We start from the raw sequence: 519,281 nt of genomic DNA on the forward strand, positions 1-519,281 counted from the left end.
ATTTATAAAAGTAACTTTTAATTATTTAAATATTTTTTAATAAGTAAGTATCTAGTTAAAGTTAATATCTTTTTTAATTAAGTTAACTAATAGTCTAATAATTTTTAAAAAATTATAAATAAATTAATAATAAAAGTTCCTAAAATTAATAAAGACTTAAATATTAATTAAATAAGTTAGTATTTCTTACTTAATAATTATTTTTACTTTATTAAAATTTATTTAAAAACTATCTTTATCTATAATTAATTTTAAAAACTTTATCTTATATATAAAAAATTTATATTTACTAAATTTAATATAAAATCTTACTACTTATAGATATTCTAATATTTATTAAATATAATAAGTATATTTAATATAAATTTAGCTATAAATTAGAATATTATCTAGATATATAATATAAAAAATATCTAAATAATTATATAGGACTTTATTAATAAATCTCTAAAATAATACTAGGACTCTAGTAAATCTAAATAATATTATTAAGAATTTAAATAAGCTTAATTAAATTTAAAAAATAATAAGATATTCTTATTCTTTCTTAATCTATAGATTATTAAAAGTAGAAATAATATTAATTTTTAAAAAATATTTTATTTCTTTTAGATTATTTAGTATCTCTTTTATTAATAATAATAAATAATAATCTTTTATAATAATTATATTTAGGATTTAATAATTTATATAAAATTATAAGTCTTCTTTAGGTTTTTTTATAAATAAAATAGGGGATATAATAAGAAAAAAACTAGAATAAATAAAATTTTTTCTTAAGTTTTCTTTAATTTATTCCTTTAAAATTTTTAATTTATCTTAAGATATACTATATAGGCTTCTAAAAAATAGAATTTTTTTAGATAGTAATTTAATCTTATAATTATTAGATTAATAAGATAGTAGGTACTTAGCCTCCTTTAGTAAGAATATATTATAAAATTTAGTAAACTTAGAAGATAATTACTCTTATAACTTAGATTTAATAATAGTAATAAGATTTAGAGTAGCTTTAATATTAGTAATAGTAGTAATAAATATTTAATATTTATAGTAAGTATATATAATATAGGTAGTAACTAAGACTCTAGTAATATTTTAGTTCTTTAGAGATTTAAAGTAGGGATTAAGATATTAGAAAGAAGCTTTTAATAATATATTATATAATATTAAAATCTTTATAAACTTTAAAAATATATTATAGTATTTCTTATAATAAGGGCTTTTAAATAAAATAATATAATTAATAAATCTAATCTAGGGATTATAGATCTTTAACTAAAATAAGTTAAGAATAATAGAAAATATATATAAGTTAGATTATAAGAAAAATAATATTTTTTTTAATATAATTATAAATTCTTTAGATTAAATAAATAAAATAAATAATATAATTAAACTTTACTAGAATATTATTAAATTCTTTTAATAAAATAAGATTTTTTAATAATAATATTTTTAGTTAATTATTTATAGCCTAATTATAATCTATAAAATATTTACTTTTAGTTCTAGAGTTAATTATTATAAAGATTAGTAAAATTTTATTAGAAATTTCTAGGTTAATAAGTAAGATTATTAGTTTAAATTAGTAATTTTTTTCCTTTATTATTATTCTAGCTATTATAGCCTTTAATAGGTAGAGAGAGTACTAGAGGTATCTTTAATTATAACTTAAGTTAAAGATACTCTATTTTCTGATTTAGAGAATATAAGGTATTTAATAAGTAGGATTCTAGTTAATAAGGGGTATAGATCTAGTTTAGTAGTAGATATAGAAGTATGGCTAGTTAGTCTTTAATTAGGGTATAAGTAGCTACCTACTAGGTAATTAATATTATTATAGCAGTAATATAGGTATTAGATTTAATAATTAAGGTAATAAGTAATAGACAGGTCTATTAGGTCTTTAATAGGAGTAATAATAATAACAGGATTAATAGGGACTATAGAAATTTAGATAGTAAAAATTAGCTTTAAAATAAATTAAGAAGACTAGAAATTCTTTATAAATAGGGGTAGGATAGTACTTATATAATAATAATAGTAATTTTCTAGATTTTATAGATAATTAATAAAATTATAATATTATAATAAAGTCTTAAAATATATTAATATCTTTTAAAATTCTTAATTAATAGCTTATTCTAAAATTATAAATAAGATATTTTTATTTATATTTCTTTTTAATATAAAATATTAAAATTTAGTAAAAAAAATATTAAATTTATAATAAATTTATTAAAAATAGAATAAATTAATATAAATATTAATTTCTAAATTTAAATTTTTAAAAATTTTCTCTAGAATTTCTAAAATCTTAATATAATTACTTAATTTATAAATTTTATTTTAAATATATAATAAGATTTAAATATATAAGATTTCTTTAAAGTAATTAATTATATAAACTATTTTATTATTTAAGATTAAAAAATAGTTAAGATTTATAATTATTTTCTAATAGATTTAAAAAATAAAGTATCTTAAATTACTTTATTAGTTATTAAACTTATTAAGATTAAGAAGTTATTTAAAGATTTAAGTAATAAGAATAAGTATAATAAAAGTAGTAATAATAATAAAAGAAATAGTAATATTAGTATTTCTTTTAAAAAGAAATAGTAATTAAAAAGATATATTATTTTAAGTAAGTATTTTAAATAACTCTTATTAAATTTCTTTAATTTATATTTTCTAGTACTTAATTATACTATCTTTTTATTAAATATAGTTAAGAAAATTAGTAATAGTAAAGTATAAAATAAATAATTTATAAAATTTTTTTATAATAGTAGTAAAGAATTAGTATATTTTAGTAATATACTATCTTAATTTATTAGAGATATTATATAGGAGGGTTTTTATATCTTTAAGTAATATAGGTAGTAAGATAGGCATGATAATAGTAATTAATTTCTAGTAAAGAGAAGCTATATAATATTAGGGAGTAAAGTTAGATTTAGATATTTATTAATTAAGAGTTAACTAGATAGAATAATAGAATAGTAGATATTAAGTAATAGATAGAATATAGCTTAAAGAGCTATAACAGGATTAAGGATAATATAGCTTAAATACAGGGATAAGGGCAGACAGTCAAGGCAGAATCTAACTAGATAGGTACTATGGCTTCACGCCATGACAGTTTAAACCTATAACTATATAATTTAAGATACCATCCTTATCCTAGATAGGTTTAAACTATATCTAGTAATAGGTTATCTATTAATCTTTAGTCTCTCTATTATCCCCAAATCCTTCATAAATACCTTAAAGCTTTAGTAGGGCAGTATCTTGGTCAACCTGTCTATAATTATCTTAGTAGTAGGATAATATAATATTTTTATCCTTCTATTCTAGGCTTCTTACCTAATCCAGTGATTATAGATATCTATATAGTATAGTCTTGTATTTAAATAGTTAATTTCCTTATTTATTAGTTAGATAGTTTATATATTATTATATTAAATATTAATAGTTAGATTCTCTAACTTTACCTAGATTTTATCTAGTAAATACTTAGTAAAGATTCCTTCTTTTACTATATATAATAATACTAATAATTCTACTTTAATTATTAAGATTATTATAGTTACCTACTTACTAGCTTTCTACCCTATTATATCTCTAAATAACTTTATAATATATTCCTACAAGCTTCTCTAGTCCTAATTATCTATAAATAAGATATTATTATATAATAGATAGTTATCTAAGTCTTTAAGTTATAAAGTAAGTTTATTTATTTTTTTTAAATATTATAGGTATTAATCTACTTTAATATAGTATTTTTTGCTAAGATTTATAAGATACTAGAATAACTAGAATACTATAAATATAATATCTAGTTAGGTTATAATTATTATATATATTATAAATCCCACCTTCTATTAATATTATTAGATATATAAGTAAGATACTCTATCTTAATCTCTCTAAGGCACTATTTTTACTAATATAGGAGTAATATCTAGACCTTCCTTTTTATCTACTAGGTTAGTAATCTTATTAATATATGCTAACTAACCTAGCTAGATAAGCCTATTCTCTCTATCCTGGGTAATCTCTATTTTTAGGAACTATTATAGGTTATTTCCTCTTATTATCTTAAACTAGTCCTGAAGCTCTTATATAGTAGCCTGTTGTCAGGGGACAGAGTCGGATTCAGATATTCATTGACTAGGAGCTAATCTAGACAGAACAGCAGAATAGTAGGTGTCAGGTAATAGATAGGACATAGCTTGAAGAGCTATAATAGGATTAAGAGTAATATGGCTTAAATATAGGAATAAGGGTAGATAGTTAAGGCAGAATCTAACTAGATAGGTACTATAGCTTTATATTATGATAGTACCTCCCTCCTTAGGGTTAAGCTCTGTTAAGACTAGAAAGGAATTAGCTGGGGTTTTTTAGAATAATAGAGATAGTAATTATTTATTAGTTAGTAAGTATTCTCTAAATACTTAGCAAGCTCTTTAATTAGCTTATTATATCTAATCTACTTAATAATATATTATAGCTTAGGTTTGCTATAACTGTAAGCATCTCACTGGCGAGGCGCTTGAGTATGGGTAGTGTTGGTAAAGGAAGCAAAGCTATATAGAGTATAAGGATAGTAGGAAGGTATTAGAAGTAATAAAATAAAGTGCTTGCCTCTTAGTATTTTAGGGATTATTATATTACTATTTATATTACCTAGTTAAGTTATTAGTATAGTATAAGTAATTTAAATATTATTATTCTTTTAATTATCCTTAGTTACTAGGTATATAGTTTAGTATATAGTTTAGTATATAATTATATATTATATAATTATTATAATAATTACCTCTTCTCCTCTTAATAGCATGTCCATGTGCTATATATATTATACCTGATCTAGCTTAGTACTTTACTAAGAAGGAGCTAGTTCTAGTTAGTATAATATAATCTACTTTTTTATTTAATACTAGAAATAATAATAGTATATATAATATTATCTTTATTAATTATATTTTATTAAATAGGATATAAATAATATTATATTTTACTTTAAATAAAATAATAAATAAAAGTAGATAATTTATTAAATATATTAGTAATAGATAAAGATATTATTATAATATAAATATTATAGGGAAATACTTCTTTATATATATTTCTTCTAGCTTAATCTATATTTTAAAAAGTCCCTCTTAATAAGTTAATATATTATACTAGATAGATTATTATTACTTAAATATTATAGTAATAACTAATTATATTATAAATCTTATAACTCTTTTAAAGTATTCTTTATCTAGTATTATACTAGCTATATCTTTATAAAAGAGAGTTTATTTAGTTATTATTATTTCTTCCTTTATAAGTACCTTTATTCTAGTAATATAAGTCTATTATATTAATTATTTATAAGCTTTTATAATAAACCCCCCTATACTTATATTAATTATAATACTTGCAACTTTTATTACTATTAATATATTTTTTATAATTTTTATTATTATTATTTTATTATTTAGCAGGATTATATCCCCCTTATTCTCTATAGCTACTCCTAATATTATAGTAACTCCTACTACCTCTCTCTCTACTTCTTCTATTATAGTAACTCTAGCTACTCCTGCTACTATTATCACGCCAGCTCCTATTATTATGCTAGCTTCTACTATTACTATAGCCCTAGCTACTCTAACTATTCTAGTTACTTTTACTAGCCTGGCTACTATTATATAGATATTATATTACCTATATTATATTAAATCTTAGTAATATATAAATAATAATTTTATAAAAGCCTATTTCTATATATACCTAAATTTAAGATAATAATATATTTAATATACTTACTTATATAAAAAGTACTTCCTTATTATATTACTTATATAGATTAATCTTAGGGAAATTTAGGTAATATCTAGTAAGATAATAAATATAATAACTTATACCTAATAAGTTTATATTACTAAGATTTTTATTTATTATTTTAAGACTAAGAACTAGATAAAGAGGTTATTTTAGTCTATTAACTATAATATATTTTACCTACTTAATATATAGCATGTTAGGAGTAATATAATAAAATTAGAGAATAATAATAAGAAGATTTAAAATAATTATAATAATTAAAAATTTATTAATATTATAATATAAATACTTTATTATTTTTATTTTTACTTAATAAAATTAAGTTATTTTCTTAAGATTTCTTAATACCTATAATATACTTTTATTAAATCTTAAAATCTAGTAAGAAAAAGAGAAAGAATAATATTATTAATATATTTTTATAATTTTTTTAATTTTTTAATTTTTATTAACTTATTATTTTTATATTTTATTATTTTATAATATTTTATTAGTATCTTACCTATATCTTATTTATATAGTAAAATTTATTTAGAATATTTTATATATTTTTTAAATTTTTTATTAATTATTAAGTATTCTTATATATTAGCTATTCTTTTTATTTAATTAAGTATTAGTTTTTACTATATAACTTTTATTATATAATAATTTATTCTACCTCCTATTCTTCCTTATTATTAATAATAACTAGCTAGAATAGTTGTCATGGTGTGAAGCTGTAGTACCTATCTAGTTAGATTCTGCCTTGACTGTCTACCCTTATTCCTGTATTTAAGCTATATTATCCTTAATCCTATTATAGCTCTTTAAGCTATATCCTATTTATTACCTAATACTTACTATTCTACTATTCTATCTAGTTAGCTTTTAATTAATAAATATCTAAATCTAACTTTACTCCTTAATATTATATAGCTCCTCTTTACTAGGAGTTAATTACTACTATCATGCCTGTCTTGCTACTTATACTACCTAAAAATATAAAAACCCTCCTATATAATACCCCTAATAAATTAAGATAATATATTACTAAAATATATTAATTCTTTATTACTACTATAAAAGAATTCTATAAATTATTTACTCTATACTTTATTATTATTAATTTTTTTAATTATATTTAATAAAAAGATAGTATAATTAAGTACTAGAAGATATAAATTAAAGAAATTTAATAAAAGTTATTTAAAATACTTACTTAAAATAATATATTTTCTTAATTATTATTTTCTTCTAAAAAAAATACTAATATTACTACCCTCCTTATTATTACTACTACTTTTACTATATTTATTTTTATTACTTAAATTTTTAAATAACTTCCTAATCTTAATAAATTTAATAACTAATAAAGTAATTTAAGATACTTTATTTCTTAAATTTACTAAAAAATAATTATAAACCTTAATTATTTCCTAATCCTAAATAATAGAATAGCTTATATAACTAGTTACTTTAAAAGAATTTTATATATCTAAATCTTATTATATATCTAAGATAGAATCTATAAATTAAATAATTATATTAAGATTTTAGAAATCTTAGAGAAAGCTTTTAGAAATCTAAATCTAGAAATTAATATTTATACTAACTTATTCTATCTTTAATAAATTTACTATAAGTTTAGTATCTTTTTTACTAAATTTTAATACCTTATATTAAAAGGGAATATAAATAAAGATATCTTGCCTATAATTCTAGAATAAGCTATTAGTTAAGAATTTTAAGAGATATTAATATATTCTAAGGCCTTATTATAATATTATAATTTTATTAATTACTTATAAAATCTAGAAAATTACTACTATTATTATATAAATACTATCCTATCTCTATTTATAAAGAATTTCTAGCCTCCCTAATCTATCTTAAAGCTAACTCTTACTACCTAAATTCCTGTAATTCTTATTAATCCTATTATTATTACTACTCCTACTAAAGACCTAATAGATCTATTTATTACCTATTACCTTAATTATTAAACTTAATACCTATATTACTACTATAGCAGTACTAATTATCTAGTAGGCAGCTACTTATACCCTAACTAAAGACTAACCAGCCATATCTCTATATCTACTACTAAACTAGACCTATACCCCTTATTAATTAGAACCCTACCTGCTAAATATCCTATATTCCTTAAATTAGAAAATAGAGTATTCCTAATCTAAGCTATAATTAGAGATACCCCTAGTACTCTCTCTATCTATTAAAGGCTGCGATAGCTAGAATAATAGTAGAAGAGAAAAATTACTAATCTAAATTAATAATCTTACCTATTAACCTAAAGACTCCTAATAAGACTCTACTAATTTTTACTATAATTAATTCTAGAGCTAAGGGTAAATATTTTATAGATTATAATTAAATTATAGATAACTAATTAGAGATACTATTATTAAAGAATCCTATTTTATTAAGAAAATTTAATAATACTCTAGTAAAGTCTAATAATATTATTTATTTTATTTATTTAACTTAAAAAATTTATAATTATACTAAAAAAAATACTACTTTTTTTATAATCTAATTTATATACTTTCTTATTATTTTTAATTTATTTTAGTTAAAGACCTATAATCCCTAGATTAAATTTACTAATTATACTATTTTATTTAAAAGCTCCTATTATAAGAAATACTATAATATACCTCTAAAGCTTATAAAAATTTTAATATTATATAATATACTACTAAAAGCTTCTTCCTAATATTTTAATTCCTACTCTAAATTTCTAAAGAATTAAAATATTATTAGAATCTTAATTACTACCTATATTATATATACCTACTATAAATACTAGATATTTACTACTATTATTACTAATATTAAAATTACTCTAAACTTTATTATTATTATTAAATCTAAGTTATAAGAGTAACTACTCTCTAAATTTATTAAGTTCTATAATATATTCTTACTAAAAGAGACTAAGTACCTGCCACCCTACTAATCTAATAATTATAAAATTAAACTACTACCTAGAAAAACCCTATTTTTTAGGAGCCTATATAACATATCTTAAGATAAACTAAAAATTCTAAAGAAATAGATTAAAAAGAATCTAAAAAAAGATTTTATTTACTCTAATTTTTTTCCTATTATATTCCCTATCCTATTTATAAAGAAACCTAAAGAAAGCCTATAATTTTATATAGATTATTAAGCCCTAAATATAATTATTATAAAAGATTATTATCTACTATTATTAATAAAAGAGATACTAAATAATCTAAAAAGGATAAGATATTTCTTAAAAATTAATATTATTTCTACTTTTAATAATCTATAGATTAAGAAAGAATAAGAATACCTTATTATCTTCTAAACTTAATTAAGCTTATTTAAATTCTTAATAATACTATTTAGGCTTACTAAAGCCCTAGTATTATTCTAGAGATTTATTAATAAAGCCCTATATAATTATCTAGATATCTTCTATATTATATATCTAGATAATATTCTAATTTATAGCTAAATTTATACTAAATATATTTATTATATTTAATAAATATTAGAATACTTATAAGTAATAGAACTTTATACTAAATTTAGTAAATATAAATTCTTTATACACAAGATAAAGTTCCTAAAACTAATTATAGATAGAGATAGCTTCTAAATAGACCCTAATAAAATAAAAATAATTACTAAATAAAAAATATTAACCTATCTAACTAATATTTAAGTCTTTATTAGCTTTAGGAACTTTTACTACTAATTTATTTATAATTTTTTAAAAATTATTAGATTATTAATTAATCTAATTAAGAAGGATATTAACTTTAACTAGATACTTATTTATTAAGAAATATTTAAATAATTAAAAGCTACTTTTATAAATATTTTAATATTAAAACCTTTTAACTAGTTAAAAAATATAATTCTAGAAACTAATATCTCTAATTATATATTTATTAAAGTACTATCTTAATATAATAATAAAAATATATTATATCTTATTATATTTTTTTCTAAAAAATATTCTATAATAAAATATAATTATAAGATTTATAATAAAAAATTATTAATTATTATTTACTACTTTAAAAAATAGTACTTTAAATTAGAAGGGACTTTATTATTTATAAAGGTTATTATAAATTACTAGAATCTAGAGTATTTTATATTAATTAAGCTACTAAATTATTAATAAGCTTGCTAGTCTAAATTTCTATTAAAATTTAATTTCTAAATATATTACTACCCTAGGAAGTTAAGTACTAAACCTAATATATTAACTAGGAGGTTAGAGAACCTGCCTAAAAAAAGGAATAAATAACTTCTTTATTAGAGCTAGATTATTCTAAAATTTAAAAACCTACTACCTAAAATTACTACTAATCTAAGACTAAATATTAATAACTAATATTAAGTATACTTTACTAAATAACTTACTACTAATAAACTAATCTTCCTGCTACTAATACTATAACTACTATTTAATAGAACTTATCTATAAGATAAGAAGCTCTAGTCTATTCTAAATATTTTAAAGAATAGTCTACTAAGATACCCTAATATTATACTAACTAACTATAAATATATTAGTTTATACCTAAGATACTAAGACTGATTTTACATGTCTAATTATAATAAGATAAAAGCTAAAATATTAAGATTTTATTATAAAAATCCTACTACTAGATATCCTAGAAAAATTAAGATATATAAACTAATATTATATAAATATTTCTAGCCTGAGATTTATAAGTATATTAATTAATAAATTTAGAATTATTATCTCTACTACTAAATTACCCCTTCTTAAAAAATAAAGTAAGAAATATTAAGGCTTCTATTAATTTCTAAATATACCTAGCAAGATATAAGCATGGATTTTATTATATACTTATTATTAAATAATAACTATAATATTATCCTAGTTATAATTAATTATTTAATAAAAATAAAGTACTTTCTCTTCTATACTAAAATAATTAATACTAAAGGAGTAGCTAATCTATTTCTTAAATATATCTAGAAACTTTATAATATTCCTAAAATAATTATATTAGATTATAAAGTCTAATTTATTACTACTTTCTAGAAATACCTAATATCCTACTTAAAGATTTATAACTTATTATTTATTACTTATTATTCTAAGATTAATAATTAAATTAAATATATTAATACTATTTTAAGATAATACTTATAAGTATATATATTATACTTATAAAATAATTAGTTTAAATAGCTATTAATAACTAAGTTTATTACTAACTTTATTTACTCTAAATCTATAAGAGTATTACTATTTATAGCTAATTATAGATTTTATCTAATATTAAAGTTTAAATTAAGCTATTCTATTATTTACTCTATTAAAAAAAATATTAAAAAATTTACTAATATTATATATAAGATTTATAAATTTATTTATATTAAGATTTTATTTACTCAAGCCTATTATAAAATATAAGTTAATTACTAAAGATAACCTATATATTACTATATTATAGAGTAAGAAGTCTAGCTAGATATCTATAATATCTAAATATTTTACCTATAAAAGAAATTAGACTAGAAGAATTTCAAGCTATATTATATTAAGAAAATTATTAATTTATATATTTATAAACTTAAATTACCTAAAAATATAAAAATCTATTCTATATTTAATATATTTTTACTCTACCCTACTATTAATAACTCTCTATCTAGTTAATACCCTAATCTATTACTACTTATTAAAGTAGAAGAATTAGAAGAATAAGAAGTTAAAAAAGTCCTTAATTTCTAATAAATTTATTAAGGCTATAGCAAACCTAAGCTATAATATATTATTAAATAAATTAGATATAATAAGTTAATTAAAGAGCCTATTAAGTATCTAGAGAATGCCTACTAACTAGTAAATAATTATTATCTTTATTATCCTAAGAAACCCTAACTAATTCCTTCCTAGTCTTAATAGAGCTTGACTCTAAAGAAGGGGGTATTATTATAGTATAAAATTATAATATTTATCTAGTTAGATTTTATCTTAACTATCTATTCTTATTCCTATATTTAAGTTATATTATCCTTAATCCTATTATAGCTCTTTGAGCTATGTCCTGTCTATTACCTAATACTTACTATTCTGCTGTTCTGTCTAGTTAGCTCCTAGTCAATGAATATCTGAATCCGACTCTGCCCCCTGACAATAGTACTAGTAAGTTACTATCTTTTATATTTTATTTTTTAAGAAATAATATATAGAAGACTAGGTAGATTTTTTTATATAATTTAAGTAATTATAGATAGTATATTTATTAACTTATTATTTTAATTATTTTAAATAGCTTTTTATATTTAATATCTAGTTTCTTACTAGACCTCTATATATAGATATTCTTTATAAATAATAGTATCTATTAATTTATATAATATTTAGTTAAGTAATACCTCCTATTATAGTTTCTTACTTATTATTTAGTAGTATAATATAGGCTCTCTTCTAGCTAATAATATTTTACTTATAATTAATTAAGTTATTCTCTTACTACTATAACTATACTAGAGTCCCTAATATTAGCAAGCTTAAATAATACTAGCTAGTAATTATACTATACTTTATAAGGAAATATTCCTAATAATATATTTTTTATATTATTATATATAAATTTTATTATACCTAGTTAGTTTACTTAATTAATTTATTAATAATTAATATAGGTTCTTAAATAAGTCTTTAATATCTAGTTTTAATATTTTATTTAGCTATTTATTTATAAATAGAATATAATACTTAATTATTCTTTAATTTAAAGCCCTTAATATAGCTAGGTCTAATATTTACTAATAAAGAGTAAGCTATAATTATTTACTAGACTCCTTAATATTCTTATTTTAAGTATAATCTTTTCTATAAATATATTAGCTAGCTCTTTAATATTAATATTTCTTATTATTAAGAGATATTTAGCTCTCTTAATATATTAATTTATAATTATTAAGATAGTATTATATATATACCCCTTTTATATTAATAGTAATAAGCCTATAATAAAGTCTAGAATTAGATTCTATTAAAGATATTCTAGTACTAGGAGCTTTATAAGCTAGCCTAATAAAAATTATCTAGATATTTTTATTTTCTAGTAAATTAAATAACTCTTTATATACTTCTTAATATTATATTATAAAATATTCTAGTAAAATTTTTATTTAATAAAATTTAATATTTTCTCTTAATTAAAATAACTTATATATAAGTTATTATAATATATTCTTAATAATTCTTAATATATTACTTAATTAAAAAAAATATAGATAATCTTATTATATTATACTAGTTTATTACTATTAATATATTATTTATTCTTATAAATTTATCTTTATTTAGTATTATTCTTAAATTATTTTATTACTTTTTATTTAAATAATTTCCCTACTATTTAAATATATCTTTAATATACTAGATATTCTTTACTAATATTATTTTAAATTTAACTTATATAAATATTCTTATATTATATTTCTTAAAATAAGTCTTATAGAGTAGTTAATAATATCCTATAGACTTACTTATTACTAGCTATTCTTTATACTAGTATTCTTTAGATTAAAAGTTCTAGACCTTTTAACTATATAATTAGGATTTTTTAGAAAGCTACTATCCTATTCTTACTTTAATTATTCTATAAACCTCCTAACTTTATCTAAAGTATAGGTAAGAGTTCCTTAATTATATCTTATTAAGTAGATTTATAATTCTTTTACTTTAAAGATATATTAACTAGATTAAGATTACTAGGCTAATATTTAATCTAGAAATTATATATTACTAGAAGCTTAATTTATCTAGTCTAATATTAATTTAAAATTTTAATAATATAAAAATATTTTAGATTTATATAATTTATTTATATATATATTATATATAGGTTACCTTTAAAATAATAATATTATATTTTAAAATATTTTACTATAATTAATAATTCTTAATTATAAATTTTATACTTTCTTTCTATTTTAATTAATTTTTTTAAATAGAAGATTATAGATTATTAAGTAATATATTATATTTTTATAAACTAGATACTATTATATTATATTAAGATTCCTATAATTATAAAATCTAATATATTAGTTACTAGAAGTATTTCTTATTCTAGATTAAAATATTATAATATTAAAGGTCTAGAGAATACCTACTTTAATATCTTAAAGGTACTTTAATTATTCTTTATTATTTTAAAGGGGCTACTCTTTCTCCCCTTTATTATCTTCTTTAGTATATTACTTAATAGGGCAGTAATTTTAGAATATTAGTAAATAAATCTTTAAAAATATCCTATAAATTCTAGAAATATCTAAATATTATAGAATAAATATAATTCTAGCTAGTTATTTATAGTATATATTTACTTAAAATTTATTTAAATTCTTTTAATTTTTATAATAAAATTAAGAAAATATACTTCTTTTTAATAAAAGTTATACTTTAAAAATTTTATATAAAGATTATATTTCTAAAAATATAATAATATTTTATTAATATAGTATTTATATTCTTTCTTTATTTATAAGTAAATTAGAATATTATCTAAATATATTATATAAAATTTATCTAGAATTCTCTTTATTACTTTATTAATATATACTTAAAAGATAGTTAGGATATTATATAATTTAAAAAATATAATTAAATATTTATAATATTTATATTTTATATAAAATATTATTTTCTACTTATTATTTTAATAAATATAAATCTAATAGTAAATATTTTATAAATCTAATTTAATAAATTATTTAATTCTAACTAGTTAATTTATTAATTTATTAATTTATAGAAGGAAATATTAATTTTTAATAATAATTATATTTAGGCCCTTATAATCTATATAAAATTATAGTAATTTATTAATCTTTTATATAAAAAGTACTAGTATATTTATTATACTTATTAAAGGCTAGATCTATTCTTTTTTTAATATTTAATTAATATACTTTCTTAAGATTACTAACTTTATTCTTAATATATTATATAGCTAGCTTATTAATAATACTATACTAGTAATTAATAATATATTATAACTAGCTTTTTTAGAGAGAAGTATCTTTATCTTTTTTTTTAAGAATATTAATTTTTATTTCTTATAATATTTAGAGAGAGCCCCTATTATATTATTATTATTATATAATTAGCTTAAGATTAGTATAATAAGTTCTTATCTTATTATACTCTTAAATTACTTAAGTAATTTAATTTTAATCTTTAATTTTTTTTCTTAATAATACTAGGTATTTACTACTAAAGAGATATTAAGATTAACTAGACTTAACTAGCTATATCTTAGAATTAATTAATATTTTTTTTCTTCTAAATTTATTATATAATATTCTATATTAAATTCTCTAGTTTTATTAAGATTATTTATAATTTAGCTTTTTACTTAAAATCTTATATAATATAATATTATTAAACTATTAATAAAATATATAAGTTACTTTATCTTTATCTTATTAAGTTTTATTCTTTCTTTAATTAAGAAATAATAAGAAATAAAGTCCTTATTTACTTTAGTATCTATAAGTACCCTTATTATAATCTATTTCTTACTTATCTAAATAATTATAATAGCTAGAAAAAATCCTACTAGTGCCTCTTTATTTTATTAGAGTATTAAAAATTCTAGAATATTTAATTATTATTAGTCTTAATTCTCTAATTTTCCTACTTCTTTAATATCTTTTTTATACTAGAGGTATTTTTTTATAATATAATTAATTTAATTATATTAGTAATATTAATCTTTCTTTTATTAATTTTAGTAATTTTACTACTCTTTCTTTAATTTTTTTTACTAGAATTTATTTAGTTAAAAATTTATTACTTTATTATTATTTTTCTTTCTCTTTCTTAAATTATTCTTTAATATATAAGATCCTAAAAATTAGTTTAATTATACTTTATTTAACTTTTCCTATTTCTCTTATTTCTAAAGTTTCTTATACCTTGCCTCTAGTTTAGTAACTTTAACTAGACTTTATAATATTATTATATCCTATTAGATTTTCTTATATAATTTAGGCTAGACTATTTAAATAGCTAGCTAGTAGAGAAATTTTTTAAAATTAATTTTAATTATTAGAATAAACTCTTTTATCTAGGTTATTAAGATTTATATACTCTATTATAGTCCTTATCTTATATATAGGAGTTAGTAAGCTATTATTTATTTATAGTCTTTCTCTAGTTTTAAAAAATTCTATAGAAATTTAATAAATTTTATATAAGTAAGTTCTTTAGAATTTACTTTATACTTAAAGTACTATATTTATTTTATATTATTTTTTAAATAATCTATAATATAATAGACCTTAACTATATTACTCTTATAAAATTTTCCTTATAACCTAAAATAATCTTAAAGATCTTCTAGAAAGATATTAAGTTTCTTTAAGTTTTATATTTTAAAAAACTTAAATTTAGATACCTTTTCTCTATTTATTTATATAACTTATACTATATATTAAGCTATATACTATAACTTATTATCTTCTATTAACTTAATAAGTTAATACTAGAGAATTACTAGTATTATTAAACCTTCCTTAATAATAATTTCTAGAACTATAATTATAGATTCTATAGAATTTAGATTTATTACTTTTTAAAAAGAGAAATAAATAATCCTTCTTATATTTATTATATTATTTTACTTAATTAAAGAAGTACTTTAAATTATAAGTATCTTACTAATAAGATACTTAAGTATAAGTAGTATTAGTAAAGGAAGTAAAGCTATATAGAGTATAAGAATAATAAAAAGATATTAGAAGTAATAAAATAAAATACTTACTTCTTAGTACTTTAAGAGTTATTATATTACTATTTATATTACTTAGTTAAGTTACTAGTATAGTATAGGCAATTTAAATATTATTATTCTTTTAATTACCCTTGGTTACTAGGTATGTGGTTTGGCATGTGGTTCAGCATGTGGTTGCATGTCACGTGGTCGCCGTGACAATAACCTTAATAAACTTATTAAGAATTAAGGACTTCCTTAACTTCTTATTCTTCTAATCCTTCTATTTTAATAAGTAATAATAGATTAGGGTATTAACTAGGTAAAGAATTATTAATAGTAGGGTAGAGTAAAGATATATTAAATATAGAATAGATTCTTATATTTTTAGGTAGTTTAAGTTTATAAGCATGCAGGCTAATAATCTTCTTAATATAATATAGCCTAAAATTTTTCTAGTCTAACTTCTTTTATAGGTAGAGTATTTAAATATTATAAGTATCTAGCTAGACTTCTTACTCTATAATATAGTAATATATAGATTACCTTTAGTAATTAGCTTATATTTTATAATAGGCTTAAGTAGATAGAATCTTAATATAAATAAACTTATAAATCTTATATATAGTGTCACAGCGCAAAGCTGTAGTACCTATCTAGTTAGATTCTGCCTTGACTATCCACTCTTATCCCTATATTTAAGCTATATTATCCTTAATCTTGTTATAGCTCTTTAAGCTATATCCTATCTATTACTTAATACTTATTATTCTACTATTTTATCTAGTTAATTCTTAATTAATAAATATCTAAATCTAATTTTATTCTCTAATATTATATAGCTCCTCTTTACTAGAAGTTAATTACTATTATTATACCTGCTTTACTATTTATACTACCTAAAAGTATAGAAACTCTCCTATATAATATCCCTAATAAATTAAGATAATATATTATTAAAATATACTAATTCTTTACTATTACTATAAAAGAACTTTATAAATTATTTACTTTATATTCTATTATTATTAATCTTCTTAATTATATTTAATAAAAAGATAGTATAATTAAGTACTAGAAGATATAAGCTAAAAAAACTTAATAAAAGTTATTTAAAATACTTATTTAAAATAATATATTTTCTTAATTATTATTTCCTTTTAAAAAAGATACTAATATTACTATCTTCCTTATTATTATTACTACTCTTATTATACTTATTTTTACTATCTAAATTTCTAAATAACTTCCTAACCTTAATAAATTTAATAATTAATAAAGTAACTTAAGATACTTTATTTTTTAAATTTATTAAAAAATAATTATAAATCTTAATTATTTTTTAACCTTAAATAGTAAAATAGCTTATATAATTAATTATTTTAAAGAAATTTTATATACTTAAATCTTATTATATATTTAAGATAGAATTTATAAACTAAGTAATTATATTAAAATTTTAGAAATTTTAAAAAAAATTTTTAAAAATCTAAATTTAGAAATTAATATTTATATTAATTTATTTTATTTCTAATAAATTTATTATAAATTTAGTATTTTTTTTATTAAATTTTAATACCTTATATTAGAAAGAAATATAAATAAAGATATCTTATTTATAATTTTAGAATAGGCTATTAGCTAAGAATTTTAAGAAATATTAATATATTTTAAAATCTTATTATAATATTATAACTTTATTAATTACTTATAAAATCTAGAAAATTACTACTATTATTATATAAATACTACCTTACTCTTATCTATAAAGAATTCCTAGCCTCTCTAATTTATTTTAAAGCTAATTTCTACTACCTAAATTCTTATAGTCCCTATTAATCCTATTATTACTACTACTCCTACTAAAGATTTAATAGATCTATCTATTACTTATTACCTTAATTATTAAACCTAATACCTATATTACTACTATAATAGTACTAACTACCTAGTAGGTAGTTACTTATACCCTAATTAAAGACTAACTAACTATATCTTTATATCTACTATTAAACTAGACCTATATCTTCTATTAATTAGAATCCTACCTATTAAATACCTTATATTCCCTAAATTAGAAAATAAAGTATCTCTAATTTAAACTATAATTAGGGATACCCCTAGTACTCTCTCTACCTATTAAAGGTTATAATAGCTAGAATAATAATAAAGGAGGAAAGTTACTAATCTAAATTAATAATTTTACTTATTAATCTAGAAACCCCTAATAAGACTTTACTAATTTTTATAATAATTAATTCTAGAGCTAAGAATAAATATTTTATAAATTATAATTAAATTATAGATAATTAACTAGAGATATTATTATTAAGAAATCCTATCTTATTAAGAGAATTTAATAGTACTCTAGTAAAGTCTAGCTATATTATTTATTTTATTTATTTAACTTAAAAAATTTATAATTATATTAAAAAAAATATTATTTTTTTTATAACTTAATTTATATACTTTCTTATTATTTTTAGCTTACTTTAATTAAAGACTTATAATTCTTAAATTAAATTTACTAATTATACTATTTTATTTAAAAATTCTTATTATAAAAAGTATTATAATATATCTTTAAAATTTATAAAAATTTTAATATTATATAATATATTATTAAAAACTTCTTCCTAATATCTTAATCCCTGCCCTAAATCTCTAAAGAATTAAGATATTATTAGAATCTTAATTATTATTTATACTATATATACTTATTATAAATACTAGATATTTATTATTATTATTACTAATATTAAAGTTACTTTAAATTCTATTACTATTATTAAATCTAAATTATAAGAATAATTACTCTCTAAATTTACTAAGTTTTATAATATATTCTTACTAAAGAAGGCCAAGCACCTACTATCCTATTAATCTAATAATTATAAGATTAAATTACTATCTAGAAAAATCCTATCTTTTAGAAGCCTATATAGTATATCTTAAAATAAACTAAAAATTTTAAAAAAATAGATTAAAAAAAATCTAAAAAAAGATTTTATTTACCTTAATTTCTTCCTTATTATATCCTCTATTTTATTTATAAAAAAATCTAGAAGAGGCTTATAATTTTATATAAATTATTAAGCCTTAAATATAATTACTATAAAAGATTATTACCTATTACTATTAATAAAAAAGATATTAAATAATTTAAAAAAGATAAAATATTTCTTAAAAATTAATATTATCTTTACTTTTAATAATCTATAAATTAAGAAAGGATAAGAATATCTTACTATTTTTTAAACTTAATTAAGTTTATTTAAATTTTTAGTAATATTATTTAGGCTTACTAGAGTTCTAGTATTATTTTAGAGATTTATTAATAAAGTCTTATATAATTATTTAGATATTTTTTATATTATATATCTAAATAATATTCTAATTTATAGCTAAATCTATATTAAATATATTTATTATATTTAATAAGTATTAAAATACCTATAAGTAGTAAGACTTTATACTAAATTTAATAAATATAAATTCTTTATATATAAGATAAAGTTCTTAAAATTAATTATAAATAGAGATAGCTTCTAAATAGATCCTAATAAAGTAAAAATAATTACTAAGTAAGAAATACTAATCTATTTAATTAATATTTAAGCCTTTATTAGTTTTAAAAATTTTTACTACTAATTTATCTATAACTTTTTAAAAATTATTAGACTATTAGTTAACTTAATTAAGAAAAATATTAACTTTAATTAAATACCTGCTTATTAAGAAGTATTTAAATAACTAAAAGCTACTTTTATAAATACTCTAATATTAAAATTTTTTAACTAGTTAAAAAATATAATTATAAGATTTATAATAAAAAATTATTAGTTATTATTTATTATTTTAAAGAATAGTACTTTAAACTAGAAGGGACTCTATTACTTATAAAGATTATTATAGATTACTAGAATCTAGAGTATTTTATATTAATTAAGCTACTAAATTATTAATAAGCTTGCTAGTTTAAATTTTTATTAAGATTTAACTTCTAAATATATTATTATTCTAGGAAGTTAGATATTAAGCCTGATATACTAACTAGAAGATTAAAGAATTTATTTAAGAAGGGGGATAAATAACTTCTTTACTAGAACTAGATTATCCTAAAATCTAAAAACCTACTATCTAAGACTACTACTAATTTAAGACTAAATATTAATAACTAATATTAAATATACTTTACTAAATAACCTACTACTAATAAATTAATCTCCCTGCTACTAATATTATAATTACTATTTAATAAAGCTTATCTATAAGATAAGAAGCTCTAGTCTATTTTAAATATTTTAAAAGATAATTTATTAAGATATTTTAATATTATATTAGCTAATTATAGATATACTAGTCTATATCTAAAATATTAAAACTAATTTTATATACCTAACTATAATAAGATAAAAGCTAAAATACTAAGACTCTATTATAAAAATCCTGCTACTAGATATCTTAGAAGAACTAAAATATATAAATTAATATTATATAAATATTTCTAGCCTAGGATCTATAAATATATTAATTAATAGATCTAGAATTATTACTTTTATTACTAAATTATTCTTTTCTAAGAAATAAAGTAAAGAGTATTAAGGCCTTTACTAATTCTTAAATATACTTAGTAAGATATAAGTATAGACTTTATTATATACTTATTATTAAATAATAGCTATAATACTATCCTAGTTATAATTAATTATCTAATAAAGATAAAGTACTTCCTTTCCTATACTAGAATAATTAATACTAAAAAAGTAATTAATTTATACCTTAAGTATATTTAGAAATTCTATAATATCTCTAAAATAATTATATTAGATTATAGAGTCTAATTTATTATTATTTTTTAGAAATACTTAATATCTTACCTAAAGATTTATAATCTATTATTTATTATTTATTACTCTAAAATTAATAATTAAATTAAATATATTAATACTATTCTAGAATAATACTTGCAAGTATATATATTATACTTATAAGATAATTAATTTAAATAATTATTAATAACTAAATTTATTATTAATTTTATCTATTCTAAGTTTATAAGAGTATTACTATTTATAGCTAATTATAGATTTTATTTAATATTAGGATTTAAATTAAGCTACTTTATTATTTACTTTATTAAAAAAAATATTAAGAAATTTACTAATATTATATATAAGATTTATAAATTTATTTATATTAAGATTTTATCTACTCAAGCCTATTATAAAATATAAATTAATTACTAAAGATAACCTATATATTACTATATTATAGAGTAAGAAGTCTAGCTAGATACCTATAATATTTAAATACTCTATGTCAGGGGACAGAGTTGGATTCAGATATCCATTGACTAGGAGCTAACCAGATAGAACAGCAGAATAGTAGGTATCAGGTAATAGATAGGATATAGCTTGAAAAGCTATAATAGGATTAAGGATAATATAGCTTAAATATAGGAATAAGAATAGATAGTTAAGATAGAATTTAACTAGATAAATACTATAGCTTTATACTATAATAGTACCCCTCTTTTTAGAATTAAGCTTTATTAAGACTAGGAAGGAATTAGCCAGGATTTCTTAAAATAATAAAGATAGTAATTATTTACTAATTAGTAAGTATTCTTTAGATACTTAGCAGGCTCTTTAATTAATTTATTATATTTAATTTATTTAATAATATATTATAGCTTAGATTTACTATAATCTTAATAAATCTATTAAAAATTAAGAATTTTCTTAACTTTCTATTCTTTTAATTTTTCTACTTTAATAAATAGTAGCAGATTAGGATATTAATTAGATAGAGAGTTATTAATAGTAAGATAGAGTAAAAATATATTAAATATAAAATAAATTCTTATATTTTTAAGTAATTTAAATTTATAAATATATAAGCTAATAATTCTCTTAATATAGTATAGCCTGAAATTTTTCTAATTTAACTTCTTTTATAGGTAGAATATTTAAATATTATAGATATTTAGTTAGACTTTTTACCTTATAATATAGTAATATATAGATTACTTTTAGTAATTAGTTTATACTTTATAACAAGCTTAAGTAAATAAGATTTTAGTATAAATAAATTTATAAATCTTATATATAATATTAATAAATTTCTTAGTATCTTTCTTAATAAGGTAGATAATAAAGTAGCTTAGTTTAAATCTTAATATTAAATAGAATTTATAATTAGCTATAAATAGTAATACTCTTATAAACTTAGAATAAATAAAGTTAATAATAAACTTAATTATTAATAGCTATTTAGACTAATTATCTTATAAATATAATATATATACTTATAAGTATTATTCTAAAATAATATTAATATATTTAATTTAGCTATTAATTTTAAAATAATAAGTAATAAATAGTAAATTATAAATTTTTAAATAGGATATTAAATATTTTTAGAAAATAATAATAAACTAGACTCTATAATTTAATATAATTATTTTAGGAATACTATAAAGTTTCTAAATATACTTAAGATATAAATTAGCTACTCTTTTAGTATTAATTATTCTAGTATAGGGGAGGAAGTACTTTATCTTTATTAAATAATTAATTATAACTAGAATAATATTATAGTTATTACTTAATAATAAGTATATAATAAAGTCTATACTTATATCTTATTAAGCATGTTTAGGAATTAATAAAGGCCTTAATACTTCTTATTTTACTTCTTAGGAAGGAGTAATTTAGTAGTAGAGATAATAATTCTAGACTTATTAATTAATATATTTATAAATTCTAGGCTAGAAATATTTATATAATATTAGTTTATATATTTTAATTTTTCTAGAATATCTAGTAATAGAATTTTTATAATAAAGTCTTAGTATTTTAGCTTTTATCTTATTATAATTAGGTATATAAAGTTAGTCTTAATATCTTAGATATAGATTAATATATCTATAGTTAGCTAGTATAATATTAGAGTATCTTAGTAGACTATTCTTTAGAATATTTAAAATAGACTAGAGCTTCTTATCTTATAAATAAGCTTTATTAAATAGTAATTATAGTATTAATAATAAAGAGATTAATTTATTAGTAGTAGGTTATTTAGTAAAGTATATTTAATATTAATTATTAATATTTAATCTTAAATTAGTAGTAGTCTTAAATAGTAAGTTTTTAGATTTTAAAATAGTCTAGCTCTAGTAAAAAAGTTATTTATCCCTTTTTTTAAGCAGGTCCTTTAATCTCCTAGTTAGTATATTAGGTTTAGTACCTAACTTCCTGGAGTAGTAATATATTTAGAAGTTAAATCTTAATAAAAATTTAAACTAGCAGGCTTATTAATAATTTAGTAACTTAATTAATATAAAATACTTTAGATTCTAGTAATCTATAATAATCTTTATAAGTAATAAAGTCCCTTCTAATTTAGGATATTATTCTTTAAAGTAATAAATAATAGCTAGTAATTTTTTATTATAAATCTTATAATTATATTTTATTATAGAATATTTCTTAGAGAAAAATATAATAGAATATAATATATTTTTATTATTATATTATAATAATACTCTAGTAAATATATAATTAAAAGTATTAATTTCTAAAATTATATTTTTTAACTAGTTAAAAAATTTTAATATTAGGATATTTATAAAAGTAGCTTTTAATTATTTAAATACTTTTTAGCAAGTAAGTATCTAGTTAAAGTTAATATCTTTCTTAATTAAGTTAACTAATAATTTAATAATTTTTAAAAAATTATAAATAAATTAATAATAAAAGTTCCTAAAGCTAATAAAGGCTTAAATATTAATTAAATAAGTTAGTATTTTCTACTTAATAATTATTTTTACTTTATTAGAATCTATTTAGAAGCTATTTTTACTTATAATTAGTTTTAGAAACTTTATCTTATACATGAAAAATTTATATTTACTAAATTTAATATAAAGTCTTATTACTTATAAATATTCTAATACTTATTAAATATAATAAGTATATTTAGTATAAATTTAACTATAAATTAGAATATTATCTAAATATATAATATAAAAGATATCTAGATAATTATATAAGATTTTATTAATAAATCTCTAGAATAATACTAGGGCTTTAGTAAGCCTAAATAATATTATTAAAAATTTAAATAGGCCTAACTAAGTTTAGAAAGTAGTAAGGTATTCTTGTCCTTTCTTAATTTATAGATTATTAAAAATAAAGATAATATTAATTTTTAAGAAATATCTTATTTTTTTTAGATTATTTAGTATCTCTTTTATTAGTAATAGCAGGTAATAATCTTTTATAATAATTATATTTAGGGCTTAGTAATTTATATAAAATTATAGGCCTTCTCTAGGTTTTTTTATAAATAAGATAGGAAATATAATAAGAAAAAAATTAAAATAAATAAAATCTTTTTTTAGGTTCTCTTTAATCTATTCCTTTAGAATTTTTAGTTTATCTTAGGACATGCTATATAAATTTTTAAAAAATAGGATTTTTCTAAATAGTAGTTTAATCTTATAATTATTAGATTAGTAGGGTAGCAGGTACTTAACCTTCTTTAATAAAAATATATTATAAAACTTAGTAAACTTAAGAAGTAATTACTCTTATAGTTTAGATTTAATAATAATAATAAAATTTAAAGTAACTTTAATATTAGTAATAATAATAGTAAATATCTAGTATCTATAGCAGGCATATATAATACAGGTAGTAATCAAGACTCTAGTAATATCTTAGTTCTTTAGAAGTTTAGGGTAAAGATTAAGATATTAAGAAGAAGCTTTTAGTAATATATTATATAATATTAAAATTTTTATAAATTTTAGAAATATATTATAGTACTTTCTATAATAAGGGTTTTTAAATAGAATAATATAATTAATAAATCTAATTTAAGGATTATAAGTCTTTAACTAAAGTAAGTTAAGAATAATAAAAAAGTATATAAGTTAGATTATAAGAAAAATAGTATTTTTTTTAGTATAATTATAGATTTTTTAAATTAAATAAATAAAATAAATAATATTACTAGACTTTACTAGAGTATTATTAAATCTTTTTAATAAGATAAAATTCTTTAATAATAGTATCTTTAGTTAGTTATTTATAATCTAATTATAATTTATAAAATATTTATCCTTAGCTCTAGAATTAATTATAATAAAGGTTAGTAGAGTCTTATTAGGGGTTTTTAGGTTAATAGATAAGATTATTAATTTAAATTAGTAATTTTTTTTCTTTATTATTATTCTAGCTATTATAGCCTTTAATAGGTAGAGAGAGTATTAAGAGTATCCTTAATTATAGTTTAGGTTAGGAATATTCTATTTTCTAATTTAGAGAATATAAGGTATTTAGTAGGCAGGGTTCTAGTTAATAAGAGGTATAGGTCTAGTTTAGTAGTAGATATAGAGATATAGCTAGTTAGTTTTTAGTTAGAATATAGGTAGCTACCTACTAGGTAGTTAGTACTACTATAGTAGTAATATAAATATTAGGTTTAATAATTAAGGTAATAGATAGTAAATAGGTTTATTAAGTCTTTAGTAGGAGTAGTAATAATAATAGGATTAATAGGGACTATAAGAATTTAGGTAGTAGGAGTTAGCTTTAAGATAAGTTAGGAAGGCTAGAAATTCTTTATAGATAAGGGCGGGGTAGTACTTATATAATAGTAATAATAATTTTTTAGATTTTATAGATAATTAATAAAATTATAGTATTATAATAAAGTCTTAAAATATATTAATATCTCTTAAAATTCTTAGTTAATAGCCTATTCTAGAATTATAAATAAGATATCTTTATTTATATTTTTTTCTAATATAAGATATTAGAATTTAATAAAAAAAATATTAAATTTATAATAAATTTATTAAAAATAAAATAAGTTAGTATAAGTATTAGTTTCTAAATTTAGATTTTTAAAAACTTTTTCTAGGATTTCTAAAATCTTAATATAATTATTTAGTTTATAGATTTTATCTTAAATATATAATAAGATTTAGATATATAAGGTTCCTTTAAAGTAACTAGTTATATAAGCTATTTTATTATTTAGAATTAAAAAATAATTAAGATTTATAATTATTTTCTAGTAAATTTAAAAAGTAAAGTATCTTAAATTACTTTATTAGTTATTAAACTTATTAGAATTAAGAAGTTATTTAGAGGTTTAAATAGTAGAAATAAATATAGTAAGAATAATAGTAATAGTAAGAAAAATAGTAATATTAATATTTTTTTTAGAAAAAAATAGTAATTAAGAAAGTATATTATTTTAAGTAAGTACTTTAAATAGCTTTTATTAGATTTTTTTAGCTTATATCTTCTAGTACTTAATTATATTATTTTTCTATTAAATATAGTTAAGAAGATTAGTAATAGTAAAGTATAAAATAAATAATTTATAGAATTCTTCTATAATAGTAGTAAAAAACTAGTATATTTTAGTAATATATTATCTTAATTTATTAAGGGTATTATATAAGAGGATTTCTATACCTTTAGATAGTATAGATAATAAGGTAGGTATGATAATAGTAATTAACTCCTAGTAGAGAGGAGCTATATAATATTAGGAAATAAAGTTAGATTTAGATATCTATTAATTAGGAGTTAATTAAATAGAATAGTAGAATAATAAGTATTAGGTAATAGATAGGATATAGCTTAAAGAGCTATAACAGGATTAAGGATAATATAGCTTAAATATAGGAATAAGGGCGGATAGTCAAGGCAGAATCTAACTAGATAGGTACTACAGCTTTGCACTGTGACACTCTACCTATAAAAAAAGTTAGACTAGAAGAATTTTAGGCTATATTATATTAAGAAAATTATTAGCTTATATACTTATAAACTTAAATTACTTAAAAATATAAGAATTTATCTTATATTTAATATATTTTTACTTTACTTTATTATTAATAACCCTTTATCTAATTAATATCCTAATCTACTATTATTTATTAAAGTAGAAAAATTAAAAGAATAAAAAGTTAAGAAAGTTCTTAATTCTTAATAAATTTATTAAAATTATAATAAATTTAAGCTATAATATATTATTAAGTAGATTAAATATAATAAGCTAACTAAAGAGCTTACTAAATATTTAAAGAATACTTATTAACTAGTAAATAATTACTACCTTTATTATCCTAAGAAACCCTAGCTAATTCCTTCCTAGTCTTAATAGAGCTTAACTTTAAGGGGGGGGGTATTATTATGATGTAAAACTATAGTACCTATCTAGTTAGATTCTACCTTAACTATCTACTCTTATCCCTATATTTAAGCCATATTATTCTTAATCCTATTATAGCTCTTCAAGCTATGTCCTGTCTATTACCTAATACCTACTATTCTGCTGTTCTGTCTGGTTAGCTCCTAGTCAATGAATATCTGAATCCAACTCTGCCCCCTGACATATAGTATTAGTAAATTTCTTAGTATTTTTCCTAGTAGAATAAATAGTAGGGTAGCTTAATTTAAATCCTAATATTAGATAAAATCTATAATTAGCTATAAATAATAATACTCTTATAGACTTAGAGTAGATAGAGTTAGTAATAAATTTAATTATTAATAGTTATTTAGACTAATTATCTTATAAATATAATATATATACTTATAAATATTATTTTAAGATAATATTAATATATTTAATTTAGTTATTAATCTTAGAGTAATAAGTAATAGATAATAGATTATAGATCTTTAGGTAGGATATTAGGTATTTTTAAAAAATAGTAATAAACTAGACTTTATAATCTAATATAATTATTTTAGGGATATTATAGAATTTCTAGATATACTTAAGATATAGGTTAGTTATCTCTTTAATATTAATTATTTTAATATAAGGGAGGAAGTACTTTATTTTTATTAAATAATTAATTATAACTAGAATAATATTATAGCTATTATTTAGTAGTAAGTATATAATAAAATCCATACTTATATCTTACTAGGTATATTTAAGAATTAATAAAGACCTTAATACTCCTTACTTTACTTCTTAAAAAGGAGTAATTTAATAATAAAGATAATAATTCTAGACTTATTAGTTAATATACTTATAAATCCTAGATTAAAAATATTTATATAATATTAATTTATATATCTTAATTTTTCTAGAATATTTAATAATAGGATTTTTATAATAAAGTCTTAGTATTTTAGCTTTTATCTTATTATAATTAAGTATATAAAGTTAGTCTTAGTATCTTAGATATAGACTAATATATCTATAATTAGCTAGTATAATATTAGGGTATCTTGATAGTGTAAGCATCTCACTGGCGAGGCGCTTGAGTATGGGTAGTGTTGGTAAAGGAAGCAAAGCTACATAGAGTACAAGGATAGTAGGAAGGTATTAGAAGTAATAAAATAAAATACTTGCCTCTTAGTATTTTAGGGATTATTATATTACTATTTATATTACCTAATTAAGTTACTAGTATAGTATAAGTAACTTAAATATTACTATTTTCCTAATTACTCTTAATTACTAGATATATAATTTAGTATATAGTTTAGTATATAATTATATATTATATAATTATTATAATAATTATCTCCCCTTCCTTTAGTAATATATCTATATACTATATATACTATACCTAATCTAGCTTAATACTCTATTAAGAAGGAGCTAGTTCTAGTTAATATAATATAATCTACTTTTTTATTTAATACTAGAAATAATAATAATATATATAATATTATTTTTATTAATTATACTTTATTAAATAGAATATAAATAGTATTATATTTTACTTTAAATAAAATAATAAATAAAAGTAAGTAATTTACTAGATATATTAATAATAGATAAAAATATTATTATAATATAAATATTATAAAAGAATATTTTTCTATATATATTTTTTCTAGCCTAATCTATATTTTAAAAAATCCCTTCTAATAAGTTAATATATTATACTAGATAGATTATTATTACTTAAGTATTATAATAATAATTAATTATATTATAAATCTTATAGCTTCCTTAAAATATTCTTTATTTAATATTATACTAGCTATATCTTTATAAAAAAAAACTTATTTAATTATTATTATTTCTTTTTTTATAAGTATCTTTATTCTAGTAATATAAGTTTATTATATTAATTATTTATAGACTTCTATAGTAAATCCTCCTATATTTATACTAATTATAATACTTATAATCTCTATTACTATTAATATATCTCTTATAATTCTTACTATTACTATTTTATTATTTAGCAGGACTATATTCTTCTTATCCTTTATAATTATTTCTAATATTATAGTAACTTCTACTATCTCTTCCTTTACTTCTTCTACTATAGTAACTCTAGCTACTCCTACTACTATTATTATACTAGCTCCTATTATTATACTAGCTCCTACTATTACTATAGCCCTAGCTACTCTAATTATTCTAGTTACCTCTACTAGCCTAGCTACTATTATATAAATACTATATTACTTATATTATACTAAATCTTAATAATATATAAATAATAATCTTATAAAAGCCTATTTTTATATATACCTAAATCTAAAATAATAATATACTTAATATACTTATTTATATAAAAAGTACTTTTCTATTATACTATCTATATAAGTTAGTCTTAAGGAAATTTAAATAATATTTAATAAAATAATAAATATAATAGCCTGTACCTAATAAGCTTATATTATTAAGATTTTTATCTATTATTTTAAGACTAAGAACTAGATAGAGAGGTTACTTTAGTCTATTAATTATAATATATTTTACTTACTTAATATATAATATATTAAGGATAGTATAATAAAGTTAGAGAATAATAATAAAAAGATTTAAAATAATTATAATAATTAAAGATTTACTAATATTATAGTATAAATATTTTATTATTTTTATTTTTATTTAATAAAATTAAGTTATTTTCTTAAGATTTCTTAATACTTATAATATATCCTTATTAAATCTTAAAATCTAGTAAGAAAAAAAGAAAGAATAATATTATTAATATATTTTTATAATTTTTTTAATTTCTTAATTTTTATTAACTTATTATTTTTATATTTTATTATTTTATAATATTTTACTAGTACCTTATTTATATCTTATTTATATAATAGAACTTATTTAAAATATTTTATATATTTTTTAAATCTTTTATTAATTATTAAGTATTCTTATATATTAACTATTTTTTTTATTTAATTAGATATTAGTCTTTATTATATAGTTTTTATTATATAATAATCTATTCTACCTTCTATTCTTTCTTATTATTAATAATAACTAGCTAGAATAATACTAGTAAGTTACTATTTCTTATATTCTATTCTTTAAGGAGTAATATATAGAAGACTAGGTAGATTTTTTTATATAATCTAAGTAATTATAGGTAATATATTTATTAACCTATTATCTTAATTATTTTAAATAGCTCTTTATATTTAGTATCTAGCTTCTTACTAGGCCTCTATATATAGATATTTTTTATAAATAGTAATACTTATTAATTTATATAGTATTTAATTAGGTAATATCTTTTATTATAACTTCTTACTTACTATTTAGTAGTATAGTATAGGCTCTCTTCTAGTTAATAATATTTTACTTATAATTAATTAAGTTATTTTCCTATTACTATAATTATATTAGAGTCCCTAATATTAGTAAGCTTAAATAATACTAGCTAGTAATTATATTATACCTTATAAAAGAATATTTTTAATAATATATTTTTTATATTATTATATATAAATTTTATTATATCTAACTAATTTATCTAATTAATTTATTAATAATTAATATAGGTTCTTAAATAAATCTTTAATATCTAGTTTTAATATTTTATTTAGCTATCTATTTATAAGTAGAATATAATATTTAGTTATTCTTTAATTTAAAGCCCTTAATATAACTAGGTCTAATATTTACTAGTAAAGAATAAGCTATAATTACTTACTAGACTTCTTAATATTCCTATTTTAAGTATAATTTTTTCTATAAATATATTAGCTAGCTCTTTAATATTAATATTTCTTATTATTAAGAGATATTTAACTTTCTTAATATATTAATCTATAATTACTAAGATAGTTGTCATGGCGCGAAGCCATAGTACCTATCTAGTTAGATTCTGCCTTGACTATCCACCCTTATTCCTGTATTTAAGCTATATTACCCTTAATCCTGTTATAGCTCTTCAAGCTATATCTTATCTATTACCTAATACCTACTATTCTACTATTCTATTTAAATTAGCTCCTAATTAATAAATATCTAAATCTAACTCTATCCTCTAACATTATATAGCTCCTCTCTACTAGAAATTAATTACTACTATTATACTTATCTTACTACTTATACTATCTAAAAGTATAGAAATCTTTCTATATAATACTCCTAATAAATTAAGATAGTATATTATTAAGATATACTAGTTCTTTATTATTATTATAAAAGAATTCTATAAATTATTTATTTTATACTCTATTATTACTAATTTTCTTAATTATATTTAATAAAAAGATAGTATAATTAAGTACTAGAAGATATAAGCTAAAAAAACTTAATAAAAGCTATTTAAAATACTTACTTAAAATAATATACCTTCTTAATTACTATCTCTTTCTAAAAAAAATACTAATATTACTATCTCCCTTATTATTACTATTACTCTTATTATATTTATTTCTATTATTTAAATCTCTAAATAACTTCCTAATCCTAATAAATTTAATAATTAATAAAGTAATTTAAAATACTTTACTTTTTAAATTTATTAAAAAATAATTATAAATCTTGACTATTTTCTAACCTTAAATAATAAAATAATTTATATAATTAATTATCTTAAAAAAATCTTATATACTTAAATCTTATTATATATCTAAAATAAAATCTATAAATTAAATAATTATATTAAGATTTTAAAAATCTTAGAAAAAGCTTTTAAAAATTTAAATCTAGAAATTAATATTTATATTAATTTATTTTATCTTTAATAAACTTATTATAAATTTAATATTTTTTTTATTAAATTTTAATATTTTATATTAGAAGAGAATATAAATAAAAATATTTTACTTATAATTTTAGAATAGGCTATTAATTAAGAATTTTAAGAAATATTAATATATTTTAAGATCTTATTATAATATTATAATTTTATTAATTATTTATAAAATCTAAAAAATTACTATTATTATTATATAAGTATTACTCTATCTTTATTTATAAAGAATTCCTAGCCTCCCTAACCTATCTTAAAGCTAACTCCTGCTACCTAAATTCCTATAGTTCTTATTAATCCTATTATTACTATTACTCCTACTAAAGATCTAATAGACCTATCTACTACTTATTACCTTAATTATTAAATTTAATACCTATATTACTACTATAGTAGTGCTAACTACCTAGTAGGTAGCTACTTATATTCTAATTAAAGACTAACTAGCCATACTTTTATATTTACTACTAAACTAGACTTGTACCCCCTATTAACTAAAACCCTACCTGCTAAATATCCTACATCCCCTAAATTAGAAAATAGAATATCTCTAATCTAAATTATAATTAGGAACACCCCTAGTACTCTCTCTACTTATTAAAGGCTGTAATAGCTAGAATAATAGTAGAGAAGGAAAGTTACTAATCTAAATTAATAATCTTATTTATTAATCTAGAAATCTTTAATAAGACTTTACTAATCTTTACTATAATTAATTCTAGAATTAAAAATAAATATTTTATAAACTATAATTAGACTATAAATAATTAATTAAAAATACTATTATTAAGAAATCCTATTCTACTAAAGAGATTTAATAATACTCTAGTAAAGTCTAGTAATATTACTTATTTTATTTATTTAATTTAAAGAATTTATAACTATATTAAAAAGAATATTATTTTTTTTATAATTTAATTTATATATTTTTCTATTATTCTTAACTTATTTTAGTTAAAGACCTATAATCTCTAAATTAGATTTATTAATTATATTATTTTATTTAAAAATTCTTATTATAAAAAATATTATAATATACCTCTAAAGTTTATAAAAATTTTAATATTATATAATATATTATTAAAAACTTCTTTTTAATATCTTAACTCTTGCCTTAAATCTCTAAAGAACTAAAATATTACTAGAATCTTAATTACTGCCTGTGCTATATATACCTACTATAGATACTAGATATTTATTATTACTATTACTAATATTAAAGCTATTTTAAATCTTATTATTATTATTAAATCTAAGTTACAAGAGTAACTACTCCCTAAATTTACTAAATTCTATAATATATTCTTACTAAAGAAGGCTAAGTACTTATTATCCTATTAATCTAATAATTATAAGATTAAATTACTATCTAGAAAAATCTTATTTTTTAGAAGTCTATATAATATATCTTAAGATAAACTAAAAATTTTAAAGAAATAGATTAAAAAGAATTTAAGAAAAGATTTTATTTACTCTAATTTTTTTCTTATTATATTTCCTATCTTATTTATAAAAAAACCTAAAGAAGGCCTATAATTTTATATAAATTATTAAGCTCTAAATATAATTATTATAAAAGATTATTACTTACTACTATTAATAAAAAAAATACTAAATAACTTAAAAAAGATAAGATATTTCTTAAAAATTAATATTATTTCTACTTTTAATAATCTATAAATTAAGAAAGAATAAGAATATCTTATTATTTTTTAAACTTAATTAAGTTTATTTAAATTTTTAATAATATTATTTAAGCTTACTAGAGCCCTAGTATTATTCTAGAGATTTATTAATAAAGTCTTATATAATTATCTAGATATCTTTTATATTATATATCTAGATAATATTCTAATTTATAGCTAAATCTATATTAAATATATTTATTATATCTAATAAGTATTAAAATATCTATAAGTAGTAAGACTTTATATTAAATTTAATAAATATAAATTCTTTATATATAAGATAAAGTTCCTAGAACTAATTATAAATAAAAATAGCTTCTAAATAGATCTTAATAAAGTAAAAATAATTACTAAGTAAGAAATACTAATCTATCTAATTAATATTTAAGTCTTTATTAGCTTTAAAAACTTTTATTACTAATTTATTTATAATTTTTTAAAAATTATTAAATTATTAGTTAATCTAATTAAGAAGAATATTAACTTTAATTAGATACTTACTTATTAAGAAATATTTAAATAATTAAAAGTTATTTTTATAAATACTCTAATACTAAAATTTTTTAACTAGTTAAAAAATATAATTTTAGAAATTAATATCTTTAATTATATATTTACTAAAGTATTATTATAATATAATAATAAAAATATATTATATCTTATTATATTTTTCTTTAAGAAATATTTTATAATAGAATATAATTATAAGATTTATAATAAAGAATTATTAATTATTATTTATTATTTTAAAGAATAATATCTTAAATTAGAAGGGACTCTATTATTTATAAAGATTATTATAGATTACTAGAACTTAAAATATTTTATATTAATTAAGCTATTAAACTATTAATAAGCCTACTAGTCTAAATTTTTATTAAAATTTAACTTCTAAATATATTACTACCCCAGGAAGTTAGGTACTAAGCCTAATATATTAATTAGAAGATTAAAAAACTTACCTAAAAAGAGAAATAAATAATTTTTTTACTAGAATTAGATTATCCTAAAATCTAAAAACTTACTACTTAAGATTACTATTAATTTAAGACTAAATACTAATAATTAATACTAAGTATACTTTACTAAATAACTTATTATTAATAAATTAATCTCCCTATTACTAATACTATAACTATTATTTAATAAAGCTTATTTATAAGATAAAAAGCTCTAATCTATTCTAAATATTCTAAAGAATAATCTACTAAGATATCTTAATATTATATTAGCTAATTATAAATATATTAGTCTATATCTAAGATATTAAGACTAACTTTATATATCTAACTATAATAAGATAAAAGCTAAAATACTAAAACTCTATTATAAAAATCTTGCTACTAGATATTCTAGAAAAATTAAGATATATAAACTAATATTATATAAATATTTCTAGTCTAGGATTTATAAGTATATTAACTAATAAATTTAGAATTATTATCTTTACTATTAAATTATTTCTTTTTAAGAAATAAAATAAGGAGTATTAAGGCTTTTACTAATTTCTAAATATATCTAGTAAGATATAAGTATAGACTTTATTATATACTTACTATTAAATAATAGTTATAATATTATTCTAGTTATAATTAATTATTTAATAAAGATAAAGTACTTTCTCCCCTATACTAGAATAATTAATACTAAAAAGATAACTAATCTATACTTTAAGTATATTTAGAAATTTTATAATATCCTTAAAATAATTATATTAAATTATAAAATCTAGTTTATTATTACTTTCTAGAAATACTTAATATCTTATTTAAAGATTTATAACTTACTATCTATTATTTATTATTTTAAGATTAATAATTAAATTAAATATATTAATACTATCTTAAGATAATACTTATAAGTATATATATTATATCTATAAAATAATTAGTTTAAATAATTACTAATAATTAAGTTTATTACTAATTCTATTTACTCTAAGTCTATAAGAGTATTACTATTTATAGCTAATTATAGATTTTATCTAATATTAAGATTTAAATTAAGCTATTTTATTATTTACTTTATTAAAAAAAATATTAAGAAATTTATTAATATTATATATAAGATTTATAAGTTTATTTATATTAAAATTTTATTTATTTAAGCTTATTATAAAGTATAAGCTAATTATTAAAAGTAACCTATATATTACTATACTATAAGATAAGAAGTCTAGCTAGATATCTATAATATTTAAATACTTTACTTATAGAAGAAGTTAGACTAGAAGAATTTTAAGCTATATTATATTAAAAGAATTATTAACTTATATACTTATAAACTTAAATTATCTAAAAGTATAAGAATTTATTCTATATTTAATATATTTTTATTTTATCTTACTACTAATAATCCTCTATCTAATTAATATCCTAATCTGCTACTACTTATTAAAGTAAAAGAATTAAAAGAATAAGAAGTTAAGGAAGTCCTTAATTCCTAATAAATTTATTAAAGTTATAGTAAACCTAAATTATAATATATTATTAAGTAAATTAAATATAATAAACTAATTAAAAAGCCTACTAAATATCTAGAGAATACTTACTAATTAATAAATAATTACTACCTTTATTATTTTAAGAAACCCTAGCTAATTCCTCCCTAGTCTTAATAAAGCTTAATCCTAAGAAGAAAGGTACTATTATAGTATAAAGTTATAATACCTATCTAGTTAGATTTTATCTTAATTATCCACCCTTATTCCTATATTTAAATTATATTGCCCTTAATCCTATTATAGCTCTTTAAGCTATATCCTGTCTATTACCTGATACCTACTATTCTACTGTTCTGTCTGGATTAGCTCCTAGTCAATGAATATCTGAATCTAACTCTGTCCCCTGACAATAGTATTATATATATACCCCTTTTATATTAATAGTAGTAAACCTATAATAAAGTCTAGAGTTAGATTTTATTAAAAGTATTCTAGTATTAGAAACTTTATAAGCTAGCCTAATAAAAATTATTTAAATATTTTTATTTTTTAGTAAATTAAATAATTCTTTATATATTTCTTAATATTATATTATAAAATATTTTAGTAAAATTTTTATTTAATAAGATTTAATATCTTCTCTTAATTAAAGTAACTTATATATAGATTATTATAGTATATTCTTAGTAATTCTTAATATATTATTTAATTAAAAGAGATATAAATAGCCTTACTATATTATACTAGTCTATTATTATTAATATATTATTTATTTTTATAAATTTATCTTTATTTAATATTATTCTTAAGTTATTTTATTATTTTTTATTTAGATAGTTTCCCTATTATTTAAATATATTTCTAATATACTAGATATTTTTTACTAATATTACTTTAAATTTAACTTATATAAATATTCTTATATTATATTTTTTAAAGTAAGTTTTATAAAGTAATTAATAATATTTTATAAGCTTATTTATTACTAGCTATTCTTTATATTAGTATTCTTTAGATTAAAAGTTCTAGATCTTTTAACTATATAATTAGAATCTTTTAGAAAGTTATTATCCTATTTCTACCTTAATTATTCTATAAACTTCCTAACTTTACTTAAAGTATAGGCAAGAGTCCCTTAATTATATTTTATTAGATAGGTTTATAATTTTTTTACTTTAAAAGTATATTAACTAGATTAAGATTATTAGATTAATATTTAATCTAAAAATTATATATTACTAGAAACTTAATCTATCTAATCTAATATTAATTTAAAGTCTTAATAATATAAAAATATTTTAGATTTATATAATTTATTTATATATATATTATATATAGATTACTTTTAAAATAATAATATTATATTTTAAAGTATTTTATTATAATTAATAATTCTTAATTATAAATTTTATACCTTTTTTCTATTTTAATTAATTTTTTTAAATAAAAGATTATAGATTATTAAGTAATATATTATATTTTTATAAATTAGGTATTATTATATTATATTAAGATTTCTATAATTATAAAACTTAATATATTAGTTACTAGGAATATCTCTTATTCTAGATTAAAATATTATAGTACTAGAGATCTAGAAAATACCTACTTTAGTACCTTAAAGGTACTTTAACTATTCTTTATTATTTTAAAGGGACTACTCTTTCTTCCCTTTATTATCCTCTTTAATATATTACTTAATAGAATAATAATCTTAGAGTATTAATAAATAAATTTTTAAAAATATTTTATAAATCCTAGGAATACCTAAATATTATAAAATAAATATAATTCTAGTTAATTATTTATAATATATATTTATTTAAGATCTATTTAAATTTTTTTAATTTCTATAATAAAGTTAAGAAAATATACTTTCTTTTAATAAAAGTTATATTTTAAAAATTTTATATAAAAATTATACTTCTAAAAATATAATAATATTTTATTAATATAGTATTTATACTCTTTCTTTATTTATAAGTAAATTAGAATATTATTTAAATATATTATATAAAATTTATTTAGAATTCTTTTTATTATTTTATTAATATATACTTAAAAGATAGCTAGAATATTATATAATTTAAAAGATATAACTAGATATTTATAATATTTATATTTTATATAAAATACTATCTTTTACTTATTACTTTAATAAATATAAATCTAGTAATAAGTATTTTATAAATCTAGTTTAATAAATTATTTAATTTTAACTAATTAGTTTATTAATTTATTAATTTATAGAAGAAAATATTAATTTTTAATAATAATTATATTTAGGCTTTTATAATTTATATAAAATTATAGTAATTTATTAGCCTTTTATATAAAAAATACTAGTATATTTATTATACTTATTAAGAACTAGATCTATTCTTTTTTTAATATTTAATTAATATACTTTCTTAAGATTACTAACTCTATTCTTAATATATTATATAACTAGTCTATTAATAGTACTATACTAGTAATTAATAATATATTATAATTAGCTTTTTTAGAAGGAAGTATCTCTATCTTTTTTTTTAAAAATATTAATTTCTATTTCTTATAATATTTAGAAAGAGCCTTTATTATACTACTATTATTATATAATTAACTTAAGATTAGTATAATAAATCCTTATCTTATTATATTCTTAAATTACTTAAGTAATTTAATTTTAATTTTTAATTTTTTTCCTTAGTAGTACTAGGTATTTACTACTAAAGAAATATTAAGATTAATTAAACTTAATTAATTATATTCTAGAATTAGTTAATATTCTTTTTCTTCTAAATCTATTATATAATATTCTATATTAAATTCTCTAATTTTATTAAGACTATTTATAATTCAGCTCTTTACCTAGAATCTTATATAATATAATATTATTAAATTATTAGTAAAATATATAGATTACTCTATTTTTATTTTATTAAATTTTATTCCTTCTTTAATTAAAAAATAATAAAAAATAAAGTCTTTATTTACTCTAGTATCTATAAATATCCTTATTATAATCTATTTTTTACTTATCTAGATAACTATAATAGTTAGAAGAGGTTTTACTAGTACTTCTTTATTTTATTAGAGTACTAGAGATTCTAGAGTATTTAATTATTATTAATCTTAATTCTTTAATTCTCCTATTCTCTTAATACCTTTTTTATACTAGAGGTATTTTCTTATAATATAACTAATTTAATTATACTAGTAATATTAGCCTTTCTTTTATTAATTCTAGTAATTCTATTACTTTTTCTTTAACTCTTTTTACTAGAATTTATTTAATTAGAAATTTATTATTTTATTATTATTTTTTTTTCTCTTTTTTAAATTATCCTTTAATATATAAGACTCTAGAGATTAATTTAATTATACTTTATTTAACTTTTCCTATTTTTCTTATTTCTAAAGTTTCTTATATCTTGCCTCTAGTTTAATAACTTTAACTAGATTTTATAATATTATTATATTCTATTAGATTTTCTTATATAATTTAGGCTAGGCTATTTAAATAACTAGCTAGTAAAGAAATCCTTTAAAATTAGCTTTAATTATTAGGATAAACTCCTTTATTTAGATTATTAGGATTTATATATTCTATTATAATCCTTATCTTATATATAGAAGCTAGTAAGCTACTATCTACTTATAGTCTTTCTCTAGTTCTAGAAAATTTTATAGAAACTTAATAAACTTTATATAAGTAAGTTTTTTAGAATTTACTTTATATTTAAAATATTATATCTACTTTATATTATCTTTTAAATAATCTATAATATAGTAAATCTTAGTTATATTACTCTTATAAAGTTTCCTCTATAATCTAAAGTAATCTTAGAGATTTTCTAGAAAGATATTAAGTTTTTTTAGATTTTATACTTTAAAGAACTCAGGTTTAGGTACCTTCTTCTTACTTATCTATATAGCTTATACTATATATTAGGCTATGTACTATAGTTTATTATCTTTTATTAATTTAATAAATTAATACTAGAGAGTTACTAGTACTATTAAATCTTTCTTAATAATAATTTCTAGAACTATAGTTATAAATTTTATAAAGTTTAGATTTATTACTTCTTAAAAAAAGAAATAAATAGTCCTTTTTATACTTACTATATTACTTTATTTAGTTAAAGAAGTATTTTAAATTATAAGTATCTTACTAGTAAGATACTTAAGTATAGATAGTATTAATAAAAGAAGTAAAGTTATATAGAGTATAAGAATAGTAGGAAGGTATTAGAAATAATAAAATAAAATACTTGCCTCTTAATACTTTAAGAGTTATTATATTATTATTTATATTGCCTAGTTAAGTTACTAGTATAGTATAGGTAACTTAAATATTGCTATTCTTCTGATTACCCTTAGTTACTGGGTATGTGGTTCGGCATGTGGTTCGGCATGTGGTTGCATGTCACGTGGTCGCCGTGACAGATAGACTATCCTTTAGGATATTTAGAATAGACTAGAGCTTCTTATTTTATAAATAAACTTTATTAAATAGTAATTATAATATTAGTAGTAGGGAGATTAATTTATTAGTAATAGATTATTTAATAAAGTATACTTAATATTAGCTATTAATATTTAGTCTTAGATTAGTAATAGTCTTAGGTAGTAGGTTTTTAGATTTTAAGATAGTCTAGCTCTAGTAAAGAAATTATTTATCTCCCTCCTTAGGTAGGTTCTCTAACCTCCTAGTTAATATATTAGACTTAATACTTAACTTCCTGGAGTAGTAATATATTTAGAAATTAAATCTTAATAAAAATTTAAATTAGTAGGCTTATTAATAGTTTAGTAACTTAATTAATATAAAATATTCTAGATTCTAGTAATTTATAATAATCTTTATAAATAATAGAGTCTCTTCTAGTTTAAGATATTATTCTTTAAAATAATAAATAATAACTAATAATTCTTTATTATAAATCTTATAATTATATTCTATTATAGAATATTTTTTAAAAAAAAATATAATAAAATATAATATATCTTTATTATTATATTATAATAGTACTCTAGTAAATATATAATTAAAAATATTAATTTCTAGAATTATATTTTTTAATTAGTTAAAAAATTTTAATATTAGGATATTTATAAAAGTAGCTTTTAATTATTTAAATATTTCTTAATAAGTAAGTATCTAGTTAAAATTAATATCTTTCTTAATTAAGTTAACTAATAGTTTAATAATTTTTAAAAAATTATAAATAAATTAGTAATAAAAGTTCCTAAAGCTAATAAAAGTTTAAATATTAGTTAAATAAGTTAGTATTTCCTATTTAGTAATTATTTTTACTTTATTAGAATCTATTTAGAAGCTATTTTTACTTATAATTAGTTTTAGAAACTTTATCTTATATATAAAGAATTTATATTTACTAAATTTAGTATAAAGTTCTATTACTTATAGGTATTCTAATACTTATTAAATATAATAAGTATATTTAATATAAGTTTAGCTATAAATTAGAATATTATTTAAATAAATAATATAAAAAATATCTAAATAATTATATAAGACTTTATTAATAAATCTCTAGAATAATACTAGAGCTCTAGTAAGTCTAAATAATATTATTAAGAATTTAAATAGGCTTAATTAAATTTAAAAAGTAATAAAGTATTCTTATCCTTTCTTAATCTATAGATTATTAAAAGTAAAAATAATATTAATTTTTAAAAAATATCTTATTTCTTTTAAATTATTTAATATCTCTTTTATTAATAATAGTAAGTAATAATCTTTTATAATAATTATATTTAAGGCTTAGTAATTTATATAGAATTATAAGTCTTCTTTAAGTTTCTTTATAAATAGAATAGGGAATATAATAAGAAAAAAATTAAAATAAATAAAATCTTTTCTTAAATTCTCTTTAATCTATTTCTTTAGAATTTTTAGTTTATCTTAGGATATGCTATACAGGCTCTTAAAAGATAAGATTTTTCTAGATAATAATTTAATCTTATAATTATTAAATTAGTAGGATAGTAGGCACTTAGCCTCTTTTAATAAGAATATATTATAAAACTTAATAAACTTAAGAGGTAGTTACTCTTATAGCTTAGATTTAATAATAGTAATAAGATTTAGAGTAACTTTAATATTAGTAATAGTAGTAATAAATATCTAGTATCTATAGTAGGTATATATAGTATAAGTAGTAATTAAGATTATAATAATATCTTAATTCTTTAAAAATTTAAGATAAGAATTAAGATATTAGAAAGAAGCTTTTAATAATATATTATATAATATTAAAATCTTTATAAATTTTAAAAATATATTATAATACTTTCTATAATAAAGACTTTTAAATAAAATAGTATAATTAATAAATCTAATCTAAAGATTATAAGTCTTTAATTAAAATAAGTTAAGAATAATAAAAAAGTATATAAGTTAGATTATAAAAAAAATAATATTCTTTTTAATATAATTATAAATTTTTTAAATTAAATAAATAAAATAAATAATATTACTAGACTTTATTAAAATATTATTAAATTTTTTTAATAAAATAAGATTTCTTAATAATAGTATCTTTAATTAATTATCTATAATCTAATTATAATCTATAAAATATTTATCCTTAGCTCTAAAGTTAATTATAATAAAGATTAGTAGAGTCTTATTAAGAATTTCTAGGTTAATAGATAAGATTATTAATTTAAATTAGTAATTTTCCTTCTCTATTATTATTCTAGTTATTATAGCCTTTAATAAATAGAGGGAGTACTAGAGATATCTCTAATTATAATTTAGATTAGAGATACTTTATTTTCTAATTTAAGGAATATAGGGTATTTAGTAGGCAGGATTCTAATTAATAGGGAGTATAGGTCTAGTTTAGTAGTAGATATAGAGATATAGCTAGTTAGTCTTTAGTTAGGGTATAAGTAGCTACCTACTAGATAGTTAGTACTGCTATAGTAGTAATATAGGTATTAGATTTAATAATTAAGATAATAAATAGTAGATAGATCTATTAAATCTTTAGTAGAAGTAATAGTAATAGTAGGATTAATAGGAACTACAGGAATTTAGGTAGTAGAAATTAGTTTTAAAATAAGTTAAGAAGGCTAGGAATTCTTTATAAATAAGGGTAGGATAGTACTTATATAATAATAATAATAATTTTCTAGATTTTATAAGTAATTAGTAAAATTATAATATTATAATAAAATTTTAAAATATATTAATATTTTTTAAAATTTTTAGCTAATAATTTATTTTAAAATTATAAATAAAATATCTTTATTTATATTTCTTTCTAATATAAGATATTAGAATTTAGTAAAAAAAATACTAAACTTATAATAAATTTATTAGAAATAAAATAAATTAATATAAGTATTAATTTCTAAATTTAGATCTTTAAAAGCTTTCTTTAAAATTTCTAAAATTTTAATATAATTACTTAATTTATAGATTCTATCTTAAATATATAATAAGATTTAAGTATATAAGGTTCTTTTAAGGTAATTAATTATATAAGCTATTTTACTATTTAGGATTAAAAAATAATTAAGATTTATAATTATTTTCTAGTAAATTTAAGAAATAAAGTATCTTAAATTACTTTATTAATTATTAAATTTATTAAGGTTAGGAAATTATTTAAAGGTTTAAATAATAGAAATAAATATAATAAGAATAATAATAATAATAAGAGGAGTAGTAATATTAATATCTCTTTTAAAAGAAAATAATAATTAAGAAAATATATTATTTTAAGTAAGTATTTTAAATAACTCTTATTAAATTTTTTTAATTTATATTTTCTAATACTTAATTATATTATTTTTCTATTAAATATAGTTAAGAAGATTAGTAATAATAAAATATAAAATAAATAATTTATAAAATTTTTCTATAGTAGTAATAAAGAACTAGTATATCTTAGTAATATATTATCTTAATTTATTAAGAGTATTATATAGGAGAATTTCTATACCTTTAGATAATATAGATAGCAAGGCAGGTATAATAATAATAATTAACTTCTAGTAAAGAAGAGCTACATAATATTAAGGAATAAAATTAAATTTAGATATTTATTAACTAGAAGCTAATCTAGATAGAATAGTAGAATAGTAGGTATCAGGTAATAGATAGGATATAGCTTAAAGAGCTATAATAGGATTAAGGGTAACATGGCTTAAATACAGGAATAAGGGCGGATAGTCAAGGTAGAATCTAACTAGATAGGTACTATGGCTTTGCGCCGTGACACCTGTATTTATACTAATAATTTTTAGTAATAAGTAAATATAATATTATCTATATAAAAGAATATTAGGATCCTATCTCTAATAATATAATATAGTTTATATAAGATAGGTTTATATCCTAGTAACTTTAGAATCTTTTAGAGAGTTATCTACTATAAATAAGGAGATTATTTAAGTTTATATAGTATTTTTTTTAGCTTTAATACTTTATCTAATTTTTAATATTCTAGAAGTATTTCTATATATATTTCCTTATTATTATCTATATTAATAAATATATTTATAATATTATATTACTTTAATTCTAGATTAAATTAGGCTACTACTACTAGAAAGGTTTAGAGGGATCTTATTACTAGAGTTATAATATATAAGTTCTTTATTAAATTCTCTTATTAATCTTCTCTTACTACTAGATATATTTTATATTTAATTAGATTACTATCTTAATTACTTTTATATATATATACTTATTTATATTCTAGTACTTTTATATACTTAGGTCTATCTATCTTTATCTATATTTTTATTATTTTATAATTAGCTAGATAGTCCTACTCTATCTTTATAAATTCTTTAAATAGTAAGTAGTTTTTAACTTAATAGTATATCTTTAGAAGAATTAGTAGTTAATTTAAGTAAGTCCTAATTTAACTCTCTAGTTACTTATTCTATTTTTATATTTCTATCTTAGAGGCTAGTATTCTATCTTATTAGGTTAGTTATATTAACCTCCCTACTATAAATACTAATTTCCATATAATTTAATAGCTTCTATTTAACTTAATTTCTTCTTTAATTTTAGCTATCTTATATTAATAAGTACCTGCTAATATTACTGCTAATTATTCTAGACTACTACCTAGTAGTATTAGATAGGCTATTTACTTATTTATATTAGTATCTTTATTCTTATCTATAGCTTTAAGTACTAATCTTGATATTTAAACTAGATAATTAAGCAAGTTAAAATTATCTTCTAAAATATCTCTTATTATAGGATAATCTATATTTAATACTCCTTAGATTAAAATATAGATTTTAACTTTAATATCCTTAATTATTTATTTAAATTTATTAATTTTAATTATTAGGAAGTTATTCTTTATTACTTAAATAAATATATCTCTATCTCCTAAGAAGAATTTTTCCTTATTAAATATAATATTTCTTATATAAATAATCTTTCTTTCCTTCCTTAAGTTCTATATTTAATAGATATTAATAGATTTATATCCTACTATATATTTTATAAATATTCTTAAGTTAAATTACTTTTTATACTTTATTATTATAATTACTTATAATTTAATTATTATAAATATTTTATAATTATATATCTTTAAGTAAGCTCCTTAAGGTTTCTTATATTCTACTATTACTCTATCTTAGTAGGCAATATAAATATAAAATTAGTTAATTAGTATTTTTTATTTTACCTAATATTTAGATATTTAATTATATAAATATACTATTATATAGATATATTTAAATTATAAAAATATAAGTAGTTTTACTCCCTATCTTATTATATATACCTTCTCTTTTATTATACCCCCTAAATACTCTATACCTCTATTTTAGGCTAGTATATATAAAATAAAGTAATTAAATCTTATTCCTTTAAATTATATAAAGTCTTCTAACTATTTCTTTATCTTACTATTTAACTTAATTATTCAGGATTTAATATTATATTACCTCTCTAGGAGGGTAAATAAGTTAAGTAGGGTATTTTTAATTATCTCTATATATTAGTTTAAGAGGTAGTAATCCTATATAAAATCTAATTATCTATTTATAATTAATAGTAGGGCTTAATAATTATCTATTCCTATTTTAAAGTTATAAAAGTTAATTATTAATTATAAATCTAGTTCTTTTATAGTAATATAATCCTTTTAATTAATTTTTTACTTTATTTTTACTATACTATAAGTATTATATTTTACTATAGTAGATTCTCTAATCTTTACCCCCTTAATATTCTTAACTAGATAATCTAATACCTATAGTCCTGGATATCCAAGATATAAATACTACTATTTTATATTTCTAATACTAGTAATAATTTAGAATATTACCTAGCCTATTATATTATATAATTTATTATTATATTTTATTATAAATTAGCTATATTTTTTATTAAGATAGGCTGCTACTATACCTTTAGAGATATAAAGTAGATTAGAGTTAAAATTATTCTTAAAATAGATACTTATTTAGTTTAGTAATATAAGTAATATTAGATTATATATTATTTCTTTATAATAAGCTATATTCTTAAGAATTATATAATTATATTTTATATCTTTATTTTTTTAAGTTATAACTTATATACTAATATTTTTATATTCTATAATAAGTATTTTTAAGTCTTCTATTTATATATAATTATTTTATATTAATTTTATATATTACTTAAATTAATATAAATTATTAAATATATAAATTAATAATCTTAAGTTAAGAATAATAAAGTATTATAATAGGTATAGTATAGTTTTAAATTAAATATTAAATAAAGCTTTAACTTTACCTTTATTTCTACCTTTTATTTAACTTACTCCTTAGTTACTTCTTTTTTCTAGTTATTCTAGATCTTATTTATTTTATTCTTACTCCTTTGCTACCTTTTTAGCTAGAGCCTTATTTATCTTAAGTTATATATTAACTAGCTTTCTTATTATATTTCTTTCCTTAAAGTCCTTAGGTACCTTTTCTAGGAATAGATAAAAATATTATATTTATTCATACCTTTAAAAATATATATTATATAACTAATATAAGTTTTTAAAAGTACTTCTTTTAGAGTCTATTCTTTCTATATTATTATATCTATACTTATACTTTATTTCCTTATCTTATAGCAGGAATATTTCTTTATTATTAGTTATATTTATTATATCTTTAGTAGCAAATATTAATCTAAAAGCCCCTCTACTAGTCTTACTATACTACTACAGGAATATATTAATAGTATTATAGAAGTTATTTACTATAATATAAAATAATAGTATTCCTACTAGTATCTCCTTTTTATAGTCTAACTAATAGAATATAGTCTAGAATAGAGCTAGATAATATATTATATTTAGGAAGTCTTCTACCTAGTCTAGTAGTAATATTATAATTCTAAAATTTATTTTAATTACTTATTAAATAGTAAATTTCTAGTTATTTAACTAACTAACTAGGTTATTTTTCAGGGATTAGATTACCTTTATATAGGTATTATAGGCTATATTTTAAATTTATCTTTAACCCCCCCTTTGCTTACTAAGTACATCACGGGATACATCTTCAATTCAACATGGTTCTCCTGATGGGCTCCGGCAAAAAGTCTCCATAACTCGTTGAATTAGTCGAGCTAACGAAGGGGAGAGAAAACGCCACGATCCAAAGCAAGAAGTGAAGTTCCTGGGAGTCTAGAGTTGTGCTGTTGGTGGGCCTCCGACCGATCAACTGACTTGCTCTGCTGTCACTTCAACTTCTGCCCAGTGCGTGCTTTCTTTCTCCTCATAATTCCTATTTCCCCAGTATTTATAACCCCCCTTTTCTTCACGGCTTATTCTTAATCGTTGGATTCTCCCTTTGTCCTTGTTGTGCTTCTATCCTCTATCCACAATGCTTCAGGTTCCAGTGCGGGAACACACCAACGTGGCCTCCACCAAGGCTGTGATCCTGGTAGGCATTGCTAGAATAAATTTATGCGGTTTGCTCTCTTCATAACTAATTATCCGCTTGCTAGGTGGGCGGTCCTTCGAGAGGAACACGTTTTAGGCCTTTGTCTCTCGACGTTCCCAAGGTTGGTTTTACCCCTCCTCCGTCCAGCAAAACCCCCCATGCGATTGGCATCGGCTAACACAATGCGCCAATCTCTCCTGTAGCCTCTGTTCGAAGTCGCTGGTCACCCAATTATCAATCACTGCCTCAAGGCCCTTGCAAAGATTCCCGATATCCACGAAGTTATCCTGATTGGCTACTACGACGAGAGTGTCTTCCGTGACTTCATCAAGGACTCGTCCAAAGAATTCCCCCAGTTCCGAATCCAGTACTTGCGTGAATACACAGCACTGGGCACTGCTGGAGGTCTGTATCACTTCCGCGATGCTATTCTCAAGGGGAAACCGGAGCGCATCTTCGTCCTCAACGCTGATGTCTGCTGCTCCTTCCCGCTCGGAGAAATGCTGAGGCTTTTCGAGGAGAAGGACGCAGAGGCTGTTATTCTGGGAACTCGGGTTCACAACGATGCCGCGACGAACTTCGGATGCATTGTGTCTGACTCCCACACCAAGCGCGTCCTGCACTATGTCGAGAAGCCGGAATCGCACATCTCCAACCTCATCAACTGCGGTGTCTACCTCTTTGCTACCGAATGCATCTTCCCCTCGATCCGCAGCACCATCAAGCGACGCACCACCCGCCCCCGTCTACTCTCCTATCCTTCTTCCGACAACCTTGAATCCTCCTTCGTCGCTACCAATGAAGAATCAGAGCACAACGAGGTTCTGCGTCTGGAGCAGGACATCCTGTCCGATCTCGCTGACAGCAACCGCTTCTTCGTCCACGAGACCAAAGATTTCTGGCGCCAGATCAAGACTGCCGGATCTGCCGTTCCCGCCAATGCCCTATACCTGCAGAAGGCATTCCAAGCACAGTCAGACGAACTTGCGGCTCCCTCTGCCTCCATCGTCCCCCCAGTCTACATCCATCCTTCCGCTGTGGTGGACCCCACCGCAAAGCTGGGCCCCAACGTCTCTATTGGGCCTCGTGTGGTCGTAGGCGCCGGTGCACGTATCAAGGACTCCATTGTCCTCGAAGACGTCGAAATCAAGCACGATGCCTGTGTCATGCACTCGATCATCGGGTGGAGCAGCCGAGTCGGAGCCTGGGCTCGTGTCGAGGGCACACCGATCCCAATGGCCAGCCACTCGACCAGCATCGTGAAGAACGGCATCAAGGTACAAAGCATTACCATTCTAGGAAAGGAATGCGGTGTAGGCGACGAGGTGCGCGTACAAAACTGTGTCTGTCTTCCATACAAGGAACTGAAGCGTGTAAGTTATCTCCCTCTTTTATCCATGTTTCGAGAATATACTAAATTTTGCTCCAGGACGTTGCCAACGAGGTTATTATGTAGGATGTTTCTTAATTTTTTTTTTTTTGAGACGTACATCTACTTCAATCCTGATCCTATATCTAAATCTAATTCTACCGATCTTTATCTTATCTCTAATCTTTTTTTTTTTTTTCTACTTTCTTTTCCTTCATGCTTAAATCTATCACGCTAAGATACCAGGATATGATTTGTGCTCAGTCATGGGCCTAGATGCAAGGGTTTCTCTTGCCACAAAAAAGGGGTTTAATCAACATATATATATATATAATGAGATTCAACGAAATCAGTTCAACGATGTATCAGTATGATCACATTAAACCTCAGCTGTAGGTAAACTAGTATATATCCAACCCTTGGAAATGGTATCAGACCCCGATTCACGCACGTACATGAAAGCCACCCACAGCAGAACCTAACACATGCACAAGTCATAACACATAAAAAAAAAACAACCAGTGTACCGCATACCTATCGATCACAGCTCATCTATACCCGGCAGGATCATAACTCGTCTGCTCCCCAGAATGATCATAGCTCGGATTATTGTAAGCACTAAACCTCATCCGGGGACCGCGGCGCTGACTCCAAGCAGGCGCTGTATCCGAATACTCCTCCTGCGCCTCGCCAGCACGGGACTGCTCCTCCAGTAAAGAGGAATCCACATTCGCACTCGTATAGGACGGCGGAGGCGGGACATGCATCAGCGGCCTCGGATAGGGCGCGTCGACATCCTCCGATACCTGGCGCTGGTGGTGCACGAGCGGGATGCGGTCTTCCTGGAGGTGTTGCTGCTGCTGCTGCTGCTGCTGCTGCTGTTCTGGTCCCAGGCCCTCGCCAACCCCCCCGGACGACATGCGATCGTGGCGGCCTGGTTTGTACTCGGCTAGCCCGACGGCCATGGGATCGTACTCGCCTAGCCGGGTGTGGCGCTGATGGACGATGATATCGAGGGCCACGGCGGCGAGGTAGGTTAGTGTTCCGAGGATGGTGAAGGCGAAGAGCGCCTTGTAGACCCGGCAGACGGAGATGCCGGTTGAGGTGGCCCAGTAGGTTGTGGTGCAGGCTGTGAGGATGGTGTGGGACATGCTCCAGGCGAGGAGGACGAGGGAGGCGAGCCACAGGAGGAGAACGATCGAGTTCGTGGTGAGGGAGAGGCGCGGGGAAAGGCCATAGCAACAGTGGGTGATTGTGGTCAGGGTGTAGTTCAGAATGGCAAGGAAGGCAGTGATGATAAGCTAGAGGTGGAAATCAATGTTAGGAAGACGCGATCGGAGAGTGAGGGTGGGAACTTACTACGAGGAAGGCCCAGGGAAGTTTCTGGTTTGCGGAGTGGAGGTTATAGATGAAGACGGAGAGGATGATGGCGACGATGATGGCGGAGAGGAGGGCGAAGACGCGGATCGTGTGGAAAGCAAACGCCGGGTAATCTGACGGTTTGACTGATTTTGATCGCATGGTTACTGGCGATACTAGGTAATCCTGATGAAGTGACTTGTTGGCTGCTCAAGTCACTAGATTAATAGATTTGTGGTGGTGTTTTGGTGTTAACTAGACGTAAATAAATAACACTGCGTTGCTGCCTTTTGATGCGGTGGAAAACCCAAGCCTATTATTTATTCCATTGAGATCTCGGAGACAGACCCTTGAACCAGCAAGGCTGAGAAAAGCTAGAATAATAATAATAATAATAATGGCAGAGAGAGAGAGAGCAAAGCCCTGCTTGACTCCATCGTTGGAGACGGGCGATTCCAGCCTCCACCATAAATCAAACTCAGCCTCGCAGGACTACGCATGCTCAACTTAATTCGACAGATTATTCTTAGAAACAGCCACTATAATTAACTAACTATGAGTCTCGTACCTATGTCAAATAGTTATACTTTTAATAACTAAAGTCTTCATACTCTACCTTTTTACCCACGAGCCAATTCAGAACAGGACCTTTTAGAGATGCGCTCCCACAAAAATACCATCTCTCCGCTAGAGAGAGATCTACATCCTTCGCTTCCATCCTGCGACGGTAGATTTGCGCCCCCGACGAGATCGCTGCTTCCAGACTCCTCTGTTCTTTCGGCGACTCACCTCCCGTGGCGAAGATGGTTGTTGAACTCGGCAATTGAGGAAACCGCTTGAAGGTATCCAAGACTAGGTCAATGTCTTTTATCGATACAGACCACAGGAGTCGCAGCCGACTAATGTCAATAATGGGAAGCTGGGCTAAAACCGGAGTAATCCCGATCCCTCCCGCGATAAAGGGGAATAATATATCGTCACTACTTTGTTCCATCAGTCGAAAGTCGCCTCCAAACCCCTTGAGAGGAACCTCTAATCCGGCCCGGTCGTTGGCTCGGAACAGGTAGCGGGTTACATTGCCATGTTTCCGTGCCGTGATCTCAAATTCCCCATCGGGAATCTCGTACCCTGGGCAAGATGAAACCGTGAACGTCCGCACATAGTCATCATTGAGACTTGATGGATCACTATCGTTCATATGGCTATAGCCCATGTCCAACTCATCCTGGAAGGAGAACGTTGCATATTGTCCAGGAGTCCATGATCCGGCTAATTTTGGATCTGAGATGCGAAAGCGGAATCGACCAATGGAGGGCGTTATGATTTCCTTTCGGATCAGTGTCGCGGTGACAGGTGATTCAACATCACTCAATGTGGCGGGGCAGACTTTCTCTGTTGCCAGATACCGGACACCGGGGTTATACGGGGAAGGTTTCCCCGGAATGCCTCGAAATGTGAGAGCCTTTTCTACAAAACGAGATGCCGTGGTCGTCACTCTCACGGCTAGATTTGAGTGGGGAAGAACTGACGCTGCGTCTTTGCCGATCAATATCTCTGCTTTCCCGGTGACAAACAAGGCATTTCCTGTCTCGAAGTCGGGGAACACGTAGCCTGCCAAAGGATTTGTCTGGAGATTACCCAAAGTCTGATACAGTCGGTTTCCAGAATACTCAGGGTACACAAATACCGCACCGCTGGGCTCATTGGAGATGACTCGGACAAACCCTGGAGGTCCGCCGCGGATATTAGTATCCATGTCTTCGTTCCCGTGAGACGAGGAGATAAAGAGGCAATCAGCACGATGAAGCAACCTAATAGCCTCAGAGGGCAACTGTGCGTTCTCTGAGATCAGTTTTGGATCAGGTGGAGCCGGGAGAATATGTTTCGCATTCAAGTATTTGGGACAGTTACCTCCACAGTATGTTAGCGATGGCATCTCAAAAGTCCCAAGACGGGTATGATACTTACCGAGACTACCATCAACATGGACGGCAAGGTGCGCAATACCTGCTTGGATGTGTTCATCTTCACCCAGGATATCCAATGAACCAGCAGTTAATTTTCCATAAAGCTTGACTCTCTGGCGATTTTCCAGGTCAATAGCTAGGAAGGAGACTAACTTCCCGCTATTGTGCGCAGGATCAAGCAGTAGGCTCTCAACCACCGGATCGTAGGTTTCCCCTACTGGAGTTCTAACGTCGAAGCTGGACATAGAGGTCGGGGTAGCGAAGCCTTCTTCTCCTCCCCAAACAGAGGACCACGGTCTCCCTTCTTTATCAAGAGCACCGATAGCGAGCAGAGGAGACTGCTTCATCATGAGGCCTGCTCGAGAGGTGAGGAAGGGAACCGTAGGATTGTCCTGAGACGGGACTCGAAGCAGCTGATGCATCCTATCTTCTCCATCGTGCCAGGGCATCGAATTACTGAGAACAGATGTCATAGTATAAGACTAACGAATAGACTGGTAGTTAACTCAGGTGCCTTTGATCAAAATCGATCTGGTGAGATGCGTAAGCCTGAAGATACGGACGACTTTGACCATCGATGGGGTAGTATTGAGTGTTTAATATTCCAGATCCTGCAGGTGATGGTTACATGACATCCATGAATATATATATATATTGAGTTATATATCAGTCAACAAGGCTTGGATGAGAACAGATCATATAAACTTCGATATTAGCAAATTCTCAAGTGAAGAACCTCGTAGAAGAGAGAATGACAAATTCAAGAACAAAGTTGAACCTGAGGCCGAGCAGTCAGAGGTGATTACATAAAGAGTCTAGACTAGTTAACCTCCTGCTGCAACGATGGCACGACTTGGGGATTTGAGCGCCAATATGATTTTCTTTTTAGTAGGCTTGGTTAGAATATACTGGTTCGATTGATCAAATAGATTTGTTAGGCTTTCAATCGTGTTAATGGTAGCAGTGCTCAGGTTCAAATGCTGTCACCCCGGCTTGATCGAAAATATAGAACTAATAATCGACACAAACAGCCTCACGAATTAGGAAATTAAAGAAGTTCACGGGTAACTCTACCTAGATCTAGATACTTCAATCATATTAGCTACTACGAAGTATTCGTCGGTATAAATAAGGCGGCTTAACCCGATACACAGGGAAGAGTAGTCGTTTCAATTTACTACCCAAGCTCCAACCTATCCATACATACCGTCCCACTCATCTTCCTCATCCTCAACAGGCTTCTTCCTCCTCGCCGCAGCCTTCTCCCGTTCCTGCTTCGCAAGATCCGTCCGGTCAAGTGGACATGTGCCCCGCAAACGCAACCACGGCCGTACACACTCCAAATCAAACACATGGGTTGGATGACAGGGTAAGCGGACAACAAGCGGATATTCATCTTCTAGAAATGGGTTGCTGCATATCGGACACGTTTGCGACGGTTTTAAGGAGGAGCGAGGGACGCGGTCGAGGACTGCTTGTTCATCAGTATCATAAATAACCTTTAAAGCGATAGGACGGAGAAACAAAGGCTAGAGAAGATGTACCGTCGCAAAACTCCTCACTCACACCCTCAACTTCCTTAGGCGGTGTCTCAGCCTCGCTCAGTAGGGTCTGGATCATCTGCGCGAGGAGATCATCGCCGTGGACTTCGATTGGTGTGCCATCTGGGTTGAGTGTTGTGGGAAGTTCGTCACCGTTGCTGGTGCTGGTGCCACCTCCTTCGCGACGCATGATATTCAGTGCTTCAGCGAGGGAGTAGAAGGCAGCGCTTATGTCGCGAGGAACAGGGACGGCGTAGGGGCGCGAGCGAGACTCATCAGAGCTGATTTCGGAGAGGGTTGCGAAGAAGGTGGAGAGGTCTGGACGGCGGCGTCGGGAGAATTGTTGAGTGTTTGAGGGGTCGGACGTGTTGTGTTCGACTAACGAACTGGTTAGCAAGTGATGGGAAGTTAAGTGAGGCTTTCTTTTGAGCTTACCTTCATAGGTAGACATAGTGAGCCAGACGAGAATTGGAGAGGCGGGGTAGGAGGATGAGACCTTCCCTTTTGGTTGCCGGGGAACAGGTTATCGAGAACAAAATGATTCTATGGATTGGAGATTGTCCAGGAGAGAAACTGGAATATATATATGTCGGTGGAGTGAAGAACTTGCAAGTTGTTGGAGGTTGTAATGTGTAATGCGGAGGAGAGGCAGCAGCAGGACTGACGCGTTTTCGATTCCGCAATCTACATGCGCTTAGGAGGGACTAACAGGGCAGCACTAAATAGGCTCCAAAATGTCTTTGGAAATTGATTTTACGATTAGAACATTTGATATTCCCCTATTTAAATTCGATATTCAAAAGTAGTTCTACTAGGTTTGTGTGAACGTCTTATCTCGGGCAATGCAATAGAATTTGAATCAAGAAACTGCGCCGATTTTTTCCCCCACCAAGCATGTCATGAATATGCTGTCATCCATATCATACGTCTATGTACAACTCTACAATTCTGTTACTCTATCACTGCTATCAGGTGTCAGTTGATCCCGAGGTCGGATTGCCAGCTTGCCAGTCTTGTCAATCACGGCCTCGAGACCTCGCTTCTCCAGTAACCCGCTGTCGTCTCTGACCTCTCGTGCCTCCAGCTCCTCGATCAATTTCTGGTTCTCCCGGTTACCCTCCAAAAGGAACTTTAGACACATCACAGCATGCTCTTTAATATACGGGTTGTGCGCATCAAAGTTGGTGCAAGAAAGAATGGTCTCAACGCCACCGTATTTGCGGATTTGGTCTTGAACCTCGGGGCATTTCCAGACGAGGGAGGAGAGGACAAGGACCACGAGCTTCTTAAGATTCCTCCATTCGAATTCAGAGGGGTCCTCGGTGATAGGTGGAGACTCGGCTCTTGACACGGTACTGCCATCTGTGGGATCGGGGTCGCTGGGATCATACGGTCTCTCAACTGCAATGGGCCCAGGGCTAGAGCTCTGTTGCTGCTCTTTGGACGGACTGTTGCGTCCAAGGGACAGGGCACTTAGCTGACCTTTAGGAATGCTTGCTTCGAGCTCCTTGATCAATGTAACTAGGTCGTAAACAATCTCCCACTTGACTAAAAGGTTCTTCCAATCGTTGTTTTCTGTAAGCACGGCAAAGAACTCCAGGAATTGGTAGACTCCCTCATAAACACGCTCCATATCCCACAGGTTTAGAGGGAAGTCTTCAGGAAGGGCTCGTCCGGCTCGGATTTGGCCTTGAAGATAGATTAGGGCGCACGTTTCGGGGATGATGTTTCCGCGGAAGATGGTAAATATGTAACGGACGGTAAGGATGTCGACTCGTGAAAGTGGAGCTGGGTTTTTTGTGGCATTGGCTTGGTTGGAACCAGTCACTGAAGCAGGAGAGTACTTGGCTCTGAAGATGTGTGTGAGAATCTTCACAACAACAGCCTGCGCCGGAGAAATGATATCTTTTGGTTGACCGAAGTCCGAATAGGCATGAGACATCAAGCCGTTCTTGAGCACTGCGTCCATTATTTGCACCATCATCTTGAAATAAAGCTCATCGTCAGGAAGATCCCAGGCAGCGATGAAGATCAACAGCTCCCGGAGCAGGTTCCGGCCCGTCTCTTGGGTGAGAAGAATGTGGCACCTGAGGGCTTGCATATTTCTTGACCCGGTTCTTTCACCACCTTTCAGTCCAAAGCTATCGACTATCCCGGCTTGAATAATCATGGGAAGCGCTTCGATCTCAGCAGGACCCAACACGAGAGGAATATCGGTCAGCAGGCCGCGCTGTTGGTCGCCGGGGCGGCCACGGTAGTCATCGTCGTCTTCGTCTTCGTCTTCCTCGTCGTCATCCATGCTTCCATCAGCCACTGCTTCTAAACTCCGTGAATCATCATCTCCAACAGTGCATGCGTCTCCTGCATCATAGTCCTGATCGCCATCACCGCCGATTTGTGAGGTCTCCTGCAGGCGCGCCATTAGCTCATCCTTGGCTTCTTGAAGTGTCTCTGCTGCAGACTGCGCGGATCTGGGCATCGTTGTATCTTCCTCCATGATAGCTGCGTCGCCGGCAGCGAGTGCACCATATTCGTTGAGATCGGGAAGGTCTGACCAGCAGATGCGTGGAAATCCGGCGGTTGGACTGCGATCAATGGTGAGAATAGACTTCTTTCGTGGAGGTTCGTCATCCGGAAGAGCAGGTGGGAGGTCTTTAGCCCTGTCCTGCAGGTCTGACCATCCATCGACCTTGGCACCTAGGATAGCAGTAAGCGCCGCACGAATCTCCTTGACCTGATCCGGATCCTTCCCCATTTCCTGAATTGCTGTCAAATCACGTCCAAGGAGCTTCTCCATGTGATCTTTAATGTTGGCAAGGAGTAGCATGGCGGCCTCTTCCTTGATAGTTGCTGGCTCCCGGGGGAAATTGGATATAGTCTCTAAGAGGAGATCTTCGGCTGTTTGATCGTAAAGGGCCCGAATTGGAGGGTTCACTATCCTTTCGCCAGTTCTAACGATTGGTGCTAGGCCTTCTGACTGGCTGCTAGCCTGGTCAAGAGGCTCCTTCGGTTGGATAATGTTTGAATCTCCGGTCGAATGGTATCCAAAAAGGTCCAGCCAGAGAACCATTTTCCGTTGCTCGTTATGCATAATAAAGTTATGAAGGAACTGAAGACATGTAATCAATAGACGCTTGTAAAGGTTGACTACCTTTTGCCAACGCTCTTCGTTTCTCGCATTCGTTTCGCCGTCGAATCCCCGCGCTGTTACCCGCACACAGGTATCTACCAGAGCCAGAACCCTCTGATCAAATCCCTTCTCAGCGGCCATATTTTGCGCTTTCTTTGTGGTTGCCAGAAGATTCCGAGCAATGGTGCAGAGGTCATTCAGACGTTCAATATCCTTCACGAGCGAGAAGTAATTGTAGGCGATTAGATTTGACGAGGAATGGTCATAATTCGCTGCTGGTGAGCTTTTCCAAATGAACGACTGTGACTCGAGGACGGGGATAGCTTTGGTAAGGACATCTGTAAAGCCTTGCCAAATGTCGGGGGACAAGCCTAGGCTATGTCTGTTGCGAAATGGGGTGTTAGCCACTCTCAGGTAACACCAAGTCAAAACCAAGGCTATAGAGGCCAACAGTACCTAACGTCGCTTTCTTGATGCGTCTTGTACAAAATCTGTTTTCCAGCGGACAGCATGTGGTCCAAACGCTTGTCGTCAATCATCCCACGAGTTTCATAGTGGCTCAAGGTCCCCATGAGGATAACCTTCAACATGAGCTCCGCGGGAGTACATTTTGGCTTCAGTTCTGTGGGAGGCCGGTCCGCCATTCTGACTGTGCCTGCTACGATGAGGGAGCAAGCTTTGTCAATTTTTTAAACAAGACTGTTCTGAGAACCTCCGCCGGAAATAGTTGTAAATGAACAAAGTTGTTGGCGGAGAAGAAATCAAGATCCAAGGCTGTTGAAAAGGGAATTTTTTCCGTTCCGAACCACATCCCGCCAGTTACCATTTTAGGTAAGACCAAGTCTTTGCCCGGTTCAATTATACAGCCTGGAGCCTCGAATAACACAACTATTTCGAAGCGTACCTAAGATTCACTCATTCATGACTATTTACATTATCGATAAGTTAACCTTATCATGACGAATCGCCCGCCCAGCAGGAAATCCAAAAACATGACACAGGTTATTCCAAAATCCCAGGTCATAGATGTTATCAATTTCCTTCATACTTCTTACTTGGACCCATCTCTGATCAACAGCTGCGTCGGGAATAGTGGGCTGAAGGATTTCATTGGAGCCTACTGGGATTTGATGTCCCTCCATCGGCGGCTCCCCATCGGTAAGAATAAGAACCTGGTCACTTGTCACTGGCCAGGAAGTTGAAGACTTCGGAGATTCATCCAGGAGAGGCGAGTCGGACTTTTTGTCACCCTGAATTAACTTGAACGCCATCCCATCGGCCACATCTTCTTTCCAATCAGACCATTTAGCACTTTCGTTAGTCGTCATTCCCGCCCAGATAAGATAAGTATGGTATAGGAGAAAGGCAAAGGCTAAAGGAGCAGTCATGAACATTAACAACGTGATTCCTCCAACACGGGTATCAGATGCAACTACAACAGCAGTCATGTTAAGTATCATAGTCCAGCTCTGTTTCTTCATTCGGACAGGCGAGTTTCGAGGTATAAGCCCGTCCAAAGTCCGAGACAGGATAGAGTAACCAAGACATGCGCCATAGGTCAACATGACAGACAAGGAGAGCATCAAGGATAGAAAGTAATGATAGTTGTGTAGACCGACGCAGTTAGTGAGCCAGATGCAATGGTGGTCGTGTCTAGAAACGCATGCTTTGCAATAACTGCAGTGTTTGCTTCTTGCTGGCTTAATAAATTCGCACGTTCTGCAACGTTGCTCGGGGTGGAAGATGACTTTGTCATAAGGGTATCGCTCCATCTCCTGGGCATGATTTTCTGGGGTGATAAATGATTTGGTGACAACACTTCTGTATAATAAGATGTAAGGGAGGGCCACAGCAATTGGAATGCAAACCCGATGGACCATGGAGACTCGAGGCCAAGCACTCGGAATAAACAAAAGTTCTCCAACAACAAGTAGGAAAGTAAAGAATATCTATCCAACAATCAGCAAGCATACAAAGGAAGGGGTGAGTCTACAACTAACAAGAACTAAGGGATGATTCTCATGAACTATATAATTACCAGCTCGGCCCCAACAACGCGAAAATCGTCCGCCGAAAAGGCGGAAATCGAGGTATGATATTCCATTGGGAATATATATCCAAATAGTTCTGTGAAGAAGGCCAATAGGAGTTTTCCTAAACTTATTAGCTATACTTGTGGAAGACTTCATGACCTTGGAGAACCCTACCTAAAAAATGGCAGTTTCCCAAAAAGGGCAACAAACACGAAAGCAGAGAATCCTAAGATTGTAAGAGCGATGGTTCGTAGAATGCCCATTGTTGAGTCACTTATCCTAGGGCAGAAGGACAAGAGCTTGTAAATGACTATTCATTAACTTGAAGCTACAAGCCAGACATTTCTGTGATGCCAAAGTGCGACCTCAAAATCCAAGGTGGTTGTTGCACTGGTGAGATCACCTTCACTGCCGAGACGTGACCGTCCCCACTAATTCGTGGCACGTGATCAAGTCGAGTTGGAAAGGGTCTCAAGAAGTGTTCCTGGAAGGAAACTCAAGAATCCGATTCCAAAGCTACTGATTACCCGGGATGTCTTAAACAAGGAGATTTTCTTGGTCTGACTTCTTTATAACACAAATCCCCAAAGTGATTGATTGTGCGTCAAAACACACTGCTTGACGCGTGAACACGTGATATCAACTTGTAAACGGAACCATTCTGATAACCTGCTGAAATCGCAACTCAAAAGATAATTTCGCTTCAAAAACAGGCCATTTTAAATGGAATAACTCTGAGACGATGGAACACAAGGCAAATCTGGACGAGGAGGGTGGAGAATCCCGGAGAACTGGGCATGGTCTTTTCCAGGGGATGTCATTCTGGCTATCCCAGAATGTTCCCCAGAGAAGCAGATTCAAGGAAATCATTCAGGTATTTTTGCCACAGCCTTTATCTACTATCAGGGTCTAATTATTGTACAAGCAAAATGGCGGCATCGTAAAGCTCCTTGAGAAAGATGCAGAAATTCAATTGGTAGATCACGCCAGAAAAAATCTCCCAGCCAACACGTACAGGCACAACTCTTTGCACGCCCTTTAGAACCACATCTGTTACTGACGATTACCAGATTTTCTTATCGATTCGTGGAGACCTCAGTGCGGAATGGAAAACTCGAAAACCTTGAGGCCTATAGAGCTGGTCCTTCAGCAGCAAGGCCTGTAGGCGCGACTCACATCCCGAGCAGAGGTCATAGATTGCCATATACGATGCAGGAAGACCAGATCCTATGGGACTGGATGCAACCGTACGAAAATGACAAGAGTGCTCCCATTTCAGGCAACAAAATCTATCAGGATCTTGCGGAAAAGGTATTGTATGCGCTATACCAGCTCAATTTTGGCGTAGCTTGCTGATTTACGTTCCTAGTACCCTAGGCACACGTATCAATCATGGCGAGATCGGTATCTGAAGAAGCTTCGCGGACACTCACGTCCAGGTGGCCCTGCGGAACCCACAGAGGCCCTGCCCCCAAGTGACGAGCCTCGCAGCAGATCCCCTCTTACACCCACACCAAGAAGTAACGCAACGACTCTGGGGGCCGATCCAGAATTACATAGGCCTCGGGACAAAAAAAGAAAACGAAGTCCAGAACCATCCAAATCCAGCGAAATAGAATCGAGGAATGGGAATCGGCAACACACCACGACAGGTACACAAAACTCTCTGGAGGCATCAGTACCTCCAACGTCCATTACCCAGGCCGTAGATGGCTCAGCCCAATCACCCCCAAATGCGAAAAAAGCACAGAATATCGAAAATTCGGCCACAGAGAATTCGGCCCCAGAAAACTCCAAGTCTCAAGAAGCAATTGATGCTCTTTTTCTCGAGCTCCCTTTCTTCCCATCGATTTCAGAGCCAGAACATGACCAGGAAGTACCAGGCCAAGGCATTGACGCGTGGATTGATGACTATCTTCGCATGGGGAAAGGCGTGAACGAAGACCAAATCATTGAGGCTCTACGTTGCACTAGTATGGACCCAGAATTGGCAGATAAGGTTTTACTCTCTTTAATAGCAGGGGAAGGAATACCAAATGACATGCGTGGTGTATGGACGTCTGAAGATGACAAATGTGTGGAAGCACAAGATAGTCGAGATATCGAACGAGTTTTAAAGAAACACGGCTCAGACCTTTTCAATTCTCGGTGGGAATATCTTAACATGGCAAGAGAGGCAGGCCTTGAGAAAAACTATGGCTAGTTTTGAAGGAGATTCAGATCACGCACACCTGGATATGTATATCACGAGTATAAAACCAATAATAATTAATAAAGGAACAAGAAGCAGCCCTAGAAAATGTGATGATAACTAACATGCAGAAATAGAATATGAACAGGCAGCTGTTGAATAAAAGTTGCAGAGTTATAACTTATCATAACTTTTTTGTGCTCGCTTCCTTGCTTACCTTAAAGAGTATAAACTAGTACTCTTGATGCTAATTCAGCAAATCCCTTTGCAGCCTTGCCCAAGGTGCAACTTATCACGTAGACCAAAAGAAGCAGTCTGATACCAATAACTAGACAACACTAACCTAATATCTTGTCTGCGCAATTATCCTAAGCTCATGTGTAGCGATACTAAAAGCCACCCGTCCACCTGAGTTGAGAGCGAACTAACTAGTCAGAGCAGAAACTATGGATATCCGCTCAGAAACCCTCAGGAGAGTGTGAAAATCATGCATCCCTAAAAACTCTGTGGTAATGTTAACAATTAGTCATCTGGAGGTGCATAGAGTGAAGGAACTTACAGATGTTGTTCATAAAATTGGAGCATCTTGCGACATGTTAGCCAAAGCTCTAGGAGCCTCTATGAAATAGGAAGCTTACCTTGCGTGGACACCTCTCGTAGCATGTTTCGATAGAGACCTTCGACTTCTTGCCATTATTCCAGTGGAGAAATGCCACCAGTCCGTCACCTTCACGGACTATGGTATCGACATTCTTAACCTCATTCTCCCAGCTTTTAGATTTTGGGGCCCAATCCGGTGCTTGGTTTTCTTCAGCCGTCTCCGTCGCAGTATCAGCTCGCGATTTTCTTCGCCGCTTCGGTTCTGATTTCTCTGTCTTTTCTGGTGTTGGCTTGCGCTTTTTCGGCTGGGGTTTTGTTGGTCGCCCTCCCAGCCTGGAATAATAATCCTCAACGATATCCTTTGCGCCCTCCCTAAATAGAAGCCATCAACAGGGTTTCTAACAAATATCATTTGCAGAAGGTGGCATACAGTAAATTTTCCTCGGGCTCCAATGTCTCATCACTAGGATCATCGTAATCTTGCCATTTGACCCGCAACAATAGAGTGCCCTGTTACACGGTCAGCTTGACTTGGTCCTAATGCGCAAGATAGGTGGCGTATTGCGTACATTAGGCTGGAAATGATGGCTCAAAATCTTCTCGACAATGTAACTGCCAATTTCAGCACTGACCATCCAGCAGATTGTTTCGCTGAAACTCACACGCCTTCCTCGCCGCCCTGGCCGTCCTCATCGCGGTCCTTCACATCGTGCTTCGCCTCGTCCTTCACCTCGCCCTTCACCTCGTCCATTTGTTCATCGGTATCATAGGGAATCGATTCGCCGGTCGATTCGTCATCCGACAAGTCAGCCACGGGTGCTGTTCCCCTAGTTAGTCCAATGCGAAAGTGGTATGCGCGCAAAGAAGAAGTCGGTGCCTGACTCACGCGGCATTGCTTGTGACGAAGAGGCAAAGTTGAATAACCGGGAAAACAGCTTGACAGTTATTCCTAGATATAGCGCAGATATATCAAGATGATCTTGTAAATTACAAAGTCATTGCATCGAGGTCAATATTGGGGGAATAAGACGATCTCCAGGCTTGCCGAATCGCGCGAAAGCGCGTAGGGGGAAAGAAATGCGCTAGACCCAATACGGAAAGCAGCTCACTAGCCTGACTGGGACAATCTCCAGAATTTCTAAAAAGAGCCCCGTGAAGTGTGGAAGACGACCATCGCCGGTGACGAGATTTTTGGGACTCCCAACGTCGCTTTTGCACATCATACTCAGCGGGCTTTGATCGCAGTCTGCCTCCTACATTCTCCTGTTTCTTTTTAACGGTTTAAATTAGGCTCCCTGCCAGGTGGCAGACCTTCAAAATGGCCATGCGTGCGTTTCCAGTGCCCCTCATTTGACCCCCTGGACTAACATTCTCCGGTTTTGTTTTCTAGAGCTTGATTTGTCTCAAGGTTTGAATGGCGGATTCAAGGATAAGATACCAGGAGACGGTCGCTAATGGATTTTATAGCTTCTGTGATGAAGGATGAACAGGGCCGACCTTTCATCATTGTTCGGGAGTACGTTGCGGACTACTCCCCCCCCCCACCCCAACAGATGGCTAACATTCTTCCTCTATACAGCCAAGGGAAGAAGAAGAGACAGCATGGAACAGATGCCGTCAAATCCCATATCGTGGCCGCAAAGACCGTTGCCAATATCGTGAAGACTTCTCTGGTATGGATTTCTGTGGGATGGCGTTATATGTCGAGATCACTTCTGAAGAACAATTTAGGGTCCCCGCGGTCTTGATAAAATCCTGATCTCCCCCGATGGCGACATTACTGTCACCAATGATGGCGCTACCATCCTTTCGCAGGTTCGTCCGATACATAAAGCAAGAGTCTTTACTTGAAACACCCTCCTAACCTCGGAACAAAGATGGAAATCACAAACAATGTGGCCAAGCTCCTTGTCGAACTCTCCAAGTCTCAGGATGAAGAAATTGGTGATGGAACGACTGGTGTAGTCGTTCTGGCGGCCTCCATGCTGGAACAGGCATCTGGACTCATCGACAAGGGTATCCACCCCATTCGGATTGCAGACGGTTACGATGCAGCCTGCGAAATTGCTGTCGCCCAACTCGATAAAATCAGCGATGAAATCAAGTTTACAAAAGATGACACCGAGAACCTGTTGAAAGTTGCAAAAACAAGCTTGGGTAGCAAGATGTATGGGGTTCAATTGACTCCCACTGGGTGTTGAGATAATGCTAATAATGCCTTTATAGTGTCTCGAAATCCCACGACCAATTCTCGAAGATTGCCGTCGACGCAGTACTTTCCGTTGCCGATCTTGAACGCAGAGATGTCGATTTTGAACTAATCAAGGTTGACGGAAAAGTTGGAGGTGCCCTTGAAGACTCCCTTCTCGTCAAGGGTGTTATCGTGGATAAAGACTTCTCTCACCCTCAGATGCCGGATGAAGTGAGGGATGCTAAGTTGGCAATCCTAACTTGTCCATTTGAACCTCCTAAGCCAAAGACCAAGCATAAGCTCGATATCACATCAGTTGAGGAATTCAAGCGACTGCAAGACTATGAGAAGGAGAAATTTACGGAGATGATCCAGCACCTGAAGGACTCTGGAGCCAACCTGGTTATCTGTCAATGGGGTTTTGATGACGAAGCCAACCATCTGCTCCTACAGAACAAGCTGCCTGCCGTCCGCTGGGTCGGTGGGCCTGAAATTGAACTGATTGCCATTGCGACAAACGGCCGAATCGTCCCTCGCTTTGAGGACCTCAGCCCAGAGAAACTCGGAACAGCTGGTCGGGTGCGTGAAATGTCATTCGGTACGACAAGGGAGAAGATGCTCGTCATCGAAGAGTGCGCCAACAGCCGAGCCGTTACAATCTTCGTACGAGGCAGCAACAAGATGGTTAGTACAAATCAAAAATGATCTGGGGCATATGCACCAGGCGCTAATTTATGTCTCAGATCATTGATGAGGCCAAGCGGTCCCTGCACGATGCCATCTGCGTTGTTCGCAACCTGGTTCGTGACAACCGCGTTGTGTACGGTGGAGGTGCTGCCGAAATTGCCTGCTCTATTGCTGTCGAAGATGCTGCTGTCAAGGTTTGTTCTCAGCTGAGCGTCCCTCTTTGTAGACTATCGACTGACCGTTCATCTCCACAGAGCCCTGGCATCGAGCAATACGCTATGCGTGCCTTTGCCGATGCACTGGATGCAGTCCCCCTGGCTCTTGCTGAAAACTCAGGTTTAAGCCCTATCGAGACCCTTGCTGCCATCAAGTCGCGCCAAGTAAAGGAGAACAACTCACGGTTGGGCGTTGACTGCATGCTGACTGGCAACAATGGTACGAAACCCTACTTTACTCGGTTGCTTTAGGTAAATACTAAGATGGGCTTATAGATATGAGAGAACACTTTGTGATCGACCCTTTGATTGGAAAGCGACAGCAATTGCTGCTTGCCACTCAGCTGTGTCGTATGGTTCTTAAGGTGAGATGAGTAACCTGAAATGCTTCTAATAGCGGGGCTAACGAAGAGACAGATCAATAATGTCATCATTTCTGGCGATGATGATCAAGAGTTTTAGATTTCTTGTATACAGCTTTTATTCTTCTTCTCCCCGATAATTAAAAGTGAGAGTCTATGGTGCTATATGTGCTTTAGCATGTTAATCAATCTAGATCGTGCTATGGAAAGGGCAGCGGTACATAGAACAGAGTCGATGCAATGAAAGGAAATGACCAACTACAAGGAATTACACCATTGGCACCGGGCATAGCAAGACGACAACCCGTAGGATCTTGGACGGGAAGCCAACAACTACTACAAGAATGCAACCTGCGACAGCCACTCCTTATTTTGACACTACGCCCAGGGTACCACCCACAACATTAATTGACCTAGATATCGTCTCAACGCCACAGAGGGAGAGCGAGAGAGAAAGAGAAGAAGCCAAATGCAACGCTGTAATCTATCCCATTAAACAAATGTTAGGTAACAACCTCCCGTCCGTACTATCTAGTACCGAGTCATTGATATAGTAGGGGTATCCTCATGTATTCTGTCAGAGAAACGCGTGAGTCTAATTTCCTTTCTTGCAACATGGCGTTCTTGGGGTTTCAATTCTCATCCATGTCATCTCCACCTCTCCCGGTTGCTAGAGCGAGGGTTGTCTGAGAAGCCTTAGCCACGGCGCAAATTCCTCATTTTTTTTTTTTTCTCCTTTTGCGGTGTTTAGGACGGATTGGACTTTGTAACGTCATACGGCTACCTAGATGATAATTGCGGTGTCTGGGGATATAGTTCTACGAACTACTCCGTATACTCCGTATAGTCTCCTCGTATTGACAGAAGAAGAAGAAGTCATGTAATGGCAGGGCACAGGGGCTGGGATGGACGACTACTCTGTACGTCGTTGCCGAGGAAGCACGGCAGCTCGTCGCGTTTTCTAGAACCCGAGGCGGAGGACAAGCAAGCAACATTGATGAAACTAGCAGTTTTACGATGAACGACGGGGAACTTAGCATGGGGATTCCGCAACTAGTAGTTACTCCAAGTTCCAGACATTGATTCCGTTGTGCTGGAATCTAGATTTCTCTGTGTACCTTTGCTTTGATACCCCGGACTTCAGCGAAAAGGAATGGGGGAAACGCTTTGGGGCTGAGAGTGATGGCGGGCGTACCGGAAGAGACGGGCATGGCCTCGTACTTAATCAATTATCATAGGCCTGGTAATTAAATTTCCCGTTTCGTAGGATCTATGAGGCCTTTTTAAGGAGATGACCATAAATTCGTCGGAAGCTGTGTCTGGATTAGGGGGTAAATGGCCGGTCCGGTCCGATCACATGGAGGTCTGGCGCGTTTTCTTTTCTTTCTTAGGAGTCTCATTGAGTATGTATTGTATGACAGACGATCGATACTGGATCCGCCATCAAGGACTGCGATGCATGGAATCAAGGATACCGTGTACCGGTTCCGTGGGCTCGTGGCTCGTGGGGACTCAGAGAAGACTAGTAGGAGAAGATAGCCAGAGAATTAGCAGCTCATCTGGGGTTGGATCATGAATCTGAATCACGGTTGCTATACGAGAGAAACTTAGGAAGAGGTGAGGTTCTCCCGTCCCCTGTGTGCGAGTTCCAGGCTACCACTTCTGCCCAGTGCCAGCACAGTTGATGTTCAGATGACCGACTGATATGCATCTGGGGCGCTCAAGACACGGAAATAGCAACAAGACCTTCATGAACTAACTGGGGCAGTCTAGCTTTCATGCAACAGCAAACCCCCCCCCCCCCCCCTTCTAGGCCCAGTCGATCGCATCAATTTGCTTCTCTGGTACCATTCTGCTTTCCGAGCTCTGGTCTCCCGTATCCTCTCCAGTCCCAGGGGAGAGTTCCTGGTTCCCTGTCCTGCATCGACAAACCAACTGCGCCCTAACAATAAAGGATAACCACCATGTAACACCTGCCTGTCTCTTCCCACAACAGAGGAGGCTGCCGATACACTCTCCTAGATGATGATGCTACGTCTGCCCATCACATGGCCGTGGATCATTGACGTGGCTCAAATCTGTTCGTACGTATGAAATAACGGACATCCTCTCGATATCCCGCGGGACGGGCTTCGGGAAATTCTTGTGCTTCGCGTGACAGCCGCCCAAGGACCTCCAGATGAGAATCCTACCTGTTTGCAGGGGCGCGGTTGGAGGTTGGGCAATAATTCGTCTTCGAGGGAGTTGGTTTGTCGGATGCGCTTTCTTTTTTCGTTCGTTTATTTTTTTTATTTCTATGGCGCACTCCTCTTTCAGTATTGATGTCTGACGTCCTGCGGCTGACTCAAAAATCTATACCGCTACTTTCAATCTCGATGATCCGTCCATCACACGACTACGGTGAGCATCTCGTTCTGGGTCAGATAATGCGGGTTGTCCGATTTGTATTTCCATATCTTCGTGCTTCATGTAGTTGTCCTGTAGGAAATGCTTTTCCCGACGTAACGTTTGTATACATCCGGAGTACGGAGTCGACATAGAGACTTCCAGGGGTGCTTTCTTGTAACTATACGAAATAGTTACAACCAACCTCCATGACAAATACTTGTGCGCGAGAATCCTTGAGGGGGGGGGGGGGGGGGGGGAATAATCAATATGTTCACAAACCCTCATGTCAGTGTCCTGATAGGCCCCAGAAAACCGCCGAATGATGTTACTCAAGGCGATTCAACAACCCGTATTGGCCATAGAATCCATCGCCTCCTCGCATTCCATTCGTGTGCCTCCCGTTCCTTTTCCCGTTATTTCAATTCCATCTACCCAATAGCGACGCAGAGCGTCCAACCCATAACCGACCCCGGGCGACAAGCAAGCTCGGAAGAATAACCTCAAAACGCTGTCACACAAAGCAACCAATGCCGCTCTGTCCGGGGTCAAAAGAAAAATGGAAGTACAAATCGGTGCCCACTACCCAGTGGGGGGGGGATGATCACCTGCTGAGGCGTCTTAGAGGGGCTCTGTATAATTAAAAATGGGTAATCGATTCAGGAACATATCTAGTCAGATCAGAATGTTTTCCCTCTTGGCAAGGCGCCAAAGTCACTGGCTTGGATATTGATTCGATGTATATCTCCTACGTCGGCAGTCATGAGACTTGATGACTGAATCCATCGGATTCTCGATCGAGGCTTTGTTTCAGGTAAACGCGGGAAGTTCATATATTTGATTGATCTGGGTCTGTTCCCACAGCACTCCCTTAGAAATGAGTATTTTCAATGCTTACATGAACAAATGTTATAGTGACGTATTAATATACTTTTGCGCCGTTTAGTTAACCAGCGAATATGACACATGGTCGCCAGCACATGATACGATCGATGCCTTGGAAGGGCCTGGCCATTGAAGGACTTGGGAATGAAATAATACGCATGGCTCTTGGATAGGGAGACAAGAAAACACCTGAACCCTAGTATCTACTACCTAGTACTGGTTGTCTATAGAATACTACTTGGGAGTCTATACCTTATATGTATATACAAGTACAGTACAACCTGTATGTATGCTCCCATCAATACACAATCGGGAAACCTGAAAGTATTAAAGTACCTGAGTAGTTGGAAGCTTGAGTATGTACTTTGTACTTTGTACCCTCCGTACGTACCCACCAACACAAACAGGTCCCAGGTCCATCCACTGGCAGCACCACATACCTACATCTATTACTTCCCCGAATAATTCACCGTCGCCCTTTGCAACGCTCCCACGACGCGGTGGCCTTTCCCAGTGGAAGGGTTGTGCATGGCTTGAATGCTTCTTCCGATCTTGTTGTCCGACCTCACAGATCGGCCAGTCAGGGAAACAGAACTGAGCTCCTGCATACCCGGGTAATGAGGGTGAATCAAGGGGACTACTAATTGACTTGATTTCCTCACTAGAGTTCAATCTTTCGGACAATAGCTCAATAACAAGTCTTACGAAAGAGCATGCTGCTTTCGATATATTGCAAGCTTGTCACTCTCTAGTGGATGTGCGAGGCAAATATTAATACTCCTCTTGCATTACAGTATAGCTTTTGACCGATTCAACGTCCTTACCGTTTGCTGTCGCCAAAACCAGCAAGTCCCCAAGGATCGACCAGTAAGCGGAGACCGTTCGAACAAAACAGGCATGACAGAGAAAGAGGAAGAGAGAGCCGTCGGTACTTTTCGGGTTCCTCGCGTGTTGGATCGGGGATCAGGGACCCAGGAACAAGGAGAGGGAAGGGAGAAAGTATATCGATGTATCTTGTATGTATGTATCCTCTCTAGAAATCAACGCGAAACGAGGGGGATAATTCCAAGCTATCCAGCCAACACTCAGGCTCCCCAAGTGCTACATCAAAAAAAAAAAAAAAAAAGTGCCCGTCCTGTCAACCAGATCGCTCTTTGCAGAGGTTGCATTCCCTTCCCTTCCCCTTCCCCTTTTTTTTTTTTTTTTTTTTTTGCTTCCAGAGCCTTGAATGCGATCCGCGTAACCCTTGCATACTGATTTACCGGGACCGACCCCTCTCCAAGGGCCACTTCCGGGGAGGACAAACTGCAGTGAAGCTATCCTGCAAGATTGCATGCCCTGGTGATCACTAACTCAAGTAGTTCATTTCTCGAACAAAGGTTCGATTTCCAATCGATCTATTTGCTTTCTCAGCCGTAGCTGCCCTATTTCTGTATGGAGAAAATAGCTACCTAGCTAGGGACCTGCCTGCCTAGTGAAATTGGTTACATGGCAAAAATCCTTCCTGGAACCTCATCGGCGGACGTGGGCCGGGAAAATTTTAGGAATGTGACTGCTCGAGTGATTCCTTCACAAAGAAGTGGTACATTAATTACACGAAGGAAAATTGAACTACGAAGGAATAGTTTGTTATGGTCTCTCTTGAACTTCTGGGGGGGGGCTGGGATGAGTTCACCGTACTTTATACACCACCCCTGTGATCAACCCAGGGGATGATTGATACTTTGAGGATCCTCGATATTGGGTATCCGTTCACAATTCAGTAAGTAGTACCTAGGAGTATAGGGCTGGCTGGTCTGCGACGAAGAGCATTTTCAGACCTTGAATAAGATGCTTACCAGAAGTCCTGGAAGTTCATTAGGTTCATTAGTGTTTCTCGACGAAAAGCCAGCCACGCAACCCAATCTGGTCAATTGTAGTCGCGAGAATCCAGACAATTCCTGGATCGACACGCCCTTCGAGCAGCCAGAACTCTGTACCTGTCCCGCTCTGAAGGAACGACAAACAAGCACCGGCAGCCTGACTACAGACGTGGTGTTTCGCGCACAGCGTCGCTAGTCGGAATGTAAAGACTTCCTAGCATGGAATTATTCGACCTTGCAGACCTTTCTAAAAACTCGGGAAGGAGTGCTCCGTAAGACAAGACCCACGCATAGCTGGAATCACCTGCGATGACCTCCCAGCTACCTAGCATACGTAACTGTTGCATGTTTCTCTTACTTGGTGTTTAGGGTTGTTGTTGTTGTTGGTTCTGGCTTGAGCAGGCTACTTATTGGATATTTTGAAACATAGAAACAGGCGGGAGACAGAGTGTTCCCGGTGCAATGATAGGCAGACCGCGTAAGCTCCGCTCCAGTAAGGCTGCCATGACATTAGCATCCCGCTCGGCCGTTCCCTCATTTCTCCTCCCAATCGTTACAATGCCCAAAGCTCCCAAGAATCGCGAGGCGCACGACAACAATATTGAATACCGCGGCGTGGATCGACTGCACATCATGTGACGGGACGGGGGAGGAGCTGCTGTCCTTGTGACTTGGTCGCTTTCGCCACCAGCTTTTAGAGAATCGAGTCCAGAATATATTCGAATTCAAATTCAATACCTGAACTCTTCCCTCCTCTCTAGTTTCTGACTGCGACAAGTTACGAGTCACGACTCAACGAGGCTTTTTTTTCCCCCACGTTGTGATGGAGCCTCCTAGGTCAATCCTCGTTTGGGGCGCCACACTCGAAATGGATGGCCTATCTTCTTGCCTATTTCGTCTCGCTTGTCCTTGTACGCCCATTACAGACATTGTAGAGGGGGCCTTATTACGGCATCAAAACCTCGGATGTTAATGGGAGCCGACCTGGAAGCAGGTAGTCCATACTCGAGTGAAGGTTCGCATTGCTAGACGAGTTTTACACCGGATATCAGATTAGGAGATAACTGGCTGCCTGACTGGATCTCATGTCCTCGGAAGATTTTCGTCTTGATTTGGCGTTAAAAAGCAGCCGGAGGGGACGGAAAAAAAAAAAAAAAAAAGCCACCATCGGAGAGTACGGAGTACGGAGTATGTATGTACATTATCCCCAAAGCTGTCATAAGCTTAACTTGCAAAACACCTGCCGTAGAGTGATGGAAAATTCATACGCTGCCCCCTTCCTCCTGGGAGACCCTGCAGTGCGCCTGATACATGGGATTTTGTTTTCCAGAGGAATAATATGCAGCTACGTGGCTCTCTCCATCCCGGTGGAACAGCCGTATGCACGGAAGATGACCAGCTGAGCACTTCTGATACTGCCCAGCGGTGTCTCCGCCCCCTGTGGGTTCTAAATTCTGGGGACACTTCACGCATGGAATAAGCTTGCGTAGTTGGCCATGGCACCTCGACATGAATTACTATTACATGCCGATAATGCTGTATGGTGTGCATGGTGTTGCGCATACAAAGACGCGAGCAAGGCCAATAGAACTGGAGATTTTTTTTGTCATGGAGCTTTTATCTGTCTTCCCTTCTGGATGAGCTCAGCCTGCTTGCAATGGTAGTTTTTGTCTCTGAGAATGTAACCCTCATCCTGAGAGAAAGAAAGAAAGAAAGAAAGAAAGAAGAATATGCAAATAAGCGCGAACTCTGTTGGTGAAGCACGTAGAACAATACTGGGTTGAGCAAGCAGGATTTCCGATTTGTAAGGCTTAGTGTACCTCCCCATCCTACAGGTTAACTAACTAGTTACTCCGTACCTACCTAAAGACCAAAGCTTCCCTCCATCGCGTTTTCGCTGGGCAACATCTGATGACTTCCCATCCAATGCAAGGACAAAGAAAAGCCCCAAAGCCAGGAATAACCTAATATGTACTATACTCTAGAGTGTAGGTACGGAGTACCTAGGTAGGGTACTCTTCTCATCCTTCCGGGAAAAGAGCTGCAACGACTCCGGGGCCCCGACTATGTATACCGTACTCCTCACGATACATACATAATAGGGTCTCGACCTTCCTCCCAAGTAGAGCGAGGGGCGGAAATCCCCACTATAATCATGGATTGGCATCTGGGGTTACCCAACACAGCCAATGCCACGCAGTTGCATCGTGACATGGTTAGGTAGATGACAGCGGATCGGGAGCATCTTTTCCAGGTTGTCCCTCGTACTTCCCGGAACCACTGACCTGGAGAACCGGGGCAAAGAGGGGAGGGGAGGACGAACCGTGGCGTTGGAGTTAGGTATCATATTTGTTTCGGGGCGGCCCTTTACCCTACTTAGTACTCCACGGAGTACTCCTGCTGTTCTTTTTCTCGATGGGGATGGAAAATTGTTTCGTAAAAAAAAAAAAAAAAAAAAAAAACAAAAAAAAACAAAACCCGCCTCGTGATGGAAGAAAGGGGGGTTGACGAGCGGCTCAACTTGGGAAGGAATATCAGCGTTGCTGCCCAGGGATAGTTACCTCTCTAGTGATAGGTATAGTATACCTACCCTTTGGAAGGATATTTTTTTTCACTCAAGGTATCATCTCGAGTACGCGTATATCATCACTGGATATGGTGATCATGTACCTAATGATATGATTGATTACTGGTAGAGGGCGTTCGCCTTGTGACTTTCTCTTGCTTATGGGCGGAATGAGATGTTGGGTTGTGATACAATTACCTACTCTGATTTAGGGGCGGTTGGTTTTCTTTGCGCCTGTTGGATGAATGAGATGCTGTTGTTTGTTGTCGCGAGGTATTTTGGATTACGAGATCTTGTTTGATTGTTAGTAGTAGGTATAGACATACTGTATCACCGCTTGGTTGATATTCATGTATCTGAAACCTACCAAAATGTTCCACATGATATACTGGCTTTCTCATTTAGGAAATACTACCAGAAATGGAATCCGATTGGGCTGTACATCGAGCGTATACTTGGTGTATACCAGGAAAAGGCACATACCTGTGGACGAAACATTCCATCGACAAGGGGAGAGGAGTCTTTTTTTCTTTGATATGTGACTAAGGCGATCATCTCGATCGGAAATACCCATGTCTTTCCCCCGGTATGTGATAGTACTACTACTAGTAGTACCTTCATACCAGCGGTTAAAAGCAGCCGTGTAGGGAAGATCGCTGTTTCTGGCATTTCAGCCGGGATGGGTAAGTACTGAAATCGAACTGCGTTGACAGGTCGAATACTACAGAGCTGGATTTTAATAGGTACTTTGTAGATGTGCTGAATTCAGACGCCGGGGTAAAATTGAAAAGGAGAAAATCTCGATCGGGCTTAACCCATTTTGGAAAGGACGTTTCGTCTCCAGCTCCAAAGCAAGAGATGCGGTTAAAACAGATCGGATAGAATCATTATTAGTTCCACGGCGAAAGCAGCTTTAATCGGATTTAGTTCGATTTATTTTACAGTCAGCAGGACAGATACTTTGGAGTCATTTTCTGAGAAAGGACTGTATCTACCCATACTGGCAAAATCTGAAGAAACGGAGACTCCAAATGCCTCATCATTTATACGGAGTACTCATACCAATCAATAGCCACTTAGTTATTGATTGTTATGCTGACCTAGTGCTAGACCTACCTAGTTGGGTAGTAGTAAAGAAGGCGAGTGATATCAATATCAGCCTCTCCAGACCAATCATCCAGGATCCATTTTTGGGGAAGTCAAGTGACCTGCCCAGTCAGTGGCCACTGTTGGGTTGCCAGTTGCAGAACCACATTAAAACCCACCCAGCTGGCGATGCTGCCTTAGTCATGCTTGGATCTGGTCACAGGGCCGGACAGCTTTGTCTAGAACGTTTTCTTCTGGTTCCTGTTCCCCGGAGTAGTGATAGTGACATCTCAATTCCTCAAGAAAGAGTAAGAAGAAGGCAGGACGGAAGCAGGCAAAAGAGAAAGAGAGAAAATAAATTAATTGAATTTTTGATCATTCAAACCCCTCTCTATTGCTGTATAGACGAAAATTGAGTCTTCCCCAGAGTCAACCCCCACCGGATACTCTACATTCACCGAGAGAAGTTGCCCAGTACTTACCTCTCTCTGTCTCAGGCTCTCAGCCCGTGTACTTTTTTTTTTTTTTTTTCTTGTGGATCTCCGGAAACAGACCGGTAAAGTTACCAACGGTAATGACGCTGTATGAAATACCAACCGACCTACGGGGGTACTCCGGAAGTAACATGGTACCAAACCCAAAAAAAAATTAAAAAATAAATAAATAAAAATAAATAAATTGGGTAAATCATTTCTAAATTATAACGGACGACAGGGCCTAATATGGGGGAAAGAGGCGCGACCAGGTAGAATTCATTAATATTAATATTTTACTTTTTGATTATTTTCTCTCTTTATTTATTATTTTTCTTCACTTACCGCCCATCCCGTCGTTATTATTGCTGCTGGCCACCATCGAACCTCCCCCTCGGTACAGTACTGAGTTACCCATCATCGGCCATTTTATTTTATTTTATTTTTTCTTTTTTTTTCTTCCTTTTTTTTTTTTTTTTTTCTTTCCCCTTGTACCGTCACTTACATACGCCCCCATATCCCCACCAATCCATCAACTCACTACTAAGTATCTTTCTTCCTTTTTTTTTTTTTTTTTTCCCTCCTTCCGCTCCACTACGACTTCCTATTACTACTCATCTTCTCCCCATATTTTCCTCTCTTTTTTCTCTTGTCTCCTCTTCTCAAATTCCACCTCTCTCACCATTCCGATTCTCGACTATCCCCAATCTTTCCCCATCCCACTATCGACAATACCGAACTAGCCCCATATACTCCGGTATCGCGAACATCGCCTCTCATCAGCCAGTGTACCTTGACAACACTGGGCCTTGGTCAACCTTGCTTTCGCATAGCGTTACTTTGGCGTCTTCTGGACAATTCGTTGTTACGGCCGATCTAGTTTGCCGACGCTCGCTCTTGATTATCGTGTTTTTATCCACAATTGATCTCGGGACGCTGCTGCTTGTTACGGCAGCTGAGGTGCCATTTGCGGCTTAATTGAATTGCTGCGACACACTGGCAGGGTTAACACTACAAGGACTGGAGCTTCGGTTGAACCACAACCTGGACAAGGATCACAGAACATCTTCCTCATCCGACTTTCGCGCCGCACGACCACGCTCGGGGGAGACGGCGACCCCGAACCTACTTATTGACAAGGAAACCATTTGTGGACCAATTTCTAGAAATCGAAATTGTGGCTCTGCAAACATGCCTACTCGCTTTTCTACCCCCGTCCTCACGGTGGACGCTGCCAAAATACATAAAGTTGACACGGCCAACACACAGAGTCTCCATGGAATGTGGATGGGTGAGTCTTGATTCTGAATGGTGGCCCTGTGGTAGTGTTTAGCTAACGCTTACCCGTCAGTATTTTCAAAATGTGCCGATTATATGGAAGAAGGCCGCCGTCTAGAAAATTTGAGTTGGAGACTATGGACTCGCGAGACCTTCTGCGTGGAGCCTCAGAGTTCAAGCGATACTTCGGTTCTGCCGCTCCTCCGCTCAGAGGCTGGAGACCTACCGGAACTTTCTGCCAGTGTTGAATCGGCTGCCTCTGAGCAGGCGGAGCGCATAGAAAAACACATCAAACGCCCCAAAGGACCGGACCCCAAACCCGCCGTGGTTCGCGAGGAATCCGTTTTGAACCTGGGACGCGCCAAAGAGAAACATATTACATCTATGGGTCTAGAACGCATGGTGCTTAATATTAAAGAGAAGAAAAATCTGGAGCCTCTGTCGTCTTTGAGTACGACATATACGCAACCTGTCGTCGATATTACGCCGCGACCGTCTACACCCACCCCCACTCTCCCGTCGGTGGCTTCACTCAGACGTGAACCTTCGTATGGCCTAAGTGACGGGCAACACCAGTCGACCGAATCTTGCTCTACTACCGCCCCCGAGTGTAATGACAGTGATGTTGCTACTACCACTGCTTCAGACACTAGCGTTTCTTCCTCTGGAATCCTCTCGACTAGGCCTGAGTTGATCAAATCTCCCAGCATCATCCGCGGCTTCTCTCCCTCTCAGATCTCTTCTTCATATAGATCGCAGGCCAAACTTTCGAGCAACTCCGACACAAACAAAATGCAGGTCGCTAAGCCATCCGCTCTAAAGAAAAAAGGTGGTATGTTTACTCTTGGGGGATCCTCTGGTGATGATGACGAGAGTTCTTTCGAGGATCGAATGGCAATGCAAGCTCCTCACCGCAGTTCTCTCACGGACCAGCTTGGAAGGCCAGGAAGCAACCTCAATCCCAAGAAAATTGCTTCTTTCAAGGAACAGGTTGCGACGCTGAAGCCAATGAAGACGTCCAAGAGCAGTGACGAGGATGCGATCGAGACCGACGACGAGGTTTCCGAAAGTGCGATTGAAGACGATGAAGACTCCGATTGGGAAGACTCTATCACAGAAAGCGGTCGGTCGAGTGTTGAAGACCGCGAGATGTTCCAGCGAGTGGATTCGCGACCGAACTTGGTTTCGCGCCGTTCCCTTCTTACGATGATGATGCACCAACCTCTAAAGATGCAAAATGCCTGCCGCTCTAGTCCCGCTTTGCAACGCTCGCGTCTTACGTCGCCCAATGGTCCTTCAATCCCCGCGTCCCCTGCTGATGACGATGAGGAAAGCTTGACAATGAAGGGTCCTGGTGTTCCTCGCTCGAAGCCAATTATCATGAAGCCATCTCCTCAATCCGTTGCCCACTCTCCTCGCACTACCCGTCGCAACATGCTTGCTACAGAATTGACCGAATCCCTTCGTCGCCATCTTTTGTGGGAACGCCAGCAAAAGAGTGCCACTGCCAACGCCTTCAAGCGACGACACACTACGCATGACATGGCGAATCTCCAGGAGTACCCGGGACCGAAAGGCACTCAAGAACCAGCGCCCGCGACCACTACAACCCCGAGCAAGGACAAGGATGTGATGAAGACTGGCTCTTGGAATAATTACACGGATTTCGGACCATGGGAATATCACGCCAAAGGCTGGTAATTCTAATGTCAAACCCTTGTTCCTCCTCATGTCAAGCATAATCTCTTTGAGATGATGTTTTTCTTTTCTTTTTCTTCTTTTGACCATGATACCCAATTTCCACAAATCTCCTTTTACTTTAACAGCTTATCGACCTTGTGACACGTACGATCACGACTGCATTGCATTTTGGCGCACCTAAGGGATCATATGGATGTTATTTCTGACTTAGTCTCATTTTCGGGTCGTCGCTTTTCGATTCTTCTCTCCCAGATTTCCTTATCATCCAAAGCTCTGTTGCATGGGGTTGGCTGTCTGTTCTGCTTCTCTTTTACAGATAATCTTCTTGTACAAAGGATTCTATTTGTCACTTATACAGTGGTAATGCGGTTGATATGGTTATATGGGGTTTACCTTTCTTCTGTTCTGCTCCTATTATTGCTGGGTGGAAATCTAAAAGAGACCTCTGGATGTCATTGCAACTTTAGCGATTGTTTTACTCTCTTGTTTTTCTTTTCTTCCAAAGAAGCACTTGAATTTTCTTCATATCTTCCCCCATGTCTGATGTAAGATACCGCCTTGTGTGTTGTGATTCCAATCTTACTGGGTTCGAGAGAGCATGGTGGTTCGACTCACGCATATCATGTACGCTACTGAGAGTTTTGGAAACCCCCGCGCCTAGAAAAAAAGAAAAGAGAAAAGAAAATGGATTTGATAAATGAAAGAACTTTTCAAGAGTAATACAATTTACCCCTAGATTAACTATGTTATGAGTAGCAGTAGTAAGCTAGAGTACGGAGTAGAGCTTTGGACATTGCCCACCGACACACAAGACCAGGAGAGAGCAAGGTACCTAACAAAGAGGGAAGAAGATCTTCCAACTCCACTTGCATATTTGCTATTGAGATCTAGAATCATAGACTATGAGCACTGATCACTTCACATGCTTTACTTACTCACACCCATCGACGAAATCTACCGTTCTACCTAATTACGTAGCTACCTTGACAACCTGTACCTAAAGTAAAAGTAAGTAAGTAAGTAAGTAGTACCTAAAATCTAAACCCAAGTATGGGACAAGAGCCGTGGAAACGCGGTAGGATTGAATTTTTCTTCGAAAGGTACCTTGCTCAACCTTGAACGCACCCGGGAACCGTACATGGGGGGCTAGGCTATTATATATATATACTTAGGGTTTTGTGATATTATAATCTTTTAACTTAGATCTGGGGGGGGGGGGGGTGTTGGAGCCACGGTAGATGATGTGTAACTGGCGGGATTGTTCGGGTTGAAACTATTCATTCTGGGGAGGGGTGTTTGCTTGCTTGCTTGCTTGCTTGGTGATCTTGTAAGTATAGTAACTAACTATAGAGGTGACTTGCTTTCTTCCATGGTGGTTCTAGAATCAATCCTTGATGCTTAAGCTGTCTTCGGATTATATTTGACAAGATGGTAACCATCATATCATAGCCATTGTCATTGTCATTGTCATTGTCATTGTCTACAAAGAGTCTCAATGTCAGTTTCTTGCCCTATGTACCGGATCAACGGGTGATACCGAACAAAGAACATCCCCACGACCGACCGAGACCTCAAAACGCGGGGGGGGGGGGTCTCCAGTATCTTCACCAAGGGTTTAACTCCACCTGGGAAATTCTAGAATGCGCAAAGCATATGAAAAACAAAATCCGGGGAAGGGTTTTAAGTTATGGGATGTTAGAGTTAGAATTATCTGGGAGGAGAGATTACCCGATTCCTCCAGCGGATATAGATGGTTACCTCATACCCGCGAGACTTCAGGGAGCCAGGAGACTGCGATCGCGCGCGCGGAAGGGCTCCGTGACGTAACCATCTATATTCCGATCTTGCGGGATCGGTGGAAATCTCCTAACTTCGACCGTTGGAAGTTGGAACAACTGAACCTTGGGTTTGGGGTCCACGAGGTAATTCTCTCAACGAAGCTCATGATTCAAATCGATTAACTATGGTTTGGGGGGATATCACGAGCATCATCAGTGCTTAACTGAATGACTTTTTAGTACGACAATCATTCTCCTCATCTCCACCTACTTTACCTAAAGACTAAAGTACTACTACTAGTGCTCCTTCGTTTACTGGCGTGTAAGTACTACTAGTACCGGAGTATGTCACATGTCAAGTCAAGAGCCAAGTATTCCTCATCACTTCCTGATTCTCCCGAATCTCCAAGATGTATCCAAATTGGAAGACTAGAAAAAAAAAAACCATGCCCGGTTCTCCCCGAGACGTGGTTGGCTGTGGCTAGTGATTTCGCGCCGGATCCAGTGGGAGATGATGTTCATTAGACAGAATTCTGTCGCTCATCCACACGTTCTCCCGTACATACTGCAGGTCGAGCCAGTGAGCCAGTGAGCCACCCGGGAATTGGGATAGCATGCGGGTCCCCCCCCCCCTGGTGATGGGTCAATGACAATGCTTACCGCAACGGAGAACAACCCAAGAGTACTGGTTTGTTATACAGTGACCGTGTAAGCGGGTGACGGGAGACTGTTACTTGGAGGTACGGACGGAGTAAGTTAGTTGGTTACCGCCGAACCAATAACCAGGATTGAACAACTATGGGTAGATATCGATCTGTGATCTCGATAATAGTCTGCTATGATTTGTATAGAATATATATATATCCTTTTCGATAGAACTTTGATGTCTTTGCCATCTTCTTGGAGCAGGTCAGAGTGGCGAGCACCGAGTAATCCCTAGATCATAGCATTGAGTATTCATTTAACTATTGTTCTGTGTCTACTCTGTAATCAAGTACCAAGCCAAGCGTCTCTCCGCCAGTACCTGCATTGTAACCACCATCACGAGGATCGATTGATCAGTTCCCGATTTGTGCTGTTTCCTCGGCAAGCCGAACTCAGTTGCCTCACTCATTTCACACGCGATCTAGAACTACTACTCTTTCATACTAGGGGTTGTTGCTCGCAGCCCGCCTCTCTTTCGAGGGAGTCGTGTTTGTAACTTAAGGTTGTGTTTGGTAACTATACGGAAAGAAAAGAAAATTACCACCGAAGAATTCCCGGAATGACGCCGAGCAGTGGACGACCGTAATCTGCACACCCTATAACGAATTGGGTATTCAAGTCTCGGGGAAATCCCGGCCCATCTGCCATGTCAGTGCAGGAATAAATTGGTTCTGTATAGTTACAGTAATTGATGTATCTCTACCGCACCCCCACGTCCAATTCTCCATACTCCTCCGTCTTCTTTGGTTGACGAACATGCATCCCGTGACCTAGCCTTGCCAAGCCACGCCGACGCGGTAACACGTGGAAAGCTCGATTTAGTTTGACTTTGGACTTTGTACGTGCGACTGTCATATAACTAATCAAAATCATCACATAAACTCAAACCTGTATCATTGCTAAATATACTAGTATAGATGAAACCTAACTTAGAGTAAAAGTTAGGAGAAAAGGAAACTCAGGAATGTCTTCTTCTTCTTCTTCTTCTTCTTCTTCTTCTTCTTCTTGGTCGGAAAGGAAGGGGATGAATGGTTCAAGGTAGGTTCAACTCTTTTACCCAAAGCAGACGATCATTTTTATTGTTTTTTATTGTTTTTTTTTTTTCTTCGGTAATGAACAAATAAAAAGAAGAAGAATAAGAAAAAGAAAAAGAAAAAGAAAAAAGAAAAGATAATCCTTCTCGAAGGATTCCAAGTTCTAGCCTGAGGTTGAACGGGAGGTCTAGATTTGGAATGGCTATGGAAAGGTCTCTCCAGTTACCCGGTCGTACCATTATTACCATACCAGTATATTCCCGTACGTAAGCGGGGTCACGGTAATACGATTTACAGAGCAGCTACTACTGTCTTGGAAAGGACGGGGAGTGATAAATCACTTAGTACCTAGAAATAACTAGAAGGATACTCTGGACTGTTCTAAAGATTGTTTTTGTTCTTGACTTACATGAGACTGCAGACATCTTCTATATTGTATATCCCTCCAGAATAATATGGGGTTATACGGTTATACGGTTATACTAGTGACCACGTACTTGTAGTCCTAAGTCTTGTACGAGGTAATACGAGGAATACCTGTGACGGACTCCTTTCCTCCGATTAGGTTCGACTATGGATCGGTTCGGTAAGTGCCAACTGAAAGTCTTCAAGATTCCATTCGCAGGCAATTACCGTCCATGATTATTGAGACTCCAAGTCACCAGACGTGTGTGATATTCGAGTGGATGCTCTACCCATATAAATCGAATCCGTACCCTTTGGCTCTCCTGATTATTTTCGTCCAGTGGATCGCGGTTACATCATCCCGCTAAGTCCAGAGTCAAGAGAGGGGGGGGGGGCCAACGCGGGGAGCTCTACTCCGGTTGTCAGTCAGTAGCGGCGGCAGCGAGAATTCTTGTCGTCTGGAGAGGAGACGACTATGGCTTCATCCAGGTTCGGAGAAAGTTTGCGCCAGAATACGTGATCGCGATCCAGTCTCCTCCGACGTTTGGCCGCAGGCCAGGGCCCTGGCTACTACTACTACTACTACTACTACTACTACTACTACTACTACTAGTGGCGTAACCGTCAGGTTCGGTTTTGTATCGCGCGCAACAATTACATACAGAAGTACCTGGATGAAGCGTCGTCTATGTACCGGTATGCTCTCCATTTCCAAGTGGTGAAGTCACTGTGCAGCGAACTTCTCCTGGCTGGGGCTTAACCGTTTGCAGCATCTTCATCTCGAGATAGGTAGGCAAGAGAATAATAATACATGGATGGAACCAATATACCTTGCTCCGAATTTCTACTGCGTGAATGGCTCGGAGTCCCCGAGTCCAACTGCGCTGAAAACTTTTCCAGTCAACTGATGCCTCGATGATGACAGATCCGTCGTGATAATATCATCCGTGACCGGGGAGGAGGAGGACGAAGAAGAAGAAGAAGAAGAGGTCAGCTCCAGACCAGGGAAAAGAGAAGCATGCATTAAGGTTGGCGCCCTCTTTTCGAGCTGTGGTGGTCGAGACTCGAGACTGGATTCCGCCGAGGACGGTCTTATTTTGCGGTGAAGAAGGTATAATTTGGATTTTCGGACTGGTCGACTGTTTCCAAATGTCGCGCGGTCATCTTGGACATTGATCTGGATGGAGATTCTCGAGTGAATTTAGGTACATGGTCGTACTTTTTGTGCCTCCCTAGGCTGCAGCTGGCCTAGGCACAGACAAATAATCCTCCTACAGCCATATCCCAGGGTCTGGGATGTCGATCTCAGGGTCACCAGATCGCTGTGTTGGCAAATTTGGTGAATCATGATGCTTAGTGCTGATTGATCTTATTGCCTTTACGGAGTACTGCTGCCCATGCCTATACACCGACAGGTCATGTCTTTTATTTGATTTTCCCATTATTTGATTTTATAATATTTTTGAAAGATCCGCCTGACTATTATACATGTATGCATGTGTGTATATGTACCTACCTTCCCTACTAATGTAATCATGAAAAAGCCCCCTACTGCATTGGATAGTGATTGATATGCATTGACAAATGCAGGATGTGTAGAACCAACCCCACCTCCGGGCGCAAGCCAGAAAAAAGGAATCAGAAAAGAAAGATGTGAGATACACCTGGATAAGACACTTAGTTAACAACCGCAGTGCTTTGTTATCTTCCAAGCTCACCTGCCACAACAACGCATTCCTCTATTGTATGTATGTATGTATGTATGTATATACACCCACATAATCCAGTTTTGCTACGGGCCTTCTTCCAGCTCTTCTCCCAGGCGCCACTGGCGGTTTCTGTCTAATCCTCGATCTAGACCATCATTATTATTATGTACATGCACATACACTGTACCTCATTCACGTCACCAGTGTTATTTCCTACTGGCCGATATTTTCGGAGAGACCGAGCGAGTAGATAAGGCAGCGCATACCCTCCCTCCCCCCCCAGCACATTTATGTATTGATTATTCTTTCCTTCCCTAGATCTGACATTGCAGCCCGCATCCTCCTCCTAGTCACACGCCCTCGGTCCAGATTCTTAATTTAACATAGTCCCCGTAAAGGAGGGGAGCCAGGGGAGCACGGGGGCTCCGGTGCTGAGTTGGCAGTTGCTTACAAACTGACTTTGGGGTTTATTGGGCTAGGTGTGCTCGATATCGAATATCTAATTATGTCTTTTTTTTTTTTTCTCGTGCGTTGCGACTGAGAAGAGAATGGCTGTTATCTAACTGTGATGTCGTTGGTATTTGGGTATTCTAGTACGTGGCCGGTGGCTTCGATCGGCTCGTAATTTAGTAGGCAGTATATATATATATATTATAAGTAATACGATATTATTAAACTACTGGCTGATTGCGCTTGGGGCCCGATTTGATGATGAGGGGGAAATTGTGTTCTACTGGTACTTCCAATGTAGGCAGACAAGGTACCTAATCTATGGAAAGGAGAGAGAGGCTTGCTGCTGCTGCTGCCTGCTCCTCGCTTTCATCTCCCTAATTGATTCCTTGGGACTTGAAAAAGGTGGTTTGTGAGGAGAGAAAGATGAGTGGTCATTATTATTAGTATTACCTAGTTTTCATCACGATCGATTATTTAGTTTTAAAAGATACAAGCAACCCAGCACTTAAATTTTTTTTAAATTTTTTTTGGGGACTCCACGATTGAACGTTTGCAGGGGACTTAGGAGCTGCTCTCGGGAAATCGCCGCGCCCAAGAAATGGTGGTGGGCTTCAATGGCCCCGAAAACATAGTCGAGTAGTCCGTACCAGGAACTCCCTTCTTGCCATCCAGGTTCGACAGCTTCAGATTCCGGACAAGAGTCGCGACAATGACCCCCAGGTTGACATAGGCAAACTTCTCTCCGATGCATCGGTGACGGCCAGCGCCGAAAGGAAGATAGGGGCTGTTTGTGCCCTTGGTCACCGCGCCGTAGCCATAATCGACCAACTCGCCTTCGTCTTCCTTCTCGTCCAGCTGCTGGTTCTCCCAGCGGTGGGGGTCCCATTGACTGGCGTTGGGGAAGTATTCGTCGCTGAGTGCCGTCACGCCAGGGGAGGCAAGAAGCGTATAGTTGGCTGGGATGATGTAAGAGGTGCCTGGGACGGGGAGCGGGTTCTTGACCTTGCGCAGAATGGAGTGGATAGACAGATGAAGGCGGAGTGTCTCCTTGATGACATTCTGGTGGAGGGGGAGCAGGTCAAGATCCTTGTACTGCAGGGGCTGCAAAACACTACCGTCCATCTTGAGATTCGCCGTCTGTTCTTGGTAGAGTTCTTCGAGGACGGTCGGCTCCGAGGCCAACCGCAGCATGATCCAAGCGCTGATAGACGCAGACGAATGCTGGCCCGCCATCAGGAGGGTGATCATCATATGAGCAATTTCCTTGTCCGGCACGGGCTTCCCATCTTTGTAAGTGCAGTGCATCAGATTCCAGATCATATCCATGTTCTGCTTTTCTGGGTTCTTCCGGCGTTCGTTGATGATCTCCATGTAGATGGCCCTCATGCGCGCATGAGCGGCATCACGCTTGCGGTTGTGCGGCAGAGGTGCCCAGGGGAGCATGAAATTGATCGGGCTGAACCCCTTATCAAGGTCGTGATATAGGTCGGCAAATTCAGCAGTGAGTTTCTTGCGCACTTCGGGGCCTTGAAGCGCACTTGCAGCTGTGAAGATCGTGATCTCAGCCATGGCAGCCGAGATGTCCACTGCCCCGGAGTTTCCTTTAAAACGAGGGCTGGTTTTGAGAAAGTCAACCACTTCTTTCTCGATCAATTGGACGTGGGACTCTAGGGCACTCTGGGTGAGGCCGAATTTGATAAACTTCTTCTGCTCCATGAGTTTGGAGTTGGGGCAGTCGTATACGACATCGGAGCCAAAAACGGGAGTCGTCAGAGGACTGTACACCTCCTCTGCATTGACATCCTTCAGTTTCCCATTGAGGATGAAGTCGTTGCCTTGGATGCCCAGGTATACGGTTGTCTTTTTCCCGAGGAGCACGAAAGTGAAGATGTCACCGTACTATCATACGTTAGCCAGATGTCGTTTCTGGGGTGATTCTCAGGGGGACCATTAACTGACCTTTTGTCTACAGGAAAAGAAAAATGCATAGGGATCCATGCCATAGGTGATAGTGCTGCCCAAGATGGGAATCCAATGGAAGACGAGAGGAGGCTCATTCTTGTTGCGGAAGAGGATCTGGCGTGCGACATTCAGCAGAATCGCCACCACAATGGCTGCGCATGCATAGGAACTGATGAGGATAACTGACAGCATGATGGCTGTTGAGAGAGGGATGAGAAGAGGAGGGGAGGGCAAGGAGGAATTGAGGGGGAGAAGAGTAAATAATCAGGCCATGATCGTTGAAGCTGTCTCGAGCTCTGGCCATCACCCCTGGCCATCGCTAGGTATCCACTTTTATTTCATAGCCAACATCTATAGTGTAGTTCTTTCTGGTTCTCCTTGCTCTGGTCAGTTCCATCAAATCAGAGCCCTTGGCGTCGCCGGGAATTCGTCTCCCGGGTCAGACCATGAGGAGACAGTCACTCACCGGTTTTCGATTGCAAAACAATAGCTTCAGGAGAGGATGGACTAGTAGTGCCTGATGGATTATATATCTGGAGTGAGTTCAGGGAACCCGAGTAAATGATTGCTTTGCTAAGTTGCAGTTTAACCAGTCAATGGCAGACCACATTGTACGGGTTGAACGGGTTGAACGGGTTGAACAGGTTGAACAGGTTGAACAGGGAGGGTATGTGTGAGCCTGTTTATTCCTCATGGTATATTGAAATTTAGTCTGTTGATAGACTGATGTAGTTAACTAGTTAACTGTGGTTTTGGATATAAACTGGTGATAAAACTGATGTTGAGCAAAAGAACCGTGTTGATGCCTCAGAAACAGGGAGACCATTTTGTTCCTCATTTAGTTTAGCGCCTGACAAAGTGTGAATAGAGTCATAACGAGCCAGTTTAAAAGACGATCCATCCTGACTCATCCTGACTCACTTTGACGCCTAAACTATCGCATATATATTATTGAGAGGAAACAAGTAATTAGGAAGACTATCTCCATCTCCTTGTTTGGCTATACACGACAAGATGTCTGGAAATGGCACCCCACCTATCAACTCGGCTCAGAGACCCGTCTCCAAAACGGAGACCTCAAATCCAAGAGAGTTTCAAATCAATCAAATCAGACGGCGCTTTCGACCCACAGAAAGCCCTGACGACTCGGGAACTACTCTATCCTTTGGACTCGTTCCTTCAGATCCAGACTTTCCTTTTGAGCTACAACGATTACAATGCGTTTTATCCGTTCCCCTCTCATATCCTGCTCGCGGCAGGCCTTCCTTGAAAGTTGTAAACCCTGAAATGGGTGCCGATTTCCAAGATAACGTCGCAAGAGGATTTGACGATATTGTCGATAGCTCGCTACGGATGAATGGGCGTGGTACATTACTGAACTGGATGAATAGTCTAGATCGGCACCTGGAGCGTTTATTAACGACGGTGGAGAGAGCCCCAACGCTGAAGTTTGTTCCAAACGCTGCTCGAAGGGACGAGGTTGCGAGCCAGACCCTCGTCAAGAATTTGAACTCGTTATCAGTCTCTTATGGGAATACACGGCGCACAGATCCTGTTCTACCATCCCCTGCTGAGATACGTCCGGCGTATACACTGGAGGAAAAGTCTCAAGCGGAGAAGCGGAGAGCCCTGGAAACAAAGCAAATTGAAGCACGACTTGGCCGACTGCCGCTGTTTCAAAAGGCCAGAGATGGCCTTTCATTTATTGTGCCCATTCAACCAACCAAAGTCGACCGACTTCCGATATCAGTTCAGGCTGCTAAGACTGTGAAGCTTTCAGTGCCAGCATTATACCCTCTGGAGCAAAGTTCCATTCACCTACAAGGTGTGGAAGGCGTGGAGGCCCGCGCAGTTGAACTTGGATTTACCCAATGGCTGAAAGATCACCTTCAATTAAACCTGGTGTCACAGGTAAATTATCTGGCGAACAACATGCACAACTTTGCAAAGACGCCCGTTGAAGCGGTTCCTAGCGTACCGCAGGACCTTGAACCATCAGAGCCCCTTCCATTCGAAGAGTCGCAACCGTCCAATGAAGGGGATTCTCCGAGTTTGGCCGACAAACCTCACGTTCATGTCGTCCCTCGACCTCCAGAGTGGACTGTAGGCGAAGTTTCGAGCGGCAGTGATGAGACCGATATATCCTCGACTGAGGACGACTTTTCCGGTGAGGACGAGGATGACGGTGGAGCACCTGTGCCGAGTCTACCTGAACCCACCGCTGAATACGGCGTTGCCGTTTCCTTGCCGTTTTTGGAGCTCTATGGGATTGAGCTCCTTGAGCTTGTGGGCTTGTATATTACTATCAAATGTGATAGATGCAAGGAGCCTGTGGATGTGAGGAATATCCCCCAAACTAAAGACAGCAGTGGCGCGTTGTCTCCTAAGGTTGAAACTTGCAAGAAATGTTCAAATTCGATGAGTATTGGTATTTCTTCCCTATGCACAAAAGCTTGAACTTTTTATTTACGTCACATAGGATTCCGTCGACTTTTGATGCACCCCAACGCCAATCGTGCGGGTTACTTGGATTTGGATGGCTGTACGGTTGTAGACCTTTTACCTAGGTTAGTTGCACCTATCGATGGTCTTTAACTTCAAAATCCGCGACTTACTTACATCCTATGCTTAACCAGTGGCTTTATCCCAACTTGTGCGGAGTGTTCGACCTCATTCCCTGCGCCTGGCGTTGTTGCTGTGCGTGGAGAGAGCGCAATGGCTAACTGCCGCCAATGCCACCGTAAAATGGGTATGTATACTACTACCTCTCCAAATAAAAGCTCATGCTGACCCTGCCCCAGTATTCAAGATCCCCGAGGTGAAATTCCTCAAGGTAGGATCTGCAGCATGTAAGTTCCTCAAGTCGCTCCTCTCCTAGACGTGGGAATACTAAGGGTCTATCTGCAGTTACATCTCGGGAACGCGCACCAGTCCGAAGAAAGGTAAATTATTTCAAGCTGATCATGACTTTACCCTATGCTAATTGCATTACATAGCCCAAGGAGGTTCTAGGAATTGTAGCCGGCCAGGAACTACCCAAGCGTGGACGCTGCACGCACTACGGTAAAAGCTATCGTTGGTTTAGGTATTCTCTCTCCTTTTAATCTTACTGACGTACAAGTCTGACATCCCCCAAAGATTTAGTTGCTGCTCTAAAGTCTTTCCCTGTGACAAGTATGGCTCAATTCTATATTAACCCTCGAGGATTTATCTCTGACTTATTTAGATGCCATGACGCAGCTACAGACCATCCGAACGAGCACGCTAATCGGATGATTTGGTAAGCCATTTATATCGTTATGCCGGGATATAGTTCTTACCTGTACAGTGGTTTCTGCTCCCGAGAGCAAATATACAGACCAGAAAACTGCGGGATCTGCCGTGCGTATCTCACCGGCAAGGCCGGGAGTGGATTCTGGGAAGGAGGAAAGGGAACCCGGAATAAGGTCCTGATGAGTCGAAAGGGTACGTGTTTGTGTGTTTTTTTTTTTTTTTTAAAGATGTTCTAAAAGCGATTTCTAAACAAATTTAGACCCGCGCAAGTATAAGCGACGAGGAGGGACAACTCCTGGTGGCTCTAGCTCTTCGAAGACGAAGTAGCCCGCGGCCTCTGGCGCAGCAAGGAAGTGCTGATAAAGGAAGGAAATCCAGCCACGTCGCTATTTCTATAGTTTTACATAGTTAGAACCTAGGGAAATTAACGAAATCGGCCCCTTATAGTAAAACTATGGCTATCGTAATCATTTCGTAGCTAAAGAATTAACTCAACAACGAGAGCAAGTCCAATGGATTTTAAACTCATACAAGGCTGAGAAGAATTCCAAAATCAAAGTTAAGTACTATGTAAAGTACAAAGTACAGAGTACAAAAGAAGGGTCATTACCGTCGTCGTTGCTACAATGCCGAAGCCGAAGCCGAAACCGAAACCGAAACCGAAGCCCTAAACAAGATTGCCGCGCAATTCCTGCTCCCGCTCAATCGCTTCGAACAGCGACTTGAAGTTTCCAGCACCGAATCCGGAGAAATTATGACGCTGGATGATCTCGATAAAGACGGTGGGACGGTCCATGAGATGCTTCAAATCGTTAGTTTTGTTCCCCACCCTTTCTCCAGTCGTAAAATACAAGTTTCGAACATACCTTGGTAAATAATTGCAGAAGATAACCATGCTCGTCAAAGTCAATAAGGATGTCTAAACTACGGATAGTCTCAAAGTCTTCATGAAGAACCAGGCCAGCCTTCTTCAGTCGGATCTTAATCTCCTCGTAGTATGTATCCGGGACTTTGATGAACTCAACCCCGCGGGCCTTGAGGTTGGTGATGTCGCGGATGATATCGTCTGTGAGGAGCGCGATGTGCTGCACACCGGCGCCGTTGTAAAAGTCCACGTATTCTTCGATTTGGGATTGTTTCTTTCCCTTTGCAGGCTCGTTGATGGGCATCTTGACGACGTCGTTTGGCGATGCCATAACGATACTTTTCAGGGCCGAGAATTCACTGCATGGATATTATTAGTACCTAGGTTGGTGAGAAGACCCAGGTTCCCATCATCAACTTACGTGCAGATTTGCTTGTCATCGACGGACCAGAAGCGGTGGAAGCCAAGGGCTTTTTCGTAGCTTTAAGACACATTAGCATGGTAATTCGTCAGGGTGAAAAAAAAAAAAAAAAAAACAAAAAAAAAAAAACAAAAAGAGAAGGGACAGGAAAAGGGAAAGGACAAAGGCAAACGCACTATTCGCAAATCTTATCCATCTCGTCCCAGTCCTGATTGCCCACGCAGTGGTCAATGCGACTGAGACGCACATCAGGCAGGAAAGAAGAAACCGGGTCCACGGCTCCACTTTCTACACGGTACCCTGGCAAGAAGGTGCCTTGATATGCGCTCCTCTCAATCAAAGTGTGCGTCGTCTGTCCGTATGTCTGGATCGTCGCCGTTGTAACTTGCCCATCCTTGTCCTCTAAGATGCGAGGGCTCGAAACCACTTTTGCGCCATTGCTCACCGCAGCGCGGAACACGCCCTCTACGGAGTCAACTTCAAACGCAACGTCCTTGACGCCGTCGCCGTGTTGCTCGAGGTGCCTGTGGAGATCCTTGAGCTGTTCCTGCTCCTCGGCAGGGAAGCGGTCGATCTGGTCTAGGGAGCGCAGAGGCGAAGTCAAGACGAAAGTGATATCTCCGTTGCGGATGACGTGGGAGCAGATACTGCGGCATCCTGTTTCCAACCCACGATATGCAATGCGCTGGAATCCCATACGGGTAATGTAATATGAAGCAGCTTGTTTGGCGTTGCCGACATACCAATGCACATGGTCATAGCCGCGATAACTGGCAAGGTCTGAGGGTAGCTGACCGGCCGATGAGGGAGGAGGACTGGTTGAGATAGCTGAGGGAGCCATGATTTGCTAGATTTCTCTTTATACTTGCTTATCAGGTTAAGGATGATATCAGAAAGAGACAAAAGAGGGGAGAGATGATGATGCAAGATGGATTCGTCTGGGATGGAGAGGAATGGCAACCATTATAAATCCAGGCTGACGAGGGAGACAAGAAGATAATCAGATTCCTTGCGATGCAAATAGACCCGTATCATCATCCAGTCATTTAGTTCAAACCCCCTAAAGGCCAGTGCAGGATGGAGCCGGCTGGGGACGGATATTTTGCAGGCACGGACTTTGTGATGATGTCGGGTATTTGCAAACACCCGCCTGTGTCCGAGACTCCGCATGCAACATTCTCAAAAAAAGATCTATACCCACCTCGTCTAAGGATATTAACTTGCTAAGCTACTGACATCTCAGTACTATCTGTGTCTTGCACAACAGAAACACACCAGGAAAGAAAAAAGATGTCCTCCGCAACAGCCTTCCAACCTTCCGCCCCCTCCCTCACCTCTAACGACTCCGCCGTCCTTCAAGCCCTCTTTGACGCAGAGTCCTCCCCTTCAGCCGGAATCACCATCGATCCCAGACTCCCCGCTCTCCCATCGTACCTAAACATCTCCCCCAAGGAGCACGAATCCCTCCAAGCCCGCGAGAAAGAAATTATCACGCCCTTGCAATCCCCGCAAACACCCCCCGAAACCATCCGATCCGCAATCCGCGACCTCGATACCCTCATTGCCACACATCCAACCTATCCATCTGCATACGCAAACCGCGCCCAGGCTCTGCGCATGCTCATCGAACCCTCTAATCAGCAAAGCCCCGCCTTCCCTCTCCGGGGCTCCGAATCCACATCTCCAAAGTCGTCGTCGTCGTCGTCAGCAGCCTTCTTTGCAGCCGAAAATGCAGACCACCTCACCACCTTATTAGCGGATCTTGGTCAAGCTATTGAACTCTCCTCGCCTGGTTCGTTCGCAGGTTCTGTCTCAACGCTTCAGGCCCGGACTCTGGCAGACTCGCACACGCACCGCGGGTACATCCTTTTGAAGATGGCACGGCAGTTGAAGGGCGAGGGGGGAGGAGAAAGGGGTGGAGCGGACGGGTGTGTTATTCCCGAAAGGTTTCGGGAGTCGGGACCAGATCAGTTGGAGGAGATGGCAAGCCGGGATTTTTTCCTTGGTGGGCGATATGGGAATAAAATGGCGCAGCAGTTGGCGGTGCAGACGAACCCTTATGCGAAGATGTGTGGGGCGATCGTGAAGGAGGCGTTGAGGAAGGAGATTGAGGGGCAGTAAGTTACATTTACATTATCTACTATTATCATTCTTGTTTATGTATATATCTCATGTCATGTCATGTCATGTCTTGTTTGGTCTTACCTATCTATAAGCGAGGAGTATTAGGTTAAATCAAAATATAGGGCAAATTTCAAAGATGGCCATTTTGTCATTCGGAACTGAAATCGGTATATAGCTAAATGTGGTTGATAGTAGAAATGATACAATACTAATAATTGTTCTGATGGAAGTAATTAAGCCTTGTTGGGGTTCCTAAAATGTCGCTTCAATGGACGCCAGCTATGTTCGTTGTACTCCTCTTGCACCTTCTGGCATGTCTTGAGTCCCCATTCTGACACTCCAACCATCAGGGAACTAAATAATAGGTTAGAAATAAATTACATAAAAGGAGATTAGCACTCACCTCTCGAACATAAATGCCATGCTTCCTTCGCCAACCTTGGCTGGTTTTAGGGTAGCGTTGCTAGCTCCCTCAAAAGCATCCGAGTCAGGACCGTGGGCACTCATGATATTGTGCAGACTGGCACCGGCAGGCTGGAAGCCACCGCCAGTCTTTGCATCGTAGTTTCCGCAAATCAGCCCCATGAATTCGGACATGGTGTTACGGTGATACCAAGGAGGACGGAAGGTATTCTCCGCCACTAGCCAACGAGGTGGGAAAATGACAAAGTCAGCAATAGCAGTGCCCACGTGGTCAGAAGGACCAGTCAACACGGTGAAGATGGAGGGATCGGGGTGGTCGAACGAGATAGAACCGACGGTGTTGAAGCGGCCCAGGTCATATTTGTAAGGGTAGTAGTTGCCGTGCCAGGCGACAATGTCGAATGGGGTGTGGTCCTGGCGAGCGGAGAAAAGGTGGTTGTTGAATTTACTATACAAGCGGTAGTCTGTAGATTCCTCCTCGTCGTCGTCGTCAAAGGCTGCTACTGGAGCTTGGAAGTCTCTAGCATTAGCAAGACCGTTTGAGCCAATGGGCCCTAGTTCCGGAAGCTGGTAGTGACCCTGGTAGAGCTCGCAGATGTACCCTCTCACAGGACCTGCGGGAAGAGTGACACGGTATCTATAGAGGGGAATCGTATTAGTTCGGTTTTCTTTTTCTTTTTTTTTTTTTTTTTGGGAAGGGGGGGGGGGGCATACCTAACGCCACGGGGGATCACGCAAATCTCATTAGGGCGAACCAACAAACGGCCGAGCTCAGTCTGAATATCTAGAACACCGTGTTGTGGAACGATAAGGAAGTCTCCATCAGCAGAGTAGAAGGCTTCTCTGCCCATATCCTTTCCTGCAGCATAAAGCAAGATTCCTAGACCAGTTTTCATGGTAGGGTCTCCAGAACCAGCGACAAGATGCAATCCATGGACCCAGTCTACAGTCTCGTCGAGATCAAATGGATTCCAGCGAAGTTGATTGGGGATATGATGAAGCTTGCTAGCCTCGGTTGTCAAGCGTGTGTGATATGAATCTGCATCTTCAGCCACGAAATTCTCATGCGCAGCGGCTGGGAGGATTCGATAGACCCAGGTTTGCTTATTTTCATGTCGAGGGGCCGTGAACGCAGTCCCCGAAAGCTTCTCGGCATAAAGACCATATGCGACCTTCTGGGGGGAGTTTTGCCCTACTGGCAAAGCACCCTTGACGGCTTCCGTTCTGTGAGACGTCAGTTCCGCTCCCTCCGGTGATTAAATGAATTGACGATGTACTTACTCCTGATAAGAATCAAAGCCAGTCTGGTAGGTGTAAGAGTCAGGATATGAAAAGGTAGTGGCAGGCATATCGAGCGATTATTGTAATAGTGTATGGTCCGTCAGCACGCTTGTTACTTGTTATCGATCAGTCTCATAGACTAGACTATATACTCGGACCTGCGGAGCGAAGCACAATCCAGGAGCTTCAAGGTCAAAAGAATTGCCGGAATCTGCATCAATACCTAGGTTAGGAGATATGATGCAAGCAAGCAAGAGAGACGAAGCGCTGGAAAAAAGGCTCCCAACAGCCGGCAATAAGCGGGTGCGGGTTTGGTTCCGCTGTCTGCCCTCGATATCCAACAATGGAATCGTCTCTTGAGATGAGGGGAACAGGTTTTTTTTTTCCCCCGGCATCATCTTCTTCTCTCTGTAGAAACTTCCATTCTTCCATCTGTGAAGTTTTCCTCCCCGTTTCCCATCTTCTTCTCTCATCCAGCCTATACAATGGCTTCCTGGCTTCAGATCCCCAAGAACTCCCCCTTTTCGCTGGCAAATATTCCCTTCGGTATCATTTCATCGCCCAAGACCACTTCTCGTGTGGCTGCTGTTGCTATCGGAGATTATGCACTGAACCTGAGTGCCTTCGCTTCGTCTGGTGGTTTCTCACAGCTCCCCGCCATCGGGTCTCATCTGAGTGTTTTCAGCCAGCCCACTCTCAACGCATTTGCAGCTCTCGGTCGGCCAGTGCATCGCCAAGTTCGCGAATACATTCAGAAAGTTTTCTGTGCGGACACGCCTTTTCCTGAGATTCTCAAGGACAATGAAGTCCTCAAGCAGGAAGTCCTTGTGCCTCTCTCCGATGTGGCCAACCACGTCCCCATGCAGATTGGCGACTACACAGATTTCTACGCCGGTCTCAACCATGCGTTCAACGTGGGCGTGCTTTTCCGTGGGCCCGAAAATGCCCTGCAGCCCAACTACAAGCATCTGCCTGTTGCTTATCACAGCCGTGCCTCCTCTGTGGTGGCTTCTGGCACTCCCATCCACCGCCCTAACGGCCAGATTTTGGCCAACCCTGCCGCAAACCCTAAGGTTCCCACTTTCGCTCCCTGCAGGAGACTAGATATTGAACTGGAGCTTGCGGCGTTTGTCTCTATACCCAACGACCTGGGTAAGCCAGTCTCCATTGACCAGGCTGAAGACCATATCTTTGGTGTTGTTCTGATGAACGACTGGTCGGCCCGTGATATCCAGGCCTGGGAATACGTTCCCCTGGGACCGTTCAACGCCAAGAACTTTGCTACAACCATCACCCCCTGGGTTGTCCTTCTCGATGCTCTTGAGCCTTTCCGAGCTGAGGGCCTGGAACCCGGCAACCGCGAGTCTCTCCTGCCATATCTGCGCGAGAAGAGGGTTGCCAACGCCTACGATATTCCCCTGCAGGTCGAACTCACAAACGCAGGCGGTAAGCCCACGATCATCTCGAACAGCAATGCAAAGAACCTCCTCTACTCCTTCCCCCAGATGCTGGCTCACCATACCATCACGGGCTGCAACATGAACACCGGGGACCTCCTGGGAAGCGGCACCATCTCTGGCAAGGATTCTCAAACCGAGGGCAGTATGCTGGAGCAGACGAACGGGAAGAACCCGATCAAGCTTGCTGATGGATCCGAGCGCTTGTTCCTGGAGGACGGGGACACTGTCATTCTCCGTGGAATGGCAGGTACGGAAGGAAACTATGTGGGATTCGGAGACTGCGTGGGGACCATCCTGCCAGCTGTAAAGCTTGAATTTTAAACTTGGTTTCCTTTATATATATATATTTGGGATATAGTATTTATTCCATAATGAGTTAAAGTAGGTATGATCTCAATCTGAAATACGAAATAGACAAAACTCACTCTCCACCCTTGAATCCCTGTAAGAAAGAAAGAAAGAAAGAAAGAACTTTCTAAACCTGGAACTCCTCCGGAGTATCCTCCTGCGTCATCCAATGCCCCTTCCGCACAGCCTCCTCCATCTCCAACCTCTCCACGACCCTCTTGATCGTAGGGAACCGGCCCAGATCCACCCCCGCACGCTGCGCCCCCCAGACCGCGGGAACCAGGCACAAATCCGCCATGGTAATGCCATCGCCAACGCTAAAGACCCCCGCCGAACGCACCACGAGCGCCTCGTACGCGCGGAACCCGGCCTCGATCAAATCCTTCGACCACGCCGCGCGGTCCACGCCCAACGGCGCAACCCGCTTCAGGATCCGCAGGTTCGTGACCGGTTGCACGTCACACGCGATGATGTCGCAGAGGGTGCGCACCAGGGCGCGGGCTTCCGGGTTGGATGCTGGCGGGAGGAGCTTCGGGGCGGTTGCGGGGGCGAGATCGGTGGCTTCGTCGAGGTATTCCAGGGCCGCGCGGGACTGGGTGATTGTGATGATGTGTGGGTTGTTGTTGTTGTTGTTGTTGTTGTTGTTGTTGTTAGTGGGGACGGTTCGTTGGATTATCAGGGTGGGGACGGTGGCTGAGGGGTTGACGGATGTGTTTTGCGGGGAGCCTTGCTCGTCTTTGAGGAGGTTGATGGGGACGGAGGTGTACGGGATGGATTTCAGGGCGAGCGCAATGCGTAGACGGGCGGAGCAGGAGGAACGGAAATAGGTGTATAGGGTTACTTGGGGGTGGTCGGCCATTTTTTTTCTTTTTCTTTTTCGCCTTTTTGGTTATTTGATTTCTGGTATCGGGGTTGGTGCTAGATATAGATATCTTAAGCCTTGTGATGGTGGTGTTATAAATCGTGGGGTATAGCAACCTGGGGATGTGGAGTATATATTATGGAGCACGGATGTTGTTAATATGGTCATCTGCAGCACAAGACTCTAATATTTTGGGATATTATTGAATACACCTACTTAGGTTCTCTTACATTTATTCCTTTGCTTTCAACCAAAAAGAAAAAAAGAACAAAAAGTGCCTCATGGAATGCCATTCCGCCATGGTCAATATCCGGGGCTGAGCGCGCAAATTCCCGCACCTTTCCGAGGTTAAAACATGACGTCTTTGGATTCCGCCGCATTAATGGTTTTCTTAGAGTTAGTTATGTATTCTAGAGAGAAAAATATCTGATATTATTCTCTATTAGTTTCGGCAAACTCACTGTCACTCAGAAATTAATTAGTTCCGCAAACTGTCAAAGGACCTGTGTTTTGGGCTCTTGGGTGGTTTCTTGCTGGCTAATAGCGTAAGTGTGTGTGTGCTATAGCTTGTGGATTTGAACACCGAATGTATGCGTCACCAGCCTTGCTTTGAAGATTACCTGACCGAATGTCCAAGGAAGATAATTAAAAGGACACACTACACTTGCTGACTAAGTATCGAAGGTCAGTTAACTATAGTCGTCTGTTTGTTCGTCCTATAATTTAGAAAGGTGGAAGGTAGCCGGGTCGATACTTGTTTCCTTGAAAGTAAAGGGCTGGCCCTTTCGTAATCTATTAGTATTTGATTTTGCTCAGCTCCGTTGCATCGAGACCGAGATGCACTACACCGTGGGGGGTCACCAGGCAATTGACCTCCAGCCAGCTGAGAAAGTGACATAAATCGCCGTGTAAGATCATTCTGCTGTGAGCATTGCTGCTCTCATGTTTTAGCATCACACATAAACCCTTAAAATTAGATTCTCCTTTATCATATGCTGCTTTCGTCAGTCTACCGTCACAATTTCTTCTTCTGCTAGCTCCACAACTTCGTAGTCGTATAATTTGATACCCCACTCAAATTCACCGTCCATCCCCCAGTCAAATCCTGAAGGCGTGTGAATATACTGTTTGTCATTTAGGTGAAATTCGGTGTTGTCGAGCCGACGCAATAGGACACCCGCACGCTGCGCCTCGTTCTGTAAAGCCGAAGTGTCGAATCTGGAATTGGTGTCGTAGAACCTCGCTTCGATGCATAGCTCGCTTAGTCGTGGGAACTGATGATGATGCTGGAGTAACCGGCAGCAATCGTCAATCAGAAACTGCGCCTGTTCTGGGGTACTAAATCCCATGATGCGTAGCACTTCTAGCGACCGCGGAAGCCGTGTATGAAGTGGAAAATTAAGACTGTCATCATCAGATCCTGGGTCAGAAGCTTTTGAGAATTCATGGGGATCAAAGTCCTGTGGATCATGTATAATGTAACCCGCAGAAACATAAAGCTTTGTTAGTACCGAGAAATGTGAGAAATCTAGCGGACTGATTTCTGCTTCATCGTGGATGTAGATACCAGGCTCAAAGGACAGGCGAATATTTTCCAACTTGTTCCAAAGCGGAAGAAGTGCCTTGGCAATGGACAATGCCGAGAATTTGATGTGGATTCGGGGATCCCAGTCGCGATGGAAGATGAATGTTTTTACCGACCGGCATTGGCGCAAGATTGTTTGCAGACTGAACAAATCAACACTGCAGTGGCGAAGCTCGAGATGAATGATCGGTGACAGCACCATCCCGTCGCCCTCATAACCCTGAGGATCAGCCTCATCCTCAACTCCATCATCCCAGCCATCCCTTCTGATTGGGCCCCAATTGCTGCCAAAAAAATGGCTCAGCGAAGGCATCTGAAAGAAGGGAATAATTTCAGCGAAATTGCCACAGGGGCATTCAGAATTGACCTTCAGATGGCTCAAGTTTGCAAGGACATGGGGCGAGGGCGACGAATCTACTACCTTTTTATTAGTTGTAGGCAATATGTGCGAGATAAATACTGCATCTGATGACCAGTTGGACTCCAGGCGTTGAATAGAAGGCAGAAAAACAAAAAGAATAGCAATTAAAGAATCCAAGCTAGGAGTTAGCTCCTGCAGCTCTATACACCAACGGAGCTTGTGATCCTCTGGAAGTGGCAATCGTTGAACAACGGTGATGAGCTTCATGATGTCAAGTTTATCAGGGCGGTAGGCTATGCTGTTTCCCAGGGCTCGCAATAACTCTTTGCGATGAAGAGATTGGAGGTAATGCGAGATCCAGTAGAGCGCATTGAGCTCGAGTGATCGCACGCATTGGGCCAGGAAAGGGTTCGTGAACACGGACTTGATGAATCGTCGTACCTTGATCCTGATTTAGCTACAAGACTGGCCAGATCTCCAGAAAGACAACAGAGTGTGCGATAAAATACCTTGCGCGATTCATCTCCTTTATCCAATCCCAGCGTAACATGTGCATAGAGTATGGGCGTTGTAATACGATTCAGTTTCTTGCAGCAGGTAGCAAGAGGGGCCAAAGTCTGCGTATCCCGCTCAAGGCATTTGATAAAAAGCAGCAGAATATCTTCTGGTAGGCTGATAAACGGCATGCTCTCTTATGGTGCAGCAAAGATGCACACTCGACGGCGAAACCTGCGTCGCTCTCCGGTTATTTGGGATTGGCAGAGAGAACACCTGTGGCATTCTGGTACGAATGGAGGGAGATGGTTAAATGAAAAGGGGAATAACGACTGAGTGGCCACTGGAGAAGTTATCGACTGAATATACTTGTTAAAAATCAAAAAATCCAACAGTCTGTTAGAGTCGCTGCTGCGCCTGTGAGAAACCTGTTGGTATGGATAATGCTTCCCCTCATTGGTGGTCAACCCGGGAGGAGAGCATTAGGTATAGGTAGGTACCTAGTATAATCCAAACTTCGGATGAAGTAGCCACCAATCAACAGGCAAGGTGGCCGAGCGGTCTAAGGCGCGCGGTTAAGGTTTCCAAACTCGGATCCTCTTCTTGTTCTAACAAGTTTCCGCGTCATTAATTTGGCGTGGGTTCGAATCCCACCCTTGTCAATTTTTTTGTTCTGGCGAGGTCTGGACTCGCTTGAATCCTGTTTTAACCCGACTATTTTTTCTTTTTCTTTCTTTTCCTTTCTTTTCTTCTTTTTATTCTTTTTTTACGTGCGCCCGTGATTCTACAACATTTCTGAAAAAAAACCTGTATTCCAGCTTTGCAAAGGACCCCAAAGCTCAATGCGTACTACCTGGTACGGAGTAGTCTCGGATATTTGACAATCCCTCGGATACCTTCGGCTATTTTCAACTTTCCGTCGAATTGCCAACACCAACAAAAAATACAAACCGGAATCCAACCTGAAATCAGCTTTGTGATGGGGGTTGTAGTTACTCCATTCCCATACTAACAAAGGGGGTCATGTTATTGGTAGATTTGGCCAGCGCAAGCGATGGAAATTAGGAGGTCTTCGCGCGGTGGCAACGTGTCAGATCGGACTTACCAGCGGACCTACAAGGCGTGCATTCCCTGTCGCGCACGCAAGGCAAAATGCGATCTGGGTGAGCTCCCGGATGGGTCTCCAATAGGGCCCCCCTGTGCGAAGTGTCGAAGAGAGCATAGGCAATGTGTGTTTAGTGAGAATAGGGCTTGGGAACGGAAGAAAAAAAGACGTATGTTGTCCTCTCCAGCGGTATTTTTGGATATGTACTAAATTTGGTGCCTTAGAATCTCGGGAAGATTTCACCTCCCCGCCGAGAACACGCCTGAGGCTGTCGACTAATACCTCGAGACACAACGGTCAGGATGGCCAGCAATCACAAGTTCGCGATTCGCTGCCAGCAAATGACTATGGGGAGCGCGACGAAGGCAACGCAGGGTTGCACCAATTGCATTCTTCAGAAGGTCGTCAAACACGCCACCAGTCGACCTCTACATTGGATAATTCGATGATGCGCACCGTGGTATCTAGTGGAAACGATGCTCTTAATATCCTTTTCGAAGCGGCCGCTGCCCATAGCCAAGAGGCGGGATTGAATGGATCTGAGTCGCGGCCGAGGAGCACCCAAAACAATATCATCTGCGATGGAAGCAATGAGAGTTCTCTGGGCCAAATGCACTCCGTTGTTTCTCCCGAAGTTCTTGCAAAGGCATCGCGACCAGTGCAACTTTCTTATGCAGCGAAGGAGGTTCTCAGTATCTGGAATGCTTGTCGGTTCGTGAAGATGGGCTGGTTTACCTCGAGGGAAGCTGTTACTTTGATTGACCTGTAAGTGTGACACCTTTGATACCCTTGTCTACGAACATGATATCACTAATGATGTGTAATATGCTAGCTTTTTCAAGAACATGTCTCCGTTATCACCGATATTAACCAACTTTTATGCAGACCATCGGAACCATCGAGAACTTGTCACTTGTGATCCTGCTTTGTGTTGTACAATCTTGATGTTATCATCACGCTATCATGTCTTGCCTGGCCCCGGTGGCGAGTCAAGAAATTTCTTCATCCACAATCGACTTTGGCAACATTGCCAGCAGTTAGTAATGCGGCTTACGTTTGGACAGGAGAGAGCATTGAACTCAAAGCTTCGAAGTATTGGGACGATAGAAGCCCTTTTACTAATGTCTGAATGGCATCCTAGGTCTCTCCATTTCCCCCCAGAAAATGATGGATGGGATTCGGATCTAGTATCGAAGCCTCTTGAGCCTAGAGACGACGATAATTTATCCTCAAATCGGTGGCTAGAAGATATGATTGAGCCTGCTAGGAGGTCTGACCAAATGTCATGGATGTTGCTTGGGGCTGCTCTGTCCTTAGCCCATGAGTTGGGAATCTTTGAAGTTGACGACGAGAAGTGGAACTGCCTTACTGGATATGAAGGATTTACCTCTGGAGATCAGATAAAGCTACGCCGACAGCGGGTGCAGCGGTTGCTTTATGTCTATATCAATCAGCTGGCATGGCGAATAGGATGCGTTTCCCTCATGCCACAAAGCCTAAATCATACTATTCTAAACCGACAGACAGCCAGAAATTTGAAGCAATCCGGAGATGAATGGTTAGCATTTATGGATTCATGGATGGACCTCACGAAGCTTGCGAAATCTGTGACCGATATGTTCTTTCCTTCTGTTACGTTTGCGAGGCAGCAGCTGCACAGTGGCCGGTATATCGACCTGTTGGACCATTTTCGCCCCCTCCTAGTTAAATGGAAGGAAGAACACCTCCAATCTCAAGGTATGCACAGGGCGCATTTTCAGTCACCTCCTGGCTTAGGCCTCACACTAATGCGATCCTAGTGCTTGAGAAACCCTTTTACGACATCCTTTTCATTGAATACCACTTTGTCAGAGCGTATACACACTCCATTGGAATGCAAGCAGTTGTCGAGCGTGTTTTTTCAGATAGCGATCCAAACGTTGAAGAAGCGCGTGCTACCAATGTCGATCCAATTGATTATGAATATATCCAAGAAGTCATTGATGGATGCTGTCAAATCCTACAAAAGGTCACCGAATTAGGCGAGGCGGGAGCGTTGAAATTCTCCCCAGTCCGTATATTCCTTCGAATCACCAGTTCCTCGATTTTTCTGATGAAAGCTCTAAGTCTCGGATCGCGCCAGGCAAAGCTTCGCGAATCCCTTGAGATCCTGGAACGCAGTATACAGACACTGAAGTGTAACGCACTGGACGACATCCATCTGAGCACTCGCTACGCTGCCCTCTTGGAGATGCATGTGTCACGCCTTCGGCGCAATCTGCTGGCATCGTCGAAAAGCTTAAAAAATAATCATAGCTACGGATCCACTACAAGATCTTCAATGGTGCCGCTGCCGAACACCGATAACGACGAAGGCAATACCCCAACCATGGAAGTCCCTGCCCCGCAAACAGTGCCCGACCTGGGGTTTATCCCGTCTTTTAACGATATTGGTGCGGACGATTGGCTTTCACTCCCATTCGATCCATCGATGGCTCCCTTTGGAATTAGTAGCGGAGGGCAATTTCCAGCGTTCGAAGGGGGAGGGTTGAATTTCATCTGGAATCTCCCGGACTAAAATCCGGGGGAGACTTACTCTGTACTCCGTATATGTAGAACCCGTACCGGTAGGGCAGCATAGAATCCCTGTTTATCCCGAGGCACTGCTAGTTAATTGTGATGGCAACCTCGTATTGGCATGCAAAGTTTGTTTGGAGTCGATGGGAAATCCCGGGCGTCTATCAGCACGTGACCGGACCGGGTCACGTTCGGGGCGAAAAAAAAGCCTTTCAAAAGTGGATGATGTTCGCCATCCAGTTCTCCATCAAACCCCAGTCTCTCACGCCTCCACCAACATCGTTCCTGCTGTGCAATAATTACATCTTTCATTCGCAGTCTTATACCTTTGTCGACATATTCATTCCAATTGTCGACTTCGTTCCTCGTTCCTCGCCCGTGACTGCTCCGGATACGCCAGGGAAACCTCTATTACTTGAGCCACTTTCATTTGCTTCGTGTAGCTGAAGCAGGACGACAGCTACTCGTTCACTTTCGTTCATCCGACCGACCAACCGACCCTTCTCTCCTATATCACATTCGCATTTGTCATGGATCACTCCAGAGATCCCTGCCCCTGGGTTGCCCTGAGCGACTTTGGTGGTGCTTTCTGCATGGGTGTACGTTTTTAACCTTCAGCTGTAATCAACCCCTTGAACGCGAAACTGATAAATATTTGTTACTTAGGCAATTGGTGGTGCTGTATGGCACGGTGTAAAGGGATTCCGAAACAGCCCCTACGGAGAGCGTCGGATAGGAGCCATCACAGCCATCAAGGCCCGCGCGCCCGTTCTCGGTGGTAACTTCGGTGTATGGGGTGGTTTGTTCTCGACATTCGACTGCGCGATCAAGGGTATTCGAAAGAAGGAGGATCCTTACAATGCCAGTATGTTCCCCCATCCCGCCGCCCCCCTTTTCTGCTTGGGAATACTTGGTCTAACTTGGATTTTTCTTAGTTATTGCTGGATTCTTCACTGGTGGCTCTTTGGCTGTGCGTGGTGGTTTCAAGGCTGCTAGGAACTCCGCTATCATGTGCGCCGTTTTCCTTGCTGTTATCGAGGGTGTTGGTATTGGATTCCAAAGGATGATGGCGGACAACACAAAACTCGAGGTGAGCTATCCGATTTAATTCGTCATTCTGTCCATGATGCTTTTTTTTTTTCGTACTCGCAACTAACTGGACATGATGCCAGCTCCCTCCTGCTCCCCAAGAAAAGGCCGTCGCCTAAATTACCAAATCATCACCTACCCATCTAAAGACCTACGATTTTCCGACTGCCAGCTGTATGCCTATAAATTTGCTGCTCTATTATATTACATCTCTCTCTTCTCCGGTGTTAGGTCTCGGTCATATTATCAGGACGCATGGTATAGAGGTTCTTTTTCGATTCATGCTTCTATTCCCGTTCTTAACCATTTAAGAAACGGGGTTTACTGGCGATTTCTTTGGATTGCACAGCCGAGCATCCTTGTTTTATTTTGCTTTATTTTGCTTTTTTGTCCGGGAGGCGAAAAAAGTCTCTGATGAAGACAGATCCCTGGTGGGCGACCACGGAGCTGTCTTTTCTTATTTCTTGTACATTACTATTGCAAATACCAGGATTAATGCTACATTCAGGTTCCACCTGTGACAAATATGTCTTGATCTTCCGAATGGTGTGGGCGATTGTCGATAACACTGAATCTAGGAGCCGGAGAGTTTGTCGTTCCCCTCACTGCTCACAACGACAATTTCAACAAGCACTTATAAATTACTATCATATAGAAAAATCTAGATAAAATAGTAATGTCGAACCCGATCTTCAAGCCCGCCCTAATCCTTCATGGAGGTGCTGGAAACATCCACCGCTCCACCCTTCCACCGGACCTTTACGCCGCCTACCATGCCTCCCTCCCTCCTCTCCTACCTCCGCTCCACAAGGGGCCATCTTGCACATGGCGCGAGCGCCCTCGATGCCGCCGTACACGCCGGTTCACTCATGGAAGACGATGCACTATTCAACTGCGGCCGGGGCAGCGTGTTCACCTCCGCAGGGACGATCGAAATGGAAGCCTCGGTAATGGTTACATCCGCCAGCGATGTCGACTCTTTTCCAACAAGCGCGCGAGTATGAAGCGAGGCGCCGGTGTCCTCGGAATCAACAACGTGCGCGCCACCCCATCCAATTAGCGAAGGAGGTCGGTCCTTCTCCGCGCACCGGCCCCAAGATGCGAACGGGAACCCCATTGACGACGCCGCACCCGGCGGAAGCATGCATTCATTCGCAGCTTGCGGGTGCTCCCGTGGAAGCACTGGCACGGGAATGGATGGAGGCTGGAATTCAAACCGGATGAGTGGTTCTGGACGAAGAAAACGATGCGAGGAACATCTCAGAGGGCGTGGAGAAGGCCGGGTCGCCGCCGGCTCTCGGGTCAGATATGTATCACTCACCGCTATCCGTCCGGCGGCCCTATGATCTCAAACAGCCACTTATTAGCGAGAAGCCACGCTCCCATGGGAAGAGAACACGAGCCGTCGCGGTTTCGGGCACAGGAAACGGCGATTCCTTCCTTCCTTCGGACAGCTGCCGCTCGCACAGCGTGTGCGATGCCGCGGTTTTCGCCGCGGATGACAACCCTTGCTGATGCTGTTACTGCTGTCGCGGGGGCTGGGGGCGAACTGGAGCGGTCTGCAGGTAGGAGATGGGGAAGGACGGGTGAACGACAAGGTGGCATTATTGGAATCGAGGCCGATGGTGGGTCTGCGATGGATGATGCTTCTGGTTTGCGTCGGGGGACCGTCGTGTTTGACTTTAATTGCGGGGGGGGGGGGGGGATGTTTCGTGCCTAGATCGAGGAGAGCGTAGATGGCACGGATATAGAGAACGTGATGGTGTTTAAAGAGCCATATCGGTAGACGGTAGACTGGGGATATAGAATTCACATATAATATCAACTGTTGTTATTCTACTATATGATGCCATCGCCTGAATCTCTTGTCTCTTGTAAGTGTGTTCAAGTGGCCCGCCCGTCAGTCAACCCGCTAGGAGATGAGTTGAAGTATCTCCTCCCCCCATTCCTAGCTAATTCCCAGAACAGAAGCATCTTGTGTGAAAACACTGTGTTTAGGTAAAATTGTGTGTGTGCGTGCGTGCCGACTAAATCCCAAGAAGAGCCCCCTTGACATCTCCTGTCAGTTTTACCTTCCACAGCCGATGCTCGTTCAGAAGGAACATCTCCCCATCGACCCCGAAACAAAAGTTGGCTACACCACCCTCGATCAAGATTCTCCCGAGCAGTTCGCCGCCAGGAGACCAAACGTGAACTCCATCTCCACAGCCACTGTACACGTTCCCGGCCAGGTCGCACTTGATGCCGTCTGGGACTCCGGAATCAGCCATTGCGAATAAGCGACGGTTGGTCACGAATGGCTGCCCATGGTAGTACGCTACATCGAATGCGTAGCTACATTGTCGTCAGCAAGCACTCACTCACGCAGTCACCTACAGGGGAGAGAACTTCAATGACAAGGAGAAGAAGAAGAAGAAGAAGAAGAAGAAGAAGAACAGAGCCAGACATACATAGACGATACCCGCGAGTCATCGGTAGTCCCATCCCCATGAATCCAGTCTGTATCAGTTACGTACACGGTCTTCTCATCCGGCGAGAAGCAGATGCCATTCGGTCTCCCAAAGCCATCCGCCACGGCCCTGATATCCCCCGTGGCGGGGTTGAACCGGTAAACCTGGCTCGGGAGCCGTGGCCGCGGCCGATACCCCTGTTCAAACCCGTAGATGGGATCGGTAAACCAGATGCTCCCGTCGCTGTGGACCACGACGTCATTCACCGAGTTAAAGGGACGGCCGTGGAAGTCTTTCGTCAGGATGGAGGTGGCGTAAGGCGGCGTAGGAGACATGTAGTAGATACCGCCCGGAGTGTCCATGGACCCCTGTGCGCAGACGATGATGCCATCTTTGTAGTTGACCCCGCCGTTGGCCATGGGGATTGGGCTGGAGATTTCTTCGCATTTGACCTGTGGCGATGAGCTGGCGCCATGGCTGTCGCCGAGGTGGACTTTGGTGATTTGGATCTTGGGGGTTCCTGTTTCGTTTTGGAGCAGGTTGCTGGTTATGAAGAGGGTGTTTGAGGAAGGAATAAAGATGCCTGCTTCGTGGGCGAAGGGATACGCTGAGTTCTCGGCGAGAAGCTCCAGCGTGGGCGCTTCCCCGAGGATTGCGCGGAACTGGTCGTTGTGGATAACGAAGGGGCTCTTCTCCTGGGAAGGCGACATTCTTGTGAGTTTGTTTGTTTTTGGATGGAATTACTAGGGTTGTGAGGATTGTTTAGACCCTCTGATAACTGCGTGGCCTGTTTCAAGTCGTGTTGATGGCCGAGGGTACCCCCCCCCCCAAGGCCGCGGGGTATATCACTCACCGAGACATGCGCCTTGAAACCTGTCAGGGATCAAAAGAAAAGGTCTATCTATACTCCGTACAAGTAAATACCCGATAATTAACCCAGATGAATGCATGGTTGGGATTGTATCATTCTAAATATCCTACTTGGACGCTCCAATGGTGATATTTACATATATATAGAAATATATATAATTACCACCCTTCCAAAGGGGTTAGTTTTGCAAGTACCCCATCAAGAGGAGACATGGTTGCGGTCCGCTTGACTTCTAGCTTAGCATCTGGGTCTTTCAGTTCCATATGGAATCGGCCAACCGTAGTAGCAAGCAGACTAGCCAATTCCGCCTTTGCGAACCCCTGCCCGATACAGCTTCGGGGCCCGTGGAGGAAGGTCAAGAAGGCATAGTTGCTGCTTGTGCCACCGGTGTTAGCCCGACCAGGACCTAGCCACCGCTCTGGGTTGAACTTGTCTGCGTCATCGCCCCACAGATCTTTGTGGTGGTTGATGACCTCGGGGGAAATGACCAGCTGTGTGCCCTTGGGAATTAGTGTGCCGTCCAGGATGGTGTCGTGCGTGGAAATGCGGAACGTGAGAGGCACAGAGGGATGGAAGCGAAGCACTTCGTTGCAAACCGCGTGGAGATATGGGAGTGAGTCTAGTGTGGTGGCCGAGATAGACTCTGGGTTCTCCACTGAGATGGAAGGTAGATTGGCGCGGACTTCTTCGCGTAGACGGGTCTGTACGTCTGGGTGCTTGCAAAGCGCATAGACTGCCCACTGTAAAGCAGCGGCGGTAGTTTCATGGCCTGCGGCGAGGAATGTCATCATTTGGTCGACGAGTTCTTCATCAGTGAAGGTGCCACTGCTGAGTGCTACAGAGACGATGTCGGTTTCATTACTTAACGACGACCTGTTGGTTTTCATCTTCTCCTTCTTTTCGATGATGATTCGCTCGGCCACGCGCCTCACATAGTTGCAGCCTTCCTCGATATCTCGGTTGCGTTGCAGCGGCAGTTGCTGGATAATCTTCACATTTCCAAGGATAAACCCAATCACGAAAAGAATCTTAGTAAAAAGCGGTGGCTCCTGGAACACTCGATGGTACTGCCGGGCAAGCTCATTCTTGGGATCGGCCAAGGACCCAAAGTCTTGATCCATGCCGGCAATTCCGATGATATCCAAAGTAGCCCGACTTGCCCAGGGCCTAATTTCAATCACATTATCCTCGCTACTGCCACGGTCGCGTAGATCTTTCTCCATGCCCTTCACCATCTCGATGCTTTTGGACCAGAAAACCGGATACAGGTTCTTAATATGACGGTAAGAAAACGCGGGCAGAAGGTTTTTTCGTTGTTTCTAGCGGAAAGCATTAATAGACATTCCTTCAAACGATAAAGAACGCAAAAGGAGGCTCTCACCTTGTGCTCGAGACCTTCTACCAGCAGCACGCCATGCTTGCCTGTCACACGCTCCAGCTCCAATCGCATTAATTCTGTCTTTGGAAACTCGTACGCATTCTGGACGAGGAGTTCGCTCAACGCTTTGGGCGTCGTGACTAACAGTCGTTCCATATTCCCGAGTAGATAGTATCGGAGGAAGCCATTATTGGGGACCGACGTGGCCCACTCACCTAGTTGCTCAAAGGGCGTTTGCAGGAAGAATGTACCCGTATTACCTGTAATCCACGATCGAATCTGTATAGCGCCAAATATGAGCGGAAACAAGATCAATAGAACCCAAGGAAGGACTGAGGGGTCGGGCCAAACTCACGGGAGGGGAGGGAATGTGCTTGATCGGGCTCAAATAATCGGGGTACAAAATAGCACCGTAGAGAAATCTCAGAAGGTTCGTGATGGCAAGAAGAGCAAGCAAAGTTGAGAAGCTGGATTTGAAGAATGAATATGCAGCAATGCTGATATATATTGTGCCCCAAGGTATGCGCTTCATGATGAACGAGTACTGGGGTGGGAAACGGATGATGAGCTTTTGCGAGTTGAATGTTTAAAATCTTGAGGCTATACCGAAGAGGATCAATCTTTGCGAGTTGAACGTTTAAATTTTCGAGACCATATCGATGATTGAAACTGTGTGTGTTTCAAGTCCAAAACTCGTAGGTTTTAGAAGAATGCATCCTCACACGAATGCAGCCGTGAACCTGGGGACGAATAAGAGCACCAAGGGCAGTCTGTGAGTAGCCGAGAGGTCCATGAAAGACTCAATCAGGCAGAAGCCAAAGTGCCTTTAAATGAACACGGGTGGAATCTTCTCCCCGTCCAGCACCTGTTGATTGGCGGCTTCCATCCGACCCGTCGTCGTTCATTTGAGCATCGGAGCATGTTGGATTGGCTTAGAATGGACAGGAGAAGGATGGTTAATTCGTTGGAGCCTTGACTACCTAAAGGGTTGGCGTCGAAGAGGAGACAAAATCAGCTAAAAAAAACCACCAAGCTTATTTCTACACTACACTGGGAAAGAGAAGAAAATGTCTTTGCAACGGGGAATCATAGGCCCTCATTTTATACGTTAAAACACATTATATATCCAAACACTTGCCGTACAAATCCATAAACCACCAGAGTTTTTTTGTTTTCTCTCACAAGCCAGGCGCTTTCAAAAGGACATTCGTTACTCGAGCCAGCGATTCACATCTTACAACCTCTCGCCAGCAGCCTGCTTCATCTGACCGTACTTCTTCAGGCGGATAGCAGAAACGTTGATGAAGCCGGTGGTCTCGGCAGGAGAGAAGTCACCAATCTCATCCATGCTGGACTCGGACATATCATACAGCTTCTCAGTCTCGGAGGAACGACCGAGGATGATCATGTTACCCTTGTAGGCACGGCAGCGAACCTGACCGTTGACGCTCTTCTGGGAGGCAGCGATGGACTGCTCGAGGAACTCACGCTCGGGGGAGAAGTAGAGACCGTTGTACAGGAGCTGGAGGTAACACAGTGAGTAAGTTATCAGAGGCATACGTTGAGACCGGTACTGACCTTGGAGTAGTTGACAGTGACGAACTGATCACGAAGAGCACGAACTTCACGGTCGAGCACGAGACCCTCAAGGTCACTATTTGCAGTTTAGGTTAGAAATGCGTCGGGAAACATGGTTAACTTTTACTTACACGTGGGCAGCGCGCAAACAGGTCAGACCAGGGGTCTCGTAGCAGCCACGAGACTTGATACCGATGAAGCGGTTCTCGACCTAGAGCGAGGTTAGTTCAACTTTACTCCTCTATGTTTCGCGTCAAGGGAGCTCTCACAATATCGATACGGCCGACACCGTTGCGGCGGGCAATGGCGTTGGCAGTCAGGAAGAGGTCAACAGGGTCAGTGGCGGTCTTAGCCTTTCCACCCTCAGTGTACTCAAGCTTGACGGGAAGACCCTTCTCGAAGTAGAGAGTGAAGTCCTCAGGCTGGTCGGGAGCGGTGAGGGGGTCCTTGGTGAGCTTCCACATGTCGGCAGGAGGGGTGACATTGGGGTCCTCCAGGATACCAGCCTCATAAGAGCAGTGAGCCAAGTTCTCGTCCATACTCCAGGGCTTAGCCTTGGTGGAAGTGACGGGAATGCCCTTCTCCTCAGCGTAAGCAAGGAGATCGCCACGGCCAGCGAAGCGCTCGTAGAAGACGGGGTCACGCCAAGGGGCAATGACCTTGATATCGGGCTGAAGAGCATAGAAGGCGAGCTCGAAACGGACCTGGTCATTACCCTTGCCAGTGCAACCGTGGGAAACGGCGAAACAACCCTCGCGCTAATTGGGACGAAACCGTGAGCTAAATATGTTCCAATCTCCTGGCACCGGCGTGGTGGGGGGGGGGGGGGGACACTCACCTTGGCGACCTCAATCTGAGCGCGGGCAATCACTGGACGAGCCAGAGAGGTTCCTAATCACCAGTGTCAATTCATTATCCAGGCCGGAAGACAGCAATAAACCAAGTGCGACGTACCGAGAAGGTAAACGTTCTCGTAGATGGCGTTGCAAGCAATGGCGGGGAAGCAGAGTTCCTCGACGAACTCCCCTAGAAACGGTGTTATTGAGTTTCCTCCAAGTAATTCAGGGATGAAGCAAAGGATACGTACGGCGCAGGTCGACAACCTCAGCCTTGACAGCACCGAGCTTCAGGGCCTTCTCCTTGATCGCATCGAAATCCTCTAAATAGCGGGGTTGTTAGAGCGCCAGGAGCGGTGGGGGGGATCACGTTTTAGAGGGCGATGGCATTACCTTCCTGGCCAACATCGGCAGCTATGAAGAGATTAGCATTTGAAAGAAGGAGAAATAGGATGCAATTGATGACTTACTGAAAGCCACCACCTCATAGCCCTCATCGATGAGCCATTTCACTAGATCGGGTGAATTAGCTAGAGCACGTGTGGGATTGAGGGAATTGAAAGGCAGCTAACAGATGATGCTGGTGTCAAGACCACCGGAGAAAGCGACACAGATCTTTCCTTTCATTTTGGCAGAGTGTGTGAAGAAGGATAACGTGGGAGGGAGAGAGAGAGAGAGAGAGAATGGTAGAAGGGGAATGAACAACAAGAAATAGTTAGAGAGGAAGTTATAACTAGTGTTGAGTCACCCAAGGAAAAAAAAAGATGTGGGCGGGAGAGTGCGGATTTCGGGGCCACTAAAGGAGCTGAAAGCGGTTTGGCGGATGAGTCCAACGATAAAGCTGAAGAAGAAGAAGAGCAGTATTGAGATGAACCCTCTGACAGGTTCTAGTTCTATTTCTCTTGTTTAGATGAATAAATCCATCTACCTATACCTACGGAGTACTATGTATAATATAATATAGGGGTGAGTTGACTCTCTCTCTCATCAAAATCATCAATCAGTCCGATACCGGGGAACATCCAAATGCATCGAGATAAAGAGCGGTCTGAATCCATACTTGGTAGGTCGTACCTCTCTCAACTCTCAACTCACAATCGACTGAGATACTAATAAATTTAACCATGGCAACTAGAGAGATTTCCGACCTCGAGGTTAAAGCTACTTTACTCCTGCCCAGATCCCCCCCGCAGGGACAGCAGCCGATCCGCAATCTGACGCATCGCCAATTCCGAAACTGTTCCAACCCCTCACTGTGAGAGGGATCACATAAGCTGCTAGTCGGCACTGTGGGAATGATTGACAGTGGCCATCTAGCGAATTCATTGCTGGAGACGGATGGACTCGATATTGTTCTCGTTGGTCGCGGATTCCAGAAAACCCCGGGCTTGGTCTGGACCTTTGCCGATGAGCTAGGAGTAGAGATCTCCATGGCAAATCAGATACGATGGGGGTTTTCTCATCGCGGTGGTGGGCCATTCCTAAGAAAGAGGACCGGAAAGATTTAGATGTAATCGACTCTGAATCAATTTGGCTGCTCACATGAGGGCCCGTCTAGCAAACGGGAGCGTATTCTAAAAGGATTGCGAGTGACATCCATTTCGCTATTCTTGAAACGCGTGGGTTTGTATCTTCGGAAATTATCGCTGTCGGGCAGGCGAGCTGAGTTGTATACAAAACCATCAACTCATGTATTCAGGTCTATATCTAAGTCAAGGTAGAGTGTTTACAATATAAAATGGTTGCAATGTTAAGAACCACATTAAAGACGGTGGCGGACATCCGAGAACGATTTACCTCGTAGTTCTGCAGTCAGAAAAAAAATACACAGGGTCAGTGCTGCTGATTCCTCTACAACGCACTCACTCGGAACACACGACTTACCGTTCAACATCTTCAACGCTACTTTTTCCGCATCCCACCCCCACAGAAATTCTTGTGTCTCTCGATCTGACCATTTATCCGGGTTCGAACCTTCTTTTGTCGAAGCACGAAATTGCTCATCTCGCGCTTGCTGCTCGGGCCCGTCTGGAAGATGTAGCGTGGTACGGTTGGTAGTCCCTGACTGCTGCACGGTCTCTGCGCGTTGCTTGCGAGACTTCTCATAAGCTTGTAGCGCAAGAGGAATTTCCCTCTTTGATGTGATTTCAGACAGCAAAACACCCAAGGCTGCAGCATCTTCCACGGCTTGGGCGGCACCTTGGGCAACATATGGACTGTTATGACAAGCGTGAGTTGGGGAATTCTCAACAGGACCCAAATTGGTCCAAAAGAACTTACAGCATAGGGTGACAGGCGTCTCCAATTAGCGCTACGGACCCTCTTATCCACGTCTTCAAGGGGGCATGCGAACAAAGCTTCCATTCTAGAACCTCATCATCGGGAACGAGATTGATCAGCTTCGTGACGATCGGGTCCCATCCCTTATAATCGTCAATCATCCTTTTCTTCGAGCCTTTGGTGGTCCAAGACTCCTCGATTCCGTGTCGATCAGGGTGAAGAAGAACTACGTTGTACAATTCGTGGTTTCGAATGGGATACGCCATCAGATGGCGATCGGGCCCTAGCCAGCGGGTAGCCTCCGGTTCTGAAATCAGCTTCTTCAGCTCGGGGTCTTGCTCCATGATACTGCGGGGCAATATGATCCGGTAAGCCGCATCTCCCGTTGCTATCGGCTTGGACGCATCTTTGCCTAGTAGGTGATCGCGGATTCTCGATTTGATGCCATCGGCTGCAATCACGATGTCTCCCTGCACAACGGTGCCGTTGGTCAATGCCACTGAAGCTGAGCTGAAATCAACGTCCGTAACGTGCGAGTCTACATGCAATTCCACATTTTTCAGCGTCAGCGCCCGTTCGATTAGTGCATTGTGAAGATCTGCGCGATGAATGACCATCGGCTGTCCGTGTTTCTTGTTCACGGGCATAGTCCCGAGGAGACTGCCGTCCTGCCACCGTCGAATGTGGATATACTCTAGTGCAACGTCTTTAGAGTGTATTAACGGCGAGACGCCCCATCCTAGATATGTCAGACCAATCCTCCGCAATATAGACGAGTTTTAAAAAGCTTACGGTCAAAGAGCCTTAGCATGTTTGGAGAGCCTTGAATACCAGCGCCAACTTCCATAAGCTGCATGCTCAAGTCAATAATGATCTTTCTCTGGTCTTGAGTAACGGGCCAACCTGTACTTTTGGGGCTGACTCTAGTATCGTGACGGTATGCCCTCGCAAGCCTAGGGTGAGAGCGGCAGCCATTCCACCAATTCCTACATTGATCAGACTGACATTTCTGGTCGAAGAGCAAAACCGTGAAACGTACCCGCACTACGAAATCCACGTTAGTTCTCATGCCTAGCAGTCTGCAAGAGTGGCTGGCGCCATTGGCGCACTTACCCAACAACAATCACCTTCAAGGGCGTCTTTGCCTCGGTGATTACCATGATGAACGGCTCAGCTAGATGACAAGCTAATGGTCGAATCGCAAACCTCTAGATCAGGACCTGTAGCAATGAGGCTTATATGTGATGAACGCAGTTTACCGTCTGCCTGGGTAACAAGGTTCGAAGGTTCGATTTGATGTCAACGATTTAGGCCCAGTGGACTCAAGAACAGCTCTACCAACCTCCGGGCCATGGGAGGATGTTTGAATAATTATATTGGAGTTCATACTCTGGGAAAACGGCAAAACACTAACAATCCTCGGAGTTATCCTCCTTCCCTACAAAATCCTCGGAGTTATCCACCTCCCCTACACAATCAACTCGCGAAAGAAGGCAGACAATGAGTATATGGCGAAGGCCTTACCCCCCCCCCCCCCCCCCTAGCTGGTCTTATCGGACGAATCTGAAGAAGGTGAAAAAGCAACCTGCACGGAGGGGCTACTTCTTCCCACGCCAACCTCTCCTGAGACAAGGTGGTAGTTATCTCTAGCAAATAACCAATGCCACAGCCGCCACAAATCCAACGGAGCCTTCTTTGTTGCACCTGCTCTACATTCTTCCTGCGGGATAGATAGATCTGGGGAATCGAATGATATATATATATATATATATATATATATATCGATTCGCACTACACTCGACATGGGAATAGCCGATCATCGGGAAATTATCAAGAAAAAAAAAAAAAACACAAATAAACTCCTTGGGATACCAACAACAATAGCATAGACAGGGCCGATCAGAAATAGCATCCTCCCGTGTTAATCCCAGCTACACAATGCAATGTCTCCACATACCTCTACCCCCAATCACCAATCTACTTTCGGACTTTCCCTTCCCTGCGGAGTATCCCAGGGATGAACTCCGAATACCTACATATATCCACGCAAACTAGATAGATAGATAGGTAGGGATCTAGCCGTTAAGATCAACCGTGCATTACATTACATTACATTACACACAGACTCCAGAGCTTTACCGGAGTATGCATCCATCCTCGGTAGTTATCATATACTAGTACGTATGTATATACGGAGCACCGGAGCAGAGCCGGGTAACTATACGGAGTGACTGTATAACATTCTCTCTCATAACTTAATTGACACCTCCCGGGACTCGGGACTCGGGACTCGATGCACCCAGGTACCTGAGCTGCGGCTCGGAAGCTTTTCCAGAGCACACAAGTATCAGGGATTTACTCAGTACAGGGAAGGGGGATCGGCATAGCCTTGTTCATGGGTCGAGCATGCGTGCATGCAGGCATGCATGTATGTATGCATTCTTGTTTACTTCCACCAGTTAGGAACTCTAGGTCTACTACTAAGGGGGAGGGATTATATGTGCCACGGAGTACATGCACATATATATATATATATATTCATTGGCACAGTCAAGGTTCTCTCTTCTTACCCGTTGGATAACTCACTAACTAGTTAGTTAGGTACTCTGTGATCATAACCGTAGTGAAATCTACTACCATGCCGCTATCTAGTATAGTTAGTTATAGCTATAGCTAGTTATAGGGTGTCTTTCGCTCCTTCATAAATGATATAGTATCCCCACCATGAAATACATCCCACCTTTACTGGGATTTACATTTCCAGGGATGTAATCGGGAAGCTATGAATATGAATATAGATAGAATTCAAAACTTTTCCGAGTGTAAATGCGACTGCTATATATGCACCTATGTATATGCCATGTATATGTATGTGTATGTGTATGTATGTATGTATGTATGTATGTATGTATGTATGTGGTCATCAAATATGACTTGAAAGGAGTGGATAATTCCAACGCCAAAACTATGCAAAATGAATGCAAACGCCCCGTGAAATGTTTACATAGAGAGAGAGAGAGAGAGAAAAGGGAATGAATAAAAAAATTGGAGAGTGCGTTTATCAATCAAACAAAGCCCTTGGCCGGCAATCTGAACGGGTGCGAATCATAGCTCGTGAATGCGTGAAAACATATACAACGTGTCGTGTCAGGTCTGGTATACCTATATATATATACAATAGAAATCACATGCAGGGGTGGGTTGGCGGAATGTGGGATATTCAGGCCAAGAACATCAAGCGTAGTCGACTCGGCTTCTTTTTGTCTTTCGACTTCCTGTCTTTATCTGAATATTGAGAGCCAACTGAGGAGAATGCCTTCGATGGCGCTTTCGATGGCGCTTTCGAAGGTGGCTTACGTGAACTTCTCGAGAAGATCGATCCCGGTTTTGTTTCTGCTTTGGGGGGAGCGTGGCTGGCCCGAGAACCCCGGGAGCGACGTGGACGGTGTGCCGAGGCTCTGGACTCATCGTCGTCGAATTTGAAACGAGGATCTCGCGAGAGTCGTGCCGTAGTTATATCAATGCCGGACATCATCGCGGCCGTCGGGGTTATGAATTCTCCATCCACGGAGGTTCCGAGGCTCTCGGCCTCGACGTCTGCCACACCGCGTCGCCACATCTCGACCGAGCCCAGGCAGTCTGTGTTAAATTCGATCATATCGTCCATTTGCTCAGGCTCCTCGCCTCCTGGGGCTTTCGCGCCTTCATTGGTGGTATTGGTGATGGTATTGCTGGCTGAGGATTGGATTTGCTTGATGATCTTGTAGCCACCAAACATGACGATCGTAACGCCGAGACCGACTCCAGCAGCGATGAGGAATTGAGGACTGGCGAGTAAGCTAAAGACGGCGGGGGCTGCGGCTTTGAGTGTAGACAGCGCCGATGGAGCCAGCTTGGTGACCAGATTGCTGATCTCCGCGAGGGTAAGTGCAACAGCCGCCATTGCATCCGGGTTCTTCTGGAGATGGCCGATGGTAGCCGTCGCGCTGTGGTGCAAGCAGTTGGCTTCCTCCAACAGCCACTGGGTGCGGTCGACGAGGTTATTCAACTCGGGATCTTCGATATTCTGGAGTTGTTGTTCTTGTCCATGTGACGGCTGCCTGGTCAATTCGGAGGGGTGATAGTCACCGTACGCTAGGTGCATGTCGATATCGGCATCGGATTTGGACCGCGCGGCGGCGGGTCGGACATCGGGTTGCCGAACCATGAGATCCTGATCAGTATGACGTCTGATCATTTCCGATTGAGGTGCATAGGCAGATGCTGCACGGGGTGCCGCCGAATGCAGGTCCTGCTCATAGACAGACCCGCTACGGGAGTGGTGATGCGAATGGTGTCTGCGGGTGGAGTGATGTCGCGAATGGCTTCTCCGGGAGGAGGCCACTGACGGGGAATCATCAATTGTATAGTTCTGCAACGCTCTCAGTGTTTCCCTCTCTGCGATCTTCTCCGCAATTTTCGCATTCCGTTCGGATTGAACCTGTGCTTTGCGGTCACGGTACGCATTCTTGGCGTGGCTGAAAACACCGAATAAATGCTTGCTCTGTGGTCGCTATTAATTAAAATCCAGAGTCGCAATGCAATTGAAAGGCAGAATATGTCAGATACGCACCGTGCTGACGACTTGACCGGACTTGTCAATCACTGCAATCGTCTCACCGAAGGGCATGGTGATTTGATGATTTTCTTTGCGAAGAGATAAACGAGATTGGAGGGGGAGGGGTGTAAACGATCACAACTAGTCAAGGGACCTGGCCTGGAGATTCGAACCCGACCACACGATGCTCAGATGACGGGGAGCATTGGATAAGGGATCAATGATGGGGATGAAGCCGCTTGAATAGGCGCAAGACGAGCGGTGTAGTGAAAACAGACGGACAGGGGTTGTAAATATCGAGATGGGTCCAGGTGGAGAAATGACGCTGATCTCCCAGCACACTTGCCGCGTGTCGGTCTGGATCTCGAGATGGAGGAGGGAAATTGGATAGATATGATGTAAAAAGAGCCCAGGAACCCAGTGCAACAAAAGCTCCTTGAAATAGAGATGCCTGAAGGTAGAGCTGTGCCAGATGCCGCTGAGGCCGAAAATATATACAGCTCGGGACGGGGGGAATTTGACCACAAGTAGTACTCCGTATGCACGATGATAGCCACGCCACGATGCGTCTCAAACTTTGACGAAGAGGCAGCGAAAGAGAAATCGAGCCGAAGAAAATTTTTCAAAAAGGAGGGGGCTGGGAAGGGATCCAGGCGCCTAAAAATGGCACGAAGCAGCGAACAGGAGGTTGTTCCGGGTAGGACAAAGTAAGTGTATCGTACCTAGTAGGTAGGGACGTGGAAGACAACAAAACGGCGCTTGACTGGCTGTCAGGATGATAGTCGATTCCATCTCGTGTGTTGGCTTACTCCAGCACGATCGCATCCTGAGGGCGCACGATTGGTTCGGTGATGCTTGGGTAGCGATGGAGGTTGGATTTGGGTAGAATGCACCATAGGAGGTCCAGTTCATTCGTGGCCAAGTGACGAGGAGAAGATTTCAGACGAGAGCCTGATGATTACATTTCTTTCAGTTGGTTGAGTCTGGAGCACGGAGTTGTGTTGTAAGAATAGAAAAATGGCGGTGATGCTAAAGATTCTGATTGGCTGTATAGAACACCGCCACTGTGGCTAGGGAAGACAGTCACGGGAAACCAACTTTTTACTTCTCTACTCTACCCACCTAAGTACCTAGGTACTCTCTAGGTACTTCAAGAAATACAATTATGGGATTAGGGATCGGATTTCTAAAGTGGTATGACAAAGAAAACCTTCGGGGTTGATAAGTAAAAGGAATGCTGGCTGCAGAGCAACCCAAGCAGGTTACACGCATCTCACTTCTGTACACTATACTATGTATTTAGTTGGCAGATGCCCTGTCCTGTACCTGCAACAACATCCCACCTTCTCATTCCTCGATATAAAAGGGCCGTCAAGATCCGCATTTGAGAGGAATATACTTTAATCAGCTTGGTTTTCTTTTCCTTTCGATGGGATAAATAGAGCCGGTGCATCATCATGTCCCAATGCGCGGCAGACGCCTTGCTGGCCCGTTTACTATGGGAACCAAGGTGAGCCGGAAACCCATCTCCTATAATCTCTGTAATCAAACTCGAAAAGAGATCCGAAAAGAGATCCGAATAGGAGTTGACTGGACAGAGGAAATTGCTGTTGGAAGCATCCCGACCGAACGAGAGGTCAGTACGGAGTACATACATACAGTATACAGGCACCGCCACATCCCCTGCACATTCGCATTTCGCTGCCATTTTTCCTTCTCACCAAGGCAGATCACAACATGGTAGAGTTCTTGTATCGGTTTATGTACTGTAGAATTCTACTACGGGTCTTGATGTATTTTTTCTTACTCATTCGCAAAAAATCATCTCGTTGGCTGCCTGAGTCTGAATTTCTGTTGGGACAAACATCACGTGCCACCATACGGTCGTGGAGTCACTGGCCAACTTTCTTTCCGCTTGTCCTTTTCCTTTTTTGGTTTTGATAAGAATCAATATAATAAAAGACCAAGGACAAGAACATAGGCTGAGTCTTCAATGGAACACACAGTACTCGCCGATTCTGATAGTTCATCAGAAATTGATGATCAGACGAAAGCGTGGGAATCCGACCCGCCCTCACGGACACCACATCTCGCCCACAATGACACCAACAACCCGCCCGCCTATATCGAATGTGGCATTGGACATCGGGTCCAGGCTAGTAGGTCAGTGCTGGCCCTTGTAGTTGATGAGGATTGCGTTTTTGCTGGCTTGCAGGGCGGCCATATCGTAGTATGTGACGGAGCTGCTTCCCCCCGACGAACCAGAACAAGAGAATACTAACTCTTTTCGCAGGCGTGGTCTCTTGAAACTTATGATCTGGTTCTCTCGGTACATGCTCACCAAGAGAGTGTGCTTGATCTGTACCTATCCGACGATAGGGATCTTCTCTTCTCCAGCGGCGGCGATTCGGTCGTCAATGTAGGGAGCTGTCCGGTCTTGACCTGCTGTTCGGATTGCAACTGACTGGCCATAGGTTTGGTCCACGAGGACCTTTGAACGACTTTATTCTATCCATTCCCATCATGATGTGGGTGATTTGTTCGCTGTAGCATACTCGTCGAGACTGAAGACTATCTACAGCGGCGGACAAAACACGAGTATCCAAGTGAGTGCATGGCCTTGACGACCTGTCATGACAATATGCTCCTAGTTCTATTTCCTGACCGCATACCAGTGGTGCAATATCTCCCAAACTGGTGCCGCATATACCCAACAGACTGCGGCCCAATTGTCCAAACGCACCCATCGGTTCTTTGACTCCCGGGGACCTGATGGCTCTCGTGCTCCCCGGCCAAACGGAGAGGATGGCCATTCCATCACGCACGGAGGCCAGGTTCTTACCTTCAGACGTGATCATCACAGGCTGTTTGCCCACCACGGGTATATTTACACCATGACTCTTGTTCGAGGCCTGCTTGAGTCCTCGCCCAACGATGAAGTCTTACTGACCGGAGCTGGTGATGGCGTTGTCAAGCTCTGGCGGTTGGAGCAAGACAAAGCGGATATGGTGCCAACCCAGATGGCAAAGCTCCAGAACGCTGATCCGGTGCTCTCCGTTGCCGTCGACGGGTCATTCCTCTACTGTGGGCTAGCTGGAGGCGCGCTAAACATCTGGAATTTGGATTCCCATCAATTGGTGAAGCGTATCACGGCACATACAGGAGATCTGTGGGCGGTAGATATCATTCACGGCATGGCAGTTTGTGGAGATTCAAACGGAATCGTCAAGGTACGAATAAGCCTAGGACTCTCTCTCGACCTTGCTAACTTACCTGACTAGAAATTCAACTCGCGTTTTGAAGAAGTCGGCAGTTGGACCGCCCATCAAGGCACTATGCTAGCGTCCGCTGCTGGTAAATACAAGGACCGCTACATTTATGTATCTGGCGGAAATGACAACACCCTCGGAATCTGGGATTTGATGGATGTGCACACTGCTGCGAATGAGTTGCCTGCGATCAACAACGGTATGAAAATAACGATTTAACTCGTCTAACTGCAGGGGGGTTTAATAACACATCATAGATGAAATGGTCAGCTCTCTGGCCAAACTGGTTGCGTTTAAGACTATATCGGCTAGTCCTAAATTTTCCGGCGAATGCAACCAAGGCGCGGCATTTCTTCGTCGACACTGTATCTACCTAGGGGCCAAGACAAAGCTTCTAACTACCGGGGAAGACACAAATCCGATTGTGTTTGCTCGCTTTTGTGCAACATCTCCCGATAAAGTCGACAAGACCATCCTGTTCTACGGTCATTACGATATTGTCGGTGCAGACGGCAATCAACAGAAGTGGAAGACTGATCCTTATCAATTAGCTTCCATAGATGGGTTCTTGTACGGTCGTGGTGTCTCTGACAATAAAGGTCCAATCCTCGCCGCCCTATACGCTGCGGCAGACCTAGCACGCCAGAAAACTCTTCGTTGTAACGTGGTTTTCCTGATCGAGGGAGAGGAAGAATCGGGCTCGCAGGGGTTCCACGAAACCGTCCGCAAGCACAAGCCCCAGATTGGACCTGTTGACTGGATTCTCCTGGCCAATAGCTACTGGCTAGACGATTACAACCCTTGTCTTACCTACGGTCTACGCGGTGTTGTGCATGCGAATCTGATCGTCACCAGTGACCACCCAGACCTTCACAGTGGTATTGACGGAAGTGCTCTGCTCGACGAACCGCTCAAGGACCTGACGATGCTTCTGGGCAGCCTAGTAGGACCCAAGGGCAAAATCAACCTTCCAGGTTTCCACGACCCAGTCCTCCCGCTAACCGACGCCGAGAGAGAGCGATACAGTATGATCGCTGAAATCCTCCTGCAACGACACCCCCAAATTAAAGACTCTGAGGCCCTAATCAACTCCTTGATGCACCGATGGCGCGAACCATCGCTCACAATCCACTCGGTGGAAGTTCCCGGAAACAGCAAATCCACCACAACCACCATCTCCCGCAAAGCCAAAGCTAGTCTTTCGATCCGCGTCGTCCCCAACCAAGAAGCCGACGATGTTGCAGCCGCCTTGACCCTGTACGCGCAAGAGCAATTCGACCGTCTCGAATCCCAAAACGACCTCACCGTCGAAATCACAGGCACCTCGGATCCCTGGCTCGGCGATCCAGATAACGAGATGTTTGAGACCCTATCCGAGGCCATCACGGCCGCCTGGACTCCAGATCAGCAATGCCAGAAACACCAGTATCCTCCTTTAGAGCGTCCCCTCACCGACCGCACACGCACCGCCAGCCCGCGAGGTACAAAAGACGGCCGCACCGGCGAACTCCGCCGTCCAGCCTCCGAGGATAGTCTTGCCTCGCACATCGACCGCATCATCATGTCCACCACCACCTCGTCCGCCGGGAAAGCCGCAGCGCGCAAACGTTCCAATCCCAGCATGACGGTCCCCACCTCATCCACACTCACCGGTCAAACAATAAAGCGTCTCGCAGAGGACTCGACGAATTCCTCGCCGCCCCCCGTCCCTGCTTCTTCTTCGACTCCCCTTTCTCCGTCTCCGTCTCCGTCTCCGTCTCTTTCTACGTCCGGGCCGGAAAAAGGCCGAGTTCGACCAATTTTCATTCGCGAGGGTGGCTCTATTCCAACCATCCGGTTCCTAGAGAAGGAGTTCTCGGCGCCAGCGGCCAATCTGCCGTGCGGACAGGCTAGTGACAATGCGCATTTGTACAATGAACGGTTGCGGGTGGAAAATCTGTATAAAAGCCGGGAGATATTTAGCTATGTGTTTTCGCGATTGCCAGAGAGAGTTTGATTAGTGTAGCTACTCTAGTCGGGGTTTTTTTTTTTTTTTTTTTTTTTTAAAGATAACTTATTGATATTATGATGTTTCATAAAACCCAAGACAACGATATGAATTGTCGCTGCTAATAAAGATATGTATAAACCTAGAATGGGTTAAGTGTCTACATTAGTATACTCTATGGATCAGCAAGCGAAGCACTGTATCCTACCGTAGAGAGATCAGCATACGACAGATGGGCTCCAACCCGGATTACAACCTTCGGATTCAGGAAGCTCGAGATGCTGCTACCACATACATAACTTGGTTTCATGTAATCTAGACCACACGCTGTGAGACCCATGATCTTTTGGTTACGTAGTTCGCTTGTTGTGTGACTTGGTTACATCATGTATACCTAACCCCCTTAGTTCTATCCCTACCTAACTATATATAACCAGGTAGTGATGATAAACAGAACATTCGCTCTCCAGAGGACAATCCACAATCCACAAAATTCAACCCCCAAAACCTTTGCCTGAAAACTGAACAAGCAAAATGCCTCGACATGAGATGACGAAATCCGACGCCTCCCGGATCCAATCCTCACAGGTAGGTAAAGCCCCCCCCTCTGCTGTCCTGTCCCGTCCCGTGGACCAATCTAAACAAAACATCTGTATAGGCGAAAGGCGCAGGCGATATGTCGTCGCAGGGCTTCGCGGCCCGGGCGCAGGCTGCCGGCGACCACTGGGCGAGTAGTTCCCAGCATACGAGCAGCAGCGGCGGCGGCTCGAATGAAAGCACTGGGGTTTCGAAGGATTCGTCTACGTCGCATTATAGCGGGACTGGTTCGGGTGAGAATAAACAACGGACATAGAGGAGGTTGTCTTTGTTAAACCCGGCTGTTTTCCCATGGAGAGAAGCTGGGTATTAGGGAGTGATGGGAAGCAAAAGAGTTATTGAAAAGTCAGAATGTCGTTTTTCTTTTCATAGTATTTGACTGTTGTGGTTTCTTCACAGGTACTTTTTAATCTTCGTAGCTTTACACAACGGGATATATACCATACCGGTCTTATGATTGCTCGTGTATTCAGTGATGGTTAAGAATGTAAACAAACCCCCTTGCTTGTATCCTGGATTATCTGAGAATCATTTCTGTTATTATTATTATTATTACGATCCGGGAGGACTTTAGATGGCATGTCATCTTGAGAATGCATTCTCGAGTATCTATGCGGGAGACGCACTCCGCTTGTTATATTACATCAATTCTATCTAAATGGGATTATGATACAAGGGTACAACATCCAATATATACATATATCTTACCAGATCCGTTTCGCGGCCATCTCGTACCGTTGCACATGATCTAAACGCAACTCGTCTCCCTTCGGGCCCTTGTCCTTCTCCTTTTCCTTCAAGCGGCGCAATCCCTCCGCATCGTCAGCGTAGATCCATCGTCGGTGGTCTTCGTTGACCTCAACCACCCCCCAGCCGCCCGCACGGCGCCCGCCTTCAACCACATAATCACGCGCCCGAGCCGTTCCACTGCCTTCCGCAACTCCAGGCGTAGTAGTAGTAGTAGTAGTAGTAGTAGAGGAGGATGTCTGTGCTGCAGACACACCTTCACGGTGCTTCATGGTCTTGTAACGAGATCGGGCGCAGGCCAGAAGGACCATGCCCAGGAGAAGCTTAAGAATAAGCAAGACAACAAATCCCGTCAGCACTAGAACAATTGTGAAGATATAGACGGATTGCGCGGGGGACGGCATGGCGTTGGCTAGAACTTGTCGGACCAATGCTTCTGCATGGGCTGCGGTGGCCGGGAGGAGGTTCCCCAGCGTAATTGGCGCCAGGGATGGGATTGGGCCCGCTGCGGGAACATGCTGGCTGTGAATCGTCGCGAGAGATGTCGATTCTGCTGCGATGGACGAAGAAGGCGACAACGAAGGAGACTGAGGAAGAAGGGAAGCCAGCAACATCTGGTATGTCTGAACCGAAACACGGAAGAAGAGGCATGATAATGGGATCACCGGAAGTCCCAGGCGGCGAGTTAGATTCTGGTTACCGAAGGCGTTTGTATAGTAGTCCTTGGCGAGAATATCCAAAAATCTCCCGTAGATGGCGGGTCGTGTGTTGTTGAACTTGTTGATGTAACAATGTTTCAGCCAGTCAACGAACATCTCGGAGCCGAGGACGACAAGAAACGGGCCAAGGACCTGCGCAAGCGTCGGGAGGAACGAATGCACGTGGCTGAAGGATGCAATTATGGATGATGGTAATAATGTAAACGCCTGTGGGAGAATCGATGATGACGACTTCGGGGGCGTTGACAGCGGCGTACTGTTGGTGGTAGATGCTGCCCCGCTAACACTGGTACTGAGCAGACTGCTTCCAAGCTGGAAAGCACCGGTTTCAACAATATTGCGAGACGCGATGATGGTGAGCATGAGCCAAAGCTGAAACCGCTCCACCACGTCCGCACAGGTGAGTTGGAAGAGGTTCTCCTTTTCGAATTTCTTGAAGACCGAAGACTTGATCTCGACAAACTGGTTGGAGAGAAGCAATGTGATCAGAGCATTCGAGTACGAGTTAACGGCCACATTTAGTGTCATGACCTGGTAGAACAGGGCGGTTGAGTGGATAATAGTATAGGCGAGCGCCAGCAAAAAGAGTCCAAATGGCCGAAATACTTTGCTGCGCCCATCAGGCCGGCGTTCTAATGCTTCGCGCGAGAACAAACACTCAAGGACATCCTGGCCAAGAGCGGCAAATAAACGGTCGCTGACTTCCAATACATTATAGATCACATAGAGTTTGATGGCCGCCTGTCCGCGGATCCAGTGGTACATCCGGCTTGCATCAAAATACATTAGGACTGAGCAGGTAGTGATCATCAAAAGCCCTTTGAGAATATCGGCTTTGTCATCAGGTAGGAGGGTCGACGGGATAGACTTTTGTCTCCGATGGGAATGGCGATGGTGCAAATCTGTGCGGTATCTTCGACGCAGATCCACCGCCTTGGAAGACTTGATATCTCGTTCCATCGGCGTTATTGGGGGAGTCTCTGGTGTAGTAGAGGATGATATAGAGGGCGCTCTCTTCCGTCGACGCCAGACCCGTCCGACGCCTTTTCTAACGAAGTCTGCGAGGAATCGTGCCTCCAGGGCAAGATTCACAACCCATGACGAAAGAAGAATATACACGGCTTTGATAAAGCGAAGAGGCAGGATGGTAAAAGAATATAACCAGGCATCTAGACACGCTAGGATGCCAAACCACAGGACCTGCTCTAGGGCTGGGGGAAGCATTAAAAAGTTCACCAGTCGCTCGAGCTTGGCACGAGAGGATTCGTATGGAAAGTCACTCATAGCTGTGCGATGAATATATAGAGGGGAAGGCCTACCCGAAGCAAGCTCCAGCTGCAGGTGAGTGGGAATGGATAGGGGAGGTAGAGGAATATTCTGAGGTAATGGCGATGGCAACGCAGGCTCCGGGAGCAGCAAAGGTGGGTTATAAAGGTATTTTGTTTCAGCTTCGCGGCTAATAGATGGGCGATCCTGCTTAGTCCTAGATGCCCACGTTTGAGTTAGCCGCTCATTGGTGTTGCCTGAGACAGCCTGCTTCTTTGAGGACTGCGGAGTGGAAACAGCACGACTTAAATGAGGACGGCTTCGGGTGGACGGGGCTGGCTTTAAGCTGAACCCATTTAGTCCATCAAGAGCGGGTACGTCTTTATGAGGTCGCAATCTAGGAATCTCTTCAAGAGGGTGTTTCAAATCGACCTTGTTTAGTGTAGCGTCGTCGGACTCGGTTGAGGATAGGGTGGCAGATTGGCCATCTGACACGAGTCTTCGTGCTGAACCTTGGTCCGAGTCTGGCGGTGCGTTACGATAAGGAATAGACTGCGGTGACGAGGTGAGTTCCTGAATCTTGGCTGGAGAAAGCTTCTGGATACGGTCCTTCTCCAGGTTCCTTGTTGGTGATGGCTCCCGAGTGATTCGGTGTAGAGTAGCTGTAGCTTCAGAGCCCTCGAGCACATCCACTAAAGAAGTCCGATGTTTTACACGATGCTCCTGGCCAGATCTAGCTGGACATTCTTGGGAGTGTTCCAAGACCAAACCGAAGGCCTTATCAGACATTAGTGGGAAGTGGCCACCTTTCCAGTCCTCATAAGATCCCGGACGACTGTGATCTTCACTTCTAACCCCAGTTCGAGATGCAACGCCATTTCCATTATATCCATATCTCGCATCAGAGTTGTCGCTCGCGCCCTGCAGCGCAGGTGGGATCGTCCATGGTTGCGAAGTCGTACCACTTTCTGCTCTCCGCAAACCCCCTTTTGTGGGCTCGGCTGGCTCGGTGGTGGGGTTGCTGTTTGATCCGTTCATGCCGGGTATCGCTAACAAATTCTAAGCCAGGAGAGATCGGGGTGAACTGAGGATTTCGAGATCATGATCCCCAGATATGTTGAGGCGGTGATGAGAAGGAACACGTTTCCGGGTGCGATAATGATGCTAATGCAGAGACAAACGCAGCAGATTTCCAACGCGACAGTAGGAAGGCAGAGTTCACAGGAGACATGTAGTTATTATGCAAAGAAAGCAAGTCAGCCTTGCTAAAAAGTCCCCGAATTACGAGACCAAGGGACAAACTTGGGTGTGGAGAAAGGTTCCAGAGGTTGTGGAGTTGCAGATGTTTTGGGACTGCGGGTCAAAGGCGGTCAGCCACTACAGCTCGGGTACAAGTCTTGTGGGATAGCACAAAAGGGTCAATTTAAGGGATATCAGTATCCTAAGAAAGAAATCTATCTATCGATGGCTTAAAAGTCCCGCTTAGCTGACATCGACACCCAGAAACGCCCAGAATTTCAAATACTAAACAGGGGTATCTTGAAAGCGTTCCAGACACTGCCTCACTCATCAACCAGAGAAGATACAGCCAGCTCCTCCAAGTCATGTCGTTAACACATCAATTGCGGCGTCTTCCCAGAATACAGTAGATGTGCACCGGCATCTGCAAGGGAGACGAACTAGTGGTCTTGGCGATGGGGCGTTGGTTGAGGGGTGTATGATGGCGAAGAATATGCCGGACCTGGAGGCTCTCCATCATACTCGCTCGAGGCAACGTAGCCTGGCCCACCACGTGGTGCAGGGGTGTTTCTGGCAGCAGGATTAAACGCTGCATATCCGTCTTGTGGTCGTGGGATTGCGCGTGAGCTCACGGGTGAGAAAGTGCGGCTGGGTTGCTCCTCATTTGAGTAGACTGGTGAGCCTTGATCTGCAAATTGGCCTGCTGGTGTAAAAGAGCGTTGAGGGTATGCAGCAGGAGGTGGCTGACGAGTATTGATTGGGTTGAAAGGAGAGAAAGTGCGGTTGGGTTGCTCCTCATTTGAGTAGACTGGTGAGCCGTGATCTACAGGGTGACCTGCCGGGGTAAAAGAGCGTTGGGGGTATGCAGCAGGAGGTGGCTGACGAGTATTGATTGGGTTGAAAGGAGAGAAAGTGCGGTTAGGTTGCTCCTCATTTGAGTAGACTAGTGAGCCGTGATCTGCAGGTTGACCTGCTGGGGTAAAAGAGCGTTGAGGGTATGCAGCAGGAGGTGGCTGACGAGTATTGATTGGGTTGAAAGGAGAGAAAGTGCGGGTTGGTTCTTCTTCATTTGGATAGTAGGCAGGGGAACCCCGATCCATCGCTTGGCCTCCAGGTGTAAAAGAGCGTTGGGGGTATGCAGTAGGAGGTGGCCGACGAGTGTTGTAGCCGGTAGGAGAAAGGATTCGATTAGGGGCCGTATCAGGAGATATGGCAGTCCCTGGTGTCATACTTCTTGTGTATGGGTCCACAGCCGGGCTGTAAGGACCGAAAGGTGTTCCTGACCGTGGATCGTCGTAACCTTCAGGACTGTACGGGTCGGGTCTTTCCATGGGGTGCCGTGATCCAGCCGCGGAGCCCATGCGGCTGGGAGGTCCGCGAGCTACAGAAGGAGCGGGAGTGCAGGTTGATCGGGACATCGGCGTTTGTGAGCGGCTTGCGGGGAATGCCGCAATATTAGGAAGAGGAGGGACCGGTGGAGCGGGCGATGTTTGCCGATCTAGTGGGCTGTATGCGGAGGCCGCAGTTGTCCCAGACAATGATACCGATTCTGAATAAGCTGAGGATTGGGTTGCCGTTCGGGTAAGCATTAGCTTGTCAGAAACCGCTCCGAGATCCGGAAGTGTAGGTTCGCGCTCTTGAAGGGCGGCGGTTCCTGGATGTGAAGAGCTTGGTGGGAGCGTAGCTAAAGTTGTCTGAGTCGTGGAGCGCGAAATGGTCGATACAATAGGGGTTTTGTCACCGTCCCCGAATGTCGGCAGGGTGGGGTTGCGATCTACCGCGAGATTAGGATTCGTAGGAGTCCGGTCCTTCAAAGCGACTCCCTTTGCCAGGGCTTTATTGACCTTGCGTCGAACAATTCGCGTCAACCGAGAGTTGATCTTGCGGCGACAATACGCCTTTAATGTGCCATCTTCCGATGGAATATGGTGGAATAAAAATATAAGATAGAGAATGATCGCGAGCGCCAGCTTGATAATCGACAACACCCAAATGAAAAGAGTGAAGAGCATACCGGCCAAGACCAGGGCACGAAGGTTGTTCTCTTCTGCAAGAATCCGAACATTGTCGAAGAACTGCAGGATTGCGGCTTTGTTCTTCTCCTCAACCGCGTTTTCGCCTCCAGGAAGAAGGTCCATGCGCATCACTGAATATAGTGTAATTGCATTAACAACCTGTCGTGGTCCATCCGCAAGAAGAGTGTTCATCCAACCTAGTCCATGTTAGCCATGCCGGGCACTAAACGCAGGGAGGAGCAATTCTCACTTTCAAAGGAAAAATAAGCAAACAAGGCTACGTATTCAGCGCCCTTCTTACTCTTGGTAAGTTCAGCAAAGACAAGAAATCTCCTCCAGCCACGTCCATGGCTACCGACGCGAACGCTTTGAACACGAGCAGCAAGAGAATCCAAATAACTCTGTGCGATACTCCCAGACCGGATAGCACGGATCGCACGTAGCCATCTATAGCCCAAAAGAGCAAAGGAAAATAAAATACAGACAGCGAAAATCCATCGCGAAATTTCAAAAGGAATAGCGGGCTCGATCTGTCCTGCCCATCGCGAGAACGCCAGGAGAGTGACGGCGGTAAAAGTATCCACCCCGTATACAGCGATTGAAACGAAGAGGAGGACAACAAGAAAGAAATAGGAGAATGGCGAGAGACAGGACTCCGATTTAAAGTCATCGAGGTTCTAGGAAACAGGTGTATGTTAGCTTAACCGGGGGGGGGGGATCTAGTATACCGCGCAAGGATTCGGATCCTACCACATAATCCCACTGTTCCTCCAGGGCAACTGGACTTCCCTTTTCCCTCTCTCCACAGCAGGCCATCTTATCTTGTACAAGAGCTGTCCTTAAACAAAAGCTCAAGAGAACGAACGTCAACGAGAGGGGGTCCGAGGATTAAATTGACTTCGTCGGTCCAGCCGAACGAAGTCACGATCGCAACACGAGTGATAAAGGTAAAGAGCGAGAAGCCTCGGATGAGACTTGCTTGAATTGATTCCAAAAGGAACGACTAAAAATTAAAGAGCGACAGGCAACAATGAATAAATGAATGCCGAAGAAAAATGGTCGTGACCCTCAATGGCGCATAGTCATGGATTAAGCGCTTTTGATGTTTCAGGGGTCACCTGTGAAACTGGTCAAGAATCAAATGCGCGCCATACCCTAAGGTCCATTGAATTGGTCCTGCAGACTGACGCTGGGCCTGCAACAATGTGCAGGTCGATGAAATTGCGCGTTTCGCCAAGATAAGGAGACTGAAGTTGGCAGGTAGGGCAGAAGGTATTTCACTGAGAATATCAAGGTGGGGAGAGAGACACTCCGACTGCGATATCTGAAACAGGATGGGGACGCGGATCGCAATAAAGGACTCAACGAGGGAATGCAGGGCTGCAGTACGGAAACGATTGACAGAGTGATCTCGATAGTAAAGGAATGGCTGGCGATGGGAAGGGGGAGAATGCACAAAGAGAGGCAATGAAAGGATAATAAAAACCGAATAAACACCACGATGAATGGCACCAGATGAAGGGGTCAATCCCGTTGAGACAAACTGGCTCTTGTTGCTGGAAGAGGAGGAGTTGCTAAACCACTAGCCAGGGACTAGCGAGGAGGGACGGACCCTTATACCCTTTCTATTGGTGGGTGTGTGAAGTCTTCAGGGACCGAGCCGTGATAGAGGTAACAATGAGGGATATTTTATTGAGTGCCAGAAAATAGGGAAGATGAATGGTTGGGATGGCTGTATTCTGTTCTGTACTGTTGGATTGTTTCCTCTTGAGGATACTTTCTGTATAGGATTGTTTTGGTGTTGATGGATTATACCGGATTATTCAGCTGTGTGCATAAGATTGTGGATATCCTTTTTGGGCTTAGTGCATATCAACCCCAGAAATTAACAGTTTTATCCACGTTCTTCCATGCTTAAACGACAGCTACAGATTAAACAATGGAGTGCAATTCTTAGAATAACCTATTTGATCCGGCTTCTTAATGAGCTCGCAGCAAACTCGACCCCCTGAGAAGTAGTCCGCCCATAACAGCTAGTACGCATGCAGACGTCAAGAGCAAGGAGGTATAGCTCCCAGAGGACTCCTCGCGGACTCGCCCTAAATGAGTTACCTTCCGGGACTTTATGGCGTCCTTTGCGGTGCCGTCTACCTCATAATCAGTCCAGCTTACTTGAGACATTTGGCGCTGGTAGTCAACGACAGTGCCGGACCAATTACTGGTGATCTTGCCCTGCTCCGTCTTATACCAACTGCGGCAGCGAGAATCCGCAAAGCTCGTCCTGGTTAGCATCTCCTGGAGTTTATGGTTGTACTCCGCAGATGCGCTAGGCTTTGGCTTGATTACCAAAGTTTTCCCTTGCAGACGCGCGCGCAACACTTCGCCAACCAAGGCACTCAAGTATCGGGACTGCGCCTCAATCATGAGGATGATTGAATTGTGTCCTGAAATCATATTAGAGATGGAGAAAATAATTTTTCAGTCCCTTTCACTCACCAAGGCTTGTATTCGGTCCGTAAACCATACCAAAGTTGGGCAGATCTTCGACAGTGACACCCTTGAATGCGGAGGGACCCTCGCGCCAGATCTCAGAAAGAGGTCTACCCTGAGAGCCGTGAATTCGGATTGGATACAGAAACTCCACGGTCTTGAATCCTGTGGCCAAGATAATAAAATCATATTCTTGCAGAACACCCTCCTCCACCTCAATGCCGGTGTTGGTGATGCGGGAAATCCGGCGAGTTTCCAAGTCCACATTTTCCCGCGCAAGAGCAGGATAGTAATCATCAGCAATGATCACCCTCTTGTATCCCGGGGCGTAGTCTGGAGTGAGCTTCGCCCACAGTTGCGGTTTGTTTGATAGGTGGGCCTGCATGCCTTGGCTGCACCAGTGGCGGATCTGTTCTGCGAAACCGGACGCCGAGTCACTGACTGCGGCATAAAAGCTCTCGCGAAAGTCCATGTTCAGGGCGCGTTTTCGCATCCGTAACGGAGGGATGTATGTCAGCAGTGCCTGTTGGAAGGCAGATATGCGCGTGTCATGACGGGGTATCACCCAGTTTGGCGTGCGCTGGAATACCGTAAGATGCGACGCAACCTGGGCTACCTCGGGGACGACCTGGGCAGACGTCGCGCCTATTCAGAGCGCAGTCAGTATTTGATCCCTCACTAGAATGCAAACCAACCACTGTTTCCAATAATAGCAACCCGCTTCCCGCTGAAATCATAGGTGCAATCCCACCGCGCCGAATGCATGACCTTGCCGCGGAAGTCTTGCAACCCGGGGATATCAGGTGCTTGGGGGATATTTAACTGCCCGACAGCAGAGATCAGGAAGTCCGAGTCGAGCACGTAAGAGCTGGTGAATTGGCTATCCTTGTCTCTAGAGACCTTGACGCTGACGTGCCATTTCATCTCCTGGTCGTCCCATTTCGCTTCTTCGACTGCGGAGTTGAAGCGAATATACCTATACAGTCCGTACTTTTCGGCGATTCAGGTGAGGTAATTCTACATAACCCGGTTCTCGGTTGGTCGCCGTTATGGATCGATCCACCCACCAGTATTTCTTCCTGATTTGCATACTCCCGTGTCCACCTGGTGGATTGCTCAAACGAGTAGCTATACAAAACACTCGCCACTACCGTCCGAGTCGGAAGCAGACGCAATCATCAATAAATATCAAGGGGGGTAAGAGGGAACAACCTCCCAGTAGGAAGGCATCTTACCATCACAAGAACATCCAGGATACTTGTTATCGCGCCATGTTCCGCCCACCCCGCTGCTCTTCTCGAGGATTACAAAGTTGTGGCACTGATTGCGCTTGATCAGGTCAATTGCCATACACATCCCTTGGTGTCAATATATCCGTGTTAGCCACCCCCCTTTCAAACACCGGATAAACACAAAGCGCACCTGATATGCCAGCTCCGACAATGACAACCACAGCATCAGTATAGTCTTGATTACCTATACAGGCATCCACACGCAACTTTGTCGGCATATGGGCTGGGGGAAGGTACCCTTGAAATTCAGAGTACAAGCGGTACAAAGACAGGGGGGGGGGGGTTGCAGGGGATATAAGTGGAATGTATTATTTACAAAAGTACCCTGCAAGACCTGGCAATTCAACACACTGGCTCATCCCCTTCTGATCAGATATTTCCCTTGGTTATACCTAGTATCTATTCTCCAGTGCGACAAATGAAATCCAGAGAAGTATATTAAACCTGGTGTTGTCAGGCGCATAGAGATAACCACCTGTGGTCTAGAAAGCGGGGAGTTCGAGCTATTGATGCAGGAGAAATAACCCGTGTGTATTTATTGGAGATCTAGACTAATAAGGAGGCATATAAGCTGCATTATCTAGTTATTTCTTATTACAATGAGCTGGCTCAAGGGAGTTCAGTACTCCGTATAATAGCTTCTTTTCCAGGTACCATTGTAGCACAGGATCATGCTTTAACTTCTATTCCAAAGATTCTCTTTTTTCATATCTATTTTTTAGACTATAAGAGTCAATTTTAGCATATATCATGGTTGTTAAAATATAAATTTATGGAGCAAGGTATAGGTATTGATGTAGGAACACTCGGAGATGACCGGCCAACCCTACAGATATAAAGAGATATGCTAAACCACTATACATAGAGAAAAAGCAATAATATTTTCTAGATTGTACATTCAGGATACCTTCGGTGACCGTCGTATGCCAGCCCGTGATGAAGTCCGGGCATTTGATAGGGAAATACGAAGCCTTTGGTTCTCTGCTTCTAATTCGCGAGTTCTCCTATCCCAGCGGACCTGATCTTCAGTTCGCGCCCTCCGTTCCGATTCTAGAAATGCGCGCAGCTGCGGCACGTCTTGTGTTACACTTGGCTTGCCAAGTTCGTCCTTGGGTGTCTTTGCCTTGGCGAGCTGACGGTAGAGATCGTTAATCTCATTCTGCTTCTGAGAGACCGTCACTCGGCACTGCTCGAGCGCTGTCGAGATCGACCCAATGTTTCCGGTTTGTCGTTTGGGGATTTCCTGTCCGTTCGCCGCGGGGCCTTCCCACTTGGCTAGTCGGCGCTCGAGAACCTCAATTGTTTGGGCTGCGTCCACTGCTTGCTTATGGCTGCGCTGGGCGTCTCTCATGGCAAGGCCGACTTTGGTTTGTAGGTCGTGGACCTCCCCTGCAAGAGAAGAGGCCCACTTTCGGGCTTCGGCGCTCGCTGCGCGTTCCTCATGGAGGGTTGCATCGCAGGCGGCTTTGATATCCTGCATAGACTGTCTCAGAGAGGCCTCGGTCTGGTGGGTTTGAGCAAGGGACTCTTGAGCTTCCTTCACGATGTTCTCCGCTACAGATCGAGTCGAGATGAGCTCGCTTTCGAGGGCCATGATGCGGGCATCTTTCTGCCGAGTGGCCGATAGAGCATTTTCAAGTCGTTGGCATATCTCGGAGTATGAAGCTTGAAGACCGTCGAAGCGGCTGGTGATTTCTTGTGTTTGCTCAACCAGGGTGTTGTTACGGCAAACAAGGTCTTGAATCCTGCTGTCTTCCTCCCTGCTTCTATTGCGATGTTGGTTCTCTCGTTGTTCCTTTGCTATCACCAGCTGCCGCTGCACTACAATGATCTGCGCATGGCCATCTTCAAGTTCGCTACGTAGAGCCTGCTCCGCCTCGGTTTTCTTACTCAGTTGTTGTTCAAGTTGCTTGACCTTATCCGGGAGGGTCTGCATTTTCGCCAAGATCTCATCCTCTGCTTGTCTTAGTTTGCCTCGCGCAAGGGTTACTTGGCATTCCTTGTGTGCAAGCTGACGCCGAAGTTCTTGCTTCTCTGTAAACATGCGAGCTCGACTTTCTTCAGCTACAGTATATCTGGCGGATAATTTGTGATAAAGCTCCCACGCCTCTCCAGTTTGCTGCCTCGCCGCCTTTAACTCCTGTGTTCTGCTCTCGAGCAGTTTCTCGTAGTTGCCGACGGTGCTTTGTAGAATTTCCTCGTTCCGGTGAACTGTGGTCTCTGGCAGAGTTTGTGTTGAGGTGTCGACCTGGGTTGGCGTTGATGGGGAGAGCCTGTTGAAGGGGCAGAATATCGCGGTCTCCAGAATAGATTGGATGATAAATAAGACCAGAGGACCAACGGACAGACATAAGCTCGCTAGGGTAAGGATATGAAGGTGTTCTATATCCCCGTTAAACAGACGGGAAAACTTTATGTCGTCCTCGATAAATGCTAGTAAATCAAGACCGTTATCTTCACCTATGCAGTAGCAGAGGGCCTTTATCCACTCGCGAAGAGATAAATTACTGGCGGACATGTCGTAACCGAAGGTATCAAAGCAATAACCACTATTCTCCGTGCCTGATGACAGTAAGCTGTCTTGCAGGCCGGAGAGATATGATGATACAGGTAGGGCAATAGTGTAAGCCATTATGCAAAGAGATGCTGTGGCCGTAAGGCGGGAGATTGTGGTCGAAGGACAGTCGAAGGGGAAATACCAGTCTGTAGTTACCACTATTGGTCAGTTGATGAAGGTTTTAACCATAGACCGTAGTAGTGTCTATGTCTTTGCTCGTACCGTAGATAGTGTGACGTTTGGAATGTATCAACGTCGCCGTGGACCTCATACAATAGCCAAACCAGAGGAGCTGCTGCACTGTAGAAACTCCCCATAGATAAAATTCCCTCCAGTGTACTCCTATGATACTAGTACAGATAATGGCCGTAAACAACATGGATCCCCCAACTGTCAAGTCAGCGTACCCTATGATAGCCATGAGACCCGTTGCTGGTTCAGGATCGATAACCTCGCCATAGAGGAAGAGTTGCTCTGCAATGGTAGCCATTATCCTGTTGTTAATATGGGACTGGTAGGTGTTGTTATTGTAATAGAATTGATGGAAGAGGGATTGAGGAGAATTTGTTCTGAGAGAAGCCATGAGATGAGGAGAAGAAGAACAAGAAGGGAGGAAGAGAAAGGGGGATGTTGACTGAGTGAATTGACTGAGTGAATTGACTAAGTTATGTTGACTTTTAGGTGGTGAATGCATTTCCTAATTGGGACAGTATACAAGTGAACAACCAAGTTAATATACTACCTAGGTACCATTCTGAGAGTGTTATTAGTTACTGAATGGATATATATGATTGCAAGTTATTTGAAGTTGAAGTCTTCATGAGCTGGTCTAACTTTTTGCCTAGTACTGTATACATCCATATAAGGTAGATATCCAAGCCATAAAACCACCTACAGTCAATGTATCCTTACTTACCTTACTTAATATTGCTCTTAGTCATTTAATTCAAACACAATAGCAAATTTTTCTACACCAAGTCTGGATGAGTTGCCACCACGGCCATTCCGTATTGTTTTATACCCTCGAGATTACAACAAAAAGCGCTGAGAAGAGATCAATAGGTGAATGAGTTCGAGTTGATTGTAGATCAGTAGTGCTTGCAATACTCTGTAGATAGTTCTCCGTATATCTGAAATTTTGTTCCTTCAATATAAAGTATGAAAAACCTTTACACCACTATTTCCAGTTTCTATAGGCGAGAGAAATATAATACCTAGGTCGGCAATCACCGACACTAAACTTGTGGGCCAACTTCTGCATTAGTAGGTATATCTGATTTTTCAATAACGATTGATAATAAAATCCCAGCCCGAGTGGATTCTAAACAGGTTCTAGATTTTGGATTTTGCTGCAAGAATTACCGGGGGCCTGAGGCAACAGTGGAGGGGCAAATCTATTCTGCATTGGTCGTCCTGCCTCAGGCATACACACCCCGGCTGTAGCCTGAGCTGTAAGGTGCAAACAGGGATGGATGCCTCAATCCTGGAGATGAAGGGAAAACACCACGACGACAATTGGATTGCGTCCTTTAATTTATCCATTCAAGCATCGTTTATTCCTAAGAATCATACTCCTTCGACTTGAACCCATCCACCGTCCTGCAGTTCCGTCCTTTTCCACTCCCCCCCGGTCCTCCACCGACTTGCGCGTCATTCGCCAATCCGCCTCCGGTCTACTTCGTGCTCTCCGATCGAATTCGCTCGTCCACTCGTTTAGCCTCCATCCACCGACTGGTGCGAGAAACCTCCAGAATGGCTCTCTAAACCTGGTCTCGTTTCTTCTTTTCTGTTCGTTCCTTTTTTTTTTACCTCCTGGTCTCTTTCTCTTCTTTTCATTTTCTTTTCCTGTCTGCTTCTTGCTCTCCTTCTTTCGTCTCCTTTCCCTTTCACCTGCTGTAGGTGATGGCGATACCTGCCAACCGTTCTCTGGCCCTACGGCCGGTCGTCCTAGGCTTGGGAAAACTCCTGATGCTGTCTTTATCCCATGTTTCTTTTGTCTCTGCTGCTCCTACACCTCATTTTCTTACCGCTCGAAAACACTCCCACTTCGATCCCTTACCGGCGGATGATCCAAGTTTATGGCTGTATCTTGGAGTGGCTGCCGCCCTCGTCCTGAGTGGCGGCGCATTCGCTGGGTTAACAATTGCATTGATGGGCCAGGTACGTTCTCCCCCTCGTTGGCTGCGATTGCGAAATATCGAACTTCCCCTCACTGACCCATCTTGGCGACACCCTACAGGATGAGGTATACCTCCAGGTCATCCAGACATCAGGCGAGAGCCCCTCCGAACGCAGGAATGCAGCCAGCGTCCTGAGACTTCTGCAGCGTGGGAAACACTGGGTGTTGGTCACCCTGCTGCTCAGCAATGTCATCACAAATGAAACCCTTCCTATCATCCTGGATCGGTCGCTTGGCGGCGGTTGGCCTGCTGTTCTGGGCAGTACTGTTTTGATCGGTAATTCACCATCCCCTATTATCTGAGATGTTGTCTAATTTTTTTTTTTTTTTTTTTGAATGCATATAGTCATCTTCGGCGAAATTGTCCCCCAGTCAATTTGTGTTCGTCACGGTCTGCCAATCGGTGCGTGGATGGCCCCCGGTGTCCTCACCCTCATGTATATCTTGGCTCCTGTCGCATGGCCCGTTGCGAAGTTACTCGATAAGCTCCTTGGAGAGGACCACGGAACCATCTACAAGAAAGCGGGATTGAAGACACTGGTTACCCTTCATAAGACGTTAGGCGAAGCTGGCGAGCAACTCAATTCCGACGAAGTCACTATCATCAGCGCTGTCCTTGATCTAAAAGAAAAATCCGTCGGAAGTATTATGACTCCAATGGAAGACGTCTTCACAATGTCCGTGGATACCATCCTCGATGAGGAAACGATGGACCTCATTCTTTCCCAGGGCTATTCCCGCATCCCTATCCACGCCCCGGACAACTCACGGAACTTCATTGGTATGCTGTTGGTCAAGATGCTCATTACCTACGATCCCGAAGACTGCAAACCTGTCCGAGACTTTGCATTGGCTACCCTCCCCGAGACCCGCCCGGAGACTAGCTGTTTGGATATCGTCAACTTTTTCCAGGAAGGTAAATCGCATATGGTCTTGGTCTCAGAATACCCTGGCGAGGATCGCGGCGCCCTTGGGGTGGTCACTTTGGAAGATGTCATCGAGGAGTTGATCGGCGAGTACGTATACTGAGTTTCGATACTGAATACCAAGATTTGCGAACTAACCGGTTGCTCAATTAGGGAAATCATTGATGAGTCTGACGTCTTTGTCGACGTTCACAAGGCAATCCGACGTATGGCCCCTGCACCCTACTCCCGGGTTCCTAAGGGTCGAATTGTTGAAGATCCACCCTCGCTACCGACACACGCCACCTTGATGGACGTGAACAACGATGCCCTCGCCCCGAGCACTCACAATATGAGTCGCCGTCGAAGCTCTGTAGAAGCGCCTCTTCCGCGCTTTCAACTCCGCCGTTCCCAGGGGGACAAGGACTCGGATTCGGATGCTTTAGTGACTCACCTGGGAACTACCGACGAAATTCGCGAGCACCTCAAGCATCTGGGGCCTTCCAACTTGGCCAGCCGCCCACGTCAGACGCGATACCAAAACGTAAAGATCAAACGCGGCAGCACCTCTCCTTCGCGGTCGGGACTAATGGATGCTGATTCCGCAACCGACTCGCACACCCGACGCACCCTGTCGCTTACTCGGCCTGTTAGTCTTGACCGGGATGTCTTGCCACCGGGTGGAATTAACGCAAGCGATGGCGTCCATGCTTTGCGAGTGAGCAATAGCGCTTACGATTCGGTGGATACTGGCGTGCGAAATGGTCTTATCGTATCAATACCAGAAGCAGTCCGTGAGGAGAAAGACAGCGCGCCCCGTTCAGCTCACAGTCGCCGGACCGGATCTTCAGACTCCCGTTCCCAGGATGCCGACCTTCCAACTCCTTCAGGTTATCTCCATCGAGGCCCTGCACGCAGTGGCAGCATTACAGAACACATTGTGGATGTCAACGGTATCCGCAAAGTAGTGCTTCATACAAATAGCACCAGTTCCTCGGAAGCCGAAGGGCAAGGATCTCGAGCTAAGTTCCCTGTCCGTCAGGGAGGCGACGTCGTCGATCTCAACGACACAGATGGCAACCAGACCGACAAGTCGAAAAAGCGTCGCCGGCGCCGCAAACATAAACACGGGTCTGGGAACCTGAGCAGTCATAACGACGAGGAGGCGCCTCTACTACCATGATAACACCGTTTCGTTCTCTCGTTCCTAAGCTAATCTCTTTCCTCCCCCTCTGCCGGCCAGAGAGTCCTTGTTCCATCGTCATCTTTCATGTGTGAGTATAGTTCATTAGCATAGTGATTGCCTCCATAGACTCTCACGAATTGGCGGGTCTTTGGTTCGCCGTACATTTCATATCAAACCCTCAAATTTCTATCCCATCAATTTTCTTCTTCTTCTTCTTCTTCTTCTTCTTCTTCTTCTGCTTTGCCGCCTCTTTCACTCGAATGGTTCCTGTTGTGTACCTAATTTGTGAGGTAGACTGAGCACTGGCACTTCCGCCTAGTTCAATCGAGAACAAAATTAATCATCATTTTTTGAGTAGTTAACTAGTTATCTAACTCCAGGTACCTAATTACACAGCCTGGTATAGTATAGTATAACTTAGCAGGTATAGCCCTACAGCGTTTTTGAGTCGCGTGACCCTGTGGATTTCTTTACTCTCGCTCTGACGGCGTAAGGCAAGCCCAACCCCACTTAGTTAGTTAGTTAGTTAGTAGTCTACATAGGATCTGATTCTGGCGTCTGGACTCTGGACTGTGGAAAATCCCTCGTTCGTTAGCCGACAGCGGCGATACGTACCTGATCCGCTAATCAGTGCCACAGTGGACCCTATCCTATCCATCACACATAATCAGTGTAATACTCCGTGTATTCTCCGTGCTTGAGACGTACGTACGTCATGTGGACCCGAGTTCTTACATCTTGTATCCGTACGTACGGAGCACTATGGTATCAGGTATCTCGGGGATTTGGAATGAAGTCAGTCTGTGCTTGGGCTTACCTAGGCACTAGTACTAACTAGTACTAACTACTAGTAACTATTGAGGTGGTTGGGTGGTTAGGTATCTTTGTTGTCTCTTTCATTTCCTTGCCACTCTAGTGAGACTTTTGGAAAGGTCGTTAACGAGTTACTCATATAGGCAGTACGGAGTAGTAGGGATCCGGTTTTATCTATGTCGGAAAAAAGTCGCACCACATTCGTGAACTTTTATCGTGATATAAATATAAATAGGTACTATATGAGAATCATGGCATTTGTGGATGTACATTTGTATGTACAATACATGCAATGCAGCTTTCAGAAGAACCAACTTTGGATTCTATATGGACGGCAAGCAGGCTAAGAAATCGTAGTGAATCCTCGCCGATAAGGTCATGAGCATAATATAATGTGTAAACTAACCATGATTTGATTGTGAATGGCAAACGGGGAAAAAAAAAAAAGCCAGGAGAAAATGATTTGAGAAAACCTCGTAAAAACTCATCACCAAAGTCGCAATGTAGATAGGATCGTATGCATGCAAGGGAAAAAGAAGGGGAAGAAAATCACTGGAGGAGGGGATCCTGGAAGGATTGTTAGTCATGTTTAGAGAAAGACAGAAGACAAAAATTCTTACCCTGAAGTGCTTTTGGTTGTTGGCTGCCCGTTGGACACGAGCTGTGTATCTTTGTTCTTGTCGAATGGCACGAGTGCGCTCCTTGCGCTCGGTCTCGACGACCACCCGCTTTTGGTCGCCCGTAACGCCAATCATGCCCGTACCGCCGTTGGCACGGCTGACGACAGCACGGTTGAGGTTGCGACCGCGAGGTTTTTGTTCCTCCTCTATCTCGCCATTGGCGATTGCAAGTTGACGCTCGACGCGTTCCTGGACACTGGGGTAGTTGTGAAGGTTCTGGCGGAAGTACTTGGCCAAGGAGCGGTGGCCGGCGGTGCGACCAGAGGGCAAGTGAAGTTCATACTCGGTTCGGTAGACCACAGGGGCGTTCTTCATGTTGTCTGCTTCGTCTTCATCCAATGAGGAGGCAGATGTTTCCGTTTCCCAGCCGTCCTCATCTCCATCTGAACCCGAGACCTTGACACCTCCATCTTCGACCAGTTCACTGGACTCATCCTCATCTTCATCATCGGAATATGTGCTTCGGAAATCGTAGTACTGGCCAATCTCGATCTGCTCCTCCTCGGTTTCAAAGGCGATCATGCAGTGGCCCTTATCACGCATGTGGGTACGCGCGCCAGCAGGGTTGTTTCGAACGGCATGACAATAGAGGCATTCATTATTCTCGTTGATCTTCCGGTACAGATAGTGAATTAGGCCTTCTAGATCCGCAAGATATGACCTTTCAGGAATGAACATGCCGTGGCTCTTAAACATGTGCTCGGTGTTTTCTTCAATGCTGGACGCTTCGATGTTGCAAAACAGGCAGCGGGAAGACGAGTACTCGTCATCTCCAGTTGTTTCCTCTTCCTCCTCTTCCTCCTCTTCAATAGTAGCCTCCTTCAGGCTGTCAGTAACCTTAGAAACATCTGCCTCTCCAGAACGAGATGTGTTGATTGGTTCACCAAGTGAGAAGGTTGAGCTCATGACAGATGATGTGTCGTCAGCATGGTCCCTGTTCATTCGGACTTCGCGGGCCTTGTGTTTCGAGCTCTTCACATGGTTCTGGTACGAGTTCTCGCTGTAAAAAGTCTTCTGGCAAGCAAGGCAGGTTTTCTCGAAGGATGCCTTGGCGGCGGCGGCAGTGGATGAGGCTTTAGCGGCCAGGACCTTGTCATTGAAAGTTTCCTGGGGAACAGGGGGCAGAGAAGCCACACGGCGCTTCATATTATACAGACTAGAGAGTAAAGGAGGAATCAGCATTTTATTTCCGGGTACAAATCTGTGAACAGTTTTTTTTTTTTTTTTTTTTTTGTTTGGGGAGGAGGGACCGACTGCCAATCTGTGCGCATATGGTCGCGCTGGCCATCGCTGCGGCGAAACGCAACAAGACAGGTATTACAAGTATACGGTAGGTCATCCATGGTGTTGATAAGTGGTAGAAACTCCGAGCAAGCTGGTTGTATGGTTGGGCGACTGTGGGAGGGGGAGAAAAGATTCAGATTATGAGGCGGGGTGGAGGCGCAGAAAAATTGAACTCGCGCTGGCGTATCAGGCAAGTATCAAAAGAGAACAGTCAACAAGATATAAGAAAAAAGATGAAGTTCTCTCAGATTCTATTCGAAGACTCCGACCTCTGAAAAGACTCAGAATGAGTAATACAACGATCAATCATCACTTTTCGCTGATTGACAAGAGTTTCTTCTGGACCGCACAAATTCCTCGCCTTTCCCTTTTTGGCCGGTATGACGTTGGTGCACGTGCTTCTACGCCAGCCCGTGGGATTACATAACCCATAGGATGACTCATCAGAATCACGGGACTAGAGCGGTCTTGGCATTGACTTTCGGGGCCTGAGGTGTTATCATCAACGTGATTAGCGATCAGTGGAGGTGATCCGAAGCCAGTCGCCGTTACCACCGACAACTTTCCATCATTCGTCGCATCTCAGTCTTCGGATCCTATTACACATCAATCCAGGTCAAATCCCTTCACGCGTCGGATCCCCTCTTGATAGAAATCAAGTTATGTGCCGCACAACGAAATGACTCGGCTCCGCGGACCTTCCGTGGGTTCCTACGAGAGCTCTCGTGGTGGCATTGACAGATCTCAGTGTCATCGGTCCAAACTCCCGCTGAATTCCCCTGACATTATCTCCCAGAATACTGTCGATGTTTCGGATCCTGCGCAGGTCTTATTGTGGTATCGTGATGAACGTCGACGGCAGTTTAATCTCTTGGTTAGAAGGTGGGTCTATACATGTATGCCAATTTCGGCCAGGGGTGGTTCCTAATTCTGCTGCGCCTTTAGATATAAGAACCAACTTCTCTACGGATGCCAAGATCCCGGTTGCCAAACCCCAACCTGTGCCAGCTATCGGAAGAGGGTGACAGAAGGGCCGTATCGTCGTTACACTGAGCTAAGCGCCCGGACGCTGGCTTGTTACCTGGCGAGCTTAGACGATGCGGAAAGTGGCCTTTGCCGCAACGCCTCTCGAGTACCGTCCGAACTTGCTTCCAATGATCAACAACGCCGGTCGAAACGTCGCAGCCGTGCTCCTTCCACTCCAGACCCAGACCTGTCACGGAACCGTTTAGATCCCGCCGCAACAGCTCCGAGTTCTACTGGGGGCGAGCTGTCAAGCGAATCCTTGGTGAATGAGAACAAGGGTTCTCCTCAGTTTGGAGGCGATGCTGTTCAAAGCTCATTGGTAACCCAGGGGTCATTAGGGCAGGCAGCGCCTTTGTCTGAGCCGAAGAGCACTGTTAATCAGCGATTGAAGGACCCTAAGTCGTTTACTCAAAACCTGTTTGATACTCTCTCGCTGAGGATGATTGAATGGTTGCCTCTTCGCCGCTCTCCTACCGCATTTGACCACGAACAGGAGCGCGCGTTCCGTCGCCCTAGTTCTCGTGCGCCAAACCCAGAAACATGCCAGGCACACCTCGACTCGGATAAGGACCAGCCCCAGCAAAGTCGCCATCGCCCATACCGCCCTGACGGTGCAAACCCCCACACACCGTCATCGCGCCATACAGGGAGTCAAACAACTGCGGTAGAATTGAGGCTTCCCAATCAACAGATCAAGCGCCTATCTCTCACGGAAGCGGAGCTCCGGCGCCCTAGTCCGAGATCAAGTTTGGATGAGAAATCGCATCCAGAGCTTAAACCAGCAAGGAAACTTTCGGTCAGTGCCCATTCTAACGCTACTCCCGATGGGCTTGTCAATATACCCTCGCCACCCGCGTTGAAGCATCGTGCCCAGAAGCATCGCGGCAGAGCGGCCGGTGCCGATGGAGGCCGCTTACATGATAAGCCCAAGAAGGAGAGGCGAGTTTCTTGGGACGGTGCCAAATTCCTGAATGACGTTCAAACTTGCTACCATGATTCTACTCCTGGAGCAGGGGAACAACCACCGTCTGAGGTTCAATCATCTGATGACAACCGTGTAGAACTTCATGGCCAACACCATATGCGCGATACCACATCCATTCAATCACTCACACATCTCAGTACTGAAATAGTTGACGGGCTGAAACAGATGCTAGTTCTGTCAGATGATGAAGCACAAAGATGGACGGACGAACTGGCTCACATGGAATTCAGTGGCAGCTTTGAGGACACTGAGTGGCGATACGCCACATTCCGACAACGAGCAGTTTTTAGATTTATCACGCAAAGTGTTTTCTATGCTCTAGGAAACGCTCGACAACTCCTTTACTCGTTTCGGGACAGTGGTATTCCCCCAAACGAATCCAAGTCGAGTAGAGCTACTCCTAAACTCAACCTCGAACACCTATACCCCTCATTGCGCAAACTGTTCTCCATCTGCCCGAGGGATATCATTTTTCATAGCCTGTGGAATGCCTTGGAGACGTTGTTTGTACCTCCGAGGGAACTATCGTCGTCTGGAAGAGGCTCTAGGCGTTCATCCTGCCATTCCAACTCTGCCATGCCAATGTCGGGCCCTATAATTGTCCGCCGTGGATCGGATTCGCCCCATCACCAATACGTTTCAGATGCAAATGCAGCAGATGTTGCTACTGTGGCACTTTTTGCCTTGGCTTGCTCCCTTCCTGAAATAGATGCCTCTACCTGGCGTGGTATGATTCGCATGCGGTCCGCTGGGGCTGTGGCTACCAGCGCGGATATGGAGAAGTTTTCTGTGAAAGATGCCCAGATAGTTATTGAAGCTACTGATATCTTAGAACACGAGCTGGCTCTTCGGCTGGCTGACCGTCTCGTGCGTGCTCTCACTGCACGATTGGCCTTCCACGAGATCTCAAAAGCTCGCCGTGGATACGTTCAAGAGTCGTCGAAGCGTAAAAGCAGCATTTTGGACCTTATTGTTGACAGTCTTAGCCAGCAATATGAGCTCACAACTGGGAATTTAAATAATGAGGAGCAAGATTTGCGTTCACCAAGCGTTCCCGCAATCATCACTGAGTGGCTTCGTACCCTTCTAATGAAGGCCTGGGATGGAAACCCGGAAATGTCCAAAAGTAGTTCCGAGGGAGGTGTTGTGCAGATACTGTCCGCCCTTTATAAAGATCGAAGTCGGCTTGGCCTGACGGCGGAAGACTTCCACACCCCGTTCCTTTCGGAGAGACTGGAGCCATTGGAGATGCCGGTGCAATGGATGGCACGAGTTCCCAGCAATAAGACTCTGCATCTCTTATCTCACTCGTTCCTCTTTCCGCCTTCTGCTTTGGTTATATACTTTCGTGCGCTGAATTATTCTGCTATGTCTAAGTACTATGAAGCAGCTATGACCACTACGCGACATGTGACACAGACTGCCTTCGGGGCGATAGAGATTCAAGATGATGTTGGACTACTTGCTCGAATGAAAACTTCGATGAGTACTTATCTAGTGCTCATTGTCCGACGTGACAACATTCTCACTGACGCCCTAAATCAGCTCTGGCGTCGCGAAAGGCGAGAACTTATGCGTCCGTTGAAGGTGCAGATGGGTATGGATGAGGGGGAAGAAGGCCTTGATCATGGTGGTGTTCAACAGGAATTTTTTAGGGTGCTTATGGCTGAGGCTCTTGATCCGTCCTATGGAATGTTCACAATGGACAGCCGAACCCGTATCTCCTGGTTCCAACCTGGCTCACTAGAGCCACTTTACAAGTTTGAGCTTCTTGGCCTGTTGATGTCCCTGGCAGTCTATAATGGCCTCACTCTCCCCGTGAACTTTCCGACAGCCTTCTACCGCAAACTTCTCGGTCTCAAGGTGAAGCACTTGGATCACATCCGGGATGGCTGGCCGGAGCTTACCAAGGGCCTAGACGAGCTTCTGTCCTGGGATGAAGGCGACGTCGGTGATATCTTTATGAGAACATACGAGTTCAGTTTCGAGGTATTTGGCAAGGTTGAGACGGTTGATATGCAGAAAGTCAGTAAAGATGCTCCCTGGCCTCTCCCATATTCCCAGTCAGGGGGCACCCAATTTCGCTACTCGCCGCCCCCTTGGTCAGAGGTCTGCCGTTATACAGACCAGGCGAATCTTAGTCCCCCGTCATCCACGGTGGCCGCGACGACCGATTCACGAGGAGAGGCCCCCAAGTCGATTGCTAGCTCTGTGGTTTTGCAATCACCAACACCACCGTCCGATGAAGCTGCTTTGGTAACCAACGAGAATCGGGGGAAATTTGTCAACGACTACGTCTTCTGGTTGACGAACAAGTCGATCCAAGCACAGTTTGAGGCATTTGCGCAGGGGTTTTACACGTGCCTCGACCGGCCGGCGTTGTCTATATTCACCCCAGAAGCGTTGAAGACCGTAGTGGAGGGGATCCAGGAGATTGATATAGCGGAGCTAGAACACCATGCACGATATGAGGGTGGGTTTGGGCCAAGTCATCGGGTGATTCGAGACTTTTGGAGCGTCGCTCGCGAGTTTCCCGCAGAGAAACGGGCACAGCTTTTGGAATTTGTCACGGCTAGTGATCGGGTTCCGGTTAATGGGATTGCGAGCATCATGTTTGTGATTCAGAAGAACGGTGTTGGTGATACTGTAAGTGAAGCGCGATTTCTTTTCTTTTTTTTTTTTCTCGGGGGTAGTGAAGTTGTTACTGACAGGGTATTATTCCAGCGCCTTCCCACGAGCCTGACGTGTTTCGGGCGCCTACTTCTACCCGAATACTCGTCGAAGAGCGTGCTGGAGGAAAAGCTGAACAAAGCGCTCGAGAATGCGCGGGGATTTGGGGTTGCGTGAAAATGGGCGGACTTTTCGGGCTGCTGGAGAGGCATTAATTATTCTTATCAGGAACCGGACTATAAGTTCTTGAGTTTTTGTATATACATTCCCCGTCTCTCCCCTTTGATGTCAATAATTGGGAGGTATTATTTTGGCTTGGACAGCGACCTTCGTACAGCAAGTCTATATAAAAAAGCCTCTCGTCAACTTTGCCCTTGACCAGTACTATACACGAGCAAAAATGCTCCCGGGATATCTTCTTCCATCCGTTTGGCAATGGGATATACAATACATACTTGGTTAGTACACAGCCACCATCGGGGCCGGTGGACTCTGGTCGGGAAAGGCCCATTACATCTGGCTCAAGGTCACAGCCACGGAGGCGAGTGTCTTTCCTGGCCCTTCACGATTACGCTGCCCACAAGGCCGGATCATTCACTGGCACTGGATAATTCTGGCACCGAGACCTATCTGCCTCTGAATACTCTCGCCGAACTGCCACTCCCTGGCACATTTTACTCCTTTAATCATGGCTGGAGGGTTAAATCGGAAGGCTTTGTAGAATACTACCTCGAATGTGTGCTCAGTTATAGCCGTGGAGGAGGCTCGCAGGAGACTTGCACGGCCACGTTCCCTCTCTTGCTGCAGCATCCCTCGTTGGAGAATCCCATATCTCGCAGCTCTCAGCTCCCCCAACAACACCTGTTTCAGCATATGGTCCGAACCCAGCGACTGCTACCGGGAATGGAGCATGCCGAATTAACATTGAAGCAAAAGACGCAAAGGCTGTTTCAGTCGTCCAAGGTTCCAACATTCGGGTACAAGGTTCAAGTCCAGTCACCCCGTGTGATCCAGCTTGGAAACCCCTCGCCAATCCCATTGGTGATCAAATTCTCTCCGGACCCCAGCACGACAAGCGAGGACATTCACAATACCGTCCAGAAGGTCCAACTGAACTCTGTTCAGATGATCCTCAAGTGCAAGACTGTTGTCATGGCCCCCGGAAATCTCGTTCCCAGCCGGACTCATTACGATGACCATTCCTCTACCTACGACCTCGGCTTGGGCTCGATTTTCCAAGAGTTCGAGACGCCCTTGGTATTTGACTCGAGCAAGGAAAACCAGGAGAGTGATGTTGGTGAATTTCTCCATCTGGTTCTCCATCCTAGTGGACTGCAGGCAGGGGACCGCCGCCTCAGCACGGGTTTGTCTATTTGCCCGGATTTCGTCACCTGTAACATCAAACATGGCCACTCGTTCGAGTGGATGCTATCCTTTTCTATCGCGGATGAAACACAAGCGACGAAGCTATCTACATCCGTCAGAATACTGGGACCGGCTTTGGGCAATCCTAGCCCACCTGAATACTCTGAGAACCACCAACATAAACCGTGAAGAAAAGAAGGAATGACGAGAAGTGGAAAGCATCTAGTTACTGTTTTCCACGTTCTTTACTTGAAAGGCTGCGTCTCACTGGTTACGCTTGCAACAGGGGGATATGCTTTGCATGGAATAGAACGGTTCATATTTCGTATCTTTGATTCGCGTGCCTCAGCGGTCTCCGTGATGGACTGCGTGGGAAAACACGACCCGGCTATACGCTTCTGGTGGCAGGGTTCCGATATACATGAGTAAGTGGAGAGATAATTTGGGTATATTCGTATCCTTTCATAATGTTAAATCAAATACATAGTATAGTAAAATATGCCACATATACTCCAGACTCCGGACATCGTCCCTTTATCTCGCGATAAAAACTCGTTTCTTGTCAACCAACAAAGTCCCCAGTTTGGGCCACACGGTGAAGTTATCATTGTTAACTAATGACTCATAACTGACTCCTGACTTCATCTCTGAAATCTTTCCTTTCCAGGCTTTTCTTCTTCTTCTTCTTCTTCTTCTTCCTACATCCTGCCCCGCCTACCCCGCGTTTCCTTCTTCTTCTTCTTCTTCTTCTTCTTCTCATCCTCGACTCGACACTCTTCAGCTCAAATCATCTCATCTTTAATCTCAATCATAATGCCACCCATCATCCATTGTGTTCGCCACGCTCAGGTATGCCTCCAACCAAACGGAATCCAAATCCACCTTTTTCGTCACCAGGGGCAAAAAAAATTCTAAATTTCCAACCCCCCTCCAAAACATCAAAAGTGACTAATCTTCGATCTTGACACCCAACTAGGGATTCCACAACCTCTGCACTGCCAACCACACCATCCCCGACCCTCTCCTCACCGATCTTGGAAACGAACAATGCCGCAAACTCTACAATACCTTCCCCCGCCATGACCAGGTCGACCTCGTGGTCGCCTCCCCGCTCCGTCGGACCATGTACACAGCCCTGCAGAGCTTCGAGCCAGTTTTCAAGGCCAACCCAGACATGAAGTTGATTCTGCTGCCGGATATCCAGGAGACCAGTGATGTTCCTTGCGACACGGGCACGGACCCTGCCCTGCTACAGAAGGAGATTGACGAGAAGGGATTGCCTGTTGATGCGAGTTTGGTGCATGAGGGGTGGAACGTGAAGGCATGTCTTTTTTTTTTTTTTTTCTTTCTTATTATTATCGAAGCATGTTTACTAACAATGGGTTTTCCGTGGTTTAGGAGGGTCGCTACGCCCCAACCAACCATGCCATCAAGGAACGCGCACGCGATGCTCGACGCTGGCTGAAGGCTAGACCGGAGAAGGAGATTATTATGGTTTCCCACGGCGGCGTCCTACATTATTTTACCGAAGACTGGGAGGACAGCAGCCAATACCAGGGTTAGTTGTGCCTGTACTTGCTTTTCCCCTTGAGGACCAGTGTCGATGTTAATCTCTCTCTCTCTCTCTTTTCCTGAATTAGGAACCGGCTGGACGAACACCGAATACCGTACCTACACTTTCACCGAAAAGATCGATCTCGATGACCTGGAAGGATACACCCTTGAATCAGACAACGCCTCTTTGGTAGAGACCATTGAATCGCGCCAACGTCGTGGCAAAGACGGACCCATGATCGATCGCGAGCAACAAAAGACATTGTACAAAAAGGGAGTCCAGGGCTGGGACGACCAGGGCTTGCAGCTTAGCACGGCCGAGCGCGAGGCTGCCAAGGTCCCGCAGGGCGAGGAGGTGAACGGGGTGCGGGTATAGACGAACCAACGAACTACGAGAGGAGACGAAGAAGAACAAGAACCTGGGTTAAAACATAGTACTTTGTAAAGATGCTTGGACATAGATCACAATAGAACAGTCGACTTATCGCAACGGTATATAAAGACCTTGTCTCATTATGAGTCTGAAAGAATATTCCGCTCGGCCGAATCCTCAAACAAGACATGTTACCATGTAACAATGAATTCCTTTGTTTCTCCCCTCCTCTTCCTTGTGAAACAGAATTGCAGTGTATCTATCCCTGCACCTATTCCTGCAACCATTTATCATTCACACCAGCAAGAGCGAAAGACAGAGACAAAGAAAAAGGGCAAGGGCAAGGGCAAGGTCTCAAGAATGCATATTTTACAAATTCAAATGCATTAATCATCCACTGAAACACAGCACAAAGATGCAAGTCTCCCTTTGTTTGGACCTCGTCCGGGTATAAGAAGTCGATGTCGACCTCTACGAGTTCTTCTCATTCATCAGCAGCATCCAAGCACAAGGGGGAAAAAAACAGCAACAGTACAATACTTGCTTGTTCGATATCGACTATACAAGTACTAGGTACCTGTAGGTACTAGTAGTGCTAGTACTACCAAGGCACCTGCAGCAGGTGAGCTCTCCGCCAACCATGAATGCTAATTATTTCTCTTAGGATATGTATGCATTGCATACTTGATCGATTCTAATATATAATAATGCATACAAGGATGGATACTTCAGTAAGTGATCCAGCCCTGACCAAGCTAACGAAGACAGACACACCACAACACTATGATATGTGTCAAGATTCACTATATATATAAATATATATACACACCACTAGTTATCAGATCCGAACCCTCTCGACTACTCGAATGCGAAGATCATGGATATATTTCCACTATATCAAACCACAGTACACTATACAGCAGGTATGTCTTCTTCTCCCTGGCTCCCAAAGGCTGACGCATACAGAATAAAGAAGCCAGAAACCGGAAAAGAACCCTGAAGCGATAACACATCACCAGTCCCTGTCAAGGTAAGTCTTCTTTCTCGTTTAGCGGTAGGTTAACATGTACAGGCCGAACCGCGAACAAGGCGAGAAATTCCAGCATATGCATATGCTATGGTATGGTCCCGGTACGGTGGTCTCTTTCCCGGGGTTTATTCGGTGACTTTTATAGGACGAATATCGACTATCAACTAGGTATCAAATGCCAAACATCACGGTCTTCAAGGTGCGTTCTGTTCTATCTGGTGTTTGCTAACATTATTGAATGAGGGTATACATGATATAAATGAAGAGGACAGGGCAAATCCAGGTATGTTTCTCTCGTGTTTATATTGGCTGACTTGGGTAGATCGAAACGGCTACACTTTATATCATCCAGAATCTATTTTCCCCCATCATAGGTGAGTGAATACTCTTCATCTTCTGTCCGTGTACTTGCTAATTCTCTCATCTGATGGGTGGGATCATTGCTTTTCTTCACCTTGAGGTTTCGGAATGCTCGAAGAGTGCCATATCACTTGGAAAAGGTACGTGTCTCAACTTGGCCGTGTTTTGATTGATCGAATCTACAGTCTCTTCCCAAGTTCATTCAAAAGCTGGAAGAATTCCCGTGGCTGTCTGAATGCTTGTCTATAAATAGCGCGGACGAGCGACATACTGCCCAAGTACGTAGGCAGCGACATGCATGACAACAGATTTCATAACGGTCATGCATGCGGATCATATCTCGTTTCGCACGCTGAGACCATTTTCCACCGTACTCCGGCCTGTATTAGGCAACCGAATTTTGTTCTCTTGAGCTTGATGCCGGAGCTATCGATGCCACATGGAAGCCGCGTGCGATCTCGGACCATCCCGCTATAGACTGGCCACTCTTGATGGCATGCCGTGATCGTCTCCGGAACGCGGGAGCATGGTGTTATTCCCTGTGTTTGAATCTTTAAAGAGGCTTCTTTCTGGACGGTGCGGTATGCAGAAGGAAGACGCGGTGATCATCAGTCACCTCACAGGCAAAAGGGAAAGAGGGCAAACCTGGCCTCGAACTTTCGCTGCTATGGGGAGAGTACGGTTCTCTTCGATTAGCATGTCCACTGCACTAGGTCGAGGCTAGCTGCTAGACTTTCATTATAATCCTGAAGCGAGATGTTATTTTCTGCATTAAAGAAAACAATTCAAAGATGTTCAAGTATTAGAATATGCAATTGAACCATATAATTGAATGTGGGTGTGTCTGTGTTTTGAATCCTGTAGGGTTACGAAGCACCCAATAGTTAACTAGTTAGTTAGTGTGTACTGAGTACGTACATATTGACTCCGCCATGGATAGACGAGGTTGCAGATAAATGAGCAAGGGTCGTAAGTCCCTGACATTGGCCCCTGTACCTCATGGTCTAATGAATTGAGCTCTCATATTGGCCTGTTTGTCAAAGGATTTAATATCGCAATATACGAAGCTACTCCGTATGTTGACCCCAAGAGTCCCGCAGCTCAGCCTGGCCGCGAGGCTGATTCAAGCGGGGAATTGATTTGTTGGAGGCTTTGCCAAGGCACCAGAGTTTCAATGAAATGAGGACAAGCTCATGCATGCATTTGCAAGTTGACGGATTAATTGATTGATTTATTTGGTTGCCTGTGAAGCATCGGCTATTTTTAGTCTTAGCCAGAGGGGCGCAGTCACAGCCTGAGGCACCAATCTGCCCGGCAAACCTGCTGCGGATTTGGCTTCGTCATGCTGCAATGGCCCCAGTATAAACTGCCATTGCTTCCACCGTCTTTCGGTTGTTCCTATGGTTAATCCAATGGCATTTCAACTATCGTGGACCGGATTTGCCACCAGTGACCTTGCTACCTAAGTCGTCGTTACCAGTCGAGTTCTACGTTCCCTGCCGTTGATCGAAATGCTCGACGAGAATCTACCGAGTATGTCCCTCGTCCACCAGTCACGGAAGAGTTGCCCAGGAAAGAGCTAACAAGGCCAGCATTTTACCTCAAACCCGGCCAGGAGACTCATCTCTCGACCCTCTATCTCCTACAGCATGGCAACGAACCCCAGCCCGCATACTCCTTCCGATACCCGGACCCCTCTTCCCCAGACTCTAAGAACCGCTACGCTGCTGCCCTCTACGACCCCTTCGTTCCTGACGTCGTCTATGGCGAGGTCTTGATAGTCCCCGCGTGGACCCAACAGACACTGTCTGTAGAGGCAATTCGCCAAAACGGCGGAGTAGCACCGCCACCAGAACCTATAATCCCCTCCCGGTTCACGATCCAGCTCTACAACCCTGATCAGCAGATTGTAGTGCAATACAAGCCCAAGACATGGAATACCCCGGCCACTTGGACATTTGAGATGCCACAGCTCAGTTTCCGCGAGCCGACGGGGTCCACCCTCGACCGCGCTCCGATCGATCCCGCCGTCGCAGACCTAACACCCAAGCTCCGCTTCAGCTGGCGCAAAGATAGCAAGTTGTCGAAGGATCTCACCTGCTTGCTCTTGGGGAAAACCTCTGCCATCCCCGAAACCAAGACTAAGAGCAAGGAGCCGGATATCACCATCTCCATTTTCAAGGCTTTGCGCGAGCTTACCCTCTACGAACCGAACCTTTATCGCGTGGAAATGGAGGATTTCAAGGGGCTAGAGGTTGTCCTATTACTCGGTGCTATCACTATTCGTGACGTCTACTTTAGTTCCCCTAAGGATGCGTTCCGTGTGTCTAGGCCATCCTCCGCGGCCGCCTCCCCTACTTCCAATTCTCCCACGACCATAGCCCCAGTGCAGAACACGCTACCTGCGGCCCCAATCGTCATTGATACGACGAACATTCCACCAGGGCCTCAGCCACCACTAGTCGAGAGCCCCCAGCTTCCGAAGCAGAATGAACAAAAAAGAAAGGAGGACGAACGACGCACCAAGAAACTCCTTGAGGAGGAACAAAAGGCCCGCCGTAGACGCCAGATGGAGATCGACAAGGAAACCAAGAGATTACAGAAGATCTATGGAGACGAGGAGAAGAAGGCGCGCGCGCAGACACCGTCCTTACCTCCGCAGCAACCCGCACTATCCGCGCCGCCCCAACCTCCGCGACCTCGTCCTGCAGCTCCTGCCCAGCGATATTATAACCACCATCATCATATGCCTCCTGTATCTCACGGAGGAGTGCATCCTTATGGGCAACTGCCGGCCCAGGCCCAGGCGTCGACGACGACATTATTGGCGCCGCCTCGACAGCAGTCGACGGTAAACCTGACGCTACAACCAAAGCGTAGCAGTTTCTTTGGATTCCGACGATCATCGGATGAAGGAAAATTATCAAAAAAGCGTAGCTCCATGTTTTCATAGCATTTCCCCCCCTCTTTCTTTCTTTTTTCTTTCTGCATTGATTTGTTTCTTACCATTAGTGGGTGTTATGTTGAGATACCAAGTTACCAGGATACCCCGGAGTTGTTGTTTTTTTTTTTTTTTTTTTTTTTTTTGGTGCTGTGGAAAACAAAAGGTGCATACGGAGTACATGCAGGGCATTCATTCATCCTGAGCAAAGCAAGGCTCGGGGCTACTATAAAGAAAATACAGCTATACGGATTCAGAATACGAAAGCCAGAATTTTACCAAAACCCCAGCTTAGTATGCTCAAGTCGGTCAGGGTAATAATAGTCTTCCTTTGACTCCTTCAATCGTGATATTCACTGGGAGGATGTTCCCATCCAAGTCGAACTCCATGCGATCGATACAGACTATACGATGGTCACGAGCGGTATCGTTCAGGTAGCGTCGATGATAGACGATATAGTAGTTCTCGCCATCGGGGGTGAAAACACTATTGTGGCCTGTCCCGGTGCCGACGTCGTCGTTGCCCGACAGGATCTTGGTCGGAGTACTAGAGAAGGGACCAGTCGGAGAGGCCGCAGTGACATAACTCACGCCGTAGGAATTATCGCCCCATCTGAGCCAATTAATTTTTGTAACATGCGTATACTCTCGAGGCACCGGGGGGGGGGGGGGGGGGGGGGGGATGTAAACGAAGAGTTTTTGGGGAGGGAAGAAGAAGGTCCTTACTTACCCGCCAACACTATACATGAAATAATACACCCCGTTGCGCTTCAACATCCACGGCCCCTCAACGTAATCCTTCGGCGTGATCTCCAAGTACGCGCCTTTCAAGCTCACCATGTCATCATTCAACTCGACTACAACCGCATGGCTCCACCCGCCAAAATACAGCCACACGCGGCCGTCGTCGTCGTCTTGGAAGAGCTGCGCGTCGATCGGCTCCGCGCCGGAAATCGTCGTCTCCCCCACTAGTGGGGTTCCCAGGGCGTCAATAAAGGGGCCCTCCGGTCGGCCCGTGGCTGATTTTGCGACGCCAATGCCTGCGCCGTCGCCGGCAGAGAAATACATAAAGTAGTCATAGTCATAGTCATAGTCATAGTCATGCTCATGCTCATGCTCGTCTGCGGTAGGGGTAGGAGTAGACCCTGGTTCCTGGTGCTTCGGGACCGTGGGGCCCCTGTTCTGGGGACTAGTGGAGCGGCGCCGTTGCCGACGACGCGCCACGGATGGCGCCCAGGCGGCCCGGTCGGTGGACCATGGGATGGTGGAGAAGTTCAAGACGGACGGATGTTTGGTCCAGGTGAGCAGATCGGGGGAGGAGAAGGCGTCGAAGAAGGTTTGGTCTTCATAGGCGGCCGAATACGTCGGATATATCCAGTACTGGCGGTTGAAGATGCGTGCTTCCGGGTCTGCGTACCAGCCGGGGAAAACGGGGTTTCCTGCATAGCCGTCTTTGGGGGTGGTGGTTGTACCGCGAAGAGGGAGTTGGGAGGTGGCTGCGGCAGAGGGGAGGACAAAAAGAAGGTGGAAGATTGGATGCATGTTTGGTCGGTGGTGTAAGCTGCTTTATGCGAGCAGTAAGAATGGTGTTGGATCCGGGGATGTCGATACGAAGGGGGGGGGATGGTGGTGGAGTTGGGGATGCAGCAGGCTCACTTCTTACACAGTCTGAGACTACGAGCACATTGACGGTATGCAGGACTCCGTACCACAGGGGTAAATGGAGTAAGAATTCAGAACTTCTGGTGGAAATCTGAGCAAAGTCGTAGGAAAATATTTCAGCTTCAAGGTCACACTCTTTTACACGTGATTCCAGCTATGTATTCCAGCCGGGTTGGATCTGCTTCTCCTCTCAATCTCTCCCATCCACCCTAGCAGTTTATCTGGTTTTTATCATACTGTTCTATTTATTCGCATCTGAGTCAATTCACATACATGCCATGGTGAACCCAAAGCACAAGTTCCGTATCTTACGCCCACGATCACCCACCGGAGCAGAACGAAAAGCATTTGGACTGGAGGGCACCACAGGGGATGACTGAACAGTGGAATGACCCATGCCTTTGAGTATAAGCCAGTTTTCCGTGTCGGTATCCGAAATACTGGAATGCGTGGGGTTTAGATACCTTCCTGGCTTATTACAAGGTGCTGAGCCGGACTATGCCCTTTACTGGCATACCATGCCTGGATGCAGCATATTTAGCAAATAGAACACAGTCCATGACCCTCGCGAGGGCGTATCAGGACCTCCACGGGAAGACTCTACAAGCCTTGCACCTTGCATACTCGATCCAAGATTGCTGAACTCAAGTCACTGTCGGATAGATGATGGTCGGGTACTCTCGAGTCTCGACAAAGAACTGCACGGCCCACTTTAATGGGGGATCCATAGCAGAGCATTTATTGGGCGTTTAAAGCTAGGCCCTCAAGGATCAACTCCTACAGGCGGCCAGCTGTTTCAGACTGCCTACCAACAAATTGTCTGTATGTAATATAAATCCTTCTGTCCCGGGTTACCCATCATTTCTTACAGAAAGCCACCCTTTGTGTTCCAGGGAAGTCGCCAGGACTACCACTTTGGGCGGACGCCTTGAAGCCGATCCGGCCGCTACAGCAAGCTGCATATCTGCTAACGTATCTGCGGAGTATGGCAAAGAAGCAATCATCAGCATTGAAAAGATTCGCATATGGGAGCGTATTATGTATGCAGTACCAACTACGCCTCCAAAAGGCATAAATGTCGGCTCCTATTCCAGATTTACCGAAATGGCCAATCTCCCTCCTATTTTGGCGTCGCTGATAATTTTTCAGTATACACAAAACTATGTATAACTATACTCTGGCACATCTGCACGGAGCACCGGAACCACTACTCCACGTGGAGCTTCCTAGCTGGCTCGGAAGGAATCCGTCCAAAGGACATGACTTGGATTTTCCGGCCGCAACCCTAACCGCAGTAAGCAGCTAACAGGTTGTATGGCCAACGATGAGCCTTTTTTTTTTTTTTTTTTTTTCGCAATGTCGATCACTGACTTATGTATTTCATTCGAGGCCGTGGCGTACAGTTGGAGACACATTCATCCCTCAGCGTGGACGAAGATTCATGAATCAGCAGGGCAGAACGTCCGTACGTACGTAAGTATTCTCTAGTGAATTCTCTACAACTAACTGTTCTTTCGTACAGTTTCAATCAACCAAGCTAATCTAATCATGGTCTCCGTCTCCGTCTCCGTCTCCGCTACTCTAGTAGTAACTAACTAAAGCCCAATGCCGGCATTTTGCAGCTATTCAGAGACATCCCAACCTATCACGGGAAGGAAGAAGGATCTACCTACTTTTAACGATATGCGGCTGCTTTACTGCTGTTACTGCCCAAGACGAGCTTGATTGATTTGCTCTTAGCAGTCAGCGCACGCGATACAATGAAGTACACCAACTGCCTAGTCCGCGAGGTACAGTAGGTATAGGTAGGTAGGTAGGTAGGTAGGTAGGTAGATTTATATGTATGATGATAGGTATTGACAGTGTGTAGATGCGAGGGAGGTATACTATCCACACACTTCTACATTCTATTAATCAGGTAGCAAGTGATGCGATGATGTACAGCGTAATCAGTCCAACATAACTACCTAGTAGGTATCATATCATATTCGTGGACTCTTCTACCCCTCTAGTTTCGTCGATCACTATTGGAAGGTTCCGTTGTCTCCACTGCATGTATATGTATGTATATGCCTAACTATATGTACCCTGGTCAATATTTGAACGGATCGACATGTTTGTTGTACGGAGTACGTGGGTAGGACGGATAGTAGGTAGATGAAATGATTTCATATACAGCATAGGCATGAATGCACCGTACCTATGTACATAGCTTTATGACATGGGAGGCTTTATAAACGACAGCGGAGCCCTAACGCGACCTAGGTACACACCCATACACACACTCATCTAGGTTCCTCCTGAATTCCCGGTTTCTTTTATGTCCCCTGAGCTAGCTAGCTGGAGTTTCGGTTCAGGTTGAAATAATTAAGCATATGGGGCAGCTAGAGCGAGATAAGAGGCGGACGGGGTTCACTCTATTCACGATCCCCACTGCGGGAAGCAAATACGAACCCCCTAAATAGTCCCCGACGGGTTTGATATATATGAACTTATGCAGAGACCTCTGACCCCAAGGGGACTTGTCGCCGAATGCAAGGCTGGATCTTTCTCGCGAGCCAAAGCGTCCGAGCGATCACGACTAGTAGCCAATCAATATCATCAGGTTCGCCCTAGCTAAATCCCACAGTGATTAGCGTCCTACAGAGTACTTCCGATTGAAGCAGTAGTTAGTCTATGGGCGACTGACTTTTTTTGCAAAGCTGAACTCGACATCAGGCTGGCGTGGTGGGGGCTGTTTATTCGTCTTTTATACATATGGGTCTCCCGTGTCCCAGCCATCCATCATTATTTTCGACCATAATATCAGCCTCCACTTCCATTATACCACCCTGGGATATTCTTTTTATTTTCTTTCCCTCTGCGGTCGACTCACGTTGATGTGGTGTTTCTGACTTCTTGGCCACTATGGGTGATAGCGCCTCTGCCGTACTCGATCTCCATGATGTTGCTCCGCCGGTACCTACAGTCCTGGAGGATGAGAGCAAAGGTGAAGTAAGGCTCGGATCGGAGAAGACCCTAGCGGCATCAGTTGCCTCGGAGGCAGACCCTGCATTGCCCAAGATTTCCGGAGCAATTGTAAATGGCGCTTTCGGCGATGTGGAGGCTATCCTGAACGATTCCGAAGATGCTGTCAACCTTCGATATGATTTTTTATTTCAAGGGGACACTGAGTCGACCCCCGGGGTCACCCCCCTCATACAAGCCGCTGCATATCCGAACCCTCGGATTGTGGAGTTGCTTTTAGAACATCAAGCAGATCCCAACGACCAAACCCCGTCCGGTGGCTCAACCCCCCTTCTTATCGCCGCCGAATACGGCCATATTGAGAATTTCGATATCCTTGCGCGCGCTGGAGGTGATGTGCACTATGTGAGTAAAAGCCAACAGGCTGTACTTTATCGTGCTGCGTACGGAGGAAACGCTGCAATGTGCGCACATATCCTTACCTACGATAACATGGATGTGGACGCGCGAGAAGAAGACGGCGTTACAGCACTCTACACAGCCTCAGAAAATAATCATGTTGACATCGTGAGGCTCCTGCTGCAAGATCACCAGGCAGACCCTAATATATCGCATAACGATGGATTTACCTCTCTTCATTTTGCCGCGTACAACGGGAACCTCGAAAATACGAAGCTGCTCCTGGAGCACAAGGCCGATCCAAACAAAACACGGCAGACGGACGGCGTAACCCCGCTGTATTTGGCCTCACAGAATGGACATACTGAGGTTGTCCAGCTGCTGTTGGATAAGGGTGCGGATGTCAACATAAAATGTACAGATGACGGGAGACCGGCTATTTTCATTGCCTGCGAGAATGGCCATGTCCAGACTATGGAGCTGCTTTTGAAGTATACTCAGGATGTTAGTGCGACTGAAACCAATGGCGATGGTACGGCGCTTTATTATGCGGCACGCAATGGCCATCTGGAAGTGGTGAAAACTCTGGTGGAATATGGTGCGGACGTGAATATCCAATGCAATGATGGATTTATGCCACTTCATGCAACCTCGGAGAAAGGTCACATTGATCTTGTCAATTGGCTCTTGGAACTTGGAGAAGGCAAGTTGGTCAATCGAAACGCAACCGCCGACCATAACTGGTCTGCGCTCCAACTGGCTGCGTCTAACGGACGTGACGAAATTGTCGCACGGTTGATCTCGGACGAGCAGGTCGATGTCACAATCCGCGACGATGAGGGCAGTACCGCGTTGTCTGATGCAGCTAGCCAGAATCATTATAAAGTGATGCTTCACCTGTTGAGAACAAAGGCTTATTCTCCCGAGGATCCTCTGAAATCCAAGATCTGCCTTGCAACTTCCTATGAAATTCCCCGGGTTGAAGGCGCTCTTTCAACTTTTCTTGGGGATTTAGACGAGAACGAAGATAACTCGGCAGATATTGAACCTGTTGTATTCTGGGCAGTCGTCAACGGGAAGACGGAACTTCTCGAAAAGTGCTTGCAGTACGAGAAGTGGGACGTGAGGGAATGGTCCCAAGGGCAACGCGCACCACTGCATGTAGCAGCTCGGTTTGGGAATTCCGACATGATTAAATGGCTACTTCAACATGGTGCCGATATTTCCGCGCATTCAGGGCAAGACTTGACCCCGATGCATGTGGCAGCCGAAAATGGACATCGCGCTGCTGTCGAGGTATTCCTGGATACCTGCGCTAAAAGTTTAACCGCAAGTTTCCCAGGAGATAAAACCGCCCAACTGCAAAGAATACAACTCATCATAAACAAAAATGATGACGGAGAATCGCCCCTCTCCTTGGCCGTGAAAGGGAGACAGAGAATGGTGGAAGAGCTTCTATGGGAAGAATGTCGGAAATTCGCAAAGAATAGCCCTGGCTTCAAGATCCCTTATTCCGTGGAGGCAGGGGAAGTACTCGAGATGGCCGCTCAGTTTGAAAGACCTGGAAATGAGGGCACCTTGCTGTATTTGATGGAACAAGGAGCAAAACCCAACGCCGCAACGGAGAACTGGACAGTCCTACACTGGGCCGTCTACCGATCCCAGCCGGTGCTTGTCTGGTGGCTCTTATCAAACGGCGGCCATTCGAAGCCAAAGGAACTGTCGATGGCTGTTGAAATTCTGAAGCTGAAGCCCAATCAAACAATAAATAACCTGCTTCACAACCCTCCTCCAATACTGGCGCACGTCGCCAACACGAACGACGATGCTCTTGTTCAGGCCCCTTCAGCCGATAGTTATCACATACCAGAACTCCAGGGAACAATAGTTGATTTCTATCGCACCGGCAATGAAGTGGAAATGCACTTCAACCAGCAGTCTCTCAAGGAAATCATATATGGCAAGGGCCCACAAGAAATTATGGTAGAGGCCAGAAGACAAAATCACCACGACCTCGAGGCACTCAAAGGATTCATTAAAACCGGTAAGGGGGTCCAGGACGAAACAAAAGCGAAGGGACCTTCCAAGTCCGACAACAGAAACGTTACCGGCACTGCTACAGCGCCTAAGCTAGGACAAAAGGCTGCAGCGGAAACAAAGGGCCAAGCAGGGAAGGGCCAAACCGAGCCCACAGGCGAGATTCGCGATGATGTCACGCAGGAGAGGGCCTTTGTGGGTAGGCGTGAATTTAGATGGGTGCATGTCCCTGTAAACGACGTAAGTTGGTGCCGATTTTAAAATGACTGCTAGTAAGAAAAAGAGGCTGACAGCAGTGCTCGTACTAGACAAAACTAGCCGAGGTAAGTCTCCATGCAAAACATGATCCGTGACAAAGGGAGCAAGCAGCATTTCTAATTTCAATCATTTGCAGGATCTTGTTACCCGGATTCTCGCGGATGGGGTCAAAACAGAAAAGGAACATCGGGAGTTGATCGCGTTCCTTCGAGAGAGCTGGACACAGCTAACTGCTGGCGGCAAGAAGAACTACATGAAACCGGAGTATTCAGTATGTCTGTATTCGCGCATTAGCCTGGGATGACTGCTGATGGTGGTTTGTGAATCGTGAAGCGGGAAGTAGTTGAGAGTGACATCCAACCAGAGACCAACGTACCAGCCCCGGTGGACAATACTGGACCGGGAGAGAGGAGAGGACGTTCTGCGGCCCCCAGGGATTATCAGAAACGTGCAGAATCAAGAGTCAAAGATCCTGTGGTACCTAGTATTCGCGAAGAGGAGGACAGTGGCAAGCACGACCAAAAGCCCAACCCGCTACCAATTTTGGCCAAGAGAGAAAGAAAACGACAAGCCCTTTATGTATGTATGCTTATTACAGTACTTCCCTTTTCCTCGGTTCTCAATAGCTAACAAAACTTTAGATACCCTATCTGGCGTGGGGGGAGAAGCCGTTAAAGACATATCCCAAACCGAATGAGAGCACTCAGAGGTTGTCATCAGGGAGGAAGTCAAAGCCAGTCCGCCATGAGACAATGACTCTTGACCAGTATTACTATGTTGCATTGCACGACACCAAATCCCGCGATGATGATCAAGTGGTCTCTCGCAAACTCAACTCACCGAATACCATCCTGGTGGTTGGCCAGTTATGGTTATGGGTTATCGATGAAAGTGAGTGACGGAGGCTGTTTGATGCCACGTCGTGTTAACATGACTATAGAAACCATAATTACGGCTGCAACAGATCAGTCGACTGGGTTTGTGGACATTGTGTTTGAAAATATGGCCTTCCGCGAGAACAACGGTACCTTCCAACGTCCCAAGTCGGTTGAATCCATGATGGAGTTCATGCTTGGTATACAAACAGAGCTCTTCATCAAGGATTTAAATCACATTGATTCCAAGTCGGCTTTAGATGTGTTTCGCGAACATATTCGAGACATGGTCAGTTTCTTAACTGATAATTAGCCATTCTGGCGGTTCACATTCTCACGAACTCTTGTGTACAGGCAAATGGCGAAAGTGGGCTTTACACCGATTTTGTACAGTCGCTGAAGGATGAAAAAAGCAGTGCGAACGGCAATTCTCCAGCTACTCAATACCATAATATCCTCCAGGAGGCCGAGCTTCTCCGGGAAATCAAGGACATTCGAGACGAACTTAACATTCTCATTGCCTTGGCTGTTGACCAAGAAACGGTATGGAAACAGTTGTTCCAGTTGGAAGACTTGGATAACCGTCAATTCCACGCTTGCACGCCCAGTTTGATAAAGGAAGACCTTGAGGATATGGCTTCAGAGGCAAAGACCGTCCAGGAATCAGTAAGCTTATCACAAGATCTGGAAATCAACGTCGTGCTAACCTGCATCTTTAGCTGGATAGCCTTTTGGACCTGAAGCAGAAACAGGCGAGCATTAAAGAAGCTGAGACTGGGCGTAAACAGGCTGAGGATACTGGGAAGCAAGCTAACACAATCATGGTCTTTACTGTGGTGACCATTATTTTCGTAAGTTCGAAGACGAGCGAGTTCCCGTGGATGTCCATTTTATCTTGCTAACCGGACAAAAAAGCTTCCACTCTCATTCTTATCCTCACTATTTGCATTAAACGTTTCCGACTTTCCACACCAAGGAGACGCGGTACTATTCCAAGGATGGTGGATTTTCCCGATTATTTGTAAGTCCTGTTATACCATCAAGATGTTATTATCCTCCTGGTGGTCCTAATTCCTACTAGTTGGCTGTTCCGCGGCGGTATCTCTCCCCTTGGTTTGGGTGGCATTCGACGTGAATTCAATTATACAATGGCACACCAACTTGAGAACGCGAAAGCCATGGAGGAATTGGAAAGGCGGCCTACAACGCGCCATTCGCGGTCTGAAAGGGAGGGCTCAGGGAACTTATAGCCCCACGCACCAAGTGCATTCTAATACCTCTGGTGATGTGCTACCTAAATAGTGATATTGGATCTGTCATTGTAAATCAGACGCTGTTCTCCTCGATATTCGGAGATGGTGTTGGAGACCGTGTATAACCCTCTTTATATAATGTTAGTTAGCAAGGAGAATCCCCAGAATCTAAGATTACTAGCTGAGTGAAGCTTGGACTCCGTCTATACTAACAGACAAGTCAACAATATTCCCCTCTCGAGTTCCTCTTCAGGTGGATATATATATATATATGTATATATACTGCAGGAAGTTATACACGTACTCTCAACTCCAATGTCATGCTATACACAACGAGTATATACAAGATACAAGATACACTCACAGACCAGCAAGGACGCCTGGGCGGCACACGCAGACGGCATGCGGCACTTGATAGCCAGGCCTGTTCCACCATCTTGTATATACTAGGAGCTGCCATGATTTTGGAATAAGAAATGGATTTATAGGGTGCACATATATGTATGGAATCTAGGAATAGGATGGCTGTAGATATATCTAGGCTTTTTGGGACTGTGCGGGACTTGGGGTCTTGCTTTGCTTTGCTTTGCTTTGCATCTGTGTCTGTATCTATATATAGCTATATCTTTCGCCTTCTTTTCTCTTTGTTTTTCCAGGGTTCATTTCAGCTGTATAGAACTTAAGGTATTGTTTTTTTTTTTTTTAGCTCAACTCACGTTGCTCTGTTTGGTTTTGTTTCTGGTATATTTTATTCGCTTTAGCGGGCAATTGGTTCGATGGACCAGACCATCGCAACACAAGACATTTTAGAATTTTATCTACGGGGAATACAATTGTGGGGGAGGGTGACGAGTGGTTATATTTAATACTGCATAGACTGTTCTAGTAGACGTCTGAGCTCATCCTTCTCAGCCTCCAACTCACTGCTGAGGTTGGGAGCAAGCATCAACACACGTCTTTGTGGTAGGGTACCCTCTACGAGCGACTCGATATCAGAAGGCTTGAAGCCTAGGTTCTTCAACCCAAGAGGCTGGTCGCCCAAATCCGCAAGGAACTTGGCCAGTGCCTCACCGAGCACTTCACCGGCACTTTCGCGCTTGACATTCGAGATGTCAACACCAAAGGCCTCAGCCGCCGCAAGATGGCGGTCTGGATTCGAGGCAGCGGTAAATCGGAAGACGGCAGGAGCAGTCACGGCAACCGTAACCCCGTGGGGAATAATCGGGTAGTCGACATCATACCCGGCATGTTTGTAGCCTGGGTTCTGGCTGGAGATGGGGTAGCTCATGCCGTGGCAGAGGTGGACACCTGCGTTTCCGAATCCGACACCAGCTAGTGTAGCAGCGAGCAGCATCTGGGACTGGGCCTCAAAGTCATCCGGGTCCTTGACGGCGCGAGGAAGATACTTGACCGTGCTGCGGAGGGCCTGGAGGGAGAAGATGTCGGAGATAGGGTTTGCACCTTGGTAGGCGGGGCGGTTGATGGGGTTTGTGGGGCGCGGGGTGCGTTCGTTGTAAGGGATTGCCGTCCAGGATTCAAGAGAGTGGCACAGAACATCGAGACCCGAAGAGGCATGCACTGCAGAAGGCATCGTCCGTGTGTTGAGAGGGTCACAAATTCCTAGCGTGGGTTTAAGGTTACGATGGGCAATCCCCGTTTTAGCCCCCTTGGAGACGAGGTCGAAGATGGCGGTTCCAGTGGTTTCGGAGCCGGTACCGGCGGTCGTGGGAACTGCGACGAGAGGTTTGAGGGCTTTTGTTACTGGAAGACCTTTGCCAATGGGGGCGTTGACAAAGTCAAGGAAGTCGGCTTCGGGGAAGACAGTGTATAGATTCATGAGTTTTGCGGTGTCGATGACCGATCCACCACCTGGAGAGTCAGCTGACTGGGAGATGCCAACGGGGTTGCAAAAGTTGTCTTGTCTCACGTACCAACAGCCAGGAAGGCATCTGGATTGTAGGGTTTGGCAAATGCAATGGCTTCCTTGACCCTGTTTCGTATATTAGAATTGCAATTTTTATCCAGTAATCATGGACATACGAGCTATCCTTTGGTTCGACCCGAACTTGGTCATATACTGTGAACTCAATCCCCTCACGAGACAGACCTTCCACAGCTTGTTTCATCGCGTCCAATTTGGCAACGTTCTTATCTGTAACAATGCAGACGCGTTTAGCCTTCATGTTTGCGAAGTCCATGCCGACTTCCTTGGTGGCTCCTGGGCCGAACCGGATACTAGAGGCAGCCATTTCGAAGGCGTACTCCTTCTCCCGTGAGGGGTCTGTGGGAGTAGCCATATGTCGACGAACATGGTCAGCTAAAGTAGGAGTTCTGGCATGGTGATGATGATGATTTGGGTTCGAATGACAAGGACAAGAAGGAGGATGTGTGTATTGTACGGTGCGCAGCAGATTGCGTGCTCTACTGGCCGCCGAAGGGGGTACACGGATTGCAGGGACCATGATGGGGGAGGGGGGGGTGAAGAGAGAAGAAGAAGAAGAAGAAGGGAGTAAATCACAAAAGAAATTCCGGAAAGGATCAGGTCTTATACGATGGTAGATGTTGGAGATGGAGATGGAGTCGTGGAGTCGGTGACGGTCCTGGAGTAACTACCTAGGTAAGTCCTAGTAGGTACGCGATCTGATCCGCGGGTTCGAAATGCGGGGGTGTTGATTCGGAGAGATGGCCGAGGCTGGCAATAAGGGATTATCTGGGGATTTTCTAGAGATTGAATTGTGGATCGAAATAAGGTACGGAGTAGTTCATTAAGTTATATGTATACATTTACTCACTCACTCGTAGTACTCCGTATTCTCTAAATTGTACTAGATCCTGCTAGTTAATAACATGGGTTGTGCCAGGTACCTGAGGTACGTATGTCTCTCGATAGTTTGAGCACTGTACAGAGGGACGCGTATGGAATCTGACGGATTTATCTTCTTACATTTCAAGTCTATGATACTTTCTAGTTAAAACATCCTAGTTGCCTGCAAATGAATAACTAAATAGCTGCATATTCCAAACTCTGTTGTGAACCTCAGGCAACCGGGGTGGTGTGGTATTACATAGTGGGGTTGCCTCAGGTTCCTTTAATCCCGCGCCATCTCCCCAGCCTCATCCATTCATCCATTCATTCATTCACTTCAACAACTCTCTTCCTCTCCTCAACCATCATCAACCCCTCGTCTTACCCTTTTCATCAACTATCTATATCAACCTCCGTGGTCTCTCTCTGTATAGTTATATCGCCAATTTGTTATCATCCTCGAGACGACCCTCTTTCTTTATCTACTCTTCTCCCATCTTTATTATTACCCCTCTAGTTTAGCGCGCGATGGCTCGAACACATCCCAGCTCCTTCCAACAGTTGGAAAAGGTAGGTCATTAATTACCCTCCGTCTCGCGTGGTTTCGCTAACCTCAGCAGCTAGGTGAAGGCACCTATGCCACGGTAGACTCCCGTCCTTCTATTCCTCGAGATGATCCCCCCTAACTCACCTACCTACCCCTCCAGGTTTACAAAGGCCGCAACTGCCAAACTGGGGAGATGGTGGCGTTGAAGGAGATTCACCTCGATTCGGAAGAAGGAACTCCCTCCACGGCGATCCGAGAAATCTCCCTGATGAAGGAACTACACCACGATAACATCCTGTCCCTGTATGATGTGATCCACACCGAAAATAAGCTCATGTTGGTCTTCGAGTACATGGACCAAGATCTGAAGCGATATATGGATACCCACGGCAACCATGGGCAGCTGGAACCTGCCGTTATCAAGTCTTTTGCATTCCAGCTATTGCGTGGGGTGGCCTTCTGTCATGATAATCGTATTCTCCATCGCGATCTCAAACCACAAAATCTGCTAGTCAATTCCAAAGGACAGCTTAAGCTTGCTGATTTTGGTCTCGCACGTGCATTTGGAATCCCTGTCAATACCTTCTCTAACGAAGTTGTCACCCTGTGGTATCGCGCTCCAGACGTGCTTCTGGGCAGCCGCACCTACAACACCAGCATCGACATTTGGTCTATTGGATGTATCGTGGCCGAGATGTTTACCGGACGTGCTCTATTCCCCGGCACTACTAATGAGGACCAACTCCAAAGGATCTTCCGTGTGACGGGAACCCCTACTGAGCGCACCTGGCCGGGAGTCTCGCAGTTTCCTGAGTATAAAAACAACTTTCCAATCTATGTGCCGCAAGATATGCGACACGTTGTTCCCCGAATTGATCCGTTAGGTCTCGAGCTGGTCCAGAGCATGTTACGACTTCAGCCGGACTTGCGCATCAGTGCTGTGGATGCGTTGCGTCACCCATGGTTCGACGATCTTCCTGGTGCTAGGCCGGTCTCATAAAGTCAAATAATACAAGCCTTCACTTGGAAGTCACGCCCTGGTTGGGCATGTCAGCAAGTGCAAAGTTGTAAATTCCGATTGTATTGTACCCTACTAATTTCAACATACTACAGGTCATGAGAGCAAGGCTTTGGGTAAAAAGAATATCATTTCGTGGTGCCTTAGATTTCCTTTTGTTCATCACATTTACCCGTACATAGTGATTTCACGTCTCAGATTTTACTACCTCACTCCTCACTCCTCACTTCTCATTCTTGCATTCTGGCTACTCAAAAGTCAACACTCCCGTTCCCCGGCCCGTTCTGGTGTCTACCTCAACATCGCTTTAGCAGATCGTCAAGGTCAAATCATTTGACGCTTCCTGCATTCGCACTTGGCTTCCACGGGGCGGAACCCCTTCCTCCCACCGGATCTCTGGTTGCGACGGCATCAGGGTCACGGGTTCTCCCCTAAACGGATCCCCAAAGACATCCGACAAATCATACCAAACAATGTCATCGACCAGATTGTATGCGAAAATTGTTTGTGGTGCGCTGTTGTATAATCCGTCCATCACAGTGGTGATCTTGATGGCAATGCCACCAGTCTTTTGATCGCGCCGGAAGACCTCTGAGTAGTTTTGGCCAGACTGAATGACTATCTGGGGGCTGATCATCCGGCCCACAGACCACAAGTACAGAGGCTCTTTGCACTGGTTCCTGACTATTGCCTGGCCATACATAGTGTTGTTCGTGAGCTTGATATGGCGACCTGCTCCCGCAGCGGATGTTCCTAATGCTAGGACAAGCGAAAGAAAGGCAACAAAGTTAAAATGCATATTGTGCTGTTGTTTATGTTCAGATGATATGACTTGGACAGTAGGGTATTTTCTTTGGTGCTCTATGCCGAACTCCTTGGTCGGATCTCTCGAGGTTTTATATCCCTCTTCGCCACTCCCTATCCTCAGAAATCTACCGTGCCTTCGTGTTTCACTTAGGCCACAAGCCTCAATTGTTCAAGGGCGACTCACTGCCTGTCCCGAAGGAAAAAGGGACTACTGGTCTGATAATAAGTCACACATCCGTCTGTATAACCCTCGCCGGCCTCGTCGACCTTCCGTCTTGCAATTGATCTCATTGAAGTAATACAACGCCGTCCCCCCGTCCTTGTCCCGTCCTTGTCCCTTCCATGGCCTCACGATCTAGTCCCATATACCAAAGAGTGACTGAGGCAAGAGACCTCTAATTTTTGCCATACTTTCAAGATAAATCTAGGTAGGACAGGTGTACCTGCATGAACTAGTCCATCCAGGCTCGGGTCTCTGCATTACTGGCATATAGTAGCTAGTACGACACAAGCTTCTTCTATCAAGCTAGGGTATGAACTCCTGCATCGAAACATTCAGTGTCGGTGCATTTCCCGGGACCCTTTCCGTTCGTCATTAGGCTGAACATGACCGAAAGATCCTGGTGTTTTCTCCCCTTCCCAATTCCTACAGACTAGGCTTCATACCCTCGTGGAATTCGGACCTTGCATTCTCTAGCATTGTTCAATAATCCCTCTCTAATTACAGTGTACCGCCTTTAACATCTCCATCCATGCAAAGCAGTCTCATTCCTAAAGGAAGAAGAAGAAGAAACGAACCGATCAACCTACTTCTGTACAATACAAGCCAGGCTACAGTTTTATATTGCGTGAGACAATATCAATGAAGTTCGCCATCGTGCTACGTGATCATGTCACTTCCACCAACTAACTGAGGCATTTGATAACATTGCATTGAAGCACCGCGCCGGGGATCTATTATTGATCGAGATAAGATTTTTAGCGTATGCGTCTGTAACATGGATAGTTGCTCATTTCGTCGAACCGTGCTATAATCCATGCACTGTACCCGGCAGATTCCGATGTAATCTACCTGATAGTACTACTAGGACTGGGGAGGGATTCTGCATAGAGATCAATTTCCCGCAAGAGGGACCTGGGAAATATTCCGCTCGACTTTGATGAACATATACCTATCCCAATCAAAAGGTCGGGTTGGATTGGCTCAGCCTTGGTATACTTGTGTGAAAGTAGTTAATAATGGGGAGGATTCTAAACGGAAGCACGATCTAGTTCATTGTTTCCCCCCCCCCCCCCCCCCCAGAGCAAAACCAACGTATGTACATGAGACATGAATATAAAGGCATGAAATGAAATATGGCAAGGAATCGAATATACAGAATCACACAGACCATTCATGGCGTCAGATACCATGGTGTAACCGGGTGTGAAAAGAATGCGGCCAGCGACCGTTCTTGTCTGTCTTCTCTATACCTCTACAGTGGGAGAAGCTACCGGCGGTTCGGCGGGAGAAATGATCGCCACAACGGGGGAAGTACCAAGCGGAACATCGCCCTTTCGGGCAACCGCTTGCATGTATCCGGTTGGCAGCAGTCCGGTCAGTTCGGTCGTGGATTCGAAGCCGGTACGCTTAACCATGGCCTTGAATTTGTTGTGGGAGCCATCGGAATACAAGGAATAGTAGACGGCGAAGTTGTCATACTCGGTAGCCCCGTTCCAACTCATGTAGACCCGGACGGAATCCGGGCCCGCCCGTTCGACGACCAGTGCGGGAGGCCAGAAAGGGGTGGCCTTCCATTCACACTTGAAGCCACGGTACGAGGCAACCGCGTTGTCTTCGCCGAATTGGACCGTCAGAACTTCCTTGTTATTGGCGTCGAACTCCTTGACTCTTGCGATGGAGCCGTAGCCTAAGACGACATGAGAAGATTCGTCGCTCAGAAGCTGGTAGCTTCCTTGGCTGACACTGTGGATCACATCATCCTCGTCGTTCAGGACGCGCAGAGCATGCACGTTGCGGTTGACCAGGTCGACATTCAAACTGATTCCAGTCGTCGGGGCAACTGCCTCGCTAGGGTTATTCGCATTATTGAACAAACTCAAAACAAATCCCTCCGCCGTCTCGTTGTAGACGCGCATGTCGTGCTGCCACGAGAAAACGGAGCCGCTATCAATCTGGAAGTCGCCAGCGCCTATCTCGCCCTATAATAAAAAGGATTCAGATCGACTCGATAAGAGGAAGCAGAGAATACCCGTACGTTCAGCCGCCATCCTACAGTACCGTTGTTGTGGATGTAAAAGCCCGACCAGTAGTGACGGACAGAGATCATGTATCCGTCCTTCATGAGTTCAACCGAATTGATATGGTAGGCATCCCATGGTTTAGCTTGACTTCCCACATCTTCAGACCAAAACTGTTTCGAGCCCTGCAGGGGAATATCCTCGATATGATCCAACGCGCTCCACGAATAGACAATCTCGTTGGTCGCAATATCGATTTCGAAGAACATTCCATTGAGCATATAGTCATCGGGGCGGCCACCGATACTAGTGAGGTCGCGTTGAGTCACATTGTAGCCCGTCACTAGCAGGGTGTTTCGCTTCGTGATACGGCTCTCATGGAGATCGATGTACGAGTCTCTGGGAACGCCGTCGGGGGCGACGAAATGCTGTTGAAGCTTGACGGTATAAATTTCGCGGTAGGTGTTGTCAAGAATGTGAACCGTCCCGTATCCAAACCCCAAATCTGTCATCTCTCCAGCCCAAAATGTGATCACGTCCTCATGAAAGAGTTTCTGCACCTTGAAGTTTGCGGCGACCTCCCGGGGTCCCTGGTAAACCAAATTGGCATCTTCATCGTAGATAAGGGCCGCTGTTCCCAGTTCTTGGTTGCCTCGAGGACCGACAAAAATGTATCCCGGATCTGTCGGACCGCTCTTGGTGACTTGGACCTGAGGAGGGAGAAACGGCTCGGTTCGGAGGGTCATGAACGGCCAGTTGTCCGCAACTGCTTCCAGGGAAAGCAGCAAGACGCTGCACGTCGAGAGGAAACGGCGTGCCATGTTGAGATCGCGCGATCTATTCACTGGTCAAGTCGGACATGAATATATATGTATGTAGGTAGGTAGGTAGGTATGTATGTATGTATGTATGTATGAAGAAGGAAGATATGTACAACAAAAGCGAAAAGCGCGCGGCGGGAAAGGAGTGTGGGTATAAAAGTCCGGGGTATAGGGGAAAAGGCAGCAACAGACGAGGAAGCAAGAAGAGGAGATAGAAAGGAAGAAAGCAAGAAGAAAGGGAACTGATCAACAGTTCCTCTTCCTGTCTGTCAGAAGAAAAGGAGAAGGATCGAATTTCTTGGAGAATGAACGCTGAGGGTAAAGTCGAGAATCACAGGTACGTACGTTACTGGTGGGTCATCATAAGGCGAAACACGCAGGCCCCCACCGCCTTTGCATCTCTTCAGGAGGATCTACGGAGTACAGCAGATGTTATTGCTCTTGCTCTTGCTTCAATTTCAGGGAGATATTGATCGATTCGCTCGAAATCAGGGCGCACATGGACTACCTAGGTATGGTCGTGAGACAGAAGGCGACTCGAATCCCATGAAAAACAACTCAGGAACCCAGCATAAAGTTATGAAGATACATAACCCTCTCGATCATTCCCTTTCCAGATACATTGCCGAGATCGTTTCAGTTTCCTATTCGGGTCGTGAGCTTCATAATCGCCAAAAAGGGAAGACTTGAATAGTTCGGTGGATTTGGATTCTAGCACCTGCACACACATTACTGCTATAGTAGCATTCTAGCCTTATTCCTAGCCATGCAATCTCCAGCAATATATAAGAATAAGACCCTGTTCGAGTAATCCAAACCAATATCAAAACGTTAACCCTCTCGTATAATTTAGCTAATCTTCTAATAGGCTGGTATATAGTATAGTACGTGAAGGAGCCTATTTCTTGGTCATACGCGGGAGTAAGCACGGAATGTCAGACACACGCAAGTAGGTAGCATAGATCGGATCACGGTACGCCGGGCTTCGGATTTTCTCTAACGGAGAGGAGAGTAGACGCAGAAGCGGATTGGGAAGACCAAGATGTCCGTGGAATTGGATACTTGAATCTCGAAGGGGCGGCGAGAACGGATCTAGGGCTTGCGGCTGCGGAATGGCCCGTCGTTCTCCTTCTGGATCGGGGGAGGGGGTCCACGTTGAGATTCAATTTAGGCCCAGCGCAGTCGATGTGGTTGGGTATGCAGTATCAAGCTCATTCCAGCGAACGGTGGTGGCAGGCTTGCTGCCCATGTGTCGATCGCTTTCCGCTGGTCCTGGTGGAAATTGGCGGCCACATTAACAGATAACACGGCTGTGTAGCCGACCGGTGTCTGATGGACCTAGTTAAGGACCCGAAGCTCATACTTGGAGAAGACAAAATCGATGCGCTCATTATTCTTGACTGCCCGTGATATCTGTTACTGTGGCCGCCGATCTTAGAGGAGCTTCCAGTAGAGATCTGTAAATTTAGGATAGTCCATTCTTTTATGGTAGGTATATTCCGCCCCCAGATTTGTTTATCTGTAATCTGGCATTTTTATTATTTTTCTTTCGATCTCTTACCGCGTGCGCAACGCTCACACGGCGGGTTCCCTCCATCAAGGAGAGAACAGCGCTCACTACCAGCCAGGCAAAGGTTTCTTGCGCGGGGGCGGCGGGGGATCCAGTGGAAGTTACTGGCATGACGATACTATACGAAAAGATGTTAGCCAAAAAGCATCCAAGCTTCAGGCGGGAATAGCGGCGCAACGGCGCAAGATGCGCGCCCGCCAAGGCATATCAATCAACGCAGGAAACCCAGAAAATAATGAAAAATGACGGAGTGTGAGCCGCAATATAGGGATATTGCGGTATGAGGGGATATGAGGCGGAATATGAGGGTGCTATAGTATATTGTTATTACCTTCTTGCTTGCACCGGTCCTTAGTACATAGACGTCCCGTAGTAGATGTGCATAGAGATCCCCACAGGCCCTGTTCACTGGCTCGGCCTGGTTACCTTTCAGTGTCCAAACTGCCACATGAGGAACCCTAATCATGCCATCCTGGACGTCTGCAGAATCAAGTAATTGGACCCATTGCTGGGGCCAGCGCCCCTTGGACCAGGACCAGCTAAAAGCGATCGACACATGGGCAGCAAGCCTGCCACCACAGTTCGCTGGGGGGCCCTGCGGACATAGTCTACCAACAGGGCATGCGTGGACCGGACATTGGCATGCTGATAGCCCCCCAGAAGACGATCACCCTGGATCAATTCCGCCAGACATTCAAGATAGCCGCGGAACACAGAACTTTTACGTCTGCATGATTTGTTCCCAGCCTTCGAGAAGGTGTAAGTGCAGTTAACAGGATCAAGGACTGACTACTTCTTCGGCTCCCGGGGTTCAGTATGGAGTGAAAATGGTCTGTATGACTGTTCGCATTACTGTCGTCATTCTTCCGTGTTCTGTGTTCCGCTGCTATGTTGAATGCCTGGCGGAATTGATCCAGAGTGATCGTCGTCTGAGGATGCGCCATCACTGCTGAAGTGTTATGAGCAAAGTTCCAAAGGAGCAAGACAGGGGGGTTATACGCTGACTGGAAGTGGTGTGGTCGAGCTGTACTCGGCGAGAAGTGTGAGATCGAAGAAATAGTGCGTCATATCTCACGATCATCTTGAAGACCTTCCATGATTCATTCATGGCATATTATCTTCGATTCGATGGGCTTGCGCACAGCCTGCCTTGCTTTTACTCGGCTGGGGACTAAAAGAGTCAAGGTTTCGCAACAGCTTCGGAGATGCAAAAGATATCGAGGGAACGCGTCGAGGGGAATCAGAAGTGAAGTCAGGAGTGAAAGCCGGAGTGAATTCAGAAGTGAATTCAGAATCCAAGTGTTGGGTGAGGTGAAAGCTGCCGGAGTGATATGATGTGTGGGCAAAGCAGTGGTGGTTGATGAGAAGAATTTTTTCACAATCCCAACGTCCAGCTCTCCTACGTAACCACTTTGGAAGAGATCTTTCACCAACCCCATCTAGCTCCCTGGCGAGAAAGTAAACATCTTTCATGAATGGAGTCGGTTTACCATCCCCAGGTGGAATGGAACACCCAAAGCCAACTAATTGCCTGTCTTGCAGAATAACCCTAACCCTAAACCCTATTGGAGTTGATGGCCGTGGATTTTAATACACTCCCTGACAGACTCGAAGTCGTGGTCGTAAATCTCTGAACTGGACAAGATCCATGAACCGCTGCTTGGTCGCACTACCTTCACCATCCGTAATCACCGCAATGGATTGAATCTGTCTTTGGTTGCTTAAAATAGAGTGGTTGCCGCAAAAAGAGAGCCTCTGGAATCTAGATTCTCGTGAGTGGGAGGTCTGATTCATGAATTGCCTGCGGACAGTACATTTACACTCTAGATAGTTATTTCGTTAGAAAGAATGCTATTCAACGCTATTGAAATTATCTTCTACAGATCAGCCAGAGCCTCCTCCAGATTCATCACGCTGACAGTAACCGCATTGCTAGTACCGCCTAGAACGCCGCCACCATTAAGCAGCAGCATGCGCGGGTCTTCGCTCAAGATCCGCAGGGAACGGGTGTAGCTGTACGCTTCGGGGGTGGCCACTTCAGTCCACTTGCCCTCGCCGAGAGCCTGGTTCACGAACACGGTGCTCAGAGAGCCACAGCTGACGACGATGGTTCCGTTGGCGCCACCCCATGGGGTCCAGACAACGTAAGGCGAGGCGGTAGGGGCTGTGCCATCGGAGACGGTAAGCCGGTGGTGCTCTGCGTCGGTGAACCCCTCGGGGTCGGCGCTGATGCGGTAGTACACGGGGAAAGAGTAGGAGGATGTCCCGAAGAAAGAGCCGTATTCGTAGGTGTAGATGTATTTGCCGTTGGGGAGCTAGGGTAGGGTTAGATAGATAGATCTAGGCTTTCTAGAAAGAAAAATGGAGAAGAAAGAAGTACCTTGGCGACAACAGGCATACCGGGTCTATCTGTGTAGGTGGGGTATGCACTATTATCAGTTAGCATATACCCGTGCATAGGTTTGGGAGGGGGGGAAACGTACACATCGTCTATGACAGGTCCCCAGCTCAACAGATCACTACTGGTCTGGTGGACCAGTTTCTGACCGTGGGTCGTATTGGCTCTCTGGTCCGAGTAGTAGCAGATCAACTTGCCCTTGCTGCATTCATTCCCGAATCATTACAATGTGCTCAGCAACAGCGACATCTAGATATATACGTACTATGCCATCAAGAATGGCTCCCAAACAGGAGTCAACCCGTTATCGGGAACGGCCTCTCCGCCATGAGCAATATGGCTGACAAACTTCCATGTGCGGCCGCTATCATGCGAGGCATAGAGATCGATCTGAGTCGAGCTCAGGTCGGTTGGAATACTACTTCCTGCGAGCAACAGGGTTCCGGCTGGGAAACGGCCGATGCGCTCTGGGAGAGAATAGAGGAACGGCTGGTATCGCAGACCCAGGCCATTAGCGGTATCGTGGACCTCGGAGAGCGGAGACCAGGTCTCCCCAAAGTCGGTGGAACGGTAGATGGGGAAGTAGACGATTGGGGGTTCTGGGGAGTAGTTTTCCCAGGTGGCTAGGAGGTCACCGTTGGGTAATTGCTCATTGCGTGCGTAGAGGGTGCGCGGGATTGTGTAGTTGCTGGGAGGGTCGAAAACGACGACATTGGAGTAAGGCGTGGGTTTAGCAGCTGGTTTAGATCCCGGTCTTGCAGCTGCGGTTGTGATTGCCGCTACCAGCGGAAGAAGACGAAGCAAACGGTACATTGTGAGCCAGTTTTCTGTGCTGTGATTGCCATTGTCCATAATTGAGCGATCCACCGGGTTTTTATACTCGGGATTTCAGAAGAGCTTCGAGGATAGATTCATCCCGCCGGAGTATTAACAAAGCTGTACGGATGGGGTCTGGGGAAATGCGGAGGATCCTAAATCGAACCAAGTGTTAGCGCGGGGAAATTTCCATCAATCGCTGGCAAGTATTGCTGCAGAAAGCCACGAAATCATGCACGGCAATTGAGTTGTTTATTTCTGGAGAGGAACGCTTCCAGTTAGGGGTTTCGTGAGAAATATTTGGAGTTCGCTCGGAAAATTCCTCAAATAGGCCAAAGCGAAGATCGGAGCTTTCTCCAGATCGTGCAAGCCACCAAATCTGGTGTTTCAAAGCATCTTTCAAAGCTCCTGGTGAGCTCGTATCCATAGAGACATGGGTACTGGGCTGGAGGTGTAACGCGTTGTAGTATATGGACACGCTTTGCTATGAGCCGCCATACAACTTCTGGAAGAATAAGATCGAATACATGGACCTTTCCGGAGTAAAGCCTGACGGTCACGAATCTTAGCATGGGACGAGTAGGACTAATAAACCGCCTGGATCTGGCTTATCTTGACGGACTCCCCCTTGTTGTCCCAGATAGACAACCTTGGAATAATCCTCGACCATAGGATCGAGCTGCAGTTTGTCAATAATATAGGGCTGCCAGCAATCATGTGACCCGAGCCAGGGAGGTTCTGAATGTGATAAACATGTAATTGGCTTGCATTCTGTTGTCATATATATCCTTTGGGTGTATTTGATATGCTGCTTGGAAGGAACAGGATAAATATAGATACGTATAGATATCTATTTCATTCCGTCAGGTTGTTGTTATGCTTTGTCCGGAGTACTTGGAACGAACAATGTATCAAATCCAATATTAAGATATAAGAACTAGCTAAGTTGGTTTGTAAAGTATACAGATGGTTAACCCTGGATAAAAATCAACACATCTGCTCACCTTCGTCGCTACCGTTGTCACAGGGATCTGCAGGCCTAGAGACGAGGTTGGGTTCCGGTGACAGCAGCTGCCTGAACCCCACTGGAAGACATTTATGATTTCCTAGGCTCGAAGGCCTGCCCGTCGAGGAGATTCATGGGATCTTTCCCACTCAGCCTGATATGATCGCGTAACAGACATAAAGTAGTTACCTAGGTACCCTACCCTAGGGTATTTGTGTTGAGTTTCCTGATCCGATGTAGTAATGGATGATGGAATGGAGAAGAGAAGTCCGAATCCCCACTTTTCCCCTCCCCCAACCAATATATATACGGATACATATATTCTCTCTCCCCATTTCCTTCCTCCCCTAAACAATCCATCCATCCATCCATCCCATTCCCCATTCACGTCTACGTCCCAGAATCTATATATCGAGGTACAAAATGGAAGACACGCTCCTCCAACCAGCCAGCACAGATGTAAGCCCCCGGGGGTGTGACCCCGAAAGAAAAACAACCTCCTACTCTAACCCCCCAACCCCAACTAACCAAAACCAGCTCCTCGACCTAACCGCCCAAGAATCCTCGACAGCGGTCATCTTCCCCTCCTTCACTGCAACAACAGCCTGGAACCTCGGCCTCGCCCTCCGCAACCGCATCCTCGCCCTGCCGCCGTCGCAGCGCAAACCGGCCCTGATCTCCATCTCGCTGTCGGGCGCCACGGAGCCGCACGTGATCTTCCAGTGCGCCACGGAGCCCGGCACCGTCGCGGACAATGAGACGTGGGTGCGCCGGAAGCGGAATACCGTGTTGCGGTGGGGGGTGTCGAGCTGGTTGATGCGGCAGAAGATGTTGGCGGGGCGGCGCGGCGCCGATGTGGCCACCGTGGAGGCGGCGTTTGTGGAGAAGTTTGCGCTGGCCAGTTCGGCCGGCGGGAGGACGCCGGATGATTATGCGATTCATGGGGGGGCGTTTCCTGTGCGGGTGAGGGGCGTGGATGGCGTGGTGGGGGTGGTGGTTGTGAGTGGGTTGAAGCAGGAGGATGATCATCAGGTGGTGTTGGAGGTTGTGAGGGATTTTATTGAACAGCAGGGGGGGGTTTAAACCCCATGAAACTATTCTATATATCCATATATAGATATATATATAGCCTCCATATGGCGTCATTTTACGTGAAGTCAAGTCTCAAATCAGATGCATATTTAGGTATCATGCGAGAAGAGCCTATCTTAATTAGAACTAAGAATAGGTGGTGGTTTGGATCTTGATCAACGTCAAGATGAAAAAAAGTTCAAACGAAAAAAAAAAAAAAAAAAAAAACCCCAGCTTCAAAAAAACATTATCAAACTCCAAAAATCCCTCTAAGTTATTTTTTTTTTTTTACAATTCGTCGTGGCCGTAGCTGTCATCGTCCTCCTCGGTGGGGGCAGAGCCGTACAGCTTGCTGGTGATCGGGTAGGCAACGTTGGACAACTGCTCCTTCTGCTCCTCAAAGTCCTCGGTGGTGGCAGTGGCACCGTTGTCATCGAGCCAGTCAGCCACTTCCTTGACAGCGTCCAAAATGGTCTGCTTGTCATCCTCGTCGATCTGGCCACCAAGACCGTTCTCGTCATTGACCTGGTTCTTGAGGCTGAAGGCATAGTTCTCCAAGCCGTTGCGAGCCTCAATCTTCTCCTTGATGGCCTTGTCCTCGTCAGCGAACTGCTCGGCCTCAGCCACCATGCGCTCGATCTCTTCCTGGCTCAGGCGGCCCTTGTCATTGGTGATGGTGATGGACTCAGCCTTGCCGGTGCCCTTGTCGCTAGCACCAACCTTCAGGATACCGTTGGCGTCCAGATCGAAGGAGACCTCAATCTGAGGAACACCACGGGGAGCGGGGGGGATGCCAGTAAGCTCGAACTTGCCGAGAAGGTTGTTGTCCTTGGTGAGGGAACGTTCTCCTTCGTCTGTAGATTACACAATTAGCATGTGCGAAAACGGGATACCGGAATAACCCAAGGAATTGGATACTTACAAACTTGGATCAGGACAGTGGGCTGGTTATCAGCGGCAGTCGAAAAGATCTGGGACTTGCGGGAAGGAATGACAGTGTTGCGGGGAATGAGCTTGGTCATCACACCACCAGTGGTCTCAATACCGAGAGTGAGAGGGTTGACGTCCATGAGAACAACGCTCTCGGTTCCCTCCTCACCAGAGAGAACACCACCCTGAACAGCAGCACCGAAAGCAACAGCCTCATCGGGGTTGATACCCTTGCTGGCCTTCTTGCCGTTGAAGTACTCCTCCAGAATAGCCTGGACCTTGGGGATACGAGTGGAACCACCAACAAGCACAATGTCATCGACATCACCCTTGGACACCTTGGCATCCTTGAGAACCTGCTCAACAGGCTTCAGGGTCTTCTTGAAGAGGTCCATGTTCAATTCCTCGAACTTGGCGCGGGTCAGAGTCTCGGAGAAGTCCTCGCCATTATGGAAGGCTTCGATTTCAATGCGGGTGGACATCTGGGAAGACAGAGTACGCTTGGCCTTCTCGACCTCGCGCTTGAGCTTACCCATGGCCTTGAGGTCCTTGGTAACATCAACGTCGTTCTTCTTGTTGTACTGCTTGACGAAGTAGTCCATGACACGGTGGTCAAAGTCCTCACCACCAAGGTGGGTATCACCAGCGGTAGCCAAGACCTCGAAGACACCATCGTCGATCGACAGAAGGGAGACATCGAAGGTACCACCACCAAGATCATAGACGATCACCTGGCGCTCACCGCCGGTCTTGTCCAATCCGTAGGCGATAGCGGCGGCGGTAGGCTCGTTGACAACACGGAGAACGTTGAGGCCAGCGATGGTACCGGCATCCTTGGTAGCCTGACGCTGGGCGTCGTTGAAGTAAGCGGGGACAGTAACAACGGCGTGGGTGACCTTCTTGCCAAGGTAGCCCTCAGCGATCTCCTTCATCTTGCCGAGAACCATGGCGGAAACCTCCTCGGGAGTCATGGTCTTGGGGGCCTGGTTGACGTCGACGGTAACAACAGGCTTGCCATCCTTGTTGGCGACCTTGAAGGGGAAGTTCTTCATATCCTTCTGGACGTCCTTGTCACTGTACTTGCGACCAATCAATCGCCTAGAGCGGGTTAGAACACGTCTCCACACGCACACACGGGGAAAAGCGAACTCACTTGATATCAAAGATAGTCCTGCGGGGGTTGGCTGCGTATTGGTTCTTTGCGGCATCACCGACGAGGCGTTCCTCATCTGTGAAGGCGACGTAGGAAGGAGTAATACGGTTTCCCTGGTCGTTGACGAGAATCTCCACCTTTCCATTCTGCATCACACCAACACAGGAGTAGGTGGTTCCCAAATCAATACCAATAACTAAAAAAGGATATCCAGTCAGCAGCGCGCCCTTGCAAGACAGCTCAATTGACCCATACCTGTTCCGTAATTCTCCTGTACCGAGTCATCCTGAGCGTGTGCAGTTCCGAAAAACGCGAGAGGCGCAATGAAAACAAGAAGCAGGTAGAAGATAGTGGTCCAAGCAGCAAACGGCTTAGCCGCACCACGACCAGCTGTGCGCGACATTCTGAATATGAGGGGGGGTTCCAATACTGGGAACACGTAGCGAGGGAAATTGACTCCTCCTCCAACAGCCCAAGAAGGGAAAAAAAGACCAGGTAAAAAAAAAAGGAAAGCCGGCTCCGAAAGACGAAAGAGGCTTCCAAGATCCTAACCACGAGGATGCTAGAGGAAAGCAGAAAGAAGAGAAAGAGGATGGGAGGGCCAGAGGGCGATGGGGGAGAGAGAAACACGACGAGGAGAAGAAGAAGAGAGAAGGACTGAGATGCTCCGCGGGCAGCTTCTTGTATGGAATCCCAGCGGCAAAGAAAGCGCAGCGGCCATGCTGGCCTTTTCGCGGCCTGCACACCTCAGGTTTACTCCTCGCGCTCTCATTGGCTGCCGACGCCACCAGGGTCACGGCTGACTCAGCGCTGTGATTCACCGCCTTGGTTTTGCCGGTGGAACTCCGGGCGGTTTGGAGACACTATGCCGTATCAGGACTAGACGATCGCCTAAAACAATCTAGTGGCTGCAGGGGTCAGTGGCGGATTCCCCATTAGGTCTAGCGTTGATTAAGTAATCTTCACGTCCTCACGGGACCACCCGACTTTCTCAATTTTGGATACGTGGACAACAACCAGGTTGGTTGACAAGTTGACATGAATGGCTGATTCTTTTTCAGTTATTTACGGTGTAGTAATGATTAACTTGTTGAGAATCCGCTGGATCCCCACCCTTCAATGGTGGACACTCTCCACCAAACTAGGATGGGTCCCTGATAGGCAGATTCAAAGACACTAACTCGTCAGAACATATGGGCCAGATATACATACTTGAGTACTCCAGAGAATCCATATTTAGTCCCTGTGTACACTTGTCCTTATCATGATAAAGGAAACTACTGTCTGTCACGGCATCCATATCCAGGACATACGCCCTGAAGTGGCGAGATCGATCGATTGCCCCTGACCCAGCTTTGTAGATCACGTATCCGGACAAAGAACTCTCTTCAAACCCAACGGTCGAGTTTGAAAGGTAAAAAAAAAAGAGAAAAGAAGAAAAAATATGAATGGAATCCGATTACCCTAAAAATCAAAATATTGGGACCAGTTTCAAGAGAAGACATATATAGATATCGAAAAAAAAAAATCTATTTTCTTTATTCCAGTAATCCCGCAGCTATGGTTTCCCCCCCAGCGCGGAGAACAATCCTCGTCGGCGCCTCCAACGGCACTGCCTGCTCCATTTCAACAACAACCCGAGCAACTGCACCGGGTGGGATAATCTTGGGCTTCCTCTTCAGGACCGACCCCGATCCCTTATCCAGCGTTGCCACTAGTCGACTGATCCGCCCGGGAACATGAAGGCGTCCCCGATGAATGTCGACCATCCTAGGCAGTAGGTGGTCAAATGCAAGGACTTTGCATCTGAACGAGGTAATGTTGGGGATAGGGGAGGATGCGTGGCAAATAACATCGCCAGAGCGAAGATGGACAGGATCGATATTAGCCAGGTGCAAAACCACATTCTGCCCTGCGACAGCCCAGTCGCTGCATTCTCCATCTACCTCCAGACTTCGAATCGTGGCGGTCTCTCCACTCGGCATAGTGAGAATGTGGTCGCCTACTTGCAAGCTGCCGGCATCAAGGCGACCGGAAATCGAGAGAGGATTTTGCACGCTACCCCGGAAGACATCACCTATCGTCATGCGGAGCGGTTTATCCATCGCATGGGAATACGGCTCGGTGGCCTCAAGCTCTTCGACGAGCGTACCACCTTTGTACCATAACACATTCAGATCATCACTTCGTCTGGTGATGTTATCACCGCTAATACCTGAGCAAGGTACGAACGAAATATTCTTGGCTTGGAACCCGGCCGTCGTCAAAAATGCCGAAACTTGTTGTTCAATCTCTTCGAAACGATCCTTGTTCCACTCAACGGTATCCATCTTATTCACAGCAACAATAATGCGTTGCACACCCATACTCCGGACAAGCAGAGCGTGTTCTTTTGTCTGGCCCTTCAACCCGGATTCGTAGTTTCCTATACTAGAGTCGATAACAAGTACCGCAAAATCTGCCTGGCTGGCCCCCGCGATCATATTCGGAACAAAATCCTTATGGCCGGGAGAGTCCACTATTGTGAAAACCGTCTTTTCCGTCTCAAACTTGCTTGTCGCAATGTCGATCGTCACGCCTCGAGCCCTCTCCTCAGTGCCTTGATCCATAACCCAGGCAAGAGCAAAAGATCCTTTCCCAATCTTCTCCGCTTCTCGTCGATACTTATCCAGCGTTCGTTGGTCGACTGCCTTTAAATCAGCGAGTAATCGTCCCATGAGTGTACTTTTCCCGGCATCAACGTGACCTTTATTCTAATCAGCAATTTTTTTTTTTTTTTCACTTCTTCGAGTAAGAGAGAGATAGAGAGAGAGAAACAAACCAATAACCACAAAATTCATTGCATTCTTCCGTTTCGTTTTCTTATACTCAGAAAGAACATCCAGGTTCTTGCTCTTCACATTCACTTTTTCGGCAACACTCAAGGTATTCATTTCGCCTGCCAAATCAGACTGGCCCTTCTTATCACCTTGCGGCTTTGAGGCAGATTGTTTCGACTTGAAGCCTGCATTTCCATTAGGGGAGGGATTTTATAGCTTTCGCCGAATAGCCAAACCTTTAGCTGAGCTCTGTGCATTCAATACCACATCGTCGGGGCTAGGGCCTGCAAAGTCAAAAGGTTCAGCAAGGTCTTGTCCGTAGATCTTGATCAGATCAAGGGTATTCGTGTATAGGTGGCTGGGCTCGGTCGTCTTCAGACTCTTGTCCCCCCCGACAATAGTCATGGCGAACGTTGATGGCGGTGCACGGATATTGACGGTAGATTGTTCTTCCTCCTTCTCGGCAATAGGAGGAGCGTCCATGGCGGAATCCTTTAATCCAGTTCCCGCTGGAGGAGATTTCGGTTGTGGTTCAGGAGAGGGTTTCTTCTGGCACAAGGTTCCCGTTCGAGGCCCGTTCCCCAAAGATTGGAGCAACGGGGGGCGCTCGGCGAGCTTGGGTAGCTTTCCACTGCTGGCCAGTCGTTCACGAAGCGACAGCGGAACTCCCTTGGCTTGCTCTGCAGCCGGTTCATTCTTGTCCTCCGCAGACACCGTAGGTGTGGTGATAGCAGGACCCTTCTCACCCTCCTTCCTCTTGCGCGCGGCGGCCAAAGCAGCCAACTTCGACATCTTTCCTGGGTTTTCAGGAGCACCACCAAGAAGGCCAAGTCGAGGATATAATGGTTCAACAAGAATATCTGCCTTTCGATGCGCCGGTACATCCAGCCAGGGACAGTCACGAAAAAACTCCGCAGCCGAGAAATGAGCGTGTTGCGCGGTATTATAAGTTGTGGGAGGAGCAGGATATGAAGGCACTGAGAGAAAAGAGCTTGTTAGAACGGATTCAAGCTTTTGCGATGAAACGAAGTCAGTTTAATCGATCAGAAAACCCCAGAATAAAGAACCGCACATACTCACTTTCCATTTCATCTTGTCGCAGTGCCCACAACATGTTCCTCGACATTTAATCCGGCACAAAAACGAAGACCAAGTCCCGAGAGCCCAACCACATCAAAGACACAAAAGGACAGAATCCAGAATCGAAAACAAGACAAAACCAAAACAGGACCGCTTACCTTTCGCCTTTGTTGTCGTCGCCACAACCACCTGCTTCGTTTTCACTTCTTTTGTTTTCTTGCCTAAAACCCAGCATCGTCAGCATCAAATGGCCCCAAAAATCCCCAACAGGTAAAGAAAGACAGGCCGCTCAGAGTAAAGAACAAATTCCCAACCCACCTCTCAAATAATTTACCGACTTCTCTACATCATTGTAATAATGCCAGAGCGCCTCTTGGACTTCCTCGCGGGTCGCAGCCACAGAAGGCTCGCCGCTAAGTAGTTGGGCGAGCACTTCTCGAGTACACTCTTCGAGAAGCTCCTTCTCCCCAGGATCTTGGGAGTCATAGCCATCATCGTAGTCATCGTAGTCATCCTCGTCGTAGCTTACGGCCTTAATACGATGTCGTGACATGGCTCTCTGGCTCAGAAGGAGGGGGGCGGGGTACGTAGGCTGCCGCCGGAGAAGGCTCAAACGTAGCTGTTGAGGGGGGTTAAAGAGGAAGGGGAATATGAAGGTAATGAAGCAATAAAGGGGTAAAAAGAGCGATGGAGTTAGGCTACCCAAGGCCTTGAAAGAGCGTCAAGATCTAAATGCAGAGCTTGGGTTGAGGTTTTGGGTTCGGGGAGATTGAAGTCGGAACTCTTTCTTTCTCCACGTCATTTTCCATTCGACCGCTCTGTATGTTTTTGCCATACAAAAGACACTATACGGAGTACCCTTGAGTCACAATTTACACCAGCTGAGCCACAGCATACGACATTGAATGAAACGCAAATGCGGATAATTGGAATAGAATTAAGAGAAATTTAATGATATTTCCGTGTGTCTCTTTATCAACCAGACAGACCACTACCTAGGTACTACTACTCCCATCCCATGCAACCAAGCAGGTAAAAGCCAAAGCATATCAAAATGCCACTCTTCTTTATTGCGTAACTGAAAAAAAAAAAAAAAAAATTCATATCACGTACGCTTATCCGTGCAACTCATGATGATGTCGTCAGTCGAGACGTATCCCTTGGGTAGAATGGGGTGCCTATTTCAGAGGGCTACCGCCAAAGAAATCTCCCGTCCCAGGCCCTGCAAAGCTGCCATTGCTGGGGGTCAACGCAATAGATCGTCTAAATGCTTGTCGTGGTGTGGCTGGTGCACTTGTTCCTGCGGCTGCGGCTGCCACTGCCGCCGTGGCTCCTCCAGCCTCAGGCGTACTAGGGGTGTTGCGACCGCTATTGTTTTGCATTGTAACTGCTGTCCCGGGCCGAGAAAGCACCATAGCAGTGCCGTTGCGCGGTGGTGGTCTGAATCCCAACTTGGATCCCTCGCGGAAAATCTCTTCCAGGATTTGAGACACAATCCCGGCGTCCTCGTATTCTTGAAACTTCTTCCACAGACGGAGAGCCATGCGTGCATCTTCTATGGAATCGTGTCCCTGGTTATTATCTGCTGACTCTTCTTGGATGTACTCCTTGAACACAGCCCAAGCTAGATATCGAAGGCTAAGTCGTCTGTTCTTCCCGGGATGGAAAAACAGATATTGGGTGTCGACTGTCTGCTTTTTGGGGACCTGGATGTTAATCTTACGGAAATCCGAGGCCAAGCCGTGTCCCACGAAAACACAGCCCAAATTCAGAAGCAGCCACAGCTTTTTGTATGCAACTTTGAGAGGAACCACATTGTGTTGACTGGTTCTTGGATCCAGATCGCCGGGTTTAATTCCCGAGTATTGAGTCACGTAGTCAACAATAGCCTCTTTAATGGAGATATAATCATCGATAAATGGAACACCTTCTTGGATCCCCGAGCCTCGAAGGACTGACACCCTAGCGAGACCGCTTTTGCTGGGACGCACAATCTCTTGGGAGCCGTCGGCTTTAACATTGATTTCTGCTTTCTCGAGATCAACAAACTCCGTGTCGAGCGCAACCGGGGTGCCGGGGGTGGGTTTCTCTTGCTCAGAAAGCATCACCCGTGATTCCACAGGGCGACCACAACTACAGGAGAGTGTTGTTAGAATCTATCGAATACCTTTTTTTTTTTTTTTCATGCATGAGTAGGGAGTAACTTACTTCACAGACCAGTCGCGGAAAAGCAGGGTGGTATCAAGGAAATTTTTCCAAGTGTCATCAACAACGTGGCGAGCGTCTTTGACTTGGTATGCAAGTACACATGGTGATTTCCACGGTTGGTTGAAACGTAACGCCTCATCCTTGTCGACTTCTGTAACAAGGAAATCATTGAACAAATGCCATTTGCTCTTTGTTTCATGTTCTGGAGAAGAAACAGAGACATTAATGAAAGAAACTAGGTGTGCTTTTTGGTGTTCAGGTATATCAATTTCTGCAACCAAGCCCACCAACTCATAAATCATGAGCCCGGGCATATTTGCCTGAACACGCACCCTTAGATCATCTCCTTCAAAACACAGGACCTGGCCACCGTCGAGAGCAATGCCAATCTCCTCGGGCAGCCAGCCGGGGATCGTCCAAAGACGTCGACAGATTGGAGTCGCCAGGGCCGCATTCAGTATCAGAACAAGAGGCATGCGGTGAACAGTTTTTCGAATTGCCACTTGTTGGTACCGTCGACAGTAGTTACACCAACCTCTATTTTGCGTCTCCCGTTCGATACTTGCTCGTAGGATATTCGAAAAACGGAACGCAGGGTTTCTGCGAGCTTGTTTGATATCAACATTGGGATAGACCAGCTCGTTGGCGAGCGAATTTCCAGGTCGGACGATCTCATTCTGGCAGAACATGCATCGAATAGACTCCGACGCAATAGTCGCCAGCCTCTGGTCAAGATCCTCCGAGTTCGGCAGGATCTTACGGAAATCCTGGGCAATTTGACTTAGGAAGAACCTGGTCACAGACTGAATTGCCGACGACAGAGACTTATTGGTTAGATTCTCTTCAAATAACCCTAAATTTGAAGCTTCACGGAAGCTGCTATAGGTCTTGAGTAAATTGGTCGCCTGGCAATTTTGCCCGTTTGCTTTCTCCAGCATATCAAAGAGATAGCCCATCTCGCAAAGGAGACAATTCTCGGCTATACACGAACTCGCTGCATGGTGGAGGGAGATGTTTCGGACCAAGGGGATAAACTTGAGAAGTTGCAGAAGAGAGTTGGTGAAAGAGTTCGCGATATGGGTTTCCAACCCGGAAAATGTAGTCTGGTTATAGAATCTATTTTCAAGGAGTTAAGAGGGTTATCAATATCAAGAGCGGGCAAGACTCTTTCTTACCTAAAGTCGAAATCATCCACTCCGAATCTACTATACTTGATTTCAACATTGCTATATTTAAGGAGAGGGTCGTCTTCAGCCTCTCCGCTGATCTTGGCGCCAGCAAGGGCGTCGGCGGCGTCGGCGGCCGTGCCATCGGGGTTTGTCTTATTCTGCTCCCTTGCCTTCTCACTCAAAAACTTGGGCGCAATAAGAGCGGACTCTGAAGACGCCAGGGCGCGAGTATTCTCAACCTGATACCGTCGGCCCTTCTTTGGATTCGGTGCATAATGCCCCATCTCCGCCGGACGAAGATAGGGAAGCAGTGACTGGTCTATGGCGGCTGGCGGACTGCCGACTTCGAAAACAAGATGGCTGGGCCATGCAGAGAGCAAGCGCTCATGGTAATACGGCATACCGCTCATATTCAACGGGGTCTCAGGGGACCAGTCCAAAGAGGGAGGTCGTGGGGTAGCATCCGCCAACTCGACCTCTTTACTCATCTCGTTGAAGTGAATCTTCGCGGGCGATCCCCACAAATGAATGGAGCATTCTGCATCATTAATAGCTAGGGCTTCTCCCGAAGGAGATATGTCGATACCCAACATAAAGGAGACATTTGCTTGTCGAAGATTAATCGCGTTTGGATTCATTAGGTCGACGACCTGAACTTGGCCAGTTTGCGAGGCGACGAAGCTTGTCGTATGTAGTTTCGGATGCATACGAACATACGCAGCTCCAGCATGGAACGGGATAGGTGGTAGTGGTGACAAAGTTTTCAAATCATACACATTTGCCAATGGATCAACGATGGGAGATCCAAGCTGCCTCATGGAAAACCCACATGTAACCAAAAGATCATTCCGCGCATCCATATCATTGATTGCGGTCCCGTGTGCCTTCCAGGACTTGACAACACTAAAGTCAGACAAACTCAGTGCATTCACAGAGCCCGTATCTGTGGCGGCACAGAGATACCGGCTCTTCTTCATCATGACATAGTGGTGTTCTGTGGGTAACTTGTCGATGATCACCCCCTTATCAATATCAATAGTAAACATCACGCGCTGGCATCCTGCGACGATGATTCTGTTTGTTTGGGCCGTAAAGCTCATACATCGGAGATCCGTAATTTCCTCATGGTTAATATGCCATTGTGTCAAGCCGCGTCGCGTAATCATATGCACGCTATTCAAGGAAAGCGATATCACCCCCCTCTCATGGAACAATATTTGCCGGACCGGGCCCTCGGAGGCGGGATGCGCTCGAACAGAGGTGTACCGTTGCAGTTCAGGCCCGTAGAAGGAAGTAATTCGACCCTAGCAAGAAGCAAGACACCGACATCAATTAGCACGGAGTCCGATTTCTCCCCCATCCAACTCGGAACCCCCAAGAAATAATCCATACATACATATTCATTTCCTATCCACAACAGTTCCATCACATCATCAAAGGCTATTGTCGTCGCGATTGTTGGCATAGCATGCGAGCTCGGAGGAGGGAGCGCGATGCGCGACAATTCATCCCAATCAGCCTCCATGGCATTGGTATTATTTCGCCTGGGCCAAACCCCAGGCCAGAGCAGTGCCCCAGTACACCAATATTTTTCACTCGTGTGGGATTGTTCAGAGGAAAACTGGCTCTGCCCATATGGAAAGCTAAGCAAAAGCAGGCATCGTTTGGCAAAGGTGCGGCGCGGGGGGGGGGGGGGGGGGAGGAGGAACGTCTCAGTAGTAAGCTGCGCTCCGACCGTCAAAGCAAGAGGCGTGTAGGGGAAGGCAGGCACTTTCCACTCAGCTAAATCCCCCGACCACTGACTACTACCTGACTATCCTTCAGTCCACACTCGAGAAGCGCGGAAGAAAGGTCTCCCAGGTGCAAGTCTGTATCTCTCTCACTCGCAGCTGGTCAGGTGTCGGGGTCAAAGTGTACTATTCCTACTTAGGAAAGTAGACTCTATTAGGTAAAAAAGAGCGGAAATTGACGAATCTCGCTTTTATTGCCAGATTATACTGAACGCTTTCGCCTAATTATCCTATTCAACACTATCTAGGTAGTGTTCTTGTTGAGAGAAATATTGAATTGGTGATTTGTAGAAAGTAACCTTGAATGAAAAGAGTAACATCATAGATAACTAGTTGTTGGTCAGAGCAAGTCTGTATATCCTAACAAACCAGATGGGACTACCAGCTACAAGTTGCGTAAGCGCAATGGCTCTCTGTTATGCCACTCGATTCGAGTCTGTTGTATGGAGCTCACCTACAAAATACCGGGGAGGCTTCGACACCGTTGAAAGGAAGAAATCCTCTATCTTAATTCTCACTAAGAGCGGAATGCCGGGAGAGATAAGCATCCTCTGTTTCTCAGATTTCAGCTGAAAACATCGAATAAATGCACAAGGAATCACTATGGCGGAGTAGGAGGAGCAAAATAACGGGCTATAAGAATAGCAATAAATACAGAGGTAAGCCCCCCGAGACTGCCACCGCGACTCGTAACCAACGCGTCATAGGCTCGTCAAGTCAAACCTGGATCCTAGAACAAAGGCAATACAGATAAGGTTGAATCGTACCGACGCCAGCGTAAAGTAGATTTCCAGAAGATGTAAGGCATTACCGGTAGTATGAAGCTGGGTTGGCATTCGGCATACCAGCTTGTGACGGTTGGTAAGCTTGGTAGTTTGCTCCAGCGGGACTCAGTGAGGGATACGGAGTGGGATTCTGCGCGGCACCAGGGACTGGAGGAGGTTGATGCATGGGTGCCTGTGGGTGACTTGCGGGAGCGGAAGGATAAGGGGTAGGCGCTTGGTTCACAAGGTTTTCGCCACCAGGAGGGCCGGATGCATCGTCAGGAGGGTAAGACGAGTACTCTTGTTGCGGTGTTTGTTGCGGCTGTTGCGGTGGATACTGTGGTCGATGGTTAGATGGATGCTCGACAGGTGAGTCATACACCGATGTTCCTAGCTCTTGCGGGTTCTCGTATGTCGATTCGGGGCGATGATGAACTGGTTGGTAGGAGTCTCCCGCAGGAGGCTGCTGCTGCTGCTGCTGCTGTTGGTATGCCGCAGCAGGAGGCGTGTGGCCTGGTCCAGGCGATTGGGAAGTGGGGGGGTAGTAAGAGGTGTTAGGCTGAAGGGACTGATTCTCTGTTATATATGTTTAATACCGTGCTCAGAAAGTTGTTGGTCAATTAGTACAAACCTTGAGGACGGGGACTGAAGTATCTTTGGGGGTCATGCTGGGGTGGCGGTCCTTGAGGATAACTCATAGGCGCTCCCGATCCAGGATACCCATACTGAGGCTGCGGCTGAGGCTGGCCGGGACGGGAATACTGGGGCTGCGCAGGGTGAGACATTGAAGCTTCTAAAAGAGATTCATAGTCCCTCCGAGCTTTGATAAACTTTTCATTGAGTTGAGTGAATTCATCTACAAATCCGTGAGCCCACAAAGAAGGACACATTGGGAAGTCAACAATAACATACCCTTCTTTTGTGAATATTTGCCAATAAGTTCAATCAGCTTCGGGCGAATCGCCAAGGTTGAGTGGTACAAAGTGGTGATTTCTTCGTTATCTTGCACATTCAAGTCTGAGTTGCGAGTGCTCAGAAGTGTTAACAGCTTCTCGACATTTTTGATCTGGCCGAACACCTCGGACTCCATATGAGCTTCACGTTGAAGCTCCTCGGCCGTAGGATCAGGAAGCTTCTCGACATAGTTCAGAGGGAAGATTCCAGTTTGGCCTCTCAGGGAACCCTTCCACCAGTCCTTATAAACCGATTCAAGGACGGCAATGACATCTCCTTGGCGGAACTGTAATTCACCGGGCTCTGACGGTTGGAAATCGAAGAGTGCTCTGACCCGTGAGACAGTAGCAGCAGAGGTACCCGAGGGAACTGCCTGGGATTGCACTGGCTGTGCATGGTTTGTGGGAGCCCCGGCAGCATTGCTAGATTCAGCCTTAGGCTCGGGAGCAGTAGAAGGTTTCTCTCTGATAGAAAGTGCGAGGGCCATCTGCAATTCCTCCTCTTCTTTTTGACGGTCTACATCGGTGATTTCCCTTTTGCCAGGCTTCGATGGAGGTTGTAGGTTGGGGTCTGTTTCACAAATTGTAAGCCGCAAGACAACACCCAAACTTGGTCTCGTAAAACTTACTCTGGGTCTTTAACTTCATATAGGCTTGTTCCATGATCCCGAAATCCGGGTTACTAGCGAACATTTCCGTCCATTCCTGCATACGTTCCAGGATCTTGGATTTCACCTGCTGATGCGTGTTCTATGAATTCGACAATTGTTAACTTCTATCTGCCCATAGGAAGGCGAAGGTGGCATTTACCCGATCAGCCGCAAGGCGCAAAAGAGCATCTGTGAAGCTTCTGGACGCCAGTTCGCGATGTATCTTTGGGCCACAGTTTTGCGCCAACGCGTTGCCCAACTATACAGGATGTGTAAGCAGTTTGAAGAAGTCTCTAACTGGTGTGGGAACAAACCTCTAGAGTATAGAGCTGCACATTAGCGTTCCTATGTGCCAGTCTTTTGATCAAAGCAGCGACTGCATCTTTTGCACTAAGCCCATAACTCTGAATCAGCATGGGATCACTTAACGAAACCACCAGCCACGACGCGAAGGGCCAGGCAACGTACCCAGACTCTTCAGCAGCGACCTTATCGCATACATCCTATAAACGCAAAATCAGACACCAGATCGTTGACTCCTCGACGCAGTCGAATTCCGCAGTCGTGTAAACACCAATAGGGCCTCGTACAAGAATAAATTCCCAATTTTCGGAGGTCAAGTTCTCATCAGTCGCCTTGGCTATTGTATAGAAGAAAAAAAAAACAACTGTTAGTATCGTTGCACAAAGCCCCGTAAAACGTCCCATCGGACACTACCAGACAGGCGAACCATCAACAGGGGGTATTTACCGACTGCATCGTCGAAGGCGTTCTGTTGTGCGCGAAACATTGTTACTGTGTTGCTGTAAACCAAACCGTCTTGTTCCGGTATCGTTGAAGGCTGTCTGCCTAAAGTCAGGATTAAAGGACGGTAATCCTTCCTTCAAAATTGAAGAAGCTTCCTATCCGGCAAATTTTCGAAGCTGCGATCGATATACGGTCGCTAGGTAAGGTAGATTCTGGTAGCTGAAGGTCGCTTGACTGTCGCTGTCGAGCTCGGGTTACTTCTCAAAGGCCAACGGAACACACCCGGTGCGGGGAACGCACTGCAAACACCAAGAGGGTTGAAACTGGGTGTCTCGATCAGGATGGATTGTGGTGTGTATATGCCCAACAAAAGCGGTTACAAAGATAGGCAAACTTCCACCTGAAAAGAATGGATAAAAGAAGAGATTCAGGGTTATTTGAAGAATGGCTGCAACCTGATTGATCCCAAGCAGGTGACGACGATTTAGCAGTTGGTTTGAAAGGGTCCCTGACGCTGAATAAGCGCACGTTCCCAGCAAGCTCGTTATGACGATGTCATTTTCACAGCCTCACAGCCCGTCCTATTTTTATGTGAGCAACCCCCTTAAACGGGTCCTGAGGGGGCTGCTAGAGTGCTAGATTAATTCCCCTGGGTGGATGTCTCTTTAATGAGTCTACCTTTTTTTTTGGTCTTTTGAACTATCTATCTAGACTACATGGAGAGCAACTTGGATAAACAAATTTTGGTGGATACCTATTATTGTTCGCCCCCAACGCCAGTACAGAATATTATTAGCTGGGTAAAAAAAAAAAAAAAAAATCCATGCACTTTTATTTGAGTTGCCATAAGCAGTCGAAAAATGCCCCATGAATCATCAAGAGCCTCAGTGAAACCCAGTACAATGAGAAAAGACCAAGGTCAAGGCATAGAAACCATATAAATACGTAAAGAACACAGCCGAGCTCATAGTGAATCCTCATCCATCGTCGTCATCATCAACAACAACAACAAATCTGGCGATGCGGAGGGGAAAGAAGCGCGAATGAAAATACTCGCAACCAGGAAGGACAGCAGGCTCAGGAGGACGTACAGCAGCGCTCCATCATGTTTCAACACAAATGATGGTATAATGTCAACACTAAGGGTATGCAAAAAGCCGTCAAATATAGGAGGGGAATATACGAAATATCAAATCAAGAGGTAAAGGCCTGCAAATCCCATGGTGAGTAACAGAAATCAGAGGAATATTTAGAGAAAATCCGTCAAGTCATCGCCATCTATCACATTTACGTTGAAAACCGGGGAGCCGGGGAGCCCGTAATGAAAGGGACGTTCGAGAGAGAAAAGGAGAGAGAAAAGGGGCGTCATTATGCAATACCAGAGCTTCGTAATCTGGCATAAGATGAAACATTTGAGGGTAATGGGTATCTGAGAGAAGAGAGGAGAACATCAACATATAGAGATAGCAGGATAGGCGAGATCTAAGGTCCGCCTTTCTGCGCCTTTTCCTGCGCTCTGCTAATGCGGGCCGCCTTCACAAGGGGGGATAGGTGAGAAAGAGGCGCGCAGAGAGACATGAAGGGATGCTGAAAATGAATTAACCTTAGCCACAGCTCAGAAAAAAAAGTCAAGAGGACGACAAGGACATACCTTGAGCAGGTCATGGGCTGACGCTCGTTTTTCAGGGTCTACCTTGAGCGCAAGGTGAAGGAAGTCGCGGAAGACCGGCGATAAGTTATGTTCATCCTTGATTGTAGGTGTGCCATTGGTAGCAATCAAGTATAAGGCTCGGAGGGGGGACTCGGTGAGATAAGGAGGTTCTCCTTCAATCATCTCAATAGCCATAATCCCTAAGCTCCAGATATCGACCTTCCGGCCATATTCCTTCCTTGTTACGACTTCAGGGGCCATCCAATATGGAGTCCCAACCATGGTGTTTCGTTTGTTCTGGGAATCATTGATTTGAGCGCAGAAGCCAAAGTCGGCTATGCAATCGTCAGATCGGGAGGCGAAAAGTCAAGAGTAGGTATCGAAAATGACAACTCACTCAATTTTATATTGCCATCCAGCGAAAGAAGAATGTTATCGGACTTGATATCACGATGGATTACACCTTTCGAGTGCAAATGCTGCAAGCCACTCAAGGTCTAAAGATTCACATAAGCTGCTGCACAGGAAATTAGGTCCATCGCCGGGGGGGGGCTTACCTCTCTGCAGACAGCGGCGATTTGTCCTTCACTCATCATATTAAATGTGACGACATCCGTCAGACTGCCACCCTCCATATATTCCATTACCACCCACAAGTCCAACCCATGAAGGTAGCTGTCCAGGAAATTAACGATATTTTTGTGTCTGCTGTCCTTCATCACAAGGATTTCATTAATGATAAGATCCTTTTTCGGCTGCAAATCCAAATTCATTTGCTTAATGGCCACGCAATTATTGGTGTTAGCTTCATATGCGGTGAAAACACCCCCAGATGCACCCTGACCAATTTTGTTGAGGTTGTAGTAAAGCTTGGTTGGGTCGCCAGGTGTACAGATCGCGACCAATCGAGCTCTAACATCCATTGCATTGCTTTGGCGAGCTCGTTGGCGGGGACGTGCTGCTGGAGCAGCACGCGCAGTTTGGGCAGTAGCAGAGTCCTCAATCGGCGATGCATGCGATAGAGGAGGTGCCGGTTGCACGATCAGCTTCTGTTGTTCCGGTCGGGGAGACTGCTGTTGCTGGCGTTGACTGCGACTACGTTCAAGCTGTTTGTTCGCCAGGGCCTGCTGAGCTGCCACCATAGCCTGCTCCTGTTGTTGCTGGTATTGTGCTGGAGTTGCCACCGCACTAGCTGGTGGTACCCATGGTCCCTGAGTGCCGTTCGTCTTGGAATTTGACCGACTCCGGGAGGATTCCGATGGCAGGGGTTCCGTTTCTGGAATTGGGGGTGTGGTAAACTGGGGACTATGGGCATCCTGAACGGCGGGCCGCGTTGGAATGCTAGAGTAGGAATTCGCGGTCGGAGGTTGCGGTGCAGGACGGGTCGGTATCAAGTTGGCCGGAGTTGGGGGTTTAGGAGGTGCACGGTTGGGCACCATACTTCCTAGGGGCGGGGACATGGGCTGGGTTGCCGCGGGAGCTCCACGGGGGATAGGGGGTGGAGCACGTGGATTTTCAAAACTGCCTTCATGGTTTTGCGGGAATCGAGGGCTTGTAGGAGGAGACGTCCGCTGCGGGGGAATGCCATACGGTGATGGTCCACCCGTTTGGGAGATAGGGCTGGTCATGGTTTGATGCTGCGGATATGCATGATCGAATTTATGCCAGACCTCATCATCCCCACGGGCGTTCTTTTCATAAAATCTCATGATATCAACCATGGTTTGTGGGTGTTCCTCCTGTTCCTTCTTTGAAATACCACTTTCTTGTAATAATCGCTGCCATTCTTTCGGCAGGCCAGTAAACTGGCCCGTCTGGTTATCGTAGCCAACGTGGGTGACATGGACTGGGTTCTCGGGGGCAGAAATCTTGATACCGCGGGGAGAGCCTAGCATACTGTTCACAAAGCTAGAGAAACTACTCTTCTTGCTTCGTCCGGTCCCCAGCGGTTTGACCGTGGTGGTTTCGTCGGAGTACCGTTTCGCATTCGTCGGACGGTCATTGCTGGTGGTACTTGGAAACGTCTCCATACGGTTGTGCAGAGCGGTAAAACTCGCTGACTGTCTCAAACCTCGTGGATCAGGAGTGGTTTGGGAGCGTAGGGTCGGGGGTTTCTCGGGGGGACGTTCGTAAGGACTTCGGTCAGACTCAGCAGTATTCTCGTCCAATGCACTGAGCATAGCCCGGGAGTCGAATGGGGCGCCAATCAATTCATCTGAACTCTGGTCGTTGAGCGAATACCGTCCTGAGAAGGGTAGACGGGGTTTGGCGGGATTTTGGTTGCTGTGGAAGTAGCCAGATTCGTTGCCTGCAAGAACCGGAGATGGTCCACCACTATGCTGGTCAAGAGAGGATGAGGAAGAGCCGTATGCGTTAGATCGAGTGCGCAGGTGTTCTCTACTTCCAGCAGCTGAGGAACGCGGGTAGCTAGGCGCGGAGGGGTGTCGTTTCAGTGATGTGTTGGTCTGCTCACTTCTGAGGATTCGTGAACTAAAACTCGGAGGGTCCTTGTGGAGTTTGCTGGACGGGCGACGAAATTTCAAAGATGAAAAACTATCGTGATTCATGGCGCGCAGATTTTAAAGGGGGGGGAGGGAGGGACAGATTGGTCGATTGGTAACAAGATGAGTTGGACTAAACCGATTGATTGGAGGGTGAGAGGGGGGGAAGCCACCAGGTGAGGCGGTGCGTGCTCTCTCTCAGGCTCTCTCTCTCACACAATCCCTTCCGGGGAAGAAGAGGTAAGTGGAAATCGGAAGGTGATACTGTATGGTAAGATAGATAACACGACGGGTCGGTGGTAAGATGGGATGCAAGAAGATCCAGATGGACGACGCAAGGGAGGGAAGCGAAAGAAGCTGGCTGCCGCGGGCGACCGTACGGCAGGCGGTTAGCACGTGGAGAATGGCTGATGGATAAAAAACGATAAGAGGGAGGGTGGATGAGACGCGCGACAGGTAGATTTCCGGGTAACTTGGTAATAAATTGAAAAGTTGAAAGAGAGCAATCAACAAGGATGCAGGAAGCTGCAGATAACCGACAGCTCAGCACACTGGGTCTGCAAGACAGCAAAAAGCAATAAGATACAGGAGACAAGGAGGAGTGATGCAGCTGTCAGTAATATACAGGATGTGAGAGATGGGGGAGTAGAGAAGGAGGAAAGAAAAAAGAAAAAAAGAAAAAAACAAGAAGATGGAGAATTGGATGAATGATGGTTAACTAATTATTTAGTTAGCTAGACAGGTTGGTTGTGAGAAAGAGAGGTTGGACCAGCGATAGGAGAGAAGAGTCAATTGTTGTTGAAGCGACAAGCGAAACGGTCTGTTCTGTGAAATTACATACGAACGTTTTTACCGCGATGGATTATTATTAGACTTACTGGAGGAGGAGAAGGACGACAAAGAACATCCACTTGACAGAAAACACCTGGCTGGCAATTGGTATTGATGGTTTTACCAGAGTATTGAGGTTCCTTCCTACGCAAATTTATCCTCTTTCGTTCTATATCCATGCTCAACTCTTCGACTTTAACTACTAGTTACTACTACTACTACTACTAATAATTAAACCAGGTACTTTTGTCCAAACATACGTCACTGGTCTCAAACACTCAAGATACTGTCTGAAATGGGAAGTCGAATAAGACACAAAAATTCTAGACACGTCCTGGACCCAGTAAGCTAGCAGTAGTGCATATTCCCTTATTAGTACCATGATCCATCACCCCCTCTCTTCAACCCCCTTAAGACTTTTAGGCTTGAAAGTTGAAATTTGATACACGGAGATAATTTCCCTGGAGTAAGGCCAACGAAGCAAGAAGATATGGTATGGTGCCTCTTCCGGTACAGGTATACCGACCTAGGTAATGATATTTTCGAACCTACCTAAATAACCATCAAGTAAACCTCCCAGCGTTTTATACCAATGCCGGACTGGGAAAGTGGGGCGGATCTCATTTCCTGCCCACTTCCACCTCTCCTCCACAGAATATTCACACACACTGGCATTATTATTGCCTGTGCTATAGGCATTATTTTATTCTTATTGAGTACTAGTTATTTAACCCTGTCTTGTCTTGACCCCGATGGAATCCAATTTCTTTCCTTCAAGGCGCCCTGTCACATTATTGTTCGAGGTCTGTATGACATGACGTGTATTAACCGGCCATACTGATGAATTCCACATCCAACCCCGAAGCGAAAGAAGGATAAAAACAAAAGCAATCGATCCCTCCAAGCTGCAGTTAAATTACTCGATGTAATTCTGCAGGAACAATCACCTCCCAAAAACAACTTGTCACCAGTCAGCCAGATAGGTACAAATTTTTCCCCCTGCTCGCCACAACATGGCGTGCGCCTTGTCGTTCCAGCAGTCAATTTTCAAATTTCCCTGCTCTGCTGGATTGCAAACGTCCAGCTGTCAAATCATAATCGACTGTACTCCGTACCTAGGGAGTTGTTGGTCAAGTTGTCGAGATACACCGATCTATCCATGCAATACAGATCATTTACTACTTTACAGGTCCCTCGTTGGGCTTCTTGATCTTGTTGGGAGATGGACTTGACAGGGCCCCTTGATTAACCCGTCTATTAATCTATTTCTAACACAACCCTGAGCGTGTGGAGGTTCGAAAAAATATGTGAGGATTCAGATCGTCACGCAGCCAACTTGGAACGTACGTCTTGAGTTTCGCACGGACGGAAAGTTTATCGTCCTCGCACATGGCATGACGAGATTTTAACTTATTTAGAGGACCGATCCCCTATTTCGGCACCTTGATAACGCAATGCTACCTGTGGGCCAGGAGGTTAGGTGAGAACAGTAGGACTTGAAGACCGTTGTGACCTCCTATCCAGACGCAACACCACGATCGATTGATGTCCGGATCGTCCCACTGCCACCTTTAAAATCATCAGAAGAATGTGTGGCAAAGACAAGGCTTGGCGATACGACAGGCTTCAAACTGCCCAGCGAAGGCCCTCTGGAAGAACATAGATGAAAGTCCGCAGGGAGACTGTTAAGCCACACAAGAGTATTTTCGCTTTGAATTAGGGTGCATTGAATCAATTGATAGACTTGGATGCGGAGATTCGCCCCTGATGAGTTAAAATGTACAAAGGCTGTACTGTACGAATAAAATGAAATATTCCATTCGGTTCGAAAGACCGGCCGCGCGGAAGGCAACAACATTTTCCCGATAGTATAAGACTTCTTGTTAAGAATTCAACCACGTGTCTGGATGCAAAACCTGCCATTCCCAAGATTGAGAGGAAAGCAAAGGCGTAGTAGAATTGGAGGAACGGAGGGTTTATTATAGATCCCCCAAGTGGTCTGGTCTGCTATCTTGGAGTCTGGACTCGAGTCGAAACCAAGGTCCCCTCGATGGATGCTGGCTTCGGGGGAGGAGGATACCTGTGGCAATAACAACAACACCAGTGTTCACCGCAGATAAAACACTATTTCCCTAGAGAAAACAGAACGGTGTCTTCCAATTTTCCCAAGTCGAGGCTTACTTGATTGCCTACCTAGGTGAACCTCAGCGAAAGAGAGTAGCCAACTATCGGGCCTAGTAAAGTGTGTGTGGTAGGCTACCACCATAACACTGGCAAAGAAGGGGAATAATCCAGCCCAGCACTTTTCTCATTTGGAAATCAACTCACCAGAAAAAATAAGTAGATCTGAATGCTTGAATGAATCCAATAAATCTTCAAGAATTAAAGAAACAAACCCTTTCCTCAAGTTGAGGCTCACTCCCAGCGCGCGTCTCGTACCAGTACCTACTCCGGTAAGTCTCTCTCGGCTCCGCCGCCATCCAATGGAAAAGGGAACGACTTATTCCTCCCCCAGTCTTTCCACTCCGACCACTCACGCCCTCAATCTGTCCTCCTCTCCTCCTCTCCTCCTCCTGTTCTCTCAGTCCCCCATCATCATCAACCAGCCTTCCAGCTGTCAATTCTCTTCACTCGCTCTCTCTCTCTCTCTCTCTCTCTCTCTCTTCACCTCCCCTCCCCCTCCTACTCACCTCGACCTCTCTTTCTTCTCATCTTCTCTCTCCGCCTGCTTTTTGTGATGCAGTGTCTGTTTTGCTTTTAGCCTGTGCAATTAGCAATTTATCTTTTTCTTCTTCCTCCTGCTAATTTTCTCGGGGAAGATTCTGCATCCATTCTATCGGGTTCTGTCTTTTTTTTTCCGGGATTTGATTCCTTTTGACCCGTTCTATTCTATCTGGTCTCTGTTGTCAGGTCCTACATTTCACTCCGACGCTGACGTCTTCGGGTAAGTTTTGACCTCTTACTAGTGCGATAGTCGTGCTAATCTCGGAACTTTCTCGAGTGTCAGTGTGATTTGTGCCCTCTCCACAGGTTTTCATTTCGAATTTTAAAAATCCCCCCGATCGTCCAATCATGGCTTCCGAGGGCCCCAGCGCCATTGTGAATGGCGGAGCATCGAGCTCTAAGTCTAGGGCTGCCATGCTGGAGGAACAGCATGCACGCGATGAGGCGCACAAGGCAACAGTGGAGGAAGTTGTGGATGAAGACGATATTCAACACCCTCCCCCGTCCGCCACCGTCAGCGCTTCAGCCCCTGCTGCTGCCCCCGCGCCGGCTCCGACACCGGCGACCACTGATGCGCCATTGAACCCAAAGCCTGTTCCTAGAAAGGCGCCCACGCTTGATGTACAATCTGAGGAATTGTTTCCTGCTCTGGGAAGTGGTCCGAAGCCCAAGGCACCCGCTGCATCTGCTTGGGGTGCTAAGGGTTCCGCCGCTGCGGCTGTCGCCAATGGTGTTCCCAGCGGTGCGCCAGCTGGTACGTCTTCATTTCGCCCTTAATACTGTACCTTATTTTGGTTTACCCTGTTTCTCACCATCAACTAGGTCCCGGAGGTTTTGGGTCCGATGTCCCCAGGATTATGAGTCTCCCCGGAAAGCATATGGAACAGCTTCGCCTAGCGCCTTCTCAGATGCTTCAGAGAGGACAGCTGAAACAGCCCCTCCGGGATATTCTGCGCGATATATCCAAGCGATCAAAGGCCAATGTTGATATGCGTGGAGGACCCGGTGGCTCCATCATTTTTGAGGGCAAGGGCTCCGCGGAGGCGGTTCGACAAGCCCTCAAGCAGGTGGCCCAGCAAGTTGGTTCAAAGGTAAGTTTCCTGTTCATTTTTTTTTTTTTTTTTTTTGGCTGTGGGGTGTTTTAAAACTAATTTTGCCTTCAGCAATCTGTGCGTGTGCCAATTCCTGCCTCTGCCCGACCTCACATCATTGGCCGACAAGGAGCTGTCGTTCAAGATATCCAGCAACGCACAGGTGCTCGTGTGCAAGTTCCCCGTGCAGAGGATCCATCGACGGGAGAAGAAGAGGACGATGAGGATACTATCGACGTACTGATCGAAGGTGATGCTGTCGCAGCCGAAATGGCGCGCCGTGAAATCGAAGCTATTGTCAAGGAGCGGTCCTCGAACATGAACCTGCGCCTGAGGTCAATCCCACCCGAGTTCTTCCCCTTCATCGCCGGTCCTCATAATTCAAACTTAAGGAACATTGAGGAGCGCACCAAGGCCCAGATTCATGTGCCACGGTATGATACATGGCAAAGCCAGCCACCACCCCAGGAAGCCGATCCTGGCCACGTTCAGTTTGCCCCTGTGTCTGACAGACACATTAATATTTCCGGAGAACGCAATGCCACTCAGGAAGCTCGCGCTGAGATTGAGAGGCTTGCCGCCGGCTTGCAGCGCCAATTGACTCTTCGTCAACTTGCCATCAACCGTGGCCAGCACCAGTTCATCCTGGGCGATAACGCTGATGCGCTGCATGAGTTCCTTGCTGATACTGGATGTGCTATTGTGCTGCCCCCTCCATCCGATGACACCGAGTTTTTGACTGTCACAGGTCCGCTTGAGTGTATTGAGAGCGGTATCAACCGGGCCATGGACCTAGCCACCAGCATGCAAATGGCTAGCATTGACCTGTCGCGTCAACACCCCAACGCCCCTCAAGGGCCTCACGCCCATGCTCGGGCTCTTACCCGTTATCTTAGGCAGCGACAAATCATCAAGGAGTTAGAAAACATGTACGATGCGCGGATTGCCCTCTCCCCTACTACGGATGGACCAGTTACGTGGGAAGTTTACTCCAGAGATGGAAAGAACACTATCCGTGCGCGATCTGACATCATGAACCTGGTTCAGGCTCACCCTCCTGCCAGACTCCGCCATATTTCTGTTGACCCCTATTTCCACCCTTACCTGCAATCCCGCACCATTCCTCAACTGCGCAATGACTATGGTGTTCACCTGCTTGTCCCTGAAGACGTTGACAGTCCTGATGTGGTTCTCGTGTATGAAGGTCCTTCTGCCAGCTCGCCTCAGTTTGAGATCCCCCGTCAACGCCCTTCGGCAGCCGAGCTCGCCAGTTTTGAGAAGGCGCTTCTCGAAGCTCAGCAATGCCTTTTGGGCGCTTTGGGTGACCAAAATGACATTGTGACCAAGTCAGTCGTCATTCCAAGCAAGTACCAAGAAAAGGTGCGAAAGTTCATCGCTCGTGAGCAACAAACATTGGGTGAAGATCACATTCCGGTCCGTGCTCTTGTTGGAGGTGGCCCCAGCCGCAACGGTGGAGCGACTCCTCACACGGATGTTGCTCTTCGTGGTCCTTCCCGCCTGGTAGATGATCTAGCTGCGAAGTTGCAAGCGTTTGTCGTGGAACAGGAGAAGGATGACTTGGAACGGGGTTACACAACCCTATTCGACTTCCCCCAGAAGTTTGCGAACCTCCTCATTGGCAAGAGGGGTGAGAACATCAATAAGCTTCGCGACGAATTCGATGTCGATATCAAGGTCGAGAATGGCAAGGTCGAGGTTAAAGGACCTAAGGCCAAAGCTGATGCTGCGAAGACAAGAATCATCAATCTCGGGAAGAAGCTGGAGGACGAGACAACTCATATTCTCAAGATCCCTGCCCAGTATCACCGTGAATTGATCGGACAAAAGGGTAGCCAGGTCAACCGACTTCAGGACCGATACTCCGTTCGCGTTCAGTTCCCCAGAGCCTTGGCAATCAGCGATGACCAGTCCATTGCGGATACTTCCAGTGAGGCTGGTAGCGTACGCCCAACCCGACCCCAGCAAGGTGTCGATGAAGTTATCGTGAAAGGACCTAGCAAGGGTGCGGATGCCGCCCGTGATGAGCTTCTTAGCTTGCTGCAGTGGGTTGTTGATCATTCCCACTCGGCAACGGTCTCTGTTGCCCAGAGCCAAATACCATCGCTAATTGGCCAGCGTGGACGCGAGATGGACAAACTTCGCGCCGATACTGGTGCACAAATTGATGTTCCAGGAGTCAATGATGCACCGGATGCCTCTGGCCGTGTGCAGATCAAGATCAAGGGTACCAAGCAGCAGGTCGAGGAAGCAAAGAAGATTCTGCAGACGCGGTCGAGCGAATTCGACGCCACTGTAACGCGCAGCATTGAAGTTGAGAAGAAGTACCACAAGTCTTTGATTGGTGGTGGTGGTAAGTTTTTGAAAGCCCCCCCCCCCCACCTTCGCCATTCCAATTTTCCTATCGCTAACCAAGGTCATCATAGGCGCCAACATTCGTAAGATCGTCGCTGAGGCCGGTGGCCCTGCCGATTCGAGTGCTTCGCGACTTGTCAAATTCCCTCGTCCCGAGAGCAGCGAGACCACCATTAGACTCGAAGGCAATGGCGCTGTTGTGGAGAAGATCATTGCTGCGATTGAACAATTTGTGAAGGAGCGTGACGACCAGGTTGTTGTCAACGTTGAGATCCCTCCTGTGCAGCACCGTCTTCTTATTGGCCGCGGGGGCGATACCAGACGCGGTATTGAATCCCAGTTCAACATCACTCTGGACATTCCCAAGCAAGGTTCCGGTCGCTCCGATGTTAAGCTGAAGGGTCCTAGCACAGCTGTTGCTGAGGCGAAGGAACATATTCTGTCTATGCTGAAGGATCAACAGGGTGTGACTGTTGAAGTTCCCTGCAACCTGCACCATGTGATCTCTAGCAATGGCTCTTTCTTCCGTCGTCTTCGCAACGACTACCAGGTGACGGTGGATCATGCTGGTCAACAAGTCCCGGATAAGCCTGCTGCAGAAGACTCTCGTGGCGCTGTTAATGGACCCTCCTCGCTCCCCCTGGTTACTGACGAGCCTAGCGAGGGTGTCGAGGCTCATTCCTGGAAGGTTGTTGATCACAGCCCTGTGGATAGTGATCCTACTGAGCCTGCGACGATCCCGTGGGTTCTCGCTGGATCGGGAGACAACGTGACAAAGGCCAAGGCGGCTCTGGAGAAGGCTATCGCTTCCGCCTCGCAGCAGTCTGCCACTGGATACCTTATTCTGCCTGATCCCAAGACCTACCGATTCGTGGTTGGCCAAGGTGGTAGCCAGATCAATGCGATCCGCAAGCAAACTGGGTGCCGCATCAACGTCCCCAAGGACCAGGCCAAGGGTGAGGCGATCGAGATCAAGGGGGGCAAAGAACATCTGGAGCAGGCCCGGGATCTGATCCTGGAAGCCGTTCGCGCCGGATTGAACGGTAGCTCGAGATGATTTTCCTTGACTTTGCTTCCCCCCTTCTGTTTTTCTTCTTTTTCTTCTTTTTTTTATATTCTTCTTCTTCTTCTTCTTCTTCTTCTTCTTTCTGAAGAACTCAAAGGGAGTAGTGAAGGCATGGGAGATCTAAGTGCCGTGAATCTAAGGAAGTGGTTTCTTTCTTTCTATATTTTGTATTGTTGATCAAAAGAATGTGTTATATTTCCTTCCCCCCCCTTTTTTTTAACTTGGCATTGCCCTGCCCTGACTACTTCACTCTTATACATTGGAATTACATTTAGATAATCAACAAAATTTTTGTACCTCCAAGTTCGTCCCTATTTATTCGATAGATAAGCCTTGTATGTACGGAGTATGGAGATAGAAGTCCGGAGTGAAAATCCCGTCGGATTCCGGACCCGAGTGAACCAGTATAATACAATACAATACAATATAATATAATATAATATAACATAATATAACATACCGAAATAGAATCCAAGCACCCAAATAAATCAGAACCCAGAATCCGAATCAAAAAAGTAGTTTCCAAATCTCGGAAAAATCCCGGTGAGGAACGAACTGAGGTGCGGAGGAGAGCTAACTCCTAGTAAATGGGGGTATGGATGTAATACCGAGATATATTTCAGTCGGAGAAGGGAGGTAGGTATCAATTCTACCTGGGGATTAAATTAAGTGACTATAGTACTCTGGTGTGTGTACTAGTAGTATATATATATACATATATATTTGGTGTCACTTGAAAGTAGGAGTCAGTTTCACGGATTAGGGTTGCGGTGTTTTCTTCCTCGCTTTACCGGACAGAAATAAAAAAATAGTGAAAATGGAAAATAAGACGCGAGGTCTTTTTTGTCTTCTCTTCTCTTCTCTTCTTCTCTCTCATTAGATAAATGTATATATGTTATCTTGGGAATCTACACACACACACACTCTCTCTCTCTCTCTTTCTCTCTCTCTCTTTTTTTTTTTTTTTTTGGAGTTTTGTTTGTTATTATTGTAGTATAATATGGTATAGTATGGTATGGTACTTGTATCTCATCTTCGCATATCCCTCTCTTGTCTTCGCTTTCTCCATCGTAGCCGCGTCTACTAAGCCTCGGCAGCCGTAGAGGCTACGAGGTACTGATAAGCAGCGTAGGCGACAGCACCACCGATCAGAATAAAGGCGTACAGACCAACCCCAAGGCCGGCAGCGGCGCTGGGGCCGGAAGAGTTAGAGGAGGATTGCGTGTTGGCCGCGGGGGCAGGGTCGCCGGGCTAATACAAGAAAGAGCACATGCTGTTAATTTATACGTCCCAGTGGAGTCAAGAGGGGCAGGATAGATGCGAAAGGAACGTACCAGGCGCTTGAGGGTACCAACGAGCAGACCATCCAGGATCTCTCGTGCCTCGTCACTGTGTCCGACGTCCTCGAAGGCTTCGGTGCCATCCTGACCGGCTACATCGAGCAGAACCTCCTCACCACCACTGGATTCGTTCATTCAGTCGTTAGTGGTGCGGGCTCAAGCGTTTGGACAGGGCAGAGAAACGTACGGGTGCTCGTCAACGAAGGAGGAGCAGTCGTAGACCTTGTCATGGACGATCAGGTAGAGGTCCTTCTTGGTTTTGTGGGCAGCAACCTCCTTGAAGGTGAGTTCCTTGTCGGCAGCCATGGTGTGGAATAAACTGGAGACGGGAGAGGGGGAAGATAGATTAGCGACGGAGGCTAGGTAAGAGAAGAGTGCAAGGGAAATTTGAAATTCGCTAGCGGTAATTGGGAGTTGGTCCTGCAACAAGCAAAAAGCAGGAGGATAAGGAAAGGGGAGCGTTGAGACAGAGAGAGAGAGAGAGAGAGACTTACAGGAGGGATGAATGAGACACAAGAACTGCAAAGCAAAGAGAGAGTTGATGAAAATAAGAATGAACAAGCCCAAGATAGAAGAAGAAGAAGAAGAAGGGAAGAGAAGAGAAGAGAAGAAGAACGTGAAGAGAGAGAGAGAGAGAGAGAAGAAATTCGGGGGCCGACAATCAGTTGGGGGAATGTGATCCGACCGCTTCTCCGCCAAACTGGAGGTAACTAGTATCAAATGTCCAGGTAATGTCGCAAATTCGATCCGAAAGATATACTCGGGATAGAATAGAATCTGCATCTTGTTTTAGATCTCGAGAATCCTCTTGTTTTCATTTTTCCTGTTTTCTTATTGACGCTCCCCGACTGGACCAGGGTCAACTGTGGCCTGAGAGAACAGGCACCTCTCTGCGAATCGGAGACGGTGTAATTTTGTTTAGTCAGGGATAGTTTACTGTTAACATTCATAACTACTGAGGTAGATAGTGGGTGAGTTAACTACTGGTGATGTTAATAAAGAATCAATTATTTCTATTCAAAGGGTTTATTCTATTACAAGAGTTCAGAAAGTCAGAGAAACAGAGTGCCTGAGGAGCAGACTGCCTAATCGGGAATTTCCTCACCATATAGTATGAGAATATATTCTCACAGAATACATAATATAATAGTTCTATATATCCTCGCAAATAAACGCTACCATACACCCTGAACTCGGTTATGTAAAGAAAGAAAAATCATAATATCGCATCTCACATAGCACTCGTTCTTTCCAGAAGGACGACGTCTAATACGAACAACAACAGTCCCGTTTTTTGGGGGGTTTTTTGGGGGGGGGGGGGGTTTTTTGCTCTTACTTCGCAGGAACTCGCTCATAAAATACAATATACGCTTGCTCGTTCTGCAACCGATCCTTGAATGATAGATCACGCGGCTTAAAATCCGTTGCGCGCCCGTCGTCAAACTTCCGCCAGCATTGCCGTGATGCATCCCGCACGAGAGAGATATAGTGGCCGCTCCCCATCGACGACCCAAGGTGTCGTAAAACCCCGTATGCATCGTACGTGAAAGGAGGATCCGTCGCAGAGGTTGTATCCTGCAACCCTGTGTTCTGCGTCTCGCGGACGGCAACCTGGCCGCCCGGCGGCGAGAACACGAAATCGTCCATTCGGAGCCCGTGGAGAGGGAAGTCAATCGGCGTGTGGATTTTGCGCGCGCTCTGCGTTTTGGAGGCGGAGAATCGCTTGAAGTGGATCACTAAGATCTGGGGGGCTCGGGTGACGATGATCTGTTTGGTCGCCACCCGCTCACATTTGCAGAACGGGCATTTCCACACCTCGTCGCCGCTCAGCATCTCTTCCTTGCAGTAGCTTTGCAGGCACTGGTAGATGTCGCCCTTCCCCGAGGCGGGGATCTCCACGCTGATGCTGTAGAAAGCCTCGTACGTCGTCGACGTCCGTTTACAGGTTGTACACCGCAGTCGACTGGCATGCTGTCCCGCAAAGAGTGACGAGATAAAGGATTCTTCGCGGTGGCAGTACCGGTCCCATTCTATCTTGGAGACCTTGGACACAGGCATTCTCTCCCTTTGCATCTCCTCCTCAAAGGTCAGCGGCCGAAGCGGTGTTCTCTGCCAGTTGATATTGAGATCCTCGTGCAGACAATCGACAACAAAGTCAAAAAACTCCTTGGCATCCTGCTGCCGATCGATTGCCCACTCCTGGTTCAGCCGCCCGCAAAAATTCCGAAAGGAAGTAGGCATGATCACTTGCACATCATTCTTCCACATCGACCGGATCAGATTGGCGTACAACCCAGGCATCACACCCTGAGACCCTTTCCAATTCTTTTGCACATAATACCTAAATCGGTTGTCGATAAAGAATTTGCTCAGCATCACCGTGGCGCTTAAGCATTGGATCGTCGAATTCAGGTAGCATGTCACGCCAAAGTTAGCCAGCCCCGTTCGAGGAAGCTTGAGGCGATTGATTATCGAACTCGACGTGTACAGGGCCGTCTTCGTCGCCGAGGTCTGTCGGGCCAAGGTAGGTTGGATCTGTCGACCATCCGAAACGCCACTGTAGCTCCGACGTGGTACTGCAGGTGGAGGTCGTGACGGGGCAAGAGGCATGGGAGCGGCATAGTTTGGATATGGAGCGGATGGCTGAACCGCCGTTGCTACCATTGACTGTTGAATAGCATGCGGTTCGGGGAACCGTCGTAGGAAATCTTCGTACGAGCGCACAAACGGTGCCGCCGGGACTTCTGCTTCCCTCTGGTCCTCCTCAGACTCTTCCGCGAGGGCTTCCTCCTCTTCAATGTAGGCACTAGTGTCAATTTCTTCCGTCTTTGACTTCTCCATCCACTCCGTGAGTTCCTCGGGGTTCAATTGCTCAAGTTTCCGGAGCCGTCGTTTTCGGACCTCCAAGCTCGAGTTGGCACTGGCCATTGTGGGAACTCTTCCCAGCGGGCGACCCGGTTTGACAACAGGTCTCTTTGGTTGAATAGATGCGATTACAGCGGCAGTAGAAGAGGTAGCAAGAGACTGCTGTCCCAAAAGGTCAATCCACGCATCAAGACCACCCAACAGAAGTGCAGGGGGCCGTCCATCCTTCAAAGGTTTATAGGCGTTGAATTCGTAGAGTGTATCATAGAGAGCCCTGAGATGGGGTGCAGTAGTACCCACCGGTGGGCCGGCGAGGTAGCTATTCGAGCTGGTGCTTTGGTCATAATAGACGATCATATCAAACTCATTGCGCCTCTCGAACAGTGCCTGTTCATATTCAGGAGAGACCACCAGGCGCTCTTCAAGCTCTTCCGCAGAGACGTTTTCCTTCAGTGCAACGGGCTCTATACATATGATTGATTTCGCATATATATGACCACCGTCATAATCATCTCGAGGACGCACATCAATCAACAAAATATTATATCGACGCAGATACTCTAGCAGATCCTGTGCACCAATCGTCGAATTGTGGGGTAGATCAGCTGAGCTACTCGGCTCTTTCATGACATGAATGCCGTTGGGAGTCCGGGACCTATAAGGATTATCGTCCAAATCATTGCGGCTTGGACTTCCGCGGGGCGAGTTAGCAAGCTGGGAGTATCTCGGGTTTATAGGACGACAGATCTCAGTGGAGGTTCTCGGAGGGTTTGATGGAGGTTGCGAAGGCACCGTCCATATTGGGCTGTAGGCGGGGTCTGGAGCACGAGGAAGTGCTGTATTGATCGGAATCTTAGGAGGCAAAGTAGGTACATTATGAGGAGACCCCATACTGCGCGGTCCCAAGGGGCGTCTGGGAGGAGAATTCAGGATCGACCCATGTGATGGCTCGGGAGAGGTATACGACGAGGGAATAGGAGACTGGTTTTCATTATATCTCTGAGTGGTGTCATTTAAGCCCTCATGCGTTGAATTAAACCCGTTCGTTGGGGGAGATGTCGTCTTTAACCGAGCGAATCGCTGGGCAAGTGCGTCTGGAGGGGTCGAATACCTCTGCGGTTTCGCTTGTAGGTCGAACGCCTGGAAATCCGAAGGACTAGGCATTCGTGTAGAACTGTTTTCCGTCTCATTTTGACGACCACGCAGAGATGTGGATTGAAAAGTCCCTGCAGGAATCACATGAGGTGCCGGTCGCCGCGAGCTGGGCAAAGAAGCGCCGACAGGTTGCACGTTAGTCATGAGGTTATTCTCCAGAATTTGTTGCTTGATTGTGTCCATAGTCCCCTGCTTGGTTCGCACGGCCTAATAGGATTCAGTATTAGCCCAGGTCCCTGAAAATAAATTCGCATTCACAACACAAGGTCTTTCCATCATGGTGAACTTGCCATTATCAGTTCTGAAAATTGTCTGTGCCATCCAGGAATCTGGCTGGTAGCGGTCCGATAATCTGGGTGGTGCGGGATGAGGTTGATGGTAATCTCGGAGGCGCGAAGATACTGTACATAGGCGCTACCGAGTTGATCGGTTTCTGCAAAGCTTCTAAATCTCGAGATGGCGTCTTGTGCCGTCGTCAACAACTCAATGAGCTACATCGGCAATCAACGTTCGTTAGCGAAATCAACATGCGTCCGTGTTCCATGCCGGAAATACGTACCGGTGTAGATTCAGTTACCTCCAAGGCAGCCGCTTTATCCTGAAGATCCTTAATATTCGGAAACCGTAATGGGATACCGTTCTGATGCGGCCCAGGTCCCTCAATTTGCCTCCCACCAGAAACGATGCTACTGAGGGGACGACGGCTGATACTCTCCCCCGGCGCAAAAGTTGGCGGTGACGGCAGAGTCGCTGCATCTGGGGCCATTATAGGAAGAGTCAAGAGGAGGCTTCACAGATCATGACCTGGCCTAGCTTCTGATTCGAAGCTGGAGAAAAAGGGAACGGCAGAAGGTGAGGCCGCGGGATGATGTGCCAAAAGGACGAAGTAACGAGTGAATAAAATACGAGACCAAGGGATCAGACGAAAAGAGCGGGTGCAAGAACTGGAAAGAGACCAGATTGATCCTCCCTCCTCTTCTCACCTCCGATCCGCAGATTGGAGTTTAGTGGGGAGACGGTTAGGTATACTAAGTTATTCTTGAGTTGAATCGGATATGCCTGGCGGGATGTGTCTGGGGTAATCATGTATGCGGTAAAATACCGATACGCAACACCTGATCTTCCATGGGACAAAATCGGGACACCGCCTTTTTCTGCCGCGTATGTTTCTCTTTTAGGATGTACTGTCCTGTATTGCATACGCCGTGAAACACACCGCCTTTGCCTATGACGCCACATGTCCTGGATGCTGACTCAGCTGGCTAGGCACCCAGGCCAATTAAGGCCATCAAATGGAGGCGGCGACACAACATCCATTGTACGTACAAGCTACTTGTTGGAGGCAGATATCTCTCAACTCCCATGCTTTCCGCTTGAAGAAGCTCTTTTTTTTTTGGCCCTTTTGAACCCTCCTTTCATCGATTCTTTATATCAATACGTCCTCCTCCGGCCCTCCCCGACATCCCGAAAGTCCCTTGCCATCTCATACAAGCTCCTACGCCGCCTTCAACCTCTCCCTCCCCGCATCAAGTACGCCTTCCTCCATCCCCAGGCTTCCAGCGTCATTAGGTATCGGAATTCTCGTCATCACCAAACCAGCGCATTCGTTGCTCGTCATCGTCAGCATGGCGGGGTGGTTTTCTTCGACTTCGCCTCTCGACGAGCAGGTCGAGCGTGCAACCTCATCTTCTCTGTAAGGGTTGGACTTGGGACCAGCTCCCTGACCAGTATGTGGCTAATTAGCTTTTCAGAGAGGATATCGCTCTCAATTTAGAGATCTCCGACCTGATTCGATCCAAGGGTGTCCAACCAAAAGATGCCATGCGATCCTTGAAGCGACGATTAGAGAACAAGAATCCAAATATTCAAATTGCGACCCTCAAGGTTGGCTCCACCCCTCCCTGATCCACCACCCACCGATATCACACATTCTAACTGTATCTCTCTGCTTAGTTAACCGATACATGCGTCAAAAATGGCGGAACCCATTTCCTGGCAGAAATCGCGTCGAGAGAGTTCATGGACAACCTGGTCTCGCTTCTTAAGGCCGAAGGTGTCCCTTTGAACTCCAATGTGCAAGATAAAATGCTGGAACTGATTCAAGACTGGGCCATGGCGGCTCAAGGACGCTTCGACCTCGGCTACTTGGGAGAAACATACCGAAAGTTGCAGAATGAAGGTTTCCGTTTCCCACCCAAGACCGAAATCAGCGGGAGCATGCTGGAGAGCAGTGCGGTAAGCGGAGTCTACTACCTATATACTCTCAGGTACAATACTGACATTGAATCATCCGTATGCTAGCCTCCAGAGTGGATTGATTCCGACGTTTGTATGCGCTGCCGTACGGCGTTCAGTTTCATGAACCGCAAGCACCATTGCCGAAATTGCGGTAACGTCTTTGATGCGCAGTGTTCCAGCAAGAGCCTTCCTCTGCCCCACCTAGGAATATTACAGCCGGTCCGTGTTGACGATGGATGCTATGCCAAATTAACTTCGAAGCCATTCCTCCAGGGTGCCCTGGCAGACCGGTCGGCTTTCAAGAACAACTCGATCACCAAGTCAAATGCAATGGAACCCCGTGGTGCCAGGGCGGAGAGTGGCTTCGATGATGACCTGCGTCGAGCTTTGCAAATGAGCTTAGAGGAAGTCCAAAATAAAGGAGGTTACGTTCCACAATCCAAGCCGACCCAGGAGCCCCCGAAAGCGGCCAATCAACCCAGCACCGATGAGGAGGAGGATGCGGATTTGAAAGCTGCCATAGAGGCATCGTTACGTGATATGGAAGAGCACAAGCAGAAGCATGCGGCTGCCTTGAAGAACACTGCTGTCCCAGACTCTTCGCCTCGCGCAATGCACACCACGACCACCCTGCCCAAGAATCCATATGAGCTGAGCCCTGTCGAGGTAGAGAATATCCATCTTTTTGCCACTCTGGTTGACCGATTACAACATCAACCGCCGGGGACCATCCTCCGGGAACCCCAGATTCAGGAGCTGTATGAGAGCGTCGGAGCGCTTCGGCCGAAGTTGGCCCGCAGTTATGGTGAAACTATGAGCAAGCACGGTAATCCAGTCTCCTTAGCTGATGATGGAATGGCGAGACTGACCAAGAGCTTCTAGATACACTGCTTGACGTGCATGCCAAGCTGTCTACCGTTGTCCGATATTATGATCGCATGCTAGAGGAACGCCTATCCAATGCCTACTCCCAGCATTCTCTAGGTTATGGACAGCTCCCGGGAGCTTCTCAATATCCGAATATCTATCCATCCATGCCCCCGAATGTGGCCGATACGAAAACAGGAGCCGAGAACTTTTATTATGGAATTTCAGGTGCCGAACAACCCCAGCCTGCCAGCAGCACATCTTACGCCCAACCACCGTCAGAACCACGGGAGAATGCAGGCCTTCGCAGTGGCGCGATCAGCCCCAGCATGCAACACCAACAGCACCCCCCACAGCCTATGTCCCCCAGTATGTATTGGAATGGAAATCCTCAGCCAATCACCTCCCCTCAGCTTTCGAGCACCAACACGCTCCCTAACCATCTTTCAGCTTATCCTACGTCAGCGCCACCCCCCTCCCAGTTTTATGGTAATCCCACCTATCCGGAACAAGATGCCAACCCATTCCCGCCTCCTGAGACACCTTATCAAGGATCGCCCGTGGCCAGGCGAGATTCTCAATATCAGCCAACAGGAGTTCCCCCGAATGCTCCCGCTCCCGATCAACTACCTCCCATCGACCACGGTGCTCTTTCAGGGTATATGCAGCCGACAGATTCTCGTCCTCCCCCTCCCACTGGCCCACCCGTCCTCCAGCATCAACCACCGGAGCCGCCAACCCAAGTATATTACCATCACCAACAGCCCCCCTCATCGGGAGCGAATTTCCAGGGGTATCCGCAGGCGACTCCAGGTTACCAGGGTCCATATGGTGGTGATGTCTCCCCTCTCAGCGCGCCTGCCCCTCCCGTACAGTATCAGCCACCGGCGCCATCCAAACCCGCCGTAGAAGAGAGCTTGATTGAGTTGTAGTGTGGCCCGATCCTTCTTTTTATTTTATTTTTTTTTGGTATTTTGTTTGTGTTATGGTCCTTGTTTCCCTGTGACAATTATGATACCAGATGAATTGATTGTTTTCTGGCCTCGAGGTTCCCTTCCAATCATTTCATGATACTAGGCCATTTCTTTCTTTCTTTCTTTCTTTCTTTTTTTCTTGTCTGCAGTGTTCATTTTTAAGCTGTAGGAAGATTTTTGATTTCCAAGTGACTGGACAAGACCAGGTTCTAGTACGCGTAACAATACATCCATCCATACATACCATTCCTCCAGATTCACTTCTTAAACTAAACCAACCTCGGATTTTCCTCTTCTTCTTCTTTCTTTCCTTTCTTCCCCTCTTCAATCCTCTCTTTACTCTTTCTTCATCTCTCGCTCTCCCAACTGGCTGTTTAAAGCTCATTCCCTTCTCTAATATCCCCTCCTCCTCTTCTCCCGCTCCCGTCTTTCCTTTTCTTCTTCATTCCTCTTCTCTCTCCACTCTTATCGTCCCCGGTCTTTCGTCATATTCTCACCAATTGCCTCGTCCCTCCCCACGCTTGTCCAGTGAAAAAAAAAAAGGATATAATAATTCCTTTTCTCCTGCTTCTTTTCCGTCATCAATCGAATACTTACCCACAAACAACCCCGTCTCTGCTGTGATACTTACTCGTCATTATCGCTGGGTTTAAAATCGAACCCTCCGGATTGAGCCAAACCCCGGGTGTTCGGTGTGCCCTCCAATCGTTGCGGCCAGTTCTTCTGCCGGTAGCTGCTCCTCGCCCGATTTGGTTCTCGTCGTAACGCCGCCATGCCGACATCTTCCAACACCTCCTCCCCTGTCAAGCGCCCGGGCCTGGCCCGCCGTGCTGTCTCCTCCCACGCTGTCGTCACACGCTCCTCCTCTTCCCAGGGTGACTTGTCTCTCTCTAACTCCTCTCACACCCAAAGGACCCTCCATCGACCTCATCGACCGCACGTTGTCGGTGGCCATCGCTCCCACGGTCGCAACCCCTCATTTGGCAAGAACCTGAATAAATTACATCAGCGCAAGAAATCGGCCCCCGTAACGCCCGCAGCGAGTCCACCCCGTGGCAGTCATAATCACGTTCGCTGGGATGGAGCAGTGGATGGAACAAATAACACTACCGCATCTATGAGGAAGAACTACTCGAGCCCTGCTCTTCGGCGGAATACGTCCACCGGTGTTATAACGAAAAAAGCTCTGGTGACGGACCGCCCCCAAACTGGCGCGGGAAAGAAGAAGTCGGTGGGGTTTGAACTGGTAGATTCAGACAACGACGACGGTGACTGGGAGGACACAACTCAGTCGCCGGAGAGTACGAGACGGGGTTCCGTCGTCCAGTCCAAAGACAGCGAGGAGAATCAGGAAGTGCTAGTCGACCCGCTTACATTTGTGAAGCGGTCTTATCCTCAGTTTCCTCGAGCGACTAGCCTCCCAGAATCTACCAGTAGGAGCTTCCATGACGACGATTCGTCCGAAGAGGACCACGACCACGACAGCGATCACAATCCACAGCCTCAACAATCGTCTGACTCCGACGAGCATCGTGGGGATACAGAACGCACTTCTGACCACAGCGACATTGCTTCTCGTCTCCTCAGCCCGTCACACTCTGCCAAAGCCCCTCCAGCCATGTCTTCGATCTCCGCCACCGCTGCTCCCGCTCCAGTGGATACTATATCAAGAAATGCTTCTCTAACCAACCTTGCCTCCGGTCATGATAGCCTGCGACGACCTCTTTCCTCAGCTAATGTTGCACAAGCGCTCATTCCGGGAAGTCAAACACACGCAACTTCGTCCTCCATCGAGGGTGGCGTATCAAGATTTATTAAAACTGGCACTTCCAGAACCGACTCCGACCCAAATACGCCGTCGTCATTCCTACCCCACTACCATCCTCAAACACCTCCTTCCCCTAAGAGGGGTACAACCTCAAGAAAGTCCAAAGCGTCTCCCCCTTCCCGCCCGCCTGGAACGGAGCCTCATTCTCGTACCCAGCAGAAGCTTTGGTTGCAGCGAACAGCTGCGTTGAACACTTCTCCCCCTGATTCCCATGGAGTGCCGGCAAGTGCTTCTCCATCTGCAATGGATCCGACCTATATCAGTGGCACACCTAGGACGGGCTCGGGTCCGTTCGACGCCGCGAGAGCCCTTATGAATGGAGCTTCAAGAAATGGCGGGGTGATGCACCAGCATGAGACGAAACATATCCGCAAAGCATACGAGAAGACTGCGATGGAGCTCACAGTGGTGCGGAGGTTCCAGTCGCCCACAGGTGATAGCCTGAATCGCCTGAACGCCATTCTTAAGAACACTAAAGCTTCCAACCCCAACCCCGAGTCACGCGGCGCACTGATCCACTCCGCTATGTCAGCGCCGGCTTTATTTCTTCTCCAGGATGGAAAACGCCAGACGGGAGAAAGCGAAAACGTTAATACATCTGAATCTCGGCAACTCGTGAGCAGACGACAACCTGACATGCAGGGCTCGGTTTCCCAAACATATTTCCAAGACCCTGAAGACCTTGTGAATGATTCCGCTGATTCAACAGCTCAACATCAAGGATCTCAGCACCCATCCCAACGCCTCCTATCAACATCAGACGAAGCTGCACCCGGCAATTCTACAGTTGATGAAGAGCCCGAGGTTTCGCTCCTGCCAAACGAAGCAGAAATGATGATTCGTCGCATGTGGGAAAGTCGTGAGGTCGCAACATCAGGTTGAATGTACAACAGACACCCATAACCTTCTCTTCCTGAATCGTTGTGATTGAGATTCCTTCTTTCTCTTCTTTCTTCACATGATTTCCTCTTATTTCTGTTTTCAATCCCAAGCTTATGCTATGCCACTTTCTCCCCCCCCCCCCCCCCCTTCCTTCTTCAATTCATTGACCAACAAATGCGGGCGTTCGTGGGTGTTCAAGGTTGAATTTTGTTTAGCATACCCAGGTCGTTTTGGAGTCACTTTTTCAATCACATCATGGGAACGAAATACAGCCTACTATTTCCATATGTCCGTTCGTTCCCCTTTCCCTTTTTTCGTCATCAGTTACTTCTCTTTTCTCTTTTCTTTTCTTTTTAATTCACCCTGTGTTTTTCTTTTTTCTTTTTTTTCTTTTTTACATGTTAATTATCTTCCAAGCACAGATATCCTCTAGTTACATAATAATGTATTTTCTCTTCTAATATGACAAAGTAACTGGTCACACTTCATAATTTCAACTGTATGGATATATAAATAGGTAATAATCATCATGCTTTAATTTCTGACTTGAGCAAAATATTCATTCCAAAAACGCCGTCCGCGACATCAAGCCTCAAGCCGGAAAACCCCAAAATGGGACTCAGAACGCAAAAAAAAAAAAAAAAAAAAAAGGACACCATCAACCCGCCTTAGATAATTATATATGGAAAATGTGAAACAGAAACAAGAAATAAGAGAGAAAAAAAAAGAAGAGGGGGGAGGTTCCACTGAAATATCCCAGGACATGAAGAGAACAAGGCATCAGAGCCAAACCTAAACATGACCAATATATCAGTTGAAAGAAGACCCAATGGCCAACGTGTAGGAGAAGAGAGGAGAGGAACAAGGAGGGGGAGAAAGCCCAGGTAAAAGTAATGAAAAACTGTTCGTGCCCATTCTCTATTCGCCTTTCCAGTTGGTACTGTTTGTATTGCTAGCAGATCAGTCTATAAGAAAGCCACCCTGGAGAAACATGGTCAAACTAGAACAAGTCAAAATATCAGGGTGTATATGCTTGTAGGTGAAAAAAAAAAAGAAAAGAAAAGAAAAGAAAAGAAAGAAAGTTACCACAAAGAGGGGGTATAGATGTTGGCTTCCCTGTGGTCAGAGCGTAATCAACACAAATGAATTCAAGCCCCAGTATCAGTATAGGCAGGTGTGGGAGGAGTAGTGACCCAGTCAAGAGAGATATTTACACGATCTTTCATCCTCCAGGGATGCTGTTTCACACTCACTGTCTACACACATTCTGTAGTCTCAGTGAGGGGGGGGGGCCACGAAAGGCGTTCAAGGCCAGACGTGGAAGCCAGAAAGTCCGCCTCGTCTTCCACTGCCTCCTCGCCTCGAGCCAGCGTTTCCACTCGAGTCATTAGTGCCCTGTCGGCCTTCGTCAAGGCTTCGTCGAGACGCCCCAAAGTCACTCATAACAAATAACAAGGGTTCGTCCTCTTCGGGTTGCGTGCTTTGAAAATTGTTACGGCCAGCACTGGATCGTCGTCCGGCTCGGCGCTCGTCAGCTACGTAAGTACCGCTATTGCTTCCACTTGCGTTGGCATCACGGTCAGGATCCTGCTCAGCAAGATAAGAAGGAATGATGCCACCACCACGCGCGGCGCTGCTTGAACCAGAGCTTAGAGAATGAGGTTGAGGTCCACCAGAAAACCCCCGACCACGGGAATGGCTGAGTCGCCGTTGGAAGAGGGGGTGGTTTGAGGAAGGAGAAGAAGAAGATGCTGGCGCAGACGTCATCACACCTTGTTGAGTGCCTACTTCGCGTGTTGCCGGGCTTGGTAGAACCTTTGCATTATCTCTTCCGGTTGGCCTTGCTCCACGGCCGGAAGGAGCCAAGTTGGTCCCCGTACCTTCGTACTCGTGCTGTCGCTGTAACGCACTCAGACTCGTATGGGAAGGCTCCTCCGCTCCTAGGCTTACACTGCGCATATTAAAAATTTCCTCATCATCCGCTGCGGTAGCGCTTCGACGATTGGCCGCTGAGCTGGAGCGGCGAAAGGTTGCGGGGAAAAGAGACGGTGGAGATGTCGGTATGGGAATGGCGGTCACTGTAGAAGGATGGTGTTCGACAGGAGTTTCATCACTCACAGTTTCTTCCATGGGAGAGCTGGGGGCTTCACGAGGGAGGCCCCGAGGATTGGATTCGGGGTTATTATAATCCACTATACTGTGAGAACTCAAGCGAGATGGTATAGCAGGGGTGTGCGGCGTATGGGGAGATATTGGCTTTCCAGGAGATGAAGCCGTGGAGATAGATGTACCTGCAGCCATTGGCGGAACGCCCGAAAGCTGCTTGCTAGAGGAATTCGAGGACCGTTGCAAGAGCAACGACGAGGACATGGAATCAGAGAGCGCGGCGTTAGAGTCTCGCATGCGCTGAAAGCGAGATAGAGCAGCGGAAGTAGCTGTAGTTCTACGTGAGACGGCATCCAAGGCAGCCGCGTGATTTGAAGAAGGGTTTAGTAAGTCTTTCCTCAGATCGAGCATTTTTAGAAATTCCGAAATGTTCTCATCGTCCGCATGAATTGAATCCGCACTTGTCCCAGTAATCTCAGCAAGTAGGCCAGATCCAGGCTGGGCGGTTGAAGACGTTGCACTCGCTTTGCCACTGGAATTATCGTCTTCGATCCGGTTAATGCCTCCCGAGGATGGTCTTCCTCGGCGATGACTGAAAGCGCTGCTGTATCTCGAGATAGGAGCGGGTCGTGGAGAGGCGGAATTTGAGGACGGGATTGCATTATCAGGCGCTGATGACAAGGACTTACGGGCCGAAGCAGCCATGGAAGGAGGAGGCATATGTTTGGATTCAGAAAGGGAGGCTCGGACAGGCCCTACCGTACGAGGAGACGCTCCAAGGGGAGGATCCACCAGCGAAGGAGAAGCGGACAATGGGGGGGCTTTGAATGGTTGGAAGGAAATCGAGGGCCTTCTAGCGACGTATGGGCTTCCCTCGTTTGCAAGAATCGCCGCACGCCCTGCAGGACTGGCCTTGGCGACCGAGAGCGATTTTCGATAGGATGAAGCGGGAGAGGGGGATGAAGCGCCTGATTCTCTCGCAGCGCGAAGGGCTGAGATTGGACTTGCCCCGGTTGGAGCACCGACATGATGGAAGGTGGATAGACTTCCGTATGCTCGACTTAAATCAGGGTCTTCGACGGGCCTTTTTTCCACTGGAGCCGATCCAATTTCGGGATTCACAGCTTTGGCATCCAAGCCCCGGGATGGTAGCGAGGGGCGGAAGATCTCATCGTCCGCTCCCATGAACCGCGAGCTTAAAAGGGCTTCCGAGTCATCGACACGGAAATCGCAGCTCGTTCGGTAAGTCACCTGGACGGAAAACGGGCCCGCAGGCGATTCGGTGACACCAAAACTATACGTATCAACCACTTTGCTGTTGCCTTCATACAAGGGAATGGTCAAATGGTCTGGCTTGGACGGTTCTTGGGGGACCTGATCATTCAGGATGCGGTACTTGATTCTCAAAGCAGGGTTTGTGCGGAACCGGCCATTGCGTTTAATAAATTTCCAGGCCGGCAAGAATTTTGAATAGGTAAATAGAGATCGGAAAAGAACGATGCTCTTCTTGTATACTGTTGGTAGAATCGAGCCTAGATCCGCCGGCAATTTACCCGGCATATCCCCTAGTTCAACCCTCCATCGCTCCAGAATAACATCGTCGGCTCTAGATGAAGGAGGCTTCACGGGGGGGGCACTCTGAGAAGCGGTGAGAGATTCCAAAACATCCCATCGCTTTCCATTCTCATCCAACACAACAAGGGTTTGGCTGTTTGTGAGCCCTTGAGTATCTAGATATGTCTCGATGATCAACGGGGGTGGTCGGTTGTCGGTAGCATCGCATGTCCTCCAGGTCCGCAGGTGTTCTCGAAGGACATCTGTGTCCTCTACCTCGACATTGAACTGTGTATGCGATAAGGTATCAGCTTATGAACGAGTAAAATACCATATGGAGAAACGCCAAAAAAAAAATTAAGATAAGAGTAAAAAGTAAACGCACCCAGCGATTCACTCTCGGTGTGTCGGAACCTTTCGTAAACGAAGGGGGAAGCTCGGCACGAGACTGTAGAATAATGAGAGCGGCCTTGGTATGGTAGTTCTACATCAAGACAGAACGAGGTCAGCAAAAAATGCATTTGAGATCGAATTCGTGGCATACCGATATGATTTGACTGAGCTTGGCTATCGCATCTTTTCCAGGCTGTGAACGATGGGTGGCATCCGCGACATCGTTTTCTGTTTCAATCCCCAGGCCTCTATTCGGATGTGTTCTAAGGTCGAAAGCTGGGGAATTTGGTCGTGGGTCCGGGTCTTTGCGATCTTGGGAGCGAGGTCTCGTAGAAGAGATGGGCGCTGCCGGAGCAGGCGACCTAGGATGTTGGTGCATAGTAGTGGTGGAAGGTGGGAAATCGCCAGATGATCGCTGCAAAGGGTTCCAATCCCGAATCTCCGACTATTCGGACGCACTTTATTTTATTTTCTTATTTTTTTTTTTCGAATCAGGAAGGAAATGGAGAGATGACGGAGCGGGGGCGGACGGCCATGCTCACGAACTGGAGAGAAGCACGAGGAGGTTGATATGCAGCCAAATATAGCAACAAAAGAGCTCAACGGGGTGATAAAGAAAACGAACAACAAAGCCAGAAGGGGACAGTATCTGAGGCTCTAAGCAACAGGCAGCTGTGTCATTATTTGGAGTATTCAGGCAACAGGAAGTAATTTTTGAAGGGTGTGGTCTAGACAACCCTGGGGGCTTCTCCGCATTGACGGGCGGACGGCGGCTCCAGCTATTCTGGGGCAGGAGGGTGCACGGCGTCCTCACGTCGTGAGTAAATTGACAAATTTAGGGAATCATGGTCATAGTCCAGACCACAGGGAATTCACAAACAAGAGAGGAGAGAGAATAATAAAGAAGGAAATGGGAGGGTTTTTCTTTTGGTGGAGGGAGATGGGAGAAAGGGGGAGGGAGAGAGAGAGGGAGAGAGAGGAAGTCGAGTCCCGAGAGGAAGAGAGAGAGTACTAAGTAGGGGGTCTGTGACGCACGCTGGTGACTCGATGGTCAAGTGCGAGGAAGCGGGCGGTCAGGCTGACTGGTCCACGATGATGATGATGATGATGATGATGATGATGATAACGCACAATCCAGCTGGCAAGAAGGTATTTTAGAAGTCGAGATCAGTAAGGGATTCAAGAGATCCTCCAGTCATTCATTGACTTGTTTTCTTGGAGTTGATTCGAAGGCGGTCAATCTGCAGCAATACGGAGTACATCAGGATACATCCATGTAGGTACGGTATTGTCACATCTGGTAAAGTACGATAGATAAGACGAACTACAAACGATAATCCTAAGTATATCTACTCCCTAAGTATGTACCTAAGATATGATGAGAGGTTGTCAAACTATGACGGTAGAAAGTTGACCGAAATGGATTCAATTAGTCTAACTAGGAAATAGAGAGAAGGAGATGCTTGGAGGAAGCATGAAGATCTAGAAGGAAATAGTAGCCTTAAATATATAGAATAGTTACATATTACTATCTTCTTCTTTATGGTGATGCTGCTTTATAGTAGTACTGGTTGTATTTACTAAGTGCAGCACTCTAATACACCCCCCTTAGTAATATGTCTATTTTATGAAGCTATTTAAAGTTTATCTCTAACTTGCTAAAACTTAATCTCTTGATAAATTTATTAAATTTTATAGTTAGTAATACTTTAGTTAGCTTATTAGTAATATTATCCTCTCTACCTACTATTTATAGCTAAATTCTGCTATTTTTAATTGCCTCTTTAATAAAGAAGTAGTAAATATCTATCTAATAAAGTATAGATATATAATTTAGCTTTTTTATTAAAGTAATAATATTTATAAAATTAATATATAAAAATATAATATCTTTTATAAACTTTTCTAGTCTAATAACTATATATAGTTTTTATAGCTATATAGCTAGCTTTATTATTATATCCTATATAATAAATTTAGTAATAATTAAATTTAGAGTAACTAATAATTACTTTACTAATTTCTATATAATTAATACTCTAAATATAAAAAATATAAAGTTTTTTATTAACTTCTTATCTTTATAATCTATATAGGAGGTATTAATATATATATATAATAGATTATCTAAATAACCTAAGACTATTATATAGTCTAAGATCTTCTTTAAATATTAGAAAATTTATTTAATTATATTATAATTTAATTTAGTAGGATTATAATTTCTTTATAGTAGTTATATTATTATATATTAAATATCTAGTCAGGTCTAAATAGTAATCTAATTTAAAGATCTAGTTAACTCCTAATAATAGGTAATATTATCTTTACCTGCAGAGGCACACATGGTATCTAGAATAATGCTACTAGTATCTAGTATCTCTCTAGTTAATTTCTATTCTAGAGTTATTAGTATATAATATAGCTAAAGATTATAGAAATTCTATTTATAGAGTATCTTTTAGATATATGTATATTAGAATATTAATATTAGACTACTAAGTAGTCTATAAATATTATATCCTAAGAATTATATAGGTTTACCTAGTTACTTTAATTTAAAATATCTTTCTAGCTTATTTATAAATTATTAAATATTTACTTTATTAGGGCTAGTAATTATTATATTATTAATATAGATAATAAGTATTAGCTACTAATCTAGATTATAATAAAAGTATAAGTCTTTATTAATTACTTTTATACTAATTTTTACTAGAATATTATAAAATTCCTCATGCTAAAAAAATACTGACTATTATAATCTATATAGGGCTTGGAGTAGTAGATATACTATACTATCTTATTTATTAAAACTAGTTAGTTAGTATATATAGATTTTTCAGTTCTTAATTATTATATTAAGATAGGTAGTTACTATATTAAATTATACTTATTTTAAATTAAAATAAGTAATTATACTTAAAAATAGCTTTACTAAAGTATCTATTACTATTAGGGAGTAGACTTAATTAAAGTTTATATCTAGTTTTTAGAAGTTTCTATATATAACCTATCTTATATAGAATTATAATATATTATTATTTATATCTAACTTTAAGTTATATATCTATTTTTCTAGTAAGATTTTTATATCTTTTAGTAATAGTATAAATTTATAAGTTTAAATAGCTTTAAACTTACTAATTTAATTTTATATTACTTATATTTAGTAATCCTTTTATAATAACTTTATTATTTAGGTATAGGTTTATAGGATTCTGACTTTATAAGTCTTTATAGGCTTAATCTCTAGTATAAAATTACTAGGATCTGGTAATATTATAGTAATTATATTAGGTAATTCTTCTAGCTTTAGATAAGATTCTAGTAGATAAGGTATTTCTAGAAGTATTTTTAAAGGTAATATAAACTAAGATTAAGATTATTATTCTTATTTTACTTCCTCTTTCTATAGTTACTTTGCCTACTTATCTTTAAAATAAATACTTTAGTATTAATTCTTTATAAATCTTAAAGATTTTTATAAAGTAGTAATACTACTACTAGTATTATTACTAGCAGGATTCTATACCTTTACTAGGTTAATTATTTCTATATTCCTAATATTAAATTTAATCTACTTTCTAATCTTTAAATACTTTCTTTTTAATATATCTAGAGTTATTAAAGTATAGTTATCTTTAAAAGGTTCTAAAACTAGTAAGACCTTTCTATATTAGGTAAATAATTCTAGAAGCCTTTATATTAGTTATAATACTAGTATTCTTTTAAAAATAGATTAACTAGTATATAGATTATTTATAGTAAAATAGTTAATTATTTCTTTATATTTACCTTACCTAAATTATTTCTCTATACTAGGTCTTACTATCTCCTCTATATTCTTACTAATTGCTTGATTATTTTGCTTGGCAATAGTTTTAGAAATAGCCCTGGAGGCTGATGTCTGCTCTGGTATAATAAGCTTGGTAGTTTTAGAGATAGCCCTAGGGGTAGCCCTAGAGGCAGGTGGCTACTTGGGTATGATGAGTTTGATACCTGCCTCTGGGTCAGGTAGGGTTGGTTCAGGTAAGGCTGGATTAGGTATTAATATTTGAATTCTTCCTGTAATAACCTTATTATTGTTTACTAATAGTAAGGTTTGGGGAATAATATTATTTTAAGATATATTATTATAGGTTGTTCTTTCTCTTTTAGTATTAATAAATATAATTACTTTAGATAGACTATTATTATTTAGTTTTAGTTTATTAGGAAATTATAATTATATTCTATTTATTTTATTAATATTACCTTTATTAAATATTATATTCCTTAACTAAATTATCTTTCCTATATCTAGATACTATATCTTATAGATATAATCTCTATTATATCTAACTAGTTAACTAATTTTTACTCTAGGTAATATTTTCATACTTTTAACCTTATTCTTATATAAGATATTTATAAATATCTTATATTCTTATATATAAATATATTATAAATTAATATCTCTAATTAGAATATTTAATCCTTTATAAAAAAGTTATATAAGTAGCTTTCCTTTATTATTATTTTCTTTAACTAACTTATTCAAAATATGGACTACTATATCTATACTATATAATTATATAATTAGCTTTATTTTTACTTATATGTATATTATGCAGGCAGTCTAGATTATATAGCTACTAAACTATTTAATAGTACTGTTTTCCTCAGGGGTTTGTAGTAGTATTGGTTCATATTGTCACGGTGCGAAGCCATAGTACCTATCTAGTTAGATTCTGCCTTGACTATCCACCCTTATTCCTGTATTTAAGCCATATTATCCTTGATCCTGTTATAGCTCTTCAAGCTACATCCTATCTATTATCTAACACCTACTATTCTACTATTTTATCTAGTTAGTTTCTAGTTAATAAATATCTAAATCTAATTCTACCCCCTAATATTACATAGCTTCTCTTTACTAGGAGTTAATTACTATTATTATACCTATCTTACTACCTATATTACCTAAAAGTATAAAAACCCTCCTATATAATATTCCTAATAAATTAAAATAATATATTACTAAAATATACTAGTTCTCTACTACTATTATAGAAGAATTTTATAAATTATTTATTTTATATTCTATTATTACTAATCTTCTTAATTATATTTAATAGAAAAATAGTATAATTAAGTACTAGAAGATATAAGCTAAAGAAACCTAATAAAAATTATTTAAAATACTTATTTAAAATAATATATTTTCTTAATTATTATTTTCTTTTAAAAAAAATATTAATATTACTATCTTTCTTACTATTATTATTATTCTTACTATATTTATTTCTACTACTTAAATTTTTAAATAACTTCCTAATTTTAATAAGTTTAATAATTAATAAAGTAACTTAAGATACTTTACTTCTTAAATTTATTAAAAAATAATTATAAATCTTAATTATTTTCTAACCCTAAATAATAAAATAGCTTATATAATTAATTATTTTAAAGGAATTTTATATACTTAAATCTTATTATATATTTAAGATAAAATCTATAAATTAAGTAATTATATTAAGATTTTAGAAATTCTAAAGAAAGTTTTTAAAGACCTAAATCTAGAAGCTAATACTTATATTAATTTATTTTATTTCTAATAAATTTATTATAAGTTTAGTATCTTTTTTATTAAATTTTAATATCTTATATTAAAAAAAAATATAAATAAAGATATCTTACTTATAATTTTAGAATAGGTTATTAGTTAAGAATTTTAAGAAATATTAATATATTTTAAAACCTTATTATAATATTATAATTTTATTAATTATTTATAAAATTTAGAAAATTATTACTATTATTATATAAGTACTACCCTGCCCTTATTTATAAAGAATTTCTAGCCTTCCTAACTTATTTTAAAGTTAATTCTTACTATCCAAATTTTTATAGTCCCTATTAATCCTATTATTACTGCTACTCCTACTAAAGACCTAATAAATCTATCTATTACTTATTATCTTAATTATCAAATTTAATACCTATATTACTACTATAGTAGTACTAATTACCTAGTAGGTAGTTACTTATACTCTAACTAAAGACTAACTAGCCATATCTTTATATTTACTACTAAACTAGACTTATACTCCTTATTAACTAGAATCCTACCTGCTAAATACCTTATATTTCCTAAATTAGAAAATAGAATATCCCTAATCTAAGTTATAATTAGGAATACTCCTAGTACTTCCTCTATTTATTAAAGGCTATAATAGCTAGAATAATAGTAAAGAAAGAAAATTATTAATCTAAATTAATAATCTTACTTATTAATCTAGAGATTTTTAATAAGACTTTACTAATTTTTATTATAATTAATTTTAGAACTAAGAGTAAATATTTTATAGATTATAATTAAATTATAAATAATTAATTAAAGATACTATTATTAAAGAATTCTATTTTATTAAGGGGATTTAATAGTACTCTAATAAAGTCTAGTAATATTATTTATTTTATTTATTTAATTTAAAGAATTTATAATTATATTAAAAAAGATATTATTTTTTTTATAACCTAACTTATATATTTTCCTATTATTCTTAATTTACTTTAATTAAAGATTTATAATTCTTAAATTAGATTTATTAATTATATTATTCTATTTAAAAGCTTTTATTATAAAAAATACTATAATATATCTTTAAAATTTATAAAAATTTTAATATTATATAATATATTATTAAAAGCTTCTTTTTAATACCTTAATTCCTACCCTAAATCTCTAAAGAATTAAAATATTACTAGAGTCTTAATTACTACCTATACTATATATACCTACTATAGATACTAGATATTTATTATTATTATTACTAATATTAAAGCTACTCTAAATCTTATTACTATTATTAAATCTAAGTTATAAGAGTAATTATTTCTTAAGTTTACTAAATTCTATAATATATTCTTACTAAAGGAGGCTAAGTACCTGCTACCTTACTAATCTAATAATTATAAGATTAAATTATTATCTAGAAAAATCTTATTTTTTAGGAGCCTATATAATATATCCTAAAATAAATTAAAAATTCTAAAAAAATAAATTAAAAAGAATTTAAAAAAAGATTTTATTTATTCTAATTTCTCTCTTATTATATCTCCTATCTTATTTATAAAGAAACCTAAAAAAGGCCTATAATTTTATATAAATTACTAAGCCCTAAATATAATTATTATAAAAGATTATTACCTGCTATTACTAATAAAAGAGATATTAAATAATCTAAAAGGGATAAAATATTTCTTAAAAATTAATATTATTTCTACTTTTAATAATCTATAGATTAAGAAAGAACAAGAATACCTTACTATTTTTTAAACTTAATTAAGCCTATTTAAATCTTTAATAATATTATTCAGGCTTACTAGAGCCTTAATATTATTCTAAAGATTTATTAATAAAGCCCTATATAATTATTTAGATATCTTTTATATTATATATTTAAATAATATTCTAATTTATAGTTAAACCTATACTAAATATACTTATTATATTTAATAAGTATTAAAATATCTATAAGTAATAAGACTTTATACTAAATTTAGTAAATATAAATTTTTTATATATAAGATAAAGTTCTTAAAACTAATTATAGGTAAAGATAGCTTCTAAATAGATCCTAATAAAGTAAAAATAATTACTAAGTAAGAAATACTAACCTATCTAACTAATATTTAAGTCTTTATTAACTTTAGGAACTTTTATTACTAATTTATTTATAATTTTTTAAAAATTATTAGACTATTAGTTAATCTAATTAAAAAAAATATTAATTTTAACTAGATACTTACTTACTAAGAAATATTTAAATAATTAAAAGCTACTTTTATAAATATCCTAATATTAAAATCTTTTAACTAGTTAAAAAATATAATTCTAGAAATTAATATTTTTAATTATATATTTACTAGAATACTATTATAATATAATAATAAAAGTATATTATATCTTATTATATTTTTTTCTAAAAAATATTTTATAATAAAATATAATTATAAGATTTATAATAAAGAACTATTAATTATTATTTATTACTTTAAAAAATAATACCTTAAACTAGAAAAGACTCTATTACTTATAAAAGTTATTATAGATTACTAGAATCTAGAATATTTTATATTAATTAAACTATTAAATTATTAATAAGCCTGCTAGTCTAAATTTCTATTAAGATTTAACTTCTAAATATATTATTACTCTAGGAAGTTAGGTATTAAATTTAATATACTAACTAGAAGATTAGAGAACTTATCTAAAGAGGGGGATAAATAATTTCTTTACTAGAATTAAACTATCCTAAAATCTAAAAACCTGCTACCTAAGATTACTACTAATTTAAGACTAAATATTAATAGTTAATATTAAGTATATTTTATTAAATAACCTACTATTAATAAATTAATCTCCCTACTATTAATATTATAATTATTATTTAATAAAGCTTATCTATAAGATAAGAAGTTTTAGTCTATTCTAAATACTCTAAAGGATAATCTACTAAGATATCCTAATATTATACTAACTAACTATAAATATATTAGTCTATACTTAAGATACTAAGACTAACTTTATATATCTAATTATAATAAGATAAAAGCTAAAATACTAAGACTCTATTATAAAAATCCTGCTACTAGATATTCTAGAAGAACTAAGATATATAAATTAATATTATATAAATACTTCTAGCCTGGGATTTATAAGTATATTAATTAATAAATCTAGAATTATTATCTTTACTACTAAATTACCCCTTCCTAAAAAATAAAGTAAGAAGTATTAAGGCCTCTACTAATTCTTAAATATACCTAGCAAGATATAAGTATAGATTTTATTATATACTTACTATTAAGTAATAGCTATAATATTATCCTAATTATAATTAACTATTTAATAAAAATAAAGTACTTCCTTCCCTATATTAGGATAATTAATACTAAAGGGATAGCTAATCTATTTCTTAAGTATATCTAGAAGCTCTATAGTATTCTTAAAATAATTATATTAGATTATAAAGTTTAATTTATTACTATTTTCTAAAAATACCTAATATCCTACCTAAAAATTTATAACCTACTATTTACTACTTATTATTCTAAGATTAATAATTAAACTAAATATATTAATATTATTTTAAGATAATACTTGTAAGTATATATATTATACCTATAAAATAATTAGTTTAAATAATTACTAATAATTAAGTTTATTACTAACTTTATTTACTCTAAGTCTATAAGAGTATTACTATTTATAGCTAATTATAGATTTTATCTAATATTAGGGTTTAAACTAAGCTACTCTACTATCTACCTTATTAAGAAAGATACTAAGAAGTTTACTAATATTATATATAAGATTTATAAGTTTATTTATATTAAGATCTTATTTACTTAAGCCTATTATAAAGTATAAATTAATTATTAAAGATAACCTGCATATTACTATACTATAGGGCAAGAAGTCTAGCTAGATACTTATAATATCTAAATACTCCACCTATAAAAGAAGTTAGACTAGAAGAACTTTAAGCTATACTATATTAAGAAGATTATTAGTGTCACAGCGCGAAGCCATAGTACCTATCTAGTTAGATTCTGCCTTGACTATCCACCCTTATTCCTGTATTTAAGCCATATTATCCTTAATCCTATTATAGCTCTTCAAGCTATGTCCTGTCTATTATCTGATATTTATTATTCTATTATTCTATCTAGTTAACTTCTAGTTAATAAATATCTAAATCTAACTCTACTCCTTAATATTATATAGCTCCTCTTTACTAGAAGTTAATTACTACTATTATACCTACCTTACTACTTATATTACTTAAAGATATAAAAACCCTTCTATATAATATTCCTAATAAATTAAGATAGTATATTATTAAGATATACTAATTCTTTACTATTATTATAAAAAAATTCTATAAATTATTTATTTTATATTTTATTATTACTAATCTTTTTAACTATATTTAATAGAAAGATAGTATAATTAAGTACTAGAAAATATAAGTTAAAAAAACTTAATAAAAGCTATTTAAAGTACTTACTTAAAATAGTATATTTTCTTAATTATTATCTTTTTTTAAAAGAGATACTAATATTATTACCCTTTCTACTATTATTACTATTCTTACTATATTTATTCCTATTATCTAAATCTTTGAATAACTTCCTAACCCTAATAAATTTAATAATTAATAAAGTAATCTAAGATACTTTACTTCTTAAATCTACTAAAAAATAATTATAAATCTTAATTATTTTCTAACCCTAAATAATAAAATAGCTTATATAATTAATTATCTTAAAAAAATCTTATATACCTAAATCTTATTATATATTTAAGATAAAATTTATAAACTAAATAATTATATTAAAATTTTAGAAATCTTAAAGAAAACTTTTAGAAATCTAAATTTAAAAATTAATATTTATATTAATTTATTTTATATCTAATAAATTTATTATAAGTTTAATATTTTTTTTACTAAATTTTAATATCTTATATTAAAAGAGAATATAAATAAAGATATCTTATTTATAATTCTAGAATAAGCTATTAATTAAGAATTTTAAGAGATATTAATATACTTTAAGACTTTATTATAATATTATAATTTTATTAATTACCTATAAAATCTAAAAAATTACTATTACTATTATATAAATACTACTCTATCCCTATTTATAAAAAATTTCTAGCCTTCCTAACCTATCTTAAAGCTAACTTCTACTACCTAAATTCCTATAGTCCTTATTAATCCTATTATTACTACTACTCCTATTAAAAACCTAATAGACTTATTTATTACTTATTACCTTAATTATTAAATCTAATACCTGTATTACTACTATAGTAGTATTAATTATCTAGTAGGTAGCTATTTATATTCTAACTAAAGATTAACTAGCTATATCTTTATATCTACTACTAAACTAGACCTATACCCCTTATTAATTAGAACCCTGCCTGCTAAATACCTTATATCCCCTAAATTAGAAAATAGAGTATTCCTAACCTAAGCTATAATTAGGGATACCCCTGGTACTCTCTCTACCTATTAAAGGCTATAATAACTAGAATAATAGTAAAGAAGGAAAGTTACTAATCTAAATTAATAATCTTACTTATTAATCTAGAAACCTTTAATAAGACTCTATTAATCTTTACTATAATTAACTCTAGAGCTAAAAATAAATATTTTATAGATTATAATTAAATTATAGATAATTAATTAAAGATACTACTATTAAAGAATCTTATCTTATTAAGAAGATTTAATAATATTTTAGTAAAATCTAGTAATATTATTTATTTTATTTATTTAATCTAAAAAATCTATAATTATATTAAAAAAAATACTACTTTTCTTATAATCTAATTTATATACTTTTTTATTATTCTTAACTTATCTTAGTTAAAGATTTATAACCCCTAGATTAGATTTACTAATTATACTATTCTATTTAAAAGCTCTTATTATAAAAAATACTATAATATATTTTTAAAGCTTATAAAGATTTTAATATTATATAATATATTACTAAAAACTTCTTTTTAATACCTTAACTCCTACTCTAAATCTCTAAAGAACTAAAATATTACTAGAGTCTTAATTACTACCTATATCATATATGCCTGCTATGAATACTAGATATTTACTATTACTATTACTAATATTAAAGCTACTCTAAATCTTATTATTATTATTAAATCTAAGTTATAAGAGCAACTACTCCTTAAGTTTACTAAGTTCTATAATATATTCTTACTAAAAGAGGCTAAGTACCTATTACCCTACTAATCTAATAATTATAAGATTAAACTACTACCTAGAAAAACCCTATTTTTTAAGAGCTTATATAGCATATCCTAAGATAAACTAAAAGTTTTAAAGAAATAGATTAAAGAGAACTTAAGAAAAGATTTTATTTATTCTAGTTTTTTTCTTACTATATTCCCTATCCTATTTATAAAGAAACCTAAAGAAAGCTTATAATTCTATATAAACTACCAAGCCCTAAATATAATTATTATAAAAAATTATTACTTATTACTACTAATAAAAGAGATACTAAATAACTTAAAAGAAATAAGATATTTCTTAAAAATTAATATTATTTCTACTTTTAATAATCTATAAATTAAAAAAAGATAAGAATATCTTACTATCTTCTAAACTTAGTTAAGCCTATTTAAATTCTTAATAATACTATTTAGGCTTACTAGAGCCCTAGTATTATTCTAGAGATTTATTAATAAAATTTTATATAATTATCTAAATATCTTTTATATTATATATTTAAATAATATTCTAATTTATAGCTAAATCTATACTAAATATATTTATTATATTTAATAAATATTAGAATACCTATAAGTAATAAGATTTTATACTAAATTTAGTAAATATAAATTCTTTATATGCGAGATAAAGTTTCTAAAACTAATTATAGGTAAAGATAGCTTCTAAATAGATCCTAATAAAGTAAAAATAATTATTAAGTAGGAAATACTAACCTATTTAATTAATATTTAAATCTTTATTAGCTTTAGGAACTTTTACTACTAATTTATTTATAATTTTTTAAAAATTATTAGATTATTAATTAATCTAATTAAAAAAAATATTAACTTTAACTAGATATTTACTTATTAAGAAGTATTTAAATAATTAAAAGCTACTTTTATAAATACCCTAATATTAAAATCTTTTAACTAGTTAAAAAATATAATTCTAGAAATTAATATCTTTAATTATATATTTACTAGAATATTATTATAATATAATAATAAAAATATATTATATTTTATTATATTTTTTTTTAAGAAATATTCTATAATAGAATATAATTATAAGATTTATAATAAAGAATTATTAATTATTATTTATTATTTTAAAGAATAGTACTTTAAACTAGAAGGGACTTTATTACTTATAAAGATTATTATAGATTACTAGAATCTAGAATATTTTATATTAATTAAGCTATTAAATTATTAATAAGCCTGCTAGTCTAAATTTTTATTAAAATTTAACTTCTAAATATATTACTACTCTAGAAAGTTAGATACTAAGCCTAATATATTAATTAGGAAGTTAAAGAACCTACTTAAGAAGGGGAATAAATAATTTCTTTATTAGAGCTAGATTATTTTAAAATCTAAAAATTTACTACTTAAGACTATTATTAATCTAAGATTAAATACTAATAACTAATATTAAGTATACTTTACTAAATAACCTACTACTAATAAATTAATCTTCCTGCTACTAATATTATAACTACTATTTAATAGAGCTTATTTATAAGATAAGAAGCTCTAGTTTATTCTAAATATTCTAAAGAATAGTTTATTAAGATACCCTAATATTATACTAGCTAATTATAAATATATTAATCTATACCTAAGATATTAAGACTAACTTTATATATCTAATTATAATAAAATAAAAGCTAAAATATTAAGACTTTATTATAAAAATTTTATTATTAGATATTCTAGAAAAATTAAGATATATAAACTAATATTATATAAATATTTCTAGCCTAGGATTTATAAATATATTAATTAATAAATCTAGAATTATTATCTCTATTATTAAATTACCCCTTTCTAAGAAATAAAGTAAAAAATATTAAGATTTCTACTAATTCTTAAATATATCTAGTAAGATATAAGTATGGACTTTATTATATATTTATTATTAAGTAATAATTATAATATTATTCTAGTTATAATTAATTATTTAATAAAAATAAAGTACTTTCTCTCCTATACTAGAATAATTAATATTAAAAAAATAATTAATCTATATCTTAAGTATATCTAAAAACTCTATAATATCCCTAAAATAATTATATTAAATTATAGAGTCTAATTTATTACTATTTTTTAAAAATACTTAATATCCTATCTAAAGATTTATAACTTATTATCTATTACTTATTACTCTAAAATTAATAATTAAACTAAATATACTAATACTATCTTAGAATAATACTTATAAGTATATATATTATATTTATAAGATAATTAGTCTAAATAATTACTAATAATTAAATTTATTACTAACTTTATTTACTCTAAGTTTATAAGAATATTATTATTTATAGCTAACTATAGATTCTATCTAATATTAAGATTTAAATTAAGCTACCCTACTATTTATCTTACTAAGAAAGATACTAAGAAGTTTATTAATATTATATATAAAATTTATAAATTTATCTATATTAAGATTCTATTTACTTAAGCTTATTATAAAGTATAAGCTAATTATTAAAGGTAATCTATATATTACTATATTATAGGGTAAGAAGTCTAGCTAGATATCTATAATATCTAAATATTCTACCTATAGAAAAAATTAGACTAGAAGAATTTTAGACTATATTATATTAAAAGAATTATTAGCCTATATACTTATAAACTTAAATTACTTAAAAATATAAGAATTTATTCTATATTTAATATATTTTTACTCTACCCTACTATTAATAATTCTTTACTTAATTAATATCCTAATTTATTACTACTTATTAAAGTAGAAGGATTAGAAAAATAAGAAGTTAAGAAAGTCCTTAATTCTTAATAAGTTTATTAAGATTATAGCAAACCTAAGCTATAATATACTATTAAGTAAATTAGATATAATAAGCTAATTAAAGAGCCTACTAAGTATCTAGAGAATACCTACTAATTAATAAATAATTACTACCTCTATTATCCTAAGAAACCCTAGCTAATTCCTCCCTAGTCTTAATAAAGCTCAATCCTAAGAAGGGGAGTACTATTACAGTACAAAGCTATAGTACCTATCTAATTAAATTCTACTTTAACTATCTACTCTTATTCCTATATTTAAGCTATATTATTTTTAATCCTATTATAGCTCTTCAAGCTATGTTCTATCTATTACCTAATACCTACTATTCTGCTGTTCTGTCTGGTTAGCTCCTAGTCAATGAATATCTGAATCCAACTCTGCCCCCTGACAAAGAAGCTTTTAATAATATATTATATAATATTAAAATCTTTATAAACTTTAAAAGTATATTATAGTATTTCCTATAATAAAAGCTTTTAAATAAAATAGTATAATTAGTAAATTTAATCTAGAGATTATAAATTTTTAATTAAAATAAGTTAAAAATAATAAGAAAGTATATAAGTTAAATTATAAGAAAAGTAGTATTCTTTTTAGTATAGTTATAAATTCTTTAGGTTAAATAAATAAAATAAGTAATATTACTAGACTTTACTAGAATATTATTAAATCCTCTTAATAAAATAAGATTCTTTAATAGTAGTATCTCTAATTAATTATTTATAACCTAATTATAGTTTATAAAATATTTATCCTTAGCTCTAGAGTTAATTATAGTAAAGATTAATAGAGTCTTATTAAGGGTCTCTAGATTAATAAATAAGATTATTAATTTAGATTAGTAACTTTCTTTTTCTACTATTATTCTAGTTATTATAGTCTTTAATAGGTAGAGGGAGTACTAGGGGTATCCTTAATTATAACTTAAATTAAGGATACTTTATTTTCTAATTTAGGGAATATAGAGTATTTAGTAGGCAGGGTTCTAATTAATAGGGGGTATAGATCTAGTTTAGTAGTAGATATAGAGATATAGCTAGTTAGTCTTTAATTAGGGTGCAGGCAGCTACCTACTAGGTAGTTAGTATTACTATAGTAGTAATACAGGTATTAGGTTTAATAATTAAGGTAATAAGTAATAGATAGATTTATTAGGTCTTTAGTAGGAGTAATAATAATAACAGGATTAATAGGGATTATAGGAATTTAGGTAATAAGAATTAACTTTAAAATAAGTTAAAGAGACTAAGAATTCTTTATAAATAAGGGTAGAGTAATACTTATATAATAATAATAATAATTTTTTAAATTTTATAGATAATTAATAAAGTTATAATATTATAATAAGATTTTAAAATATATTAATATTTTTTAAAGTTCTTAACTAATAGCTTATTTTAAAATTATAAATAAGATATCTTTATTTATATTTCCTTCTAATATAAGGTATTAAAATTTAGTAAAAAAGATATTAAACTTATAATAAATTTATTAAAAGTAAAATAAATTAATATAAGTATTAATTTCTAAATTTAGATTTTTAAAAATTTTCTCTAGAATTTTTAAAATCTTAATATAATTACTTAATTTATAGATTTTATCTTAGATATATAATAAGATTTAAATATATAAGATTTCTTTAAGATAACTAATTATATAAGTTATTCTATTATTTAGGGTTAAGAAATAGTCAAGATTTATAATTATTTTTTAGTAGATTTAAGAAGTAAAGTATCTTAAATTACTTTATTAGTTATTAAATTTATTAGGATTAGGAAGTTATTTAAAGGTTTAAATAATAAAAATAAATATAATAAGAATAGTAATAATAATAAAAAAAGTAGTAATATTAATATTTCTTTTAAAAAAAAATAGTAATTAAAAAAGCATGCTATTCTAAGCAAGTACTTTAAATAACTTTTATTAGATTTTTTTAACTTATATTTTCTAGTACTTAATTATACTATTTTTCTATTAAATATAGTTAAGAAAATTAGTAATAATAAAGTATAAAATAAATAATTTATAAAATTCTTCTATAGTAATAATAGAGAACTAGTATATCTTAGTAATATATTATCTTAATTTATCAAGAATATTATATAGGAGGGTTTTTATATTTTTAAGTAATATAGGTAGCAAGGCAGGCATGATAGTAGTAATTAACTTCTAGTAAAGAGGAGCTATATAATATCAGGGGGTAGAATTAGATTTAGATATTTATTAACTAGAAGCTAACTAGATAGAATAGTAGAATAGTAAGTATTAGGTAATAGATAGGACATAGCTTGAAGAGCTATAATAGGATCAAGGATAATATAGCTTAAATATAGGAATAAGGGCAGATAGTCAAGGCAGAATCTAACTAGATAGGTACTACGGCTTCGCACCATGACATTATATCTAATCTACTTAATAATATATTATAACTTAAGTTTACTATAGTTTTAATAAATTTATTAAGAATTAAGAATTTCCTTAATTTCTTATTTTTCTAATCCTTCTACTTTAATAGGTAGTAGTAAATTAGGATATTAACTAGATAGAGAATTATTAGTAATAAGATAGAGTAAAAATATATTAAATATAGAATAGATTCTTATATTTTTAAGTAATTTAAATTTATAAATATATAAGCTAATAATTCTCTTAATATAATATAGCCTAAAATTCTTTTAGTCTAATTTTTTTTATAAGTAAAGTATTTAGATATTATAGGTATCTAGCTAGACTTCTTATCCTATAATATAATAATATATAGGTTATCTTTAGTAATTAACTTATACTTTATAATAGGCTTAAGTAAATAAGATCTTAATATAGATAAATTTATAAATCTTATATATAATATTAGTAAATTTCTTAGTATCTTTCTTAATAAAGTAGATAGTAAAATAGCTTAGTTTAAATCTTAATATTAGGTAGAATCTATAATTAGCTATAAATAGTAATACTCTTATAGACTTAGAATAAATAAAGTTAGTAATAAACTTAATTATTAATAATTATTTAAATTAATTATTTTATAAATATAATATATATATTTATAAGTATTATTCTAAAATAGTATTAATATATTTAATTTAGTTATTAATCTTAGAGTAATAAATAATAAATAATAAGTTATAAATCTTTAAATAAGATATTAGATATTTCTAGAAAGTAATAATAAATTAGACTTTATAATCTAATATAATTATTTTAGGGATACTATAAAACTTCTAGATATATTTAAGATATAGATTAATTATTTTTTTAGTATTAATTATTCTAGTATAAGGAAGGAAGTACTTTATCTTTATTAAATAATTAATTATAATTAGGATAGTATTATAATTATTACTTAATAATAAATATATAATAAAATCTATACTTATATCTTACTAGGTATATTTAAAAATTAATAAAAGCTTTAATACTTCTTACTTTATTTCTTAGAAAGAAATAATTTAATAATAAAAATAATAATTTTAGATTTATTAATTAATATACTTATAAATCTTAGACTAGAAATATTTATATAATATTAGTTTATATATCTTAGTTTTTCTAGAATATCTAGTAATAGGGTTTTTATAATAAAATTTTAGTATTTTAGCTTTTATCTTATTATAATTAAATATATAAAGTTAGTCTTAATATTTTAAATATAAACTAGTATATTTATAATTAACTAGTATAATATTAGGATATCTTAATAAACTATCTTTTAGAATATTTAAAATAGACTAGAGCTTCTTATCTTATAAATAAACTTTATTAAATAGTAATTATAGTATTAGTAGTAGGAAAATTAATTTATTAGTAGTAGGTTATTTAGTAAAATATACTTAATATTAACTATTAATATTTAATCTTAAATTAGTAGTAATCTTAGGTAGCAGGTTTTTAAATTTTAGAATAGTCTAGCTCTAGTAAAGGAATTATTTATTCCCCTTCTTAAGTAGGTTCTTTAATCTCTTAATTAATATATTAAGCTTAATACCTAACTTTCTAGAATAATAATATATTTAGAAATTAAATCTTAATAGAAATTTAAACTAGTAGGCTTATTAATAATTTAATAGCTTAATTAATATAAAATACTCTAGATTCTAGTAATCTATAATAATCTTTATAAGTAATAAAGTCCCTTTTAATTTAAGATATTATTCTTTAAAGTAATAAATAATAATTAATAATTTTTTATTATAAATCTTATAATTATATTTTATTATAAAATATTTCTTAGAAAAAAATATAATAAGATATAATATATCTTTATTATTATATTATAATAATACTTTAATAAATATATAATTAAAGATATTAATTTCTAGAATTATATTTTTTAATTAATTAAAAAATTTTAATATTAGAATATTTATAAAAATAACTTTTATTTATTTAAATATTTCTTAATAAATAAGTATCTAGTTAAAGTTAATATTTTTCTTAATTAAGTTAACTAATAGTCTAATAATTTTTAAAAAATTATAAATAAATTAGTAGTAAAAGTTTCTAAAGCTAATAAAGGCTTAAATATTAGTTAGATAGGTTAGTATTTCTTACTTAATAATTATTTTTATTTTATTAAAGTCTATTTAGAAGCTATTTCTATCTATAATTAATCTTAGGAACTTTATCTTATATATAAAGAATTTATATTTACTAAATTTAGTATAAAGTCCTATTACTTATAAGTATTTTAATATTTATTAGATATAATAAGTATATTTAATATAGATTTAGCTATAAATTAAAATATTATTTAAATATATAATATAAAAAATATCTAGATAATTATATAAGACTTTATTAATAAATCTTTAAAATAATATTAGGATTCTAGTAAGCTTAAATAATATTATTAAGAATTTAAATAAGTTTAATTAAGTTTAAAAAATAATAAGATATTCTTATCCTTTCTTAATCTATAGATTATTAAAAGTAAAAATAATATTAATTTTTAAGAAATATCTTATTTCTTTTAGATTATTTAATATCTCTTTTATTAGTAATAATAAATAATAATTTTTTATAATAATTATATTTAGGACTTAATAATCTATATAAAATTACAGGCCTTCTTTAAGTTTTTTTATAAATAGAATAAAAAATATAGTAAGAAAAAAACTAGAATAAATAAAATCTTTCTTTAGATTTTCTTTAATCTATTTTTTTAGAACTTTTAATTTATCTTAAGATATACTATATAAACTCTTAAAAAATAGGATTTTTTTAAGTAATAATTTAATCTTATAATTATTAGATTAATAGGATAGTAGATACTTAGCCTCCTTTAGTAAGAATATATTATAGAACTTAGTAAACTTAAGGGATAGTTATTCTTATAATTTAGATTTAATAATAATAATAGAATTTAAAGTAGCTTTAATATTAGTAATAATAATAGTAAATATCTAGTATCTATAGCAGGTATATATAATATAAGTAGTAATTAAGATTCTAGTAATATCTTAGTTCTTTAGAGATTTAGAATAGGAATTAAGATATTAAAAAAAAATTTTTAATAATATATTATATAATATTAAAATTTTTATAAATTTTAGAAATATATTATAATATTTCTTATAATAAGGGCTTTTAAATAAAATAATATAATTAATAAATTTAATCTAGAGATTATAAGTTTTTAACTAAAATAAATTAAAAATAATAAAAAAATATATAAATTAAGTTATAAAAAAAGTAATATTTTTTTTAATATAATTATAAATTTTTTAAATTAAATAAATAAAATAAATAATATAACTAGATTTTATTAAAGTATTATTAAATCCTCTTAATAAGATAAGATTCTTTAATAATAGTATCTTTAATTAATTATCTATAATTTAATTATAATCTATAAAATATTTATTTTTAATTCTAGAATTAATTATAGTAAAAATTAGTAGAGTTTTATTAGAAATTTCTAAGTTAATAGATAGAATTATTAGTTTAAATTAGTAATTTTCTTTCTCTATTATTATTCTAGCTATCACAGCCTTTAATAGATAGAAAGAGTATTAGAGGTATTCCTAATTATAATTTAGATTAGGAATACTTTATTTTCTAATTTAGGGGATATAGAGTATTTAGCAGGCAGGATTCTAGTTAATAAAGAGTATAAGTCTAGTTTAGTAATAAATATAGAGATATAGCTAGTTAGTCTTTAGTTAAGATATAAGTAGCTATCTACTAGATAGTTAGTACTGCTATAGTAATAATATAGGTATTAGGTTTAATAATTAAGGTAATAGATAATAGATAGATCTATTAGGTCTTTAGTAGGAGTAGTAGTAATAACAGGATTAATAGGGACTATAAGAATTTAGGTAGTAGGAGTTAGTTTTAAAATAGGTTAGGAAAGTTAGGAATTCTTTATAGATAAAGATAGAGTAATACTTATATAATAATAGTAATAATTTTCTAGATTTTATAAGTAATTAGTAAAATTATAATATTATAATAAAGTCTTAAAATATATTAATATTTCTTAAAATTCTTAATTAATAGCTTATTCTAGAATTATAGATAAGATATTTTTATTTATATTTTTTTTTAATATAAGGTATTAGAATTTAATAAAAAAAATATTAAATTTATAGTAAGTTTATTAGAGATAAAATAAATTAATATAAGTATTAATTTTTAAATTTAGATTTTTAAAAGCTTTCTCTAGAATTTTTAAAATCTTAATATAATTATTTAATTTATAAATTCTATCTTAAATATATAGTAAGATTTAAATATATAAGATTTTTTTAAAGTAACTAGTTATATAAGCTATTTTATTATTTAGAGTTAGGAAATAATTAAGATTTATAATTATTTTTTAGTAAATTTAAGAAATAAAGTATCTTAAGTTATTTTATTAATTATTAAATTTATTAGGGTTAGAAAGTTATTTAAAAATTTAAATAATAAAAATAAATATAGTAAAAATAATAATAATAGTAAGAAGAATAGTAATATTAATATCTTTTTTAAAAAGAAATAATAATTAAAAAAGTATATTATTTTAAGTAAATATTTTAAATAACTCTTATTAAATTTCTTTAACTTATATCTTCTAGTACTTAATTATACTATCTTTTTATTAAATATAATTAAGAAGGTTAGTAATAATAGAGTATAAGATAGATAATTTATAAAAATTTTTTATAGTAATAGTAGAGAATTAATATATTTTAATAATATATTATCTTAATTTATTAGAAGTATTATATAAGAGGGTTTTTATACTTTTAGGTAGTATAGGTAGTAAGGTAGGTATAATAGTAATAATTAATTTTTAATAGAGAGGAGCTATATAATATTAGAGGGTAGAATTAGATTTAGATATTTATTAACTAGGAGTTAACTAGATAAAATAATAGAATAGTAAGTATTAGGTAATAGATAGGATATAGCTTGAAGAGCTATAATAGGATTAAGGATAACATGGCTTAAATATAGGAATAAGGGTGGATAGTTAAGGCAGAATCTAACTAGATAGGTACTACGGCTTCGCACTGTGACAACTATCATCTAATTTAAATTAAATTATTACTTTTCCATGATCTTGGGGATATACTATCTTGCTATTAGAGATAATAAAACTATAATTCTTGAAGCTATTTAGATCTTTAATTAGGTTGTTAAAGAGATCCTGATTATTGTATATTATATAGCCTACTCTAGAGTCATATAGCTACCTATTCCTGAAGGTAGTTAATATTAAAGCTATTAGTATATTAACTCTAGATAGTATGAAATTATTAGTATCTAGAATAGTATTAGCTTATATAGCTAGAGTAATAGCTTGGTTTTAGATTAAATTATTCCTATTTTTTAACTTATATAGCTTAAAGTACTAAAGTATTAAAGTTAGTCTCTATTCTTCCTTTTACTTATTAATTACTAAATATAGATAATTCTTAGTATTATATTTTTCCTTCTTATAAAATAAATATAGTATTCTAGGTTTTTTAAATTACTTTAATTAATAATTAATATAGCTAATAACTATTATATTCTATAATAATATATATTTCTTGTCACGGCGCGAAGCTGTAGTACCTATCTAGTTAGATTCTGCCTTAACTATCCACCCTTATTCCTATATTTAAACCATATTATTCTTAATCCTGTTATAGCTCTTTAAGCTATATCCTATCTATTACCTAATACTTACTATTCTATTATTCTATCTAGTTAGCTTCTAGTTAATAAATATCTAAATCTAATTTTATCTTCTAATATTATGTAGCTCCTCTCTACTAGGAGTTAATTACTACTATTATACCTATTTTATTATTTATACTACCTAAAGATATAGAAACCCTCCTATATAATACCCCTAATAAATTAAAATAATATATTACTAAAATATACTAGTTCTCTACTACTACTATAAAAGAATTTTATAAATTATCTATTCTATACTTTATTATTACTAATCTTCTTAACTATATTTAATAAAAAGATAGTATAATTAAGTACTAAAAGATATAAACTAAAGAAACCTAATAGAAGTTATTTAAAATATTTATTTAAAATAATATACTTTTTTAATTATTATCTTTTTCTAAAAGAAATACTAATATTACTATTCTTCTTACTACTACTATTATTCTTACTATATCTATTTTTACTATCTAAATCTCTAAATAACTTCCTAACCTTAATAAGTTTAATAGCTAATAAAATAATTTAAGATACTTTACTTCTTAAATCTACTAGAAAATAATTATAAATCTTAATTATTTTCTAACCCTAAATAATAAAATAATTTATATAACTAGTTATCTTAAAAAAACCTTATATACCTAAATCTTATTATATATTTAAGATAAAATCTATAAATTAAATAATTATATTAAGATTTTAAAAATTTTAAAGAAAGCTTTTAAAAACCTAAATCTAGAAATTAATATTTATACTAATTTATTTTACCTTTAATAAATTTATTATAAATTTAATATTTTTTTTACTAAATTCTAATATTTTATATTAGAAAGGAATATAAATAAAAATATCTTACCTATAATTCTAGAATAGGCTATTAGCTAAGAATTTTAAGAAATATTAATATATTTTAAGACCTTATTATAATACTATAACTTTACTAATTACCTATAAAATCTAGAAAATTACTATTATTATTATATAAGTACTACCCTACCTCTATTTATAAAGAATTCCTAGCCTCCCTAATTTATCTTAAAGCTAACTCTTACTACCTAAATTCTTATAGTTCTTATTAATCCTATTATTACTACTACTCTTACTAAAGATCTAATAGATTTATTTATTATTTATTACCTTAATTATTAAACCTAATACTTATATTACTACTATAGTAGTACTAATTATCTAGTAAGTAGCTACTTATATCCTAATTAAAGACTAACTAGCCATATCTCTATATCTACTACTAAACTAGATCTATACCCCTTATTAACTAGAACCCTACCTATTAAACACCCTGTATTCCTTGAATTAGAAAATAAAATATTCCTAATCTAAGCTATAATTAGGGATACCTCTAGTACTCCCTCTACTTATTAAAGGCTGTAATAACTAGAATAATAGTAAAGGAGGAAAATTACTAATCTAAATTAATAATCCTGCCTATTAACCTAGAAATCTCTAATAAGACTCTACTAATCTTTATTATAATTAACTCTAGAGCTAAGAGTAAATATTTTATAGATTATAATTAGACTATAAATAACTAACTAGAAATATTACTATTAAGAAATCCTATTTTATTAAAAAGATTTAATAATACTCTAATAAAGTCTAGTAATATTACTTATTTTATTTATTTAATTTAAAAAATTTATAATTATATTAAAAAAAATATTATTTTTCTTATAATCTAACTTATATACTTTCCTATTATTCTTAACTTACTTTAATTAAAAACTTATAATCTCTAAATTAGATTTACTAATTATATTATTTTATTTAAAAATTTTTATTATAAGAAATACTATAATATACTTCTAAAGTTTATAAAGATTTTAATATTATATAATATATTACTAAAAGCTTCTCCTTAATACCTTAATTCCTGTCCTAAATCTTTAAAGAATTAAGATATTACTAGAATCTTAATTACTGCCTATACTATATATACCTGCTATAGATATTAGATATTTACTATTATTATTATTAATATTAAAGTTACTTTAAACCCTATTACTATTATTAAATCTAAGTTATAAGAGTAATTACTTTTTAAATTTACTAAGTTCTATAATATATTCTTACTAAAGGAGGCTAAGTACTTACTATCCTACTAACTTAATAATTATAAGATTAAACTACTATCTAGAAAAATCCTATCTTTTAAGAGCTTATATAGTATATCTTAAGATAAACTAAAAGTTTTAAAAAAATAGATTAAAAAGAATTTAAAGAAAGATTTTATTTACTCTAGTTTCTCTTTTATTATATCTCCTATCTTATTTATAAAGAAATCTAGAGAAGGCCTATAATTTTATATAGATTATTAAGCCCTAAATATAATTATTATAAAAGATTATTACTTATTACTACTAATAAAAAAGATATTAAATAACTTAAAAAAAATAAAATATTTCTTAAAAATTAATATTATTTTTACTTTTAATAATCTATAAATTAAGAAAGAATAAAAATACCTTACTATTTTCTAAACTTAGTTAGGCCTATTTAAATCCTTAATAATATTATTTAGGCTTACTAGAGCCCTAATATTATTTTAGAGATTTATTAATAAAGTCCTATATAATTATTTAGATATTTTTTATATTATATATTTAAATAATATTCTAATTTATAACTAAATTTATACTAAATATACTTATTATATTTAATAAGTATTAGAATACTTATAAGTAATAGGACTTTATACTAAATTTAATAAATATAAATTTTTTATGCATGAGATAAAGTTCCTAGAATTAATTATAGGTAAAAATAGCTTCTAAATAGATCCTAATAAAGTAAAAATAATTACTAAGTAAGAAATACTAATCTATCTAACTAATATTTAAGCCTTTATTAGCTTTAGGAACTTTTACTACTAATTTATCTATAATTTTTTAAAAATTATTAGATTATTAGTTAATTTAATTAAAAAAAATATTAACTTTAACTAAATATTTACTTACTAAGAAATATTTAAATAATTAAAAATTATTTTTATAAATATTCTAATACTAAAATCTTTTAACTAGTTAAAAAATATAATTCTAGAAATTAATATCTTTAATTATATATTTACTAGAATATTATTATAATATAATAATAAAGATATATTATATCTTATTATATTTTTTTTTAAGAAATATTCTATAATAAAATATAATTATAAGATTTATAATAAAGAATTATTAGTTATTATTTATTACTTTAAAAAATAATACCCTAAATTAAAAAGGACTTTATTACCTATAAAGATTATTATAGATTATTAGAATCTAGAGTATTTTATATTAATTAAGTTACTAAATTATTAATAAGTTTACTAGTCTAAATTTTTATTAAAATTTAACTTTTAAATATATTACTATCCCAGGAAATTAGATACTAAGCCTGATATATTAATTAGAAGGTTAGAGAACTTACTTAAGAAAGGGGATAAATAATTCCTTTACTAAAGCTAGACTATCTTAAAATCTGAAAACCTGCTGCCTAAGATTACTACTAATCTAAGACTAAATATTAATAGCTAATACTAAGTATACTTTACTAAATAACCTATTATTAATAAATTAATCTCCCTGTTATTAATATTATAATTACTATTTAATAAAGCTTATTTATAAGATAAGAAGCTCTAGTCTATTCTAAATATTCTAAAGAATAGTCTACTAAGATATTCTAATATTATACTAACTAACTATAAATATATTAATTTATACTTAAGATATTAAGACTAACTTTATATATTTAATTATAATAAGATAAAAGTTAAAATATTAAGACTTTATTATAAAAATTCTATTATTAAATATTTTAGAAAAACTAAAATATATAAATTAATATTATATAAATATTTCTAGTCTAGGATTTATAAATATATTAATTAATAAGTCTAGAATTATTATTTTTATTACTAAATTATTCCTTCTTAAGAAGTAAAGTAAGGAGTATTAAAGTCTTTACTAATTTTTAAACATGCCTAGCAAGATATAAGTATAGACTTTATTATATACTTACTATTAAATAATAATTATAATATTATTCTAGTTATAATTAATTATTTAATAAAGATAAAGTACTTCCTTTCCTATATTAAGATAATTAATATTAAAGGAGTAGCTAATCTATATCTTAAGTATATTTAGAAGCTTTATAATATCCCTAAAATAATTATATTAGATTATAAAGTCTAGTTTATTACTACTTTCTAGAAATATCTAATATCCTATCTAAAAATCTATAATCTATTATTTACTACTTATTACTTTAAGATTAATAACTAAATTAAATATATTAATACTATCTTAGAATAATACTTATAAGTATATATATTATACTTATAAAATAATTAATTTAAATAATTATTAATAATTAAATTTATTACTAACTTTATTTACTCTAAATTTATAAGAGTATTACTATTTATAGCTAATTATAGATTTTACCTAATATTAGAATTTAAATTAAGCTATCTTACTATTTATCCTACTAAAAAAGATACTAAGAAATTTACTAATATTATATATAAGATTTATAAGTTTATTTATACTAAAATCCTATCTACTTAAGCCTATTATAAAGTATAAGCTAATTACTAAAGGTAACCTATATATTACTATATTATAGAATAAGAAGTCTAGCTAGATACCTATAATATTTAAATACTCTACTTATAGAAGAAGTTAGATTAGAAGAATTTTAGACTATACTATATTAAGAAAATTATTAGCCTATATACTTATAAACTTAAATTATTTAAAAATATAAGAATCTATCTTATATTTAATATATTTTTACTCTATCCTACTACTAATAATCCTCTACCTAATTAATACCTTAATCTACTACTATCTATTAAAGTAGAAAAATTAAAAGAATAGAAAGTTAAGGAAGTTCTTAATTCTTAATAAATTTATTAAAGCTATAGTAAACCTAAACTATAATATACTATTAAGTAGATTAGATATAATAAGCTAATTAAAGAGCCTGCTAAGTATCTAGAGAATACTTACTAATTAATAAATAATTACTACCTTTATTATCTTAAGAAACCCTAGCTAATTCCTCCCTAGTCTTAATAGAGCTTAATCCTAAGGAGGGAAGTACTATTATAGTATAAAGCTATAATACCTATCTAGTTAGATTTTGCCTTAACTATCTATCTTTATTCCTATATTTAAGCTATATTATCCTTGATCCTGTTATAGCTCTTCAAGCTATGTCCTATCTATTACCTGACACCTACTGTTCTACTGTTCTGTCTGGTTAGCTCCTAGTCAATGAATATCTGAATCCGACTCTGTCCCCTGACATTTCTACTATTACTGCTACCTTTTTCTATTATTTATTATTAGTTAAGAATTTAGTATATTTATGGCTGGTATTATAGTATTAGATATAATATTAAATAATAGATTCTCCTAAACCTTATCCTTTACTATATTATATATAGTATAAAAATACTTTTATATAATTATTTTAATAGGATTATTACCTAGATTATTTAAGATTAAATTTATAAAACTTATATTATCCCTTTTAAGCTCTTAAAGTATTATAATAACTATTTAATAGAATATAATAATTATTTTTAACTTATTAGAAATATTTATCTTCTAGATAAAATTAAATATAAATTTATTAATAATTATATAATTTTTATACTTAATTTTAATAATTTTTTTCTAGATCTAGTATATATATCTTTAATTACTATTAATAATTATTTTTTATAACTTCTATATAAAATTATCTATAAAGATATATAGAGTAGTATTTATTAGTAATTTCTTTACTAGTTTCTTACTTATTAAATATAGTATCTAACTAGTTACTATCTATAAAAGAAGTTCCTATAATTTATATTTAGAATTATTAAGTTATAATCTAAGAATATTACTTTTAAAAAGCTTATCTATCTTATAAAGTCTTAGCTCTATTTATATAAATAAAGCTTAAATTTCAAATTTTAAATTATTTTCTAATACTATTATCAGGCTTAAGTTAAATATACTATTCTTTAGCTTTATTACTTAATTTTAGCTATTAGTAAATGGGGTAGTAGCCATTAAAGGTAGATATAGTAAGTTAGGGATATTAGGATATCTACTAGGGGTAGGTTTAGTTACTATTTTAGTTAAATTATGGAGATTTTCTACATACTATCGCCCAGGTGGAATAACATAACAGCAGTAGGTAATATTTCTACCAGGATCTCTATCTAATTAGGGAGCAGATCTCTAGTACAGGAGTATGATAAGAGTTTTAGAAATCTATAAAGCATAAAATAGAACCTTAAGGAGGGCTCATAACCTAATGAGAGGTTGTTAAACTATAATAGTAGAAAGTTGACTAAAATAGATTTAATTGGTCTAACTAGGAAATTGTAAGCGTCTCACTGGCGAGGCGCTTGGGTATGGGTAGTGTTGGTAAAGGAAGCAAAGCTACACAGAGTACAAGGATAGTAGGAAGGTATTAGAAGTAATAAAATAAAGTACTTGTCTCTTAATATTTTAGGGGTTATTATATTATTATTTATATTATCTAGTTAAGTTACTAGTATAATATAAGTAACTTAAATATTATTATTCTCCTAATTATCCTTAGTTACTGGGTATGTAGTTTAGTATATAGTTTAATATATGATTATATATTATATAGTTACTATAATAATTACCTCCCCTTCTCTTAGCAGTATATCTGCGCACCACGTACACTATACCTAATCTAGCTTGGTACTCTACTAAGGAGGAGCTAGCCCTAGTTAGTATAATATAACCTACTTTTTTATTTAATACTAGAGATAATAATAGTATATATAATATTATCTTTATTAATTATACTTTATTAAATAAGATATAAATAGTATTATATTTTACTTTAAATAAAATAATAAATAGGAGTAAGTAGTTTACTAGGTATACTAGTAGTAAGTAAAGATATTATTATAATATAAATATTATAGGGGAATATTTCTTTATATATATTTTTTCTAACCTAATCTATATTCTAAAAAGTCTTTCCTAATAGATTAATATATTATACTAGGTAGGTTATTATTACTTAAGTATTATAATAATAACTAATTATATTATAGACTTTATAGCTCCCTTAAAATATTCTCTATCTAGTACTATACTAGCTATATCTTTATAGAAAAGGGCTTATTTAGCTACTATTACTTCTTCCTCTATAAGTATCTTTATTCTAGCAGCGCAGGTTTATTATATTAATTATTTATAGGCTTCTATAACAAACCCCCCTATATCTATACTAATTATAATACTTATAACCCCTATTACTACTAGTATATCCCTTATAGTTTCTGCTATTACTACTTTATTATCTAGTAGGATTATATTCCCCTTATTCTTTATAACTACTTCTAGTATTATAGTAATTCTTACTATCTCCCTCTCTACTTTTTCTACTATAGTAACTCTAGCTACTCCAGCTACTATTATTACACCAGCTCCTACTATTATACTAGCTCCTATTATTATGCTGGCTCCTATTATTATACTAGCTCTAATTGCTCCTACTACTACTATAGCTCTAGCTACTCCAGCTATTCTAGTTACTCCTACTAGCTTGTCTGCCATTACATAGATACTATATTACTTATATTATATAAAATCTTGGTAGTATATAAATAATAGTCCTATAAAAGTTTATTTTTATATATATCTAAATCTAGGATAGTAGTATACTTATTATACCTACTTATATAAAAAGTATTTTCCTATAATCCTACCTGTACATGCTAGTCTTAGCAAGATCTAGATAATATCTAGCAAGGCAGTAGGTATAGTAGCTTGTGCTTACTAGATCTATACTACCTAGATTTTTATTTATTACCTCAAGATTAAGGACTAGTTAGAGAGATTATTTTAGTTTATTAACTATAACTTATTTCACCTGCTTAATATATAGTATGTTAAGGGTAGTATAATAAAGTTAGAGAATAGTAATAAAGAGATTTAGGATAGTTATAATAATTAGAGATTTACTAATATTATAGTATAAGTACTTACTATTTTTATTTTTATATAATAAAATTAAGTTATTTTCTTTAAAATTCTTTAATACTTATAATATGCCCCTATTAAATTTTAAAATCTAGTAAGAAAAAGAAAAAAAGTAATATTATTAATATATTTTTATAATTTTTTTAATTCCTTAACTCTTATTAACTTATTATTTTTATATTTTACTATTTTATAATATTTTACTAGTACCTTACCTATATCTTATTTATATAATAGAACTTATTTAAAATATCTTATATATTTTCTAAATCTTCTACTAATTATTAAGTATTCTTATATATTAGCCATCCTTTCTATTTAACTAGATATTAGTCTTTACTATATAGCTTTTATTATATAATAATTTATTTTACCTCCTATTCTTCCTTATTATTAATAATAACTAGCTAGAGTAATACTAGTAAGTTACTATCTCTTATATTCTATTCCTTAAGAAGTAATATATAAAAAACTAGGTAGATTTTTTTATATAATTTAGGTAATTATAGGTAGTATACTTATTAGTCTATTACCTTAACTATTTTAAATAGCCCTTTATATTTAGTATCTAACTTCTTACTAGGCCTTTATATATAGATATTCTTTATAAATAGTAGTACTTATTAGCCTATATAGTATTTAGTTAGGTAATACCTCCTATTATAGCTTCTTACTTACTATTTAGCAGTATAATATAAGCTCTCTTCTAGTTAATAGTATTTTACTTATAATTAGTTAAGTTATTCTTTTATTATTATAACTATACTAGAATCCCTAATATTAATAAGCTTGAATAATACTAGCTAGTAACTATACTATACCTTATAAGGAGATATTCCTAATAATATATTTTTTATATTATTATATATAAATTTTATTATACCTAGTTAGTTTATTTAATTAATTTATTAATAACTAATATAGGTTCTTAAATAAGTCTCTAATATCTAGTTCTAATATTCTATTTAGCTATCTATCTATAAATAAAATATAATACTTAATTATTCTTTAACTTATAGCCCTTAATATAGCTAGATCTAATATTTACTAGTAAAGAGCAAGCTATAATTATTTACTAGACTTCTTAATATTCCTATTTTAAGTATTATCTTTTCTATAAATATATTAGCTAGCTCCTTAATATTAATATTTTCTATTATTAGGAGGTATTTAGCTCCCTTAATATATTAATCTATAATTACTAGGATAGTATTATACACGCGCCCCTTTTATATTAATAGTAATAAGCCTATAATAAAGTCTAGAGTTAGGTCCTGTCAAGGGTATTCTAGTACTAGGAGCTTCGCGAGCTAGCCTAGTAGAAGCTATCTAGGTATCTTTATCTTCTAATAGATTAAATAGCTCTTTATATACTCCTTAATATTATATTATAGGATATTCTAATAGAACTTTTATTTAATAAAATCTAATATCTTTTCTTAACTAAAGTAGCCTATATATAGGTTATTATAATATATTTTTAGTAATTCTTAATATACTATTTAATTAGAAGAAATATAGATAATCTTATTATATTATACTAGCCTATTATTATTAATATACTATCTATTCTTATAAATTTACCTTTATTTAATATTATTCCTAAGTTATTTTATTACTTCTTATTTAAGTAGTTTCTCTACTATTTAAGTATGCCTCTAGCATGCTAGGCATTTCTTACTAGTATTACTTTAAATATAACTTATATAAGTATTCTTATATTATATTTCCTAAAATAAATCTTATAGAATAGTTAATAGTATCCTATAGGCTTATTTATTACTAGCTACTTTTTATACTAGTATTCTTTAGGTTAAAAGTTCTAGATTTCTTAACTATATAATTAGGGTCTCTTAGGAAGCTACTATCCTACTCTTATCTTAATTATTCTATAAACCTTCTAGCTTTATCTAAAGTATAGGTAAGAGTCCCTTAATTATATCTTATTAGGCAGGTTTATAATCCTTTTATCTTAAAGATATATTAGCTAGGTTAAGGCTACTAGGCTAATATTTAATCTAGAAATTATATACTACTAGAAGCTTGGCCTATCTAATCTAGTATTAATTTAGAGTTTTAATAATATAGAAATATTTTAAATTTATATAATTTATTTATATATATATTATATATAAGTTACTTTTAAAATAATAATATTATATCTTAAAATATTCTACTATAACTAGTAATTCTTAGTTATAAGTTTTATACCTTTTCTTTACCTTAATTAACTTCCTTAAGTAAAAGACTATAAATTACTAAGTAGTATACTATATCTTTATAAACTAGATATTATTATATTATATTAGAATTCCTGTAATTATAAAATCTAATATATTAGTTACTAGAAATATCTCTTATTCTAGGTTAAAATATTATAGTACTAGGAGTCTAGAAAATACCTACTTTAGTATCTTAAAGGTACTTTAACTATTCTCTATTATCTTAAAGGGACTATTCTTTCTCCCCTTTATTATCTCTTTTAATATATTACTTAATAGGGCAGTAATCTTAGAGTACTAGTAAATAAATCTTTAAAAATATCTTATAAATCCCAGGAATACTTAAATATTATAGAATAAGTATAGTTCTAGCTAGTTACTTATAATATATATCTATTTAAGATTTATTTAGATTTCTTTAATTTCTATAATAAAGTTAAGAAAATATACTTTCTTCTAGTAAAAGTTATACTTTAAAAATTTTATATAAAGATTATACTTCTAGAGATATAATAATATTTTATTAATATAGTATTTATATTCTTTCTCTATTTATAAATAAATTAAGATATTATCTAAATATATTATATAAAATTTATCTAGAATCTTCTTTATTACTTTATTAATATATACTTAAAAGATAGCTAGAGTATTATATAATCTAAAAGATATAACTAGATATTTATAATATTTATACCTTATATAAAATACTATTTTCTATTTATTACTCTAATAAATATAAATCTAATAATAAGTATCTTATAAATCTAGTTTAGTAAATTATTTAACTCTAACTAGTTAATCTATTAGTTTATTAATTTATAAGAGAGGATATTAATTCTTAATAGTAATTATATTTAGGCCCCTATAATCTATATAGAGCTATAGTAACCTATTAACCTTTTATATAAAAAATACTAGCGCACCTACTATACTTATTAAGAGCTAGATTTATTTTTTTTCTAATATTTAATTAATATACTCCCTTAAAATTACTAACTCTATTCTTAATATATTATATAGCTAGTCTATTAGTAGTACTATACTAGTAATTAATAGTATATTATAACTAGTTTTTTTAAAGAGAAATATCTCTATCTCTTTTTTTAAAAATATTAATTTTTATTTTTTATAATATTTAGGGAGAGCCCTTATTATATTACTATTATTATATAGTTAGCTTAAGACTAGTATAGTAAGTCCTTATCTTATTATACTCTTAAATTACTTAAGTAATTTAATTTTAATTTTTAATTTTTTTTTTTAGTAGTACTAGGTATTTACTGCTAAAAAAATATTAAGATTAATTAAACTTAACTAGTTATATTTTAAAATTAATTAATATTCTTTTTTTTCTAAATTTATTATATAATATTTTATATTAAATTTTCTAATTTTATTAAGACTATTTATAATTTAGCTCTTTACCTAAAATCTTATATAGTATAGTACTATTAAACTATTAATAAAATATATAGATTACTCTATCTTTATCTTATTAAAATTTATTCTTTCTTTAATTAAGAAATAGTAAAAAATAAAATCTTTATTTATTCTAGTATTTATAAGTACCCTTATTATAATCTATTTCTTACCTACTAAAATAACTATAATAGCTAGAAAGGGTCCTACTAGCACCTCTTTATTCTATTAGAGTACTAGAGATTCTAGAATATTTAATTATTATTAATCTTAGTCTTCTAATTCTCCTGCCCCCTTAATACCTTTTTTATACTAGGGGCATTTTCTTATAATATAACTAGTTTAATTATATTAGTAGTATTAATCTTCCTTTCTTTAATTCTAGTAGTTCTACTACTCCTTCTTTAACTCTTTTTACTAAAATTTATTTAATTAGAAATTTATTATTTTACTATTATCTTTCTTTCTCTTCCTTAAATTATCCTTTAATATATAAGATCCCAGGAATTAGTTTAATTATATTTTATTTAGCTTTTCCTACTTCTCTTATTTTTAAAGTTTCTTATACCTTACCTCTAGTTTAGTAACTTTAACTAGACTTTATAATATTATTATATCCTGCTAGATTTTCTTGCGTAATTTAGGCCAGGCTATTTAGATAACTAGCTAGTAGAGGAATTCTTTAAGATTAGCTTTAATTATTAGAATAAATTTCTCTATCTAGGTTATTAAAGTTTATATACTCTATTATAGTTCTTATCTTATATATAGGAGCTAGTAAGCTACTATCTACTTATAGTCTCTCTCTAGTTCTAGGAAATTCTATAAGAATTTAATAAATTTTAAATAAGTAAGTTCTTTAGAATTTACTCTATACTTAAAATATTATACCTATTTTATATTATCTTTTAGGTAACCTATAATATAGCAGATCTTAACTATATTACTCTTATAAAATTTCTTTTATAATCTAAAGTAATCTTAAAAATTTTTTAGGAAAATATTAAATTCTTTTAAATTTTATATCTTAAAGAATTTAGGTTTAGGCATCTTCTTCTTACCTATCTATATAGCTTGCGCTATATATTAAGCTATATACTATAGCTTATTATTTTCTATTAACTTAATAGATTAGTACTAGAGAATTACTAGTATTATTAAATCTTTCTTAATAATAATTTCTAGAATTATAGTTATAAATTTTATAAAGTTTAGATTTACTATTTCTTAGAAGGAGAAGTAAGTAATCCTTCTTATACTTGTTATATTACTTTACTTAGTAAAGAAGTACTTTAAATTATAAGTATCTTACTAGCAAGGTGCTTAAGTATAAGTAATATTAGTAAAGAAAGCAAAGCTATATAGAGTATAAGAATAGTAGAAAGGTATTAGAAGTAATAAAATAAAGTACTTATCTCTTAATACTTCAGGAGTTATTATATTATTATTTATATTACCTAGTCAAGTTACTAGCGCGGTGCAGGTGACTTAAATATTGCCATTCTCCTGATTACCCTTGGTTACTGGGTATGTGGTTTGGCATGTGGTTCGGCATGTGGTTGCATGTCACGTGGTCGCCGTGACAGAAATAGAGAGAAGGAGATGCTTGGAGGAAGCATAAAGATCTAGAAGGAAATAGTGGCCTTAAATATATAGAGTAGTCACGTGTCACTATCTTCTTCTTTATGGTGATGCTGCTTTATGGTGGTGCTGGTTGCATTCACTGAGTGCAGCACTCCAACAAGATATATCATCCTTACTGGCTGCCTTGTCTGCAACATTCTCTATGCATTGCTCCACTGGAAGTGCTGAGCAGGTTGGGATCCGCGACTAATGCCAACTATTAATATAGCCTCTGTTTGTAAGACAATAACTATGCTAACTAGTTGATAACTGAGCAACCTGTTGGCGCGTGCTTGGATCAACCACATTACAGCTCTCTCTACCTATAAAAGGATGTATATTTAATCAAGAGTAGCCAGATCTCCTAATCTCTAAATTATAGATATATATATAGACCCCGAGCATCTACCTCAAACTACAATTGCTGTAACTATATCTCATAAATGAGGGGCTGAATGTCTTCTCATCCTCTCATCAGGGCGCATGGAGGGGTGTTGCCTTGCCGATTGGTCATCCTGATCCACGGTTCCTTCCGTTCAGTTCACTTCTACCAACTAGTACTCTTGACGGGAGAAAAGGCATCGCGGAGCCCTCGCTCTCTCTCTCTCTCTCTCTCTCTCTCTCTAATCATCTTCATTCCGACTACCGCCTTCCCCCACCATCGTCATCAGTATCTCTTCGCAGTCGCATATTTCCCCTCCTACCTTTTCCTCCCTGCGCCGTTGGACCCGGAGATTACCAGTCTTTCGTACCTGTCATCACCACCACCGCACATTCGCATCCAGAACACCTTTTTTTTCTCTCTTCTTTCTATTGCGGGATCTTTCTGTCCACCAAACAACCGTCGCGTCTTCCGAACCCTACGTGCTTCAACTTCGCGTGTCTCTGATAAATCGATCTAGATAATCCGTTCCTTGACACCTTGGTCACTTCCCTCCTTCCTCCGGCAGAATACTCTTATCGCCCACAGAATATTTTGCCCAGTGCGCCGTCCATCCACTGACGTGAACTCGATGCTCTGGTCCCTGGGCTGAAAAGAGGTTCTGACATACAACAAGTCTGGGCACATGAGTAGCAATCTTTGGGATTTGTTTCTGCGTGATGATGTTGAGACCTTCCAGCGTTCCCTGGCTGGTGCCAGTTATACGTCTGGAGGAGGGGCCTCAAGCTTCAAATCAGGAAGTCCCGGGGCGCTGATATATTCTTCTTTGGGGGCCTCCCCGAAGGCGAAGAAATTGACCGGCACCTCCCCCGGCACACCGCTTCCGGAGCGAGGAAGTGGGGGTCGATTCAGCAAGACCCTCGCTCGGGATGAATTGAATGCTCGAGACCACCTGGGGAGAACTCTCCTTCACCATGTCGCATCATCGCAGAGTCCTACCGCTGCCGGGTTTGCCCTGGCCCTGCTCGAAGTGCCTTACCTGGATATATATGCGCAGGATTGGGAGAGCGGATGGACGGCTCTACACCGGGCCCTGTATGCGGGCAATGCCACGATTGCGCTGGCCTTGATGACCAAAGATGTCCGGGACGCAACGGATTTGAGCAAACCGGGAGCCTCGAACCATCCAAGCGGCAGTCTTATCAAAATTAAGGATCGGGAGGGCTATAGCCCTTTCGATGTGTACGCGGCTACTATTACCTCGCGCGATATCAAACGAATTGCCTCCCCGCCCACCTCCCGTGACCCTTTACTCCTAGATGTTGACATCAGTGATGTATCCTCTAGTGGATCCATTAACGGGGATGATCTAAGTATAGGGGAGGACGGGTTGATTAGCCGAGCTTCTTTGAAGCCTAGGTTCAACCTGTTCGGTGACGAGGTGTACACGTTTGGGAGCAACAAGAACCTGAATTTGGGCGTTGGCGATCAGGATGACCGCCAGTATCCCGAAAGGATAACGCTCAAACGTCCGGCACACCTTTTGCAGCGGTTCTTTCGCGAGTATCAAGAAGAACGATCGGAGGATTTTGTATCCGAACCAGCTCAAGAGTCATTCCTCAACCAGGACCTTCCCGCTCTCATCAAAAGCAAACCTATCAAAATCCAGGACATTGTAATGTCGAAGCTTCATACGGCTATTCTAACCACCGACCCCGAATCTAATCTTTTTATGTGTGGATTTGGCCCAGGTGGGCGTTTAGGTACGGGGGACGAGGCTACCAAGTTTAGCTTTGTTTGTATCGAGAACGGGGGACTTGCGAATAAGAAGGTTCTTTCCGTTGCTCTCGGTCAAGACCACACCCTTGCAATCACCGCGAATGGCGAAATCTTCAGTTGGGGAAGCAACAAATCCGGTCAACTAGGTTACAACCTCCCCCGTACCAATAGCCGGGACGACGTTCCGATGCAGAAATCCCCTCGACAAATCTTCAATCCGTTGAAAAAGGAGATCATCCTAGGAGCAGCAGCGTCGGCGATCCATTCTGTCGTCTTCAGCAACTCCGGTTTGTACACATTTGGCAAGAACGAGGGCCAACTCGGATTGGTGGATTCAGACGCCAGGTCCCTGGAAGTACAAACAACTCCTCGACGTGTGGGGGCTTCGCTCTTCAGTGCCGCAATCCATAGCGTGTCTGCAATCGACCAGGCAACGGCGATCCTGCTTCAAAACCACGAAGTTTGGGTTTTCTCCCATTACGGCTATTCGAGACTCTCGTTCCCCTTGGAAGTCAGCTCAAGATTTATTCGCGACAGTTTTATGGCCACCCGTTATGATCTGTCAACGAATCATATCGTCAAAATCACATCGGGCGGAAATACTATCTGCGCTCTGTCGAGTTCCGGAGAAGTTTTCACAGCGCAGGTTAATAAGCTAGAACACCAGCCAACATTGACGTCGACGACTAATCCCGCGAAGATCCGCAACTCACTCTCGTCTCCCGTTCGCGTCTGGTCTATCAAGAAGGCCCATATGGCGGTGAAAGACGTCGATGTTGGCCAGGATGGCTCCATCATTATTTGCACAGCCTCCGGCTCCGCTTGGAGAAAAGAGAAACGCGGGAAGACAAAAGATGGGCCGTCCAAAGACTACAAGTTTGCCCGCATTCCAGGCCTCTCTCGGGTTGTAGGCGTCTGCAGCAATGCCTTTGGGGCCTTTGCAGTTGCCCAGCGGGATTGCGATGTGACTAGAGAGCAAATAAACGTTGAAGAAACGACTCTTTGGAAAGATATCCTCCCTCTATCTCCCTTTAATTCGCTCAGGTCAACAATGGGATCGACGGACTCGGATCATGCTACTCTCGCTGGCACCTGGCACCCGGAACCAGCCATGGCTATCAAGCAAGCCATTCTAGGTCCCTCAAACGTCGAGTCCTATTTCCAACCAACACTGGCCGATCCACCTGCTGGAACAATCTGGGCTATGACAACTCTTTCTGACATCCGGATTCCCATCCATGAATTCGTCTTGACTGGGCGTAGCTCGGTTCTGCGAAAAATGTTTCACGATTTCCGGCGTAAACACTATCTATCCGCCCCTGAGTTGCTGACCATCGAGCACGACCAGAATGGACAGCGCCAGATAATTTTCCAGGGCCTGGACATATTCACTATCCTTAATATAGTGTTTTTCCTCTACACCGACAATGTCTTGGATGTTTGGCAACAGGCTCGACAATCACCAATGAATGCGTCCCGGTTTCGCCAGGTGCGCACCGAGGTGATGCGGATCTCCACATTGTTAAACCTCCAAGCGTTGGAGCGAGCTGCGCGACTGATGATTGAGCCCTCTAAAGATATGAAGTCTGATTTTATGCGGGCTATCACCGATCCAACCTTCTTTGAGAGTGGGGATGTTATTATTGACTTGAATGATGAACACATGATTGCGCACAGCCAAATCATCTGTCAACGATGCCCATTTTTCAATGCCTTGTTTTACGGTCGTTCCGGGGGTAGGTGGTTAGAATCCCGCCGCAAAAACCCGCAGGACAAGATCCACATCGACTTGAAGCACATTGACCGACAAGTCTTCGAGTTTGTTCTCCGATACATCTACGCAGACACCGACGACCAGCTCTTCGATGAAGTTCGGACAAAGGATCATGAAGATTTCATTGATCTTGTTCTTGACGTTGCGTTTGTAGCCAACGAATTGATGATTGATAGACTGGCCCAAATATGTCAGAAGGTGTTGGGGACATTTGGTGAGTTACAGTTTCCATTTAGGTCCTGCAACCATCGCTAATGTCTGTAGTGAATTCACGCAACGTGTGCTATCTTCTGAATTCTATTGCACCATGCTCAGTGACCGAATTCAAGGATGCCTCGTTGGAGTACATTTGCTTAAACCTGGAAGATCTCATTGCAAACAGGCGAGTCCCTTGGTTCCTAGGGTTCGATGTCTTCTAACCCACGCAATAGAGTTTTGGGAGATCTAGACGACTACTTACTTTGTGCGCTGGATTCTATCTGTCATGATAATCAACTCGCCACATTCCCTATATCGAGGGGCCGTAACACTGACGAGTATTTATTTGAGAAGTATCCAGAACTCGTCTCATTAATCGAAACTGACAAACGACGTCGTGTCGACTCAATGAGGCTGAGGTCCCGCCTCAACCACTCTGAAGATTACGATGGAAAGCTTCGAACCATGAATAACAACAACAACAACAACGAAAAGACCGTTGCATCGCCACTTGTCTCAAAGTCTAAGATGGGACCGGCCAAAGACAGCCCAGCGGCTCTCTATGGTAGTCCACCGTTGAAGTCCCAGCGGTCAACTGGCGATTTGATGTTCCAAATGGATGATGAGCATTTACTTTCACCTGGGGAATTCCTCAAAGGAAAAGCAGCTGTTCGTGGACCTAAAACAGCTGATGCGAACGATATATCAGGACTTGGCTCTAGCTTACAAGATGGAGGGTCATTTGGGAATCAAAGCTACTTGGATAGACAAATGGCCTCTCCGCATACTACTAGTCTTGCTGAGTCTCCTTCCGAACTCAGAACAGCAACGCTCCAGAGAAAGCAGAATGGGTCTCTGTCTCCGCAAAATGCTTCGCAGGCCCCATGGACCGCATCCGTGATTTCGAATTCCAGGAAGAACTTGATGGATATTATGAAGGAAACCTCTGAAAGCCGGGTTTCAAACCTCAGTTTGGGCATGTCCGCCCGACGAGAAAGCAGCAACACCTTCACTGCAAAGCTATCGCAAAAAGAGCGAAAGAAGATGCAACAGCAGCAAATGCAGGAGGAGCAGGCGACTGCTCAACAGAAGGCAAAGGAGGCCCCACAAAACCCGTGGAAAATTACGACACCAAGCAAGCCTGCCCCTCTACAACAGGCAAGCGGACAAGAGGCTCTATCCCCAACCCCGAGCAAGCCTGCACAGAGGGCTGGAATGACTCTTCGCCAAACAGTGGCCGGTACACCACCTCCACGACCCGAACCCCCTGCCACACCCATGCAAATCAAGGGTCGCAGTGTATCCGTAACAACCCAACCTCCGCCTCGGCCCTCCCTCTCGGGGCCCTCAACTGTGGCGCGTTCGACGTCTCCTAGCCCATCGTCTAATGCCGTGCCCACCATTCAATCTATCCGCCATATCCCACGCTCGGAACCCTACCAAACGAGTTTCCATGCAGACTCTCCCAATTCAATGTCATTAGCCACCATTCTTATGCAGCAGCAAACTGAGAAAGATGAGCTGCGCGAAGCAGCAACGGCGAAGCACAACCTCCAGGACATCCAGCTAGAGCAGGAATTCCAGGAATGGTGGGACAAAGAGAGTAGGCGAGTCCAGGGCCTGCCAGAACTTGGTCCGACACCCAACCAGGAGGAACGAGACGGCCGCGCAGGACGAGGAGCTCCTGGCAAGGGCTCAGGGCAACGGAAGCGACGCGGAAAGGGAGGCGTTTCAGCATCCGCCCAACAAACCCCGCGGAACGATTCCGGACCTGCGCCAAAGGACAACCCGACTACCTTTGGTCGAGAACAGCAGCAGCAGCAGCAACAACAACAACAACTCCAAGCTCCAAAGGGACATCACACAAATTCCGCTGCCGGCTCTTCTCGTCGTGGGGGTCGAGGAGGTCACCGTGGCCGGGAGAGAGGGCGCGAGAAGCCAATCAATACCTAATTAGTCTCGGTCCTCTCTTTGAACATACTTTCGATTCTTATACATATACTTTTTTTGGTTAACACTCTACTTTCCTCTGCGCCTTGTACTTTCATAAAGCTTTTCTTGAACTGTATTCAGTGCATCGCTGCTGTCTTTTATGCGATTGACAGATAATAGACGAGACAATAAGGGGGGTTAACACGCCCCTGTTGCAAAGATATGGCAGCAATTTACCGGTCTCTCTGCAAAAATCTTCCACAATGAATAGATTTTGCGAACATGTGGACGTGCGGAACATTGTCATTTATGATTTTTTGTATTTCTATGGATGATGTTGAGGTTTCATAGAAAATCAAATTCACTTTTTTGTGGTGCACCGGGGATCAGAGACCCTGCTAAGTATTTCATTATCTTGACACGAGCGGGCAAATTCACAAGCATACATATATATATTAGGATCTCATGTTTGATTCTTCCAAGTCTCTATTTGATGCCACATATACATCCATACACAATAAAGCAACCCATGCAAATTTTCTTCTTCGTTATCATTGACACCAAGCGTGAGAGAGAGAGAGAGAGGAAGAAAGGTGCCAGTTAGGAGCATTAGCGTAGCGTAGGTAGGTAGGTAGGTAGGTAGGTAGGTAGGTGGTAGGCACTTTGCAGTATTCCGTATAGTAGTTGGTACCTGTGCAATTCTATCGAGCTGTAGACGAAAACTCTCGACGTAAATAAAGCAAAAGGCGCAAAGTCGTTCTTTTTTTTTCTTTCGTATCTGGTTCCAGTGTCGGTAAGATAGCATAGTCTGTCTGTCTGTTTGTCTTTTGGCTCTCCCTGCATGGTCTAAAACCGGTCATCGTTTTATTTTACCTCCTCCTCCTCCTCCTCCTCCTCCTCCTCCTGGTGGACAGAGGGGAGAGAAAGCGACGCGAAGGATCGTGCTGCCATGCGCGACGTGCCATTTCCCGCGATAGATATGGTATGTGGCAAGTTTTCGTTTTTCTTATTTGGAGACGTGATGTGATTGATGGCGATACAAGAAAGAATGGAGAAAAAAAAAAAAAAGGGGGAACACCGTAAGAAGGTGGAGAGAGAGATAGTTATCGAGCATCACATTCTGCGGAAAGCATTTCCGGACGCGCTTCGTCGCTCCTTGAATTTGAAACTGGAATCCGAGTTCCTCTTAGGAGGAGCACCACCACCACCAGCATTATTCCGCCTTGACTTGCCATGTGGGGTGAATGTGACTTCTTGTTCGCCGACGACTGCGCCGTGACGAGAGGGTCGTTCCTTTGTGCGCATGTTCTGGGCACGGGACCCGAACGAGCGGTCCCGCGTGGAAGTAGCGCCTGTTGACGAGGAGATCTTCATGTGAGGCTGCTGCTGATGGTGCTGAGACCGGGTGGCTTTGTTGTACGAGGCCGATGAGATTTTGGAGGATCTGGCGGCGGGTTGTTTTTGGGACCTGGCGCGGCGTTCTTCCTCGTTGTCGGACGAGGAGTCCTCGTCTGAGGAGGATTGTGGGACGTCGTCGAGTTCCTCTTGCTCCACTGCGGTGAGACCCCGTTCTTTGCGCTCAGGACGAGAAGGCGCACTGCTGGGATTATGTAGCTGGTATTCTCGGGAGGTCTCGTCGATCGCAAAGTCTACGTCCTCGAAGAGCCTGGCGAAACGGCTATCGCCCAGGACGCCGCCGGTGCTGGGGGCTGCGGCTGCGGCTGCGGCTGCAGGGGCAGGGGCAGGGGCAGGTGCATCGACCATCTCCTCGTCGCCTCCTTGTTGCAGGACGCGCTTGGCTCTGCGACGCTCGTTCTTCTCCTCCATTTCCAGGAGCCTCTCGGCCAGTTTCTTGTTGACCTTGACGGCTGCCTTCTTCTTGCCCCGGATTCTACTCTCGCGTTCCTGGTCAATCTTCTCCTTGATTCGCTTGGCGCGCTCTTCTTCCCAGATGTATGGGTTCGTGATGAGTCTTGCTTCCTCGTACAGTCGTTGCGCGACGAAGTATCCGTGCATGTAAGGTCGTAGCAGATTGGTTCGGCCGATCAGGTGGTCGAGATTCAGGGTCTTCAGCTGGGGAGCAGTCAAGAATTTGTAGTTGTCGTAGACAGAGCCGGCCTGCGCAGGGTTAAATGCGTTCGGATCGTTGGGATCCTCTGCCATTTCTTCGACCAAGTTATCCAGGAATGAGCACCATCGAGGGGCAGGCCCAAGTTGGGGAATGAAGAAGGAGTGCTGCTGTCGGCCCTCGTTGGCAGTCAGGATCATCCCGCTGTCTTTGCACCAAGCAACTGAGTTGATGTCGACGGCGGGTTCGACAGAGGTCCAGGGGGCTCCATCACGGGGGTCCCAGATCTTGATGATCTTTTTATCGGCGGAGAGAATCTTGGGATCGAGGGTTTGTTCACGGGTAGCCGTTGATGGCTGCAGAAATTTGAGGGTATGGATAGGGAACCCATATCCTTGGTCTTTCTTCAGTAAGGGAACGGGCGACCGTAGATCGTAAAGATGGATCAGTCCGTTGGAGGAACCAGTGGCAAGAGTCAGCCCTGAACGATGAAACTCCAGTGCCGTGACCTCGTTTCTCAGGTCATCGGGGCCCGCTTGAGTGGGAGGCAGCAGCACTCCAGCCCTGCCCTTGGCGCGCGGGTCCCAGAGCTCAACGGTACCTAACGAGGTACCGAAAGCGAGAAGGTTGTGGCTGTCTTCTGCTGTCGCTCCTGTGTTGACTGCACCGGTATTTATGCCGCCTTGCAGCGTTCCGCCCCCGGTCGAAGTGAAATCGTCGCCTCCTACATCGATCTCGAAACTGCGCATGTAACGGCCCAACTCTAGGTTTAGACGGAACACCTCCCCCATTCCTTCGGAGTTGACGCCGACAGCGGGGATGAGAGCATCCGTTGATACTCTATCGTAGATCAAATCACGTCCATATCGCGGAAGCCTCGTCTTATAGTGGCAGCCGGAAGGCGTATGAAACTCGAGCGATCGGTCGGACTGCAGATGTAGGGATTTCGAGTAGTCGGAGGAGAGCAATAGAAATGTCGTATTAAGCGCATCTGTGTGACGGGCCCATGAAAGCGACAACTGAGGGAGGTAATGGGTGTGGATTTGAGGCTTGTAGGTTCCTGAAAAGCGAAATAGTCAAATCACCGTCCACGACAAAAATTTTTTTACCGTAATTGGATAGGACATAGAAAGGCCTTACCTGTGCTCATGACCCATTCGCCATCTTCACTCACTCGAATACACTGACTGGCCTCCTCGAACTCAAAGTCCTGCAGCAGTTCAACGCGGTTCGCATATTCGGGGTCATTTTTCAGACTGCGCTTTCGGCGTTTCGCAAGCCATTCAGGAAGCGGACGAGCGGTATTCGACCCGGAGATCGTATAGACGGGGACTTCCGACTGGTTTGAGAGCTTCATATCTGCACGGATCCCGAAGAAAGACAGAGAACGGCGCGCACTGCGAAGGATCCCAAACTCTGCACGAGAAGTTGTGCCTGGGGCTTCTTTTTTTTTTTTCCTTTTGATATCGATAGACGTGGCACGTGACCAGCCGCATGGTTCCTGGCCGCTGATTGGCTGCAACGGACACTAAGTGGGCCGGACCGCGTCGAACCTCCCGTGACTCCGGTTTCGACTGGAGCGAACGAACGTCTGGAACTCTCCGCAGTGCTCATCTCTGGAAATGTTGATATCGTCGGTCTTTACCTTGTACATTTCTTCCTTGAAGATGATAGGGGTTTTGTTTTGACCTGTTTTGAACTGATTCTGTGTCCATTTCGGCTGGCTGAAGCCGGTGTTATCAAGCCTTGCATCCCATTGCTGACCTCTTCCTCCACCTCCAAATGCGATGGGCTGCGGGTTGTGATATTGCGATCCATTCGAATTTCGTTGGAAATGAAGTTGACTTCGGTCTTTCCGGCGCTGTTAGCTATCACCAAGAGTCTCCTTCGGGGCAACTGGTAAATCATGGACTTTCCCGGAGGATCCATCACAAACATACGCGTCATTGTATGTCTCTCCAAACACTCCCAAACACACACCTTCTCTCTCCCCGTGTGCGGTTCTAATTCAAACATTCTAGGATGGATTCTCCAACATTTACTGGAGGATCTACACAGAGGAGCAAAATGCGACTAATACTCTAGCCGACGCACCCAATAATGGCCATACCATCTTGAAACATATCAGCCGCCTCAAGGAGCTTGAACTTCGACTGCGAAGTTTAGGCTGCTTAGTATTGAGTTATCCTAGGCGCCTGGGTCTGTTAATATTCTCTGCAACATCGGAATTTGAGCATCTTTTGCCTTTGCTTGCGAACGAAGGGAGAGATGAACCGAACAGGCTACTTATTGGATCCACGATTCTTAAAGGTGTGCACCAAACCAGATTTGAAACTAGGCCTTAGTCAAGGGCATACTGATAATCTTTGCCTAGTCTGGACATCTGGAAGCGTTACGGCGGGCGACCTGGTAAAGAGTCTCTGTCCAGAATCGCAGACGCCCGGTGTTAATTCTTCGACTGGTTCACAACGGCTGCAAAATGGCTCTATGCCACCTAGACGAGTCGACACTTCCGGCGGCTCAGCCGCTATCTACGCGTCTTTTATTTCAGCTGTTACGGCAGCGTTTAGTCTTCAACTGATCCGGCAAAATAATGCGATCCCACTCGGCCCGCGCACCCTTTATAATGCCGTTGAATGTGATCTCTACGAGGGCCTCGACATCGTCAACAATGACCCAACTTCCGTCTCAGTCCTGACCACTCTTCAGGCTCAACTGACATCCGTTGGAAAGCTAACCATAACGTTGCAAACTATAGCACAGACCGGCCTTACACGACTTAGTCAACCACGCGATCCTCTCGAACTCTCCGACGTCTCGCCAGGGACTGATCTGTGGCTCGCCCCGAATGGTTCAATTGCAAGACTCGTAACATTGAGCCCCGTCGCGGGAAATACTCCCAACTCTCTTGCCAACTCGGAAGGTATCGGCCATGACAGGGCAAGCACAAAGCGGTGGAAATCGAACGCCTTGGAATGGCTAAGCTATTTTGGACTCCCAGTCGATTGCGTTGAGGAAGAAAACTGGGTTGAGGTTGAGGTTTGGGAACCCTTCTACGCTAAACTGTCCGGCGAGGCGGCGCGGCCAAATGAAGAAAACCCTCGCATCCCCCTCAAGCGTCTTCTTTGGCCGGCAATATATTGCTTCAGAAGAACAAAATCATCGATCTCGGAGCCTTGCGATATGATGGAAGGGATTTCGCCCTTTGCTTGTGATCCTCTGGAGTTCGCAGAGAAATGGTGTTTTACTGAGATCCCCAAAGCTATCCTTGAGCCTAGTGTCAAACTGGTTCCCGACCACCAAGACCGACAGACTAATGATCAGGGAACACTATCGCCTGGCTTACCTGGTTTTCCGGATGGTATCGAGAGCCTATCCCGAGCCTCATTGTACCCTGAGCTACAGACTGCAAGTCTTGTATACCCGACGCCACCTGATGGTGCCGCTGGAACTGGTCCCAGCCACCCGGTTTCGTCTGATGTTTTTGTTGAAGACTTGGATCATGGCTCATCTTTTGCTCTGAAGCAAACTAAACCAAGGCTTGATAGCCAGCCCATCACGAGAAATCGTTCGGACCCAGATGTGACGATGGGTTTTGGCCCCTCCGCCGGGCTCGTGGTCGGGTCTGGTTTGTACGACACCAACGGTGATGACGACCTATTCGGGGATATGAATGAAAGGGATTTTGGGACCAAAGGAATCACCGATGAGGATTTTAGCTTTTTTGACGAACCCGGCTTTGAGAACATGGGCAATAACCCCCCAGACGACGATATCGACGGAATTTCTGATTTTGTCGACCCAATCAAGCCAGAGGATATAGCGCATCCCGAGCCCGATGCACCTCAATCTCATGAGCCCCCAGTGGAAGAAACGTATGTGCGTCAGCCGAGCCCTGACGAACAAAAACCCCTACTACCGTGTGAGCAGCCGGTTCCACATGACACTGCAGCCCTTCCATCACCCCATGATGAACAGGTTCAAACGATCAGCCCCCCTCTAAGCCCTGTAGAGGTTAAGAAATTTCTCTTCCCAGAGCCGGATGCTCACGACGAAACTTCCATCAAAACAGGCCAACCCCCTAGTTTTTACAGCCCGATCAAGTTCAAACAAAACCTATCCTCATGGGACCAAAAATATGGTGCAGAGGGGAAATTTTGGTTCATGAGTTCGGGCGCATCTAGAATAAAAGACTCTCCCAGTCTCTCCGGTGATATCCCTACGGTTGGTCTTCCCCGCGGTAGGGGAAGGCTCAACCATGCCGGTATTTACTTGAAAGCCCGCGATGCCCAAGGAAGTCCGTCAAGCGAAATGGTTCAGGAGTCCCCGTCGAGCCTCGGTTCTAGCAGCGAAACGGGCGACGACAGCGATGATAGTGGAGCCGAAAATATCATGTCACCTGCTGTCTTGTCAGCACGGAAACGAAAACGGGCTCGTTCGAATTCGGGAACTTCACTCGCACTGTCTTCAGAGAAACCCCCAACGACTATTGACCAGGATATGAGCACCCCAAGAACTGATGATTCGGTATTTCTGGGGAATTTTCTGTCGACCTTTGCGGATTGGTCAATGACTGGCTTCTTCTCGTCAACTGAAAACCAGGTCTTCCCGGTCCTAACCTCAAGGGAAACGCAGGTTCAAGTTGCCCAACTTTTTGTCGACCAAGTTACCCAGTCGTCCCTGGACCACAAACTTGACGGAAATTTCGGAGTCTCGTGCCTTCAAAATCAGCCTTTCTTTCTTCGTGGATTGCTTGAAGGTACTGAGTTTTTGGGGGGGGTTGAAAAGTTGGATTTGAATGGTTTTGTTACTTTGCAAGAGACTAACAGCCTATCGCCTCCCGCCTCCAATGGCCCTGTTGTTGCCCGCCAAACCCCTCAGCGGAGGGACGCTGGCAAAGGGCTAATAGTGAAATTATCACCACCACACCTCCGTGTTCGCCGGGGCAAGGATTTCTTGGAGACGCTGCCGCCCGCGGTATCTTTCTGGGAGACTTTCGGCTTGGAGCCTGCCCATGGACCGAAAAATATCTCAGCTTACTGTATACACCCCAACATAGCTGGCAAGGCAGCCGACGCATTCTTAGAGCGACTGGGCGTTATATACTCTAGCTGCAACCTTGGGAATCACGCGCGAGGGGACAAGTCAGATGCGTTTGAGCAAGGCCTCAGAGCATGGGATGTCACTTCATCCGGACAGTCCGGTTATCACTCGGTGATGCAGCACCTGAAGGCCATCTGTGAGGAACTTGGTATGTTGACTGACAAAACTTACTTAACCATACGCTAACCGCGTCAAGGAACTGCTCTTCTCAACGGCCCACCAAGTAAGGACAATATCGTCGTCTATATCATAAATCCGTTTCTGCATGCTGCATCCCTGGTGGACATATGCTTTGCATTCTGGAGTCTCTTTCGGAGGTATATCGCCGACGCAGATAAGCAGCAAACTAAACAATTCGATGAGCTTGTTCTACAGGTCATACCAATGAGTTTTGTTGCATCCCCAGAGTCTTTGGTGGTGCCCCCCCAGCCAGAATATCTAAGTCTGGCGCTGGAGGTCTACAGTCGATGCCCCCCAAAGCCTGTTCAATCGAGCCTGCTAAGCTGTGCACCGCCTGTACTTATAGCTGAACCACTCCCGGGCTCCATAGGGTTCAGACTTGTCTCGGAGAGGTCTTCTCCTTTGCAAGAAGGGAAGTGTCTTCACATTGCATGCTCTCGGAGCCAAGACCAGCGCTGGGTGAGCGTGGCTTGGTCGGACAATACTGGCGCTCTCCAACGCTCCATGTCCTACTGTGTGCGTTTTAGGAACTCTATCGCCCCTCGAACTATATTCACGGTCCGCAATGAAATATGGGCGGCAACGATAGATATTATGGAGAAAAACCAGGCAAGGTGGAGGGTCATTATCGTGAGCACCGAGAACGTGGACCAGGACGAACACGATAGTAAGGCATACCCACGTATAACTAATTTTTAACTGCCATTTTTTAACCAACTATTACAGCGTGGCTCAACTTTGCCGACCAATACAACAAGATAAAATCAGTTCCCATAGAGTTGACAGTTTTGAGTGTGAATACAACTCCCGACCTTTTCCTCAGTTCTCCTCTCCCACAAATACCGATGAGTATTTTCAACCAGCACCCTTCCGCAACACCTGTTACCACACCAAATCCCGGTATTTTTTCGCCGGATCAGCTGGGGAATGCTCCCACCCCTCCTGGTGCCGGAAACTTCCCTGCAAATGCTTCAACCCCGACAGACGCGCTTCTCGAAGCGGAGGGCGAATCGATGCTCACCGACATTTGTGACGAATCCTGGGGGATTGTTCTATCGCACCGCCTGAATAGTACCCTCCATTTGACCGAGTACCGCCCTGCGTTAGTCAGCGGGTATCTGCTTCGCAGGAAAGGCACTTCAGATAGCGATGGGGCCTTCGCGATGAACGTGAATCTTTTATACACGCAGCGGCCCTCATCTGCAAACGAGACTCTTCTCCGAGAAATTCTCGGAATGTATCGCGACCTGGCGACCCTTGCACGGGCACGGGGAACGCGAATCGTGCAATCTAGCACCTTGCCTTGGCACATTGCCACTGCGGTGCGAGCTCAAGAAATTCTGAGCTATGTTCTTTGATATTAGTTTTTATTCTATTTTTACTTTGGCTATTCGGCGTTCTAGAAGAAAGAAAGGCAGGTTCATTTAGTGGATGTATATACGTTGTTGGTTGAGGGTCTTCATCGGATAAGATATCCTATTTACATTTGGGACCCTGGGTTTTTACGCGTGACGAGATTATACCCACTTTTTAAATTGCATGTAGTAATTATATACCCTCCATTCATCTTCGCTAAATTCTTGCTCGTTAGTTTGCCGTCAACAAATCTGCATAAAGGCGAAGGCCGGGTTGAGTCATGTGACCAGAGATCTTATCATATCTAATCTGTCAGCCTTGATAAAGATGGGAGGGGAAAAGAAAAAATAAATCCGAGATCACACAAACAGATGAAAAGTCCTACAGGCACCCACCTCATCGAATACACGAACCTCGTTCTATAAGAAACCATCTTTCTCCAAAGTTGATATCCTTCCAAGCCGCTAAATTCCTCAATTAGAATCGGAAGCCATTTCCCCTCCCGCCTACCTACTACACCAACTAACTATACAACCCAACCAAGAACCCGATCTCTTCTTCTTCTTCTTCTTCTTCTTCTTCTTCTTCTTCTTCTTCTTCTTCTTCTTCTTCTTCTTATTGTTGTTGTTCATAAACACCTACAATGGCAGACCCCACAAGCGCAAGCATCTCCTCCTCCTCCTCCTATCTCGACCTAGGAATCACCCTCGCAATCAACAGCTGGCCCGCAATGAACCTCGCCGTACAATCCAACTGGGGCGGCCCAACCTCCTCAGACAAACGCGACTGGCTGTGCGGGGCGATCTCGGAAATGGTAAACGAGCGCCCGGAAACCGACGCAGAGGATCTCGAGGACGTGCTGATCCAAGTGATGAACGACGAGTTCGATGTGGTTGTGGATGATGAGAGCGCGGGCTCGGTTGCGGTGCAGATCATGGAGGTCCGCGAGTATGTGGCTCGTGGGGAATTCGGGCCGATCCAGGAGATGTGGGAGGCGTGGCAGAGGAAGAGCCAGAAGGGCGGTGATACCGCCGTGGCTGGGTTTCGGAGGGTGGAGGCTAGAGATGAGGATCAGGAGACGGATGATGATGACGATGAGGATGATGAGGAGGATGATGTTGATATGGACGAGGCACCTCCGTTGGTTAGGGCTCCGAGGGAGAGGGCCGAGCCTGAGGTGGATGAAGATGGGTTTACCAAGGTCGTTGGGAAGAAGAGGCGGTGATCTAAACAGCATATACGACCTTTTTTTTTTTGGTTTCATTTTGTGCTTTAGGAGGCTGTCGAGCCAAGTTACATCAGGACGGACTTGTAATGTGATTCCCCAAGGTAGACATGTCTTGCATGTATTGTTATCTCCTCTACAATTTCATGAGTTGCTCTTGTAAATCGGTTAGTAAGGTCTACTTGACAATTGAGCGAGACGACTTTTCATATCCTGCCAAAAAAAAAAAAAAGGAAATGGTGAATCTATACGAAAGGAATTGAGAAAAAAAATCATCATCATTATCAACCAATCACAAAGACCCGTCCGTTTTATCGCGGAATTCCGGAGACCATTTTGTCTCGATTCCCACGACACTATCGAAAAAAAAAAAAAATAGGAATGCCGTCACGGAGACGTTTGCCCAGGGGCGAAAGTTAAGATATCTACTCGGCTGTCTCCTCGTGGATGAGCTTGGTGATCATACCAATGGCAACGGTTTGTCCCTAATATTAAAAATGTAAATTAATACAATGGACAGGATGAATCGGATTTAAAGACGCAACTTACCTGGTCACGGAGGGTGAATCTTCCCATTTGGTTGTAGTCTTCGAAACGCTCAGCACAAACAGCACCAGCAGAGCTTGTAACCTCAAGGCGCGCAATGATAGTCTGTCCCTTGCTAGCGAATGGAGGGGGGCGCTTGCTCTTGCGTCCAGTGCCGGGTTCGAGCTTATGCAAGAGAGCTGCGAAAGTGACCTCTTGAACGGCAGAGTGCACGTGCATGACACAGTTGAACCCGGCGGTCAGAATGCTCTTTAGATCAAGGATCCTGATCTTGGCTTCGAAAGCAGACACGCAGTGGACCAGACGATTGGGCGAGCACATGACGAATCCGGGAAGGAGATCTTCTTCCTCAACGCCGCGAAGACGCATACGGACCTGGTCACCGCAAGTACCGGTGACAATCTCATCTTCCGTCTCACCATAAAGAGCCGTAATTTGGACTTCAGTGTGGTTAGGCATGATAATACAAGTGGCGTTCTTCTTGATCACGCCGGCCTCGATACGTCCTTCAACCATGGTGCCCATGTCACGGTATTTGGTGCTAATGGGCATCATAAAGGGTGCATTGAGCTTACGCTCAGGCATTTTCATGTTTGTCAGGTATTCCAGGAGAGAGGGACCGCTGTACCACTGGCAGAGCTCCTTTGGAACACGGTCCTTGATACCCAAGGTCTTCTGAGCAGAGATGGGCATGAAAGTCAGGTCGTTCTTCTTGTAGCCAAGGGCCTCCAAAAACTTGGAGATCTTAACTGTGCATTCCTCGAAACGAGCCTTGCTCCATTCGACAGTGGGGTCGTCCATCTTATTGACAGCGACAACAAGTTTCGTGACACCCGAGTTTCTCGCCAAAAGTGCGTGCTCACGTGTTTGGCCGCCCTTTTCGAAACCAGTTTCGTACTCACCCTTACGTGCAGAGATAACAAGAACGCCAACATCAGCCTGAGAAGCACCACCAATCATGTGATGAACATAGGACTTGTGGCCAGGTGCATCGAGGATAGAGAAATGTCTCTCAATAGGGCCTTCCGCGGAGGGAACGGAAACATTGAAGTGGGCACGGCCAACCTCAACGGTCTTTCCCTTCGATCGCTCTTCGTTGGTTAAATCAAGAGCCCAAGAAAGATACCAAGTCTCTCGACCAGCTTCTTTAGCCTCCCTCTTATACTTGTCCATTGTTCGCTCATCCACCATTCCGGTTGCGTAAAGAATGGATCCACCAAGAGTAGACTTTCCAGCGTCAACGTGTCCGATGAAAACAATGTTAACATGCTCTTTCTTCTCTCCATAGATTTCCTTCAAAGTATCTTCATCGACATCGGCCCGTTGCTCTAATGCAACCGCGTTCGCATCCCGAGTAGCCTTGGCTGGCTCGCCTCGAGCGGGGCTGGAGCGACCCGAAGCAGCAGGGGAAGACTTGCCACTAGCAGCCGTCTTCTGCTCCGACTTCTTCTCTGTCTTCTCAATAGCCTTCGCGGCGGTTACTTTAGCCGCAGCCTCGACAGCGGCGGGTCCCTTGGCATCCGCGAGATTGCTGGATTCGGAGGATGGTGTGGTCGACGAAGGGGTGGGAGTGCCGATTGAAAGAACTTTAGTCTTGGGAGCAGCGGGGGAGTTGCTTGCACCACCGATAGACAAAACCTTGGCCTTGGGGGCGGTAGTGTTGGCTGGGGAGGCGGGTTTGGGCGCGGGTTTAGTAGCAGCGGGAGCGGCCTGGCGGGGTTGCTGTGAGAATTGTTGTTGTTGTTGTTGTTGTTGTTGTTGCTGCTGCTGCTGGTAGCCACCATAGTTTTGGTTGTAACCCTGGTTGTAGCCACCAGGTTGCTGGGCGTATGCCCCATACTGACCGTAGCCCTGTTGTTGCTGGTCGTAGGTTGGGTATCCACCACCATAGGCCTGCTGCTGTTGCTGGCCATACTGGCCGTACTGTGGGTAGCCACCATAAGACTGGAATGCTTGTCCCGGTACAAAGGAAGCTGCTCCAGGCTGGAAGCTAGCGGCTCCAGGCTGGAAAGAAGGTGCCTGGGCTTGAGGGCGAGATTGTGCGTTCCTGTTCAGGTTAACGCCCTCAGTCTGTCTGGAGAGTTCATCCTCCCAGGAATCGGGGGTTTGGCCGGCCATGTTCGATACGTCTGGGAAAATTCACAGAAAGAACGACCGAACAGGACTGAAAAGAATCAAAGGATCGAAGCAATAGTCGCGAGACAAAAGAGAGGAAGAGAGAGCAAAGGAGGGGTGTTTCCGTTTAGTTTAGTCCCTTGGTCGAATTTGCACTGGATGATGACTCAGCCGCATCGGCCCCCGCTTTTCAATTTTAACAGGACCCATTGGCATTGTGGCGCAGCGAGACTTTTTTTTCGCTTTCGTTGCTGATTTGCTTAGTGGCAGCGCAAGTATAGCGATATCAAAAGATATTTTAAACTATTCTGCATTCAAGATGGGCTTGCGATTGCAAGGTACTAGGTGAGGTTACAGCCGGGTACTTCGTCCATTGTCCAAATCAGGAAATCTAGATGCACCCGCCACAGTGGCTTGTTATCGATAAGCCAGTCCCAATTTCAGGGGCGCCACATCAAACATGTAATCCATTATCCCACGTACTTTTACTACTACGTACTTCTTCAGAAATAAATATTCCCCGTCGTCGGTTCTTTTGCTCTCCTTGTGACTTATTCCCAGTATTACGGTCAAGCGAGAGTCCCCAGGACCTCCTTGATGCAAGATGGACGCCTTTCTTTCTCGGGTATGCCCTCGTTTCCCTCTGTCGGATATTATGCATCTCTGCGGGGACTGATTTCATTGGTAGCTCACACAGCAGGCGATGAACTATGCTATCCGGTAAGTGATAACTGCTCATTCTACTCCTTATGAACTTCGGGGAGAGGGTATATGGTTTCTCTTGCAGACGAAATGGGGACTGAGTATGAACTTCTCTAGTTCGGGTATTGCCATCACAGCTAGTTATGCGATCCGTCAATCGTCTCGACTACTTCAGGTTTGTTGATGGCTTTCTTACCATCGACTTCACACGAGGCTGACTATCGATTTATTCAGAATGTCGACAAGGGGGAAGAGCGGGACGAGTTGATTACCCTGCAGCAGCGTTTAGAAAGCAAGATACAGGTCGGTCTCCTTGTAAGCGATTACTTACGCGGAACTGATCTCTTATAGGTTATTTCACCTGCTATTGACATGATCGAACTGATGTAAGTGGCTGCTCGAGGAATCTAGAGAGACAGTGGGGTTAAATTACCGTCTCCAGTGCTGCTCGAGGAAACACATCTCTAGAGTCCGCGGTTTTCCTTACAAAATCACTTCGACTGGATATCCAATCACTCGGCCAGAAGCTAGCCACTGCGGCTGAGTCTGAAGAAGTAAACCGAAAAGGCGCAAACTCTGCTCGAAATCGCTCTAGAAATAAAGAACTGATCAGGCGTATTATTCAAGACGTTAAAAGTCTTCTGGTCCGAATTGAGGATGCAGTCCCTCTCATGAATCTTGCTATCACCACCTCAGGCGCCAAACTATCAACTAGTCTGCCAGCAGCAATATCGCCATCGCGGTTGCTGCAAGCCAGCACGTTCCTTACGACTGGAGATACGCAGTACTCCATGTCCCCTTCAAGCGCCGTTCAAGTCGGTCCGACCTTCACTTTGTCAATGTACATGCTCTTTGCAAGCCACCTTCGCCCCCATGATGAAGACGGCATTCGCGAAACTACGTGGAAAGAGGTCATCCACAAAGCACGCTTAAAGTTGCGACGAGTACCCATGGGTCTAGCATTTACTCGCCCAAATCAAACCCGATCTCTGCAGCTGCCTGCAGAAGCAAGAGTTGATGAGTTTGCGTACCAGATTCTTATCATAGAAGACCTAGACGATGGGAGAGTACATACGTTCGATGAAAACGAGCCACAGCCCCGATCCTATGAAGGAGTCGATGTTGCGGGAATGCGTGAAATTATACCTATCCATCAGATCTCGAAGATCTTCTATGCAGACACTGGCAAGATTCTTAACATCAGCGCCGAAGGAGAAACGAATAATCCGGTCCTTTTGTTGAAAAGAGACATAAACGCTATACCTCCACGGCGTATGGTGGAACGCGACACAGACGAGTTTACCCGTGACGAATCCGATCTAGACGACGGAGAAGTAGACGAGGTCCAGGCTCAGCTAGACGCCCAGTTGATCGGATCCGGGGGCAATGAATCCTCAACCCCCAGCTTCCATGAGAGCTCCATTCCCGATGAATGGCGGTTACCCAAGGACCTCGATCCAGAATGGATCGCCTTTGAGGTCTACAATGAAGCCGAAGCTTCCGACACAGAGTCTGACGGAGAAGCACCAGATGCAAATAGAATGGCACAGCTCTCGCTAGATCCGTCCGGCAATAACTCCGGCAGCCCAGCTCCATCAGGACAAGGACAGCACCGCCGCAGAGAACCCCGATCCACAACGACGGTATCAAACCCTCTCTTTGACAACATCCGTACCTCCCTTTCCCTCCTCGAGACCCTTCTCCGCTTAATGTCCCTCCAACAGTTCCAACAACAATCCCACCTATCAATCAGCGACGAACTACTCAACTTCTTCCTCGAGGAATCCTCGACAACCGGCGCCGGGGGCGACGAACAACACCGCCAGCAACTGCGATCTGACGCAAGACGCAGAGTTGGCTGGGATCCTTACGACGAGAGCCCCGTCAAACGCCGCGGAGAAGATTACCAGTACGGCGGTACGTCAGGGAACGCCTCGCTTGGCCTGGGCTATTCTCACGATGGAAGCGAATCTCAATCTCAATCTCAATCTCCTCAGACCCCCAGCGAGAGGACTACTCGAGGCTATCATATACGGTCACGCGAGAATACGCCCGAGACGCCCTCGCACTCGCGACACTCCAGCTCGAAGCCGCCCTTGGGTTCAAGACGTAGTAGTGGCATGCGGAGCACTTCAAACTACGCCCGATGAAAGATTTCAGGAAGAGGTCTCTTGGTTCGTGGTGATTCGTTCCAGGGACATACATACATATTTCACAATAATGATCACGACGATTTGAATAGCAAAACGGTCTTTTTTTAATACTAAATTTTCATTTCTAGATATAAGCTTACATTAATGTTATGATAAACAAACACATCATCATTACAAAGCCGTCCTAGATTCATGAAGTTATGTTACTACAGATAGTCATGTCGGAAAAAAGTTCAAGCGATGTATATATTCGATAGGAGCAGACATGAGAGATTTGCTACCTGATATCAAGAGGATTACCGTTAACCTTAACCGGAAGAGAGAGAGAGAGAGAGAGAGAGAAGAAAGAGGGACAAGAATAAAACAGTAGGCAATCCATAAACACCCCAGAAAAAAAGAACAAAAAAAAAAAAAAAAAAAGACGAGGAGAAAGACGTAGAGAAGAAAAAGCGACACCCAACTCCTTGTGCCTGAGGTTATCTAGGCAAAGCTCCGTGGCCAACCAGTGGCCAGAGCAGAGAACTAGAACCGGGTATTAAGCGTATGTGCCTGGGAGGGAACACGTCTGGCCGCTGGCCGCTTACCCCTCCCTTGTTCCACCAGACTGAAAATGGGGTTGTTCACTCCCAGTCATCGTCACTGTCATCGTCTTTGGGCTTCTCCTTGGGGCTAGCGGGAGTTCGACTTGTGGCGCCGCTAACGAGGTCATAGCTAGACTCACTGTCGGCCTGGGAGATCTGGTCGTTGGATCGACGGGGCTCGTTCGGTTTCAGGGTGTTGTTGCTGTCTGTGGAAGTTTGGCCAACGGGAGCCTTACCAGCCTTGGTCTTGTCGGAGACTTGTGGGGTAGATGGTGAGTCGGTGTCGTCGTCGGAATCGTCATCCCAGCCAACCTCTTCTTCTTCTTCGACATTGGCACCTACATAGTCTCCTATTAGTTTCTGGCTGGTAGAACTGTATTAGGGAAATGATCAAGGGGGAAAAAAAAAAAAAAGTACCTTTGAGGAGCTCCTTTCGCTTCTGCTCTTCTGTTTCAATCACAAGGCGAAGGAAGTAGTACCGACTCCAGAATTCTGCGTACTGGACCTGCTCGGGGACAAGCTTCTCCATCGAAGATCGCAACTCGGGATACTTTTCCAAATCCGCAGCGATAGCATCAGTTTTGTCATCGACCTTGAAGGACTCCTTGAATGCAGCCCACTGATCACTAGCGGGGTCTTTTGTGAAACTCTCCAAGTTGGTATGGATAACATGTAGTTGGGCTTCAAAGCGGGTGGCATGGATGACCCTCTTTCCGTCAGAATCTTTACTCTCAAACAGCACGTTGCTGGACTCCGTATCCGGAGGGACGATGCTGACCGCTTCCCTCAGCTTTTGCGTAATGTTCATTCCAAACCGCAGAATCGCTTCGTCGGCAGCTTCCTCGGCCTTCTCGATCTCCTTTAGCCGTCTTGCCGCCTCTGCCTTGATTCGGGTAAGAAAGCCCTCGCCTGCCTTCGTATCGGGATCACCTCCTTTCTGTTCTCCCCTGGGCTCCTCGGCATGGGTTTCGGTGGGAGTAAGTGATCCTTCCGTTCCACGTTCGGCGGATCCATAGTTAAATGCTGTGCTCAACGATAAGCCCCGCGTCCGCCCGACAATGCTATCTTTCAGGCCTGAGAACCCCTTCGCGGCCTCCTCGCTAGCAGCGGCATACTCCTGTCGAGCACCCTCGTAGTAGCTTTCTCCTTGTTTGCGAACATTATCCCAAAGGCCACCAATGCGAGCGCCCCAAGGGCTTGCGGAAAAGGCACGGAATGTCTCCTGCAGTTCGGAGTTCAGGTCGACGGGCGGTCGGTCGGTTTTGGATTCATCCTGCTGTGATTCGTCCTTTTTCGGGGACTCGTTTGTGGAGAAGATCTCCCCTTGAATGTGATCATATATATCCATGTTTCCTGAATAACTTCTTGTGTCGGGATAACGATGGTGGAGGAAAGATCACCAGGCCGACCGTGGCTTGCCGTTTGGACGCAGCTCTGTCGGGTCTACGATGGCCCGACCCGCCCCCGCCAAATACCGTCGCAGCCTAGTTTAGTAGGGATCGATCGTTCTTACATGCGTGAGTTAAGAGACTTTTTGGGTAAAAAAAAAGTATTGTACTTGTTTCATAATGTCTTATTGTGTCTAACTGTAGTGTAGTATATATATATATATATATATATATATATATGCTTATATCATGAATCCGGCAAGGTAAAAGGCTCTCCAACACTATCCTGGCTACTCATCCAGAATGCCGGGATAGGGATACTCTCCATAACGCTCGAGGTTAGGATTTGACTTCTAGACAAAATGCCCCTGGGACCGGAATCTGGTCCTGCGATTCCAGGTAAGGGGAGTTTGTCTACTGGCTGTGATGACTCAACTTGCACGACCGCAACTCGCCCATGAGGGCCACTATCTGCGTGCCTTGTAATGGGAGAGGATTCAAGGACGACATCTGGTGTTTTCTCGGCCTGATATTCGGATATAGATTGAGATCGAGATTGAGATTGGGTCTGGTTCTGGGTCTGCAGTCCACGTTCGTCGTGGCTTGGGTGGTGGCCGTTCATAGATGACACCTGACGAGGGCTGGCCATGGGTTGCATGGTGGTAGACGACTCCGGGAAGAGCTCGGCCATCTTCTGGGTATTGATGGTAGGTATCGGTTCAAGTGGAAATTGAGTAGCTGGCTGGAGCCTCTGGTAGCATATAGATATGTCTGACTCGAGGTGATTCTCGGAAGGCAGAGGACCAGATCCAGCATCCGGCTCAGACAAAGGAAGAGGAGGAAGTTCTTGCGAATCAAGGATCGAGGAGGAAGAATTATCCTCACCATCGGCAGGCTGGTTATTATGCTTAAGATTCTCATGCTCTTCGCGTGAACTTAGAGTATCTGGTAAATCGTCCTGAAATTCATCGTAATCCGTATCGGCGTCAGTCTCGTATATTACGGTTCGTTGCGTTGTAGCAGGGTGCTCTGAATGACTATCGTGGCTTCCATCAGCGCGTGTAGTTAGAGAGCCCGACAGTCCTGGCGATGAGGGTCTATTCAACACCTGCGGCACTGGTGCTGGACAATCGGAAATATCATGAGGCGACGATGCAGAGCTTCGAAACAGCACCGTTCGCCGTGAGGTTTCATGGGCACCATCTGAGTCGCCCAATTCAAGTGACTCCTCTTTAACATAGAGCTCAGATAGGGCCTTGGAAGCCCGAACTCCTGGTGATTGGGTGGCGCCCCTGAATTGAGAAGACGAGATAAAAGCAATCCCGGGACTCTCCGGTGATTGTGATGAAGGTATCTCAGGTCTAGCGGTCTTCCTCGGCGTGACAGGTGGTGGTGGCGGTGGTGGTGAAATCCCCTGTTCCTCACCATCCCGATCCATATCATTCGAATCCAAAGTAGGGGTCAGCTTCCTTCTCTTGCGTTGGCTAGGCACCTCAGACTTGAGAGTCTGATTCATTTCCATATCTTCATGTTTGAGTATTGTGTCCGGTTGCGGCAAGGGTTCCTTCTTTTTTGAAGTAACATACGTGTATTCTAGCTTCACATCGTCGTCAGACTCAAGAGGCAAATACCGCCTAACATAGTCCATCTGGGTTAGGGTTTTATCCTTCTTTTGTATCCCTTTATCCTTCCCGTGGCTTTTCACCCTATCACTGCTCTTCCTACGCCCCCTCTTCACTTCCCCATCGGGTCTTCTGGGTTTCGAAAGGGTATCGGCAGTCGGAGTTGGGCCAAATCTCACGCCACGAACACGACTCGTTCGTGAAGGACGCGTTGGTAAATAATCCGCATCATCATCATCATCATTAACCTCAATCACCTCGGGAGGGTTACAAGGGGCTCCAATATAATCAAGTTCGTCATCGAGGCCCACATTCTGGGACACAGTCACGAAATCGATTTGCGTGAGGGTGGGCTGATCAGGCGCTTTTCGCGTGGAAGAGTTCCCCCAGGACCTTGATGTAGATGTGAAGGAAGCAGAGCCTCCTGCTAAATTCAGACTTGCAGGTGTTCGTTTCAACCTACTGGATGACGTGCTATCGGGGGTGCGAGCCCGATCATGATGATGGTTGTCGTTCGTGCCGTTTGTTCTGAATCTATCTCCTTGCCTCATCGCCATTCGAACAACGGAAAGTGATTCGGGGAAATTCAGAGCAAGCCATAGGCGTTCTCGCGGATATCGACTAGGCAGTTGTCCAGTAGGTAGCCGTTCATGATGGGTTGGTAACCTGATTTGAATTCTATGGTCATGAATTGATGCCTGAGGTTAGACGGCTATAACGCGTCGACGCGTCTGGATGTGGTGGCGGTGAGGTCCGTGCACGCGTCACTATATCTCCAAAAATGGAAAGTATATCTGTACACCTCCTAAGGATAGTTAGAATTAAGGAATTAAACAGCAGGTAATCTTGAATGTGGCTCAAAGACTCTTCATAATATCTTGGAATTCTCTTTCTGATTGAATACCTATATGGATTCCCCCAAAATTCTCTGTGATATAGCTTATGAGCTCATAGTTGCGTCACAAACATGACATACAGTTTTCAATCCAAAGGAACGAAAAGTACCTGAGGCTACTAGTATAAAGTATGCATATGCCGGATAATATACCTCTTCCTATCTGTTGCATTCATTTTATTTCATGAAATTTAGCAGCAAGGAAGGCTATTCAATGCGGGAGTCGGTAGCCTCTGCAAAGCGCGCGAAATCTGCAGGCCAAGAGGTTAGGAACCCGTCGCCGTGGGAATCGGGGTCTGGTAGCATCTACGGAGTACAATGAGTTCATGCTGATACCTTGTGAACTCTAAGCCAACAGCTAGTGAGCTGGTTTGCAGGACCTTTCTAAGGCGAATCTACGAATGGGATTGTCTTTCCTGTTGGTCCAAGGATGGCATTAACCTACTCTGTAACCCAATGATCCCCAACCTCTAGAGGAGACGTCATGATGAGGTCGCTGGCTGCACTGCCGAGTTACCTCGCGTGAAATTCATAAACCCGTAGATACCCGGGTATCCATTTCGATCCTCTGTTCAAAGGCGTCTTCATATCCAAGCGAGATTTGCTAATTTCAGGATTTGCCGAAAAAGCGAGAAACAATGGCTGCCAATATTGCAGGTTTGGTATCTCCCGCAGTTTGCACTGTGGACTTCTCCCTGGTCCCGGTAGGCAGCCTCAGGACATGACCTTCCATCAAGCAGATCTCCATAAAAACATCTCTTCCAGCCCGAGAGTATAAAGTAGGCAGAGCATATAGCTGACCTTCTTCTAGATCGGGGCTCATAGTGCATCGTTCTCGAGGCAGATCGCCGATGTTCAGCGCCTGATGCAGCAGTCTGGTCTCAAGTATCAGATGCATGCTACCGGAACCACCGTGGGTAGGTGTCGCCTGCTTCAGATCGAATTTGAACCACGATTGTAACCGTATTATGCTAGAGGGGCCATGGGATCAAGTGGCTCGTATAATTGGATATTCACATACGTTGCTCCATCAGGAGGGAATAGCAAGGATCCAGACAGATATCCGTATGATCACCAGGTAAGTGAGCAAGCCCAAGACCAGTAGAAAGGATGGTTTATTAATCTACTTATAGAACGGACAAGGTCAAGCCGATGGAGGAAAGTGTGGTGTCGGTAGAGAGACTCTTGGCGACTTGATATCTTGATATCGTTCTTGAAGCACCTGTGGCCAATGAATCCAGATATATATCGCAGCAGGTTAGAAGCTGAAGCATGGGATGTTGTGGGACAAGCTTTGTTGTGTTAAAACACGAGACCTTGAGAATTGATTAACAGCGAGTTCGAACAAGAAAGTATCGGAAACGGGCAGTTACTAGTATTAACCCTAGTTGTTTGTTCAAAGAAATTGCAACCTCATTATGTGCGTGTGTACTTCCCGAGTTCAGAAATTGAGATGCACCTCCAGTAGCAACTAAAGTTAATCAAACTTACATAGATAAGACTAGAGTGATTGAGTTTCTATTTAGTAGAATGACATGGACCTAAAGTACCTTTTTTTTTAACTTAAAGTTCCCTAAGTTAACATTGCAGGTACGCTGCATCCCTGAAGGCCACCAAACAGATTACCAACGTAGGACAGACAGACATCGTTCCACCCAAAAACTTTGAAAATGAATAGAAACCATGCCCTGCCTCTTGCAGTGTCTGTGTGTCGCATATCACAGATCTTCAAGTGAGATTCTGAGAACATGAAGGTAGGAAACTCAGACTATACGTGAGCAGGCATTCTATAACGAGGTCTTCTGGCAAGACAACCGGCCTACCTCCGTACTCTACTCCGGTACATACAGCTAACGGCCAGCCAGACGCTAAAATGGAATCCACTCAGGAGGGAAAAAATAAAAAATAAAAAGGAGGGCTAACTTGTCACTCATTGCTAAACCCGATAAGGAAGGACTCTCAAGCCGCCGCAATCGATTTAGTAACTTTTGCTAAGATCCCAAGATCAGTGCAGAATTTACAAGATCAGCCGGTGAACCTTTTTTTTTTTTTTTTCCTTCTTGATACATCTGACATGGATAGGAGACTACTACCGTCTGTGCATACTATGGAGTAAACCCCCCTTCCTACGTACTCCGTACCTAGGTTTAAGGCACGTGTACGTACCTCTGAACCTCATATGATTGATACCTGGTAGCTTTCAACAAATTCCAAAAACTCTCAATCGGCACAGAGCCTGGAAATGGACTGGCACCATGAACGCCTCAGGGGTGTTGGAGATTTGGGGGGGGGGAGGGGGAGATGAACCCCATATCTCGACCCGCTTATACTACTAGTGAGGTAGTGCCTTCTAACTACAAGATATCAATTTACTTCACTGGACTTGTGAAGTTTGGGAATTAACTGGCCCACAGCTACTAAGATACTAATCTTGGGAAACCCGCCAACAAATCTAATTCTTCCTGTAGTTATAATGATTGGCTTATTTATACCTCAGTATAATTCGTCAGACTCTAAGCCACAGGTAGGAGTTGATTCAGAGATGATTCCAAATGTTCTTGCATATACCAAGTATGTAGTCTCCAGAACAGAGCATGGGCTAATATGTTTTGGTTACCTTGTTTATTCTGTATTGTGGTGGAGAAGTGGGTGCGGATACAACACCCGTTGTTGTACGGAGTATGGCCAGAGCCATTAAACAAAACCTAGGTAGTGTTAGTTGTAGGTAGTAGTAGTATTAATAGTAATTCTACCAATATGATTGATAATTGTGTCTTAAGATGTTAGGTAACCATATCTATTCTAATTATTCATTCGTGATTCCTCGAGATGAATATAAATATCATGCCATCGACGACAAACTGCTCATTTTCCAAGACACGCTTAATAGTAAGGGTTCTGTATTTTGTTATTAATTACATCAATATTTTACCCTACCGTATAGGATATGGTAGAATTATACCTTGCAATTCACCTTTCTAAGAGCTTGTAATTTTAATAATATCCCTGTATCCTAGGATTATTATAGTTAAGTAGGACCCTCACATTTGTTCAGGAAGTGACCGCAATTTCCCTACATCTTGTTGTCAGGATTTGGCCCGTATCTACTCTACTGGTGCATGAGATGGTAACAGTGGCATGTAGACACTGAACGTGAAGGACATGTAAGAGAACCCAAGACAGAGTAATAAATCTGGTCTGAAAGTGAAGTCAGCATTAACAATAGCCTGCTCATACCTAAAAATTCATGCTAATCATGATACATGATAACCTTTTTGGTATGTAGATATGTAGTAGCTAGGGTACTCTTGGTAGACGCTGGGGACGGGTAATTCCGACACATCCATTTACCTACGGTGCCTAAGGATCCGACAGACTGGGTATGAATAGCTCCTCGGGTTCCAATTGGACTAGATTGAAATATTGTCCAGAAGACAAGAAAGAAAAAAAAAAAAAAAAATCAAAATCAAAAATAAGATTAAATAAGATACTAGTAGAAAAAAGCTGGGACGGGGAGAATAGTTACCCAATGTACTCCGTAGACAAGAGGGTATTCCGAGATTTAATCTATTTAAGTTCACCCAAATTCTTATAAATTACGGCGAGGGCGAGACCTTTCGTTGCCTCCAGCCCAGTCGGATAATACTAGAGAGAAAGGAAGTAACATCGACTTGATCCAGCAGCATGGCACCAGCAGCCATTGGGTCCCGGTTCTTGCTGAAGATCATTGGATATTTTAAATTTACCTCCTGTACAACACCGGTACCGCCTCCGTCCCGCTGGGAAGCTGCCAGAACCCGATTTGGGCAATGAAGTTCAACTTTTGCTGCAATTCTGGGCCCATATCTGGGTCATGAGCAGATTCAGTCTCTGTTTGCTGAGGATAGAGATGGATATTATTGCAGTGGGCTTCTTGAGTCCGATCTTTTGCTCAAACTTCCCCAACGACAGACCCCGTTCTCGCCGCCCGGGAGCTGTAGAAGAGAAAAAGTTGACCCTATTATGGGGTTCTGGGTGCGATCCCGCCGCCCGAACCGCTGGCCTGGGTCATGTAGGCTTTTTTTCCTTTAATGTTTTGAGAGACCAGGTACTAAGTAGGTACGTACCAGATAGGTTAATGAATTATTTCCTGATAGCTAGCATAATCCCCCCTAATTAACTATGACTGCTGTGTACTCCGTAATCAATACACCAACCCAGGCTTTTTCTTTCTCTTCTCCCATACATACTTGTAGAAAGAGGTATCTTTCTTTTCGTTTCCTGTTTCCTTCCGAGTTTGGATCCTCCAGGCTCCGTGGCTATCTGCCTCTCCAATCATTATAAAAAAAACACACGTTTTAGGTTAACAGTTACCTGGGTAGTCTCCCGAGTCCCTCTCCGACTAAAATCAAACTTAATCCATCCTGTCGGGTTCAGGAAGCAGAAAAGGGAAAAGACGGGTTTCCCTCAGTGTCCACAACGCCCCCCCTTAGGAACTACCCACTTTCCCCCCTCTCTCGTCTGTCATTAGTATGACCAGCAGAACTAGTAGGAGAGTAGTAGGAGAAGGAGGAGTTAGGTAGTAAAACGTATGGAGTACTGTGGCAGCGTGTGGCTAACATGATTTAGTCAAGGCAAACTCATCCCTCTTTTTTTCCTCCCTCAATCATATTATACTTCCTACGTCTGGATGTGCATCTCTGCTCTGTATAACTCTTTCTACTACTACCACTATTACTATTACGACCTCCCACTGCTGGTGTATGATTACTATTTCTCTCCTCTAACTATCTCTTACATATTGATTACCTACTCCCGTGAATAGCTACTTTCCTTTAGAAAGCTGGACCAACTTTACAGAGCTCATCTTTGCTTTCTCTCTCTCTCTCTGTCTCCCTCTCTCTTCTTTTTCTCTTCTTTTCCTTTTTTCCTTTCTTTATTTTCGTTTCTTTTCTTTTTTCGTTAAAATCATTGCCTGATCTATTCTCTCGATTCCTAGCCCACCCCCCACTACAGTAACTGGTTCCGAACGTCGCAATGCCTAGATCCGGTAGAACAACGATTGGAAGACCCTCTGTAAGGATTTCTCTCTCCTCGGTTTTACCTCTGTGGTTCTCTTTCCTGCTGCTACTTGTCCTTAAAATCTGATCTTGGTCTTTTTTTTTTTTTTTTTTTTGGTCCCCCTTTACTCTGTACTGGTCGAGACATTTTTTTTCATCCAGTCGTTTGCTTTCCCTAAACTGTTGCTAACTCGTAATGTCTCAGGACATAGATGCTGACTAGTAGGTCACCTCTCGCCCTATCTCTAAAATAAATATCTCTATCTCGTCAGAGATCTCGCCAGATAAAAAGGCACATCGGACGGGATGGTATCCTTCTTTCCCCTACCTGTTGCTAACAGCTGTTTCTAGTGATACACAGTCGTTGACAGCAAGTGTAACCGACTACCCTATAGAGAATGGAAGAAGATATCATAGGTACCACGAAGGCGGTACGTTCATTAAGAGAGAGAGAGAGAGAAAAAAAAAAAAGGGTTCTACGTGTCTGACTCATATGAAATAGCATATCTGTATCCTAATGATGAGCAGGAGCTAGATCGTCTAGACATGCAACACCATATGTTGAAGTTGATGACCGGTGGGCGCTTGTTTTATGCTCCCTTAATAAACCCGAGAAACATTCTGGATATCGGAACCGGTTCGGGTATTTGGCCCATGGAGCTGGGTAAGTTCTATTCGAAATCGCCTGGGAGCTCGATAGTCTCGACTTTTCTTACATTCTTCTCCGTTGAATAGCGCCCATCTTCCCACAAGCCCAGATCACAGGAACTGACCTGTCACCCGTCCAACCGAACGAAGTACCCGAAAATGTTCACTTTATTGTCGATGACGCCACAGAAGAGGAATGGCTTTGGAGCCCAAACTCTCTCGACTTTATCCACACAAGCCACCTGTCGGGCTCTCTTCCATCCTTCAAGGATCTGTTACGAAAAATGTTTAAGCATCTCAAACCGGGAGCCTGGGCAGAGTGCCACGAATTTGACACAAAGCCGAAGTGTGACGATGGCACAATGCCCCCGGAGGACCCCGATACCTTTAGCACCTATGCACTACAGGATTGGTGCGACCTGCAAATACGTGCAGGACAGGCAGTTGACCCCCCGAGGCAATTCCGGGTCGCCCATCGCATTGCACGATGGATGAGGGAAGTGGGCTTCGTCGATGTCGAGGAACGTATCCTTCCAGCCCCTGTGAATCCCTGGTCGAGCGACCCGCACCTCCGCAACATCGGCAGGTGGAACGAGACAAACTTCCTAGAAGCCCTATCAGGGTGGTCATATAAACCGCTGACTGCCCTTGGCTGGTCGAAACCGGAAATCGAAGTCTTCCTTGTTGATGTCCGGAGGAGTGTACAAAACCGCGACGTCCACGCTTATCTCAACCTTCACGTGGTGACAGGAAGGAAGCCACATCCGGGAGAGTAAGCTCGATGGATACAAAAGTCTTTGATCATTACGTTCTTGGCCCTGCTTTTGTGATTTTCCTACCTTGACTCCCATTTTTGTCCTAAATTCTCATGACTGGCTAGCATTAGCATTAGATACCACCGGTTGGGGAGAGGGGATGCATGGAACGGCGTGCACTAGATTTATACATATACCACAATTACATACCACCTTCAAAGCCTTCCTCGTCATGTAGTAAATAGAGAAGTAAACAGATGCGGATGGCCTGAAAGCAATGAGAGGATACATAAGAGAGCGCATCGGCACCAAAAAGCTTAAAAAAAACCAATAAATGTAAGTATCAGGAAAGCATTCCAGTAAATTGGATTTCCAAAGTGAATGTTTTATTGTTGTGAATAGTTTTATGGATTGACTTTCGGAACGAGCGGCCGGGATGGTAGCCTCAGGCAACAAAGACCGGACTTCACAGCTTAGTCACCAGAAAACAGAACTCCAGTTTTGAACCGGAACCGAAACCGCAACAGCTCTTGATCATATCAGCTATTCTTGCAAGCGTGGGGCACTCAATTGCTCGTACATGACATTATTGCTTCATGTCTTTCGGGAGACATGCCTACCGGCATGTCATCCAGCCTTCTCCGACTCCCTTCATTGACCACGTATGGATCAGTGAGGAGCTACTCGCCTCGACATTCCGGCGATTCGCAAATAGCCAACGACGGTATGAGAGTCGAGTTCCGGGGCCATTGGAGGCAAGAAAGCGCCTGGCGAGGCGGCGGAATACCGCGCTAGCAGGTCTTGCGGGATCGGGGCCGCTGGATGATATTGCATGCTTGTTTGGACGAAATGGACGAGAACATATGAAGTGGAATGATGGGGGGAATAATACGTTGTCGGAGTCGCTAGGTAACGATTTATGAACCTTTTTTTATTCCCTTCATTTTTCTTGTGGCGTTGGGAGAGTTAAGTTACTGACATGTTTTGAAGATGCCTTTCCTCGCCCTTCGTCACACTCAACCGGTCCCGTGCCGTTCTTTTATGATGAGAATCCGAACTCAATTGGATTCGACAAGCCGCTGGCTTGGCCGGATGCTCGGGATGGGACGGACAAAGTCGCTCGCGACAAGTATATCGGAGAGCAATTGAGGAAGCATCGGACGATGCGGGATTTGAAACAAGCTATTCGCCAGTTCAACGTCGACCTTCAACGTGAACCCGCATATAGTCGGCTTATATTCGACCATTTGTTGGCTGGCTCGGCTGGGGAGAAGACGGCCGTCGAGGAAATTGCACTGTTTTTAGAGGATCCTCTTTTGAATATTTGTGGAGCGGGAAACTATCTCGGCGCAGTCGAGCATCATATCTCGCGCGGAATCTGCTTGACTAAACAACGTGCTCCCCTGGATGCTTTCATTCGAGCCTTGGAGCTTGGGCTTGTTCCTTCGGATGAAATATGTGCGATTATAAAAGCACTATCGAAATTTTCGGTTAGGAGCAGGGGGGCTGGGAAGCAGAGTGGGAAGCCTTTGACACGATTCTATAGAGAGATGTGGGATGCCATTGGTCGGTGCGACGTCTACGATTATAAGGACCTAGATAAGACCACTGTCGACACCTGGCTTGGTGTTCTCCTGGACAAGGGCTTAATGAATGATCTGCATCTGGCGAAGGAAATCATCTTGGCTACCGATGCCTCTCTGTCAACAAAACGCGAGTGGACCCCGAAGTTTATCATCAACTGGTTGGAGGCTCATCAAGGGTTGCAATCTAAGCTTGATGAACAATATGCCGACGGAATCTTGAATCCCGAGTCAGTCCTTCGTATCACGGAGCTCCTTGTGCTCAATAAAAGGACTCAATTGTTGGAGACGTGGCAGACTTGCTTGACTGGGCTTCAGGATGCCACACTCATGGGCTCATCGGATGTTTGGACTGATCTACAACAGCCCACAGGTACATCCACCTCCGGACTCCCGCTACAGCATCAAATCATACTTCGTCTGTGGAATTTGCGAGTGCTTGGCTCTCATGTTCCCGCAAGGTCACACCCGAGGCGAGGCCCAAGAGAAACTGATCCCACCATACTCAGTCTTTTTAACCTATATGATTCCAAGAGGACTGACACGCGCGAGGACTTCATGAGTAGCTTAATGAAGGGAATCCATGAGCTGGGCATACCATTCAATGGCCTGCTGATGCTAGCCGTCGACCTGAGAGCCGGTAAAAGCATGACCAAAACGGCTCGACAGACTTTGCAAAAATTCGAATCCTCACCACCCTCCTTCTCCGACATCTTCACAGACCTTCACGCCTACAATGCGGCCGTCCCTCACTTCTTCTCAAACTTTGAAAAAATGGTCCGCGACATCGACATTACCAGTTCTACCTTTGTCGAACACGCAATCAACCTTGCGAGAACAGGCGACTCCAAAACCGTCTGGACCCTCATCCGCCTCCTCCGATCACACACGCCTCTCAAAATCGCCCTGGCCAAATCCTGGCAGAGCATCCCAGACCCATCCGCGAAGGCGCTAGTCCGCTACTACCCGGAGCCCAGGACAGCCGCTTGCCCGGACCCCCATGCCTCGCTCGAGATGATCAACCTCCTCGCGATCGCATTTGCCTACTCAAAGCAGCTCAGCCCGCGTCGGTCTTTCGAACTAGTCCGCTGGCTTTATGTCTTTCTTTACAAGCACAACGCTCCCGTGCAGCCGGCCTTAGTGCGCGCCTTGTATCATGCCGGAGTGGTCCGGTTTCGACGCGATGGGCTGCGTGTAGCCCCAACGCAGTATGCCTATATTTGTGCTATTGTAAAGGACGCCGAGGGCCCCGAGGTTGTCAAGGCGTTGATGGATAACACTTTACAGGTTGGTCAGAGATACGAGGATCCTGCGGACAGAGGGGGACGACCTTTGAAATGTTGATTTACATGATCAGATCAGATCAGATCGATCAGATGAGGGTTGAGTACCTAGTTTTTTTTGTACACATCATATCGGCCACTAAACTATATTTGGGGGTATTGCGCGAAGATAGTAGATATGTAACTGCAACTTGTATATAGACTTATATATGATTGAGTGGATAGCTATGACTTGGTGGGATTCATATCGGAAATGGAATTGTTTTGGTAGTTGAAAAGTCCTCGTTGTTTCATTTAAAGTAGTGGTGGTTTAGTACAAACATAACCGCAGTCCCCGTCGAATGAATGAGAAAAGTAGGTTTATTTCTCTTGAACCAAGCCTCCCAGCCGCTCTCCATTACTCCTCTCTATTTACGAGTCCACCTCCATCAGATTGGGATCGCCAGAAACCTCTTCCACTGTTACGTATTTTCTCAAGTCCTCCTTGGTATAGACCTTCTCGTTGAGGTAAGCGGTAGTGCCCTTGGGGAAGCGGTAGTTGCGCTCCTTCTGGCCACGCTCGTTGGGCTTGATGTAGTTGCGGAGGAGCTGTGTGGGCTTGTCCGTCTCGATGACGCAGACATCGACGTTGCTGCCGGACCCCAGATCGTTGAAAATACCCGCCTTGATAGCTTCGGACGCCAGCGCGATGGCCTCCTCCTTGTTCAGATTGGGCTTCCATGTAGACTCGAAGACGGACATGGCCGCTAGCGAGCCAGAGCCCATGGTCACGTAGGGGAGTTTATCCGTTGATCCGTGGGCGTGGACAGTGTAGAGGCCCGTGCCAGTAGGGTCAACACCAGCAACCACCAAGTACGCGCCAATGTGTCCCTGGTATCGGAAGAGGTGTTGTTTCAGCATTGTCATGCAGGTGATTACCCGGGGGGGTCGTCCAGTCGAAAGAGCGTGTAATTCGATGTTGGAGCTGATCAGGGCGGTGGTGAACTCGGTGTCAGCAGCTGTACCCGCACCTGCACACCAGATCTTTGGAGCAATGTAGTGCAGTTTCTCGCAGTTCTATTGTTTTTTTTTTGTTTTTGGTTCAAGGGGACAAACTTGGTGTCAGTAAAAGGGCCTTGGAAAGACTAATTCGATGATGGGAGATGAGAGAGAGGTCGTGGCTACCTTGTCAGCTACTATGGGACCGCTGGTTGCTCTGGTATCTGCTGCGATCTGTAAATCGGTATCGTCAGCCTTGTTCATCACAACCCACCACTACGGGAGTCGGAGAGAACAAACCACAACGCCGTTATCGAAAATACAACCGACAATGGTTGTACCTGTGCTTGTAGCTTTTGGTAGGGGTGCACCCTTAGCATGCAGAGCCGCGTTGCGGTTGTAGTTGGAGAAGTCGAAGCCGGTCATGACGACGGCGAAGTGGGATCAGAGTGAAAATAAAGAGACAGAACGGAGTGCAGTCTGCAAAACGGACGGGATCAGGGTAGAGGAATCTGAACTCGGGAGAAAGGTGAGGATAAGGATGAACGAGATGGAGAGCTGTGAGTGACGAAGCTTCCCGCCGCCTAGCCTGTAGCTGCCTCAGGCAACTCTGGGTCCCGTGCCCGGAGCTCTGGTGCCGGAGATATGATGTTCCGATAGGGTCAAAAATTCGCTACTCTGGACTCTTATTTTCTTTCTAGTCATTTAATTCACGGCTTGATTCGTCGAGATTCATCGATTGTCGCCATCTTTACATAATAGAGTCGACCTGTCGAATTGGGAATAGGACAATTTCGACCCTCTACTGCTGTTTTTGTTGGGTTTGGGGATCGCCCGAAGATGAACCACAGGCATGAAGTGAAGTAACTAGTTACCTGCTATTACTTGCTTACGTCTTGTCTGGTCTTGTATATTCAACCACGCTTCGGTCCCGGCCAACTTGTCTCCGTCTCTGTTCCTCCTTCCATTTGTTTCCCGCGCCGTTTCCCCTTCCCTCCTGGGAAGGCGATCAAGATTTTTGCGCAGTTTTTCAACCGGAGTCCCAAGCAACTCCAGCGTCGCTCCTTTCCAGCCTTGCCGCCGACTCCTCCTTCTCCCCATGGTCCAAGGCCCAGGTTATCTTTAGGCGACCGTCCTCGTTCAATATCGGCCGATTTAGACAAACTCAGGATGGCCTTTAGCATTGTGCCCTCGAACCCTGCGGGGGGGATCCCAGCGGAATTGGGAGCTGAGCTTCCAGACGTCTGTGCCGAGGTAACTACGTCGCATGGTCAAGCTGTGGCTGATGTCTTGGGAGAGCTTGCTAATCGCATGAATAGGAAGTTGGTTTTAAAGGCGTTTCCGGCGACAGTAACGTCCAACTCCTTCCGACCCCCTGGCCGACTGATGCCCTTCCAGCCCCAACTTGCACCTTGCTCGCTGTCGCGGCCACCAAAGGTATAGTTGTGGGAGCTGGACCAAATTCCCTATCAATTGCCTCCTCCGAGTCAGTCAGAGCCGCAATATCATCATCTGCCGGAGAGGAACAGGTGAAGACAAAGCCGTTCCAGCCCCAAGCAACGATATCCCTTCCTGCCCGACCCACACACATAGCCTTCGCGTCTGGAGACACTGCCTTGGTGCTGGCTACAGAGAACGGGCCACAACTGTCCGTCTTCCAGACAACCGCTCTATTACAGCCAAACGCGCAACCGGCCTTGTCTATCCCTACGAATGGCGCTACTTTCCGAGCTGTCGCTCCAAACCCCGCGCCAGCTGAGGATTCTCACTCTTCTTCCCTTGTCGCTCTTGTTACTACAGGGGGGGAATTGCTCATTGCGGACCTCAAGGCGGGAAGCCTCGTGTCGGGACCGAATGGGAATATCTTGAAAACTGGGGTTAGCTCTGTTTGTTGGAGTAATAAGGGCAAACAACTTGTAGCCGGTTTGGTGGATGGAACAGCCTACCAGATGGCGCCAGATGGTGTACAAAAGGACCTTATCCCTTGCCCTTCCGATCTTGAAGAGCCCTGTCATGGTAAGTTTTGGTGAAGTAGGGAAAATAAGCGCACTTTCAATGACTAAATCTCCTTAGTTTCTTCTATCGCTTGGCTAGAAAACGACATCTTTCTGACAGTTTATACTCCGAACGCCGCTGAAGATGATATGGGAAATACGCCTCCATCATCCTATTATATCATAACCCGAAGAAAGCAGGCCCCCTTCTTGATCCAGAAGCTGCCAGAGCTCGCTGCGCCCTGGGGCTTCAAACGTGCCCCTGCTTACCAATTCATTGCACGCCTCAGAGATTACAAACCTCATCTGAAAGATGCGTTGATAATTTCATCTACCGCTTCCGCCGACGTGGGACTAATCACAAGGTCGGACCAACCGCTGGCAAGTGACGATGGTGCTGCAGCCGCTGTTGGACTCTTCGTTACAACTGAAGTTAATGATGATACTAAAAAGGCTAGCATTCCTTTGATGGACTCAGGTGATGAGACCTCAGTGATAGGTTTAGGAATCGACTTGTCTAGCTCGGAGCTTGTGATGTCTCCGATTCAAGGCGAAGATATTCCTGAGAGCTCGACCCCCTTACCTAACCTTTTCCTCCTGAACCACGAAGGCATTCTCTCGTCTTGGTGGTTCATATACTCGGAGTCCATCCGTCAGAAAACACCATATTCCGGCCTAGCCTCAGTGGCATCGCAGCAGCAGCAGCAGCCAGCACCCCAGCCTCAGCTCCAGCCAGTGCAACAACAGCCTGCCGCCCTACCAACTTTTGGACAATCAGGTTTCGGTAGCTCGACCGGCTTGGGTGCACCGAGTTTCGGGTCTTCAGGGGTTGGCAGGCCATCTGCTGCGCCGGCATTTGGATCTCCATCATCCTTGGGTAGCACTCAAACCCCAGGGTTTGGGAAGCCCTCGTTTGGTGCCCCGGCCTTTGGAGCTCCTTCTCAAATAGGGCCATCATTTGGATCGTCTAGCGCCTTGGGTCAAGGAGGGTCGCCGTTTGGCAAGACTGCCTTTGGACAACCTTCGACCACTGGAAAAGGACTCGCAAATCCATTTGGAACGGCTGGACAGACCTCAGGGGGCGGTTTTGGTTCATTCGCAAGCACTGGTGGGTTTGCCGGTCTAGCGGCTTCTAAACCGTCGGGGGAATCACCATTCAGCAAGGTTACTGGTGGAAGTCCCTTCTCGAAGCCCTCGGAGCCCTCGGTTTTTGGTAGTCAATCCGCCACTCAGTCTGCATTTGGTACTCAACAGACGACCGAGACAAAGAGTCCCTTTGGACTGGGTAGTGGTGGCTTTGTTCTTGGGTCTACCTTCAAGGGTGATGGGACTGCTGTCAATGATGGCCCCAAACCCGAGAAATCTTCAGGCTTATTCTCTCTTGGAGCACTGGATGAGATGGTGTCTACTCCGGACAAAGAAAGCCCGCCAACAGAAGCTATGGATGACATGGATGACTCGTCTGCTCCTCAGCAAAATACACCGGAGCCAAAGGCACAAGCACCGTCCTTATTCGGTGTTCCCTCCAAGCCAGCACCCTCTGGGTCGTCTTCATTATTCGGCTCTTTCGGTTCGCAGGCACAAGCTCCTCAACCTTTCAGTTCCGCCCCATCGAGCAAGTCGCCTTTCTCAATCTTGGGGAATGCTGCTGCTGAGAAACAGACACTAAGCCCTCCATCTCCTCCTTCCGAGAAAACGGCCGTCGCCAGCCCACCTCTAACCCAGGCAAAGCTACCAGAGCCTGAAACTACTCCCGCCATTTCCCTGCCAGAACCACCCTTGCCTCCCGATTCTACAAGCAAGACTGTGTATGGGCCTGGCGACACCTCTGCTTCCTCCAATGTCTCTAAATGCTCAGTAGAAGACGCACCTCTACCACCGGATTTCGAGACTGCACCGAAATTTTCGGAATCTGACAGCGAGCCACCCCTCCCACCAGATTTTACGACTGCTCCAGCGGCTGGAGGCGAACCGCCTCTACCACCAGATTTTACGACCGCCCCAAAACTATCAGGGGCCGACAGCGAACCTCCTTTACCCCCAGATTTCACGTCAAAGCCCAAAGAGAAATTGAAGCCAGCCGAAGAGGCACCGTTGCCTCCAGATTTTATGACACAGAAGCCCAGCACTTTAACCAAAGGAGCTCCCCCTGTTCCCGACGGCTCAGATGCGGATGAATCCGAGAAGGGTTTCAATGAGGAGGAGGAAGAGGAGGAAGAGGAGGAAGAGGAGGAGGAGTCAGATTTCGAGGATAGTGGTGAAGACATTACACATGACCTTGGCGAGCCAGAATCCGACGGACCTAGCCCAGAGACCTCTTTTGGTGCCGAAATTTCCGATAAAAGTTCTGCTGGCGGCCTGTTTGATCGAATTTCCCAGCCGAACCAACCGGGGCGACAGCAGCCACGGCAGTTGTTTGGAGAAATCAGCAAACCATTCTTCCCTCAGGCAGTTCAAACCCGTGAGCCGCCAAGGTCGCCCAGCCCTGTCCGACCTCTCCGCGCACAGCAGAATGTTCTCAAGCAAGAGAGCTACACATCAGTTAGCACCCCTCATAAACCAGGGAGCGCACTTGCAGCCCGGAAAGCGTCTCTGTCTGAGATTGCTAAACGTGACGGTCCGCTAAGACCTGAGCCCATCCATGCTGTGCAGCGTCCACGACCCCAGCCTATTGTTCAGACGCAAGATGAGACCTTGTCCGATGACGAAGATGAGCGACTTCGTGCGGATCTTAGTCGGTCTTTGGAGCCTGTGCCTACTCTTGATCCTTTCTTACCTCATCAGGATTATACAGGTCAGGCCACAAAGCCGGGTATTCCAGGTCAAATCGAACGGCTATACCGTGATATCAACTCGATGGTGGATACTTTGGGCATTAATTCTCGCTCTTTGGCCTCCTTCCTCCTGTACCAACAAGGATCAGCGAACCCTAATTGGATGAGCCTTCTCCAGAGTGATCACCCTGCTGATATCCTGGACGAGAAGCTACTTCTACGAGAAATTGAGGAGTTAGGTCATGCCGTCACTCTCCTTGTAGGTTCTCTCGAGGAACAACGTGTGCAAGGGGTCGAAGAAAAGCTCGAGAAATGCCGAGAGCTACTGAGTAAGGATATTCTTACGCTGCGCAGTCAGTGTGCCAGTATCCGGAAAACCCTCGACGCCCACACTGATGCGGCTGCCATTGTCTCTGCTCGTCTCTCTGCGGAGCAAGCAAATCTTCAGCAAGATCTTCGGTCATTATCGGCGGAAATCCAAGGGAGACTGGCCGATTTGGAGTCTGCAGTATCTCTTCTGCGCGCTAAGATCGCAGATGCTCCCCGTGCGGATGGGTCGCGCCAGTCGACGAAACGCCCAACCGTTGAGGCTGTCACGTCCACCATTGCGACTATGATGAATATGGTGGAAAGCAAGAGCAGTGATATCGATGTCCTGGAGGTTCAGCTGAAGAAGCTAGGCATTGATACTTCGGCGTCCCCCGTTAGCCGGGAGGGATCCCCATTTACTACCCCGAGGAAAGGCCTGGGCAAGCTTCCTAGCACCCCTGGATCTTGTGGGTCCGTGGATGTACCTGTCAGCTCATATCATACACCAGACTCCTCTGCTCGAGGCCTCAACTTCCGAGCGAGCATCAATGGGTCAGCTAAAGTGAGCCGGCTCCGTACCGTGGAAAATATGAGTGGCTTGGAGGGCAAGTCATGGAGTACTCAATGGATGGCCAAGATGCAGCGCAAGCAGCACATAGTAGAAAGTTTGAAAAAGGCAATTGGGGAGAAGCAATCGAAAGTGAGAAGCATGGATGACTTGTAGGATTATGTGGTTTTACGGGCCTTTTTGCCTTTAGCATATTTACTCTGTTTATTTTGTGCTATGAATGATAAAAAAAACCAACGAGTCACGGCATGGAGCAACTAGTTTTTTTTTGGGGGGGGGGGGGATGTCAGTGGAGTATCTGTATGTACATAGACCTGACGACTCTCTTTTTTTGTAGTAATCAACTAATTAAAATATCCGTCTTATCTGAAGCCTTAATTTCACAATTCTATAAAGGCCATTGTGAGTGAGAGCTACGACCCGCACCACCGGCTTGACATCACAGAATCCCCGCCGATGACATCAACTACACCACCCTGCATCTGGACCTCTACTTATACTTGAAAAAAACCAAAAAAAAAATCCACAGAGTTATTGTCAATACTCAATCGCAAGGATATATTCCTCTCAGACAATCTACAAAAATGTCCACCGTCACCGAATTCATATATTTCCATCTGAAGGATACTGTAAAGCCCGAAGACCCCTCGAACAACGAAGGACTTGCTCTCCTTCGGATATTCAAAGCAACTACAGCGCAAAGCGGCTACAAAGGTTCTGCATGGGGAAGAACAAAAGAGGATGAGAACCTCGTCGTATGGGCTATTGGTTAGTACCCCAGCTACCTACCTCCTTCCTCCAGTGGACACACACTCCACTCCATCATATCATATCACATCACATCACATCACATCACATATGACGAAAAAAAATAAATAAATAAATAAATAAACCCACCGCAGACTGGGTAGACGCACACACAGGAACCCAAACATCCCAGCTCTCGCCGTTTCTCGAACCCAATACGCAAATCGGAACAATCTTCACGACTCTCCAGCCGCCGCCGTTCTTCCCGCCCGAGCGTTCCTTGTTTTCCGAACCAAAAGGCAGACGCAGCAGATCGTCGACGTTGATCGCGAACCCTGTTACGGAATTATGCCCGCTTGCGTTTCCGACCTCGCTCTCGCCGCAGGAGCGTACAGGAGTGTGTGATGGCTTGATTCGGTTCCGGAGTGCGCTTGTGGAGCGGGCTGCGGCGGAGTATAGACCGAAGTCGTTTTCCATGGGACAGGTGGAGCGGCCTGGGACGTTTGCGCAGGAGAAGAGTCCGTCTGGGGAGGCGTTTGTGCATCTTCTGGTTATTGGGTGGGAGAGCGTTGAGGCGCATGTGGCTGCGAAGGGGACAAAGGAGTTTACGGAGGCGATTCAGCCCATTAGGGAGAAGATGGTGTCGCCGTTGCAAGGGTTGGGGATGAAGCATGTGACGTTTCAGAAGGTGTGAGCTCATGGTGTTGATTTTAAGGGGAATCGTAAAGAAAAGAGGATGAAGGAATATCAGTGTAAATTAATATGGAAACATAATATGATTGCGACTCGCGCTGTTGTTGTTGTTGTTGTTGTTGTTGTTGTTGTTGTTGTTTTTTTTTTCAAATAATACAGCATAAAGCATATAGTCCCCGAAATGAAACCACCAAGGCCACCATGAAACGACGCATTTTTTTTTTATGTCGCACAAAATCAAATAGCCCAAGCTGCTCCTGAAACAAAAAAAGAAAAAGAAAAATGTAAATAGAGTAAACACACTCACCCCTTTTAGATGCGGTGTTTTTCGCTTTCTGTGACAGCTAATTAGCAGTTGCATTGGGAAGCAAAACTGAACAGATACTAACCAAGTCTCGAGTAGAGCATATACAACGCCATCTGGTTGCATTCCTGGGTACCTGTAATAGTCACCAGGCGCTCGTTGCTGTTTTCTTGAGGCTCGTTGATCTTGATCACACTGCCACTGAGGTGTCGAATCTCGTTGATTTTGGCACCTCCCTTTCCGATGATAGCACCAACCATGTCATTCGGGATATAGATCTGTTGTGTCAGTGGCTGACCGGGCATAGCCCCCCCGACAGGAGCGGCGGGAGTTGGACCGCCACGAGGCTGCGCGGCCTGAGGAGCACCGTAAGGGGCAGGCTGGTGTGGACCAGCTCCAGCATATGGAGTGTTTGGAGCCCCATAATGCATAGCGGGCTGGGATACCGGAGCTGGGGCAGGCTGGCCATGAAGATAAGGAACGCCGTAAGCACCACTACCGGCACGGTTGGCGTTAGGATGGTGTCGCTTAAAGGTATCCGGATGACCATACTGTCCACCAGCTGGCTGCGGAACGTAGGGGACAACCTGCATGCCACCTGGTACGGCTCCAGCAGGACCACCGCTCCGGGTAGCATACGCAGAGGCTGCTGGGCCGCCAAAGCGCTCCGTGAGCTGCTCAACCAGTGTCACAGCAACATAATATGTGGCGATATGAACAGCATCCGCAACACCAAGGATTACAAGAGATCGCTCGGTGGAGAGCGGGAGGCAAGCGTCTGAAGCGTTGAGACGAGCACCCGAGGCCTCTTGAATCTCACGAATACGGCCACCACCCTTACCAATGATCGAACCAATGAGAATGTGGGGGATCAACAAACGCAAGGGGTAAGTTTTGGACTGGGCAGTGGAAGGGGAATCAAGGGGTTCGTTGTTCAAGGTACGGATAATCAAACCAAAGGCCTGCCAAGAAGATAAGTTACTTACCCAAAAAGAAAAGGGGCCAGGGAGAGAACAAACCTTTGCAACAGCATCCTGTGGGCCGCTGACGGTCAAGATACGCTCCACTGCCCCGCGAGAGTAGTCGCTAACGGTGCATTTGGCGCCTGACAAACGGCGGATTTGGGATACATTCTCTCCACCTTTACCAATGACAGTGGCAGCCTCTTGGCTGGAGATGACAGCCCGGATATGAATCCAGCTGGACTCATCCTGGGGGCGCTGGTCACTCTGGCTTCCTGCTTGCTCACCATGAGAGGCAGTCGACTGGATCGGCTGCGTCTCAGCGTGAGCTCCTTTAGAGTTAGGAGCATCGGGGACAACGGTATCACCTTGGCCATCCGCATTTGAATCTGCGGCACCGGAAGAATCAGTCTTGACATCCGCATACGCCTCTGACTCGTCTCCTTTTACTACTTTGTCCAAAGCTGGGCGCTTGGCTTCTGGCTGATCATTCGGACCGGATGGCGAGGAAGGGTCCTCAAGGGGCCGCTTGGTGGATTGTAACGCAGATGGAGAGGCGGACATTATGTCAAAAATTCGCAGCCCTGCTTCACTTACGCAGAAAGTCGGATTGTAAGAATAACTTTCTTTTGTTTCTTTCTTTTCCTTTATTCTGATCGACTATGTACACCAGGAATTCCCAGGAAAGCGTGCTGGTGTGGCGATCGATTGGAAAGGGAATCTGGTGCTTGGAAAAAAAAAAAGAGAACTGGGAAATTGGTGTAATCGTGGATAGTGAAGGAAGTGAGGCTGGAGAAAGGACAGCCGACGAGGTGAGAGAGATGCTGGGTATCACGGGCCTTGAAGGAACTTGAGGAGCAGGAAGCTTCGCGAAAGCAAAGCGGTGCTAAGGTAGGAGGAAAGAAGGAAAATGACTAAATCGGATCGGGTACGATGAGACGGAGCAAAGGTGCTTGTGCTGGGCGATGATAGGAGGTGGACTCAAAAAAAGGGTCCGGGCGTGCTTGGGAGCTGACGGGTGTAGAGCGCGGGGAAGAGATGAAAGAAAAAGAAATATAAAAAAAAGAGCAAGTGGAGGACTTGAAATGACTGCCAAAGCCCAAATCTATCCCCTTCCCTTCCTAGATTACGCGACGCTTTTGTTTGTACACGATGTACACCACAAAGGTCTGGCCACACAACAACCGCACCAGATGAAGGCGCAGTGACTTTTCACGGGAGATAGTGAAAACAAAATAAGAAAGGTGAAAAACACCAAGGTCAAACCAACACCTCCACAGAGCAGGAGATGTGAAGAAGAAGAATGAAGAAGGTGAGGATAAAAGGAGGTGCTGATAGTTAATGTCGCGGTGAAGAGAGGATGTTGAGAGAAGAAGTGAGGCGAATTGCTGGCACGGGGACACGCTAAACTGCTCTGGGTAAGGTGTGGGATCCATCACGTGGGTCTTGTATCAAAGTTGTCGTCCAAGGCGCCGTATGTGTGTTGATAGTAATAAACTACAATTACGCGTTTGGATTGGTGATTTGGTTTGATTATGTCCAATTGTATATGCACATTTTGTATTGGAATAGCAATGATTACAGTCGCGTGAAGATCGCATAAAGGATTTGTTGATTTAACACCCAAATCGCCGCTCCACATGGATTCGATGGAGGTGTCCCAGGAGACTGTCGAAAAGGTCCAACACTTTGCGGAGGATCGTCAAAAGGTCGAAGAATACTATGAACAGCATCGGATTAGCTCGTCTGATATCCAGGACTATGAGCGCAAATTGGATGACACGCTAAGAGAGCTCCAAGATCGAGTTAGACGTCAGGAAGATGACCTGCGCAGGGTACGCCCAGAAATTGACCCTCAAACCCTCACAGGATAAATGAAGCACCCGTTTGAACTAACAGGCGAACCAGCTGCGCGCAGTGAATGCCACACCCAGTATAGGAGTCGAAGCCGGGTCTCGGATGGCTCAAGTGCGAAGAGCCAAGGGAGCCTACGACTCGTTGCTCAAGTCCGAGCCAGATCTTCCGAAGCCAGAATCGCCCCTGCCATCTCTTCTTGCGATTGAAGAGACAACACGCATCCTGAAGGAGAGTAAAGCCTCTATCTCAATGACAGCGGAGAAACTTGTCAATGCCCGTCAGCGCCTAAAAACGGAAGAGACAGCCCTACGTGACGCCCGATCGATACAAGATGGACTACGGAGGCGAATAGACAGCATTAGGAAAGAACAATCGACCAACAAGGAGAAATCCCCCTCTGATTTGGCACGTGACCATTTAGAAGAGCAGCAAAAGAAGATCATTACTCTGGATCAAGACGCCGGTCGCATGAAGACCGCACTGCATAAATTTTGTGAAGATACCCTAGCGCCGATGATCGCAGCCGAAGACCTCGGGGGACCGGCTGTTGGAGACGCGGCAGACATCTCGGACGCTACCCTGGCATCTGGCTATACTCGCCATGGTAAACCGAAGAAACCCAAGTCGTCAGAGACGGAAGATCAAAGCAGCAATCAAAATCGAATTGACGATCTGCTCCGTCGCCAAACCGGGCAGGAGAGCACACAACCATCGAACAAAAGAGAAGCAGCGGCTGTCGCGATACAGGAGCTGCTCGACACCTTATTGGATGCGGGATCATCCTACATAGACGTTCCCCAAGAATCCGCCGCATCCCGGTTTCTAGTGAAGGCAAAGGTTGCCCAGTTCCATCCTCGCGATGCTAGACGGTTAAGGTTAATTGATTTTGGGCGTTCATTGAATGATTGAGCGATCCCTGTTGTGATAAAACTTTTTCGTCCCTGTAGCTGTGTGTCCGGGCTTCGGAAACCGAATAAGCAGTCGAAGCTGCAGCTCAGGTTAAGAAAACCAGCATATTTTCCGGTTTCCCCCTCCTTGCCGCTCGCCCAGCGACAAAAAGCACCAGTTCAGTCCTGCAGTCAAATGCTCTACTTAACCAGGCCCTGTATTTATCATCAAAATAAGTCTTGAGCGAGGATATCTTCTGCTGAGATATCTAAGCAATTAATATAGGAAAGGATGCAGACTAGGCAGAGTAAAAATGTAGAGAAAATATTGTTTAAAACATCCAAATCACACTAGCAACAATAAGATTCTCGACAGACCTGTATTCTTCGCAAATATAGCATTTTGAGCCCAGACCCTACACCTAAAGATACTTCAAAACAAGGATAAAGACAAAGAACCAATAGACCTATCATAGACATTCCTCATATCTGTTGAGTATCTCCAGTCGGGCTTCCAAGAAACCACTGCCCAAAAGTTTTAATCAAGGCCTCGTCCTTCTTACGAAGATCAAATAACCGAGTTGGACGCATCACCAGCGAGCTGCCATCAAAATATGCTTCGATAATCCGAGCATGTTGGGGCCCCATGAAGGAGAAAAGAAGAACCTATATATTTGTACTTGGATTTAGTTTCACTTTTCCTGGGCTGATAGATTATAGGCAGAGCAGAACTTACTGGGGCAGTTAGATGTTTGAAAAAATGGGGCCTCCTGAATTGTGCATAAATTAAGCGGAGAGTAATTATAATCTCTCCTCGTAAAAGTTGACCATCATTACCTTCCAGATCATTATAGATCATGGCTTTCACGTGCGGACATGAACCATCTGTAAATTCAGCAGCTGTGGGGGTTCCATATCCAGGAGACTGATAATCATATAAGCCTGTAAAAGGCTCATCATCAATACTATTATCTTGTGTGAGAAGTTGAGTACAATACACAGAGGCTGGAGGAGGTACCTGATACTAGACCACCTGCCATAGTCATTGCTATGAAGATCGCTGGCAAATATATAGTAGGAGAAATAACTGATCATGTTACGCGTACAATTGATTGGGAGCCTGTAAATTGGGCTAACTGAATCAAAGTCTTGATACATCATCCTATCCCGGTCATATTCATAATCAGGGTTTATCAACAGAGAGGCGGCGCATGGGGTGAAAAATTTCGGCATGGTCTTAGTATTATCTAGATCCATGGACAAGACGTCTACTTTGTGCGTCTTTAGATAGCTGTGATTGAATTGATGTGTCTCAAGACTATTAAAGTGTTTCGCGAGCGCACGGAGCGCAACCCGTAGCTCCTTGTGTTTCTGAGGCTCAGGCATGGTTGTGATAATCAATAGACGCGGGTAGGCAAAATGTAGTAGACTGTAGAATGACTGAGAAGGATTAAGTTATGATAAGAGGTCGTCAAATGATGACAGGAGGAGTTGACTGAAATGGATTCAATTAGGTCTAGCTAGGAGATAGAGAGAAGGAGAGATGCTTGGAGGAAGTATGGAGATCTAGAAGGAAACAGTGGCCTAAATACACTGGGTAGTCACGTGTTGCTATTCACTTAATGGCAGTGCTATTTGCATTCACTAAGTGCAGCACTCCAACAAGTTACATAGGGGACCACAGCGTAGAAACAGGTTTAAGTATTAGTATTTTACTGCCTGGGCAGTGTGAGAAATGAGTGCCAAAAAGATCACTATTCTTACCTGCTTATGTAGGGCTAGTGCGGTTGCTGTGATAGCTCGTGTCTGAAGTCATACCCCTGGTAGAACTAAGCACGCTAATGCTGTGTGAATCAGCTTGTTATTAACTAGTTAATATTAGTTAACTAGTTAGTTAGTTTGCTAGTCAATTAAGCCACGTCACTATTCATGGCTATAACAAATAGACTGGTATAAACTTGACATCTATTTCTTAAGTATCTGAAGAGGATAAGGAGTCCGACTGTATGACTCCCGAAGTAACTAAACATCAGCGCCTCCCGCTATATAATCGTCGAATGGATATCATGTTTTAAACACCCACACAATAAAAAAGAGAAATATAAAGCCAACACAACGCCTAAACATGCAATGCAACCAATACAAGTTCAAGGTGCTGATCATGCAACGCATCATAAAACTCATCATGGTAAAAATGTACAGCACAATTACACGGGCATCATGGCTATCCGGCTAGCTTGTGGCTTGCCCTTCGTGTCTTTCCGTGGGAAAGGTCGACCCTCCGCATTCTTACTAGTTTTGCTTGTTTTACTCCTTGACTTGGAGGGTTTGGTTCTGGGTTTTGAATCTGTATTCTGGCGGCGAAACCGTTTGGTGGCCTTTCGCTTTCGAGGTCTCGCGCTGCTAGATTCTGCAAGCGCGGGTTGGTACTCGTCGGTCGAATCATCGTCCATAGTATGCTCGGTTGATGGGAAATATCGACTGGAAACAATGCTGTCACCCTGATCCAGAACGGTTGCCTGGTCTAGGATGTCATCGCAATCGCTAAATTCATCACTACTACTGATATTGACGACATTGTGATGATTCGGATCAGGAACAACACCGTCAATATCATCACGGTCCTTTTTCAATTCAGTATAACGGCGCTGGGTATCTCGAATTAGTTTTAGGATTCTGTCGCCGTATCGCTGAACCTTGTCTGCGTCTATGCCTGGGATTTGAAGTAGTTCGGTTTTGTCTGTTTCTATGTTAGCAAGATCCGCAAAGGTACCGAGCCTATTTTTCCTATCTAACCTTTAGGGAAGACGATGACCATTTCACGAAGAACAGTGTCCGTGAAAGGTTGGTTTCGAAGTCCTTTGTTCAATACCAACTGCTCAGACGTTAGTCATTTTGTTTCGCGACTTCGAGGGAATTTGTGGAAGAGATGAACGGCGGCGAAGGACTTACATCCTGACAATAAGCCTTAGCATAGACCATGAAATCTTCGGCGACTGCTTTATGAAGAGAGTCCAGCTGATCAAAGCGACGGTCTTGTGTGATCCTTGGCCCAGGAAGATTCGTTTTATTTTTCTTCCGGTCACCGGCAATGCGAATCCTCTCAAATCCGTCACTATCTCTGTCACTATCCGACTCATCGCCGTCCATACCATTGTAGCGATACCGGGCTAGCTGGCGTTGGTGTGCAGATTGGACCGGCGATGACACGTTTGTAGACTGTGGTTGGTAATCCTTCCTTGTTTCAGTCCGACCTGACTTTCGACCCTTGCCATTCGGAGATATTCGAACGTCAAGTTTCAATCGGGATCGGCCGCTCTCGAATTCTGCAGCACGTCGTCCAAGTTTGACGTACTGATTCGCGAATTTGGCCTTGTTGAGTACATTTTCTTCTTTCAAAGCACCTTCACGAAGCAGCTTGTGAAAGAGGCGCTCAGCCTCCCCGAGGTCGAGATCTGATCCGTGACCGTAACCAGTGGCGTTCTTATGTTCAATTGATTTAAATTTTGTTACCCTGCCTCGGAAGATATGAACGCAATAGGACACTGTCACGTTCTCGCCCAGACCTTGAAAATACCGTACAACTTTGATGGCTGCTGCGGCGTATTCAGAAAAGTCCTGGGGCTCGAAAACGGAATCTGACTTGCAGTTGTCGCATGAAGCATTACAGTCTTCTTGTCGGAACCGTTCGTTGAAATAGGCTAGAATTTGCACTCTCCTGCAATCACTTTTGTTTTCGCAAAATTGCACAACATTATGAAGCATCTGGCGCTGTCGGTTTTTCTGTTGCTTATTACCGTCACTTTGATCGATCATGCGGCGGAGAATTGTTGTATCTCGATAGCAGTAATAAAGATAACACCCAGACCTTTTCCCATCGCGACCAGCGCGCCCAGTCTCCTGGTAATACCCTTCCAGGCTTTTGGGAATGCTGTGATGTATCACGAATCGTACATCAGGCTTGTCAATCCCCATACCAAAAGCAATAGTTGCAACTATCACATGCGACTGACCACTCTGCCAACGTTGCTGGATATCTGCCCGATCTTTTGGCTCCAGTCCCGCGTGATAATGTTCTGCCTTGATCCGATAGTTGTCCCGAAGTTGTTTCGCAACTTTTTCGCAAGAATCTCGTGATAAACAGTAAACGATACCGGATTTGTTTCGATATTGGCCCGTGATGGTTTCAGCCATACTGGCTAGTAGCTCAGCTGACCTCGTCTTGGGCCGGACCTCATATGTTAGGTTCGGCCTATTAAAACTTTGGGTGAAGACTTCGCAACCATCCATTTTGAGGTTGTGAATGACATCCACCTTGACGTTTTCTGTTGCGGTGGCAGTTAATGCCATCATAGGGACGCCGGGCAACCGAGTTCTGAGCTCCCCAATCTCCTTGTAATCTGGGCGGAAATCGTGACCCCATTGACTGACACAGTGAGCTTCGTCGATGACAATGCGTGCCAGCCTTTTTCTGCAATTCAAATCTTCTAGACTTCGGGTAAGATGTTTACTTTTGTTCATCATTTCGGGTGTAATGTATAGAAGCTCAATGTGCTCTTCGGCATGTGGAGCCGACAATGTGTCCAGTATCCATTTGCGTTCATCTCTTGGTGTCTCACCATTGACCAGAAATGCTTTGATGTTATTACGACGCAGATGAGTGACCTGATCATGCATCAAGCTGAGCAGTGGTGAGACGACAACTGTGACTCCCTTTGTCGCGCCGCTGGAGACAACAGAAGGTAACTGATAGCAAAGGGATTTTCCTCCACCTGTTGGCATCAAGACAAACGTATCTTTTCCACTCAGCGTTGCATCGATTGCTTCAAGTTGATTAAGCCGAAATCCACGAAGGCGGAATCTGTCTTTCAGAGCATTTCTTACGTCTTTCGACCATGGGTGTTGGTTCCAGAGAGCGCCATGGCTTTGCGATTTTTGTGTTGGGGGAAGCCTTGGTGCGTTGCCAGATGTTTCAGCAAAAACTTTGCGACTTTCAGGCCCATGTGTTTGGGTCGTGGAAAACTGGTCATCCTGAAAATGATCTGCGGCCTCCAGCATCTCCTCGTCGAAATCATCTAGATCAAATTCGTCCCGTTCTTGCAGAGGCGTAGGAGATCCCATAGTCCTGGTAAATCCTGTCTCACCGTCGCTCGTAATTGGACAATCGTACTCAAAACGTCCATGGTTGGAAGTACTCGTGGAAACATTTGCCATGGAACTGGCAACAGACGCGGCAGCCCTAGATCGAGAGCCATCTGCGTCAAACGAGTGCTGGGGAACCTGGCGGGTAAGGGAGTTTTCACTGTGACCGTGTTTCCTCAAACTTGAGGAATCTTTAATATCTCTAGGTTTCCTTTGAGATGGCGGCGCTGAAGAGTTTGGTCGCTCAGGACCATTCTCGGGAACCGAGTCTATACCCGATAATAAACCGGCTGTCTTGAGCAAGCGAAGTATATCAGTTTCGACATCTTTCAATTGTGATGCGACTCTTTTATTTTGCTCGAGCTCCGGAATTGTTCGCGGATCGCCCCCTCGTTGTATGACTTTCAAAATGGCATTTCTAAGAGACTCCGATTCTTGTTCGCAAGTCCTGTAGACGAGTTTCTGTGTCTTCAACGACTCGACCGCCTCGATTCGATCTGCGAGAACTTTGTTTTCGGCAATAAGTTCAGGAGCCAGCTCGCCCTTCATTGCCTGCTGGTAAACTACTTCCGAATTCTTTGTGAGACTGGTCTTCATGCGCGAAATAAGGCGGTCGAGTGAGTCATCTGGCAGTCGCAGAAAATTTTCGACGTTCTTGTCAACAGGCACAGAAGTTGATTTTGAGGCACTCTGAGGCACGGAAGGGCAGGAGGATGGAGGAGAACCACGAGGTGTTACCTCGCTTTCGGGTGTAGTGACGGAACGATGGACGCTTGGCATGCCCATTGAGTCCGGAGATATTGGGATATTCTGCTTTGCAAGCTTATCAAATCCGCCGCCGTAGAATGGACTTTCCTGGGGCAAAACCGGATACAAAGACTCCTCTGTGTTTTCAACCAAGTCCTGCTTATTTTTAACCCAGTCATCGAATAAGCTATCAGCATCTTCATATTCCGAGTCTTCGATGATCTGGTTCTTTCTGGTACGCTTGGCTGATGATGGACCCTGTTTCTTGGACGGCGGAGATGTGCAATCGTTCTTAGCTCGAGTAATTTCCAAAGGGCGTGGAGATCTACTAAGCTTTGTCTTTCCAGATACTAACGGTGAGCAGACATTATGGGCGTTTTTTTTGGGGGGGGAGAGAAGTTTAGAGGGGTATTCGTCGCTTTTGCGTTTCTTTCCCCTCTTTTCTAACGGTTCTTTTCGGAGTGTGGCTTCTTCGGTCCAAAGCTGGCACGGCTCCCCAAACTCTTCTATAGCGTCAGAAGAGTGTGTGTTGTGATCCAAGTCGATGGTTAAGTCGATGGTATCGACCTTTTGTAAAGAAGATTGTATGTCTTGGCTTGCTTTGGGTCTTTGGGGGGTCCTTATCAGTGTGTCCGACTCGTGGAATAAAGACCCAGAGCTAAGCGGCTCTTTAGGTGGATGACAACCGTTAGTACGTAGGGCAATTTCGCCAGAGAAGATCACCATACCTTTCACATCTTTACTCCGAGGAGTTCCAGATCCTCGCTGTCGTGTCGGAGAAGATGTCGCCGCAGCTTTTAATGGTTTCATAGGGTTGTTCGGGGAGGAATCTTTCGCACGGCTGAGCATTCGAGGCTTGATCGCCGACTGAGGCGCAAAGAGTAGTCGTGCCATATCTGTGTCGGAAACAACCCCAATTCCATCATTCAAATTCTTAATATTTGTCGCGGTGGCCGGCTGCGAATCCTTGATGCTAACACCGCCAATCTGACTGGCAGTCGGGCTATATGTTGGGATCGGATCGTTCAGAGAAGGACTTTGGTCGACGTGGGACTCCCACGCAGAAGGAGTCAACACTGGGTATAGCGATGGGCCTTGATCCAACAGCCATTTCAGATGGGCTTTGAGATTGTTTTTAGTCATAGAGGCGTGTTCTCGTTCTCATGATTCCGCCTGGCGATTCCCAACAGTGAGAGACAAGAGGAACTCATCTCTGTGCAACAACTCGGATCCAATCAACATTGCAAAGCTCTAATACCAACGGCACGCGTCTCCATATCCGAACGCGTCGTCACGTGGGCGGTGAGTAAGTACCTTCTCTACAAAAACAAGATGGAAATTGGAAATGGGGAGGAGTCGAATTTGGCGCTCAAGGTAATAAATACATTTATCATTATATCGTGCATCTGCTAGATGGAGGGCATTGCTTTCATGCTCTTGAAGTACAACCTGAATACTTTGTTCTGGTTGACTTGATGACTTTCACGAAAACTTATCAATACACCGAATTTCACTCTCTATACAACTCCTATGTTGACAATACATGCCAACCAATTTGAAATCTTCATTGGAAGAGTACTGTCTTCGAGAATCCGGCCTTTTGTTTTATCATGCTTACATTTCCCAGGCTAGAAATAATATTCTAGTTAAGGAAATGATTAATATGCGTGCTTCTGTTGCTTGTAATCTGCATGGAAAAGTAGATCGCAAACTATGTATGTACAACTCAGGGACGTAACTACAATACACGTATCAAATAAGTAATAATGGAGGGGATTGGATTCGATACATTTTTTTCTCTGAGCCCCGCGCCACAAATTGTAGGTAGCTCTTCTTGATCATATACTTTGACAAAATATTTTCATAATAACAATTCTTCGGAGTCCAAAAAAAGGTGACATCAATTGCCTAGTGACAATTGACTGGTCTTCTCTTGCACCAGAGCGGACGTTGTACCTCATTTCTCATTTTCAAGGGCTTGGGCTCTATATTTGACAAAGCATGGGAAAGAAGAGCAAGAAGTCCGCAGAGCACAAAGAGCGTGTAGCGGCCAAACAGTCCAAGAAGGCTGCTCAGAAAGACAAGAAAACCAAAACCAAGGGTCGAGACGCGGACAGTGATGCTGAAGATGCTGACTTGGATGCTATCTTAGCCCAATATGCTGAGGAACAAGCCAAGTTTCTCAAGGTCACTGAGGTCGTTGGAGAGCCACCATCTCCTCGATCCTCTGCAACGGTGCTTGCATCTCCTTCAAACAGGAATGAGGTACTGATTTTTGGTGGCGAGTATTTCGATGGCACACTGGCTACCTTCTTCAACAATCTGTTTGTGTATCTCATTGATCGAGGGGAATGGAGGGAGGTCACGAGCCCTAACAGTCCACTCCCTCGAAGTGGACATGCCTGGTGTCGTGGAGGAAATACAGGAGGCATTTATTTATTTGGAGGTGGGTTACCCTTAGAATCATCTGTATTCGTACGTAGTATGTCTAACATCTAGCCTGAAGGTGAATTCTCGTCCCCGAAGCAAGGCACATTTTACCACTACAACGATTTTTGGCACCTTGATCCCTCGACAAGAGAGTGGTCACGCCTTGAGACGAAAGGGAAAGGGCCTCCGGCTAGAAGTGGCCACAGAATGACTTATTTCAAGGTGAGCAAATTAGCGCATAGACCGTCTATTCTCCAGATATATCTAGGATCACACGCTGATAGCCTAGAAGAACTATATTATCCTGTTCGGTGGGTTCCAGGACACTTCACAGCAGACGAAATATCTTCAGGATTTGTGGATCTATGACTGTTCCAAATACGCATGGTTCAACCCTGTTCTTTCAACAGCTTCGCAGAAACCGGATCCCCGTTCGTCTTTCTCCCTTCTCCCTCATGAATCTGGGGCCGTTCTATATGGAGGTTACTCGCGGGTTAAAGCTTCTACCGGAGTCGGAGGTAAGCCAGGTAAAGGCGGGCCTCAGCGGATGACCATGAAGCCCATGGTTCACCAGGATACCTGGTTTCTTCGAATTACGCCACCTGCAGCCGATGCTCCCGCATCGGCGCCTCCTACCATTCGTTGGGAGCGGAGAAAGAAGCCTGCAAACTCCCCTAATCCTCCTCGAGCCGGGGCCACCATGGCATATCACAAGGGCCGAGGCATCATGTTTGGTGGTGTTCATGACGTTGAATTGAGCGAGGAGGGAATTGATAGTGAATTTTTCGACACTTTATTCGCGTGGAACACCGATAGAAACCGTTTCTTTCCTCTGACCCTGCGTCGACCCAAGGCGGCGGGTAAAAAGCAACAGGCAAACCAGGGCAAGTCGCGAGACCGGACGAAAGCCGACGAAGAAGAGCTTTTGCAGAATCTAAAAGCCCTAGAGGCGAAAGGAGGACTGCGCAACCTCGATGACGGTGACGATGATGAGTTCATGCAGAATGCGCCTAAAACGAACGAAGAGCCTGAGCAGCCGGAAAAGCCCGCTGTTGTTCGCTTTGAAATGCCTCATATGCGCTTCAATGCTCAATTAGCTGTACAGGAAGATACCCTTTTCATCTACGGCGGTACTTTCGAAAAAGGCGACCGGGAGTTTACCTTTAACGACATGTATTCCATTGATCTCGTGAAGATGAATGGGGTCAAAGAAGTCTTCTCCAAGGAGCCCGATAACTGGCATCTTCTTAATGAAGCAGACAGCGACGATGAAATGGAAGAGGATGAAGAGGAAGGAGATGAAGATGACGAGGAGGATGAGGAGGATGCTATGTCATTGGATACTGCCTCCCCGGCTCCCACTGAAATAACGGTACCTTCTGTAACCCTAGAGATGGAGCAGCTCGATGTAGAGGAACAAGGAGCAGAGTCTTCCGTCCAGGATAGCAGACCACTGCCCCGTCCCTTCGAAAGCTTGCGTGAATTCTTCAGCCGTACATCTGAAGAATGGCAGAAGATTTTAATCGACACTATGAAGGAGAAGGGAATGGGTGCAGAGAAGAATGTTAAAGAGCTGCGCAAGGATGCCTTTGAGATGGCGGAAGAGAAATGGTGGGATAGCAGAGAAGAGATTACGGCATTGGAAGATGAACAGGAGGCAGCCGGCATCGGTGAGGTGGTTAGTATCGCTGACCGTGAAAACGCTGGCGGTGCTGGACGACGAAGGTGATTTTGTTATTTCTGTAGACATTTTAAAATTCGGTACATTCAATATGTATGGGGGGTTGGAAAGAAAAAAAAGCAACAATATAATTCAAGGGACTCTATTCTCTTCTGTCCCAGCGACACCATCTAAAACCTGTCTCACGGTAGCAAAATTGCTGTCATCGGCCCTCCAATTGGAAATGGCAATTCGACACGCTGGTCTTCCCTGCCAGGATGTGCCCGAGACAAATATCTTGCGAGTCTCGTTGATTTTAGCTGCAAGTTGGCGGTTCAACTCGTCATCTTTGGCGCTGAACAGCACCACCACGTAAGTTCGATCAAGTAGTTCTTGCTTATTTCCCACCTCTGGCAAGACATTGTACTTGGGGTGTTCGAAAAGCCACTCTGCGATCATTCTAGCAAGCCGAATGTGCCTCTGGAGCATCATTTGATACCCTGTTCTTCCATAGGCAACCAGGGATGCGTAGGCGGGTAGAGCTCGAAATCTCCTGGAGTTTTCTATCCCAATATTCAATGGGGATGGTATTGACTGTGCTTGACTCCCGCCCGTAAGATATGCCGCATTGGCATTCTGAAACACCTTCACTGCTTCATCTTTATGGCGGCAGAGAAAGAAGCCACAGTCGTATGGGACATTCAGAAGCTTATGTCCGTCTGCCGTCAGCGAATCCGCCAATTCAATTCCTTCACAGCCCTTGACAGTCACACCGAATTCGGGAATCTGCGGAAGAATGCGACCAAATATTCCAAATGCGCCGTCCACATGCAGCCAGGCTCCATACTTATCGCACATGCTGCGCAACGCCTGCATTTCCTCGGCCCCGCCCGTCGCGAATTGGCCCGTGTTGACCTCTCCGCACGACACGGCGACAATAGTTGCTTTACCAGGCCTCTGTAGTTCAGTTTCAAGCAGCTCCAAATTGAATCTCAGTGGGTCGTTATCTTGGCTGACATCTTTAACATTGGCACGGCCAATCCCCAGGACCCCAGCTGCCTTGACAAGGGATGAATGTGGCATCGTCGAGAGTATCTGTATGCCTGAAAGACCTGCCGCTTGCATGGTTTCAAATAGTCCCGACTCTCCTACACTCTCAATAGCCGCTGTCCCTTTCTCTTTGAGGGCAGTTCGCAGGATATATTCTCTTCCGCAGGCCAACCCCAGGATATTGCTCGCTGTCGCCCCAGTCGTAAAGGTGCCATTTTGCCAATCGCGACCCAGTTGTAGAAGATCTACGAGAAGACCCAGAGTCACATATTCAACGTCTGTCGCAACAGAATGGTCAGGGAGGTGTACCTGAACGTTCTGATCGTACGCAGAAACGATATTATCTGCAAAGAGGGCGGCGGGAGTGACCCCGCCAGTAACAAAGCCATAGTAATTGGAGCTTATGCTGCTGTTGTTGAAAGCTGGGACAAGATCCTCTAAGATATGTCGCCTAGCAGACTCAAACCCGACGCCGCTCGCCTGAAGAGAAGTTGGTAGAGATGCCCGGGCTTTGGCTAAGCTTTGAGCATCCGGCAATACAGTGGACTTGGGAGACTGAAAAACTTCCCATAGCTTTCGCTGGAGCTCGCCGTGCTCTTCCGCGGTCCGTTGGGTGTTTGTGTTCATGAGGTCGAGGATATATTGGGATCAGTTATTCGGTAGAACTCCTACTCTGTAAGCAGGGGCAGCACCAGTCATATTAATATTATGACTTAGAAGAAATGATACTGTGGACATCGCCCAAGGGGAGCAATCCGTTTGGCGGGGAGTAACAGCGCTAATGGGTTAAGGAAGTTAAGTTCCATCGGGGGTTGGTCTAATCCAGACCAGCGCGCACGAAGTGGACTCTTGCAATAATTCCACATCCCGTCCCGTCTGCTCATTCTCTCTTGTCGCAAAACCTCCACGATTTCGTTGAGAGGCACAATGGCTGCAGCACTTATTGATAGACGGCTCCATACGATTCCAGGTACATTTGGGGGGGTATTCTCGTTGCCAGTGAGGCTTTGCGCTGATATGCTGCCATTCTAGGAAAACTCCGTGTGGCAGAGCTGTTCTTCGAGGTTCCTATCAACTACAGTCAACCAGAAAATGGCACGCTACGACTCTTTGCTCGTAGTGTGCGCCGTTGGGTGAAGCCTGTTGAGCCCGTGAAGGATGACAAGCAGCCTCCTATCCCCTGGCTAGTCTACTTACAGGGTGGTCCAGGAATGGGTTGTCGCCCTCCGCAGGAGTATGGCTGGGTTGGATCAGCCCTTGATAAGGGGTACCAGGTCCGTTATGCCATATTTTGATTTATTATACACAGTAGACCCTCTTCGTTTACGCCAATTTTTTTTTTATTAAGGGTCGTATAGGTTCTGTTCCTTGACCAGCGAGGCACTGGCCTCAGTTCTACAATTACAGCAGGCACCCTAGCTTTGCAAGGAAATGCCGTCAAGCAAGCTGAATACCTGAAAAACTTTCGTGCTGACAATATTGTCCGCGACTGTGAAGCTATCCGTCGGTGTCTTACTGCAGACTACCCCGAGGAGAAACGAAAATGGAGTATAATCGGCCAGAGTTTTGGGGGGTTCTGTGCCGTGACCTACCTTTCCATGTTGTAAGTTAAGGCCCATCCATCCTCCATCTCGGACACTTTGCCCTAATACTTGTCCTCCATCCAAAGTCCAGAAGGCCTGGCTGAGGTTTTTATCTGTGGCGGGCTTCCTCCTCTCGTGAATGGTCCAGATGCAGTGTATGCTCGCACTTATGGTAGGTCTAAACCCGGGGTGTTTCCCCCAGTTTGTATGCGTAATTTGTCCATCTAACTCTCAGTAGAAAAGGTCCTTGAGCGGAACCAAGCATATTACTCCAAGTTTCCCGAGGATGTAGAGCGGGTTAAAAGGATCATGCAATATCTCAAGGGAAACAAAGTCCCTCTTCCATCCGGGACACTTACTCCTGAGCGAATCCAGCAATTAGGTATTGCGTTCGGCATGCACGGTAGGAAAGATCTTCACCTTATCCCTGGTTACCAAGAAAAATTCTAACTCGTTAATAGGCGGACTTGATAGTATTCATGGTAACATACCAATCTTCATCTAAGGTTGCTTACGAATTGCTAAGCATATCTAGATCTTATCTTCCGCGCCTCCAGCGATTTGGAAATCTTTGGATTCATAACACATCCAACCCTCATCGCACTCGACAGCTATGGCGGCCTCGATAGTAATATCATCTATGCCATCCTCCATGAATCGATTTACTGTCAAGGGTAAGGATGGACGAAGAAGAGCACACGTTCATTACTAACAGCCAAACAGAGAGGCCTCGGCCTGGTCTGCAGACAGATTACGTTCCTCAAATGCCCAGTTCAATATTTCTGATGATGCACCAGAAATCTTATTTACTGGAGAAATGGCAAGCCTCCGTCCCTTTCCCCCTTTCCTCTTCCAACAACCAAAAATTTCCTATAGCTGAATTTTTCTAACGCGAAACCCCGACTCATATGGTAATAGATCTATAAAGACATGTTCGACTCCTACGACGAGCTCAATAAAATCAGAGATGCCGCCGATATCCTAGCCACGACAGAAAACTGGCCCGCCCTCTACGACGAAGCCCAGCTGGCGAAGAATGAAGTCCCCGTTTACGCGGCGACCTTCATCGATGACATGTATGTCCACTATGACCACGCCTCCAATACCGCCGGAAAGATCAAGGGGATCAAGCAATTCATCACGAACGTGATGTATCACAACGCTATTCGAAGCAAATCGGATGAGCTTATACAGCAGCTTTTCGCTCTTCGGGACGACACGATCGACTAAAGCATGCTTCTGCGATGCCAGCTACCTAGGTAGTAGGCTTAAGGCCATACATATGCTTAATATGTAAGACCTATGGTTGAAATGACCAACGTATGACACGGGAAATGAATGATAGGATTTCAGTTGAGAGGTAGCAAAGGAGTATTTACAGGACTTATACAGAGTATCTTCTTGGTCTATAGGTAAAATCAATAAATAATATAATATAATATATCTCCACCCATGAGATAACTCCAAAAAAAAAAAAAAAAAATTGGAATCGAGGGCTCAAAAAACCTGATGGTTTCGTTAGTAATATTTCTTGAGACTCAACTGAAGGGAGGGAAGGAAGGAAGGAAGGAAGGGCCTTACAGCGCCACCGATGATGAATAATCTTTCTTCTTCCTTTTGTACCCACTGGACAATCTTACTAGCGCTCTGAGCGAGCGCGTTGCGATTTGCATGTGGACCAGCAACACAGTAGAGTTCGAATACGGGGGTTACCCATGCGAAGGAACTCGAGGACTGTGTGACGCAGTGGTGCACCTTGACATGGGTATGCTTTGCGTGAACGCTCGCGTGAAGGTTATTATACGTCGACATCAGCCTAGAGCAGAAGAGTTAGCTGCAAGGGCTGCGTGGCTCGGAAGAAACCGACCAACATACCTTCGACGTCGGGAGGCAGACGAGAATTCTAGGTCATACGAGGACATCGTGAATTGTACATTCGCCCGCGATTTGTACATAAAGTGATGCAAGACAGTCCCTGGGACGATGTCGGTTGTGCTTGGTCGGCCCTTGTCGATGGCCTCCTTGATTATTTTGATGCTGCCGTTTTTTTCCATTTGCTGGACAAAAGTCAGTCAGGTCATGTCATGGCGCAGCAACTCCCAAGGCAAAAACGCGATCATACCTCCACAAAGATATCTCTCATTTTCTGTAATTCAAAGAAGCTTTCTTTATCCGTGCTGATTAAGATAATTGCAACCGATTCTTCCTTTGTGGCTGTGTCTTCCGCTGCACTGCTGGCGTCCTCCCTGAGATCGAGGAAGCTGACATACATGTATAAATATCCGCTGCTGTTGAATCCGGGGAGACACACCGGAATCCAGCTTTCGCCACCGCCAGCTTTGACGGCCTCTGCCTCAAAAATCATATTAAATAATAGCAGCAGGTCACCGGGGTGTAATGAGTGTTTCTTGGGCCTGATCACGCTGACTAGGCGACCGCCTGCAACCACGAGGCCGTAGAGGAGATTGCTTACTTTTGTCTTCAAAAGGGTGTTGTTGATGGTTTGACGGTGAGATTTGCGGATTTTCAGGCATTCCAAAGCCGAAAGCAAGGTTGAAGGCGAGCCCCGGGTGAAACTGTCCGCGAGTGTTGATAGGAGCGTTTCGGATCCTTGCAACGGGCGTTTTAAATCGGTAGACGGCCGCACCGAGAAAAGGTGGGTTAGAGACGGAAGAGTTAACGTAGATAGAATCTGCATATACAGCGCTTCAAGTTGAAGCTTGAGTTGAGTATCACTTTCGAGAATTCGACTGATTGCAACCAAATGTAATGGCCCTTTGGTTACCACCGCGAATTTGGTATCGCCAGCGGTAAAACTGCTCAAGCGGTCCCCGGAATCTTCATAGAAGGAGATGATGGTCTGGATAATCCCAACATAGGTTGAAATGAGCCCGCCATCCCCATGTCTGGTCCAGATCGGCTTTCCAGCAGCCGAAAGAATGATGTAGTGTTTCCGTTTTGCTTTCCAGTTCTTCAAAACCAGCTCTGATGATCAAACAAAGGGTCAGCAATCCACCGTGTGAACCCCAAACCACAGAGAACACCTACCCTCATTCTCTCCCTGCTCACCAATATCCCCGACTGATTCAAATTCACCTGTGAAGTCGTCTTCGATGTCATCCGCCTGAAACTCGGGAAACTGCATCAAACCAGTAGTGCTATCTTCTTGAACAACCCCGGGGTCCGATGATGCGAGATCGTTGAAGACATTGTCACCATCACCAAGTTCGGTGTATGGCGCAAAACTTCGAACACTCGCAGAATCACCAGCGTCACTCCCACCCTTGGGGGTAGTTAGGGCTAGGTGGCTCAGGCTGGCCTTGGCTCGTAAAGTGCCAGGGAGTGGGCGAACGGGGGGGAAGACGTCCCTTCCATTTTCATAAGACGCAATATCCGTTAAAGACACAGCGGTGGTAGCCCTTGACTGCAGAGGTAGCTGCGTCACTGGGGTATTCAGTCGCGGAGTCCCGGGAGGTGCGCCTCCATCCTCCAACAGGCTGAGGGTATTGGGACGCGGAGGTAAAGGTGGGGGACGGCCTTCGGGGCTAGAACTGCGATCGGAGCTGATACATCGAGATTGATCGCTTGTTAAATAGACAGATTCATCCTTCACACGGGCCTGCGCATCATCATCATCATCATCGTCACCGGATGAGCCCCGTGGCGGATCGCGAACTTCCGGGTCCATAGTAAGTAGCTGGCGCGCATTGGAGAGAGCGGAACATCTGCCTCACGAATGACCAAAAGGGGTGCAGTTAGGATCTGTAAAGCATATTATCATATATTAAGAAAAGTCAAGAATCACAGCAACGCCAGGGTTTGGTGGGAGGAGAGAAGCTCCTCAAAGGCGGACGGACTTAGTAAAACTGATCTCCTGCCTGGTTGGCGGTTTCGCTTTCGCTTTCGGCTGCGTGGCTTCAGCGTCTGTTCACCCACCCCCCCCCTCGCTCGATCGACGGGATTTTGATGCATGAACTATGATGCGAGGCGATCTGTCGGATTCTACGCCCTTATTCAGTGTTCGACAATCGCACCATGAGCCTTGATCCGAGCTCGTTTCCCAGGTCCAATTCCCCCGCCAGCTCCGATAGCTCCCTAACACGCTCCCGGCTCCGGGGGAAAGACGGTCAGTATAATGTCAATTCTACACCCATCTTCGTGTCGTCACACCCGGGGAACCTGTTGGATCTAATGCACTGGATATAGACTCTTTGAGAAAGGATAAAAATTACCGCCGATATGCCTCAAGTGTCGAGCGCGCCTTGTCGCTGTTCGACACCGCTTTACAGGAATGGGCGGATTACATTTCGTTCCTGAGTCGACTTCTAAAGGCAAGTTATTACATTACGCATTGCAGTTCTTCATAGCTCGGCTGCTAACCATGTTTCCTAACTCCTATGTAGGCACTTCAATCCCATCCCCCAGACCTGCCTGTTGTTCCTCACAAAGTGGCTGTCTCGAAGCGATTATCTCAGTGCCTGAATCCCTCTCTACCCTCCGGTGTACACCAAAAGGCACTCGAAGTCTACACCTATGTATTTAATCTCATCAGGCCAGAAGGCTTGTCTCACGATCTTCCGTTATACCTACCGGGGATTGCGCCTACCCTGACATTCGCATCACTCACGGTTCGCCCATTGTTTTTATCCCTGATGGAAACATACGTATGCGCACTGGAACCATGGGCGATTCGGCCGGCTTTGAAAGCGATCATCCTAGCCCTGCTTCCCGGACTTGAGGAAGAGACGAGCGATGATTTCGACCCTACCCTGCGCCTGATTAATAAATTCCGGGATATTACTAGCCAGATGGATACCCAGAGATCCCGAGCAGAAGCAAACCCGACTGGCCAATACTTCTGGCAATGCTTCTTTCTCGCGTCAATTACGAGTCCCAGCCGTCGATCAGGCGTCCTCGCCTACTTGAATCGCTTTCTCCCGAAATTGGGCATAACACACCGTAGACCGAGCAGGAGTGATGAAGCAGACGCGGCTAATATGCCTCATGCCATGCAGGTCGCTGCAAACTCCGTGATTTTACCCGAACCTGGCCTTCTTATTCGGTGTTTTGCAACAGGTTTAGCAGACGAGCAAGTTCTTGTCCAGCGGAATTTCCTTGATCTACTCGTAACACACCTTCCTCTAAGCTCTCCTATCTTACAGTCCCGAATCACCGAGGTGGATCTTCAAAAACTCCTTATTGCAGCAACCGGCGTGGTCTCCCGGCGAGATATGGGCTTGAATAGGAGACTATGGGCTTGGTTTCTGGGTCCTGATCCGGCAAGTGACCGTGCGTCATTCGAGGCCCGCCGTTCAATATCAGAACCTGCGCCGAAACCCGCGGCTGAAAGCGATGAACTCACTCAGTCTCAGTACTTCAGTCGGTTTGGGTTACGTCCATTGGTGAAAGGTCTTCTTCAGATGCTTGAGCAGGAGTCCAAGACTCCCTCGGAACGTGCAAGGCCCTTCAGGATATCACTTTCGCTCATGGACCGCTGGGAGGTCGGTGGACACATTGTGCCCGCAGTTTTTCTACCGTTTATACGAAGCGTCCAGGCCTATGAACAGACCGCTCCCAAGAACCATTACGCGGAAGTTTTTCGAAGTGCCACATCCTTTTTTGATGGGGTTGAAAGTGGTATGATATTTTCCGAACTGTTGAATTTAGTCGATTGGAATGTGAACGACCTTCGTCATCATACCGAGCGGACTTTGAAAAACTTGGAACTTGCTCATTTTATCTTGGAAAACTTCAATGTTCGGGAAGAAGACATGGTTCTAGCTCACGCTCCACTGCTTACCTTGTCCACTTTGCTTAAAATCTCCGAGCTTTCCTCCGAGCATTTGTTAGCGGTCCCTCGTGATCTATTACGAGCGGTTTCAAATGGGCTATCGAAAGTACTGAACTCTTTAATTGGACTTCTAACAGAGCGTGCTTTCCTCCGAAAGCCTGACTCTAAAAATCTGGTCAACGGCCAGTCCATCTTCGACCTTGATGGACCCGGAATCTTGAAGAAAATACACGGATTTTACGAGCAAAGCAGAAACTGTCTCGATCCACAACCTTTCCCCCTGGTTCCTAGAGATTTAGCGGAATTGCTTGTTAAAACTACCTACGAGCTAACCATTTTAGCACTCGATGGCCATGACGATACTGCTTCAATACCAGAACGGCTAAACCTTCTGGTAGTCATACTGAACAAACTGCCAAAGTCACGCGTCTTACGTGACAGGCGACTTTATCTCTCAGTCAATGAGAGGATTCAAACGACAAGAGCTGAATCGTCTACCGCCTCTTTCCCGGTTATATCCTCCGTCTCCTCCACCCTAACGAATTTGTATTGCATCCAGAAAGCTGGCTACTACATTAGTTACGAAGATGTCTCCGACCTGATTCCGCTCCTTGTCAAACAACTGTGGAATTTTCTCTCGCCATTTAGCCCTAAGTTCCATGTCGAAGCTGTCCGCTGTTTGTGGAATCTGCACTCCATCTCCTGGTTTGACCATCTTGTTGAATCTGCTATAACCTCCTTAATGTTTACTTCATCAATGCCGGGGTCCTATCAGCTCTCCTCAGAGGACCAAGCTGACAGATACTTTATCCTTTGGAATCACAGCCACCATGGAACATATGAGCTTCCCCCAAAGCACCTCCACGATTCAGCCCAATGTCAAGCTTCTTATCATTCTTCAATGCTAGAACGCCCTCTCTTCATTGTTTTAGATTTACTCTCACGAGGCTCAACCCATGCCACACAGGTTGTCCAGCTCTGGCTTCAGGACCTGCCATCGATAGCCAAGTGAGTTTAGTGTCTTTCGTAGGCTTGGAATTCTTCCAACAAAAGCTAACATTACATAGAGTCTTTCGAATAGTTATTTCAAGATTGGAGAGTGTTTTGCAAAGATCAGACCAGTCTGAAGTGGTTGATGGGAACGTTATCGTCTCTCCTGATGACTATTCTGAGTGCAACTATCTTTTGGAAACAATCCATAATGCCATTAATGCTCTTTCTCACAACGGATGGGTCGCACTTCTCACCCAGACACTGCTTCAAACTAACAGGCGCCACGACATGTCTGTCTCGGAGGGTGAGTTGAGCTTAGCGGCATTCAACTTCTAGTTCCTATAATAATTCGTGTATAGATAATGCTGAGGCTCCAAGTCTTCACACAATAATATTTCAAACGTCCCTGAAAATTGTTAGTGGACACAGAACCGCTTCACCAGCAGAGAGGGAGGAGGTTAAGTTACAGCAAAGCTGTCTTGCAGTCATGCGTCAGCTTCTCCTCGGCCCTGGAGCCGAAGAACTCGTGGATTCTGGGATTGACTCGCTCCTTGTTGATAAACTTTGCCTTGCGCTTGATCAGGGTGGCAACGTTGCTATCCAAGCCGCCCTTATCGATACTCTCTTGGCCATTTTAAAGGTCCGCTTCGCCCAAGCCTACTTACCACCACCCCCTCCTCCTCCTCCTCCTCCTCGACCAAAGCACCAAAGAGTCGGGTCTCGTGAGCGGTTGACAAGCCCTTCGATCTTGTCTTTCACGAGCGACAAGGGCGATAAAACACCAGTGCTAGCGCCACTGCCCCAACCACCTCAACATCTCCTGGATTGCCTTCTCAAAGGCATTAGCTCTCCTAACTCTCGGGAAATCGTGGAGAAATGGACTATGCTGCTTTGCGAAGTCCTTCCACTATACTCGACTTCCATATTCCAAATTCTTCTGAAGCTAGTGGAATGCTTCTGTAAAGAAATTAAGCTTTCCTACGCAAACCTTCAGCTCTCATTTAAACAGACAGAAAAATGGCCTGAGGACCGCTCAGAACACACGACCATCTCTCTTCTCACTGGCTTTGAGACATGTATCGCAGCTGCTCACGACCGCCTTCTCATAGAAGAGGCAAACATTCCAGTAGTAAAGAGCCCGGACCAAACACAAGGCTTTTTTGGGAATATGGTCTCCGGAGTTTTTACATCTGATGCGAACCATTCGCGCTCAACCGCCATGAATAACAGGCTTACCGTCTTACTGTCTTTCCAAGACGCTGTGCGTCTCTGTTTTTCAATTTGGTCATGGGGTGCGGCTGAGAAGAGCAACCTTCCGCAGGATGCAGAATCCATAGCCTCCTTCCAGTATACATCCCTGCGAATGCGAAACAGGTCTCGACGGATTCTTGAACACCTTTTCACCGCCGAGGCACTAGAATGTCTTGAAACCATGGTGGAGATGTGGATTAAGTCTGACAGCGAGACTTCGCCTTTGATATTCAGTCTGCTTCACACTCTCGATGGGTCTCGCCCGAAAATTGCTATCCCCGCTATCTTCAATGCTATATATACCCGAACCAATCCTGCGGCCCTCGATCCCAGCCGCAAATCAACATTGACCTCTAATCTCACCGAGTCTGAGCTAGCGGGGTTTTTAGTGACCTACGCCAGATCACTTGACGATGACGTCCTTGACGAGATATGGGCAGACTGCACGACCTTTTTGCGCGATGTACTAAGTAATCCTTTCCCCCACAGACAGATTCTCCCACGGTTGGTTGAGTTTGCGGCAATCTTGGGAGCCAAGTTGGATAACACAAGCTTCGGGGATGACCGACGGATGAGAAAAGAACTCGGGGTATGTCTTCTTCACCATCCTCAGTGATTAATTAAAACTTACAATGTCCAGGATGTGCTTTTGCGTCTCCTCACTGCGATATTTACAAGCAAACCTCTAGGGCTCTCCCAGGAGCAAGGACTATTGGGACGCGCGTCATTGGATTATGATAGCTCCTCCGTACGACATATTGGCCCTGATGATATGCTAAGTATTCTCGCTCTCTCCATGCCTGCCTTCACAACGACCTTGGGAGACTCGGATCGGATTTCCACCGCCGTGTCCGGAATATCCACCAACGTAATTGGGCCTCTCTTACGTTCTCGCCTTTTCCCAAACAATCTCAACCATAGCTTCATGACCTTGTTGCAGCTTATAGCAAAATCTCCGGCGGCTTCCAAATTTTGGAAGAAAGATGTCGCGGAAGCTTTCAATGATCCCAGGTTTTTCGGCTCTCCGATCGACCTGGTAAAGGATGGTTGGATGGGGCTGTTACGACAATGGGTTCTAGCTGATAGAGACCGACTCTCCGAATTGATGTCTCGTCTTACCCCACCGAGTACGGCAGGTATCATGTTCGGTGTCGGAGCTTCGGCGGCCCGCTTGGAGGCTGACCGGAGAGCTCAGTTAAATCTCCGCCGGATAAGTCTAGTTATTCTATCATCAAGCAGGGATTATTTCATTGGAGAAATGCCGGCACTGCTGCAGAAGCTGGAGGATCTCCTAGGGGCCACGGCTTCCTCATCCCCGTCGTCTACTACCAGAGCGGAGATATTCATGGTTCTTCGCGCTCTCACGCTGAAAAACACGACGACATCACTGAGTCAATTCTGGCCCTTAATCAATGCAGAGCTTCAGGAAGCTATCTCAACGATTGCTTCAGGGCCCCAGTCGGAGCTGTATAATCCTTACTCCCTATTACAGGCTTGCAAGCTGCTAGATACACTGCTGGTCCTTGCACCAGACGACTTCCAACTAATCGAATGGCTATACGTCACGGATACTATTGACGCTGTGTACCCTCCCGAGCGTTTAGAAACGATCGCACTCGCCGATGAAGTGTCTCAGAATCGAGGGGTACGCGGGCGTACGTCGTCCGACGGCGCTGGAGAAACACGCGAGCTTCACCATGGCGCGAGGTATCCGGGACTTACCGCAGACTGGATCCGCGAGACTGCGAAGGATGAAATTGTCGATCGGGTACTTGGCCCATTTTTCGACCAGCTCAGCATCCATGCTTTTGAGAGCACCTACAGCATCAGCAGTCCGAACCTGGACGCATGTCGTGACGATCTGTTGGCGGATTTGTTCAACGAAAGTACAATGGCTAACTAGCACTTGTGAAGATTTTCTTGTACTATTAGGCTGGAGGGTGGGGGGGGGAAGGCAAACTTGGAAGTAACAGAATTATAAATAGCATATCATTCTCGAATTCCCATCCAAAATGCTAGCTGTTTATGGTAGACAATGGTGAGGTAGTGGTGGTTGTGATCGTGATGATATACAGCAGGAAGGCGTCGGGGGCTGATTATTGGCCAACACCGCCCAAGTCTCTCTCCGCCCAAACCGGCAACACCAACGTCACCCATCCCAAGCTTCACCATTTCCTTTCTTTAAATTCGCCCCCCTCCCTTCTATCTTGTTTGGTGTAAGACAGTACATTTGCATCGGATTCACAGCCTCCCTCCCGGTATGTTGCCTTACTAACTCGAGTTCCAGCCGTTCGAGCTCTACATGACCATGAATGTCGGCACGCGACGGATGATGCTTCCTGGGCTCCATTCCCTCGTAACAAAGCCTGGACCTATCCCTGCGCGGAGATTCTCGGCCTCTCCTTTCATGAAGGATGCCGGATCTACTTTACCTGCTAGGAAGCCCGTGGGGGCCTTTCGTGGAGGGTATATATACTTCCCAGATTCCCTACTTCGAAAGTTGCGTTGTTGAAGTTGTATCCTCTGTTTTGCTAATCATGGGGTTCTTCTATACAGAATCTTTGGCTTCCTCTCTGGAGCGGTTGCGGCGGGCGCAGTTGTCTACTACTACATCTTGGGAGAGTACAGAACGTCCAATGAGATGTTGAATGAAGATATCAATGTATGATTCACCCTTTAATACTATGTCTCCTCCTCCTCCCTAGGTGTTCTGCGAAGTATGTATTCGTGGTGACTGACCAATGAATCAATCAGGCTTTACAATCTGCAACTCAAAAACTTCAAACTTACATTGGAGAGCTGGAGTCGAGGATGGACCAGCTACAAAAGAAAAAATAAACGCTTCGATAAGCAGAATCTGTGCTTGATTTCATTTTCATTTCATCCGGAGTTACTCTTTGTGTTCGAGTCGACTTTTTCTAGCATCATTGGTGAACTCATCTTGTGGTATATCTCTCTCTCCTGAAACGGGTTCTATGTGGATGAAATACTTGTCAAGATCTGTAACTTGTGATTTTAATATCTGTACAGAAATAAAATATACTCTTATCCTGGTTTCCTTCTCCCCATCTCCATAACAAAATCCACTCGTTTTCTCTTCCCTGGCAACTTTTGGTGCAAACAAAGCAAACCGGCAACTTTCACAACGTCATATCAAAATTTCCCTTCCGTCTGCAACAACCAACAACCCATCTTACCTCCCATCATGCGCCTTCAATCCTGGCAATCCTCCATCTTATTCCAATCCTACCGATAATGTATCACGTCGAACTCATCGCCAACACTTCTACTCACGTCACCCCCGGCTGGACGTACGTCGCCGATCGAGGCTTCGACCCTGCCAAAGCCGCAATCGCTCCTAATCTGGGAAGGAAACGAGGAATCCGCGGCCCTGCACGAACCGACGTGTCCTCTAGACGAACTAATGCCATCGTTCGACACCTCGCAGAGCTCGATCGCGAAAACCACAAGGATGTTTCGATTCCGATTCCAGTGAAGCCGCAGAAAGATGCTGGGAAGGGTATGTAATCGAAGATGTTTCTTTTGGGGGACGGAGGTGGAAAGGGGGCAAACAAAAGCGATTACTAACTCGGTCGGGCTTTTAGCGACAAGAGGTAAAGTCACGTCGAATGTACGCCGTATTCTCCAGTCACAAAAGACCTTCCGCAATTACCTTGACGATGAGGAAGCCGCGTTGGCGCAAGCCGCAGCGGCACCTACCCCTGCGCAACGACCGTCGATAAGCAAAGTTACCAAGCCATCGTCGCTACGAAGAAGTTCAACGCCAGCTACAGCAACTACGCCGGGACTCGAGCCGTCGCGATCAAAAAAGGAACCACTGTCGCGGAAGATATCTGCGGGGAGGGCAGGCTCGTCGGCAGCTCCACCCACGAAAGCCGAAAAGCAAGATGGAAAAGACGACGAAAAACAAGAACAAGAACAAGAACAAGAACAAGAACAATCGGAAACCCAACTCATCAAGTCGAAACACGATACCGACCCGCTTCTCCGCTCGTATATCCCCTCTGCACCGTCAGAACGTATCATGCAGGCTCTCCTCGCTGAGCCTCCGCTAACGTACAATGCTTCGCGTGCTGGGCCGCCAGGGACGGGGAGAGCGCCGCGGCATTTTTGCTGTATGTGTGGATATTGGGGTAAGATCCGGTGCAAGAATTGCCACCAGCGCACATGTGGACTAGACTGTTATAAGATTCATGAGGACTCGCGGTGTGGAGCGTTCTTCTAATGAATTTCTTTTCCTCATCTTCCTTGAGGGATTATTCCTTCCCCCCCCCCCCCATTTTCTTTTGGTGCTCTGGCACTCAGAACGTTATTAGATCACGGTATATATCGGATGGATACTCTTCCATCCGCCACTTATCTAGGGGCGAAGAGCTCATCCGCCTCCCTTATCCTGGGCTACCGTGACCATACAGGACCAAGGACACCAATATCTCGACAGAAATTTGTCTAGCAGATTCTCAAGTCTGTTAACAAGAGCATATTTGGTCTTTAGTTTCTTGTTGAAACTATATCACGATATCACAACACTTCCGGCTCCGCACTACAACAACAACAACTACTACTACTACTATAGACAGACACTGAGGAACACCAGACTGTGGAGTGGAATATCAAGATGGACATAACCTACATATTCCATTAATTAGAGCTATGGCAGAATGGGCAAACCCAGATACCCAGATACCCGCTAATACAAATAAATACCCATCATAACATCTAAATTATTTTCCTAGTGACATAAAACCACTACACATATATAAACATTGCAAAAGATGCACCAAATACAAGTACGGAAGAGGAAATAAGAAGAAGAAGAGGAAAAGAAACAAAAAAAAAAAAAAAAAGAAGAGGGAGAAGGAGAGAGTTAGAAAATAACAACTAACACTTCATGCGAATCCCAGCCCTTAATTCCTCCTCCCGAATCTCAAACATCACCTGAACCCCAACAAACAACGCACAACAAGCCGAAACCAAATACGCCAGGCCCGCATAGCTGCCCAGTAATTGCTCCAGAAGTCCCTTGATGCCATCGATGCCCAGGGCAAACCCAACCAGATTCGCAATCATCATCATCAGGATATTACCCACGGCTCCGATGCCGCAGATGATGCGGTAGGTGTTTGGACGGGAGCGCCAGCGGCTTGCGGGGAAAAGTAACGTGCCGATGACTTCGGGCAAGACGAAGAGCGTGATCAGCCACCCCCACATGAGGAGACGGAGGTTGATATCGTGCCAGAGGGCGATGAAGGTGAAGACGACGAGGAAGTTGAAGATTTGACGGGCTTTGGCGTAGAAAGGAGAAGAAGAGGAGGAAGATGCCGAGAGTTTCCTATTTTCTGGGGTCCCGGTGGTAGAACGATTGCTGCTGCCGCCACCGCCGAGGGGAACGTAGAGGTAGCGTACGATCCAGCGATTGAGGGAGCGGTGCCAGCCGCGCCAGAAGGCAAAGGCGGAGTAGTTGTTGGAGACGCAGCGGACCATGTTCTCTGGCGGATCAATGCCGTCCAGTAGGGCCCAGAGGCGGAAGAAACGCCAAGGAATGAGGAGTTTGAGCCAAATAATGTGCAGGTTGAAGTAGGCAAGCATGCTGAGTTGGCCGGGGGTGTAGAGGGACCAGTTGGGGGAGGCTTTGGAGATGGCGACGGCGTAGATGAAATGGAGCATCAGTTCCATGGCGAAGAGAGTTAGGAAGAAACGGATTCCGTAGAGAATGGTGCGGGATTTCGTGAGAGACTGCGGGGCAAATCTTTGTTGGGAGATATAGTCGTTGAAGGTCAAGATGGGGCCAGTTAGGTATAAGGGCGAATAGAGGGTGTAGGCGATGTAGTTACGGCCATTGAAAGCCGATTTCTCGGCAGGGATCCGGACCCGGTCACGCTCAGAAAGCGATGCCGGATCGAGTTGTTTCTTCTTATGACCGTCAGAGACCGACTTGACGATGCCTAGAGAGAGGAGATCAAGACTTACTTCCATGGGGCTTGCAGCAGGATAGTCGAGACTCCAGTAGAAGTCCATGTTGAAGCTGATCAGCCGGAGGGTTGTGAGATTGAACAAAATTTCCCATCGTGGCATCAAGCCCCCGAATCCGTCAATATACCGAGCCCATTGGAGCAACACGGTGTCCTTGCCCGGTCCATCTGCCAATGTCAGGAAAGCAACCATACGCTCCAGTGGGAAGCCAGCACAGAGTTCATTGGCAAACAACGTCGCAATATTGACGGTCCAGGTAACCGCGGGAATATATTTTCGAGGGAGCGTTTTGGCGATTTGGTAGTTGACATATAAAATGAAAAGGACCTTGGCCGCAGACACGCCATGGAGAACGATAATAAAAAACACGGCAAAATAGAGGTCGAAGCTTATCCGCTGCGCAAGTCGAGCGTCCCCAGCCGCAGCCGCACCGGCATTCGCAGAAGGATTATTCGAACCCGAAGAACGAGTATAGTAGTCATAGACGCGGCGGAGGAGAGGATGAACGATCAACAGCACGAGAAGGTAGGGAATATTATCACGGAAGCTGGAATACTGGGCGTCGGAGTTGTCCTAGCGGCGGGGGGCCAACCAACGTTGTCAGCAATACCTTTCGAAGAGGGATTGAGAGAGAAGGGTTGAAAATCACGTACCACTTGCCGACCTGGGATCCATCCCGGTGACAGGAGATGGGAGTAAGTTGTATAGGTGGGGTGTGATTCTAGTTCCATCAGAGCCCGTTCATCGTGGTCGTCGTGGTCGCCGTCGCCAGCCACGGAGGTGAGGATTGCGGCTCACCTTGAGACACTTCTATTGCAGTCTTGAACATTAACGGAACCGCGATCAGAAAGATCAAGTAATAAACGTAGAACTCTACAGTGCCCCATTTCGACGGCGAGGCGTTGCTGGCGATGGCATTTGCGCGGGCATCTTTCGCGGAGGCAGATCGCGTGTCCTCAGCAGCGAGCTTGAGAGGGACGTTGGCGGGAACGGTAAATCGAGTATCCAAAGTATCGAGGGAGTATAAGCGTCGAAACCCGGAGAGGATTGAGGAAATCATCTTAACACCAGCATGGCAGGAGTTTGATGTAGGAAGAAGACACGCGCGCGGAAGGAGAAGAAGAGACGAAAGTGCGGAGAAACCGGGTGGAATCAGGGGAATGAATGGAAACAGACTACCTGTCTATATTCACAGAATTAATTCCAAGCACAATAATACTCTATATAAATTCAGGATAATTTTAAAACATTGATAACATGGTTAAATCGTGGGGTTAGTCATTCTACTTAATTCTCTAGTTATGTATGTATACTACAGAACCTTGGTCCTCTACAGTAACAACTCCTCCTCCCATTGACCAGATGGAAGAATTATCATCACCAACCACCTCCATGAAAAGGGTATCAATCTCATTTCCTTATTCACTTGACTGTTCTTGAAGTAGACTAACCATCCCCAGATTGCATTCAAGGTCTCTGGCACTGTTCAGGGTAAGCCAGCCCTCTTCTCCTGGGTGTATCACCCCAAGCTCTAGCTAGACCTGTCTATTCAGAGCAATGCTTTCTAGGAGTTGGATTCCGGTGAGCTCTCTTTCCCAAGAAGACCCTTTTCCGCTTGATCTAATAACTACGAATCTTAGCGACTTTACTCGCCAACGAGCCTCCGAGTACGCGTTACGAGGTTGGGTTAAGAATACCCCCTGCGGAAGGGTTGTGGTTCCTCTGCCTCTACAGGAATTGCAGAATTAGATGCAAGTAGACTAACTACTAGAATAGGTTGAAGGAGAAGCTCAAGGTCCGGAAGAGTCAATCCAGAAGTTCGTCCAGGATCTTGATAAGGGACCTCGCCTGGCCCATGTAGTGAAACTGGAAAAGAAGGAGCTGGAAGTGAAAGGAGATGACGACGAGGAGGGACATTTCGGAGTGAAGAGGACATCCGAGACTATATTTGAATCTCTTTAATGTGCGTGAATGTCCCCCCTTTTCCTTTTCCTTTTCCTTTTCCTTGATGAGGAAGATTCCGGGGGCAAAGAATTCGCAATAATCATCTCCAGAACTGAAATCATTTTTCTATCCCGAATTATCTTCGGCGTTGAGTCAAAAGTGTTGTCAAATCCCGTCCCGACTTCTTCCGGGTCACATGGCTGGCCACCGTTTTTATTTTCAATCTTACCGGATGGCTTATTTCTCTCGCGGTATTGCGGTGACTGTCTCCTCGGATGGACGATTGCATTCTCTCGTGTTATGATAATGGGGAGGGTGTTGGACTTGCTTCCACTTCGATTGTAGGGAATGCAGAGAGACATGGGGCTGGGATATCTATCGATTTCAATGGGTCTTCAGGGTGTTGATCCCTGGGTGGGTGCAGAATCCAGGCCTTGTACCGTTTCGTAATTCAATCCAACACCCACGGCGGCTTTTCTGGAATGCTTCAGTCTTGGTTTTCCGGTGAGATATTCCTAGCCACAAGGTCGAGATGAAGTAAGGTAAGAAATCGGGATTTGGAAGTTAGGGTTCGCTCGGCCCGCTCTATGACTCTTGGATATTCTTGCTTTGCTCTTGCAGTTCCGATTTTTGCCTTGCATTCATTCTCTCTGCTTATGAATGTACGTAGGTCCTGCGCTGGGTAGATAGGTATAAATACAAGAGAGGTTGGGGATGGTCCAGGAGAAGGTTCACTTGTCTTTATATCTTGGATACTTTCCCTACCAAGTATACACTTGCATTTGACTAGTATATCTATTCATACTCCTACTCTTACATCAATATATCATCGACTCGCAATGAACTCATTGTCCACGGCAGCACCCGTCAGGGTCGTTGCCCTCCGTCAATCTTACCTGCACTTCACAGTGAGCACATACTCAAGGTGTATCGCGACCACCGGACTACAATGTAGTAGCCTCGCCATCACCAACAAATGCTCCAGACAACCCGCCCCGAAACGATTCATTTCCTCAACCCCCCAGACCCAAACCAAGGGGTTCTTCCCGCCTCCGACAGCTCCCAGCGTGAAGGAAGTACCAACAGCCTGGGCTCATCCTATGTAAGCCAACCCCCGTTTCTTTTTTCAATCTTCCAAGACGAGAAGGTCCCCCAAAGCTAACATCGACGGGACGCTAGCTACGCCGAAGAAGAAATGCAGAGGGTTGTCGTCGGCCACCGAGAAGCACAGAACTGGGCGGACTGGGTTGCGCTGGGAAGTGTGCGTGTGCTCCGATGGGGCATGGACCTGGTCACAGGGTATCGACACCCAGCGCCAGGGAAAGAGCACGAGGCCAAGTTCCAGATGACAGAGAAGAAGTGGTTGACGAGATTTGTTTTCCTGGAGACTGTGGCGGGTGTACCAGGGATGGTGGGAGGCATGTTGAGACATTTAAGAAGTCTTAGAAGGATGAAACGGGACAACGGATGGTCAGTTCTACGCGAATCCGGGGATATACGCCAAGTAAAGAAAATGTATATATGCTAATCATGTCTTTATAGGATCGAAACCCTTCTGGAAGAAGCATACAACGAGCGGATGCACCTACTGACCTTCCTCAAGCTGGCCGAACCCGGGTGGTTCATGCGGCTCATGGTTCTTGGGGCACAGGGCGTCTTCTTCAACGGCTTCTTCCTTTCGTATCTCATCTCGCCACGTACCTGCCACCGTTTCGTCGGATACCTTGAAGAAGAAGCCGTGTTGACCTACACTCGCGCGATCCAGGATCTCCAGACCGGACGACTCCCCGGGTGGGAAAAGCTAGAGGCTCCCGAGATGGCGGTTCGGTATTGGAAGATGCCCGAGGGAAACCGGACCATGAAGGACCTACTCTTGTATGTTCGTGCGGACGAAGCCAAGCACCGCGAAGTGAACCACACCCTGGGCAATTTGAACCAGGGGATGGATCCCAATCCTTATGTCGCCAAGTATAAGGACCTGACGAAGCCGCATCCAAGCAAGGGGATTGCACATTTGAAAACGACCGGATGGGAACGAGAAGAGGTGATTTAAGCCACGGGGGTTGTTGTTCCATCTCCATCATCTGCTGGACGGATGAGAGGGTGAAAATCCGAGGTTGTATTATTTGGCACAACAGCAGCGAGATGGGTAGATTTAACCTTAGTCGATCATAATGTAATATACGGAGTAATATATCCTCTCTTCTCTCTCTCAGGTCCAATCTGCATGTTGACGTCTGACAGTTGAAATTAGGAGAAGCGCTCTCTCTCTTTCTCCGACACTAGACACCATCCACTAAGCCCGGACAAGAAAAGTCGCAGCATTTGAAGCTTCAGGGCAATCAAAGACTCCGTGAAAAGACACTCTAGTCTCCCGCAGAGGTTTCTAGAACAGATTGATGGGAATATGCCACGAAGATCTCTCGACTCTGTCCTGATCCACTGTCTTTTACCTTCAGGGGGGCATGCTGCATGCTGCATGCTGCATCCTATTATACTTGCATCCGGAGGCAAAGAAGCAAAGAAGCAAAGAAGCAAAGAACCCGTTCTATAAATACCTTGATTGCATCCATATTAGTCCTGGATTCTGGACGTGGTGTGTTGACTGTTCCTAGCCTCCTGTTACTATTATTTAGTTCCTGACCCGCTTCCCCTTTTAGTGTCGAAAAAGAAGCCCCCCCCCCCCTTTCACTTTCAAACAACGGCGAAAAAAGATCAAGTCGGTTCTTGCCTGCTGATCCTCTCACGATCTTCAATTTGTGAATTCATCTCCTGCTCAGGATAACTACAGCTTCTTGTTTTTCACTACTCACTACTTACTCCCTCTCACGCGCTGTTATTCGCCTGGGGACCACCTGTCCGGTTATCTTGGTCATACTCGCTTCCCACCACTGTTTGAGATTATCATTCTCGAAAAAAAAAAAGAAAATAAAAACCAGCCCCAGCCCTCGTATGACCCTAATCAACAGCTTTGATCTACGGCGTGATGGAGGACTCAGTCGACTTTGATTCCATGGCCCCTGCCGTACGAGCTTCCTCCCCATCTCCATCCATCTCCCCAACCCCGGCGATATCTTCGTGTCCTTCTCCAGTGCGGACGTTTTCAACAGTCTCTTCTCTATCAACATCCTCAGCCACCTCCGGTGATGCCAGGTCTTCCGTGTCCATCTCAACAAGGAGACGAGGGTATATTCGACCTCAGGGGGGCGAGTTCGCCGCCTCCGCTAAAAACCGGGAGAGTGTGATGAGTTTGGGAAGTATTGCTCACTTGCAGTACTACTTCGCTCGGACGGGGTTGTTGGACGGCAAAGGTGGCAATGCTCGGGAATATAGAAAGAAAAAGACCAACCCCGACGAGGTTCCCCGCTTGCTCCTCACCCCGAATGCTCGATTTGTGGATGATCTGACCACCAGCCCAATCGAGGATGAGACCGAAACCCCCGATCTAGAGGAATACGTATACGACGAGGCCGATGAAATGATGCTCCCACCGACAGTGAGCACGTATAGCATCAAGACGCACCATATCCCCCCACCTCCGGATCTCTTACAGTTGCGGAGGGATCTCCTGAACGCAATCTGGAAAGCACAGAAGGAGATCGATTCCATGTCTCCCAAGGAACCTTCTCCAGCGATGCTTCCCCCGAGGATCAGCCTTTCACCCGATGGGACCATGGACCCGGAGGAAGATTCACAACGACAGGCAGATATCGCCGGGACGCAGAAGAGCTGGCACGAGCTTCAGGGCATGCGGATTCTGGACGTCATGACCCTGGCAATCCGCGCAGCAAAGATATACTACACTACCCATGAACACCCGGAGCAACTGGCATCGATTAAGAGTGAACGGGAGATCCGACAGGAGCTTCTCAACGTCTTGGAGGTCCTGAAACGCTGGGCGTCTCGGAATTTTACGGGTGGGTTCCGCGACGACGAGCGAGCCGCGGTTCTGGGGTGGATGCTGGACGTGCGCAAGATGCTCTCCCAAGAAGCCCAACTGGAAGATGCAGAGGTCAAGGCGCGCGCAGGATGGCTCTGGATAGACGGCGACTGGACCGGTCGGGAACGAGCCCGGGAAGAAGCGTTCCTGGCCAGTTTGATAGACCCCGACACCCCATTACCGGCCTGGACAGAGCCCGGGAACGGTTCCCTGCCCACCCCAATGCTCGAGCGCCTTCGGGATGGCCGGGACCTGGTGCGAATCCACAATCAGGGCGTCCGGAAGTCCAAGCGACCCTTTGGCGAAATCAAGTCCTTCCACGAGGACGTAGCCAAGCCATATCGGTGTGCGGACAACCTTCGATACTGGACCAAAGCGGCGGAAATCCGCTGGGAGACGAAGCTAGAAATGGACGTCATGGGAGTTGTCTATGGGAGCAGCGACGAGGCCTGGCAGCAATTTGACCGTGCCATCCTTGCTTGGTGCAAAGCCGTCCGAGAAGAGCTGGCAAAAGACTTGCGGGTGTTGAGAAGACGGGCGACGGCTGCCAGCGTTGATGGGCTGATTGTCAGCACTGCATGACGACTAACTATCCCTGACTTTCTTTCTGGTTATTTTATACATTAATTGCATGAGTCGGTGTCGGATGTTTTTGGACGGGGTCTCATTGAAGGAAGGAGATGAATGGGACCACGTATTGGTTTATTATCCTCGGGTTTAGGGATGACGTTTGTTTGCAGTCCACATTGTGTGTACATATTTGATACCCCTTACTTTGGTGACTGTCGCCTGTTTTTCTTTTCTTTTCTACCGGAGTATATATTTTTATTTGTGAGGTATTGGTGCATTGTTGTTGTGGTAGAGATCTCTACAGTTATGGAGTGCAGCATGTATCAACATATAAAAGCATCGCATCTTTGATTGGACTTTCTTGAATACTCCGTCTCTGTACCTCAATTAAATGAAAAGGATATTTCAGGATGATCCATGGATCTCCGTATGTATATCCTTGATTCTGGTCGCGAGAATATACCCCCCAGTCCTTACCGATGACTCCCTATATACTCCCTATACCGGAGAATAGAAGAATCTAGATAGAAGAAAGGGAGCAAAAACGACCGTTAGTAGGCCTACTGGTAAAGACAGAAGAAACCCCTATACAGGATCAGAAAAAAAAAAAAAAAAAAAAAAAAAGGGATTCATTATTGAAATGAAGGCTTCTTCTGGTGGACGGCGATCCCTGGAATGAAGCCGAAAAGACAAGAAAAGGAAAAAAACAAAACCACCAGCGTTCACTTTCTCTTCTTTTCCCCCTTCTCTCTTCATCATTTCTTTCTCCATCTTCATCATCATCATCTTATAAAATCCATCCTGTTCTTTAGTCTGTGGGAATGTAATTGGTCCATCCTTTCATGATTGAATTCATCTCTTTCCTTCCCCCTACTCACAGAACTGGTGTGAAAGGGGCCGTCGCAACGACACATATACACATACTTCGGCCCCTACTCGTCCCATTCCACGCATCCCAGATTTCATCCTCTGGATAGTTCCCTTCATTCCTCTTTCCTTCGTCATCTGGTTCCAGGGTTAGGCCGGTCGCCTCGTGGACGTATCCATGCGTGCCCTCTTCACTGGGTCGACTGCCACTACTGCGCCCACGCACCACCCCTCGGAGTCCCGTCCACCAAACTCGTCCACGTCGCAAGCTTCGTCTCCTCCTCCTCCTCCTCCTCCTCCTCCTCCACCACCACTACTACAGTCGACACCCTTTGTTTCCGTATCTCCTGCCGATGAACCCCCAGCACCACATCGCGTCAAATCCAAATCCTCCCTGCGAAGTATTCGAAGCATCGGGAGTAGCAGTCTCCACGAAGCCGATTGCGACGATCTCATCGACCCGTCCGATAAGTCCCTTGTGCGCCCATCTATCCTCCGCAGGCTCTCACCCGGCCTAGCTGCCCGGGTGAAGTTACTGGACGGCAGCAGCAAAGTCCCCTCTGCTACCTTCCGCAATATAGGGGCTGTTGGTCGGATCCCAGAGGAACATATTAAGGAGCTCGACAATCTACATCAAGATCTGTCAATTAAAGTGGAGAAGAAGGGCCGCTCGTGGACGGGGCTCTCGCTCATCAACAAAGCCCGCGAACAATTTCAGTTTGCGGACTTGCCCGAACCACCACCACCACTAGTTGCGGTTGCTGCCTTAACCCTTGGGTCGGAAGAAGGTGTGCCGGCCACAGGCCACCAAGAGTCCCTGGCACCGCCAATCGTCGCCGACCGGGTCCTGCCTTTCACTCCCCCTCGAGAGGAGGATAAGGTTCAAGATACGGCAGTGGAAGATACGCCAGCAACCATGTCGGTTGTGGACTCTTCACCGGCCGCCCGGGGTTCCGAATCGCTCGGTTCGAACGTGGAAGAGCAGCTCGAGGTCCAGACCGATTTCGAAAAATATATCCAAAGCACCTCCCAGATCGAAGCAAATGATGACCCGCCTCCACCACCTCCACCACCCAAGGACTGCTCGCCGCCGCCGCCATCGAGTGCGTCGTCGAACTCCCACTCTTACTTTAACCCCTCAGGCCTCCATCGGACAGAATCCATCTACTCCTTCTCCCGGGCCTCCTTCAGCAACCAACTCTCGCAGCTCACCTCCATCACACTCCCACAGCCCTCGTCACTGGAAGCCAGCATCGCCGCGATATCGAACGCCCCGGCTGCAGTCAAGGCTCTCACCGGGGCCGCAGAGCAGATCCACATCTGGATCAAGAAGGCATCGAATGTGCTCAGCGGATTGGATGCGGAGGACGATGTGGAGTGGGCCGCCGCGGGGGGGCGAGAAGGTCTGGAGGGGGTGGACAAAGCCATCACGAAATTCGAAAGTCTGATCAACGTCTACGTGAAAGCAATCGAAGACGTTCAGCTCCGCCCGGATATCGGTAATGTCAGCACGGAGAGCCTGGAAACCATCGTCATCCAGATGGATACGATCCTGCAGAGCTGGGCCCAAATCAAGGTGCGACTACGAGCCGCAAAGGAACAGGTCGAATTGGCAATGGAATGGGAGGAGCTGTGGAACAACGTGCTGGGCGATGTGGGAGCCGAGGTTGACAATTTGAGTCGCTTGATCTTCGAAATGGAGGAGAAGCGACATTTTGCCATGGCAAACGAGGAGCCGACGAACACGGGCCTAGACATTAACGAACTTGAGACCATCGTGGAGGAAACACCGTCCAGTGGCGCGATGCCTTCGAAGCGGTTCAGTATGGGCCCTATGTTTGCTTCTGCACCCGCCTTCGACACCCCCATCATCCAACCCGCGCAGGATGATACCAACCATTCGAATCTGATTGCCCTGTTTGCCCGCATCCAACCCCTGCGGGCATCCCTGGATTTCTTGCCCATGCGACTGTCGATGTTCCAGTCCCGTGCGGAACGCGTCTTCCCGTCTGCCTGCGAGGAGCTGGAAGACCGTCGGAGTCGCCTGGAGAAGAATTATAAGGTGCTGGAAGTCGATGCAGAGTCCTTGCGGAAGGAGCTCAGTGAAGACCGCTGGATTCTGGTTTTCAGAAATGCCGGTTCCCAAGCTCGGAAAATGTTTGAATCGGTTGAACGCAGTATCTCCAAACTGCAGGAGAGTATCGAGACGGGGCAACATCTGCACAACCCCACGGGCCTCACGAAGCGCATTGAGAGTTATGAGGCCAAGAAGCAACATTACATTCCGGCCATTGAGCGCGTCGTCTCCATTATCCAGAAAGGAGTCAACGATCGACTGACCGTCAACGGAGAGACCTTGAGGCTTCTCTCGGACATGACTTCGAGGATCGATGCCCTGAAAGCCAGCATCAAGGTCATGGACTCGTCCCTGGAGGATATTCAGCATTTCAGGACACAGCACATGCGGGACTCGATCTCCAGTATCGTCACAATGGATAGTCCCGCTACGGGAAGTGTTATTGATACTCCCGGGAGCTCACCCGCTTCCTCGGTGATCATGACACCGGGAACCACCACCACCACCACCGCCTCCACTCTCAAAAGATCTACGACGCCTTTGGGGTCGTCCAGCCGTCGTGGCAGTTCGGTGAGCTCCACTACTCGCGCAACCTCCAAGGTCCGTCGATATTCGGGGGTGCCGCAACCCACGGCGACCCTCACCGGGAAGAAGCCCGCCATTCCCAAAGCGACCTTGGCTGCACCCTCTCCAAAGTTGAATGCATTCACTACTACACCTACACCCGCAACACGCAAGATCCCGCGCCCCACAGCATCCCCCTTGCCCAACCGTCCTCGATGGAACGGCAGCACCAACACCACCGATTTAGAGGTTGGACACGTGTTCAAGCCATCGTCGGCGTTCCGCAAGTCCTCTGCGCCGGCCGCGGCGAATCGTATTCCACGTCCCTCGTCGACGCTGCCGATGCACAGCCCAACCCATCGGGATCTGTCTGCATCTCCCGCGCCACACAGTGCCCGATCGGCCAGCCGCGTTTCCAGCCGATTGGCATCCCGCAGCCCGACTCGCGCGGCAGCAGCATCCCCGCCACCGAGCCGCACGCGCCTCGACGCGCCGACCCCTTACAGCATACGACGACTCTCCGGAATGGAGGGTATGTCCAACGTACCCCGCAGTCGACAAAGCTTTGCAGGACTGTCTTTCAGCCGGAGCGTGTCGAGCGACCAAGACCCACCTTTACTGAGCCCTACAAAGGCCGCCCGTCCCGGCACCGCTCTTGGCCACTCAGGCAGCCGTCGGCTCAGTTTACTCCCTCTCCCGCAGAATTCTACCCGCAAGGACAAACCCCCGGCGACCCGGAGCAAGCTTGCAGACCGACCTCCTTGGCGGTAGTCTTTCTTTTTTTTTGCCTTCCTTCTTTCTTCTCTTGTATTATCCGCATTCCGGTTCTCGAGTATCACTGATGACATTCCGACAGTTCCCAGGGCAGCCAGATTGTTTCGATGATTCCCCCTTTCGCATCTTGATGTTGATTAGCGCAAATGTATACAAAGGTGTACGGAGTATATTGACTGGAATTTATTTACATTGATTGATTCATATATCCCCACGTCTCTTATTGCGTTTGTGCTTCTGTACTTAAAAGATCCTTCCCGATAATCAATGCATCCACCAGTTCTTCACTGTTTGCCAGCCGCGCCGCGCCAGGAACCCTTCCGATCACGCTGAAGCCGAGTTTCTCCCAGATCTTGACCGAGGCAATGTTATTCTCAAAGACCAGGTTAAACACGGAGTATTTGTAGCCCTGGATATTTAGTATTTGATAAAACAGAGACAGATCAAAAGAAACTGGAAAAAAAAAAAAAAACATACCAACAACGGCGCAAAATGCAAATACGCCTGGCCCATCACCAACCCGACGCCTTGATTCCTCACGGCGCTAGTCGTGAGAAACCCAGCGTTACACACATGAGAGCACCGTCCTACTCATATTAGTATATTTCCAGATACATATACATATGTATAGGTATAGGTATAGGTATAGGTATAGGTATAGGTATAGGTATGAGATGAGACACACCAGGATAATTCGCCTTGATATAAAACGTCCCCAAACACTCCTTTCCCCAATCCCTTCCCTGTCGCAGTGCATTCCCGTTCTCATTCTGGTTCTCAGAAGGCGAAGGCGAAGGCGAAGGCGAAGCATCCAAAACCGCAACAACTGCAACCCCCCCAAACCAGTACTCCGTGAAGCGCTCCTCGCTCATCGCCTCGTCCATGGGATACGTGCATCCGCGCTCGATCTCGGCGCTGAACTCCCCATGTAGGAAGTGGAGTAGGTCTTGCGGAATCGGAACAGAAGGAGAAGAAGAGCACAACCTCCCCTTGTAGAACGGGTACAGCGTTACCGGGCGGGAATCCCTCAGGGTTGTCTTGTAGGGTGTTATCGTTGTTGAGGTTGGGGTTGGAGGGGTAGGCGGGGGCGCGGGGGTTGTGAGGGGGTCTTCTAGTATAGAGGGCATTTCTTCTTTTTTCTTTTGTGAGTTCTGGATTCTTGGAGGGGATTTGGGTTGAGTTGGTTGCTTCGGGACTATCTAAGTATTGAGGTGGATATATATATATATATATATATATCTATCTGTATGTATATAGTGCTCGCCGCTTTAACCTTCCGTGATCGGAGAACATCTGGACCTTCATTAATATATACAGTTATTATCGTACAGGCCATATCATACATGCTCCTGGACAGCTCTCTGACCAGGTGAAAGCTATGTGGACATGTCGACTGATCTCGCTCAAGATAATCCAGCAAGCAAAAGAAAAAAAAACTACTCCTTACTCTTGATCGTCTGCATCAACTCATACAACTGACCAATTTGCTGATCTACGCAGTGTTAGCACATTCGTAACCAACCAACCTGCCCACCTGCCAACCACAAACTCACCACTCATCTTGTCCAGCTTCCCTTGATCCAATTTCTCCCCAATCCACGCATCCCCCTCCAGCTTTTGCGCATAGAGCTGCCACTCCGTTAAGAAGCCAATCTACCATCCACGCATTAGCCTTTTGCCTCCCTTGGACGATTCACCTGCGCGCCCTCGGGTGACCACCAGCACAAGAGAACGTACAATATGCAACGGGTTGTCCACGCTTCGATGAGCCCGGAATTCGCTCTTCACGTACGAGTCCCCGAGAATGCGCATCTCGGGGTCGAGTTTCTTGCGGTGCACGCGGAGCACGCGGCGGTACAGCGGTAGCGGCGGGAGGAGGGCGAGGGCTTCGCTGAGGCTAGATTTGGAGCCGATGGAGGCTGGGGAGGCCATGAGGAGGCGGGTCAGGATCCTCATTTTGCGAGTCAATCTGCGAGTCAATCTGCGAGTCAATTCGCGAGTCAATTCGCAAGTCAATTCGCAAGTCAATTCGCTATGGTAGAAGACATACTGAAGAGAGTGAGTAGAACGAAGTGCCAGCCGGTTGGGCGGAGAAAAACAGACCAATCAGGAAGACTTGATGGATGAAATCATCATCGAATTTCTTTACCATCCATCCATCCATATATATATATATATATATATACTTACATAGATTTATTCTACCAGTATATAATATATATATTCGTCTTGAATCGACGCGCAAGAACCCAACCTCAGAGAGAAAAAAAAAAAAAAAGGAAAAAGGGGAAAATGCTTCCTACACCCTGCACCTCCCACGTCTCCTTCGACACCATCTACGAACCCTCCGAAGACTCCTACCTCTTCCTCGACACGCTTTCCTCCCCCTCCGAGTCCGCCTGGCTATCAGCCCGCTTCACCTCCGCATCGCCCTCGCCACTAGTCGTCGAAGTCGGCTGCGGCTCCGGCGTCGTGCTCGCCTTCCTCGCCGCAAACTCCCACCGAATCTTCGGCCGGCGCGACATCCTCACCCTCGCCACCGACGTCAACCGCGACGCATGCATCGCTACCCAGAAGACGATCGGGAAGGCGATCCACGAGCGCCAGGATGCACCTCGCAGCGACAACAACAACAACAACAACAACAACAACAACAACAACAATGATCCCGAAGATCAAGAATCCCGAACACGGAACAAGAAGCAGTCCAAACCCCTCCCGTTATCAGCCATCACGGCAGATCTCTGCAGCGCGATCCGGCCCGGAAGCGTAGATGTCCTGGTTTTCAACCCGCCTTATGTGCCTACGCAGGATCTGCCCCGGTTACCTTTGCCATGTCTTGACGATGACGATGACGATGACGATGACGGGTCGGGGAGCGCCAAGTTCGACCGCGACTCGTACTTTCTTTCCCTGACGTATGCGGGCGGGAAGGATGGCATGGAGACGACGGAGAGATTGTTAGATGCGATCCCCGGGGTGTTGCATGCGCAGCGGGGCGTGGCGTATGTCTTGCTTTGTGCGCAGAATCGGCCCCAGGAGGTGAAGGAGAGGATTCGGCGGTGGGGGGAGCAATGGAGGGCGGAGACGGTTGGGAATAGTGGGATGCAGGCTGGCTGGGAGAAGTTGGTTATTGTCCGTATATGGAGGGAGATGTGATATTCTGCTTCTTCTTCTTCTTCTTCTTCTTCTTCTTCTTCTTCTTCTTCTTCTTTATAGACAAGAAAAAGAGGAAGCAAAAGAGTCAGTAATGAATTACGAGCTTAATTCTTGAATACATGGCTGATGATTCTTTTCTATTTATCGTCATATTGCCCACCCATTCCACAAGGCTGGCTATCATGGTGAATATCACAAACCCAAGGTCAACATGTGTCCAGTCTGCCGGAGTACCCCAGACCAGGGTATGGCCGTTGTCTTCAATAGCAGATTAAGCTATTAGCGAGCAGCAGCGCCTCTGGTTCTTTTTTTTTTTTTTTTTTTTTTCTTTCTCTCCATTCCCGTCATTCAACGGTACGTTCCGATACCAAGTAACCTTCCTTGCCAGCTTTCAAGCCGGCCCAAGTCTTTGTTTCTTTTCGCTTTTCACTGTTATCCACCCGCACAAAAGGAGCAAAATCCCTAGTCGAAACGAGACGTCATATATCCCCCTCCCCCCGGGCATCAGAACCAGGCTCGTCTCGACTCGAAGCAAACCGAGAAAAGAGAAAGAGAAAGAGAGAAGAGAGAAAAAAAAAATAGAACTCCAGATCGAATTACATCCATAATATGTAGATATGATATGATGATGCCTTTAGAACCCCCGGCCTCGGCCCCTTCCACGGCCACGACCCCGGCCGCCGCGTCCCCGACCACCACCACCACCACCACCACCGCCACGGCCACGGTCCGCTTCCTTGCGCGCCTTGTTCTTAGGCTTCGGGGTATCGTCAATCAGCAGCGTGTCGAGCGGAAGACTATCAGGGAGAATGTAGTAGCGAATCGTGGAGCCTCGAATGTTGATCGTATCGAGGGAGATCGGGTCGCGGCCCTTGGGTGTCATCTTGACAGTTCGCAGGGAAGTGTTCATTTGTGGAGAAACAGAGGTGACGGTGCCGTGGAGGATTGTGCCTGTTTTTTTTTTTTTTTTTTTTCCCCTTTCAATATTAGTCTTGATTGTTGTTGAGCGAGCAAGCGAGAAAAGGGGGGTGGGAAAAAGTAGACGCAAAAAAAAAAAAAAAAAAAAAAAAAAAAGGAGGCAGCAGAGACAGGCCAGACGGACCATTTTTCAACTCAATTGTCACCGTCTCATTGGCGCACTTCATTAAAAACCTGTCGCCGGATGTATTAGCCTTTATCTCTCATGTGGTAATGACTGTTGCATTGTAAAGCTTCAGCCATAAGCTGCAAGATGCAAGATGCAATATCCGCGCCTCGGCGGGTTCACTCACCGGACGAGCTTCATGGCGGCGGTAAATCGGATCGCTCAGGCGAAAGAACACACAGGAGCGATGGGAGCTGGAAATGAATCGAGACCTCGTTCTTCTCGCACCGTTCAATGATTAAAATGGCCCGCAGGTTGGTGTCGTGGAGGTCATCGTGACTGCCGTTCTGCCAAAGCTGCTGACCGCCCGTCCACGTGACCACTGCGCTTTTTCTCTACGTAGGGCGCGTTGTAGAGCTCGTTCGTTCTCTTACACATTTCAGCGAGGAAGAACCGAGAATAAACACTTAATTAAATGCGACACTGGCTTATCGCTCCGTGGTATCTTGTAGCAAGCAAGAAGTTACAAATAAATCATTACCAACGCCCGCCCTGCCATGTGCCTGCCTATCCTATCCACTTATTATAAAACGCCATGCCGGGCTTTGAAAATGGCTATTTTGTCATCATAAAACAGAATTTCACGTAACCGGAACGAGACGTGTGGCCGGCCGCTCTCGTAGTCAGAGTCGCCATCGTCCAGCGATCTACGATCATCCGAGGACAGTTCCGAGTGGGAACCCATCGTGCTACCGTCGTCATCAGTGTCTTCGTCGTTGGTATCCGACCCAGCCCAATTCTCAGCTCCAGGAACGAATCCTTCGCTATGAATGTCGTCTGTTTCGGGAAAATCATACGGGTCGCTGCTCTTGCCCTCCAGGATTTCATAGCATTTGCTTTGCATTCCCACGTAACCGAGGCCGATTTCCGGCCGGAGGGTGACAATATCTAGAACCTGCAGAGCAAGCTCCTTCAAATCCAGATGTATTGGACGGACAATATGCGGGATGTGGAGGGCACGCAGTTGGGGAATGTAAGGAAGTCTTTGTAGGAAATAGTGCTTTATCTTCTATTAGCTGGAAAACAACGTCCATTTGTACTGGAGAACCTCTTACCCAGTCTTTGGAGTCGAGCGTCATGGAAAGTTCACGCAGCTTTGGCATTCGTCCGCTAGTGATAAACGTAATCATCTCCCGCGTGAACATCCACTTCCGCCAGCGGGTGGTACCTATTTCGTGACCCCCTGTCGATCGTTCAGTGCTGTCTACCAACAACTTTCTCAGGCTCGACCGATGATTCCGGATCACGTTGCGGTATATTGCGTCAATGTGAACGGCAGAGTCGTGAAGGGGGGCTCCGTGCAGGAACAGGGTCTCAAGAGTACCAGGGCAGAGGGAGTCCTTGATGAACAGCAGTAAATAAGGTGAAACCGCGTCTGTGTGGATATGTTTGACCCTTAATGGGAACTCAGGCACAGATTTTTCGTGGCTAATGCTCTCTTTTCTTCCATATTTTGGCCTCGTGCGGGGCGTTGTAGACGGTGTGAATCGCCTACGAAGGGCTCTCCATAGCTTTTCGTGACCTTCACACCGAAGAATAGTGAGCGTGCTGATACGGGTCCAATCGAGGGTGTCCAGTAAAACATGGGCAGATATAGACACCCGCTCCAGCTCGAGAATCTCTAGCTTTAGAACCTGGCGATTGGGGCCCGGTGAAGATGAATGAGGTGTTTTCGAAGGCTTCCTTGCAGCCTCCCGAGGTGCTTTGGAGTCTGGGGATGGGCTTACACTCTGCCCAGCAAGGCCTAGAGAGGTATTGTTTGTAATTTCAGGAGGGTTCTGTGGTTCTGTCACACTGTCCGTTGGATTTGCTTCAGGTGACTGTGGGGAGGGAGCTTCCGGGCTTGCGTTACTGGGAGCGGAGCTTTCAATCTGAACATTAGTCTCACCAGATCCTTGATTACCCGTTTCCTGAACTGGTTCTTCCTTTTTCAAGGGAGATTCCGAAGTCTGACGACCAGGCCAGCCTAGTAATGCCCCAAGTACGCCTCCGGCTTTTGGCCATCCTGACATCGTGGCAGGGGCAGTTTGTTGGTCCGGCTGCGAGCCGCCCGGCGACTTCAGCCACTCAGCTTGATAAACCTTTGATGAAATGCCGACGCGAAGTTCCTTCAGCCGTTCCCGCGATCGTTGGATAAGTACGGCCATTTCTTCGAGGTACGAGGGCTCATCTATATCAAGTACACTCAAGCTTTTCAGCGACGGCAATATGGACAGCGACGGGTATTCTACGTGGCCGTATTTCCGTAGGAGTGATGAGCTGCTGACAGGAGGGACAGGGGTATTTTGAGTGTCCGGAAGAGTTAGTGACGAGGTGGTGGGAACTCCCGATAAAGAGCGCATCGTATTTTCCGAGTTATCGTGCCATCGAATCCAAACATTTTCGAGGCGGCAGTCATGTCCAGGTCGGTCTGCCAGCGACGAGAGTGCAATCCATACGTCTCGAACTACGCCGGTTGGCATGTCCCATACGAAAGTCTCCAGATTTATCATCCGAGCCACGGCCAAAGCAACCAACGTCCCTAGCATCTTGCCTGTCTCCTTGGTGACTGAGTACTCCTGAACCCAGTCCGGAGGGCCATTCCCGACGGAAAACTTGCGGGTATACTGTGCAAAATAGTTCCCTCTACGGACTTTCCGTGCATTATCCGTACTGGGTTGAATTGGTGTATGATAGCTGTCGCAGCCGCAATGTGAGCAGGAACGCCTGGAGATGCCCGAGGGAACTTCGTGAAATATATCTTCTCCCATAACGAGTGTTGCAAGGCCGTACGAAAGGGCATCCACACCGGCGGGGTGATCTGACTGTGGGAAGGCATCGGGCCAAACAATGTCGAACCGAGAATACATCTGGGGTATCGCGAGAGAATGGAGGGCGGAGCAACTGAGGGCAAGAGACGTTAAATCGTTCGTGTGCGTCACCTGCAGGGCAGATCAATACCCGTGATCAGAACATACAGCAAAAGACGACTGGATGGGGGGTGGATGCTTACTTCTTTGATGATCTCCTGTAACAGATCCACAGGTAGATCAAGCAAGTTCAGTGTCTTTTCTGCCATTGCACTAGGCCGACTACTATTAGGAGGATCGCAGGCCGTCCGTGGTGTTCCCGAGCTTTTTTCCTTTTCATTATCGTCATTTTCTGGTGGTAACACCTCCGAAGACACCGTACACTCGGGTTGATCGCGTGGTCTCGACACCAGTGTCATTTCCAAGAGTGAAGGCTTCGATTCGCCTTCTCGAGCTTCGGTACCCACGGAGGCTGTGCTTGCACTTGAGACAAAGTCCTCCTCCTCATCTGATAGCTGATCCAGATCAGAACTAACCCTGGAATCGGCATAAGCACTGCTAGGCTGTGCCATTATTGCGGGATGATCTCGCGTTGGAGCCAAGGGTCAGGTGGATGGGAGGGGGGAGAAAAGGAGGGGGAAGTCGACGAAGGAACAGACCGGCTGGCCAGGAACAAGGAGAACCTGCTCCTTAAGGCCTGTAGATGACGATCGACAGTTGACGATATGAATGGAAAGGACGGACTGGATGTCGAACAGATGAGCAGAAGGTCCAGATGGATTTGGGGGGGGGGAAGGGAACACACTAGCAAATAAAGCGTTCCACCACGACCAAACTACCAATCACAAATGACGACAGCAGGGGCGGCCAGAAGGCTCCATGGAGCTGCTTTGACTCGTATTGAAGAAGCCTGTGTTATGTCTCACCCAAGAAGTACACGAAAGGAGAATTGGGTGAACCCAGTGATCCAGTTCCATGACGAGCTAAAACCCCGACTCAGGACATGTGGCGGGTGTGGATGAGGAGACCTTCCCTAGTGCACGCCAGAGTCTCTGCAACAGGAAGTGGCGGGGCTTCTTTCGGGGACTATCAGTAGCGGCGGGTAGTGGGGGGCCTAAGGCAGAAGCACGTGCCACCAGCCGAGCTCATGTTGATTTAGGAGTACATGAAATATCTACTGGAACCTGATACGATAATATTGGAAATGAGCCCGAATGAGAACTTTAAAGAGTGAAATAAAACAGAAAGTAAGACCAGAAAAGTTCAAAAAAAAAAAAAAAAAAAAAAAAGCCGAGAAGAACCCATAACCTCAAAGCAATCATGGACTTCCATTCCCTTCTGCATATAGCACTTTACTCACCCGACCAACAAACCCTTCAAGGCCAGATCGCGAACTAGATCCTTCTGCCGAGACCAGTGCGGCAGATGCTCCAGGCATAATAAGCACTTTTGATCCAACCTCAACCCATTCGACCGACGTGACGAAGGAGAACGTGATCTTTATATTGCCCTGCACAGAATTGCCAGAGGACCGCACCATTTCATTCACCTCTGGTTCATGGGTAGTCTCGCGACCCAGTGAGTCTCCATCAAAGCTGAAAAACTCGGGCTCTGTTGGAGATGGAGGAGAGGAGATGATCTCGTCGTCCGCGAGTGCCATGCATGTCAACTTGACCGTAGTTCGGATATTGGCAATATAAACAATGGCGTTGCCGCCCAATAGAACTGGCGGAGACAAGGAGGACGAAAATTCACTGGAGTGGAAGCTGGCGATAAAGCCTATATGGAACCGTAGGGGTTTGGGAACCGAAGGAGACGGCTCCAACGGAGAGGCTAGAATAGCACCTTTGCGGATCTTCCCTAGACGGGCGGGCTGCTCATCTAGAGAAGTGCAGAGAGATTCGATCCCAATTGTGCCCACTTGATCTTCTGTCAACTTTTGGACAGGGAGCCGAAGATTCCTCGCACTAACAACACGCACCCGTTGCCAGTATGCATGTATAGGGAAGGACGTCTTCCCAGGAAAAGAACCAAGCTGGAAAGATGCCGAAAAGTCCCCGGAAGGCGGCCGGCTTCGGTAGGAACCATATTGGGATGTCTGATCAGGACGTCTTTCGGATCGAGATTTTTGCGACATCTGACCGTTTCCAAGGTCCGACGGTGAATTGGCAATGATAGGCCCGATTACCAGCTCATCTCCCACCGCAACAGTGCCGTAGCGGACCAGACCGCAAAGGACCACGCCGTGGTTTTGTTGTCGTTGCTCCGAGTAGACTTTCGACGGGGGAATGGCGAATACTTCATCAATGTCAAAAATATTCGCGGGCCGTTGGACGGCTGGTAATGGTTTCGGCACGTCGATGGTTCGCAGGGATGGTCTGACGGGAACCGGCAGATATCGAAGGAATGCATGAAGCTTTCCGACCCCTGAACCATCGACAGCACTAGCAAGGACTATTGGGACTGTCACACCCCAATCTTCCGTTGCAGCTATGATTTTTCTTGCTTCTTGCGCATCTGCTAGTCCGATATGCTGCAAATCCACGCCTTTCTCGGATATACGAGATTGAACAGGAAGCATGGCGGGCTTCTTGCCACAGACTTTCAATGCTGACAGAACTTTGGCAAGGGTATTCCGCAGTCCCGCACGTGATGCAAGGTCCATCTTGGTGACCACGACGACGATAGGAATTCCTAATTTTATGCAGATTTCCAAGTAGGATAGAGCCAGATTGATATCTGTAGCTTGTTCCGCCGCGTCGGGGCTAGAGTCCGAAGATGTATCTTCCTCGCAATTGGCAGGGATACACATAAAGACATAATGGGGTGCCCAGCTGATCATTCCCCTCAAGGTGGACTTGAGAAATCGAACGGAGCCGGGAAGATCAGAGACGAAGGCCAGACGTCCCCCCTCTGAAGCGGCATGGATATCATCCCACGCCGCGACGTTCCCTGAAGCATAGTTTATCACATCGACACCATCGTTGGATGAACTGTCCGCAGTATACCCGATAAGTTCGTGCGCAACAGAACTAGTGACGCCAGACGAAATCTCATGTCTGTGCTTTAGTAGACCTAACCTGCTTGTTCCCCGTCCATTATCCAGGACAGACGATGTCAAAGTGCCCAGAAGCGAAGATTTACCGGCAGTATTAGGCCCAACAATCGATACACGGACCTGGTCGGTACTGGAAAAGCCTCCCTCTAGGAGAGAATCCTTCGTGACATTTGGCGACACAAGGTTATGCTCGCGTAATCCGGCTTGGGGTGATTTTACGCGGTAATAGTCCCAATCTGGACTGACCAGCGCTTCTGCGACCCAAAGGCTTTCGGCGCGGACTTTACTTGGGTCCAGGTCTTCGGCCCATTCGCAATCCCCAACAACAACCTTGCGGAGAATGTCAACTTTGCAGCCTAAACTTGCGGCCATAGCCTGCAAGTTGGTCAAGCTTTCTTCTAACTCATCCTCAATAAGCCCAACAAAGGTTCCGTCGTCCGAAACTCCAATCTCGTACAACGCACCTTGGCTCTCCTCGAGACCGGGAAGCAAACGGGACGGTTTTTGGGTAGCTCCTAGTTTGGGCGTTGCTTCCGGAAGAACCGGCAGAACAAGATTGGCTGTAGTAGACGAGTGAAAAGGCGACGACTGCTGCAGACGCCATAGCAATTGGGTTGTCAATTGTTGCAGACGCTGCTGACGGCTTTCCGTGGAGCGGGCCTGCGGCAATCTTAAACTTGACTCCTCAACTGATGACAGTATAGGGCCTGAGGTGCTCAAGTTTACTCTTGAATGATACGATCCACCCACAAGATTGCCCGTGGATATTGAAGTATAAAGTCGCCGAGGGCGCAAAAGTAGATGCAGCTTATACTCCGTCGGGCCCTCTTGGGGCTCCGGCTCCAGTTTTGTAATACCATAGTCAGACAGGAAATCATGGTCTACACTCACTAAATGAGTGCTCGAGCGTGCTTGAGACGCTGAACTTCGATTTCCAGCCCCGGTCACTTGAGGGGTGGAAGAACCCGAAGTTGACCACGGCGAAGAGACCCTAGGAGGGTCGGGGTCGAACGTAAATATGGACGCCATGGTCCTGTCGGCAGGATGTACTTGCGGCGGTAAACCGCAATGCTGGCGGGTAAGATAAACTGAGTAGCAATAAGGATACAAGAGCCGACTCAAACGGGTAATAGAGCAACTTGAGATACAGAGTGTCGTAATAGATGTGTTTTATGCCAGCTAACGTGGAATATTTCAGATATTTGATGTTTTGTAAGTAATGAAGTCATCTTGAGACAAGAACGTAATAATGTTGACAATTAAGCCAGAGGCACAAATGGACCGTTGGATAGGAGCAATGCTTTTGGACAAACTGTGTCTATCGAGAAAGTCACAAAGCCGAAAGAATTGGACAGTTAGAAGAAGGACGACATCCTGAATATGAGTCACCAGGTGTTGTTGGGTGCAGGTTGTTGTTCGTACGTAGGGGATACAGCTCATCGGGGGTAGTCTACCCATGCCGAAGGTTAATCCGTTCCGGGGTTCTACCCACGCCGAGCTGTATCCCCGTGAATCTTCTAGTTGCTTGAGGAGAGATACTGTATCGTCTGATTGTTTAGTTTTCAATCTTTGTTGTGGGTTTTAGCTCTTCCAATGATCTCTACTAACAGGTGGTTATAATCTGGTCAGTTACATACTGTGGCGTGTCTCTGAAAAATTGCACTGATGTTTGTTTGGGAGCCAACCCTCAGCATTCCATCAAGGTACCTAAGGTATGCTATTAATAAAAACAACACCATGGCGGGAGGTCCAGGACAGTGGGTGCACCATAAGTTCACGATGGTGGCGTATAAGATGAACAAGTGATACCACATCACAATCACCGGCCGACATACTGGGAAAAGCCATGGCATGACATGACAGGTGGATGGATGGAAGGATGGGGATAAGAGTAGTCTCCTTGACGCGTTCCCACCACCTTCTCTATAAGAAAGTGGACTTTTCCAAGAAGAGCCTCAGGTAACAAACAGCCTTTAATCTAGATTCTGAGTTAAGTTGTTCTATCAGAAAGTGGGGTTCTAGTTCACTACTCTGTCTCTATATCATTCATTCATAATAATATTCTTGGATGAACAATCTTTAATTGCTCCGCTCGTGGGGAGAATGCTTTAAGAACATACATACATCCTAGTTAGAAATATTTTAAAATAATTTAGATTAATGGGAGAGACATGTTTCTCTACTAAGTAATTATGGTATGCAAAGCTAGATAACTTACAAGTCAGTAACTATCCAGGAGTACCATAATATAGTCTATACTTTATCTAGTTCTATACCCTTCAACTTCAAAGCCTAGCTGCCATCTTTTAATAACTACTCTTTCTTGTGACTTAGGTAGTTAGGCAGGTGGTGACTGAGAGCAGTAAATGAGCTTGATTCTCTAGTGATAAAACAGTGTTAAAATCTATGCTCTTCGTTATAATGATAGTGAAAGTGAATCAGATCCTTGCAGAAGATTCCAGCATCCATGGATACATTCACAACCCCACAGGCGCACGATTTATGAACCTTACTAAGTTAGGAGCTGTTCTTCCAGTCTTATCACATTATTATACACGGGATTCGGACGTGGAAGATGCCTCGACTGAAATCGAAAGATTCAGAAGTGTTGAATTGGGTCTCGGGGCAGCTTCTCGTGCCCTAGGAGAAGATGCATGCCAGGTAACATTTGGATAAACTAAAGGCTAACGACGCAACTAAACCTGCATATGCCCTACTTTACCTTCTTGGTACGTTTTATTCCAACCCATACATTCTAGACAGCACTAAAAAGGCAGAAGTGGTGAAATCCATAAATCTACGTAGATTTTCCATAGATAAGTGTATATATATAGATATATAGAGATATATATATATATATTTGAATGGTACCAATGTGTAGATGTAGGCGTTCTTCCTCTGATGTCGTGGATGAGCCGAATCCTGTACACGAGAAGAGAACGGCGTCTGGGAGAAGCAATCTGCCTCTCCAGTAGTAAGGGGGTATCAATATATATAGTCCGGTGCCCATTCTGCCCTTGAACTCCATAAACAAGCCGTTGCACAGAAACAAATACGAAGCCTGCGGATTTGGTTCCCCGGCTTCTTCCCATCGCTTTTAAATTAAATTTTTAGTTTGACGAATCTCTCCCAATGCCCTTGCATTTCCCCTGAGCCACATGGATATTTCTGGCGGTAGTGCGGGTAAAAACAGCCCCACAGCTGGGACATTCTGCCTTGGCAACGACGCCGGATTTCTCTCGTTGATGGCGGAGAAGGTTACTGAAGGTTGAGAATTCACGCCCATTGCACCCGTGATCCCAACATTGGGGCTTTGGCCGAAAGCTGATCACCCTGACCTGTTGTTCCGGGTCTGAGGGGGCTGGAGCAGAGTCGGGTGAGGAGTAAACAGGTCCGGAGGGCACTATCGGCTGCGGTTGAGGGCTAACGGCTAATGATGCGGCGGTCGACCTTGCAGCCGATATTTGGTCAGCGGTAATTGGCGACCAAGATAGCAGCTAGAGAGACTTACGAAAGCGAAGATCCTTGTGCTAGGTAGTACTCTGACTGGTGGACTAGATAGGAAGAGGGACTAAACAGCCCAGCGTCAGTAATCCGTGACGGACGCTGGATCAGTTTCCCGGACTCACGGGGAGGTAAATAGCTGGTCTTGCATCGCTGTCGAACTGGTCGGGATCGAGTTACTAGGAAAGGAGTATGGTATCGACGCACTTATCGAACCTGCTGGTTAGCCATGCGCACTCAGTTTAATCTGGCAGTCCTTGGGAATCTGCTGTACCTTCGGGGATGGTGTCGGTTGTGCGGTGCACCTGTATGCGCCGGCGAGAAATACTGCCCAGAGGGGGCTCCTGCCTGGTAGTAGCTTTGGGAAGCAGGGTGATGCTGTGAATTGTATCCGATAGGATATGCGGGGTGTGACGACAGGCCCTGAGGTTGGGAGAACGGCGGCTGCTCCATCGCCATAGAAGAAGGCTGAAGGGGTTGTGACGATCGGCTTGGCCAGCCGTAATCTGTCACCAGTCAGTTCAAGACTGCCAGACCATGGAGACGCAAGGATTCTGCATTCAACCATACTCGGGGTGTTGTGTGCCATGGTGAAAATTGGAACTATCCTTCTAATGCGGCCTGATTCGGGTGGGAAGTAACAGTCATGCTCCGCTACCGTCTATCGCAGGACCTCTTAGCACTAAATGTCTAGCTGGGGGGGACTACATCCCGTAATTTTGACCTACCGTAGACTAGCTGAGCTGTGGAAAGCCCCGGAATAAGGCAGAGGAGGGTCGCGTCTGGGTAAAAGAAAAAAAAAAAAAAAAAAAAAGGAGCCCGAGTATTGCTGGCTGGGCTGCTGATTTGGGGGCCGACAAAAATTAAGGAGTTCTAACTTGGATTTCCACAGTGGACGTCTCTTCCAGTCTCTGGATCTGGAGATCGAAGAGTTCAAGTCTGCGCCTAAGGATTGAAGGACCCGAAACTAATCTGGGGGACCCGGAAAATCAAGAATATCTGGGCCAGGGCTGCCTGGTAGAACACAGGACAATGACTTTCAATTAGTGCCGCTGACTGTGGAAAAGGAGTTTCGGCTGTTTAGCTGAGAACCTGTCAGCTCCCAGTAATCATGACAGGTGGTTCCTAGTAAGCTGTGGTGTTGTCACGGAGGGGCACTGGGACTGATATTTCTATGAGGCAAGAATAAGACTAAGAAGGACCAGGGCAGATAAGAGTAGACCAGACGTGGTGTAGATGATATACGACAGAACATGAGGGTATGAAACGGACAGAGAGAAGCCAGCAAGGGGATCCTGGGGGGTGGACGAGACGTGGAATCTACCTACCAGTACAGAGTACATGCAATCAAAACCTTTGACGTGGACAATGGACAACAGCAGGGACACACGAGTCGTCCGCAAGCAACGGATTTGGCAGTGGTGGTTAGAGGCTATAGACCGCAAGAGGTGATGTGATGCCATTCCCAGACAGGTCGGAAGAGGAGGGTTAGGTATTTAAACGTCCCCAACACTGGAAATGCAGGATGAACAAGAAAACCCATTCAGCGTGAGCCGGGGGCCGGGCCAGAAAAAAGGTCGTCTGCAAGTTTGGCAGCTCTTTCTCTCTCAGCTTACCTCCAGTGCAGTGGACGTTCGTGTTTAATTACTGTCCTAGGTATCTCCGTGGTTCAACTAGTAGTTTATTGGAAATTACGCTTGCTCTTAAACCTGACAACCACTCCCAGGTTTAACATGCTGTGGTCATCTCTCGAATTTTCCTTTTTCTGTCCTTTGCTTGTTGACTCCAAACCCCCTCGCAACTATACATAGTAACTGCCAGTCCGAACTTCTTCGAAACAACCGACCAACACCACTGATGGTCCAATCTCTCGAATTCACTGGTCCCCTAACTGGATTGATTTAGATTGGTTTTGATTTTTGATTTTTGGGCTGGCTGTGTCGCTAGTGGTCGTTGTTCAAACATCTCTTCTATGACTGGCCGGGAAGTCTTATGAGAGAGAATACTCCATACCCGCCACGCACATCCACTCGATACCTGTCGTTCACTACCTTTGAGGAGCCCTGATTCAGGGAGACCTGAGCTCAGACTGGATATATCCTTGACCTATCTATGGGTTCACTGAGGGGTTTCTCGTATGTTCTGAGAGAGCTTTCATTTCCCTGAGCCCAGCTCCCCTCGAACTGGGCCAGACAGGATAATGATACTGATGAGTGGACTGACTGACAGATGCCGCAGAGAGATGTGCTAAGGGAATACCCATTCCAGTAAACTGGAACGAGCTCACGCAAGGGGAAATGAGCTTTCCTCGCACCGCCATCCACTCCAGCATTTGGGGATTACTGTGTTGGGGAATGGAAAAGTAACAACATTACTTTCTTTTCAGCCCCAGGAGGTCACTAACAAGTAACAGGGCCCACTGCTACAAGTTGCGGTTTTTATCCCTGTTCCTTTTTCTGCTTTAATTTAATTTTAGTTTCTTTACCTCCTCTGGTATTATTTTTTTTTTAGCGGTTATGCCTTTTTTTCTCTCTTTCCCTTGTTTGACCAACCCCAGAGTTAGAACACGTCCACCCAACCAGATCGCAACGGGAACGATTGCAGGAGAGCAGCTCGACACACGCGGAGTTGTACAAGATCGCTGTGATACAGAAGATACAGTTACACATAAATATCGTGCGTGCAAGATCCGGACCACATGGCGATAAGCATCGTTTCGGTTTTCATCAGGGCATTTGGCCCCCAAACTTAGTGTTAGCCAGCCACATCCTGATTTGATTCTCATTCATTTTGTTGGGGAGTTTGGAGCCTGGATTTTTCTGGATTGTTCTCCAAAAAGTCAATAGAACTGGTTCAAAGGATGGGGAGGAGGGACCCGCAAAGAACAGACCATAACCCTGGGAGCCTTTTCTTTGTACCCGAGATCTGGTGCGTCCAGTCCCCCAATCGAGTTCTTCATTCCCCTCTACGATATCACATGGACATTGACCGGGAATTGCTGAGGGAAGCGCCGCGAGACGGAGGTTGTCAGACGAAACTCTATCAATAATGACACGTTTTCACCCTTTTCCAACTACGGAGTTTATTTTCTTTTTCTTTTTCTCGGAATGACCTGGATAGAGATGACCTGGGATCGGCCAGGATCAAGAACCTACCGGGTGGGACTACGAAATATCAAGAATTACCTACCCCATTGTAAAGGCATCTCATCTCTCCAACCGGATCGTTTCTGAAACAGGTGGTAGTGGATGAAGTCCCTTACGGATCAACGAACGGTCACCATCCTGGGGATAGAACCTCTCTTTCTCTGTGATGAGTATGGGATGTGTAGGGGAGGATCTGGTTCTAGCACTCCGGACTAACTCCGGACTCCATACTGACTTGGGAGCCTTATCCATGATGGAGTACGCGTTCAGCTAGTCAGGTATATCCAAAGTACACGACGAATGACTCGAGCTTATCGGCGCTTTTCCCTCGACCCGATTAGTGAGAGCGCTCTGCTCCAGGGCCTCGTTTCTGATTCCCCATAGGGGAAGCGGTGCATCCGCCTCATGGGCCATGGTCATGGTCACAGCCATTCTGCGAGTTAAGTGATAAGTCCCTCGTAAGGAATGGGGCCGTTTCTCGGCGAAGTGTATCCGAAGGGACTGACCTCCTCCTGCTGTCGAGCTCGCTTTTTTTTTTTTTTTTCTTTCTTGCATTGTGATTGCTGGACGCCGGCAAATACGGGATAGAAACGTCCAGACACTCCGACATCGCATGCGGCCGCATATTGCGCAGTCACCAATCAACCACAGTTGCTAGCCTACGCGAGCCTTGGGGGTAAAAAAAAAAAAAAAAAACCATTAAACGATGTTGGGCGCGCCTTTCAATTTCGTTTCATCCTGCTTTTTAATTAATTGGTATTAATTAATGCTGTCGTCGTCCACGTCCATTCCCACACCGACCAGGATTTGACGATCTACTTGGGTTCCACGTGCGGTGGGCACTTTAATCGATCCTGCTGGTGGATATTTTGGGCAAGCATCTTGAGGTTCACTCTCTGTATACGGAGTACCTAGTAGTCTACTAGTAGTGTACCAGAGTTATGGACGGAGTTCTCCGTATATTCATTATGTGTGGGTACTTGGTATAACTATGAAGTATGAAGTATGAACCCAGCGGATCGTGAATTCGGCGCGTGTTCAGCGTTTATACAATCTAGGTATCTATCGGTTGGAGTTTAGAGTCCAGAATCAAGACTGAAAGTATGTTTTATTCTATTCTATTTCAGTTTCGTGTTTCTTCGCCGCTATCCGGGTGTAATTTTACGTGTGGTCTTGTTGATCGGATCTTCTGTAGTTTCATCTAATTTGGCGAGTGTGGTCCAGATTAATTGTTAATTGTCATGGTGAACGCAAGGAACAGTAAGAACCGAGAATCCTTAGTTTATCAGATAGATACGAGGAGTAGATTGCAATACGCCGCTCGAGACAGCGCTGCACAACAATGTCATTATCGTCCCTTGTGTCTATTAGGACCGGAAGGAAGACCGAGTTAGGGTACTAGATAGCCCTCCCCCCCGAGTGTCTTGGAATTCTCTCCAGGACACACGTACAGGGTAACTACTCCGTACAAGGGTGTTCTAATTAATAATCTTAAAAAAAAAGAAAAAAAAAGAAACAAAATTGTGGTCGTGTATTTACAGTTTGACTCCCAAAGGCTTCACTTCACTCCTTTAACCGTGTCCTCCGTACTCCGTAATCCATTACCGCGACGGCCCTGACTCCATGCACGAGTCATACCAATCACCAGCGCCGCGGAGGACAATGAACCGTCTAGACAGGGCGGGCCTCTCTGGCTCGTGTCCCCTAGCCAAGAAGAGGGAGGGCCGTCAGGTTGGATTGGACCTTTTAAGGCGGGTTACTGGCGCTCTGGGGCCTTTTGGACCACGGGCTTGATCCACACTCGTTAACAACGGCAAGGTAGGCCTCGCTTCCGTCCGTGGGGCAGACCGTACGGCGTAGACGTCCTCCCCGAGACTGAGAGCCTTGCGGAACCCAAACACGGAACTCGCTTGTGTCGGTGTGATGGCCGGAAAAAAAAAAAAAAAAAAAACCTACCTAGAAACCGCTTCACTTAAAAATAGAAGCCTAGGCTATCCTGAGTCTGAGATGATTGGGCGCTAGGATCCAGGTCCCTCGTCTCGTATTTTCTGTGGAGGGGGAAGGGAGCCCTCCATCTCCATCACACCATTCATGCACGCTACGACCGACGTACGTCCAAGTTAGTGTGGTGTTATTATTGTACTCTGTATGTACTCTGTATGTACTCTGTATGTACTCCGTAGTCCGTAGTCCGTACTCCGTACAGACTAAACCATTTGATTAATCTTCCCGGAGTCCTCCTTCCCCGTAACCACCCAAATGCTTTGCTGATATTCCCCTTTCCGGCTAATTTGAGACATGTCAGAAAGTGTACAGAGTAGCCGCTCTGTCCTTTCGCCTTGGCACCAACATTGGCCTCGAGAATAACTCCTTCCAGTGCTCTGATTCGCTCCACTGTCAAGGCTACGAAGTACCATTGACTTGATCCAGTGTGCTTCGACGGTGGCTTGCGAAGACACTGCCCATGTGAAACCGTTAGCCCTGTCTGTTTCTTTCTTTCTTTCTTTTTCTTATGTTGCGTGTGTATAGTTACTATTATCCATTGCCCTGCCGCTTTCTTGATCCTTCCGGAGGCGGGACCGCGCCGATCGGCTTGGGGGCGTTCGTTGGAATCCGTCTCGTCGTCTAGGGGAGATTCTAGTGACGTGAGCATATTGTGACCGCTGCTTTCTGTAGACGTGATGGAAGCTTTCTTGAGCGTTTAGTAGCGGTGAGATTGATTACATTGTAGCTGTAGAATGATTATCCAGCATCTGTCACTTTGTGAGGGCTAGCGGGTTTCTCGGGACTGAGAAACATAATACTATTGGAGAACGGGACATGTAGTGTACGTACCTAAGGTATAGAGATAGATACCTGGATATATAGGTATCTTTCCGAGGATGACTGGCTTATTCACCTGAAAACGACAATGATCCATTCTTGGCCATACGGCTTTACTACGGACATCCAAAAAGTTTTCATCTCGAGACTTTCCTCGGTGCTACCGGATCTCGGTAGCTCAGACGAGGACACAGCTAATATTCGGGAGTTCTACAATTGCAGTACAATACAAGACTCGGAGCTATCACAACCCCAAGTGGAGGCCCACCACACTGCAGGTGAAAAGAAGATCCAAACTAGACGACGGGGTTAACCCGCCTGGTAAGGCTTTGTCACAAGCTGAGAGAGATTGGTAGACTGGTTCCCGCCGTCAATTGCTTGCCACGAGCCAGCCGTGGCAGTCGCATAGCTGCTAGAGACTGTGGCCGCACGGGGGGGGGGGGGGTATACTCCTGCACAACGCCAGTAAACCCGTCCGCTTACGGCTTCACTGGATCTTGTCTGGCTGAACAGGGTTGGAATGTGTATCGTCGCAACCAAATGTTGCCCAGCGAAGCAATAACCGAGTTCGCATCAACACCGCTGCGGCCGCTCGTTGGGATATTTGCGATGGCTGCAGAGCCGTTCCAGGAGTTCTGGAGATGGCATAATATCTGAGGAGCTACTACAGAGCATACGTCGCATGTCTCACCGAGGGCTCTCGCAAAAGCATCACCCGCAACCATAGCGGATGCACGCAGAGCAGGACCGTCACGCTGGGGCCGGCCCGCAGGCTCGGTAAAAGCGCTCATTGTTGATAGAGGAGCCAAAGCCAAAAAGCAGCCTACACTTTATATCCTGTCCCGCCCATGCATAACCGTCATAGATGCATATCTGATCACACAGGAGAATGGTATCATTGCGCTGCACCTATACTTACAGCCCACGGGCCGATTAGTCGGCGACGAACCCTTAGGGAACAGGGTAGCCCTGCTCCCCACAGGGATAAAAGCCAAACTGGGGATTGAGTTTATGCAGTCGTTTTGCAGTTCCAGAGTCAACCCTGGTTCAAAGAAAACAAACCTGCTGGGCGCTTTTCTGCAGTACGGCCGTATGTATAATCCGCACGCCATAGGTTACAATATGGTTCAATGATCAGAAGTGATCGCCCCGATAACTCTCCGGCGTACCCCCCCCCCCCGCCGGGGATATTACTGGCTCCAAGCCCTAATCACATATTATTCGCACTTGACTAGGCACAGTGTCTGCTAGTCATTCTAGTGTCTCTTGGAGTGAGACCTGCGTTCTGCACGACGATGCAGGGCTAACCGAACGATACCCTACTAAGAGAGCCAAGTATCCCCAACCATGCGCCACGACAGGGGAAGAAGAAGGAGGAGAAGAACTATAATTCGCAAAGGAACCCCGTTATAGGCGGGGGTTCAACTTGCTAGCCGAGTGTACGGGGTTCTAGAACGCTTTTGCCTTGAATACTCACTCACGGCTTCTTGGATCTGCCTTTGCTGCTTCAAAGTTGTAGGGCCCCATATGAAACTTACAAAAGACCAGCGAAGTGCTATTTAATGACTTTGGACGACTAAAGTACGCTTCGTGAGGGTTGCGACGTGACCCAAATCGGCTGAGACATGCCACGAGGGACTTGAGATTCGCCAGAACCAGCATTCAAGACATAGTACCGTCTTGGTGAACAGGAATCTTTATTTCCTCATTACGGGGTGTCTGGTGCGTTGGGCAGGGAATGGCTAGGTCTTCTTTCCTTGGTGGTTGAGAAGGGTGCTGGGGGACTTTGGTCTGTATTTGGTCGATCTCGAACTCAGGATAGGCCGCAGGATTTGATGCTCGAGAGGATAGTCCATTGTCCATTTTGAAATTTCCGGAAGAATCATGCTCCTTGTGTCGCTTCTGCTACTAGACAATGTCGTCGTTGTTGCACGTCGATAAAACAGTATGGACTCAAATACGAAGTAATTGTATATACACCTATATGATATAGAACATTTCTTCCATTGTACATCGTCCCTTCTCTATCTGACCTCTTCTCTCTTACCTTGTTCATCACCTCAATCATCTTCAAGGAAAGTCTCCTTCTTCTGATGAAATATCACTTTTGGGGTAGGAATGCCCCTGCAGCTTTATAATGAATCTTTGAAAGCTTATTAAATACCGCCTTGGATGAGAGGGGCGTCACAGCTTGTGCTACACCTTGAGTATGAATGCGAAGATTTTACACACTATAGTGAATGTAATAGATAGATAGCTTTGCCCTTTTTTTGTTGCCTACACGCACTCTCGCTTGTGTATTTTCTATTTCTTTCTTCTTCTTTTCTTTCTCTCCTTCTCCACGCTCTCTTTTACCCACATACATCCACACTTACTTTCGTTTCAACTTACAGAATTGTTCCTCTTAATAATATCATCCCCCCCTCTGCCTCTTCAAGTGCTGTATCTGTTCTTCTCATTTTCTGTCATCATTTTACTTTCTTTTGCTCTGGAAGTTACTCAGTTATTGGGGAAGGAGACCATGGCGCCTGGAAGGTAAGTTGGTTCTACTCTCATAAAGACAACGTCTCTAATATGCAGAAGAATCTGCTGGCAGTTTGCAAGATCAGGAGTCTGCAACAGGGAACAATGCAGATTCCTTCATCAGAAGCCAGCTGATACCCATAAACCCCAAGAATCCCAGAACGGCCGCCCACGAAACAAGGAAGGTGGTTTGAAATCTGGGAAGAACTGCCGGGAATGGCAAAGAGATGTAGAGGCTCGCTGCACTGCCTACATTTCTCCCGAATCCTTGGAAATCTTTTTTGGTGGTGCCCGTCAACTGATCGAGCGTGATGCCGGGACTATGCAGGACGTCGTCCGCTTTTTGGCTGATGAACCGGGGCTGCGGTATATCCAGCAATTAGTTGAGAAAGATTTTGACTGCATGCCGCATCACACCAAGAAATCCGTATTCGCGGCTCAGATGGTTCCTTTTTTGGAGGTTATCTCACATCCAAAAGTGCTATCGTCTCTTGTAGCTGAACATCATATGGGGGCTATTTTCAACTTCATATACGGCATCGGTGGAACCAGAGCAATCAAACTCTTCGGCTCCGTCTGTGCCGTTCTAAAAGCTGTCGCGGAAGAGGAAAATATCCCAGTAAAGTGGCTGGAGCTTTCACTTCTGGTATTTACGAAAACATTGGATGTTAACTCCACAGCGTTCGTCCAGGAAGGACTCAAGACACACGCTCTCGGGCTGCAGGAGGTCTTGAGGTCAATGAATACCGAGAGCAGTGCAAATAAACTTCATGTTGCCTCCAGGTACTTGGAACAGCTTTTACATCGATTTGATATGGGTGCTCAAATGTCGGCTGTAACCGAACTCAATGAGACGGAAAAAAGAAACCAAATCCTCACTTTGATGGCCCCCCAGGATCCCCCCGGTGGCCGGCATGATAATGACCATGCTGATATCTCCGCAATACAGATCCTCCCCACCCTTGATGAAATCCTCAGTCCTCGAGGGGAGTATTTACCTGAGTGTAATCCTTCCCGATGGCATGTTGGTGGCCGGGAGGGGCTTTTGGATAGAAATTTTCGCCTGCTAAGGGAGGATTCAGTCGGACCGCTGCGAAGTATTATTTGTCAAGTACTGAAAGAACCCGAACGGGATATCACACGAAGAAACCAGCAGCGAACGTATCTTTATCATGGAGCGAAGGTTGTGAGATTTAGCCTCCAGTTCGCATCTGGGATTTTATTCCTAGTTGAGTTTCCTCAGCTGCAACATCTTCGTGGGATGGAAAAATCCGATAGAGAGGCATGGTGGAAGCTGTCCAAACGTCTCCAGAAAGGCTCTCTGGTCTGTCTTACTGTCAATGATACGACAGTGATATTTTGTACAGTTAGCGACATACCACTCCGACGAGTAGCTCACAACCAAAAGAGCAACCACAAGTCCCAAAATTTAGAGGACGAACTTGCTGTCTTGTGGATGAATCCGGAGGAAGCCTTTATTACACTCACTCCAGTGAATCCCGACGAGAATACTATCCGACTCCTGCTAGACATGCTGAACGCAAAGGGCGGCTCATTGTCCATGATTGAATTTCCAGGAGTCCTGATGGCTGGTTTCGAGGCCACACTTCGAGCTCTGCAACGGATGAAGCAAGCAAGCTACCTGCCCTTTGAAAATCTTCTGACTTTCTCTTCCATGACCTGGGACGGCCCAGTTAAAGTCCCCCCTCCTCTTTATTCCTTACATAACGGCTTTCAGTTTAATCTTCGTTGTTTGATGAAGGATGGTTCGGACTTTTATGTCGGCCCATTTGGACCCGTGGATCTCACGAGGCTGAAGCAGAACTCAATCTTAGATGAGGCGCAAGCGGTTGCCGTGGTGGATAGCTTGCAACGTTGCGTTGGTCTTATACAAGGCCCACCTGGAACAGGCAAAAGTTACACAGGAATCGCCCTGGTTGATGTACTTTTGCACAACAAACGACAGGGCAGTGCTAATATTGGCCCGGTACTTTGCGTTGCATACACAAACCATGCATTGGATCAGCTTCTCGAAGCCTTCATGGACAAGGGAATCACATCCAACATAATTCGTATCGGCTCTCAGTCCAAATCAGACCAGATAGAGGCGTGCAAGCTGAGGATCGCTGCCCAGCGTGCGACAAAGACAAAGCTTGAGCAAGCTCAAGAGCACAACCTCTACTTGGAAATTGGTGAATGTGAAAAGAAAATTGAGACTCTGAGACTTCACCAAATTCCTCATGTTCGTTTACCATCGCATCTCCGCCAGCGGTACCCAGAACACTTTCAAAGGCTTTTCGGGAAAGACCCAAACAGCTCTGAAGCCCTCGAGCTAAAGAATCCGACCAGACAGATCAGGGATTGGCTGGAATCGGGAAGTAACTTGCCGGATTCTGTTTCCAGGCCTGTTGAAGAGCTCATTCAAACGGACATTATCGCCACCTCGACAGCCGAAAGAGAAAGGTTACATGGATTTTGGATCCAGGAACTGAGACAAGCAAACAACGATGAAGCTATCCGGAGTTTCACCGCGTATACTAAAACCAAACATGAGTTGGAAGCGCTCAGAAATGAACTTGACCTTCGGTGTTTGTCTGATGCTGATGTCATTGGAGTCACTACTTCAGGTCTAGCGAGAAACCTCGATATGTTTAGCAAATTACAGGCAAAATTTGTGCTGTGTGAAGAGGCAGGCGAGGTTTTGGAGGCCCATCTTTTGACCGCGCTACTACCGTCTGTAGAGCATGTTATTTTGATAGGTGACCATCAGCAACTCCGTCCACACATTCAAAACTACAATTTATCTCGGGAGAATCACGACGGCGGAGATCGCTACTCTCTTGATGTCTCGTTATTTGAGAGGCTAGTAGAGCCGAGAATTGCCTTGGGATCAGAGCTCCCATTTGCCACTCTTGAGACGCAGCGTCGTATGCATCCGTCTATCGCGCGACTGGTGCGTGATACTATTTATCCCGATCTTAAGGATGCTGATAATGTTTCTGAGTATCCTGAGGTTTGTGGTATGAAAAAGAGACTGTTTTGGGTGGATCACCGTGTTCCTGAAGCAGATAACTCAGGAACAGACGGCGATATAAGGACAGCGTCTCACTGGAACAACTACGAAGTTGAAATGACCATTGCCCTCGTTAGCCATCTTGTTAACCAGGGAAAATACAAGAGCGGTGAAATTGCTGTATTGACACCTTACTTGGGTCAGCTCCATCGACTTCGGCAGAGAATGAGCAACCTTTTCACTATCTGCATTGGGGAACGCGATCAAGATCAGCTCGACATAGAGGGTTTTGGGATGGTAGACAGTATAAAGCCAGCGAAACGGACAACCTTGCTCCAAACCGTACGCGTCGCCACAATTGACAACTTTCAGGGCGAGGAGGCAAAAGTTGTTATAATATCCCTTGTTCGGAGCAACTCTCAGAACCGGTGTGGCTTCCTCAAAACGTCTAATCGGATCAACGTTCTTCTCTCTCGGGCTCAGCACGGATTGTATATCATTGGAAATTCTGAGACAGCTGTACATGTTCCCATGTGGGAGCAAGTTGTTCGGATTCTGCAAGAAGGGAATAATATTGGTTCACATCTTGAGCTCCAATGTCCTCGCCATCCTGAGACACCCATTAATGTATCGGAACCCGAACATTTCCTTCAGTTTTCACCGGAGGGAGGTTGCAATTTGAGGTGTTCTATTCGCCTCGACTGTGGTCATGCCTGTGGGCAACAATGCCATTCAGAGATATTTCATCAAACAACATACTGCGCAAATTCCTGCCAACGACCACGCAGAGGTTGTAAACATGCCTGCCCTAACAAGTGTGGAGATCCGTGTCCGCGGATTTGCACTGTATCTGTGCACAAAAAACACAGAAGACTAGAATGCGGCCATATGAAAGAAGCCTTACCGTGCTGGCAGGACCAGGATCCCTCCAAGTTTGCATGCAAAACCAAAGTCCGAAAAACTGTACCTCGGTGCCAACATATGGTGTCTGAGCCCTGTTATATGGATGTTACAGCAGACTGCTACAAGTGCCAGGCTCCATGCAAGACAGAGTTGGCGTGTGGCCACATTTGCAAGCGACGATGCAACCAATGCAGGACGATCGCAGGTATTAATCATGGGAGCTGCGGGCAGAGATGCGGCAGATCCTACTCCAGCTGCGCTCACCTTTGTAAAACAAAATGCCATGGGAACAACCCTTGCCCACCTTGCCAAGAGGTCTGCGACGTTAGCTGCAGCCATTCAAAGTGTACAAAAAAATGTTCCGAACCATGCACACCATGTGCGGAAGAGATATGTCGTTCAAGCTGTCCACATAGCGTATGTACCATGCCGTGTGCAGCCCCTTGCAACCATATCCCATGCTCTAGGCGTTGTGAGAAAAAGCTTGAGTGCCACCACCAATGCCCATCTATTTGTGGAGAAGCATGTCCACCCATGAAGTTCTGCCAAGTCTGTGCCAGGAAAGAGATCAGTGATCATGTTGTTGATTTCATACTTGGGGAGACATACAAGGATATCAATTTGGACAAAAACCCCTGTATTTTCCCTAAATGTGGGCACTTCCTGACGATGGAAAGTATGGATGCACAGATGCAACTATCGAAATACTACTGTCTCGATGATGAAGGAAAGCCAGTGGAATTCAAAGGGTCATCTCGCCCATTTTCCATGGAAGATATCAAGACCTGTGCCCTATGTCGTGGACATTTGAGGGACATCTCCCGGTATGGCCGTCTAGTTCGTCGGGCACTGCTGGACGAATCTACAAAGAGGTTTATCTTACATGTTAACCGTGAATATCTGCCACTTGCCGAGGAATTGGTCGCATGCAATCCAACTCTGCGACAGTTCCACCCTAGCGAGATGTCACCATGGCCACAAACCATAGAGATCAAAGGGCCATCTATTGCTCAAATCAAGACTATGAGAGAGACTCTGGGAAAGTTCGGCGAAACACGGTGGGGTCAAATTCTTAGGCTACGTGAGAAGATTCTCACCTACCAACGACACGTTTCTCCGGACGCACAGCCTTTGATTCGAGTGCTGATAATGGTTGAAAATGCACGGCAGAGAGATAAGTTGATTGGGAGGTTCGAGTGTGATAGCGGAGCCCTCCAAAACAAAGGCATCCTCTTAGCTGCAGCCTTAAGGATCCGTCTTGATATTGGCTTATTGATTGATTTCATGCACCTTCGGCAGCAAGCGCAACCTCTGGGGCGCATCAACGTCTTTATGGATCTTCAAGAGACGAGGGATGAATGTCGCACTCTGATTGATACCGCCAAGGAGCATAAGCGGCCATTGCAGGAAGCTGAGGGCTATGTATACCTCGCACAGCTTCATGCTCTTGAGAGCTCCCGATGTTCCAATTCATCGGATAGCCAACGCCATTTTCAAACTGGTGAAGAGGCTATTGGAGCGGCACGCCTCATCATGTCAAATTTCCCCAATCAAACGCGCGGGTTATTGGAGGACGTTGAATCTGTGGATGAGATGCTCCGAACCACGTTCTACACGATAGTCACATATCAAGAGCGCCTGGTAATTGCTCGAGCCATGGCCAGTGAGTTTTTGGGCACGGGCCATTGGTATTATTGCCGCAATCGCCATCCATTTACAGTGGGAGAGTGCGGAGGACCGATTGAACAGTATTTCTGTCCCGAATGTGGTGCACCCGTGGGAGGGTTTGATCATCAAACTGCGGATGGAGTGACTCGTGCCGAGGATATAGAGGAACACTTCGTTCAGGCGATGCCATGATTTGTAATAACTACGAACACCTTGGGGGGTTGGCCACTGTGTGATTGCCGCATCATTTTGAGAAGACTTGCTGTCTAGGGATAGGTTGAGACTATGGGGTATTAGTATTGCTTTTCTATCTTTATTGTAGCTGGGACCTGAGGAGACAGACGTCTGTGAACCTTTCTGGTGGTTATGATTGGGGAGCTTAGGATTTAGCATGAATGATAGGAACGGCTGTCTTCTTTGGAGGATGATATTTTTTGATACATCATTTGCACGTGGCACGACTAGATACACTCACCTAGCCACAAGTTATTATATGTAGTATTCCGATCTCACCGGAATCCGCCATTATGATTGCAACCCAGGTGGTTTCAAGTCGCAGCAGACGCGAAATGCAAGTTGCACCGCACCACCGATTTGTCGTGGAAGCCCGATCATCTGATCGGCAGGACAGCAGCAGGGCCGATAGGCTGATGGGTACAAACGGGCATGCAGTGGACTCTCCAACTGGATAACTGAGGGGGGTTCGAGATAAGTTGGTCTGCAGGACGACTCGGCCCAAAATGATCAACGGTGGTAGCAGGTCACTGTTATTGGAGTCGAACAGGTTGCGCGATGCCTGAGATGGGGTAGTTCTTGAAGAAAGTCATACCCAATTGCCTGAAACAATGACTAGCAACAACAACAACAACAGAAACAACGAAGAGAGAGAGGAGGGGGGAAGCGGGATGCAGTGGGAGATGGATTCCTTACATAACCCACCGGCAGCTGCCCCTCGTTTTTCCCTGGCGACGTGACTTGGCCTGGTGAGATTCACAGACTTTTGTTTCTTTCTTTTACTCCTGGGATCATCGGATTTTCCATCAGTATATGATTCTTATCGCTGTTTCCCCTGCTTTCGTGTCTTGGATCTGACGACGGCTCTCATTGTTCGTGTTTACTTGAGTTGGATGCGATTATTACCTATTCCCCACTTCCCTCCCGTTTGGTACCTGATTTCCAAGGCAAACCATCCTCCTCCAACTCCTCATTTCATCATCGCGGAACTTCCGACGCTCTCTGTACACAGAATACCGTCTCCTCGAAACTCCACAGCCCAATCTCTGAAGCAGCTACTCATAAAACCAGCCATGGGGTCGTTCATGGAGGAACTTTGGTCGAGTATTTTTACTCCAGGCCCTACACCTACCCTTCTCATTGCAACGAACGTCACATTTGCCGCGCTCCAAGTCCTTCTCCTCGCTCTGCTGATCGCCACATACAGCATTCATTTCGTCGTCTTATCCGTCCTCTCAGGATCCCTGTGGTACTCAATTAATTGGTTCGCCCAGGAGGTGAAAGCAGCACAAGCCGCCTCAACCCAGAAACCAACACAACTTCAGAAACCCTCGACAGATGGCGACGACAACAAGAACCGCGAAGTCACAGGGAGCGACAGGAAGCTCCGCAAATCTGGATCTCCTGATGGCGCAGAGAGTGACACGGAAACGGAAGGCCTAGTGGAGCGCAAGAGCGCACCAGCTGCCAGGCCCTCTCTGCAATCTGCCTCGACGACGGCCTCGACGACTCTCCAGCTCCCGGGCGCGGGCGATACTCGGAAGCGTCCGAGTGTGGGCGGTGACAGTTCTGGCTACACCAGCACCGATAGTGAGTGGGAGAAAGTGGACGACAACAATACAAATTGAGTAAATGGAGAGAGAGAGAGATATGTGCCCAAGCTCCATGTGGACTTTGCAGTGCTGCGGCACGGCCTAACCCCCTGTGGATCTACGCATGTGTGTGTTTTTTTTATGATTGTTTGGATGCTGCATCCCTGTGCGAGGACTACGCAGCAAGTACATGCCCTAAGAAACTGCCAGTGTATTAATTTTTTTTTTTTTTTTTTTTTTGAATTTTTTGTATCTCCTCCTACCTGGAGATACCGTGGCACTCTCTCTAGTGCCAGAAAGATACCCGATAGATGACAAGCCAACTCTTGCCAACCCAAGTAAATAGCAAAACGCATGCATGCATCAATCAGTTACCTGTAGCCTCAGGCACCATAAAGCTCTTATCTTATCGATAGCTGACTCATCGGCGCGCTAACTCAAATACGGACGCGCAAAGTATTTACCTACCGTACTCGTCAGGACCAAAGCATCCTTCCATCCATCCATCCATCCTTCCTTCACTCTCAAGTTTCCAAGGAGTCTGCTAGCTCCTCCCGAAATGCCTCACAGATAACGACACCTCGAAATATGGCCCCAGACAGCTCGATCTGCGCGGGCCGCAGCCACATTTTCGCATCCGTATTCCCCCCCGCGTCCGTGGAAGACTGTACCTCGACGACGGCACGACGATCTCCTCCTCCTCCTCCTCCTCCTCCTACTACTACTACTACTGGCTCCGGACCTTCCTCCCAATCCTCGAGAAAATCAAACACAGTGTCCCATGGTGCATCGGAACCCGTGACACGATCAGGTAAGAAAGGAAGCTTTGATCGCGCATGGCGCTCCGCGACGGGGTTCTTGGCCTTGCCGGACCGTGGCTTTGAGCCGCTCGTGCGATTCGAAGAGATCGGGGAAGCGGGTTTCCTGGAGTTGTGGAATCGGCATAAGAAGCCGTCGAAAGAGGTTCGGGATGCGTTGCGATATCTAGTACAGGTGTCCTTGGCTTCCTCGGGTTCGGGCTCACATGCCGAGAGGAGGAGTATCGTTGATTGGTATGGGTCTGAGATCCAGCGGCATTTTCTGGGGAATTTCAGGGCGGGGCTTTGTAAGGTTCGTTTAAATCTTTTCTTTCCATGAGCTTATCTATCTATATATATATGCGGTTTTGCTTTTACGTTGGAAAGGGGAGGAGGGGAGACATTGTGGCTAATTTTGTGACGCTGGATGGGGGGTTTTGTATAGCTTTTGGATTCCCCCAGCAAGGATGACCTTTTACATATGATTGTGGATTGTCTGCAGCTCGTACGCAGGATTTATTTCGTCCCGCTGGTCGAGTACCTCCTTCCGCTGATTGAGGGTGAAGAGCAGGGAAAGGTGTTTCTCAGGCTGCGACGCTCTTTTCATATGATGATTGGCTACGCTCTACCGTGGACACAGATATCAATGCTGCTGATGAGGGAGCTTATGAAAGATGCGCTTGTTATCTTGGGCATTGATAGCTTGAGTGAAGAGGTGGACATCGCTGAAGACGTTAGCGTGGATAATATGGAAGTCGATCGGCAGTATTCCGTGTCGTACCACGATTGGCGAGATGCACCGTCGGCGGAGATCCGGGCGCAGCTGATGACGGAAGTTGAGGATCTGCGCGTTAATGCCGCGCGAGAGCGATTGCTGTCGCTTTTGAGCAACCTTCAGCTCGTTGGTATGGGCGGTGAAAAGGCACAGGAAGTTTTTGCTAGTGTGATGGATACCATGATGACGGAGTTTATTCGCGCCGCTTATACAAGCCACTGGGAGGGTCCGTCTCTGGTATCTCTGCATCTACGACAATGGATTGAAAATGTGTTTGCCCAGCTGGTTGTGCAAGTCCTGGCTGTTATTAATGTCTCCGAATCTGGGGTAAGAGACCAGGGCTACCTAGATGTGAAGCTTAGCGACGTGCAAAAATGGCAGGATATCGGGATTGCACGGCTTGGAGCGCTCCGCACTGGCGAGCTCTTCGATGTAATCATTGAGTGGCCTGCAAGTAGCGGAGCCATCGAAGACTTACGACATTTTACGACGCACCCTGCATCACGACACCATCTGACACACTCGTTTGCGGCAGTACTGAACCGACGTTTATTACACCCGGGTGCTTCTACCGTGGAGATCCTACAGGTGTATATCTCGATCATCAGGGCATTTAACCTCTTGGATCCAAAAGGTGTCCTTTTGGATCGGATCGCGCGCCCCATTCGCCGATATCTTCGAGACCGCGAAGATACAATCAAAGTGATTGTGGGTGGTCTTCTGGCGGACCCCGCAAATGCTGATGGACGTACTGCTTCATCAAGCGAGACGCTTGTTGAGTTATCTGCTGAGCTAAACAAAGCACATCAAACCTCAATGCGAAATGACAGTGGCGAGCTAGACTGGGATGACATGAATTGGATGCCAGACCCTGTTGATGCGGCGCCAGATTACCGAAAATCAAAGAGCTCAGACGTTATCGGCAGTCTAATCAGCCTGTTTGACTCCAAGGAGACGTTTGTCCGGGAGATGCAGAATATGCTCGCGGAGCGACTACTTCAAAAGCGCACCGACTTCGATCAAGAGATGTCTGTCCTCGAGTTGCTCAAGCTCCGATTTGGAGACAGTGCCTTGCAAGCATGTGAGGTCATGTTACGGGATATCTTTGACTCGCGGCGAGTCGATGCCGTTGTGCGAAACGACCAAGGCATGATTGGCAAACGACGTGTACAGCAGCCCTTCACACCAGATGGCAGCGGCATGGATGACAGCCGTGCGTCGGCAGTCGAAACTACAGATATGCCAGAACTCCATGCGAAGATTCTCTCGCATTTCTTCTGGCCCGAAATTCAGGGCCAGGAGTTCAAAGTGCCCGAGGAAATCGCACAACTGCAACAGCGATACGCAGAAGGGTTCGGATCGCTCAAGCAGTCACGCAAACTCACCTGGCTCAACGGGCTGGGACAGGTCATTGTGGAGCTCGATCTGGAGGACCGGGTCTTCGTTGAGGAGGTAACAACTTGGCAAGCTACGGTGATCTACGCTTTCAACAACCCTTCATCATCCAGTGAGGCCATTGTCACCAAAACCACCAGTGAGCTTTCGCAAGAACTCCAAATGTCTACGGCGCTCGTGCGCAGTGCGTGCCTGTTTTGGGTTAGTCGTCGCATCCTAGCCGAGGTGCAACGGGATATATTCCGCGTTTTGGAGACCCTGCCCGTCAAGGACAGCAACAATCAAGGAACCGCAACTACACCAGCAGGTGCCACAGCAGGAACGAGCGGTGGTGCTTCCGGGGTAGACGACACCATGCCGGATGGCGGTAGAAGCGGTACGACCGATGCGGAAACCGCAGCAGCAGCAGCGAATGCGGCGGCGGCGGCGGCGGCCAAAGAGTCTGCGGATGCCGCGGCGATGGAGAAAATGAATCTCTACTGGCAGTTTATTGTGGGGATGTTAACCAACCAAGGCGCCATGCCGTTACAGCGGATCGTCATGATGCTGAAGATCGCAGTCCCCGGAGGGTTTCCGTTCAGTAACGAGGAGCTGCGTGAGTTCCTCGCAGGCATGGTATCCAAAGGGAAGCTCGAGATTGTCAGCGGGGGGAACTATAAGATTGTACAATGAATTATCTGTACGAGAGATCCCAACCTGATATATCCTGAACGAGTAATGAATAATGAGAAAACCATGGTATTTGCTATGCTTCCCTGGGATAGATCTCGTCTCGTATACTGTAATAGACCTCGTATAGAATGCGAGTGGTGCGATAGGTAGTTACCCACCACTAATTTATAAATGGAGCCAATGAAAGGTAGAACGGAGTAACTATGAATATGAATATATACGAGATCTCCACCGGGCCTCGGTATGCGCAAGAATGATCTGCAGCTGAATGGCGCATTCCAGGACCCAATATAGATATATATATATATATATATATTGTTGATTGCCTGTTCCTCTTCCTCAAATAAAAACAAACCACAACATGAAATATCCATATTATACCTCCCTTCTGCTCGGCCTCAGCCAGAGTCTACCGTCCGCCGCCGCCTCGATCGCAACCCTCTACGCCACGCACTACTCCACCGGCTCCGTCTACAGCTTATCCCTGGACCGAGCCACCAACGGCTCCTACTCGCTTTCGATCGCCTCCTCGCTCAAAACATGCGGTCCCTATCCGAGCTGGGTGACGTTCGATGCCGCCACGCGCACCCTGTACTGCTCGGACGAGAACGGCGGGAGAAGCACCAACGGCTCGTTGACGGCCCTCGCGGCCCCCCAGGGCGACGGGATGCTCGCGGAGCTGGCGAGGACGGATGCCGCGCCGGGCGGGGGGGTGAACAGTGTGATTTATGAAGATGGCCGGGGGGGGAAGTATCTTGCTATTGCGCATTAGTATGTTTCTCTTTCTCTCTTTCTCTCTACCCTAGGTAGGGTAGAAAAGAGATGATGATATACCTAACCTACCTACCGGATTAACATGGCAAATATATGTATGGAACACAAAAACACTAATGAAAAACGAAATCCATCCAGTGCTGGCTCCGCCCTCTCCACTTTCTCTCTTCCCATCTCCTCCTCCTCCTCCTCCGCCGCCGCTGCGGACCCCCTCCAGGTCTTCCCCTTCCAATTATCCTCCTCCCCCGGCACTGTCCCCGACCGTCAGGAGGCCCCGCACCCGCACCAAACCCTCCTCGACCCCACGGGTGCCTACGTGCTCGTGCCCGATCTAGGCGCCGACCTGGTCCGGGTCTTTGCCATCGACAAGCAATCCGGCCAGTTGACCAGCTGTCCAAGTCTGCCGTATACGCCGGGCGGGGGGCCGCGACATGGCGTTTTCGCGGCGGGGGGCCCCGTCTCTAGGGTGAAGGGCCACAAACCACCACCAGCAGAAGGGCAGACAATCCTCTACGTAGCCGGGGAATTGAACAAGGAGGTCGAAGCCTTTGTCGTTTCCTACCCGTTGCCGTCTGACAAGACCGCCACCACCACCACCACCACCACCCCCGGCTGCTTGTCTTTCAACCGAATCCAGTCCCTCACGCCTTACCCGGACCCTGGGCTGCCGGCCGGTGCCTCGCTCGCTGAGATCCGCCTCGTCCGGGACCATGTCTACGTGTCTGTCCGGCTGGATGGCGCGTTCCCGCCTGACGATTCCGTTGCCACCCTCAACCGCCACCGCAACGGGACCTTGCGCTTGGACGAGATTACTTCGTCGTACGGTGTGATGCCGCGCACCATGGCGGTCAATAAGGCCGGCAATCTCGTCGCCGTCGGCAACCAGCTTTCGTCCACCGTGGCGATTGTGCCCAGGGATGTCGTCACGGGGAAACTGGGTGAGGCCCTGGCGGTTTTGCAGGTGGGAGTGCCGGGGCAACCGGATACCATGGAGGGGTTGAGTAGTGTGATTTGGGCGGAATAGTTTCTCTTCATCTGGCCATCTTACTCGGGCTGACTAGGGTTCGATAATAGGGATCGATATACTTGTATGAAGTGATTGTGATAGATAGATGTCTTTTCATAGCCTAGCTGTACTGTTCAACCCCGGCGTGTCGCACTGGATATCAGCAGTCAAATCTCATCACAAATAAACCAGTACCAAAATGCCACCATCGTGTATAAACCGCCCGAGTTATAATACGAACCAACATGCGCCCAATATCCAAAACAGAAAACTCATTGAGATAAAAAAAAAAAAAAAAGAATGGAAGGCAAAAAGTCCAGCTTTTAGTCATCTGCAGCGTAGGGAGAGTATCGTGTCTTTTAACTTCGCTCGGTTGGGCCAGCCCTTGCGTTACCTCATCCAAGGAAACGACAGTATCGGATCGTCGCATAGATGACGCTGTTTACCTGTGTACCATCCGAGACATCACAATATCGAAAATCATTTTGAGAAACCCAGCCGTAAAATCGTAATCATCCGTAAACCATGAAGAGGAATGTGTCATTTGAAATCCAACTGAAAGGCTTTCCATTTGCTGCCTACCGTCCTGCACCGAGGGCATCCCCGGGCACCGGGATAACTAGTTGGTCCATGGGACATGGCGCTGCCCGGGCTGGACGTGACGTTCTTGAATGGGGTCGGCGGGCTGCCGATGAACATGCCGACACATTCACGGCATACCCCGCAAATACACTCAGTGCAGGCGTAACATTCATTCAACGCCCATGGCCGCTTGCAGTGGGCACAATAAATTTGGATTTCCCTGCTACGGAAAGACGCGGGGGTCGGGTTGCTGAACCGATGGTGCTGTCGCTGGACTGCAGAAGACGGGTATAGATTCAAGACTGGGCTGGAATCCGGATTGGCGGTCGAGTTGAGATGATTGGAGAATCCCAAAGTCTTGCCAGAGGCCGACGACGCCGAATCCAGGGATGACTCAATCGACGGGAACGGCTCCAGATCGTTGTCACGGCTGCGCGAGAATTCGTACGGCGGCGGGGTGAGTGACTTGTGCAAAGGCGAGGCGGTGTAAGAATGCGGTGGTGGAAACGGGCGATGCGACGTGGGTGGAGGGAAACCGGAAGCCGATTGGAACGCTGGCGGCAGGGATGAACGGTGTTTGTGTGCTGACGGTGCCGAGGTAATATTGGAAATCAAGGGTGTAATGGTTGGCGACCGGCCCATCTGTTTTTTTTTTTTTTTTTTTTTTGCGTTAATTTGGGATCAACGGGTTTGAAGAAAGGGGGTTAGGTTTACCTCTGATTGGCGATCATCGTCAACTTCAGTTGCTGATGTCGCGGCCTCGATCAAATCCTCCCAACGCTTGCCTTGCGCCCAGGCAGCAGTCTGTGGCTCTGCCGAAAGAGCTTTCCGATCACCTAAACTTGGGCGCCGTGCGTATTCCTTTGATTTGGACCGTTCGTGTTTTGGCTTTCGGGCGCCGGAAATGGAGGACTTGCGGGGTCGGGGAAGCTTATCTCTCCTCTGGATCGGGGGAAGCGTCGAGGAGCGACCGGGGGGGGAATGAGTAAGAATGGAAGGCAGAAGCTCTCTTGGGCGAGGCGACGAAAAGGGAGGAAGCGATTCCTGCTTGAAGTGGTCGCGAAGGGACGGCAGTTCAATGGTCGATCGCATTGGGGTTCTCCCGATGTCATTATCGGAGTGGGTTTCCTAACCGAGTCAGTCAAGGCGACTGTTCCTCATTCATGTTGAATTGTATGCTATAACCATACCATGTCTGTGTCCCAATCCGAGGCCAGGCGGTTATGATGTAACTGGGCTAGAGCAACAGCCGCAGTTGCCGCAGCCGGATGAGCTTCATCGACGCCGCGGGGGGTTGCGGGAGAGCTAGCATCTGCGACATAGATATCACGGTCGACGACATCTGAGCAATCAGTTCCCTCCGCGAAAAAAGATACTCTTTAGATAGTGTTTACTAACCATTGCGCCGTCTGGATTGAGTCTGGTTTGGAGGAGAGAGGTTGGCCCGCTGATCGGGAGGGGTGGTGACCATCAAGATAAAGCTCTCCTCGGTAGCCGGGAGCTTCGGAATGTAGTGATTGGGATGGGCCCGTCGAATGTGCTCCTGCATAGAGCGATAGCGCTTTTCCTAGACGAGAGAAGAGACATATTAGATACATACAAGATAGCCGGGGTCAATATGTTGTTGTTCATTTATTGGGGGTGTATATATCACCCTTTTGCCTTTTCATTGCTGGAGAGTTCGCAGACTGCATAAAAGTGGGGCTGGGGCGATAGCGGGAGGGAAGGAGAACAGCAGAGAGAAAGCAAGGTGGAGATTAGAGGCACAGTAAAAGAGGCAAAAAAAAAAAAAATTACTTACTCCCAAGCATCTTTTCCGGCAATTGGAACCATCATTATTTTTCAACGGACAGACGACTTCATTGTTGGCATCAGTGACGGAGAAAGAGCTGGTCAAGGACGCTCGGGGCGGCATGGTCTGCATGAATCCCGTCTTATTGGCGGGGTTGGTGGGAGAGACAAGCCAGGAGAGCGGACAGAGTACAAGATGAAGAGCTGGAGTAGGCGACAGTTCAGAGAAAGATCAATTCAGGATACATGCTCCAGGGATGAGACAGATATAGAGGTGGAAGAAGATGCGTTGCATGCAGCTGAATGAATCAATGGGGGGGTGGTGGAGGAGGAGGAGGGGTAGAGCTTGTGAGTAGGGAAGAAACGAGGAAGAAAAGGAGAGGAGCTCCAGATTTCTCGGAGGACAGGATGGGTAATGACCTCTTCTGTTTGTGTAATGGAAGTAAGAGCAAGGGAATAATATAGGGTAATAATAGCTAGGAGTCATGCATCGGAAGGTGAAGGAATGGAAGGGGAGGGGAAAGTCAAGAAGTGAGCTTCTCTTTGACCTCGTGGAAAGCTCCTAAGCTGAGTTAATAAGCAACCCGAGTAATTGGGGAGGGGAAAGAAAAAAGTCTAAAAATTTGATTCGAGAAAAACGGCGAGCGGGAGAAGAAGAAGAAGAAGAAGAAGAAGAAGAAAAGAAGGAGAAAAGGATGATTAATAGTTAACGAGGTAGTTAACGAGGTAGTTAGCAGTAGTAGTATTGGACAACATCCAATGGTTATTATTATTATCGTATTACAGTCTTCTCCTGATAAGATAATGCTACTTGTCTTATTCTTATATCTGCATGTGCGACCGATCCGGGCATAAATCCGGCTTTCAATATCCCTATCGATAGCCCCGAACGTGGGCACCGCGAGATCCGCAGCTCGAAGTAGTTCAAAGTAGATGAATTGTGACCATTGATTCTACTTTGTTTCTTTATCCACCTAGGTAGGCACCTAGGTAGGAGGTAGACCTAGGTAGAAGAATTTAGCAGCAAAAGGTCAGGAAGTTGATGATGCTCAGATTCGGTAACATCGGATAAGATTACATTACCGTACAATACAAGGAGGGGCTCCGAGCTGACCTAGGACCTACTACTTACTTAACTAAGTGATGGATATCTTTAATCACCGTTGTATAACTACGGAGTACTCGTGAGTAGTACAGTAGTAGCACTAAGGAATTACCATACCGTACCGTGAGTATTCCATACAGTGGAGTCCCTCCAACAGGTTGAGTTTTCACCATCTGAATTGCGGACTCTATTCTCCAAGGTTTTTAGATATAAGAATATTATATTATTATTACTTTTAAATGATATAGATATATATTATTATTATATATATATATATCTATATATATCATAGGAATGCCATGTGCAACCAACCTACCCCTCCCCCCCTTCTACCTAGGTAGGCTCTCTCTTCCAGCTCTCCCCAGCTTCGGGTTGGTTGCATGAAAGCTCTCAAGGCTGGAGCTCCAGCTTTCCTCTTTCTCTGCCTTCTGGTAGGCTCCTTAGTGGGCGAAATTCCAGCTTAGCTCGACGCCACTCCAGTTCCTTATTCCGGTGGGTCTCGAAACAGTACGCTTTTCTGAATTTTCTTGGACGGAGTAACTTTACCCACCGAAGTAATTGGTATGTACCTACCTAGGTAGGTATTCTCATGAAAATGGCCCCGAGCTACTACTTTAGTACTTCTTCCTTTCTATATACAACTAGTATGGTTAATCTAGAGTGGAGGGGTTGATGCCCAAATTCCTCTTAAGCGAAAGAAAAAACGAAAAATTCTACTAGTAGTAGTAGTTGCCGTGTATTCCCGGGGAATAAAACCTACCTGGATGGGCTCTTGCTTAATATACGACGATCTGTCCCTCATAGGTTGGTTGCTTGAGCTCATCTTGGATCTTTTCTAGTATACCTAGGTAACTACCGAGGTAATCAAACTATCAGCAACTAAGTCGGGTGGTATCAAGTCTCTCACAGCTTCTCTCCTGGATAGATAGTTATACTAGCTGCCGATTACGTAGATGAACTCTAGCAGTGAAAATCTACCTAGGTAGTAGTAGGTAGCTGCCTTTCCGGGATGGATGCAGTAAAGTATGATGATTGGAGGCGACATCTTGGTAGTTTAGTTGATTCCCCCACTCACAATTGCAGAAAGATTCAGTCGGACATCGAGTACTGACTGGTATCCAGATCCGATCATTTATGTGGGACATCACAAGCAGCCTTTCTACCAAGAAAGTACTATGGAGAACGGCCGTCTTTTCATGACAGCTAGTTTATAAATCAAATTGAATTGTTAGCTAGGGGAGCAGTCCTTGGATTGAGAGACCCCTTGAGCTAAAAAAAAAAAAAAAAAAAAAAAAAAAAATTACACGTCCGTAGAGTTCGACAGTTACAGATTCAGGATTCATTCGGCAGCGCCATCCTGCTTGAACTTCTCCGCCACTTCCACATAGCTACCGGAATGAATCTCCCACAACAGCCCAGGCCCCGTAGGGCGCCAACCAAGCTGCTCGAGAGCTTTACGGTTCGACGCCCGGTTCCGCACACTAAAGAAAGAAGTCAAGAAAGGCCCCCAGCGTTCCGTCGCCTGCTGCTCCGTGATTGATTTCGCAGGCACCTGCACCAGGTTGCCGATGGCCGTGGCCAGTGCCTGGTACGTGGTGGTAGTGTGGCCGGAGCCGTTGAAGGCCTCTCCAGCCGGGGCGTTCTTCGCTGCCAGCAGGTACAACCGGGCGGCATCGTCGACGTAGACATCGGAGAAGCAGTATTCGCCATCGCCAATGTAGACCGATTCGCCAGAGGCAAGGGCAAATTTGATGAGCTGCGCCGCGAAGCCGGTGGAGTTGGCCCGTCCGTAGACGTACTGGGGCAGACGGATGGAGACCACACGCACGCCCTTGGCCACGAAGGAGAAAGCGTGCTCCTCGGCTACTTGGCGATGACCGAGGGCGAGATCTGCAACAGGGGCAGTCTCGTCGGTTTCGTCGCCGTTCGGGTCGGGCTTGACGAAGGCTGTTCCGTTGGTGACGACTAGGGGTTTGTTTGTTCCTTCGAGACCCTGGGCGAGCGCAGTCACAGCGCTGATTTCGAGGGCCACGAGCTGGTCGAATGGCTTGGAGAAGTCATGGTTGAAGGCGAGATGGAGAACGATATCGGCGTTTTTGCTCTCCTGGGTGAGGAGCTCATGGTTGTCTAGGTCTCCCCGGACGGGCGTCGCCCCGAGAGATTTCAGGAGCGCGTCGCCTTCCTCGCGACGCGAGAGACCACGGACATCGTATCCTTCCTTCACTGCGAATTCAGTGACAACGCGGCCAATGAAGCCTGTTGCACCAGTGATGAAGACCTTCGGCTGAGACATGATATATGATGCGTGAAACTGGGGGAGAGAGAAAGTGGACTCGGTGATGATGATGAGAGAAGTAAGCAGAAGAGGGGCATCCGAGACATAGCATATAAGTACCTCCTGGTGTTGTACTCGAGCAACATTGTGTTACTGGCAATGAATGAATGGATGAAGGAGCGGAGTTTTGGCGGAGGTCGGAGTTAACAGGTTGAAGGTGAATTGATACAAGAACCGGATTTTAGATCAGATACTGGAATGGAGTTAAATCTGGATATATTCACATAGTCTACCTCGATATCCGAGTCTCTTACCTCCAGAATGCTATCAATTACCTCTTTACACACATATATTCAGCTATACATTGTGATTTACATACGATTAATGACACCCAACTATGCTAATTATTTACGAGTCAAGCTTGACTGCCAGAGGTACAAGCTCAGCGGATTTTCATCGCCGCTTCTGCCAGTTTCACAGCCTGGAGTTCCTGGTTCTTAATGACAGTCACCATATAATTCGTCCCATATTCGGAAGCCGCATGCACAATGACATTCTCTCCAAACCCACAGTCCGTTTCACTCGGCGCTGCCTCAGTATAGTTTGCAAAGCTTTCTTTCGTGATGCCATCCTCTGCAGACAGCAGCACGCCACTCGCAAACTCCCTCGCCTCGTCGTAAGAAGTGAATGTTCCTTCCACATTGATATCTCGCACCAGGCTCCCTTCATCGCCACTGTACTCAACGTTCGCTTGGATGACATAGTACAGCGGTACCGAGATCCGGCCATCCGGAAGGTCACTGGTGAGATTCTTATCATTGGCCGTGGTGTTGATTCGAACTCGGAAGGTTGTCCCATCGGGAGCGATGGCATAGACCATTAACCCTCTGCGCTCCGGGAGATTGCCTCTCTGTGCCTCTCCCGCAATGGCCTCGATCTTAGTTTCGTAGACTTCGAACCAGTCTCTTTCGTATCCGGCCTCGTAGAGACAGCTATGGGCCGCTGCCTTGGCTGTCATGAGCGAGGTGTAGGTACCGGGAACACGGACCTTTTCGACCACATTGTTGGGATTCTTTTGGATGTGGGACGTGGTGAGGATTATGTGGTAGAGGTTGTCTGAGATTCCGTTAAATGAATCCATCGTGATAAATCTGAACAGTTGTCTAAGGGGGGGGGGGCTGGTAGGATAAATCAATTTTTTCAGGCTTCGCTGGGTGTTGGTTTAAACCATGACAGACTCTATATATAAAATGGTATCATTGGGTTATGGGATGTCGACTGTCACACCACCCCTGAACACTCGAGCTCATGACATCACAGTAGAAGAACGGATCAAAATCCTCTATTTTCTGCATTCTCTTTGCATATGGTCAGGCCATGAGCTGCAGCTGGATGACCGCGGGCAAACGGAAGCCTAGACCATGGGGATAGAACTAGGGTTCTGGCTCGGAAGTAGCATCTCCCAACCAACCAGACTTCAGGCATGCTAAATTTGTTCTCGAGGGAACAGAATATGAATATTAGAATTCGCTTGGCTGGGTTATTTCTCAAGGTTGTGTTATTATTACCTGGCTTTGTTTGCCCTGCTCAGCCCATGGTAGAACCAGTAAAATTCGGCAGGGCTGTCGGTCAAGAGAAGGACAAAGACAGTGGAAGTAGATCAGAAAGTTCAGAAGTAACCTACATGCTGATTATGAATACAGAAGAGCTGTTTAAATAGTTATAGTACAATATATCCGAAATTAGAGGCTAGTGGTAGGCTGCGAGTTACATGATTACTTGTGGCCAACCACTTCTTTCATACATCAACATTCATTTTGCGATGGCTGGTCAATCCTTTGAAGAAGGCCTGCATTCTTACCATCCCAACGGGTTTCACCCCGTCCATCTGGGGGACATTTTTCATTGTAGGTATAAGGTCCTCAGGAAACTGGGTTACGGCCGGTACTCGACGGTATGGCTCGTGGAAGACCAAAGGTGAGCATGCGAGGTAACGACCTAGCTGAAGTATGCCTGCTTACCTGAAATCAAGGTGCTGCTGTTACAAGGCTTTGAAGATTCTCAGCGCAGAATGTTACGGTGGATCTAATGATCTATTCGAATTGGAAGTCCTGCACCGGTTACACGACTTCGACCCCGACGATCCAGGACATCGATAACTATATCCCCACGCTGGTTGACTCATTTGAACATGTTGGCCCCAACGGTCGCCATGTATGCCTTGTGCTGGAGCCTATGGGAGAAACCCTGGCAAGTTTTGGTACCCTGTTTCCGAAGTGTCAGGTTCCAAGTCCCATCATCCAACGCTTCACCAAGCAACTTCTCCTCCTGGCTCTAGATTACGCACACCGGTCGGGAGTTATCCATACAGGTAAGCAACCCCGACATTCAAGCGGGGTCGAATGCTAAGAACATCTAGACATCCAACCCCGAAATGTTATGATCCAAATTTCCGACTTATCCATCATTGATAAATACTTGACTATCCCAGAATCCAGTAATCTGATGGACCTTGATGTTGCTCTTTGTGACTGGGGCGCCGCCAGCTGGACTGACAACCACCTCACTGAGGTTATACAGCCGGTGCTTCTTCGAGCACCGGAAGTGATCCTCAGGGCTCCGTGGGGAGCTCCGGTTGATATTTGGAACCTTGGCGCGGTCTTACTTGAAGTTCTGGACGCAGTACGAATGGTTGATGGCCGAGCAGCGCAAACTGGAGGAGTCTATAAAACCAAGCATCACCTGGAAGAAATGGTGGCGCTTTTTGGGCCGTTTCCCTCGTGGCTACTGGCGCAGGGCAAGAAAGAAGTAGTTGATGAATTCTTTGACGAGAATGGGAGAATTCGCGATCCGATCCCTAGGCCAGAAGCCATGCTGGAGAATTGGATTGAGAGTTTGGCCGGGGATGACAAGGCAGAGTTCATTATGTTCTTGAAAAGCATGATGAAAATCGACCCTCGTGATCGGTTAATGCCAAAACAATTACTGGATGAGCCTTGGCTTCAACATACTAGCTGAGGCGATTGGTTAGCAGACTAGAATAATAGGAAATAGGCACCTCTTGTGTACTTGCGTCATGATTCTGAACTGTGTTTCTTATTGAATATCATGGTGCGGATATCATCATTTCCAAGCACAGTTTAAATCCAAAGAATAAACAGCGATGGATCCTACTTTACAGGTTCTAGTTCACTAGTTAGTTAATTGGGTGCCTAATCTGGTATCTCCCTCTCCTCGCTCACTATTCTGTTTAGTAGAATCTGAGTCAACAGATCAAGATATCTGATATATACTATCTTAAGAGTAGATGAGTTAGGACCCGAAATTCAAAGTGAGCCCACTCCTGGTTGAACCATGGATTGAAAGACAATCTGGTCTGCGTGGAATGGATTGCCGAAAACCATAACACACTTGACGCCTCACCCTGTGTTAATCGGTCGGCAGCTTCTTCCAGAGGGATTCAAGTGTGAAAATGTCATCTGCGTGATGTAAAGTATGACGTCTAACGCTTGAGCTGTATTTCGACATTTAAACCCTGTCGGGATCATCAAAATATGCACACAGAGGACTGTCCTTGGCTGTTCGTTTCCGAAAGCGTCCTCATCCTCATCCTCCAAAAGAAAGGCCGCAATGAAAGCACTTGTTTATGTGGGATCAAAGAAGTGCGAGGTCCAAGATCGACCTGCACCCATAGTCGAATCACCTACCGATGCAGTCTTGAAAATGCTCTATACGAGCATATGCGGAACAGACCTCCATATCTTGAAAGGAGACGTTCCAGTCGTCGAACCGGGGAGAATTCTCGGCCACGAGGGCATTGGAATGATCGAATCGCTGGGATCCGCTGTCCGCGGGTTGGCCATCGGGGACATCGTCTTGATTTCCTGCATTAGCTCTTGTGGAGTTTGTCCCTCTTGCCGAAAGGGTCTAAATTCACACTGTCGTTCTGGCGGCTGGATGCTAGGAAGTGTGCTTGACGGGACACAGGCCGAGTATGTCCGGATTCCACATGCGGCTTCGTCTCTGTACAAGCTCCCCCAGGATGCGGATATGCAGGCTTGCGTTTCGTTTTCCGATGCTCTGCCTACCGGTCTTGAATGTGGCACAACCAATGCTAGCGTGCAGCCAGGCAGTCGGGTTGCCATTGTGGGTGCAGGCCCCGTGGGACTGGCCGCCCTGCTGACAGCGAAGTTATATACGCCGTCGCTCCTCGTGATGTTTGATGTAGATGAGTCCAGGCTCGCCCACGCCAAGAGACTCGGGGCCGATAAGGTCTTCAACCCCGATAAAAAGGATTCAATGTTGAAGCTGGAAAGTCTGGTCGGAGATGAGGGGTTTGATTCAGTGATTGAGGCCGTTGGTACTCCGAGAACCTTTGAGCTCTGCCAAACCCTGGTAGCTCCCGGTGGTGCAATCGCGAACATCGGGGTCCATGGACAAAAGGTAGATTTGGCTCTGGATCGCCTCTGGGAACACAACATTAGTAAGTAGAGCTTGTCTTCCATGTTTACTCGTCACTCAATGTCATTTTTAGCCATCAAGACACGCTTGGTAGACACTGTGACGATTCCGATGCTTCTGCAACTATATGGTGCCCGCAAGCTCGATCCTTCCAAGCTACTGACGCACCGTAAGTGTTTCTTCCATCAGTCATTGCGGCCCTGCTACTGCTAAATCCCGGGTCTAGACTATAGATTTTCGGAAATCGGCGAGGCTTATAAGAGCTTTCAGAATCCTTCAGGACAAGGGCTGCTCAAGGTTGGAATTCAGTTCTGATGTCTCCATGAGATGTACCTTTCATCCTTGAAGAAATAGGAATCAAATGATATTATTATCGTCTTTTTCAGTGTATTATGGCTAGATATAAGAAGTATTTCAAGCAGAAGCAGAAGCAGAAGCAGAAAAGAAAAAGAATTGACAAGGGCAGGATTCGAACCCTCAGGGTTGAGAGGAAGTGGGTGCCTGGCATTAGCCTCGGCGCCTCAGGCCGGGGTATGTATCGTCAACCGTCTCCATCCCGTCCTCCCGTCGTCATCCATCATTCCACTCCATCCTCATTCCATCTCTTTTTTAACCAACACAACTACCACACCTTCGTTTCTGGATCATCTTTCATCCCCCCTGACTCCATCTCATTTTTATTTCCTATCGTTAATCGATTTGGATGACTGTCTTAGAAGTCGATCTCTAATCCCTGGTCTTTGGCATCATGCGGGGACTCCGCTTCTTCCCCATTGTTGCGGGCCTCGGCTTTCTTCCGCAGTCACTCGCCCAGGGTGACACGAAGATCCATGAAGAAGGTCGATGTGCGATCCGTGGCCACTGTGGTAAGCAGTCATTCTTTGGCGGAGAGCTTCCATGTTCCGACAACGGTCTTGCAAAGGATCCCGACGCGGCGGTGAGGGAGAAATTAGTGAATCTTTGCGGCAGTAAATGGGAGCAAGGGCCGGTGTGCTGCCTAGAAGAGCAGGTAAGAGATCGCGTGCTATCCGGTTGCGTTGTAAAGGGTTGTCTCTAAAGATCCGGATGTCTAGGTCGATGCTCTTGCGAAGAACTTGAAGCTCGCCGAGGGAATCATCTCGTCCTGCCCTGCGTGTAGAGAGAATTTCTTTGACATCTTCTGCACATTTACCTGCTCACCAGATCAATCGCTGTTCATCAACGTCACGCAAACTGAACAAGCTAGCCCCGGGAAGTATCGAGTGACGGAACTGGACAATGTTTGGTCCGAAGAGTACCAAAGCGGGTTTTATGACAGCTGCAAGAATGTCAAGAATGGTGCTTCTGGTGGGAAGGCGATGGATTTCATCGGAGGCGGGGCCAAAAATTACACCCAGTTCTTGAAATTTCTGGGCGATAAGAAATTTTTGGGAAGTCCTTTTCAGATCAACTACCATACTGAACCGCCTGCCGCGGATCCCCAGGGCATGAAACCCTTGCCGCTCCATCCAAAGGCGTGCAATGATCCGGACCCGACATTCCGCTGTTCGTGCGTGGACTGCCCAGATGTATGTCCTGATCTTCCGCCAGTAAAACTGGACAAAAACTGCCACGTCGGGCTTTTACCTTGCCTTTCGTTTTCCGTTATTCTCATTTACTCCGTTTTCCTGCTCGCTGTCACAGCGCTCTCGGGCTACTTCACGTACAGAGAACGGCGGTATCGGAAACCTGAAAGGGTGCGACTCTTGCAAGATCCAACTCCGAGTGATGATGAGGACGAAGGGGATATAGTCCACTCCGGCGGCCACTTGGAGTATCCCCGCGGCGTGTATAAACTGAACTCGATGCTGGACACCATGTTCAATCGGATCGGATCGGCCTCCGCTCGGTTTCCCGCCACGACCATCATCTCGAGTGTTTTGTTGGTCGCGTTACTAAGCTTGGGTTGGTTTCGATTCGCCGTAGAGACGGACCCAGTGCGGCTATGGGTGAGCCCTACATCGGCTGCGGCTCAGGAGAAGCAGTTTTTTGATGACAACTTCGGGCCTTTTTATCGTGCAGAACAAGCCTTCCTTGTAAATGATAATTCCAGTTACAATGACGGACGGGTTCTGGATTATGATACGTTAAATTGGTGGTTCGGCGTTGAGTCACGAGTCCGCCGCATGGTCTCTACGCATCGAAGACTCACTCTTGATGATATTTGCTTTAAACCAACTGGGGATGCTTGCGTGGTTCAATCTGTGACGGGTTATTTTGGTGGCGCGTCCAACCTCGATCCCGATACCTGGAAGGACAGGCTGCAACATTGCGTTGAATCACCCGGCGATGTAAGCTGCCTTCCAGAGTTCCAGCAACCGCTAAAACCGGAAATGATTTTGGGTGGCTATGAGGATTCCGGCAACATCCTCGATGCGAAGGCTCTTATCGTCACGTGGGTCGTGAATAACCACGCACAGGGCTCAGAAGGCGAGAGCAACGCCGTCGACTGGGAAGACAGTTTCATGCGCATCCTGAATGATGTGCAAGCAGAAGCCGAGGAGCGCGGACTCCGTGTCTCCTTCACTGCCGAAGCAAGTGTTGAGCAGGAGCTGAATAAGTCTACCAACACTGATGCCAAAATCGTAGTCATCAGTTATATCATTATGTTTATGTATGCATCCCTAGCCTTGGGCTCGGTGACAGTGACTTGGAAGTCTTTGACTACAAACCCCGCCAACGCCCTTGTGCAATCTAAATTCACCCTTGGTATCGTGGGTATTGTCATCGTCCTCATGTCAGTATCCGCGTCGGTCGGGCTTTTTTCTGCGGCTGGTATCAAAGTGACTTTGATAATCGCAGAGGTGATTCCTTTCCTCGTTCTAGCTGTTGGAGTGGACAATATCTTTTTGATCGTCCATGAGTTCGAGAGATTGAATGTTAGCCATCCTGATGAAGAAATCGATGAACGCATCGCCAGGGCAGTAGGTCGAATTGGACCTAGTATCTTCCTCTCTGCCCTTACAGAGACTGTTGCATTCGCAATGGGGGTCTTTGTCGGAATGCCCGCCGTGAGAAACTTTGCTATATATGCCGCTGGTGCCGTGTTCATCAATGCTGTCTTACAAGTCACGATGTTCATTTCCGTTCTCGCTTTAAATCAAAAACGCGTCGAGAGCCTCCGTGCTGACTGCATACCGTGTCTCACCGTGCGCAAGGCACATTCTGGCATGTCTGAGGACCGCGTCTTTGATGATCAAGATGGAGAGAGTGCCCTTCAAAAAGTCATCCGGAAGGTTTATGCATCCAACCTCCTTGATCGCAGAGTCAAGGTTGTGGTAGTGATCGTTTTCCTGGGCATTTTGACAGCAGGACTAGCCTTGATTCCAGGGGTGGCTCTTGGATTAGACCAGCGTATTGCGCTTCCCAGTGATTCCTACCTGATTCAGTATTTCAATGATTTGAGCGATTACTTTGGAAGTGGTCCTCCTGTTTATTTTGTGACCCGGAATGTGAATTTAACCGAAAGACAGCACCAACAGCAGCTTTGTGGACGATTCACCACCTGCGAGGAATTTTCCCTGCCATTTGTGCTAGAGCAAGAATCCAAACGACCAAATGTCTCGTACATCTCTGGCTCCACAGCTAGTTGGATTGACGACTTCTTCTACTGGCTTAACCCCCAGCAGGACTGCTGTAAAGAAGATGGGAAGCTATGCTTTGAGGATAGAACTCCTGCCTGGAACATCACTTTATACGGCATGCCAGAAGGAGAGGAGTTCATTCGCTACGTTGAAAAATGGATCGAGTCGCCCACTGACGCCTCATGCCCACTTGGTGGGAAGGCGCCATACAGCAACGCCCTCGTTGTCGATCCCAAACGAACCATGACCAACGCAAGTCATTTCAGGACATCCCACACCCCACTCAGAACTCAGGATGACTTTATCAAATCCTACATCTCAGCCCGACGCATTGCACAGGGTATTTCGGATGACTTCGGCATCGACGTGTTCCCATATTCCAAGACCTACATATTCTTTGACCAGTATGTGTCCATTGTGCAGCTCACAGGGACCTTACTTGGGTTTGCAGTGGCAATTATTTTTGCCATCACCTCCATTCTTCTCGGCTCGGTCGCCACAGGAGCGGTGGTTACGGCTACCGTTGTCATGATTGTGGTAGACATTATCGGCTCCATGGCGATCGCTGGTGTGTCGTTAAATGCCGTGTCACTTGTGAACTTGGTGATCTGTGTCGGAATTAGTGTCGAGTTCTGCGCACACATTGCCCGAGCATTCATGTTCCCGTCTCGTTCCATCATGGAGACAGTGCCTACGAAATTCCGCGGCAAGGATGCTCGCGCTTGGACGGCGTTGGTCAATGTTGGTGGAAGTGTCTTCAGCGGAATCACCGTGACCAAGCTACTTGGAGTCTGTGTCCTAGCATTTACTCGAAGCAAAATCTTTGAGATTTATTATTTTCGGGTGTGGCTAGCACTCATCATTTTTGCCGCAACACATGCGCTCATTTTTTTGCCCGTAGCTCTGAGCTACTTTGGCGGGGACGGTACATCTTCTCTACCCTTGCACCAAATACTCCCATAGACCATTTTGCTAACCAGCTAACCAGGTTACGCGGGCCCCGAAACTGACGGGGGCCTGGAAGAAAACCTTGCTTCCAGAGGCTACCGATCCTTGCTAGTTGACGATGATTACGACTCAGACGAGTACTAGCTATGACTCTGCGCTGGTGCGCAGCAATTGAACCATCCTATATGTCCAGTTTCCATGTCGCCACGTTTAGCTGCATACGAATGACAAAGATGGCGCGTTACCAATCTATATATGCATCATATGCATCCCCTATCCCATGATTATTGTTAGACTACGGCGCGCCCAGGAGCATTAGGCAGCATTGGAGTTTGATTTCTTGATGCCTTGGTTATCCCGATATTCTTATTGAGCGGAATTTTTCATTTGGATAGCAAGAACAGGATACCCTTGCTTTATCTTATTTGTTAGCCCCAGTTGTTATGTAAGAGCAAGACAGATTATTGATTAACGATGGCGGGTTTTATTTATTATCCATGCCGTGCTCTGATGTCTGTATTGGGGTAACGTGTAGAAGAGGTTGGATTTGAGATGTTAGTAATTATGGGAGAATGACTATGAGTATAGCGCTAATATATGGGTATATCAAAGGAGTAGAGTAAATATAGTTAAAATACACGAAGCTTACGAAGCCGCCAAGGAATCTCTTCCCAGATGTCAATACGATTTGAGGTCGTCTTGGTCTGTGGGTTCTGGGTACGCCGCCAACCACTCATCCTGCGTGAAGCACTTTGAGCTCCTTCGAAAGAGCTCTATCAGCGTGTCATGGAACTCTGGATGAGCAGCCAGTAAGTGAGCGAAAACTCTAGGATGCAGAGGATTCGGGGAATGATGCCTCACCTCTCAATCTCATATGTCGTCTCGGTTGAATAGAGTAGTGATCTTCCGCGTCATGAACCAGGAGTAGTTTCTCTGGGAGCATAGTTCCTAGAGTGAAAATGTTAATCAGGCCCGCCAGAGTTGGGAAGGGCGGGACAGACCCGCAGGAATCGAGTATATATGGAGCGCCTCGCCAGAGTAGTTCTTGATGAATGTCTGTTGGCGTGCTGTGTTTGGATGGACCGATAATCCATTTGGGACTAGACCGCGAGTTAGATATACTGCTTCAGATATAGCCTGGGGGAGAAGAAGAGACGACTTCTTACATTGGTATGTGAGCGGGTTCAAGGCCTTCGGACGGACATATCCATATCTGTCGCTCAATATCTCAATGCCACGTCCAGATCTCCGGTACCTGCTCTTTACTTTGACTTGGATTCGCGGACCGTCATCTATACGGAAAAGCTCCTTGGGGAAGTATACAAAGACGTTGCGATACCGCCATGTTTTATCGCGGAATTGGTTTGCCATGCTTAAGTGGATTTGAGAAGGTGAGAAGGATTCGGCTATCACAAGATACATAACATCCCCTCTTAAAGGCAAGAATTCGTCAATAAGCAAAGCTGGAAGTAGTAGAATGGAAGTAAATGAAGTTATCCCAAGACGACCGTGAAAAAGGTGGAGCCCTCACATGACTCTGCCAAGACTTTAAGCTTCCCCTAAATTTTTTTTTTTTTTCTCTCTCTCTTTCGTCTCTTCTTAATCTTTGGGCCTCCCCTCCTCAACTCTTCTTCTTCTTCTTCTTTTCATCTCTCCCCTTCCCCCTTTTTTCTTTCCTTTTGTTCTTTTTTTCTCTTTTCCTTTCTGTTCATATTTTGTGATACCCCTTGTGCTGTCTGTCTCTGTGCAGACGGCCTTCTGAGTCCCTTTTACGAGGCCCCTCTTTATTTGTTGAGGCCTAGGGATACACCCCCCACATTTTTTTTTTTTTTTGGTTGAAAATTGGTGAAAAATTTCTTCCATTCCATTATGGATCAGCAACGCTTTCTGCAACAGCTGCAGATTGTCCTCAACCGTGAGTGTTTCCTACATCTGCTGTAAATCACACAGTCTTCTCTGGCATCGTCGTGCTCACAAGGACCATTCTAGCTACCCAGGGCAACGTTAAGGAAGCTACCGGCATCCTTCAACGTGAGTACTACAAGTACCCTGAATCGCTTGTCCTCCTCATCCAGGTCGCTACTGGACACGAAGATGCAAATCTAAGACAACTAGCTGCCGTGGAGGCTCGCTCTCTGGTCAGCAAGCACTGGGTCAAGGTCCAGGCTGGCCAGAAGCCCGCCATCCGCGAGCAATTGCTGCGTTCCGGTGTGAGTGAGAGCAATGATCTGGTCCGCCATTCTGTTGCCCGGGTCATCTCTGCCGTGGCCAAGGTGGACCTCCAGGATGGCGAGTGGGTTGACCTGCCCAACTTCCTGATGCGCGCCGCCGACGGAGGCAACAAGGATGAGCGAGCTGTGGCTGTCTACATTCTGTTTACTATCCTCGAAACCCTTGGTGAGGGCTTCGAGGAGAAGTTCCAGGATTTGTTCAACCTCTTTGGCAAGACCATTCGCGATCCCGAGAGCCCCGAGGTCCGTATCAACACACTTCTAGCGTTGAGCAAGTTGGCTATGTACCTTGACTCTGCAGAGAACGAGGCCCCTGTGAAGGCATTCCAGGACCTTGTTCCCTCTATGGTTGCCGTTCTCAAAGATGCCATCGATCAGCAGGAGGATGACCGCATCATGCAGGCCTTCGAGGTCTTCCAGACCCTGCTCGGCTTCGACCCCGCTCTCTTGACTGTCTACCTGAAAGATTTGGTGGTTTTCATGAACGAGATTTCTGCCAACACTGAGATCGATGAGGATACCCGCACTCAGGCCATCAGCTTCCTGATGCAGTGTATCCAGTACCGCAAGCTTAAGATCCAGGGCATGCGTCTTGGTGAGCAGCTGACCCGCACCGCCCTCCAGATCGTTACCGAACTTGGAGATGCTTCTCCGAGCGACGATGATATCACTCCTGCCCGCTCTGCTCTTGGTCTTCTCGACATGCTTGCCCAAAGCTTGCCGCCTAGCCAGGTCGTTGTTCCTCTGCTGCACTCTCTGGGTCAGTATTTCAACAACAGCAATCCCGACTACCGCCGCGCTGGTATCTTGGCTCTTGGAATGGTCGTCGAGGGTGCTCCTGATTTTATCAGCACTCAGATGAAGGAGATCTTCCCCATGGTCCTGCAACTCCTTGCAGACCCAGAGCCCAAGGTTCGCCAGGCATCTCTGCACACCGTTGCCCGCTTGGCCGATGATCTCACTGAGGATCTTAACCGTGAGCACGAGAAACTGATGCCTCTGCTCTTCAAGAACGTCGCCAGTGCCATGCAGGAGTACAAGGGTGAGGAGGAAGGCCCTATCATTGATATCATGAAGGCTGGCATCAGCGCGATTGACGCTGTTGTCGACGGCTTGGACGAGAAGGAGGTTGCTCCTTACCAGAGCGAACTGGTCCCCATCCTTCACAAGCTGTTCCAGCACCCCAACTTCAGAATTAAGGGTCTCGCAGCCGGAGCTCTTGGCTCCCTTGCTTCCTCAGCTGGCGATTCCTTCTTGCCATTCTTTGATGAGTCCATGCACCTCCTGCAGGACTATGCTGCTGTCAAGGATAGCGAGGAGGAACTCGACCTTCGTGCCAGCGTCACTGATGCTATGGGTGAGATGGCTGCTGCCGCTGGCCCTGAACGTTACCAGCCTTACGTTGAGCCCCTCATGCGTGCTACCGAGGAGGCTCTTCACTTGGGTCACTCCCGTCTCAAGGAGAGCACATACCTCTTCTGGGCCGCTATGGCCAAGGTGTATGCTGAGCACTTTGCTGCTTTCCTCGACGGTGCTGTCAAGGGTCTATTCAACTGCCTCGAGCAGGATGATGATGACCTTGAACTCTCTCTCGGCGAGGCCGCCAAGGACCTCATTGGCCAGGAGGTGACTGTTGCCGGCCGCAAGGTGAAGGTTGCCAGCGCTGATGATGACGATGAGCCAGTCGGTGAGGATGGTGAGATTGAGGATGTTGATCTCGATGACGATGATGCTTGGGACGATATTACTGCTACCACTCCCCTTGCCCTCGAGAAGGAAATTGCCGTCGACGTTATCGGCGATCTCATCACTCACACCAAGAGCGCCTATCTTCCCTACTTTGAGAAGACTATTGAGATGGTTATGCCCCTCGCAGAGCATCCTTATGAAGGTGTCCGCAGGAGCACCATCAGCACCATGCACCGCTCCTATGCTATGCTCTTCTCTATCGCCGAGGAGACTGGCCAGATGGGCAAGTGGCAGCCTGGTCTTCCCCTCCAGGTCGAGCCCGCTAAGGAAGTCAAGAAATTCGGCGAAATCCTGATGACCGCTACCATCAAGATGTGGACCGAAGAAGATGACCGGTACGTTGATTCTAATCTTCCATCCCATCCTTGAATCCATTTTCTCTCGCTTGGCTTGAAATGATGATATCACTCGTTTAACCCAGCTCACTTTGACACGCAAAGCGTGATTGATGTGAACGACGATTATCTGTCCTGATCAGCCCCAATTTTTCTCATTTGATTTACATTTTCTTGGTATATATTTTTTTTTTGGCGGATTACTAACTAGTCAATCCCCAGATCCACTGTCGCTGACATCAACCGCAACATGGCTGAGAACCTCCGCTTCTGCGGTCCTTCTCTCATCGCTGATGAAACCACTCTCCACAACGTCATTCAGATGGTCACCGACATCATCACCAAGAAGCACCCCTGTCAGCTCGAGTTCGCTCCCGAGGACGAGACTGCCGATGCGGGTGAGGAGACCTCTGAGTTCGACTGGATTGTCGTCGACACTGCTCTTGATGTTGTTTCCGGCATGGCTGCAGCTCTCGGTGAAAGCTTTGCAGAGCTATGGAAGGTCTTCGAGAAGACTATCCTGCGCTATGCCGGCAGTACCGAGTCCATTGAGCGTGCAACGGCTGTTGGTGTTCTCGCTGAGTGCATTAACGGTATGGGTGGCGCCTGTACTCAGTTCACCCCTGCCTTCCTCAAGCTCCTGGTCCACCGTTTGAGCGACGAGGATCCTCAGACCAAGTCGAACGCCGCCTATGCTGTCGGTCGTCTTATCGAGCACTCGAACGCCAACTCTGAAATCGTCAAAGAGTTCCCCACCATTCTAAGCAGACTCGAACAGTGCCTTCACCAGGATGTCTCCCGCCTACAGGACAACGCTACTGGCTGTCTCAGCCGTATGATCCTCCGCCATCGTGACAATATCCCCATCAAGGAGGTCCTTCCCGTCCTCGTTTCTATCCTGCCTCTGAAGAACGATTATGAGGAGAATGATCCTCTGTACCGCATGATTTGCCAGATGTGTAAGTTTTACTCTTCTATATCTATGGTGATTATCAAGACCCGAACTAACTGGACCACAGACAAGTGGGAAGATGCTACCATTCGGGAATTGACCCCCCAGTTCCTGCCTATCTTCCAGACTGTCCTCTGCGGCGATGCGGACCAGCTCGAGGACGAGCGCCGTGCCGAACTTATTGAGCTCGTCAAGTGGTTGAACCAGATGCAACCTGGCGTCGCCCCTTGGGCTGAGCAGTTGTAAAGACCAAACCGCTAATGACGTACAGAAGATATAAACAAGCTCTTAATGGATAGACTGGAACCAAAAAAAAATATTACGGATGACTGTTAGAAAGATACCCCGGAGCGCAACGCGGCCTAAACCCTCCTTGCGAGATGTGTGATGAAAAACAACGTCGAAGACAAATGATTTACGAATGGGAACCACCACCAAACCAAGAACAAAAGCTTTGATGTAAATAGCTATTTATGAATTTTTTGCGAAGATCTACATGTAGAGCTTTGGAAACAAAACACTTGGATTCCTTGTCCTGCTTTGTGTGCTTTGAGTGTTGACCGACATTCCTCTGTTTTCGTAATGATAGGCCCGGTTTCGACCCTTGGCAGTCGACGGTTGACTGATTGGGCTCCAATTGCCTGGTCATCGTCATCGTCATTTTTGTAGAATTAATTCTCTGCTTGATCTCCCTCCTCCTCCTCCTCCTCCTCCTACTACTACTATATCCTCTATTTCTACGACTTGGATAGAAAGAAAGAATATGGCTGCGTCGTCCGTCTCCTCTCCCATCAACTGGATCCTTCCGTCCTCCGGCTCCGGCTCATCCATCAAGAAACCCATCAAGACCGTCTCAAAACCCTGTTTTGGGTGTGACTGCGGCGACGAGGAATGCGACTGTTGCATTTGCTCTGTGATGTGAGGTAGATAGGTATATGTTCCGGGCATTTCTGCTTTTGTGTGTGGTTACGGGCATGGCTAATCTTTAGAATATGTCTGTTTAGGTAGTCACAACCAGAGGAGGTCAAGGGATCAGCTCAGTATTGGTGCAGAAATGTTCGATTCGCGCGAGAGTTCATCTCTTCTTGAATCATATTCTTGGTGGGATGCATGAATTCAGCCCCGGGGTTCTTGTCTCTTGCGATGTATGCAAAGATCAGTCTCTGGTAAGAGACCGTCAAGGTCTCCAGTGATGATAGTTAGAAAACGCAGCCTCGAACCAACCAGTATCTATAGATCAATGAGCCTCATCCGCCGCAAGTCCCAAATTAACCTTAATGCACGTTGGGTGTATCCATGGGTCAGCTCAGGAACTAAGAATACAACGTGCGTTAACCTGCCGTATATAGAAACCTGACAATATTTGTCGTAAACAATCCATTTGTCAGATTGTCTGTATCTTGTATCTTCTTGGATCCTCCCAAATCTGTACCAGACGGCTCTGACGTCAAGTGGAGTGTCTGTCCATCGTCTATCGAATGTATAACTAGGCTCGCTCGCAGGCCCTACTCCGTACTCCGTACCACCTATCGTAAATCAGCGTCTTCCTTCCAGACTAGCCACGGGTGGTACGCATTCTTAGACCTTTTCCCGAGTTCTCAGTCACCAATAACGTGAGGCCCATCGGAGTGTGGCTTTGCGGCCTGGAGCAAATGAAAAGCTTCAGGATTCGGAAACTAAGTCGAATTGAGACGATTGGCAGGAGCATCACATGTTGGTTCTGGTGACCATTGTTCGAGCTACTGCACCTCCGGACCAGGATGGAGATCACAGTCTCGATTTCTGTGTGGTGGTGGTGGTGGGGGTGGTGGTGCAGGCGAGAAAAAGAGGCTTGTGTAAAGAAAGGTTGCCTGGGCTGACTGCGTCAAGCAGACGCGCTGGAGATGAAATTTCGACCATCTTTACTTACACACCATCTGAATGATATTACCGACTTCGTCTTCCTCTGTCCAAAATTCAACTTCCTTTTGAAAAGGAACCATTCTCGCGTCGCTACACCCCATAAACTCACGTCGAAAAGCGCTTGGTCTCATGCCATACGCCAGCAACAATCATCGTCATGACCAGTAGACGTCGGCCCTCGACGGGGCCTCCCTCCAACCCACGATATCAACTCATGACACCGGACAATGATCGCGAGTCGTTTCTCGATATTCCCGTCTATGATGGTGTTCCGAATCTCAACCCCCCGCGAGATCATCTCGTCTACCCGACTTACCAGCAGCGCGAGAAGAGCCCTGCCCCTCAGGTCGTCCGGGTAGCCAAACAGCCTGAGATGATAAGACGACAATCGCTCCGGCCGGTCGCGGGGCATTGGGGCACCTTTGATGCCAATCCTGTGGTGAGCGACGCCAATCTTCCCGGCTATTTCCACGATACAGAACCAGAGGACTTGGAGAGCGATATCATCGAGGCGATTCCACGTACCGTCCCATTCGGTTACTCGCATCCCGCAGATATGACCGATTTATACTCTGAAGTGTCCGATGAGGATCTGGATGTCGGCCATGACGAATCAATCGTCTTTCCACAACTGCCGATCGAGGATGTCTTTGCCGAAGTCGCTTATGTTTTACGCATGAAATCGAACCCTACCAGTCAGGGCTTTGCCTATGTCTTGGCTGATCCGACCGGTCGCAGTAAGTTCTACAAGATCGGGAGCTCCAAAAATGCCTCGAGGAAGGCGAACGAGCACCGAAGTATCTGTAGCCTCTCCTTCTGGGGCATGAATCGAAGGCCCGCGACCCCTATTCGAGAATACAAGCGTTTGGAGAAACTGGCGCACGCGGAGCTGATGAATTTCAGCTACGATCCAAATTGTATCTGCGCCACACAGCATGGGGGGTATTTCTGGGGGCGGGAACAATCTGCATTCGATGTTTTGGAGTTCTGGGCTAAATGGTTTGCGAAGCACGCCCCGTACAGTAAAGGCGGCCTTTTGCTACCATTCTGGGATCACCGACTGAAAGCCTTTGAGGCCGACCTTGTAAAATACTTCAACTGCGGCTCTCCGAACTGTACTAGACACACTCCCGACGCCATGGCCTGCCAGGCCTGTCTTCGCGCGGGGTGGAAAGCGTGGGCTGAGCCATCAAGCTCCGAGAAGATCGATTATGCGACCCGTACGCAGATCGGCATTGAATGGGTGCACAGAGTCTTGATCTACCTACACCAATACCTTCCCATACCGGAGAAGTACGTTCTCACCTTCGTGGACTGCATGGCATGGACCATATTCATGTGGGGTCGGTTCAAGCATCCCACTTTACTGCTCAATCTGATGTATGCTCGACTTCTCATCCCCCTGCTCTGGTCGTCGATCTTCACCACCGCCGATTACATCCCGGTTGTAGCTATTTTTGAAATCGTCCTCTTTTCCGTGATCTATCAGCTTGTGAGGCGTGAACTCTTGCAAGTATACCGCAGGGTTTCGCAACCTCAACCAGTCAGCGGATCGGCGAGCACCAAGCCAGTGTTGGCGATCTTGGATAATTCTGCAGAGGCTGCGGCGGCAGGACGGTCGACGAAACCGCCAAAGGCCATTGATATTTCTGAGGATGAAGTCCAAAACGTTACGAAGCAAGCGACCATGCAGACGAAAGGAAATGGAAAGAAGATGGCGGGTATATCGACTCTGTTTCCTGGGGAAGCTACGGCGCGACTCAGGCGGATGAAGACTGGCCGGCGAAGGAGTGATTTTGTCTAAGCTGGCAGATGTATATGCATACATGTGTCTTGGATATATACCCTGTTTGATGATGATGTTAGATCTAATAATCAATGCCTCAGGCATCTATAATGCCTAATTATGTATATTGAATCTCTCAAAAACAAACATCCACTCTCTGCTTTCAGAACATCGTGCCTATGGTCACAATGAATAGTTTTCTTCTCAGCATTGAACCCCTTAGACTGTGAAAAGTAGGAGTAGAACATGGGCGACAGGAACTGTTTGGTATACTCTGGCTCTCTCCAGCCCCTCCGGCTTGTTCATGATTTTTAAGCAGCATATACGACCACTATTTTGCGCGGATTATCTCGAAGAGTTTCCATTTGGTCATGCCATTTCTTTGGGAAAGGAATGTGGGACGCATCGCAAATGACAACCTTTCGGACAAGAAGGAGTATGACAGAAAACTTCAACAGGAGTTCGAGGCCGAACCCGGGCCTCCAGCACAGCATTCTAGAAATAAAGTCTACAAACTGGGGCATTCCGTCGTCATCATCCATTCCCTTAAGCATAGAGACCAGGTCCTTTTTTCCGATGAGCTCGGGGAATTTAAATTGTCCTATCACATCAGTTAGCTGTGTCTCGTTAGGACACGGCGAACATATACCTTTTGCGTCAAAATACCGAGATGTTTCTTTTCCCCGGTCGACGAAACGAGTCTCACAAGGTAGCGACAAAGTTGCGGCCTGGATGCTGGGGGTTTGCTTTGGTTATATGCTCAGTAATGCGCAGCTCCTTCTCCGCCGACTCTTGAGATGCATAATTGTTTGCGTTAACTTTGATGGCCACATATCGGGGCGGAAGCCATCGCCACCTATGCCATAGTAAGACAAGGCTTGAATAACTAGATCAATTATCAGATAATCTTCACATACTGGTGGAGATCACGCGCTAGCCATACTGTCGAACTTGTTCCCCAGCCTATTTTGGCGGCGATTTGGTATCGGCTTATAATGGGGCGTGTGCTCTCGTAGGGAGTAACTTTGCCGGGAGTAGGGAGGGCTTGCAGGGAACAGACTGAATAATCCTTCCGAGGTACATGGCCATCTTCCATATGGCAACAACAATCAATCGGGGCTCTTAGAGTTGCTCTTCTACCTAGGTAGTCAAGTTTCAGACGGTTAGAAGTGTGATTGGTTCAAGTCAAAGTCAAAGAGGTACCTAAGGTATATTCCGTAAGCTCTTCTGGCAACGGGTTCTGCCGGCAAAATCCCCGGCTGCGGTATAAACAGCGGTACGGAAATTAGATCCTCTGTTTTATCATGAGAATCGAATGGAATCACTTCCTTTTATTTCATTTCACGCAACTGGGCATGCCGCCTATGCTTGCAAGTATAGTAAGCATTACTATTCTTTAGAATTTCAGTATAGTATTAATCTTAGAGAATATAGCTTATTATACTCTGTACTCCGTACTCCGTAGGTGGAAACTCACACCGAGGTTAATCCGTTCCGAGTTTCTACCTACGCCCAGCTTATCTCCGGGTTGTACTCCGTAAGCCCTCTTATTATCCAACCACCAATTTTCGCGGTCGAAGCTTTCTCTCTACTGCTGGTCTACATCCATCCCAGAAACCTCTGGAATGAGTAGCTTTTTATCTGACACATTTGATATCGAAAGCTTCATGACTTTCACAATATCGATCCTCCATGTACCCATCATCCAGCTCTGTAGAAAGGTCGGCAGATGAGACCCTACAGCTGAGCAAGCGGACCACCCGCGCCTGCGACGCCTGCTACAAGAGAAAGGTACTGCTTGCGTGTCTGTAAAGTCTTGCTTGTTGTTTTACTAATCCGTAGTCTGTTAGATCAAATGTGATGCTGCTGTTCCGAGGTGTAACTGGTGTAGTCACCACAACACTCCCTGTCTGTTTGAGCGGAAGATCAAGAGAGGACGCAAAGTTGTCTCCCGTGTAAATGAGTGCGCCACCATTCCTTGGATGCATGCAAGCATAGGGTAACAGTAGTCTAGCTCTACTCTCCCAAAGCATCAGCTCTCAGAGCGTATCGCTAGGATTGAGAAGATTTTAACCCATAGGTTTCCTGACCCCGGTTGGTTTTCATACTCCAGTGTGATATGTATGAAATTAACGTCCCTAGAATCTCTCATATCGCAACAACGGAGCCAGCAAAATACCCAAGCTAGTTCCATGATTTCGGCTATAGAGGGGTCGGACAGCCCGCTATCTCGCACACAATCATCTGTGTCGTCTTCCGTTCCACTCCACTTCGCTGGGCGCAAGCTAGGCGTTATCAGCTTATTCACAGGCATTCCTTTTCTCCTACCGGAGGGTCAAGAATGGGTTCAGTCACGGACCGGTGAGAGGCTTGCCTTTGACAGGTTTGCCCCCGGTCGTGCACCATGGGAAAGACAGCGAAATTTCAATTCTACTACGTTACTAGCGGACTTTCAGCCGTTCCAAAGCCGTGAACTTCCGGATCGAAGCATCGTGGAGATGGAATTGGATATCTATCGAACTTCGCTGATGCGACGCATCTTTCCTGTAATTGACCCGGTCTTGTTCTTAGACACGATTAAGGCTGCGTATCACCAACCACATTCCAACCCCTCAAACAACGGGCAGTGTAGCACCAAGGCATGCATCTTTGCTTTCGCAGCGTTTGTAATATTTGTTCTTGCGCCGGGCTCCAACAAAGAGCGGCGGGATTTCCCACCCCTCGACGGCGAAGCATGTTCTGTGAAGGCTCAGTATCTTGTGTCACAGGTTCTGCAAGAGAATGCCACATTAGATGGATTGCAGGCTGTCGCCATGCTGGTGAGTTAGCCTTAGCCTCTAGTGTATACCGCGACCCTGGGGTTTGTCTAACTCATTCCAGGCGTTGATCGAGCTCGTCGCCGGGAACTTGCAATCTGCAGACTACTATGGCTCAATCGCTGTCCGCATGATATTCATGCTGGGTGCTCACATCTACTCTGACCAACCCTCGTGGCATCCCAAATCATCCCATAACCCAGACTCCAGGGTACAGACGCACCTCCGCAATATATTTTGGCTCTGCTACACCCTTCACCAAGACGTCTCCCTTCGAACCGGACAAGCGCAGCCCTTCTCCGAAGAAAACTGTGATCTAACCCTGCCACCGGGCTACGTCGACGAACTATACACCAGCCTTGCATTCCACCACCACTCCGCCGAACTCCCCGAAACCCCCATATTCCCCATGGACCTGCGACTCAGCATCATCAAATCCCGCGCCTACAGCGCTCTCTATTCCTTCCGGTCCCGCAAAAAGACCGACGCCGAGATCCTCCAGCACATCCGCGAACTCGACGACGAACTCGAGCGCTGGCGTCTCTCCGTCCCGCCGCAATGGAGACCCACTTTATCCTTCTCCCATGAGACCCCCGATCCCAACCTGAGCATGCACTCTGTCATCCTTCGCCTCAACTACCATCTTTGCATGACCATCATCCACCAGGCCAGCAGTCGCTGCCAATCCTGGCGCGCCGGTCAAGCCGGTATTATGGACGGGGTGAGCTCGAGTCTCGCGCTTTCAGTTGAAGCCAGTCGTTCAACACTACTATACCTGGGAACAGCCGAGCACGTTCTCGCTGACGGAGCGTTTTGGTGAGTCCCGCCTACCTTTACCTTTACCTTTACCTATCATCCATACAACCATCACAAATACCTACACAAACGCACACACGACAACCCCCACAACTACAACTACAACTATAAGTACAATCAACCAACCAACCAATCAATCAAACCTAGAGACAGAAAACACAAGAAAAAAAAAAAAAAAAAAAAGAAGAACATCTATCTAACTAGTCTTAGGATTCTAATCTTCTACCCCATGTCCGCCCTCCTCGCTATATTCTGCAACATCCTCCAAAACCCCGGAGACCTCCAGGCGTCCAAAGACCTCGGCCTGCTCCGAAACGCCACAAAAATGGTCGAGCGCGTCTTTCTCCGGCAAGCCTACTCAGTCAACGAAATGGTGCATATCAAGCTCGTTGTGGAATTCGTCAAGGAGTTGTGTCGCTTGGCCACTTGTGCTATGGATAGGGCGTGGAGTGAGCGTGCGAGGGATGGGTCAGGGTCAGGGTCAGGGTCAGGGGGGTCAGTAGCCGGGGGAGGAGTGAAATGGGATACCTCTATATTATAGTGTTTGGGAGTGAGAGATAGAGTGGGAATTGAGAAAGGGTACAAAAATTAAGGAAGTGGTAAGGATGTTTAGGGTGATTCATAGACATTAGAATACAAAGGAAGCGCAGGCGCATGGATAGGATATATATATATATACACACATATATGTGAGGAATAAATTATTTTCTCAGAATTAATATCATTGTTCTATTCAAGCTACCTAAGGTATTGAATGGGGTATCGGTGGGCATAGGCTAAAAGAACTAGAGCAGGTCAGCGACAATCCACAAAATGCAGCAAGCATTGTTATTTTCGTGGTCAAAAGGGCTCTCGAGGCTCGATTTCAGATATAAGATGCGCAGGTATAATCAAAGCGTACAGTTGTACGTTCAGATGGGGTTGAAACAAAGAAAAAAGGCATCAATCATCATTTAGGAGCGGGAAGAGACAGAAAACTCAATGTCGGACTTACTCAGACTGGAATCGCTAAGTATGGCAGAAGACCAAAAAGCTGCGACGTGAACACTTGCATGTTACCCAATTAATTTGACTCCATTATATCAATGAGATTGGATTCCTTGCGAGTTCTTGTGCTCAAACACTTGGTGTGTCGAGTTCATCGGATTGTCAATAAGTAAAGCGGCTTGCAAAAATTTCGGCGGGATTTTAAAGTAGCGAGATTAGCGCGGCACGTGACCCGGTTTAACGTTAATCCTGAGTGGAAGACACCAAACGCGACATGCGACCGCCCAACAGATGCTTCTAAGTTCTGCTTCAATTATACGTAGACCGGGTAAAGTGTGTGGGTCCTGATTTTGCTGGCCCCTGGGTGCGCACGCGTGGTGGGCTCATGTCAGATCAATGCAGCAAAAAGCATGGTTTGCTACACTTGCAATCTGCATAGTGATCACTCAACTTTCCCGTCTATGAGATCCCAGACTAGCTGTGAATCCTCGGCGAATCGTTCGTCTAATTTCACGGTCTTTGTATCTTCTTCGGCGCTGGTTTCCGCAGTAGCACCTATATCGATTCCCTCTGCGGCGAGCTGGTCTAGAACAGCTATGAGCTCCGCCTTCAGCTGGTCCATTTCTCGGATTTCTTCTTTCGTGCGGTTCAATTGCTCCTCCATCATTACAATCAGAGATTCGCGAGCCTGGTGTGGCCGGTAGAGGTTAAGCAGATGGTGTGCGTTGATAAATAGATTTCGTATGTCCTCGACTTTGGATTCAAAGTGCTCCGGCGTTATGGAAAGAATCCCAACAAACTCCAGGAAGTTCAGAAGCAGCGATTTGCTGATTTTCAGAAGGTAGTATGCGTGGTTCAACGGCTGTGCTGGCTCCGCGGAAGATTCGTGGCTGGCGTCATGTTTCGGGGAGGAGGGATAGAGTTGTGTAATGCCTTGTTCTTCTAAGGAGGGAAGGGCTGTTGAAAGCTACATATCATTCATTAGTTGCAAGATATAATAGATAGGTTATCATCATTCATCTTACGTTTTGTACTTCTCCGAAGACACTGTACTGCCCGGAGGTTGGGATCTCTGGTGGTACCAGGAAACGGAGCTCTGGTGGGAGCGTCAGAGATCGTAGGTCATCGGGAGACCATTTCCTTTTGCGCGGCTTCCCATCATCTCCTTTTGACGCCTCCTTCTTGGCCTCTTCCAACCTTTTCACGTTCTCGGGGGTGAAATGTTTCCACAGAGGCGGTGGAGGGGCAAACGCGGTCGTGAGTGCTCGTGGTTGTCCAGTTTCAGCCATGGTCGCCGTGCTTTTCTCAGTTAGGTCTAAATTACCTAGGTATTGTGGCTCAAGTCCGAGAGAAAGCTTGCAACGACGAAGTCGACTGGGGAGCTCAGGTGGATGGGACAGCAGAGGCGCGCGGAGATTCCGTGAAACGGCTGGAAATCCCATGGCCCGTGCTCTCCGCTCCCAGAGACCAACTGGCGGCCATTCTTCGATCCCCGTCAACAACATCGCCATTGTTAGGACATCATTCCGGATTTCAGATGGAGCATTTATATTTCCATGACACTCGTTATTGATTAAAGACTCTCAAAATGCCTCGCAGCGGATTGTCTGCTGGGTCAGCAATCCCTCACTCCCCTCTGTCCGGGGGGGTGTCTGGGGCTTGGTCGCGTGCGTTCCAGCGCTCATACTTGCTGATTGATTCTGCGGCTCTTGTTTTTATCGTAGGGGGTTGGATTCTGGTTCGTTTTGTCGTGCTGGCGTCTTTAATATGCTTCCACTGATTACAGTTCTCGTGTAGATTCAGCTTTTCGTTAACCCTTTCCATCGCATGTTCTCCCTTGACAACAAAGCCATTCAGTACCCTTTTGCGACTGTAGAACGAGTCTCTGTCCGTAAGTATTTGCCTCCTCAGACCGAATTCCAGTCAGTCACTCATGATACATGATATCCAGTATGGTCGATTATTTACGCTGGGGTTATCCCCTTCGCCGTCCTCGTAGCCTGGGCCGCCGTGTTCCGCCCAAATCCGCAGAAAGTCCAAGTTACGATTCTTGGATTCCTTACTGCCCTCATGCTTACCTCGCTTGTGACGGATATTATCAAGAATGCAGTTGGAAGACCTCGTCCAGATCTGATTTCGCGGTGCATGCCTCGGAAAGGTACTCCGGAGAGTACGCTTGTGCTGTGGACGGTCTGTACTCAACCAAGTCAGCACATCCTGCAGGAGGGCTGGAGGAGCTTCCCCAGTGGACATAGCAGTTTTTCATTTAGTGGATTGGGATATCTTTCTCTGTTAGTTAGCTGTCACTTCCCTCCGAAGCATTCCATGCTAACCTGCCATATTAGGTTCCTGTCCGGCCAGATGCATGTATTCCGGCCCCGAACGGATCTATTTCGCTGTCTATTAGCACTTATTCCAGTTCTCTGTGCTTTGATGATCGCAATCTCACGCTTAGACGATTATCGCCATGACGTCTATGATGTTACAGTCGGCTCGATTCTGGGGTCGCTGGTAGCTTTTTTCTGCTACCGACGTTACTACCCACCTCTACGCTCTTTCCGATGCGATATTCCTTACGGAAAGGATGATATAGGTCTTGAGGGTTTCTCTAAAGTTCCAGATGACGAGGAGCAACAGTTGCAAGGCCGTCCTGCCTCTCGGCAGTGGTCAGCGCAAGAGTCTTATCAGCTTGATGAGACGATCTCCACGCATGAGCGACAGGCAATTTGAAGGTTCTCTTTGTTTCGTCATGGGGTTGTATTTCGTCGATTTTCCTGTCGGTGTTGAGATGTTTGGATGACTCTTGTGATACCCTGTCATTTTGCATCAAGCGGGTTTGATTTAGAGGGCCCGGGTCCTGCAAGGATTTGTACTCGTAGCTTTGCAATTATTAAGAATTTGGTAACATATTCCCTTCATAGGCATGTCTAGAATTTTGTGGGAGCGTACGCGGCATTGATGGACTACTGGCCCCGAGATGGGGTTGTTAAAAGATATTTCATACATTACTCTGCATGTCAGATACATAGATCTCGGACCGTTTTCTTCGAGGTCGATAAGCATCGCAGCCATCCAACGTGCACACAGAGAACATTGGAGATGTTCACTTTATTGATCTCTTGGTAGAACTGGCGATGTGGGTTTCGGGAGATCGAAGCCCCTTTGATTGCCGACGTCCTGAAGGTCTCTCAGGACCATTTCTCCACTGATGCATGTGCCGGTCCTTTTTCATCTCCTTTCTGCTAATCTGCCCATCTTTGGCCTGCGGGGAAATCGCCCTCTCTTCAGCGTCTCACCGTTCATGTCCTGCCCAGCGGAGTTATCTGGCGATGAGAATTATTTACGCAGTGGCCTATTGAAACGTGGGGCTCGCTTTATCCCGGTTGATCAACTAGCCAATTTTTGGATACCCCGATCTGCTCTAAACATGGCGAACGAACGAACGAATGCTCCTTACTGGCTCCTGCTAGGGATTGTCGTCGTCGACAGGGAGGTGAGACCGTGAGAATCGGTTGAGGGCACTGCCAACTGCCGATGTCCCACCTGGACAGGCGCCTCGAACACAGACCACTATTTCTCCTTCAATAGGATAACGCTCGGCTCATTGTGTGACCATATATACAACGACAACCACTACCTCTTGGGTTCATTTCTATCATCATGGCCTTCATTTCGGAGGCCCTGGCGCGTACGGCGTCTGAGTACGCCATATATGTACTTCCGTCTCTTCTTTTGCTTTATCTGCTTCAACAGTATTTCCACAATGGTCTTAATCACTATCCAGGGCCGTTTCTGGCCAAGTTTTCAGATCTTTGGCGATTCCTTGATGTGCGGGGTCGACATCCTGAAGTGACGCACATAGCCTTACATCGAAAGTATGGCGATGTTGTCCGGCTGGGGCCCAACACTTTGTCTTTCGCAAGCCCAAGTGCGATCAAGGTGATTTACGGACTGAACAAGGGATTCACCAAGGTAAGATCTTCTACCTTCAATACTCTAGGGGTTCTAATAGGGAGCATAGTCTGGGTTCTACCCAGTCCAGATGACCGTCTCCAAGGGCGAACCGTTGCCCTCACTTTTCTCTACGCTGGACGAGTCTTTCCATGCGAACCTCCGCCGTTCCGTCAATAACGCCTTTTCCATGAGTTCTATGGTTCAGTATGAGCCCATGGTCAACGAAACCACAGAACTGTTCCTGAACCAAACCGCCCAGTTGTTCGCGGATGGGGAAAGTGTCTGTGACTTCGCTCGATGGTTGCAATTCTTCGCATTCGATGTCATTGGTAGCATCACATATAGCAAGCGGCATGGTTTCATTGAAAAAAACCAAGATATCGATGGCATCATCCAGTCACTTGCACGGATCTTCGACTACTCTGGACCTGTTGGCCAAATGCCGTGGCTGGATAAACTGCTGTGGAAGAACCCGATCTTCGATGCCCTGCAGAAATGGGGGATATTGGATAACTCCCACCCTGTCGCTGTCTTTGCGCGTCAGCGTATGCACGAACGCATCGCGACCAACATGGCTACCAGAAAAGCCGACCACAAGGACGATCTTCTTACCATGTTCATGAAAGCCAGCAAGGACCGGCCGGAATTTATGACCGAAAAACGCGTGCTCACCATGGCGGTTTCCATGGCCTTTGCCGGCTCGGAGACCACTGCGATCAGTCTCGGGGCTGTTTTCTACTATCTCCTCAAGCACCCAGAGGGTCTGAGACGCGCACGCCAAGAAATAGATGATGCCGTACGAGATGGGTCGATTATGAACCGCGCAACGGGTATTGTCTCATGGGCGGAGTCGCAGAAACTGCCTTTCCTCGACGCTTGCATAAAGGAGGCTTTCCGTATCCATCCGGCTGCAGGGCTGCCCCTTGAACGGGTCGTGCCGGCTTCTGGTATCGAAATCGCTGGCCGGTTCATCCCTGGTGGGACCATCGTTGGTTGTAGTCCCTGGGTGATTCATCGCCGCGAAGAAATATTCGGTCCCGATGTCGACGCATTTAACCCGGATAGATGGCTTACCGCGCCGGAGGACAAGTTGAAGACCATGAACGGGATGATGCTTCAATTTGGAGCAGGGTCAAGAACATGCATCGGGAAGAATATTTCGCTGATGGAGATATACAAGCTGGTGCCCAGCTTTTTGAGGAGATTTAATGCAAGTTCCTCTGCCTTTGATGTTCAGGCTCCGGTGCTAATCTATTCGCAGGTACAACTCGCATACCCTGACGAGGAATGGAAGCTTTGGAATGCATGGTTTGTGAGGCAATACAACTTTACGACAAAGTTTACTTCCAGGGATATTGAAATCTAATCTGGATTTATCCATGACTGTTCTTGTGATTTCTGATTATTAGCGACGTTTACTTTTTTGGCTATACTTTATTGTTGATATCTAGCCCTTGCCATAGCCTTGTAATAATTCTATACTTTTATTGGTGCCTGATGTTGAGCCTGAGGTGTGAATATAAGTTGCCTGAGAAATATGGCCTCTCCGCAGCACGAATCGTTCATTAGTAAAGCATTCGGAAACACCCCGAATTCAACTTTCTTTCTCTCTCTCCTCTTCAACCAGGCTTAGGGATCATCATTGCTCTGAACCCCGGCCATGAAAGCCCTTTCTCTCAGTTACCTTATCAAATGCCTCGTAGAAAGGCTGACGATCGCACGGGTCCGGTGAAAACGCGGAGTCGCGCAGGATGCTCAGCCTGCCGCGCGAGTCGGGTCCGCTGTGACACCAAGAAACCAGTCTGTACGAGGTGTCAGGAGAAGGGCCTGTCCTGCTCCACTCAGCTGGTGTTGAAATGGGAGTCCGAATTCGTGAGGAGAGGAGTCGCTTTTGGACGAGCAGGCGTCTGGAGTAAATCCAAAGTTGACGGGAAAGGCGTGTCTACACCGTCGCCTTCCGGCTCGCGGTCTCCTTCGCGTGGTGAGCATGATTGGTGTCTTATTCCCCCGGTTGAGTCCTGGGGCTTTATCAATAATTTTGCCGGGGCTTTTGAACGCCCATACGCAGTAGATATTGAGCGTAATGAATGCACTGCCCTTGTTCCCTGGGGTAAGGACGGGGATGATCTGTTCTCTGACGGTGCGTTGCAAAGTATCATGGGACAGCTGGCCAGACCAACAGCACCGTTACCGCTCTTTCCTCACTTATCTGGGTCGAATCATGGCAATTTGTTAGAGTACTATGTGCGACAGGTGTGTCCGCGGACGACTGCAAGCTCAAGTTCTCCATCTCCTTTCGCCTCGGCCGTCCTTCCGTTTTGCTTGACTGCATCTCCGACCCTCTTCAAAGCAATCCAGGCTTTGGGCGCTTGCTACCGGTCTCGATTCAACCCGTCATATGCGGTTATCGGGCTCCGACTCAAATCCGAGGCCATAAAAGGACTCCGGAACCAATTGGCCACCACTGGGCCATTGGGCGGCTCATCAGATCCGGAGACCTTGCTGGTCATGATGATGCTTTGTCTTTACGAACTAGCCGATCATTGTGATGAACGCTGGACAATTCACTTGAAAGGCGCCAAGGAACTAATCCGCCTAAGACGGCAGCAGGCGATCCAACCTTCTCCATCTCAAGAGCCAGTGACTGCGTTTGCGGAACAATTTTTTGCTTTTCATGACGTTATGGGCCGCACTGCTTGTGGCGAGAAAGCTTTGTTCGGAGACGACTACTGGCATTCGGATGATCGCAAAGTTGATTGCTGGATGGGGTGCAGTCCTGAGTTGGTTTCCATTTTATCGACGGTCACTGAGCTGAGCCACAGCAGGCGACAGCAGGTATCTGATACAGACCGCGCTGCATTTTCCTTGAAAGCAGCAACCCTTGATCACCAGCTGGAAGAGTTGGCGCAGCAAGTTGACGATGAGGAAGATGACCTTCGCCCAATTGCGGAATTGAGGCGACTGTCCGCGCTCCTGTACCTCCACTGCGCGCTGCACAATGCTTCGCCGTCTACCACTATCGTTGTCAGCTATGTTCGAAGAATCTTGAAGCTCGTCTCGGAAATGTTGGATGCTGGATCCCTTGTCGGTCTAGCTTGGCCTGTATTTGTGGCTGGGGTGGAACTCGATCCACTCAACGATGTCATTTGGAAAGATGCGGATGGAAGTGAAGTCTACGGACGGCCGTTGGTCTTACGTGCATTGGCAGCAATGGCGGAATCCAGTGTTTCCAGTGTTTCTCGCACGAGAGCTGTCATTTCAAAGGTCTGGCAAACTCGAGATAATGATATTCTCAAGGGGGCCCCTCGAAATGAGGTAGTAGACGATCCTTCAAGCAGCAATGATTGGGAATGGTATGTTGCACCGGTGAGTGCAGCAATGAGTTTGGCTTGATGGATAACAGCGACAGTACGCTGGGTAAATAGAGAATAAATAGGCCAGGAACGAGATATGCTATTGTCAATTTTTGGTTTGGATACGACGAGGATGCTGTTTCCTACTTCAACACGATGAACTTGACGTGAGCAGGCGCTCACTCTATCGATATTTTTTTGATATTTAGTAGCCAGATACTGCTACATTCAGTTGATCAGATCATGTTGAAGTGACAGGTTACTAGTTATGATATATATAATTCGGTTATTAACTTCCATCCAGTGTCCTCGGGCTTTCTACCCAACCCAACGACCGTACTTGTTTGAGATGCGGCATGATCCAAAGATATCGACGATTGTTGATGGAATTTACCCTTGTCGTCAAAAAAGTGTGCGGCACGGTTCCCTTGTTCTATCAAGTGAAGTGGGAATGGGCCAAGGACTTCAATAATTCTTGCTAGATGATCATCTTCAGCGGTCCAGGACCCATTCTTTGATGCTTCACCAGAAAAAAGGACTATCCCTTGGACCAACTCCACTACCTATATATGGCCGGTTTCAGTGTCAAAAACGCAAAAAGTAAAAGTGTGTAGTGGTGCAAACCGTATCAAATAATAAGAGACACTTACAAGGCATCCGAGGCTCCATATATCAACCCCAGCATCCCAGGAAGCACTGATAGTCACTTCAGGTGCCCTCAGAGTTGGGGACTGGATTGGTTCTGACAGATGATTTCCCCTCCAAGACGCTAGACAGGATAAGTTTATGTGCGAATGGAGGCACAGGGGCTACCTACCTACGCCAAAGTCAATTATTCTGATGTGAGGCTTTTTCATTTCTGAGACTAGCGGTGTCGTGATGACCTCTCGAAGGGGCGCTGTCGCACCACGACTGGTTCGCGGGGGGGATTTTGCCAAATACTGGGAAATAGCACCGTTCGGATTTCCCCAACTCTAGAAGTATATTTGTTGGTTTCAGGTCTATTTGAAGAGATCTGTATGTCAGCATTGCAAATTATGCCGGTTATTTATCTGGTATCCTATGTCATACCGGTATGAATGATATTACACTCTCTGTGGAGAAAGTCGAGCCCAAGCAGAAGCTGCTGTGTAATCGCTTTCACTGCCTTCACTGGCAGTTTTCCATCTTCAAATTTGGCGCTCTGAAAATCCACATGGTGACCTAGCACGTCAAGTACAAAACACACATGATCTCCATTGGGCCCTGTATGCTTGAAATGATCGAGAACACCTGATACGTAGTTGCGGCCTTCGTGGGGGCTTTTCTCAGAAATATCCGAGATTTTCAAAAGCATTTCTTTCTCAAAGATGTCATGGGGGCCTCCATAACAATCAGCTCTCAGCATCTTGAGTGCTACATATCTTTGATACCTATAGTACCAGTTAGCTTAGTGTACAACAGTGATAGCACGACTCACCTAGAATCCCTGGCTAGCCAAACAGTAGAATATTGCCCATATCCTAGTTTCCTCAGGATAGTGTATTGATCGGAATTAAATGTATCGCCTAGAGAAATGGGATGGAAACCCCCAGTCTTGTAATGGTCTGGTTCTTCTGCAGCTGAGCATGGGTCCACACGCTCTACTGATGCCAGCCAAGATGGTGACCCAAGGAACTTGGATGTTTGGGATGGAGTTTTTAAGAAAGTTCTTTTTATTGCATTGATCATTTTGGCAAAGGACGCTCGATATAGTGACAGGAATTCTTGGTGACAAGCAGAGAAAACCGAGAAAACTCCCAGCGCAATAGTGGTGATGTTGTTTGGCGACAAATATGCACGTGATATCAATGGTCTAAGAACACCAAACAAGACAGATTATTATACTATACATCCTGAGGAGCCTTCTAATGTTTAGAGATATGGATAGTCTTTACTTTCCAGAAACGCTTGCCTTTTCAAGGAGGCTATGATTATGCGTGGAGCATCTACTTTGAGAAATGATATCGAATGATGATACCTAATTAGGCAATCAGTTCTTCAACCACGAGCCTACCAGCATAGTACCTTAGTTGACTGTTTAAGGCATCACAAACAGATAGTTTAGAAAAACAAGACCTTCATTAATGCATCAGATTGACAGATCCAGATTACTGTAGATACCCACTTTGCAAAGCTCAACATTTTTTGGTTGGTGGAATTGACAGGCTAATAAATGCCACTGGACGACAGAGATCCACCCCTCCCCACGCTGGGGAGTCCTCGGTTGAAGATCTGGCCAAGTTTATCAGCAAGAATTCTAATATGATCACGACCACTAGCTTGTAATCCTTAAGCACAGTGCTGTCAACATCACCGACGATTGGGGTTCGATTGGGCTCACGGGCACCGGGGACGTCATCATCTCCGGAGTACTCAACACAGCGAAGACTGGGATGGATGACCTAGCTGTTAAATCTTCCCTATAATTGTCTTCATTCTTGGTATTCCCCAATAATCAAATATAAATATGATCCATCAGCATGTTTTTGAGTGTTTCAAACTACCTAATAGAGATTGTTGCTCATTTTTATACGAGGAAGGCCTTAATAGATCCATGGATGCCTTACATTTCTTACGTATTGTATTGTCACAATTAGCCGCACCAATGAAAACCGTCCCCGCGCCATGGCGGGACCAGATGCGCGTGATTCGCCGGACTGGACAAGATGGACGTCAGAGGGATTGATCCAACCACGACGGAGCATCTTCTAATGATCTGGAAGCGTCGTTGCTGTCGCGCTATGCATCTTGAATAACGCGCATTTTATCCAGTACGGCTGATTCGCCCATTCTCATCGAACTATTCATTCCAAGGCCAGCCAGTTATATCGCAAAGCTTCTCGATACTCCTCATTTCCTCAGTCCCACCACGGCGTCTACGCTCGCAATCCCACGTTTCGTCGCCATATCTTACAGTTATTCGGATTCTGAACTCGTTTATAATGCGGTAGACCGTGGATTGCGTGCCATTGCAACATGATCAGATCCTAAATCTTTCTTTTTAGCGAATAACATGGCATCGTCAACTACTTCGTCAACAGTCTCTCACAGCGTGCCGCCTATTCCTTTCGCGAGCAGACTGAGTGAACAGTTGTCTCAGCAGACTAGACAGGGTGAATCAGGCACCGAAACTGACTCTGCAGGAGACAAAGCCAGCTTGTTGGGCCCCCCTTTGCGTCCTTCACCAAAATCACGATCTCTGTCCGACGCCTCGAAGCCGTCTTCATCCACTCCGTCCGTCGCTAGTGAAGGGCGCCCTTCCAGCAAAGATGATTCTTCCCTCCCATCCGCCCCGGAAACACCACAGCGACCATCCCTATCAGGCCTTTCCCTAAACCTCTCATCAAAGATTTCTGGAACCGTATCGTTGTCTACTCGTGCCCCTCTTTCTCCAAAGCTCGATTCGTCCCACATCTATAGTTCCCCTGGGTCGGTCCTCCCACGACGCTCGCGAGGGCTCGATTTCTCGCGTGCGTGTACAAATCTTCACCACTCTACACTTGCAGAATCTTCTCCGGACTCCTCTCCGACAATTGGCGGAAGAGGTGTTACCATCCCTCAGCGCCGGGTGTCTCTAGGCTCTACATCTGTTCCACCGTTCTCAACATCCAACCCCGCTGATCGGACCACTATTTCGAGCTCCGTGTCCAGTGTGAATATGATGGAATCCGACACCAGTAGTAGCGAGGAAGATGATGAGCCCATGATTGGGGATAGAGATGACATGATCGTGAACACTCCGCAGGCGAGGAAGCTGGGGGCGGGGTTTAGCGCTTTTGCGGCAGGGAATCTGCCCAGCCCCGGCAATGATTGGATGGGCAACTACTCTCAGGCTGCAGCTAGCCTGATGAGTTTCCAGAGAGCGCGTTTTCGCAAAGGACGCAGCGGGCACAGTTCGAGCAGTGCTAGTGTGAATAGCTCTAAGCAAAGCCCCGGCCCTCTCTCTCCACCTGTCATGAAAAGCATCGAAAACCAGAATGGATACTTTGGTCACAGGGGCAGTGTAGCTTCCCGACGTGAGAGTTTGAGCTTAGGGACCCGTGATTTGCGACTGTCCGATGTGAGTGACGAGGGCGAGAACCGAAGTACCCGTGCTCATAGTCCAACTGCTACGAAGTCGGACGGTGGGCCTTTGGGGGTAATTCGGCGTGCCGTCACCCGACGAAGCAGCCTACTAGTAAGTGTTTGTTCTGATTTGTGAACCCGATTCGGATTTTTGACTGGTATCTTGCAGCCTAAAACAAAGACATTCGCTCGAATTCGGGCCGCCCTCATGGAAGAGTCAGCCCCAATTGACTGTGAGGCGAAGCGCGAAGCCGAGGTTATTCGTCAGGTTCGCGAAAGTGAACCCGAGATGCCGCAAACCTCACCTATTTTGACTGCCTTCTCCTCGCCCAATCCATTTATCTCTCGGGGATTGTCCACAAGCTTGGAGGACGGAGGAAAGTCCGGTGCTATGATACCGGACGAACCGACGAGTTTTAGTGACCAGGCCCACCGCAACTCTGGCGGTCATGAGTTCTGGAATTCATTCGACGAACGTTATCGTACCCCTCCCCCTCCTCTCCGGCCACATGCCTCTTCCGTGTCCGAGGAAGATCTGGCAATGGAACTCACGCCATCTACCACATTTGGATCAAGCACTACTGAATTTGCGAAACCTGTTGAACGGCCTGCGTCAGGCTCATCGACTCCCTTTGCCGCCCAGCCTGGCCTAATTTCCGAGTTTAGGAGGAAACGACGACGGGATGATGATTTTGACCCCAATCTTATCAAAAGGCGAGCCGTGTCACCTAGTATGAGTGTTCAGAGTAGCCCGGTTATGCCCAATTCCCCAGCAGTCAAGGATACAGGGTACAATATCTGGGGGCCTCCTCCCAAGTCAAATCTCGGCCCACTGTTTACTGATCGTCTTGGTGGCGAGAGCGGGGGTCGGAATACGTCCACCACTGGCCCTACCGGTACCTTGAAGAGAGTTGGTCTTCAGGGCATGAATGAAACCAATGATGGGTTTATGAACATGAGCATCGAGTAAGTGCTCACCCTTCTCTGAAGCGAATTGGGCCCATTTTCCTTTACGAGCCGGACTCGTGTGCGCCGCACAAGTTGTGCTGTATCAATTGAGCGTTCTTTGCAATTCATTACGTACCGTACACTACCACTCATACATTCGACTTTTGGTTTCAACCCGGTTCAGTGCCTTCCAAGCACGGCGTTGGATTTCTAATTCTAGAAGGGTGTCAGTTATTGCTGGATGGGATAGTCCCCCTCTAATAGATATACTATTATAATATTGACCTTCCTATTATATTTACACCAGAGATACGGAGTACTTTTGGGGTGTTCTGTGACGCAATCACCGATAAGGTGTAATAGCCGCAATATGCATTCTGAGTGGCTACCTTGCCAAGATCGGCGGCTACCGCGTCAGAGCTACTGTTGTTGACACTGGGAGAAACGGCTTCATGGTCAAGTTGGTTCCGTCACTCACTCAGGCTCGAGCTGCTTTTCTTTTCTTCCCTCTGCTACTTTAAGCCGTGTTTTTTCAGTATACCCTCTATTTTCCCTGCTGTTCTTTCCGTCGGCCTGCGATCAAAGAATCTCCACTCATGGCATCGACCGTCGAACTTGCATCCTCATTTATTGAGGGAGCCCCGCCAGGCGAGGTACATTCAATTCCTGCAATCCGAGTTAAACTACCTAGCTGTAAATTCATTAACTAAATATTCGAATATTCTAGCTTGCAGATGTTGTTGCTGGTAACACACCCTTTACCCCCCCTATGTGGACTCAACCTCCCTCCGGCTTCCCCCGCACCTCCGACCTAACACGCAAAGCCCAACTGTTTAACTGAATTTCGTTTTTATCACGATATAGACATTAAATCGCTTACTTCGGATGGACCGGATATTATTCCTTCCCTTGCACCGGCATTTGCGCGCTATAACGAGGCACAGCTGGCGACCGTGAAGCTGCCTGGAGCGAGTCAGGAGGTGCGACGTATATTCACTTACCTAGGAGTCACGAACTGTGCTCTAACAGTACATATTTTGTGAAAAGGTCATCGTCAGCGAATTTAACAAGCTAGAAGGAAACCGATACTTCGACGTGGAGAGCCAGACATCGTTCGAGGTCGACCACGTTACACAAGTAGGATCAGAACCCTTGGTGTGTCTCTCTTCTAACAAGGCCATTTACTCATGGATACCGGGGTTTGGTGGTGATAGGAAGCGTCCGCAGCGCAATCATATGTCCTGGAATCACAGAATGCCGATTTGATGTAAGCTGAGTGGAGAGTTCGGGGATATCATCATGTGTACCTGGTTTGAGATATGGAGCTGATTCATTGCGTTGCTTTTCTGCTCTAGAAAATCACTGCTCAAGTCGGTTGCTGCTCATACTCGCGAACATTATCCCGCCTCCTCGTACGGCGTGTATCCGATTGAGAATGACTCCGCCGTGGCTATTGTGCTGGTTGCGAATCGCTACTCCCCGAACAATTTCTGGTTAGTATTAACGTTGGCATTAAAGGGGCTGCTGGAGAGGCAGAAAGAAGATTGCTGATTGATTGGTGCGGAACATGTTACAGGAACGGACGCTTCCGTTCTCTTTACCAAGTCGCGGTGGGCGACTCGACGACCGTGACCGGCAAGATCCAAGTGGATGTGCATTACTACGAGGATGGCAACGTTTCTCTCAACACCACCAAGCCCGCTAGTATCTCTATCCCTAGCGCCAGTGCGGAGAGCATCATTTCCCGCATCGCAGCTGCAGAGAGGAACTACCAGGAAGAGCTGAACAAGGCGTTCGTGCACATGGCGGAAGGTACCTTCAAGTCCCTTCGGAGACAGCTCCCTATTACGCGGCAAAAGGTGGAGTGGGAGAAGGTCGGAGGGTACCGGCTCGGCCAGGATATTTCGGGGGGTAAGGGGCGGTGAAGCTCATGGAGTTGTACAAAGGTTGCTTCGCTGTTGATATTGAGATAAAAAGCTGTGTGTCTGTAGTGTTGTAAATGAAACTGCTCTGTTCTCGAGCATGGCTTTTCTGCATATATTGATCCCCAATTACACAGTTTCACCGAATTTTCTTCCCTTTCTGCAAAGAAGGTCACGGCAAAATGCTAAACCCATTAAACTACCCACCCTACTTAATATGCATTTAACGCACAAGAGACAGAGCGCGCGCATCGCATGATTCGGAGTAAATATAGCGACTCCGAGACTAGTCTAGCTGATCAACCGCGCCAGGAGTGAGTTGTCCCTAACCACCAACCTGATCTTTGCGTGACTGAGGAATCCAGTGAGAAATAACATACTCATCCTTACTTGGGACGAGTAAAAGAAAACCCACAATGCTCCGCCAATTCACCAAATTCACGCGCACCAGCGCCGGACTCGAGAAAACCCTACGGCTCATCCAAGCACTCTGCCATGTAGCCATTGAAGTAAGCAATGACAGCGTCTCGGTATCGAAATTATTACTCGCAAAGTCTCAAATCGCGCTATGTAAGCTTCTTCTTCTTCTTCTTCCAGGACCCTTTTACTCGCGTACCTACCCTACGTACAGAGTAGACGGACGGAAACAAAACAGCCAACTGAATGGTGCCTAGCTCGGCGATATCTGCGCTTCTTCAACTTCCTCGACTGCTTTCATCGCGTTGTCGACCTTCTCGGGGGATCGGGACCTTCGTCTGCGTCTGCGTCTGCGTCTGATGGCGATTCGCAGGGGTTCCGGGTCCTTCTGGCGACGCTGGAGATTGCCCGGTGGAGTTGTATGGGGCTTTATCTGGCCCTGGAGGATTTGACTCTGGTATGTTGTTTTTCCTTTTTCCCCCCTTGCCTTGCTGAGTCGTTTGGTTTTGCTCGTGCGGTATGGTTGACTTGGCTCCGGGGTGGTAGTTGCACGCGATGAACGTCTGGCCTGTCGCGTGGACCAATATGGTTCTGACCGAGGCGTTCAAGTTCTGGTTCTATGCGATTTCGTTTTCGCTGGCGGGGACGGCGGTTGGGTTGTTGGGGTGGTTTGCTACTGGTCCTGTTCCTGTTCCTGAGAAGTCTGTTCCTGAGAAGCCTGTCTCTGGGGGGGAAGAGAAAGGGGAAGAGAAAGAGAAAGAGGCGGCTACTAACCCCTCTGTTGCGCCCTTTGTGAGGCGTCTCCTGGCTGACGGGTGTGATTTGCTTATTCCTGGCTTGTTCCTGCGGTGGATTGAGGTGTCGGATTTGGTGGTGGGGATTACTATGGTGGTGAGTACGTTGATTTCAGGACAGGAGATTTGGAGTCAGGTTGTGTAGATGGTGTTGGTTTCTAGCTACATGGTAGACATGTTTCTTTTGGAGATATAGAGAGAGAGATATATATATATATACCTTGAGTAAAAGATGCATCCAGAATTCGGTAGGAAATCTTCTCACTCACACTCAAAGCTGTCAGCCTTGTCCACATTGCCCGTTTTATACACAAGCTTCCTTGGGTATCGACATAAGCTCCGGGTTATCTCGTGGCCATCCTGATTCTCGATCCTGGCCTGCAGAAACTCAGGGGCGTTATGGTTCTCAACCCAGTCCATGAGTGCCCCGAAGGCATCGAGCGGCTGGGGCCCAGCGCCTCCCTGGCAATGCGCAACTCCAGGGGCCGTGAACAGCCGATAGAATTGATCGGTGTTGTCCGCAGACCCGAACACCTTTTCAACATGGTCACGGAAGTCGAGAACGTTTGAGGGCGGGATGCATTCATCTGCCAATCCGACCCAACTGAGCAACTTGCCCCCGGCGGCTTGGAATCCCGCAAAATCCAACCACTCGCTGCCAAAGTACTTCCCCATTCCGGCCCTGGAGGCCTCGAAGCCCCGAAAGAAATCGGGGTACGACATGTTGGTGAGATCGTAGTCCGGGTCGCGAAGGGACATGTATTTCAGGCATGCGGCACCTGGGACAAACGGGTCTGGCGTCCAGACGCCGTCGTCGTTCCGGACTGTCTTTGCGGTGGTCGAGAACGCAGCACCAGGCGCAAGGCCCCACCAAACAGGGTTGCCCGACTCATTGAGCGGACCGTCCAAGATCATGGAGACAAGCTTGGCATGGGCCGGGGTGATCGTGACGTTCGCGGAGATGGCCTCGCAGGGCACCGAAGCTCCGATCAAGGTATCGGGATTGTACGGACAACTGGTCAAGACGTCCCAATCCGAGATAAACCCATCCGCTACACCATCCAGCGGATCGCACTCCGCGGTAATGGCCCTTTGGTAGGCCTCGAACACGCAGAACGGCGGGGTTTCGTGTTCGTTTCGCATCGCCACGGCAGGCCAGAAGTCCAACGGCCCTACATAATCCGCGTTGATTGCCGGGGCGACCGCAAGAATCCCATCAAAGTCCCCCGGATACTTGGCGGCGGCGGCATAGCCTTGCCGGCCGCCCTGCGAACAGCCCGTGTAATAAGAATAATGCGGGTCGATGCCGTAGAACTGTCTGATGATGGACTTGGATGCAACGGCTGCGTCGTGGATCGCGCGCCACCCGATGTTCACCAGCAGAGGCTCATTCAGGGTGCCGTTCTTGTGCAAGGCCCAGGAACCGAGTTGGGGATCGACGGTGTGTTTCAACGTGAGACCGCCGTCAGTCGAAGAGGACGCATAGCCGTTCAGGACGGGTTGATACATGGCCAGGTCGTGGCCGACTGCGAGACCGCCGCCGCCGGTTGCCTGGTACCGTCCGTTCCATCCGTGCCGGGGCAGCCATATACTAACAAAGACGGTATCCTCGCCACCAGGATGGGTTAAGGTGATAGTGACATTGCAGAAATCAGGGCCCCTGCTGCCATGCGAGACGTGGAAATCGGGATCCACGGGGATGTAATTATGCACTGGGGCTGCCGTGAAGCCCAGGACTTCTGCCTCCGGAATGACCGGTACGTTCAAGGTACGGGGAGAACAAAACATGGCCAAGTCAGGGCCAACAAACAGAGGACGCTGGGCAGATTCAAGAGACATGACGTTCAAGAACTAACTCACAGGTTCTATCCCCCTCTTAAGTGGTAATAATTATATCGGGTAGTTGGTGAGTGTAGCCTCTCGGAACCGTTGCAGAAATGTAGATCCATGAATGGGCTGGGCTCTCTCTCACAAGGATCGGACATGTCTACATTTCTATACATCCGTCGATTCAGATCACACAAAACATTGTTCTAGGCAGATGTATGTATGTATGTAGCCACACAAAATAATATATACAGTGATTCTCTCTACCTGCCCTGCTTCCCCCAAATCCCGCCACCCTGTAAAGCGTAGAACAGAAAAGAAACGAAACGAAAAGAGCTTAATCAGTGCCCTCTCGCTCCTGCAGCATTTCCTCAATATGAGGGTTCAGCCAGTACCCCGCCAATTGCTCGCGGGACAGGCTCTTCGCTCCCTGGATCCAACCTCTGCATTTCTCGCCAGCACCGCAGGTACACTGGAACGCCTGGTCCATGTCCCATTCGGAACTCGGGTAGAAGAAAGTCAAGGCGTCACCGATGGCCAGCGGTCGGTCGTCGACGACGCGGACCTCCATCCGGTGCATGTCGAAGTTGAGCGACGGGGCGCAGGAGTGGTTGCAGAAGACCAGGTCGGAGTTGAGCTCGATATGCGTGTCGCGGCCGGTTTGGACCGAGGTGTAGGCCTTGGTTCCGGGCGTCGCGGTAGTGATTTTAGCCAGGACAGCGCCGGCGGGGAGCGCAACTTCGGACACTGCCCCGCTGGCGAACGCTTTGGGACTGCGAATGACGCGGATCAGCCCGGGGTGTGTCGCTGGTGGGTGGCTGGGGATGGAGGGGGTGGTGGTGGTGGTGGTGGGCTGCTCTACTGCGATAGGAGCCATTTGGAGTGGTGGTATTCGAGAAGGGAGGAGGAAGCGAACGATAACTGAGAGAAAGAGAGTGTGTATGAGAGGGGGGAATGGAGAGGAAAAGTGGGATGGGATGTTTATATTCCATGACGCTGCTCTGTAGCTGCCAGATGAACCGAGGAACTTGCAGTGAATGAGGGACGGCAGACCGGTGGGCCTCTTGCGAGTGGGCTGCGACTGAAGACAAGAATAATAATTTAGTTCAAAGGCTCCATATTGTTTATTAAGACCAGTAATATAGATCTCCTTCTATCCGAGGTTGCAAATGGCTCACATGGATGACTTCCACTGGCGGTACCTGAATGAGTTCTGTGCATGCAATGAGGATCTTCAGATTCCCTGACTTGAACTGTATTTGGATAATCATAATTACGATAATCATAATAATCATAATCATAATAATAATAATAATAATAATGGAAGGAATTAATTCAATCGAGTCTTCAATTCTGTCCCATCCAACCACCGTTCCAGGTTCTCTGCCACCTCCTCGTACCAACCGTGAATCTGCTCATCTCCATATCCCATATGCGGCGTCAAAAGCACCTCACTGCGTCCGTCTCGTCCCCAAGCCGTTGTCCGCCAGGGACTATCTCTAGGCAGAGGCTCCGTATCAAACACATCCAACGCCGCACCAGCAACCCCCCCCGCATTCAGAGTCTCCAGCAACGCCGTCTCGTCAATCAAGGGCCCGCGCGAGGTATTCACCAAGAGCGCGGTGCGCCGCATAGCCGCCAACTCAGCCCGGCCCACGATGCCCCGACTAAGCTCTGACAAGACGTGATGCAGACTCACCACATCCGCTTGCCCGAAGAACTGCAATTTATCCGTGATCGCACGGAAGCTGCCCCTGGGCAACCCGCACGCCGCTGCCTGGAGCTCCGCCGTCTCCTGCGTCAGGTTGCCTGACCACGCAACCACTCGCATCCCAAACCCCATGATCGCAATGCGACCAACCTGGACCCCGAGCTTTCCCAGGCCCACCACGCCCAGCGTCTTCCCGGCCCAACGTCACGCCCAGTGACCCCTGCCAGACCCTCGCCGCGTTTAAGCGCTGCGTCGTCGCGCGCCACATGTCGCGCCAACGCCAGGATCACCGCCCACGCATGCTGGGCGGCGGAATCCACCCCGCCGCTGCTCGACCGACTGGCGGTGCCGGCGACAGGGATCCCACGCTCCGCGCAGTACGCGGTGTCGAGGGCGAGGTTGCGCGTGCCGGTTGTGAGGAGCAGCTTGAGATTCGGGAGTGCAGTCAGGGTCTCTTTCTTGAATGGCGTGCGTTCGCGCATCGCGAGGATCCCGTCAAAGGGGTGAAGTCGCGTAATGAGCGCTGCATGCTGCTCTGGGTCGTGCGGGTCCAGCGTTTCAGGGAAATGCGCGATCTCGATGCGGTCCTCGAGATGGGCGAAATGGGGGGGGGGGCGGCAATCCCCTGGTAGTCATCAAGAATGGCGAACTTGGGTTTTAGACATTGTGACCAGAGCCTAGAATGTTATAGTGTCGTAGAAAAGAATATCAGTAATAATTGTCCTGGATGTCCGGGGGAGCGTTTTACCCCGCGATCTCCCCCGCCCGGTGTCGGAGGTGAGCATCGTTGATACCATACACAATTGTGCGTTCTGTCATGAAAAGAATATAATTCAAAGAAGCTGAGATTATATACTACCAGTTAGTTTGTTTGTTCAATTGCATCCTGCTCTCCTGTACAGCAAAACAACATGACAACAGATAGTTACATTGCAGGTCGATTTCTGCATCGAGGATGTCGCACCCAGCGCCGCGCAGGATATAGGAGACACGACTGCGAAGCAACCAACCAATTCAACCGATGAACCCGGATCGAGGTGCGCATTGAAGATGACGAAGAGATTCTCAGCGCATGTATTACCGCCAGCAGATCGCAGTTGCAACTTGGATGCGCGCCAACTCTGCATAGGGAAGATTGGTTCTGGGAGGTGGGAGACCCAGCCCCAGTGTTGTGTGATGGGCATTTCTTTTTCTCTCTTGTAACCTTTCATTATATTTCTCTTTGTTCCTTCATATGTACTTGGTAGAGGGCTCCTGGAGGATAAACTGGTAGAGGTTGAGTGAGTGAGTGATCGTCAGATGGCCACGCTATCTACCATCGTGTCAACAAGAACGTCATCTAGATGGAGCAAATCTACAGCTTCAAGACTCCGAATTGCGGCACCTGGGTGGAATTAGAATGGTTGAGAACGTAACTCTTCACAGAAGGAAATCGTCAAGAAATATCAGTCTGGCATTAAGCCTGTTCCGGCAATGAGAAGGAAAGTAAGGAAAAAGGCAACATCTGGGGAATTTAAGACAGAGAAAAGAAAGGAAATAAATGAACATGAAGAATCCGAGACGCATCCCAATGCTTGACAGAAAACGGACAAAGGAAAGAGTTGGAAAAGAAAAAGGTCAACACCAATACAAGGACCGGCAACAGTCAATTCCAGGTTTCAATAACTGGCCACCATATCTCAACCAGGGTCTAAGGGAAAAGTCGATCGTCAACATCGTTTCATCCTAACGCGCGTAATTGTAACCCTGCGTCTGCTTGTCGGAATTATTACACATTTTTATAGAGCAGCAGAGGCTCTCCGATGTTCTCGATCTCGGGGATAGTGCACTTGAGGTCGAAAGCCTTGGCTAAAACGATCTTGAAGATCTGTCTCATGTTAGCAGAGAAGACACAAGATCGATACACAGGTCAAACCTTTTGAACGTTGATACTGTGACTAGTGCTGCTGAAGATTAAGCTAGCTTTCATCGCCTTGGCGAATCGCTTGGCCTAAAAAAAAGAATTAGGTTTTGTGTCGACTGATAGGAAGCAAGGGTCGTACCTGAATCGAAATCTCCTCTTGGTCCTCGCGTGGAAAGTTCACAAAATGATCATACTTGGTGCCGACTAGGAAGGGAATGGCTGTCTTGTTGAATCCCCGACCTTGGCGGTACCACTCCTTGATGGAATTTAGCGTGCTCTTTCGGGTCAGGTCGAACATGAACAAGATTGCGACAGCGTCATTGCACACAAGTGGCAGCATGTTGACAAACTCGCGCTGACCGCCCAGATCCCAGATCGAGAAGGTGATTTCGGTGTTGCGAATCGAAATGGTTTTCTCCATAAAGTTGACGCCCAGGGTTTGGATATAGTCCTCATCCCAACTGCCTTCCACATATTTAACCATCAAACTTGTCTTTCCAATCTGTGCGTCTCCCACCATGCCGACCTTGATCACCACGCTGTTCTTGGCCTGTTGCGAAGACGGTTTCTGCGCCGCTGTGAGGTCTGGAGTGGGCTGAGAAAGGCCATGTTGTCCCGGGCCGTTCGACAAGCCGGAGCCAGGTCTCGAAGTTGGTGGGTGTTGTGGCTGCTGCGTCAAGGGGGAGTAGCTCGGTTGTGAGTGATATTCCTGTGGGTGGGAGTCGTGGGTGGGAGTGTTGTATTCGACGGAACGAGATGAATAGTGTGCCCGAGAATCGCTGCTGTATCCATTGTGGTGATAGCTGGAAGAAGGAAGAAGGGCTGTCTCATCTGCTGCATGGGTGGGCGCCGCCGGCTCTACGCTTGCGACGGGGATCTCTGGAAGTTCATGATCTGGCACTTCTGAGGGAACCTCGGGGGCCTCAGCGGCTGGAATCAGTGGCATCTCCATGTTTGCAGGGCAGCCTTTGGGTGGATTACAGGTCCAACGTAGCCTAAGCTGTGAGGAAACATGGTTAACCTGCGGCGGCAAGGTGGAGCGGGGATGCCTGAACCAACCGAATTCGAGGATAGGTGGGATCACACAGCTATGCAGGGACTCATCTGATGCGGTAATATTTCGGGCTAAAGAGCGTATGTAAAATCTAGGAGTACTGATTTGTTAGCGGATAGAATGATAACGACGGTCTCCGGGGGGGGGGTTTGGCGGCCAAGTTGGGCTAAGTTGAGGAAGAGCAAAGTGAGCTGAAAACCAGGCGCGGGCGGGGGGTCATCTCACCAGGGGCAAAAACGAAATAGTCGAGTAGGGAGACGACACCAGGAGCGCAGTCCGTAAAAGATAGAAACGACAAGAAAAGAAACAGGCCTGAAAGCCGAATTAACAATCGAGCAGGAGTGAATCGAGTTGGACGAAGCGAGAGAGAGAGAGAGAGAGAGAGAGAGAGAGCGAGAGAAGGAGACTTGCGTGCCTGAGGTCAACAACACAGCTCCAGGTGGACGATCGGCACTAGTCCGCGATAGGTTTAGCGGCTGCCCCCCAATTTTTGGCCAGAAAAAAAAGGAAAAAAAAAAAAAAAAAAAAAAGTTCGTAAAGAAGAAATTCATCGTTGGAAAATCTCCCCAGGCTCTGCCGACTTTCTCATCCTGCCGTACGACTGGCTCGTCGACAGTTCCCCGGGACAGAGACTGTGAATCCTATCCAAAATGTCCAAGAGATCTGCGGACGCTTCCGACGAGCAGACCGCTGCTCTCAAGGCTGGTGAGCGCCCGGTCGCCGAAGCCCCTCCCGACGAGGTGGGGGAATTTGAGGATGAGTTCGAGGACGAATTCGAGAGCGAGGATGAGATCCTGGAGGCTGGGGTCGATGGACGCCCTGATGCTGAGCGCGAGGAAGAGGAGAAAGGTGTGTAAATGTCCCTTTTCAATGACAGACACTCTTGCAATGGGTTGGATGCCCGACCTAACAGTGTTCGTGAAATACAGCAGATGCAATGGAAGTAGACCAACAGACATTCATTCCGGGACGCACAAAACTGGCCCCTGGAGAGGTTCTGTCGCCGGATCCGTCGACATACGATATGCTACACCCCCTCAGCACCCCGTGGCCCTGCTTGTCGTTCGATATCGTGCGTGACTCGTTGGGCGATAACCGCAAGACATACCCTGCAACGGTGTACGCCGTTGCCGGAACACAGGCAGAAGGACGTCGGTCCAAGGAGAACGAGCTCATGGTTCTCAAGCTGAGTGGTCTGGGCAAGATGGAGCGAGAGAACGAGACAGACTCCGAGAGTGATTCGGACGACGACGACGACGAGGGTGGGGAAGCAATCCTCGAGTCCAAGAGCATCCCCCTAGGTTCCACGACCAACCGGATTCGCGCCCACCAAACCCCGTCCCAATCTGGCGATTACTCCAAGCCGCCTCAAACCATCACCGCCACCATGCTGGAAAACTCGCAGGTGGTTATCCACGATGTCACTCCCTACCTCACCAGCTTCGATGTCCCTGGCACGATGCTCCCGCCGTCGGCCTCGAAGCCGCTGTCGACGCTTCGCATGCACAAGTCGGAAGGATACGCGCTGGATTGGTCCCCGCTTCAGCCTCTCGGCAAGCTGCTGACCGGTGACAATGACGGACTCATCTACGTGACAACACGCACCGAAGGAGGTGGATGGGTGACAGATACGCGGGCATTCACGGGCCACAGCTCATCCGTCGAAGAACTCCAATGGTCGCCGAACGAGAAGAACGTGTTTGCATCCGCGAGCAGCGACGGAACCGTGAAGGTGTGGGATGTGCGATCCAAGTCGCGCAAACCGGCCGTGGACGTCCGGATCTCCAACACGGACGTCAACGTGATGAGCTGGTCGAACCAGACCTTCCACCTTCTCGCCACGGGCGCCGACGACGGTCAATGGGCCGTCTGGGATCTGCGACACTGGAAGCCCAACGCGTCCGCGCCCTCGGCGCCGATCCAAGCAACTCCCGTGGCATCGTTCGATTTCCACCGGGAGCCTATCACAAGTATCGAGTGGCATCCGTCCGACGACAGTGTCGTGGCGGTCGGGTCGGCCGATAACACCGTTACTCTGTGGGATCTTGCGGTGGAGCTGGACGAGGAAGAAAACCGCGAGGCAGGACTATCGGAGGTGCCTCCACAGCTCTTGTTCGTGCACTACATGGAATCCGTCAAGGAAGTGCACTGGCAGGCCCAAATGCCCGGCACTCTCATGGCGACGGGAGGCAGTGGATTCGGGTACGTTTCTCTCTCTCTCTCACACACACACACACATATCAAGCTAATTACCTCTCTAGTGTTTTCAAGACGATCAGTGTTTAGACCAAAAGTCGACTCGAGGCGAGTCGATGTAGTTAATGACCACCCAGTTCACATTTTCACGTCAATGTCAATGTCAATATCAATATCAATATCAATATCAATATCAATATCAATATCAATAGACCTTCCCTCCATCTTCCAGGTTCGGATTCAATGAACGAGATGACATTTTTCTTTTCTTTTCTTTGAATCTCCAGCAATCCGTATATGTATATACCAATAACCAACCGAAAGATCGAGTTTGCGCTGCTGCCGAATCAAACCTGTGACAGGTCATTTGGACACCTCGATCAATAACTACCTACTCCGTACTGCAGGAGACGTAGCAGAACATAGGGAACTTCCAGGTAAAGATGGAGCAATTCCAATTATTAAACCGTCTATGTAGATCTATTGATAGTGCATGTATGTATGTATGTATGTATGTATGTATGTGGGTGTGTCCGGTCAATTGAAAAACAATTACCACCGAAACTCGACGTGCAAGGAAAAGAACCAACAGAACATCCCCCTTTTTTTTTCCCCCCCACATTTGCTCGAACCTCCTGGCAGGTTCTGAGAGTTGAGAGAGAAGAAGAAAAAAAAAAAAAAAAAAAGGTATATGTATACCCAGCGAGGAAAAATCATGCATACATATCCCATCTGTCTCAGATCAGATCAGATAGATATATTTGCATTGCATAGGTAGTAAGTAGTCAACATGCATTAACTGGTTTTTTTTTTTTTTTTTTTTTTTTTTTTTACTCCGCAGCAGCGGCAACCTTGGCCGGGAGTGCCCAGTGAAAGATACCGTCCTTGTTGTTGTCGACCACATAAGCGCACGAGAAATAGGTTTGCACGAGGGACTTGAGGAAGTTCGTGCCATCGTGATGGTACTGGTCGCCGAGCACAGGGATGATTGCATCGGTGGCTTCCTCGGCGCGGTAGAAGGGGATGCGCGGGAAAAGATGGTGGACCACGTGGTGCTCGATGATATGGTGGAAGAAATGACGGCCGATGAAGCCAAAGTCGCGGTCCACGGTGGACAAGGCACCCTTGGTGAAAGTCCAGGTTTCGTCGTCAAAGTGGGGGACTGTGGGGTGGGTGTGGTGGAGGTAGGTGATGGCGACTTGATTTTAAGCGAGATTAGGATTGCCATTGAAGGGAAAGGGGGTTGCGTCGCTACTTACCAAGCCAGTGGTGGACCCAGAAATAGGGAACAAAGTAGAGGAGGAAAGTCTTGAGGAGACCAACCTGCTGGCCGAGATAGTAGATCGCTGCACCGGTGAGGAGGAGACCAATGTCCGAGATCACGATCAGGATGCGCTGCGAGGGGGTGAAGAGAGAGCTGGTAGGGTCGAAGTGGCTCTGGGTTTGGAAGCGGCTGGTGTTCTTCGCCTGGATCGGACGGCTCTTGGGGCCCGAGGTCACGTAGCACAGGAGGTAGAGCTGCCATCCACCCAGCTGGTGGGCCAACAGACTCAGGCAGGAGTAGATGGGGGTATCCTCCAGCATCTCGAGCCATGCGGGAAGGTAGTTGGGGGAATCTGCGGCTTCCTTCTCGGTGCGGGGAACGAACGCCGTATCCCTCTGCTTGTTGTTGGTGTAGCGGTGGTGTCTGGCATGGGTGATCTTCCAGGAGAAATAAGGGACGAGGAGAGCAGAGTGCATCACCCATCCCATGAAGTCGTTCCAGAGCGGGAAGGGAGAGAAAGCGCCGTGGCCACATTCATGGGCGAGGATCCAGATTCCGGTTCCCACGCAGCCCTGGAAGAATCCGTAGACAATCCAGGCCAGAACACGAAGAGCTTGTGAGGGAATCAGGTCGATTTTCAGAGCCAGATAGAACAAAGTGGCGGCGTAGATGCAGTCGCGGATCACGTAGGCCGTGGAGATGAGGAGGGAACGTTCGAAGCAGGAGGGAGGGATGGCATCTTTGATGGTCTTGAGGGTGATTTCTTCATTCTTCTAGATAGTTTTTGATCAGTCTCGAATCTCCCTGGCAAGAGGGGAGGGGGGGATCGTACCTTTTGCTCCCCTACTCTAGGGGATGAATTTCCACCCATGATGTTCTCGATGGGTGTTGTATAGGACAAGCAGTTGAGGAAAGGGAGAAAACACACCAAAGAGTCAATCAAGGGGCCGTGAAATAGGGGGGAAAAAAAAAGGAGGATTCCAATGGGATTGATCTTTTCGATATTTAAAGAAGAAAAAAAAAAAAAAAAAAAAAAAAACCAAGCAAAGGGACGTCGTATTCGGACCCAAACGACGAGCCAAAATAACCCTAAAAAGCGTCCAACGCCAGATCGGCTCAATGCAGTCAAGATTGAGACAAAGAGAGTTCTGACAATTCTGTTCCTGCACTGTCCCCGTTTTCCAACTCGCCTGATAGGTAGAGAATGTCGCGGGATCCACGGCAGAAGCGAGGATAATTCTTGGGCCAGACTCTTTTTCGAAGGGAGTGGAGTACGGACGAGTTGTCCGTGGCTCAACAGTTTTCTCTTGTTGAATTTATTGGTTTATCCTGAAATCCGGTCCCCCTATCCTATGAATACCTATTGTATAAGATGGAGATTATTTCTTTTGAGGCTATACATGACATGATTCTTATTGTATCCAATGTCGTTTTATGTTGATTGTGTTTCTCATCAGGATATGCAGTATGAAAGACTAGAGCCAAAGCTATGGCACTGTGTATGTCCAGACAACAGTATGGTTAACCGTCTTTTCCCTCTTTCCCAAGATCCAGCCATTATGAGTATGGTACCCTGGATTTGTGCAGAGTTGGGGGTCCCATCTTATATATGTATCGAGAAACATTAGAATCATGACTTCAACGTTGTCCGAATTGGCAGTCGTTGTCATAACATAAACGCCTACAGGATGATACTGATGTATGTTTCAAGTCCATAGCTTCAAATTACTACAGAAATACCTCGGCTCTGCATCTCGTGCTCATCGCCCATTCATGCTAAGCAACTGTCGTTGCTTGTGATGGCACGTGAATATCCGATAGTATATATAGGAGCCAGACTCCGGAGGTAATACAGCAGAAACCACATAGGATGGAATATGAACCTGGCGAAGATATCATATTGTGCATTCATAACAAGCAGAGAGCTTTGATGTATCCCCTGCTGATCACCTGCTAGGTTACTGGATTCTTGTAAGAGCGGGTCAGGTTAGTATCACAAGGTAGGTATGTACATAGAGCAGAGTAAGAGTAAGAATCAGCAAATACCCCGAAACAGCCAAGGTTCTTAGCTCCTCTTCCCAGAGTAATAAGAGAAACGGGAGAATCGTATCAGAAGCGCAACAACTCCTGTCATGTTGGGTCGTCAACTTTACCCTCCGCAGTACCAAGTAGCATACGGACTACTCTCCACAAAGTCAACACATGGCATGGTATAAATGGTACCCCGACTGCTTTACCTTTCCGCCCTTTTGGCCGCTGCACAGCCGGTCGCAGCAGGGCAATCGTGTCGGTCTCACTCTCCCGTATCCCAGAAGCGCAGGAAGCGGAACTAACCAACGGATGGACGAGGCAGGTTCCGACGATATCACCATCTCCAACCAAGCCGATGCAGAGCGCTACTCTGACTGCAGAGACATCCGGGGAACCCTCAGGATTGACGCCGCCGCCAGCGGCACAATCCACCTCGACAATGTCGAGGCCATCCGCGGCGATTTTGCCGTCCAGGGAACGCAGAGCTTGGATTCGCTGGATCTTCCGCGTCTCGAGACCGTCAGGGGAGATGTCACAGCTAAGGATAATGCAAATCTCAACCAGCTGGGCATGGCCGGGTTACGGCGCTTGGGCGGGGATTTGACTATCGTGGATAATTCGGCACTGTTGGATTTATCCCTGGCTGCTTTGGAGAGCGTTGGTGGGGGATTACATTTGAAAGGCGGGTTTAATACGTATGTTCGTTTTCCTTGCTAGGTATTGGAGATGGCTTATTGGGTTGGTTGGTTTCGTTACGAAGGGTTGGGGGAGCTGACGAAGAAATATACATCATCAGCCTCTCATTCGATGATCTGAAGTTCGTCCGCAAAATATCAGATATCGTGACAACGGGTTCGGCTGCATGCTCTGCGATAGAGTCGCTCCTCAACCGTGGCGACACCATTTTCCAGAGTTCGCTCATTTGTTCAACACCGTCGGCTACTTCGTCATCGGCATTAATCGAAGACAGCTCTGATCTCAGTGGTGGCGCTATTGCAGGAATCGTAATCGGGCTTATAGTCAGCGCACTCATCGCTCTCCTCCTTCTCTGGCTGTATTTCCGACGAAGAAACCAAAAACAAACGCAGCAGCTATCTTTCTCTACCATAGCCGCAGCGAGACCAATCGGACCGGGTGGAGACGAAGAAAAGCAGCACGAATCCAAGGAACGGAAATCTAGTTGTAGTTTCACTATATCACCAGATAGCTCGGCAGCAGCAGCAGCAGCAGCAGGACCAGGGACTCTACCAATCCAGGGTACAAAGACAATTATTCCACGCAAATGCGTCTCCAAAAGTCTGATACCATATTTCGTTTTTCCTATCCCCATCGCGCACTCATAAGATGCTCATTGGCACTAGGCTCAATTACGACTCGCACATCCATACTGCTTCCTGCTTCTTTGACTCCGGGAACTACATCCGGTGCGAATACGAATACCGAAGATAAGGCGGCTTCTCCCTTCCTAGGCGATATCCCCGCGTCAGGACGACCGTCCCGCGGACCTCGTCGACTATCCGAGTCGGATATGCCGATGCTAGATAGCGCGGATGTGCATGAGGCGCCGTCGGGGGCGCCTGGGACGGCAGCGACGCAGAGGCAGCGCGAAACGGGAGTGTTTGAGCTAGATGCGGGGGCAGTTCCAGCGGTGCATCAGAGGGTGATCAATAGTGATTGTGCTTCATATTCTCCGCTCTTCTGTCCTGGAGATGGAAGGACTTGAGGGCCTGGTTTGTGTAAGGTGGGTGAAATGTTCTGTGTGATATTTGGTACTAGGACTAGACACACTGCACTGTACATAGTGTCATCTGTAAAGGCCATAGTAGATATTTAGAATGGTTGACTATGAAAACGGCCTTGGGGGGGGGGGGGGGGGGAGGTATTAACATCAGCGCTATCCAAATCATCATCATCACCTGGATAAATGATAACAAAGTGTATGTGTAATGCAGGCAAGGTCACAGCATGTTGAAACGAAACACCATGCGGTGGGTATTTCCCCACACAAGAGACAAAAGTGAGAAAAGAAAATGAAAAGAAAAGGGGAGGAGGGTATTTCACATCAATCATCTAATATGAGGTAGCTGTATTATGTGGAAGACAAGCGAGACGGCGCGCGCACTGCCTGCAGTGTTTTGCCTGTTCCCGCCAGTGGTCCGCACCATCCGTAAACGTCGCAGCGGCATTGCTCGTATCCGGGGCAGCTACTCCAGTTAGCTGTTGTGGTTGCGGGGAGAAAAAAAAAAGAATGAATGAATGAACATACTAGATATCGTCCATGCCGAAAATGATGTGCCAGATCTTTTCGTATACCCAACCAACGCCGAAACTGTCCGTGCGGTCCGTCTCCGCAGCCCATTTCAGCATGCGCTCGTAGTCGGCGCGTGGTCGCTGGCGAATGCGCTCGCGACTCACGGCAAATTGGCCACAGCATACGTTGCCGATATGGTCAGGGACCTTCTCCGGCCCCACATTCAGGATGGCCTGGTAAACCTCGGGGAAGAACGCACGAATGTCGTTGCCTTCAATATCGACCTGTGATGGGCTCCAGGGATGGACACTGGTCGGGCAACCAGGGTCATGTTTACACCGCAGGTTGACGTAACCCTTGGCGTCAACAGCGTCGAGGCGGAGATTGCGCAGCGCGGTGCTCGTCAATGGGCCGAAAAGGTCGTTGTGCCATTGGTTCACGTTGGAGTGGATAAAGATGGAGTAAGGCGGGAGTTTGTCGTAATAGTCGACGATGAAGGAAAGGTAGGCGGCAGCTTCGCGGCCACGAATTGTGCGCGGGATGAGGAGGCGGAGATCGGGGTCGGGGTCGGGGTCGGTAGTGTAGATAAACGGTGTTGTTTCGGCGCCACTATCCCAAAATCAGCAGCCACTTCCTTTAAACCCAATATCATGCATGGGTGAAAAGAGATTTACTGCTCGTTGCAATATTCCAAAAGCCAAGTCAAGTCTTCCGATTGTGTAGTTGCTAATATGAGGCCGACTTCGCTGGTGTTGACGTATGCTTCTGTGAGCTCGGCGAGTTGGCGGATTACTTGGTCATGGAGCGATTCTTCTAACCCGTCAGATCAGGAAAACTCCAAAAAAAAAAAAAAAATTTCTTTACATACCTTGCTTAAGTCCATCAAGAAACGAACCACTGCCGTAGAAAATGAACATTCCCAGGATGGCCAGCAAGGCTAGAAATCCCAATCCAGTTTCTCGGGGGGCAGGCCAGCGGAGCAGCCGCCTCCTGGACAGGGGGACGAACCGTTTCGCCAGCTTGGGCGAGGTTGAAAGCAAATGGGGGGACGAAAGGAGATGGAACGAGCGACAGGAGTACCGGGAAGAATGAGGGAGAGAACGAGAGAGAAGAGGGAAGCAAAGAAAGAAGAGAGATCACAATCAGTGATACATAGATGTAGTACGCCGTCACTCAGTTGCTAACCCAGTTTGGGGGGTTAGAGGAAGTTATGATTTATCAGGCTTGTGTTGGTTATAAATATCTCTCTCTATCTAATATAATTTTTCTCGCATTCGATTTCTATGGAGAGCAGAAAGCAACATCATCTATCTATCTATATATATATATATATATAAAAAGCAGCACTTACGTATGTACTCAGCACCTAGTAGTAGGTAGATAAGTATACATCTACAGTATGTATGTACACGAAACTTGACCCTTTTTGATAAAAAGAAATAGTAAAAGAAAATGGGACAGTGGATCCTTCAGGGGCGAATGGTGATAACGCCAACTGTTTAGTTTCGACTAAAGTCCAATCAGAATCTACACTGACTCTCTGGCGTGGATGCCGACTCCACTGTGGAGACTGCCGATCTACATGCTTTTAACCGGATGTAGACAGGGAGTGGGGAGTGCCACACACCATGCTGGATTTGGACTGAGCCTCATCCAATGAGATTAATCGGATTTAATCTGGCTCGGGGTTCGCTGTCGGGTTGATGTTCAATTTGACTGCAAGTGGTGATGAATTACTTATCTAGGGTAGTCGTTGGATTCCGAATCTAGCCAGGCAGCTATCGAGGTGGGTCCTAGAGTTTAAACTGGTTTCCGCACCAGCATCTGTGCGAAGAAATTAGGTAGCTACACTCCCAGTCACGAATCACAATAGCTTGTATATATCTATATTTGGCTAGATTTTTTCCCTACATAAGCATTTCCACATGTTTAATTGATGCCTGGCAGTTCTAAAAATATACGCAGCCGCACTAAAGGTATAACATACTAACATCCATAGATTATCTGGCGTCTAGTCCGCAAGCCCGCACTTTATCACAGAGGCTAGTTCTAATCCTGGTGACTTTGGACCCTTCCTTGACTTTGCTCACTAAGCAAATACTACCATAACTTAACTAACTTACTAGTAAATATATGTGATGTCAGCTAGTGGAGTGTGTGAACACTTTTTAGTAAGCCGAGTTTGGTAGCGAGGAGCACCTGAAGAGTAAAGAGCATCAATAATCAATATCAACCGGCCCTGTGTATTCTTCAAAACCGCGCTCGAACTCGGGGTCGGGAATTCTGCTTCTTCTTCCTCTCCAGGCCATGGCATTTCTCATTCTGGCAGAGAGTGGATGTTCCACTTGTTCTTCCTTCCCCTGTTCAGTTGGCTCAGGAATTGGTTCTTCGCAACGAGGGCTCTCCACAACACCATCAGTAGAATTTATAGGCGGATTCCTCTCCGCTAGCTGGCGCTGCAACCGTGCCACTTTCATTTCATACGCCTCCTGCATTGTTTTAAAGAGAAATCTGTCGAATTCTGAGTTTTTGCCAAAATCCGACAGGTATGCTTCATTCGTGAAGATACCTTCATCCACAAGAAAAGAGTTCATGATTTTGAGGCTTAGATATCGCGAAAACCAACTATGCTCTGAAATATGAGGAAAGATTTCCCGAGCAAGCGGAATTACTTCAAAAATTGAAGTGTGCTCGTCGAACGTCTCGATATATCTCTTCGCGTGTTCCTCCAGTCCACCAAGTTTGTAAGTCACCGCTGCACGATAAGCGAGGACGCATCGGGTGTACTCTGCAGCCCTCTTTGAGGTCCAAACTGGCAATACCTGCTGTAGTATTTCGAACTGGCCCGTGTACAAATAATGAAGTAGCGTGTGCGCAACTTTTTCGTCCACATCGGCGAGTCGGAGTATTGACGATTTGTTATTACAGACCCCGCCCCATTCATCGGGGTTTAATTGACACGAGAGGTCCTGGATCAAAGGCTGCAAGGTTGGAACTTGGTCTACAAGACTTCTCGAAATTGTGTATGCCTTTTCACCGGCTCCGATCAAGACGGTGACAGCTTGACCTTCGTACGGACTATATCAAATGCGTCTAATTAGCGCCGGATGTTCATCATTCGGGAAAGCATGGTAGGCCTTACCTAGTTTCGGGCTGAATGCATTCTTCAACGTCAGGTTCACAGACAGGAGCAGGCTCAACAATCTCAGTTTCGCTAGGATCCCACTCTAAAGGCGTTTCCGGTTCTTCTCTTACAAGGCCGGATTTGCGATTCTTCTTCTTGTCACCCTTCTTCACCATTTTTTTGGATTTACAAGTTCACTGTAAAAGAATCTCTTTGTGGTAAGGATGGGTTGTTTTTGATGAAGCTGGAATGATACAGGAATAAATCCAAGAAGGCAATTAACTGTGCCATCTAATTCACTGGATGTGGATGTTTCTTTTACCCCTCTAATCACCTTGTTTTGATCGGAGGCCATGCAATTATTGTCAATGAATGGGAGACGGGACCCAGTTTGAGCCATCTCAAGGCTGATATCGTGTATGTTCCTTGTAAAGCGCTTCTTGACTTGAATTGCTTCTTCTGCCGAAATATGTTTGTCATTTTCATAATGGAAATGGGTATACCAACCATCCTGTTCATCAGTGGGGTTAGTACCATCATGAGAGGCTAATTTGATGAATACTTCAGTAACATGTCAACTCAGTGCTAGAAATACTCTTATGAGTCGGGATGCTTTCGACGGCTAGACAAATGCCCCGGGTTATAACTAGGTATATGCATGTTGAACTGCCACGTCATTACCTCTGAATCGACTGGCCATGGGAAATCCACCTGAGAATTCGATTGGACCCGAACTGATCTGGGAAATTATCCGGGGGGAGACGAGGGGAAGAGAAACTCGACCTCATCTGGGTGGGTGTTGTTGAAAAGATCCGGGAGTTTTCCTGTTTGGGATGTGCTGTATGCAATTTTGTATTGGTATTACCAGATTCCCCGCTGAGGAATGTCTGCCGAGTGACATCATTCCGACTTCTTTATGACTGGCATTGAAGACGTGCATGTCTACTCTACAGTAGTTTTAATCAAACCTACTTGATATACCAATGGAAGGAGTCAAGTAGATGCTTTTATACTGGATCTCAAGTCCAGCTACAGAATGTGCTGCAGTCGTGGCTTGTGGGAGGGTTTCTTGCTGGAGGGGGAAAACCCCTCCCAAGTCCGTCCGTTTCCTCCTCCTATACCGAAGGAAGGAATGAAGTACGGGAGAAATTACTATATAGTTAGGTCAGAATATAGAGGACGTACATATTCATGAAATGAGGCATTGGATCCCGGTACTAATAGTTAACCATCAGATTCTTAAATTTCATCGTCATTCCTGTCTTGATCCCCCACCGGAGCAGCTCCACTCCAGCGCCCTTTTTATTGCCTTCCCCTCCTCCATTTTCTTCCTCCTCTTCTCTCTTCTTTTTCATCAACTCACTCTGCTCTCTCCCTCGTTCCCATCATCCCTTATTTTCCCATCCATCACCATGTCTCTCGGAAAGAAGGTTACTCTCAACACTGGTGCCCAGATCCCGTGCGTCTCAAGGCCCTGATCCTAAGCAATTGGAACCCCACTAATTCAATTGCAGTCAACTGGGTTTCGGTACCTGGCAGTCTGCTCCCGGCCAGGTCGGTGAGGCTGTTTACCAGGCTCTGAAGGCTGGATACCGTCATTTGGTACGCTCTTCCTTCCTCTCGAACTCTTTAAGCTTTTCTTTTGACTAACTTTCCTAGGATCTGGCTACGATGTAGGTTTCCTTCCGTCTTTACAGCCGTTTCCTTAAGCTCTTCGGTTGATACTAAACGTCAGCCAGCTACCAGAACCAGCGTGAGGTTGCTACTGGTATCAAGCGCGCCTTTGCCGACATCCCCGGCCTCAAGCGTGAAGACCTGTTCATCGTACGTCCCCTTTTCTCGACCACACTGCTAAACCCCAGTTTCTAATATTGTGCAGACCTCCAAGCTGTGGAACAGCCAACATGCTCCCGAAGTCGTTGAGAAGTCCCTGGACGAATGTCTCGCTGAGCTTGAGCTCGAGTATCTCGACGTAGGTCTTTTTCTCTTGCTGTACACCACACCAACCTAACTAAAATGTAACAGCTGTACCTTGTCCACTGGCCCGTCGCCTTCAAGACTGGCCCCAATTACTTCCCTCTCGTTGAAGGCAGCACTGTCGAGGGCGGCGACTGCAGCATTGACGGCAACATCTCCATCGTCGACACCTGGAAGGCCATGACCCAGCTTCCCAAGTCCAAGGCCCGCGCCGTCGGTGTTTCCAACCACACCATCCCCCACCTCGAGGCTCTCATCAAGGCCACCGGTGTCGTCCCCGCTGCTAACCAAATCGAACGCCATCCTTCCCTGCAGAGCAATGACTTGATCAAGTTCTGCCAGGAGAAGGGTATCCACGTTACTGCCTACTCCGTACGTTACCCTCTCTTAGTCTCTATTTTCATCCACATAGAAATAAACGAGGAGAACTGAGATGAACCGAGAAGAGACGCGAAACTAACTAATCAATGTGTAGGCCTTCGGTAACAACATGGTTGGCGTCCCCCTCCTCGTCACCCACCCCGAGATCAAGGCCGTCGCCGAGGAAGCCTCCCAGCGCCTCGGAAAGACCGTCAGCCCCGCCCAGGTCATCCTCAACTGGTCCCAGGAGGGCGGCCACTCAGTCATCCCCAAGTCGGTGACTGCGTCCCGTATTGCCGAGAACTTCCAGGAAGTCGAGCTCACTTCCGCTGAGATCGCCAAGGTCTCTGCTCTGGGCCAGAACCGCCGTCGTTACAACACCCCCTACGTGGCTAACAAGCCTCGCTGGAACATTAACATTTTCGGTGAGGAGGAGGAGAAGCCTGCTGACCACAAGGTTATTTTGTAAATTTTGTGTGTGTGTGTGTGTGTGTGTGCTGGCCACACCAAAAAAAAACAACTCAATGTTGAATATATATAGCGGATATGGATACAATATGGATAGATGAACAAATTAACGAAAAAAAAGCAGATGATTCTACCTGTAGCTCTATAGATAGAGATTATGGTGGTATTATTATCATTGTTATCATAAACGAAGACAAAGAAAAACTAAACAGTACAAATGATCTTTCCCTTTGTCTGATTACTCTCCAACAACTGATGGGCTTCTGTAATGCTCTCAAACGGAAACACCTTCTCCACCAACACCTTAAACTCACCCGTCACCAACCGCGGCAGCGCATTCTCAACCACCATATCGCGCAATTTCTGCTGATACCCCTCATCCCTACTCCGCAAGGTACTCCCCTCATAGCGAACACGCTTCCGCAGGAACGGCGAGATATCCACTCCCTCCGGTAATTTGACTCCGCCCAAGAAAGCCAAGTTGACGATGCGTCCGTCCTGGGCGGCGGCATTCAGGTTCGACTGGAAGTACCCAGCACCAATATAATCAATGATCACGTCCACTCCGCGGTGGTCCGTTGCCTTGAGCAGCTCGGCGCACCAGTCTTGCGTCCTGTAGTTGAATCCAGCGGTGGCGCCGAGCTTCTCCACACAGAAAGCCACCTTTTCGTCCGACCCCGCGGTCACGTAGATTGCGCTCGCGCCGGCCGCTTTCGCCAGTTGGATGCCGGATATCGAGACCGAGGAGGCCCCGGCGTGCCATAGAACAGAGTTGCCGGGTTGGAAGCCGCCAACGAGGTACAGGGCTTGAGTGGCTGTGATCCAGGTCTTAATGCACCATTCATTCATTCATTCATTCATTCATTCATTCATTAGATCGGTGGAAACTCAAGCGATGGTGGATAGATATAGACGGACCTCTGGAATCCCTGCAGCTTCTTCCCACGATACCTCGGTCGGTTTATGAATGAGCATGCCCGTTGATACGGCGATATATTCCGCATAAGCACCTAAAAACACGGCTCAGCCCCACCATTTCCTACAGACCAAATCCCCCTCCTTCCTCCTCCACCTCGCGACGAAAAGGGGGGGTGTAAGGAAGGAAGGAAGGAAGGAAGGAAGGAAGGAAGGAAGGAAGGAAGGGAGAGGGGGGATACTCACCCCCATAAGCTAAACCGAAAACCTCATCCCCAAGTTTAACCTCCCCCGTACACGCCTCTCCCAAAGCCTCGACTGTCCCCGAGAACTCCACGCCCATGGTGTTCGGCGCCTGTGGAGGAGTCGGATATTTGCCCTCTCGCTCGAGGAGGTCCATCCGGTTCAATCCAAAGGCTTTTACTTTCACGAGAGCTTGGCGTGCGCTAATGGTAGGGATGGGGATTGTATCGATGAAGAGGGCCTCCGCGGGGCCTTTACCACCCTTGATGGCTAGTGAGTGTGTTAGTAGGTTGGCGTCATCTGGCTTTGAAAGATGGAGGGGTTGAATTATGTCCATACCAATTGCGCGCATAGTGCCGGCGGCCATTTTAATAATAAAATTAGGGGAACTAAAATTAAGAGGATGATGATGATGATGATGATGATGTTGTGGAAGGTGGTCCTGTCATTGCTGATTGATATCCGTGGTGGGGACCTATTAGTTAGTTAGTTAAGCAATGACACTAGTTATCTAGCTAAGACTTGGGAAGCTGTCAGATGTGTTCTTAGTAGTAAACTAACTACCCAAACCCTAAGTACTGATCTTTGATAAAGACGGTGGTGTATTACTCGGAGGATTTCTGAGATTGGGAGCTAGGGCAGGGTCTGGTATGGGTTCAGTGGTTACAAGAGGAAGTGAGTAGTAGAAAACGGAAAGGGATTGGGTTCTTTCTTTTGATATACATGGATAAAAACATTCATACACGGTCATCCTGTGGCACCAATGGGTATAAACTCCCTCCTTCATCTTGCGAGCCGTCGGTGTTAGCGGAATACCAAAACAAAGTGATAACCATAATAACCCCCATGAGAATAACATCCAGCCCATAAGTAGGCCATTCATGTTCCTGAAGGTAGCCCTTGCTTCCACTCTTGTACTCGACCAGACGATAGATATTTCGGACCGTGATCAGAGCACTGCAGATATAGAGCGACGCAAGCATCACGCCCAGGCGCAACGTCGGGTCCACAAGCTTGGCATATTGGGATGAGGAGATGCGAAGATGGAAGATGACGGCGCAAAGGGCAAAGATGAAGAAGAAGAACACTTGGAGTCCGAGACCGGTGAGAATGATGTTTTGGGCCGTGGACAGATCGCTTGGTGTCTTTGCGTTGACCAGTTTCGATGCCCCAGCGGCCTGGATCAAGAAACATAAGATGTCCCCGGCCACGAAGATCTTGGTCAGCCAGTTGATGCGAATAAATGAGAGCTTGGGCTGGCCTGATGCGCGGATCAACCGGCCCAGGAACATGTAGACGGCAGCGGCGAAGAGAATGGGTGCCAGGAGAATGAGGAGAATTTGGATGATGAAGGGGGTCCTTTCGGAGACGTGATTGTTAGCGTAGGCTCGTGCTGCAAGACCTATGACTTCGACTGTTGTTGTTAGGAGGTGAATTGTTAGCAGAAGAGATCTCAGCTATCCAGTGAGGATATGATACATACAAAGTCCACCAACGACAATAGCAAAACCAAACCATTTGCGAGACGCGAGAATCCTCCACAAGTGAAGGGCTGCTAGAATCAGAAAAATAACCGATCCAATAATTGCCGCCACTCTAGATGGCACATAGGCGCCGTATTGGTTTTGGGGTGAAGACATTTCGAAAGACGGGGATGCTTTAATCAATGAACAACAAGACGAAGCATGCTGATGGCAAGTATTTATGCACCCCTAGGTATCTTCCACCCCTCTACAGAATTCAGCCAGAGGATAAACCCCTAGAAGCTAAAAATGCTCCACTTAAGCGCCTCCGTATCCTAGATTGGGTAAACAGTTCGCGAGATGATTCCTAATGTTATGAGGGATGCCCATATCTTGTCTTCCATGGTGTCCCATCGCGCAGCGCAGCATCTTCAAAGTGGTGCCCATGCCCACGAGACATTGGAGGATGGAAGGGTTGGGGGGGGTTGCGAATTCCTCGAGGGTTAGGACAGAGCAGAACAGCAGCCATAGTGCGCTGCTCAACAGCCTCACAGTTGCGGAGGAATATAATAGTACTCCGTCTTGCACTTAACTCCGATTGACCGATCGGAAATTCCCGAGAGGCGCAGTCAATCTACTCTCGTCTGTGGACCCCATAAGCATCAATTTAGGCAACAGAATCTTCGTCAACCTTAGATACTAACCGCTAGTTACACCGGAATTATAGTTAATAGTCAGTCGGCCCCCTATTCGTCATACAGAGTATATTCATCCGCAGTAGCCCTTGGCGGCTGAGAATCCACCCGATCCGCATCCCGAGTTATTCACCTGCACAAGATCCCGAAACGCCTCGGGATGCGCATAGAGCACCGGGTTAACAGACCCCACGGTGGGATCCCCGAAGACTAAGTGGGAGGGTTCGGGTAGGTCTTGAAGATGGAGGTGGTGATGATTTCGGAGAGAGGAAAAGGTTCTCCAGAAACGGTCTATTTCCGTACTTATCTTGTCTCTATCACAGCAGAAAGAACCATATTAGTTGGAGAACGAGAATTTTGAATCCCCTAGAGAGCTGGATAGGTAATAAGGGTCCAGCAATGGATTCCATAATGCTGGTTCTGTAGCAAGAAGCGCAGCAAACGAGGTCCTGACCACGTTAGCTAGCTATCATTTCCGTAGAAAGGTCTGCAGGGACATATTTATCACCTAAGGATTCCCCCAGGCTGGAATTTGGATCGAAAAACTAGAACTGAGCGGAAGTTGACGTCTCTTGGAGGCGTGTATGTGTGTGTGTGTGTGTGTGGTACATGGTGCCTAGGTACGCTACTGGCGCTTCAATGCCAACAGCTGCCCACTCCATGATGAAAAGGGGGGGAGAGAGATAGAATATGACCCTATATCTTTCGGAGATTGCTTTATTAGAGTAAAAAGATGAGAATGACGGATGTTGAAGGTGGTTGAAGGGGTTGTGCCTGGAATCGGCGCTTGACTACAGAGTACACACGATTATTAAACAACTCCTCAATTCTGACAAACAGCAAAGAAACTGTCGAATGTTGGCTTCAATTTTCCTTCTCCTTCTCACAACACCCAATGAACAGGATGGCCTGCGGTTCGAGCCGCTATCTGGGGTCTCTTTTTGCGCACCATGACCAACCGTGACCCTGATTTTCGACTTCAACTGGGCAAATTCCGTCTCGACCCTGTCCCATCGCATCCCCCTCATTCTGCTCCTGTTCCCCCTCCCTCGATCCGGACGGCGGCGCCAACTCATCCTACATCCTCGGCCACTTTACAACAACAACCTCCTCCTCCTATTTCTCCGTCACAATCCCATACTGTTCGTGCCAAACGTGTCTCGACCGCCTGCGACTTTTGTCGTAAACGGAAAAAAAAATGTGACTTCCGCTACCCCAACTGCTCCGGGTGCACGCGAGCTGGTGTCCGTTGCACTATCGCGCCGCCGGGTCCCCAAGTCGCCAGTGCCTCGGTTCCACGGGATCAGCTCGAGAACCTACAAAACCGTGTTCAATGGCTAGAAGAGGTCATTCGTCGCAAAACGGGCATTGCTGTAGCTGATAAGCCAACAGGGAGTGCGCTGGACGGGGATGGCGATCCCGACTGGTGGCACCAGCTGCCAGCCATGGTGATCAAATTGAGTCGCGGGAGCCCGCTTGGCCGGAGCGCAGTATTACCGTCTACTCCAGGCACCATATCAAGCGCAAGTCCTTCAGATGCCAGCCCGTCTGCTATCGGAACCGAATTGCCCAATGTAGGCGAGATCTTTCGTGACAAACTCGAACACCGTCTCCCGTCTGTCGCCCGACCAGTCACGTCTGCAATCCCTCGTGTGCTTCGACTGGCTTCCCTAGAAGAAGCTGAGCGCATCGCCACACAGTATTTCGATAGTATGGGGTTCCAGTATCCATTCATTCACCGCGCCGAGTTCTTCGACAACTTGCGACGAATCTACGCAGGTGAAGTGCCCAGTCCTGAAGTTCACTGCTGCTACCACATCACAATCGCCATTGCCCTCCTTATAGGGTCTGCAGATAGCGCTCAGGCCCAGGCCACCGAGTTCTACCATGCGAGCAACGAAACCTTTCCCACGGCACTGCAAAATGAGGATCTCATGGCGTTGCGCGCCTTGCTGAGCGTGGGCCTATATACAATGTTTGCAACCAGCGGTCCCAGCGTGTGGCATGTCCTAGGCACAGCTCTACGGTTAGCCACTAGCTTGGGATTGCACAAAGTCCGGCAATCGACCAATCTAGTGGATGACGAGATGGCAAAACGCGCCTTCTGGAGCTTGTACAACCTTGACCGGCTGATCGCAAGCACATTGGGCCGGCCGCTGGGGATTGCGGACGAGGACATCACAATGCTCCTTCCACGAGAGTTCAATGATGACTGGACCGAAGCACCAGGTGCCAGCGCAATGACCATTCCACTCCAAGTCATAAAACTTCGTCGCATCTTTTCCCGAGTCTACCGCTACCGTAAGTCTAACCTTCTTCAATCAATCTCTAGTGCAAAGAGCAAAAAAAAAAAAAAAAAAAAAAAAAAAAAAAAAAAAAAGAGGCTATACTTATACAACCACAGTATACAGCACGAACCAACCCACCCCGACGCCCACAGAACTCGCCTTAACCCTTCGACATTTCCGCCAGGAACTTGACGACTGGCGAGCCAACGCCCCCGTGTACCCGCCTGCCCTTCTCTACTCCACAAGCTATTATGACTATCTCTACGCAACTACCCTCCTTCTTCTCTACCGCCCCAGTCCCCGCAATCCCACACCAGACCCAACCAGCATCGTCAGCTGCGGCAATGCCAGTATCCAAGTCATTCGCTCCTATTGGGACAGCTACTCTGCCGGCAAACTAAAATGGATCTGGCTCACGCTGAGCCAAATCTACTTCGCGGGCATTACCATTCTCTGGTGTCTAAACCAGAACTTCCACGCCGTCAACGACGGCCACCTCCCGGTTTGGCAGGCCGACGAGCAAATGATGCGGCGCGCCATCCAAGCCGTCGTCATTATCCTCGAGGAATACGGAAAACGTCGACCGGGAGTCGAGCGTCTCGCTGAGACCTTCCGTCAACAAGGCACGATGCTTTTCAGCCATCTAGCCTATCAGCAGCAGCAACAACAACAACAACAACAACAACAACAACAACAACAACAGTCTGCCCCTCCTCTGCCTCCAGCACCTCCACAACCTCCTCCGCCTCCCCCGCTTCTTCCTCCTTCGGAGCCGGTGCTCATTGCGCCGCCTGTGCCGCTGGCGCCGGTGTTGGATGATGTGTTGTTGGTGGACGCGTCGGGGAATATTCCTGTGATGGATCCGCAGTTGGCAGAGCAATTGTTCTACTCGTATGATTGGTTCCAGGAAGAGATGGCAACGTATTATACCTTATAAAGCTACAGATGACGCTTATCTTTAATGATGAATGCAGAGTGCTACGGACATGCATAAACCGATATACCATTATAATTTATTCTACTATTTACCTAAAATCAATGTATATTGAGTTGCTACTCCCAAGTAGTCGGACCAAAATGTTCCCCGGGGGGTAGACGCTTCCACGGGATACCTAGACCGTCTGCCGTATTCCTGAACACAGAATTCCCCCACCAGCGTAGAGGCCCAGCAGGTAACAAGATGCAGAAGAATATGATCACGGTGGACACAGCGACACCGGAGTCTAAAGCTGCGCTGAGCACATAATCTAGGATCGTCAGTGGATGCTTCGCTTTATAAAAAAGAATCATGACTGCTGCAGAGGACTTACTGTACTTAGACCACCAAGCTGGTCGGCGTCGCTTGATAATTCCATTAAAAATCACGTTCACAACCCACCAGGAAGAAAAGTTAATGCCCGTAGCGGGAGGAACTTGACCCATCGCTCCGAATGCCACGGGCCACGAGATGTAATTAAATTGCTTCCATCGGCGGCCTAGGAGATACGTGATGATTACGACCACCGGGCCAACAAGAAAGAACCACAGGAGGTTCCCATACATCTGGCCCGGCGAGAAACTGCGGCCAGGCCCAAGGACACCTTCAATGTGTTAGTGACAGCCTTTAATAAAACAGAAACAATACAATAATGGTTCTCACCCCAAATGAGAGAGGACGAGTAAGTCACCATGCCATGGGGGCAGGAGAATCCGCCCTCAGCGTCTCGTGTGCAGATACCATCAATATGGGTGAGCATGAACACTGTCACACCACACTGAACAACGGCCCCGATAAGTGTTGCCAATCCCTGCGCGGCGAACAGTGTACGAGGTGCGATATGAAGATAGTGCGCTAATTTCATATCAGCCACGAACCTAGAAGACAGTTAGTCCACTTCGGTTCTCTAGGATTTTTATCTCGTTTGTCCTTACTCTAGACCCTGGGATACAGCCACATAGCCGTAGAACTTAAAAGCCATGTTCGCAATGGGTCTTCCAAGAAATGCATAGCCCCCAATGAATTCCGTAATGAGATTTAGTTGATTGCTCGTAATATTTGTCACGGCCTTGATAATCCCCACAGGGATGAAGTATACCATAGGCATTATGAATACCAATAAGACTGCCCACGCTGGTAACCCCGTATGCCATACTTCATTAGTGACAATGCTCAATGCAAATACCACAAGAGTCACTGCAGCAAACCACCACCAAGGAACAGGTGCATAAGATTCCATCAGTCGTGCGTGGATATCCTTCTTGTTGCGTCCTCTCCATTGCTCAAGCAAATCCTTCCCGTGGTACAACGCGGTATGGACGAAGATCCCCGTAAGGTTGGCGAATGCTACACCGTATGTTATAGCATATCCCGCCGGCAGAAACATAGGTGAGTAATTGCGATATGCTTGAGTGTTCACTGTGCCATCGCTGTTCATGACACGGCTAGTGTTGTAAGGATGGCCAGTATTATCGAAGGTATTGGGGTCCAGCACTGGTAGGTAGGCAGAGTCCCAGGTGTTTCTATAATAAACGATCGGAACAATAACCCAAAAGAACAACGCAAATGATCCCATGACGTTCAACCCCGCCCAGAATGGAACAAGTAGAGGGCTTTGGTTGGCGAAGACGACCTGCGCCCAGTCGAACGTTAACAGCGACATACCAAGCCCGGATCGCTGGCCGAAGAGCTGGTTGACCACAACATTAGTAGGCACAATCCAGCAAATGAAACTGAACATGCTAAGGGCTGTGAAGAGGTAACCTGGAACAAAGTACCATAAGGCTCCACCAATGAAGACCAGAAGAAAGAACCTTGGGCGTGTTATAACCCAACTATCAGCAACTTGGTTGCAGTTTGAGTGCAGGGTTGTCAGCAGGGCGGCATTTGAGAGCGCCTGGGGCCAGATCATTGTAGCTGGCTCAACAAGCCAGCGCGAGACCATCCCAGCGAGGCCAAACCCAAATAACTGGGTGGTGATAGACAACAGAACCTCAAATCCACCCTGCGAGGGCATGTCGTAGAATTTAATCATCGCCTCGATTATCTGGGTAGCCGCCGCCGACCCAAACGAGACGTTGGCCATAATTGTGATCAAGGCATGTTCTTTAATATTGAAGTTGCGATCTGGGTTGAGCCAACCCAAAGGTATCCAGCGTGCCCAAGCACATCCAATCGGATAGGCCAGCAGCTGGGCAACCAGAGCAGTTATCGAGACACTTGGTTGTCGCAGGCTGAAGAACTGATTCAATCCGCTTCCCACCTATCACCACAGCCAGTCAATATATGAAACATGATGAGTACATAAGCGGGGTCAAAAGTACGAAGAGTTAATTGGGAATCAATGTTGAATGGGAATGAGGGCAAGAATGCTTACAATCGTAAAAACAATGCCAATAGTCCACATCCGGACCGTACTAACAGGCAACTTTACATCGTCTACCGGTTGAATGACGGCACGAACCTCTGGGAATGGTGAGTCGTCCGCTTCATAGGGGAGAATCTTCTCCGCGTCGGTATCACTGAGGATGCCATCGTCGCGATTGTCCAAATTATTAAGGGGGGATTCCTAGGGCCCCGAGTCAGCTCACATTTGTACTTCCCTACAGAGTACATGGCATCTGCACTCAAGCGGAGCACCAAGTCTGCATTATCGGGCGGATCTGTCAAATATTACTGAATGTAGTAATATCTACTCCGTAGACGATGAAGCCGAGGCGGGTAAAGAAATGCATCGAAATTTTGGCTCCCAACCAGGTTGGGGTACCAATTGCCGAAGCAGGACGCGACAGACATTCTAACCCACCTGGATGGAATCCTTCCGAAGGAGTTTTCCGTCAACCTCCGCCATTGCCCGCAAGAGACAGATGTAATCTACCCTGCGGGGCAGCTAAATCCCACGAGCAGCGATGAAGGCCCTGATTGTTCGTTGATTTCGTTGGATAGTGGAAGACCGGTGGAGTCCTCAAGCCTCTCGTGGATTGATCAGCGAGGCCAACAGCCATTCATTCCAGGAGAGACCGAGTTGATAAAAACTAAAACTCGCCGGATACTGTGATCACAGCAAGTTCATTGAAGAGAGTCTGAGGATAATACCAATCCGTGGGTATGGACGACAGAGAGAGTGTTCAGAAGGCGGGGGGGGGGGGAAGGGGAGCGAAGGAAGCGAGGAGACGAAGTCATTCCTATTCGCGGGTCCACCGTTTTCCTCTCATCCTCTCTGAACACTTTAACCACCAAACCCCATTCTTTTTTGAATTCATTGTATTCAAAATCCCCGTGTCAAATAATATGGATCCTGGCAAGAAAAATCAATATACTTCCCGATATCAAATGGCGTGCATCGGGAGTGAGCACGCTATATTAGCGGACTGATCCGCTCCCAATCTTCCTATGTGAGTTAAACCGACATATCAGACTTGTTCGATTCGCTGACGCGCGTCCCAACAAGTCAATGACAAGCTCGTAGCTTGTGCAAGCCCGGGATGGGATGCGGACTGCAAGTAAATACTGGCAAATCAGCGGCTACATCCGACCGCCCTCTACCTAGGAGTACATTTTAGGACAGTTATCCATCTGGAAACTGCGGCAAACGAACTAGTGTGGAATAACACTATGATATGGACCGTTAAAAGCTGGCTGTTGGTGCTCCACTTCTCTCAATATGCGCACAGAGTGTATACCCCCAATAAGAACGGTCTTGTCATCTTGTCTCGTTCCGGACTGTCCTTTGGATTTTGCCTCCCAGGTCGTGACTGTGTCTAACCTTTCCTCGTCATTTCCGGTGTGCCTACCAGCTTCACAAGGGGGTCCGCGATTGAGAGACAGACAATAGATAAATCCTGTCAAAATGGGAGAGTGCAGCCACCCCGTCGATTCCTCCAACATTCCATTCCCCCAACGCCCTATAATTATTCTTGGGGCAGGTATCATTGGCTGTGCTACGGCAAGACAGCTCCTTCTCAAGGGCTTCTCCGTTATTCTGGTGGCGGAATATCTACCAGGGGACCAGAATATCTTCTATGCATCAGCCTGGGCCGGAGCGGCATGGCACGCAGCAGGTGGAATCAGCCCTGAGTATCGATATATCCAAGCCGTTTCCTACAGACATCTACTCAAAATGGCACGAGAGGAGCCCGAATCCGGAGTCTGTATTGTTGATTCCCGAGAATATCTGGAGGACGCCCCATCTGAGAACTCTTCCATCTGGGGGAAAACCGTACTGTCCAAGGTAAGCCAAGGTCAAGGTCAAGGTGTATGGTGTATGTATACCTTTCATCTCTGACAGTTATATTATAGTTCCGTGATTTAAATCCGGACGAATACCCCCCGAACTTCAATTGTGGGTGGGCCTACGAATCCGTTGTGACCGATCCTACGCATCACATGCCATACCTTCGCGAGAAGATTCTTGCTCTCGGTGGTCAGTTTATTCGAAAACGGGTCGCCTCTTTATCTGAGCTGTACACGTTGTTTCCAGAGTCAAGAATTTTCATCAATGCAAGTGGAGTAGGGAGTAAAACACTGCATGATGTCCAGGATGACAAGTGTTTCCCTGAACGAGGCCAGAATGTGTTCTTTCGAACAAGTAACTGCAACACGATGTACTTCCGCAACGGCAAAGAGTACACCTACGTGATCCCTCGTCCTCAATCCCATGGTGTAGTCTTGGGAGGTGTCAAACAAAGAGATAGTTTGTACGTTTTAACCAACCCAGATGTATATCTGTTCAAAGACACTCATTGTCGCAGGTCCCCAGATGTAGACATGGATATCGCCAGAGACGAGATCGCACGTGCACATCGTCTGGCCCCTGAAATTGTCCCAGAAAATCCTCCTGAAGACTCACTCAGCTATATCGTCGGCATTCGTCCTTCGAGAGAGGGTGGGTTCAGGCTAGATTCTAAGCAAATTGGAGCTCGTATCATCCTCTCGGCATACGGATTCGGTGGTGGTGGATACGCCTTCTCGTACGGTATAGGAGATGCTTTGGTGAACATGGTCGAAAAGGCTGAGAGGGATAATATTATCCTCTGACCCCCCCTAGGTTTTATTATCGTGGACATCGCTATTAATTAGCACTATATTCGTCCTTTTATCATGCTATCCTTCTATGTTTATCTTGGGTTGAATCACCGGGTTTAGCGCGAACATTTCACTCTTTGCAGCAACTTGCTTACTATTTACAGCCTATTTGTTGTAACTCTCGTCAGGCCCAACTATTCTCACAAAAGTGGAACGCATGTCCATTGACATCACTGCTCAGCTTTCCTTTTATGGACAGCACTTTCCACGCGACTGAATATGGAATCTAGCTTTGTTTGGCCCCTCTCGTGTTTTTCAACTTTGACCTTCTCCGATGCCAATACGGGTGGCAGCCCCCGGACACGCAACTTTGCATCTTCGAGGAGCTCGATCTCTCGCTCGCGCTGTTTCTTGACTGTTGGCACAGACCAGGAATTCGAAGTCGTCGCTTTATACGCTAGTTTATACTTGGACCCCGTGAGACTAGTTTCGTATGTGTTGGCATCGACCTTCTTAACAAACTAGACCCCTTGTGAGACACCATTGCTTCTGGCAGTGCACCTCGCCAGAGAATTATTCTTAGGAATCTTACCTGGTGGCCAACAATAAGCCAATGGTACTCGGTGCCAACGGGGGCGCCGCTGCCCTGGGGGGCTTTCTTCTCCCGTCTCTTCTTCGTCCTATAATCAATCTTCCAAAGATTGGGTTCTTCTTTCGTCTCTTTCCATACTCCCTGGTCGTAGTTCCAGATGTGCGAGCCTCCCACCGCCATTCCAGAGTAGTATTGGCCTTTGTAGGATTTCAACGCGTTGTATCCTCCCTCCAAGCCGCGGCTCGTTGTCCTTTTGTCCTCGTGAGTATCAGCGATCGTATGCATAGATTCCTCGGGCGTTTCTTCATCCGGATCTCGGAAGAGCTCTTCGCTCTCTTCGGGAATCACTTCCTCCGGTGGAAAGTCCCCGCCCTTCGCTGAAAAACGAGATGTCTCTGGCTCTGAGGGGCCGTCATCGCTAGTAGACGCAGCGCGGTATCCTGCAGAAGGCTCGTTGGTAGTGTTTTGGACAGTAGTTGAAGCAAGTTTCCTGCGTTTCTGGGGCATTTTAATTGATTTCATGATGTTGCAGTAGATTGACAGCTCCAGGCCCATCAGGGGAAACTACCTACTACTTAGTAATTCAACATGTGTGAAGCTTAACTACTAACTAGTAGGACTGTGATGTAATGCGTATTGATTGAGTGCATCATAATTACGTTTAATACTGAAACCCAGGTAAACCGTGGTTTATATACAGATTCTTGTTTGATTTCAGTGTACAACCATGTATATTAGTGTACTCTTGATATATATCAGAGCTTCCTAAGCTTTTACCAGAGGCACCCTTGGGCAAGACTAGGGTTTAGAGTGGTGGTGTTTTAGAAGCGAGATGCAGGACCAATTACCGGTACCTTTTTTGTAGCTGTCCGAAGCCATTTCCGGTCATAGTTAATACGCGTAATTTATCAAGATTGAATCAACGAATGACAGAACAGGATACAATGCCTGAGGCTAGAGGAAGCAGGCAGCAAGGCAACAAGGCTCGGACGGCGTGATCGATTTCCATCCCCGCGACAGTCTTCAGTTTCCTACACTTACTTGAGAGAGACAATCCATGCGGGGGCGAGAACTCGTCCCTTCATATATTTCCCTACCTGTCGCGGTTGTTCCTGATTCTTTCTTTATTCCTTCTCTTTACGAGAGGGACTCCACTCGTTGATTTACAAAATACAGACCTTCTGGAGACTGATTGCAGTCGAAGTCACTGACTGCTACCAAGCTGCCCCAATCGGGTCTGGCCCTCTCCCCCCCCCTTGATTGCGGTCTGTCCTGTCGTTTCGGTTTGCTGGTATCGTCGTAGACGAACTTAGTCGGCACCAAAATGGCCGACGAAACTCAGGTCTTATCCATTCAGGACCGCATCAAGGCCTTGAAACAGGCACAGGCTGGACAAGGTACTGAGGGGCCAGGATCGCCGTTCCTGGGCTCACAGCAGCCAACCGCCTTTGCGCTACGTCCAGCTCCTCCACGGGCCAACTCAATCACCAACAACACTCTTTCGCATAACAGCTCTAATGGCTCTGCGCCTCCCAAATTACCAGCATGTAATACGATTCCGATCCCTGGGGTTCCACCACGCCCAATTCCTCGACCAACCCCCAACGATGTGACCCCAGCGACCGGGCAGAAGCCCAGGATCCCCCCGCCTCTGCCAGCCCGCAAAAGCTCGAGCCAACTAGCTCCCTCATTACCTCCTCGACGGCCTTCCGGCGATTCTATAGCCTCTGATGTATCCGGATCAACGTCTACAAGCTCTGGGAGGTCGAGAGTAACTGCGGCCAGTTCTACAGGTTCTGTGGTAAGGGCGCCGGCATGGGGCGTGGGTGAGCTCCCCCCTTTGCCTCTTAAACGGCAACCGTCGCAGCCCATCCTACCGGTGTCGCGCCCGAAAGCTACGACTACTCCAAGCAGTGGAAGTTTGTCGGCTCCTCGACCATCTCTCCCCCCTCGTCGGAGCTCAAACCAAAGCGTTGTCTCGACCGAGAGTAGTAGCTTCTCTCAGTCCCGTCTCCCCCCTGCATTGCCCTCCCGAGATAAGTCACCGGCTCCTAGCGAAGAAATCGGTAGTAGACAACCAACAAAAAGACTTCCGCCACCACCCCCTTCCGGGGCCGAGTTGGATAAAATCCAGCGCTCGGGGTTTTCTGCAATGCATAATAAGATTTTGGATAGGGATACGAAGGGCGCTGGCCGAGAGCAAATTCCAGCCGAGGTGCCGCCGCCAGCACCACCACCTGTGCCGCTAGCGTTGCGCCCAGACCTTTCTCAGATACAAGCCACCAAGCCAAAAGTTTTCGTGACAAATGGAACACCCGTGGTACAGAGTTCGGGATGTTTGAAATGCCGTGACTTTTCCGGGCCAGACACCCACGCCGCCCGGTATCCGCGAGAATCACTTCCCACTCAAGATATCGGATGGCTGGCTAGGGAGCTCACTGCTCCGTTCATCTCCCACACGGACAAGGCGAGAGCCCTCTTCACGTGGCTGCATCACAACGTAGATTATGATGTGTACTCGTTTTTCAACCGTTGCGTCAAGCCGTCGACGCCTTCGAGCACCCTTGCTTCTGGGCTCGCTGTCTGCGAGGGCTATGCTGGCCTCTTTGCTGCGCTGGCCATTCAAGCGGGGTTGGAGGCAGCCGTGGTCTCCGGTCACGGCAAAGGTTACGGCTATTCCGCTCCAGCCCCAGGAGCACCTCTCCCACCCCAGGCGGCAGGCCATGCCTGGAACGTGGTGAGGATTGACAACGGGCAATGGAAACTCATCGACCCCTGTTGGGGTGCTGGGCATATTCAAGGACCGGGCCAACCGTATGTTCGTAGCTTTAACCCGGCGATGTTCACGGATTCCAACGATGAGTTTGGGCTTCGGCACTTCCCTACGAACGCAAGCCACTTTTACCGAGACGATGGGCGGCCTGAAATCAGTTGGGAAGAATACATTCTAGGCCACCCAAATTCACCATTTGGTGCAGCCCAGCCCAATATATATGGGGATGCAGATAAGCACAGCATTGGAAGACGGTCTTTCCGACCAGCGGCGGAGTGTATATCGGTCAACCAACCCGGCCCCCTGCGTGTTCAATTCAACCTGATCTGCGAGCACTGGACGCTGGAAGGTCACAGCCGGGCAAAACCGGGTCTGTTTCTGTTGCTGGTGCATGGCATTGACGGCCGCAACGACGACCGTCTTCCTTTGACGCATTACCGAGGCGCTGGGCCGACTGGCGGCGGAGATGTCTGGTATGTGGATGTCCCCGATGCGAGAATTCTGGGAGCACCAGGCCAACAGGTCCAACTTGCGGTTCTTACAAGCTTTGGAGACAAACAAGATGCCCGGGGGGTTACCGCAGAGGAGTACCGGCGTCAAGTAGGCCGGGTGGGGATGGCCTGGGCAATCATTGCAGAGTGGGAGCTTGTGGCTTAAGGGGTTATACCGTTATTATCCTTGATCAATCTAGCCGAGGTGGAATAATTATTGATTCATTGGCATGTCTTTTTTTTTTTTTTCCCTTCCTAATTATTCATCCGCGCATTGTGAACACTCAGTCCCTGCTTGGTCCCGATTTCTTTTCTTTTATACCCCATTTTCAGGCTAGATGACCCTCGCGCAGCATCGGGGTTTGTTAATACACGAAATGATAACAATAATGCTAATGACGACATGGTTCTCTTCTTCCCTCCCTGTATCCTGTTGGAACTTTGTTATCCTCGTGTTGCAGACATGACCGAGGGTGTATACCCGCCAGGAGATTTTTAAAAAGAAATAAAATTGAATTATCCAAAATCCTGCTCAAGCATTGGTGGCTGTCGAACTAAAGAAATAAGGCCGGATCAGGGCCATCGGGTAAATTCCAGAGAAAGAACTCGGGTGATTCTATTTTGCCGGATTATATTGTTGACCTGTGAATTCTTCAAGCATCTTGATAGACGGAGGAATGAATCAGAACAAAACATCCGGGTAAATTTCCTGATTCAGCCATGGCTGCCTCAGGTACCGGGCAACGTCTTCGCTCTTCGCCTCGGGATTTCTCTCCCACTTCACCTTTCCATCTGCATCACTTTTACCCCAAGAGATCTCATTGGACTGGCTAATTAATTAATTACCATAATCCATTCTGCCTTCATCTGACGATGGACACACCGGTTAGAGGTCTAATTGGGGATGGTGACCTGCGTTCTCTGCGCTGATGGGCTGGCTGGCTGAGCGTCGTCGCTGCCCCAAGGCACCAAGCAGAATGGTTCCTTTTCCTCCCGACTCCCTTTTTTTCTTTTCTTTTTTGATGGATATCGGCTGATTATCTCTTAATTTGGGGTTATTGTTGTCGTTGAGTTCTAGGATGAATGAATGAATGGCTTTCCGAACCCATCGCCAGTTCAGCCTCATAAACAACGACAAAAACCATATCCTTACATTCCGTCACCGCCGGGTCAGGAATCCTGGCCGTTGATCAATGCCGTCTCGGCTTCGTCTTCATAGGCGGCTGGTGGAGGGGATTTCTGCGTCCGGGTTTTTGCGCCTTGGCCTGTCGTTCCCGGCCTCCTCATCGGCTTACCTCACACAGATCTGGAGTTCCCCGGATCCCTCCACGCTTCAACCCGGGCTGGTCGAATGAAACACATTCTCCTGCTTCCAATCAACCCTTTTCCGTCCTTCCTTTCTCCGCCCAGGGTCACACTCGGCTATCCCGATGTTGTGATTGCCGATTGCTTTCCTCCGGTTTGACTCTGATTTGTTGTAATATCCATGTTGGAACTGCCCCTGTTCTCCAGTCCACATGCATAGCCTTTCCCCGTGGATTCCCCCATTGTTCAATAGTTTCACTGTGGGCAGCGACATCCTCTAATTTCAAACAGACAGTCGGAATTATTCTCGCAGCCACCACCATCATATATATCTGCACACGGGGTGGAGTCATCCTGATGTTTTCGTCGATTATTTGGGCATCAGCTCCCATTTCCCTAACCAGATGCGCTCAATGCGAATTCTAGCGCCAATCAGCTGTGGCGCTGAGCTACCTGAAAACTTGACTCTTCATGACTCGGGATCAGAACATGCCGTCGCCCCCAGTTCCGAAGACTTGAAGGCGTCAAGGAAGCTAGGAATATGGCATGAGAATTGCCACTCGTGACTATGGGACCGTTTCAACAAAGTTCGTCTCTTTTGCTCGACGTAATTGTCTCCTCATTCATTCGGGGTCATACTTCCGTACCACTTCCCAAAAGAGATGGGGAAATAAAAAAATAAACTATTTAAGCCCTCTTGCTTTCCCCTCGCTTTCCCCAGTTTTTCTTTTCTTGTTTCTTTCCTTTTCTTTTCTGTTCTCTTCCTCTTTTCCCCATCGTTCCCCCCTTATCTGGCGGCTGTCTTCCTTCTTGGGTAGACTTCACACTTGCTTGTTGTCTACTTGAAGCGAAGGAAAAGTCTCTGCCAACATGCCCATTGGCAACTTATACTTTATTTCGGCCATCGCCGTCATCGGTGGTGGTCTTTTTGGTTTCGATATCTCGTCTATGTCGGCTATCATTAGTACAAAGGCCTATCTTTGCTACTTCGACCAAGGCGCCCCTCAATATGATGACAGTGGAGAGCGGGTTTGTAAAGGTCCCTCGGCAGATGTCCAAGGAGGTATCACTGCCTCAATGGCTGCAGGCTCTTGGCTGGGGGCCTTGATTTCGGGGTTTGTGTCCGACATGCTTGGCCGTAAATCTGCCATCATGATCGGTGCTGTCATCTGGTAGGTGACCTACCACACCCCCCTCTATTTTATACTGCAGCTAACAGGAATGTCCATAGGTGCATCGGTTCGATTATTGTTTGCGCCGCCCAGGATATTCCTATGCTGATTGTTGGTCGTATTATCAACGGCCTAAGTGTGGGAATCTGTTCCGCCCAGGTGCCTGTCTACATTTCGGAGCTGGTATGGCCTTTCCTTTCGCACGACAACAATTACAACTTATCACTCACCTTTCCGTAGGCCCCTCCTACAAAGCGAGGTCGTCTCGTAAGCCTGCAGCAATGGGCGATTACAATCGGCATCTTAATCATGTTCTAGTAAGAACTTGCTCATCCAATGGTATCGATGAATCAACACTGATGTAAATGTCTAGTATCTCGTATGGGTGCAGCTATATCGAAGGCACCGCCGCTTTCCGGATTCCGTGGGGTCTGCAGATGATCCCCGCTGTTTTGCTATTCTTCGGGATGATGCTGCTTCCCGAGTCCCCTCGCTGGTTGGCTCGCAAGGACCGGTGGGAGGAATGTCGGGAAGTCTTGACTTTGGTTCATGGGAAAGGCGACCCGGATTCTCCGTTTGTTCACCGTGAATTCGAAGAAATTAAGAGCATGTGCGAATTTGAGCGTCAAAACGCCGACGTCTCTTACCTGGAGCTTTTTAAGCCCAAAATGATCAACCGTACCCATGTTGGTATCTCCATGCAGATCTGGTCTCAGCTGACCGGTATGAACGTTATGATGTACTACATCACCTATGTCTTTGCTATGGCTGGTCTGGAGGGCAATAACCTTCTCGTCTCCTCCAGCATCCAGTACGTGATTAACGTCTTCACGACAATCCCCGCTATTATCTGGGTCGACCGCTGGGGCCGCCGTCCCACCCTCATTGCTGGTGCCATTGGCATGCTCACCTTCTTGTTCGCCAACGGCGGTCTCATGGCCACTTATGGCCATGCTGCCCCAGCCGGAGGGTTGAACGGCATTGAAGCTCAGTCCTGGATCATCAGGGGTGCCCCCAGTAAGGCTGTGATCGCCTGTACGTACCTGTTTGTCGCATGCTACGCGATTTCCTGGGGTCCTGTCTCGTGGCTGTATCCTCCTGAACTGTTCCCTCTCCGCGTCCGTGGCAAGGCCAACGCGCTCTGCACATCCTCCAACTGGGCCTTCAACTTTGCTCTCGGCTACTTCGTTCCCCCGGCCTTTGTCAATATCAAATGGAAGGTTTATATCCTTTTCGGGGTCTTTTGTGCCACCATGGCTCTCCACGTGTTCTTCATGTTCCCCGAAACTGCCGGTAAGACTCTGGAAGACATCGAGGCCATCTTTACCAACCCCGACGGCATTCCTTACATCGGTACTCCGGCCTGGAAGACCAAAAACGAGTACAGCCGGGGTGCTATTCTCCAACAGACCGGCTTCGATGCCGATGAGGAGAAGCGTGTCGGCAGTGTTGCAGTGCATGCTGAGGTGGCCGAGAAACACGTCGCTGATGCATAAATTTATATGATAAAATGACAAGATGAGATGACAAAAAAAAAAAAAAAAGCGAAACCCACGACCACTGAATACGAGATCTCCATGGACAGACAGACAGACAGACAGAAAGAGAGAGAGAGAGAGAGAAAAAAAAAAGGTGGTAGCTGCGGTCATGTGTCTGGGTGTTTTATTAATTCCTTCCATGTAACTATATTTTGGCGTTCTCTTCCCTGAATTTCTTTTTCCCAGGATCAGATTGAAAAGGTCAATATTCATCATCAATTACTTATTTTTATTTTTTTTTTCACTGTCTCCGTAGTAGTTAATCGGCAGGAATGCCAAGGGATAAAGCCTCACTTACACAAACTTATTGGATGTGAATGAGAGCCATTCTGTAGATTCTGTTTCTACATGAAATCCCTATATTTTGACTCGAATGATAGTGAGCAAATGGTATGTATGTACACCTTAATTGTCCTCTCGTCGTCATCTACTTTCTTCTACCCTGACTGAAGGTTCCGGACTGATCCTGGAAGAAACCCAGGAGGAGGTCTTGGATCTTTGAGTATGCTAGGAGCGCTTTCGAGCAACCGAGATTCGCTCCTAGACCATGCTAGTCTGATAAAGCCTCCTCCACTCCATATAACGCTCCTTGCTTGATACGCCACTACCGAGTTGCCGGTCAAACTCCTCTTGTGCTCCCGGTTGGCCCGGTCGTCGTTTCAGTCTATACGGCCACTTGTCAATGACAGTATGGTTTTCCTTCATGGCCGCTTCAAAGAGAGGGGCCTCGGAGAACATGAACCACTTCGAATATCTGCTGCCCGGATCAGTATAAGTCCTTTCATTAATTATGTGATGAATGCTTACCGGTCGAAGATGTGGTCGTAGGTTGTGACAAGATCCTGCCCGGCGGTCAACTTGAGGATCCAGGGACTATACTTAAACGCGAGTCCTGGCTTGGGCGGGAGATACTTCAAGAGTCTTTCTTTGGCTATGCGATCTGCAGTGAGAATATGGATCTTGTCTTGGCCGGTTAAAGTCTCTTCTACGGCGTTCATGAATAGGGTAATCAAGGTCGCATGAGGGTTGTCGAGCGGCGTTTCAAGCAAAGGCACCATCAAATACAGCGTGCGGTGGATGCCTAACCAACCGGCATCGGAAATGTTGGACACCTGTGCCATGACATTAGTAGTTGTGTTATGTCAAGTCACTTCAACCAACGAGGGAGAAATTCTGCTCGACCGAACGGAACCGTAGGCATTCAGTCATGCAGGGGGAAAGTCTGCATAATATAGAGAGGCTTGCTGCGTGTTGTGGGTGGTACGGTCTTACCTCAATTCTGCTAAACGAATCCTTCTCGACGTATTGCGGCAGGTCACTGGCGTCGACCTGGAAGAGACGAAACGAGACATCAAGGCTTGAGAGTCGATCAAGAAAAGTCCGAAGCGTTCCCTGGAGATAAAAGAAGAGCTTGCCGTATATATCAGCCGTTGCTGCGCCGCTGGAGGTATTCGCAACGTCCTCGGATGGCCACCCATGAAGAGGATCAGCGCTGTCAGGCATTGGCCAGGTATGATGAGCATTCTGAAAGAAGGACCTGCTTTATCTTAGTACAACAGGGGTCACTTTTAATCCCCGGCGCCAACTCACAGATTGGGCTCTTGAAATTCGTGCCGCGGATATCCAAACGGGAGCAGGAGGCCGTCTGCACGGAATCGTTCAAATGCAACTCGATGGGGAGGAGACTGGAAGCACATGTGTCGCTCACGATAGTCTCTCCTTGATTCAGCTAAAGTGATGGCAGTGCGGATTTGGTGTGCGCGTTCAGCTGTCAGGCCAGACGGGGCGTCAAACAAAGCCAACAGGCGGTCCCAGGATGATTTCTGGAGGACAACCCGGAGAGATTGTCGCCCAAATTGCCATGTTTTCCCCAAGAGCGTTTGAGGTGGTTTGTTTTTCACTTTTTCGCAAACGCTCTCGATGAGCGGACGAACCTGGCCGCGAATGATCTCTGTATCAGACTTGCGTACAAACGCTGAGTACCAGAGATGAATCATGCAGTCAACTGCCTCGTCCACTTCCTCAACCACGAGGGCTATGAGAAGCAAGATAATGTTGCGGGCCACGATATCGAAATCCCGGTCATTGATCACAAGGCGGAGGGAGTGCCTATAGCTAGTCGGAAGTTGGGCAATCGTATTGACAATATTTCGAATATCCCCGGAGGCTGTATATAGGGAACAATGCCCCCCCCCCCCCCCCCCGGTCAGTTGTCGACCTGCCGTGTGATATTGTATATATATACATACCGGCACAGAGGATGCTCACCCCTCTACCATATTCAGCTCCTTCATTTGATCCAAGTCGGAGGATGTCGAAGGCAGGGACGTTGCCCCAGAGGTACTTCTTTGCCCCAAACTGTTCCGCCATCCCTCCCCCAATAAACGAAGGTGCTCTATTCTCTAAAATCCAACCTGGCTGCCACGTTGTTTTACCCAGGGGCGACCTGCATGCGGATCTATGTGTAGGCCAGTGGAAAGTCTGGCATGCCTGATCGCAGTACTATGTCGCTAGGTGCATCAGAACAACCGACCCAGTCCACATGTACATGAACTTACAACAACAAGAAGACAGTTTTTGCAAGCTTTTGTGCCTTGTTTCTTACAATCCGTTCGATCAGGGCTCCAATTAGCGCAGATGTACTTGGAGGCTGGCATATTCCTGTAGTTGCTGTTAAACGTGAACAAAAACCAGAAGGCAGGGTAGTTGAAACATAGAAGCATCAATATTACTAGCTGCGATGGAAACTGCCTCAATCATAAATATAGGTAGTCTATGAACAAAAGTCCCATTTCAGACCATTAACCCCGCACGCATACATGCCCAAATACCCCTGGTTCTCTATATTAAAGCCATATTATGTATACGATCCTTGCACAAGGCTGGCTGACAGGCATCGGTTTGTGGTGGTTGGCTACAATTCATGCCAGGAACCAATAGTAGTTGGGTCAGCTATCGTATTATGCCTACCTAGGTAGGTAGTACCCTGCCTAGCTATTTCGAGTCTCTTTCTCTGGATGAGGCTTTTCGTGATCTTGAACCCCTTGAATGTGCGGCTGATGCTGTTGGTAACTCATGAAAAGTGTTTGGACAAGACCCATTGCCCAAGGTCAACTTTGCTCGCCTTGGTTATAACACCTTGGGATGGCCATAGGCTGTCTTGAAGCTTGGATCAATCAGCATCCAGGAAACCTCCCAACAGTGTAGGTGGAAGACGAAGCAGCTTCACGGGAGGGCCCGCGGATAATCCACGGAAAAGGCCGTTTTGGGAATCGTTTCGTGCAACCTGCATAAGCCTGCTATGTATCATCTAGCCTTCTAGGACGGATCGCGTTACGTGAAGAACGATCGGGGACACAAACCCAACACCACCAAAGTCCACAGCAATTTGATCGGGCGTAGCATACTCCGTATGTACTCCATATATGCCCTGTGAGCAACATGGCCCTGCTCGCGGGGGAAATAGTTATTCCAGGGCCTGTGCTTGCGCCGCTCAACTCCGAGGTTTCGAATCGCGCGTTGAATCAGCCCGGATTCGTTCATGATAGCGCGTGTTAGTCCGAAAATCCCGGTGACTGGGGAGGCAATACGAATGGTGAGTGGCCCAAGAGCAACGATGACTGTGGAGAAGAAGGAAGTCAGTGGAGTCGGACTAAAAACGGGACCAACAAAGAAAATTGCTGATTTTGACAGTACCAAAGGTAAAAACGACGAACCTCCCCCTGGATTTCGTGTTCTTCCCGTTGGACACACACACTCCACCAAACCTTTGGTGAGCCTCTCGAATTTTTCACTCTCCTTTCTTCTGGTTCTCTTCTCTGGTATGTCAAAGCTTTGATTTGTTCCCCTTTGGCTTCTTCTTCCCCCGACCCTTGTCTATCCTTCGTCGAAAGGACGGGGAAGCCACGTGTATGGAACTCGACTTACGAAGGACAGCAGACAGCCACAAGAATACGGAAGAGCTATCGGGCGACCATGGCTCGTATGAGAAGAAAGTCTAGCAACCTGGGCGCGGACATCCCGGGGGATACTGGTGCGCCAGCCATGTCCACAATGAACGAAGTCAGCCCCATTGACGGGGAGCCACCACAATGGGAGAATGTATGCATTGGTCTGTCCTCTGGTCTGTTCTCAATCTCACCTTCCCAGGTCCCGTCCCCCGAGAAAGCAGGTAGAACGCAGGCAAAGCGCCGGAAGAGCCGATCGGCCATCCGTCAGTTCAAAGATCTCTGTTTAAAGCATACCTGGGTGCTTCCTCTCCTGATGGTCGTTGTCCTCCTTTTGGCGTATGCCGTTAATCCAACCCCGTCCAATCCGCTACACCACGCCATCTTTCTCTCCTACGCTCAGCCCCCGAAAACTCCCGGTGGTCCAATCATGTATGGAAAAGGTCCCAAGGATATCGCATTCGTCTCGTTCTACACTATCGTGCTGTCTTTCACACGGGAATTTTTGATGCAGCGCTTGATTCATCCATGGGCAGTGTATTGTGGCATTCGCGGAAAGGGGAAAACGGCACGATTTATGGAGCAGGTCTATACAGCCATCTACTTCGTGATCCTGGGCCCATTCGGTCTCTACGTCATGAGCCGAACCGATATCTGGTATTTCAACACAACGGCCATGTTCGAGGGCTTCCCGCATCGAGAACACGATGGTCTGTTCAAGGCTTACTATCTGCTCCAGGCCAGTTACTGGGCCCAGCAGGCTATCGTCCTGTTACTGCAGCTGGAAAAACCACGGAAGGATTTCAAGGAACTTGTGGGCCATCACATCATCACATTGGCTCTTATCGCGCTCAGCTATCGGTTCCATTTTACCTACTTGGGTCTCGCGGTTTATATCACTCATGATGTGTCTGACTTCTTCCTCGCGGTATGGTTGCCCATGTTTCAGTTCTTGCCCTCCACCTTTTACTCACTCAGCGTGTCGTGTTTCAGACCTCCAAAACCCTCAATTACCTCGACTCTATCATCACTGCCCCGTACTTCGTGTTCTTTGTTGGCACCTGGATCTACCTTCGACATATTCTGAACCTCAAGTTCCTCTGGGCGGTCTTGACCGAATTTAGGACCGTCGGCCCCTTCGAGCTCAACTGGGAAACCCAGCAGTATAAGTGCTGGATCAGTCAGTACATAACATTTGCCCTGCTTGCCAGTCTCCAGGCTGTGAACTTGTTCTGGCTCTTCCTGATTCTTCGTATCCTGAAGAATTATATTTTCTCCAACGTGAAGAAGGACGAGAGAAGTGATGACGAGGATGACGAGGATGAGATCGAGCAACAACAAACGCACAGCACTGCTGCTATTGCTACAGGTACTGACCAGTCATCCCTGACCGCTCGCAACATCAATGCCACTCCTCAGGTTATGGTCAACGGACGTCCACTCAAACAGTAAAGCCTTGCGGGACTCCGCTTGGGCAATTTCACCACAGCTATTCCGCGAGACTAGCTTTTTTTTTTTTTTTTTCTTCACCCCCTTCAACCAATGTTCTTCACAGACGGTGAAGATTCTTGATATTACAGCCTTCCTGGCTGGACATTTTCTTGTTTAAAATTCATTGCATGTGCCTATGGTTATGATTTTCATTTCTTGCAGAGATCTTGTTTTTTTTTTTTTTTTTTTTTTTTTCCTTTTCCTTTTTCTTTTGTACCACGCTGGCTCATCTTGCGTCAAAAAGAGTGTGATTCAATGGATATAGTGATGATTCATGAAGGAGCGGTTATAATCGGGTAGCTACTCATTAACGTTCCTAATAATACTAATGCTAATGCAAATGCAAAACATGCCCCGACTCCTGTCGGGGCGATATGGCTGTTCTTCGATACATTCTGGTCCTGCACAAGGCTTACCGTATTCCATAAATCCATTGAGTCGCCGTCACATATCATAACCATAGCATTAAGCGACTAGACCCATCCCCATCGTTCCGAGCTCCTGGGCCCAATTATCAAGGTCCGCCACCACTTCATGTTTTTTCATCCCCGTGGCTCTCATGGTGACCGGTCTTTGCGGGGCGAGGCTCATACAAATACCACACCCCGGGCCCAGCAACCGCAACGGATATAAGCATCCTACAGCGCGATCGATCATGCTTAGCCAGCTGCTTTGATTGATTGATTGATTGATTGATGTGATGTATATCGATGGTTGCAACTTACCACGGCATATCGCTCGTCTTCCTCGTCTTGTAGGCCGCGGCGTAGGTGCGTCGTCCAATTTGCTGGGTGGGGTTTCTTCCGATGGCGTTGATGCCCCTGACGGATGCACGGACAATCGCGGCGCGCGCAAGGACCATAGTGTGACGATTTACAGGGTGGGTTATATAGTAGTTCCGGGTCAGAGTACGAGTGTACTGAAAAGCGGGTTGATGGGATGCGGGCAAAAAAGGTCGCAGGATAGTGATTGATTTCGAAGGCAAAATATAGGATGGATTCAAGTGGTAGGTCTGATGGAGGAGAATGACAGGAAGAAGAAAACATTTGCTGCTTGCTTCGTTTCATGATGTAATTGGGAAAATGCGGGGGAATCTGGCTTGGTTGGGAACTTTGGTGGACCGCGCGGGCGGCTGGACGGCCCAAAAAGCACTCAACTTCTTCAAATGGCGCTTTCGAATCATGCATGCTATTCTTGATGGCTGATGTATGAATCTTTCTTCTTTCCCCCCCCCCCCTCACTTTAACAAGGGACTCTGTTAAATTCACAACGATTGTATTCCTAAAGTCTTGCGCAGAAGGTCTGTATTGTGTCCCGTAGGAGCTTTAAGGTACCTGCTCAAAGCCTCAGGCAACAAATGCGGATTATCCTCATTATCGACATCTGGTGATCCTTTCATATTTATGTCCCTCCCCTGTTACCCATCATCTTGTCACCTCCCGGACTACTCACCCTGTTTATCACTTCAGCTCTCTTGGCACTATTCCCTACCCCCCGACCCCCCTACCAGCTTCTCTCTCCCTCAGTTCCGTCCCGTTCGCCTGAGCGGGGTACCTCTCCACGATGGCAGACCGACAACAGGTGCAGCAGAACCTCAATGGCCTACTCTCCAAGCTAGACGACCCCGATCCGGATATGAGGTACATGTCATTAAATGATCTGTACGGAATTCTCACCAGTCCCGGCTCCAGCTACCTGCCACACGACCAATTCTCCTCTGCTAAACTTGCCGAGGGCTTGTTGAAGGCCTTGGATGATCAACATGGTGACGTCCAAAACCAAGCTCTAAAATGGTAAGAAGCAGTGTCTGGTAGCTTAAATATGCACCCTTTGCATAGCTAACCGAGCTATCGCGGAACAGTCTCGGCCCTCTTGTTGTCCGGTTGCCCTCTGAAACCCTCACATCGCTACTCGAGAAACTATCGAATCTGACTTCTTCCCAAACAATCGACACATCAGTCCCAAACACCGCGCTGAGGGTTATTGTCACCGCACTTCCACGTCCTCAGCCAGCTCAGCCACCAAGTCAAGAGGCCACCGCAGCATACTCTGCGGTTTCCAGGGTCCTCATCCCCCGTTTGATAGGCCCTAGCCCGTCCTCTCAAAGGAGGAGCTCTGCCACCAAAGGAATGTTGGAGAAAGACCCGTCAAAAGGCTTTAGCAGCGACGCTATTGATGTCGTGATTCAAGTGGCTTCATGTTTCGGAACGCTCCTGAAAGAAGACGAACTGACGGCGTTGGAGAAGGCGGTCATGTCCATTATTGACAACGATACAGCTGGTACTGTAGTCACGAAACGGGCATTGGCCGCGATTTCAGCTCTGGTGCTTCACTTTTCCGACAGTCAGCTTGGATCTTTTGTCGCGGAGCTCGTTGGAAGGTTCAACTCTCCTCAGCTGAGCACCGTTCACCAACGACATTTGATTGCGGTTGTTGGGAGTGTAGCGAGAACAGTGCCTGCGAAATTTGGTCCGCATCTTCCAACTCTAGTACCTTTCATCTTTTCAGCGGTGGGTGAAGATGATTTGGAGGTAAGACACTCCTGGGATTTTTTTTTTTTTTTTTTTTTTTTTTTTTGTTCTTTGGAGATCAATATTCTGACTTGAACAGTAGTTGATCCAGACCGACAGCTCATACTCGATACCAGCTGTAGCTTAGGAGAGAGCGAACCCTAGTAGGTTTCCCTGATTAGATTGTTCAACCAGGGATTCCCAATGTAATTTGATTTTCTCTTACCAGAAATTAGAATCGGTTTTACAGTAGACGGGGGCACATATGACAATAAAAGAATAGATCATGATCCTTCGAACGTCTTCTGGTCAAATTCTACCGCCATAACTTAATAGCAAATAAGCGCGCAGTCGCATAATGCTTTTCTGGTACACGGAAATTTGAGCTCCTACAGTCAGGATTGATTTTTCAACCCAACACTTTCTGAAGGCCCTGAGATACTCTGAAAGACATCAATTCACAAGCAGTCCTCGATCCTTTGTCGCTCCTGCCGAAATTGCAAGCTCTCGGGTTGCCGTTCCACATCGACGATGCCGCCTGTTTCCTGTTGCGGTTGCTGGTTACGGCAGGTTTATTGTTTATTCACGATTGTTACTTCCTTGAGACAGGAGGGAGAGTTCGATAATATGGCTGGATTCTTCTCTTTTTTGGCTGTCGTTTCTTGTCTCTCATCTCCTCATCCTACTTCTGGCATACACACGAGGCAGTCTCTTTACAAACTCATTTCATATTTTGTACTATATCTCTAAACCAACCCTTATCTTACTCCAATATTCTCAAAATGCACGTCCGCTATTTTTTGGGTGCTTCAAGCTTAGGACTCCTAGCAGGCATTTTGGGGCGTGATATTGTCGCCCTCCCTCCTGACTATGAGACCGTTCGTGTCGTTTCCAAACTTCAGCAACCAGGAACCATTCATAACCTGAAGGACCGTGATTACGCGGGCCCTAGATGTGGTCCTGAGTTAGGGCGCTGTTCTGACAGCAATTGTTGCTCGACGGCAGGTATGTTTCATGATTGACTTGGGGTAAGAGCAATGTGAATTGAGCATACGCACGCAGGCTACTGCGGGAACACAACTGCCCACTGCCGTTCTCCAGACTGCCAAATCGATTACGGCCATTGCGACGCTCATGCTACTCCTGGGGGTCCACCGACAGAGGGAATCCCTCGACCACAGATCGGCAGTGTCCCATATGGTCCACAAGCGATCCGTTCCTGCACTACCCCAGGAACTATAGCTTTGACGTACGATGATGGACCCAACCAATACACTGGCGATCTCCTTGACCTCTTGGATAAATATCATGCGAAAGTGACTTTCTTCGTCACCGGAAACAACAACGGCAAGGGCCAAATTGATAGTCCCGGAGTACCATGGGCGTCCTTGATTCAACGTATGCTGCTAAGCGGACACCAGGTAGCTAGTCATACCTGGTCACACCAAGATCTCAACAAAGTTTCTCAGGTTCAACGTCGTACCCAACTTTTATGGAATGAAGTAGCTTTTCGAAACATTCTCGGCAGTTTCCCCACGTATATGCGCCCGCCTTACTCGAGCTGTACCCAAGAGTCGGGCTGTTTGAACGATATGGGAGATCTCGGATATCATGTCATCCTATACGATATCGATACTGAGGATTATAGCCACGATAGTCCCGACTCCATTCAACGCTCGAAAGACATTTTCGATGAGAACTTGGCTTCTGGGAAGAAAACTCACCGGTCATGGCTCGTCATTGCTCACGATGTTCATGAGCAAACCGTTCATAATCTCACTGAGCATATGCTCAAAAGATTGAAGGCCGAAGGCTACCGAGCTGTGACTGTCGGAGAGTGTCTGGGAGATCCTGAAACGAACTGGTATCGCAAGGATGACAACTTTGATGGTAAAACCGTCGGGAAGTTTAGGGCCCAACCCCATCTCGCAAATCCTTCACAAGATGGAAAGTGCGGGGGGAATGTGACATGTATTGGGTCTTCGTTTGGTTTATGCTGTGGTAGTCAAGGCCACTGTGGTAATTCCAGTGAGTTTTGTGGCACTGGTTGCCAGCTCGACGCCGGTTATTGCGAAAACGATTTCATTGAGAATCAAGGTGGCTCTGAAGTGGTGAGCTACCCCGATCCTTTTAGCCATAGTATCGCCTCTGGGAAGAAGGGTTCCAAGTCGGATGCAAGCTCGGTCTTGTGTCGTAGCTCTGTGCTACTTGCTTTGGTATTCGTCTCGGCTCTTATGTTCTTATGATTCAAAATTGACCCGTATACCATTTCTCAGGTCTCTTAGGCCTTGACGCACGCAAAATAGACCGCAACAGTCATATGGCCAACAGCGGTTAATCACCACTATTCATGTTTCTTTAGCTCAGAAAGAGCAAAAATCGGCTATGTTTTACACTCTCTTTCCTGTTTTTAGTTATTCAGAAGGGTGGAGTTCAGCGAGTAGATTAGACATTCTGGAAGCTAGATTAATTGATAGTCCAATTACCCTCCACTACAGTCAATGGTACTAAACGGTTTCTAGGATATATTGTACTAGGTCTACCCTCTCTCTTGAGAGCCAGAGCCCGGGTAGCTGTTGACGAGATATAGGAAATAGTGATATATAGGGCATACAGAAGAACGCAAGCACAATCACATAACCACCAACGCCTCCCTAATGTTGAAAAGTTCATACATCGTTTCAGCCAGCATTATGTCGTAATATGTGACTGACAAGGGTGGTCAGAATAATAAAAAAATACAGGAGACAAGGTATCTATCTATATCTCAGATAGCCGTAGAAGCATAACGCAAGCAAGAGAAGTCGAACCCCCGGGAAAAAAAAAAAAAAAAAAAGAGATATCAATACAGACAAGTCATTAAGCATAAACATTAAGCAGCTTCCTGGCAAGCTGAATAAGGCCTCCGAATTAAACATGGATAAAAAAAAAAAAACAAGAGAGTCATCGTTTGATAATTTTCAGCAGCGGCGCGATTCTCGCCCTTTTACTCAGTCCGACACGGTACGGTACCTTGGTGGTTGAAGAGATAGGACTGTGCTGCTGTCTTGGGCCCTTGCCTAAAGGGGTCTGAGGGCCTGCGGATTTCTTAGGGGTTTCGGGGGGTTGGGATGGTTCGGTGGATTCTCTGGGGTTGGTGCTGGTGATGAATGGGGGTTCGAGGGTTTCGGGGTCGGTGGGTTTGGAGGTGGATTCGAAGACAATGGATAAACCTGTGGAGGTGGTAGTGTTGGTGTTGGTGTTCTCTAGGGGGTGTTCCGCGTCTGCTTCTTGTAGAATAATAGGTTGTTCTTGGTGCTGATTGGTTGTGTTTGTTTCTTCGTCTAGTTGTTCTGATGTCTGCTTTCTTTTCCGGCCGCGCTTCTTGGGAGCGGGGGCTGGTTCTGGGGCAGGCCCCTGTTCGTTCCTTTGATTGCTGTTGGTTGTCTCGGGTAGATTGAGAGCTGGTTGTTGATCCATGTGAGCTGAGAGCATCACGGGTCTTTCATCTACCCAGATTACATCGTCTTCGACATCCGATTCGTATGTTTTCGTGAGCACTGCGGAGGTGGTTTTGCCGCGTTTCAGTTTCTTCTTTTTGGTTTCTCTGGTGGGTGTCGTCGCGAGGATTTCTATTGAGGGACCTTCCGTCGCTGCGAGTACGGCAATTGGGGGATGACTCTTAGTGTTCGATTCATCGACGATGATTTGAGGTGAGGGTATGGAAGTCCCAATTGAGCCATCAATTGTAGAATTTGCCTCTCCTAAAGTTGCCCCATCTTCCTTTCTACTGGGCAAAGGAACCGACTGAGGAGTTTTGGGGGGTCTCCCTGGTTTGCGCTTCTCAGGTTTGTTAGGAGGGGGATCTTGGACTTTCGGATAGGAGAGCTCGTCGTCCTCATCATGGTCTAGAATAACCTGCTGCTGTTGCTTCTTCTTACGCCCTCGTTTCTCAACCTTCTGCGGAATCTCGATAGCCACTGGTAAGGCTAGTTCGTCGATACTAGCCGGTGACGGCTGCACGGCATTAACGCTAAAGTTGTCACTTTTGGCTCTTGAAGCTTTCGGGGATATAACGGATGAAAACGGCTCTGTATCGTGGGGCGAAGAGATTGCCACATGCATGGAAGCACATCGTCGTGGAGAGGTATTCTGTAGAGCTGCAGTACGAACAGTGACCTCTGAGCCAGGGAGAAAATCAGCTCTATCTAGTGGATAAGAGGAGGTGCGTAATGACGATTCGAAGATATTATATGAAGGCGCTGATTGTGACCAGTCATCGCTTGGGGCTGGCTGTGGGAATGTGTTCGTCTCTTGAACAAATCCACCTTGATCCGGTCCAACCCCTAGGTTCGGATCCTGCCCGTACACAACTGTCGTATCTTGCTGTAAATGCGGGGCTTCCGGATAGGCGAACTGCGCTTGGTCATCGTCGAAAAGCCGTTGCTGCGCAAGACCGATTTCGGTCATCATTGTTCCTATCCATGAATTAAAGGCGTTAGCTGTCAATGCTGAGATGCGGCAAATGATCGAGGCTTATATCTTAGGGCAAAGAGTGTTAAAACACATGCGCCGAGTTGCGCTTCATACCAATTGAGCCACCCTTACCCACATCCGGTATCCATCTTTCTTCCCTTTGCTGCTGGGAAGCAGTCATGGTCGCATGTGCCGCATCTTGCGACTGAATGAATTCATCAAAATTTACACCGATATGTGATCCATGACCAACATCCTGGGGTTCGAAGTGTATATCATCACCATTCATAACTGGCATGCAGTCTGGCGGGCCGGGGACAAGCTCCAGAGGATCATCGTCGTCGTCAGAATCTTGAATAACACGATTATAGGACATTGGGTATGACGGGAGTATGTTTTAATTTGCCTGGGTTTAAAAAGAAAGAATACCTCCCAAGTCAAGGAAAGTCGGCATCAAGAACCATTCATTGGCTTCTTTGCCTGCAACGCGTATCCTCAATTAAAGTGGGTCCCAGGTGACGCGCGGACACGTGATGGTAAAATATATCGGTGCCTGGGTTATCAGGCAAAACTGAAGGGATGGACTATATACAAAGAATAAGTTGCATCTAAGGTACTTGGGTATTAAGCATATCACTCCATCGTGCTCTGCGGCCGCATTACTCCTCTTCCAAAAAATTCACTGATCACACCAAACCGACCCTTGGACCGCTGCAGCTCCTCCTTGAACAGATCGTGCTGATCGGCGGATTCCACCTGTCGCCTTCGGATGGCTTTAATGGTAGAATGCTCTGGGGCGCAAAGAGGGCATTCCGCATCCTCGCCTACTTTATTTAGACAGCGTTGGTGGAAAGAGTGCTTGCAAAGAAAGTGGACTGTAGGGAGGTCAAGTGCTCCGCCACAGGAAGGAGACATGCAGCGACGTGCCTGAAAGACAACCGGCTTTGTCCCTAGTTGTTCGAGTTCTTGCATCTTACTTTCGGTTTCAGCGGTATAGCTTGATATGAGACGGCGATTCTGCAGAGATGATTAGTTATAGTTCAGTCCTATATCTTGGGGGGTCGCTAACAGATGATATTTCCTTGCGTTCTCGCTCGATATTATCACTCAAGTACTTCTTGACTCGCCCCATAGTAACGACTGCATTGTTGCTGAGTGTCTGGATTACTTGGAGTGGGGACATAAGACCATCCTCGTCGATACGTTTCAGAACAGTATCTAATTCATCTCCAGCCTCCTCAAGAATTTGAGGGCTCGAGGCAAAATATGTCAAAGCGTCAACATAGAGCTGAGGCTCCTCTGGGCCGTATTTTTTCAATGCTTTGATAGCCCCCTGGGTGTCTTTCGCAGCAGTGAAAGATCGGAAAATATCGGAACGAAGCCCTGCTTGCTCTCGTACAAGGGTCGATCCTTCCCTGAAGCCTGACAGGTCAGAGAGAAGCAGAACACTGGAGGTCGAAATAGGAATCTGAGGGCACGTCAGTTCAGTTGCTCTCCTCCCCCGAACAGCGCGGCTCTTACATCTTTGCCCTCAATCAATTTCTTGGCCCTGTTTTGCCAATGTTCCACCTCAGCGGTATCTTTCTTCCGTCCTGCTGTATCCAAATACATCTCGAATAGGGTGGTATAGAGATCCACCTTGTCCTCTTCCTTGAGATTCTCTTTGCTAATGAGTGCCTCTAAAAATGTTATGAACTCCTGCGAGTGGCCAACGAAAGAAGAGAATGCTGTCCGTGGCTTAGGAACCCGATACTCTTTGACTTGTTGAGATTCCTTGTCTTCCAAGACTGGCGGGGCCTCAACCTTCTCTGCCTTGGCACCAGCACCAGCATTCATTAGAGGCAAGGGAAGGAAGGCTGCTAAATTTTGTAAAGTATTATTTTGCTGAGCTTGAGGCTCTGGGAGAGGCTCGACCTGCTGTGTCCTTGGTGCATACGTGCCTTTATAATAGTCAATAAAAAGCTCTGTTGTTTCCGAAGGACAATTGGAAAGTAAAACGCGTGCGTATTTCATGAGGTTATGGTAGGCCTTGAGTTCATTAGAATATTATCATACTATCCTGACTTCAAATCACTCACCAATTCGGGCTCTAATCGCCAGATATATTCCAAGGCTTCCGCATATCTCTTGGAGTCTTCGATCAAGATATCCACAACCATGTCGTTTTCTCCGTGTTTTGTGGCCAGGTATGCAGCTTGTTCATAGTAGCCACCTTGTCGGCACATAGCAATGGCTGTCTCCAGATCAAACTTTAATTCACCGGGAGCCTTGATGAACGCATCTAGCTTCTTAGTATCTTTTAGTTTCGCGTAGCAGTTCAAGAGCAACGTGGTATGGTCAACTGAGGCTCGGTCGTGGTCATGTAACTCTTCGAGATATTCTATCAAGTTGTGGATTCGCTGTGTATCGAGATACTGTTGCTTCATTAGCAACAATGGCAACTGTCAAGAAATAATCTACACATACTTTTCGTATCACCTGTGACGGCTCGGTATTGTCAATCGCCCGAAGGTATTGCTGCATGGCTGTGTCGTAGTCCCCTTTCTGGTACAAAAAATCACCATACTTCCGGTAAATGGCATTCTGTTGGAGCGCATCAACCTCCATCTTCTGTGCCAGATTAATGGCTAGAATATAGAGATTGCGTTGGTAGAGAATCTCAAGCTTCTGTTGGAGGGTCTTCTCCCGATACCGATAAATCTAACCGGTTTTAGCTATGATTAAAACACCACTGTCATTTTTAAATGCAAACCTTTCCATCTGTTGTGAGAATAAACAAATGACCCCACTCCTTGAAGACATACTTCACGGGGGACACAAGCGCTTCCGAGTGGGCAATGAACTTGAGGTCGGTATCTAATAGTGTAAAGGTAGCCGTACTAGACAATTCGTCTTTACCGACGCCAAAGGTTCGCAGCGTATCTGATTTCGAGGAGCCGGCTCTAGGGGGGCAAACAAGTGTCACGTAATCCCTAAATATGCTGATAGAGCTTTTTGGGCTCTCGAATGCGTAACTCGGGCCACGTCCATGAGGCCCGTACGTATATATCGCATCTTCTCTAGCAACAAGGACATCACCGGTGCCCCTATCCAATGTCATGCAACCAACTCCACATCCTGTGTCTTCTAACACACGAGCCGGTTGCCCTTGTCCGCGTCCTGTAATTATCAAGGCCAGAATCCGGTTTGTAGTGGAGATATATAGTGTTGTTACGGGCCCACTTTGCACCTCAAGCCCAGTTACGGGCTCTTCCGATTCGAATACAATACGTTGTCGAGCTCCACGATCGTGAATTAAGTCACCGCGAATGATTGTTACCGCCCCATTACCAAAGCCGACCGCCACTTGAGAGAGATCACCGAGGGTTGCGAACGCGGATACCTATGCAAATTAGTCTCAGGAAGATTGATTCGGGCTCACGGAGAGGTACGTACGGGAAATAACCGCCTTGCATTTTGCACCGATGTCGTTGACAAGCAGCGCGGAGCATCAGTCTTCTTTTCGGGTTTATCGAGAGCCCAGACCTTCAATACCGGTTCATTCAACAGGTCTTCCGCTATAGTTACGAGAAGTGATGTTTTCTCCAACTGCTTTATATGCGTGATTGATCCGCTTTCCGAGGCCTTGAACGATTGTACGGCTTTAAAAGAGGAGGATAGGGTGTGGACGAATCCATCGGTAGATCCAAGGAAGACATTCGCTGAGCCGGTAGATAGACAAGTTATATCGGACTATATGACGACGTTAGATGGCAGGAGCGCATACGCAAGGTGAACTAAACGGTGCTTGAGACGAACATTAAGGAGGGACGAGCTTTCTTCGGGAAGCTTCACTAGAGAGGCATCGAAGAAGTTGAACGCTTTCCACTGAAGAAGGGTATCAGTATAATATAGCAGCCTCAATTAATAGGATCTCTCCATACCGATGTCAGAGCCATGTTAATGTGGCTCACGCCCTAGACCGAGAGCCAGGAAGGTTGCGGGTGAGGTTTCAGCAGGCGGCCACCGATGCGGAGAGTGTTATCGCAAAGCTCCCGCGCCGCCAAGACCGACGAGCTTGGACCATCAGTAGGACCGAAACCGCAACGTCATTCCGGAGGCCGTCCATCTGTACGGAGTAACTGTGGGTGACGACGAAAAGGACACGATCTGTGCGTGGCTGTTGGCTCAAAAATCATGGCTTTTCCATGCTAGATGTCAATACCTTATAACTCTAAATTGGCTATACTAAATTTAGATTAGTGCACTCATGCTCTATATATCCTAACCCACTAATACCCTGGGCGCGTATATGTTGAGTGTATCTAAGAATAAGTATAAAAGGCCCGTCCTTCCTCCTTACTATATCTTATTCAATATACATTATTCAAAGAATTGTTTAAAATTACTACAAAGATTTTTAGTTATTATACAGACTCTGTTTTCCCCTAATAACTAATAATAAAACGAAATAGACAGGTCCGGTTGATTAGAACAGGTTTGTTTAACAACCTGATCCTAAAGTAAAAGCTCAGTACAATACCTCTATAGAGATATAAATACTTCGGATCAAGAAAAGTTTTATTAAGTATGTTAATTTTAATAGCTATTCGCATTGGCTAATATAAAGTTTAGATTTACTGGGCTTCTTTAACTACTAGATTATAAATACTGGCTAAAGAATAGGGGACTGTTAACGCCACACCCTGTATCAATCCAACCACACCCCTTCCTGATCATACCACACCCCCTAACCTAATAATGCTATACCTATTTATTATATAATAAAAATATTATATATAGAGTTAGATATCTATATTTTAATATATTTAAATTTATTAAAATAAGTACTTATAAAAGTAATAAAATATATATTATTTAAGTAATTCTAATCATATAAATTATTAATTAATTAGAAACTAGTATTTAAAATTTATTTCTATATAGTAGCATGTTCTCTATACCCCTAGTTACCTCCTTATTTTTTATATCTTCTACCATATTTTCTACTATATCTTCTATTATATCTTCCGCGCTGCGAGATTACTGGCTTGGTTACTAGATTAGTGGCCTGTAAGGTTGCTAGCTTAGTTACTAGATTAGTAGCCTGCAAGGTTGCTGGCTTGGTTACTAAATTAGTGGTCTGCAAGGTTACTAGCTTGGTTACTAGATTAGTAGCCTGCAAGATTACTAACTTAGTTACTAGATTAGTGGCCTATAAAGCTACTAGCTATAAGTCTATTAAATATTATTACTCTAATTAAGAAGAAGAATACTAATTATTCTATTTTTTATAAGTTAATAATTTTTCTTACCTCTTCTATCTTCTCTACCTTCTCTACCTCTTTTATATCCCCTGTAAGGTATTAAATTCTTCTATACTAAAATATATTTATAATAAGATAGCTTTCTTTAGGTAGACTTATTTATATTACCCTAGCTTACTAGCTAGCTTACTATTAAGATATTTATTAAGCCTCTTAGATAGCTATAAGTCCTATAAACTACAGGATTAAGAACTAATAGCTATAAATTAATAAGAGATAATAAATTAATTGTCAGGGGGCAGAGTCAGATTCAGATATTCATTGACTAGGAGCTAACCAGGCAGAACAGTGGAATAGTAGGTATCAGGTAATAGATAGGATATAGCTTAAAGAGCTATAATAGGATTAAGGATAATATAGCTTAAATATAGGAATAAGAGTAGATAGTTAAGGCAGAATTTAACTAGATAAGTACTATAGCTTTGTACTATGATAGTACTCCCCTTCTTAAGGTTAAGCTTTATTAAGACTAGAGAGGAATTAGCTAGGGTTTCTTAGAATAATAAAGGTAATAATTATTTATTAATTAGTAAGTATTTTTTAAATATTTAGTAAATTTTTTAATTAATTTATTATATTTAATTTATTTAATAATATATTATAGCTTAAGTTTATTATAATCTTAATAAACTTATTAGAAATTAAGAATTTCTTTAATTTCTTATTTTTTTAATCTTTCTACTTTAATAGGTAGTAATAGATTAAGATATTAATTAAATAAAGAATTATTAATAATAAAATAGAATAAAAATATATTAAATATAAAATAAATTCTTATATTTTTAAATAATTTAAATTTATAAATATATAGATTAATAATTTTTTTAATATAATATAATTTAAAATTTTTCTAGTTTAATTTTTTCTATAAATAGAGTATTTAAATATTATAAGTATCTAGCTAGACTTCTTATCTTATAGTATAGTAATATATAGGTTATTTTTAATAATTAGTTTATATTTTATAATAGGCTTAAATAAATAAAATCTTAATATAAATAAATTTATAAATTTTATATATAATATTAGTAAATTTCTTAATATTTTTTTTAATAAAATAAATAATAAGATAACTTAATTTAAATTTTAATATTAGATAAAATTTATAATTAGCTATAAATAATAATACTCTTATAAATTTAGAGTAAATAAAGTTAGTAATAAATTTAATTATTAATAATTATTTAAACTAATTATCTTATAAGTATAATATATATACTTATAAGTATTATTCTAAAATAATATTAATATATTTAGTTTAATTATTAATTTTAAAGTAATAAATAATAAATAATAGGTTATAAATTTTTAGATAGGATATTAAATATTTTTAGAAAATAATAATAAATTAGATTCTATAATCTAATATAATTATTTTAGAAATATTATAAAATTTCTAAATATATTTAAAATATAGATTAATTATTCCTTTAATATTAATTATTCTAGTATAAGAAAGGAAGTACTTTATCTTTATTAAATAATTAATTATAACTAGAATAGTATTATAATTATTATTTAATAATAAATATATAATAAAGTTCATGCTTATATCTTACTAGATATATTTAAGAATTAATAAAGATCTTAATACTTTTTACTTTATTTCTTAAAAAGGGGTAATTTAATAATAGAGATAATAATTCTAAATTTATTAATTAATATACTTATAAATTCTAGGCTAGAAATATTTATATAATATTAATTTATATATTTTAATTTTTCTAGAATATCTAATAATAAAATTTTTATAATAAAGTTTTAGTATTTTAACTTTTATTTTATTATAGTTAAGTATATAAAGTTAGTCTTAATATTTTAAGTATAAATTAGTATATTTATAATTAGCTAGTATAATATTAGAATATCTTAGTAGACTATCTTTTAAGATATTTAAAATAAACTAGAATTTCTTATCTTATAAATAAACTTTATTAAATAGTAATTATAATATTAGTAGTAAAGAGATTAATTTATTAATAATAAGTTATTTAATAAAGTATATTTAATATTAGCTATTAATATTTAGTCTTAGATTAGTAATAATTTTAAGTAATAAGTTTTTAGATTTTAAGATAATCTAACTCTAGTAAAGGAATTATTTATTCTCCTTCTTAAGTAAATTCTTTAACTTTCTAATTAATATATTAGATTTAGTACCTAACTTCCTAAAATAGTAATATATTTAGAAGTTAAATCTTAATAAAAATTTAGACTAGCAGGCTTATTAATAATTTAATAGCTTAATTAATATAAAATACTCTAGATTCTAGTAATCTATAATAACCTTTATAGGTAATAAAGTTCTTTCTAGTTTAAGATATTATTTTTTAAAATAATAAATAATAATTAATAATTTTTTATTATAAATCTTATAATTATATTTTATTATAAAATATTTCTTAAAAAAAAATATAATAAAGTATAATATATTTTTATTATTATATTATAATAATACTTTAGTAAATATATAATTAAAAATATTAGTTTCTAGAATTATATTTTTTAATTAATTAAAAAATTTTAATATTAAGGTATTTATAAAAATAATTTTTAATTATTTAAATACTTCTTTATAAATAAATATTTAGTTAAAGTTAATATTTTTCTTAATTAGGTTAATTAATAGTCTAATAATTTTTAAAAAATTATAGATAAATTAGTAATAAAAATTCCTAAAGTTAATAAAGGCTTAAATATTAGTTAGATAGGTTAGTATTTTTTATTTAATAATTATTTTTACTTTATTAAGATCTATTTAAAAGCTATTTCTATCTATAATTAGTTCTAGGAACTTTATCTCGCGTATAAAAAATTTATATTTACTAAATTTAGTATAAAGTCTTATTACTTATAAGTATTCTAATACTTATTAGATATAATAAGTATATTTAGTATAGATTTAGCTATAAATTAGAATATTATCTAGATATATAATATAAAAGATATCTAGATAATTATATAGGATTTTATTAATAAATCTTTAGAATAATATTAGGGCTCTAGTAAGTCTAAATAATATTATTAAGAATTTAAATAAACTTAATTAAATTTAAAAAATAATAAGATATTCTTATTCTTTTTTAATCTATAGATTATTAAAAATAGAGATAATATTAATTTTTAAGAAATATCTTATCTCTTTTAGATTATTTAATATCTCTTTTATTAGTAATAGTAGGTAATAATCTTTTATAATAATTATATTTAAAGCTTAATAATTTATATAAAATTATAAATCTTCTCTAGATTTCTTTATAAATAAAATAGAGAATATAATAAGGAAGAAACTAGAATAAATAAAATCTTTTTTTAAGTTCTTTTTAATTTATTTCTTTAAAATTTTTAGTTTATCTTAAGATATATTATATAGGCTCCTAAAAGATAGGATTTTTCTAAATAGTAATTTAATTTTATAATTATTAGATTAATAGGGTAGTAGGTACTTAACCTCCTTTAATAAGAATATATTATAAAATTTAGTAAACTTAAGAGGTAATTATTCTTATAATTTAGATTTAATAATAGTAATAAGGTTTAGAGTAGCTTTAATATCTATAATAATAGTAATAAATATCTAGTATTTATAGTAGGTATATATAGTATAAGTAGTAATTAAGACTCTAATAATATCTTAATTCTTTAGAAATTTAAGGTAGGAATTAAGATATTAGAAAGAAGTTTTTAATAATATATTATATAATATTAAAATCTTTATAAACTTTAAAAATATATTATAATATTTTCTATAATAAGAATTTTTAAATAAAATAATATAATTAATAAATTTAATCTAGAGATTATAAATTTTTAATTAAAATAAATTAAAAATAATAGAAAAATATATAAATTAAATTATAAAAAAAATAATATTTTTTTTAGTATAATTATAAATTTTTTAAGTTAAATAAATAAAATAAGTAATATAGCTAGATTTTATTAAAGTATTATTAAATCTACTTAATAAAATAAGATTCCTTAATAATAGTATTTTTAATTAATTATTTATAACCTAATTATAATTTATAAAATATTTATCTTTAGCTCTAGAGTTAATTATAATAAAGATTAGTAGAATTTTATTAAAAATTTCTAGATTAATAAGTAAAATTATTAATTTAGATTAGTAATTTTCTTTCTTTACTATTATTCTAGTTATTATAGTCTTTAATAGATAAAGAAAGTACTAGGGGTATTCCTAATTATAGTTTAGATTAGGGATACTCTATTTTCTAATTTAGGGAATATAAGGTATTTAGTAGGTAGGATTCTAGTTAATAAAAGATATAGGTCTAGTTTAGTAGTAAATATAAAGATATAGCTAGTATCACGGCGCGAAGCCGTAGTACCTATCTAGTTAGATTCTGCCTTGACTGTCTACCCTTATTCCTGTATTTAAGCTATGTTGTCCTTAATTCTATTATAGCTCTTTAAGCTATATCCTATTTATTACCTAATACTTATTATTCTACTATTTTATCTAGTTAGCTCCTAATTAATAAATATCTAAATCTAACTTTATCCCCTGATATTATATAGCTCCTCTTTATTAAGAATTAATTACTACTATTATGCCTACCTTATTACTTATATTACTTAAAGATATAGAAACCCTCCTATATAATACCCCTAATAAATTAAAATAATATATTATTAAAATATACTAGTTTTCTATTATTACTATAAAAAAACTTTATAAATTATTTATCTTATACTCTACTATTACTAATCTTCTTAATTATATTTAATAAAAAGATAATATAATTAAGTACTAGAAAATATAAGTTAAAGAAATCTAATAGAAATTATTTAAAATATTTATTTAAAATAATATAATTTTTTAATTATTATCTTTTTTTTAAAAAAATACTAATATTACTACCCCTCTTATTATTATTATTATTCTTATTATATTTATTTTTATTATTTAAATTTTTAAATAACTTCTTAATCTTAATAAGTTTAATAACTAATAAAGTAATTTAAGATACTTTATTTCTTAAATTTATTAAAAAATAATTATAAATTTTAACTATTTTCTAATCTTAAATAGTAGAATAATTTATATAACTAATTATTTTAAAGAAATCCTATATATCTAAATCTTATTATATATTTAAGATAGAATCTATAAATTAAGTAATTATATTAAGATTTTAGAAATCCTAGAGAAAGCTTTTAGAAACCTAAATCTAGAAACTAATATTTATACTAACTTATTTTATTTCTAATAAATTTATTATAAGTTTAATATTTTTTTTACTAAATTCTAATATCTTATATTAGAAGGAAATATAAATAAAGATATCTTATTTATAATTCTAGAATAGACTATTAATTAAAAATTTTAAAAGATATTAATATACTCTAAAGTCTTATTATAATATTATAATTTTATTAATTATTTATAAAATCTAGAAAATTATTACTATTATTATATAAGTATTACTCTACCCCTATTTATAAGGAATTCCTAGTCTTCCTAATCTATTTTAAAATTAATTTTTATTACTCAAATTCTTATAGTCCCTATTAATCCTATTATTATTACTATTCCTACTAAAGATCTAATAGACCTGTCTACTATCTATTACCTTAATTATTAAATCTAACACCTATACTATTACTGCAGCAGTACTAACTACCTAATAGGTAGCTACCTATACCCTAACTAAAGACTAACTAGCTATATCTTTATATCTACTACTAAACTAGATCTATACCCCCTATTAACTAGAATCCTACTTATTAAATACCTTGCATCCCCTAAATTAGAAAATAGAGTATTCCTAATTTAAGTTATAATTAAGAATACTCCTAGTACTCCCTTTATCTATTAAAGGCTGTAATAGCTAGAATAATAATAAAGAAAGAAAGTTATTAATCTAAATTAATAATTTTACTTATTAACCTAAAAATTCCTAATAAAACTTTACTAATCTTTACTATAATTAATTCTAGAATTAAGAGTAAATATTTTATAAATTATAATTAAATTATAAATAATTAACTAGAAATATTACTATTAAAAAATCTTATTTTATTAAGAGAATTTAATAATACTCTAATAAAATTTAATTATATTACTTATTTTATTTATTTAATTTAAAGAATTTATAATTATACTAAAAAAAATATTATTTTCTTTATAATCTAATTTATATATTTTCTTATTATTCTTAACTTACTTTAATTAAAGACTTATAATCTCTAGATTAGATTTATTAATTATATTATTTTATTTAAAAGTTCTTATTATAAGAAGTACTATAATATATCTTTAAAATTTATAAAAATTTTAATATTATATAATATATTATTAAAAACTTCTCTTTAATATCTTAATCTCTATTCTAAATTTTTAAAGAACTAAAATATTATTAAAATCTTAGTTACTACTTATACTATATATACCTACTATAGATATTAAATATTTACTATTATTATTACTAATATTAAAGTTACTTTAAACTCTATTATTATTATTAAATCTAAATTATAAAAGTAACTACTTCTTAAGTTTATTAAGTTCTATAATATATTTTTATTAAAGAAGGTTAAGTACCTACTATCTTACTAATCTAATAATTATAAGATTAAATTACTATCTAAAAAAATTCTACTTTTTAGAAGCCTATATAATATATCTTAAGATAAATTAAAAGTTCTAAAAGAATAAATTAAAGAAAATTTAAAAAAAGGTTTTATTTATTTTAATTTTTCTCTTATTATATTCTTTATCTTATTTATAAAGAAATCTAAAAAAGACTTATAATTTTATATAAATTATTAAGCTTTAAATATAATTATTATAAAAGATTATTATTTATTATTACTAATAAAAAAGATACTAAATAATTTAAAAAAAATAAAATATTTTTTAAAAATTAATATTATCTTTATTTTTAATAATTTATAAATTAAGAAAGAATAAGAATATTTTATTACTTTTTAAACTTAATTAGACCTATTTAAATCCTTAGTAATATTATTTAGACTTACTAGAGTTCTAGTATTATTCTAGAGATTTATTAATAAAGTTTTATATAATTATTTAAATATTTTCTATATTATATATTTAAATAATATTTTAATTTATAGCTAAACTTATATTAAATATATTTATTATATTTAATAAGTATTAGAATACCTATAAGTAATAAGACTTTATACTAAATTTAGTAAATATAAATTCTTTATACGCGAGATAAAGTTCCTAAAACTAATTATAGATAAAGATAGCTTCTAAATAAATTCTAATAAAATAAAAATAATTACTAAATAAGAAATATTAACCTATCTAACTAATATTTAAGTCTTTATTAATTTTAGGAACTTTTACTACTAGTTTATTTATAATTTTTTAAAAATTATTAGATTATTAATTAACTTAATTAAGAAGAATATTAACTTTAATTAGATACTTACTGTCACGGCGTAGCCGTGTACCTATCTGGTTAGATTCTGCCCTAACTATCTGCCTCTACTCCTGTATTTAAGCTATGTTGCCCCTGATCCTATTATAGCTCTTCAAGCTATATCCTTATCCTAACCTAATCCCTATCTATTATACCTGTATATAGATAGCCTGAATATATATTTTATTATTAGCTATACCTATTACCTACCTACTTCTTATAATATTATATAGCTTCTACTCTAGATATAACTATTACTAGTATATTAAAATAATTTAAACTATTTCTAATTATAGACTTAGTTAAGAAGTTTATAAGTTATATTACTAATAATTTTATTACCTAGATTATTTACCTTAAGTCTTATAATAAATATATTAATTTTCTAAAAAAGAAGATTTATATTCTCTAAAATTAAGTTAATAAAGCTAGCCTGGAGCTAGCTAAGAAGAAGGGAGTAATATTATATTAGAAGGAAGAATTAGAAGTAATTTAATAAAAATTAATTAAATTTAAATATATATTTATTATACTATAAATTATTATTATTTTTATTATACTTACTTTTATTACTACTCCTATCTCTACTAAATATACTTCTCTTACTAAAATTATAGTAACTAATATAATAAGAATACTTATATCTATTTTTACTAATTTTCTTTCTAATACTTATCTTAGTAAGAAACTCTCTAACTTATAAAAATTTAATAATACTTATTCTAATCTTTACTACTTTATATAATAGATTTATAGTAAAATAGATACTAATTTAGATTATTTTTTAGCTACTAAAGCCTGACTAACTTATATAATAGGATATTTAATTAGAAAGGCTTATAAATTAATTCTACTTAAAATAAAACTTAGTATTCCCTAATTTCTAGACTATTCTAACTGTAAGAGCATGTGATTCGGGCAACATGTCTAAACCATTGGACCAAAAGGTCACTATGATCAGACCTGATATCTGATCTGCCCGAATCCCACCTTATATACCCTAGTAATCATTGCCTTGGCACCAGTGCACCTAGTGCACGCCGTGACAACTATCTCCTTCCTTGAGATAAGGCTTGACCGCAAGCCGACTAGCATATATTCAGTAGGGACCCCCAGCCCTAAGCCAGCTAGGCTAAGCTAAGGGCTGTGAGTAGGTAGGCGTGGTTCAAATCTGGTAGCGTAACCAGGTCTAGCAGGGAACCTCTAGCACCTATCCAGGTCTAGCAGGATTTTTAACCGAGCCCTAGCACCTATTCAGGTCTAGCGGGACTCAACCCAGCCCTAGCACCTATTCGGCCTAGTAGGACTCAACCCAGCCCTAGCACCTATTTTAGGTCTAGCGGGACTACCCAACCCTAGGACTTAATTATTATTGTCGCACAATGATACCAGCCAGATTCGAACCACAGCCATCTACCCATCAGGTCTGATCATACTTGTAAGAGCATGTGATTCGGGCAACATGTCTAAACTATTGGACCAAAAGGTCACTATGATCAGACCTGATGTCTGATCTGCCTGAATCCCACCTTATATACCCTAGTAATCATTGCCTTGGCACCAGTGCACCTAGTGCACGCCGTGACACTAACCTACTTAACTATCTAGAAATAATATTTAGAAATCCTAATTAAGTTTAAAATATTTAAAACTACCTTTATAGTTAGAAATAAAGGAACTTAGACTTTAGTACTTATTTTATAAAGTTTTATTATTTTATTTTAGAAAGAAAAATATTTAATAACTCTTTAATATCTTTCTTAATTTAAAATATCTTAATTAAATTTTAAAATATATTACTTTATAACTCTACTTTATCTTAAAATTTTTAAGAATATATTAATTACCTCTAGTTACTAGAAAACTATTATTATTAATACTAGCTATAAGTATCTTATTCTTACCTAATATCTAGCTCCTACTACTCTAGCCTAGTAATATTAAGAAATCTCTTTAGTTTTATCCTATCTAGTTACCTAGTTATACCTCCTATACCTAGAAAAGATTTAAATATTATAGATTTATTTTATACCTACTATATATTATACTTCTTTAAGGAAGAATAATATAAGTATAAGAAATATTTCTACTATAAAAATAAAATATATTATATAAAAAATTACTCCTTATCTAACTAATATCTTATATAAATTTAAAAATAAATAAATATACTAATATATTATTCTAGCTTAATCTTTATTATAATATTACCTACTTCTTATACTATAGCTTAGAATAACTACCTTATTATTCTAGAGAAACCTAATTAACTATATTTTCTTAATACCCTACTTAACTTAGAAAATAGAGTCTATCTAGCTATAATTACTACTTAATACTAGAACATGCATAGAAGCCCTTACTACTAGATATACTACTCTATCTATCCCATACTATTACTAAATTAACTAACTCCCCTAATTCCTATTATATGCGTGCTAACCTAATAATATAGTAGGTATAACTATATTAAGAAAATCTAAAAATACTAACTTATACTATAATTAATTCTAGAGCTAAAGAAATTAACTTTATAGATTACTAATAAGTAAAAATATATAAATTAAAGATTATTTTACTTTTTTATTTAATATCCTTATTTAGCTTCTATAGTAAGGAGGTAGAAGAAGATATAATAACTTATTATATAAAGGCTAATCTATTATTAAATAATTATTATAACTAGAAATTTATCTTTTATATTACTTATTTCTTCTACTACTTAATTATCCTAGGACTAGTCTAGCTTACTATATATAACCTAAAAATATATTTCTCTAATTAAATAGCTATATTTAATAGCTAATACTATTATAAATACTATAATATATCTCTTAAACTTATAAGGATAAGGGCTCTAATAAATATTCCCTAGAAAGATTAATTTAAGTAATTAAATTAATAAGAAAAATTACTAGAATTAAAATCTCTTATACTTATAAAAATATATTAAATATTTTTAAGAATACTAGCTATATATACCTACTATTTAGTATAGAAATTATACTAGATTTTATTAGATAAAATTAATAAAGAATTAAAGTATAGAAATATTAATTCTAAATTATTATTTATATTTTTCCTAGAATTATAAGATTTTTAAGATATATTTAATCTCTAAGAAATAGAAAAGCTACTATTATACTAATTATATAATTATAATATTAAGATTTAAGAAAGAAAATAGCCTTTATTTAATAAATTATATCTAATATTATAAGTATAATTAATTATTTTAAAGAAATAGCTAAAAGAAAATTTAAAGAAAGATTTTATATATTCTAGCTTATTTCTAGCTATCTCTCTTATTTTATTTATTAATAAATCTAAAGATAGCCTCTACCTATATATAGATTATTAAGGACTAAATATTATATTAATTAAGAATTATTATTTATTATTCCTAATTAAAGAAATTCTAAATAATTTATAGAAAATATAATATTTCTTTAAGATTAATCTAATAGCTATCTTTAATAATATCTATATTAAAAAGGAGTTAGAGTACTTAACTACTTTTTAAATCTATTTTAGACTATATAAGTTTCTAGTTATATTATTTAGCCTAACTAGTACTCTAGCTATCTTCTAATATTTTATAAATAATATCCTATAATAATATATAGATATATTCTATAATATATTTCTAGATAATATTCTAATTTATAGTTATATAAAAAAAAAATATACTAAATATTTAAAATAAATATTATAAATCTTAAGAAATAATAATCTATATATAAAGATATTTAAGTATAAATTTTACTAGCTAGAAGTTAAGTTTCTAGATATTATTATTAAAAGAAAAGATATCTATATAGATCCTGAGAAGATTAAGACTATAATAAATTAAAAGTTATTTAAAATAGTTACTAATATTAAGAGTTTTATAAAATTTACTAGATTTTATTAATACTTTATTAAAGGATTCTTGTAAATTCTTATATTTATTATTATTTTAAAGAAAAAAAAAATCTTATTCTTATAAATTTTAACTTGCCAGACTATTTTTAAAATATTAAAAGTAGAATTTATTAAGGAACTAATACTAAGGTCCTTTAATTAAGATTAACTAGCTATTTTAGAAACTAATATTTTAGACTTTATATTTATTAGAGTATTATTATAATATAATAATAATAAAATTCTATATTTAGTAGGATTTTACTTAAAAAAAATAACTTTAATTAAGTATAATTATAAAATATATAATAAAGAGTTACTAGTAATTATTTATTACTTAAAAAAATAGACTCTAGAATTAAAAGAATATTAATATCTAATTAAAATTATAACTAACTATAAAAACTTAAAATATTTTATAATAATTAAAATACTAAACTAATAATAAATCTAATAATCTAAATTCTTATCTTACTTTAATTTTATAATTAATTATTACCTAAGTAAGTATAGGGTAAAATTAAATAATTTAATTAAAAGATTATAAGATCTTTCTAAAAAAGGGGATAAATATTTATTATACTAGAATTAAATAATATTAAAAAAAAAAAATTTAGTAAATTTCTTACCTAAATACTTAAAGAAATTATAAAGCTAGTAAATATTATAATTAATCTAACTTTAAGCTATTACTAGAAGGAAGTTAGTATATTTCTAGCTACTTAAGCTTAAAGAAAAAAAGACTATCTAGCTCTCTAAATAGTTAAGAAAGTATCTAGATAGGAATTATAAATAAAATCTAGCCCCTAATAATATTCTAGAAAGTCTAGAAAAAAGCTATAATTATTATTTATTAATTATATTATTTAAGTATATCTATTATTTTAGACTCCTATTTTATTATAACTAATTATATATTCCTAATATAAAAAAATTAAAAATAGAACTAATATATAAATATTATAAGAATATAGTTATTAATTACTAAAATAGATTAAAAATTTATAAATTATTATTATAATTATATTACTAATCTAAAATATTATAATTTATAAAATAATAAGTTTATAATTATTATACTTATAAATAATCTATATCTTATTAAGATAAGTATTAAGAAGTATTTTATTCCTTACTTATACTTAAGAGTTCCTAAAAAAATATATTTATTAATTTTATTATATATTTACTCTAAAGCTTAAGCTTTAATATTATTATAGTAATAATTAACTAGTTAATAAAATTTTAATACTATATTTTTTATAATAATACTTATAATATTAAGGGAGCTACTTACTTATTTTAAGACTATATTTAAAGATTTTATAGATTCTTTAAATTTATTATATTTAATTAAAAATTCTAGTTTATATTAATATTCTAGATATATTTAAATTATATTTTAAAAATAAGATTATTTTTATTTATTATTTATTACTCTAAGACTAATAAATAAATTAAATATATAAATATTATTTTAGAATAATATTTATAAATCTATATTAATTATTTATAAGATAATTAGGCTAAATAGCTACTTATAATAAAATTTACTACTAATAATATTAATTTTAAAATTACTAGATATTCTTTATTCTTTATTTTATATAATTTTAATCCTTATATAAGATTTAAGCTTATTTTATTTAATTATTACTTATAAATTTATAATATTTACTAATTTACTTTAATTATAAAATAAATATAAGAATATTATTATATTATTATAATTATTACTTAAGCCTGCTATAAATACTATACTAATTAGAAATATTATTCTACTAGATACTATATTAAGGGCTAATTAATCTAATTAAATATTAAGAATATTATAACTTTATACCCTTAAAAAAAATTAGATTAGAAAAATCTAGGCCTTTTTCTTATTAGAAAGGTTATTAGTCCTTATACTTATAAACTAGACTTACTTAAGAGTATAAAAATATATCTAGTATTTTATATTAAATTATTATACTTAATTACTAAAGACTTATTATTTAAATAAGAGAAAATTAAATTCTTATATATTAAAGTTAATAGTATTAAGAAATAAGAAATTAAGAAAGTAATTAATTTTTACTAGAATTATTATAATTAAAATAGCTACTTATATTTAAAATATATTATTAAATAGATTAAATATCTTATTATTATTAAAATTCCTACTAGCTACTTAAAGAATATTATTAAATATTCTAGAAAAACTAAAATATATAAATTAATATTATATAAATATTTCTAGCCTAAGATTTATAAGTATATTAATTAATAAATCTAAAATTATTATTTTTATTATTAAATTATCTCTTCCTAAAAAGTAAAGTAAAAAATATTAAGGCCTCTATTAATTTTTAAATATATCTAGTAAGATATAAGTATAGATTTTATTATATATTTATTATTAAATAATAATTATAATATTATTCTAATTATAATTAATTATTTAATAAAGATAAAGTACTTTCTCCCCTATATTAGGATAATTAATACTAAAAAAATAGCTAACCTATATTTTAAATATATCTAGAAACTCTATAGTATTCCTAAAATAATTATATTAGATTATAAAATCTAATTTATTATTATTTTCTAGAAATATTTAATATCTTACCTAAAAATTTATAATTTATTATTTATTATTTATTATTCTAAGATTAATAATTAAATTAAATATACTAATATTATTTTAAGATAATATTTATAAATATATATATTATATTTATAAGATAATTAGTTTAAATAGTTATTAATAATTAAATTTATTATTAATTTTATCTATTCTAAATCTATAAGAGTATTACTATTTATAGCTAATTATAGATTTTACTTAATATTAGGGTTTAAATTAAGTTATTCTATTATTTACTTTACTAAGAAAAATACTAAAAAATTTATTAATATTATATATAAAATTTATAAATTTATTTATATTAAGATTTTATTTACTTAAACTTATTATAAAGTATAAATTAATTACTAAAAATAATCTATATATTACTATATTATAGAGTAAGAAGTCTAGCTAAATACTTATAATATTTAAATACTCTATCTATAAAAGAAGTTAGATTAAAAGAACTTTAAGCTATATTATATTAAAAAAATTATTAATTTATATATTTATAAATTTAAATTATCTAAAAATATAAGAATTTATTCTATATTTAATATATTTTTATTTTATCTTATTATTAATAATCTTTTACTTACTTAATACTCTAATTTATTATTACTTATTAAAGTAGAAGAATTAAAAAAATAAGAAGTTAAAAAAATTTTTAATTCCTAATAAATTTATTAAAATTATAATAAATTTAAGCTATAATATATTATTAAATAAATTAAATATAATAAATTAATTAAAGAACCTACTAAATATTTAGAGAATACTTATTAATTAATAAATAATTACTATCTTTATTATCTTAAGAAATCCTGGCTAATTCCTTCCTAGTTTTAATAGAGCTTAATCTTAAGGAAGGGGATATTATTATAGTATGAAACTATAATATCTATCTAGTTAGATTCTATTTTAACTATCTACTCTTATTCCTATATTTAAGCTATATTATTCTTAATCTTATTATAGCTCTTTAAGCTATGTCCTATCTATTACCTGATACTTACTATTCTGCTATTCTGTCTGGTTAGCTCCTAGTCAATGAATATCTGAATCCGACTCTGTCCCCTGACACTAAGCCTAATATACTAACTAGAAGATTAGAGGACCTGCCTAAGAAGAGGAATAAATAATTTCTTTACTAGAGCTAGACTATTCTAAAATCTGAAAATCTACTACTTAAGACTACTACTAATCTAAGACTAAATACTAATAGCTAATACTAAATATACTTTATTAAATAACTTATTACTAATAAACTAATTTCCCTATTACTAATACTATAACTACTATTTAATAGAGCTTATCTATAAGATAAGAAGTTCTAATTTATTTTAAATATTTTAAAGAATAATCTATTAAGATACCCTAATATTATACTAGCTAACTATAAATATACTAGTTTATACTTAAGATACTAAAACTAACTTTATATATTTAATTATAATAAGATAAAAATTAAAATATTAAGACTCTATTATAAAAGTCTTATTATTAGATATTCTAGAAGAACTAAGATATATAAACTAATATTATATAAATATTTCTAGCCTAGAATTTATAAATATATTAATTAATAAGTTTAGAATTATTACTTCTATTACTAAATTATCCTTTCTTAAGAAGTAAAGTAAAGAATATTAAGGCTTCTATTAATTTCTAAATATATTTAATAAGATATAAATATAGACTTTATTATATATTTATTACTAAGTAATAGCTATAATACTATCTTAATTATAATTAATTATTTAATAAAGATAAAGTACTTCCTCCCCTATATTAAGATAATTAATACTAAAGAAGTAACTAATCTATATCTTAAGTATATTTAAAAGCTCTATAGTATCCCTAAAATAATTATATTAGATTATAAAGTCTAATTTATTATTATTTTCTAAAAATATCTAATATCTTACCTAAAAATTTATAACTTATTATTTATTATTTATTATCTTAAGATTAATAATTAAATTAAATATATTAATATTATTTTAAGATAATACTTACAAGTATATATATTATACCTATAAAATAATTAATCTAAATAATTATTAATAATTAAATTTATTACTAATTTTATCTACTCTAAGTTTATAAAAGTATTATTATTTATAACTAATTATAGATTTTACTTAATATTAAGATTTAAATTAAACTACCTTATTATCTATCTTACTAAAAAAAATATTAAGAAGTTTACTAATATTATATATAAAATTTATAAGTTTATTTATATTAAGATTTTATTTATTTAAGCCTATTATAAAATATAAGCTAATTACTAAAGGTAACCTATATATTACTATATTATAAGGTAAGAAATCTAACTAGATATCTATAATATCTAAATACTCTACTTATAGAAGAAATTAGACTAAAAAAACTTTAAACTATTCTATATTAAAAGAATTATTAGCCTGTATATTTATAAACTTAAACTACCTAAAAATATAAGAATTTATTTTATATTTAATATATTTTTACTTTACTCTATTATTAATAATCCTTTATTTAATTAATATTCTAATCTACTACTATTTATTAAAGTAAAAAAATTAAAAGAATAAGAAGTTAAAAAAATCCTTAATTCTTAATAAGTTTATTAAGGCTATAGTAAACCTAAGCTATAATATATTATTAAATAAATTAAATATAATAAATTAATTAAAAAACTTATTAAATATCTAGAAAATATCTATTAACTAGTAAATAATTATTATCTTTATTATTTTAAGAAACCCTAGCTAATTACTCCCTAGTCTTAATAAAGCTTGACCTTAAGAAGGAGAATATTATTATAGTATAAAGCTATAGTACTTATCTAGTTAAATTTTACTTTAATTATCTACTCTTATTCCTATATTTAAGCTATATTATCCTTAATCCTATTATAGTTCTTTAAGCTATGTCCTATCTATTACCTAATACCTACTATTCTACTATTCTGTCTGGTTAGCTCCTAGTCAATGAATATCTGAATCCGACTCTGTCCCCTGACATAAGTAATTTACTAAATATATTAGTAATAAGTAAAAGTATTATTATAATATAAATATTATAAGAAAATACTTCTTTATATATATACTTCTTAGCTTAATCTATATTTTAAAAAATCTTTCCTAATAGGTTAATATATTATTTTAGATAGATTATTATTACTTAAATATTATAATAATAATTAACTATATTATAAATTTTATAACTCCTTTTAAATATTCTTTATTAAGTATTATACTAGCTGCATCCCTATAAAAAAAAGCTTATTTAACTACTACTATTTCTTTCTCTATAAGTATCTTTATTCTAGTAATATAAATTTATTATACTAATTATTTATAAGCTTCTATAATAAATTTTCTTATATTTATATTAATTATAATATTTATAATCCCTATTATTACTAGTATATCTCTTATAATTCCTATTATTATTATTTTATTATTTAGTAAGATTATATCCCCCTTATTTTCTATAATTACTCCTAATATTATAGTAACTTCTACTATCTTTCTCTCTGCTTCTTCTACTATAGTAATTCTAGCTATTCTAGCTACTATTATTATACTAGCTCCTGCTATTATATTAGTTCCTATTATTATGCTAGCTCTTATTATTATACTAGCTCTAGTTATTCTTACTATTACTATAGCTCTAGCTACTCTAGCTATTCTAGTTACTTCTATTAGCTTATTTATTATTATATAAATACTATATTACTTATATTATACTAAATCTTAGTAGTATATAAATAATAGTCCTATAAAAATTTATTTTTATATATACCTAAATCTAGAATAATAATATATTTATTATATTTATTTATATAAAAAATATTTTCTTATTATCCTGCCTATATATACTAGTCTTAGTAAGATCTAGGTAATATCTAGTAGGGTAGCAAGTATAGTAGCTTGTACTTATTAGACTTATACTATCTAGGTTTTTATTTATTACCTTAAGACTAAGGACTAGTTAGAGAAGTTACTTTAATCTATTAATTATAATTTATTTTACCTACTTAATATATAGTATGTTAGGAATAGTATAATAAAATTAGAGAATAATAATAAAGAGATTTAGAATAATTATAATAATTAGAAATTTATTAATATTATAATATAGGTACTTATTATTTCTATTTTTATATAATAAAATTAAATTATTTTTTTTAAAATTTCTTAATATTTATAGTATACTCTTATTAAATCTTAAAATTTAATAAAAAAAAAAAATAGTATTATTAATATATCTCTATAATTTTTTTAATTCTTTATCTAAATAATTTATTATTTTTATATTTTACTTATTTATAATATTTTATTAGTATCTTACTTATATTTTATTTACTTAATAAAATTTATTTAAAATATCTTATATATATTTTTAAGTTTTTTATTAATTATTAAATATTATTATATATTAATTATTCTTTTTATTTTACTAGATATTAGTCTTTATTATATAGCTTTTATTATATAATAATCTATTTTATCTCTTATTCTTCTTTATTATTAATAATAACTAGTTAGAGTAATACTAGTAAGTTACTATCTCTTATATTCTATTTCTTAAGAAGTAATATATAAAAAATTAGGTAGATTTTTTTATATAATTTAAGTAATTATAAGTAATATATTTATTAATCTATTATCTTAATTATTTTAAATAATTCTTTATATTTAGTATCTAGCTTCTTACTAGGCCTCTATATATAGATATTCTTTATAAATAGTAGTATTTATTAGCTTATATAATATTTAATTAGGTAATATTTCTTATTATAGCTCCTTACTTACTATTTAGTAGTATAATATAAGCTCTCTTCTAGTTAATAATATTTTACTTATAATTAGTTAAATTATTCTTTTATTATTATAATTATACTAGAGTTCTTAATATTAGCAAGCTTAAATAGTACTAGCTAGTAACTATACTATATTTTATAAGAAGATATTCTTAATAATATATTTTTTATATTATTATATATAAATTCTACTATATCTAGCTAGTTTACTTAATTAATTTATTAATAATTAATATAGATTCTTAAATAAATCTCTAATATTTAATTTTAATATTCTATTTAATTATTTATTTATAAGTAAAATATAGTACTTAATTATTCTTTAACTTATAACTCTTAGTATAGCTAGATTTAATATTTACTAGTAAAGAATAAGTTATAATTACTTATTAGACTCCTTAATACTCCTATTTTAAGTATAATCTTTTCTATAAATATATTAGCTAGCTTCTTAATATTAATATTTTTTATTATTAAAAGATATTTAGCTCTCTTAGTATATTAATTTATAATTATTAAGATAATATTATATATATATTTCTTTTATATTAATAATAATAAGCCTATAATAAAATCTAGAATTAGATCTTATTAAGAGTATTCTAATACTAGGAGCTTTATAAGCTAGCCTAGTAGAAATTATCTAGATACCTTTATTTTTTAATAAATTAGATAACTCTTTATATACTTCTTAATATTATATTATAAAATATTCTAGTAAAATTTTTATTTAATAAAGTCTAATATCTTTTTTTAATTAAAGTAATTTATATATAAATTATTATAATATATTTTTAATAATTCTTAATATATTATTTAATTAAAAAAAATATAAATAACTTTATTATATTATATTAATTTATTATTATTAATATATTATTTATTCTTATAAATTTATCTTTATTTAATATTATTTTTAAGTTACTTTATTATTTCTTATTTAAATAATTTCTCTATTATTTAAATATATTTCTAGTATATTAAATATTTCTTACTAGTATTATTCTAAATATAACTTATATAAATATTCTTATATTATATTTCTTAAAATAAATTTTATAAAATAATTAATAATATTTTATAAACTTATTTATTACTAGCTATTCTTTATACTAGTATTCTTTAAATTAAAAATTCTAAATTTTTTAACTATATAATTAGAATTTTTTAAAGAGTTATTATCTTATTCTTACCTTAATTATTCTATAAATCTCCTAGCTTTATTTAAAGTATAGATAAAAGTTTCTTAGCTATATTTTATTAAGTAAGTTTATAATTTTTTTATCTTAAAAATATATTAATTAGATTAAGATTATTAAACTAATATTTAATCTAGAAATTATATATTATTAAAAACTTAGCCTATCTAGCCTAATATTAATTTAAAATTTTAGTAATATAAAAATATTTTAAATTTATATAATTTATTTATATATATATTATATATAAGTTATCTTTAAAATAATAATATTATATTTTAAAATATTTTATTATAATTAATAATTTTTAATTATAGATTTTATATTTTCTCTCTATTTTAATTAATTTTTTTAAATAAAAGATTATAAATTATTAAATAATATATTATATTTTTATAAATTAGATATTATTATATTATATTAAGATTTTTATAATTATAAAATTTAATATATTAATTATTAGAAATATCTCTTATTCTAGGTTAAAATACTATAATATTAGAGATCTAGAAAATACCTACTTTAATATCTTAAAAGTACTTTAACTATTCTCTATTATTTTAAAAGAGTTATTCTTTCTCCCCTTTACTATTTCCTTTAATATATTACTTAATAAGGTAGTAATCTTAAAATATTAGTAAATAAATTTTTAAAAATATTCTATAAATTCTAGAAATATTTAAATATTATAGAATAAATATAATTCTAATTAATTATTTATAGTATATATTTATTTAAGATTTATTTAAATTTTTTTAATTTTTATAATAAAATTAAGAAAATATATTTTTTTTTAATAAAAATTATACTTTAAAAATTTTATATAAAGATTATACTTTTAAAAATATAATAATATTTTATTAATATAATATTTATATTCTTTCTTTATTTATAAGTAAATTAAAATATTATCTAAATATATTATATAAAATTTATTTAAAATTCCTTTTATTACTTTATTAATATATACTTAAAAAGTAGCTAGAATATTATATAATTTAAAAGATATAATTAGATATTTATAATATTTATATCTTATATAAAATATTATTTTCTATTTATTATTTTAATAAATATAAATCTAATAATAAGTATCTTATAAATTTAGTTTAATAAATTATTTAATTCTAATTAATTAATTTATTAATTTATTAATTTATAAAAAAGAATATTAATTCTTAATAATAATTATATTTAGATTCTTATAATTTATATAAAACTATAATAACTTATTAGCCTTTTATATAAAAAGTACTAGCATGCCTACTATATTTATTAAGGACTAGATTTATTTTTTTTTTAATATTTAATTAATATACTTTCTTAAAATTACTAACTTTATCTTTAATATATTATATAACTAACTTATTAGTAATATTATATTAATAACTAATAATATATTATAACTAGCTTTTTTAAAAGAGAGTATCTTTATCTCTTTTTTTAAGAATATTAATTTTTATTCTTTATAATATTTAAAAAGAGTCTTTATTATATTATTATTATTATATAATTAGTTTAAAACTAGTATAATAAGTTCTTATCTTATTATATTTTTAAATTACTTAAATAATTTAATTTTAATCTTTAACTTTTTTCTTTAATAATATTAGGTATTTACTATTAAAAAAATATTAGAATTAACTAGATTTAGCTAGCTATATTTTAAAATTAGTTAATATTTTTTTTCTAAATTTATTATATAATATTCTATATTAAATTCTTTAATTTTATTAAAGCTATCTATAATTTAGCTCTTTATTTAGAATTTTATATAATATAATATTATTAAATTATTAATAAAATATATAAATTATTCTATCTTTATTTTATTAAGATTTATTCCTTCTTTAATTAAAAAATAGTAAGAAATAAAGTTCTTATTTATTCTAATATTTATAAATATTCTTATTATAATTTATTTCTTACCTACTAGAATAACTATAATAGCTAGAAAAGGTCTTACTAGTATCTCTTTATTTTATTAAAATACTAGAGATTCTAGAATATTTAATTATTATTAGTTCTAGTTTTCTAATTCTCCTACCCCCTTAATACCTTCTCTATACTAGAAATATTTTCTTATAATATAATTAGTTTAATTATACTAGTAATATTAATTTTTTTTTTATTAATTCTAGTAATTTTATTATTTTTTTTTTAATTTTTTTTATTAAAATTTATTTAATTAAAGATTTATTACTTTACTATTATCTTTTTTTTTTTTTTTAAATTATTCTTTAATATATAAGATCTTAAAAATTAATTTAATTATATTTTATTTAATTTTTTTTACTTTTCTTATTTCTAAAATTTCTTATACCTTACCTCTAGTTTAGTAACTTTAACTAGACTTTATAATATTATTATATCCTGCTAGATTTCTTTATATAATTTAGACTAGACTATTTAAATAGCTAGCTAGTAAAGAAATTTTTTAAAATTAATTTTAATTATTAGAATAAATTTTTCTATCTAGGTTATTAAAGTTTATATACTCTATTATAATCCTTATCTTATATATAAGAGTTAATAAACTATTATTTATTTATAATTTCTTTTTAATTCTAGAAAATTTTATAAAAATTTAATAAACTTTATATAAATAAGTTCTTTAAAATTTATTCTATATTTAGAATATTATACTTATTTTATATTATTTTTTAAATAACTTATAATATAATAAATTTTAATTATATTACTCTTATAAAGTTTCCTTTATAACCTAAAGTAATCTTAAAAGTCTTCTAGAAAGATATTAAGTTCCTTTAAATTTTATATCTTAAAAAATTTAGATTTAAGTACTTTCTTCCTACTTATCTATATAACTTATATTATATATTAGGCTATATATTATAGCTTATTATCTTTTATTAATTTAATAAGTTAATATTAGAAAGTTACTAGTATTATTAAATCTTTTTTAATAATAATTTCTAGAATTATAATTATAAATTTTATTAAGTTTAGATTTATTATTTTTTAAAAAAAAAAATAAATAATTTTTTTTATACTTATTATATTACTTTACTTAATTAAAAAAGTATTTTAAATTATAAATATCTTACTAGTAAGATACTTAAGTATAAATAATATTAGTAAAAAAAATAAAGTTATATAAAATATAAGAATAGTAGGAAAATATTAAAAATAATAAAATAAAGTACTTACTTCTTAATATTTTAAAAATTATTATATTATTATTTATATTATTTAATTAAGTTACTAGTATAATATAAGTAACTTAAATATTATTATTCTCTTAATTATTCTTAATTACTAGATATATAATTTAGTATATAATTTAGTATGTAATTATATATTATATAGTTACTATAATACTAATTAGGTAGAATAATAGAATAATAGATATTAAATAATAAATAGAATATAACTTAAAAAACTATAATAAAATTAAGGATAATATAACTTAAATATAGGAATAAGAGTAGATAATCAAGATAAAATCTAATTAAATAGGTACTATAGCTTTATACTATAATAATAATAAACTTAAATTATAATATATTATTAAATAAATTAAATATAATAAACTAATTAAAAAGTCTATTAAATATTTAAAAAATACTTATTAATTAATAAATAATTATTATCTTTATTATCTTAAGAAATTCTAGCTAATTTCTTCCTAATTTTAATAAAGTTTAATCTTAAAAAAAAGAATACTATTATAGTATAAAATTATAATATTTATTTAATTAAATTTTATTTTAATTATTTACCTTTATTCCTATATTTAAACTATATTATTCTTAATCCTATTATAGCTCTTTAAGCTATATCTTATTTATTATTTAATACTTACTATTTTATTATTCTATCTAGTTAGCTTCTAGTTAATAAATATCTAAATCTAACTTTATTTCCTAATATAAAGTATAAGAATAATAAAAAAATATTAAAAGTAATAAAATAAAGTACTTGCCTTTTAATACTTTAGAAGTTATTATATTATTATTTATATTACTTAATTAAATTACTAATATAATATAAGTAACTTAAATATTACTATTCTCCTAATTACTTTTAATTACTTAATATATAGTTTAATATATAGTTTAGCATGTAATTTAATATATAGTTATATATTATATAGTTACTATAATACTAGTAAGATATTTAGGTTATTTATATAAATTTATATATTTTAAGTAAATATAAGACTCTTAATTATTAGATATATAATAATCCTAAAGGTAGCTTAATAGAAACAGGTAATTAAATAAATTAATATATATATATATTAGGGGGTTATATACTTACCTAAAGTCTTAATATAGGGTTCTAACTTCCCCTTTTACTTATTAAATATATTATAAAATAACTAGTTATCCCTTTAATTTAATAATAGTAAGTAATTATATAATTATATTACTAGATTTAATTATTATATACCTCTACTACTAGACTAAGAGATTATATAAGTTAAAATATATTAGAAAATAATAAAATATATAGTAGTATATAACTTCTATATAAAATATAATATATAATAAGAATATTATATAAATTATCTCTACTCTTAACTAGTCTTAATTAGGAATTCTACCTATAAAAAAATTAAAAAAATTATTATTATAAAGTAGTAGTATTAACTTGCTATAGCTAAACTTAACTTATATAAATTATATAATAGAAAAATAAGTAAAGAGACTAGGGAATACGTAAAGAATAAAGTAGATTTAATATAGTTAAAGTTACTAAAAATAAGCATAAAAATAATATAAATACTGCCTTATAAATAATACCCTAGGGTAATAAATAATATAATATATACTATTATTACTAACTAAGTTTAGAAACTAATAATTTAAACTAGATTAGAAATTATAGTATTATTATTATTATTAATAATTAATTAAATTAAACTTTTAATTACCTTATTATACTTAATTATCTAGTACCTAGACCTACCTAGTATCTAATTTTTTTTATATACTAATATTTTCTTATAGATTTTAATACCTTATAACTTATTTAATATAACTTTAATAAATATAATATTAGTATATTTAGATTCTCTAGATCCTAGTAAATTAATTAACTATACTAAAGTTATAAATAAGTATAATTTAAGTTAATTAATACTTTCTAAGTATTATTATAAAATTTAATACTTAAAAGAAAAATAGTATACTAACTAATAATTTCTTAATAATTAATAGATAAAAAATCTTTTAAATTATATTAATAGATTAATAAGATCTAGCCTATTCCTATCCTACTAAATAATTATTAATTTTATAGAGGAAATTACTAGAAAATTACCTAAAAAGAACTAGATTTTATACTTTATAAAATAATATAAAAATAAGCTTATTAATTATTATATAATTACTATAAATACTTTATATAAATAAGCTAATTTTATATTATATTATTTTTTATACTTTAATATACTTAAGTAAAAAATATAGGAATATAATATTATAGAGAGCAGGTAGGTAGTAAATATAGCTAATAGTAGGATATATATTTAGGCTATCTATATATAAGTATAATAAATAAAAGTTAGGTTAGAATAAGAATATAGCTTAAAAAGCTATAATAAAATTAGGGATAATATAGCTTAAATATAGGAGTAAAGATAGATAATTAAGATAGAATCTAATTAAATAAATATATAATTATATTATAATAATATCCCCTCTCTTAAATTAAGTTTTAGTAAAGTATTCCTAAGATCTAGACTTTCTAGAGTAGTAATAATAATAAATAATAATATATTTAGTAATATTCTCTAGATAGCTAGTATAAGTATCTTACTAGTAAGATACTTAAGTATAAATAATATTAATAAAGAAAGTAAAGTTATATAGAGTATATATAAGTATCTTACTAGTAAGGTACTTAAGTATAGATAATATTAGTAAAGAAAGTAAAGCTATATAAAGTATAAGAATAATAAAAAGATATTAAAAGTAATAAAATAAAGTACTTATTTCTTAATATTTTAGAAATTATTATATTATTATTTATATTATTTAGTTAAGTTACTAGTATAGTATAAATAACTTAAATATTATTATTCTTTTAATTATTCTTAATTACTTAATATATAGTTTAATATATAATTATATATTATATAATTATTATAATAATTATTTTCTTTCCCTTTAATAGTATATCTATATATTATATATACTATACTTAATCTAGCTTAATACTCTATTAAGAAGAAGCTAGTCCTAATTAATATAATATAATCTATTTTTTTATTTAATACTAGAAATAATAATAATATATATAATATTATTTTTATTAATTATACTTTATTAAATAAAATATAAATAGTATTATATTTTACTTTAAATAAAATAATAGATAAAAGTAAATAATTTACTAGATATATTAATAATAAATAAAGATATTATTATAATATAAATATTATAAGAGAATATTTTTTTATATATACTTTTTCTAGCCTAATCTATATTTTAAAAAGTCTCTTTTAATAAATTAATATATTATATTAAATAGATTATTATTATTTAGATATTATAATAATAATTAATTATATTATAAATCTTATAGCTCTCTTTAAATATTCTCTATTAAATATTATACTAGCTATATCTTTATAAAAGAGAGTTTATTTAGCTATTATTACTTTTTTTTTTATAGATATCTTTATTCTAATAATATAGATTTATTATACTAATTATTTATAAGCTTTTATAATAAACCTCCTTATATTTATATTAATTATAATATTTATAATTTTTATTACTACTAATATATCTCTTATAATTCCTATTATTATTACTTTATTATTTAGTAAAATTATATCTTTCTTATTTTTTATAATTACTCTTAATATTATAATAATTCCTATTATCTCTCCCTCTACTTCTTCTACTATAGTAACTCTAGCTACTCCTACTATTATTATCATGCTAGCTTTTATTATTATGCTAGCTCCTATTATTCCTGCTATTATTATAGCTTTAGCTACTCTAACTATTTTAATTACCTTTACTAGCCTAGCTATTATTATATAGATACTATATTACCTATATTATACTAAATCTTAATAATATATAAATAATAGTTCTATAAAAGCTTATTCTTATATATATCTAAATTTAGAATAATAATATACTTAATATATTTACTTATATAAAAAGTACTTCTTTATTATCTTACTTATATAGATTAATCTTAAAAAAATTTAGATAATATCTAGTAAGATAGTAAATATAGTAATCTATATTTAATAGACTTATATTATTAAGATTTTTATCTATTATCTTAAGTCTAAAAACTAGATAAAAAAGTTATTTTAATTTATTAATTATAATATATTTTACTTATTTAATATATAGTATATTAGAGGTAATATAATAAAATTAAAGAATAATAATAAAAAGATTTAAAATAATTATAATAATTAAAGATTTATTAATATTATAATATAAATATTTTATTATTTTTATTTTTATATAATAAAATTAAATTATTTTTTTAAAATTTTTTAATATTTATAATATACTCTTATTAAATCTTAAAATTTAGTAAAAAAAAGAAAAAAAATAATATTATTAATATATTTTTATAATTTTTTTAATTTCTTAACTTTATTAATTTATTATTTTTATATTTTACTATTTTATAATATTTTATTAATATCTTATTTATATCTTATTTATATAATAAAATTTATTTAGAATATTTTATATATTTTTTAAATTTTTTACTAATTATTAAATATTCTTATATATTAATTATTCTTTTTATTTAACTAGATATTAATCTTTATTATATAACTTTTATTATATAAGAATTTATTCTATCTTCTATTCTTTTTTATTATTAATAATAACTAGCTAGAGTAGTACTAGTAAATTACTATCTCTTATATTTTATTTCTTAAGGAGTAATATATAAAAGATTAGGTAGATTTTTTTATATAATTTAGATAATTATAGATAGTATATTTATTAATTTATTATCTTAATTATTTTAAATAGCCCTTTATATTTAATATCTAGTTTCTTACTAGACTTTTATATATAAATATTTTTTATAAATAATAATATTTATTAGCTTATATAATATTTAATTAAGTAATATCTTTTATTATAATTTCTTACTTATTATTTAATAATATAGTATAAGCTCTTTTCTAGCTAATAATATTTTATTTATAATTAGTTAAGTTATTCTCCTATTATTATAACTATATTAAAGTCCTTAATATTAGTAAGCTTAAGTACTATTAGCTAGTAATTATATTATATCTTATAAAAGGATATTTCTAATAATATATTTTTTATATTATTATATATAAATTTTATTATATCTAGTTAATTTATTTAGTTAATTTATTAATAATTAATATAGATTCTTAAATAAGTCTCTAATATCTAGTTCTAATATTCTATTTAATTATTTATTTATAAATAAAATATAATATTTAATTATTTTTTAACTTATAACTCTTAATATAGCTAGATTTAATATTTATTAATAAAGAGTAAGTTATAATTACTTATTAAATTCCTTAATATTCTTATTTTAAGTATAATCTTTTTTATAAATATATTAGCTAGCTTCTTAATATTAATATTTTTTATTATTAAAAAATATTTAGCTTCTTTAGTATATTAATTTATAATTATTAAAATAATATTATATATATATTTCTTTTATATTAATAATAATAAGCCTATAATAAAGTCTAGAATTAGATCTTATTAAGAGTATTCTAATACTAGGAGCTTTATAAGCTAGTCTAGTAGAAGTTATCTAGATATCTTTATTTTTTAATAAATTAGATAGCTCTTTATATACTTCTTAATATTATATTATAAAATATTCTAGTAAAATTTTTATTTAATAAAGTCTAATATCTTTTTTTAATTAAAGTAATTTATATATAAATTATTATAATATATTTTTAGTAATTCTTAATATATTACTTAATTAAAAAAAATATAAATAACTTTATTATATTATATTAATTTATTACTATTAATATATTATCTATTCTTATAAATTTATCTTTATTTAATATTATTTTTAAGTTACTTTATTATTTCTTATTTAAATAATTTCTCTATTATTTAAGTATATTTCTAGTATACTAAGTATTTTTTACTAATATTATTCTAAATATAATTTATATAAGTATTCTTATATTATATCTCTTAAAATAAGTTTTATAAAATAATTAATAATATCTTATAAACTTATTTATTACTAGTTATTCTTTATACTAGTATTCTTTAAATTAAAAATTCTAAATTTTTTAATTATATAATTAGAATTTTTTAAAGAATTATTATCTTATTCTTACCTTAATTATTCTATAAATCTCCTAACTTTATTTAAAGTATAGATAAAAGTTTCTTAACTATATTTTATTAAGTAAGTTTATAATTTTTTTATCTTAAAGATATATTAATTTAATTAAGATTATTAAATTAATATTTAATCTAGAAATTATATATTATTAAGAATTTAGCCTATCTAGTTTAATATTAATTTAGAGTTTTAGTAATATAAAAATATTTTAAATTTATATAATTTATTTATATATATATTATATATAAGTTATCTTTAAAATAATAATATTATATTTTAAAGTATTTTATTATAATTAATAATTTTTAATTATAGATTTTATATTTTCTCTTTATTTTAATTAATTTTTTTAAATAAAAGACTATAAATTATTAAATAATATATTATATTTTTATAGACTAGATATTATTATATTATATTAAGATTTTTATAATTATAAAATTTAATATATTAATTATTAGAAGTATCTCTTATTCTAGGTTAAAATATTATAGTACTAGAGATCTAGAAAATACCTACTTTAATATCTTAAAAGTACTTTAACTATTCTTTATTATTTTAATAGAGCTATTCTTTCTCCCCTTTACTATTCCCTTTAATATATTACTTAATAAAGTAGTAATCTTAAAATACTAGTAAATAAATTTTTAAAAATATTCTATAAATTCTAGAAATATTTAAATATTATAGAATAAATATAATTCTAATTAATTATTTATAGTATATATTTATTTAAGATTTATTTAAATTTCTTTAATTTTTATAATAAAATTAAAAAAATATATTTCTTTTTAATAAAAATTATACTTTAAAAATTTTATATAAAGATTATATTTTTAAAAATATAATAATATTTTATTAATATAATACTTATATTTTTTCTTTATTTATAAGTAAATTAGAATATTATCTAAATATATTATATAAAATTTATCTAGAATCTCCTTTATTACTTTATTAATATATACTTAAAAAGTAGCTAGAGTATTATATAATTTAAAAAATATAACTAAATATTTATAATATTTATATTTTATATAAAATATTATTTTTTATTTATTATTTTAATAAATATAAATCTAATAATAGATATCTTATAAATTTAGTTTAATAAATTATTTAATTCTAATTAATTAATTTATTAGTTTATTAATTTATAAAAAAGAATATTAATTCTTAATAATAATTATATTTAGATTCTTATAATTTATATAAAATTATAATAATTTATTAATTTTTTATATAAAAAGTACTAGCATATCTACTATATTTATTAAGGGCTAGATTTATTCTTTTTTTAATATTTAATTAATATATTTTCTTAAAATTACTAACTTTATCTTTAATATATTATATAATTAGCTTATTAGTAATATTATATTAATAACTAATAATATATTATAACTAGCTTTTTTAAAAGAAAGTATCTCTATCTTTTTTTTTAAGAATATTAATTTTTATTCTTTATAATATTTAAAAAGAGTCTTTATTATATTATTATTATTATATAATTAGTTTAAGACTAGTATAATAAGTTCTTATCTTATTATATTTTTAAATTACTTAGATAATTTAATTTTAATCTTTAATTTTTTTTTTTAATAATATTAGGTATTTACTACTAAAGAGATATTAAAGTTAATTAAATTTAGCTAGCTATATTTTAAAATTAATTAATATTTTTTTTCTAAATTTATTATATAATATTCTATATTAAATTTTCTAATTTTATTAAAGTTATCTATAATTTAGCTCTTTATTTAGAATTTTATATAATATAATATTATTAAATTATTAATAAAATATATAAATTATTTTATCTTTATCTTATTAAGATTTATTCCTTCTTTAATTAAAAAATAGTAAGAAATAAAGTTCTTATTTACTCTAATATTTATAAATATTCTTATTATAATCTATTTCTTGCCTACTAGAATAATTATAATAGCTAGAAAAGATCTTACTAGTATCTCTTTATTTTATTAGAATACTAGAGATTCTAGAGTATTTAATTATTATTAATTCTAGTTCTCTAATTCTCCTGCCCCCTTAATACCTTCTCTATACTAGAGATATTTTCTTATAATATAACTAGTTTAATTATACTAGTAATATTAGTCTTTTTTTTATTAATTCTAGTAATTTTATTATTTTTTTTTAATTCTTTTTATTAAAATTTATTTAATTAAAGATTTATTATTTTATTATTATCTTTTTTTTTTTTTTTTAAATTATTCTTTAATATATAAGATCTTAAGAATTAGTTTAATTATATTTTATTTAATTTTTTTTACTTTTCTTATTTCTAAAATTTCTTATACCTTACCTCTAGTTTAGTAACTTTAACTAGACTTTATAATATTATTATATCTTACTAGATTTCTTTATATAATTTAGACTAGGCTATTTAAATAACTAGTTAGTAAAGGAATTTTTTAAGATTAGCTTTAATTATTAGAATAAATTTCTTTATCTAGGTTATTAAAGTTTATATACTCTATTATAATTCTTATTTTATATATAAGAGTTAATAAGTTATTATTTATTTATAATTTCTTTTTAATTCTAGAAAATTTTATAAAAATTTAATAAACTTTATATAAATAAATTCTTTAAAATTTACTTTATATTTAGAATATTATACTTATTTTATATTATTTTTTAAATAATTTATAATATAATAAATTTTAACTATATTATTTTTATAAAATTTTTCTTATAATCTAAAATAATCTTAAAAGTTTTCTAGAAAGATACTAAGTTCTTTTAAATTTTATATCTTAAAAAATTTAGATTTAGGTACTTTCTTCCTACTTATTTATATAACTTATATTATATATTAAGCTATATACTATAGCTTATTATCTTTTATTAATTTAATAAGTTAGTATTAAAAAATTACTAGTATTATTAAACCTTTCTTAATAATAATTTCTAGAATTATAATTATAAATTTTATTAAATTTAGATTTATTATTTTTTAAAAAAAAAAATAAGTAATTTTTCTTATACTTATTATATTACTTTATTTAATTAAGAAAATATTTTAAATTATAAATATCTTATTAGTAAGATACTTAAGTATAGATAATATTAGTAAAAAAAGTAAAGTTATATAAAATATAAAAATAATAAAAAAATATTAAAAATAATAAAATAAAGTACTTATTTTTTAATATTTTAAAAATTATTATATTATTATTTATATTATTTAATTAAATTACTAGTATAATATAAGTAATTTAAATATTATTATTTTTTTAATTATTCTTAATTACTAGGCATATAATTTAGTATATAATTTAATATATAATTATATATTATATAGTTATTATAATACTAATTAGGTAGAATAGTAAAATAATAAATATTAAATAATAAATAAAATATAACTTAAAGAGCTATAATAAGATTAAGAATAATATAACTTAAATATAGAAATAAGAGTAAATAATTAAAGTAAAATCTAATTAAATAGATACTATAGCTTTATACTATAATAATAATAAACTTAAGCTATAATATATTATTAAATAAATTAAATATAATAAATTAATTAAAAAATCTACTAAATATTTAGAAAATACTTACTAATTAGTAAATAATTATTATTTTTATTATCTTAAAAAGTTCTAGCTAATTCCTTCCTAATCTTAATAAAGTTTAATCTTAAAAAAAAGAATATTATTATAGTATAAAATTATAATATTTATTTAATTAAATTCTACCTTAATTATTTATTTTTATTTCTATATTTAAGCTATATTATTCTTAATCTTATTATAGCTTTTCAAGCTATATCCTATTTATTACTTAATACTTATTATTCTATTATTCTATCTAGTTAGCTCCTAATTAATAAATATCTAAATCTAACTCTATCCCCTAATATAAAGTATAAGAATAGTAAAAAGATATTAAAAATAATAAAATAAAGTACTTACTTCTTAATATTTTAGAAATTATTATATTATTATTTATATTATCTAGTTAAATTACTAGTATAGTATAGGTAATTTAAATATTACTACTCTCCTAATTATCTTTAATTACTTAATATATAGTTTAGCATGTAATTTAGTATATAGTTTAGTATATAGTTATATATTATATAGTTATTATAATATTAGTAAAATATTTAGATTATTTATATAAATTTATATATTTTAAATAAATATAAGATTCTTAATTATTAAATATATAATAATCCTAGAGATAGCTTAATAAAAATAAGTAATTAAATAAATTAATATATATATATATTAGGGGGTTATATACTTATCTAAGATCTTAATATAAGATTCTAATCCCCCCTTTTACTTATTAAGTATATTATAAGATAACTAGTTATTTCTTTAATTTAATAATAGTAAGTAATTATATAATTATATTACTAGATTTAATTATTATATACTTTTATTACTAGACTAAGGGATTATATAAGTTAAAATATATTAGAAAATAGTAAAATATATAATAATATATAACTTCTATATAGAGTATAGTATATAATAAGAATATTATATAAATTATCTTTATTCTTAACTAGTTTTAATTAAGAATTCTACTTATAAAAAAATTAAAAAAATTATTATTATAAAGTAGTAATATTAACTTACTATAGCTAAACTTAACTTATATAAATTATATAATAGGAAAATAAGTAGAGAGACTAGAGAATACTTAAAAGATAAAGTAAACTTAATATAGTTAAAGTTACTAAAAATAAGTATAAAAATAATATAAATACTACCTTATAAGTAATATTCTAGGGCAATAAATAATATAATATATATTATTATTACTAATTAAGTTTAGGGGCTAATAATTTAAGCTAGATTAGAAATTATAATATTACTACTACTATTAATAATTAATTAAATTAAATTTCTAATTACCTTACTATACTTAATTATCTAGTATCTAGATCTACCTAGTACTTAATTTTTCTTATATACTAATATTTTCCTATAGATTTTAATACCTTATAATTTATTTAATATAACTTTAATAAATATAGTATTAGTATATTTAGATTCCCTAAATTCTAGTAAATTAATTAACTATACTAAAATTATAAATAAGTATAGTTTAAGCTAATTAATACTTTCTAGATATTATTATAAGATTTAATATTTAAAAGAAAAATAATATACTAACTAATAATTTCTTAATAATTAATAAATAAAAGACCTTTTAAATTATATTAATAGATTAATAAGATCTAGCCTATTTCTATCTTACTAGATAATTACTAATTTTATAAAGGAAATTACTAGAAAACTACTTAGAAAGAACTAGGTTTTATATTTTATAAAATAATATAAAAATAAGCTTATTAACTATTATATAATTACTATAAATATCTTATATAAGTAAGCTAATTCTATATTATATTACTTTTTATATTTTAATATACTTAAGTAGAAAATATAGGAATATAATATTATAAAAAGTAGGTAAGTAATAAATATAGTTAATAGTAGGGTATATATTTAGGCTATCTATATATAGGTATAATAGGTAGAAATTAGGTTAGGATAAGAATATAGCTTAAAAAGCTATAATAAGATTAGGGGTAATATAACTTAAATATAGGAGTAGAAATAGATAATTAGGATAGAATCTAATTAAATAAATATATAATTATATTATAATAATATTCTTTCTCTTAAATTAAGCTCTAGTAAAGTATTCTTAAAATCTAGACTTTCTAGAGTAATAATAATAATAAATAATAATATATTTAGTAATATTCTTTAAATAGCTAGTATAAGTATCTTACTAGTAAGGTACTTAGGTATAGATAGTATTAATAAAGAAAGTAAAGCTATATAAAATATATATAAGTATCTTACTAGTAAGATACTTAGGTATAGATAATATTAGTAAAAGAAGTAAAGCTATATAGAGTATAAAAGTAATAAAAAGATATTAAAAATAATAAAATAAAATATTTATTTTTTAATATTTTAAGAATTATTATATTATTATTTATATTATCTAGTTAAGTTACTAGTATAGTATAAATAACTTAAATATTATTATTTTTTTAATTACCCTTAATTACTTAATATATAGTTTAATATATAATTATATATTATATAATTACTATAATAATTATTTTCTCTTCTCTTAATAGTATATCTATATACTATATATATTATACCTAATCTAGTTTAATACTCTATTAAAAAGGAGCTAGTCCTAATTAATATAATATAATCTATTTTTTTATTTAATACTAGAAATAATAATAATATATATAATATTATTTTTATTAATTATACTTTATTAAATAAAATATAAATAATATTATATTTTACTTTAAATAAAATAATAAATAGAAGTAAGTAATTTACTAGGTATATTAATAATAAATAAAGATATTATTATAATATAAATATTATAAAAGAATATTTTTTTATATATACTTTTTTTAATCTAATCTATATTTTAAAAAGTCTCTTTTAATAAGTTAATATATTATATTAAGTAGATTATTATTATTTAAATATTATAATAATAACTAATTATATTATAAATTTTATAGCTCTCTTTAAATATTCTTTATTAAATATTATACTAGTTATATTTCTATAAAAGAGAGTTTATTTAGCTATTATTATTTTTTTTTTTATAGATATCTTTATTCTAATAATATAAATTTATTATACTAATTATTTATAGACTCTTATAGTAAATTCCCTTATATTTATATTAATTATAATATTTATAATTTTTATTACTACTAGTATATTTTTTATAATTCCTATTATTATTATTTTATTATTTAGTAAAATTATATCTCCTTTATTTTTTATAATTATTTTTAATATTATAATAACTTTTATTATCTCTCTTTCTACTTCTTTTATTATAGTAACTCTAGCTACTCCTACTACTATTATTATACTAGCTTTTATTATTATACTAGCTCCTATTATTCCTACTATTACTATAGCTCTAGCTACTCTAACTATTCTAGTTATCTTTACTAGCCTGGCTACTATTATATAGATACTATATTACTTATATTATATTAAGTCTTAATAGTATATAAATAATAATCCTATAAAAGCTTATTTTTATATATACCTAAATTTAAAATAATAATATACTTAATATATTTACTTATATAAAAAGTACTTCTCTATTATCCTACTTATATAGATTAATCTTAAAGAAATTTAGATAATATCTAGTAAAATAGTAAGTATAATAACCTATATTTAATAGACTTATATTATTAAGATTTTTATCTATTATCTTAAGTCTAAGAACTAGATAAAAAGATTATTTTAATTTATTAATTATAATATATTTTACCTACTTAATATATAGTATATTAGGAGTAGTATAATAAAATTAAAGAATAATAATAAAAAGGTTTAAAATAATTATAATAATTAAAGATTTATTAATATTATAATATAAATATTTTATTATTTTTATTTTTATATAATAAAATTAAATTATTTTTTTAAAACTTTTTAATATTTATAATATATTCTTATTAAATCTTAAAATCTAGTAAAAAAAAGAAAAAAAATAATATTATTAATATATTTTTATAATCTTTTTAATTTCTTAATCTTATTAATTTATTATTTTTATATTTTATTATTTTATAATATTTTATTAATATCTTATTTATATCTTATTTATATAATAAAATTTATTTAGAATATTTTATATATTTTTTAAATTTTTTATTAATTATTAAATATTCTTATATATTAATTATTCTTTTTATTTAACTAGATATTAATCTTTATTATATAATTTTTATTATATAAGAATTTATTCTATCTTCTATTCTTCTTTATTATTAATAATAACTAGCTAAAATAATACTAGTAAATTACTATTTCTTATATTCTATTTCTTAAGGAGTAATATATAAAAGATTAGATAGATTTTTTTATATAATTTAGATAATTATAAGTAGTATACTTATTAATTTATTATCTTAACTATTTTAAATAGCCCTTTATATTTAGTATCTAGTTTCTTACTAGACTTTTATATATAAATATTTTTTATAAATAATAGTATTTATTAGCTTATATAATATTTAATTAAGTAATATCTTTTATTATAATTTCTTACTTATTATTTAGTAATATAGTATAAGCTCTTTTCTAGCTAATAATATTTTACTTATAGTTAGTTAAATTATTCTTCTATTATTATAATTATACTAGAGTCCTTAATATTAGTAAGCTTAAGTAATATTAGCTAGTAATTATACTATATTTTATAAGAGAATATTCTTAATAATATATTTTTTATATTATTATATATAAATTCTATTATATTTAATTAATTTATTTAATTAATTTATTAATAATTAATATAAGTCCTTAAATAAGTCTTTAATATCTAGTTTTAATATTTTATTTAGCTATCTATCTATAGATAAAATATAATATTTAATTATTCTTTAATTTAAAGTCCTTAATATAGTTAGATTTAATATTTACTAGTAAAGAGTAAGTTATAGTTACTTATTAAGCTTCTTAATACTCTTATTTTAAGTATAATCTCTTTTATAAATATATTAGCTAGCTTCTTAATATTAATATTCCCTATTATTAGGAGATATTTAGCTCTCTTAATATATTAGTTTATAATTATTAAAATAATATTATATATATACCCCTTTTATATTAATAGTAATAAATCTATAATAAAGTCTAGAATTAGATTCTATTAAGGATATTCTAGTACTAGGAGCTTTACAAGCTAGCTTAATAAAAGTTATTTAAATACTTTTATCTTTTAATAAATTAGATAACTCTTTATATATTCTTTAATATTATATTATAGAATATTCTAATAAAATTTTTATTTAATAAGATTTAATATCTTTTTTTAATTAAAGTAATTTATATATAGGTTATTATAATATATTCTTAATAATTTTTAATATATTATTTAATTAAAAAAAATATAAATAATCTTATTATATTATACTAGTTTATTATTATTAATATATTATTTATTCTTATAAATTTATCTTTATTTAATATTATTCTTAAATTATTTTATTACTTTTTATTTAAGTAGTTTCCCTACTATTTAAATATACTTCTAGTATATTAAGTATTTTTTACTAATATTATTCTAAATTTAACTTATATAAGTATCTTTATATTATATTTCCTAAAATAAATCTTATAGAATAATTAATAGTATTTTATAAACTTACTTATTATTAGTTATTTTTTATACTAGTATTTTTTAGATTAAAAGTTCTAGACTTTTTAATTATATAATTAGAGTTTTTTAGAAAGTTATTATCTTATTTTTATTTTAATTATTTTATAAATCTTCTAGCTTTACCTAAAATATAAGTAAGAATCCCTTAATTATATCTTATTAAGCAGGTTTATAATTCTTTTACCT

At 41.8% G+C, this 519,281-nt stretch overlaps 151 protein-coding genes and 1 non-coding gene across 152 annotated transcripts; 70 read left to right on the top strand and 82 right to left on the bottom strand.

Moving 5' to 3' along the window:
• Positions 1-21,244: 21,244 nt before the first annotated feature.
• P175DRAFT_0426777 (uncharacterized protein) lies at positions 21,245-21,400 on the top strand (the record flags this gene model as incomplete). The annotated part of the gene is made up of 1 exon (XM_040893197.1): positions 21,245-21,400. A coding segment is annotated over one exon (156 nt), but the record flags the coding sequence as incomplete, so codon positions are not given.
• A 26,941-nt stretch (positions 21,401-48,341) lies between these two features.
• On the top strand, positions 48,342-50,347 carry P175DRAFT_0497490 (mannose-1-phosphate guanylyltransferase). Its single transcript, XM_040896295.1, has 4 exons — positions 48,342-48,669; positions 48,734-48,790; positions 48,873-50,042; positions 50,099-50,347. Exons 1-4 carry the CDS (start codon positions 48,610-48,612, stop codon positions 50,123-50,125), a joined length of 1,314 nt encoding a protein of 437 aa, XP_040755761.1. The 5' UTR covers positions 48,342-48,609; the 3' UTR covers positions 50,126-50,347.
• Positions 50,348-50,586: 239 nt separating this feature from the next.
• On the bottom strand, positions 50,587-51,559 carry P175DRAFT_0427236 (uncharacterized protein; the record flags this gene model as incomplete). Its single annotated transcript, XM_040893222.1, has 3 exons — positions 50,587-50,718; positions 50,767-51,339; positions 51,398-51,559. The coding sequence occupies 3 exons, from the start codon at positions 51,557-51,559 to the stop codon at positions 50,587-50,589; spliced, it is 867 nt and encodes a 288-aa protein (XP_040755762.1).
• A 427-nt stretch (positions 51,560-51,986) lies between these two features.
• Positions 51,987-53,837, bottom strand: P175DRAFT_0506037 (putative oxidoreductase, FAD-binding; the record flags this gene model as incomplete). Its single annotated transcript, XM_040898159.1, has 2 exons — positions 51,987-53,308; positions 53,366-53,837. The coding sequence occupies 2 exons, from the start codon at positions 53,835-53,837 to the stop codon at positions 51,987-51,989; spliced, it is 1,794 nt and encodes a 597-aa protein (XP_040755763.1).
• Positions 53,838-54,397: 560 nt separating this feature from the next.
• On the bottom strand, positions 54,398-55,411 carry P175DRAFT_0497492 (uncharacterized protein). The gene is made up of 3 exons (XM_040896296.1): positions 55,341-55,411; positions 54,909-55,283; positions 54,398-54,835 (listed from the first exon to the last, which is right to left on the bottom strand). Exons 1-3 carry the CDS (start codon positions 55,354-55,356, stop codon positions 54,558-54,560), a joined length of 669 nt encoding a protein of 222 aa, XP_040755764.1. The 5' UTR covers positions 55,357-55,411; the 3' UTR covers positions 54,398-54,557.
• Positions 55,412-55,647: 236 nt separating this feature from the next.
• On the bottom strand, positions 55,648-58,778 carry P175DRAFT_0553654 (Ataxin-10 homo-association domain-containing protein). The gene is made up of 2 exons (XM_040900502.1): positions 58,492-58,778; positions 55,648-58,417 (listed from the first exon to the last, which is right to left on the bottom strand). Exons 1-2 carry the CDS (start codon positions 58,677-58,679, stop codon positions 55,846-55,848), a joined length of 2,760 nt encoding a protein of 919 aa, XP_040755765.1. The 5' UTR covers positions 58,680-58,778; the 3' UTR covers positions 55,648-55,845.
• A 112-nt stretch (positions 58,779-58,890) lies between these two features.
• On the bottom strand, positions 58,891-60,445 carry P175DRAFT_0449809 (DHHC family palmitoyltransferase). Its single transcript, XM_040894447.1, has 3 exons — positions 60,243-60,445; positions 60,036-60,189; positions 58,891-59,984 (listed from the first exon to the last, which is right to left on the bottom strand). Exons 1-3 carry the CDS (start codon positions 60,329-60,331, stop codon positions 58,965-58,967), a joined length of 1,263 nt encoding a protein of 420 aa, XP_040755766.1. The 5' UTR covers positions 60,332-60,445; the 3' UTR covers positions 58,891-58,964.
• Positions 60,446-60,588: 143 nt separating this feature from the next.
• P175DRAFT_0497495 (putative transcription factor Rap1) lies at positions 60,589-62,318 on the top strand. Its single transcript, XM_040896297.1, has 4 exons — positions 60,589-60,942; positions 60,994-61,079; positions 61,139-61,379; positions 61,438-62,318. Exons 1-4 carry the CDS (start codon positions 60,811-60,813, stop codon positions 62,269-62,271), a joined length of 1,293 nt encoding a protein of 430 aa, XP_040755767.1. The 5' UTR covers positions 60,589-60,810; the 3' UTR covers positions 62,272-62,318.
• Positions 62,294-63,872, bottom strand: P175DRAFT_0497496 (chromo domain-containing protein). Its single transcript, XM_040896298.1, has 7 exons — positions 63,746-63,872; positions 63,522-63,678; positions 63,429-63,471; positions 63,290-63,369; positions 62,898-63,231; positions 62,819-62,844; positions 62,294-62,763 (listed from the first exon to the last, which is right to left on the bottom strand). Exons 1-7 carry the CDS (start codon positions 63,750-63,752, stop codon positions 62,745-62,747), a joined length of 666 nt encoding a protein of 221 aa, XP_040755768.1. The 5' UTR covers positions 63,753-63,872; the 3' UTR covers positions 62,294-62,744.
• A 152-nt stretch (positions 63,873-64,024) lies between these two features.
• On the top strand, positions 64,025-66,815 carry P175DRAFT_0497498 (chaperonin-containing T-complex subunit CCT5). The gene is made up of 11 exons (XM_040896299.1): positions 64,025-64,187; positions 64,250-64,267; positions 64,327-64,375; positions 64,439-64,532; positions 64,591-64,674; positions 64,737-65,026; positions 65,086-65,734; positions 65,794-65,931; positions 65,992-66,172; positions 66,229-66,317; positions 66,370-66,815. Exons 1-11 carry the CDS (start codon positions 64,178-64,180, stop codon positions 66,412-66,414), a joined length of 1,647 nt encoding a protein of 548 aa, XP_040755769.1. The 5' UTR covers positions 64,025-64,177; the 3' UTR covers positions 66,415-66,815.
• A 1,308-nt stretch (positions 66,816-68,123) lies between these two features.
• Positions 68,124-68,852, bottom strand: P175DRAFT_0527847 (uncharacterized protein; the record flags this gene model as incomplete). The annotated part of the gene is made up of 3 exons (XM_040899560.1): positions 68,124-68,345; positions 68,403-68,579; positions 68,673-68,852. The coding sequence occupies 3 exons, from the start codon at positions 68,850-68,852 to the stop codon at positions 68,124-68,126; spliced, it is 579 nt and encodes a 192-aa protein (XP_040755770.1).
• A 3,933-nt stretch (positions 68,853-72,785) lies between these two features.
• P175DRAFT_0527849 (uncharacterized protein) lies at positions 72,786-78,550 on the top strand (the record flags this gene model as incomplete). Its single annotated transcript, XM_040899561.1, has 4 exons — positions 72,786-72,886; positions 76,315-76,531; positions 76,598-76,862; positions 76,923-78,550. 4 exons carry the CDS (start codon positions 72,786-72,788, stop codon positions 78,548-78,550), a joined length of 2,211 nt encoding a protein of 736 aa, XP_040755771.1.
• Positions 78,551-82,640: 4,090 nt separating this feature from the next.
• P175DRAFT_0527851 (uncharacterized protein) lies at positions 82,641-83,232 on the top strand (the record flags this gene model as incomplete). The annotated part of the gene is made up of 4 exons (XM_040899562.1): positions 82,641-82,653; positions 82,680-82,822; positions 82,899-82,988; positions 83,086-83,232. 4 exons carry the CDS (start codon positions 82,641-82,643, stop codon positions 83,230-83,232), a joined length of 393 nt encoding a protein of 130 aa, XP_040755772.1.
• Positions 83,233-83,316: 84 nt separating this feature from the next.
• Positions 83,317-83,820, bottom strand: P175DRAFT_0527852 (uncharacterized protein; the record flags this gene model as incomplete). The annotated part of the gene is made up of 2 exons (XM_040899563.1): positions 83,317-83,649; positions 83,692-83,820. 2 exons carry the CDS (start codon positions 83,818-83,820, stop codon positions 83,317-83,319), a joined length of 462 nt encoding a protein of 153 aa, XP_040755773.1.
• A 1,050-nt stretch (positions 83,821-84,870) lies between these two features.
• On the bottom strand, positions 84,871-86,788 carry P175DRAFT_0513371 (cytochrome P450; the record flags this gene model as incomplete). Its single annotated transcript, XM_040898742.1, has 2 exons — positions 84,871-86,533; positions 86,594-86,788. 2 exons carry the CDS (start codon positions 86,786-86,788, stop codon positions 85,196-85,198), a joined length of 1,533 nt encoding a protein of 510 aa, XP_040755774.1. The 3' UTR covers positions 84,871-85,195.
• A 239-nt stretch (positions 86,789-87,027) lies between these two features.
• Positions 87,028-87,432, bottom strand: P175DRAFT_0497511 (uncharacterized protein). The gene is made up of 3 exons (XM_040896300.1): positions 87,337-87,432; positions 87,181-87,263; positions 87,028-87,134 (listed from the first exon to the last, which is right to left on the bottom strand). The coding sequence occupies exons 1-2, from the start codon at positions 87,420-87,422 to the stop codon at positions 87,182-87,184; spliced, it is 168 nt and encodes a 55-aa protein (XP_040755775.1). The 5' UTR covers positions 87,423-87,432; the 3' UTR covers positions 87,028-87,134; position 87,181.
• On the top strand, positions 87,409-90,506 carry P175DRAFT_031273 (uncharacterized protein). The gene is made up of 10 exons (XM_040892832.1): positions 87,409-89,024; positions 89,076-89,163; positions 89,233-89,345; positions 89,398-89,445; positions 89,504-89,538; positions 89,599-89,681; positions 89,735-89,770; positions 89,823-89,876; positions 89,925-90,061; positions 90,129-90,506. Exons 1-10 carry the CDS (start codon positions 87,611-87,613, stop codon positions 90,194-90,196), a joined length of 2,076 nt encoding a protein of 691 aa, XP_040755776.1. The 5' UTR covers positions 87,409-87,610; the 3' UTR covers positions 90,197-90,506.
• Positions 90,134-92,063, bottom strand: P175DRAFT_0497512 (4-hydroxyphenylpyruvate dioxygenase family protein). Its single transcript, XM_040896301.1, has 4 exons — positions 91,332-92,063; positions 91,156-91,215; positions 90,736-91,093; positions 90,134-90,671 (listed from the first exon to the last, which is right to left on the bottom strand). Exons 1-4 carry the CDS (start codon positions 91,994-91,996, stop codon positions 90,537-90,539), a joined length of 1,218 nt encoding a protein of 405 aa, XP_040755777.1. The 5' UTR covers positions 91,997-92,063; the 3' UTR covers positions 90,134-90,536.
• A 303-nt stretch (positions 92,064-92,366) lies between these two features.
• On the top strand, positions 92,367-93,626 carry hmgX. The gene has a single exon (XM_040896302.1). The coding sequence runs from the start codon at positions 92,446-92,448 to the stop codon at positions 93,274-93,276; it is 831 nt and encodes a 276-aa protein (XP_040755778.1). The 5' UTR covers positions 92,367-92,445; the 3' UTR covers positions 93,277-93,626.
• Positions 93,513-95,051, bottom strand: hmgA (putative homogentisate 1,2-dioxygenase (HmgA); the record flags this gene model as incomplete). Its single annotated transcript, XM_040893236.1, has 4 exons — positions 93,513-93,633; positions 93,683-94,339; positions 94,417-94,926; positions 94,984-95,051. The coding sequence occupies 4 exons, from the start codon at positions 95,049-95,051 to the stop codon at positions 93,513-93,515; spliced, it is 1,356 nt and encodes a 451-aa protein (XP_040755779.1).
• Positions 95,052-95,468: 417 nt separating this feature from the next.
• On the top strand, positions 95,469-96,764 carry fahA (fumarylacetoacetate hydrolase FahA; the record flags this gene model as incomplete). The annotated part of the gene is made up of 1 exon (XM_040898160.1): positions 95,469-96,764. The coding sequence occupies one exon, from the start codon at positions 95,469-95,471 to the stop codon at positions 96,762-96,764; it is 1,296 nt and encodes a 431-aa protein (XP_040755780.1).
• On the bottom strand, positions 96,608-97,837 carry maiA (maleylacetoacetate isomerase MaiA). Its single transcript, XM_040896303.1, has one exon. The coding sequence runs from the start codon at positions 97,648-97,650 to the stop codon at positions 96,919-96,921; it is 732 nt and encodes a 243-aa protein (XP_040755781.1). The 5' UTR covers positions 97,651-97,837; the 3' UTR covers positions 96,608-96,918.
• An 820-nt stretch (positions 97,838-98,657) lies between these two features.
• On the bottom strand, positions 98,658-100,285 carry P175DRAFT_0527861 (uncharacterized protein; the record flags this gene model as incomplete). The annotated part of the gene is made up of 2 exons (XM_040899564.1): positions 98,658-100,040; positions 100,109-100,285. The coding sequence occupies 2 exons, from the start codon at positions 100,283-100,285 to the stop codon at positions 98,658-98,660; spliced, it is 1,560 nt and encodes a 519-aa protein (XP_040755782.1).
• Positions 100,286-100,637: 352 nt separating this feature from the next.
• On the top strand, positions 100,638-100,756 carry P175DRAFT_0t5. The gene has a single exon. It is a non-coding gene; the product is annotated as a tRNA-Leu (tRNA).
• A 299-nt stretch (positions 100,757-101,055) lies between these two features.
• Positions 101,056-103,916, top strand: P175DRAFT_033768 (putative C6 transcription factor). The gene is made up of 4 exons (XM_040892872.1): positions 101,056-101,368; positions 101,424-101,964; positions 102,032-102,936; positions 102,999-103,916. The coding sequence occupies exons 1-4, from the start codon at positions 101,149-101,151 to the stop codon at positions 103,754-103,756; spliced, it is 2,424 nt and encodes an 807-aa protein (XP_040755783.1). The 5' UTR covers positions 101,056-101,148; the 3' UTR covers positions 103,757-103,916.
• Positions 103,917-104,285: 369 nt separating this feature from the next.
• P175DRAFT_0506053 (protein transporter TIM17) lies at positions 104,286-104,963 on the top strand (the record flags this gene model as incomplete). Its single annotated transcript, XM_040898161.1, has 4 exons — positions 104,286-104,354; positions 104,422-104,620; positions 104,691-104,845; positions 104,928-104,963. The coding sequence occupies 4 exons, from the start codon at positions 104,286-104,288 to the stop codon at positions 104,961-104,963; spliced, it is 459 nt and encodes a 152-aa protein (XP_040755784.1).
• A 1,571-nt stretch (positions 104,964-106,534) lies between these two features.
• On the bottom strand, positions 106,535-108,200 carry P175DRAFT_0520319 (SMP-30/gluconolactonase/LRE family protein). Its single transcript, XM_040899147.1, has 2 exons — positions 107,295-108,200; positions 106,535-107,178 (listed from the first exon to the last, which is right to left on the bottom strand). Exons 1-2 carry the CDS (start codon positions 108,002-108,004, stop codon positions 106,872-106,874), a joined length of 1,017 nt encoding a protein of 338 aa, XP_040755785.1. The 5' UTR covers positions 108,005-108,200; the 3' UTR covers positions 106,535-106,871.
• Positions 108,201-108,282: 82 nt separating this feature from the next.
• Positions 108,283-110,326, bottom strand: P175DRAFT_0449854 (cytochrome P450). The gene is made up of 3 exons (XM_040894448.1): positions 109,899-110,326; positions 109,547-109,822; positions 108,283-109,484 (listed from the first exon to the last, which is right to left on the bottom strand). Exons 1-3 carry the CDS (start codon positions 110,073-110,075, stop codon positions 108,324-108,326), a joined length of 1,614 nt encoding a protein of 537 aa, XP_040755786.1. The 5' UTR covers positions 110,076-110,326; the 3' UTR covers positions 108,283-108,323.
• Positions 110,327-110,600: 274 nt separating this feature from the next.
• On the bottom strand, positions 110,601-112,649 carry P175DRAFT_0497524 (argininosuccinate synthase). The gene is made up of 10 exons (XM_040896304.1): positions 112,530-112,649; positions 112,428-112,469; positions 112,351-112,371; positions 112,209-112,280; positions 112,076-112,147; positions 111,960-112,012; positions 111,391-111,879; positions 111,253-111,332; positions 111,122-111,197; positions 110,601-111,065 (listed from the first exon to the last, which is right to left on the bottom strand). Exons 1-10 carry the CDS (start codon positions 112,582-112,584, stop codon positions 110,778-110,780), a joined length of 1,248 nt encoding a protein of 415 aa, XP_040755787.1. The 5' UTR covers positions 112,585-112,649; the 3' UTR covers positions 110,601-110,777.
• A 432-nt stretch (positions 112,650-113,081) lies between these two features.
• P175DRAFT_0527866 (uncharacterized protein) lies at positions 113,082-113,465 on the top strand (the record flags this gene model as incomplete). The annotated part of the gene is made up of 2 exons (XM_040899565.1): positions 113,082-113,212; positions 113,264-113,465. The coding sequence occupies 2 exons, from the start codon at positions 113,082-113,084 to the stop codon at positions 113,463-113,465; spliced, it is 333 nt and encodes a 110-aa protein (XP_040755788.1).
• A 254-nt stretch (positions 113,466-113,719) lies between these two features.
• Positions 113,720-115,397, bottom strand: P175DRAFT_0506058 (putative salicylate hydroxylase; the record flags this gene model as incomplete). Its single annotated transcript, XM_040898162.1, has 7 exons — positions 113,720-113,763; positions 113,842-114,173; positions 114,238-114,976; positions 115,030-115,087; positions 115,147-115,223; positions 115,277-115,281; positions 115,351-115,397. The coding sequence occupies 7 exons, from the start codon at positions 115,395-115,397 to the stop codon at positions 113,720-113,722; spliced, it is 1,302 nt and encodes a 433-aa protein (XP_040755789.1).
• Positions 115,398-117,018: 1,621 nt separating this feature from the next.
• On the top strand, positions 117,019-117,365 carry P175DRAFT_034144 (uncharacterized protein). The gene has a single exon (XM_040892883.1). It carries the CDS (start codon positions 117,064-117,066, stop codon positions 117,271-117,273), a length of 210 nt encoding a protein of 69 aa, XP_040755790.1. The 5' UTR covers positions 117,019-117,063; the 3' UTR covers positions 117,274-117,365.
• Positions 117,366-117,457: 92 nt separating this feature from the next.
• On the bottom strand, positions 117,458-118,906 carry P175DRAFT_0489521 (uncharacterized protein; the record flags this gene model as incomplete). The annotated part of the gene is made up of 2 exons (XM_040895741.1): positions 117,458-118,789; positions 118,850-118,906. 2 exons carry the CDS (start codon positions 118,904-118,906, stop codon positions 117,458-117,460), a joined length of 1,389 nt encoding a protein of 462 aa, XP_040755791.1.
• Positions 118,907-120,290: 1,384 nt separating this feature from the next.
• On the top strand, positions 120,291-124,156 carry P175DRAFT_0497532 (glutamine amidotransferase subunit DUG2; the record flags this gene model as incomplete). Its single annotated transcript, XM_040896305.1, has 8 exons — positions 120,291-120,344; positions 120,433-120,470; positions 120,841-121,064; positions 121,128-121,253; positions 121,309-121,440; positions 121,510-122,064; positions 122,116-122,302; positions 122,361-124,156. Coding segments are annotated over 8 exons (3,055 nt in total), but the record flags the coding sequence as incomplete, so codon positions are not given.
• A 412-nt stretch (positions 124,157-124,568) lies between these two features.
• Positions 124,569-125,140, top strand: P175DRAFT_0553682 (uncharacterized protein). The gene is made up of 2 exons (XM_040900503.1): positions 124,569-124,678; positions 124,749-125,140. The coding sequence occupies exons 1-2, from the start codon at positions 124,625-124,627 to the stop codon at positions 124,941-124,943; spliced, it is 249 nt and encodes an 82-aa protein (XP_040755793.1). The 5' UTR covers positions 124,569-124,624; the 3' UTR covers positions 124,944-125,140.
• A 144-nt stretch (positions 125,141-125,284) lies between these two features.
• On the bottom strand, positions 125,285-128,714 carry P175DRAFT_0497535 (TAPT1 family protein). Its single transcript, XM_040896306.1, has one exon. The coding sequence runs from the start codon at positions 128,455-128,457 to the stop codon at positions 125,392-125,394; it is 3,066 nt and encodes a 1,021-aa protein (XP_040755794.1). The 5' UTR covers positions 128,458-128,714; the 3' UTR covers positions 125,285-125,391.
• A 384-nt stretch (positions 128,715-129,098) lies between these two features.
• Positions 129,099-131,489, bottom strand: P175DRAFT_0489524 (uncharacterized protein; the record flags this gene model as incomplete). The annotated part of the gene is made up of 3 exons (XM_040895742.1): positions 129,099-130,870; positions 130,924-131,350; positions 131,424-131,489. The coding sequence occupies 3 exons, from the start codon at positions 131,487-131,489 to the stop codon at positions 129,099-129,101; spliced, it is 2,265 nt and encodes a 754-aa protein (XP_040755795.1).
• A 1,164-nt stretch (positions 131,490-132,653) lies between these two features.
• P175DRAFT_0513388 (flavin-containing monooxygenase) lies at positions 132,654-134,678 on the bottom strand (the record flags this gene model as incomplete). Its single annotated transcript, XM_040898743.1, has 6 exons — positions 134,586-134,678; positions 134,399-134,521; positions 134,231-134,310; positions 133,859-134,153; positions 133,170-133,808; positions 132,654-133,117 (listed from the first exon to the last, which is right to left on the bottom strand). Exons 1-6 carry the CDS (start codon positions 134,671-134,673, stop codon positions 132,654-132,656), a joined length of 1,689 nt encoding a protein of 562 aa, XP_040755796.1. The 5' UTR covers positions 134,674-134,678.
• A 711-nt stretch (positions 134,679-135,389) lies between these two features.
• P175DRAFT_0449876 (uncharacterized protein) lies at positions 135,390-136,616 on the bottom strand (the record flags this gene model as incomplete). Its single annotated transcript, XM_040894449.1, has 1 exon — positions 135,390-136,616. A coding segment is annotated over exon 1 (1,110 nt), but the record flags the coding sequence as incomplete, so codon positions are not given.
• A 2,298-nt stretch (positions 136,617-138,914) lies between these two features.
• Positions 138,915-141,279, top strand: P175DRAFT_0426540 (putative DUF21 and CBS domain protein (Mam3); the record flags this gene model as incomplete). Its single annotated transcript, XM_040893179.1, has 4 exons — positions 138,915-139,172; positions 139,252-139,468; positions 139,538-140,207; positions 140,271-141,279. 4 exons carry the CDS (start codon positions 138,915-138,917, stop codon positions 141,277-141,279), a joined length of 2,154 nt encoding a protein of 717 aa, XP_040755798.1.
• A 1,217-nt stretch (positions 141,280-142,496) lies between these two features.
• On the bottom strand, positions 142,497-144,118 carry P175DRAFT_0427250 (putative C2H2 finger domain protein; the record flags this gene model as incomplete). Its single annotated transcript, XM_040893223.1, has 2 exons — positions 142,497-143,931; positions 144,030-144,118. 2 exons carry the CDS (start codon positions 144,116-144,118, stop codon positions 142,497-142,499), a joined length of 1,524 nt encoding a protein of 507 aa, XP_040755799.1.
• Positions 144,119-144,592: 474 nt separating this feature from the next.
• On the top strand, positions 144,593-149,143 carry P175DRAFT_0449885 (HECT domain protein). The gene is made up of 3 exons (XM_040894450.1): positions 144,593-144,941; positions 145,005-148,716; positions 148,795-149,143. The coding sequence occupies exons 1-3, from the start codon at positions 144,739-144,741 to the stop codon at positions 148,915-148,917; spliced, it is 4,038 nt and encodes a 1,345-aa protein (XP_040755800.1). The 5' UTR covers positions 144,593-144,738; the 3' UTR covers positions 148,918-149,143.
• A 32-nt stretch (positions 149,144-149,175) lies between these two features.
• On the top strand, positions 149,176-150,294 carry P175DRAFT_0430065 (uncharacterized protein; the record flags this gene model as incomplete). Its single annotated transcript, XM_040893404.1, has 1 exon — positions 149,176-150,294. One exon carries the CDS (start codon positions 149,176-149,178, stop codon positions 150,292-150,294), a length of 1,119 nt encoding a protein of 372 aa, XP_040755801.1.
• Positions 150,295-150,606: 312 nt separating this feature from the next.
• P175DRAFT_034408 (uncharacterized protein) lies at positions 150,607-152,128 on the top strand. The gene is made up of 4 exons (XM_040892894.1): positions 150,607-150,954; positions 151,082-151,426; positions 151,504-151,663; positions 151,746-152,128. Exons 1-4 carry the CDS (start codon positions 150,919-150,921, stop codon positions 152,033-152,035), a joined length of 831 nt encoding a protein of 276 aa, XP_040755802.1. The 5' UTR covers positions 150,607-150,918; the 3' UTR covers positions 152,036-152,128.
• Positions 152,129-152,739: 611 nt separating this feature from the next.
• On the top strand, positions 152,740-153,979 carry P175DRAFT_0489532 (uncharacterized protein; the record flags this gene model as incomplete). The annotated part of the gene is made up of 9 exons (XM_040895743.1): positions 152,740-152,763; positions 152,868-152,955; positions 153,052-153,062; positions 153,105-153,152; positions 153,231-153,345; positions 153,385-153,436; positions 153,523-153,562; positions 153,608-153,700; positions 153,812-153,979. 9 exons carry the CDS (start codon positions 152,740-152,742, stop codon positions 153,977-153,979), a joined length of 639 nt encoding a protein of 212 aa, XP_040755803.1.
• Positions 153,980-154,788: 809 nt separating this feature from the next.
• On the top strand, positions 154,789-156,505 carry P175DRAFT_0553692 (uncharacterized protein). The gene is made up of 2 exons (XM_040900504.1): positions 154,789-154,955; positions 155,015-156,505. The coding sequence occupies exons 1-2, from the start codon at positions 154,934-154,936 to the stop codon at positions 156,373-156,375; spliced, it is 1,383 nt and encodes a 460-aa protein (XP_040755804.1). The 5' UTR covers positions 154,789-154,933; the 3' UTR covers positions 156,376-156,505.
• A 4-nt stretch (positions 156,506-156,509) lies between these two features.
• P175DRAFT_0553693 (glycoside hydrolase family 43 protein) lies at positions 156,510-158,290 on the bottom strand. Its single transcript, XM_040900505.1, has 2 exons — positions 157,094-158,290; positions 156,510-156,976 (listed from the first exon to the last, which is right to left on the bottom strand). Exons 1-2 carry the CDS (start codon positions 157,903-157,905, stop codon positions 156,673-156,675), a joined length of 1,116 nt encoding a protein of 371 aa, XP_040755805.1. The 5' UTR covers positions 157,906-158,290; the 3' UTR covers positions 156,510-156,672.
• Positions 158,291-164,183: 5,893 nt separating this feature from the next.
• On the top strand, positions 164,184-166,090 carry P175DRAFT_034708 (uncharacterized protein). The gene is made up of 7 exons (XM_040892909.1): positions 164,184-164,265; positions 164,328-164,577; positions 164,651-164,850; positions 164,916-165,227; positions 165,281-165,412; positions 165,477-165,582; positions 165,643-166,090. The coding sequence occupies exons 2-7, from the start codon at positions 164,439-164,441 to the stop codon at positions 165,861-165,863; spliced, it is 1,110 nt and encodes a 369-aa protein (XP_040755806.1). The 5' UTR covers positions 164,184-164,265; positions 164,328-164,438; the 3' UTR covers positions 165,864-166,090.
• Positions 166,091-166,676: 586 nt separating this feature from the next.
• On the bottom strand, positions 166,677-168,406 carry P175DRAFT_0513397 (hydroxyacid-oxoacid transhydrogenase; the record flags this gene model as incomplete). Its single annotated transcript, XM_040898744.1, has 3 exons — positions 167,855-168,406; positions 167,746-167,804; positions 166,677-167,683 (listed from the first exon to the last, which is right to left on the bottom strand). The coding sequence occupies exons 1-3, from the start codon at positions 168,274-168,276 to the stop codon at positions 166,677-166,679; spliced, it is 1,488 nt and encodes a 495-aa protein (XP_040755807.1). The 5' UTR covers positions 168,277-168,406.
• Positions 168,407-169,148: 742 nt separating this feature from the next.
• P175DRAFT_0470440 (Cdk5/Pho85 family cyclin-dependent kinase) lies at positions 169,149-170,167 on the top strand (the record flags this gene model as incomplete). The annotated part of the gene is made up of 3 exons (XM_040895039.1): positions 169,149-169,190; positions 169,241-169,264; positions 169,328-170,167. 3 exons carry the CDS (start codon positions 169,149-169,151, stop codon positions 170,165-170,167), a joined length of 906 nt encoding a protein of 301 aa, XP_040755808.1.
• A 325-nt stretch (positions 170,168-170,492) lies between these two features.
• Positions 170,493-170,984, bottom strand: P175DRAFT_0427078 (Bys1 family protein; the record flags this gene model as incomplete). The annotated part of the gene is made up of 1 exon (XM_040893214.1): positions 170,493-170,984. One exon carries the CDS (start codon positions 170,982-170,984, stop codon positions 170,493-170,495), a length of 492 nt encoding a protein of 163 aa, XP_040755809.1.
• Positions 170,985-172,284: 1,300 nt separating this feature from the next.
• On the bottom strand, positions 172,285-174,054 carry P175DRAFT_0449908 (arylsulfotransferase family protein; the record flags this gene model as incomplete). The annotated part of the gene is made up of 2 exons (XM_040894451.1): positions 172,285-173,194; positions 173,251-174,054. 2 exons carry the CDS (start codon positions 174,052-174,054, stop codon positions 172,460-172,462), a joined length of 1,539 nt encoding a protein of 512 aa, XP_040755810.1. The 3' UTR covers positions 172,285-172,459.
• Positions 174,055-174,952: 898 nt separating this feature from the next.
• Positions 174,953-175,735, bottom strand: P175DRAFT_0527889 (uncharacterized protein; the record flags this gene model as incomplete). The annotated part of the gene is made up of 3 exons (XM_040899566.1): positions 174,953-175,185; positions 175,280-175,511; positions 175,616-175,735. The coding sequence occupies 3 exons, from the start codon at positions 175,733-175,735 to the stop codon at positions 174,953-174,955; spliced, it is 585 nt and encodes a 194-aa protein (XP_040755811.1).
• A 44-nt stretch (positions 175,736-175,779) lies between these two features.
• P175DRAFT_0527890 (uncharacterized protein) lies at positions 175,780-176,732 on the bottom strand (the record flags this gene model as incomplete). Its single annotated transcript, XM_040899567.1, has 5 exons — positions 175,780-175,935; positions 175,989-176,104; positions 176,161-176,296; positions 176,350-176,570; positions 176,630-176,732. The coding sequence occupies 5 exons, from the start codon at positions 176,730-176,732 to the stop codon at positions 175,780-175,782; spliced, it is 732 nt and encodes a 243-aa protein (XP_040755812.1).
• A 769-nt stretch (positions 176,733-177,501) lies between these two features.
• P175DRAFT_0426288 (sialidase family protein) lies at positions 177,502-178,835 on the bottom strand (the record flags this gene model as incomplete). Its single annotated transcript, XM_040893155.1, has 4 exons — positions 177,502-177,939; positions 178,005-178,053; positions 178,108-178,224; positions 178,288-178,835. 4 exons carry the CDS (start codon positions 178,833-178,835, stop codon positions 177,502-177,504), a joined length of 1,152 nt encoding a protein of 383 aa, XP_040755813.1.
• A 1,370-nt stretch (positions 178,836-180,205) lies between these two features.
• Positions 180,206-181,182, top strand: P175DRAFT_0497548 (DUF967 domain protein). The gene is made up of 2 exons (XM_040896307.1): positions 180,206-180,303; positions 180,382-181,182. The coding sequence occupies exons 1-2, from the start codon at positions 180,268-180,270 to the stop codon at positions 180,925-180,927; spliced, it is 582 nt and encodes a 193-aa protein (XP_040755814.1). The 5' UTR covers positions 180,206-180,267; the 3' UTR covers positions 180,928-181,182.
• A 21-nt stretch (positions 181,183-181,203) lies between these two features.
• On the bottom strand, positions 181,204-183,574 carry bipA (Hsp70 family ATPase KAR2; the record flags this gene model as incomplete). Its single annotated transcript, XM_040895040.1, has 4 exons — positions 183,254-183,574; positions 182,999-183,194; positions 181,838-182,943; positions 181,204-181,769 (listed from the first exon to the last, which is right to left on the bottom strand). The coding sequence occupies exons 1-4, from the start codon at positions 183,399-183,401 to the stop codon at positions 181,204-181,206; spliced, it is 2,016 nt and encodes a 671-aa protein (XP_040755815.1). The 5' UTR covers positions 183,402-183,574.
• Positions 183,575-184,536: 962 nt separating this feature from the next.
• On the bottom strand, positions 184,537-187,450 carry P175DRAFT_0527895 (putative translation elongation factor EF-1 subunit; the record flags this gene model as incomplete). Its single annotated transcript, XM_040899568.1, has 5 exons — positions 184,537-185,744; positions 185,820-186,002; positions 186,054-186,794; positions 187,056-187,118; positions 187,216-187,450. 5 exons carry the CDS (start codon positions 187,448-187,450, stop codon positions 184,537-184,539), a joined length of 2,430 nt encoding a protein of 809 aa, XP_040755816.1.
• A 440-nt stretch (positions 187,451-187,890) lies between these two features.
• On the bottom strand, positions 187,891-191,974 carry pan2n2 (poly(A)-specific ribonuclease). The gene is made up of 4 exons (XM_040894452.1): positions 191,671-191,974; positions 190,281-191,578; positions 189,106-190,221; positions 187,891-189,030 (listed from the first exon to the last, which is right to left on the bottom strand). Exons 1-4 carry the CDS (start codon positions 191,797-191,799, stop codon positions 188,076-188,078), a joined length of 3,498 nt encoding a protein of 1,165 aa, XP_040755817.1. The 5' UTR covers positions 191,800-191,974; the 3' UTR covers positions 187,891-188,075.
• An 897-nt stretch (positions 191,975-192,871) lies between these two features.
• On the bottom strand, positions 192,872-195,221 carry P175DRAFT_0429523 (ESCRT-0 subunit protein HSE1; the record flags this gene model as incomplete). The annotated part of the gene is made up of 9 exons (XM_040893369.1): positions 192,872-193,404; positions 193,460-193,684; positions 193,741-194,352; positions 194,411-194,531; positions 194,592-194,690; positions 194,746-194,821; positions 194,900-194,934; positions 195,022-195,071; positions 195,182-195,221. 9 exons carry the CDS (start codon positions 195,219-195,221, stop codon positions 192,872-192,874), a joined length of 1,791 nt encoding a protein of 596 aa, XP_040755818.1.
• Positions 195,222-196,660: 1,439 nt separating this feature from the next.
• pakA (mitogen-activated protein kinase kinase kinase kinase STE20) lies at positions 196,661-199,396 on the bottom strand (the record flags this gene model as incomplete). Its single annotated transcript, XM_040895744.1, has 4 exons — positions 196,661-196,765; positions 196,830-197,164; positions 197,227-197,326; positions 197,387-199,396. 4 exons carry the CDS (start codon positions 199,394-199,396, stop codon positions 196,661-196,663), a joined length of 2,550 nt encoding a protein of 849 aa, XP_040755819.1.
• Positions 199,397-202,787: 3,391 nt separating this feature from the next.
• P175DRAFT_0553706 (putative RNA binding effector protein Scp160) lies at positions 202,788-207,804 on the top strand. The gene is made up of 5 exons (XM_040900506.1): positions 202,788-203,105; positions 203,169-203,639; positions 203,708-203,976; positions 204,049-206,347; positions 206,421-207,804. The coding sequence occupies exons 2-5, from the start codon at positions 203,234-203,236 to the stop codon at positions 207,404-207,406; spliced, it is 3,960 nt and encodes a 1,319-aa protein (XP_040755820.1). The 5' UTR covers positions 202,788-203,105; positions 203,169-203,233; the 3' UTR covers positions 207,407-207,804.
• Positions 207,805-208,498: 694 nt separating this feature from the next.
• Positions 208,499-209,061, bottom strand: P175DRAFT_0427176 (cytochrome b5-like heme/steroid binding domain-containing protein; the record flags this gene model as incomplete). Its single annotated transcript, XM_040893220.1, has 3 exons — positions 208,499-208,666; positions 208,750-208,876; positions 208,943-209,061. The coding sequence occupies 3 exons, from the start codon at positions 209,059-209,061 to the stop codon at positions 208,499-208,501; spliced, it is 414 nt and encodes a 137-aa protein (XP_040755821.1).
• A 1,002-nt stretch (positions 209,062-210,063) lies between these two features.
• On the bottom strand, positions 210,064-213,812 carry P175DRAFT_0553708 (putative ubiquitin C-terminal hydrolase). The gene is made up of 3 exons (XM_040900507.1): positions 213,335-213,812; positions 213,066-213,266; positions 210,064-212,982 (listed from the first exon to the last, which is right to left on the bottom strand). Exons 1-3 carry the CDS (start codon positions 213,539-213,541, stop codon positions 210,088-210,090), a joined length of 3,303 nt encoding a protein of 1,100 aa, XP_040755822.1. The 5' UTR covers positions 213,542-213,812; the 3' UTR covers positions 210,064-210,087.
• Positions 213,813-214,110: 298 nt separating this feature from the next.
• Positions 214,111-217,102, top strand: vps27 (ESCRT-0 subunit protein VPS27). The gene is made up of 6 exons (XM_040896308.1): positions 214,111-214,468; positions 214,527-214,659; positions 214,729-215,010; positions 215,077-215,839; positions 215,896-216,249; positions 216,331-217,102. Exons 1-6 carry the CDS (start codon positions 214,401-214,403, stop codon positions 216,810-216,812), a joined length of 2,082 nt encoding a protein of 693 aa, XP_040755823.1. The 5' UTR covers positions 214,111-214,400; the 3' UTR covers positions 216,813-217,102.
• A 33-nt stretch (positions 217,103-217,135) lies between these two features.
• Positions 217,136-219,695, top strand: P175DRAFT_0497558 (uncharacterized protein). The gene has a single exon (XM_040896309.1). It carries the CDS (start codon positions 217,627-217,629, stop codon positions 219,562-219,564), a length of 1,938 nt encoding a protein of 645 aa, XP_040755824.1. The 5' UTR covers positions 217,136-217,626; the 3' UTR covers positions 219,565-219,695.
• Positions 219,696-220,869: 1,174 nt separating this feature from the next.
• P175DRAFT_0427935 (putative autophagy protein Atg13) lies at positions 220,870-223,996 on the bottom strand (the record flags this gene model as incomplete). The annotated part of the gene is made up of 3 exons (XM_040893276.1): positions 220,870-223,512; positions 223,610-223,708; positions 223,769-223,996. The coding sequence occupies 3 exons, from the start codon at positions 223,994-223,996 to the stop codon at positions 220,870-220,872; spliced, it is 2,970 nt and encodes a 989-aa protein (XP_040755825.1).
• Positions 223,997-250,390: 26,394 nt separating this feature from the next.
• P175DRAFT_0428638 (uncharacterized protein) lies at positions 250,391-250,552 on the top strand (the record flags this gene model as incomplete). The annotated part of the gene is made up of 1 exon (XM_040893313.1): positions 250,391-250,552. A coding segment is annotated over one exon (162 nt), but the record flags the coding sequence as incomplete, so codon positions are not given.
• Positions 250,553-260,274: 9,722 nt separating this feature from the next.
• On the top strand, positions 260,275-265,766 carry P175DRAFT_0449947 (BTB domain and ankyrin repeat protein; the record flags this gene model as incomplete). Its single annotated transcript, XM_040894453.1, is given in 3 exon segments — positions 260,275-263,850; positions 263,901-264,022; positions 264,039-265,766. Coding segments are annotated over 3 exon segments (4,932 nt in total), but the record flags the coding sequence as incomplete, so codon positions are not given.
• A 1,069-nt stretch (positions 265,767-266,835) lies between these two features.
• On the bottom strand, positions 266,836-269,241 carry P175DRAFT_0470484 (WD repeat NOL10/ENP2 family protein). The gene is made up of 2 exons (XM_040895041.1): positions 268,975-269,241; positions 266,836-268,894 (listed from the first exon to the last, which is right to left on the bottom strand). The coding sequence occupies exons 1-2, from the start codon at positions 269,189-269,191 to the stop codon at positions 266,880-266,882; spliced, it is 2,232 nt and encodes a 743-aa protein (XP_040755828.1). The 5' UTR covers positions 269,192-269,241; the 3' UTR covers positions 266,836-266,879.
• Positions 269,242-269,740: 499 nt separating this feature from the next.
• P175DRAFT_0426609 (uncharacterized protein) lies at positions 269,741-274,475 on the top strand (the record flags this gene model as incomplete). Its single annotated transcript, XM_040893184.1, has 5 exons — positions 269,741-269,782; positions 269,856-270,144; positions 270,209-273,085; positions 273,134-273,784; positions 273,844-274,475. The coding sequence occupies 5 exons, from the start codon at positions 269,741-269,743 to the stop codon at positions 274,473-274,475; spliced, it is 4,491 nt and encodes a 1,496-aa protein (XP_040755829.1).
• A 644-nt stretch (positions 274,476-275,119) lies between these two features.
• P175DRAFT_0421679 (pre-rRNA-processing TSR2 family protein) lies at positions 275,120-275,665 on the top strand (the record flags this gene model as incomplete). The annotated part of the gene is made up of 1 exon (XM_040893106.1): positions 275,120-275,665. A coding segment is annotated over one exon (546 nt), but the record flags the coding sequence as incomplete, so codon positions are not given.
• Positions 275,666-276,123: 458 nt separating this feature from the next.
• P175DRAFT_0427333 (translation termination factor GTPase eRF3) lies at positions 276,124-278,362 on the bottom strand (the record flags this gene model as incomplete). Its single annotated transcript, XM_040893235.1, has 2 exons — positions 276,124-276,183; positions 276,248-278,362. 2 exons carry the CDS (start codon positions 278,360-278,362, stop codon positions 276,124-276,126), a joined length of 2,175 nt encoding a protein of 724 aa, XP_040755831.1.
• A 634-nt stretch (positions 278,363-278,996) lies between these two features.
• On the top strand, positions 278,997-281,211 carry P175DRAFT_0513418 (RanGTP-binding protein; the record flags this gene model as incomplete). The annotated part of the gene is made up of 3 exons (XM_040898745.1): positions 278,997-279,364; positions 279,413-279,447; positions 279,504-281,211. Exons 1-3 carry the CDS (start codon positions 279,245-279,247, stop codon positions 281,209-281,211), a joined length of 1,863 nt encoding a protein of 620 aa, XP_040755832.1. The 5' UTR covers positions 278,997-279,244.
• A 404-nt stretch (positions 281,212-281,615) lies between these two features.
• Positions 281,616-283,216, bottom strand: P175DRAFT_0553719 (BSD domain-containing protein). The gene is made up of 2 exons (XM_040900508.1): positions 282,213-283,216; positions 281,616-282,133 (listed from the first exon to the last, which is right to left on the bottom strand). Exons 1-2 carry the CDS (start codon positions 283,141-283,143, stop codon positions 281,835-281,837), a joined length of 1,230 nt encoding a protein of 409 aa, XP_040755833.1. The 5' UTR covers positions 283,144-283,216; the 3' UTR covers positions 281,616-281,834.
• Positions 283,217-283,326: 110 nt separating this feature from the next.
• P175DRAFT_0497566 (uncharacterized protein) lies at positions 283,327-285,481 on the bottom strand. The gene has a single exon (XM_040896310.1). The coding sequence runs from the start codon at positions 285,360-285,362 to the stop codon at positions 283,431-283,433; it is 1,932 nt and encodes a 643-aa protein (XP_040755834.1). The 5' UTR covers positions 285,363-285,481; the 3' UTR covers positions 283,327-283,430.
• An 857-nt stretch (positions 285,482-286,338) lies between these two features.
• Positions 286,339-287,046, top strand: P175DRAFT_0449969 (thiamine-binding protein; the record flags this gene model as incomplete). Its single annotated transcript, XM_040894454.1, has 4 exons — positions 286,339-286,404; positions 286,512-286,617; positions 286,676-286,778; positions 286,834-287,046. The coding sequence occupies 4 exons, from the start codon at positions 286,339-286,341 to the stop codon at positions 286,895-286,897; spliced, it is 339 nt and encodes a 112-aa protein (XP_040755835.1). The 3' UTR covers positions 286,898-287,046.
• A 195-nt stretch (positions 287,047-287,241) lies between these two features.
• Positions 287,242-287,561, bottom strand: P175DRAFT_036009 (uncharacterized protein). The gene has a single exon (XM_040892922.1). It carries the CDS (start codon positions 287,448-287,450, stop codon positions 287,274-287,276), a length of 177 nt encoding a protein of 58 aa, XP_040755836.1. The 5' UTR covers positions 287,451-287,561; the 3' UTR covers positions 287,242-287,273.
• A 2,766-nt stretch (positions 287,562-290,327) lies between these two features.
• On the top strand, positions 290,328-295,112 carry P175DRAFT_0513422 (uncharacterized protein; the record flags this gene model as incomplete). Its single annotated transcript, XM_040898746.1, has 8 exons — positions 290,328-290,755; positions 290,945-290,961; positions 291,091-291,170; positions 291,242-291,403; positions 291,475-292,159; positions 292,816-293,051; positions 293,133-295,012; positions 295,083-295,112. Exons 1-8 carry the CDS (start codon positions 290,717-290,719, stop codon positions 295,110-295,112), a joined length of 3,129 nt encoding a protein of 1,042 aa, XP_040755837.1. The 5' UTR covers positions 290,328-290,716.
• Positions 295,113-295,419: 307 nt separating this feature from the next.
• Positions 295,420-296,412, bottom strand: pup1 (proteasome core particle subunit beta 2; the record flags this gene model as incomplete). The annotated part of the gene is made up of 3 exons (XM_040893364.1): positions 295,420-296,064; positions 296,134-296,220; positions 296,287-296,412. The coding sequence occupies 3 exons, from the start codon at positions 296,410-296,412 to the stop codon at positions 295,420-295,422; spliced, it is 858 nt and encodes a 285-aa protein (XP_040755838.1).
• Positions 296,413-296,843: 431 nt separating this feature from the next.
• On the top strand, positions 296,844-301,909 carry P175DRAFT_0449981 (FG-nucleoporin NUP159). The gene is made up of 3 exons (XM_040894455.1): positions 296,844-297,240; positions 297,306-298,002; positions 298,060-301,909. Exons 1-3 carry the CDS (start codon positions 297,157-297,159, stop codon positions 301,785-301,787), a joined length of 4,509 nt encoding a protein of 1,502 aa, XP_040755839.1. The 5' UTR covers positions 296,844-297,156; the 3' UTR covers positions 301,788-301,909.
• A 185-nt stretch (positions 301,910-302,094) lies between these two features.
• Positions 302,095-303,072, top strand: P175DRAFT_0470519 (uncharacterized protein; the record flags this gene model as incomplete). Its single annotated transcript, XM_040895042.1, has 3 exons — positions 302,095-302,399; positions 302,534-302,636; positions 302,682-303,072. The coding sequence occupies exons 1-3, from the start codon at positions 302,216-302,218 to the stop codon at positions 303,070-303,072; spliced, it is 678 nt and encodes a 225-aa protein (XP_040755840.1). The 5' UTR covers positions 302,095-302,215.
• A 41-nt stretch (positions 303,073-303,113) lies between these two features.
• On the bottom strand, positions 303,114-305,080 carry P175DRAFT_0497573 (telomere maintenance protein PBP2). The gene is made up of 3 exons (XM_040896311.1): positions 304,395-305,080; positions 303,461-304,337; positions 303,114-303,406 (listed from the first exon to the last, which is right to left on the bottom strand). The coding sequence occupies exons 1-3, from the start codon at positions 304,899-304,901 to the stop codon at positions 303,384-303,386; spliced, it is 1,407 nt and encodes a 468-aa protein (XP_040755841.1). The 5' UTR covers positions 304,902-305,080; the 3' UTR covers positions 303,114-303,383.
• A 763-nt stretch (positions 305,081-305,843) lies between these two features.
• Positions 305,844-307,384, top strand: P175DRAFT_0553729 (uncharacterized protein). The gene is made up of 2 exons (XM_040900509.1): positions 305,844-306,172; positions 306,246-307,384. Exons 1-2 carry the CDS (start codon positions 305,978-305,980, stop codon positions 307,101-307,103), a joined length of 1,053 nt encoding a protein of 350 aa, XP_040755842.1. The 5' UTR covers positions 305,844-305,977; the 3' UTR covers positions 307,104-307,384.
• A 41-nt stretch (positions 307,385-307,425) lies between these two features.
• P175DRAFT_0553730 (uncharacterized protein) lies at positions 307,426-308,619 on the bottom strand. Its single transcript, XM_040900510.1, has 3 exons — positions 308,100-308,619; positions 307,818-308,046; positions 307,426-307,747 (listed from the first exon to the last, which is right to left on the bottom strand). The coding sequence occupies exons 1-3, from the start codon at positions 308,465-308,467 to the stop codon at positions 307,565-307,567; spliced, it is 780 nt and encodes a 259-aa protein (XP_040755843.1). The 5' UTR covers positions 308,468-308,619; the 3' UTR covers positions 307,426-307,564.
• Positions 308,620-309,009: 390 nt separating this feature from the next.
• Positions 309,010-314,189, bottom strand: P175DRAFT_0553731 (RecQ family helicase MusN). The gene is made up of 4 exons (XM_040900511.1): positions 313,699-314,189; positions 310,034-313,638; positions 309,878-309,956; positions 309,010-309,821 (listed from the first exon to the last, which is right to left on the bottom strand). Exons 1-4 carry the CDS (start codon positions 314,111-314,113, stop codon positions 309,289-309,291), a joined length of 4,632 nt encoding a protein of 1,543 aa, XP_040755844.1. The 5' UTR covers positions 314,114-314,189; the 3' UTR covers positions 309,010-309,288.
• Positions 314,190-314,814: 625 nt separating this feature from the next.
• Positions 314,815-317,215, top strand: P175DRAFT_0497575 (putative Kelch repeats protein). Its single transcript, XM_040896312.1, has 3 exons — positions 314,815-315,416; positions 315,477-315,622; positions 315,693-317,215. Exons 1-3 carry the CDS (start codon positions 314,972-314,974, stop codon positions 317,127-317,129), a joined length of 2,028 nt encoding a protein of 675 aa, XP_040755845.1. The 5' UTR covers positions 314,815-314,971; the 3' UTR covers positions 317,130-317,215.
• On the bottom strand, positions 317,172-318,887 carry P175DRAFT_036258 (pyridoxal phosphate-dependent decarboxylase family protein). The gene has a single exon (XM_040892924.1). It carries the CDS (start codon positions 318,735-318,737, stop codon positions 317,214-317,216), a length of 1,524 nt encoding a protein of 507 aa, XP_040755846.1. The 5' UTR covers positions 318,738-318,887; the 3' UTR covers positions 317,172-317,213.
• Positions 318,888-318,989: 102 nt separating this feature from the next.
• On the top strand, positions 318,990-321,116 carry P175DRAFT_0497579 (proline iminopeptidase). Its single transcript, XM_040896313.1, has 9 exons — positions 318,990-319,080; positions 319,143-319,384; positions 319,469-319,713; positions 319,780-319,865; positions 319,932-320,096; positions 320,155-320,175; positions 320,229-320,367; positions 320,417-320,513; positions 320,612-321,116. Exons 1-9 carry the CDS (start codon positions 319,038-319,040, stop codon positions 320,921-320,923), a joined length of 1,350 nt encoding a protein of 449 aa, XP_040755847.1. The 5' UTR covers positions 318,990-319,037; the 3' UTR covers positions 320,924-321,116.
• P175DRAFT_0470544 (guanine nucleotide exchange factor MON1) lies at positions 321,039-323,505 on the bottom strand. Its single transcript, XM_040895043.1, has 5 exons — positions 322,742-323,505; positions 321,816-322,678; positions 321,569-321,750; positions 321,275-321,509; positions 321,039-321,199 (listed from the first exon to the last, which is right to left on the bottom strand). The coding sequence occupies exons 1-5, from the start codon at positions 323,379-323,381 to the stop codon at positions 321,191-321,193; spliced, it is 1,929 nt and encodes a 642-aa protein (XP_040755848.1). The 5' UTR covers positions 323,382-323,505; the 3' UTR covers positions 321,039-321,190.
• A 109-nt stretch (positions 323,506-323,614) lies between these two features.
• Positions 323,615-329,942, top strand: P175DRAFT_0513436 (cellular morphogenesis regulator DopA). Its single transcript, XM_040898747.1, has 6 exons — positions 323,615-323,819; positions 323,900-324,024; positions 324,097-326,492; positions 326,552-326,781; positions 326,837-328,317; positions 328,369-329,942. Exons 1-6 carry the CDS (start codon positions 323,729-323,731, stop codon positions 329,629-329,631), a joined length of 5,586 nt encoding a protein of 1,861 aa, XP_040755849.1. The 5' UTR covers positions 323,615-323,728; the 3' UTR covers positions 329,632-329,942.
• Positions 329,943-330,098: 156 nt separating this feature from the next.
• P175DRAFT_0497583 (uncharacterized protein) lies at positions 330,099-330,779 on the top strand. Its single transcript, XM_040896314.1, has 3 exons — positions 330,099-330,194; positions 330,285-330,390; positions 330,483-330,779. Exons 1-3 carry the CDS (start codon positions 330,136-330,138, stop codon positions 330,564-330,566), a joined length of 249 nt encoding a protein of 82 aa, XP_040755850.1. The 5' UTR covers positions 330,099-330,135; the 3' UTR covers positions 330,567-330,779.
• A 204-nt stretch (positions 330,780-330,983) lies between these two features.
• Positions 330,984-332,393, top strand: P175DRAFT_0538211 (putative HIT finger domain protein; the record flags this gene model as incomplete). The annotated part of the gene is given in 4 exon segments (XM_040900327.1): positions 330,984-331,248; positions 331,334-331,544; positions 331,561-331,568; positions 331,637-332,393. 4 exon segments carry the CDS (start codon positions 330,984-330,986, stop codon positions 331,972-331,974), a joined length of 822 nt encoding a protein of 273 aa, XP_040755851.1. The 3' UTR covers positions 331,975-332,393.
• Positions 332,388-334,821, bottom strand: P175DRAFT_0497586 (putative glycerol:H+ symporter (Gup1)). Its single transcript, XM_040896315.1, has 4 exons — positions 334,521-334,821; positions 334,376-334,443; positions 333,720-334,295; positions 332,388-333,662 (listed from the first exon to the last, which is right to left on the bottom strand). The coding sequence occupies exons 1-4, from the start codon at positions 334,780-334,782 to the stop codon at positions 332,631-332,633; spliced, it is 1,938 nt and encodes a 645-aa protein (XP_040755852.1). The 5' UTR covers positions 334,783-334,821; the 3' UTR covers positions 332,388-332,630.
• A 554-nt stretch (positions 334,822-335,375) lies between these two features.
• P175DRAFT_0418944 (uncharacterized protein) lies at positions 335,376-335,684 on the top strand (the record flags this gene model as incomplete). The annotated part of the gene is made up of 2 exons (XM_040893094.1): positions 335,376-335,435; positions 335,499-335,684. Coding segments are annotated over 2 exons (246 nt in total), but the record flags the coding sequence as incomplete, so codon positions are not given.
• An 821-nt stretch (positions 335,685-336,505) lies between these two features.
• On the top strand, positions 336,506-337,719 carry P175DRAFT_0427594 (alternative oxidase; the record flags this gene model as incomplete). Its single annotated transcript, XM_040893252.1, has 3 exons — positions 336,506-336,768; positions 336,846-337,136; positions 337,209-337,719. The coding sequence occupies 3 exons, from the start codon at positions 336,506-336,508 to the stop codon at positions 337,717-337,719; spliced, it is 1,065 nt and encodes a 354-aa protein (XP_040755854.1).
• Positions 337,720-338,679: 960 nt separating this feature from the next.
• P175DRAFT_0506114 (KAR9 family protein) lies at positions 338,680-344,455 on the top strand (the record flags this gene model as incomplete). The annotated part of the gene is made up of 5 exons (XM_040898163.1): positions 338,680-340,128; positions 341,198-342,146; positions 342,186-344,013; positions 344,035-344,052; positions 344,077-344,455. 5 exons carry the CDS (start codon positions 338,680-338,682, stop codon positions 344,453-344,455), a joined length of 4,623 nt encoding a protein of 1,540 aa, XP_040755855.1.
• A 223-nt stretch (positions 344,456-344,678) lies between these two features.
• On the bottom strand, positions 344,679-345,585 carry P175DRAFT_0489581 (GNAT family N-acetyltransferase; the record flags this gene model as incomplete). The annotated part of the gene is made up of 3 exons (XM_040895745.1): positions 344,679-344,867; positions 344,936-345,045; positions 345,144-345,585. 3 exons carry the CDS (start codon positions 345,583-345,585, stop codon positions 344,679-344,681), a joined length of 741 nt encoding a protein of 246 aa, XP_040755856.1.
• Positions 345,586-345,824: 239 nt separating this feature from the next.
• On the bottom strand, positions 345,825-346,414 carry P175DRAFT_0470570 (succinate dehydrogenase assembly factor 3; the record flags this gene model as incomplete). Its single annotated transcript, XM_040895044.1, has 3 exons — positions 345,825-345,950; positions 346,012-346,111; positions 346,196-346,414. The coding sequence occupies 3 exons, from the start codon at positions 346,412-346,414 to the stop codon at positions 345,895-345,897; spliced, it is 375 nt and encodes a 124-aa protein (XP_040755857.1). The 3' UTR covers positions 345,825-345,894.
• Positions 346,415-346,750: 336 nt separating this feature from the next.
• Positions 346,751-347,617, top strand: P175DRAFT_0429680 (S-adenosylmethionine-dependent methyltransferase; the record flags this gene model as incomplete). Its single annotated transcript, XM_040893381.1, has 1 exon — positions 346,751-347,617. The coding sequence occupies one exon, from the start codon at positions 346,751-346,753 to the stop codon at positions 347,615-347,617; it is 867 nt and encodes a 288-aa protein (XP_040755858.1).
• A 302-nt stretch (positions 347,618-347,919) lies between these two features.
• On the bottom strand, positions 347,920-348,950 carry P175DRAFT_0497592 (mRNA splicing protein SMD1). Its single transcript, XM_040896316.1, has 3 exons — positions 348,889-348,950; positions 348,720-348,769; positions 347,920-348,568 (listed from the first exon to the last, which is right to left on the bottom strand). The coding sequence occupies exons 1-3, from the start codon at positions 348,900-348,902 to the stop codon at positions 348,252-348,254; spliced, it is 381 nt and encodes a 126-aa protein (XP_040755859.1). The 5' UTR covers positions 348,903-348,950; the 3' UTR covers positions 347,920-348,251.
• A 203-nt stretch (positions 348,951-349,153) lies between these two features.
• P175DRAFT_0513446 (uncharacterized protein) lies at positions 349,154-356,011 on the bottom strand. The gene is made up of 3 exons (XM_040898748.1): positions 353,826-356,011; positions 349,817-351,682; positions 349,154-349,761 (listed from the first exon to the last, which is right to left on the bottom strand). Exons 1-3 carry the CDS (start codon positions 355,635-355,637, stop codon positions 349,285-349,287), a joined length of 4,155 nt encoding a protein of 1,384 aa, XP_040755860.1. The 5' UTR covers positions 355,638-356,011; the 3' UTR covers positions 349,154-349,284.
• A 1,317-nt stretch (positions 356,012-357,328) lies between these two features.
• On the bottom strand, positions 357,329-357,966 carry P175DRAFT_037236 (uncharacterized protein). The gene has a single exon (XM_040892952.1). The coding sequence runs from the start codon at positions 357,698-357,700 to the stop codon at positions 357,374-357,376; it is 327 nt and encodes a 108-aa protein (XP_040755861.1). The 5' UTR covers positions 357,701-357,966; the 3' UTR covers positions 357,329-357,373.
• Positions 357,719-358,701, bottom strand: P175DRAFT_0506121 (uncharacterized protein; the record flags this gene model as incomplete). Its single annotated transcript, XM_040898164.1, has 5 exons — positions 357,719-358,058; positions 358,120-358,179; positions 358,238-358,318; positions 358,387-358,618; positions 358,683-358,701. The coding sequence occupies 5 exons, from the start codon at positions 358,699-358,701 to the stop codon at positions 357,719-357,721; spliced, it is 732 nt and encodes a 243-aa protein (XP_040755862.1).
• A 516-nt stretch (positions 358,702-359,217) lies between these two features.
• P175DRAFT_0497600 (uncharacterized protein) lies at positions 359,218-359,507 on the bottom strand. Its single transcript, XM_040896317.1, has one exon. It carries the CDS (start codon positions 359,453-359,455, stop codon positions 359,285-359,287), a length of 171 nt encoding a protein of 56 aa, XP_040755863.1. The 5' UTR covers positions 359,456-359,507; the 3' UTR covers positions 359,218-359,284.
• A 3,309-nt stretch (positions 359,508-362,816) lies between these two features.
• P175DRAFT_0527947 (uncharacterized protein) lies at positions 362,817-364,057 on the bottom strand (the record flags this gene model as incomplete). The annotated part of the gene is made up of 5 exons (XM_040899569.1): positions 362,817-362,962; positions 363,019-363,167; positions 363,514-363,716; positions 363,792-363,950; positions 364,019-364,057. 5 exons carry the CDS (start codon positions 364,055-364,057, stop codon positions 362,817-362,819), a joined length of 696 nt encoding a protein of 231 aa, XP_040755864.1.
• Positions 364,058-364,518: 461 nt separating this feature from the next.
• Positions 364,519-365,268, bottom strand: P175DRAFT_0497604 (uncharacterized protein). Its single transcript, XM_040896318.1, has one exon. The coding sequence runs from the start codon at positions 364,870-364,872 to the stop codon at positions 364,561-364,563; it is 312 nt and encodes a 103-aa protein (XP_040755865.1). The 5' UTR covers positions 364,873-365,268; the 3' UTR covers positions 364,519-364,560.
• On the bottom strand, positions 365,251-366,104 carry P175DRAFT_0497605 (uncharacterized protein). Its single transcript, XM_040896319.1, has one exon. It carries the CDS (start codon positions 365,942-365,944, stop codon positions 365,744-365,746), a length of 201 nt encoding a protein of 66 aa, XP_040755866.1. The 5' UTR covers positions 365,945-366,104; the 3' UTR covers positions 365,251-365,743.
• A 558-nt stretch (positions 366,105-366,662) lies between these two features.
• Positions 366,663-372,380, top strand: P175DRAFT_0426963 (putative NF-X1 finger and helicase domain protein; the record flags this gene model as incomplete). The annotated part of the gene is made up of 1 exon (XM_040893210.1): positions 366,663-372,380. A coding segment is annotated over one exon (5,718 nt), but the record flags the coding sequence as incomplete, so codon positions are not given.
• Positions 372,381-373,215: 835 nt separating this feature from the next.
• P175DRAFT_0513448 (anaphase promoting complex subunit 2) lies at positions 373,216-377,822 on the top strand. Its single transcript, XM_040898749.1, has 3 exons — positions 373,216-374,012; positions 374,613-375,124; positions 375,257-377,822. The coding sequence occupies exons 1-3, from the start codon at positions 373,316-373,318 to the stop codon at positions 377,651-377,653; spliced, it is 3,606 nt and encodes a 1,201-aa protein (XP_040755868.1). The 5' UTR covers positions 373,216-373,315; the 3' UTR covers positions 377,654-377,822.
• Positions 377,823-377,953: 131 nt separating this feature from the next.
• On the top strand, positions 377,954-379,684 carry P175DRAFT_0497611 (lactonase family protein). Its single transcript, XM_040896320.1, has 2 exons — positions 377,954-378,424; positions 378,566-379,684. The coding sequence occupies exons 1-2, from the start codon at positions 378,015-378,017 to the stop codon at positions 379,449-379,451; spliced, it is 1,296 nt and encodes a 431-aa protein (XP_040755869.1). The 5' UTR covers positions 377,954-378,014; the 3' UTR covers positions 379,452-379,684.
• A 289-nt stretch (positions 379,685-379,973) lies between these two features.
• rfeD (putative transcription factor RfeD) lies at positions 379,974-381,939 on the bottom strand (the record flags this gene model as incomplete). The annotated part of the gene is made up of 5 exons (XM_040898165.1): positions 379,974-380,657; positions 380,730-381,143; positions 381,206-381,357; positions 381,414-381,582; positions 381,817-381,939. 5 exons carry the CDS (start codon positions 381,937-381,939, stop codon positions 379,974-379,976), a joined length of 1,542 nt encoding a protein of 513 aa, XP_040755870.1.
• A 2,244-nt stretch (positions 381,940-384,183) lies between these two features.
• nscE (NAD-dependent epimerase nscE) lies at positions 384,184-385,284 on the bottom strand. Its single transcript, XM_040896321.1, has one exon. The coding sequence runs from the start codon at positions 385,202-385,204 to the stop codon at positions 384,251-384,253; it is 954 nt and encodes a 317-aa protein (XP_040755871.1). The 5' UTR covers positions 385,205-385,284; the 3' UTR covers positions 384,184-384,250.
• Positions 385,285-385,628: 344 nt separating this feature from the next.
• Positions 385,629-386,327, bottom strand: P175DRAFT_0527956 (uncharacterized protein; the record flags this gene model as incomplete). Its single annotated transcript, XM_040899570.1, has 1 exon — positions 385,629-386,327. The coding sequence occupies one exon, from the start codon at positions 386,325-386,327 to the stop codon at positions 385,629-385,631; it is 699 nt and encodes a 232-aa protein (XP_040755872.1).
• Positions 386,328-387,008: 681 nt separating this feature from the next.
• P175DRAFT_0506128 (uncharacterized protein) lies at positions 387,009-388,204 on the top strand (the record flags this gene model as incomplete). Its single annotated transcript, XM_040898166.1, has 4 exons — positions 387,009-387,163; positions 387,219-387,294; positions 387,335-387,557; positions 387,606-388,204. 4 exons carry the CDS (start codon positions 387,009-387,011, stop codon positions 388,202-388,204), a joined length of 1,053 nt encoding a protein of 350 aa, XP_040755873.1.
• A 201-nt stretch (positions 388,205-388,405) lies between these two features.
• Positions 388,406-390,122, top strand: P175DRAFT_0450069 (zinc-dependent alcohol dehydrogenase family protein). The gene is made up of 2 exons (XM_040894456.1): positions 388,406-389,669; positions 389,721-390,122. Exons 1-2 carry the CDS (start codon positions 388,817-388,819, stop codon positions 389,858-389,860), a joined length of 993 nt encoding a protein of 330 aa, XP_040755874.1. The 5' UTR covers positions 388,406-388,816; the 3' UTR covers positions 389,861-390,122.
• Positions 390,123-390,395: 273 nt separating this feature from the next.
• On the top strand, positions 390,396-394,341 carry ncr1 (sphingolipid transporter NCR1; the record flags this gene model as incomplete). Its single annotated transcript, XM_040898167.1, has 3 exons — positions 390,396-390,656; positions 390,721-394,174; positions 394,238-394,341. 3 exons carry the CDS (start codon positions 390,396-390,398, stop codon positions 394,339-394,341), a joined length of 3,819 nt encoding a protein of 1,272 aa, XP_040755875.1.
• Positions 394,342-394,875: 534 nt separating this feature from the next.
• Positions 394,876-395,568, bottom strand: P175DRAFT_0527960 (uncharacterized protein; the record flags this gene model as incomplete). Its single annotated transcript, XM_040899571.1, has 4 exons — positions 394,876-394,991; positions 395,059-395,145; positions 395,199-395,297; positions 395,364-395,568. 4 exons carry the CDS (start codon positions 395,566-395,568, stop codon positions 394,876-394,878), a joined length of 507 nt encoding a protein of 168 aa, XP_040755876.1.
• A 361-nt stretch (positions 395,569-395,929) lies between these two features.
• Positions 395,930-400,003, top strand: P175DRAFT_0497618 (putative importin beta-4 subunit). Its single transcript, XM_040896322.1, has 4 exons — positions 395,930-396,112; positions 396,187-398,512; positions 398,735-399,471; positions 399,532-400,003. The coding sequence occupies exons 1-4, from the start codon at positions 396,067-396,069 to the stop codon at positions 399,708-399,710; spliced, it is 3,288 nt and encodes a 1,095-aa protein (XP_040755877.1). The 5' UTR covers positions 395,930-396,066; the 3' UTR covers positions 399,711-400,003.
• Positions 400,004-400,113: 110 nt separating this feature from the next.
• Positions 400,114-400,801, top strand: P175DRAFT_0497619 (uncharacterized protein). The gene is made up of 2 exons (XM_040896323.1): positions 400,114-400,395; positions 400,454-400,801. The coding sequence occupies exon 1, from the start codon at positions 400,228-400,230 to the stop codon at positions 400,384-400,386; it is 159 nt and encodes a 52-aa protein (XP_040755878.1). The 5' UTR covers positions 400,114-400,227; the 3' UTR covers positions 400,387-400,395; positions 400,454-400,801.
• Positions 400,802-401,246: 445 nt separating this feature from the next.
• P175DRAFT_0513457 (putative C6 transcription factor) lies at positions 401,247-407,487 on the top strand. The gene is made up of 9 exons (XM_040898750.1): positions 401,247-403,087; positions 403,115-403,156; positions 404,528-404,531; positions 404,862-404,943; positions 405,003-405,115; positions 405,167-405,246; positions 405,295-405,971; positions 406,033-406,784; positions 406,995-407,487. The coding sequence occupies exons 1-9, from the start codon at positions 401,524-401,526 to the stop codon at positions 407,323-407,325; spliced, it is 3,645 nt and encodes a 1,214-aa protein (XP_040755879.1). The 5' UTR covers positions 401,247-401,523; the 3' UTR covers positions 407,326-407,487.
• A 726-nt stretch (positions 407,488-408,213) lies between these two features.
• On the bottom strand, positions 408,214-409,060 carry med7 (mediator complex subunit MED7; the record flags this gene model as incomplete). The annotated part of the gene is made up of 2 exons (XM_040893331.1): positions 408,214-408,738; positions 408,797-409,060. 2 exons carry the CDS (start codon positions 409,058-409,060, stop codon positions 408,214-408,216), a joined length of 789 nt encoding a protein of 262 aa, XP_040755880.1.
• Positions 409,061-409,264: 204 nt separating this feature from the next.
• On the top strand, positions 409,265-410,755 carry P175DRAFT_0513459 (phosphatase PAP2 family protein). Its single transcript, XM_040898751.1, has 4 exons — positions 409,265-409,509; positions 409,569-409,662; positions 409,723-410,062; positions 410,117-410,755. Exons 1-4 carry the CDS (start codon positions 409,360-409,362, stop codon positions 410,499-410,501), a joined length of 969 nt encoding a protein of 322 aa, XP_040755881.1. The 5' UTR covers positions 409,265-409,359; the 3' UTR covers positions 410,502-410,755.
• A 676-nt stretch (positions 410,756-411,431) lies between these two features.
• Positions 411,432-420,134, top strand: P175DRAFT_0506136 (uncharacterized protein; the record flags this gene model as incomplete). Its single annotated transcript, XM_040898168.1, has 8 exons — positions 411,432-411,743; positions 411,793-412,956; positions 412,987-413,037; positions 413,433-414,989; positions 416,092-416,095; positions 418,105-418,569; positions 418,606-419,276; positions 419,334-420,134. The coding sequence occupies 8 exons, from the start codon at positions 411,432-411,434 to the stop codon at positions 420,132-420,134; spliced, it is 5,025 nt and encodes a 1,674-aa protein (XP_040755882.1).
• Positions 420,135-420,465: 331 nt separating this feature from the next.
• Positions 420,466-422,165, top strand: P175DRAFT_0450095 (F-actin-capping protein subunit alpha). The gene is made up of 7 exons (XM_040894457.1): positions 420,466-420,765; positions 420,840-420,858; positions 420,977-421,092; positions 421,160-421,249; positions 421,327-421,379; positions 421,468-421,605; positions 421,689-422,165. The coding sequence occupies exons 1-7, from the start codon at positions 420,709-420,711 to the stop codon at positions 422,035-422,037; spliced, it is 822 nt and encodes a 273-aa protein (XP_040755883.1). The 5' UTR covers positions 420,466-420,708; the 3' UTR covers positions 422,038-422,165.
• Positions 422,166-422,450: 285 nt separating this feature from the next.
• P175DRAFT_0429400 (PEX11 domain protein) lies at positions 422,451-423,390 on the top strand (the record flags this gene model as incomplete). The annotated part of the gene is made up of 4 exons (XM_040893360.1): positions 422,451-422,604; positions 422,709-422,908; positions 422,998-423,141; positions 423,190-423,390. 4 exons carry the CDS (start codon positions 422,451-422,453, stop codon positions 423,388-423,390), a joined length of 699 nt encoding a protein of 232 aa, XP_040755884.1.
• P175DRAFT_0513465 (uncharacterized protein) lies at positions 423,200-425,084 on the bottom strand (the record flags this gene model as incomplete). The annotated part of the gene is made up of 2 exons (XM_040898752.1): positions 423,200-424,905; positions 425,056-425,084. 2 exons carry the CDS (start codon positions 425,082-425,084, stop codon positions 423,507-423,509), a joined length of 1,428 nt encoding a protein of 475 aa, XP_040755885.1. The 3' UTR covers positions 423,200-423,506.
• Positions 425,085-425,409: 325 nt separating this feature from the next.
• On the bottom strand, positions 425,410-425,949 carry P175DRAFT_0425792 (uncharacterized protein; the record flags this gene model as incomplete). The annotated part of the gene is made up of 1 exon (XM_040893131.1): positions 425,410-425,949. One exon carries the CDS (start codon positions 425,947-425,949, stop codon positions 425,410-425,412), a length of 540 nt encoding a protein of 179 aa, XP_040755886.1.
• A 453-nt stretch (positions 425,950-426,402) lies between these two features.
• P175DRAFT_0527978 (D-2-hydroxyacid dehydrogenase family protein) lies at positions 426,403-427,967 on the bottom strand (the record flags this gene model as incomplete). Its single annotated transcript, XM_040899572.1, has 3 exons — positions 426,403-426,933; positions 426,987-427,408; positions 427,748-427,967. The coding sequence occupies 3 exons, from the start codon at positions 427,965-427,967 to the stop codon at positions 426,403-426,405; spliced, it is 1,173 nt and encodes a 390-aa protein (XP_040755887.1).
• A 584-nt stretch (positions 427,968-428,551) lies between these two features.
• P175DRAFT_0489611 (uncharacterized protein) lies at positions 428,552-429,638 on the bottom strand (the record flags this gene model as incomplete). The annotated part of the gene is made up of 3 exons (XM_040895746.1): positions 428,552-428,650; positions 428,699-428,773; positions 428,826-429,638. 3 exons carry the CDS (start codon positions 429,636-429,638, stop codon positions 428,552-428,554), a joined length of 987 nt encoding a protein of 328 aa, XP_040755888.1.
• A 752-nt stretch (positions 429,639-430,390) lies between these two features.
• Positions 430,391-432,026, top strand: P175DRAFT_0506143 (ribosome biosynthesis protein RRB1; the record flags this gene model as incomplete). Its single annotated transcript, XM_040898169.1, has 3 exons — positions 430,391-430,589; positions 430,673-431,942; positions 432,002-432,026. 3 exons carry the CDS (start codon positions 430,391-430,393, stop codon positions 432,024-432,026), a joined length of 1,494 nt encoding a protein of 497 aa, XP_040755889.1.
• A 740-nt stretch (positions 432,027-432,766) lies between these two features.
• P175DRAFT_0470649 (oleate delta-12 desaturase) lies at positions 432,767-434,170 on the bottom strand (the record flags this gene model as incomplete). Its single annotated transcript, XM_040895045.1, has 3 exons — positions 434,033-434,170; positions 433,196-433,973; positions 432,767-433,134 (listed from the first exon to the last, which is right to left on the bottom strand). Exons 1-3 carry the CDS (start codon positions 434,069-434,071, stop codon positions 432,767-432,769), a joined length of 1,185 nt encoding a protein of 394 aa, XP_040755890.1. The 5' UTR covers positions 434,072-434,170.
• Positions 434,171-435,055: 885 nt separating this feature from the next.
• Positions 435,056-435,948, top strand: P175DRAFT_0470651 (putative GPI-anchored cell wall protein Pst1; the record flags this gene model as incomplete). The annotated part of the gene is made up of 1 exon (XM_040895046.1): positions 435,056-435,948. Exon 1 carries the CDS (start codon positions 435,403-435,405, stop codon positions 435,946-435,948), a length of 546 nt encoding a protein of 181 aa, XP_040755891.1. The 5' UTR covers positions 435,056-435,402.
• A 1,372-nt stretch (positions 435,949-437,320) lies between these two features.
• On the bottom strand, positions 437,321-438,480 carry P175DRAFT_0429125 (DUF3431 domain-containing protein; the record flags this gene model as incomplete). The annotated part of the gene is made up of 4 exons (XM_040893343.1): positions 437,321-437,435; positions 437,498-438,091; positions 438,157-438,295; positions 438,351-438,480. Coding segments are annotated over 4 exons (978 nt in total), but the record flags the coding sequence as incomplete, so codon positions are not given.
• A 1,028-nt stretch (positions 438,481-439,508) lies between these two features.
• On the bottom strand, positions 439,509-440,782 carry P175DRAFT_0553788 (uncharacterized protein; the record flags this gene model as incomplete). The annotated part of the gene is made up of 2 exons (XM_040900512.1): positions 439,509-440,560; positions 440,625-440,782. The coding sequence occupies 2 exons, from the start codon at positions 440,780-440,782 to the stop codon at positions 439,699-439,701; spliced, it is 1,020 nt and encodes a 339-aa protein (XP_040755893.1). The 3' UTR covers positions 439,509-439,698.
• A 1,188-nt stretch (positions 440,783-441,970) lies between these two features.
• On the top strand, positions 441,971-443,606 carry akr1 (putative aldehyde reductase (AKR1)). The gene is made up of 7 exons (XM_040898753.1): positions 441,971-442,065; positions 442,121-442,208; positions 442,266-442,279; positions 442,346-442,430; positions 442,486-442,578; positions 442,632-442,955; positions 443,059-443,606. The coding sequence occupies exons 1-7, from the start codon at positions 442,019-442,021 to the stop codon at positions 443,410-443,412; spliced, it is 1,005 nt and encodes a 334-aa protein (XP_040755894.1). The 5' UTR covers positions 441,971-442,018; the 3' UTR covers positions 443,413-443,606.
• A 9-nt stretch (positions 443,607-443,615) lies between these two features.
• On the bottom strand, positions 443,616-445,050 carry P175DRAFT_0470661 (NAD(P)H-quinone oxidoreductase; the record flags this gene model as incomplete). The annotated part of the gene is made up of 4 exons (XM_040895047.1): positions 444,909-445,050; positions 444,573-444,839; positions 444,330-444,421; positions 443,616-444,239 (listed from the first exon to the last, which is right to left on the bottom strand). Exons 1-4 carry the CDS (start codon positions 444,934-444,936, stop codon positions 443,616-443,618), a joined length of 1,011 nt encoding a protein of 336 aa, XP_040755895.1. The 5' UTR covers positions 444,937-445,050.
• A 256-nt stretch (positions 445,051-445,306) lies between these two features.
• P175DRAFT_0489619 (RTA1 domain-containing protein) lies at positions 445,307-446,209 on the bottom strand (the record flags this gene model as incomplete). The annotated part of the gene is made up of 2 exons (XM_040895747.1): positions 445,307-445,983; positions 446,053-446,209. The coding sequence occupies 2 exons, from the start codon at positions 446,207-446,209 to the stop codon at positions 445,307-445,309; spliced, it is 834 nt and encodes a 277-aa protein (XP_040755896.1).
• A 1,468-nt stretch (positions 446,210-447,677) lies between these two features.
• Positions 447,678-449,952, top strand: P175DRAFT_0489620 (putative C6 transcription factor; the record flags this gene model as incomplete). The annotated part of the gene is made up of 2 exons (XM_040895748.1): positions 447,678-449,028; positions 449,132-449,952. The coding sequence occupies 2 exons, from the start codon at positions 447,678-447,680 to the stop codon at positions 449,950-449,952; spliced, it is 2,172 nt and encodes a 723-aa protein (XP_040755897.1).
• Positions 449,953-450,026: 74 nt separating this feature from the next.
• Positions 450,027-453,286, bottom strand: optF (small oligopeptide transporter, OPT family). Its single transcript, XM_040896324.1, has 6 exons — positions 452,798-453,286; positions 452,369-452,560; positions 450,927-452,254; positions 450,655-450,869; positions 450,326-450,595; positions 450,027-450,262 (listed from the first exon to the last, which is right to left on the bottom strand). Exons 1-6 carry the CDS (start codon positions 452,840-452,842, stop codon positions 450,069-450,071), a joined length of 2,244 nt encoding a protein of 747 aa, XP_040755898.1. The 5' UTR covers positions 452,843-453,286; the 3' UTR covers positions 450,027-450,068.
• Positions 453,287-453,841: 555 nt separating this feature from the next.
• On the top strand, positions 453,842-455,028 carry P175DRAFT_0426254 (FAD-dependent oxidoreductase; the record flags this gene model as incomplete). Its single annotated transcript, XM_040893153.1, has 3 exons — positions 453,842-454,222; positions 454,291-454,688; positions 454,743-455,028. 3 exons carry the CDS (start codon positions 453,842-453,844, stop codon positions 455,026-455,028), a joined length of 1,065 nt encoding a protein of 354 aa, XP_040755899.1.
• A 218-nt stretch (positions 455,029-455,246) lies between these two features.
• P175DRAFT_0426433 (uncharacterized protein) lies at positions 455,247-456,115 on the bottom strand (the record flags this gene model as incomplete). Its single annotated transcript, XM_040893168.1, has 2 exons — positions 455,247-455,537; positions 455,609-456,115. 2 exons carry the CDS (start codon positions 456,113-456,115, stop codon positions 455,247-455,249), a joined length of 798 nt encoding a protein of 265 aa, XP_040755900.1.
• Positions 456,116-456,632: 517 nt separating this feature from the next.
• On the top strand, positions 456,633-459,382 carry P175DRAFT_0497646 (uncharacterized protein). The gene has a single exon (XM_040896325.1). It carries the CDS (start codon positions 456,933-456,935, stop codon positions 459,036-459,038), a length of 2,106 nt encoding a protein of 701 aa, XP_040755901.1. The 5' UTR covers positions 456,633-456,932; the 3' UTR covers positions 459,039-459,382.
• A 660-nt stretch (positions 459,383-460,042) lies between these two features.
• On the bottom strand, positions 460,043-460,530 carry P175DRAFT_0527994 (uncharacterized protein; the record flags this gene model as incomplete). Its single annotated transcript, XM_040899573.1, has 3 exons — positions 460,043-460,111; positions 460,168-460,215; positions 460,291-460,530. 3 exons carry the CDS (start codon positions 460,528-460,530, stop codon positions 460,043-460,045), a joined length of 357 nt encoding a protein of 118 aa, XP_040755902.1.
• A 278-nt stretch (positions 460,531-460,808) lies between these two features.
• On the top strand, positions 460,809-463,136 carry P175DRAFT_038810 (sugar porter family MFS transporter). The gene is made up of 4 exons (XM_040892975.1): positions 460,809-461,349; positions 461,409-461,532; positions 461,590-461,666; positions 461,723-463,136. Exons 1-4 carry the CDS (start codon positions 461,048-461,050, stop codon positions 462,843-462,845), a joined length of 1,626 nt encoding a protein of 541 aa, XP_040755903.1. The 5' UTR covers positions 460,809-461,047; the 3' UTR covers positions 462,846-463,136.
• Positions 463,137-463,357: 221 nt separating this feature from the next.
• P175DRAFT_0513479 (uncharacterized protein) lies at positions 463,358-465,544 on the bottom strand (the record flags this gene model as incomplete). Its single annotated transcript, XM_040898754.1, has 6 exons — positions 463,358-463,641; positions 463,695-463,999; positions 464,160-464,424; positions 464,478-465,054; positions 465,137-465,389; positions 465,446-465,544. 6 exons carry the CDS (start codon positions 465,542-465,544, stop codon positions 463,428-463,430), a joined length of 1,713 nt encoding a protein of 570 aa, XP_040755904.1. The 3' UTR covers positions 463,358-463,427.
• A 1,327-nt stretch (positions 465,545-466,871) lies between these two features.
• P175DRAFT_0427257 (uncharacterized protein) lies at positions 466,872-468,286 on the top strand (the record flags this gene model as incomplete). The annotated part of the gene is made up of 3 exons (XM_040893225.1): positions 466,872-466,988; positions 467,037-467,762; positions 467,828-468,286. 3 exons carry the CDS (start codon positions 466,872-466,874, stop codon positions 468,284-468,286), a joined length of 1,302 nt encoding a protein of 433 aa, XP_040755905.1.
• A 252-nt stretch (positions 468,287-468,538) lies between these two features.
• Positions 468,539-469,430, bottom strand: P175DRAFT_0497648 (uncharacterized protein). Its single transcript, XM_040896326.1, has 2 exons — positions 469,051-469,430; positions 468,539-468,963 (listed from the first exon to the last, which is right to left on the bottom strand). The coding sequence occupies exons 1-2, from the start codon at positions 469,185-469,187 to the stop codon at positions 468,858-468,860; spliced, it is 243 nt and encodes an 80-aa protein (XP_040755906.1). The 5' UTR covers positions 469,188-469,430; the 3' UTR covers positions 468,539-468,857.
• A 135-nt stretch (positions 469,431-469,565) lies between these two features.
• Positions 469,566-471,132, top strand: P175DRAFT_0450152 (uncharacterized protein). The gene is made up of 3 exons (XM_040894458.1): positions 469,566-470,118; positions 470,187-470,856; positions 470,936-471,132. The coding sequence occupies exons 1-3, from the start codon at positions 469,889-469,891 to the stop codon at positions 470,936-470,938; spliced, it is 903 nt and encodes a 300-aa protein (XP_040755907.1). The 5' UTR covers positions 469,566-469,888; the 3' UTR covers positions 470,939-471,132.
• A 485-nt stretch (positions 471,133-471,617) lies between these two features.
• P175DRAFT_0520428 (chitin deacetylase CDA6) lies at positions 471,618-473,312 on the top strand (the record flags this gene model as incomplete). The annotated part of the gene is made up of 2 exons (XM_040899148.1): positions 471,618-471,840; positions 471,898-473,312. 2 exons carry the CDS (start codon positions 471,618-471,620, stop codon positions 473,079-473,081), a joined length of 1,407 nt encoding a protein of 468 aa, XP_040755908.1. The 3' UTR covers positions 473,082-473,312.
• A 466-nt stretch (positions 473,313-473,778) lies between these two features.
• Positions 473,779-475,666, bottom strand: P175DRAFT_0489631 (uncharacterized protein; the record flags this gene model as incomplete). The annotated part of the gene is made up of 2 exons (XM_040895749.1): positions 473,779-475,292; positions 475,405-475,666. 2 exons carry the CDS (start codon positions 475,664-475,666, stop codon positions 473,779-473,781), a joined length of 1,776 nt encoding a protein of 591 aa, XP_040755909.1.
• A 257-nt stretch (positions 475,667-475,923) lies between these two features.
• On the bottom strand, positions 475,924-479,398 carry P175DRAFT_0528002 (tethering complex subunit PEP5; the record flags this gene model as incomplete). The annotated part of the gene is made up of 10 exons (XM_040899574.1): positions 475,924-476,307; positions 476,360-476,758; positions 476,812-477,318; positions 477,369-477,704; positions 477,757-477,990; positions 478,043-478,672; positions 478,726-479,022; positions 479,089-479,157; positions 479,214-479,246; positions 479,297-479,398. 10 exons carry the CDS (start codon positions 479,396-479,398, stop codon positions 475,924-475,926), a joined length of 2,991 nt encoding a protein of 996 aa, XP_040755910.1.
• Positions 479,399-519,281: the final 39,883 nt, after the last annotated feature.

The sequence above is a fragment of the Aspergillus ochraceoroseus genome, assembly GCF_002846915.1.
Source record: "Aspergillus ochraceoroseus IBT 24754 chromosome Unknown P175scaffold_1, whole genome shotgun sequence".
Taxonomy (NCBI): Eukaryota; Fungi; Ascomycota; class Eurotiomycetes; order Eurotiales; family Aspergillaceae; genus Aspergillus; species Aspergillus ochraceoroseus.

What these genes read in the sequence shown, in the direction of transcription:
- P175DRAFT_0497490 (XM_040896295.1), top strand. Translation starts at nt 48,610, where the DNA reads ATGCTTCAGGTTCCAGTGCGGGAACACACCAACGTGGCCTCCACCAAG. An exon ending in TGTCTCTCGACGTTCCCAAG is followed by an intron (nt 48,791 to 48,872) that starts GTTGGTTTTACC and finishes TCTCTCCTGTAG; the next exon opens with CCTCTGTTCGAAGTCGCTGG. An exon ending in CATACAAGGAACTGAAGCGT is followed by an intron (nt 50,043 to 50,098) that starts GTAAGTTATCTC and finishes ATTTTGCTCCAG; the next exon opens with GACGTTGCCAACGAGGTTAT.
- P175DRAFT_0497492 (XM_040896296.1), bottom strand. An exon ending in GAGTGAGGAGTTTTGCGACG is followed by an intron (nt 54,836 to 54,908) that starts GTACATCTTCTC and finishes ATGAACAAGCAG; the next exon opens with TCCTCGACCGCGTCCCTCGC.
- P175DRAFT_0553654 (XM_040900502.1), bottom strand. Translation starts at nt 58,679, where the DNA reads ATGGCGGACCGGCCTCCCACAGAACTGAAGCCAAAATGTACTCCCGCG. An exon ending in CATCAAGAAAGCGACGTTAG is followed by an intron (nt 58,418 to 58,491) that starts GTACTGTTGGCC and finishes ATTTCGCAACAG; the next exon opens with ACATAGCCTAGGCTTGTCCC.
- P175DRAFT_0449809 (XM_040894447.1), bottom strand. Translation starts at nt 60,331, where the DNA reads ATGGGCATTCTACGAACCATCGCTCTTACAATCTTAGGATTCTCTGCT. An exon ending in GGGAAACTGCCATTTTTTAG is followed by an intron (nt 60,190 to 60,242) that starts GTAGGGTTCTCC and finishes TAATAAGTTTAG; the next exon opens with GAAAACTCCTATTGGCCTTC. An exon ending in AGAATCATCCCTTAGTTCTT is followed by an intron (nt 59,985 to 60,035) that starts GTTAGTTGTAGA and finishes ATTGTTGGATAG; the next exon opens with ATATTCTTTACTTTCCTACT.
- P175DRAFT_0497495 (XM_040896297.1), top strand. Translation starts at nt 60,811, where the DNA reads ATGGAACACAAGGCAAATCTGGACGAGGAGGGTGGAGAATCCCGGAGA. An exon ending in GATTCAAGGAAATCATTCAG is followed by an intron (nt 60,943 to 60,993) that starts GTATTTTTGCCA and finishes TTATTGTACAAG; the next exon opens with CAAAATGGCGGCATCGTAAA. An exon ending in AAAAATCTCCCAGCCAACAC is followed by an intron (nt 61,080 to 61,138) that starts GTACAGGCACAA and finishes GACGATTACCAG; the next exon opens with ATTTTCTTATCGATTCGTGG.
- P175DRAFT_0497496 (XM_040896298.1), bottom strand. An exon ending in CAGGGCGGCGAGGAAGGCGT is followed by an intron (nt 63,472 to 63,521) that starts GTGAGTTTCAGC and finishes TGAAATTGGCAG; the next exon opens with TTACATTGTCGAGAAGATTT. An exon ending in GCCATCATTTCCAGCCTAAT is followed by an intron (nt 63,370 to 63,428) that starts GTACGCAATACG and finishes ACCGTGTAACAG; the next exon opens with GGCACTCTATTGTTGCGGGT.
- P175DRAFT_0497498 (XM_040896299.1), top strand. An exon ending in CCTTTCATCATTGTTCGGGA is followed by an intron (nt 64,376 to 64,438) that starts GTACGTTGCGGA and finishes TCCTCTATACAG; the next exon opens with CCAAGGGAAGAAGAAGAGAC. An exon ending in GCGCTACCATCCTTTCGCAG is followed by an intron (nt 64,675 to 64,736) that starts GTTCGTCCGATA and finishes CTCGGAACAAAG; the next exon opens with ATGGAAATCACAAACAATGT.
- P175DRAFT_0497511 (XM_040896300.1), bottom strand. Translation starts at nt 87,422, where the DNA reads ATGGTCTCCCTGTTTCTGAGGCATCAACACGGTTCTTTTGCTCAACAT. An exon ending in ATATCCAAAACCACAGTTAA is followed by an intron (nt 87,264 to 87,336) that starts CTAGTTAACTAC and finishes GCTCACACATAC; the next exon opens with CCTCCCTGTTCAACCTGTTC.
- P175DRAFT_031273 (XM_040892832.1), top strand. Translation starts at nt 87,611, where the DNA reads ATGTCTGGAAATGGCACCCCACCTATCAACTCGGCTCAGAGACCCGTC. An exon ending in TTCAAATTCGATGAGTATTG is followed by an intron (nt 89,025 to 89,075) that starts GTATTTCTTCCC and finishes TACGTCACATAG; the next exon opens with GATTCCGTCGACTTTTGATG. An exon ending in GGTCCTGATGAGTCGAAAGG is followed by an intron (nt 90,062 to 90,128) that starts GTACGTGTTTGT and finishes AAACAAATTTAG; the next exon opens with ACCCGCGCAAGTATAAGCGA.
- P175DRAFT_0497512 (XM_040896301.1), bottom strand. Translation starts at nt 91,996, where the DNA reads ATGGCTCCCTCAGCTATCTCAACCAGTCCTCCTCCCTCATCGGCCGGT. An exon ending in GATGACAAGCAAATCTGCAC is followed by an intron (nt 91,094 to 91,155) that starts GTAAGTTGATGA and finishes ATATCCATGCAG; the next exon opens with TGAATTCTCGGCCCTGAAAA. An exon ending in TTCTGCAATTATTTACCAAG is followed by an intron (nt 90,672 to 90,735) that starts GTATGTTCGAAA and finishes AACGATTTGAAG; the next exon opens with CATCTCATGGACCGTCCCAC.
- hmgX (XM_040896302.1), top strand. Translation starts at nt 92,446, where the DNA reads ATGTCCTCCGCAACAGCCTTCCAACCTTCCGCCCCCTCCCTCACCTCT.
- maiA (XM_040896303.1), bottom strand. Translation starts at nt 97,650, where the DNA reads ATGGCCGACCACCCCCAAGTAACCCTATACACCTATTTCCGTTCCTCC.
- P175DRAFT_033768 (XM_040892872.1), top strand. Translation starts at nt 101,149, where the DNA reads ATGGAAATTAGGAGGTCTTCGCGCGGTGGCAACGTGTCAGATCGGACT. An exon ending in GGAACGGAAGAAAAAAAGAC is followed by an intron (nt 101,369 to 101,423) that starts GTATGTTGTCCT and finishes TTGGTGCCTTAG; the next exon opens with AATCTCGGGAAGATTTCACC. An exon ending in GCTGTTACTTTGATTGACCT is followed by an intron (nt 101,965 to 102,031) that starts GTAAGTGTGACA and finishes GTAATATGCTAG; the next exon opens with CTTTTTCAAGAACATGTCTC.
- P175DRAFT_0520319 (XM_040899147.1), bottom strand. Translation starts at nt 108,004, where the DNA reads ATGTCGCCTTCCCAGGAGAAGAGCCCCTTCGTTATCCACAACGACCAG. An exon ending in GACTCGCGGGTATCGTCTAT is followed by an intron (nt 107,179 to 107,294) that starts GTATGTCTGGCT and finishes ACGACAATGTAG; the next exon opens with CTACGCATTCGATGTAGCGT.
- P175DRAFT_0449854 (XM_040894448.1), bottom strand. Translation starts at nt 110,075, where the DNA reads ATGAAGCGCATACCTTGGGGCACAATATATATCAGCATTGCTGCATAT. An exon ending in AGCACATTCCCTCCCCTCCC is followed by an intron (nt 109,823 to 109,898) that starts GTGAGTTTGGCC and finishes GGCGCTATACAG; the next exon opens with ATTCGATCGTGGATTACAGG. An exon ending in TAGAAGGTCTCGAGCACAAG is followed by an intron (nt 109,485 to 109,546) that starts GTGAGAGCCTCC and finishes GCTTTCCGCTAG; the next exon opens with AAACAACGAAAAAACCTTCT.
- P175DRAFT_0497524 (XM_040896304.1), bottom strand. Translation starts at nt 112,584, where the DNA reads ATGAAAGGAAAGATCTGTGTCGCTTTCTCCGGTGGTCTTGACACCAGC. An exon ending in GTGTCGGCCGTATCGATATT is followed by an intron (nt 111,333 to 111,390) that starts GTGAGAGCTCCC and finishes ACCTCGCTCTAG; the next exon opens with GTCGAGAACCGCTTCATCGG. An exon ending in TCACTGTCAACTACTCCAAG is followed by an intron (nt 111,066 to 111,121) that starts GTCAGTACCGGT and finishes TGTTACCTCCAG; the next exon opens with CTCCTGTACAACGGTCTCTA.
- P175DRAFT_034144 (XM_040892883.1), top strand. Translation starts at nt 117,064, where the DNA reads ATGCGACTGCTATATATGCACCTATGTATATGCCATGTATATGTATGT.
- P175DRAFT_0553682 (XM_040900503.1), top strand. Translation starts at nt 124,625, where the DNA reads ATGCCTCGACATGAGATGACGAAATCCGACGCCTCCCGGATCCAATCC. An exon ending in CCCGGATCCAATCCTCACAG is followed by an intron (nt 124,679 to 124,748) that starts GTAGGTAAAGCC and finishes ACATCTGTATAG; the next exon opens with GCGAAAGGCGCAGGCGATAT.
- P175DRAFT_0497535 (XM_040896306.1), bottom strand. Translation starts at nt 128,457, where the DNA reads ATGAACGGATCAAACAGCAACCCCACCACCGAGCCAGCCGAGCCCACA.
- P175DRAFT_0449885 (XM_040894450.1), top strand. Translation starts at nt 144,739, where the DNA reads ATGACTCGGCTCCGCGGACCTTCCGTGGGTTCCTACGAGAGCTCTCGT. An exon ending in TTTAATCTCTTGGTTAGAAG is followed by an intron (nt 144,942 to 145,004) that starts GTGGGTCTATAC and finishes CTGCGCCTTTAG; the next exon opens with ATATAAGAACCAACTTCTCT. An exon ending in AGAACGGTGTTGGTGATACT is followed by an intron (nt 148,717 to 148,794) that starts GTAAGTGAAGCG and finishes GTATTATTCCAG; the next exon opens with CGCCTTCCCACGAGCCTGAC.
- P175DRAFT_034408 (XM_040892894.1), top strand. Translation starts at nt 150,919, where the DNA reads ATGCCACCCATCATCCATTGTGTTCGCCACGCTCAG. An exon ending in ATGAGGGGTGGAACGTGAAG is followed by an intron (nt 151,427 to 151,503) that starts GCATGTCTTTTT and finishes TCCGTGGTTTAG; the next exon opens with GAGGGTCGCTACGCCCCAAC. An exon ending in GGACAGCAGCCAATACCAGG is followed by an intron (nt 151,664 to 151,745) that starts GTTAGTTGTGCC and finishes TTCCTGAATTAG; the next exon opens with GAACCGGCTGGACGAACACC.
- P175DRAFT_0553692 (XM_040900504.1), top strand. Translation starts at nt 154,934, where the DNA reads ATGCTCGACGAGAATCTACCGA. An exon ending in GCTCGACGAGAATCTACCGA is followed by an intron (nt 154,956 to 155,014) that starts GTATGTCCCTCG and finishes TAACAAGGCCAG; the next exon opens with CATTTTACCTCAAACCCGGC.
- P175DRAFT_0553693 (XM_040900505.1), bottom strand. Translation starts at nt 157,905, where the DNA reads ATGCATCCAATCTTCCACCTTCTTTTTGTCCTCCCCTCTGCCGCAGCC. An exon ending in TTCATGTATAGTGTTGGCGG is followed by an intron (nt 156,977 to 157,093) that starts GTAAGTAAGGAC and finishes TAATTGGCTCAG; the next exon opens with ATGGGGCGATAATTCCTACG.
- P175DRAFT_034708 (XM_040892909.1), top strand. Translation starts at nt 164,439, where the DNA reads ATGACTCTTGACCAGTATTACTATGTTGCATTGCACGACACCAAATCC. An exon ending in GCGAACATATTCGAGACATG is followed by an intron (nt 164,851 to 164,915) that starts GTCAGTTTCTTA and finishes TCTTGTGTACAG; the next exon opens with GCAAATGGCGAAAGTGGGCT. An exon ending in CTGTGGTGACCATTATTTTC is followed by an intron (nt 165,413 to 165,476) that starts GTAAGTTCGAAG and finishes CGGACAAAAAAG; the next exon opens with CTTCCACTCTCATTCTTATC.
- P175DRAFT_0497548 (XM_040896307.1), top strand. Translation starts at nt 180,268, where the DNA reads ATGGAAGACACGCTCCTCCAACCAGCCAGCACAGAT. An exon ending in TCCAACCAGCCAGCACAGAT is followed by an intron (nt 180,304 to 180,381) that starts GTAAGCCCCCGG and finishes AACCAAAACCAG; the next exon opens with CTCCTCGACCTAACCGCCCA.
- pan2n2 (XM_040894452.1), bottom strand. Translation starts at nt 191,799, where the DNA reads ATGGAGGCTGATTGGGATGAATTGTCGCGCATCGCGCTCCCTCCTCCG. An exon ending in TGTGGATAGGAAATGAATAT is followed by an intron (nt 191,579 to 191,670) that starts GTATGTATGGAT and finishes GCTTCTTGCTAG; the next exon opens with GGTCGAATTACTTCCTTCTA. An exon ending in GTGGATGATTTCGACTTTAG is followed by an intron (nt 190,222 to 190,280) that starts GTAAGAAAGAGT and finishes CCTTGAAAATAG; the next exon opens with ATTCTATAACCAGACTACAT.
- P175DRAFT_0553706 (XM_040900506.1), top strand. Translation starts at nt 203,234, where the DNA reads ATGGCTTCCGAGGGCCCCAGCGCCATTGTGAATGGCGGAGCATCGAGC. An exon ending in TCCCAGCGGTGCGCCAGCTG is followed by an intron (nt 203,640 to 203,707) that starts GTACGTCTTCAT and finishes ACCATCAACTAG; the next exon opens with GTCCCGGAGGTTTTGGGTCC. An exon ending in GTCTTTGATTGGTGGTGGTG is followed by an intron (nt 206,348 to 206,420) that starts GTAAGTTTTTGA and finishes AGGTCATCATAG; the next exon opens with GCGCCAACATTCGTAAGATC.
- P175DRAFT_0553708 (XM_040900507.1), bottom strand. Translation starts at nt 213,541, where the DNA reads ATGGCCCCAGATGCAGCGACTCTGCCGTCACCGCCAACTTTTGCGCCG. An exon ending in AGGTAACTGAATCTACACCG is followed by an intron (nt 213,267 to 213,334) that starts GTACGTATTTCC and finishes TTGCCGATGTAG; the next exon opens with CTCATTGAGTTGTTGACGAC. An exon ending in AATTTTCAGAACTGATAATG is followed by an intron (nt 212,983 to 213,065) that starts GCAAGTTCACCA and finishes GAATCCTATTAG; the next exon opens with GCCGTGCGAACCAAGCAGGG.
- vps27 (XM_040896308.1), top strand. Translation starts at nt 214,401, where the DNA reads ATGGCGGGGTGGTTTTCTTCGACTTCGCCTCTCGACGAGCAGGTCGAG. An exon ending in CGTGCAACCTCATCTTCTCT is followed by an intron (nt 214,469 to 214,526) that starts GTAAGGGTTGGA and finishes TTAGCTTTTCAG; the next exon opens with AGAGGATATCGCTCTCAATT. An exon ending in TTCAAATTGCGACCCTCAAG is followed by an intron (nt 214,660 to 214,728) that starts GTTGGCTCCACC and finishes CTCTCTGCTTAG; the next exon opens with TTAACCGATACATGCGTCAA.
- P175DRAFT_0497558 (XM_040896309.1), top strand. Translation starts at nt 217,627, where the DNA reads ATGCCGACATCTTCCAACACCTCCTCCCCTGTCAAGCGCCCGGGCCTG.
- P175DRAFT_0470484 (XM_040895041.1), bottom strand. Translation starts at nt 269,191, where the DNA reads ATGAAGCTCTCAAACCAGTCGGAAGTCCCCGTCTATACGATCTCCGGG. An exon ending in CGAATGGGTCATGAGCACAG is followed by an intron (nt 268,895 to 268,974) that starts GTAAGGCCTTTC and finishes TTCGCTTTTCAG; the next exon opens with GAACCTACAAGCCTCAAATC.
- P175DRAFT_0553719 (XM_040900508.1), bottom strand. Translation starts at nt 283,143, where the DNA reads ATGGATATATATGATCACATTCAAGGGGAGATCTTCTCCACAAACGAG. An exon ending in GCGAAAGGAGCTCCTCAAAG is followed by an intron (nt 282,134 to 282,212) that starts GTACTTTTTTTT and finishes GAGACTATGTAG; the next exon opens with GTGCCAATGTCGAAGAAGAA.
- P175DRAFT_0497566 (XM_040896310.1), bottom strand. Translation starts at nt 285,362, where the DNA reads ATGGCGATGAGGCAAGGAGATAGATTCAGAACAAACGGCACGAACGAC.
- P175DRAFT_036009 (XM_040892922.1), bottom strand. Translation starts at nt 287,450, where the DNA reads ATGTTCTCAGAATCTCACTTGAAGATCTGTGATATGCGACACACAGAC.
- P175DRAFT_0449981 (XM_040894455.1), top strand. Translation starts at nt 297,157, where the DNA reads ATGGCCTTTAGCATTGTGCCCTCGAACCCTGCGGGGGGGATCCCAGCG. An exon ending in TTCCAGACGTCTGTGCCGAG is followed by an intron (nt 297,241 to 297,305) that starts GTAACTACGTCG and finishes TCGCATGAATAG; the next exon opens with GAAGTTGGTTTTAAAGGCGT. An exon ending in TCTTGAAGAGCCCTGTCATG is followed by an intron (nt 298,003 to 298,059) that starts GTAAGTTTTGGT and finishes AAATCTCCTTAG; the next exon opens with TTTCTTCTATCGCTTGGCTA.
- P175DRAFT_0497573 (XM_040896311.1), bottom strand. Translation starts at nt 304,901, where the DNA reads ATGTCCGCCTCTCCATCTGCGTTACAATCCACCAAGCGGCCCCTTGAG. An exon ending in CACAGGATGCTGTTGCAAAG is followed by an intron (nt 304,338 to 304,394) that starts GTTTGTTCTCTC and finishes TCTTCTTGGCAG; the next exon opens with GCCTTTGGTTTGATTATCCG. An exon ending in TATGCTCTACTCGAGACTTG is followed by an intron (nt 303,407 to 303,460) that starts GTTAGTATCTGT and finishes TAGCTGTCACAG; the next exon opens with AAAGCGAAAAACACCGCATC.
- P175DRAFT_0553729 (XM_040900509.1), top strand. Translation starts at nt 305,978, where the DNA reads ATGGATTCGATGGAGGTGTCCCAGGAGACTGTCGAAAAGGTCCAACAC. An exon ending in AGGAAGATGACCTGCGCAGG is followed by an intron (nt 306,173 to 306,245) that starts GTACGCCCAGAA and finishes CAGGCGAACCAG; the next exon opens with CTGCGCGCAGTGAATGCCAC.
- P175DRAFT_0553730 (XM_040900510.1), bottom strand. Translation starts at nt 308,467, where the DNA reads ATGCCTGAGCCTCAGAAACACAAGGAGCTACGGGTTGCGCTCCGTGCG. An exon ending in GGCAGGTGGTCTAGTATCAG is followed by an intron (nt 308,047 to 308,099) that starts GTACCTCCTCCA and finishes ACAAGATAATAG; the next exon opens with TATTGATGATGAGCCTTTTA. An exon ending in TCAAACATCTAACTGCCCCA is followed by an intron (nt 307,748 to 307,817) that starts GTAAGTTCTGCT and finishes ACAAATATATAG; the next exon opens with GTTCTTCTTTTCTCCTTCAT.
- P175DRAFT_0553731 (XM_040900511.1), bottom strand. Translation starts at nt 314,113, where the DNA reads ATGACTAAAAACAATCTCAAAGCCCATCTGAAATGGCTGTTGGATCAA. An exon ending in CTAAGGCTTATTGTCAGGAT is followed by an intron (nt 309,957 to 310,033) that starts GTAAGTCCTTCG and finishes ACGTCTGAGCAG; the next exon opens with TTGGTATTGAACAAAGGACT. An exon ending in GGTCATCGTCTTCCCTAAAG is followed by an intron (nt 309,822 to 309,877) that starts GTTAGATAGGAA and finishes ACATAGAAACAG; the next exon opens with ACAAAACCGAACTACTTCAA.
- P175DRAFT_0497575 (XM_040896312.1), top strand. Translation starts at nt 314,972, where the DNA reads ATGGGAAAGAAGAGCAAGAAGTCCGCAGAGCACAAAGAGCGTGTAGCG. An exon ending in AGGCATTTATTTATTTGGAG is followed by an intron (nt 315,417 to 315,476) that starts GTGGGTTACCCT and finishes TCTAGCCTGAAG; the next exon opens with GTGAATTCTCGTCCCCGAAG. An exon ending in ACAGAATGACTTATTTCAAG is followed by an intron (nt 315,623 to 315,692) that starts GTGAGCAAATTA and finishes ATAGCCTAGAAG; the next exon opens with AACTATATTATCCTGTTCGG.
- P175DRAFT_036258 (XM_040892924.1), bottom strand. Translation starts at nt 318,737, where the DNA reads ATGAACACAAACACCCAACGGACCGCGGAAGAGCACGGCGAGCTCCAG.
- P175DRAFT_0497579 (XM_040896313.1), top strand. Translation starts at nt 319,038, where the DNA reads ATGGCTGCAGCACTTATTGATAGACGGCTCCATACGATTCCAG. An exon ending in ACGGCTCCATACGATTCCAG is followed by an intron (nt 319,081 to 319,142) that starts GTACATTTGGGG and finishes CTGCCATTCTAG; the next exon opens with GAAAACTCCGTGTGGCAGAG. An exon ending in CGGACTTGATAGTATTCATG is followed by an intron (nt 320,176 to 320,228) that starts GTAACATACCAA and finishes AAGCATATCTAG; the next exon opens with ATCTTATCTTCCGCGCCTCC.
- P175DRAFT_0470544 (XM_040895043.1), bottom strand. Translation starts at nt 323,381, where the DNA reads ATGGACCCGGAAGTTCGCGATCCGCCACGGGGCTCATCCGGTGACGAT. An exon ending in TGAGCAGGGAGAGAATGAGG is followed by an intron (nt 322,679 to 322,741) that starts GTAGGTGTTCTC and finishes TTTGATCATCAG; the next exon opens with AGCTGGTTTTGAAGAACTGG. An exon ending in TGAGAGATATCTTTGTGGAG is followed by an intron (nt 321,751 to 321,815) that starts GTATGATCGCGT and finishes ACTTTTGTCCAG; the next exon opens with CAAATGGAAAAAAACGGCAG.
- P175DRAFT_0513436 (XM_040898747.1), top strand. Translation starts at nt 323,729, where the DNA reads ATGAGCCTTGATCCGAGCTCGTTTCCCAGGTCCAATTCCCCCGCCAGC. An exon ending in TCCTGAGTCGACTTCTAAAG is followed by an intron (nt 324,025 to 324,096) that starts GCAAGTTATTAC and finishes ACTCCTATGTAG; the next exon opens with GCACTTCAATCCCATCCCCC. An exon ending in CGACATGTCTGTCTCGGAGG is followed by an intron (nt 326,782 to 326,836) that starts GTGAGTTGAGCT and finishes ATTCGTGTATAG; the next exon opens with ATAATGCTGAGGCTCCAAGT.
- P175DRAFT_0497583 (XM_040896314.1), top strand. Translation starts at nt 330,136, where the DNA reads ATGAAGGATGCCGGATCTACTTTACCTGCTAGGAAGCCCGTGGGGGCC. An exon ending in GTGGGGGCCTTTCGTGGAGG is followed by an intron (nt 330,195 to 330,284) that starts GTATATATACTT and finishes TCTTCTATACAG; the next exon opens with AATCTTTGGCTTCCTCTCTG. An exon ending in TGTTGAATGAAGATATCAAT is followed by an intron (nt 330,391 to 330,482) that starts GTATGATTCACC and finishes TGAATCAATCAG; the next exon opens with GCTTTACAATCTGCAACTCA.
- P175DRAFT_0497586 (XM_040896315.1), bottom strand. Translation starts at nt 334,782, where the DNA reads ATGATTTCCTCAATCCTCTCCGGGTTTCGACGCTTATACTCCCTCGAT. An exon ending in GGATCCCAGGTCGGCAAGTG is followed by an intron (nt 334,296 to 334,375) that starts GTACGTGATTTT and finishes CCCCGCCGCTAG; the next exon opens with GACAACTCCGACGCCCAGTA. An exon ending in CTGCTGCAAGCCCCATGGAA is followed by an intron (nt 333,663 to 333,719) that starts GTAAGTCTTGAT and finishes GACGGTCATAAG; the next exon opens with AAGAAACAACTCGATCCGGC.
- P175DRAFT_0497592 (XM_040896316.1), bottom strand. An exon ending in GACAATTGAGTTGAAAAATG is followed by an intron (nt 348,569 to 348,719) that starts GTCCGTCTGGCC and finishes AAAAAAAAACAG; the next exon opens with GCACAATCCTCCACGGCACC.
- P175DRAFT_0513446 (XM_040898748.1), bottom strand. Translation starts at nt 355,637, where the DNA reads ATGGCGTCCATATTTACGTTCGACCCCGACCCTCCTAGGGTCTCTTCG. An exon ending in TCGCCATTCCCCCGTCGAAA is followed by an intron (nt 351,683 to 353,825) that starts GTCTACTCGGAG and finishes TCTGCCCTGCAG; the next exon opens with GTGACGCACACGAACGATTT. An exon ending in CGCTCGACTCCAAAGACTGG is followed by an intron (nt 349,762 to 349,816) that starts GTAAGAGGTTCT and finishes TAGAAGATAAAG; the next exon opens with CACTATTTCCTACAAAGACT.
- P175DRAFT_037236 (XM_040892952.1), bottom strand. Translation starts at nt 357,700, where the DNA reads ATGGGAAGAAGCCGGGGAACCAAATCCGCAGGCTTCGTATTTGTTTCT.
- P175DRAFT_0497600 (XM_040896317.1), bottom strand. Translation starts at nt 359,455, where the DNA reads ATGTACTCTGTACTGGTAGGTAGATTCCACGTCTCGTCCACCCCCCAG.
- P175DRAFT_0497604 (XM_040896318.1), bottom strand. Translation starts at nt 364,872, where the DNA reads ATGAGCGCTTTTACCGAGCCTGCGGGCCGGCCCCAGCGTGACGGTCCT.
- P175DRAFT_0497605 (XM_040896319.1), bottom strand. Translation starts at nt 365,944, where the DNA reads ATGGACAATGGACTATCCTCTCGAGCATCAAATCCTGCGGCCTATCCT.
- P175DRAFT_0513448 (XM_040898749.1), top strand. Translation starts at nt 373,316, where the DNA reads ATGCGATTATTACCTATTCCCCACTTCCCTCCCGTTTGGTACCTGATT. An exon ending in TGGCTACACCAGCACCGATA is followed by an intron (nt 374,013 to 374,612) that starts GTGAGTGGGAGA and finishes ATATGGCCCCAG; the next exon opens with ACAGCTCGATCTGCGCGGGC. An exon ending in TCAGGGCGGGGCTTTGTAAG is followed by an intron (nt 375,125 to 375,256) that starts GTTCGTTTAAAT and finishes GGTTTTGTATAG; the next exon opens with CTTTTGGATTCCCCCAGCAA.
- P175DRAFT_0497611 (XM_040896320.1), top strand. Translation starts at nt 378,015, where the DNA reads ATGAAATATCCATATTATACCTCCCTTCTGCTCGGCCTCAGCCAGAGT. An exon ending in TATCTTGCTATTGCGCATTA is followed by an intron (nt 378,425 to 378,565) that starts GTATGTTTCTCT and finishes AAATCCATCCAG; the next exon opens with TGCTGGCTCCGCCCTCTCCA.
- nscE (XM_040896321.1), bottom strand. Translation starts at nt 385,204, where the DNA reads ATGTCTCAGCCGAAGGTCTTCATCACTGGTGCAACAGGCTTCATTGGC.
- P175DRAFT_0450069 (XM_040894456.1), top strand. Translation starts at nt 388,817, where the DNA reads ATGAAAGCACTTGTTTATGTGGGATCAAAGAAGTGCGAGGTCCAAGAT. An exon ending in CCTCTGGGAACACAACATTA is followed by an intron (nt 389,670 to 389,720) that starts GTAAGTAGAGCT and finishes TGTCATTTTTAG; the next exon opens with CCATCAAGACACGCTTGGTA.
- P175DRAFT_0497618 (XM_040896322.1), top strand. Translation starts at nt 396,067, where the DNA reads ATGGATCAGCAACGCTTTCTGCAACAGCTGCAGATTGTCCTCAACC. An exon ending in GCTGCAGATTGTCCTCAACC is followed by an intron (nt 396,113 to 396,186) that starts GTGAGTGTTTCC and finishes GGACCATTCTAG; the next exon opens with CTACCCAGGGCAACGTTAAG. An exon ending in CCGCATGATTTGCCAGATGT is followed by an intron (nt 399,472 to 399,531) that starts GTAAGTTTTACT and finishes ACTGGACCACAG; the next exon opens with ACAAGTGGGAAGATGCTACC.
- P175DRAFT_0497619 (XM_040896323.1), top strand. Translation starts at nt 400,228, where the DNA reads ATGGCTGCGTCGTCCGTCTCCTCTCCCATCAACTGGATCCTTCCGTCC.
- P175DRAFT_0513457 (XM_040898750.1), top strand. Translation starts at nt 401,524, where the DNA reads ATGACCAGTAGACGTCGGCCCTCGACGGGGCCTCCCTCCAACCCACGA. An exon ending in CCATAGGTTTCCTGACCCCG is followed by an intron (nt 405,247 to 405,294) that starts GTTGGTTTTCAT and finishes TAACGTCCCTAG; the next exon opens with AATCTCTCATATCGCAACAA. An exon ending in CTCGCTGACGGAGCGTTTTG is followed by an intron (nt 406,785 to 406,994) that starts GTGAGTCCCGCC and finishes AACTAGTCTTAG; the next exon opens with GATTCTAATCTTCTACCCCA.
- P175DRAFT_0513459 (XM_040898751.1), top strand. Translation starts at nt 409,360, where the DNA reads ATGCCTCGCAGCGGATTGTCTGCTGGGTCAGCAATCCCTCACTCCCCT. An exon ending in TCGTAGGGGGTTGGATTCTG is followed by an intron (nt 409,510 to 409,568) that starts GTTCGTTTTGTC and finishes GTTCTCGTGTAG; the next exon opens with ATTCAGCTTTTCGTTAACCC. An exon ending in TGTAGAACGAGTCTCTGTCC is followed by an intron (nt 409,663 to 409,722) that starts GTAAGTATTTGC and finishes CATGATATCCAG; the next exon opens with TATGGTCGATTATTTACGCT.
- P175DRAFT_0450095 (XM_040894457.1), top strand. Translation starts at nt 420,709, where the DNA reads ATGGCATCGACCGTCGAACTTGCATCCTCATTTATTGAGGGAGCCCCG. An exon ending in TCACAGAATGCCGATTTGAT is followed by an intron (nt 421,380 to 421,467) that starts GTAAGCTGAGTG and finishes TTTCTGCTCTAG; the next exon opens with AAAATCACTGCTCAAGTCGG. An exon ending in TACTCCCCGAACAATTTCTG is followed by an intron (nt 421,606 to 421,688) that starts GTTAGTATTAAC and finishes AACATGTTACAG; the next exon opens with GAACGGACGCTTCCGTTCTC.
- akr1 (XM_040898753.1), top strand. Translation starts at nt 442,019, where the DNA reads ATGTCTCTCGGAAAGAAGGTTACTCTCAACACTGGTGCCCAGATCCC. An exon ending in AACACTGGTGCCCAGATCCC is followed by an intron (nt 442,066 to 442,120) that starts GTGCGTCTCAAG and finishes ATTCAATTGCAG; the next exon opens with TCAACTGGGTTTCGGTACCT. An exon ending in AGCGTGAAGACCTGTTCATC is followed by an intron (nt 442,431 to 442,485) that starts GTACGTCCCCTT and finishes AATATTGTGCAG; the next exon opens with ACCTCCAAGCTGTGGAACAG.
- optF (XM_040896324.1), bottom strand. Translation starts at nt 452,842, where the DNA reads ATGGCGGAGGTTGACGGAAAACTCCTTCGGAAGGATTCCATCCAG. An exon ending in TTCGGAAGGATTCCATCCAG is followed by an intron (nt 452,561 to 452,797) that starts GTGGGTTAGAAT and finishes TCGGGGCCCTAG; the next exon opens with GAATCCCCCCTTAATAATTT. An exon ending in CTCGTCCTCTCTCATTTGGG is followed by an intron (nt 450,596 to 450,654) that starts GTGAGAACCATT and finishes AACACATTGAAG; the next exon opens with GTGTCCTTGGGCCTGGCCGC.
- P175DRAFT_0497646 (XM_040896325.1), top strand. Translation starts at nt 456,933, where the DNA reads ATGGCCGACGAAACTCAGGTCTTATCCATTCAGGACCGCATCAAGGCC.
- P175DRAFT_038810 (XM_040892975.1), top strand. Translation starts at nt 461,048, where the DNA reads ATGCCCATTGGCAACTTATACTTTATTTCGGCCATCGCCGTCATCGGT. An exon ending in CTGTCTACATTTCGGAGCTG is followed by an intron (nt 461,533 to 461,589) that starts GTATGGCCTTTC and finishes ACCTTTCCGTAG; the next exon opens with GCCCCTCCTACAAAGCGAGG. An exon ending in GGCATCTTAATCATGTTCTA is followed by an intron (nt 461,667 to 461,722) that starts GTAAGAACTTGC and finishes GTAAATGTCTAG; the next exon opens with TATCTCGTATGGGTGCAGCT.
- P175DRAFT_0497648 (XM_040896326.1), bottom strand. Translation starts at nt 469,187, where the DNA reads ATGGTCCTTGCGCGCGCCGCGATTGTCCGTGCATCCGTCAGGGGCATC. An exon ending in AAGACGAGCGATATGCCGTG is followed by an intron (nt 468,964 to 469,050) that starts GTAAGTTGCAAC and finishes ATCGCGCTGTAG; the next exon opens with GATGCTTATATCCGTTGCGG.
- P175DRAFT_0450152 (XM_040894458.1), top strand. Translation starts at nt 469,889, where the DNA reads ATGGCAGACCGACAACAGGTGCAGCAGAACCTCAATGGCCTACTCTCC. An exon ending in CAAAACCAAGCTCTAAAATG is followed by an intron (nt 470,119 to 470,186) that starts GTAAGAAGCAGT and finishes ATCGCGGAACAG; the next exon opens with TCTCGGCCCTCTTGTTGTCC.